This window comes from Falco cherrug, chromosome 3 (genome assembly GCF_023634085.1).
Source record: "Falco cherrug isolate bFalChe1 chromosome 3, bFalChe1.pri, whole genome shotgun sequence".
Taxonomy (NCBI): domain Eukaryota; kingdom Metazoa; phylum Chordata; class Aves; order Falconiformes; family Falconidae; genus Falco; species Falco cherrug.
This window is the reverse complement of record NC_073699.1, coordinates 105,364,349-105,795,726: the sequence shown is the minus strand read 5'-3', so window position 1 is coordinate 105,795,726 and position 431,378 is coordinate 105,364,349. Positions and strand designations below refer to the sequence as shown.

Sequence of the window (431,378 nt, the reverse complement as noted above, 5' to 3'; positions counted from 1 at the left end):
TCAATTTCTCTTTGTATGCGACACTGTCACCTTGGCTTTGACAACAAAGTTTATTAGACTTTCCACAGTGCATGCACAGTGGGCATTAAAGCATTTGGCTTATTCTTACTCATCAGCATACTTCACTAAAAGTAGCATATTTCTCCTACATCAGGCTACTTCAGCTAGTTTTGCGAGGGAAAAGGGCACTGCTGAATTCAACTACTAGTATTTCAGACCATACGGCTCAGCATCCCATTTCCCTTGGCTCACCTCTGGGTATTATGGATTGTTTTGGCAAATGGAGTTACAAACACAAGATACGTTTGTAACAAAAGTACCAAATTCCCAGGAAGAGAAGGGAAAGAACACACTTTTTAAACTTAATCAGAGATCAGATATCCAAACTCTCCCTCAAACCCAAGACCAAAATCCTTCACTTCAGCTGATAAGAAATCATCCTGATTATCTCAGCTTCTGGTACATTTGGCACTGCTTAACAACATCCTTTTTTTAGTTTTCTTGCAACTCCTGCTATCTCCTTTGAATTTAAGCCAACATATGCCAATATAAAAACGGTGTCATTTGCTTATAAAGCTACATTCTCTGCCAAAGAGTTACTTCCATGCCACTACAGGCAAAACCATTATGGGTGGCTTTTGCCATATGGTGAAGATACAGTCTACAGAAGAAGAGCCTGGCTATCCTACTGTAGATCATTCAGCAGCCCTTTTTTTTTTTTTAGAAAAAAAATCACCTTCAGTTCTTGTGGAGGCAATATGCCATATGAGCTGGAAGAATGATCTACTTTGGGTGTTAATTTTCCTACCTTCTTTCTGTACTTGAAGAGGAAACACATGAATGACCTCCACAGTCATTAAAAAAGCTCAAATGTTTATTTTGGCACAATTTAAAAATATACAAATACATTAAATATCAGGGTTCATTAAAGCAAATTTTTTAAAATATATATAGGTATGTATTATTATTTTAAAGGGGGATGGAAACCAAAACACCACATTATATATTTAATTTGACAGTGCAAACAAATGAGAAACTGTTTAGACCAGGAGTCCACTGTGTCAGACAGCAACAACAAAAGCTGAACAGTTCCTGAAACACACACACACAAAAAGTAAAAATATTTGCTGCATTTAAAAGAGTTTGCTGGGCTGGGGGAAAGAGTATGGGAAAGGGAAGAGATGTTATCATCGAGAAAAACTTGACTGCAGAGAAGTTAAAGCATTAGATGCTTGACATTAAGCTAAGTTACAAGACAGGATGAGATAGGGTTCAGACAGTACAATGACGTGAATGATCCTTCAATAATTTATGTATAGAAAGAATATATTAGCAACTAAGCAATATACAAGAATGCACTATCATCAACAGGTTTGCAAGCAGAAACTCCCTGCTTTCAAAGTTGCAGTTTCTTGGCATTATTTGCATAGTTACTCCTTTTCCTTCGCAGTTAGGAAAATATTCAGCAACTAAGTTCAGGAAAAACCTATGATCTCCAGACATAATTTCTACCTGTGGAAAATCGCAGCAGCACAAAGATAACAAGACATCAAAAATGACAGAAACAAAACTGCCACCTACTGAACTTGGAACATCTGAATTATAAAGCACATTTTATGTTGAAAGCTGAAGGGTCTCAAAATGGCTTTGTCTGCTGTCTTAACCTTCTCTTCTATTGGACAAAAACTAATTTATCATTGTGATAGACAATCTTAAATTTCTCCATACTGCAATTCAGGCTTGCCTTTTTTTTTTTTTGGCACAGGAGTCTCTCCATGGTTTGTTCTTTACCCCCAATCTTTGCCCTAACTTGTTTGGATGCTACAAGAGATCGCATTACCTTGTCAAGGGGAGCTACAAAATACAACTGCACTGAAACTTACATAGAAACAGGTCTATTCAACAGATAAATATATCTCCTCCCATTCCAGATCTCATCTTTTTGCTTTGAATAAGCTTTTAACCACAGAGAAAGGGAATCTGGGTCACAAGGTTTGGACTCTCCATATGGATGTCATGTCAACTCAAGACAGTTATGTTCACATTTTCCTGAAAAAGAGAACTGACTGTTCCAGTTTATGTTCATGCCAATGGATGCTGATGAAGAGCTTCCAAGTAATTTATTTTAGGAGCACAGACCCATAATGGAGTGCCAGCTAAACCAAAACAGGCAACAGCAACACAGGTAGGTGGGAACGCACAAGCTGCATAGTTATAATTTCACATACGGTGACAGTGACACTTCAACCAATTTAGCAACCTCAGGTTTTTCACTTATTTCCCAGTCACCCACTCTTATGCCCATACCACTGTGTCCATGATGCCAATATATGTGTTCACATGGCAACAGAGTCAACCATACCAGGAAATAAATTAGGGAAGGATAACCTAGCCAAGAAGTTATTTTACAGCTACTTTAATTTCCTGATCAAGTGACTACTCAGCCACACAGCTGGCATAAGATGGGCCAGAACAAGCATCTGAGAGCAGGGGTATTTAGGCTGGCACTTTCAACAAGGAAATACTTGTTGAGCTCTGTCATAAGGTGCTGGCCTGCAGATGTCAGGCACGTTAACAAAGGGCTTGACCAAAGAAACCCCTTATTGCATTGGCAGAAATTCACTTGACCTCTCCAGTTTGTCTCAGTACTCACCGAGATGTTTAATGGATGCACAGCTACCCTGCAGGAATTTTGGTTTCCCTTTAACTACTGTGTTAAAGGAAGGAAGCTATCAGAGACAGCCTTTGCAGGACAGACATAGCAGCCTATCAGTTACAAAGCCATAGCAAATGGCTCTTTATCCAAGGACAGAGTTGAAGCCAATTGGAAAAGCTTCCCAACAAATTCCCACCCTCGGGATTGGACCCATACCGACCATGGCCTTCAAAAGCACCAAGAACAACAGTATCTGGATAGTGGGTCTACATTCACAGTTAAAACCCAGGGTCAGCTATGTCATAGGCTGAAGAGGATGCTTCAGGAGGCATCGTTTTTTGCTTCAAAAGGATACTGCGTGTTAAGTATCGTTATACTGTCCTACAACATTAAAGCAGTGGCACTTAGTGTTAGCATTTACAAGTGGGTCCTTCAAACAAGTCCACATCCTTGAGTAATCGCAGTATTTTGTGTTGGCCTGCAGCACTGAGACATTCAGCTCTGGGGACACAGAACACATCACAACACAGGAAGAACTTGCCAAAACTAAAAGTGTACCAAAGAAAGGCAGATTCTTTAAAGACTTAAAACACAGCATCTGTAGGAGACAAATGAAACCACAGAGCTGGAATAGTGCATTTCAAGATCACCAAAGCAGTTCACCAAACTGGATGTAGCCTGCCATCAGTATCTTTGCATTAGTTCACTTCTCTGTTAACACTTGGCACAAACCCTTTGATACGGTAATTTGGCTTCCATTTAGGTCAGCTGCTTGCGATGTTTTCCTGGCACTTCAGTGGATTCAGAAAAAGTTTCTTCGACACTGTGTACACTTATAAATTCCTCAGTCAAGAATGAAGGCTAAACATTGCTGACCCTGGTTTCGGAAGAAGAGATCATAGCAGCAGATGCAGACGTCACTAGTGACCGTTCTCGTCTGACATATCGTGGCTTCCGAACTGAAATGGTGGGCACAGAAACATCATTAGCACCTGCTGTATAGACATGCCTTTATCATTAATTCATAATACCACATGCCATCCAATAATTCCTGACTGACCAAAGTCATTCTGGACCTTAAAAAAACCCACAAAACCAACCAACCAAAAACCCAAAACAAACCACAAAAACCCCTACAATGAGCTGATATAGCAAAAATCCACAAATAAACTTTTTTAAACAAGCTTCTAATGGCCTACTAAGTAAAGGTGCTCATTACAAACTGGCATTTCCGTTATTTGTGAGCATTTATAGCACTTTTTAAGCCCTAACAAAAGCCCCCTCAACTTGTACTTTCTTTTTAAACAGAAGTATGAATTAAGGTAAGGAAACTATGACTTTTCACAAGCAGCACTGGCTGTCAGTTTAACAGCCAGACCCAGACCAATTTTGGAACACATCTACAAAATGTTTAAAAGTTAAAGACTGCATTAATAAAAATCAAATTTTAATTATAGCATCTTGATTAAAAAGGCCTATGCATGCATAAGAAGTGAGACCAGAAAATTTGCTGAGCTTAGGTGGCCATTATTTCTCAAGTTTTTTTACAAGATGTGGTCTGTCTCACTTTTGAGTCACCAGGTTCTGTCATTGTCTTGAAAGTACACAGATCAAGCATAGAGACAAGATATTTTACTGTATTACCCTGGCCAAATAAATCCAGTTTCCTAGCCACTCTAAATTAAATTTCATGTATGTAAAATTTTCTGTCATTTGCAAAACATAACCTTCCCTACCTACTTCTTTTTGAACTTTGTTACATGGTCAGAGACACTTAAAAGAATGCCTCGATTTGATTAAGTGCAATCCAATGCCCTTTTAAATACGTATTTTGGGAGAGTCACATTTAGATATTTCATGCTTTATCAGGCTCCCACTGGCTCATTAATAAGAGCAGCACGTACTATTTCCTAGAAGTAGCACAAATTTAGAGGCCCACCAAAAAAGTTTTTGCTCTTAGATTACCCAGATCTGGTCTGAAACAGTGGACTAGAGCGCAAACTTCTCAGTAATACTTATATGTAGAAATTACGAAAAACTGGGGAGGAAAACTGAGACATGCCAATTAGTTGAAATCTTCCCCAAGAAATAAATTTCTGCTAGAGTTTCACATGAATTAAAGAGACAACCTACAAAAACTCCACACCTCACATACACACACAACTGTATATTGCAAACAGTCTGTGTTATTTGTTTGAAGAAGCTAATAATCTTCAAATCAGCAAGCCTGAAAATGAGTCAACATGGCATCATCAAGAAGATTCCAGTCCTGAAAATAGATCCCAGGCTGAATAATTTATTTTTGAGCACTTATGAAAAAATACTGCATCTAGTTGTAAGGCTCTGTCTGTTAGGGCAGGGAAGTCAGAGATCCATTTTAGGAGCTGTCAAAGATCTATTTTAACATAAAGTACTCCATCAATACTGTATGCCTACATTAATTAAAACAATAAATCCTATCAAAAAGGTCTACTAGACAGATTTCACTGAATTTCTGTCCCCTCAACAGATTCCACAGTTTATACCAGGCTTTACAGGTGATTGTTTTGACTTTCTGTGTGTTCTTTGCATATCCACTTTGAGATAGTCATTGCCTGCTTTTCAATAATGAGCTGCATAAAAGGGAAGCCAACAGGTAAAATATTTATAGCAGCATGCCCCAGAGAACAGTTCCTCACCTGAAGAAGCTGGGGGAGGTATCATGGATGCCTGCATAACAGAAGAATGATCATGTCAAAAAAAGCACCTTTTGTCCTCACAGTCTTTCATTAAAAAACACAGGAACATTATTCTAGGGATCCGATGATATTTACTGTGTACATAGTCTTTCCTGGAGAAAGTAACTAGAATCCATACGGTCAGATATTCATCTTTCACCTTTTTTTCCAGTTTGGACAGAAAAACCCAAAACATCTTTTTTTTTTATTATTTCAGCCTCTCATACATCAGACTAAGTAGCTCCCTAATGAACTGGTAAAACTTTTGAGTTATTGCTTACTTTGTTTTATGGTTGCTTGTTCCTATTGGAAGGACAGAATTTACTTACTGTTTCACTAGGCTGGAGAACAGATGCTAAAAGAGAGAGAAAGAGAGAGACTAACCATCATTTATCTAGAAGGGTAGAACTGCTAGTTTTCTAAAAACACATGCATGCAACAGAATAGTTCTATTGTTAAAAAATAGATCTTTGTCACAAAGACTACCAAAATAGATCAGAACATTCAGAAATCCCATTAGTAGAATACATTGTCTGTAGGACTCTTTTCAAGATTAGAGATAAATGGTTGCAAAGGTCTCCAAGAACGACTTATTTTGCTTTCAAAGAAGGTAGCCACAGCAGTATCTCTCTAACATGAAGAGGTTTCAATAGGAAAAATGGCACTTTGAGCCAACTACCAGAAAAAGGCAGTACAAACATATAACAATTGAGCAGTGAAAGATGCAACCGTTTTATACAAGAAGTTGCTGCCTTTATTGGCCACATGATAATCATCATCCAGACAGAATGAAAGCTAACATGATAAAAAGCCAGATATTTTTTTCTAATGCTTCTCCTTCAAAGGGGGGACATCAACACTTCAGCCTGCTGGACCAGAGTGAGCTACCAGTACAAAATGGGGAAGTCAGGCCAGTATCACTGAAGCCTCAACAGAGGCCTGGTGCTCTGCCACCTTAGAAATGTCATAGGACAACAGGTCTTGACCCACTTAGAAACTGAAGGAGAATCTTGTACTAACTAAATCTACTTAAAGACACGTGCAAAAGCAACCTAGAGGTTTCAATATGGCAGTTGTGATTAGGAAACAAACAGTTCCTGTGGCACTGATCATTTTAGACTTCAGGCAGCTACTGTTGTATACTTTCACATGAAATTATACCCCAGAGACTGGAAATGTGATGTTCCATCAAGTTACTACTGACTAGATACAACATTCTTAGCCAAACAATGGATTTGTAGTGCTCCACCCACTCCTTTTTCTTTTTAAGCTTATTTCTATTGTGGTAGTCTAACTTGAGCTTGGTCCTGTAAGACATGAATGAAAATAAAAGGTCTATTTGTTCAGCAGACCCAACCAGTAACCAGCTTGCTTTCAACAGAAGGAGCTCTAACACAGCAAATGTTGTGATGGAGGTTGTCATGGGAATCATTCAAAGGGACTGCACAGAAGGGGTGAGACAGAGCCATAGATGAGCCTCAGCTTCATGCAAAACACTGGGTGAAATGGAGACTTCACCTAGACACACAGAACAACTTCACAGAAACTGAAGCATCTGAAAAAGCCAGCTACGTAAAGTCTTGGTGCGCTAAGGCTAAGCACATCCCAGGTATTCTCTCCCTAGCTTTTCTGGAATCACTTTGGCATAAAGTCAGATCACTGCATTTCAGTTACATGGCTTCATTTCTCAGTAACATGAATGGCAGAAATAAAGAAAAGATTTCATTATAAGTGAACACCTCAGCTTTTCTTTTTTTTAAAAAAAAGGCAGTTAACTCTTCCAAGCCCACATAAATCCTGCATTTAAAGGGCAAACACATGAATGAGTACTGCAATAATGAGGAACCTCAAATTCCATTCCCTTTCTCCTGCTGCTGATATAACTGAGGTAAGTAGACTGCCCTTTAGTATTATAGTTCCCTTCTCTTGAAACAAAGAATAAACAACTGCTATTTGTAAAGCTTTAGAAATGTCTGGCATTTTGTGTACTGAAATCAACAAGTGTTATTAAGTTCTATAAAAATGCCCTCTGTGCAAAAGCACCGCCTGACTTTTTTCTTCCTCCTTTTTGAAATCAGCTATCTAATATTCAGTGACATCTAATATCAAGCATTGTAGTCTGGTAAATCTTTGAAAGCTACAAAAAGCAATAGCTGGGTTAGTGAGAGATACTGTGTGATATGCACCCACCTAAGCACACTTAGACTGACCACACACATACTCTGCATTGCCATGAAAACATGATACTCCTAGCAGGAGAAAATTTGTCATTACTTTGCATTGCTTTGGATGATCAAAAGACATAGCAGGAGCTACATTAAGTTGGAACAGACATGAAGAAATTTAAAAGGTTTTAAATTAAGAAACAGAGCAAGGGCCAAAACTTCAGAGATTAAATAGACAATTAGAGGTATTTTACCTTTGTTTCTTCTGTAGAAAACATTAGGAAGTTTATTGGCACGTTTGAGGTAGAAGAAAGAAGCAACAGACAGAATCAGGAATAAACTGATGAAAAAAGTCCCTAAGATGAGAGAGGCTGCCACTTCTGGGCCCCCTGTACAGGAAATAAAAAAAAAAAAGGGGAAAAAAAAGAGAGGGGAGGGAAAAGACTATTATTGACTAGAAATTTCTTCTAACAGAAGGGTAAAACAAAGGAAAAAAAACCCCAGTGATTTTTTTTAAATATACATGTAGACCTCACTGAAACATTTGCAAATGTATCTTTCAATACTCATTTCATTAAATGAGCAACTCCCCCAACCCCACCTGACAAATGTCAGGAAAGCCTTAGTCTCTACTTTCCTGAAGACAGTCACAATTTTTTCATCCATCATTCTGTTTCTTTTACATAACTTTCAAAACCAGTGCTGGGAGGCACTCAGCGTTAACATTCTTTTATTCCTTAAAGTCTCCTAAAGACGACATACCAGTGGTACAGTACACCCAGTATTATGTTTTCCACAAGTGACTGATATGGAAACCATCTCAGGGAGGCAGACGTTAGCAAACGGTGCCCTCCCTCCCCTCGATTCTGCTTTCCCTCAGAAAATGCCCTGTAAATTTATTCTGCTATTTTATTTATTTGGAATTATGATCCCAAAGAGGAAGTATTTTAAGAAACAAAAGTCGTTTATGATCTTGCAGACAAACTAAGACAACAGATCTATCTGATAAGCTCTGTTTGAGAAGTCCACACTCTGAAGAGCACCAGATACTTCAAGTATACACACATGGCAAATGTTAGAAAGGGCTCAGCAGCACCCAAGTTTGACATGGCTGTTTAGCATTCCTTTTTAAGAGTGCTGATGGTAAGCACTCACCCTGTAACACTAAATCACTTCATGCGGTATCCTATCTCTTCCTAAAGTGTGCAATGCTGCCATCTAAATATTCTCAATTTGTATTATTCTTACCAGTGTCGAACAAGTATTGTTAGGAGACTAAGCAGAAATGACTGGCCAGCAGTGATAAAAATCAACCTACAGAAAGGCTAACCAAGATGTAACCAACGTGTAACATATTGCCTCACTACTAAAATGAAAGCTCTTGCAGCATGAGGTTCAAGACTCAAGTTATGGGGTTTCATAAATCACCAGCTCAACCCGTACCAGAAGATCACTTGAAGATCACTAAGACAAGATGAAAGAACCATTTAGTAAAATAGTGTTACCTCAAAATTCAACTCTGAGACTTATAAAAGACTCTTTTTGACAAGAAGCAAGAAAAAGTAGAAATGGCTACTGCATTTAGAATTAAACATATGGTACAGAAAAACATTATTTTACAACTTGTTTCAAATGCCATGACATGAAGTGGCTGGTATGCAGTGAACAATCACAAAGCCTGCACTCAGTAACTATTTCCATTTACTCACCTATGTTCTGTATGAAAGGAGTTACGGTGCTTATATTCATTTGGAAATTCATTCCTCTGATACCAGCTGTAATCAAAAAGAATTTTTTAAAGTAAAATCCGACAAAACCTACAGATTTATTGAAAATCTTGGTAAAAAGCTATTACACTTCTCAGTAATTGTTTGACGTTGTATAAGAATCCCGATATCTCCCATGAAAAATCCATTCTTTACATCACTTCTGAGAATTTCAAAAAAAAAAAGGAAGCAGACAAGCATCATCACAATTTGTCCAAAAAAAAAATCATTCGCTAGTGCATTTCCCAGAAACTTAGATAAAGTTTCTTATCTCTTTCATTAAAAATATTTAGGAAGGAATTGAACGGTTCTCACCTTCCAAACAAAGAACACATACAAAATTAATCTAGCCTTCTTAATATAGATTTTTCAAAGAACTCAAGTACAGTCTGAGCTATTTTGTGCTCTGGAGAAGTCCCTAGCAAATGCCCACAGCAAATACCTTTTTCTCACAGCAGAAATTAAAGCAGCCACAAAATTCAGTATTCAATGTATATTTGATACAGGTCCCACCTTGTAAGTTTAATCATTTTGATGTTTAGGACTTTATTTTAAAAAATTACACTGGGCAGAATGATTTTTTTTCGGGGGTGGGGGTGGGGTGGGGTGGCTGTTAATGTTGCATTTGTCTTTGCAGATTAGGTACTGGAATAGTTCCACAGCACTCTGCAAAGTTTCTGCAAATTTTCCTTAAGTTTTGTTGCATGTTCAAAAGCTCAAAGTTACATCAGGACTTTGGAAAAAGTTGAAGTTTTACTGGAGGTGGGGGGGAATCTACAATATTTGATGCCTTCTTGAACAGTCTTTACTGCACCATGCATGCATGAAGAGATCTCAGTGCCAAAAAACACCCATCAAAATAAAGGAATGGTAAATGACTCACTATTTCTGCATTCAGTTAGATTGGAAGCAGACGAAACAGGAAGGGTTTCATTTTTGCATTTAATGCAGCTGCTACTACCATCTTCATTCCATCGCCTGTAACAACCTGCATAAGATGTACTGAAGTTTGAAAACAACAAAAGCGACACTGGAGATATTTCCTAGTCTTCAAAAAGAGGCAGGGGTAACAGAAATTCCCTCCCTTTGGTCTACTGGTTACAAGCATCACCTGCTTCCTATTATATTACACAAGTTAAAAGGTTTCATTTCAAAGTGTTTACTCCAGAAAAGATATAACCTTTTTGAGGGCCAAAAAGGAGTTACAAGCAAAGGACTCCCAGAGGGCAATTTCAGCACAGCTCCATTCACTGCTTCACATGTTTTAGTTTTGAGAAAAACAGGAAGCGTAACCACCTGTAACTATTCCAAACAATACTAGAAAAGCAGGAGAACTTTATGTTTATTTTCAGAGGTCATACACCATTGAAACAAAATGTAATGCCATTTTAATATATAGCACTGAAAACAGAAGTAGGCAGGGACAAAGATGCTAAGAACCAGAAAGAGTATACTTGGATGAAAAAAGATGCTGGCATCTCTATATTCAATCACTTGAAGTGCAGCAAGCTAAAAATATGAATACTGCCATAATACAGTCTTTTTCCTGTGCCTCAGTCCTGTCAAGTATTGTACTATTTGTTTCACTTTAAGAAGAACCCAAGCCTGTTTAAACTATACTGTGACAGATGGCGAGTGTTTTATATCAGTCACCCTACCATGCAAGCTGGAAACTGATTAAACTTTAATCTTGGCCTATGTCTTTGATGTTCAAATCTCAATTTATGTTTAAATGCACATGCTGCTATGTCTTTGTTAAGAAAAAAATATTTTAGGGCACATCTTCAGTAACAACTTCATTTTATACAATAAAGCTGTGGTGGTTTGACTTGAGACATGAAGATTCCTATTAGATCATATTACAGTCTACACTTAACAGAAAAAATACTGGGCTGGCTAAAATCCAGTTCTATAGAGCCCTGCACTGAACTGGTATCAATTATCCCATAAAGCAAACCATTAGTAAGGTGCTGATTTTAAAACAGCTCTGCTGCTATGTTTTCCTTAAGAGAGAAGCAGTATGTTTGATGCCCACAGTAATAAATTACTTCTGACATCTAATCTAAAACCAAACAGACTCGATGTAAGGGCAAAGACTTTCTACAGTAATAGGAAGGAAGCATCAAAGCACTCATCGGACACCAAAGATAGGTAGATTATCAATTTACAATAAGATTTAAAAGAACACAATCCCATAACTTAGAGACAATTGTTTATACCGTATCTAAGATCATTTAGAAGCAGAAATGAATGCAATAAATGAGGCAACAGTTAAGAGAAGCTAACAAACCAGTAAAAATAGATATGCTTAAAATGCTTTAACAACCAGCACAAAGAAGTGACTGAACCCAGAAGTGGACCCCAATTTTTAAAAAGTCATGAACTCTCCTGTTACTATGGGCTCTGAAGACATTTTCCCGCCTTTACTCTCAGATTTTAAATAAAACGGCATTAAAAAAAAGAAGTACCCTTTTGCTACTGCTGGGAGAGTGACACAAGTTTTTAACTCAATTTAGAAGAAAACAACTCTACATATATGGCACAAGGAAGAATGAGGCATTCTGTGCTAACAAGACAATATTGAAATTATTCTTAAAGTTCCCTTAGATACACATTACAGCATTTTTGCTTTTTTTTAATGCTCATTGTATGGGCTTTTAAGCATTTACAATAGCTCTTACATAATCCAACTTCACACTAAATAAAAGATAAAGAATAACCTTACTACTAGCTGTCTATTCTCCTTAACATGCAAAACCAACATTTCACATCATAAGAAACATTACCTTCTTTATACAGAGGAAGAAAGACTTCTATAGGTAGATGCACTAATAATTTTTTTTCACTCGTCAATTAATCAGGTGCTGTATTTTGGTGTTAACTGTCAAAAACAATCTGGAATTTTATTAAGCAATGACACACTATACCTGGACTGCACTGGTTGGTTACTGGACAGGAACTGTTTGAATCCAACATATCTACACAGCATTCTGTTTCTGAAACCTAAGAAAAGTAATTACATTTCATACAGGTAAGTTTACTAAAATGCTTCAACAACAAAAATCTATAGAGAACATAGAGGAATAAGCAGTAACTGCACTTAAAACGTGCTGCAACTTTTTCTTTTTGCATTAAGCAACCTTACAAGGAAAGAACAAGCTCAATGCACTATCAAGCTGATTTTGACCTGGCAGCAGCCACCCAAATGAACACTTTGAGAACAAACGCACACTTGGCTGTTGACATGAGACAAAGCCTCAAAAAACTGCTTTAGAAATGTCCTTCACTGAAGAATTTAGGAAGTGTAATTCAGAGGGCGAGTTATCCTTCCCACAGCATGACACAAATGCCCTGACAGGTTTCCTTAGAAATACTATTGGCAAAATAACTGGAAAAAACCAGTTTTCACTAAATGCCCATATTGCAAGTGATAACATCTATATTGGGCAGAGCAATCCAGCAGAACTACAAAAGCTTTTTCCTTCAACATTTAATATAGAAGAATAACCTCACATATCCAGAAGGCACATAGTTTATTTTTATTTTTTGTTTATATAAAGCCAGTTTCAAAATTATTTACAAATTACAACAAGCTGTGACATAAGCTTAGAGAGAAATGGTTGTTGAAAACCCTGTGGTTCTTTTGATAGATATTAGTAAAATCCCATATAGACCTGGGCATATATCCACTCTCTGGATCCGTACAAGAAAAATAAGCCACAGATTTCCCACACCTTTTACAGTTTTGCAGGTACATTACCCTAAAAAACACAGCAAGTGAAAACAGTCTTAAAAAGGGATGAAGGATTCTTGGTCAAAAGTAACAAGACCTGATCTATATTCAGCCATCGAAGGAACTTAAATATACCTAACACATAACAGCCAGTATTCTGCTTATCAGCAAACCCCATCAAATCCAGGGGTGGGAAAGCTCAAAGCTATCAGAAGAAATGGTTGGGACTGTCAAAACTGAAATTAGTAGGGTGACTTCACACTGTTAGTGCATCATGAGGAGGCAGACTACAGTAAAGAACTAGATCTATAGATAGCATGCTTAAGACCAGTTTCTTAGAAAGTTTTGTTGGCCAAACTCTCCTGCAAGCAGAATTTTAGTCTGACATTCTTCTACGACTGCAAGCAGTGTTTGCTTCAGAGCTTCTCAGTCATTTGAGAAGTTAACATTTGGGTATCCATATTTCAGATGGCTTGTAGTTAAACTGCCAAGCAACTTGAAAAGTGTTTTTTTATCATCAAGGTGCTTTTTCTACATGGTGTGAGGCATTATCAGTTGCATCCCTGCTAGCCTACAAGCACACGACTAGGAAGAATTCAATGCTTTAATAGGCAATCAGCTATCATAGCAAATTGACTCACTGTAAAAGTTTCAGTTAATGACTGCTAGCAGTATAGGTCTTTCCTGTTGAATTAGAAAGCCTTCCATAAACTGCAATGTGAGAGGAAAATAATCCGATTCTTCTGTTTTCATAGCACCTAGCATGACAAAAAACATGATGAAGTACCTACCGAACTTTCAGTAGATTTGCTCACAACTTCTGCTATGAGTCTAGTTAAGAGAAGGACATATGGCACCTCCATGCCCAGGAAAGATGCAGATCTAAATAAGAACAGGGAAAGAAATTAGAATGTCTTATTAATGACAGAGAAGTTATACTTTCCCTTTGTCAAGGAACTTTTGCCAACACATTCCTTTTATTTGAATGCAAAGGCCTTTAAATCAAATATGCTAGGGAGGAATGACTTACCTTGCTTCAAGATACAAATTTGAGACAATCAGAATTTTCCCTCCAGCTGCAGAGGGGCAGGTTTCTGGCTATGGCAGACTGTGGTTGCTAAGAAACAAGGAGCCTTATCAGTTTGCTCCGAACTGGGCCATGCAGAGACTATTCCACACCCAGGATCTAAAAATCAATGTGATTGCAATAGAACAGTTACAGCCTGGCACCACCACTGATAAGCCTCCCCACAGCTACAGGCTCCTCTGGCTGCAGCATTGAACTCCAATGGATTTGTATCGGGACAGAGAACACATGCCACTTCGAAAAGGCAATACTGCAATTAATTTCTCCCATGACAGCACAGTCATGAAACATTAATGAAGTCTGTCTGTTAATAAGTAGTATTTCTCAATTGCCCAAGAACAGACCTTGTCAACGTGGAACAGAATATTGTTGACAGTCTGCTACAAGCCTTTTTCTCTTCCCCTCCACCTTTGCCATGCAGCTCCACACGTAACCTAAAGCAAGCCCACATTTCTTACATTAAATTGTTTGGATAAACTAAAAGGCACTATGTCATGCTTGATCTGCATTTTTCAGATATTCCCTATGTCAATATTATAATATCTGCCTATTTTCCAGTCAATATAATGTTGGAAGCCACATCCAGCTCTCAAAACTATTGTATGTGCAGCCTGGTAGCTTTAGGAAAACAGAGTCTTTCATACTATAAATAAAACATTGGGGCAGGCAAGGCCCTCTAACCAGAGCATAGTAAGAGGAAAGCATCTGACAGAAAGCGTTCAACTGTAGGAGAAAACTCCTTAGTGACTCATTTCACAAACTGAAATTCATTACTATTTTTGTTAAATAAAAATCCCGTGGATGAGTTTTCAATTACTGCAAAATATGTATCATGACCCTTGGCAAGTTGTTTTTCTGAAGAACAAAATCATTGAGCAGTTCCTGTGATTAATTTCCGTTCAGGTTTTTAAATCATTTACACATAGTCTGTTGCCTCAACTTCAAAATAAGATTAGTTCAGCTTGGTGGGAAAACTTGCTATTATCCCCTGCTGTCAGCTGAAGTCCCAGATCAAGGACTGAAAATCCTGAAAACCAAACTCATCTTACTGCTACAACTAATTTCCGCAGTTAGTGAGGACTGGGGCAGAGCAGGAAAAGCTTGCACTGTGGTAATACATTCCAATTTAAGCATAACAATGGATGTCAAGTCTGTCATTGTCAAGCTGCAGCACCCATCATTTCATCAGTTCACATTTACATACATATAAATAAAAAGACACCTATACTAAAATGAAAAGCAGACAGTCAGTAAGTGCACAACGTGTGCAATGCCAGCTGACAAAGGATGAGCCACTGCCTGATCAGCCTTGCTGCTGGCAATGTAGATTATAGGAACCAAGGAATGTCAGCAGCGATGAGCCTTTGTACACACAGAGGTCCTCCAGAATGAGATACTCGGTGCTAGTTAGCTTCAGAAATCGTACCGACACCACACCCTGGAGCAAAAATTAAGATGTATTATGGCAGTTCACAGAACAGCTGGAAAGTGATGGCACTGCCAAAAGCAGCAGGGAAAATTTAGCTTTGGGAATTCTACACAAAGATGGAAAGATACATTTCTGATCTACAGCTGAGCTTATAAATTGCTGACCAAAAAGCTTTAATGTTATTTGTCAACAACACCTGAGGTGACAAGGTACCTCAAATGCAAACACCTGTTTTAACAGAAAGGTGAAGTCATCTCAGAAGATAAAAGGAGACAAACTTTCTAGAGTGCAGTACATACCCCCAGAAGGCAAGAGCACCTAGCTTAGGGCTTTGATAGCAAGTTTCTTCTTGAGCACATCTGAGCAGGATAGAATCTACTTAGGACTCAAGAAACCCTTGCTGATGTAGGTGTTGCACCTGTGTAGGTTGACAGAGCTTTCCACTTGTGTATGACAGTATAAAAGAACTTATATAAATGCTATGAATAATTTTGGTTTAGATCACATTTGGTGTAACTTTAATATGCATGTTTAACCTTGTAAAACCAATATTTTTTTCTTTTTATACCTTTCTATTGCAGTAAAAATTGAGTATCACAAATCTAGGATTTTTCAAGGCAGTCCAGCAGAGTTTAATGTTAAACCAATCCTCACGATGTGCAAATGGATGGATGCATTTTAAACAAATACATATGCAGAGTTGTCCTTAATATCTATAAGCTTTCTACGATCTGTCTTCAGAAATGAGATATTGCTTCTTGGCTGAGAAAGTTTTCCTCTGGGGAAACCAGAGTTGGTAAAGACAGTTGCTGATAAATTCTTCATTGATTTGGATGCTACGTACAGATTTTTGTCAATACCCGATTATTATAATAGCTGTAAATACGAAAAAAAGGCAGATGAAGAAAGAATTTGCTTAAACAAGTATATTCTCGTTAGCTAGAAAAATACTTATTTTCAGGAACAAGTCATATTAAACAAGAAAACATTTGTGAAACTAGCCACTTTAAGTGCCAGATCTTCCTCTTTGTGCTATACAGCATAAATTCAGTATTGGTTGTTGTTGCATTAAAGGAGAACGGAATAATTTAGCAGGAAATACACTCACCCACCCCCTGCCTTCAGTGTACTGCCTTCTGTTTTTCCCTAAAGGGTTGTTATAATATTAGATCTGTAATTCCCCCCTCCAAGCAATGTCACAACAGTTGTATTTCCAGTCCTGAAATAAATCAAGATACTAATCAACAATACTGTTGCATTTATGGGCAGATACTTGTTCACAGCCACTAGTGATTGTAACAAACTAGAACATCTGCCCTGCAGCTGTTCCAACAGAAACAGGACACCAGATCTATTTGCTCTCAAATCATCAGCCAATATTTTTTATTTCTCTGAGAGAGAGACAATACCTAAGCCTTTTATATATATATATGTATATGTATTTGCTGTCATTTGGTTGGTTTTTGTTTGAACCGGTTTTAACTACAGTAAAAGGAAAGCAAGAGATGAACAAGCTGCTTTAAAGCTTCCAAACAAATGGGATTTATTTTATGTTTACTCAATTTACATTTTACTCCAGGTCCCAAAACCACTTCTTCACATCCTACTGGATTCTCTTATCAGCCAGTAAAAATTTGATGCTTATTAGCATAATATATAAATAACTTCTGTCTGAATAATGCAGAAATTCAAGTCATGAATGTAACACTAGGTATCTTTTTTTAGGGTAATGCCCACAAAAGACATCAGACTTAAGCATCTATAATCTTTCTATGCAGTAATATGAAAAATAGATACAATTTATTATAGAGATATAGATATATTATAGATAGTGTTTCCTAGAGTCTGGTTGTGCCACACCTCAACAAGGTTGGAAAGAGCTTGTGACTAGTAAATCAGAAAACAACTCAAGTGCATAACATCCAAGACAGCAACATCAAGTAGGGATTTGTACTGTTAATTGGCCTCCCCATACAAAACCACAGAAGTAACACAACTCATTGTACTGCTTTGCAGCCACAAGTCAATCAACCATTCTATTGCCAACACAAACAATATTTTACACCATAATTTTAACTTTAGAAAGGAAAAGAGTCCTACAGCCTCTAGGACATTCAGTATACACAAATACTAACCATGCCTCTCTGAATGAGGTAGCTGAAGGTTTTTTTAAATTAAGTACGTGAATTTGATCAGGACTGGACACCCACAGCAAAACAATTTACAAGCCTACAGAATGAGTCTCATGTTTGGCAGCATTTTCTCTTTGGATTATGGAAAAAAGATAATGTCATGCACAAACTGGAGCCTAGAGTAAAAAGTATTATGCCTGAGATGCCAGAAGAGTTCTGAGAACACAGACATTTTAATTAAAACAAGTATTTCACACCAGAGTTCTACATTTGAAACAAATCTCAAATCACTGTCAACTTGGATCTCAAGTGCCACAATACATGTAAGATAAACACATCAAGATTCACTAAGGGAATTCTTCCTCTTGTTGCTTTTAAAAAAGAATGCAAACAATTCATGAACACTAAGCACTAGAAGACTTGCCTCCCACTCCTGGAAGCAAGCATTCTTTAATTCATCATTATGTCCACATTTTCAGTATCTTTCTTGCCTGAAGTATTCTGGAGCATTGTTTGAGCAAGGTAATTTTTTCAGGTACATGGAAAAAGATGACAGTAAAAAGAAACATTGCCTAAATTTCAGGTAGTTTTATAATCCACTTGGCAGATCAGAGTCTGAAACTATACCACACTCATTCTGCTACCAAAGGCTTTTTAATTTTTATGTGACCTCAAATCAGTCATGATAAAACAGTGATACCAGAAAAGTCAAAATGTAGTCTCACAAACGACAGATTTGTAAAGGCCTGAACTCTCACTTACCAGCTCCTTCAGAGGTATGCACTAGAACACTGCATCTTCCTCAGCTCACACAGAACGCTTGTGGTATGCGGTTTACTGCTGATTTCTCATTAACACTGCAACTGTTTCACAATAAACCTGCATGGTAGAAGAGCAGATATGGGTTGTGCTTAGGACAATCTTGTATAAACAAGGCTGAAGGAGGACTTGTTTTTCCAGCTTTCTTAACATACACCCATGAAGAGAACTGCGATCCCCACCCTTACATCAAAATGATTATGTAATAGGCCAGCAACCAACAATTAAAAAAACACACCTTCTGCTCAAGACAATTAAGGTATCTACTTTAAGCTAGGCTTTGCTTTAAAAGCAGTTACATACCTGGAATGTGCCTAGAGCACACACTAATTCACACTAACTGAATTTACTGTCGCTCAGTCAACAAAAACTTGGCAGTAACACATTCTGCTGTTGCAACAGCCGTTGCAGCCTTGAAAAACTGTGAGCAGAAATGAATACTAGTGTGATTTGGTTGCCAGTAGTGTAGCCTACACTACAGGGAAAGATGCTTCGGAACCTGAACATATGCATGGCCTGTTTAGGGTCTGGGGGTTTCACCAAACAGTGCAACAAAAATGTGCGTACAGGGGTACGTATTTGCTCAAAGTTTCCCCAGGAAAAGAAAAACCCAACGAACAACAAAAAGCCATGGAACACCCACAACCCTAAAAAGTCTCACATTGCCAAAAAAAGGGTAGTAAACCGAGTTAACTAGGAAAAAAGTATCCAAAGTTTTACTGGGCCATGGGAACGAGACGATTGGTTTCCAAACGCCTCTCGAAAATACCACACTCCAACGCAAACCGTCTCAGGAAGGCAGGAGCCTTCAGCAAACCCGGGCACAGAAGAGCGCGGGGCGACTCTCCCCCGCTTCTCCCTACACGGCCACGGCCGCCGCCGCCCCCTCGCCCGCCGCCCGGCCCACCGCGAGCCCGGGGGAGGCTTTCACCCCGGGGATGCGCCCACCCCGCCGCACCGCTCGCTAAAGTCCTTCCAACCGGCGCTGCCCACCCCCAGGACGCCGCCGCCGGGGGCCGGCCCCAGCCCGCCAGGACACCGGAGCGGAGGGAGGCCCTGGGCCGCGGCCAGCACAGCGCTGCCCTCCCGGCGGCACTGGCGGGGCCCGCTACCGCCTGCGGCCGCACCGCCCTCCCCGCCTCGCCTCACCTGCCCGGCGGCGCCTCCCACGCCCCGAACAATGGGGCAACGCCCGGAGGCTCGCCACCCGCCCGGGGACTCGCTGCCCTCCTTCCCTCCCGCCTCCCTGCACGCCGCCGCCGCCGCCCGGGCCTGCCTGACCACCAGCCTCCACCGCCTCCTTACCTGAGGAAGCAACCTCCGGCAGCACCGGCGGCAGGTTCCCTTTCGTACCCCCCGCCCTCAGGCGGCGCCCTGCCCGCTCCTTCCCACGGCGCCCTGGGAGCTGTAGTTCCCGCTGCTGGCCGACGCGCAGGTTCTCCGAGCGGGGCCGTTCGCTCAGAACTACAATTCCCAGCAGGCCTCGCGCAGCGCCCTACCTGTGCCCGCCTCCCCGCAGGTAACCCCCCTCCCCCCGCCCGCCCTCGGCGCCTCTCCCCCGCGCGGTGCCGCCTGGGAAAGGGAGTCCCGCGCCCGCAGCCAGGCCGAGGGCGGGCGGGGGCCGGCACTGCCACTCCCAGCGTGCCTAGCGCGGCCGCCGCCATTTTAGGCGTTGCTGGGCGACGGAGACGCCCCAGGAGGGACGGCGAAGCGCAGGCAGTCAGGCAGGGGGCTAAGGCCTTTTCACCCGTCCCTCGAGTCTTCCGCCAAGTGGGTGGTATCACGATCAAAGTGTTACAGATCTGCTGATAAGTTAGAATTAATTGACTTTATTTGATTTTATAAAATCATTTGGAATAAGAAATATATTTTAATGCAACTTGTAGTTGCACAGCAAAAGCTGCTATGAAATCCTCTGTACAGCCCTGTAGCAAGGCCAAAAGAATAGGTCAGAACCACCTAGTAGGAATGATTAGAACTTTGATAATAGACTTAAGATTCAAGATGATTGAAGATAATTAGATACAGTATTTACAGGTAAACTGGGGAGAGGATTTCTTTGTAGTTGACTAGTCTTCCGTATGTAGTAAGTGTATTGAAATGTCAGAATATAGAATTAGTGGGAACTGGGGAGAGTTGACTGGAACAACTTGTAGTTACCTGCCAAGAAACCGTGAACTTCAGTAAAAGGTAATTCGGCAGGTGGAGATCGCGACCACCGACTCATATACCACTTACCCAAATCGTACCCCAGACCCATTTCTGGACCTTTCTAACCTTTACTGCGCAGAATCAGCTATGGGAGGAGAGTATGTTAATGATTTTTGGGAAATACTATGATTATGCATGAATACTTAATGAATATGCATGAATAAGGTCTATATATGGTGTATGATTTTGAAACTTGGTGTGCGTTGATCGTGAGAGGACTCACTCACGCACCCGGCCATCAATAAAGAAGCGTCTGCTTATCTACATCACATTGGTGTCGATAAGTTCTTCATTCCGAGATTTCAGTAACAAAAGGATTAAATATTTCATTAAAGAGGCATCAGGATAGGGGACACAAGGAGGCTATGGCGCGTCTGAAATCCCCCCAGGCCTTTACTTCTTACACAGTCCCTTTGGTACCACCTGACAGGGGCCTCCTGACAAGCAGCAGGCTTCCAGAGACAGAAATGAAGCCTTGAGAAATGCAGCTCAATGCTCGTGTCCAACTGGTGACACCGCCACGGGGCTGCACACCCCGCACCCCGGTAGCAGCAGGTTAACAGCCACTGCTGAAATGTGGCAGAAAGGGCAGGATCTCTTAGCAAAACTAGGACTTGAAATGGGAGCCACGATAAAAGCTGCACTTCTGATCTGAAATCTACACCTTCGGTGCGACAGGAGTTACATAGCTCTTGAAGAGGAGAAATAAAATCTCCGCCAAGTTTGAGATGGCAGTACATTTTGCCACAAGTTTAAAATACGACGATTACGACAATGTCAAACATCATTTGGGGAAAGGTATAAACTCTATAGAATGCTTTTTTAAAAAAAGAAAATATTTTGACATATTTAAATTCTTTGAAAGTTGCTCTCTCTTGGACCACATACAAAAATATTTTTCCAGTAACGAAGAAAATAACTACTTGAGTGTAATAACTGAATATTTATATAACTGTGCAGAAGAAAACTAAACACAGCTCTCTACAAATTCCCTAATCTGGATACCTTAGAACTGCAATGTATTGTGATTTTTTTTTACCCCAAAGTAGGTGCAATGTTTCAGAGCAGACCCTAGAATCTCAAAGAAAGACTTAAGTGCACTACTTATTCTCAAGACTGAAGAAGTCGGCAGGAAAAAGCCTTCAATGAACTTTTGATACAGCAGTCTTAGAGTTTCTCCCACAAAGTGTGGGTATGCTAGAATTCAGCACACTTTGCTAGAGATGAAAGTGGGTGGACAGACTTGTTTGCTTTGTGCTCTGTGTCTAGCAGGCAATCATACAGCAAATGCAGCTTCTGATAAATATACAGAGTAGCAAAAGTGCTGAAACTGCATGTTTCAATTACGGCTAGAGAACCTTGAGATGCACAATTCATCCATTAGCAGAACATTTTAAACAATTCTCACATACCTTTGGATTCAGTAAGTTTACTGGATGCAAACATACACACAAAATTATGCTATGACAAAGTATTTTGACTTAAAAGCACTACTTCATCTCAGTATCAAATTCATCCTTACCTCTTCAAAGATTAAGCCTTCTGCCTTTTATTCTGTTCACTAGCTATACAACTTTTCAATGACTTCATAGCCAGGAAAAACATTTCTTGCCTTCTTTTCTTAGCTGTGTATTGTAGTTGGCATTACTTTGTAAATGTGTCACTTGAAATTTGTTCTGCAGCTTTTTAAGTTTTTTGTGATCCATTCCCACCCCAGCTTTCTATTGGCATTTCACAAAATAGGACACTTGGCTGAATACGTAGTGTGACAGTGTGATTGGAATTTTTCTTGCCTAACAGATACAGTGCATGTAAGAGGCTGTGATTTAAATCCTATAAATAGTTTAGTAGTTGACACCTAAACTTATTACATTTTTCCATAACCAGTTACACTATAAAACTCAGTATATTTCTTTCTCTAAACATGTCTGTGCAGGAAAAGATATGCTACTTTCAAGTTTATGGGTGGAGGAAGGAAAGGTAGAAATGGTGAGTTTTGAATTTAGGGTCAACATCCATCTTAATTTATAAGGCAGAAAAAAGTTCTGCCACATGGGCGGATATAACCAGGTTTTTTGGAGGTTTTGGTTTTTTGAGGTGGTTTTGGTTTTTTTTCCCCCTCATAATTCAGGGCACTGCTGTAAAATAAAATTGCTGGAAAAGAATTGTAGATGCTGGCAAAACAAATGAATACACTAAATATCTGTCTTTCTGGCTGGTCCCATAGTTATTGCCACTGCAGTACTAAAACTAAAGTACAGCCCTTCAAAACTAGGTTACTGCTCATGAACCACATATTTTACCAGAACAAAAGAGTGAGTAAATCAATGGGCCGTACGGTTCAAATAGCTTTTTGCTATGACCTTTCCAGTCTGAGGGTGGGGGGAAAGTGGGAGATTATGGAAAGTTCCATTGTGTGGAAAAATACAAGCTACTATGACAATTCACTACAATCAGATACATGATTAATAAAATCTTTTCAAAATGTGTCTACTATACCTCAATAGTGCTTTTAAAATAATTCCATGTTGAGTTTTTCCATTCAGCTCTGTTTATTAAGGTTCGCTCACACAACATGTCCAGACATCTCTTCAAAGTGATGTTGGCAGACTTAACTTTGCAGCGGTTTTAACTGTTGCATATGTTTTGAGTGCCTGGCAGAAAAGGTGTCAAACTTAACATTATTTTAGTAGACAGAAAATTACAAATTGCTTCAAAATAAACAAAACAACTATGATTGCATGTTACTTAAGGGAGAGATCTAATTATCAACTCTGTTGTCAGGCTGTGAGAAACAAAAAACCCCACTCTCTTAGATCATATTATCCATTTTCTCTGTAGGGTATTTCCAGTATATCTGTGTAATACGTAGGCATCTCCAGAAACTGATATAGCTGGGAGGAAACCACACTGCTTCTGCTGTGTTTAGGAGGTACCTCAGCATCCTGCATGTTTAAGTCTAGCCTTGCTTTTGCAGCAATTATATTAGTTAGATTTCTGTACTCGGCTTCCTGAGTTGTCTCTTTCTGCGTGCAACTGTCACTGAAGTGTTCTATCATTTTGACTTCCTGATTTGTGGCTTTTAACAATTGGTTGAGGCAGTTACCAAGATTTCCCCTAAGAGACAAAGCAAAACCACTCTCACTTTGCATGTTACATAGCAGCTCTGAAACAAAACAAAAAAAAAAATACAGTACACAGTTATTCAGGCGGTGATTTTCTTCAGAGAGATTTCTGTTCTATGCAACAGCTGCTGTTAGGAAAGATGTTCTGTAAAGTTGCTAAAGGCACGCTAGCAGGTAGCCTGATTCCTTTCATCCACAGCACAGACAATGACCAACTGCTTTCTGATACCGCTGTCTGAAAGGACGCTTTGATAGATTTGGGGAATGGGGTAGAAAGCTGGATGCCTCTGAGCCTGCTTTATTCCTTATCTCTTTGACCAATGACATTTTCCAGTGAATACCACATCCTTAAGGAAAAAGCTTAGAATATTGACTTATGTGGAGCATAACACCATCTGTACCAAATGCTGACAAGTTTTCCCAGATCTGACCTACTATACTTCTAGTAAATTAAAGCATCAGTTCTTACATGTACTTGCTCGCATTCAACCTGCCCCAAATTAGTTGTGATCTTTAATCTTCTACTCTGAAACTCTACCTGTTGGGCTGCTTGCCCTGACAGTGTCCCCAAATTGCATCACCTCAAATATCCAGGATTTCTTGTCACTGAGCAAGCGCTGCTGATTTCATATTGACAGTTTCAAAGGTCTGCTTTTGATCAAAGCAGGATTAGGAAGGCTTAAGACTTTTCTCTTTCAAATCAGCTTTAAATGATAAAAGTCTGTTGGTAGATTTGCATTAATATTAAGGAAAAGCTTGAAAGCTTTTTTTTTTTTTTTAAGAAGCATATAAAGTTATTTGTAATAGGGCTCAAACACCACATACCAGATGGTATATGATACTCCCTTTCACAAATACACTTGCTCATCCTGTACTTTTCCTGGAAGAGTACCTGGCTGACACACAGCGAGGCAGCCAAGCAGAAAGTTATTGCTCTTGAGCAGATATGACCTACATCCTACATAACAGATTAGTCAAAACATTAGTTGCCTTGTCAAGAGAATGACTGCTAGCATTGGCATAATTTTATGGTCTACTAATCCACTGGCAATATTTCTGTTAACTGGGGAAATACCTTGAAATATTCCTGACACACAGAGCAACCATTCAGCAGAACTACCTTACAGTGTGATCACATAGACTGGGGCAGTTTAACAATCGTAATTTTGAGCTTACGTAACTGTCAACTGAGAAATATGAAGAGGATTCCCTGATTTCTCATTGTTTGATTTATGGGAATTAAAGACTACTTTGATAAACACCTTTCAGCCAAGCCAAAAGATATTTCAAATGTTAGCTGTTTGAGCTAAAGCATACGGGTCTATCTACTGCCATGTATGATGCTCCTGTCAAGCAGAAGCCCTTTACTTGAGATTTCCTGCTCCCAATACACTCTTTACTTCTTTCATTTGCTCACTTTTTTGGGGAAGGGGGCAATTCCAGACCAGTTTTCACAGACAATTTGAGACTAACATAGCACCGTCAAGGTAACTTGCTCTACTATTATTATTATTAAGCTGCAATTTTTAATACTACCACGATGAACACGCACATCACTCGACTTACCAGCTATATTTTATTTAGAAGTTTCTTTTAAACAGCCTTTTCCCTTAAAGCAGTGCCCTAGAAACGAAAAATGAAATCACAACTGCTTTTTATGGTAAATCCTGAATGTTTAAGAGTAGAAGACAAATGAAAAGCAGTCACAGACATGGTGCATACAGGAGATGTTCCCAGAGTTGAAAACAAAACAACAGATGGGCATAATAGCTGTCCAGGTTACGCAGGGTATAAGATAAGCAAGTTACGGGCTACATGTAGTCTGATAATGAGCAAAAGGCATTCAAAACCAACAAGAAATTATTCTTATGTCCAAGGTTCCTATAATTTATGACAGAAGAATTCAAGTTCTTTTTTTTCCCCCAAGCTAGAACCACCCTGTATTACCTTCCTGCCTGTTAATTTCACAGTGCAAACATAGAAGTACCATTCCATTTAAAATATTTTGTGAGTCTGTGTTTAATATATACCAGCTGAATTTCAAGTTTTATCCTGAGAAATACAGCTAGAAAGAACTGAAGATAAAAGCAAGTAAGAACAAAAAGCAGTTCAAGAAAATCTGAAGTATTAATAAGAATATTGCATCGAAACTGAAGTTGTTCCTGTTCAACAAACAACAAACCCAAAACCAAAACAAAACTTCAAACCATGAAGGTCAGGAGCATACAATATTGTCCCCACTGATGGTAAACCTTCTTTCTGATCAAAGTATGGAAACCGATGCTCTGTAACTGTGTTTACTGTAAAAAATGTATTGCTACACTCTCACTGGTAATCTACTGCTGTGCTTGTGGTTTTACCGACACCAGTGGAAAGCTAGGAGTTATTGTAAGCGTAACGCTTATCAGATAGCCAAATGGCTTTGCCTGTAACATTATACTACTAATTGTAGTATACAATTAAAGAACAGAAGCTTGAAAACTTGTTTTGTACAGTGTTCTTCAACCTTTTCTGATTTTATATTTTTTAATTTTTTTTTTTAATTTTTAACAGAGGTGTAGAGTCCTTTATGAAAAATTCCTGTACAGGAGGAAATGCCTTTGTTTTTCTTAGCTAAATACCGATATATAAATCCCTTAAAAGTAACCTACATATTCTCAGATGTCTGCAAACCACAGATTAGGAACCACAGGCACAGCAAGTTTATTCTGCAAGGGGCTGTCATTATTATGGCTTGCTGTTTTGTGTGGTTTATTTTTTCCCCCCCTTTAATCTGTTGCTATTTTGCACATATATGAGCACTAGCAACCTCCTCAATTCTAGATCTATCCTACTGCTTTGGAGCCCATGTATATTTAAATTTGGCATTTCTAAGTGAACTACTCATTTGCATCAGGTGTTTTGTCATTAGGCAACAGTTGCAGGTTGACAACAGAGTTGTGGCATGCAAATTAAAAACCTTTTAGGCTTCATCTGGAAGTTAGACATGCTGGAAATTGCTCATCACCTTTATCTTGCCTTTGCCCTATACCTGCAGCATGCTAGTAGGACCCAAGAGCTGCTGTCTCACACCGGTGATGCTGTTCCACACCGTGAGCCCCATTCTGGCCGAGCGCAGCTATCACGCTGTGAAGTACTGCCCAGCGTATGACCCTGCCAACAAGAACCAGGCTGGGAGGAACCTGAATGTCATTACACCATGACCTGGACCATTATTTCTTAGCTTTGTCTACATTTATGATAGAACCTGAGATGTTAGCATGTATTTCTAGTAATTTTATAAAAAGCCTTCTCCCACATTGCGATACAATGACCCTATGTGCTCCTTGACCTTATAAATGCTGTTACACAAATTTGACACTGTATAAATGACAACTGCAGCTTGTAAATGCATAAAACCTCCTAAAAGTTGGTAAGCACTTTTGTATTTTCTTTGGTAAGGAACTATAATTTCTGCTTAGAAATCTAAGACCATAAATATTATGTAGTTTAATCAGTCTAAACACCTATATGTAACCAGAGGACCATAGCTTCCAAAGCAAATTGTCCCATTCTAAATATTAAAGACCGTGTTTACCTGGAAAAAAAGTATTGAAAATAATTATCCAGGTACAAAAATAGTCTACAGAACTAAGCAATTTGTATAGATTAATATAATACTGATTGAAAAATCAGTAGATTCCACTGTATTTAAACAAATTCCCCCTACAACTCAAACTATCTGCTGATTTGGGACATGAGAAGCATCTAGTTTTCCACTTAAACTATTTCTGTGTGGACATGGAAGCAATTCATGGCTATTTATGATGTCTGTTAGTTAAGCTTTTCTAGTACAAGAAGTTGTACTCTGCAAATTGTACAAGCAATATTATAGATTTGGGGTTTTTTCCTCTCTGTTGGTGTTCATTCTTTGTTATAAAAAACCCCAGTGTCCTCATATGCAAATATTTGTAAAGCAGGCAAAGGTAGGAGGTGGAAAAACATAAATATTCATCATTCTTAATGAAACATTTTTTTCTGCATGTTTAATTGAAGGTAAATTTATCAAATACGATAATTATATGAATTACAGCTAGTAAGGTTTAAATCTGGTTAGATTTCCATGGCTTTGCAAAAATTATCAATACCTTTCTCACAGGGGGAAGGGGAGGGAGGGAGAAAAGCCAGTCTTGAGGCTTTTGTTGCCAGTACAAAGATTAAATACAAGCTATATAAATATACGTGAAAGTGTATTAAAGTTGTAATACTGTCAGTAATATACAGCTTTAATTACTATCACATTGAAAAGAGATTTTCAGTGATATATTGACTTCCATTTAAGTTTTATTAAAAAGTAAATTGTATTCTGCTTTGCTAGAATTTTTCATGTGGCTTGATAAGCACAAAAATCAATGTCAGTGAAAGTATATATTTTAGCAGTCTGAAGAGATCAGTGTATTGCACAGGTGTCGCAGAATGTAATATGTCCTGGCACGCATCACGTGCTATAAAATTAACTGGAATATATGAATGAATGAGAAGTACCTGGGCAAGTTGAGCAGCAGTGGATCTTACCAAGTCGAGGGCAGGAGCAATCAGAAGAACTGCTACTGGTTTTAAAAATAGTGTCATGAATTCTGCATCCCCTGGATTTTTTGAGTTTCTGGTGGTGGTTGGTTTGTTGGTTTTGGGTTTTTTTTGTTTGTTTGTTTGTTTTCTTTTCTTGGTGGCTGATTAATTTACTGGAGAACTGCTATATGGAGTAGCACTGTTTTAAAAAATAAACTATGGTCTTAAAAGGGAAGACCTGCATTTAAAATTTCACTAGCTATTATCAATACAAGACTACGGATGAGCCTTTGGAACAGAGGCTATAGAAAGCTAGGGAGATTACTCTTGTCTCATGACCTTTCCAAAATGCCTTGCTCGGTTTAGAAGCCTAGCCATGCAAGAAAGTTTCCACAAGAAAAGTAGCTCTACAGCCCTAAGGGCCTCTTTTTCAGTAGTCTGAGTCTGGTAGAGGAACACTGCATCTATTTGTCTCCCTCCATGTGGTCCAGCCAACTTCCACTTGCCACGTAACAGGATAAACTGGGCATCTGCTTTTTTTGTTGTTGTTGTTTTGTTTTTTAATACAAACTCTGTAGCTCCATGCCGTTCTACAATGCAGTCACAACATGGCATTCACAACTTGCATTTGAATCTAAAGCATGCAAAAGCGTTGTTAAATACAATCATTGCACAGAGTGCGCTACCAAAGTCACTGCTCCGCAGGAAGTTTGGGCTATAAGGACATTTGGGCTATTGGAGAATATAACTATTAAATAAGACAGATACACCTCTGCCATGGGTCTTTTTATCTCCCCAGCATTTACTTAGAGCAATGATACAGTAGATAGCAACTTATTTTTTATACATATAAAATATATATTGTTTTATATATATATATATCCTTGCATATGTGTCTATATGTGTGGGTGCAGATGTAAAAACAGGAAAGATCACAGTCCTTTCAATATGTAAGGTATATGGTCACATATACAGAAGCAACTCATTTTTCCTTTTGCACCACAGAAAGGAGTCTTGAGCATCCCAGGCACATCTGAGCAGTTATCGGAGAGGCACAACTTCAAAAGCTGTGAAGAAAATCTGCTCTACTCTCCTGAAGAACTTCCTTATCTGTACTGATGCAAACTCCTGCATTTTTTCGCTGCCTTTTTCATGGTCACAATTCAAGGCATTCCTCCTTTATCAGCACCTCTTTCACATCTGTGCTCTGTTCATGGAAGACTCGGTTGCTGAGTCACAGAAAAATCAGTTCACAATTCAATACTTACACATTTTCCAGGGTGAGCAGAAAGAGGACTAGAGCATCCTGGAGAGAACAAGGTTAGCTTTAGGATTTCTTAAAAGGACGTGAGAGAATAGTCAAGCAAAGAATAAATCAAGAAACAGTAAAACCTCAGTTCCCTCAGTCCTGCGGAGCATTCAGAGATGGACTGTTTCTGAAAAAAATTACAGGACAGGAAGCAACAAGGAAACAGATTTGCGCAACAGGATTTCCTGCCAGGAGGCTTCTGTCTCAGCCACTGAAACTGGGCAATTTGATGGCTCTCCCACTTACAGGTTATGAGGTTTCTGCCATTTATTGAGCTGCCCCTGGGGGCTTACGTTTTCCATTCCTGAGCAAGCCGTTGATGCTTTGTAAATACCTTTCTCATACCCAGGAAATTCACAACATACTTCAAAAGGCATGAGTGTAGCTGCAGAAAGAAGGAGTCTGGCAACTTTTTTTATTGCTTTTATGAAAGTAAGTAATTCCCATAGTTTCTGAGAATAGCAGCACATGACACCCAGCCTCAGATTCATATCTCTGGATCTCTCCATTAAAGCTCAGGGCAATTTTGTCTCAGCTATTCTCACAGCTGAAAGCTTAACAGAATTTGTCTAGAAAAAGCTATTGCCTCCTACAAAACCTCACTTTTGCATTCCCAGACTGGCACAAATTCAGCTTTCAGCTGTCCTCTTGAATAACAGGAAAAATCCATTGCTAGCTTTAAAACATATTTTGATTTAAATCAGTTCAGCTTATGGCAAGAGAGGCTTATAGAAAATAACCTGTTCACTAAGTTTAGCTACCCAATACACATACTAGAAAGGAAATTCTCTTTGAAGAGTCACTGGTGACAACCTTATGCTATCTTCCATAAGACTGCTGAGTGACATAGCTTCCATAAAATAGAATTCACCACCAGCTTCCATCCTATAGCTCACAGCCTGTCAGAGAAGACATTAATGGACATCAGAATTGTAATTACAACTCACTTTCTTCAAATTAATCTTCCAACACTTGATTAGCGCTATCCTCTCTTCAGCTCATGAAAGAGAACCGCCGCCCCCCCCCCCGCCAAGAAGAAAAAAATCCTCCCTAGCATTGGGCTTGCCTATCTATACTCCTCCAGTCCTCCCAAATTAACACCTACTCAATGGGCACACCTGCGGGAGCTTGCAAATCAGATCTCTCACCTGGAATATTTTTAACTTTATGCTTGCCTTATATTAAGCAAAAGATAAAATGATTTCTCTCTTTTCCCCCCTTCTTTTTTGTTTAACAGCTATTAAATCTCTCATTCCATATCTCCAGTTTTCTGGGTCCAGAAGCATGTCATCTCCACATGCAGCAGTATTTAATTACTACTTTGTCCACAGTAAATACGAATAAGTAAAATAAACAAAATGTTGTATGAGTAACTGAATGTTGATAAAGATTCTACAAGGAAAAGTAAATAACTAGACCCAGGGAAAAGCATAAACATGAATATGTCAATCAGTATAATGCAATAAAAAATTAAGGCATTCATCTGCCGGTTCATGGAAATGCATGTTTAACCCTTCAGAGAATAAAACTGAATGCTCACCCTAGTGTAACTTTTAGCATTTTGTCTGAAGATCTGAGGATGGGATGAGTGATGGGGAAGATATGTTCTAATCATGGCTCTGACAAGCTCTTTGGTGCCCAAGGCCATAGCTCCACAGGGGCTCCACGGGGTCTGGTGGGCACTGGTACCAGGTAGAGGTTCTGCCAGCTGCCTGTTCCTGTCCTACACGGTGCACCAATACAGCCATCAGGAGTGCTGGGAACCCAGATCCCTAAACCAGCCTGCTTCTCCTTCCCCATCACCTGGGGGCACGGGAGAGATGAGGCAGTGTGTGTCTATCCAGAGCTGGAAAGCCAGCACGTAATGGACATCCTTGCGGACACGGGACATGAGCAGAGGAATGAGCAGTTTTCCAGACACCCACTTACAGCTGTAAAATCCATACTGTACTATACTAGAATATCGCACTTGTGATCTGCTGCTTGCTGGAGGCTACCGCGCTCAGAATGACATCTTTAGGGCTGTAGTAGTTTAAAACTGCCTCAGCACACAGTCAACAGCGTAGGTTTAAAAAGCTCTCTTACAGCCAGCCACGTCTTGTCATAAACAAAAAAGCAGAATGAAGAGAGTTGTATTTTTGTTTCCTGGGGGTGGGTGCTTTGGGGTGGTGAGCATGAGATCAAAATCTCTGATAAAGTTCTCCATACAAAAAGGAATGTCCTACACACAAGATGCTTGGATCCCGTCGTGTTTGAGCTCACAGCTTATGCATTGCACAGCTTCTCTTTTCTCTTTCACTGTAAATACTGCAGGGACAAGCCAAGGCTTTCTGTGGGTCTTATAGCTCACCACAGTTACAAAAATAAAAACTGCTGCGCGCTCCTCTTGTTGCTAATAATAAGACTAAGTAGGATGTTCCCTGTTTTAAAGAAAGACCATGGAGATGGCCTGTCTTCTATAAATGCTTCATCTATCTTTTTCTGAAGTGACACCATTTGTAAGTGGTGCAGCACCATCTATCCCACTGATCAGGCAACAAGATACTATTTTCATGATATTACAGACTGTTTCCAGGACTATAATTCTCCCATCAACTCAGCACTGTGATTGCACTGCACTTGAAACATGAAAGGAGTAGGTATTGGTGGGTAAGACAGGCAGCTGTTTGTCATTCGAACTATTTCAAGAACATTTAAAGTAAGTATGAATGATGCACAAAATGAAAAGTATATAGCTAAAACTTGTTACAATGTATTTTGTTGTAGAATTCTTGCTTTTAGAAAATAGCAAAAAAGCAAGAAATGGAAAGACAAATCTTCCTTATGTTTGAGAAACTGAAGCCCCAAGATTCCCAAGCCCTTCAGAGATGCCAGACCTGTGAGTATTTAACTTTCCTTCTGTAAAGAGAGTGCCATGAAGTTAATAGGAACAGTCATTGATATAGCAGTTTGCATTTGGGTGATCATTTGAAATATGAGGTTTAATCGAAGTTGCAACTCAAAAAGTTGCCATCTAATGTTATCCCAATCATTTTCAGGACAAGGAAGAGAAAGAACAGCAACAGGTTCTAGAGCTTTTTAAAATTTTGTGTCTCCTTACCTATGTGAAGAGGTACCCAATGGACTGAACAGTGCTCATAAAGCAGTCATTCAGTCTGGCCAGTGTGTCCATCACAGGACGAGTCCTGGAGGCATGAACCAACCCCTTTAGCACTGGAGCCACACTTTCAAGTGTTACACATGACATGGAGGACTGAGACATTTGTTATACCACAGATCTGAAGACACACAGAACCAATGAATTGTAGTGCATCTCACAAATCTGCGAAGCAGTAGGCATGTCTTTATTTGTTTTCTTCTCCATTTTTGTCACCACTGTCATGGTTCACTGAGATCTTCCTAGGTTTTTTCCTCATCTCTGTTTCCCTGATGTCAGTTTTGATCAAAGGCCCTTTTATAACACAGAGACCTGTCACCTCCTGACACCTGCATCGTAACCAATATTTTTTTTAAGCCTAACAGGCTGTTCACAGGTCAGGAGGCACAAGATGTGGAAAAGAAAGGCACTCAGGGGACCCAGAGAAGCTTAATACTCTTCAAAAAAATCATATCATATTGATCATTAGCAAGAATGGCAAGAAGGATTAGAGAAACTTAATTATTTATTCCATGTTGATCGTACAAACATTTAAGATTGCACTTTGGAAAAGCAAATCGGTACACAGTTTAGCTGTACATATCATATCCCTTGCTAAAATACTGACTGTCTGCATTAGGTACGTTAAAAATACATCAAAGTCCCTGCAGAGGAGCTCTTCTCTCACTTGATGTTCTGATCAGTGAGGACTATTTACTTGAGGACTAACTAAATCCAGCTGTTGACCTTTCAGGGGGATGTTGCTTGGGTGATACTGTACCTGGGCGAAGGTCCAGACAAAGGGATGGGCAGCCTGCAACACAAATTTGCAATTATGGGAAGGCTGGAGGCCAGTCCTTTCCTGCCATAAGTTCAATCACTATATCTGTTCAGATATTTTTCTTTCACAAAAGGTCCACAGCTAAGCCAGAGAGCCTAAATATCTTCACTAATGTATTTCGCGGAGATGGAGTAGTGATAGGAGGAAACTCTAAGGCATGCAGGTCATGTAGCATCTTGAGGCATGTAAATCCATATGACATCCTTGAAAACTGAATTTAGAATCAGGTCTTGGGGGGGCTGCTACCTCAGATCCACAATCTAGAACTTAGTCTTTCATCCTGCTAACTAGATGGAGGATTTCTATGGAGAATATGCAGCAATTATATTTCAGCTTCAAAAGATTTCCTTCTTCTGTTGGAGTTTTTTACTCAGGATGAGTGGCAAGGCACAATGCTGAATTTTTGAGAGCCAAAGGTCTGTTCCTGGGAGCTGCTGAGCATCCTCATTTCCCACTGAACTCACTGTAAGTAGTTGTTGTTTAGCATAAGGTTAGGCTTGAAGGAAGTGAGCGTAAACCAACCCACAAACATTTGTATTTTATATGTAAACTAGATTTAGTATCTGTATTAACAGATGGAAAATGGATTGCACTGTGAATACAAATATTGTAATGTTCCTCTGTGTTTTATCACATGCATAAAGGATTCTGCCTTTCATTATTTGCAGAGGGCCAAATCCCACAGCCCTCTTCCAAGTTCTTCCTTCTGCCATGCTGGGACAGACAGCCCGTGGCTGGACAGAGTTCCTGCCCAGTAATTGCGCTGGAATATTGTTGTTACACTGGAACTGAAAGGCGCCAGTGCTCTGTGCTGTGCAAAGTGCTGCACAAAGGATACAGGGCATATCATTTAGAGCATGCAGTGTGTAAAGACCATGGCAGGATGATGTAAACAGAATGAGAGCAGCATTTACCTGTGCAACTGTACACATGCGTGCCTACGTGCACTGAAGGCAGGAGAGCTGCCCCGGGAGACGCCAAGGCTGCTTGAGTGCCAGGCTGCTTATTCCTCTGGACCTTGGATCCTCAGTGACTGTGAGCACACTGGGGAACTCCAGAGTGGCCCAGTGTAAAACCCGCTTGTATCCACTGAGGATCTGGTGAGTTATCCCCTAGTTTTGTTCTCTCTAGTCGCAAACTTACGATATGGCAGCTTTTGTGACTCTGCGGGTCCCTAGAGTGAACACCAAGTGACTTGGAGCTCGAGGCGAGAGCTGCGAAGGCCTTCAGTGTCCTACTTTGCTAAAATGGCATAATAAATATGTATATGGAAAACAGTAGAAATATATTAAAAGGACATCACTCAAGATTGCTCTTTCCCTTTGAATCATTAACTGAAATGATGTCTCTTGCTGGAACGCCGAGTATAAGAGTGTCTCTCCAGCTCAGATCTGCATGTCTGAAAGTGTTTGGGGACAGAACCAGACCCAGGGATGAAGTTATAAATTAAAATTTTATGAAGACACAAAGAACATCCTTTTGTTCTTTTTATATCTCCATATAAGGGTAATGGTGATAAATTATCTGATGCACTAGAAGGACATTTTACCCTTGCACCAATACTGACTGCTTTTCACTTTGCTTTATCTTGCTGGAACTCAGTTTACATGTCTGCATCTACTAATGTATTTACAAATCCGTATGAGGGTATGTTTTGCATTCTTGTCCTGCCACATTCTTTAAGACTGAAGTATAAATTGGTCTCTTCAGCATGAACAACTCACGAAGATATTTTTCTTACTGTATTTCTAGCCAGTCTCACATCAGGGATATTATCCTGTACTCCCTTAAGCAGTTGAATGATTAACTGTGTATGTTAGTAACACAAATGAATATCCAACTGCAGATATAATTACAAGAACTAGACTTATTATGCACTGGCCATAACTGAAGTATCACACTTGCAAAAACATTCAACCACTGTCTGGAGGAGTTCAATACTTCTCTATCAATACTTCTGAAACTCAAGGAATGCAAAGCAAATATAGACATCATATATGAAGCAGGGATATAAAATGATCAGAGTTTAAAAAGCACAGCTACAATGCCATGCCCTAAGTTTAACCATCACATCCATCATTTCTATGTTGCGTAGGTAGAGGGCAAAGAAGGACCGATTTCTCCCTAAGGGCTTTAGAGGAAGGGGCAGGGGGTGCGGGGTGGGGCAGGAAGGTAAGAAGCATTTGCCCACTGCAGAGTTTTAGGACTATGATACGGCTCAAGGATAATTAGGCTTCTGGGATGGGAAAGGGAAGGAGACAGTAGGTGGAGTCCTGTGCTTGCTCAGTGCGGGAGCACTACAGTGCTGCTGGGACCAAGGTGTGGTGGTGACCTTCCCGCAGCTGGAAGTTACAGAGGTACCACCTCCACCAGTCTGTTTGCTTTGCTGAGCTTCATGGAAAAGTGTCTTTATTGATTTCTCAGTCATACATAGGTACTGTGGGGGTTATATCTGTGGGGATAAGAGAAGGAAGACTGCTGAGTCATCCTTGAGGGTAGGGAGAATATGAAAAAGAGAACTTAGGGTCACGCTTGTCCTGCGAGAGTGCTAAGAACGTGTGTCAATCATCTGATCCTTCTCAAGTTGGTGGACTCCTGCTGGGTGAAGAAAGCAAAAGGGATCAACTCAGAACATACTATTTATAACCTGAAAAGATTAGGATTAGTAGAGAGCTCTCGGGGTATGAGCATTTACCACAGATGTCACAGAGAACCCTCTCCCTCATCACCACCAGATCTTTTTTGTAGTGATCTGATGGGGAGCCATGGGCTGGAATTCAGGTCTGGTGTCAGAAAACGTCCCTGGTCAGGTGCATTAGCATCCCAACACCCCCTTCCTGCCTGGATGTGCTCTGATGAGTGCAAACAACCCACACTGTGGGCTGAGGCATCTATTCTGCTGCTAGGATGCTGTACGGACACAAGTTGAGCTGAACCCTGTTCACTCGTGGAAGGGGAGACTGTTGCCAGCAGAGGCCAGGTGCCTTGTGACAGAAGGAGAAGTCACTGGAGAGGAGAAGCAAGATGTGCCTGCAGACATTCACTCCTCAGCTCTGACATCACAGGCCATTTCCCAAGTTCATCATGTCACCACACCGGGCCGGGAAATGAGTAACACTGCCGGAACATGACCTCTGCGGGACAATCATCAGAGCAATTATCAATGTGTTGGTGAGAGCATGTTAACGTTGCCCTTCACCTTGCTTCTATTGCCATCTCCTCTAGTCCTGCTGATAGTCTCCCTCATCAGCAACATGCTATGACTGCAGCTGCCCCTGGAAAACTTATTCTAGGGCTGGCAACAACAACAGCTGCCTTACTGGCCCACGGGAAGAGCATCCCCCTTGTGTTTTGGGCGAGTAATTACTTTGGTTCCCACGCACCACGCATGCAGTACACCTCAGCTCCAGCTGCACGTGGGCCACATACAGCAGCGAAGGAGCTGGCACTGCGGTTCTTGGGAACATCTATCGACCCTTTAACAAGGACCATTCCTTTTACAGGTCACATTGTGGGTGTTACCTTGACTGAAAGAACTGCCACACTCACGGAATACTTCCAAGGACCTTAATTCTGGTTTGATTTTCTCTTCCTTTGAGCTACTGTTCATGATTGTTGATGTCAAACTTTCCTTGCAAGCCACTTGTCACAGCACTCTCCAAACTATCAAGCTGCAACAAGGTCTTTTACCACCTCATCCAGCACACTCTTCATAAAGTCCCTCTGCTGCCTTGTCTCACCTCATCCAGGACCCACTCTCTTCTCTCTGCTTCTTCCTCGGCTGCTCCCCCTTCATTGGCTCTCAACCACTTAACTTAACCAGCCACACCTGCACCTTATCTACATCGGCCAACCCACCGCCCCTGAAGCCAACCCACAGTTGTATATTACCAATGCTAATTAACCCAGCTTCATTCCACTACACTTCCCCTTTTTTTTTCTTTTTTTATGTTTTTAACAATCATTACAACCTTTTTACAAATAAATTTTTCATACAGTCCTCTACAACTCCTCTACAGCCACTGTAGAAGCAGCATGGACATTTGGAAAGCCAACAGTCTCCTGGGCATGATATCATGGATCACCAATGATTTGTAGACCATGGTTTGGCCATTGCTCCAACTCACTTACTCCTTCAGAAACAATGGACTAGAAAAAACGACCTGACCTTATGTCTGGGGAATGGATGCTATTCTTGCTATTTGAGACTCTACCCGTGAGTGGCTGACTCACACAGCCTCGAGCCACTGAACAGTAATAGTCACGAGTTATATAGTATCAGCAAAATTGCTATGTTGCACCTGTACCTTGTAATGATTATCTAATCGTGGTGCTCCCTGGTGACTACAGGAAGCGAAGAACAGTGCAGTTAGGTGCCAGGTAGACCCAGTGTTTGAATGAAATTAAACTACAGAGGCACACGATTCCAGAAACACGGTTTACTAGTCAGTAAAGGTGGGCATCACTTAAGAGGACAGGAGTCACCGGAGGGGCACAGCCAGTGGCTTTATATAATAGAAGCATTTTTTCTCAAAATCTATATTAAGCTACCTTAGTGGACATTTGTTGGTAATGCACAACTCTGACGGTGTTTCCCACTCCACCACCTGTTTAAAGTCTTATCCCTCTGCTCTGGCAAGTGACTCGGCCGCTGCAAGGGGCACGGCTTGTCCAGGCATTGCCACTTGCACAGAGGTCACAACAGCATTTCTCAGTGTTGACTGGGCTTCCCATGTGCCACAAAACCTCCCCAGCTGTAAAATGAGATAATATCCTCGATAGTTACTGGAAGGCTCAGTTCACTATGTCTGTGAAGTGTCTTGAGATTGTCTGATAGAAACAGCTAGAGAAGGATAAAATATAATTACATTAAAAGTATCCCACGGTGAGTTCCCGTCTAGCTTATCTGATGACTCACCAAGGCTCTTTCCTGACAGTACATAATGCGTACTTTGGAATTTAAATAGCCCAGTCTAGCTGTAGGTGCAAACTGCAACACTGCCCCAATGATAAGCCTTCCCTGGTTAGGCAGCCAGCTGCACGTGAAGCCAGACAAATAAGAGAGCTCCACGAGTTAGGGAAACATCACTTAATGGTGCTGTTTACCACCCTGGAGCATTAATTGTATAGAGCATCAGGCCTCCTGACTCTGAGGAACGCTGTAGAACCAATAAGTGCTACTAGCTGGAGGCCAAAGAATTGTTTGCCAGGAAAACTCAGGCAGCAGTGGGTCTCACCACTTCTTCTGCACCCGATGAGCAGGCAACAGCGCAAGGTGGAGAGCTCAGCTACTGAGCGGGACCTGTGCCACCAGTCACAGGCGCTGGGTGTGGGGGTGTGTGTGCTGTATATTTTCACTGGTTTTCAGTAGTTTGGGAGCAGGCACATGAATGTGTCAGCTAACAGAAAACATAGTCTAAGTTGTATCCTCCTGCTGTAAGCGTTTAACCCTGCAGAGACTTCTGTTCCCTGTTGCACAAGCGTGTTTGGCTTAGACAGGCTTGTTCTCACCCAGTTAAAACCAGCACATCTGTCCTAAGCCATAGCTGTATTTTTCCCTTGAAAGTAAGGCGCAGCTCCATGAACCTACTAGACACGTCTTTTGTAGGCAGGAGTAACACTACCTGCACTGGAGTTTTGTCCTGAAAGGGCTGAGTCCAAAGCAGTTTGGCTCTTGACACTTGTGTTCTTCTGTAGCAACGTCTCCCTTGGGTTTCTCCAGCACAAAAGGCCTTCTAAATCCCCTCCAGGCTTTATAAATAGCTTTAGGATATAGCTCAACAAAGCAGAGCAGTAAACAATATCCAAAACATGAACAAAAAGGTATCACCACTAGATGTTCTAAGTGGTACCTAATAACGAGAAACTCACTAGCCTTGGGTGAAGGGAAAAAGAAATCAGAAAAAGTTTGTTGCTCTTTGCTTGGTCATTTCCGATTTTGATTTTTTCTTTCCACCCATCTTTATTTGGTGGCTTTAGCTTATCTACTGAGATTAATTACAGTGAGAATGAAAAGACTTATATACTTGGGCAGTAGAGGTAAAGACAAGCTGACGAAAGAGCCTAAAGCTATCACCAGCAGTCTGTTTTTATTACTTCGCGATATACTTTGCTTCGCTTCACAATAAGGAGCCTGGCTTGCAAGTTTTTAAATGGTCATGTCCTCAACCAGTTGGTAGTTGCTGTTAGAAATAATCCTCCTGAAAAGAATACATACCCTTTAGAAGACCTCACCACTTCACCCACAGTCCCGGATGAGATGGCAACGGTTACTGATGCTGGTAAAATATGGTGAGGTGATGGTGGGAGGGTCTGACAACTGAAAGCTTCGATACAGGTGGGATCCTACATCAGGTCGCTGGCTGGAGCCACTGTGACCAGCCCTATGTACCAGGCAACACCCACCCCTCCCAGGTTCCCATCTAAACACACAATCCAGACAAAGACTATGACCAAAAAACCAAAGACTTAAAATTCCTTTTCTGAACTTCTATTTCATTCACCTAATTAATTATTTATATAGGAAATGAGCCACAGAAGTCATTAATGGAAATTATTTTGCTCAAGGTCACAGTGCTTATACCAGAGAAATATATATCCTACATCTCATCCCGGTGTTCCAGTCACATCATCTTCATTCCTGCGTGGTTTAGCAAAAATCAGTTTAGAACAAGTAGTTTCTGCACACAGAGAATACCTCTGAGAAGCACCCGAGGTGTGCATGCGTAACACAAGTTCAAGGAAGTAACAGTATTAATAAAGTAACTGCTTCCATTTAGCACCACTGTTCCTTTAAGCACAAACATGAAGCATGTGCTCCCACAAGTGATTGCTCCCAGCCCTCTGGGATCCACCCACGACCAGCTGCAGCCTCCAACATGCTCAGTCTATTCCTCTGAGCAGAAGATAAAAATAACTGCAAGCCTCCCACTCACTTTTGGAAGCCAAGCCCTGCTCGTCATCCCAGCAGGGCGCTGGGTCTCCGCAGGCTGGGTCCTTGGGTACGCAGTGTATCCCCGCAGGGGGAGGAGCATGTGGCGTGTGTGGGGTGCTGGCGTGTGTGGGCTGCTGGCATGTGTGGGGTGCTGGCGTGTGTGGGGCAGCCCAGTTTGCCCCAGGTGCTCAGCTTCTGGGCTGGGCTCATCCCGTTCCCTGCAGCAGTCACGTTGAGGCTGGTGGCACCTCGCAGAGGCTGACACCCCGCAGCGCCGCAGCCTGCTCGCTGCAGGCAGCAATCCTGGCCTTAGCGGTGGGTAAAGGGCTTCAGATGCGCCTCTGTCCTTCAGAGCATGACCACAGAGTCAGCATTGCTCCGCTGACTACCAGGGAAAGGGTCTCAGCAAGACCCAAGCCAAGGACTTTTGTTCCTCAGTGTGTTACCGAATGTAACGTACCCCAGCAAGTTACTGAAAGGCTGTTAATTTTGAGCCCAGTTCACCAAAGTGCTTATGCAAGTGACTAAGCGAGCAAGACTTTTAAAAATCTGATTTACATCCATTCATCAGACATCCTGCTTTGTCAGCTGTAGACAGGGTTTGCTCCTGGCCTCACTCACCCCAAACAGCGACATAAATAGTTGGGGGAGCACAGTGGGCTGGTACCCCACTCAGCCCAGTGCGTGCGTTGCTGTCCCTGTGGTACACGCATGCTCCGCTGAAGGAGCTCTACCATCGAGATGCAGAGCTGGGAAAGTTTTAGTCTTGACCTGCTTTCTCCACTGAGGCATTTGTCTTCTAGTCACCCATGGAGCTCATCATGAGTCCACTGGAGGAGCAATGCTCTAGCCCAGATCCTTCTAACTGTGGAAGGATCAGGTAACCCTACTTTTAATCCTAAAACTGATTTAAAATGTTGGCAATTTCCACATGCTTCTTTTATTCTTAACAGCCTCCTTTTGGATTTCAGCTCACTAGAACTGAGCAGTGTGAGCTGAACTAGAAGAACATGGAAGCCAAAGCATCTGACTGCCACTGAAGTCTATGGGATTTAGACACTTCTCTGTCCCAAAAGATGGATACAGTTCCATATGTTTTTAGAGTGAAGTTTCTCAACCACTTTTTAGGAAAGGCCTTCCTGACACCACCCAGAAAAAAATCCACAGACCATGTTGTTGTTTCTTTGAGGAACCGAACAAAGAAAAGCAGTACTTGCAATAAAAAAAGAACGAGACTAAACCTTGAATGTTTGCCTGTTACTTCCCGCACCACCACGTAAACACACTTATTTCCTTATCTGCGTGTGAGTGTAAATTTGTTGCTTCTTTTTTCCGGATCATGGACTGATGTCCTTTGAACCACAAAAGGTTTGCAGGTCAAATAATATTTCTCTATGGCAATTATTACAGAAAGCTGCAAAGAATGAAATTCCTTCTCTGTGACAAGCCATACAGTATTATTTTAAACAATTGTATAGGAGCTTGAAGCAGACATACGATCATATAGAGTGGTTTGGTTAACTTTGTTTTGAAAAGTCTTTTTTGCTTTTTTTGCACTGCTTTCAGGCTTTCAAACTTATACCAGATTTTTCTGTTGCAACAGGGTTTTTTTTCTCAACCAGTCGCAAGAAATTTGACTGTCAGAATCTTGTTTCTGCTGTTAATCTAAGGCACTTTCAAATTATTTGCCCTTCAGGAAGAAACAAGAGAATCTGCCTTTTTAGGTGCCCTGAAATTTTCTTCCAGAAGATTTGCTGCCCCATGAAAACATGGCCAGTACATCTGACCCAGCCGGACCAGATTATGAAGGGCGATTAAAAAAACTCTCAAAGGTCATCGAAAAACTGTAAGAATTGGTCAGAAAGCAGGTGGCCTTCCCCAGTCCAGCGAAGATGAAGGAACAAGCATTTCTTACATCGCTTCCCTCGGGCAGGCTCCGGGTGTCCCGCAGCGCTGCCCCTTATCAGGAGCATTCCTGCCTGCTGTTTGTCACAAACCGGCCGGAGCGGGAGCGCGCAGCCCAGGCAGTGATTCAGTGGTGATGGGGAAGGGCAGGTGGAGCAGGTAAGTCACCTCCAGACAGGAGGGTATAAAAGACACTTGAATTACAGCAGCAGGGCCACTTGCACACCGGGAGCTGTTAGAGGTTACTTGTATTGCCAGACCTTCTGTGTGCTTGGAAGCGAGTCGGGAAGCTACCGGGGAGCTCGAATACCAGGAGGCAGCTTATAAATACAAAAGACCCTGAGCCTAAGACAATCCTCTGGAGAGAAGACTCTTCAGGGGTAGAAATCAAGAGCCCAGAACATGCTTTTCTCCTCCTAAACAGCACTTGAACAGGTATTTATAGACTTTAATCTGCTGTACACCTCTTAACTTGCTGGGTATTCAGTCTCTCTGAGTTAAAGATACCATTAGGGAATCATGCTACAGAACAGTTTTGGCCACTATCTTAACTGCGTACTCTCGTTTGTCTGGTTTTATGGTGTGGAAGTAGGTTTTCTAGGACTTGTTGAGAAGTGAAAAGTACTTAAGTACTTAGTTTTAAATCTGAGTTTACAAGTCTCTCCTGAATGGTTTTGTTATTTACTGATGTTCCCAAAGTTTCTGGAAAGCCCAGGTAAAGAGCTGGGAAAGTGAGGTAAACAGCTGCAGGGTCTGAGGGGATGCAGTGTGACCGTGCAGGTCTGAACAATTGAAGATATTGTCTTATATTAAAAAAAATAAATAAATCATGTGATCATGTAGCGCAGAAAAAAAAAAAAAAAGGCCAATAGAAAAACAAAGAAATAAACCCCCCCAGACCCTAACTAATTCTATTGAGATTCCAGACTGCGTGTCTTCATTGGGGCTTTCCAGCTTTAGTGGCCGGCTCTCATTTCGTAGTACAGCAGGAGTGCAAGAGAAACCTTGGTCCCTGCGTTAGCTGCTGCCCAAACCCATTTTTTCTTTCTGAGCATCAGCATTACGGCAACACACCAAAAGACCCAAGCAGCGGGCAGAGGCTGACCTGTCCAGTGCGGCGCAGCGTGAGTTTAAACTGTCTTTCCCATGACTCTGTGCCCTGCTCCTTGTATCTTCCCAGTTTATCTTCCCAGTTTAAGTCAACTACCTGTGTCATGTCTGACCAAGGTGCCTCGTAACACCAAAATATTGATAAAAGTAAGTAGACTCAAAAGTTATTAAAACTAAGAAGCATCTATAGTGTCACGATCATCTGTAGCAAAGGCAAAACATGGGCAAAAGCTTCTATCTTCATTTAAAAGCAACCGTTGTGAGTAAACTTCCTCCAGTTTACTATCACAACACTGCTGTTGCTGTAGCTGTCACGTTACAAACTAGCAAAAACCCCAACAGAACAGCTTTTTCCCATAGGTTACGAAATTACAGTTTGCGCAAGCAAAGGCTCTCTCTTTCTGAGGTTACCAGGTTGCCACTGGTTTTGCTGCTCACCATCTCTGACAAACACTTGAAGCTTGAGGGACTGCAAAGAACTGGGCGTAGGGAATGCAGTTCTGCAAAACAGATTTAGTAAAAAAAAAACCAACCTAACTCAAAACAACTGGGGTTTTCCCTCACCTCTGTGCCAGCTTGGGCTCTGGATTTGTAATTCATCAGCATCTGCCAGATTGTGCTAAAACATGCACGGTGATCTGTAGCCAGAAAAAAATTTTAAAAAAAATTAAAAACCCATCACAACTTGCTGAAATGTGCAGATAGCCTGTGACTGAAAATTTAACTTGAGGAGAGGCTTCACAAAATTTTCTTCATTTAGAATAAGGGAAGAAAAAGAAGGAAGGTTCTTAAAGTTGGTTCCAGCTCCGGCAATGCTAGCTGTGATGGCAGAGGGGGGAATACTTCACTCTTAAATAATGGAGACTTTTTTGGTGCAATGTGAGGAATACGCAGTCTTTCTGATACCTCAAATTAGCTTTCTGTGCTGAGACGTGGAGTCTCTAGTCATGCTGGTGAGCCACTGCTGGAGTGATGGGAGACCTATAATTACAGCAGCAATCTGAACCTTTCTGGCTTGTCATCGGTAAATCTCCCAACACAAAGAATCAAGCCTAGCTAGTTCAGTGACACAGGCTACAAAAATGTTCCCCAGGCACACAGCATCAGGGCCATCGCTGGGAATTTCCTCCAGCTGAACAGTTGCTTTCAGGTAAAAGTGCTTGATAGCTGAAAAGTTGTATATATCTGAATATCTGCATGTATGCGAAGCTGCATGTCTAGCCTAGGGATAACTTGAGTTCAGGGCAACGCTTCGGTTGCTGAAAAGACTGGAGCGCATTGTAAACCAGTTTGCTAGAAGTGGCGTATCAGCCGCTCAGCTCGAGGCTCCTGCCTGCACACCACAACAAAGCAGAGAGCACATGGCAGCACACAGCAAGGCTTGGGCCGTGCTGGCACTGCTCCAGGGCCGAGGACAGGGAGGAACTGTGTTTCCCTAGGGAAACCAGAGCAACAAGGAAACAGCAAAGAATTCCCCTTGCTCTGGCGCCAAGGCCATTTCCTTCAATGTTGCTTTTCTTGCTGTGTCACAGTGACAAGACAGAAATGCTTCTTGTGCTGCTTGGAGTCAAGGATGAAATAAACTTTGCAAGATAAGGTGTTTCCTCACCTCCCTTGGGTTCTCCTGTGATATGGGGGGGGAGTTCAGACCCCGCTGTGGACAGACTAAACCAGGCAGCATCACCGGGTGGTGCCTCGCCTGCCTGCCAGGCATGAACCATGATTCAAGGCACAAAGCTCTGTCAGAGCACATCAAGAAAGATTAACCTCCCCCTCATCACCTCCACAACTGAACAGCGTTATCTGTCTCTTAGGCCTTGCTCATGCTGCCACCATAATATCTGAGTGCCTCCCAGACACTGGGAGACTGCCATAGCGAGGTCCCTGCTTGACCTCATGGAGTCTTCTGCTCTCCTCCCTGCTCAGGTTTCGGCGAGCACCAGCCGGGGTAGGTTTTTGTTGTGTTTTTTCTGCCCAGAGGGAGGCATGTATGGGGAAAGACTGCACCCATCTATAAGCCCATGGGGGTTCTGGTGAAAAGGCTTTGGCTGGATGGTGGATCTCTGCTGGTTGCTTGCTTCTTTGCAGGATGTTTAACTTCACCTTCGGTACGCAGCTTCAAACAGGCTACCTGTGTCATTCTCGTCTCTAGCAGGGATCTCTTCCAGGCTCAGGATGCCGTGGAAGTCACGAACTTGCTCTTTGTTCCTTTTAAGGGGTTACACACAGGCCTGGTGATGGGTGTGTTCAAATTGTTTGAAATGAAGGCTGTGGTTTTCTTCTCTTCTAGAGTCTCCCAGGGCTCTGTTCATTTCCTCGGGCTCCGTCATGTCGTGCTTCACGCAGCTGTGGCACTCCAGCACACCAGACTCCCCCACCAGCCCAGTCCCCACATCTCCAAGTGAAATCCCCATCCCCATCAGCCCCATCGTTGTCACCTCCCCAGGAGATGGCAAGAGGAAGGCAAGGTCCCCAACTGACAAGCCGGGGTCTCCAAACCCAACATCTCCGAAGCCAACCTCCCCTGTTGAGTGTTCCATTTGCTTCAACACCTACGACAATACCTTCAAGACGCCCAAGCTGCTCCAGTGCTCCCACGTGTTCTGCCTGGAGTGCGTGGCCCGCCTGAGCACGGGGCTGCCCCCAAACCAGCCAGAGGACCAGCTCCCCTGCCCCTTCTGCAGGCAGCTGACCAGCATCCCTCAGGAAGGTGCCCCAGCACTGGAGACCAGCAGGGAGCTCCTCGCCACGCTGCCTCCCGAACTCCAGCAGGAGAAGGTGCTCTGGATGGAAGGGACCAAGCTCTGCTGCCGTCAGTCTTCTGACGACCCTGAGAATCCAGACTCGTGTATCTCCATTGACGTTGCCATGAGCAAGCCAGAAAGCCCGGAGGCCCCCCCGGCAGGGTTAGCTGGGAGGCTGTCCCGCTGTGACATGTGCGATGACTGGAAACGCATCGTCCTCCTCTCTGCGTTGATCATCATCCTGTTCTGCATCATTCTGTGGCCAGTCCAGTGTGCCCTGAAGACAGGGAACCTCCGCTGCTTCACAAGGACTGTTGCAATGAGCAGGCCAGAGTATCTTCCCCCTAAACACACCACAGTGGCACCACCAGTGACACAACCCCCCTTCCAGTAGCAGCGAGGCTGCCAGCTCCCTCCCTGCAGCACGCGCGGCCGGCAGGACCAATGCCCCAGGCATGTTCCTTGTTTGCTGGCAGACCCTGTGGCCCACTCCCCACACTCCCCCTGTGCCTGCGCTTGAACACACGCATCCTCCTCCAGGAGTTCTGCCGAAACACTTGCCTGCCAAGCCGTCTCCAGCCCAGGAATGCTCCAAGGAGCTGCCTCAGCATCCTGCTGCCAAGCTCTCCATAGAAACGGAGCCTTCCAAGCAACAGGCAGGTTCCTCGGAGGTTTGCCACGAGTGGCACCGGCACCCACCGTGTGCTGCCTTGGATGGACCCCAGGTGACACTGGGTGCAATTCCTCTAACTCCCTCAGGGAATTAAAGGGCTATTTTTGCAAACTGAAGGATCTACCTGATTATTCCTAAGAGGAGCTGGGAACTGGAGGGTAAAGACATGTCAGAGTCGTATAAGCAGATGAAAATTATCCTTATTCCGCATGCCTGGGACATTTTCCAGGGCATTATTCAGTGCTGGTGGTGCAAATGCTGCCTCCTGCTGACACACCCGGGTCTGTCACCGCTACCCCCCTTCCCGGCTGTGCTGCTATTCTGGTGAGCTTTTGAACGGAACAAAGCAGCCTTTCTACCCATTTTTTCCCCTAAGATGACGCTTAAAAAAAAATCACTCATCCCTACCTGGAAAGCGATTTTGAAGGCAGGGGGTGAGCACTGTTAGGACACTGACACAGTGGTACCACCCCGCCCCTCGAGTGACACCATCAGTGAACTTGATTCATACTCACAGACAAACTGTTACCACAACGATAGATGTTCCATCTTTTGAGAGCTTTACCCTCCTAATCTTAACGTGTCAGTATTAAGACACAGGCCAGTTCTTACACTTATATTTTTATTTGATCCAGTGATCTTCTGACAGTGATTAACAAAAGTCTTCATGATGACAGTGGCTTACAATTAAATGTTTTCTATTCAAACACATGGATGTAAGATGGCATTCTATGTAAGTACCATATGTGTATGTATTAAATTATGGTTTTATACAATGCAAGGTGTCAGTTTGTAGCAATTACTCCACATTTCCCTTCCTACCTGCAGCTGGAGGTGTTCGCTTAGCAGCCCCGAGTCCAGCTGCATTCCCAAATCATGGTAGCTACACAGCAGGTGGCATGTCTGTACTCTGGGTCGTACATCAGCTGTCCCAGCGTTGTACAATGCTGCACACATGGGCAGCTTTATCCTGTAAATCCACACTTACTACCATCTAGGTGGTGCTGCCCCAGATGCAACTTCCCTCTGTGTCTACCTGATTTGACCTGACCTGAAAAATGAGAAGCTGCAAAGACTGCTCATCTTTTGCTTCTTCCCAGCTGGATGAAAGTTGCTTCCAGTCTCCGTTTTCAGGAAATCTAATTTGAAATAGAAAAGGCTGAAGCAATGGCAGAAGTAACTCCAGTCTGTTGCTATGCAAAACTCCCATGGAAAGCCGCTGTGCGCTGTATCTGCAACACCTTTGTTGTTCAGCTGCAGGCTGGTATTATCTGCGCCAGCCATGTGTCTGCAGAAACTACTCCAGGCACTCTTAACAACTTCTGCCAAAGTCACTGGGCTTGACAGGGATTCTCACTTGTATCACCCTGTCCATTCCACTGTGCTTGCCACTGAAGGGATATCTTCACAGGACCAATTTAAACGTGCTCTTGGAAAAAGCGACTCACCAAGACTTAAGGCAGAGAAGGGACTTCCATTTTACCCGAGGTGCGTTTGGGGCTAAGCCCAGCAAACAGACACTAGTGCAGATGAAGTGCTTTGTCATCACATCTTCGTTACCACTCAGCTCCCACTGATGGGACCTAAGGGCAGGGGAGCGGGAAATAACATCTTCAGCCTATAAAATCTATTGTTACGGTGGCAACTGGGCCACAGAGATGTTCCCACAGTTCCAACTGCTCCCAATTGTCTGCCACAGCATCCTTGGGGGGGCTGTCCCTTTGCACCTCCCCTTCTCACTGTGGGCTTGGGAACACAGGCTGAAGGTTTAGCTGGAAGGCAGCTGAACCTCTCGCTCACGCATAACCAAAAGGAAGAGCCAAAGCAAGTGAAAATGGGGCCCTGAGCAGCAGCGTTTGGCGATGGGACACACTGGGGCTGCCCCATTGTCCGCATCAACTGTCAAGTCACTTTCCCAAAAAGTAAACTACTTCAGGAAAAAAAAACCAACACCAAAACAAAACCACCTGCCTTGAGAATATTCAATATTTATTAAAAGTGCAATAAAAATAAACAGTTCTCCTGTCCCTGGGACATGGGACCAGGAAGACCAGCCAGGAAATACAGCCAAGGTACATCATTGTGCTCTTGTTCAACCCCTTCTGCTCAACACTCGGAGCCGGCGCTCCAGGCACTAACACCCCCACCATGCAGCGAGCCCACCTTGTGCCAGGGACCTAGGAGGACCCCAGCATCAGCCCCACGTATGCTCTGGAGGTTCAGGCACTGGCCCTCAGACCCAAGGCTCCCCTCAGAGCACACTTCCAGACACGTGGATCCTGCAGGAAGGGGTTCTTTGGCAGGACTATTTGCAGGCCTTAGGGCTGGAACAGCAGGAAGCACTGGCAGTCACAAGTCAAGACTTATGACCAGAACTGGAATACTCCACTCAGTGACACGCTCATCTTCATAGCGCTGGTCAAGTCACAAACACTCCTACAACACCCTTACTCAGCAGACACAACACTTGCCATATAGTTGCAAGGGAGAAAGAAAAGAGGTCATGCAGCAAGGTAATGCAAGAGCTGCATCAAGCTTAGAGGGGCCCAGCTCAAAAAGTTCAGCTCCGTTAGTATTCGAGGCTGTTACTCACTAGGGGTGGCTAAAAGCACAGCGCACAGCCACAGCTGCTTTCCTGCCCTTCAGCACCCATCAGTTAGGTGAGATTTCACTTAGCTCAGCGCTGAGACCCACACAGCCAGGATGGAGATGCCCACCTCTGTCTCTCAGTTCTGCTATGAAACCCGCGTGCAGAGCGGCTAGCACTCCCAGGCACACACACGCGTCTGCTGTACTACAGCAGCAGGGCTTGCTCGGTGTGCTTTGGCAGGGTTGCATAGAAATCTAGAACCAGTACAGCCAAAAGGAAGTGTGAGAAGAGAACGAACAGAGGTGCAAATACCTGGGTCCAGGCAGTGCTCTCTATTTCTCACACTCACAGGCAGCAAAGTTACTCCAGGATTTAGTCTAAAAACACTTAGAAATGATTGACCTAATGAAAACATTGAAGTGTACTAACATTTTACTAACACCCTAAGTGGGCAACCCTGGAAAAGCTCCTAAGCAAATAGTTGTTTCCGTTCCTTTTAACAATTTGTATGTAAAAAATAAGAATCTTAAATTAAAAAAAAAAAAATTAAACTGAGCTTTGATGCCCTAATGAATGTCCAGAGGCACTTCCACATAAATATCAACCTACTGATACAGGGGAGAATGGGAGAAGATCCTTCTCACGAATAAGTTAGGTCAAGGCACGTTCTTAGGCGCAGACTCTGCTTGCTTCTTACAGTCAGCTTCTTCCTCGCTGAATCCAAGGTGCTTGGGGAAGGCAAGATGGGCAAAAAAAATTGTCTGCAACTGCAGAACTTGGGAAGGGTGGACGTAAACACTGTAAATCCTGCATTCCAAAAAACAAGAAGGAAGAAGGGTGGCAGGGTTTATAACTGGGAGAAAAGTGCATTGATAAGGCTACAGAGCTGAGACACTCCCAGCGTGTGAAGTCTTTCCTATTTGTTTGCATACAGTCTTGTTCTCCGAGTCTGACAGCCTCCTAACGTAACAGTCCAAAAAAACAGATCTCCCCCCACCCTGGTAACATTATAAATGTGTTTCCCTGTTCAGGTCCCGTTTTGCCATTCCCCCCTGTTCTCTGCCACAGCCACATTGTAGAATCACGCAAACATTTAGGTCGGAAAAGACCTTTAAGACCATCGAGTCCAACCGTTAACCTGGGACTGCCAAGTCCACCACTAAACATGTCCCTAAGTACAACGTCTTCAGGCTCCATCAGCTTTCATCAAAGCATAGCTGCCTTCCCTGATGCAGGCAGAGCCACGGAGGTCTGCATAAGCTGAGCTGAAGAGGAGGTAGGTCAAATGCAATGTAAACAGACTACGGTGACGCTCTCAGTTAATCAAGGGAAGCATTCCTACCTGTACAGCCTCCATACAGCTCACCTCCAGCTCCTTTATCGCCCTGTATTACTCATCCCTGAAACCTTTGGGCTTTTGATGTTAAGGTTCTCGTAGACGGAAGCTGACTCATCGTCAACCCTGTCAATAAACAAAGCCTTGTTATTAACAGCCTCACGGCTCTGGATCTTTTCCCAGAAGCAGGTGGCCAGTGGGAAGCGGGTAATGGCACAGCCAAGCTCCCTTTTTCCCTCCCAGCCTTGTAGATAGGATGACATCGGGGCACCCACTGTTCTCAAGCCCTGTTTTCTCTCCCCCTGGCCAGGCCACCCCTCCTAGGTTCAAATACAGCTTGGGGATGGAGCCTTGGACCTTCCCCCACGTCAGCCTTTCAAGGATGCAAAGTTCTTGCAGGATAGCGGATACAGTTCCCGGTGTTCCCTACTCCTACCTTCTCTACATATCCAATTTCTCTGGATTTTCTAAAGTGTAATGGGAGGAGAGGACGGCACCAAAGGCCAGAGCCAAGTACCCCTCAAGCAGGTTTGGCACCCAAGGGTGAACTCCCGGGGGCTCTCTGGAGCCGACCGTACCAGCCCAGCAGAGCTCTCCATGCTCGGCTCAGTCCTTGCCCCCATCATTTATTCTGAGTTGCAGTTTCAAAGTTGGGCATTTTAAACACGGCACAAACATTCCTAGAGCCCAGCGGGGAAGATCTCAGCTGGCCAGACCCCACAGGAAGGTTCACAACACCAGCGAAGGATCCAGAGTTGCCTTTAGCGCTGCATGAGAACAAGGTCTTTGCAGTTACTAACACACTGGGTGCAGTATGCAGGAGCCACCAGCACTCCAGCGGTGACCAAATGCCCAGAGAAGAACGTGTGACATCTCCTTTTGCTCTCCTCGTTTCAGTCGCATTTTTCATTCTGCGTGAGTCTAGCAACAGCATTTCTGCCTCCACTCTAACACCCGCTCCTCTGCTCCTGCCTAGTTCAAAACCAAATATGCAATTTCAAGGTGCCCAAAATCTCTTGTTATTACGTGTGACACACACCCCTACCCACTCACCTTCAACTTATAACCTCTCTTATCACTCACTGGTATCCCATTACTTGGGGCAAGAGGGAAGAACAGTGTGAGGTGTTTTATCTCTGCTTCTGTAAGGCACTCATGCTCCTTACTTAGCACATGCTCCCTCTCCACATGGGTGTGAATCCACCTCCCTCTGCTCTGCTCTCTTCCCGTCTTACTTCAGATTTTGCTATGAAAGTCCCTCAGTGGCAGTAGCACAGTTTCACTCGCTACCTGATTCTCCCAAGGCAAGGATATCGGGCTCGATTTCCTCCTCTCCTTTCCAGAAGCGTGGCACACAGGCAAGGTGCGCTGCCACCAGCCCTGATGATGGGGCGGTGGGGTCACCCCTCCATGCTTAGCCTTTCCCGTACGATACCCAGCAACTGGCCAGGTTTCAGGTATGGGAGAGGCAGGCTGGCAACAGATAAATACTGGGGCCTTTGCTCAAGCTGTTCTGTCTACTGCTGCAAGAGTTCTTAGCCCTGGGAGAGACGCTCAGCTTACACAGCCTGGGTCCGTGGTGAAGGGGGCTGCCCTTTGGCTCTGCCTTTTTCCATAGGAGAGTAGCCGATATTCAAGTAATCGCGCTCTTTCCTTTTATTCCTCTGGAAGAGAAAGCAAAGACAATAAAATCCCACTCAACGCAGATATAGAAGAAAGGTGCTGTATGCCAGCAGGGGACCAGTGGGTGTGGATTTATTTCCACGTGTTCAGGGCAGCATTGCAGCCCCAGGCAGATGGTGGGAGTGGAAGCGGTGCTTGGTGTGGGCCAACTTCTGCCCTTGCTTTTCCAACCAAGCCCAAGAGGACTCACCTGTTCTTCTTCCAACCTCTTCTGCTCAGCCTCAATGTACTGCTGAACAGCCATGTAAACAAACTTGTACTGTGCCTCCGTCTGCACCATGCCCGAACGCTGCCTGCGTACCATCTGGATAGTTTTGGGGATGTCGATATCGCAGTCCAAACCTGCCCAAGAGCGACAAGGTGAGGCTTAGGGAATGGGAATTAGATTGAACTTTGAAAGCTTTCAGTATCTCGCTGCACACAGTGTCAGCGAAGTCCCAGAATACTGTGAAAGGATTTGGTGCATCTCTATGCCTAGGACACTTCCCCCCCACCCCCCATCCCCCTTTTCACTTTTATCCCTGCCAGAGCACCTTGAAGTATGCATGGCTGAGGCAGGACTGACTTGCTTGGAGCAAGGGGAGTGAAGGGGAATTAGGTCTTTGCTGCAGCAACTTCCTGCAGATCCAGACATACCCCCTTGCACGGTTTATGAAATAGATACAACCGCTGCTGAAGAGGGTCCACCTGCCTCAAGGCTCCCAGGCCAGACCCAGAGATATTACAGAGAGTTCCACAACAGCTCTACAATTTCAGGGAAGGGTGACAGCCCTTCTACACAGAAGGGCCTGGGGGACTTTTTTCTAAAAGGGCTAATGGAGTCACACCCTTATGGAAGCTGTGTGCCCCCACCCTGCTCTCAATAAAAGAGGGCTGTCCAGGAGACCTTGAAATCCTGGCCCCACTGATACCAAGGAGAAGACTCTCTGGTGCTGAAAGCACCTCCCTTGCTAGAGGGCTGCCCATGTGCATGCCCATTTGGAGAGGGTTCACATTTCATTACGTTACAGCTCCGTTTCTTAGCCCGCAGAGAAACAGGGAACTGGGCACAGTGCAAAAGCCCTTCTCACCCTGCGTTCAGGTTAAGCCCACTGTTGCCCAGACAAGTCAAACCCACTGATCGGAGATCACGTACCCACTGCTTGCACAAGAGCAGGGTTATCCCGTAACTGGTCAGAGCAAGGCAAATGGTGAAACCCATGAGACAGACCAGGAGACATACCTTGCCGGTGAATAATATCCACCAGAATATCTATCACTATGATGGTGCCTGTGCGTCCTATTCCAGCACTGGAAAGAGAAAAGAAAAAAAAAAAAAAAGTCACTGCAGGAAGAAATGTTCCCCAGAGTTAGTCATCTCAGCTCCCACACACGCCTGGTCCATCCTGGGCAGGTTTGGCATGGCTGCTATGAGATGAGCCCAGCCAAATGCCAACCATTACGAGATCAGAGTTGAGCAGGCTGCACCAGAGCTACCAACTCCAGATCAGGCCTGCTCTATCACCAGCAAGGCTCTGGAGGAGGGCTGTATTTTCCCACGTGTATACTTCTATCCCAATTGCCTACCATCAGCTAACGTGATGACCCAGCTGCAGGTGTAACAAAAAAAAAAAAAAAAAAAAAGCACGACACATTTCGATTACCCATCCCCACTGCAGTGCCCCTGTGCTGACAGCCCACTGGTTCGTACCTGCAGTGCACTATGATCGGCCCCGTGTCTGGAATGCTTCGCTGTGCCCGATTCACTTGGTCCAGAAAGCTCAAAACCCCTCCTGGTTCATTGGGCACCCCATGGTCTGGCCAGCTAAAATACTGATAGTGCTTCACCAGTCTCGGGCACTCATCCTGCAGGGAGCAGAGACCCACCACCTAGTCAGAAACCCCCTCCTCCCACCAGGAGGCTTCTCCTTCATTTCTTATTTCTCAAACCTGGGGCAAAAAATGGCCCAGAAATTCAGCAGTGGGACCATTAAGTGAAAAAATAATGATAAAACGGCCAAACTGAAACACCACAGCTCCCTCCCCGGGGGTTCCAGCCCCGGCACGTTCCCAGCACACAGTCAGACAGCTGCAGAGGACTCACCTTGTCGGTCCGCACGATCTCCAGCTCCCGAAGGTAGTAGCCCTGGGCTTCCCGCTCGCTCACGTTCCGCACACAGATGCACCCGTACTCCTTGGTGCAACCCTTGTCCGGCCAGTAGCGGAAGCATTTGTTCTGCAGCAACACCAGAGAGCTGCTGGTTAGTGGAGACCGGGGAGCTGGAGGATGAACCCTCAGCACCTGGCGCAGGGGTGCTGCTGCACTCAAAGGGTGTGTGACCCCAGTGCAGACATTTAAAGCGGCCACACACAGAGCGTTTCCTTTGAACGGGGCTGTACCCCAAAGGGCTGTTCCTATAGGAAGGACGCGATGCCTAGGGGGATCTCCCTCCCCAGAGTGATCTTCCTCCTCGCCTAGCCCCTGCCTCAGGCAGGCATCGCTGTGCCAAAGGCATAGTCCTGACACACTGCACCAATGGAGCTGTTGGTCTGGTCACCGCCTAATTCCTGAGCCCAGTTTCCATCCTAAGGGCCTACACGGTCTTCCTATACCCCTCCTGTCCTCCAGCCCACCCCCCCTTTGCTATAGTGACTTTGCCAATGCAAAAGAAGGTATGCGAGTAGCGCTACCTTTATCTCATGGCTGCACAAGGCTGTTGCAAGCACAGCCCCCACCTCATTCCTAAGCAGAGCAGCTAGTGCCAATCACAGTTAGCTCCTCTCTTTTCTAGGGACGGCTGTTCTGATAAATGGCTCTGTATGGAATTTCACTGTATTCTTTGGCCCCCACCAACCCACTCCTAGTGAAATGCACACAGGTGGTACACAGATAGGCTGTAGAATTACTTTTGTTCCTCACACAGCTTGCAACACCCCCCCTCCCCCCCCACTTTCCAGCTTGCTGTAACAGGCACGATGCTTTCTCTCTCTCTGTCACCTGCAATTCCCTAGAGCCTTGAAGCAAGTCATGCAAGGGGCACCCCATTAATATTTACAGGGCTGGGGAGGCTGCACAGAGCAAAGCGGTATGTTTCTTTCATGAAGAGCTAAAGCAACATTACAAGACAGAGGAGAAATGAAACGAAAGCCCGCCAGAGACAACTTAACCGAACACTATAGTACTAGCAGCAGGTAACTTTCAGGCTTGGGGACAGCACCCTATGAGTGCTCACCCTGCCCCGCTCCACCTCCTTAGTTGTCATGACAATGACGTGACTGTTCTCTTGATACACCATGGCCCAGAAGTCATTCACAGTTGTCTGCAGGCAGCCCTGGGTGGCTATATAGATCTTGCAGTGCTCAGAGTTCCTTCCATCTTCAGGGATGCTCTGAGGACCAAAGAAGAAGGGCAAAAAGCCAGCAATGCTGGAGTGAGGAATTGAGAATTGCTTTAGTGCACCTTCAGCAGCAAAATCTGCACACCTTGCCATGCAGGATTTCTGAGCTAGCTGATTTTCCTCAGCAGACCTGCAGACATGAACCCCTCTCATCACCAGCTTCAACAGAGTCGCCAGAAAAGTGCTCTGCCTGCCTCCAGGGACCTTTACGCTGCTGTACCGCACATTCCTGTGCCACAGCCTCTTGCCAGCAGGCAGCTGCACAAGGTGCAGGTGGATGTGGCTGCAGTGAAGCCACCTGAAGGTTGCCCAAAGGCTGGTGCTTAAGTGCCAGAGCAGCACTGCTGGAAATACAGCTTCAAGCAGCAATTAGCTTACAGATGACAATTATAATTTGACCTTAGAGACAATGTTCAATGACATAAGAGTCTTGGTCGATCCTCTAGGACCTCCTTAACAGGTAAGGAAAGGAGTGGATTAAGATAAACTTTCAGACAGGGACAAACAGGACATTGTAGAATGATGAGATCCCTTGGGATACAATAAGAAAAATCCAGTGTTTGGCCTGGACCCAGTGAAAAATACTGGTCCTGACAGTCCACTCCCTTAAGACTGACACCATTACGGCACTTACCCACCAGAAACACAGCAAGGGGCTGAAGACAGCCCCCACATGGTGTCTTCCCTCTCCCAAGTACCTTGATGTAGTTGGCATTGATGTAGTCTGACCCAGGCACGCTCTCATCTACATCTCGGAGTGCCACCCGTGTGGTATCAACTGAAGGAGAAGAGAGTCCGGAATGAACACAGGAACACATCACACACACAGGAGCACGGGTGGGCTTTGCTGCAGAGTGGTCACAGTGGCTTCCAGCGAGGGCTCCCGTAAGGCTCTTACTATGAAGTCACATGGGCAACTACTGCAGAAGAGGGCATAAAATGCTCTCCTGGTGACACTCGGCAGTACTCCACACCACCTGGCTCACAGTAACTTGGTGGACATCAGCAATACGCAGTGTTGCAGGCTAACCTGAGCTCAAGTTTTCCTGTATTTCCTTTGGAGGCTCTAGCTTGCTCTATAGGATTTTTGAACTACACTTGGGCTCTGAAGCATATTTAGACTCACTGCTAAATTGCTCTCCTCTCTTTGTGCTGTTTTCCACGCAAAAGGGAAGGACGAGGTTAGAAAGGGGATGACGAACACCGTGAGCTAACTGGACCACTCCACTAGGACAGGATACAGCTCTTTCTGATTCAGCTAGGATCAGAAAGCTCTGCAGGGTTACCCAGCCCCAGAGAAGGATGCAGAAACCGTCGTGAAAAAAAAAAACGAAACCGCTATTCAGTTCGTCCTTACAGGGAAGGATGTTCTTGTAGCGATTCTTAGCCTTGTTCTCTGGTCGCTGTCCCTCCTTCCTGGGGTAAAGGAGCTTGCACTCTTGCTGCTGCAGCATCTGTGGAGCAGAATACAAAAGAACAAACTATTCTGGGCAGACAAGGGGAGTCAGAAGCAAGGGAAGGGCTATTTCCACTAGCTGCTTGGCTTCCTAATGCGGAGAAGAGCAAAGGGAATGCTGACAGGAAGGGAAGGGGAGCCAAGAAGCAGCTTGATGAGAGAGTTAAGAAGTGGAGAAGGCACAAATCCCCGCAGGGAACAAAATGCAGGCAGTTCTAGGATGGGGAAGGAGAAACTGCCTTGGACATGAGGAAAAAGCAATGAAAAAAAGGACCAGGAAGTAACTCCAACACGGAAAACAGGGAAAGGAGAAACAGTGTTGAGAAGAGGTCCTCAGTGCTGGAAAACCATGATACTCCCACGCAAATAAAATATTCTGCACCTGCAGGCACAAGTGGGACAAAGCACAGAAGCATCCTGTACCTCAAACTCTTCCCAGAACCCTTGCTTGGCCTTCTCACTGTGATCTGCCATTTTGTTCAGCTCCTTCACTCTGTTTTCAATGTTAGCTGCATTGATGCGCGTGGCATTGAATGGCTGAAAGACAGATGAAGACAGAACAGAAATCACTTTCAATAACAGAAAGACAGGTAACTGTCCCCTTGAAAAAAACACAACCAAACAGTTCCCAAATCCCTGAGGGTCTTGGTAGGAGCTGGGTCCTTTCCTGAGACCCTGAGTGCAGGGCCAGGGACCTCTCTGGCAAGCATGAGCCTGGATGAGTGTGACAAATAGCCAGCGGGATGTTCTGGGAGCAGGGAGTTCCCAAAGAGCAGGGGCAGACCTTTGCACTCCCCCAGCTGTCTGGGCAAGCCCAGAACCAACAAATATGTGCTAGAGCAGCTATTACCTGCTTCAGATGAACCACAGCTCCAGATTTCTCCACCATGGGGTTTTTCTTATAGTGCTCCACCAGGTCAGTGAGCGTGTCAAACCTCTCTCCTCCCCCCACGTCGTACTTCCCGTCCGGCTGCGGGACAGAATGGCAATACCACAGGGAGACTCGAATGCACAGCTCCCAGCTGGGTCACCCACCCAGCGCCTATCGCAGGTGAGCAGGGACAGCACGTTTCCCACCTGGTAGTGGATCATCACATGGGTCACGTGTGGTTTCCGATCTCCTGTCTCCATCTTATCCTCATTTGTCAGCACCGACAATACAAAGTCTCCTGGTTTGCTCTGGCTCTCCCGCACCAGAAAGCTACCTGGCTTCCCCTTCTCTGTCAGAAGCTTCTCTGCCTCCTTGCCAGTGAGGTGCCCATGGTACCACCTAGGGAGCAGCAACAGAGAGCAAGGTCAGCTCAGAAACATACACAGCATTGCTTTTAGACATGGGCTACACTTGCTGCTGGGGACGGCGCTCATGGGAAACCCACTTCTAGGCTCCCAATCTGCTCAACCCACTGGCATGGCACTGGCTTACTTTGGCAACAGGCCCCAGCGACTTTCCTCCAACGCTACACAATGTCACACCAGTACCATAGCCTGAGGCTGGAAGCATCAGGACTTTGCTCAATCCTCCAGCCAAATGTGACATGGCATCGGTATATTAAACTGCCGTGTGACATATGACAAGCACTGTCACCTAGGGATAGGGCTCTGACGAAGCTGTAAGAAACACAAATCTGGCAGTTCTTACTTGAAGGTGGCTACATTCTTCTTTATTTTTTAATATGGAAGAAAAAGAATGCTTGGAGTCAGCAGGCTGCGGTATCAGACAGCAACATGGGCAAACTGACCAGGAACAAGATGCTTTGACACAGTTTGGGAATGACTTTCAGAAGGATCCTCCTGGCCAAGTCACTAACTCAGCTCAGGTCTGGCTAAGGGAGAACAGAAGTGCCCTGCACGCCCGCCTGGAGTGGCAAAACCGGGTTCCCCACTGTGCCTACGAGGCTTCTCTCCCTCCAGCCTTCCCTGCGGCCGCGTCTGCAACCAGTGGCAATTACAAGGTGCGGAGGTTTGTGCTCAGCCCTTCCCAAGCCTCACTGTGTGGGCACGAGTTACTCCACCTCTCCATCCGTGTACATCTCGCATGCATGTGCCCCTGTTTCTCTACCTAATCTCTCATAATCCTTTCTCTTGGTCTGCTGACACGCTTACACCGCAGCCCAGTGAAATGCAGGCTACCTTTGAACTGGCTCGGCCAGAAGCCTGTAGCAGCCGTGCCACGATGCCTCGGGGTCAAGCACAGGATAATCTGCCTGTCCCCGGCCATGCCCTCCGCAGCAACCACGGCAGCGCCGTGCGAGCTCCATGCTCTGGCGAGGCAGCTCCCCCGCGGCGTGCATGGCAGCTCCCCAGGCCGGCACGCCTCACGGGCCAGTGCTTGGCCGCAGCCTTCCGTAGGCACAGGTGGCCGTCTGGAGTGAAGCAGAGCTGCTTTTTGCCTCTGAGCCTTCAATCCCCACACGCCATCAAGGGCTCTGGGCAGATGCCACGGGTTCCACTGGGAAGGCGCTGGCTCCGGGCCTGCAGCCACGCTGCCAGGAGTTCAGAGAGGCTCAAAAATAACCTTCCAGGGGCGATGCAATGGCATCACGTCACGTCTCAGCAACTTTGTCCCAGGGGACGGAGTTTATAGAATGGCAGTCTGCAATGCCAAGCCTTTCGAGTCCTGACTGAGCACGCTGTAATGGCAGCCATGTCAGGCCTGGCTGGGAAGACCCCTAAAGGGCCAGACTCCTTCCCCCTGGCTGAAGAAGGCATTAGAATCATGGGGCCGCAGCAGTCCTGCTGCTGCAGAGGGCAGAACCTCGGGCCAAGTACCTCGGTGCCTGCTTACAACACTGCTGCTATTCAGCCCCAGGTCTTGGAAACTGCTACCCTGACACATCCCACTATATTCTGACACCATCGTCAGTTCGTGTATTTAGAGGACTTGGACCCTTCCTTCTGCCTGATGCCACCAGATGTGTGGTCTGGAGCAGAAATCTTTACTGAGCTTCCTTGCCAAGCCAGACTTTCCTTGGCAGGAAAAGAGGGGGAAACCCAGCTGAAGGGGGTTTCCACTTTTCCTGAGCTTCTGCTAACATGAGCAGCTGCCCGGCTGCTTTTCACCCTGTGATCTGGGACGAGTAAAGAAACCACCCTGGCAACAAAGGGAGCACATGAGCTGGAGGGACTTCCCAGCGCCACGGCCCGCCGGCTCACATGACAGCGCGAGGGGAGCACCTCTGCCCTGTTTCAGGAACCGAGACCAGTCACAGCTTCACCTTACCCTGGCTGCTAAAGTTAGAGTGGTTAGGAGCCTGCTCTGGCATCACCGGCTGCCTGACTAGGCATTCCCCTTTCCAACCCCCCGCGTCAGCTGCTGCATATGACACTGGGGAAACTGAGGGGGAGGAAAAGGAAAAAAAGGGGTCACTGGAGTGTCACAGACAAAGAGGAGGAAAGAAGGTCACTAATGGGCTGGTGGAAACATCCTGAAGTAGCCCAAGGCAAGCAGCTTCTCGAAGCGAGCCAGCCATTCCCACCCCTGCAAGGCAGCAGCGCGCTGCTGCGAGGACGAGCAGCGGTTACAGACGGAGGCGGGCTGGGGGAAGGCTTCTCACAGCACCTTTCCACTCACCGTCCTGAAGGCAGACAAGTCACTTGCAAGTGTTTTGTTTCTTTTAAAACCAAAGCTATGTGTCTCCTAGGACATACCTGCAGGACCCTTTGCAGATGGACTCATGCTGCTCATGTTGGATGCTCTGAGCAATCTGATCTAGTTGAAGATGTCCCAGCTCATTACAGGGGGGCTGGACTAGATGACCTTTAAAGGTCCCTTCCAACCCAAACCACTCTATGATTCTACCATTTTATGTTCCCTGTTGCCTAAAAAGCTAGAAAAAGCTTATTGCTACATGCTGACACTGAGCAAGTATCAGCTTCTGGGCCTAGCCATCTTTTCTGGTCATGTCTGCACGCAGAGCCACTAAGGAACCACCATCCCAGAGGTGGGCAGCTTTTGGGTCGCGACAGCTAAATCACACCCAGGCACACTCTGTTTCGGGCCCCTTTCCAAACCCAGGCCAGGCGCAGCTGTCCAGCCTGAGCCATCTGGGAAGACAGCAGCACCGCCACTGGGAGAGGCTGTTGGAGAGCCTGGCTTACCTCTCTGAGGTGGGGTCCTGGCAGTTGAGAGGGTACTTCAGCTCGATGACATTGCTGTTCTTCTCCCGCAGCAGCCCCTGCTGCTCGGTGTAGTACTGTACCAGCTCTGCAAGAGTGGCAAACTTCTCACCTCCATACAGGTCATAGTAATCCCCTGTGTTCTGGATCTTAATGTGCGTCACCTCATCGTTTCTTCTGAGGAAGGAAGGCAAACAAGACTGTGAGCATGAGGGAATGGAAACCCAGCACCGGCCTTCAGAGTCCAGCTGCCTCCTGACCACCACCCACCTCTTCACACTGCACCACACGCTCCCCTCTCGCTCAGATGCCGCTCATGCTGGCCACCCTTCTACAGCAGGGGAAGGGATGGATGCTCCTTGGCCAAGGTTACTGAGCCAAGAACTGCCTTGAGCTCCCACTCTGCTCCCAGGAAACCTCACCCACTGCACAGGAGATGAATAATTCCTCCTCTGCCATCCCTTCGTTTATCCTACACTACTTACCCTCTCAGCTGGATGAGTCCCTGACCTCACTCTGGTTTACAGTAAACAATTTCCTATGCACAAGGGTACTCGCTATCATCTAATTAGTTTTAAAAAAGCAGGGGCAAAAAAAAAAAAAATCACTCAAACCAATATATTGCCTAATATTTGCAAACCCTATAAACTGTACTGAAAGGGTTAATACTTTCCCCTCTCCAGTGGTGCCCTCCAGGCTCAAGGGAATATGGCTGGGTGCCTTTATCAGCTTGTTCCAAGAGCCTCCTCAACTGGCAAAGCCCTGCCTCCTTCCTCAGAGGGCCACACTAACCTCTGAGAGGCAGGTTAATTGCATTTTAAATGCACTTAGCAGCAGCCCCCCTGAGCCGGGGAGACGTGGCTGGAAGCCCGATGCTTGATGGACGAGCTGGGTCAGAGAGAGATTCGTAAATCTGGGCAAATTTCTCATTCTTTACCCTGCTGAGTGGCTCCCAGCCTCTCTCAATTTGTTGCCAAAGCAACCGTGACAGCAAGATGCAGGAGACTCAAGGTGGTGCACCAGGTCAGACAGAAAAGCCATTTTGTGGAGTGGGGAATTTGAAAAGCTGCAGTGGTCGCTGCACAAGGTTAAATGGAAGGAAGAGCTGGACCATGGCAGGAGCTCTGGGGCTCTCAGCAGTGGTCTCGCCTGTATCTCTGCTACCTTTCTGCAGCAGGGTACAGCCCCACAGCAATGTAATGACAGTCCAGGTATCTGGATGGTACTGGATATCTGGCCCCAGCTCCACACCACCATCTCCTGTTTAGCTTTCCTGGGCCGTAGGTACCGTCTGCCTGAGTCTGGACTCCACCTCTTGATTTCAGGGACAGGTTAAGATCTGGCTCTCAAATACAAGCAATGGCAAAAGGCTCCACCTGCCTTAGGGGATTCTGGCACAGCCCAGCTATGTCAGAGAGATGTGCACACCAGGGTGTGTGCTAGCCTCATTTCACCATGCTTGTCGCTCCCTAAGATTCCCGGTATCATTCTAAGTCTGCACAGGTTTACAGCAGTGTCATTTTATTTTGATATCTTTGTGCAAATTCCTCTAGTCTAGACAAGTGCTTGGAGCAGCACCAAGGTGACCAAGATCTCCAGCAGAGGGGATCCAGCTGCTTTTCCAGCCAGCCTCACACATGCAAGACTTGGCTCCTCAGGCAAGGTGAGAAATGACCTCCCTGGTACGTCCTCGAGTACTACACTGGCAACTGCAAGGTCTCATGGAAGTCCACCTGGGAGGACCCTGCTGACTTTGCAATAACTCACTCTCCCAAAAAGGCCTAACAGCAGACGACATCAAATTTCATGAGCCTGGGGCTGTGTATCTGCAGGACTGTGGGGTGACTGGCGAAGGGCACTCATACACGGTGACACACTGTCACACACGGTGACCACCGTGACGGGATGGTCACTACCACTACCACCACTACCATCAACTACCACTTGTGTTGCCCTGAGGTGTGGCTACCTTTATGTAACTACTGCCACGGATTTTGCTATTTCCACATCTTTAACAGTCATGTGAGGGGCTCGACACGTGCACAAGCAGATTAAATGCTGACTGTCCAAGAGCCATGCTAGAGTACACAGCAGCAGCACAGCAACGAGACAAGGCCAAGCTGGAACCTGGCGATGAAATCTGCGTGCTAAAACTTGCAGAGCCCACAGAAACATTAACAGCAGTGTGTTAGCACAGCCACTGAGCCCTTCCTCCAGATCAGCCTTTATTAGAGGCATGATTTATGATTAGATAGCAACCCTCTTAGCCACATTCAAGCTACAGTCACTACGTCATGTGGTTCTCCCTAGAACGCTGCCCTGACAGACGGCCGTATTCCCACTTACTCCATCCCAGTTGCTAAAGAGGACTGTCAACGTAGAACCAACAGTTCCAGTTCGTGCTCACACAGCCCTTCTTGGATGCTTTGTCTGGCACTGAGGTGGTTTCCAGTTGGTGTCAATTCAGCGACAACAACCAACTGAGTGTGAACAGCCAGAGGCAGGATCCGCAGTATTACCATCATCCCACATTAACAGCAGAAGAAAATCAGCAAGAGACTGACAAACAGGTCTGAGATGTGAAAATCTGCATCTGGATCCTGAAGAGTCACACTAGACCTTGACAACAAGGTCTTGGAGGCAGAACCCAACCGTCTGTAACATAGGAAAGCGATGCCCAGGAGCAGCACTCCTGGGTGTTTAGAGACATGTGGTTACTCTGGCACGTATAGCTCTGAGCCGGCCCGCCATGCCAACTCCAGCTGTCCTACGGGCAAAGACTTCAAAAGTTTGGCAATATTTGCATCCAGGGTATGAACAGAACTCACGAGATGGAAATGAAACCTGGCTGTGAAATTCAGATCCCGGCCAGCACTCTGATGACAATGCCTCTTCTCCCAGAGGAGCTGGCACGTGAAGCGCTTCTGCCATTCACGCCAGCAGCTGGACGAGAAGAGCCTTTGTGCCTCACAGAAGGCAGCAGACAAAACTGTGGTTTTGCCATTTGGCCTGAGGCTCAAAAGCTCCCTTCTTTCCACAGCTCCATCCCCACATCCCCACCCCATTACAGACCTACAAAGGCTCAGTTCACAGACCCACTCTCCACCCCCCAGGCCTTTAAGCACTTCAGGGATGAAAAGCAGAGAGATAATCAGCGTCATTTATCCCATGAGCCCTCAAGGCCATGCTAAACACAAAGGGCATTGATCGATCCCCATTTCCTTCCCATTTTCTTCTCTTAATGCTTGCGTCATCTCTGCAGCTCCAAACCGGGCAGCAGAACTGGACAGCAGAGTAGCAGCATCCATTGAAACCATGTCCTCGACACGCTGGCTGGTGAAATAAAGTACAAAGGAGATGCCCAAAGTACTCAGCTGCCCTGTGCTGGAGGGCATAGCTACTTCTGAATAACACACAGCTCTCATACAGGATGCAGCGCTGTTTAATAGCAGATGTCAGCTTTTTTGGCAGCTTCAGAGTCGCCTCCATTCCAAGCTAAGCTTCTTTACGCTATCAGCACAACTCCTTAGCTAGTTATCTAGGAGGGTTTCTTGATCCAGAATATTCCCACTTGTGAATCTGTGTCCATACTGCAGTGACAACCAGTGCAGATTCAGCCTGCTCTTCTTCACAACAGAGCACAGTCAATAAGAAGAGGAAAAAAACCAAACAGACCCTTTTTTGTCATTGAAAGCAAAAGAAACACTTTAAATGTCAGAAATACCTTTGCCTGTTGCACCCCCAAAAGTATTTTGTCATGTGCTTTTCCTGCCTGTGTCAGAGAAAGCCTAGGGCTTCACAGTGTGCACATATGAACCCTCTGACAAGCTGCAAAAAGCAACCTAAAAAAACCCCGAAGACTCTCCACAGAAAAACCAAGATGACTCTCCCACAGGGTTTAGAAACTTTGCTGAATGTTTGCTTTCAATTAAATGAGAGCTTGGGCTCTCAGAGAAAACTCACTATCCGCTAATACAACCCGACTGACACTCGCATGCAATGCAGCTCAGACACAGCCAAGTGAACTCTAGACAGGAGGTATGCGTTTTGAGTTCTTCACAGCTGATTCCTAGGAAGATGCAATTCAGCTGACTGCCTGCTCACTTAAGGTGTGAGAAGCTCCAGAAGCTGCACAGGGACCAAGGACATCCAACTGCCCAGCGAACCATTTCCCTATAGGGCATTTATGCTTTTTGCATTCCTGAAGGTGCTTCCTGCTCCAAAGAGACCCAGCCTTTTGCCCTAGGAAGGGATGTGAAGCAAAGACCATTTGCCAACCATCTGCCATCAAAAGGAGGCCCTCAACATACTCCTCTGCCCTGCGAAACTTGCAAATAGCAGCACACATGCACAAGTCAGCCAAAGGCATCCACCTGCTTGTATTACACCTCCAACTGAATGATTTGCTTCCAAATAAATTTGAGCCACTCCAGGACAAAAGTCCATTGTCAGAGGAAAACATGCTTTCTTAAGGGAAGAGGGATCTTGTGGTAAAAGCACTAAGCCACAATTTGACAATGTGATGTTCAGCACCTCCTCAAAGGCTTGCACAGTGACTCCAGCCCACCGTTTGTTTCCTAGCTGTACCGTGGACAATGCTTCCCTTAGCTGGCTGGACTACCTTGGAAGAAGCAGAACCAGGCTTATCTCTCACTGAATGTTTCTGAGAGGTAGGCCAGGATTAACAGGGCTTTAATAGGGCTGGCAGGTGCTATGATGATGAGACACAAGGACAACTACTTCAGAGAAAAGCTTCTTTAAGCCTTTTCTTCTCCACATCCAACTTTCTTCCCGTCCACAGGCAGCGACTCAACCCACCTAAGATCCCCCCCTAGTACTGATTTTGTCCTTCTTGTGGAGCACATATTCTATAGGGCAAAATCCTCCTTGATTGCATGTCTTAACCTGTACCCAGAGTGTATTTGTACATGCCTTTTGAAAAAAAAAAAGTCCAGTTACATATAGGAACGCTCAGTGGAAGCGTTAACAGGGAAACTGCTCTGGAAGACTATGGCTCTAACAAGAGTTTGTTACCCAGAAACACTTTGTACTGTATCCCATGAATGAGGATAAGATCTGTTCCCATAAAACGTGACCCAATTTCCAAATTAACAGGGTCTCTGACAGACTGTTCTTAACTGTCTTGGCATCTGCATTACTGTTGTGGCCACAGGCCAAGCACCACTTCGGCAAACTTTCAACATGCTTCTTCCCTTTGTTCAGGCTATTTACCCAGACCTGGCCAAATCTGTAAGAAGCTGTTCACTTTCTTCAGAAGCAATTCTAAACACTTGGTCTTCTGAAAGCATGCTCTGGCAGATCCCAGCAAGCACTGAAGGCTGGAAACACGGGGCACTGTCTGTGTGGCCGCCCGTATTTCTTCCCCAACAGCTCTCACTTTCAAAGGGAGGTCTATTTTGTTTAGAATCACAATTAAAAATTGGGAGACTCGGTATCAAAAGCAAACCCAGTACCAGGTCCTTCTAGGAAGCAAGCTGTGACATAGCACACAATCAAGGCAAGGAAGCTTTTCTAACAGCCCTTCACCAGAACTGCGACATGCAAATAAACTCTACTTGCATCCTCCAAAAAACCCCCCAACTAGCTCTGCTCCCACCACACAGAACAGCTTCCACAGCTGCCCGGCAAGCCCAGCTCCAGCCTCCAGCCCCTGCCAGGCGCAGAAGCTGTGACATCCCTCCAAACAGCCCCATTCAGCGCAGGTTTTGCGTGCCACTCTGAAGAAAGCATGAAGTGCCAGAGTGCTGCCATTGCCTTGGGCAAACACTGGCACTCCCAGCCTGCAGGAGCAATCCCTGCAACAAGGAGTATCACCCACATTAAGTGACCCACTGATACAGATCTCTTACTGTGTGGGTTGAGGCAACAGTGAAATACCTCCGGAGAGCAGCGCTGCAGCAACTGCATGGAACGAAACAGGACAGCTCACGTACAGACGCAGCGGATATTACTACAGCCTTACTCAAAATGACTCTCCATCATCATTACAGTTCTGCTGAAGTTGCCAGACCACTTTCCTCCCTGTTGATGTGCTCCATGTATTTGCCAAAGCACCCAAAGAAGAAGATGAGCCAATAAATTCCAATTCAGTACCCAGTACTGACGTAGCACCAGCACACCAGAGACCTCTCAGGAACACAGCCCTCTGGGCACCGGACCGCGGCCAGTGGGTCCGATCCCTGGGGTGGAACAACTGCTTGAGCTTCTCTTCGGAGACATCCCAGGAAGGAGCATGTTTAAGAGGAAGGGCTGACGAAGGGAGCCACGTCTGGCCGATTACAAGCTGCCAGTAGTTTGGACTCTGAGCTGAGGATTTTTTGAAGAATTTTCTTCTATAATTTTCAGACCAGGACAAACATCACCCGTTAATTAACTGTATCACGTCCCCTCCATGTGGCTTGCCTCTTTCTCTTAAGAGCTGAAAACAAAGCCCTGTGAAGACTAGTTGGCAATGGCAAAGGCTAAAAGAGTAACACAGAGGTAAAGAAAGAAAGAGAGGGAAAGCAGCCACAGAGTTTCATGGAAATCTTCTCATAATTCTGCAGAATTATTTCCTAGCCTCTCTTCAGGGACACATATCTGGATACACACCAGCACATGGTCACTTGGTGTGTGGTCTGGTCAGCCAAAACGCCATCGCCTGCTTTCCTTTCAGCCCACATCCTCTCTGTAATTAAAACGAGCTGCATTTCCCCTCACTGGCTTTCAAAAACCCTTGAAGAAGCTGAAGAGGGGTTGAAAGAAAGAGGAATTGTTTTCCTAAAGGTACGCTCTCCTACTGACACCTCTATTTTAGGTAGTTTTTTAAAAGATACCAATATTGTTTCCTTTGAAAACCTTTATTTCTCAGGAAGCAAAAACATGTATCGATGTGTCCAGTTCCAAGATAAAAAACCCCACGCAAACAACAACAAAAAAACAAACAAAAGAAACCCAAACAAAAAACTCTGTCAGGATACAATTCTAGGTGAGAATAACACATTTGTTATTTGTGTGTGTGTAATGTAACAGGGAAAGGGGAAAACCATAGCGGGAAGACGGCCACCCAAGTTTTCAGCTCTCACAGCGCATAAAGCTACTCATTCTATACTTTGTTGGGTGTTGCAGCTCTAATTCCCAAGAACATTTAAGCACGTGTTTTGGAGCCATCAGCAGTGGGCAAAAAGCGTATCGCTCAGATGAAGTATGAGCAAAACTGGTCTACCTAACCAGGGACTATGTCCAAGCAAGTTTTCTGTACCTGAGACTACAGGGCAACCCCTGCCTCAAAACATGGAATAGAGATGGGATGAGCCAGGAAAGAGCAAGGACTTGCAGGTAGAAGTAGTCAGCGAAAGAATTCTTTCCTTATCTTTGATTTGTGATGCCCCAAAGCTCAACACATTGCCTCTAAGCTTGTGTGTCTTATTTAATGTGCTTTCCTGGAAACATGGTATGTGTCACAGTATTGGTTTACTCAGAACTGTGAGAGCTGGTCAGACTTTCCACTGAGGTACAATCTGTCAGTGGGTTGTGGTGATGCTGTTCAATATTCAATATTAAGGCATGCTGTATTGCTCTGCTCTTAACTTGCCTCTCATTACGGCAAGGCACTGTTCATGCATTAGGGCATTAATTGGGCTCTATCTTATGGCCAAACTAATACTGTTATTAAATATTTACAGCAACACAAAGGTCTCCCTGCAGTAGGAATTGGTCCAACCCCCCTCCAATAAGCTGATGCTCCCCTTTCCTCCCTCCTCTCTGCTTTCTGTCACAGAGCAAGCAGAAAGGGGTGAAGAAATAGTAGCAATAATAGAACTGCTCTGATACTCCATGGGCAGCCCCATAGCTGTCCCACGGGAGGCCAAGATTTTATCCGTCTCAACACGTGCCACAGCTGGAAAAGGGGAGGCAGCGGATCAGCAGAGGTGGAAGACGACAAATCACAACAGCAGAAACACACATGGCCTTTGGCTGAGGCACAGGGACAGAGCTCAGGGAAGAAAACCATGCAGACTTGTGGACTGACTCCACAGCACAAGGCACGAGTGCAGTAATGCAGGTGTGGGAACTCGCCCTCTTGGCAAAGCCATTTACCTTGCTATTTCGGGGTAATTATGCTGCTTGCTGGGTATCTTTCCACATCAGGACACTGTTGCACAGCCATAACCTGCATCTGCTTGCACACCGCCTGGCTAAGCAGGTGCTGTCAGTACTTCACTTTACAATCAGACACCTCTCTGACTCACAAAATGACACAAAAAGAGACGCGAAGCTCACATGAAGATAACCCCCCGTTTTACACGTATTCCCTTGCTGTCATAGCTTGCTCAAGGCAGCTTTCTGTGGCTGGGTTTATTTTCCATTTTAATTAGAAGCACTTCCTGCCTCTCTCATTACCTCATAGCCACTCCTGATTGTGAGATTACTGGGGAGCTAGCGAAGTCAGATCCAAACGCTCCCTACCCAGCCTATGCACGAGAAAAGCTGGACTTCTTCCCTTCTGCTGTGTTGCGCCGTAGCAGAAGAAGCTGTGGTTGGTCAAAGCCACCCTAGAGGCAAAGGGCCAGACTGCTGGGATGCATTCCCCAACACAAAAGGAAGCATTTGAAAAAATAAGGCAGCTGCAAACCCTCCCTCTTGCCAAGCAAAGAAATGACTGCACCTGGCAGAGAGGGCAGAGAGGAGTGCTGTTCAAGTCTGCGGACAATTGCAAGGGGGGAAGAAATAAGACCAAGAAGCCTTTCATCTGAGCAGTTAAGGCAACAAGGAGAGAGGGTGATGTCTCAGCGGAGCCAGGCAGGCATTGCCACGCTGCCAGCTGCGGGGCAGAGGTGCACATGGAGGGACCGAGGCTCAGACTCTGCTGGTACTCCTCACGTCCTGCTGGATGTCACTGCCCTGACAGGTGGAAATGCTCTGTCAATTCTGTTGTTTGCACAAAGTTTCTCTAAACATAGTGTTGGTCAAAGGATTTATAAACTCACTGGAGTTTCCTAAACAAGATGAGGGCTGTTTAAGTTAAACAGAAGCCACCACAAGAAAAGAAGTCTGCGTTGCAAGTGCCTGGAGAAACCTTTGCTGAGCTACTTCTCTGCAAGGCACCAGCTGGATGCCACCTTGAGCCCACAACTTGCTTCTTTTATTTCAGGGACTCACTGGGTCAATGTTACTCTTTGCCTCCTCCCTTTCATTCATCTTCAAAAAGTTCTACCCAGTGCCTCTGCTCCACTGCATTGTACAGGGCTACAGTCACAAAGACCGTTGGCAAAACCGCAGCCTTCCTTTCTGCAGTTGCTTTGGCCCCAAAGAACACAAGAGCACTTTACAGGTGATGCACATGACTGTGTCTGGTAACATGGGCACTGTGAGGCTGGTCAGTGAGCTCAGCCTCTTACGGAGGCGTGCCTGGGATCCCTGATAGACACAGAACACAAGTCTCTCCCAAAAGCAACTATATTAAGTTCCTTTAAAACTGGACTGAGATAATAGAATCACAGAACCATTTGGACTGGAAAAGACCTTCAAGATCATCAAGTCCAACCATTAACCCAGCACTGCCAAGCCCACCGCTGAACCATGTCCTCAAGCACTGCATCCACATGTTTTTAAACACCTCCAGGGACGTTGATGCCACCGCCTCCCTGGGCAGCCTGTTCCAATGCTTGACCACCCTTTCAGTGAAGAATTTTTTCCTAATCCCCAATCTAAACCTGCCCCGGTGCAATTTGAGGCCGTTTCCTCTTGTCCTACCACTTGCTATCTGGGAGGAGAGACCAGCCCCACCTCACTACACCCTCTTGTCAGGCAGTTGCGGAGAGTGAGAAGGTCCCCCCGAGCCCCCTCCTCTCTGCACTGAACACCCCCAGTTCCCTCAGCCACTCCACATAAATTCCTGCTGGGCTTGAACATACTCCCCCAGAAAATAAGCAGGCTTGTTGTTACCTTCCCTCCTCTGGCAACAGTGGCTCTGGAAAAACACGCCACAAGCACAGAGCCAGCCCTGGCTGGGCAGGGGCACGTGCAACCCACAGGGATGAACAAACCCAGAGTAGGGGGGTGGGAAGCGGTGTGTGCCTTTTGGCACAGCTCCTGCAGCGATGGGGGGGGAGTTTACTTTGGGTGGTACCACAGAGGGGTCATCTCTCCCCTTGCCCATCCATCAGTCAGAGCAGGGTGTGCTGGACAGCTTGAGACAGCCCCTTCCTCCTCCACAACCCGCCGGCTGCTGTCGGCTTACCTGACAGAGAGAGTGAAATCTCCTGGGTTGCTCTTACTGGGTCGAGCCAGAAAGCTGCCATGGACACCTCTGGTCAGGAGCAGCTTCTCTGCCTCAATTCCGCTGATGTTGGGATGAAACCACCTGCAAAGTGCAAACATGACATTTGAAATGGCAGTTAGCCTGGGCTTGCCCTGCCTGCCTTCCCTGCTGCCCGGGGGCAGACCCCACCTTCCTACCTGCAAGGCAGGTACAGAGCCCCAGTCCTGCCCACCCTCCTCCCCACCACCTCACGGGGCTCAGCTTCCACTCAGAAAACCCTTCCCTTCAGATGTCACCGTGGAGAAAGTCTTCTCAGACATTTCTCAAGAGAGGTCTCTTCCCAAAGGACTTTGTCCTCCTGTCCCTCAGATCAGGCAAGAGCAAGAGCCCCACACGCTTTCCGTGGCACGGGCAGGAGATTCCCTCTCAGGAGGAAACCACTGGCTGAGAAAACAGCTTTGACTTTTCTGGGTCCAGGTCTGATCCTGGCCAGATGCTTCCCACCCTGCCAGGCTCATGCCCTTGGAGCTGCCAGATGAACTGGGCCCAAGAAAAGACCTGCATCCCTGAGGGTGCTTAAAAGAAATGCCTGAAGGGTTTCCTGGCATGTGTCACAACAGGAAAAAAGAAAAAACCAGAAAAAGCTCTAGTATCAAGGGCCCTAAAGCTCTTGTTCTCCTCAGGGAGAACACAAGCCTCAGGACTTTGATCTCTCCCATTTCAAGTTTGTTAGGAAGAGGGGATGCTCAGAGCTGGAGAGCAGGCGGCTTTGCTTTGATGCTCTGTGCGGGAAGGAAAGGCACGCTCTGGTCTGCAATACGCTGCAGCAGCAACAAGCCCGTGTGCTGCCAAAGGATTTCTCAAGCACTGGTGCAAACGCAAGGGCAAGAGCATGTTCCCAGGTCTCCCTCTCTGCCCTGCCCACCAAAGATAACAAGTCTGCTCCAGCCTCAGCTAAGACAGCTTTGACTCTTCAACTTCAGGTGAAGCAGCCGCTTTTAAACTCATAATTAGTCATAGCCCAAGCTGTGGTGCTGCAGCCACCTTTCCCAAGAGCAGAGAGGAAAACGACCCCAGCTGCACAACTGCTGGGTCAAAAAGCAAAGTTTTCTGCAGGGGACCGGCGCACAGCCAGGGGAGCAGCAGCAAAGGGAACGCTGCTGGAAAGCAACAGCGCGGTCGGTGCTCACGGGCAGCAGGGCATCATCGAAAAGGGACAGGCAGACAGCTCACCCTAAGGGGAAAAACGTTTCATCATATCGTGAGCTACTTTAGCACAATCCTTGTATTTTAAGTGTCACCCTACTGACCTCATTTCTGATGCTATCAGTCTTGATCAAGTTTTCTTGATGGAACTGCAAGACACTGTGTTTCCCCAGGCTTTAATGCCTACTAAATATGCATACTAGACCAATGATTCCCCATGTGGCACCAGCTTTACGGTTCGATCTTTCAGAAGCTGCTGAAAATCCACTTTCTAAATGCCAGGCTATTTTGAGTAATCTCACAAGTCACACAAAGAGCACCCCAAACAGAGTCACTCCATTCTGAAAGTATTGCTCAGTTTTAGATCGTGCCAGGAGACATTTCTGCATGGGACTGCTGTAATATTTTTTGTGAGCAAAGAGGAGGACATGAGCCACAACTAACACTGTATGACAACAAAGCTAGCTTACTGAGGGTTTCTGGCCAGCACCAACTGCAAGAAAAGAAGCTGCACACTCAAAACTCCCTTCAGAGTAAAAGGGCGATGTTTTAAGAGTTCCTGCATAGGCAGACACAACTGCTGCACCGCTCTGAACCAAACGGCCCAGAACTGCAACGCTTAGTTTTACCAGCAAAGTGAAATGTGGGTTCTCAAGAGGAGCATATCTGGAAACATTTAGTAAGCTAATTTCTTGTATACAGCTGACTGTGGATCAGACTAGCCAACACACTGTCCCCCACAAAGGGTTTGCGAGTTTATCTCGATTTCTGCAGAGAAATGTGTAACCCAGCATCTCGCTGAGCGCCTGCGTTAGGAAATACACCCAAAGACTAAACCTACAACCATAAGCACAGGCACACTCATTAGAATGTGTTTGTCCCCAAAATACACATAGAAAAGGTCAAGAAATGTCACCATCTCCTCCACAATTTGGGATTTCCTCCCTCCCACCGCAAGCTAAACAGTTTTGATTAAAGATCCTTGAATTCTGGAGGAGGAGAGGTCTGTTAGGGAAGGGCCATGGAAACAGATGGTAAACAGGAATCCCAGCATTTCCAAGCCTTATATTCCTGACATCCCAAGAGTGACACGCTTTCATAAATCCACTGTCTGCTGGGCCAGCACTTAACCGTGCCGCAAAACTGCTACTGGCACAGCAATGAATGCCTCTAATGGAGCTTAATGGAGCTCAGGGACAACACAAAGCTGCCAAAGGCCACACATAACGTTTCCACTGAATGCCTAATGGCAATAAAACCAGCACAATATTGCTAGCCAGAATGCAGTAGGAAATACCTAAGGAAACATCTCTGGTAGAAGTGGGATGAGAGCTCCTGCAGGCATGTACCCCTAGCTGCGAGCACACAGCAGTTCTGAGTATCTCAGTGTAACAGCAGCACCTGCCCAGGGGTGTGCACCCCTCAAAGGCTGCCCTGACACCTCCCCTCATTCCCCTGTCACTCAAGGCTCCCCCATAAATACTTGCTGTCCTGGGATGTGGTACCTCAGCCAGAGCCAGACCTGTGTGATGCTGAGAACTTTGTGTAGGCTGTCAGCGTCAGGGAGAGGGCAGAGGTGCTGGGGCTGTAAATCTTCCAGCATCTGAGACACTCTGCTCCCACAAGGAAGGTGGCAACAGAAACAAAAGGACCTTATGTCCAACATCCCTCCAAGTGGAAGAATGAGTGCTTTGGAAGGGAGGACCACAACCCTCTTCCTTTTCCACCGCAACAGCTGTTGACCACAGCTACAAAATCAGTTTGCATCAGCCCCTTTTCAGCATCCTTTCTCTCGGTGAAATACTGAGAGGGAATAGCAGAGGCCACTTACTCTGCAAACACTCAGCAGTAGGAGAGCACTGTAAAACAAGACAGGGAAGGAGTACACTGGGGGCGAATCTGGGGCTCTGTCGACTTTGATGTTGTCTCTGTGTCACTAAACAGAAAACTAAATGCTAAACGCCCTTTCCCTTAATGACTCCCACTGCTTGGACAGGAACCAATTCATACATGCATACACGGACAGATTGTTATTTAGCTTGGAAGAAGCACAAACAATGAGCTGAGGAGAAAACCTTTGCAGCCCCCATGAACAGAAGAGTGAGGAAAGGTTATTTCCCAATTCAGCATTGAAAAAAAGATAAGAATGAAAAAAAAGAGGCAAAGCCCTCTTCAAGCATAGGCACCTCTCCCATGGATTTCCAGAACAAAGCAAACCTCCTCGCACAGCTCATCTTCGGAGGGCTGCATGTGGACGGGAGCGTATTGCTTGGCACTACTGCACACAGTCCGCCTTCTTGAGCCAGGGAAGACGCTACAGGCCTGTCGCAGGGTATTCTCAAATTCAAGGTAGTCTCCATTTGGGAATTCTGGTCCCAAAACTGAGCACTTGCTCCCCAGAGGCTTTTCTGCCTGGACTACATAAGAATTTGCAAAATCCAGGAGGTTTGTTGCAGCGCACATCCTCAACCCCTCGGGCAACTCAGAGAGGTCCAAATAACTCAGCCCCCACCCCTCCCACTCGCAGGCGATTCTGGCACACCTACTCCCACATCCCAGCTCGCTCCCTGTTCCTGTAACAGTGGAATAAAAAACAACAGCAAAACCAGCCAAAACTGAACTTAAGGATCTTTGGTTCGTGGGGGTTGCCCCATCCTACTCGTGTACACCAAGAGCCTTCTCTAAAGCTCTCTGCTTTTTCATCCTGTGGGTGAAGGCACAAGTGCCACGGCCACCGCAGAGCCCAAGGTGCTTTTATCAATACAGCTTGTTTTTCCCCTGGCCTGCAGCAAGCCGTACGTGCAGAAGGCATCTTTAGAGCTGTTTTTCACGATGGTTTTTACTGGAGTACATTTGTTGGTAAGCAAAACCAACCCACAACAGAGCAGACGAGAAGAAAGCACCAGCCCACACATCTCTCACTAAATGGCAACACTAAAATGTGCAAAGAGCCTTCGACAGCCCCACCGCCTGCAAGCTGCAGCCGTGCATCAGAGGAGCAAGCACCACTCACTCACAGGGGAGCCCTGGGCTTTGGGTCACATCTTCTGGACTCACAGATTGTTTACAGGAAGATCTGCAATGTTTTGAGAAAGAAAGCAAAGGAAGAGAACCCAAACTAGATCCCCAGCAGACCCAACCTAGATCTCCAGCACAGCGGGGGAGAAAATGTGCATTGTTACTATACCGTCACTGTTTTGATGTCAGCAAACTGCATTATTGTGCAGTAGGTCATTCAAGTCACCGCTCGATTTTTAGTGTTATTGCAGAACTGAGTCAATCCTAAAGAACTGCTTCAAGTAAGAGCGGGGATCTAGCAACTCTTCAACTCTACCGCTACAATCAAACATACAGTCTACTTTGGGCAATACTCCTTTTCCCTGAAGGGAAATGCATTTCCCTTCCATCGTTCAATCCAGCTAAAATCAAACTTAAATTAAAAAAGCCACCCATAAGTGCCTTTCAGGAACCAAAGCTACAGAAAGAAATTTATTAAAATAAAGAGAGAAAAGGGAGGGACTTGCATGTAGTGTTATCCCCAGCACAGGCTAACAGAAAGACAGCGTTGGGGCTGCCGGGAGGAACCCTGCAGAGCGGGAGGGGGCTCTGTGTCGGGCTGGGGCCAGGCTGGCCAGTGCACCAGAGAACGTTCATGCTTCTGCATGTTCAGAAGCAGAAAGGTCCAGCAGCCATGAGGCCACCAGAAAGCCTGCCGTGAGAAACCCAGCATGGCTGAGGGTGCCACGGGGGTGGCAGTCGCTGACGTGGCATGCCCTCAACACCACCTTCCTTGCGGGGAGCCCCTCAGAACACCAGCCCCAGCTCTGAACTCCTCCAGCAGCACCAGCTCTTCGCCAGCTCCGGCAGCCTGCAGCTGGCCCGCGTCCAGCAGCTCCCACCGCCCGAAAGCCTCGTGCGTGCTGATGGATGGACCGCTCGAGCGCCCCAGCCAGCATGGGCAGATCTGGGTGCGGGGCTGACAGAGGCAGATCAGCTTCGCCGGCTGAGATTTACCCACTTACACAAAAGGGCAAACCTTAGGCCAGCTGTCCCTCGCCTGTGCTCTGACCGATGCAATGGCTACAGGCCCTTCCTGAGACCCTGTGGGTACGAAGATAGCGACGGTGGTGACACAGCCCCCCAGGCCCAGGGAAATCAGATACAGGGACCTCTGGCTTCAAGCAGGTCCCTGGGTGGGAGCAACATTCCAACAGAAGCTCTGGAAAAGCAAACCTTTCTCCGTGTTAAAAGTTATCAAACAATTTCTCTTTAATTACTAAAGAGTCATCGTTTCCATACAGTATTACTCATTTCCTCTGTAACATGAGCAGGAATGCTTTCTTCTGCTGGAATGCATCCTTGTGCCCCTGTCTTGGGATAAAACAGAACAAATAGTTGAGCAACACCGTTACACCCTCAGAAATCTATAAAACAAGGCATTATTAAAAGCCTGGCTGGAATGCCAGTGTTCTAAGCAGCTCCAGCAAACGTCCCATGGATAAAAAGCATCATACCTGAAACGATACTTCTGAAATGATTCAGAGGCCGCTGAATGCGGCATTGGGGAAGCAGGGTGCCAGCACCCAGACCCACCAGCAGATGAACTCTTGAAAATGACTGTCTGAGGTATAACAGAGGGATACAGGTCCCAGCTAATGCTTACAGGGCTAACCTATGGGTAAACAATGAAGTTCCTAAGTGAGGCCCCAAAGGAGATGGAAGCACCTTACTCCAGATCAGCACTTTTCCTTTTTCCCTCCTCTCATACAGCTCATGGAAGGCACAAAGCGCATCTCATGCAGAAGAGAAAGCTGCCAAGGAACACACTGGCTGCTGAGACTCACAGACCAGCAGACCCAGGATGGTTACCCCAGGACACTGCCCAAACGAAAGCCAGAGCCACCCCCAAAGACCTGAAAGCAGCTGCCACAGGGTTGGAAACCGCGTGTGCCCAGGGCTTCACCGCACTTATTCCTGGGCACCCCGGAGAAGCCACCCCCAGGCACACAGCTACTGCAGCTCCCGTACTGCCCGCATCTAAAAGCTGATTTAGTCCAACGCTAGCAAGAGAATTTGGAGCATTTTTAAGGGTAATTTTTTTTTTTTTTTAAGCTTAGAGAGGATCAAAGCAAATGTGGCTCAAGAGACAACGCCTACGCACTTCGTGTGTGGTTAGCACTGTTTGGTTCAACACAAACTCCAACCCAGCAAGCTGAGGTGGTTCAAGAAACTGGAAAACACAGAGGAGGGGACCAACCACCACCAGACTTCCCTTCTGCTATGCTGCAGCCTCCCAGCACTAGCCAGGAGCAAGGGTCAGCGCTCACAGCAGAGGCTGTCGATACAGGGCACAGGGACCCCCAGGTTCCCCAGCCAGAGCCCCCTCGCCTCCCACCGCAGTGAAGGAAGGGCAGGATGTGAACCCTGCCCTTGGAAGCCACCAGGCAAATAAACAACTGAAGCTTCTTCCAGCAGAGAAATGAGGCTGACCTGTGACAGCAGGCGTAAATTGGGGCAATGCAGCGTTTGCAAGACTTCAGTTTCCTATTCACCAAATGGGAAGAAGTCTTCGGAGCTGCTTAAAGGACCCAGACGCTTACCCATTTAAAGAGAATATAAAGATCCATCAGTTTGTTCTTGTGCTTGCACACAGCAGAAACACTCCTTTCAGCGCTGAACAGCGAAGGACACACACCAGCTGAGCTCCCACAGCATAGCTGAAGCAGAAGCGAGGCCGAGACAGCCACAGAAGCAATTCCCTCTCTGTAAGGCTATCAAATCCATAGAATGGAACCAACAGAATCATAGAATAGAATCATCAAATCATTTAGGTTGGAAAAGACCTTTGAGATCATTGAAGTCAACCATAAACCCAACACTACCAAGTCCACCACTAAACCAGGTCCCTATGTGCCACAAGCTTCTGGGTGGCACGAACACTGCTGTCCTGTCCCTGCGAGAGACCTCTGCTACGGAGGAGGAGGAGCACCCATGCATCAGGGTCCTGGCTTGGAGAACAGAGGAGCCTCAAAAGGGAGGCAGACTTATACTGGGACTGCGCCCCTGCTGCCTCTGGGAACAGCAAGGCGCCACAGCACAGTTTGCTCTCTGCAGGCAGCCTGTGGCCAGGGAATACCATGGCCACGCTCTCAGCCAGGTTGCTCTGGCCTCCCAGCTGCCTGGCCACTTGGCCACCCCGGTTATGGGAGGAGACACAGAGCCAACTAATATTTAGACCCACTTGTCAAGAGTGCTATCTGCTGAAGAGACTGCTATGCGTCACGCTCAGTGGTTTCCAAGAGGAATGAAAAAGGCATCCCTCACTTGAATGTTTGGAGTTTTCTGCAGATACGGTTTGGGATCGGCAGCAGCTACAGCATCGCAGCGATCCAAAGGGCAGCGGGAACTTGCTTGTGTGAGCGGGGTGCTCCTCACAGACTGCCTGGGGTGAAGCTGACAAGGAAGCCTGTACTGTGAGAAACCAGCAGCAGACCACATGCTGCCAGCAGCTCTTCAGCTTATAAACCCCTCAGGCTGCAAAAGGAAGAGTAAACCTCCTAGAAACCACTCAGGACCCCATGTAAAACAGAAAGCATCCAGAGTGTCAGTAGTGCTAACTTCAAGCATCGAACAATGTGGTTAGATTTGGAGTGTAGGGTTTGACATAGAAAACAGTAAAAGCACGGCTGTATTCTCCTCATTAGAAGACACTCAGGGTCACCCTATCCAAGCTTTTCTCTGGATTCACCAGGGCTTAAGGTTTGCTCTGCTCAGTACTGTTCTGATACTTGCTGGATACAAGTGGCGACTCCGAGAAAGGTGCTTCATTTGCACCAGGACCAGCAACAGTGCACCACATGGTGATGCTGACACACTAAGCAAAGATGCTAAAACATTGGCTGTCAGCAAAAATCCACAGCAAAGTGCTTGCATAGCATGGCATGGCACTTCCCAGGCCATCGGGGGGGGGGGGGTGGGGGGGCAATGACAGATTTTCCTAAAAAGATGGAAATAAGCAATTCCATGTTAGCTGAGGGAGAGGTCATACTTGTCCTGTGACATTAAGGCTTAATTTAGCATACTGTGCATTTACTGTTCAGCAAGGCTGCTGTTGGTTTGAAGATGTTTCCATGCTGGATTATTAGCATTCACACCTTCATTGAAAGCTGCTCTACACAGACATGGCTGCATATAAAGCACTTCTCAAACCTGACGGAGCTGCAGCCGCCTCCTTTGTTGGTTCTAGTCTGGTTCAATTCAAATCCCATCAGAAGACTCATTATACCAAGCACAGCCTCAAGGGAGTGTATTAAATAAATATACCCTGCACATCTATGCAGTTCTACCTACAGGTAAATATTTTCATTTTCCAGAAGCAATTAGCATCACAACAGCTAACCATGCCAGTGCACGTCATCTAATATCCCCCAAGACTTTCGTAAATAACTTCAAAACAAACTAACAAAAAATCCTTACTACATTTCTAAGTCAGCATACCCGTTTCCACAGCAGGTACAGGAGTCTGCATTGCATTCTCTGGGGTGCAACAGTCACTTCTATGGAAACCGGCTTGCTTCCCCAAATATTTTACACAGCGTTTTCCTAATGGATCTCACACTACGGTGAGAATAGTTAACGACTTTCCCTGAGAAGGCACATGTCTTATTTTCACCAAATTCCAGTAGAATCTAGTTGTCTAACGTCCTCTGGCTCATTTAAAGCGCCCAACTTTTGCACAAACCAAATTCTCACCACCAGCACAAACAGCCAACTCAAAGCAAACAAGGTGTTCATGCAGAAGGTCTGGCCTCTCTCCACTGCCATTTACTCCAACGCTTAAGGAACAGCACAAGCAACAGCAAGTAGCAGATGGACTGGTTACTGAGGCCCTGAACCTGCACAGAGGTTGGCGAGATTGCTCCCAACAAGCAGATTTGGAGTTTCCAGCCAGTTCTCAAATTGCCTTAGAAAGAAGATGATGCTCCAGCCTTCCCCAGCCTCCCTGATCACCCCACAGGCTGGGCAGAGGCCTCCAAGCCACTCCATACCCCTCTGCCGACAGGGCTGGACACCCAAAAACTCCAGTGATAAATCTGGGACAGACAGGCACAGAAGCTTGGGTCAACCTGTACTTCATGTGGCATCACTGAAGTCACCTGGTTCTTGACAAACCCTTCAATAAAAGGAACACAGGCTCTCACAGTACAAGAGCAGGTAAGCAGGGTAAAACCCTGCCATGCTTTTGACATGAGTAACCAACTCCCCAACTGACCTGTCGAGAAGAGAGCAGCATTAAGTAGCAAGGATGAAAAGGTGTGCAGGGTTGGAAGAGACTGGAGACCTTTCTTTGCTGCACAGCAGAAGTCAGGCTCTCACTTCAGGAGGGGCAGATCAGTAGTTTCTGCAGGCAAACTCTGGCTATTCGCAGGGTTTTGTAGACTCCTCTTTTAAGCTGCTGATGTGCCCCACTGGATTTGATACCACAAGGAAGAGCAGACGCTAGAACTCCTTTTGTGTGCAGTGGCCAGCCTAGGCTGAGGATGCACACACGTTTCCCACCAGCCCCACCTCCTTCAGCAAGGCCAGGTTTCCATTAACATCTGTGAAAAGAGCCAGGGTTTTGCTTAGTTTGGTTTTTTTTTTTCCCCTGTTCAATTTTCAAGGCTTATGGTTAGTGAACATGTGTGCACAGAGGGACTTCCCCAGAGAAAACACAAGCAGAGCACCATATCGGGGAGAAGAGCTGAGACAAAGTACCCCAGCAGGTACATGCTCAGCGAGGCGATGGTGGGCACGGGCAGCTTTGGGGTGCCGATCAGCCTAACTGCGCATTACACGTGGCCAGGGCGCTGCAGAACTCTTCTGCCAGGCTCAGGTCAAAGAGGGTCTCACCAAAGCAGCATGAGAGCCACAGACATGAAACCAGGTGCCCTGGTCCTGCATACCAGAGCCCAGGCTGCTAGCCCACTGGCAAGCCCCAGTGAAGCCCCTGGTGCTGTTTCCAACAGCTAGCAACACAGCCGTGAAGGGTGACCAGCACCGCCCAGGCACCATGCCTCACTCCACCGCTGGAACTGCTGCAGGGGCTGCTCAGAGCCCCTGGCCGTTCACTGCCCACCCGAACCCCTGGGGGAAGCCCTCCCGCCAGCTCTCTGGAGAGCCACGCTCCCTTCCCAGCAAGCCACTGCCTTCTCAGCAGCTTTTGAAGCCTGCTAGCGCATCAGAGCTCAAAGCAAAGGCAACTTTCCCGTTCCATTCAGCGGTCTCTGGGCCAGTCCCTTCTGAGACCACCCCCAGCCCACCGCTCTTGTGTGGAATGTGTCGCTCGTGCTGGCACAGAGTGGGCATCAAACAGCCTGGGCTGCAGCAACGGAAACCTCAAACCGACATCTCTGCCCATCAGGTGCTGGCCTTCCTGAAAGGCAAGGCAGAGCCGCAGCCCACCTAACGCCTCTTTACATCACATTCAGAGAGGGGTTTTAATTCACCACCCACGTTTCAGTTTGAAACTCAAATAGCACAGCCAGAAATGGTTTCATGTACAGCTCTTCACTTTTCCATAAATGTCACTTTCAAGGCAGTGCACTGGGCAGACTGGTTTCAGTCAAAGCAACTGGTTTTAGCAAGGGATTAGCAGTGGCCTCTGACTACACAGGTGAGATCGGTTTTATGACTTTGTCATTTCACTGCAGCTTCAGTCCTGTCCCTGGAGGAAGGTGGCTGGACAGACCCGCAGCTGCCACCCTGGGGGAGGGGGTGGCTTTTGCTCAAACAGGAAGAGGAGAGTACACATACAAAACTCAGAAACAGCAGTAAAAGCACTCCAGGAGCTCTTTGCTGCAGGCCTTACGAAAACAGGAGCAGGCAACACCCTCCTGGCAGGGAGCTGGTGCAGACAATTTCCATTTACTGGCTCTGGAACCTCAGCTGGCATTAATTGTTAATTAATATAAATTCACATCTGTCCTATCTCCCTGACACATGCAAGACTCTGCACTCATCTACTCCCTATGATTCAGTCCCTGCATCTAAATTATTCTAGTCCATGCTTGCCATTGGCACATCTTCCTCTTTTCACGTGCTGTCCCATTCATTTACCTTCTGAGCCACCCCCACCATCTCCCCCACCTCCTGAAAGCCGCGGTACATTCATGATCTGTCACAGTCTCTTAGCAAACGGTTTCAAGTTGATTCAGTGTCTAAAGCAATGATTTTGCCTAAGAAACTAGATAGCTTGTTAAATACGGCTGACATCAGAACAGAGAAATCACTCCAAGAACAAATACCACAAAAAACTCCCGTCACATAAATAGCAGCCAGTTAAGGCTACGCATCAGTCCCTCTGCCTGGGATGGATGCACAGGCAAACATCATCTGGGGGACCTGGCATCTCTCTGTGGTCCCAGATTCTCTGCTTTGCAAAGGCTGCAAGAGTTCACACTGCTTCACTGTTTTAGTGTGAAACTGTTAAAATTAGCATTTTGACCGATGCTCTTTCCACTTCAGAAACAGACCCCACTCTTTTCTCATAACTCACCAACACAAACCAAAGCACACAGCCCAGTATGCCCCCCTCCACCTCTGGAGCCAGTGACCGGCCATTTACCCCCAGAGATGTAGCAGCTACGCCGTCCATGCCAGCACTGCTCCAGCTGTGTCCAGGAGCAATGCTCCCTTAGACACAGCCTGGACCAATAAAGGTGTAACCAAGTCCTCTGAGCTGCCTTCAGGTTTAAAGCCTACAGTGACAAGTGCAGCCACAGAAGCCCTTCATTCAAGCACGTTAAGGCACTTCCACATCTTAACTCGCTTTACAGCACAGTCAGGATGGGGAGCAAAGCCCCACTGTGACAGGTACTACAGAAAGCTCTCAGAGGGCCAGCCCTGCAACAGCATCTCATGATGCAAAGTCTGAGAAGAGCAGCGTGGGAGAGGCCAGAAGTAGTGTGGCTTGCTGAAGTTTACCCAGCGAGATCAGGACTAGGACTGGCACTTCACACTCCTATTAAATGCAGCCTCCAAGCTGGGCCTGATTTCCATTAAGGTTGATCCGCCTGGAAGGACAAAAGCCTGAGAAGGACCCGAAGCTTGCAGGCTGACTAGTGACTGCCAGTGGCATCTGGCAGTGACCCCTGTGCTCCCCACGGCTCCCTCAGCCTGGGCTCCATCGCCGACTGCCCGCTCGCTGAAAGCACCTCTGCCCCGCGCAGCCCAGAGCACGAGCACGGGGGAAAAGAAGAGTCTGTGAGTACAAGCTCACTTCTCTAAAAAGGCTAAGATCTAAGATGTGAAGAGTCAAAAATGCAATCACACGGTCACCTGTTACCTCTCTGGGGAAACCCATGACTATTAATCAGGTCATCGGCTCAAAAATAGCAATTTCCACAAGAAAAGCCAGAACTGCAAATGCAGACCTTCCCTTTGTGGCAAGTACTTCACAGTGCACCGGCACATGGGTTTCACTGTCTGTGTCAAGAAGCCTGGGTGAACTTTACAGACAAAAGGTCATATTCATACCCTTCTCACTAGATACCCAGTGTGACAGCCTTGCTAAAAGGAGGGGGCGGGGAGGGGGGGGGGAAGAGGGATAAAGGCCTGCCACAGTCCTGTTTTCCTTTTGACCCAAGCAAGCACTTGTCAGGCAGGAGGCTGTGACACAAAGCACTTCAGCCCAGTACCCCCCTACGGACTCTCAGGGTCTGCAGAGGCTCTCTGCCCCAGCCAGCACAACAGCCGTGGGCACGGATGCGGCAGCTTGGCCGCTGCAGGCAGAACAGCCCATCAGCACATCTCTTCTGCATCCGCCTCAGCTACTCGCAGGAAAGCCAGGATGACTGCCTGCTGACAGCTCAGCCAGGGCCTCTGGCACACAAGCTGCCCCATTTCTGACACTGATTTAGTCACACACCTGTTCCAGCGACACTTCTATCTGGATCTTTCAGCTCTAGTTTGAGAGGCATGGCTCACCCTGGCTTCAGGAAAGATGGAGGAAGATCTGCAGGTCTAAAGGGGCGAACAGCTCACGGGAGATGCCGATTTCACAGCTACTAGTCTCAGCGATCCTTCCAGCAGCCAAGGTGAGTCTAGGCTATACCCAAGCCGAAGTGGCTGCAGAGAGTCTGATCTCACCCCGCACACACGTTAAGCCAGAGCATTCCATGGCTCTGCCTATCGCAGGGGCTTCCTCACAGCCCATCCCGCGCTGCCGATACGGAAAACCTCCTTCAGCATCGTGTCTTGTGCTCCCCAGATAAAGGCTCTGCAGTGACAAGGAAAGGAAGAAGGAAGCTGGGGACAAAATTAAGATCCAGGACACAACAATACACCATTTGCAGACAAAAAGGACAGCATGCCCTGGAGGACTCAAACAAACAGTAAGGCACTAGAGCACGAGTGCGTGACCTGGCTTTCAACAGCAGCGTGAAGCGGAATTGCATTACATGCTCGCACAGGCGCACATAAAGTGTGTGAAAGAGACTGTCACCTGCCTGCCATATTGCTGTCTCCTCCTCACTCATCTCAGTGAGCAGCTGCTGCCCATTTCACTCCCACCAAGCCCAGCTCTGGTACCCTCTGGGAGCCTGCAGCAGATGAGGTGCACATACAAGAAACGGGAGGGATTATGCCTGTGTCATCCTGAAGGTCTCCCATCACTCATGGTCCACTGTTTTGCAAACACTTAGTCTAGCAGCTCCGGTCCTTAGAGCAACAGCTTGTGAACACTCAGCACATCTGTTGCTCAAGCTCTCCCCTTGCTCAAAATGCTTCCTACAACAACGTCCCAGCACCCTGCGTGCTTGCTTTCTGCCAGGCTGGCTGCAGCTGCAGAACCAGCAGCTCCCGGTTTCTCTTCGGCCAACTTGTGCAGCCAGGAGAGTCTGTCCAAAGGGTGTAAAGCCAGCATTAGGCCACAGGGGTGGTACAGGGGACGTTTACCATGCGTCAGAGAAAAGTCTAACTGATCTGCTCTGCTGTGGATCAGTGCAAAGCCTGTGGCTACCATATGCAGCATGCCTAACCATAGCTGCGGAACGACACTGTGAAAGATCAGGCTTCAGCTGGTCCTCTCTAGCCACAGGATGAGATGCTTCAAACTAAGAACTGAAGTCAGGAAGGAAGGAGGAGTTTAGTTAGAGAGCTTGGCCTCCCACCACAAGTGCAAATTTACATTTTCACTTCCAAAATAAGATGTTACACGCTCTTGCTCGGATGCAAGAGTTCCTTCTTTAGAGCATCACACAGTTATCTAGCCCACAAGGGCTTATCCCCATCAGTTTACATGTGTTATCAACAGACCCATGCCAGAACACTCTGAGGACAGAGTCAAATCAGAAGGAAGGCTGTAGAAATAGTGGCATATGAGCCATAACAGACAAAGAAAATGGGCCATTTATAGAGCAGCTCCAGCCAAGTCTCAAAGCTGCTACTGTAGATGCAGCTAGTTCTAGGCAATAGCCAAGAGAAGAGCACGCCCTGTGAAAAGGTCTCCCCTACGCTCAGTTTCTCTGGGCATAGCAGAGCCCTCCTAGCATGGGCCACCAACACTGCAAGGTAGCTTTTTTTTTTTTTTTCCAGAAAGACTACTTTCTGCACCTCAGTAGCTTCCCTTGTTCATGTTTGGAAGTGGACAATGCAGCATCTTGCAAACTTTTCCTTTTGGCCCGCGTAGCACAGTCTCTCCAGTTGCACCTGAAGGCAGATATCAGAAAGCAGCACAGGGGGTCTCCCACGGACATTTGACTCAAGAGAGTAGGAGAAACCAAGCCCCTATTCTACCTCAGGGTGCTAGGTCAGAACGGACTGCCCTACCACCACATTGCAATATGGCATTAAACCATACACCCTGTGCTTCCCCAAAAGGGCTCCACAAAATTCATAACACAGCAAAGAATCCCAGCACGCTGGCATACAGCAAACCTGGCATGTTAACACCTGCCTTTGTGTGTAAATCTGTCAGTGAAGTTTCCCATTCTCGAGCACTGAAATGGGACGTAGTATTTCCACTCGTCATGCATTTGATTTTAACCCATGGCCACCTCAAAGGTCGGTTTGGCTGCTCAGGAAATAAACTGCGCACACAAACACAGCCCCTCTGTGCTGCCAAGAATGCCTGTCAGTTATAGGATACCCACATGATTCGAGCAGAGGGGCATTGTGTAAACTTTAACTCAAATTCTATGACAAGTGCACTAAAAGCTTGGGGCAGAGACTGCAGGCTAAGCCATCCATCTGCCTTTCCTCAGAGGGTTGTCTTTGATAAAGGACAAATCCTAAACCTGCCATCTCTCCCCTCAAACCATTCACACCAGTGAAGGATTTGGCTTTCAACCTATCACTAAAATTTCTAGCTGGTAGAAATCCAGGTGTGAAGTCGCTGGGGAGGGAAGATGACGGATTAGCACCTTTCTTTGTCATCTGCAGAGAAGAACCAACGGGACTTTGAGGAAAGACCACAAGAGGCTGGAAAGGGCATCAGTGCTACCCTGGGAAATGGTGCGTATTCCCATGGGCAGCAGAGGACTTCAGACACCAGATGCCTTTACAGATGCTCCAGCCAGGAGCTATGGCCGCTCGGCAGCTCAGCACAAGGCTGCTCTGGGAGGTCAGCAGGGCGTAAGCAGCACGCCAGGAACCGTTTGGCTTGTTAACGCTCCCCAAATGACTTTCCCACTGCTACCCCAGCCTCCACGCTGCCTGCACCCATTTAGGAGCAATTGCACATCCAACGGGTGCCTTCAGGAGCAAAACCTCTTCCAGTACCCAGCTGGTACAAGTAAATGCCACCGACCTTGCTGTGAGTTTACAGCCTAATACCCCAAGAGCAGAGGCTCTCACTCAGACAGTTGCGGGTTTTTTTTCAAAGCAAGCATAAAAATCCCTTACCGCATTAATTTCCCCATTCAAATTCCAAATATTTGCTTATTCTGGAAATAACATCAACATTCAGCATGCTGGGTCCTCAACAGTGCACTCGGCTTTGAGGCTTGCCCCCACCTGTGGTCCACGGGTCCTCACCCTGCCCTGCCATCTGCCCCGGGCTTTGGGACCCCTCCACCCTGCACCGCCAGCCCTCGGCGTGGCGGGGGGCAGGGGGGCAGCTGCCAGCTCAGCACACGGTTTAGCATGTGGAGGCAGAGGGCAGAAAGCTGCAGCAGGAGCCTGAAACTGCTGGGGGAAAAAAAAAAAAGAAAAAAAAAAAAAAAGACCAAAATTTTGCCTGACAGTTCTCGGTTTCCACAGAATGGGAGAGGCAGACCTGGTTTTATCAGGCCAACGTGCATTTCCACACCCAGCTATACTCACCTGCACTAGCAGGAAACTGGCAGCTGGGGCTCTTCCAAGTTGCCCAGAGGATTTACACCCATGTTCTCTTAATTAAAACAAGGTGTAGCCAAGTCCTTCAAGCTGTTTTGAACGCATCAGCCCCAAAGGTGTGTGAGATTATTATTTTCAGCTGCAGCTTTCAAATTTTCTCATTTAATTCTCCAAAATGAACTTATATTTGCATCAGCCTTTTCTACTCCAAGGGTATTCCACTGACAGGCCCACCATCAACACCAAGCTACACCTTAACCTCAGCCTGAGGCCTCAAAGGTCTAATAGTAGCACAAATCTCTTTTGAACTCCCTCCGTTCATGGAAGTTTACTGGCCTGAATATTACAAATGGTTTTGTTCTCATAAAGCAAACTTGTTTTTAACTGTCTGGCCCACCTGCCAGACAGTTGGATCATTAAAAATATGTATCACCGGCCAGCACCGAAAGTAGCCAGCTGTCATTTAACTGACAAGCTTCCTCGTGGAGCAGAAAAGTATTTGTTTAGCTGCTTTGCTATGGTCCAGTGAAGCAGAACACACCCAAAGAAGAGACCAGAAAGGGAGAAACCCCTCACTTATGCAACACGTGAGAGAACAGCCTTGCAGTAAGGTTAGTGCAAAAGCCTTGGGATGCTCTTGAGATACAAAGGAATGTAAACGACCAACAAGCTGTAGCAGCTTTAATCATCTGAATCCCTGCAGAGTGCTGCAGACCAGCCCACACCCTCTGCACGCCCATGGAAGGACGGAAGGAGGGAAGGAAGGAAAACCCAAGGCATGCTCCGCATTACACTCCGTGGCAAAAAGCCATAGCCACTTGCACAATGATCCCATTGCATTTAACAACCTCAAACACTGCTTCAGCCACAGCCAGTTCCTGCCCTGGACCCATTCCCTGCACTTCCAGCAGACAGGATTGCTTTCCTTGCACACATGCTCTCTGGCTGTCCCCTCCCCGGCCTGGCAAAGGGATCATTTCACACTCCCTTCCCTACTCCAAGCAGACCCCTTCACATCTGGCTGCTTTTCCAGTACGTGCCCCGTAGAATCTTCACTACCTTACAAACTGCTCTTCTGACTAAATGCCATTTCATGCAGTTCGTAGGTATTTGCAAAATTCAGCTAGAGGTGACTAGCACCTTGAAATTACAACGCTCCCACACAGGCAAGCTAGCTGTCGGTGCATGAAAGTGTGCTCAGCTAGAGACACGGCAAGGCAAATGAAGAGATAAGCGAGTAACTATTAACATAGCGTTGCTAAAAAGGTAATACAAGATAAAAATCTAATAACATCACAAAACGACAAACTGCTCGCAGCAGGGGTACCTCTCCCAGACCGCAGTCAGCACCAAAAGCCTCTACAGTAATCATATAAATGAAACTGCTAACACACCATTTCCCAGTGCTGATGCCAGCACAAGGAGAAAGTTGCCATCGCCCATGTGCTGCAGAGGCACCTGAAGGGTAGTTTCCACTGGCAAATTTTGTATTTCTGCAAAGAATTTGCTAGTCTGTGGCTAGCAAGCACTGTTAATCACCATTCCCTCCCTAAAAGCACCCACACCTTTGTAGGTGCCCTCTGACTGTTACTAGCTCACAACCTCCTATAGCACCAGTGGAACCTTTCTGTGCAATTTAAACGACACAGATGATCTCCGTGCCTTCTCCCCTGTGCTTCATTCCCACTCAGAAATATCAGCTTTGTTAAAAATAGAAGCTGGACGTACACCGAACAGATATCCTACCTCACCATAACTGGTCAAGGCTCCTGACCCGGCAGAGTAGGCAGAGAGAGTCGTTAGTCCACAGAAACCACACGACAGCTCAAAAGGCAGTAAGATTCGTAGGATATGGGAGATGGGAAGAGCTTGCTCTAGGATGCAGAAGGCAGTTTGCTGCCCGACAGGAACGTTCCAGCCTCCAGCATCCTTCAGGAGGGTTGGCCAAGGTGGTGGAGCCTGGAAAGTTTCAAGTGAAGAAGCGACAGCTAGTTATTTACCAAAAAACAGCCCAGCTTATTCTGGAAGGGAGTAGGGGTGGAGAGAAGAAAAGGAAGTCATCTCATTCTCTTATCAGTACAAAGCCAGCAACTGTGAATTGAGTGCTGAGAAGGGGACTGGGGAGGGTAACCACCACACACACATGGTACGTGACGACATCTGTCAGTTTATGGGCAGCCAAAGCTGAAGAAAGAGAAAGAACAAAGAATGGCTAATGGGCAAAGCTCTGTTCCATGGAGCTCCTGTATCTAAACAGCACTTCCTATGGAATCATCCCCCTCCATGCAAGGCAGCAAGACAGAGTTCTGCTCCAGACCTTCAGTGCTGAGTGACTTTGCTGAAACAGCCGTCATCACCTTCAGCACAGCTGGGAGGGGAAAGCACCAGCTCCCGGGTCCGGGCTCTGCTCCTGCCGGGAACAGGACTGCCACACTCCTTTTGGGAAAAATCTTCAAGCTACTCAGATGCCCCAAAACATCTTTGCATCCCTGCTTGCTTTTTGGGGTCTCCTAATTTCGGCTTCAAAAGCAATCCCTTCATTTGGCTCTGACTCACCTCCTCTGCCCCCCAAGCAGGGTTCATACATAACCCTCGGGCACCTTATCTCTCCGCTCCTGGGGGAAACACGCTGCCCTGCTCGCCACGTTAAGCAGCACGTTAAGACAGCTGTACCTCAAGCTCAGAAATGTTTCTACACAGCCCTTCTGAGGTCGCTTTTTCTGGACGGTTGACGGGAGCGTGTAGACCACATAGCTGTAAGGCACCCAAGTTAAGAGTCCAGTCCCTTCGTTCAGGCGCGGAGAGAAACAGTCACTTCCTGAGGGTGATGCAGAGCAGAACCCAGTTCCCTCTGCCCAGACAGGGCACCCATTACCACTTAGCACAGGTGCCTCAAGTTAGACAGCCCAAGCATCTCAACAGGTCCAGGTCCAGGGCTTAACGTGGAGATAGCAAGGCTTAGAGGGAGAAATAATATCTTTTATTAGATCAGATGATATAATTGGAAAATATAGACAAGCTTTCAGGCACACAGACCTTTCCTCAGGCCACGCCTGGGCAGAAAAAACTTGTGTTCTCAGTCCTGCCAGAAACTAAAGGCAGCAGTGACAGAGGACAACTCCACTCTTCCAAATGGAGCCCAAACCCACCGATCTCCCGCTCTTGCCTCAGCAAGCTAGGGAGGAAGACCACAACACCCAGTCCTAGCAATCCTGGGATCATTACGGCCCTGCAACCGCATGACTGGCCAAATAGCTCACTCCTACCTCATTCTTTAACACCCTTCTGTCACCAGCTTCATAGAGCAGGAGAAACAAGGGCTCAGAAAGCTGTCCTCCTGTGGGCTGGCAAACAACTAAATATACATCAGTCAAGGTATTAAATAGCTGGGAATGCGGCTGCCTCTGCCATCCTGAGTATTTAGTCCATTATCCCACAGACACTTAGCACAATTATGGTTGCTCTGCGGCTAGCCTTTAATGTGCCAGCGGAGCAGCTGAGGCACAGAGGGGATTAGAGATCACCAACAGACTCAACCGCAGAGCAAAGCTGAGCACGCTGGAAGCCCTGTCTCGCTGCAGCGAGCTCGGAAATGCTGGGTGGGACTGGGGACTGCCCCGCAGAGCCCGGCTGGTCTCGGGGGGGGGGGAGCAGGAGGTGAACAGAACGGAGCTCAGTCTGGTTTTAGGGTTTGCCCCCACCCAAGTGGCTCCTAGAACAAGAGCTGGACTTCCCATCCTGCTAGAGTAGGAAGAGCAGCTCTTAACCTCAAGAAGGATGCTTACTTCCAAATCAGGAGGAAAAACTAACAACCCCAGAGGGAGACTGAGAGCAACTCAGGGGTGTAATTCTGGCTAGCGCAGAAAATCCAGGCAGCCCTCTGGTAGTGCCGAGCTTCCCCAGGTGCCAGATGCAGGTGGTGGGGACAGCCCTCAGAACAACACTTCACATGGGGACCTTGGAACGCTGCAGTTGGGGCAGTGAGGTGCTGAGGCTGAAATGCTTTGCTGCAGGACATGCAAAGCGTCAGTGGCAGGGCAGCACTAGCACTGCACCTTCCCTTTACTCAGCGCAGTTCAGTACCCCCTCTGCAGCTCCTGCTGCGCCAGCTATGATGGGCAAAAGGGAGGCGTCCAGACTAGAGGCAGAGTTTCGATGTTTCCTAGGTTAACTGCCATAAGACATCTGCTCAGCCAGAACCTGTCATCCCTACTTTCTCATGCGAGCATTGTAGCTTCCCTGACAATGCCACCATCCTGAACAGATGCCACCCTGTACAGCAGCCACCAAACAGCACCCCAAACGAGCAATGTTCCTGCCATAGTTTTCCCTGGATTTGGTGAGGTTTCAGCATTTGGAAACAACCTTTACTGCATCTTGGAGTGAACACAGGCAGCACACACTGCAGAGGTGTCAAAGAGTAAAAAACACCAACCGCTGCTCCCGTGCAAGCTGCCTGCCCTTGGTTCCTATGCTGGTGAAGGCTTTTAAGCTCCCATGGACCCTAGACAGCCTTTAAAGTGCCAGGGAGGCTTAGCATGGCCATTCTGCACGAGGCTGCACTGGCTCCTGGATCTGCTTTTTCATCCTTTCTCCATTTCTCTGGGTCACTCCCTAAGCCCAGCAATGTTGTGTTCCATAATATGCAAGTCCTGGAAAAGCAACTCTAAGCCATGGCTCATGGCCAGCCCTGCACAGTACTTACAGACCCAGGAGGCCCCTTTTTCAGGGATATTTCTGCATCTCTTCTCATAGAAGCCAATGCTGCGCTAGTAGGAAAAGGAGGATTCTACACAGTAGTACAGCCTCAAAACACTTTGCTGTCTCTGGGAAGGGCATTGCTTGGAACTGGCACTTGAGCTCTCTTCTTATCCCTAGATTACCAGCAGAAGACGGGTAATCGCAGCAGAAGATCTGAACAGCCAACAGGCAAACTCTTCTGATGACACACAACAAAATATCCAAGGAATAAAAATGCATCCTAGCTCTCTGTCGTCATTCCAAGGCTGAAAGCAACACTGGAAAACAAGCCACGTTCTGCCAAGGATCTGCATCTAACTATCAAAGGCATCAACAGTTTCACAACTAGAAGAGGACTTTTCTTTGTTTACTGCCAGAACTTCCGAGCAAACCTGTGCTTTAAAATATATACCAGTTTCCTACTTAACACTCGTGATTTTCCTCTGCTCGTGTAGGCAGACAGCACTACCCACCAATGGTCAGACACAAGAGATGCCAGAGATAACAGCTGCAATGATACAGCAAAAAGGAGGGGGGGGGGGGGGGGGGGAAAAGCAGGTTACATTGTGCTGGCCTCCTGTGGAGCCGGGTCTTCCCTCTCCACAATACATGTGTCCTACCATGTTTAGACAGACTGCCCACAGAGCTCTTCTGTTGCTGAGGCCTCGGAGCTCAGTGCTAGAAGCAAACTAACATGGGACTAAAACTTGTGTCTCGTGAAACCGTAGCAGTGCCCAAACCCCGTCAGTCCCGTATACAGAGGCCAGACTTCCATTCCCTTCCTTTGTGAAGGGTGCAGACGGCAGCAAAGCCTGCGTGTGGAAGACGTGTATCGCCCACGCCTGCTGCGAGCTACTGCTGCGAAGGGCTGCGCAGCCCCTGCTCCCGGCAGCTCCCACATCGCACTCTTCGCTGCTCCCGGGATGAAGGAGCCGACCCGCCAGCAGCACGCGGGAAGCAGCCACGGAGGGCACCCATCGCAGGGCTGGGGGAGAATGCTGAGCAAGGAGACACCTCCGCTTTCTTCAGCATCACCCGGACTCACTGATTTCAAGTCTTCCCACCTACTCAGCACTGGTCAAAAATCTCTAATTGAGCCTTCAGGATGCTGTGTTTAAATATAACCCACAGGACATTTATCGTTTGAAACCAGACTGCTAGAGCTAGGGCAGCAGTTTGCATGAGGTCCTGCGCTCTCTTCCTCAAGCCCTCTCCTGTATGCTTTGTTAAGGTGCTTCATTGTCACAGTGAGGGTTCTTCACAGAGTTCAGACTACATCTCAGCTTTCTCATGTAGTCTCTGCCTGACAGCATCACGCTCCTCGCTGCTCTTTAGCCATCCCTTTGTGCAGAAGCCTGTTCAGTGTTCCCTCCTCCCCCAACACGCTGGCCAGAACCCCGTGCCCTGACCCAAGTAAACCTGCAGCGGCTGAGGCAAGAGCCTTCTTCTGGGATAAATATTTGTATAAGCCAAAGAGGAGACAAGAAATGGCTGTCTGCCTTTACATTAGACAGAGTCGCTGCCCCAACATCTGTGCATGAAGTGCAAGGTGACAAAAGGTGGGAAGGCTGCCCCGGCTGATGCCACCACCCCAGCTGCAGGAGCTGATGGTTCGTAGGATGGCTTATCACACAGGAGGGACCATATGCAGACAGCCTGCACTACTACCTGTCCCACAACCAGCAGCTGGCTGCTCTGAGGCACTCATCTAAACACAGCCATGGGAAACACCAGCCCATTTTCATTTACATCAGTCTGATGACCCTTATTTCTGTGGCTTATGCCCAGCTCCGCTCAACACCAAGCTAGGGGGTTAAGGTTTGGAGAAGTCTGTTCAGATCCCAGAGATGCATTGTATCCCTCTTCTCCCAGAGGTCAGGAGGGACACCAAAACTGGCCAGTTTCAACCCAGTCAAACACTTCAAAACCATGCCCTCCTCGCTAAATTGCACTTGTTGAAGTACACCAGTTCCTCTTAGCTTTGACCATCATGATGACAACACTGAAAGTTTCCACTGCTTTAAAGCTACAGCAGCAACAAATACTTACACCCCCGCGTTCCAGCCTTCCCCAGAGCAGGACTGAAACTCTGTTCTGAGACACAGATGACAGCAGGCGGTGGGTCGGTGCAACTCAGAGAGCAAAGGGGCATTGCTATTGCAGCACATCCTTCCCTTGCACAGACTGGAATAAGCCCTGACTAAAGACATGCCAGGGAGTGGGATCTGCAGTCTGTATGGCAGGTCATGACCAAAGGGCAAGTAACAGGCTTGCGATGCACACGCAGCTGCACCTACCTGCCCTCTTGCCAAGACAGCCCCCAGGACAACCCTGAGCCCTGCCTTCTAGGGAAAGAAAGAAGTCAACACACCCAGCTTGCCAAGACAGCCTCCAGGATGATCCTGAGCCCTGTCTCCTAGGGAAAGGCTAGAGAGAAGGAAGTCAACACAAAGCCTGGCAAGGCAGAGGCACAGCAGCTGCCCCCAGGGCAGTGGTTACACCTCAGTGCCCAAGGGCAGCCCCCTGCCGAAGTGCCAGCCTGGCTCTTTTAAGTTCCTTTGCTCCATCTGGTGGTTAGACAGTTTTTAAAGCTGCGCAGAGCAAACAGGCGCTGCTCCCTTGGCATGGCCTGCTCATCTTCTGGGGTATCCGTTGGGAGAGGTTGAAGAGAAGCTTGGGATGAGCCACCTTGGTGAGTGCAGGGAAGCACCTGGAATGAGCAGATGGCCGCTGCACGCTCATGCAAGGAGATCGCCCCCACATCGGATGACCAGGGTCGTTTTGAGTATAAGAACCTGGAGAATCAGTTAGGCTTGCCCATGCAAACCCCAAGGATGGCCACTTTCTACAGCAGCAGTCCTCAGGCTGGCACTCCACAGGAATGTTTTGAGAGCAAGCAAAGCAGCAGCAGTCGGGCCAGAGGCGCTGCACCTGACAGCAGCAGAGAGAGGGAATCATTTGGCTCCCACCTTTCACGTGGGATGACGAGAGTTGGATAACGCTTAAGCATTCAGACCCGGGCTATGGGAAAACAAGTGGGCTCCACCCAGCCAGAAGTAAACCGACTTATCGTTAGGATGATGCCAAGGGCAGAAAACCCCTGATCCATCCTCCCAGGCGCAGAGGAAAACCAAGAGCAGCCCCCAAGGCAGCACAGACAGCCCAGGAGCTTTCACCATGAACCAGGCCCTTCCTCACTCAGCAGATGTCTCTCCAAGTACCACAACAAAATAAACAAGGCAATAAGGAAGCAAGGAAGAGCAAAGCCTTATGCTACAGCATCTTGGCTTCCCCAGGCTCCCTCCCACTTGGCTCCAGGACCAGCAGGAGGAGAGGAGATTCCTGCTGTGTTGCCCCTACCCTGACACACCACCTTTGCCTGCCATGGTCTGCCTGAGCCCACGGCATCACGTGCATTCCTGCTGAGTGCAGAAATCCTCAGCTTTCAGGATTATATAACCTGACGAGCTAATTAAAAATGAGGAGGTTTATTTTGGACCCGGGCAGGGTGACAAGACAAAAATATAACCCATAGCAGGCCCACGTCCCCTTTGAAGAGTCGCCAAGGCTATTTTTTAACTAGATACATCTTGAAGAATTGGAGAGTAAAAAAAATACCACAGATATATTTAGAATTTAATCAGTGGCAGGACTTCTTAACTTCTTAGAGAGGAGACTGATGGAAATATTCCAGGAGGGTGGGAGGAAGGGGGGGAACAAACAAACAAACAAAAAACCTACCCCCAAAAAAAACCAAGCCAAAGGCAAATATAGCCCTGGCAACTACCTTACATGGTAGGGATGCTGCTCAAGGGTGTGAAAGGGGACTTTTTGTTGTTTTGAAATTAAATCTTTGTCACCTTCCCACCCTCTTGAAATCCCCAAGGCCAAATAACATGTCCTGAGGGATGGGCTCTCCTCTGCCTGTGTCAAGTACCCGCAGGTACCCCAACTCCCAAGGCTGCTGAAGCCGTCAGCTTCCCCCTGCCACGTGCCCAGCGTGGCAGGCGGTGGAGGGCAATGGCAAGCTGCAGCAAAGCCCTAGCCTGCGAGCAATCCCACCCTTACCCTGGAGGTAGCATCTAGCAGAGAGCCCCGGCACAACGGCTGGTGGTACTGCTGACTGCTTACCGCCCTGTCACTGAGAGCAGGTCTGCCCTCAGTTTCCCAGACTGGAATCATGCAGCTTTTACAAATACTTCAAAAGCTCGTTGGAGCAGCGGGGAAGCTGCACGTTCCAATCCCCTGCCTGTGTCCGATTCGTATTTTTAAGGCAGGTCTTTTACCATTTTTTTGTCATCCTCTTGGCACCCTCAGTGCCCCTCTCCTCAAATGCATCACCATGTCAAGCCAGAGAGTCCAAACTGCTCATCTCTGCTGCTCTTACCAGCTCACGCTCTGACAGAGGTGAGCTGCACCCCAGAAAGCGAGGAAGAAGGAAACAGGGTTTTCCGTGCAGGGTGGGAAGGGGGACCAAAGACCCTGGTTGGCACGGCTGTGCCACCCTGGATGGAGCACAGGGCCATGGGAGGGAAAGGGAACTGTCTCCTTGGGGTGCTGTGCAGGCTGCCCTCAGTCAGCTCCCCTCGGCTGGGTCCAGGGCTGGGGAGAGACAGTTCCCTTGAAAGCTAACTGGTACGTTCAGTCTGACCAAACATGGAACTTGCAAAACGTAGCATTTGGGGGGTGGGGGGCTAGGGGAAGCCACATTCTCTTAGGCACCACAGACGTGAACTGCAGTTTGCAGCCTTATTCTCAGTTTCAGCACCCCAGGGACAGAGCTAGGAAGCAGCCCAGCGCTGGAAGCAGCAGCCCAGTGGAACAGGGGAGAGCATGGCCAGGTATGGAGAAGGGCTCCCTGGCCTGACCAGATGAAAGACAGCCTCTCTCCTCCTGCCAACTCCAGGCAGCTGGTTCTCCACTCTCACACAGCTCCTCCACCCCAGCATAGAGCAGTAGACTTCTTGTTCTGCATCTGCTCACAAGGAGAAGCCTTCTTATCTAGCTGTTCTGGTGCAGGCTATTGCAATGCAATTTAAAGTGAAAAAACCCCTTTTGTCGCACCCACAGGAGATTAGCAGGCAGCTAAATAGAGTCACAGTAAACTGTCCAGATAAATGACGGTACTTTGGGAATAGGAGGAATTTCCAGACCTTATTATCCTAAGGTCTCAGGCAGGTCCTTCCTCAGCTGGATAGGAAAAGGAAAGGATGGGATTGCACGAAAAGCCCTTGTGCATCAACAGCACAGACATCTTCCAGCTAACATGAAAGGTGACGCAGAGGCATGAGGATCGCCTGGACTGTAGGATGAAACCGAGAACTCATCCTGCCTCAGCATGGCAGTGGAGACTGCTGCCCAAGACACTGGAAACCTGCACAGCAACCCCATGTCTGTGCATGAGAGGGACCACGTGGAGGTGCACATGGAGACTGCCTGCATTTGGCATGTGCCTTTCCCTGCCTTTGGTGCCTTTTCTCCCAGGTCAGCAAGCAGTCCCACGCCTGTGCTGGCATTTTCCTTGGGGAGATCAAGAGATACCAGCCACAGCAAGCACAGGCTGGGAACCTCCCCCACCAGCTTTGTGCACAGGAAACCTCGAGTAGATACTTGCTCAGAGACAGGCTCTTCACCTGATAATGTAATCAGGACCGCTGCAGTGAACACCAGCCCAGCTAGAAAACTCAGCTCACCCTCTCCTCCCCCAGTGCTTCTTTCCACACCAAGAAGCTGCAACAAGGAAGATAAACTTGATCACCCCTGCTGTGAGAGGCTTCCCCAGCCCTTAACCCTGGCAAAGTGGGCTGTAGGGAATGCTGCTGTGATTCACCCTGGGCATGCACATGCTCCTGCCAGCAGCCACAGCACGGGAGCCAGCAGCCACGGCTGGACTGGGTGACCTCCTCCTCAAGGCACTTCAGGAGCCCGCTCACTGCTCCTGGTGATGGGGACAGAACAGAGCTCATCTGTCTCCCAGACAGGGGTCCATGGAGGTCTCACAGCCTCTTCTGGGCAGAACGAGGGGCCAGACAGACAGAGCAGAGCAGAAAGGCTGGGGCTGCAGTATGGAGAGACTGAGACCATCCCATCATTAACAATCACAAGGGCATTTCAAAGAAAATGCAGCAGAGGATGATCTGTTTCTCTTGTCCACATGAAAAGTTCTGTGTCAAGTCCCAGACAATCTCCAACGCAGAGCCAAAGGGGGCTGCAAGGTACAGCCCCCTGCTCCTCCCAAGGCCCCAGAGCCTGATACTCAGTCACACACTCCCAGGCCACCTGACAGATGCTTTTATGCTGCTGGATCATGGCAACATCCTTTCCGCATGTGACCTGCCTGGGAAACCTGTGACAATGAAAGTTCAGGAGGAGATGCTGCAGTGTTCGTCTCTTCCAGGTATGTCCCTCATCCACTGCAAGCAGGCAGGGGTCTTTGGAGAGCATTATTGATACCAGCAGCATGATGAACTATTTGCAGAAAAAAAACGCGTATACAGGAAGCACACAGTTCCTGATTTCCAGCTTGGTTTAATGCAAAGAATTTCCTTCTTCCCTTCAGACTCATGCAGGAAGCCTGCAAACAGACCAGCCCCGTAATCTGATTAGGCTCCATCCTACGCACATTTCCTGGAACATGCAATTGGACTGCAGAAGCCACTTTCCATCCCTCCCCACCACTCACATCAGAAGGTAGCAAGTGCAGCCCTGCCCAAACCACTGCTTTGGGTCAAGGCAGTGAAAAAGCAACAGAATAAACCCATTCCTACTGCAGAAAAAGGATTAATCTCTGCTTAAAGAACTGCAGCCTTAGGAGTTCTCCTCCCCTCCACTCAGCCCAGAGGGTGTGGGCCCATTTCTAGCTTGGAAATAGGTGTTAGCTTTGTTCATCCCTCAGGGCAGGATAGAAACCCAAGTATCAGCATTGGGGAAGTAAGTTTTTAATGAGCCATTTGGGAATCAAAGGGCATCTACACTGCAAGGGAGGGAGGGTGAACACCACAGAGACACTATGGAGACAGGTGATGAGATGGCAGGTACTAAATCGGTCAGCCAGCTGGGAACAGAAGAACTCTCAGCTCCAGGTTCCTCACTTGCAGAACCCTCCCTAAGTGGGACCAGGGTGCTGGTTTGCTCAGGGAGTGACGAGGGTGATCAGCACTAGGGATAAAGGAGCCCATTGGCTAGGCCAGTCCTTTTCAAATTGAGCAACAAGACAAAGCCCCCATTACAGGATACAAACGTTCCCTCCAGCTGCCTTAGATGGCATCAGGGAGAGATCCAGCACGTAGTGAAAGGCCAGTTGCTGGGAAAAGCTGCATGAGAGCAGGGTTTGCCTTGCTGAGCAGAGGGAAAGACCAATGCTTGCCCTTTTGCACACCAAGAAGTGTCTCCAGTCAGGCTCTGGGACTGACACGAGCCAGGTTTTCTGTGGCCATGCTCATGGCACTGAGCTCTGTCCCGCTTTCTGAGGAGCAGCAGCTCTGGCCACAGAGCCACAGGCACGCTTCTGCTGGGTCCCCACCGTGTGTCTTGGCCAGCTGAGCCATCCTTGGGGGAGAAGGCTCTCGTTGCAGGGGCAGCTCAGGCACTGTGGGCACTGGGAGCAGCTTCCCCCATGCCTATGGGCTGGCTTGCAGTGGTCACGCAGCTCCATGCCGAGCGAGACCTGCACCTGGACACCTGGGCGAGTCCAGCTGGCTACGGCTGCTCCGCTGGCAGAGCTCCGCTGGACCACAAAGCTCCGATTCATTCATTCAGGTGCCTCTGAGGCTCCCGAGAAGAATCGTCTCCTAGAAACCCAATTAATTTAAAGCCTGCTGGAAGCAGCAGCGAGCAGCTCCAGTACCACCCAGCCACAAAGGAAACTCGCCCTTGATCCAGCTTTGGCAGTACCAGCTGGAAGACTGGCTTCCTCTTCGGTGCGCTTTGCCTTTCCCTGCCGCTGCAGACAGCGAGGAATTCTCCTTGGCAGCCCGCAAAAGAAATACATACAGATGCATCCGAGAAATGCGTTCCAGGGCCCAGAGCGCTTCATTTGTCTTGGGACCATAACAACAGCAGCTCACTCTGCCTTGGGGAAAACCAGAGGATACTGGAAAATCACTCAGATCCAAAACCCTCTCCCAGGCAAGGCTAGTTTTCTCTTTGAGCTAGGGCATTAACCGTTCTTATTCCCTCACTGGAAAAGGGGAGAGAACAGTGTATTTATGCATTTCATGACCTCCAGTAAGGAACTCACCCTATCTGGAAATAAACAGGAGGCTGGGTGCTTGGAGTTGAAGTGAAATTTAAGTTGCTGCCAATGTTCTCATCCTCATTTACCACAGCAAAGCCTCGTGCAAAAGCACGTCTGCTCCTTGCACTGCATTTCTCATCTCTCACCTCCCCACCTGTCCAGGCAGAGTACGTACGGGCAGTCTCAGCACACATTTGCAAGAACCCTGCACAAAAGCCTTTAAGCTTTGATTTTCCTGTACTAATAGTGCCTGTGTCCAAAGACATCTTCATACAGTCTGGCCAGAGAGAGAAAACCAGGGAAAATCTGAGCCGAGATTCGCGTGCAGCCACAGCAAAGAAGGGAAGCAAAAGGCATCAGCTGCCTTGCTGGGAAGGTCTTGTGAAGCCTGCTTATCTGAGCGAGCCACCGCAAAGGAAGCCAGGGCATGAATTCAAGCTGCTGCTGTGACCTGTCTCCAGCCACCCAGGCTGACTGACCCTTTTTGTGCTGGAGCTGAGCACAAGCTGGCTCCAGAGCCAAGTGATGAGGTACTGCCTGAAGAGGTGGAAATGAACAGCTCACAAAAATCTGCCAGAGGACATTTCTGAGCTTACAACTCTGGGCCGGCACTTCAGAGACGCAGCAGCCCTGGGCTTGAGCATGCTGCTGCCAGCGAGATCCGCAATCATCCTGGTTCTAGCCACCATTACCCTAAGCTCTGCCCATGATGTGTTTGTTGATGAATATCCACGATGCCAAAACACTGACCTGGTTTTGCTTCCTGAACCAGAAATTACCACCTCCCCACCACTACCCAGGTTGCCAAAGTAAGCAGCTATTGCAAATACTCAAGGTTAATATTTACATTTGGATTCAGTGCAGGAAGCATGTGTTTTCTCACTGGTAAAGGGAGCAAGAAAGCTGGGGCCACACGAAAAAGTCCGCTGGTCAGGGGACTGGCATTGTATTTCCTGTCCCTGCAGCAAATGCTCAAGGTTGGACAGCAAGCAAGGTTTCAGGATACAGCTGGATGCATTTGGTGCCTCAGATGCACAGCAGTGTGGCCTGCACAAGGACGGTAAACCATCCTGGAGAAAGCACATGCAGGACTTTGGCCAGTCCCAACTGACCAGCCACGCTGCAGCAGCCCTGCTTCCACTCGTCATTACAAGTGATCTGAGACTTCCAAGGGAACCACCCACAACACACCATAAAATCAGCACAGATAAAGTAATTCAGCTTAGCAGTAAACTAGGTTTTTAAAAGGTTCATCAGAATGCAGGAAAAAAGTTGTCAAACAAGCGTATGCAGCTCTGGATATGAGATACCACTCAGCAACTCTTTGTCAAGCCTACTACAGCAATGGAAGCATTTCACCCAGCGCGCCGCTCCCCCCAGCACTGCGATCCAGCTTGTCCACTGCCCTGAGAACTGGAGACTTGGTCCCTTCAGTCTCAGCGTTCCCCTCCCGGGGCAGCCTCACCCTGCCACCCCTCCTCAGAGTCTCCAGGACAGGAGCTGTGCAAACCAGCCGGGCTCCGGGCGCTGCGCGGCAGCATCCCTCCAGCCGGCTGTGAGCACGGGCAGGGAGACCCGGGCCGAAGGGGTTTTACACACCCACAGCAGCTGGCTAATGCACACAGGCACGTTGTGGCCCTGGAGGAGACAGCACTGTCACCGCTACCATGGCCTCGGAGCCAAGAAGGAAGGCTCCTCTCATACATGCACAGGCAAGGAGAGTAACTGCTATCGGAAGGGCATCACAGAAGTTGGGCTACCCACTTTCTGAACCAATAAAAGAGTAACTATGTTTTCTCATGGTTCTCACATTTTCACACTGCTACAGAGCCGAAACGCACGTTGGAAATATCCAGGCACTGCTCCCCCGGAGAAGGGGCCAGGAACGAATCTTCTTTGTGTTTCTCACCCCCACCCTAGTAGCCACGTCAAGGACATCACTAAACTTAGGGTACCTGCTTCCTGAGATGAGAAAATTGACTAATCACTTTTTTACTCATATGGAACCCAAAGCCACATTCCGAATGTCCAGCCATTGCTCCCATGGAGGAGCAGCCAGGAAGGAATTATCTTTGTGGTTCTCACCCTGCCCTGGTAACCATGTGAGGGACATGACAAAAGTTCTGATACCAGCTTTCTGGGGTGAGAAAATTGAATGCTCACTTTTGCACTCGTACAGACTCAAATGCTCCATGGAACCATCCAGCCACAACTCCACCAGAGAAGGTGCCAGGAAGGATTTCTCTCGGTGGTTCTCAATTTGCCCTGGTAGCCATGTGAAGGACATCACAAAAGTTGGGCTACCTGCTTTCTGAACCAATAAAAGGCTCCACACCAGGACCTGCTTCACCAGCAGTAGCAGCACTTGAAGCACCAGAACCACAGTACAAAGAGCGATGAGGAGAAGAGCCTCCATAACCTATCGCACACAGGCACCAATTCTGTGACAGTAGCACTCAGTCCTGCAGAACCAGGGCAACCTTTGGAGAGACAATCAGGCTCTGGAAGCTGGCATTTACTCATTTCCTCCAGACTTTCCCTTCCTCCCAGCCATCGCATCCCAGGAAACATGGCTGTAAAGAAGCCTGCCCTGCAGACCAGGGCAACGCACAAGCCAGCTGCCACCTACCAAGTGCTCCAGACACAGTGCAACTCCTTTCTAGAAAAAGAAACTAAGCATTTGGGATCTGCAAGCCGCAGATCAGCAATGGGGATGTGAGGTTTATCCACCAAGATCTCTACATGACAGCAAAAGGCCGCTCATCGCACCCGAGCGGACGTACGCACCAAAGCAGGGGAGGGGCAGCAGTAACCCAGACTCCCAGGCTCTCGCTGTTGCAGAAGAGCCAGGATTTCTCTGTTCGAGCTGGGGGTGGTCCGCCCCTGACCTCCAAACCCTTCCTGCAGCTGAGAGGTCACATGCCAGTAAAGCGGGGAGAGGGAAAGAAACAGTCAATTCTTTCAACAAGTGTTTTTAGGAAATGAGGCAGTAAGGCCATAGCAGCAGCCTGGAGCTCAGTATTTGCAACAGCTTTGTGGTTTAGCCTGATGGCAACAAACTTGTTTTATTTCTGCATCAGGGCTTGATTCTCCCTCATGTCACACATGTGCACAGACCCCACACTGACACATGGCCGCTGCTTTCCAGGCTGTCCCCTCGGAAGACCATAAGCAGTGTGACCAGCATCTGCCAGTCCTTGACACCTCTCCCCTTGGCACGGTCACTAGGAAAGCTTACCAAGCAAGTCAGACACCCAGACAGAGGTTTATTTTGCCTTTTGCATGCCTTCCTTGAAAAGAATACGCACACAGGTAGCAGGTCAGGTAGGCTCCAAACCTGAGTCCCAGTCCACAATCACACTTGTATCCAAACCAGCTCCCAGGACTTGCGGCTGGTGTCAGCCCCACAGCAGCCCGCTGACGCAAGGCAAACATGCAGCCACAGAAGTGGCCCTTGAAGAGAGGAACCAGCACCTCAGTTGGGATAGAGCTACTGAGAAATTGCTTCCTCGCAGATCCCCCTGCTTCGCAGCACCCTCTTTCAGCACAACAGGCCAACTGTACACTGGCTTTCAGCAGCTCCACACCACCAGCCTTTGTAAGTCTGCCCGTAACCCCATTAATGCCAAAGCGCCTTTAATTCCAAGGGTTCCCATGCGAGCCTGAACGACCTGCAAGAAAGGCTGCAGGTACAATGCCAACAGCATGCAAAGGACCTACTATTTTAGCACTTCAGTTGGGCCTTGCAGTGACCGTCCCTTGTGAGGGACCGCTGGAGCCTCTCAACACTCCACCAGCACAGGTCCTGATCTCAACAGATCCACCTGGTCAGAACCAGGCTGTGCTTTGAGCCAGCGGGAGAACAGCATCAGCCAGGGTTCAAGCCAACAAGAAAGATGCCATACAAAACTGGCAGGCGCCCTACACATTGCTAGCCAAGAGAACAAGGCTGGGACTGAGCCAAGCATGGGGGAAAAGGATCTGAACAGCGTTACAGAACCAGGAGCAGCAAAACCAGCACTCCAGTGCACAGGCACGGGGCAAGAGATGCAGGTAGCAATCAACCCCCAGCACAAAAGCCAGCCCACACGGCTCTGACCCCTTCACAGCAGCAGGACTGCTAGCGAGCCAGGTTTCTCAGGTCTCCTGCAAGGGCTGAACTGGCAGCAGCATTACAACCATTTTGCTGTCTCTAGCAGTCTGCTGCCCTAGGTAACTGCCCAACAGGGTGGAGCCAGCAAGGTATAGGCAGTGTAGACAAATATTGACTTCCCTGTGAGCACAGAGAGCACTACCAGAGCAGAGAATGAAATCCAGGGGCCCACAGTCCCAGCCCTCTGCTTTTTACTCCATCACCCATCAGCAAGCATGTTTCGTAACTTAATGTGGCACCGCCCAGATGAGCACTGCCTCTTCCTAAATGCTCCTGTACGCTTTGAACCAGACATTCACAAAAGACGTCTCAGCACTTGTACGGGACAGACAGCCGCTGCTGGACTGCAAAAAGCGACCCAATAAACCATAAAACAACCAAGCCCCTGAATCCTGGTGTTGCAGGAACGTGTGTGAGGAGAACAGGGAGTTATTAGGTGTCCAAGAGATGGCTGCGGAAACCCCACTCATGACCTGCCCGTGTTCGGTCCCGTACCAAAACCAAACAAGCACTGCCTGTCCTGTAACCGATCCCATTTCTCAGCTTGAAGTGACTGGTCAGCTGTACGGCTGCTCCCCAGCCACCACCCTCCTCCGGGTTTTTCGAAACACGCTTGCCTTCTAAGAGCAACAACCGCTTTTTCAGGTCACCTGAAGGCTGCCTCCGTGAAAGGCCAGACAAGAATCAAGAACCTCCAAACCAAGTATTAAGAACCCCCCAGCACTGCAGCATGGGGAGCTGGGCACAGCCGGTGCCCTGAGCTGGCTGGCAAACAGGCACAGAAACGGACCATCCACCGGGACGGCTGGTGCCCACTTTTGAAGCTGTGGCAGAGAAGGAACAGGGTGACACCCGTAAGTCAGACAGGCTCCTGCCACCACCGAGACATAGAGACTGAAGCTCTGAAACAGCTTCTTTGGGAGAAGCTGGGGGAGGCACCCACACCGCACCAGATGCACCAGAGTATCTTTTTCTCAGCTCACAGCCCACAAGGAGATTTCAAACAAGTTGTAAAGCTTGGCCCCGTTTTGACATTCCCTCTTCAGCATCTCTAGCACGGATTTCAGAGCCAGCCAACACATGATGCCTTAAGGTAGCAGGCTTCTCCCGCGGGCACGCAGCGCAATTCTGCACAGGCGGCAGGGGCAGCCCGAAGAGCCGGCGGGCCTGGGGCAGGGCTCCGGGGCAGAGGCTCCGGGGCAGGGATCTCACAGCTACCGCGCCGCGGCCCGCGCCCGCCCGCAGCCCGGCACCCCGCCGCCCGCCCGCCCGCAGCCGGGTCCCGCCGCCGCGGGGGCAGGTCCGAGCCGGCGGCGGGGCCCGGCGCTCAGCCCTTACCTGCGGGAGGTCATGGCTCCGCCGAGCTCCGCGCAGCGGCCCCGGCCCCGCACCGACTGCCCGCGCCGCTGCGCCCGGCGGGGCGCCTGGGCCACGGGCCGGCGGGGAAACCCCTCCCTGTGACGCGGCGGAATCCCCGCCCTCCGCCCCGCCCCCGGGCCCCGGGCCCCGCCTCCTGCCCCGTCCCCGCTCCGGGGCCAGCGCCCCCCGCCCGGCCGCGGCGGCACCGGGGAAGAGGGAGCCCCGGGCCGCCGGGTCGGTGACACAAGGCGGGCGGGCACCGCGCCGGGCCCCGGGCAGGCACCGCGCCGCCTGCGCTCCCCCCGGAGCTGCCCCCGCGCTGGGCCAGCGCCCCGCTGCCCCCCGGCTGGCGAGGATGCTCTCCGTGCCTGGCGCATCCCCGCTCCCACGGGCCCCCAGTCCCGACAGCGCGTGCGATGTCACGCCGGCAGCAGCTTCGGGCGGCGCTCGGTACCCAAACGCTGTTGAAGGGCTAGAATTTGGTGGCGAGCTCCCGAAGACCTGGGAGCCGTGCCGCCAAGGGAAGGAAGCCAGCGGCCGGACACGGCATGGCTCTGGCGAGGCTCGGCCACGTTTGCTGTTACCCCTGAACACCCCCGGCTCAGGGGCCGTCTGGAGTCAGGAGGGCACAACGTTCCCGGAGCGGGTTCCCTGCTCTCATCCCAACACCCATGGCGAGACAGGGATGGCGGCACCCAAATCCTCCACTGGGGTGGGATGGGGTCAGGAGTGCTATAGGCACACTATATGCTCAATACAAATAGAGCACATTTTGCCATCTGAAGTGTAAATTCAGAGGCCTTTAACAAACTCCTGTCAAATACATGTTGCTTTGCATAAAAGACAGAAATTAACCCCCCAAAAATGCCCTGAATCTGGCACCTTTCATGAATGCTGGGTGAGAAAACAAAGCCAGCTGTCCAAGAGAGAGAAAAAGCCGCGATACAGCTAGTGAGCCCCCCCGCAGTCTACCCATAGTGGCAAAAATAGCAGGTTTATAACTATAATAAGACTCAGCGAATTCCATGTCTATTCGGGGAATACCCAGAGAGCTGGCAGACGGAGCCAGCTCATTTCTCAGCAAGGAGGACTGGCGGGTTGCATAGCTTTCCTGCATGCCATCGGATTGCTCACGGGGCAACAAGGACCACAGAGGCCAAATAGCAACCCTGATAACAACGACCCCTGTCCTCTCCTTCCTCGTTTCCCCTGCCTTCGAGGCTCCCAGTTACTGGGACCTTCTGTGATAGCACTGAGACTTCATTGTGAGACACCAAACTGTGACTTCTGTGTGTCCCATCTCATACAGCCGGGGGAACAAGACCCTTTCTCAGGGCAACCAATGCACATGGTCAGGAAGGGACTCCTGTTCAGCTTCTTGGTTAAAAACAGACCAAAAGGAAACCCCTGGAACAGATCTCCCCGCTTCTGGTTCCTAGACTATGCAACCGGGACGCAGATAACTGGTGAAAATGGCCCTATCCTGCAAGATCATGGCTTTCCTGTCTTCAGTCCCTTGGAATGCTTTGATCTCATGGAAATACCCAGCAGAGAAATCCAGACTCTGGCCTAGGAGCTCTCTGCAGCTGGAACATCGCATTTTGTTGGTGTTGGGCTGGTGCCAGTCCCTCAGGGGACCCGTTGCAACAGAAACACACCATGACCATGGCGGAGGTGCTAGATGTCTGTGTGACCCCATTTGCTCTCTAACCTGCTCAGTCTCAGCTGGTGGCTGGGCGGGAGAGCCTTTAGTGCTGGCTGGGGGTTACCCTGCTGCACTTCCCCCAACAAGGACAGATCTTTCTGGCTGCCAGGTGGTTGCTGGAGGCACCTGCTCCATGGTGTGCCAGGGCTGGGGCAGCAGCCAGGCTCCTGTGTGCCCGCTATAGCTGGGCCGGAGAGCAGGAGAAAGTGGGTTTCAGCACCCTGCTCAGGAGCTCTAGAGCCTGATATTCCTGCCCCAGCCCTGAGGCATTTCCTGGTGCAGGCAGAGGAGAGCATATTTTTAGCTCTAATCTATATGTTCTGGGAATATCTACAGGGGTGGGAGGGTGACTGGCAATGTCACGTGCTAATAGCCAGGACAATACTAGCAGCATGGCTAAGAGCAAAAAAAAGTGAGAACACTCCTGGGGAGGCATAATGTTTGTCTTGCAATTATAGAGCGTGTGCCTGGGCTGGAGAATTCCCAGGGGACAGGGCAGAAGGCCCTCTGTGAGAACAGGGCTGATGTGCCACCAAAATGTGGGGATTGCTGGAGAGGGGAAGCAGTCACACGGGACAGGAGATCGAAGAGAAAGCTCATGAGGAACCTGTGTCCAGGCTCCTCTCTGGGTTAAGACACCAGACTTCGGGGAGTGTCTCTGATGTCAGGTTCTGGGAACAGCGCTCCCAGGTGCCTTTAATGTCTGCAGCGGGGGCAGCTATAAAGATCCCATTTCAGCTGCATCAGTCATCCAGAGGAGCGCCCAGTACTACTCAAAGTCACTTATTTTCTCCTGAACCATTCATTGATACAGGCACCAATTCACACGCTTGCTCTTTCATCTGCAGGCTGGTAAGGGATAGCTGGGTACCAGGATGCAGCCACATCACATAGCTTTCCAACACCTGGTGCTGCAAATGCAGAAGCGACTTGGATTCCAGCCTGACAGAAGGGGGTTCCTCAGGTGTACTTTGACCAGATGTTGCAAACTAGAGCTAGTCCCATTCCCCCAGGTCCCTGTGGGGCCAGACCCTCATGTTACATCCACCTGGGAGGCTGCAGCTCAGGCAGCCTAGCACCACTGGTTTTGCTTCCGTCCAGTCCCCCCATCAGCTGCCCCACCACCCTGCCGAAGCCTCAGCTCAGTGGTTCAAGAATGGAGAAAGCTGCTCTCAGCCCCAGACTGAAGCTCCTTGGCACAGAGAGGCTCACAACTGGCAGTCAGGGTGAGCTGCTCTCAGAGGCTGGGGGTGCCAAAGCAAGCTGAGGATGGGCAAGACTGTCCAACCCCAACTGCTCTCTCCTCCTGGAGGATATTGCCTGCTTGCCTTTGCTCCCAGCAAGTGCAGTTGGGCTTGATGCATGCACGGTGTGTTCCTGAGGGTACTGCGCAGGCTGCTCTCTGAGCACAGGCTGCCAGGAAGCGTGGCCAGGCCATTCCCCTGAGTCCTGTCTGCTGCGTGCCCAAGTGTGCCCCCAGCGTGGCTCCTGTCCTTCTTCCTCTTTCCTCTCACAATGGGTTTTTCTAGCCTGTAGTAAAACCACCCCATCCAGCTGCCAGAGCTCAGCATTTCCTTCTGCCCAAGACGATAGCTTTTTCTCCTACTGCTTTGCAGCAAGCTGGCAAAATGCCTGTGAAAGAGGTACTGACTTCACAAGTCTGCGCCTGTTGTGGCATAATAAGGTCATTGTCAAGAAGATGCTGCACCAGGAGGCTGATCTTGAGCAAAGCATGGCCCCAGTTGCAAGCTCTGCAACCCCCGTGGCTGTTCAAACACTGGCCTCATTGTTTCCCATTGTGAGTCTTCAGCATCTCATTGTCCATTGAAACGCCAGTTCCTACTGAGCTGATGCAGACACCAATAAGCGTGCATCATTGCTGGATATGAAGATGCCTCCATTTGCTAAATTAGCCGTCTCCCAGGCAGCAGGAAACCCACAGACTTTTTTTTACTTCATGCCACTTGGATGAACATGAGCTCCTGAGTAAACAAAATTCTCCATCTCCTACCTCCTTTTCTTGCAGAAAGATGAAGCTGCAGAGATCTCGGGTTCTGGCCAGGTGGAAAGGCACCACTAAGAAGACCTGTTCAGGAACTTAGATGCTGGTACACCTGAAACCACCATCCTGCTTGCATGCTTGCAACTGACTTTCCATAGCTCCTGGCTTTGAGGGTAAAGCCCATGGAAACCGTTGCCATCAGTGAGAAGCGGGCCACAGAAACATCACTTCAGTCTTGTTGACACATGTTGCAGCATAATCAAACTATTAGACTGCAACAAGGCTTTACCGGTGGTCAGGTTCTCTCTGTGCTGTTTCTCCTTCCTCCAGAGGTGAGGCCAGGCCAGGCCACCCCCCCCTCCTCAGGGCTATTTAACCACTTAGCGGGAATGAGCTACAGCTGCATATCATCCATGTTAATCAACTCACTGCCACTGAGGCAAGGCCACAGCTGCATGTTATCAATGCTAACCAACCCACTACCTTCATTCCTCTACAGACATGGTGTGATGCCAACAGGATACAAAGCCTCTTCTGAAAACACTCCCTAAGGAGAGGCGATAAAAGCATGCACAGCAAAGAACAAGCCGGTGGATGCTGGAAAAAGTGAAACCAGGGTGCAATCAGAGGGCCACAAAGGAGGGGAAGTGAAGACACACAGGAGTCTTTCTCCTCCAAACACTGGGTGGCTAGAGCTCAGGTTGGCGCTCACGAAGAGGCTGCATTTAGGAGGTTCAGCAGCTACCTGCATGAGCCACGGTGGTTCCAAGGGAAACAGAAAGGGAGATGCAGATTTGACTTCACACAGTATCTGCCCAGGAGATGGATATACATCAGTGAGCAAACATGAGGCACACAGTACAAAAAGAATAAAAAAGCAACAGGCCCCTTAAAAACATATTTAATAGTTTTCAAACTTTATTTCATGGTGATTGACGAAAGACACAAGTTAGTAATGGTTATATCATGCTGCTCCTCTACTGTGCATTGCCCTTCAGAATTCATACAGCAGTTCACAATGGTCATTAATTTACCCTATAAATGAAGCCACATGGACATCTTTTTTTTAAAAAAAAAGCAAAAAAAAAAAAAACCAAACCAAACAAAAAACACCAGAGAAAAAAACAGAAACCTCAATGTTTTGTTTTTTTTTTTTCCTTGTACATACATGTTATAAATGCTATTAAAAATAAAGCCAAAGTTAAGTGCACAGCCCCTAGGGAGCACCGCTGAAACTGACCTTGGTTCAAGATGCTTGACGAGGACGCAAGGTCCCGTTTTAAGGCATTTCCAAGCCCCAGCAAAAGCAGACAGAGTTTTTGTTTTTGTTTAGTTGTTTTTTTCTTTTTCCTTTTTGCAGTGACCCAGGCTTCATTTCAGTGGCATTCTAGAAAATTAGCAGCTTCCTCTGCGCATGCCCCTCCCCCTCTGGAGTTGGCACATCCAGCCCTCAGTCTCAGCCAACGCGGTTGCATTGCCCAGCTAGAACTTGCGTTCTCAAAACACAGATCGAGGGTCTCACACTTCCCTCCCATCCCACCCCATCCTGCAGTCCTAGTTAGCCCCTGTCCATCTACAACTCATGATCAAAATACAGCAGTCCATCCCTTTCACAACACAGTCACGTTACCCCCCACCAGCAACCACGATTTATATACAGTAGCCACTTAAAATGTGGTATTGCCACACACACAGCTACACACACACACACACACACACACACAGAGAGCGGAGTCTCCATCCCACAGAGGCACAGGCCCCTGTGAAATATTTAACCACTGGATTTTTAGAGGAATGTCAATAGATTAGGCATATTATTATTTTTAATTAAAAAAAAAAAAAAGAAGAAAGAAAAAAGAAACCCAAGTGGTTTTATACTGTGTTCTTCCCCTTCGTTAAACCATCTGTGTTCAGAGCTCACCCTGAGAAAAGTAATTTGACTCTTCGTGGTTCAAATTAGTGCCAAGAAACAACATTTCTAAAGGGTGCACTGCTTTGTAAAGGTACACTATGAGGTGTGCTAGAAATTTAAGGTAAAACTGCAAAATGATGGCACCCTAGATGTTAATTAACACTTGATACCTGGCAGGATCCTTCAGATGAATTCTGTATGCTCCATAAGGCTGGTTTTACAGAGAGCACTCCAGCTGCCATCCCAGGGTGGGAAAGGGACACGGCTGTGTCCCAGTGGTGGAAAGGGACATAGATGCTACGCAGCATCAGTAAATTCTTCCCACGGAGAAGGAACCTGAATGGAGTAGGTAATTTCTTTCACAGCTGCAATCCGTTTGCTCTTCTCCTGTTTACAGGAGATTCAGTGTTTGCATGCAAATGTGTGCTGGTTAACAGACACTCGCAAACACACATACATTCATTCAGAGACACACATACTGGCTTTGTAACTGGCACCACAGTATTTGCTTTCAGGAGGAAGAAAACACTTTAAAATCCTCCTGCCAGTCACTACTGCCTCAACAGCTGACTCATGCCCCGTTCCCATTTCCATTGAAGCTATTGCTGCTGGGCTGGCAGTATCCAGAGGAGCTTTGATCATGGTGTGGAAGACCCTGCATTGCAAAAAACTTGAAGTCAAAGGTAAAACTCCCATTGTTCTTCACCGGAGATGCTCTACCAGCTCTACAGAGATTCACGTGCTGGCCAGCTGCAAGCATCCTCATGGCAGACAAAGGGCACGTCATGCCCGGAGGCTGGGAAATGGACATGGGTCACGGAAGGACACACCCAACAGATCTTTTTTAAAGTGAAAAGGGACCCAGTCCCCCTGCCCTCGCAGCCCATTTGACAGCGCTGGAAGAGGGAGAGCACTTCCAGCTCCTGAAGACGTGCTGCAAGTTCTCGCTGGTGCACGGGAAGGCAATGCTCGGTACACAGAAGCTCTTGGGAAGAGCAGCCAGGGCAAGCAGGTGGTTAGGACATGTCTGGATAAACACAAAGCGTGGAAATGAGGTTTCACAGCTGCTTCTGCACATGTCCAAGAGGAGGAGGAGGAGGAGAGCCAACAGAGAAATCAACATTTCCCCCACAGCACCTCTCAGTCCAGCAAACAGTCATAAGACAACCAAAGAGCAATGCTTTTCTGCCTGCTCAGAGCAGACCTTGGTCTCTCTTCCAGTGCACGGCATCCCTGATTTTAACAGAGCATAAAGGAGAAAAGCACTTGAGATCCTTACACACATAAATTATAGTGAGAGGAAGGGGCGAGAGGAGGGAGATGGGGTGAACACAGGGCCAGGAGAAGGCTTGGCAGAGCCAGGCCCCAAAGCAGGGTGGCAATTCCCACTTCTCTGATGGCCGCTTCCCCACTCAGCCAGCATGGCAGAGGGGACTTCCGAGGCCAGGCCTGAGATGGGAAGGCAGCAAATCCACGAAGGCCACATGTCTCGCCAGCACCAGCATCCTTTCCCCCGCGGGTGTGAACAACAACCCAAAAACACAAGTAAGGAGGGGGAAAAATAACCTGAAAAGAAGCTTCAAGTATGAATAAGATTTACAATGCAGGTGCAACGGGGATGTTCTTCTGTCACTTCTTGGAGACTTGGTTCAAGGTTTGTTCTTTGTTGCTGCTGTTTGATTAGAGTCTGACTGACCTGGATAGACTGCAACCGAACAAATAACCCAAAAGAAAAGGTGTTTCCTCCCCTCCCTTTCCCCCCTCCCCCCAAAATATAAAAAGCAATAAGTTTACAAAAATAGAAAATAATTACAGCAATAGGCAGGAGGGAGGGAAGGAGAAGGAAGGGTCTCTGGGGGTCTATTTGGCTGAGCAGTGTAATATTGTGGGGTTGTTTAAAGCGTCCTCCACCAGATGCAGTTCTTGGCGGTCGACAATCACGTCCCTTATGCAGCCAATAAAGCCAGTGCTGTAGGCCTTGGGCAGCTTGTGAGCCACGCTCAGCTTCTCCATTCCCCCTGCAAGAGACAGCGCAGAAGGTCAGGGGGGAGGACAGGGGACATGGCTGTGCCAGCAGCCTGCCCCAGGCAGCGTCGTGCATGCAGGTGCTGCCGGGAATACCTTTACCACAGCAGGGGAAAAACCTCTTTACTGGCTAGTACTTATTTCCACTCGAGTCAGAGAAATGCCACTTCCAACCAATACATACAGGTTTCCCATTAAAACAGTAACTTGAATTCTAAAATACCAGCTGAACTTAAAATACTTCATTTCCTTGGAGGTTGGTCCCAAATTCAAACTGCATTTTGTTTCAGTTACTGAAATGTCAGCTATGGCTCATTCCAGGCCCTGAAATTACAAAGGGCTGATTGCAAACACAACCTTTGGAAAAGCCAGTGGGAAAGCCAAGCAATTTTCTCATGGAAAAATTTTGCTTTCCACGTAACTTCTAGGTTGATTTCTAGGCACCTGGGACACTGCCTTCTCAGAGGTAAGGCTACGTTTTTGAATATGAACTCCTCTGAAGTCAGCTTAGACCTGAAACTACAGGCTTCGACTGGGAAGATAAGAACAGATGCTTCCGAAAAGTGTAAATACAATCTAATTTACTGTTTCTTCATTACAGGTGATCGAAATCCCCAAATGAACATTTCTGCCATGGATTTCTGTGGTCCTTGCGGCCCCTTGCAATCAGGAACACTAGGACTGCCACGGCACCTGCCTGAGGAGAAGCCCAGTCCTAAACTTACAGATGGAGAGCTGAGCCATGCAAGTTCCTCAAGGGATGAGCAAAGCCCAGGACCTGCAGCATCCCCGATCACTGGGCATCCTTCCTTCATCCCTTTGGGCTCCAAAACGGACTTTACCATCCACTTAGCTCAGATTCGTACTGGTTGTAGTTAAAGCACAATTATCCTGCGCTTGTGGGTGGATTTCTTGCCTATTTAAGCTGTTACGGGACAAATCTAACCTCTGTCTGTGCTGGCAGATCCGCCACAGGCAGTACGAGATCGATGCAATGGGCCAAACTCTGTTTGCAGGATCAAAATACTTATGTCAACACAAATGGAACTGACTGCTGCAGACAGGGGCACGCTCTGGCATGCCTGCTTATTCTGTTACGCAAATAAGCAACATTCAAAGCCTGGGTATTTCCGTATTTCCAGACAGAAGTACCCTTCTCCCCATTCAGCCATTTCACCCTTGGGAACCCAAGTTACCCAAGCAAGTAGCATTTGGGAGGCTCGTGAGCTGACAGAGGCTTCCACATGTGTGGGAACTGGGCAGGCGGGAGCACTCCCAGGCTGAAGAGGGAGAGGGTGCTCCCCTCAGGGGACACGGTGACATGGAAAGGGCTGGCATTTGGTAAATCCAACCCTTTGTCCCTCATCTGCCGCTAGCATCCTGCCCTAGCAGGCAGAGAACAAGTAAGGGACTTTTAACGTCAAACCTGTCAAAGCCACTTGGGAGGCAAAGGTGTTGCATTGACACAAGTGAGGGAGCATCAGCATCCCAGCTCCAGCTCTGGGCCCCTCAGCAAGGGGCGCAGGGGAGGTTCACCCTTTGCACACCGACTCACCCAGCCACAGGGCCCCATCTGTATCTAGCTGTGTTGCACCAAGCGGAGAGGAGCCAGCAATGGGGGCTTCGTTGCCGACTTGAAGGGAACCTTCTCTCTGTACCCTGCTCCCGGAGGGAGGGAGGAAGAAACAGAAGATGATTAGCAACCTTAGAGGGAAAGCCCAGAGCTGCCCTCTGCTTTACACTAAAGCCAAACGCTGGGCACCGTCAGCCCTACTCCGCCTGGAGCAGAGCAGGGAGCAGAGCTCTCCCTCGGGCCACGTAGCACAGCACGGTCCTCGGTCCTTGGAGCACCGCGCAGCAGTGGCGAGCACTCCCCTCCGGCATCCCCCGCGCATCCCACCGCCCCGCTGCCGGCCCTGCCAGCAGCCACAGCTTCCCCTCGCACCCTCCAGAGCCACCAGCAGAAATCCCCGGCATGCCAGCCGCATGACCCGCTCACCACTCCCACCACCAATAAAAATAAAAGAGACGGCTCAGGCTCAACATGAACAGAATGTCAAACCCTCAGCCAGCTAAAATAAAAGGCATGAACCTTTCGTACCTCCTTGAGCCTGCCCCTTTGACATTTCCAGGCGTGCCACAACACGCACCCCTCCAGCGCAGCACTGCCCACATGCCTCTCCTCTATTATTATCCAAGAAGAGGAGTGACCCTCGGGGATCACAGGGCACGGAGCCACGGCCATGACTCAGGCTCCCTAGTTCCCAGCTTGCCCATCCCACAGCAGCCTGCCACGGCCCTGCTCCCCCCTCCTGCCAGCCTTCACACCTGTACGCTTTGATGTGAATCCACTGGTTGGTGTTGACTGGGACCGTGGATCGTAGGATGACAGGCTTGGAGCCGAGGTCGTAGGTCATCTGTACAAAGCCATCCACTATGGCGAGGGCGATGTAGTCTGATCGCTCCAGCCCCTTCCCGCTCCACAGGATCAGCCCCTGAGTGGCTTCTGTTTTGATGCTTAGTTCGAAGTGGTTGGATTGCAGGGCCTTCTCGCTGCAGGGCAGATGGGAGCAGGGAAGAAGACAGAGCGGAGTTAAAGACATGGCTACAAAAGCAACAGGCAGGCAGGCAGCTCCTCAGAGCAGCCTTCTCTGCTGTTCCCAGTCAACTAGCTCACCTGCTGAGGGTAACCTTCAATCAACCTTTGGCATCGGGCTATGCACGGGGTCTCAGTCCCTACCTGCTGCACTTGAGGGGTCGCGGCCTTTGCAACATCCCAAGCCTGCTCAGGCGGCCTGGCGCATGGCAGGGGGAGCAGATGGAACGCTCTAAACCATGCCACAGGATCAAAGCAATGGCCCTCTGGAGGTCTCTAACCCAGCTCCTGCTCAGAGCAGCACCACTGCTAGACAAGGGCAGCTGTGGCTCTGCCCAGCTGAGCTTGGGAACACGGGGACTGGAGCTCCTTCATCCTCCTGCTGACCTGAGAGGGGGCTGCACCGTTCTCCTGGGCATGAAGTGTTTCCCCCTACATCCAGCTTGAACCTTTAAAGACACAGTCTGGGGCTATTGCCCCTTGCTTTTGCCCTCCCTAAGCATAAAGTTCATGTACATCAACCCCTGCAAGCTGCGATACGCAAGTCTTGGTTTTGCCTCCTCATATGCAGATGCTGAAGGAAGAGCAGGGTTATGTGGGTTGGTCAACAGCACCAGGCTGGCCCCAGTCTGGCCAGCAGAAGGGTTTTCCCCACAGAGCTGCCTCTGATTTGAGAGAGGTCAGAACAAAGGGGGCTCTGTTGGCCACATGGGGAGGGCTGCGACCAGCAGCTGTGCTGGGGTCAAGCACCATTTCACTATCCTGCTGGCAGGCATCCAAGGTGCAAGCAGAGCTGGGGTGCCTGGGGACCACCGCTCCCCACGCCATCACCACACAGCCACCAGCCTCAGAGGTACGTGCTCTACTGCTGCCTCTGCTTGACAAAAGCCACACGGGAACCCAAGGCTGGGGACTGTGAGACGATGAGCACCCTGTGGTTTGAAGGGGTTGGAGACTGTCCACAGAGGCAGCAAAGCCTTCTTACTCCTAGATGCAGTGTCTTTTCCCAAGGGAGGAATGAAGGGAGGACAGGGTTTCTCCCACATTGGCATCCCCATCTTTGCTCAGTCCCTTTTGGAACAGGCAAAAGGCTCCTGGTGACAGGTGAAGTTGCCATATGGAGTCACCATCCACTCTCCTGGGATGCTCTGAGACACACTGCTGACACATGTGCACACACAGACCAGACAACACGGGCAACACAGACAGCTTTTTATTCCCAAGGGACACTGTGCCCAAAGGGCTGGACAAGGGCTCTGCATGCAGCCTGCTGTATTGTCAAGGCAGCTTGGCCTCTCCCCTCACTTGCAGCTATTTGCTGTCTAGTCCCCAAGAGCAAGGGGCAGAGCTGCAGCCACACAGGAGCTGCTGTTCCTATGCTTGGAGAGACAGGGCTTCCTTCATGTTTACTCCCATCACCTGCAGAGCTGTATCCCTTATAAATAAAAAGCCAAGGGTATGGACACACAGAACACGCAGGGGGACAGAGACATGCTGATGCAGCAACAGCAGAGCACGAGACACACGAGCTGAAAGCCTGGCACAGACTCACCTGGGCTCCACAGGATAGTCCAGCGCTTCGGGACTTAGATGCAGGAAGAAAGGGGAGCATGCGATAAGCGCAGGACAGCAGAGGAGACCCTTCCCTCCCACCCCGCTCACAGACAGGGAACAGCCCCGCTCAACTGCAACAGCTCTTCACCCTACACGACGCTCAAGCTGAGAAAACCACCCAGCACGAGCAGGAAGCCTCAGCCACCGTCCCTGGGGCTGCGTTTCCTCAAGCCAGTGAGACAAGTTTCCAAGTTGTTGCTTAGCCAGGCTGAGCATAATAATGCCAACGAGAATGCAGCCCTGTCCCACCGGGCAGGGTCTCTGCAATGCTCCCCCGGGCAGGGCGATCAGTGCTCCTGCCAGTCACCCCTGCTGCCCTACTGGCAGGACAGAGGGAAGCGCTGCTGGGGGAACGGAGCTTTTGGTCCATGGCCCTGCACCAGGACCCCTTCCTGGGCAGATCTTCAGGCAGGTCTCAGGCTGGTTCTTGGGGACGCCACAGAGCAGGCCCCCACCGAGCTAGATAGGGTCACACAAGGCCTCTGAGTCAGCCTTGGGGCACTTGGGCAGTGGGACGTGCATGGAGAAGGGGAAACCCAGGACTCCAGCTGTCCTGCTGGCACTGCCTGGGGGTGTTAGGGGCTACAGGCTGGCATTACAATCAGCTCCAACAAGACGTATATATAAAAATGTATGTTCACAGGAAAAAAAAAAAAAAAAAGTATGGGCATGTCATGGCCAGCAGAGCCCAGAGAAGCAATTGGGACGTTAGTCCTGCCCAAGGCACACCCTGGTGTCTGCCTGGAGGCAGAAGAAACTACTTTTTATGGGCAGCCCAATGGGTCCTTTGGTCCTGGCAGGGCCACTGAGTGCTGCGGCCAAGTCCCAGCAGAGGGATCTGGGGAGAAGTGCTAAGCTCTCTTGCAGGATGGGGCATGCACAGCCAAAATAGGCTGGCTTGGGCCGGAACAAGGCTGGGAACGGTGACCTTCCCTTTGCAGAGCACTGGGAGAGGCAGGACACAAAGGTAGCAGGTTTCTGCTCATCTGCAGGGATGTGGCTCATGTCTGCACAGAGGGACAGCTGGGCACTCTGCCACGTGGCAGAGTAGTCGTGCAGGCCGCTACATGCCCCTCGTGGCTATAGGGCACTGTCTAGCTCAGGAGGATACTTGGCTCCTAAAAAGCCCTTTCCAAAACACCACAGCACCTCCCAAACCGTCATGAACATGCAGGAGATGGGCTCTGTGGCTCCTCAGGTGTTAACATGCATGCATGCACACAGCTCAGCCTCCTGAGCCTCTGCCTGACCCCAGCTTGTAGAAAATGAGGTGAAATGGGGATGTAACAAGGCAGGTATCACTCAGACTCCCCCACACAGCGGGCAATACAGCTGCATGAACCAGTGCTTCTCTTCCACTCCTGCTGCTACAGCAGGAGAGACAGGCAGCAAATCAACAGCTGTCAAGCCCGCTCTGGGGAAGGAGCCCTTCTCCCCATCCGCCTGCCCAGGCCCCTCTTCTGCCCCCCAGCTGCACTGCACATTGCAAGGCATTGCCCAGGCCGCATTCCCCGGACTGGGGAACACTTCTAGCACCCAGCCTGGCCTCCTCACTACAGCAGCAATGCCATATTCTGCTGGAAAAATCAGGCCAGGATTAGCACCCCTTACTTCCATCGCCAACGCCTTTGCCGCTGATGGAAGAGGGAAATCACAGGAATTTTCTTCCTCTGTGCTCACCCACTTCAACTAAGGGTAAGTTGCAGCGTGCTGCCAGGACATCTGCCTGCTGCAGAGCCAGGCAGCGGAGCTCCTGCTGCATCTTGGCTGTGTTTGGGCCCTGGTACTGCCACAAGAGCTGTGGTCAGTACCTGTGTCCTCGTCACCCTGAAACGGGAATCCCTGCCCATGGCAACCCCCTGGGAGAGTGCCTGTATTCCTCCTGCCACACCTGCCCTGCGCTCCCGGCTCCCCTGCGGGTGGGCACTCAGGGGGGCAAGGGGAGATGTGGTGGAGGGCAGATGGCTGCAGGGAGGACTGTACTTACGCGGGGATCTCATTGGTCAGGTGGCTTGAAAACAAAGAAACAAGGACACTGAGAAGAGACAGACAGACAGAGACCGACAAACAACAGCTCAACAGAGGTGCCCTCCCAGGCAGGGTGCTAGGGCAGCAGGGGGTCGGAGGGTGCAAGATGCAGATTGATGGAGCCTGATCCAACACCCTGTCTCAGTGCCACGGAGCTGGGAATTAGCCCCGGGGGCTGCAGGAGCACATTGCTGAGGAAGGGTACCAAGCCAGACCGCAGTGGACCGAGAGTCTCCTGTTGGAGAAATACCCAGTCCAGGGGCTGAGGACCTCAGTCCACAGCTGTGTAGCAAGCCCTGCTCACCTGGAGAGAGAAGCCCCAGGGACCAGTACAGCCACAGAAACCACAGCACCTAAACACGTACTCCTAGCCCCGGGAGTCAGGGTCGAGCAGATGCTGGAGAAGGCTCGACAGTCCCTGCAGCAGCGACAGCCCATCCCTTGCTGTGCAGCCAGGGAGACAAAGGACCTGGCAGGCAGAACACCTCTCCCCTCAGCACAGCTCACCCAGCCCACAACCTGCTCCTGAGCACGCGGGCAAAGAATGGCAACGACCAGGAGCAGGGCATGGGCCACATTAACCACCTTCATGGGCTGCACTCAGCCAGCTTCATCCCACTTCCAAACCAGACTCTGCTAACGCAGAACGTGGCACACACGCTGCAGAACGAGAGCAGCCAGACCTGAAGCTGGCCAGGCACTGCCATTGTGGGGAAAGCCCTCTGCCAGCAAGGCTCCTTCAGGGGTGAGGGCTGGAAGTGATGGCTCACAGCCCCAGTTTGCCTTGCTCCCCTCTGAGTGCTGCACTCGGACTTCAGCCCTAGCTCCTCCTCCTGCCAACAGCCCTAACTCCTTCTCTTGTCCTTGGTTCAGCTCAGCAGCCAAGTTACCTCTTCGTCACGGCATTGTGGTACTCCATGTATGTCCTACCATCAAAAGCAATGGCCTCTGCATCTCCAGCAGCCTTCTCAATGATCACTGGAGGTGGGAAAAAGAAGAGCTGTCAGGCAACGTAGCATGGCCTGTCCATCCTCAGAGACTAGGAAAATCCCCCTTTACACTGCGCAATCCTAACAGGACGAAGGCATGCACAAACCTGCCATCCCTTGGAGCGCATCAGCACTGTGGCACTCTGAGCAAGCCCCTGGAAAGCTTTACTGTGGCTTTAGAGCCCATGAGTCCAGACAATCTCCCTGTTTTGCAGCCAGCTGCCATGGAATCTGCAGCCTTGTTGGCTTCCTGGCTGAAGCTGGGGAGGAACCCGGGGGCTTGGTGCTGGCCCAGGTGCTAAACTCAGGGAGGTCGTAGGAAAGAAACCCTGATCTGGAGACAGCTAGGCGCTGCGCTGGCCCTCCAGGTGAATCTGCTACAGCACCAAACCACATTTCCCGGCCCCAGGCTGCTCCCCCCGAGCACAGCAACATGAGACAGGATCGCAGTGCACTGACGGGAGGAGGTGACAGGGCTGGGTGATCTACCTGTGGGCAGCAGCATTTGCCCTGCTGCATACAGTGTAACGCCTGCATTTCTGAGAAACGACATAGCCCCGACTTCACAGCTGCACCACAGCACCAACCTGCGAATGCCACCGCTTGTCTCCCCTGGGTTCCTCCCAGCAGCCACAACAAGGACAAGACCCCAGGCTCGGCCCAAGCCGTGTGCTGTCCTGCTGCCACCAGCTAATCATCCAGCAGTTTCAGTGCCGTGTCTGGCTAGTGGATGAGGGTCCACGTCCAGCCCCACCCTGGCAGCCTCACCTTTCTCACAGTGAGCTCCAGAGAAGCCCCTCTGGCAGGCACACTCATAGCTCTCTAGCCGGGGGCTGCAAGTGCCTCCGTTCTGGCAAGGATTGGGTTTCTGGGTACAGGGGTGGCCTCGGAAGGGGGAGATCTCAATGGCGCTGCGGATGTTCTGCTCCTTCAGCACAGGCACTCCCTTGATGGAGATCTGGCAGATATAAGCAAGAAGAAGCCCAAGGGTCAGGGTTCACCGCCCCACCTCTCCACGGCGCTGGCGGGGGGACAGAGGCCAATATCCTCGGGGGGAGGAGGAGATGGGAAGCCAGACCCATGTGTTCCTGTAATGCATGCCCATCTCCCCTTCTGCCCCTTTTCAACTGGGTGTACCCCCATGCACATGGGCCCACAGGCTGGGGCAGCCCACCCAGGCTCGTCCTTGCTCTCCTTTAGCGGTGCCAATGCAGGTGGCACGTCTCCCAGCCAGACACCTGCCCTGGGCCACCCAGTCAGGCCTTACCCTCTGCACAGCTCCATCGAAGCTGGTGGAGATGGCGGCTGCTCGAGCTAGCTTGCTGAAATCAGGGGCTCCCCCAACATAAAACGGCTCCTTCAGGTTCAGGAAGGTGTGAGGCACCTGGGGAGGACAGGGGAGAAGGTGACATGGAGAAGACACCAGGCTATCCCTAAGCTGCAAGCAGGGCACTTGGCCCAGCTCCGCGGGGACTAAAGGATGCTGCAAGCAGGGCAGCACTGCAGGCGGAGCAGGCACCCGTGCACAGCCAGAAGCCGGGCTGGTGGGAAAGAAAGCAACAGCCACCTGCCCCCCGCGCTCCCCCACTCACTGCCTTCTTCCCTCAAGGCACGGACTGTGTCCTGCAGCAAGGCTGCTGCAGGCACCTCTGCAGGGGCTGGGCAGGACAGCCCTGCCCGAGGGCAGGCAGGCAGGAGGTGGGCCAGGCAGGGAGAGGCAGGCTAGGCTCTGCATCCCGCTTGGGACCACATCTGCACCTCCTCCGTTCCCTGGACTGCCCCAGTCCAGCTGTCCCGCACGCCCTGCAGCCCTTCCCTGCCCTGCCACCGGGACCTACGGCTGGTCACCAGCCACAGCACTGCCGGCACGAGCCGGTGCCGAGCACAGGGAGGCGATGAGCTCCATGGATCTGGCACCAAACAGGCTGTCTAAAGGGTGCTGGGAGAAACGGGCCTCCAGTGAACCTCCTCATGCCAAGCTGCAAGGTCTTGCCTGCCAACAGGCACGCAAGGAAAAGATTTTCTGAGAATTTAATTTTGGGGAGATGCTCTCAGGTGTGGAGGCCTCCAGTTCTGCGTGGCTCCCAAAACCAAGTAAACAAATATTGCTTCCCTCTCACCAGGGCTAATGCTTAAACCCAAACGCATACCGGAGGGATTTAGCTTGGATTCATCCAGCTGCTACAGGTCCCCTACAGCACATGGCTAGAGGAGGTTCTCCTGCATCTCACGTGGCTGTGTGTTTGGAGGAGAAAGGCTCCCTCCTTGCTGTCACCCTGCAGCCCCAACTGCACAGCACAGAAAGTCCAGGTGAGTCTTCAGCCACATGGTTCACTTGGCACACAACAGAAGCGATGTCCCTTCCCGAGCACCTGGGATGGAGCCCGAGGCACAGCAGCGAGGCAAAGATGCAGTTATATGAATCACTAGCTAATGCTTTGTGGAGTTAACACAAGAAACATGACCAGATTAATTGAAATGCTGTAACTGGCTGGAAATTAATGATGGGAGAGGATACAAGTGTCTCTAATCTACAGAGATCCTACAGCTGCTTGGTCAGATGGGAAGGGGAGTGGGTGAGACACTGAGATCTGAATGGAAAACGAAAAAGAACAACGTGCCAATGGCAAATGAGATGGAGGTGCAGTGGGTCATACTTATCTTTACCTTACGGGATTTCTGGGATCCAGACAGCAGGGGAGGGAAAAATACGAATGAAAATCAAAGGGAGAGAGAGAAAGAGAGAGAGAAAAAAGGAAGATCAGTGGGTAACATTGTAACACGCGGGGCTGCAAGACCACTGCAGCAGCCAGTGCCTGGGGTATCCAGGGAAGGGGAAGGGGAGCTGGAGAAGGCAACAGGAGGGGCCGCTGCCAGCCGGGGTAGCCTTCGCCTGGAGAGAAGCTTGAGACACTGAGAGTGAAGGGAGGAAGAAATCCCTTCTTTTGCAGGAATGATGTGGATCTCAGGGAAGAGTTCAGCAGCAGATGGGGCTTTTTCTGCATTACCAGTTTCCCTGCTGGAAAGGTGGATGAAAGGAAGGCCAGCGGCCCTGCCATGACACCCAGGGAACTGCTGTTCGTGCAGAGACAGAAGTGCAGAGGGGACAGGGCACAGGGAGAAGTCAGAGAGGTAGGCTGCCAGCTGGGAAACAGAGGAGAGAAGGCACTGACGGGTTCCGCAGCAACAGTGCAACGGGGCTTCTACTGCCCCGTGACCTCCTCCCGCTGAGCTCTGCACCCAGCATCAAGGGCACCGGCTGATACCCCCACGGGCCAACACGGCGGCAGCCCGGGCTGCCAGGGGGCCTTGGGTACCGACCCCGACAAGGACAGTCGAGGACCTGCAAACAAAGGCCAAGGGGCGTGTGCACGTGTGTGAGGGGGGGCTCCATCGAACACATTCCTGAAACCAAGGCCCCCAGGAGTCAGGGCATGCGTGTCACTGGCGAAGGCGCTGCAGCTCTGCGTGGCAAGGGGCAAGGAGGGGGAAGAGCTGGGAGAAGCGCGCAGCTGCGGTCCTACAGCACCGGTACCAGGCTGCAGAGCGGCTAAGAGAGGCGGGCAAGCTCTGCCCCGCAGCATCCTTTTCTCCTCAGGTCTTGCCCTCTCCTCCTCTGCCCTTGAAGACATGCACCACAGGGTGCCCTTGAGCCTGGGAACTTCTCAGCTCATGTCACACATGACAGGAGCAAGGCTGGAAGCCCAGAGGGCTCTCCCTCCTGGCCCCATCAGCTTACCGGTGACTCTCCCATCACCCTCTCGCCATTGTTGATCCTCATTACTCCTTTGCGCCCATTCCTCTCCAACAGGACACTTATCCAGGTGTTGAGGGGAACCTGCTCTTTGCTCCTGGTGATAAGAAGGGAGGAGAAGACACACGGGTGAGAGCTCTGCCACCACCACCTGCAAACACAGCACTGTAAACCTCCCCTGACCACCTTGGGCTGCCCAGGCCACCGCAGCCCGGCCAGCTTGGGCTGCCCCTGCTCACAGCCAGCCCGGCATTAGCCTGGGAAAGAGGCACAAGCCAGGGACAGGCCCAGCTTTGCTCTGTCCCACAGAGGGACAGCTGACCAAAAACCATTACTGCAAACAGCCAAGGCCAGTATGAAGTCTGCTCCCCCCCTGCCTCCCAGGGTTCCTTACGAACTGGGGGTGTCTAGTCTGGAGGAGACTCAGGGACCCCTCATTGCTCCCTACAGCTACCTGAAAGGCGGCTGTAGCAAGCTGGGGTCAGTCTCTTCTACCAGGTAACAATTGACAGGACAAGATGAAATGGCCTCAAGCTATGCCAGGGGAGATTTAGATTGGACATTAGGAAAAATTTCTTCACTGAAAGGGTGGCCAAGCATTGGAACAGGCTGCCCAGGGAGGTGGTGGCATCAACATCCCTGGAGGTGTTTAAAAAATGCAGAGATGCAGTGCTTGAGGACATGGTTCAGCGGTGGGCTTGGCAGTGCTGGGTTAATGGTTGGACTTGAAGCTTTTAAAGGTCTTTTCCAACCTACTCAACCAATCCAACCCGACTCTATGATTTTCTGGGAGGGGAGCTCAAAGCCAGTGCTGGACACCTAAGGCTGTCCCTCAGGCCTCCGCTGCCACGTCCCCATGATGAGCAGCTCTACAGCCTGCAGCCCATCCTACCTGAGCACAGCTGCCCCTTTGCCCAGGTCGTATCTGTACTCCAGGTAGCCATCGTGTAAGCCCAGAGAGACAAAGTCCCCTTTGCCATCTGTCTTCTGGCCATTGTAGAAGATCATGCCACTGGGGTTCTTGGCCAGGAAAACAACTTCCATGGACATTTTGTCCCTGAGGAGAGAAGGATTATGGATACTCTCCAATCCAGCTGCCCATGCACTCTCTTCCCTTGGCCCCATGTGCCAAGCCCTTGGAACACTTCTGCCTGCCTGGGACTACAGGTACGGCAGAGAGATGCCGCCCCTGTAAGGCATCCTTGCCAGGCAAGAGGCACGTCTGCCACATTCGAGATGGTGCTTTGTGGTGCCCATTTACCCCGCCTGTTGTAATGCCAAGCACATGGGGCGCAGTGCTGGCTCAGCCTGGCTGCAGGCATTCTGGCGATGCCAGCTCCTCTGGAAAAGAGCTCCAGCAGGCAAAAGGGAAGACCCCTGGGGAGAGCCAGCGTGTGACAGGCGAGGCTCAGAGCCTGAGCTCTCTCCCCCGAACCAGCCACGCAGACGATGCACTCGCCTGCCCCTCTCCCATTCCCTGGCACTTACTGCAGGTCAGGAACGAAGGTCTGCAGCCCATTCAGCTCCAGGTAGGAGAAGCCATTGAACTCCGGGAGGAAGGGCATGGTGTGGTCCTGCTCTGTCACTGGGCACAAATGAGGGAATGGTGAGGAAGAGGAGGCAGAGCAGCTTCAGCCAGTGCCCCAGAGGCACAGTGGGCAAGGCCTCCTGGCCACCCAGGCTGGGGAAATCAGCACCTTCAGTTCCACCCCCTTCCCCAGACCCACTCCTCTGCCAGCTCCCATCCCACCTAGCTCGCAGAAGTCTCCTTCCCGGCCCATGGGACAGGTGCACAAGGCACCTCCCTCTGGCAGCACCAGACAGGTGGCAGAGACGTGGCAGGGCGTAGGGTCACAGGGATTCCTCTCATCGGCACACGTCGGGCCTGCAGCAGAAAAGGCAGTCTGTCAGCTCAGCATCCCAAACCAACAGCCATCAGGCACGATCTGGCCAGAGACAAATGTCTCTGATGTCTCCCAATGCCCTGCCAGAATCAGTTGGGTTCCCATGACTCAAGAAGCCCCCCTCAGCGGACCCCAGAAATGGCAGATGATACCCTTGCCAGACTATGCCCCTAAAATGCAAGAGGAAACTTTTTTGCGCATGAGAACAGATCCTGGCCCTTGCCTTATGTGCATACGAACAGGTCTACGTTCTCAATGTATTGACTTGACTGGATGCAGCTTCATCCTATTCTTCCTCCTCTAATGCACTGCTGACACTCCACACCACATCCCTCCCCGCTGTAGCTCATAACACGAGCCCCAGGGGCTGTGAGAACCTTCAGGGCCAGGCAGCGGGATCAGGAGCCCCAGCAATGCTCGCTCTGCAGCCCCTTCCCCGTACCAGTGTAGGTGTAGAGACACTCGCAGTGGAACATCTCTGCCTCCTTGACATGACAGATGCCACCATGGTGACAGGGGTTGGGGTGACAGGGGTCGTTGCCACACTCGCCCACCCCGCTGCCATACAGCACATCACTGCCTTTCTCCCGCAGGTCGTACATCTGGTTGTTCACGTCCAGGAGACGGATGCAGCCCTTCAGGCCAGCTGTAGCTGTGGTACGATCTGCCACCCTGCAAGGACAGAGGACAAAGTGGGTGGGGGTTTTGTCCCCCGAGGACAAAAATGCAGAGGCCCTCCAAGCATCTGGGTCAGGCTGCGCTTCCCAGCAGGGCATTCAGAGGCCCCCCCGGCCCAGAGAAGCCCCACTCTACAACAACCCTCCAGCCACTGCCTGAAGCCTACTGGCAGGCAGGGAGCTGCAGCCACCACAGATGCTCTGCCCGCAGCAGCAGCGGATGCTGTGACACCCAGGGCAGCACCCAGTGCCCTCACTCACACAGCCATTTGGTCCTCCGGCGCTCCCCCGATGAACAGGTCCGTGTCAAGGTTGAGCCCGTCAGTGCCCGTCGGGCTCTCCCCGCTGACGTGGGGCTCCCCATCGACAGACAGCATGCCGCTGCGGCGGTTGCGGTTCACCACTAACTGGTGCCACTTGCCAGGCTCAACACGGACTTTGCTGGTGATGACGCCCGTGCCGGAGCCAGTGTTAAACCTGGAGCAGAAGAGGGGAGGCCTGTGTCTTCTGCCACCTGCACAAAGGTGGCATCTGTGCCATGGCACAGGGGCTGCTGCATCCCAGGGAGGAGCTGGGAGCACTCAGGAGCCCCCCTCCCTCCCCAGCTCTGGATCAGGCTGCATGCACCATCCCCTGCTGAGCATCACAACTGACCGCCTGAGAGCTCCTCTGGGCTTTGCAGCCTCCAGAGATCTGCCCTCCACCTCGCCTTACTCCAAATCTGCACCTTTGGCTTGTGGAACTGGAAAATTCATTTCAGTTCACATTTCTGGGGCCGTTTTCCCTTTCTTTTTTCCTCTGCATTTCTTTTTTCCTCTGCATTTCTTTTTCCAGTACAAAAACAGCGCCAAAAAAAAGACTTCTCACTTCCTCAAAAAAATCAACCTCCCACACCTTTTAGCTTTCAGACTGAAATAAGCAAATTAACTTCCTTGAAAAGTGTCAAGGAGAATGAGTGCCCTTAGTATTCCTATTGCATTGGAAAAAATGCTCCTCCTGTTCTTGTTCACTTGATGCTACTGTTTCTTATCCTCCAAGTTTGAGCCCAGCACCCTCCTGGTGTTCTGCAAGGACCATTCTGGCAAGAACGGCTCCTCTGCTTCTTTCACATCCTGCAGGGCTGAGGGGAAGCACACCCACCTGAGCTCCACATAGCTGCCAACCAGCGCCAGGGAAATGAAGTCTTTGCCGCGGTTCTGCCCGTTGTAGAGCAGCAGCCCGCCAAGCTCCACAGTCCTGAACTCCATGGCGATGCGCACGGTGTGGTACGCCTTCATCATCTTGAAGGCCAGGTAGGACTTGCCACCAAAGCTGGGGATGAAGTACCTGATAGCTGCAAGAGCCAGGGAGGGTAGAGATAGGAAGAGGGGATGAAGTAGAGGAGGAAATAGAAGGACAGAGAGCAGATAAAGGCCAGACATGAGCCCATGAACATTTTCCTACTCATACAAAGAGAGCTTTTGTGAAATGACAGAAAGAAGCTTGCTCTCCTCTCTGGGTCAATGCTCCTGTGCAACCATCCCCTGTCACCACCTCCTAGACACTCATAATGGTAGCAACCAACTCCTCCCATGGTGGCATGCCCCCCAGAGATTGCTCCCAGGCTTTAGAGATCTGTGGTACCGCTTCCCAAGCACTTGGCTTCAGGGTGCTGTCCCCGCCAGCTCCTCCCAGGTAAGGACCAGAGCTGTCGGTCCTTTCCATGCCCAGCTAGCACATCCCCTGTGCCGTCAGCTGAGCTCCGCTGCGCACACAGTTCCCTGTAACTCAACTTCCCAGCTCCCTGGATAATTTTTACCTGTCCCTTCCAGAATCCCACATGACAGACTTACATTCATCACTCCAGGCTTTTATTTATTGTAGCTGAGATTTTCCAAGGGATCTGGAAGGCCAAGCCCTATTAAAATTAATAAGGCTGGACACCTACATATAGTAGCAGCTTTGAGCACTCCAGCTCAAGCTTTAGGGAAAAGCTTTTCAGGAATAAGGACTCACAATGCCCAGAGCCCCTGGCGTGACACCAGACTACCAGTGGGAGCTCACAGTAAATAACAGCAGCTCTGGTTAAGCGTGCTGCCAGCCTGCAGCTGTTTGCTAAGAAGCTCTGAGCACCGGGAAATAGAGCCTGAATTATCGGCGCACATCTCCTGGTGTTCAAGAGGACAGTTAGTACCTGTCTCTCAGTTACGCCAGCCAGCAGTTACTAGCTGTAGAAGCTGCGAGTGACAATGCCGTGAGCCAAGATAAAAAAGCAGCAGCTCACAATTTCCATGCTTGAGGGCACTAGTACAGCAGAAGTGGAGCCAAGAAGAAACTGCTCCCAGCACCTTCTTACCCTGCAGCCTTGCCGTGCTCGCCTCTTACAATGCATGGTGCATGTACAACCTGTTCATGGCAGAGCTAAGGGAGCCGGTTAAACTGGCCCCTGTGGTGCCTCCTGCCCGGTGCACGTGCAGTGCCAGTGCTGGTGATGGGGCTGGGTTCACACCTGCCCCCGTGTCTCTCCATCACCATGCAGTCAATGCAGTTTGCTGGACTACTGACAGACAGGGGTCAGAGACACGTACGTTTCTCACAGACGGCTCCCCCTTTGCCGGCTGGGCAGCTGCAGGTGAATTCCTTCCCGTCATCCTCGCAGGTGCCACCGTGCAGGCAGGGGTGAGAGTCGCAGGGCCGCATGGGTTTCTTCGTGGCAGGGGGCTGGCGCGTGGGCTTCCACCGGGTGGTGGCCGGGAGGGTGGAGGTGGGTCTCTTGGTGCTTGCAGCTCCTGCCGTCTTGCTGCTGGGTTGGCCCGCGGCATCTGGGCGCAGGACGTGGACTGTGGTGGCAGCAGCGGCCGTGGTGTATCGCCGGGTGGTGGCAGGTGCCATGGTGGTGGCCGTGGTTGTGGTCACAGTGGTGGTGAAGAGCCTGGGGATCCAGTCTGGAACACAGCAAAGGGCAGGTGGAGGCTCGCGCTGTGCAACCCTCCCTGCGGGCTGGGAAAGTTGCTTGGGCTTTTGGGGCGAGACGGCAGCCAGAGGCTCAGACGGATCGCTCCCCTGGGCTGAGCTGAGAACAAGTCCAGGTACATGGACTAACCTCCGGGCCCTGGCTCCGGGCAGCACCGTCTGGGGAAGCATTTGATGGGTTACTGCTACAGATGAAAGGCCCTGGCAAGACCAGAGGAGCCAGCCTGCCCGTTTGAAAGCCTAAACCAAGAGAGGGGGACTGACCGCAGACAGAGGGGGCTCACCGAAGTCCATGAATTTGACGTGCTCCTGCTGGGGCTTCTTCACCAGGATGGTCTTCTTCTTGGAAGCTTTGATCTGCTTCAGCAGCGCCCCTTGGACGTCAGCTGCTGTGTAGGAAGTGGCTGATGGTAGCCAGGAGGAGAAAGGAGAAAGGCAAGGGTGAAGATGCAGGCTCACCTAGAAGTTTCCCTCTCACGACCTCCCTATGTTATATCTGAGTCATCCCTTTCCCTAGGAAAATGCTCCCAGCCCTCCAGGCACCAGCTCAGGGTGCACCTCCTCCCAGCTCTTCTCACAGCATCTGTTGATTTTGCTGGACAGAAGACATAGCCCCAGCAAATTTTAATAAGGTTCTTTCATGCTCCTCGCAGCACATGTGTTTCTCAGGCCGGCAGCCCCACTGGGAGCACCTGCCCTCTCCTCAGGCACACGCCACAGTGCATCAGCACCGGGAAGGCTCCTACCTGGGTCAAAGTGGGACTCCACAATGACACGGACAGCGCTGCTCTGCCCCAGGTCTCGGACACGGATACTCTTGAAATCCTTCTTAACGTCAGAATTGCGGAAAAGCTCATCCAGCTAGTTGGTCGGAGGTGAAGGAGAAAAGATAAACAAACCAGTTAATGGGGAGATCCTAGAACATCTGTCCTTTCAGTAAAAGATCTTGAGTCTCACCGAGTCTCCTTGGTTTCAACCCACAGGGGTTTGCATCCAAACCTTTGCAAGACATCCCACTGACCACACAGAGAACAGGGCACCGTTGTGCAGGGCAATCATTTCAGGCGGTCCCTATTCTTTATGGCCCGCAGTCAAAAGGTAAGAACAGGATCCCGAAATAGTGTGGGGAAGGCGAGCTATCCCCACCATAGCTGTGAAAAAGAATGGAACAGAGCCAGACCAGAGACACCTTGCAGTTCATATAGGGATTTTTTACTGTGTGGCATCTAAGTCTTAGTGATCTCTTCTAAAGCTCTGTAAACCTGCTTAGGCACTTTGGAAAATCCCATAAAGCACCATTCTGCATCTTTAAGTACCTGACTGCCTTTTAAAACTTGGCTCTCAGACATTGCAGGATTTGTCTGAAGTCACACGAAGGAGACAGTGACAGCCCAAGGCTTACAGAAAGTCGGGGCTGTAACACCCCTGCTAGCTACCTCTCCAGACTCACATCGGACCAGCAGCTGTCACAGCTAGAGGCCACCGCTTCCCTCCCTCGGCTTCACGGCAAAGGCAGAAAAGAAAGTAATTAACTGACTAATGGTCTCACGGTATAGCCTCCTCCTATAAATTCGGGCACAGTGATCTCAGAGGGGTAAAGGAGCATATCGCATCCATGGGCATTTGCAGGCACGTTGCACGGGGACAACAGGTCTCTGCAGCACGGGGCTGGGGCAGGAACCCTCAGCCCAGCCATGTGCCTGTGCCATGCCTTCATTTCCCCCAGCCTGGGAAGACAGAAGCCAGCAGCGTCTCTTGCCTTGCTGGGGAGGGGAGAATGCACGAACGTGTGAATGAAGCTTTCGTGTGCGTGTTTGTATCCTCGGATAGAAGTCACTGTTGTATTGGGAAATATTGCTATTGTGATACAGAACTGCATGAACCATATGGTCCATATGCCAGGCACACATCTGCTTATATGACTGTACCAAGGGCTTGCCAACTTCTAAGTGCAGCTTGGAACCAGCTCTGAATATGTTAATCTCCTTGCAAAGATGCTTTGTATTTGCTGTGCCACACTGCAGGCTACAGTAGAATGTTGCTACCCCATCCAGTGCTTCCTTGGCATACCCATATGTACACACATCGCCACGCAAAGTCCGCCTACTCCAGGAGCTGGCAATGCAGGGGAGTTCTTCCTAAAGGTGGGAGACTTGAGTTTACACAAGCAGCTTCCCAAGTTGTGTAGCTGAACTGGGGGGGCAAAGGGGTTTTGGATACATTTTTGCCTAAGGGCTCTTCATGGAGGTATGGACACTTTGGGAAATCCAGGGTGTTAAGGCAGAACTTCTCATCTAAACAGCTCCATCACCAAGATCAAGCTGAGAAAGGATAACTTTTGGTCCAAAACATAACAAAGGATGGAACCCACTGAGACACAGCATGTGGCAGAGGCTAATAACACATGTAGATTAAAAAGCGATCGGACAAATTCACAGAGGGCACCTTTTAGAACTGGTGCATCATTTCCTTACACTCTTTTAAGTGCCCACCCCACAAAGGCATTGGCCCTGACAATAACCCATGTTCACTTCCAGCTTTTGTAGGTTAAGCCCATCTCAAAAAAAACCACCAGACCCAACATGATGCAATGCTCCTCCAAGGTACTCAACACGTTTTGCAGATAGGTCTCTGTGCTCCGATTTGACAGACAGCTATGACAGGCCACTGCCTCCCCAGAAGCTATTGCGAGTGAGAAGGCAAAGCAGGAGGAAACCCACGGTGGTTCCCCTGGTTGGGACGACAGAGCATCTGCAGCTGCGGAGGGTGGCGTTGGCACAGGGTACTACAGACTGCGCACCCGGGGAGCAGCGCTCAGCAAGCAGGCAGCGCTCAGTCCCCTCTTTGGCAGTGTGGCTGGAATGAAGTGCAGCAGGCAGGTGAGCAGGGCTTGCTACACAGCTGTGGACTGAGGTCCTCAGCCCCTGGACTGGGTATTTCTCCAACAGGAGACTCTCGGTCCACTGCGGTCTGGCTTGGTACCCTTCCTCAGCAATGTGCTCCTGCAGCCCCCGGGGCTAATTCCCAGCTCCGTGGCACTGAGACAGGGTGTTGGATCAGGCTCCATCAATCTGCATCTTGCACCCTCCGACCCCCTGCTGCCCTAGCACCCTGCCTGGGAGGGCACCTCTGTTGAGCTGTTGTTTGTCAGTCTCTGTCTGTCTGTCTCTTCTCAGTGTCCTTGTTTCTTTGTTTTCAAGCCACCTGACCAATGAGATCCCCGCGTAAGTACAGTCCTCCCTGCAGCCATCTGCCCTCCACCACATCTCCCCTTGCCCCCCTGAGTGCCCACCCGCAGGGGAGCCGGGAGCGCAGGGCAGGTGTGGCAGGAGGAATACAGGCACTCTCCCAGGGGGCTGCCGTGGGCAGGGATTCCCATTTCAGGGTGACGAGGACACAGGTACTGACCACAGCTCTTGTGGCAGTACCAGGGCCCAAACACAGCCAAGATGCAGCAGGAGCTCCGCTGCCTGGCTCTGCTGCAGGCAGATGTCCTGGCAGCACGCTGCAACTTACCCTTAGTTGAAGTGGGTGAGCACAGAGGAAGAAAATTCCTGTGATTTCCCTCTTCCATCAGCGGCAAAGGCGTTGGCGATGGAAGTAAGGGGTGCTAATCCTGGCCTGATTTTTCCAGCAGAATATGGCATTGCTGCTGTAGTGAGGAGGCCAGGCTGGGTGCTAGAAGTGTTCCCCAGTCCGGGGAATGCGGCCTGGGCAATGCCTTGCAATGTGCAGTGCAGCTGGGGGGCAGAAGAGGGGCCTGGGCAGGCGGATGGGGAGAAGGGCTCCTTCCCCAGAGCGGGCTTGACAGCTGTTGATTTGCTGCCTGTCTCTCCTGCTGAGCAGCAGGAGTGGAAGAGAAGCACTGGTTCATGCAGCTGTATTGCCCGCTGTGTGGGGGAGTCTGAGTGATACCTGCCTTGTTACATCCCCATTTCACCTCATTTTCTACAAGCTGGGGTCAAGCAGAGGCTCAGGAGGCTGAGCTGTGTGCATGCATGCATGTTAACACCTGAGCAGCCACAGTGAGCATGCCACAGGCTGGCTTCCCGTAGGAACCCGGCCACTGGAACAGACAAGCCTGCTGATGAGCAGCAGCTCAGAGAAAGCCTGCTCACTTCAGCCAGTTGCTTCTGGAGGTGAATATTTGGGGTTTAGCTGTCTGCCCACCACAGCACAGGCAGGGGTGGGCAGGGTCCTCTCTTCTTTTGCTGAGGCCAGAAAAACCCTAGCCAGACCCTAGGTCAATGCAAAGAACTCACCGCGCTCTCAATGCTCCTGGCCGTCTCCCCAAAGAGCTCTGACTTGGGGTCAGCCATCTCCGGTGTGTAGAACAGCTCCTGGCCTTCCACCTCCTCCAAGATGAGGACTCCTTGGAAGACTTTGGTAGCTATGGGAGGGAGGGTAAACAAGACAAAACGCCTTTAGTCGGCTTGTGGGCAGGGGACAGGCGTGTGGCTGACAGCCGCAAGGAGCGTTCGAGTCCCTGGGGGGAAAGGGTGATGGCAGTGTGCGGGTAGTGCCAGTGTTGGGGTTAGTCTGGATGGGTCTGGGAGAGCGCCATGGAGGATTAGTATCAGAGGGTGCTGGAGCAGATGGCAAAGACCAGGCTGGAGATGGCAGCTTTTACCATACGGTTTCCTCTGAGCTCCGGCCCGGATAGCAGCCCCCCTGCACTGGCTGAGTAACAAGAGAAAGACGTTAGCCAGAGCAGCACATAGTCAATACGGCAGGATCAGACACGGGCATGCAGAAGAGGGCAGAGGAGGTGACATGTGAACTCTGGACAAGGAGAAGACCTGTGCTGGGAAAGGGAAGCAGAGACCCTGCCAGCTAACAGGCTGTGGCCAGCCTTGCAAAACCAAACCGAAACTGCAACAGGAACCCACAGTGTGGCTCCTTCTAGGGGAGCTGTGGGGTGCAGAGGCAGCTATAGAAAGATCCCCGCTGTGGGTAACCATGCTGGAGGTTCCCAGCAGCTGTCCTTCCGTGGGTTAAAAGGGGAAGGAGGTGTCCAGAGGAAAAGGGGAAGTCTGCTGGAAACCCCAAGGAACAGGAGCAGTTAAAAAGGACCTCAGTGAGCAGTGAGGAAACAGCTGGGAGACGGCTCCAGAGCAACAATTCTTAGGGTAACAAGGATGCATGTACAACATACATGACTGAGCACAGGTGGCTCAGTGTTTCCTCAATATGGACTCAACATGGTGTGGAAGGGACTGCGAGTAGGCAAGACAGATCCTGCCTAGGTCATGAGAGCACTGTGCACCCCTAGCAACCACAGCGCGAGCCCAGAAGCTCAGACTTCACAGGAAGCCCAGCAGGGACACAGGGGCTACTGCTGCTCTCCTCGCCTACCCTGGCACCAAACGGGTCCTGGTCAGCCCAGTTTCCTTCACAGCCATCAGCACAGATAAAATGGGAATCCAAGAAATTCCCTCATTCCCCCTAGTGCCAGTCGTGAGCTCTGCAGAGGCCTGGGCAAAACACTGGTCAAATTTTTAAGGCTGTAGCAGTCAATGAAGAAAATGGTCACCTAAACGAAGAAAACTGCAGAGTGCCCTGGCTCCCCACATGAACAGCAGCACCCACCCACCCAAGCACTAGGGCTGGCTGCTGGGCGCTGTGGCAGGTGGGCACGTCTGCCAGCTCCCACGGCTCAGCACATCCCCTTGAACGTCCCCTCAGGGACACAGCAGCCCCCTGCCTGCACACAGGAACCGTGCTCGCTGCCAGTTGGGCAAGCACAGCACCGTGCTGCTCTCCTGGTGGGCATCTCTCAGTGGCATCCCTCCCCCTCCTGCACCCTGCAAGAGCTCAGCCTGACCCCTGACCGCCGAAAGGGAGCCCAGAGCTCAGCCCCGAGGACAAACTCACCCGGACAGTTGCTGCCTTCCGCATCAGCAGCCGCAGTCTTGCCATCAGAGCAGCATCCCAGTGGGGTGTTGTAACATGTCGCCCTCTCAATGGCTGGGGTGGAAGTTACCTGGCTTTCCTCCACCTCCTCTTCCCCTGCAGGGCATTAAGAGGAGCGTTTGCCAGCAGGAGGTAAGACCTCACCTCTGTGTCAGAGAACAAGGCTGAGAGACAGCTTCATTTCATCGTGAGAGACAGGCTACGGTTTAGCCCGCGACCGACCTGCTGAGCCGATGAAGCTCACACTCACCAGCAGAGCCTGCCCCACTAGACTCCTGGTCTCCGCTGATGCCCATCTCTTGGTCTCCACTGCCTTCTGCACTGCCTGATTCAACGTAGGCAGGCTGGGTGGTGGCCAGGACCACTGGTGCGGTGGAGAGAGGGCGGACAGTGGTCTTATACACCCCGTGGGTCACCCATGGTGTAGTGGCTGGTCTGGCAGTCGTGATGCGCCTTGTTGTAGGGTGACCTCTTTCAGTAGGCCTGGCTTCCAACAGCAGGGAGCTGGCAGCCACCTCGGTGGGCTCTGGAGCCCGGGTGGTGAGCCGCAGTGGCGGAGGAAGGATTAACTTGTCCAAGGGCAGTGTGGGCAGCGGTGTGGGTGGTGACGTGTGGCTTGTGTGAGTGATGGACTCTGAAAGGAGCAGCAGGACAGGGCAGGTAAGGAGGGGGCAGGTCTGGGAAAAGCTGGCCGTGACACTTGGAAGCATGCTGCAAACCCTCAGGCACCTGCCCTGGGCAGCACATCTGCTGTGCCATGAAGTCACGGCACAGTGAGGAACTGCAGAGGGAAGCAGCCAGCGTCAGGTCCAGCATCAGGCCAGAGAGCTGGCACTGCCCCAGCACTGACAGCAGCAAACACTCACCGTGGCACTGCCCCACATGCTTCACTGTGATGACCTGTCCCTGCCGGCAAGCGATGGTCTTCAGCTGGCACTGGTCCCCATAAGTGACACCATCTGAGCCACACACCTGGGAAGCAGAAGGGAAATGTGAGCTGCGCCTCTGTCCTCCTCCAGGTGTTGGGCAAAAGAAAGCGGTCTCTAAATGCTGGAAGCAGAGGCTTTGCAGGGGTCCCCCTGAGGCAGAGGCGATGGTCTGCACAGAGAGACCCAAGACCAAGAAGCAGAGCGGCTCAGAGGTGCCAGATGGGGCACAGAGCATCCAGCTCTGCTGGGAGACATCTACGACTCACATGTCACCCCTCCCCACGTGCTGAAGACTGCGATCGAACGTGCACACCTGCTTCTTGGGGGTGGGGGAAGAGACATCAGACTCCCACGCTGCCTCCGCCAGCCCAACACAACTGAGCTAGCCACACGTCCCCACACAGGCCACTCAGCCCCCACGGCTGCCTCTCCCACAAACCTTGGTCATGTTGGCCTCCGAGCAGAGCGGGGATGGGCACTCACAGTGGGCAAAGCCGTTGACTTCCACGCACGAGGCCCCAAACTCACAGCTCATTTCCTCGCAGGATTTTGGGGCTGATGGGTCTGGGGTAGGGAGAGAAGCGGAAAGAGATGACCAACAACGCACATACCAATCACGCAGAAACGGGCTATGCTGAATCAAGATCCCTCTCTCCTCCCAGTGGGTCCTGGCTCTCCCTGGCACTCGCCAGAGCCATCCAGACCAGTGGACAAGACAGACTTTCATCAGACAGAGAAACAGTCCCCCGTGCCCTGAGTGCGTTCAGCTAATAGGAACCCAGCCAGGAACAGAGGCCAGGGCCCCTTTCCCCCAAAGCACAAGCACGCAGGGTGGGAGGGATGCTTTTCTTTCACAAGCCTATGTGTTGCCCTGCCACAGCACCCAAGCACCCACTTCCCGGTGCCCCACACAATCCCTCTGGTACATGGCTCCCTCACCTTTCTCACAGCCAGTCATGCCCAGCTTGCTGCCATTGGGGCACTGGTTGCACTTCATGCCAGTGATACCCGTCTTGCAGGAGCACAGTCCAGTCATCTGCTCACAGTCGTCACGCACTGAACCCACCGGGTCGCAGTTACAGGCTGGGCAAGACGAGGAAAAAGACATTGTTTTGCGGGTGGATTTGTGGAGCCAGCAGCAGAGTCACTCAGGTCCCACAGCAATCCAAGACAAGAGCAAGGAGAAGGGTTCAGGGGATGACCATAATGCTCACTGCTGCTCGCTACCTCCTGACCCCAGACTGGCTGCAGGAACCTGCCTCCTGCACCCGCTACCCTCTGATCATGGTCCTGCAGCTTGTGATCCCACATCCACCCCCCAGAGTCGCATTCCCATCAGCACTAAACATCTATGTGGCTCCAGTAGGAACGTTCACCCACCCCAGGGGTCCTTTTCCTCTCTCTGGGGAAGGATAAAGGAGAGGGAGTATAGAGGAGTAGGAGGGTAGCGGCCACTGGTGTCTGTCTAGTTTGAGGTCAGAGGATGTTGCCTACTGACATTTGTGATTCTGGTTTGACAGCGAGACCCCGCTCTTATTTAAAGACTACAGGTGAATTAAGTACAAAATTGGGAAGACATTTCAGCAGTGCGATGCCTTTGCTGTTACAAAGCTGACATCCTATTTCCACTTTAAGCTTTCTGGCTCTGACCTACTGAAATCCTGACATGCCAGCGTTTGGACAAGCACTCATTCCTGGAGCTGTGCAAGGAACCCAGGAGGCTGCCTGCCTGTCCCCTCTTCAAAGCACAAAGCATCCTTCCTCCCCTTCAGCGGCACAGTGGTGTCTCCAGCTTGCTCCCACCGAGCAGGGCACTCAGCCTCAGTCCTTTGGCCAGGGGCTTAGGCCAGGTGGGAGCCTGAGACATACCTACCACTCAGCAAATAGCTGTCTGTGACTTTGGCGAGAGATGGGTACAATCATATTCTCTATTGTTTGCAACCCCCTCCCAATAACTCCTCTTCCCCCTGGCTGTTCTGGCCTCTGCCTAGTTTGCACCGGATTTCTTGGGTGGGTGTCCAATGCAATTTGAAATCAAGAGGGTTTTTTTTCTCTTAGTTTACAGCTGTTTTCACATGGCTATCCCTGGCGGGGTCAGCAGCAACGTGCAAAACCACTGCCTCGTTCCTTCCACTTCAGACCCATCCCCTCACAACTGTCCAGCCTCACGCAGGGACAGTGGGGCCCATCCACGCTGGGCTCCAGCAGCCCTACGGAACATCTGACCAGGGAGCGGGCCCATGGAAGGAGACTTCATCCCCTAGGCAAGCTGCACCAAGGGGGAGCACAGCATCCCTGCAGTGCTTTGGGCCGCGCTGTCTCTCCTGCACGGAGCGAGTCATCAAGCTCTGCAAAAGCAGCCGCGGCAGGTGACTTGCAACAGGACCAGTGTTCGGCCCATCGTTTTAAACAGCACAGTACTCGCCGTGCCTTGAGCCCCACCGAGCAGGGCAGGGAGCCTTGCCAGCAGAGCTGCATGGGATGGGGAGTGATGGGCCAGCCCTGCCTGCACTCACGCGTGCAGCCGCTCTTGCTGTCAGTGACGATGCCGCGGAAATTCCAGAAGCCGGGCTCACAGCGGTCGCACTTCAGGCCCCCCACGCCTGGCTTGCAGGAGCACTGCCCAGTCGCGGGGTCACAGGCTCCGCCGTAGGAGCCGTAGGTGTTGCACTGGCAGGTGCCTGCGGGCAGAGGGAGAGTGCATGAGGCTGAGTCCTGGCCAGGGAGCAGGGGGGATGCTGAGGGGCTGCATCATGCTGGAGGCACCGACTGCTGAGCCAACCAAGCTGCTCAGCCAGGGCAGGAACGTGGTCTCGCGCCAGACAGCAGGTTTCACCAGCTGCTCTCAATTCTTCTCCTCTGCCCCAGCTGCAAGGGGGAACTAAACCTTCAGAGATCAGACCACTTGCTTTGCTGTTATCAAGAACTCCTCTCTCATTAACATCAAAGAGGAAGGAAGCTATTAGAAGTTTATTATTAATTCATTAATTAGGAACCTGATGGAGGGAAATGATCCAAAGATAGACAGAGAGACGCTCCCTTTATCCAGAGGGAGCAGCAGAAAAGGGACACGGGGCACAGCTGGATAGAAAGGGAGACCTTGGGAGCAGCAAGTAGGGTGCATGAGCACATCCCCAGACTGCCAGCGGCAGGGAAATGGCATGTCCAGAACAGGCAGCAATGGATAAATCTGCCCTAGGGGCTTCAGGCTGCTGGTTAAGTGGTAATTACCTCCTGATGTACGCTTGCTGCCAACACAGGGCCACAGGTGGGACAGAAACTGGTGGGATACTGAATCCCAGTCAATTGCAAAGCTGTGTCCATGGATTGGAGGGCAGAGGAGAAGACTCCCATCAGAGACACAGAGGAACATCGCTACCAACCACCACTGGCAGGGTGATGCTGATAGCCAAGTGCTCATGCCCTCCCTAGCCTCCCCTGACCAGCTCCTCCCAGCTCTGCTAGCCCCTCTCACCCAGCGCACCTCACCCCACCCCACCTCTGCTCTTCCCACACCCACCTCAGCCTCCAGCTAGCCCCATGCACCCCCTGCCAGGAGATGTCTGGACATTCTCTGAATTATGCTGCTTTTTAAATTATACAGCACATTAAACAGCACTACATCCTCATCAAGCAGGCATTAGCCAGGCCCAAGCACGGCATGAGTCGTGTCTCCACGGGGTAATGTGTTTCCCTAACAGGCGGTCACAGCCTCAGCTGTTAAGAGTTTGCTAATGCCTTTCAAAATGCACCTTCTGCTAAAGTGCTGGCTCCGATGATTATTTAATAAATATTAATGAAACATTTGCCAGCTCAGCTTCCTGCACAGTGCAGTCACCCACTAGTCACTGGCCCTGGGGTGGCCTGCAGAAGGTCCCTAGGTGAACCTGAAAGCTCTGTTCCACCTTGTAGTGCAAGGATCCAAGCAGTATTTTTTACCATTCAGGCCAGTGAAAAACCTCTAGCAATGATCTAAAGGCACAGAGGGCATGGTACAGCCCTAGGGGCACCTTCTGGGGCATCCAGCATAGACTCAGCACCAAATTCTGAGCCCCATCCTGCCCTAATGCATTTCAGAAGGACTTAGACCTGAAAGTTGACTCAGGGCTTTTGAAAGGACAAGAGCATCACTAGTAGACATAGAAGGTGAAGCATGCATGCACATCTCCATATGTGCATGCTGTGAGCCTGGAGCTGGGATAAACGGAGGCTTTTTGAGCCTGGGAGGTCACTAGTTAGCTACAAAATGGGGAGGGTCCACTTTCCTTTGTTTCCCCTGGGATGGGATCCCAAGTACCCCCTCCACCTGATCTCTCCTGCCTTCCAAGCACCCTTGAAGGTCCTTCTTGCCCCCCGCCAGGTGGGAACACAAAATTCACTTACTTGGGCATCCAGCTGCACCCACTCCAAGTGCCAAGGTCATGTTGTCTGGGCAGCACCCGTAGATGGTCTGGCTGCAGTGCACAACCAGGAGAGGTGGCGGGGTTGTGGCAAGGGCTGCAGAGGAAGGCAGAGAGGTACAGGTTATCCCTGGCACACAGGCTGCCGCAGGGAAGTCCTGCCAATGTCTGATTGAGCAGCTAGCAGCATTCCTGCAAAACCAGGTGGTCCTTGCAGACATGCCGGGAACAGGTGATGAGGTGAGGTCCTACCCTTGGCCAGGGGAAGCACAGGGCACAATACAGGAATGATGCAGCAGGGATCAGCAAATCAACACAGACACTGCTGTGTCCTTGGTAAGCACTTCCTTGCGTGGCCCCAGGGAAAGGGCATGTGGTATTGCTGGGCACCAGGCTGGGGACCAGTGCACACAGCTTCTGTCAGCCTGGGGGGCTGGCTGCCTTCGGGGGACTCACCACGGCAGGCTCCTTGGCTAGTGACATAGAGATCCTGGCGTTTTTCACACCGTGTCTTCTTCAGTTCACACTCGTTGGTGTAGGTCACACCATCAGAGCCACACACCTGCCAGAACAGGGAGGGAAGCCACTCAGGGCAGTCCCTGGCACAGGAAGGCAGGTTCCCTATCCATGGGATGCCCTCTCCTGCCCAGGAAGCATGCGGGAAGGCCACGAGGGAGAAGAGAGGAGAGGAGCGAGGACCGCAGGCAGGCAGCCCAGAACCGCTCAGCATGCTTACCGGGTTGCGCGGCACTGCCAGGCAGGTGAAGTCACACACACAGCGGTCATCCTCTGCATCCTCGTCCCACCAGCCCCCGTACTGTCGGCACCGGTCCTGTTCACACTCAGTGCCGTCACCAGAGCCCGAGCCCCCTGAGCCACACTCTGTAGCAAAGGAGGACCATGGTGAGAAAGGGCTCACACAGCAGGGCAGAGTTAGCAGCAAGCAGAGGGGATGGGGCCAAAGCCCCCTCCATCCTGGGCCCACACGTATTAGGATGCTTATGCCCGGACCTCAGAGAAGATCCCTCTCCCTTGGAGAAAGCAGATTCTCCCATCACTGTCACAAGCTTGTACAAAGCCTGCATAATGACAGCTGCAAAGGGATGCTCTAGCAGGTGCCCTGAGGTGATCTTCTCTGCAGCAGGCGCAAAAGCAAGGATCCTGCGGCTACCAGTACCCTGTAGGCTACCTGGAGATCAGCCATGAGCAGGAGGAAGGGCTGCCACTTGACTTAGCGACAGTTTAATTCCATCCTTTGATCCAATTCTTTCTTCTTCTGCCCTCCCAAACACATAGCGCAGCAGGGAGATTGATGCTGCTAACAGAAATATGGAAACCAGAGCAGAGGAAGGGATGGAGTTTGGGTTTAGCCTGAAGTTCAGTTAGGCAGATATTCTTAACAATATATAAACTCTATCCCTAGCCTGGCTGCCTCTCCACAAGATGCTCAGCAATCCAGCAGCAAGAGATGTTGCTGATTTCAAAGGCTTTTTAAAGGGGAAAGGGGGGGGGAAGGAAAACCTGGCCCTTTTTCTTGAGTGATCAAAGGCTGGGATTTGGCATTACACAGAGAATTATTTAAGATCTTTTCCCAGAGGGACATCAACCTGAAATGCCCCAAGGAGGGCTGTGATCAAACACCATGTTATGTCTTCTCTTCTCCCTAAGCTCTGCCACAGCACTGAAGTCCTTTCCAGCCAGACTATGTGTGCAATGAGCCAGAGGATCTCAGCTCACCGGGTCAGCACATCCGAGCACCAAGGTTTGTGTGCCTCCTGTACTCGGATTCAGCCAGCGTTAACCCACAGTTTTTCCCCTACAGTGGGAAAACTCAGCAGCTTCTTAGTTCTTAGCTTGACTGAGCAAGGTACAGCCAACGCCACGACCTTCCCTGGCGCTTGGTACCGAGTCAATAGTGGCCACAGGCCAGGCCCCCGAGCAGCCCCTGGGGCAGAGGGGAGCAAAGCAGCAGCCAGGCTCCCTGCCCCGGGAACAGCCCTGTTTCCCCCAGCCAAGGCCCACTGAAGTGTGAAATTAAAGCAGTGATAAACTCCTCACCCAGCCGATGAGCTGAAGTCATCTCTCATTACTGCCGAATACAGAAAGACGAAGGGGAAAGGGAGGCGGCAGCCCGGGTGCTGGGTGGCAGTGGCCGGCCAGCCAGGAGGGAAGGAGAGGCACGAGACCTGCTGTGCTGGGGATGTTTGGGGTGTCACAGGGCACTGTGCTGGAGCAAGGCTCACGTGGCAGTCAGGCACAGCAGAGCAGCGAGGGGAGAGCCCACTGTGTGCAGCCTTTCCGTCACTCTTTCCCCCACCTTTCACACCTGCACAGCTGGAGAAACAGTGGCAACCTACCATCCTCACATGGCCCCATCCTAGCAACCTCGATGCTCTTCTTCTGCTGGCAGGAGGCCACCTGCAGTTCACACTGGTTGTCGTAGGTGAGACCATCGCTCCCACACACCGGGGCGAAGGGCTGCCTCTCGCAGCGTGGGCACACGCACTGCCCACCCACGCACTTGCTGCCAAAGGAGCACACTGTGCTGCCGCAGGACTCTGTGGGCAAGAGGGAGGAACCACAGTGAGACATTGTAGGGACCTTTGTGGCCAGCTGCCCAGCGTCACAGAGCTGTGGACCGGTAGTGCCATGCCATCAGAGGCAAGGACAGAAGTCCTCCTTCCCCAGAGTGCTTTGGTATTGCTTATTTAAACCGTGCAAAGAGTCTGCAACAGACAGGTGCCAGTCCTGAGCACTTCTGATCCCCATCAGCACCCACAGATGGTGTGTCCAATCCCATTTACTCTCATGGTATATCCCGATTTCAGCCTCCTCCTGCTCACAGCGCCCCCAGAGCACTGAGAGTCATCTGTCACACTCAGTCACTCTTCTCTCCTAAATTTAGCATGGATATCCATGTTCAGCCCTGGAACACCAGACCCAGCTGGACAGGTTTTATGAGGCTCAAAGCATTGCTTTTACTGAAGTACCATTTGTCCTAATGAAGAACCTAGGTAGGGCTTTTAATACATTAAGAAATTAGCACAGACAGCTCCCTGGGCTGATGAGTGGGGAGAAAACACAGGAGCAAAGAGGAATTGACCCCAAGGGACGGAGGGAAGGAAAAGCTATGGAGATGAAATGCATGATCAAATAGACCTTTGATGCTTCTAGTTCTGGTGGTAGCTACTAACATGCCTGTAGCCCAATTTCTTTGCTTGGCTCAGACAAGTAACAAAGAGGGTAGATACTACCTACAAGGCATAGCTGAGGAAACTAAAACAGCTGGGGCTAAAAAGAAGCTGCTTGAGATACTCAAGATGCCCAATTCACATGAAGCTGAAAGGGAAGACCATGCCAGACAAGGTGAAAAGCCTCAGGCAGGGTGTCTGAGTGACCACGCAGGCCCAGGCTGCATTTGGATATCTGGAGCCAATATCCTCCTGGCAAGTCCTGTCCACAACGAATAAAGGCACCAGGAGGAGTGCTAGAGAAAGCCTCCACACCTCCTGACCCTGGGGCTTCTCTCGTGCCTCCTAAGGCTGGCAAACCCATGGGCTGCAAGTGCTACAAATGACCAGTAAGCCTTGGACAGCCGTGGCCAGGGCACCTCGGCGGGGCCTGGGCAGCCAGTGGGGCCGAGCATCTGCTCTCTGAAATGCCACTAGCAGGAGTGAGACGAGGGAAGAAGGGGACCTTGCCAGACTCACTGCAGTCTCCTTGGGCAGCCACCAAAATGTTCGTCTGCTGCGTGCACGCCCGGACGTGGAGCTCACACTCGCTACCGTACGTGTTGCCATCTGTCCCGCACACGGGCTGCGAGGAGGGAACGCACTCTGTGGGGCACACGCACCGTCCCGTCTCTGCCTCGCAGATGGCCCCAAACTGGCACTTGCCGCAACGGTCTGTGCAGACGAAGAACAAAACTGTTAGGTTAAAACAACAGGTCAGGTCAGGCAGGTGTCACTGGCTAATGAAGTGCTAGAGCAGAAATAAAACCCCACTGCAACCTCCTCCTCCAGCCTCAGAGCTGGAGCCCCAGGGCACAGAGCAAAGGAAGGAGCCGAGAGAGGGCTGCAGGAGGAGGTTAGAGTCAGGCTGGGAGGCAGAAAGGCAGTAACTACTCATAAAAGCCGACAGGGCCAGGAGTAACTATGGTGAAATGTCACCGGGGCTGTGAGCCGTCATAGCTAAATAGGAGGCGGGAGAGCGCATGGGGCTGAGTGCAATTACGAGGAGTGATAAATGAGCTCCAGCCTTGGGAGGAGGAGCGCAGCATCCCCAGCAGCAAGTGGCCAGTCCCTAGGGCAGAGAGGCAGCAGGATGCACACATGGCCAGTCAGCAGGGCGGGAGGAGGCAGCTGGCCAGGAAGGGGGATACTGTCTTCTCTTGGTTTATCAGCGTGCCAGCAGTGCCGGACACACGTATAACATAGCACCAATTCACAGCGTCCTGCTGCCTCCCCCAACGGGACCCTCAGCCTGCCTGCTGCAAACACACACAGAGCACACACGTGCAGGATCGGGTCAGAGAAGACATTTATCTTTGTAATAACTCACTTGCAAAGGAGCTATCACTCACTGCAGGAGAGACCAGACTCCAGCCAGCACATCTCCTGACTCCTGGGTATTTAGTGATTCACGGCTTCATTTTCTCCTTCAAACACCCCTCTTCCCTCCCTGCCATCCAGTTCATGAGGAATTGGCTCAAAGACAGTTTTTCTTATTTTCCTTTCACACAGCAGCTGCTGCCTTCACATGGGGGAGGGAAGAAGCAACAACCCCCTGCTTGGCTTGTGCAGACTGTTGGCCAGGAGGTTTCTATCTACAGCACAAAGCTTGCAGCCATGCCTGGCCTCTGCAGGTCGGGAGGGGCTGCTCGAGGCAGCCTGCGTGCAGACAAGGACACTTCTTTCCTACAGGGCACTCAAGTGCATGTGCCCAATAGCTGAGGTATTTGCATCCTTTCTCCTGTAACTGCGTGGAGTTGGTACAGGCATTTTCTTCTGACCTGAATCCCACTAGGCCCTCTGCTACGCTGCAGCAGAGAGCTCAGGTTGGATGGCATCTTCCTCCTCTGAAGGATGGGTCATCCTTTTCTCTGCTGTCTCAAAGCCCTTACAGCTCATGAGCATGTAGGACTGCAAGCAGGACTGCACAGTGGCAGCTCAGTGGGGAAATCATAGAAGCATTTAGGTTGGAAAAGACCTTTAAGACCACCAAGCCTAGTCGTTAACCCAGCACTGCCCAGCCCACCACTACACCACATCCCCGAGTACCACATCTACACATTTTTTAAACACTTCCAGGGATGGTGATTGTAAGGTATCAAGCCTAGCTTTGGCAGGGGCACTGCTATGCCACACACACCAGCCTTAGCTGGAGAGACAGGCAACAGCTCCTGACACCCAGCCTGAAGGTTAGGGGCAGAAAGACTGTATTTTGACAAAACCGCCGTGAGTTTCCCTACCTGAACATCCCGGCAGATTTTGTCCTGGGAGAACCCAGCTAGCCCAGGCTGTGCCTGTGTGCAAACACTTTCTGACTGGCAAAGTTGTGCTGGCACAAAGAGAACGCTTGCAGATGGAACTGCTGCGTGTGGGTCCGAGTCGGGCTCTCGCTAGGGAAGAGGATGAAGCCTGCTCCATGGGGGAGCTTACTTCATCCTGTGCCTCCGACCTAGCCACCTCCTCACCAGGGCAGCTTACAGGGTAAGGTCTGCTGGGTCAGGGGACAGTGCAGGCAGCAGTGCCAGGGCTGGCTTGCACAGAGAGGCAACTCACACCTGCCTTAACGTAAGGCTTTCTCCGCTGCCTTGCGTCCCTCGGTGGGAAGGCAGTGGTCAGGCTCCTTCCCGGATTCCCTCCTCACATCCTCCCACTGAGCCTGCTTTGGTTCTGACCCACCAGACAGTGGGAAAAGGAGCTCCCCAGGCAGCAGCCGCTGCACACCCCGCATGAGGAGCCACTGGCTTTCCTGACACACCAAACAGGCATCGCATGAGCCCAGCAGGCTCCCTCCTGCCCTCCTGATCCATGGCAGCAGTCAAAGCACAAATACAACCCAAAGGCGTCTCTCCCCACGGCCAGGGCCACACTCATGTTTCAGGTATCGTCTGCTCCCACCAAGCAAACACAGGCTGAGGCCAACAGCACGAGAACGAGGAACCCCCCGAGATCGGCTCTTACCACAAGGCCCCTTGTGTTTCACTTTGATGTCTCTCTTGAGGACACAGGCCATGGAGTCAAGCTCGCACGGGTTGCCATAGGTGCGGTTGTCGGTGCCGCACACGGGGTCGTAGCGGCCCTGGCACACCTGCTGACACTCGCACACAGCCTCCTGGTTCTTCACCACACACGTGGCCCCAAAGGTGCACTCCACACTCAGGCACGGGCTGGGAGTGCCCAGGTCTGCAGAGGGGACAGGAGGGAAAGGCACCGGTCTGAATCTGCTGCTTCCTCAGCTCCCACAGGGCACTGTGCACAGCAAGGCATGCCAGCATCCCCAGCCTCAGGTCCACGCCTGCCTCCCCCAAGCTGTGGCAAATGCACAGAGCTCCTGGCCTCGGCAACTGCCCAGCCCCTGCACCCTCCATGCCGTCCCGACATGCCTGGCTCAGCATCTTCCCCATGCTTGGCAGAGGTTAGGGATGGGAAGCAGGCACAAGATCTTCTCCCTGCACACCTCGAAGAGGAACCCTGCCTCATCTCCCCTGCCCCATCTTCATCCCAGCTACATTCCGCCCCGAGGGGCTGGCCTGAGGTAAGATCAGCCCTGTGGGTTTCTGCACCAAACCCCAATGCCTGGGTCTCCCCAGCAGCTCACAGCCAGCAACAAGAACAAGCATCATGTGCTGAGGGAGGGCAACACAGACTGAGGTCCCTTGTTGCCAGGAGGGGAGTCAGCACTTCTTTTCCCAGGCAGCAGTGGTGACGTGAGCCTGCCTGTGAAGCCAGATCGGAATGACCAGCTCTGTGGCAGAGGACAGGGCAGGAGGGAGCAGAAAGTCAGCCCTCCTCCACACAGGCCTTGATGCCTCCAGGACACTCGCGACATCATCACAAGGACCTGGCACCGGCTGCCGAACCCTCAGTAGCCAAACAGCTCACACAGGGATAGCTCCTATCACTGAGGCCCACATCCTCAGAATCATTCTGTCCCCTGAACAGCTCATCCTGATACCCGCTGAGGCCATGCCCAGGAAGACCTGGCTGGAGAGGACACCTGCGGTTGGCTTCACCACACAGCCTGTCCCTCCCCTCAGCGGCTCGGCTCCCTTTCCCTCCTCTTGCAAGCTGGTGTTGGAAAGGCCAGGGAGCTTGCTGTGCGGCAGGATGAAGAGACCTGGTGCCCTTGCTTGGGGACGGGCAATGCCCCACAGCATGGGCTGCAGGCTGAGAGGCAGCAGTCCCCTCTGCTCACAATCTGGAGCTGCTTAATCAAAGTCAGCCGAGCAGGCGGCACCTTCCCTGCAAGATGCCTGGCAGTGACGAGGTGAGCAGCCAAGCCTGGCGGTGACAGCCAAGAGAAGAGTCTGCGTTCGGCTCCCTAGTACAGCTCTGCAACTGCTCGCAGGGAAAGTCCTGCAATTCCAGCCGGCTCCCAGCCTGCTCGCTGAAGGCAGGCATGCCTCTCCAGGAACTCCCCCCACCATCCAGAAGCCAAGCCAGGCAGCTAAAAGACAGGACCGGCTGAGCTGCTGGGGAGAGACCCAGCACTGCCCAGCAACCCCTTCTTGTGCCTCAAGACAAAAGCCCTGAGGACCTGGGGCAAGGAAAGGACACAGATTTAATCCGCACTGAACACTGACAAGGACACATGACAAAACGGATGGGGGGAACAGACAATGTGAGCAAGACGAGATGGAAGCAACAGGCAAACAGCGCAGCCCCCCACCAACACCAAACAGCGAGGCAGGCACGAAGCCGGGGTGCGGTGGGAAAGATAAAGCCCTCCAGAGCCTGCTGGCATGGCACAGGGCACGGGGCAACAGGTCTGGTTTTCCTCCCCTGCTCTGACTAAGGCGGCATATCTGCAGAGCAAGAGCAAGGCTTGAGCCCTCAGGAATCTGGCTGCATGCTGCCAACCAGCAAGGAAATGGCCCATAGCACGGACACAGGCAAGCCTGGATTTTGGATTTGGCTCTAAACACCTACCAAGTCAAAACTTAAGAGCACAGGGTCTGCAAAGGAACAGGGAAGAGGGGGACAAGTTCAGGGACACGGCCACTACTTCAACCCAGCCTCTTCAACTGTATTCCCAACTTCCCTGCAGCTGAAGTTTGAGAGCAGCTCCCAAGGACCAGGAACCACTCCCTGCTGTGCTCAGCCCTGTGATGCTGCTCACATCTCCCGCTTCTGTTTCACCTTTTTAAAAGAACACCTGTACCATAACCGTGTCCCCTAAACACACAGAGACCTACGCTTGCATGGAGAAACACCTCTGCTGGCCACAATTAGGCAGTAAGGATGCACTGAGCTAGGCTTGAGGCAATTACATTCGCTCATGTAAAATCTGAATTCACATTCCTGTCTTGGGGAGCAAGGGAGTAGTAAGTGAGAGTGCAGGGAGGTGCCAGGCATGATGGAGAACACTACCCTGACATTCCTTGCCTTTCTCAAGCAGGCAAACCTGCAGAGATGCAGCACATGAAGTTCCTTCACAGCCTGAATCTCAGCCTGTGAAATTTTGCATGCAGCCTTGGGCACCTGCAGACGTCAATGGGGATTTTGGCACCAGTTTTCATGTGGGTGGATATAATGAGGACCTACCGAGCGAGGACCTTAGGCTGTGCTATAATCAAGACCTGCTTTGATTCCTGGCCCTTCTCCATCTTGTAGGCAGGGAAACCAAGGCACAGAGCAAGCAAAATGCTCGTTCTGTGCTCTGATTCAAGGGCACAATCCCTCACCTGCTGCCGCGCTTTGCAGAAACCTAACCAAGCCCTGGGACCAGGGGACACTGAGCTCTCCTGCAAGCCCCGCCTGTGGATGGCTATGGAGAAGAGGCCTGAAGCTGCTTTATAACTCATCACGCCCCATAGACCTGTGCCCATGACACCCAGTGGGCTCCGGAACCAGCTCCGCAGGGACACGGGAGTATTCCTAGGGAAAAACCACATCTGAGCACAGACAGCTCCTCAGTGCTTGCAAAAGACACGGGGCACTTTGCTGGGCACTGAGGAGGGGAGCTGCAATCCCTGCAGAGCCCCTGCCCACCGGACCGGCACAGACAAGCGTGACACACACTACAGAGAGCAAAGGGACAAGCATCACAGTCCCAAGCAGGCAAAAGTCTCTGGGAAGGAGGAGGTGGGGAAGAAAGGGGGGTTAGTTGGGGGCAAAAGGAGAGGTAAGATCTATCAGGAGCAGTCCAGACTGACGTATCAGATGAAGAGGGGCTTGCTAAGGAGTAGGGGGCTCACAGCACCCACCTCTGCTCCCACTCTCATTTGCCTCGAAGGGTCAAGCCACAGCAAGCATCAGACAAGACCCCCACTGCACTGCAAGGCATTTCCATTCCAGCAGGAAGTGTTTGGGGCGAGGGATGGGAGCAAACCCAGGGCAATCTCTCCATCCCAGGGGCTCTCAAGCAAAACTAGAGAGGTGGGGAGCAGTGAGAAGAGGCCAGGACTGTCACTGGCTACGGAGAAGGGGAGAAAGCCGACCTCCTAGCAGAGATGTCCGGGTAGGGAGCAGAAGGGTGCTGCGAGGACACAATTCCTTCCTCCAAACAGGCAACACTGTAAAACACAAGACACAGACGAAAAAGGAAAGAGAGAGAGAGAGAGAGCGGAGGGAGAAAGAGAGTGGGAGGGGAGAGAGCAGAGAGAGGCAGGGAGGAAAAGACAGATGCAACTAGACACCTTCCCTCCACCTCCTGTCCACATTGGTCTCATCCCATCCCTTCTTTCTCAGCCGCACCATCATGGTGTCAAAGTAGAGAAGGACCAAAAACACGGCCTGGACTGTTTTGTTTGGCTTTGTCTCCTTTGCCTTGCTACTGCAAAAGACAGCAGCAGAGCTCAGAGTTCATTAGACAGGTACCTGTGAAACATTAAAACACTGCGACCACACTAACAGCCTGTCTTTCGTTCCCTTCCTTTCCCCAGCTGCGTGCATCTCCTGCATCCCCACAGCATGGAGGCATGGATGAACAGCTCCTGGCCCCAGGTGCTGGATGCAGCAGAGCCGGTAGCTCCCTCGGCCCCTGCCCTCACCCACTGCCACCACGGTCCTGCCCCAGCCGGTGCCGGTGAACTGCACCCTGCAACCGAGGAAGCCTCGGCCAGGCAGCCAGCCAGGAGAGAAGGCAGCACCACCAGCAGTGCTCATGCTGAGAAGACCTGTCTTGACACGCAGTCTGGCAAGCAACATCACCACCCCATCCCCGTTTCTAAATCTGTTTCCCACCTCGCACTGAGTCTGAATTGGTGACACAGAGGAGGACGTGCTTCATTTCCAAAGGGCAGCACCGAGCTCAGGGAGGAGATGCTTTCCTAAGCTGATGGGTGGCCAAAGGCTTGTCCACGCCTCGTGGTGGTTTGCTGCAGGGCTGCCTGGTGCTGTCACATGGACTTTGAAATCTGAGGCTTTGGCAGACCGAGCCCCAGCTTTGATTTACTTCCCCCAGACTGCGAGCTTAGTTTGCTCCTACCCCACAAGGAGGCAGGCCCTGAAAGCAGACATGTGCATCTGCAGTCCTCGCCTGGGGGAAGAGAAGTTGGAGGGAAGCTAAAATAAAAGAGAGGAAGATGGAGAGAGGAATGGCAGATGCACAGGGACCATATCCTGCTGTCCACTGGCCTCACTCCACTGATCATGGTGGAGCTGGTGCATGTCTGACAGCAGGGTAACTAGCCGCACGAGTTCGCTGCTCACCCCAGAAATTCGGGAAGCCTTAGCAAGCACCTGACTAGAGGAGGCAGAGGGGAAGGTTTGCAGAGAACCCAGGGCCCGGCCACCCAGCTGCAAACAACCACCTCCTGGCCCCTCGGTCCCAGAGCTGCCTCAGGGCCCGGCCACAGGCCCCTCGCTTTGCCCCGGGCCCCTGCCCCAGGGCAGCCCGCCAGGCCAGCAGCAGCCCCCGAGGCCGGTCAGACGCCAGCACAGCTCCACAGTGGCGCGCAGGGCAGCACCAGAGCCAGGCCTGGCAGCGTGCAGGCCCTCCCGGCAAGGCTCCGGCTTGCCATCCGGCACCGGCTCCCCGCAGCCCGGGCGGACGGGGGACTCGAAGGTGCCTCTTGCCCTCCCTGTAGGAAGAACTTGGGGAACTGACTCCTCATCATTCAACCAGCAGAAACACAATGAAACCGATGATTAAAAACAACAGTTGTGATTATAATGAGTGTGATTTTGGGAGCCTGACAAGGAGTTTTCAAGCAGCTGGGCCTGGCAGCATTAAAAACCTACTGCAGGAGCACAAAGCCAACAAAACAGACCTGCAACATGGGGCCTAATTTTCAAGTACTTCAAAAGGTTTGATACAGTGATACCTTATAAAACATCAGCTTAAAATAATAGGACACAGTTCTAGATCTAGTAAAACCAATTCGAGCTGAAATGAACAGTCCTTCCAACTATACAAATCAATCCAGTGAGCGTGTTTCACCTCCTTCAGTTTCTGTGCAGTAATTTTTAAACTGGACGTTCCCAACATCCTAGGGACCCAAAGCCCCATCCTATCACATACACCCCGGTCAAAAGCTTCTCCCAGAGATGAGACAAAGACATGGCGAGACCTCCAGAGAGCGGGCGCGCTGGGAGGAGTTCCTTACGGAGTGTACCTGGAGCTGAGAGAAGCGGGCAGGCATGGAGGGGGAGCATGGAAGGAGCTGGGGGCTGGCACTACCCTGGGAGGAGGCATGAATGGCGTGGGCTGTGCAGGAACTGCGTGGTGGCGAATGTGCACCTGGTCATGGCGGTGAATGAGAGAAACCAGCTGGACATCACAGACAGTTTGGTACTGTTCAAACACAAATGATTCTTCCCCGTGTTACTGAGCACATCAGACAGAGACAAGACCAAGGAGGAACACACACACGCGCGCGCGCGCGCACACACACACACACACACACACACACACACACACACGAGGGCTGCTGACTGCTGGAAGGAAAAAGAACAGGGAGGAACCAATCTCCAGGGCTTGTCAGCCGCAAGACTGAAGAGAGCCTGTGGCTTGCTCAGACGGTGAGCCCCTGCTCACAACTTACCTGCAGCTTTCCAGCATCAACGCGAGCACCACAGCCTGCACAGAAGGGACTGATGCAGGCTGGGCTTAAAGTGGCTGCTGGGGCTGGGAAGTGAGAGGTGCGGGGGTACCAGTGTTCCTGCGGGCAACCAGCCCGGTGGCACCAGTGCTTACCACAGGGTCCACTGTGCTTTACTGGGATGGCAGCCTTCTGGTGGCACTCAGCTTTCCGGCGCTCACAGTCGTTGCTGTATGTCCGGCTGTCCTGGGCGCAGACAGGCCGGTAGGCACCATCGCAGGTGATGCGGTCACAGGAGCAGCGCGTGGTGCCGCGGCGGTTCAGGCAGACAGCATTGAACTTGCACTCGCCCTTGCACTTGTCTGGGAGGAGAGAGGACAGCACCGCTTGCACCCACCCCGGGGACAGGGGAAGGGGGTATACTCGCGTTGCCAAGAACATGGCATGGAGCAGCAGGGAAGGTCAGCAACCCGAATGCTCCTGCTCCCCAGGAAGCAGAGAGGTACTTACCCTGATGCTGGCACTGCCCTGAACGCACCTTCTGGATCTCCAGTCCCCGGATGGCCCCTGAGCGCCCCATCATGCACTCGTTGTCATAAGTCACCCCATCGTCACCACAGACGAGCTCCCTCTTTGGGGGACAGTTCTCAGGGCGGGAGAGCAGGTCCGCCCTTCGGGTGCGGGGGTTCACCCGGCAAACACGATTCATGTCGTTAAGGATGCCTTTACAAGGGTCTGCGCACAGAGGTAGAGCAGATGGTTAGGTACACTCACATCTTGCCCAGTGCAGTGGTTCCCAGCCTGCCCTCCTCCCACCTGCTGGCCCTGGGAGCCTCCAGACCCTCCCCACTGGCACTGAGCGTGTGCCTACCTCTTCCTCGAGACTGGACATCTGTAGGGCTCTGCACACCTAGGGACTCATTCTTTACTGAGCTGCACACATGCCCTTTCCAAAGTGATTGCTGGATGGGAAGAGCTCTGCCTTTTTTCCCCCTCCTGAGCTGCCTACATCGCCTCTGCCAAGGGGACAGGGCTTTCTCCCCCAACCCGGGTGAACCTACCGAGTCCAAGCTCACTGGGCACTGCAGGATGCCTGGTACTCCCATCCCACTCCTCCCACTCTCCCTTCCAGTCTTCCCGAAGTGCTGGAAGAGCCCTGAAGGCAGCCAGGGCCGCATGCTGCCTTTTCCCACTGCTCTAATCTGGGTTTATCCAGATCATCCTCTCTGATGAGCTGAGCGCACATTAGCATATCAAAGGCATGGGCAAAACAGGTGCTGACTGTTCTCTAATCCCTACTCTCCCCTAGTTTTTTCTCCTCCTTGCCAAGCCCGTACCTGGAGAGTGCTGATTCATAGTCTACAATTGCATAAACATGACCCAGTGTTTACACCCTTTAATCCTACTAGTATGAAATCCCTGCATTGACCACAGTCCCAGGCTGGTGAGGGGAGGAAACAGGTATCCCATTTCCAGTCTCTTGCAAGCAGGTGAGGAAAATCCCTTTCCACCACCCTCACATCCCTTGGAGAAGGCTGGCCTAGGACAGGATCACAGCTGAAGTCTTTTGCTTTGCCCACTTCAGCACACACAGTACTCATGGAAACGAAGCAGATGAAGGAGCTCCTGCAGGACCTACCCAATCCATCTCTCATTCCCCCTCGGGCAAGAGCTGCCCATGCCCACTGCTGCCCTGCAGTCACACCAGCAGACAGGCAGGGATGTGTTACCTCCTTGGAGGCCTCTACAAATGCCAACAAAATCACAAGAATGTCTCGCGTGGGCTCAGGGAGCTGTGCGTAAATAAGGCTGCTGTAGTGGGGCAGGGATGCGGCACAGTTGAGGAAATGGGGACTGCAGCACGAGGCTTGGGGATGAGGCAGATGCACAGACATACCTCAGGGACTGCATGATGAGGATATTTGAGATGTGCTCTGCCTGTAACGATCATTTCCCACCCTCTCTCCTACCCTGCAGTACATCCTCAAGCCTTAGGGCGTACGCCCTAGAGCCCAAATACCTTCAAGTATTTTGGGGTTCTGTAGCCCAGCCACTCAACCCAGACTGCCTGAGTTTCTGCTGATGCCCAGCTAAAATCAGAACCTCAAAGAAGCAGTGAGGCTTAAAGCCTATTCTCTGCCCTAGAAACCTGAGGCACTCAGCATCAGGGTCCATCACCTCTTTTGCACCTCCCACTTGCACCCATCTCGCCCTACTTGGACTTGAGCACTAAAAGCACAATTAAAAGCTCTTCCAGGTTTGCAGCCTGCCCAAACACACTCCCACACTCCTTCCCCTGGGGACAAACACTGGTCTGGCACGTGTCCTGGCTGATCTCACAGTTTTCCTAATGAATACAGTTGCTTTTAATTACCAGTATCCACAGCCACCATTAGCCAAAGAGGAAGCCATCCTCAGAGTGGCAGGACTGTGTTTGCACCCTGGGATCTGTGCCTGGCGGGCTCCTTTAATTAGAAGGAGCTGCCTGCCCGCAAGCCCTGGGACGCCAGCTAGCAGCAGGCTTCTTGCCAAAAGCAGCAGCCGGGGGACTCCAGCCAGGGGAAGCAGCAGGAGGGAAAGGAGGTGGCACAGATGTTGCAACTCCTCTCTAGGTCAGTAGGTCCCAAGCAGAAACACCCACAGCCAAATGCTACAGGGAAAGCACTGGCTTAGTCCGAGTTTCAGAAGCCACCACCCACAGGCTGACCTTCTTCTGCCCAGCCCACATTTTTGAGCTGATGATAGCAGGCGTGCGGGCAAGCTTTTCTCCCCAGTCCTTGCCATTTCCCACTCGTTTGCCCTCAATGCTCCTGATGCAGAGGGAAACGTTTTTAAAAAGCAATACCCTCAGTGAGACAGGGGACTCACCACAAGCGCCATCGAACTTCTTGAAAACATTCTCCTGCTTGTCGCAGGCATGCTTGTTGAGGTCGCACTCGCTGCGGTAGTCTTTGCCGTCGCTGCCACACACTGTGCTCTCGGGCATGCCGCTGCAGGACGACGGGCAGACGCACTTGGCCGACTGGCCATCAGTGGAGCGGACGCATGTGCTGCCAAAGCTGCAGGTCACTTCTGTGCAGGGGTCCTTGGAGCCTGCAGGAGAGAGAAGGGGGCACAGCAGAGGTGTGAGCACAGCAAGCCATGCCCCTGGGCTGCCCTCTCCCGCTCGCCTCTCTCACAGGACAAGTAAGCCTGACACACCACAATATCTACCTAGACAGCCCCAGTCCCTCCAGGTGCCCAGGAACGTACACAATGGTGATGGATGACCTTCCATCAGCTTTAGCAGATGCTGGAGCCAGTGCCACGTACCTGGTCCTGAGCAGCGAGCTCATCCACCCCAATGTCCGTGGAGGCAGGCAGGATCATGAGGCTGTAGGATCAGCCCCAAACCCACAGCACGGGAGGAAGGGAGCTCACGCCCCACCTGGCACTTCAGGCAGAGCCCCTCCTTTCCAAACCTCTCAGCCTCACTGCTGTGAGCTCCCTTCCCTGCACATGCTCTCCGAGAGCCTCTTGCTTCAGCAAACAAGCAAAACAAGGGTCCTTAAGGCATCTCCTGCAAACCATAATTAGAGGAAGAGCTCAAGGAGCAATTTCCTCACTGACAGGGAAGGGCCAAAACTTATTTGCCAGCTTTTTTTGCCTTCCCCCCCCGCTTTATTCGTCACTTTTTAATGATTATTATTTTAAATAAATCACTCGGCACTCTCTCCTCTCTGACAAGAGCCCCAGCAGGAGTGCTGGGTGCAGATTTATCGCAAGCCAGAGCACCACATGAGAGAAAGGTCAAATTAATTTACTCTGAGATGAGGAGACTGGGGTCTCATTTACACAGCTCCGTGCTCACAGCTGGTGAATGTCAGGCTGGGGAAGGGCTTTCATCAGCCCACCCGGCCTGTGCATATGCCTGGTCCATCCAACTCCAAGTTCTAGCTGTGGCAGACGTGACCCACCCCGGGAAAGCAGCATGGGGCAGTAGGCAGAGCTGCCCGAGGCAGAGGCCTGTTCCCCACTGGGCTGCCACACACCTCTTGAATGGCCTTTGATCACTGGTCTCCCTGCTTATTAAACTCCGCTGATGAGCAAGGCAGAGCTGGTGACGCTCTCAGTGTCCCTTCCCATCAGACCTGTCCCCATCCCACAGGCAGAGCTGGTGATGCTCTCATGTCCCTTCCTATCAGACCTGTCCCCATCCCACAGGACGACACCAGCACCACAGTGATGACACGAGCTCAGGACAAGTCTCCCTGGTCTCACACAGTTGCCTCCTGAAAGCAGGGAAGCCTGCCCTTGCACTCACCACACGGTCCCTTGCTGATGACTTTGATCCGCCTCTGTTGGTTGCACTGAGCCTTCTCCAGCTCACACTCGTTGCTGTAGGTGGAATAGTCAGAGCCGCAGACAGGAGCCACCACAACAGGGCAAGCTGTCTTTTTGCAGATGCAGGAGGCCTGGGAGGGGTCAGTGGGGCTCCTCTCGCACACCGCCCCGAACCCACACAGCATCCCTCGACACGCTGTGGGCACACACACATGGAGAGACAGGTGAGCCATGGCTGCTCCTCTGCAAACAGGAGGGGTGCAGACCAGCACCAGGGTACAGGCACCCACCCAGGCCTCCCCCCTCTCCCCAGCAGAGCTGCTCACACCACTCAGGCTCAGAGAGGGGCTGCAGCCCTCTGGGTGTCCAGGACTGCAAGGATAGTGCCAGCGAGAGGAGGATGCTCTAGGCACAGCAAGGTCCTTTCCTGGCTTACGGCAAGGATGTCATCGTATCAGCACGCTGCCTCTCGCTGCCTGCCAGGAACCAGGCAGTTAAGTTGGGTCCCCCTACAGTATTTGAGCTGTGCCCGACAAGAAGGGTCTGCCCTGTCAGGGCTGCTGCGCCCTGAGCCCCCATCTCCCACCTGTGCCCAGAGCATGGGTATGAAGCAAAGGCACCAGCAACCTCAGCGCCTGCTCCATTGTGCCTCTACTGTGCGGAGCAGACAGCACGGAGGCCATGGGGAAGGACAACATGAACAGTGGGGTTGGTAAAGCCTGTGACCCAGAGCAAGCTTCCTCTGAAGGGAGGCTGTCCTGGAAAGCAGCACCCTCTGCCCTCAGGCACCACGCTCCCATCCCATGTGGATGAGTGACTTGAGCAATGCTGCCCTTTGAGAGCAGCCAGGTGAGGCAGGATAAGTGCTAGGCACCCTCATCCCACGCGAGGACAGGGAGGAAAGAGGCTGGGCTACAGCATGGTCCAAAAGGAGCTAACAAACCCATGGCCAGCCCTCTTGCCTCCTTTGTGCCTCTTCTCACTCCAGGCTGCCCGTTCCGCTTATTGCCAGCATGAACTGGAGAAAGAAAGGTCTGTCACCAGCTCTGCACCACAGCAGGAGGACCAAGTGCAGCTCATGGCCAGGGAGGTGCCTCCAACCCCTCCACCCTCCACTACAGACATGGAGGAGCATCCCCAGGGCTCCAGAAAGCACTTGCTCTGTCCAAGGCTCTTCTGCTCAAGCCCTTGTGAGTCCTTCACAACACATGTTTTCTGCTAACCAGCAAGAGAAAGGGAAGTCAAGGAATAGGGAAGAAAACGTCATCACCTGTCCCAGTGTGGGACAGATTGTCCCACACAAGACGCTGCTTTATTCATTGCCGTTTATGCAAAGCAGCCGAATCACGTGGCTGTGTCTCTCTGAAGGAGATGCACAAATCTCTTTATCACATCCACTAATCAGAACAGCCAGCACAGACCAGTTCAGCATCTGAATTGCTAATGCGGTAGGAAGTGTAATTCTTCAGTTGGAGGGAGGAAGGGAGAAGACAGGTGTCTCTGGACTCACTGTCTGCAGGTGAGACAGCGACAGCAAGAGATGCCAGAGCTTTCTGCCCAGTGGTTAAAGCCATGGGCACAGCCCTCCACTCCCAACTGGTGCCACTGGGCAGGTACTTATGCGCAGGTGGTCAGGCACATACCGCACGCACGCTGCACTGCCCTGCATGCACAGCTGCTGCGCCAAGTGCGGTCCCTGCACCGGCACCCACCGCACCGCCACTGCGCCCATGTGCAGCGGCACCCCTGCCACCCCCCAGCACACCTGACTGCCCCACGCTCTCCTACGCACACAGCATACGTTGGAAGTGGAGACTGACCTACATAATGAAAGAGAAATCATAAAAGCAAAATAAAATGCTCGACAGTGGCTCATTTACACTTCAATTCCCAGGCGTTTGCCTTTGACTGCCTTGAGATTTTGAGCTCATATGCACAGCAAGGACGCGCACTAAGAGACTAATATCATCAAATAAAAAAGAACTCTGTTTCTCTCCCGCCCAATATCTAAAAGCAATTCGTCATTTTTATGAAGCGTTCAGGATAGTTTCTCCTGCTCTTTCCATTGCTGCTCTTCCTCTCTCTTTCCTCCTCCCCCTAAAAATGCAGATAAGTGTGTTGAGCTCTGAGATTAGAGGGTGCAGGGGAGGTGTGCGAGTGAGGAATGTGAAATGCAGGACGAGTGGGGATTCAACCCCCACCCTGAGGCGCAGGTCTGTGGAGCTGAAGTGTAACTGTGTAGTGCATAATCAGCTGCCAGTTGCAGGGGAGGCAGAAGTGGAGCTGCCTTAGAGATCAGACCTACAGAGGGAAGGCGAGGGGAGGGGAGCCGAGCGCAGGCAGCTGGTGCATGCAGCAGTTGCAGGATGCAGAGGCAGCGTGGAGTGGAGTTCCATCAGGTGCCTGCTTGAAGGCGAGCGGGGAGAGGCACCCATCTGAAGGCACTTGCCTTCAGGACACGCCAGCCCAGGTCCAGCAGCACACCCGTAGATAGGGAAACCAAGGTAGGAAGCATGTCCCGGGTTCCCAAGCAGATGACAGGGACAGCGCTCTCCTTTTTTGAGGTCTTCTGTTCTTGTCCTTTGCCCCGAGTACGGGAAAGGAGCCTCACCCATCCAAGGCAATGGAGCCTCACACATCCCAGGCAGAAGCTTCTGAAGTGAACGGTCAGCCCAAGTCTGGTTCCACCCAAACTGAGAAAGCTTCCAGTGGGACCCAACTCAGGGCAGCACCACGCACATCAAAAAGCCTGTCCTAAGACCCTTGGTGCTATTTTTGGGTGCATTTTCCCTCCCACCCAGCTCAGGCAGCAGCGGCACTTTTGCCTTTGGTGCCCTGCCGCCCGCTCCTCCTCCTGGGCACCCAGCACCCAGCCTGCAGACCCGACAGGAAAACGCTCTCAGCACTGGACGGCTCTTCTGGAGGAATTATCACGTTGTTCATGGTTTTGACATTTCTTCAAAGAAACTTTTTTAATTGTTCATTCAGATTTGGAGCCAAACTGGGTCTTGGCACCTCTGAAGTGATTCTCCCTGTAATTTTTTTGCCCACATATACTTAAGAATCTCTTAATCTGAAGTGATAAAAGCCATGACAAAAAGGCCACAAAGTATTATAAAGTTACTTGGGTTGAACCACATAAAGAAAACTGATATTTTATCAGAACTGAAGTTTCCGTCTATCCTTACCCCCAGAACTGTATTTCATAAACACATTAGGGACACAATAGCCCAATATGCGAGCAAAAGAGATGACACAAAGGGTATTTATTTCCCTCCTGTTCCACATCAACTGAATGTTGTAAAAGTGAGCTTTTACAGCATCGCTGTTTGACAGACACCTTCCCACTCCCTTCCAACAAGCTCCATCCCTGGGAGAGAAGCCTGCACACCACAGTGCCTCAGAGCTCGTTCCGACTCAAAGGGATGGCCCGGCTGCCCTGCGGACGCACGGGCAGGATGGAGAGCAATGGTATGGTGGGGTGCAACCCCCAAACACCAGGTTTTGGTCCTTCCTGCGGATGAGGACCCAGCTTCGCTGAGTTTTGTTGATCGGGCCAAGAAGCAGACAAAGCAAGAATGAAAAATGCTTCAAACCAGAAACAAATTGTGACAAGCAGATTGGTTAAGTTTTTTTCACTTCTAATCATCGCTGCTGCTGCTGCTGGGGAAGAAGCCTATTTGTTCACAGCAGATGATTTTGAAAACTCACCCATCCAATGCTGGGATGCAGTTCAACGATGCAAGCTCAGAACACCAACAAGAATAAAATAAAATGCCTTAATTCCCCTGCCAGACCCAGGAGATGAAACATGTTTATTATGCCTGCTAAGATGATGCAACCCAGCAAGCTCTGCAAAAGATGAAATTCAAAGGGAGCTTCCTTCTTCCCCAACATCTCTCTCTGTCTTTCTCTAATTTTACCTGGGAGGACTGAAGAAGGGTAACCATCACTGACGCAGACGGAATAAAATCTGGGAAGTTAGAAGCAAAAAGAAGAGCCAACCAGCCCAGTTCCAGGGTACTTGGCACTGACTAGCCCTCCACATCCCAATCCCCGTGCAGAGCTGCTTTGCTGGGTGTGGACAGAAGGCAGCAATAAGTGAGGCACTCCTGTCCTAACACTTCTATGTGACAGCCTGAACAAATTCCATGCAGCACATAAAGCATACAGAAGTACAAAGACCTCTTAAATTTGATTCCTGACAGCACTGGTGAAGACCGTGCTATCCAAAGCACCCCACAAGTGAGGGGCTGCAGACCACTGTTCCCAGCACTGCTGCTATTTCAGGTGCCCAGGGGCCGGGCCCTGCTCTGCTGGGCATCAGGCCACGATACAACAAAGAGATGAGACAAGCATGAAGCTTGAGATGAGATGGGGCAGCCAGGAGCGCAGAGCTGGTGCTCGCCAGCACAGCCAGGCAATGATCTGGCTGCCCACCTGCCTGGAACAAGCCCCAGAGACCAGGGGCGCATGAAGGGACCAGGGCTCTGCCTGCCTGCTGCCCCTCCAGTGACACCTGCACAACATCACCAGCACAGCGACCACACATCTTCCTACCAGTGTGCCTTCTGCATCACTCAACAGACATACCAGGGCAGCGTTCTGTCAAAATCAAGCCCGAAACCTGCCTTATCCACAGCAACGCTGCAGCGGGAGGCTTCTGAGCCAGCTAGGACAGGCATCTCTGCAGGGTGGACGCTGGAAGGCAGCGGCAAACCAGAGTCAGCATGAGCTTGCAACAGATGGAGCCCCTGCTCGAGATGGTGGGGGCTGCAGCCTTTTGTGCTGTTCCCCGCTTGCAGAGGGGAGATGGGATCTCTCAGAGCCTGTTCAAGACTGTGCTCCAAAACTGCCTACAAAGTACATGGCAAGGCTGTGCAGCAAGGTCAGAGAGCAGACTATATCTAAAGCAAACCGCGGCTCTGGTTAAATCATCCTAGTGCTGCAGAGATGAGGCACAGCAAGGCATTTGGCAAACAATGAGAGCAGCACTTATCTGGAGCAGAAAAAAGCTATAGCTAGGAGCTGACCTTTCCCAAACCTCCTGAGCCACCGAAGACGAGGGAGAGAAACAGCTAAAGTGAGGTATCCATACAACACTCGAGCAAGCTGTACAGAACAAAAGGGAGGGCTTGGGCTTATTGTAACCATGCTGAATACCAGCCAAGCCTCTCCGTGTCTCTTAGCAGCACTGGAGCAAAACCAGGATAATAAATAACAATAACAACAACAATAATAATAAAAATGTGCACCTCCTGTAGAGGAGGAGAAAAGCAAAAGGTGTTGCTACAAATAATTCATGGCACTGTGCTTCCCGCCACAACTGAGTCAGCACGACTCCATGGGCGGACACAGCAGTCTCAGCAGCCCCAGACCGAGCCTGCAAAAGCAAGAAAGGCTTTTAGAAGAGATCAGGGATAGGGGAAAGACCTGACTGGGTTCAGAGCCTCGGCTCCAGCTCAGGTACACCATGCTCTGACCGAATCACTCCTGCAGTGACTGCCTGGTTCAAGGTAAAGAGCACAAAGGGATGCTAATGAGGGTTTCCTGGCCTCTGGCTAATTGGGGAAGGTGAGGGGCACAGCAAAGTGCTCTGGCCTCTCCTCTGAACAGCCCAGAGGGGAAGAAGGTCAGAGCAGTGCCTCAGCCTGGAGAACATGCAGTTGCATTCTCCAACAGGCAACAGGACCGTGCTGGGCAGCTCCCATCCCACAACAGCTGGAGCAGGGGTGGCCTCTGCCTGCCTGCCAGCTGCCTCCTGCCCCTCCAGAGATGGGCAGATGGTGGAGTGAACCTGGGTGCCACTGTGGTGCCCCTTAAACCACACAACTGCCTACAGGGCAGATGTGGCTGGCCTGGGGTGGGGTGGGGGGGCTCACAGTGTGGGGTGTTTGCAGAAAATACTGGGGGGCAAGGAGGGATGGCTCTTCCCAAAAGGCAGCAGGGCAGGGGCACCAGCCACGCACAGCCACCAAGTGACAGTCACCTATGGAAACACCTTCCCCAGCCTGCCGGTGCTTCTCCAGACCAACACATGGAAAGGCAGGTACCAATAAACCACGAGTGAAGAAAAAGGGAAAGGAGAGAGATAACAAGCTGAGAGGAGCTTCTGGAAGCCTATCCATGCTGGCAGCTGAAATTGGGGTGGGAAGAGCAAGAGTCAGGGTTGCAGAGTCCTTCTCACTGCGGTCCGGGCCAAGAGCTGCTGGCATTCATCAGAACCAAGCTGCTCCTGCAGAAAGAACGACTACACATTGCACCAGGTGTAACGACACCGGTTCAGATCCAAACCTCCCATCCCATCCATGACACTTTCTCAGGCAGCCCCCTAATTAGCACCAGGGAGGGAGTGGGATGCTTCATTACCAGGGAAGCCCCTGCCAAGGTTCAGCTCAGCATCTTCTTGGGCAGGCTGTGCAGGCACAGGTGGCTGGTACTCCACGAGTAGCTGCCAGGGCAGATGGCACCAGCTCCACCTCCTCACATCCAACAGCGCCCACAGATGCCCAAAACGGCTGTAAGGACAGCTGAGAATAGGGCAGCTCCACTGTGCCCAGCAGGGAGGGCCAGAGCCACCACGAGAATGGCTATGAGCTGCATGTGGCTCTGCTCTGCAGAGAGCTGCAGGAGTTGGTGCAAGGCTGCAGGCAGCTTGGGAGAAGACTGGGAGAAGACTGCTGTTGAAGTTAAGGCTCCACTTCAGCTGGGCCCAAGAGAATGGGAAAAATGAAGATGCTGCACAGCACACACACATGTACTGGCCTGTCCCAGAGCGCTCCCAGGCAGGAGCTGGCGAGACTATTCCACCAAGTGAGCACCCGTAACAATACACGTATGCAGAAGGCTTGCCCTGTGCCTCAGCAACCCCTTGTCTCCATACCCACGCACACCCTCAGCGCCTTGCCCTGTACACTCCTTCAGTCCCCTGCACCCTAAAAACAGCAGCAGCCAAGGCTTCAAGTTGCACACCCCAGCCTGGAGCCAGCACCCTCCTCTTCTCTCTCAGCTGCCAGTTGTGGCCATGCCACCATTTGCACCAAGTGCTCCACGTAGCGCTCTTAGGCCAGCTTCTCAATCCATACCGGCCTTCTTCCGAGCCTCCTGGACCAGAGCAGTGAGGACAAGCAGCAGGGAAAGAGCAGCCAGCTGCAGGCAGGGAGGATGGGGACCAGCTTCTGCTTCCAGCTTCAGAGCTTCCAGCTTCAGCCCCCCCACCCAGTTCTGCACCTTGGTTCTCCCGTTTACAAAAAATACAGATAACAATAATCACCAAACCCCCAGTGTCAGTAGCTAAGTAGCTCAATATAAGTAGTAGGGATTAATAACAAGCTGGCTTCGTCAAGTGCTTTGAGATCTTGAGGTGAAGAGCTCTACCTAATAAGCCCCAAACATTCACGTGAAAATGTTTCTCCAGCTTAATAACAATAATCATAAATGTAATGTCAAAATTGCTCTTTTCCACTGTACAGAAAAGAAAAAAATGCTACTGGAGCAGCTTGTCGACTGCTTATTGCACCCTGCCAGGCCCTCTGCAGCGTCGCCTGCCTGCCCACGCGCCCCGGCCACCGAGAGCAGCACCCAGAGGGGCTTGGGTGGGCTCACGGCTCCTCCCCGCCAGGACCGAAGCTTCCTCCTCAGCAAGAATATTGCCAAGGGAGAAGAAGGAGGAGGAGGAGGAGGAGGAGGGGTTGGGGGGCCTGAGCACCCACAGAAGAGGGGGACGCCGGGAAAACGCGCAGGCGATTCCTGGCAGCTCCCCCCTCCCCAGCCAAGCCTGCCTGCTGGAGGCAGAACGTGCGTCTGCCAGCCTGGACCCGCTCCAGATCCCAGGGGAGTCCATCCCTTCTCCAAACGGGCCGAGAAAAACAATCAGAAAAGCACAGCCAGAAACTCGATTAACAGCTCGTGGGTGGGAGATGAGAGGGGGGATGGGTGTACCTGGTTTCATGGCTTAAAGTGTCTCCAGTGACAGGGAAGGGGTAGGAGAGAGGAAAGGCTAACAACGCACGAAGCCACGCAGTGTGCTCCGGACAGACACAGCCATAAGTCCCTGCAGCAAGGGCTGCAGACAGGAGACGAGACACTTCCCTGCAGAACACCCAGGAAGGTCAGGGCAACCGGTGCCTCTGGGGACCTGCTGGGAGCTGAACCGCTGGCACTGGGCGTTCTTGTTTGCAGGAAGAGCCTGAAACTGAAGAATGAGGATGTCCGTGCCAAACGTGCAAGGTGGCTGCCTTTTAATCTAATGCTACTGGATTAAAAACACTCTCTGGGAAGTGGTGGGTGCTCCCCTGCAAAAGCTGTTTAAAGCAGACTGGACTGGGGAATACAGAGTGGAGAGCAGCCCTGACCTGGCTAGGCTGGGCAGCTGAGGGAACAACCTGTGATGCTCCAATACATCATTTAACCCCTAACGCACACACTGATGGGCACTGAGCTGATGTGCACCTCTGCGTCCCACCTACCACCACTCAGCCCCTGGGTGTGTGTGGGTGTGTGTCACTAGTGACTTGTCCTGTCCCAATTCTTGTTAAATACCTACGCTAGAGAGGCAAAGCCACCCTCGTGGAGCCAGCAAGAAGCCACTTGAAGCACCAGACAGCACCCTTGGAGCCCAGTGGGCTACTGGGGGAGCTGCCATCCACAGCTCCTCTGCCATGAGACAAGCAGCACAAGCAGAGCCGCAGCCGGCACGCCTGACAGCACGGGGTGAGGGTGCCTGCACAGTAAATCCCGGGTGCCGAGGCTGAGCCCCCCTGCCGGAGAAGGGGCAGGGATCCACCAGGACAGCCTGAGCAGGCCTGCTCTACGCCAGGACAGCGCTGGTGCACCATGAGCAGGGCAGAGCCGCTTTGGGGGCTTCCCTGTGCCAAAAGAGCAGAGGGAAACGCGAGGCCCCAGGGACGGCGCGGTGTGCGTGTCAGGATGGCGAAGGCCAGCATTAATTCTGCATGAGCGCGAGATGCCCGTTGCCATGGAGATCGGTGAGGCTGGCGCTCCAGCCCAGACTCTCGCCTGTGCACATTTACTCCTCTTCCCAGGCCCACCCTCCCTGCCATCAATATTAATTGCATCAGCCAGGGCTGGCTCGGTGAGGGAGCAGGAGCCGCCTGCCCTGCTCGGAGGCCTCGGCTGCAGGGCCAGGAGAGCCGCAGGCAGGCACCGGCAGCAGAGCCAGGGTGCCCACCCCACAGCCCTGGCTAAAGGCCACCCGGCACCCCCAGGCCACGCTGAGATGGGCACTGGCTCTCCTGGGAAAGGAGCACAAACCGTGTGTCAATAACACCACACCGCTTAACCCGGGCACTTTTGCTTAGAGCCCCTACCCCCCAGCGCAGCCAGGGCAGCTGCAGGGACACGCCAGCACCAAGTCCTCGAGCCCCAGTTCTGCCCATCATCACCCACTTCACACCCCGTCCCTGCCAACAACGTGGGACTTCACGCAACGGCACCAACGTGGGTCTGGAAAGCTGCAGTCAGCCTCACCAAGCAGCAGCAGGCCAGGGGCTAAAGGCACTGCCAGCACCTCCGCGTACAGCCCTCCAGGACCAAAGGGGATGGGGAAGGCAGCACCCCTCCTCGCTCGTCAGGATTGGGCACATCTGTATTTCCACAGTTTAGCTGCGGAGGTCAGCTACACTGCAGCTGCAAATCTGTGGTCCACAAAGCCACAAGAACTTCTCCAGAAAAAGCCCCCAAACCACTTTAAAAGTTTTCAAGCCAACACGTTCTAAGGATGGAAGGTCCTTAAGAAGCTGAGAGAATAGTAGGCATCCACTACCCAGTTTGGAAGCCTCTGTGGTGCTCTCAGCTCTCCAAGGATCTTGCTTGCACAGCTCTATGTGTGACAGAGATCTCTGGGAAACCAGGCATCTTCTCGTGAGACCACGGTGTGGTAGTTCAGCACCCCCAAACACAATCCATGCCACCGTGTCCCTTGGGGAGACAGCGAGGGGAAGCCCAGAAACATGGCCATCATCAGCCACAACCTTTTATACAGCCCAGCTGCCTGAAAAAAACTCTTCACTTTTTAAAAGTGAAATAATAAATAAATAAATAAATAAATAGAAATAAAAAAATGAAATCTAACATGCGAGCAGCAGTGGCAGAGCAGTCAGCACTGCAGCCCCTGTGCCCCCAGGAAAGGCAGCCTGGCACCTCGCAGGGCTGACACCAGCAATTTGGGCAGCACTGGTCACTGTGGACAAAGGAGGAGCAGGAGGAGAGCCGAGTACACCATCTATAACTGGGGTTCAGGAGGGGTGGGCAGCAAGGAAAAAAAGTTGATCATTTGGAAGATCTAAAAGCAAAATCACATGCTGGAGGCAGAGAGATGGCAGTGAGCAAGGCGAAGGCAGTACCCGGGGTGCGCTGGGCAGGGTGGAGCAGGGAGGTGTTGAAAGCATCTTGTTCTTGGGTCTAAAACATCAAAGTCACTCTTGCAAATCAAACATCACCTTAAAAGACTCATTAATCTGTCACAAACCCCCTGTGAGAGCAGCTCTGAGCAGACTGTCACGGCTCCTAATCACTGGAAGAATTCATCAGCCTCCATCAGAGAGAGGAGCGGTTTGGAAACGTGCTCCACAAGGGATGCGAGGAAGGAGCCAGCCTCAGCAGCAGGCTCCCCCTGCCCTGCCTGCACACCCCAGTGCACACAGACCCCCCCCAGCCTCACCACAGAGCAAGCTGCCAAGAGCAGGAATCTGCCCCGAGGAGCCACGCCGCAGCAGAACACCCAAAGCTCAACACACACACAGAGCGCACCCAGGTGGGATGGCAGCCCCTCTGTAGCCCACAAGAAGGAGGGAGGCAAGGGAAAGGCAAAAATTGGATTGTTTTAACCTGCTCCCACCTGCCTGCAGAGGCCAGGCTGTGCAAAACAGAATGTTTACAAATCAGGGAGATTAGCTCAGCAAGGCAAGGAGGGCTGCAGCAGCCTCTGGATGCCTGGAAGGAAAGACGGCTCCTCCCCAGCCGCAGCAGGTCCAAAGGCCGCCCTCAGCTGCAGGGCTGGCAGCGCCCGCACAGCGCCCTTCACCGCCTTTCCCAGGCCCCAGGCTGCCCGGCACTCTGCAAGCTCCGCTCGTGCGCTTTGCCAGGAGCTTGCTCCTGCCATGGGGGTCTCAGCCAGCTCCACACCTCCTGCTGTCCATCGCTCTCCCTCTGCGCTTCATAGGAAGCATTCAGCGCAGCGACTGCATCCCTAAGCCACAGGGTCTGAACTGACCTGGCCTCCCCTCAGCTGCACGCTGTATCCCACCACACACGAGCCCACCCCAGGCTGCCCCTTTGCTGCAGGGCAGAGGGCTGCCCACCCCGCCACCTTTGGCAGCAGCTCTGCACCAAGTGCCACATCCAGGAGAGGAGGCACTCGGCCTTGGTCACCCTGGCAGGCAGAGCACCTGTTCATGCAGCACAGACAGACTCCCGTACTGCCCCGGCCCCACAGCCTCATCCCGGAGGAGCTGGATCCCCACTTCTAGCAGAAGATGCTTGGGACGCCTGCCTTGGCCGAGCACCACCCAGCATACCTGCAGCGCGTGTGGCTGCACAGCTACAGCCACTCCAGTCCTCAGCAAACACCTGCCACTGAAACAGCAAGACTGTTTGTGTCACTGTGACCTCAGGGCACGTTCTTACAAAAAACACGTTCACTTGGCCAGAAATCCTCTGCCACAGCACAGCACCAGGCAGTATTTGCAGTGGGTTAACTCAGGAGCTGGTAGTGATGCACTAGCTCTCTCTGAAAGGTATCACACACTGACTTCAGCGTGACACGACCAAGGGGAAGAGAAGACAAAGCAAGACAAAACTCTGTTTCTTTGTCACAATGCTCTGAGACTATACGCTGGAAGGATAGTCCTGGGAGATGTGAGGCAGGGAAGTGGGGAGAGCGAGGCAAGCTTGGGGGTCTGCAACCTTAGCAAGGACCCAACACAGGTCAAAACAGGAACACCCTAGCAGATCTCCCATCTACTCTTCCTCTAACACTTAAGCCACATATCATGAAAGTGCATAAATTGATCCCCAAGAGAACGCTCAAACCTCACTGTAAATGGAGAAGAAAATGCTCTCAAGAGATCAAAAGTGGTGTCTAATAATTGCTGCTACCTTATCTACCACTCAGCTTTTGAAGAGCTATGTTTAGCATCTCTCCTCTCTCCAGAGCAACCCCGAAGCAGCCTGAGCTGGTTCGGCTGAAGCACACTTTGCTGTGATGCTCAGGGTGCAAAACCCAGGCAGGATAACAGCCATTCCCACTGCAGCAGCGGGCAAGAAAGCCGGGCTGGGCCCTGGGGCGATGGCATGGGGGTGAAGCTGCACAAGCAGAGCCCAGTCCTGGCTCCCCAGCCGCTGCCTCACTGCCATAGGGTGTGACCATGAGCAAGAAAAAAGGAAGGGGAAGCCAAAGATGTAACCACGGTGGCTTCACTGTGGGACCCCTGGGCCAGGCAGGGGACGGAGAGCATGAATTGCTCAAGATCCTGGAGCAAACAGAAGAGCACCCTGGGACACCCCCACGCCCAAGGCAGTGGGTGCAAGCGCCATAGCGGCAGTGCAGGAGGTCAGCACTTCAGTCTGCGCTGCAACGAAGTCTTAGAGGAGGAATAGGCACTGTGTAATTAAAAGTGAGCAGCTGCTGAGAAGCCTGGTACAAAAATTTCACCTTGCACAGAGAGAGTGATTTTTTTCTGTTCCGTGATGTGTGACAAGACTCCCCGCCCGCCACGCTCCAACACTCCAAGTCCCTTCTCACTCAGCCACACCAGCCTCAGCTGACACAGCCAGAGGTGCAGAAACAACTGCCCACTGCTCCTGCTACCGGAGCATCTGCACCGAGCTGCCACGGCCCTGGGGCAGCCCGTGCCCCAAACAGAGGGGCACCCCTTCCCCACACACACTTGTTCCACTTCTTGACCCAGAGGAGCACCAGCAAGGCTTAACATCAGCCCCACTGTTTGACAGCGTTTGCCAGGTGGGGAGCTGACATGGGTGGACACCACAGCCCAAGGCTGTAGCGAGATGGAATACTGCTGGAGCGGATCATTTTCCCTGCTCTGGCTGCTGCAACTCAGCTCCCAGCATTTCAAACCGCATGCGTAGGAGAGGGCTGGGGACGGGAAAAGCACGGGTGTGAAAAGAAGAGAGCGTGGGGTGGTCAGAAAAGACTGGGGGCTGCAAAATGCATCTATGGGCAGACAAAAAAAGACAGATCTGCAGCACCTTCCTGTTCTAGTGAGATTCAGCCCAGCCACGAAGACTGTGCTATGAATTCATTTTGCAGCATCCAAGTCTTATATTGGCCTGTGTCAAAAGAGAAATAGGCTGGGATTAGCAGCCAAAGCCAGCAGGGTGTTCCAGTACTGCCACGCACAAAAGGAACAAAATCGAAGAGCTTGTGTTTTATTTTAAGTTATATTTGTATGGCTTTCTTCCCAGGGTGGCTAGGTGTCCCCTCCCCGTCCCCCTGAGCAGGCGCAGAGCTGCCCAGAAAGCAACCTGGCTCCTTTGAGAAACGAAAAGCCCAGGGCTGCCTCCCAGTATTTTCTCCAACAGAGACTGGAGAAGGAAGGGCTCAGCATGAATTTGGCAGTGGGAGGAGGTTACGGACAGCATGGACATCTCCTGAGGCACGAACCAGCCCCAGCCTTCTCACCGCCGCACCGCAGGATTTACCTTCAGGGCTGCAGGTAGGCTGCGGGCAGCATGCAGAACTAGGCAAAGCAGGCGACCGGAGGTAAGCACCACAATTATTTCCCCCTCCCTACATCTGTGCCAATAGGTTACTGGCCAGAGGAAGCTGCTCACCAGAATTATGGGATGCTAATTAAAAATCGAATAAAAGGAAGGAGCATCTTTTCCTGATGAAGTATCAAACAGGAGGAGCAAGACCAGGACCTCTGATACGTGGCTGCAGCGCTCTGTGCCCACAAGCACCACTGCCCCGCGCAGCCAGCTAAAGCCTCTCCCCACGCACTGCCCTCCCCATGCCCAGGCATCACCTCCTCAGCTGCCAGCACATGCAGACACAGCACTGGAAAAGAGCAGGGACGTCGCGAAACTCCAGTTCCCAACACCAGTTGGCTGTCCCTAGCAGAATGGTCACTTTTGCAGGGTGGCAAGACACACGCACCCTCCAGGTTTCTCCTGCTGCCTCAGCACAGCCATGGTAACGCTCTGCCCAAACTCATCAAGTCATCTTTAGCAGTCCTGGGTTCACGGTTGGACTTGATGATCCTAAAGGTCTTTTCCAACCTAAATGATTCTGTGATTCTACCTACAGGCGAGGAGCATTTCCTAACATGCCCCCGGCATGGATCAGATGCTCCATAACACATGGCACTGTTCACAGCCCATGAAGGCAGATACAGCCACCAGCAGGGATGCTGGGAACTGGTCCTCACAGTGCTGCCGGCGGCTGTCTCTCCATGGCAGAGGGGACACTAGTTGAAGAGGGAGCCGCTGGAGGGGAAAAGGAGCTAGACCTGATGAGGCAAAGCTGTAACAGGGTGCCAAAGAGAGGGCATCCAGCAGCCAGGTGAAAGACAATGCCCAGGAACAAGAGCACTGTAGGAATAATCCACTAACCGATTTCCTATGCAGACTTGAAAAGCCACCTGCACCAGCATTTTCTTTGCTTAACCCCATGCCTGGACCTGTTCTGCAAACCCTGTATTTATGGGGCTGCCAGGCACAAGAAAGCATTTTTCCAGTATTCATTTTCTCAGATGTCCTCATGTGTCACTGCTGATTTTATGCATCCACAAATAACCGTTTAGAGCTGCTCCCTTGGCCTGGTGTGACAGGTTGGGCCAGCATCACTCTATCCACACTTGCCAAAATGAAACGGGTGTCCAGCCCTCTCAGCCTTCTCGGATGCTTCCAAACCCTGCAGACAGGACCCACAGCTGGTTGGTGCCATTAACACACGGGTAACAGCGAAAGGGCTGGCTCCCACCACCCTGGCGAGCTACCACAACTCTCCCTGTCCATGAGGGATGCTCGCTCAATGCTCAAGCCATGCTGAAGCAAGATGTAGCTCTGAGATTAGGGTGCACTCCTGTGCTTGATCCAGGAAGGAACCCCAATGTGCCAGACCACAGAGCTGGTGATAGCAAGAGAGGCCAAAGAGGCTGCCCGAGCCTGTGTGGCTCCAAGAGGGCTTCTTTCTCCCTAGCATGGCAGGGAGAGCAGCACCGGCAGAGGACACGGCTGCCGCTTACCCTGCACTGCTACGCTATCTGCCCCTTGCTGCTGATCACACTGGGGGGGCTTGCCCGCACCAGGAACGGGAGCAGAGCGTGCGCGCAGGCATGGCCAGAGCCAGCACCGCCACCAGGAAGGCAGAGCCCTGCTCTCCTCCCACACAAGCTCCACACAGCTTTGTGTCCCTCTTGCTGCTCTCAGCTCCAGAGCTGTCTGCTGTGCCACCGTGCTCCACCTGGACCTTGCTCCCAGGCACCCCAGCCAAAGGGGCTTTCCACGCCACTTCGGAGCACCCAGGGGAGGAGGGCGGCAGGAAGAGAGGGACTACAGGGAGCTGGGTGCCTCATCCTATTGATCCACCTGAGCAGGCAGCCCAGCTCGCGGCCAGCCTGGCTTCAGGGCTCTCTGAGGGCTTATTGTTCTCCCTGCCCTCTGCAGAGCAAACAACAAAAGCAATCTTGCCTCCCGCACACACGGCTCCACCAAGGGATGCTAGAAACAAACAGAAATCAAACCTCTCATCACAGATGCGGCAAGAACAAGGAGAGGGGAGGAGGTACCCTCCAAATCCTCCCCCACCATTTATTTGCCCTCAGGGGATGCAGGAAAGCACAGCCCACCCTGCCTGCCCCCTGCATCACACCTGCCATCCCCTCCTCCAGAGCACTCCTGCCCTGGGGGGCCGCAGCTGAGCCAACATCCACCCCCTTTCCAGCTCCCCACACAGACACTCCCCAGCTCCTGCCTACCAAGAAAGAAGAATTAGCCAGCTTGGATGCCCCGGGCCAGTCCTCAGCTGGGGAAAAGGCAACAGCCTTCGTGGAGCACTGCATTTAAGTCAGCCAGGCCTTAAGACTCTATAGAGCTTAACAACCTGCTGCCCAGCTGCGGGAATGCCAGCAGCATGGGAGATTTGAGAGAAAGCACTGAGTTAACAGCATTAACGGCCTTGCTTCAAAACGAAGCAGAGACCACTCTATAAATCAATGTGTGGCTGAAGAGTTTTCTAGGGTGGAAATTGGTATTGGGAGGAAAGGAAGAGATAAACAGCACACACAGTGCTAATTAGAGCCGTCTCCCTGCTGCCTGGCAAATCCCTCACCTCCAGCATCACCGAGCACCAGAGGAGTGATCATGGCTCCAGCACCTTTTGCATATGCAGGGTCTTTGCAGAAGAGATGCCCAAGGTGCAGGAAGCCAATTCCTTTATATGAAAACCGGGGTCTGACGTTGCCAGGGCAGACGATTATTTCTGTCCAGCTTTGGCCCTGTTGTTTGGAAGGGGACAGGACCGCAGCAAACCTTCCAGCAGCAGCATTTCCAGCTAGAAACACCATGATGCAGATCCCCAGCTGGTACCGGTGGGCAGAGATCTGTTGGCTCACGGCACAGGCTGCCAGCTGGTGGCAACCCACTGCTCACCGCAAAGCTACGTGGACTTGCTGAAGATGAGGATCTAGCCCAGAAGATAAAGAGGCGACAATCCTTAAGGAGCCCAGATGGAGAAGAAGCAATCAAGGGGCCCTGCTGTGCTCGGTGCTGGCACTGTCACAGGCTCGTACTGGGACACACCCCAGAGCACTCACTGCCTGCCGAGACCCACCGAGTGCTCGCCTGCCACTTCTGTCATGCCACCAGGTACCGCCTGCGGAGGGGAACGTGGCAAGGCACAGACCCTCCTCTGCCCATCCCTCTCCGATGCAGCTGGTTAGGGGAAGGGAGAAGGGTTCAGCGGCTCCCCAGCCAGGACAGTCAGGCACATTCTGACTCGTCCAACACCTCGTCCCACCAAAGCCACCCTGACAGCAAGCCTAGGACAGGGGAGCCATGGCCCTCGCTCAGCAAACCCCAGCCAAATCCCAGCAGTTTACAAGCACAAGCGCAGCATAGCCCCGTCTAAGTCAGTGGATTTATACACAGGACCAGAGCCACGTCTCCAAGCCAGCCCCGGCAATGAACACTGCCCGTCTCTCCAGCACAGCAGCAGCAGGGACCAACACCCTTACGCCAGAGGGGACCTCTTCCCCATGCCCCCTGCTCCCCTCTGCCCAGGAACACTTCCCAGAGATGACCTGAGGCATTTGCACTGTATTAGACTTGCAAAAGGAGGCGCCTCATTTGGCATTCCACCAAGGGTGGTAGTTTTCCATCTCCTGTGGGGACCAGAGATCTTTTGGAGTATGTCATCTGGATGGGCTGGGCTGCTAATATTTTGGAGCCGTAAGCTAGGAGTTACACCTACGTTCGTTTTTATTTTTGCTTTAGATGCTTTCTCTGGTCCAATTATAGATTAATCACATTTTATCTAGCATCCGTTTCTCCCCCGCCTCCTTCCCCACCCCCATCAGAGAAGGAATGAAAGAAAGAAACAAACATATTATTAATTGGCTGCTGTTTTCTGCTGGGTTCCTATCTGTGCACATGAAACTAGGGAGGCTGGGGAAGGTGACTGCACACCCTGCCAGCAGAAAACAGGGCATTTTAAGCCTGATTTTCAGAGAAAATAAAGCTCCTATGATGACAGATTTAGATTGGATATTAGGAAGAAATTCTTCGCTATGAGGGTGGTGTGGTGAAGCACTGGCAGAGGCTGCCCAGAGCAGCTGGGGGTGCCCCATCCCTGGCAGGGCTCAAGGCCAGGCTGGACGGGGCCGGGAGCCACCAGGGCTGGTGGAAGGTGTCCCTGCCCATGGCAGGGGGTTGGAACTAGATGATCTTTAAGACCACTTCCAACTTAAACCATTCTATGATTCTATGACATTATCTGAGCAAATGCATGCCTGCCTGCACCTAACAGCTTTTGAAGTTGTTGACTGTTCACAGCATGGCCTCAAAACCCAAAGTTTCTACAGGTCTGTGAAACCAGAAGGTTTTAGTAAGCCTAGAGAAAAGTGTGAGGTGCTGGTGAGTACACTGCTCATCAGACACCAGGGAATCCATAGGTGAGTCAATCCATAGGTGCATGCCACAAGTCCAGGGAAAATGCAAGTCCATAGGAAACTCAGGTGCTGTCCTACCTGCTCTGCCAGGGAAGGACGAAGGATTCTGGAAGAGGACAAGGAAAGCACCATACCACCTCATGACTGGCAAGGTGAACATTTGGAGGTTGGGAGGGAATTGTTAGGAGAGCTCAGAAGCAGAAACCTGTGGGACCCAAGCAAGAATGGGAAGGGAAGGAGGGCTGCATTACAGCCCCCCCACAACTTACATGCCCATAACCTTTCTGGCCAGGGCAGTGGACATACCTGATGTCCAACTGAACACCAGCTTCCAGTTTGCTCTTGATGCTGATAAAGCTGAAATCTTTTGCCAGCTGGAGCACAAGCCCAACAGATTTTTCAGTAGCATTTATACAGTGTTAGTGGCTGACTGATTCAAGGCTGGATGGGCTGTGATGATTCAACTTTGGCTCCACAGCAGAAACAGTAATTTAATAAACAGCCAATATCATCTCAGCAACCTCTGCTCGCCTCAAAAATCACCTCTCCCTAAGCTGCTCAGCCCATGTCCCATGTACCTGTGCTGGATAGATTCCTTCCTGCTTTGTGCCCATTTAACCTCCTGCTGCCGTGAGCCAGTACAACCCACTCCACTCCTTTCCCAGCAAGAGTAAGACTTGCTAAGGCAGCAGAGAGTCCCAGGGAGACACCGTGTCCACATCCCTCCCTGCCTGGCTATGCCTGCTCTCAGGGCAATGTGGGTGGTGGTGGGCTGCCCAGACCACAGCATGACACAGCCTCAAGCTCCAGGCCCCACAAGCTGAAACTAGTCAGCTCCTAAACTCTCTTCCCCTGGCTTGCTCCGACACTACACAAAAAAAACCCACCCTTGGAGGGACCAAGGGAGGCAGAACACTGTTTCTCACCGTCTTTCCCTCAGCGGCAACTCTGCCACATACCATAAGCCACATGCTATTGTTCTTTTCTTTTTTTCCTCTGTGCTTGCAGAGCAGCACGCCCCTCTGCACCTCCTTCTGCTTCCCTCCTCCTTTTGCCAACATCCAAGAAGACCCTTCAGGGACAAACACAGAACAGCCACCAGATTCAACACTTCTGCTTTTAAGATCCCTTTCTCCAGTCCCTCCCTTCCACAGCCTCAACAGATGAACCAGCAAAGCTCTGCAAACTGCTGGAGCACATGGAAGATCCCATCTCCTTTTCCAGCCCTTCCCTGCAGCCGTCAAGGCAACCCTCTGCAGAGAAGGGGCTGCTGTGCCTCCCAGGGAGCAAAGAGGGACAGTTGCTCTGCCCTGGCTCCTCACCCCAGAGGGCCATGCTCCTGCATCCCCCAGGCAGGGGCAAGGGCACGATGCAGTGCTGCTCCGGGCACAGAGAGCCGCCAGTCAGCTGCAAAATAGATCACTGGGTCAGGAGGCACCGCTCCACCACCAGCTGCGGAAGCACGAGAGGCTCAAGTGATTTGCTCTTAAGTGCATCCTGAGCACAGAAACCGAGCTCCAGCAAGTCACGGTGTACTTACCATCTCGTGGCGTCGGTGGCGTCTGAGTAAAATAACTATTGGGCTTGTCTGCAAAGAAACAGAAAACACAGGGCTATCAGCAGTTCCCTTTTGCACACCCTTGTGCCTCTGCCCCCCCACCCCTCCTCCCTCTACACCTCTATCCACAGCTCCCCAGCAGCATTTTGGCCAGCACTTCATCCCTTTGGCACACATACCCTGCACAAGCAGGCACCAACTCCCAGGGAATTCCAGGGAGGTCCTGCAGCAAGAAGGAAGCAGCAGGAACAGGAGCCACGAGCCCCAGCTCTCCTACTTGTATCAATGGAGCATCTCTGGCTTACGGATCTGGCAGCAGCCCTCTTCTGCCTGGCAGGGCTGGGGCCTGCCTCAGCCCGTCGTGTGCCATTTCACCAGGGCTGCGATGCAAATCGTGCTGCCTATCACCTCTCACACACGCGCCCACCCAGGCACGGACCCACCAAGTCATTTGGGTTGAGCAGGACAGCAGCCGGGAACGCTGCAGTCTCCAAGGCGAGAAGGCAAAGGTGGGAGGAAGGGGGAACCTGGGGCAGCAGAAGGGGAAAGCTCCCAGGGACACGACCGCAGGTCCCAGAGCAAGGTGGCACAACCTCACCACCATCCAGCCCTCTACATTTGGGTAACTTCTGGTAAAGCAGGGGGATGAGCTCTACACAGGCTCCATAGACCCTGCCATTCTGAGTGGGAAACATCCCAAAGCCAGTGTCAAACTGGGCTCTGCTCTCTATTAAGCAATGTGCCCAGGGTCACAAAGCCAGGCTGTAGCAAAGAGCACATCACTTCCTACAGGCCAGGCTCTCCCCCTACCATCGCCTGGGCCCTGCTCCCACCAGTGATTTTCAAATGCATTTGTGTGTTTTACAGTTTTACACAGCTTTTTGTCTAACCACACACACTCCAAGGGAAACAGTGCATCCTAAAGCTAGGCTGGAGGATTTGCCTGCCCTCTAAAGGTTTTTCTCACAGCAGGTGTTCAGCACTTCCCAGCATCAAGGAGGTCAAAGACACTGCTGCACAATGGAGTCTTCCTCTACAGTAGCTGGCAATACATGGATGTACCCACACCCAAGTGTGCGATCTACTCAGCCACACCAGGGATCAAACCAACAGCCTAACCACAGGGAAAACTCATCTGTCTTGCTCCAGCCCTCTGCTGATTCTTCAGAGTAAGAGAGCATATAAAGAGCAAGGATCCTGCAGCAGCCTAGGAGACACACCTCCCACCCATCCCATACAGTGACAGGGTCCCACAGTTCAGCAGTTTGCTTGTAACAAGGCAGCAGAAGCAGCCCCTGGCCAGGGCAGGACTCACAGGAGCCCATCGTTTGCCCCTCACCTCCCACACAGCCCTGCTGAGATCCCCACCTTGCAAACAGATGCACTGCATCCCCTCAGAAGCATCACTCACCCTCAGACCTCAAGCAGCAGATCAGGACACACAGTATTTTGGGAGGTGGGGAACGCAACGTGGGACACAGAGGGTGCTGGTGTGGCTGAGAGCACAAGTGCATCATGCATGGTGGGGAGCTGGGGCTGGCCCATGCACGCCCGCCTTCGCAGCTTCACTCTGCAGCTCTGGACCAACATCACCTCAGGGAAAAGTGGGGGCAGAGCTGCAGAACAGGCTGTTGCCTCCCCAGCTTCTCCCCAGGCGGCAGCGGTCAAGCAATGAGGGCCCGGGTGCAGGGCGAAGCCCAGCCGGCGGCTGGCAGCATCGGGAGGGCTGTCCCCAGCCAGAGCCCCGTTATGCCAGCTGACCTAACCCTTGCCTCTCCCTCCCCTGCTCCTCCCACGCGCCCAGGGACACCTACAGTTGTTGAGGAAGAGCAGCACAGCAAATCCCAGCGTCGAGGTGGCCAGGAGGATGAGGCAGATGTTGCATGGGATCATGAAATACCGCACCACCAAGGAGACCTTGTGCTGGTACATACGGTCCCGCTCCAAGGCCCCCGGAGCCATGGGGTACTGGCAAGCCGTCATGCTCAGCTGTCACGCTGCGGGCCAAAGCTCAACCCGCCACCGACCCATCCAAGGCAGAGTAGCCACAAGGCTCACATGGGTCCCTCTTCCTTCCCTCCCTGGTCGTCTTTGGCAGCTGCAAGACTTTAAGTTTTTCCAGAAGTTCCCATCCTCTGCTTGCAGGAGGGCAGGGCAGGCCGGGGGCACCTTCAGGAGCAAGAGTTTGTCCCCACATCTGCCATCTCAGAGGCACAGCCTAGGGGTCTGGTCCAAGCCCACCCCAGGGGGACACACGCACAGTCTGGTGCGCAATAATCCCTATTCCAGCACAGGAGGTGTCAATCCACAGCCGCCCGCAGAAAGCAACCTCAACAACCCCAGGCAAAAGTGCTACACGCTCAAGTTCCGTGGCCAAGCCCAGCGGCACTGGGACAAGCTGCTACCGGCGTGGGCACGGTGGGCGCTGCCGCAGCACCAACACCGGCTGGCTCCCGAGTGCAGGGCTGGGACAGAGACGGTGTCAGGGGGTGCGGGCATGGGACCCCTCCCAGGCTCGCAGCCTCGGCAACCCCCGCGCCCTCTTGGCGGGGACGGGAGGGGAGGTCTCAGCACCCCGGCAGCCGCTCAGCTCCCCGCTCAGGCTCCGTACCACCGCGCTCCAGCAACACTGAGCTTCCTCGGCGGTCCTGGCGTCTCCTCCGGCGGCTGCTCCGGGGCAGGCACTCCCACGCCCACCGGCTGCTGACCCCTCCGGGACAGGTCCTCGGCACCGGGAGCAGCCCAGCGCTGCTCAGTCGGCCCCCGCCCCGGCTGAGGGCTGCCGTTCCCTCTTCCACGCCAAGGCTCCTTTCACCGCCGCTGCGCATCCATCCCTGCTCCGCTCCGCTCTCCTCCGGGGCAGCCGGTGCCCAGCGCTCCCCCGCCGCTGCCGCCGCTCAGCCCAGCCAGGCGCCAGCTCCCCAGCACCCTCCCAGCCCTCCCATGAGCAAGGAGCCGCAGCCCGGCTTCCCCCGCTCGGCGAGCCGCTGTCTCGCCGGCAAAGAGCAACGCTCCCCAGCACGGGCACCGGCCCCGTCACCGCCACGGCGGCCGCCGCAGCAGGGCAGCTCCCCTCACGCCGCTGGGACATGCCAGTCCTTCCCGGAGAGGTTCCAGCTCCCGGCGGAGCCCGGCATGGAGAGGCGGCACAGACGCTCGGATAGCGACGGGAGCGGCGGCCACCCTTGCCTGGGTGGGTGGGTGGGTGGGCGAGTGGGTGGGCGCAGCCAGCGAGGCAGCTCGGAACCCCCGTGCCAGCACCCGCGGCCCCACGCCGAGACAACGGAGCACGGATGGGAGAGGAGCCGGCGCGGCCGCCGAGCGCCCACCCCACGCCCTGAAGTTTCCCCGCCCGCTCCTCTGCCCCGCGGGGCCCGGCAGCCCCCCGCCCTGCGCCGGCAGCGGGGCTCCCGCCCGCCCCCTCGGCTCCGGGAAGCGGGGGGGGGCTGGGGGGGGCGAGCCCCTGCCCCGCCGGCCAACAAAGGGGAGGCGAAGGCGAACGGGCGCGGCGCAGACAAAGAGCAGGAGGCGGCGGGGTCGCGCTGCCCCGGCTCCCCCGGGACCTCTGCGCAGGCAGGGCGGGGGGGGGCGGCTCCGGGCACCCCCCCCCCCACCCCCGGGGGGGGGGAAGCTCATCGCCCCGCCGCTTCCCCGCCCCGCCTGCCCCATTCGCCCACTCGAGATGCTGAAAGGCGGGGAAAGTCCGCACGCGCTCCCCAGCATTAACCCCCCCTCTCCTTCCAGGGGCTTCCCGCGGGGGCCGAGACCCCCTGGGCCAGCAGAGCCACGCAGAGGGGCAGGAGCAGCCCCTTCTTGCCGTTTTCTAGGATATTTGTTCCAGAGGGTGGGAGGCACAGCCCAGCACACCCCACGGACCGGGGGCAGCCCCACCCCAAAACACCGGGGGAGCCGGACGGGGGCTGCAACCGCAGGGACCCCGCTGAGTCGGGACCCGCTGCGGGCCGGTGCTGGCACACCAGCTGGATGGGGGGCAGGGAGCACGGAGGGGTGAAGTGCTGCGACACGCGTGCACCATCAAGCTGTGCTGCTCCCTTCCTTGCCTACCTGCGTACCCCTACCCCCAGGAAGCCAGAAGCCTTGAGTCGCTGCTTCCCTGAGGTGGGATGCTGCCAGCAAGGACAGGAAAGCTGCCAAGAGGAGATCTGGGCTGAAAGCCAAAGGGAGGTCAGGGCCAAAAGCCAGATTTCTTGAGTGAAGGTCCAGCAACGGGGCAAGAGCGAATGGCAGGGCAGGGCAGCAGCTACAGCCCAAGCACTCCCAAAGGCAGCGATACCTGGCACCCAAGGCTCCCTGGGACCCCACTCCACACCTGCTCCCCACAGCCCCTCTCCAGGCTGAAGACCTGTCTCTAGTGAGACAGCACCCCTGGCAAAACACACGGCTCCCAGCAAGCCGTTCCCCTGCCCGCAGTACCACGCACCCAGAGCACCATGACTTGCCACCTCGTTTCTAAGGCACCATCATCCTTAGCAAACTGGCTGAGCTCTTCCTCACCACAGAGGAATAAAGCAACTCTGGAGACTACGAACAAAACCCTGCAAGAGGAAGGCCCTCCAGTTACAGAGCCACCTGAACACAAAGTCTGGGCTGATTATACACAGTTCTGCAGTTTCAGAGTCTGGTTTATCATCCAAGCCATGGGACAGGAGGCCCTCCCGGTCCCCCAGGCACGGCGGAGGGACTGTTTGTACCCTGCTGCATCGTGCAAAGCAAGGAAGGAGTCCTCAAACACCCATCCCATGCTCATAGGGCAAGATGAGTACTGTGCACTCGTTCTGTGCTTGTAGGGCAAGATGAGCACTGTGGAGACGTGGCAGTGGGTAACCCGGCTGTGATCAAAACTGGGAAGCTCATTGCAGAGAAGCTCGCTTTAAGTTCCTCCTGTCTCCCCCTGCTCGGCACCGACCAGGCAGCTGCTGCAGCCAGGAAGGGAAGCACAGCTTCCTCCCAGCCACTGCCAGCGGCCACCACCACCTCGCCTGGCTGCTCGGCCCCCCTCTCCTCTCCCCTTCTCTCCCACCACCAGCAGGGTGCTGTGCCTCCATGCGAGGCTGGTACAACTGGCCTGCCAGTGACACTGGCTGCAGGGGGTCTCCTCCTCCTCTCTCCCCCAGGGAGGTGCCCAGCTGGATGGACAAGCAGCCTTCGCACAACCCACTCCTCCCAAAGACAACAACAACTTGAGATGGGAGAATAACCCTTGCTGGCAGCATGTACCCCTCCCAGTCCCGACCTGCTCTAGCTGTGCTGCCCCTCCCTCCCTCACCTTGGCAATTCGCCTGGAGCCCCTGGGACACAAACACTAAAGCTGAATCCACCCACTCTCCGCTCCAGCGAGGAGATGCAGAGGAGACTGGGTGGTCCTTTAGCAGGGCATCTCAGGCACCACGAGTCAGCAGGTTGCCGCGTCTCCTTGTGGGATTGGCACAAGCTGCCCTACAGCTGCACCACAAAGCCACGCTGCTCCTCTGCTGGAGACGTGGGCTGGGAGCATCCTGGGTGTCCCAACACCGCAGATGCAACTTGCCAAGAGCAGTACAGGGAAGAAGAAAAATGGAGAAAGGAGGAAAGAAATCCAAGTCACGTCCCAGACATTGCTCCTCTTTAAACCTGCATCACTCCCTCTCCTCCCAGGGACTTGCAGAACATGAACCCAGCTTGCTGTGAGGCATGGGCTGCATCCTAACCACCCTGACAGGAGGAGAGCCCACATGAACAGGGTGCCCGATGGCCTCATGTCCAAGGAGTAAGGCAGTCCCAACACAAGCAGGGGCTGCAAAAAGCCCAAGTACTACAAGGGTTCAGTGGGAAACACTCTGCCAAACCCTCTCTCCCCAGCAGACCCCTGCCAGGAACACATCTCGGGAGCCCCCTCACAAGCAAAGCCCTCTGCCAGGGAGAGCACTGGTGAACCAGGTGGGAAAGGGCCTCTGGTGCTGGCTGAGGAGCCATGGGGCTGCCTCCTGGGACATGGCACAACACCCCTCCCTTCACCAGGGATGAAGCACGAGGGCTGGCTGAGCAGGTTGGAGCACCTCAGCAACTGGATACAGACCTCTAACCTCACCGAACACAGAGCCCCCACCCCTCCAACCCAGTATTTTCCTCTCAAAGGGTAAGCTCAAGTTCCTGCCACTACTGCCCTGTTCCTAGCATCCTCCCCAGCTACTACAGCCCCCTGGGAGTTTCTAGAGCATCACACAAGAAGCCAAGACCTTCCCAAAAAGAAAGCAGAGTGCCCTGGCCCTCTCCTCTGCCTGGTCACCATGTGACCAGCTTGGCCTGGTCCTTCTGCTCTGCCTGGTCCTGCATCTTTCCGCTCTGCCCTGGGACACAGGTGCCAAACTCCTGTCCAATGCCTTCACCAGAGCACTGTCACACTGACACTGGCCCAGAAGCATCCTTCTCACCTCCTGGCTTGCTCCTGAACATACTACAACAACATACCAGAAGAACTACCCCCAGGTAGGACTTCAGAGCCATGCTCCCCTGGCAATTCCAGCACATGCAGGCTAAGGCCAGAGGCTTGGCTTCGAATAAAGAAAGAAAAAATCCCCAGAGGGAAGCGAGGACATTTGCATCCTCCTGCAAGCGATGCAAGCGTGTTTTCACATGCAAATCAGCCACTGCACAGTCCTCCCTTTCTTCCCAGGTCTGCAAGGACTCTGTCCCCTCCAGCCATTTGGGGGCCACTTTTAGGGGCAGCGCTGCCTCAGATCTAAACAGCCTTTGTGTCCTGGAAGAGGCATGTTCAAACTCCAGCATGGGCAGATCAGCGCATCACTCTCTTGGAAAAGACAAACACTTGCACCTTTTCAGCCCTGCAAAGTCTTTCCGATGAGACTTTATAATCAGAAGAACCAGTTGCACTGGGGAGACATCACACTTGTCTTGTTCGACTTGCAGGTCATTGGTTTTTGTCTGTTATTGTCCCCTCACCCTGTTCCCAGAGCTGGCTGCAGGCAGACACCCCTGTACGGCTGCGGCATTTCACAAATGCCCGCATCCTTTTGTGCCAGCCACAGCATGAAGGGACAGCCGGTCTCCACCACCACCACTCCCTCTGCTGACCGTGCCCACCACACAGCCCTTCCCTCTACACTTCTGACACCAGTGCATGAAGGACCAGGCAGGAAAACACAGCAAGACCTAACAAGGCGAAGAGAACATAAAACCCACCTTTGGCTCAGAAGTGAGCAGCTCAGAAGGGCTAGCCAGCGAGCCCAGCAGCACTAAATGCACACCACCAGCTCCAGGTGAAGTGGAAAGGGGTAGCTGTGCATGAGCCAGAGGCACCTGAGGCATCGGGACAGCTTGGTCCCCCGGTACCTCTACGTCCGGCTCAGTCCGCACTGGGACAGCCCAGCCTGGCCAGCCCTGGGCAGAGGGGACCCATCCCTCAGCCACGCTGAGGCCCCAGAGCAGCCCACCATCCCCACTCCGAGCAATGCTGCACACCTGTGCTGACTTTCTCCCCTTCCTCTTCCTGGGGACTGGGAGCTGCCTGGCTAGGGCTGCAGGTGTTCAGAGGAGGGCCAGCCCCAGCAGGGAGCAAGAGGCAGAAAGTCACCACATCTGCCAGGACAGGGGACAGCCAGCTAATTTAACACCCTCAGACACAGCTGCTATTCCTCTACTAGAGGCAAGAAAACATTATCTTTGAGCTCATCCATATTCCTCCCTGCCCAGTTTTCTAAATGAAAGTGTTCAGTGCATTAAGGCCTCCATGTGGTCACCAGCCAGTTTAAAGCCTGGTGCCATCAATGGGTTTATTTCTGGGCTTTCACAGTGAGGATGATGTCGTAGCTGCTGCCAAAATGCAGCAAACGGGCAGAAGGGGCTGGGCTGGGTGCAGCTGGCTGTGCTTAGTGTGGCAGGACGGTAGTTTCACCCTCTTGCTTCTGAGCTGGCAGGAGATGCGTATGGCACATCAGCACTGGGAGCAGCACGACCCATGACCCATGCACGCTGCCCTGCATCTCTACGCTGCCCTCCGACGGGGGACTCACGGGCACCTCATGGGACTCTGCGCCCTCAAGCCACCCATTACTTGGGAAGAGATAACACCAGCAGGAACCACCAGTTTCATTTCTTTCACCTCCCCATTTCTGCCTACCAGATACCAGATACCAGCCTGCAACATCAAAAATCAGTGCTACGTTGGGAACTGACTGACAGCTGTCAATCTCTCCCTCCTCACTGAGCTAGAGACCTTGCAGAAGCCCCCCCAGCTCCTGCTGTTGCCAGGCTGATTCCCCACCTGGTTCCCTTCTTGCTAATCCTGTTTGGCAGGGAGCTAATTGGGATTTATCTGACAGCACCCAATGCCTAGAGAGCCATTTTGTGCTTCCTCTGGGGAGGGCAAGGAGGAGGAGGAGGGGGAGGGGGAGGAGGAAGCCTGCAGAAGGCATTTGCACATTCTCCCTTCCTCATTCCCTCCTGCAGTTTTACAGGCTAATTACCAGCATTAGGGAGAAAGGAGCAGGAGGGGGAGAAAGTGGGGATTTTAATTATTTCATTTAACACTTGGCAGGACCCAGCTTGACTCCTGCTGAGCAGCACTTGGAAATAAGGAGCTTTTAAACCCTATCAACGGGAGACGGGGGAGCGAGCGTGGGATATGGGGCTGGGGTGGCCAGCCTCATGGCTAGGTTGGTGCATGTGCTGGGAGTGGAAAGGGGCGTTAATTCACACCATCGCTAATAAACAGCTGTGCCAGGCGCTGCCAGACAAGGGGTGCCTGGCTGCCTCTTCTGAAAAGCAGGGCTTCCCCACTTAATGACTTTGTCCTGAAACAGACCCCTCCTACCATGCAACACTGGACCATGCAGCTGTCTTCCAGATGTGCTTGGGGATGCCTGAGCATGGAATGGGCCACATGTGTATGCCCCAGGGAATACAGATCACCCTCTCCCAGAACTGCTGACCCTTCTCCAAGCAGGTGGTGTGCACACCACAGCCTGTGCACATGCTGCAAATACAGCCCCCCCCTGTTAACAGATGTCCCCACACACGCACTGCACAACCCCCACACCTCTTCCACCTAGCCACCCATATGTGATGGTGACTGGGGTTTACGATGTTTCTGCCTTCCCTCCTTAAAAAAAATTAACCCCCCCCAAGGTTTGCATGCAGAACTTGGTGTCCAGATCTAAAAGTACACAGCTGCTCCCCAAAAGCACACACACAGCAAAGCAAAAGCAACCCAGAGGAGGGAGGTAACGCATCTCAGTGCTGAGCCACAGGAGCCCAAGCACCCTTTGCCCAGCCCTGTCACCCTCTGCCTTCACAAACTGCCGCCCCAGGTGACTGCTGACTCGAGCTGCTGGGCTGCTGCAGGCCCCCGTGCTCCTGGCCCTGACTCCCCACCCCCCGAGAGCCCAACTTGCAGGCTCCAAATGGGGCAGCCGGGCTTGAACCCCCAGCCCCAGAGGACTTTCCAGACCAAGGCACCCAGCCAGGGATTTCACGCCTTCAGCAGCCACCGCCTCCCTCCCCGGTGGCTCCCTGCAGCCGTGCTGCCCGCACTGCTGCCCGCCGCGGGACTGCCCTTCAGGGGCGACACCGAGAACAGCCGAGCCAGGGCGATGCTGGGACAAGGGCCCCCTCGAGTCTGTCCCCCTGCGGTCTCCGGACGCTCGGGGGGTGCAGCACTACCGCTCCGAGCCCGCGGCCGCAGAGGCTGGGTGCAGCCAGCCCGGCTCCTCCGGCGGTCTCACACCGCCACCTGCCGCCCTCGCCAGCCCCGCCGCGCTGCCAGGGGAGCCCAGCGGCTGCCGGCAGCACCGGCACGGCGGGGATGATGCTACAGCAGCGCGAGATTGACGAGGAAGGCAAGCCTCTCCCTTGCTGGGGGACAAACAGACCGTTCAGCCACTTCAGTCTGCCCTGGACTTACGTTGTCCTGTGGCTACTGCCTCCCCGAGACAGCATCAACTCCCTCCGCCAGAGGAAGAGCCTTGCCTAACTACTGGAGTGGCTAGAGCAAACCACCCAACCCTTCATCCTCTCCGCGTGCTGATCGAGTTGGCTGAGCTGCGAGATGTCACTTCTGCCAACCCTCTTCCAAACATACACCAGCTGCTTTGCAAGCTGATGTAAACTTGTTCATCTGCAAGGGGGCGTGAGGATCAGCTGGTGTTGCAGAGTTCCTCAAGGATATGATAACGTGGGGGGTGCAAATAGGAAAAAACAGTAGAAAACAAATGATGAAACAAACCTACGGCACATTTCTGGAGCAAACACACAGCAAGATAAAATTAGCACGTATCCCTGGCACGCTGGATACCTTCCCACTGAGAAAGCAGCTGCCACCGGAGTGCTTCCAGACTATGAATGACATTCTTTAGCAACAGGGGTGGGGTATGTCTCATACCAGGTCTGCTCAAAAGAGCAGCATTGGCAGGAGTTAGGGTACTGCCAGTAACCTCAGAATCCTACAACCACATCAGCAGAGCACAACATGATGCTAGTGAGAACCAGGCATGCAGAGAGTGCCAAAGCAGAAGCACCTCACTAAAACACCTCAATTCCTACCCACCCAGAACAACACTCAACGAGCAGCGGTGGTGGGGTGATGCAGGAATGGCCAGCACAGACCCTGAGCAAAGGTGAGCCACGCTGACAGCAGCAGCATGCCTGTACCGTGCCAGCTGTACAATGTGCTGCAGGCAGAGGGAGTGCTGGCAGCAATATTGAGGAAAGGGCCTGTCAGTCTTCACCCAGAGCTGCTCTAGAGAGCAGAAGCTGAACACCATGCCACAGGGCACCCAGCACCTCTCTGCCACCTCCTCCCAGCCAGGAGCAGCGGGTTTGCCCCCAGTTCAGCCGGAGGCCTCACCCTGCTCCGACCCTGGGCCTGGAGCTGAGTTACACCAGCCAAATGTTCTCACCGCACCTCTCCCACAAGTCAGCCCGGACACAAGAAAGCCTGCAAAGGCTAGATATTGCACCCGCACCGCTGGGTGATGCAGCTCGGTGCCAGTCAGCACCAGCGCCTGCCGTGGAGGCAGCGTGCGGGGCTCCCTGCGAGCAGCTCCGAGGCAGGCGCCCGGTCGTGGCTGCGTCCGGCACCCACTGCAGAAAAAAGCATCAACCCCGGGCCCCGGTCCAAGCTGTCTGGTGCAGCAGAGCTTTGTTAACCACTTCCCAGAAAGCAGACAAACCACAAGAGCCACGGAGCAGTGCAAGACAGACCTCCTGGGAACGCACAGAGCCAGACTTACCGCAGAGCGAGAGGCGGCCGCATCGTCCCCTCCTGCAGAGGGAGACAGGCGGCCCATCGCCCAGCTCTGCTGCGGTGCTGCTTGGACAGACCCTGCGCAGCCTGGTTCCTGGGGGAGAGCGATGCCTCCTGAGCTACGCAGCAAGGTGACGAGAGCTCAAGCACATCACTAGAAAGGAAACACCCAGCAAAAATGTGTGCTTGCACAGGCCCTCAGGGGAAGTGGGCAACTGCTCCAGGTGGACTGGGAAGGCAGGAGCAGCAAGAGCCTACGAAGGAGCAGAAAGAAAAGGACACCCTCTCCTCTGATCAACTGCGGTCCTGCTCGCAGCTTGCTCACAGGCACGTGGCGTGCATGAGATGCATCCAGCACACAGAGGTGTGCTGGATGGAGACACAGCAACGGGGAGTGGGCAGCCCCAGGAACACAGACCCTTTTTCTCCTGCTCACCTGCTGTCTGGAGAGCCAGAAGCAGGCGGCATCCAGCCACTGCGCCGTCAACCAGGCGCAGCTGAAAGTAAAATTTTTGTGCCAGCGTTGCAAGCAGGGAACAAGCATCCAGCATCCAGTCGGTGGGGCTGCTGGCAGCAGCGCCCGCACGCAGAGGAAGAGCAGAACACTCTCCCACCGGGAAAAGCGCGGTTAATGCATCCCAGGGCCGAGAGGCACAGGAAGCATCATCCGGCAGGGGATGCTGTCGGCTCGGATAGCTTCCCTCCTTGCTCCTGGACCCAGAGAGGCCCAGGATCCAGGCCAGGAGCAGGCAGCTTTCAATAAAACTTTTACGTCCCTCTGTTCCCTCTCCAGCACCTTTGCAGGAAGGGCACATTTCCAAGCAAACCCTCAGCCTACCCCTCCCGATCTGCACAGTGTGGCCCATATATTATACATCATGAGGGGCACAAAACAGGGAGGAAATACGGCAGCAATAGTTTTAAACAGCTCACCAGCCTCAGCTGGTCCAGGCCTGGTGTAACTCCCTTTTCCTCGGTTCGGAGGGATTTGAGGCAGCCAGCCACAATGCCCAGAGCAAGGCTAGCTGAGCTGCCAAGGCTCTGTCCCATCCCACCCCAAAAAGCCAGCTGCTTACACAGCTACCTACATGGGTCAGCAGTGAACCTAAAAGTCTCAAGATGAGCACAGTGTGGGCAGAAGAGCACCCCGAAGTCAAAGCTGGAGCAGAGAAGCGTTTTGATGCCTCTACACCCAAGCCTGTCCATGGCAAACAAGGACCTGGGACCTCGCGCCACAGCAGGGCAGCTGCTCGGGCACGCTGGAGAGGGGCAGCAGCAGCACTGGGAGGCTGTCCTCCAGCCTGAGCCACCCGTGCAACCAACTGATGTGCACAGAGGTTCGTGCATACAGGGAGAGGGTATGAGATGAACTGCCAGTCCCAACCACATGCCAAACACCTTTCTTACATACGCTCTGTATCCACAGCCACCAAACAAAAGAGCTGGCCATGAGGCTCCCGGGATGCCAGGATTCCCAGCACCAGGGATCACAGGGAAGTGGGCACCCAGCCAGCCTGCAGCCATGTACACTGCATGCCCTTCCCTCACCCGCTAAGGGCTGCTCTCATCAGCCAGGGCACACACATGGTTTGTTTTAATGACTGGGATTCACTGTTTAAAACGACTGTCCCTGTGGATGACAGCTGGGGCTGCTGCTGACACGGTGCAGGGCAGGTGAGGCGAGGGAACCAGAGGAGCAGGGACAGGAGGGACAGAACACCTTATGGGCTTTGACCCATACCCACACTTCACTTGCTTTTGCTAGAAAGACACCCAGAAGAATTGTCTGTGGCACGTTTGCCCACACCTGCAGCTTCACAGCTGAGCCAGAATGGGGGGCGCACATAGCCCCTGCTCTCACCCTGCTGGCAGCAATGCTCTGCCCTTCTTCATTAATTGCAGCAGGTGCAGCAGATGCCACAAAACCCCCAGGCCAGGTCAACAGGCAAGCCCATCCCTTTTACCTCCAGTGTGAGCTGGGGCAGCGCTCTCCCCCCACCCTCCCCAGGAAGCTGAAGGTGAGAGGCTGAGGATGGAGTTGGAAATGAGGCAAGCACTAGGTGAAAAGTGTCCTTAGATCACAGTTTCGCACCCACAGCACTCCAGAGGCTTGGTGCTGCAGCAGCTGTCTCTTGCTTTGTGCAAGGACAGTGGCAATCCAATTGAGTCCAGGCAACAATGTCAGGCTGAGCAACATGGAGGCAGAGGGGAAAGCAGTTCTTCAAACTGTGATCTAAAAGCAATAGCTTCCTTTGAGGTGAGCGCACACTCTGCAGCCAGAAGGCCACGTGGATGGGTGTGCCTGTACCCACCTCCAGAAGGTTTCTATTGCTCCAGCACATCCTGGGTGGATGGAAGAATGACATGGACTAGTCAGCGAGTCTGATGGTGGATGGAAAAAATGGTAATTTTTTGCATGACACACCACCACTTACCAGCAAGAAGCTTCCTATGTTCTTTAGAAAGCAGGGGAGGGGCAGGGAGAAAAAGGAGAGAACAAAACAGTTAGAAACAAGAAAACAAGGCAGCTAACCCAAGCTTTCCTACCCTCCCCCAACCCCCCTCCTCCAGCGCTCTGCTATTGATACCACCTGGGGCAGCTTCCAGCTGTCTCTTCCATCCCTTTCGAGGCAGCATCAGACAGGCACTAGCTCCCAAAACACCCCATGGTGGCCAGGTGGCTGGCACCTGTATCCTGGGGAGGAATTCCCTATCCCTGGCCCAGCGTTCCTACATCGCATACAGAGGAAGCAGGAGAAAAACAACAGCTCACAGGTAGCAGATGTGGGCATTTTTGCCACATGTGGCAGGCCCCGAGAGGTGGCCCAGCCACCCCAACTGTGCCTCCAGAGACCCACACACAGCCCGGGGCTGGGTGCTGAGGGGGCAGTATGACCGGCACTGCCACCTTTGTTTGCAACACAGGAACACGCTGTTTCCCCAGTAAAACCCCGATTCTTCCAGTAGAAACCCTCATTTCAGGAGCATCGCTTGTCCCCTCTGAGTTTATTTCCATCTCCGACTTCTAAACCCATTGATTTAAATCCGTGTTCGTGGGACAATGGGCTCCCAGATCTGCAGAGAGCCAGAAAACAGCAGGATCCTGATGTTACTGATGATATTGCACACTGCAACAGCCTAAAATCACGCACAGCAAAAGAAGGGAGAAACAGAGAGCCCCAGAACTGTAACACTAAATACATGCAAATGACAATAAAAAAACCCATCAGGAACACCTCAGCACTAACCGCTGACTATCAGCCACACAGCACAAGCACGCTGGATTAGATAGCACGGTTGATCTGATCCACAGAGAAGGCTGCACTCCTGCCTTACAAGGATGGCTAAAGGAGGTCCTGGAGAAACCAACAAGTGCAGCCAAAGGCTCGGGAGCCAACATGCATTAACTGTTAAACTTCACGGGTTGCCTTGCCAATACATGATTTTCTGAAACAAAGTGCACAATTTGGAAACGTTCCGGAGCTGAGCTATCCACAGCCATGCCAAGTTCCCAATGCAGGCTCCCAGGGATCCGATGTTTCCCATCCAACTCAAAGGGGCACATCCTTTACCATCACAGCTTGATACCTCCTATCCAAATGCATCACCTGGGCCAGAATTACTTTTGAAGTCTAGGGAACCAGAGCACAAGATGAAAGGAGGTTCCCAACTCACATGATGAAAGAAAAGGTTAACAGTCAAACAGCTGAGCGTTTCAATAGTTGTTATTGAGCATGGCTTATTTGTCTGCCAAGTGATCTACGGCAGTACTGAAGTCCTGTAACCGTTGCAACATTCATTCTAGGCACCTACGGCACTAGGAGCTGTCCTCACATCCAGGTCCTTGTCCCACCAGGACATGGGTATCTCCTAGTGTGAAATGCAACCCTTAACCCCTCTTTTCTACTCCACCCAGCCCACTCTGCCCCCTCCCAGGCCCACACAACAGCTACCAGATATTTAAGAGCAGGGTGGAGTTTGCAGCAAGTGGTGCTGCTTGTGTGCCCTTCTCAGGCCGGAGGCTCAGAGGCTGCTGGAAGAGGACAGGTGTGGAGCCCCAGGGGAAGCACGGCCAGATGGGTGGGATGCAGGGGATGGAAGTGGGCGACTTCTCAGGGAAAGGGAGCGTGCTGGGCCACACAGCAGAGGAAACTGAGCAGGAGGAAGACAAGGAAGCAGCTGGAACAGAGAGCCTCACCCACTGCCCCAGCACCCGGGCTGAGGCCTCCCACGTGCTCTGCATGCCACGTTAGCAGCAGCTCCCACAATGGACTGTGGGACATGGGTAATGTGACACTGTGAAGAGTCCTGACAGCTCACTGAGACTATTAGGGGAAAAACAAAGTGAGCATTGAGGGCTGGAGACGGCCCCATGCCAAGGAAGTGACGTGCAGCCTTCTCCATTGGCAACCAGGAGCCCTCTCAGCTATAACCTGTTGGGAGATGCAGAGAAGAAAGGAAAAGGAGAAAACCAGCTTAAATATATCCCAGAACAGCACAGCTACTTGGGGATTTTTATTTGTAAAAAGAGGAAGAAAGAAATGAAAGCCAAGACTCCATGGCCAGCCCTGGTGCAGATGAAATATCAGTGTCTGGCTGCAGGAATGCGGTGCTCCCTTCTTTTCTTCTCTCCAATGCCTCTGAATTGAAGTGATGTGGATTGTGCCGCCCCACAGTCACATCCTTCTGTGAGCTGACAGCAGAGGTGGCTCTTCTGGGACCCTGGACAGCAGGGATTGCTGGAGGGAATGGGCCCCCCCTCCTCTTACTCCGCTACCCCAGGGGAAGCGGCAGAGCCCTTTCTGGCCAAGGCAGCCCCTCTGCAGAGCCCTCTTGTCAAGGTGAAAAGGCAGCACAAGAACAGCAGCAATGCATTTGGGACAGCAGAACAGACTTGATTTTGCCAGGGTACAGGAAGGTGTCAGGGGCTTTTGTTGAGGCATTCAGATACAGAAGCCCTGGGGACAAGCACGCTTGGCTGGGCTTTCTACAAAGCTTTCCTACAAAAGCCCACCGGGGTTTTCAGGGGATTTGACTGTACCTCTGCCCCTCGCCAAGGGAAAGGATGCAAATGCCTGAGTGGGAGACAGGCAGTCACTGCGGGGAACAGAATGCAGGCAGTTTTAGGTGTTGTGGATTTGGGGGGACACTCCCATTAAGACAGGGCAGCCTGAGGTTCCCTGCCCTTGCGGCGTGGGTGTAAAGGCAGCTCACCCAGCTCAGCCTGTTCACCTCAGGCACGGTGGCAAAATGCCAGCAGCTGTCGCACGTCATTTACCGTGCACACAGCACTTCTCACCCAACAGCCCTGCAGCAGGCAGGTCCCTCAGCTGCTGGCACAAGCACTGCAGCCCTGGCATCCCAGGAAACCCCCTGGCAGGGCACCATGTCACACCACCGCATCCTGGCAAGGAATTCAAGCATCATCTAACATGCATGGGACAAGTAACATGCCCAAGGCCACAGAGTGAGAAACTGTGGCAGAGGTATGCAGCACACACAGAAGTCAGAATAGCTCACTTTCCACATGCCAAAGCACGGCATTCCCAAAGCAGCACCTTTTCTTTAAGGTACCCCTGCAGGTAGGTTCAGCTGGGGTGTGGGGGTCCAGCTGGGGCTCTGTGCGGGATAATGGAGTGTCACTGCCTGCCTGTTCAATACCAACTGAAGCTTTCATATGCAGATACCAAAACCTGATGTTCACCGGGTTTGTAACAGCAGCTGCTTTTCAGAGTCAGGGAAAACCAGAAGGTGACAAAGAGAAGATGAAGATGCCTGGCCAAACCCCACACGGAGCTGCCAACTGCAGTGCCGCAGCCCTCAGGAAATGGCAATTGCAGCTTTGTAGCACTAGAAGAGACGACACCAGTGCTGCTCCAGGCCCAAATCCCACCTGGCTGCCAGGGCTGCAGAACAGGGAGGAGCACATGGGATGAGGGCTGGGTGGAAAAAGAGTGTTGGTTTTCCCTGTGAGTGATGCTAGCTCTAGTCTACCGGTGGGAAACAGAATCCCAGAAGGGTTAAGGGACTCGAAACACACTCTCTCAGGCTGGCGTGGCCACAGCAAGACTGAACACTTGACCCCGTGGAGCCAGAAGCCGCCTGTGACTCACGGAGGCAGCCCGGGCCGCTCCGCTCAGCAGCAGCCTCCCACCCACACAGCCCTGCACCAGCGCCGGCACCTCTGGACCGAGTCCCAGCCACCCCAGCCCCTTCCCACACATGCTGACCTGCAGCGCTTCCACCCCGCGGCTCCGGGCCCCTCTTCCTCAGGCTTGGGAGATCGCGCCAGTCCATCAGCGTGCACACGCTCTCCCTCTCATTTTTAGAACAAAAGTGCAATTGAGATGAGTTAACCCCAGAGCCTGACCTGCCTTTCAACTCCAGCATATTTCACTGGGCTTTGATTTTCCCTTCAGCATGCTGTGGCTCAGTCAAGCAGCTGCTAACATCAAGAAGGGGAAAATAAGTTTATTTTACTATACATTAAATAAAAAAAAATAAAAAAAGAAAGGAGAGTGGGAGGCTCTGTTCCAAGGTCAGGCACTTGACTGCAGAAAAGCCTCCCTGGACAGAACCGCGCTGGGATCGGGGAGCACGGCCGAGCTTTGCGGAGAAGCAGCGCAGAGCAGCAGGTGTTCGTGCCATGCCCGGGGGGCGCAGGCCAGCGCAGCCCTGGCTGCAGCAAAGGGGACCTACCCCTCCAGAGCACCCAGGACGTGCCTGTTGGCTTACTGCTGCCAGGGGCCGAGCCACTCTGTCGTAAAAAGCCATACTTCTGAGAAAACACGACTCGGACAAGTCACCCAACACAGCTGTCACAAGGCCAGAACTATCTCTCCAGCCACCCAGACCAACGCACACCCCAAAACCGTTTCCCTGCCGCTTGGGTCAGGAGAACTCACCGAGGCAAGCTGTCCTTTGGGCAAGCCCTGCCTGGAGGTCCCAACCTGAAGAGGCAGCCCTGGGAGCTGGCCTTGCAGAAAGACACTGCTAACTAAACACAGGCTCAGCCCCGGGGTTCGCAGGAGGGTGGGAGGTCTCCTCTGCAAATCTTCCTGCCTGCCCACTGGGATGGGCACAGGTACTGGATATTTACAGAATCACAGCACGGTCAGGGTTGGAAGGGACCTCTGGAGATCATCTCATCCAACCCTCTGCTAAAGCAGGCTCTCCTACACCAGGCTGCAGAGAGTCACATCCAGGTAGGTTTTGATTGTCTCCAGAGGACATTCCACAGCCTCCCTGGACTGCCTGCAGAGCCAGAAGGGCAGGCTCCGAGAGGCCAGGAGGGATCCCTGACGGATCCCAGGAATCCAACACTGGTGTTTTCTTTGCTCTCACACTAACGTCCCCGATAAGCCTGCCAGTGAGATCCAGGTTGGACTGTCTCATTCCCAAGGAAACAAGCCAAGGGTTCCCACGCCACCTTCCCGCTGCTCAGTGCACAAAAGCAACACAGACTTCCTGAAATCCCTCTCTCCATGACCCTCCCTACTGTTTCTCTGCATCCTGCTCCAAGGCCACGCTCTGTAGTGAGATAACAAGGCACTTGCTGCCAAAACCAGCAGCCGGAGGGGCCCAGGACCCACGCAAATCTGCATTCAAACAAAGACCTGATCTGAATGTCAGAAACTGCAGATGAAGCCCTACGGTCTGGGCTTACTGAATTCACCTAAAGCCAAAGCGGGATCTCTGGAAGAGCTTGGGACCTGGATGCCAAGGTCCCACCAAAAGCTGGGGGCACTCTGGCACCTGCCTCCAGCCGCAGCGGGCAGCCGGGCGGGCGGCAGCTCAGCCCTGCAGCAGCGGGCACCTCTGCCATGCCTCCCACACCCGGTGACCGAGACAAGGGGCTGGAGAAAGAACAGCCAGAGAGAATTTCAATCCCTTTAAACATTCAATCTGCACACAAAGCAACGAAACCCAAGCAATCGCACACTAAAAAAGAAAATTTCTCCATTTTCTTTGCAGTCAGCACTTGATTCTAAAATTTTCTTAAGTCTGGGGCATCCAAGCATCCCTGCTCTTGTCAATTACACACTAATTAAACACATTACACTCGCTCTCAAAAACATATCAATCAATTGGCATGCGATCAGCATCTAATAATTGCTGCTACTGAAATTCAGCCTCCCCAGAGAGGTGCAGTTTTTGTGTGTTAATTGTTTAGGTTTGGCAAGCGAGATGGGAGTTAACGAGCAGTCCAACTGCCACCTTGGGAGGAGGGTGCTGCAGAAGGCAGAAGAGGCAGCAGGGATTTTCCCACCTTCCTCCATTACCAAGCTCCGAAGAACAGTCCTCAAAACACAGCCAGAATTGGAACCAGATGTGTAGGAAGTGTCTCATTAGCAGTAATTGCTTTGCAAGGATTTGAGGTTTCCCCTCTGTGCCACCACCAAACACACTTTTAAGAAGCTGCCGTGGGTTGGGTACCAGGATGCACTGGTGGGGGCGGGAAGGAAAAAAACCCACAGGGCAGAGTCTCTACTACACTAACATTTTTATTGAAGCCAGGGAAAAGTTTACTCAAGACTGGGCTGGCTGCAGGCATCAGCCTGCCGAGCGGCAGAGGATCACCACTCCAGCAGATTAAGCTAAAAAAACTCAGCATCTCAAACCCTCTTTCTTGAGCGTGGCTCATCACGGCCAAATGATTCATGAAATAGCCTTGTGATTAGCTCTCTTGCACCCTCCCTGCCTTCATAAGGGGGAAAACAAGCACAAGACACTCCAAGAACTTGTCTCCTTCCCTGTAACTCAAGGCTGATTAGAGGATCTGGCAGGGACTCAGGGCTTCCCTTACCCAACTATCCCCATGTGTAATTTTACCTGCAGAGCTATTTTCCTTGGATTACAGGGCTGAACCCTGAACAAATCAAAGCCAAAGACACAAAATAAGAACAGGTCAATCAGGCCTGTGCACAGAAGTGCAGAGCTGTTTCTGTTCCCCAGAAAAGGGAGACCCAAAGCAAGGCAGGAGAGCCACGAGCCGCCTCGGGGACGGGACGAGACCAGAGACCCCCTCAGCTCAGCCCTTGGCTCCTCTGAGTCCCTGTGGCACCGAGAACCATTGTTTTCTCCCTGCTGCACAAGTTCCCCACAATAGATGACAACTTACCACCTACATCATCCCTTTATTCTTGCGCTGAATTTAAACTTCTTCAAATACAAATGCAGGCAGAATCTCAGATTCATAGCAGACTGTCTTCATGGTCCTGCCTTCCCGCACACCACACCAGCTTCGATCACACCTCAGAAATGCAGAGGGACGCGGTGGTTAAGCAGCCAGCACTCCCGGCTGGGCCGTACCGCACGGCTGTCCTCCACAGCCGCTCTCGTCCCCTCCTGGGGTTGCTGAGCTGGCGCCAGCCCCTGCTGCAGGGACCCTGGCATCTTATCCCCAGACAGAAAACCCTGGGAAGCAGCACCGGAATCCCCCCACAGGCATCCCTCAGGGAGGGGCAGGAGCTACTAGGATAGGAAGCGGAACAGGAGAGGGTGTCACCTGCCACCCACCACACTACGCTCACCAGCAGTGCGGCACTTTGTCGCCTTGCTAGAGCTGGGTGAGTCCATGCCCCAAGCCACCTCGCTGTCCCAAGTGCCAGCCCCTACAACTGGGGTAGTGCCAGGGACCCCAGTCCCAGCTGGGGCATGCTCCCAGGAGGAGACCCTCGCTGTAGGATCACTCTTCCCCCCATTTCCTTCTCCAGCCTGCGCAAGACAAAGGACCCAGTCTTTGCTAGACATTAACTGTAACAGCAGCCCCCAGGGACAGGGTGGAAGAGCGATTCGAATGTCAAAGGAGGAGCAGGCACCCGCATTATTTTTGGTGAGATGAGCATAATTAAGAGCCTGCAAATCTCCTGTATTCCTTGGGCTCCTTTCTCAAGTCCCTTTAGCATGCTGTATCCCCTCTTCACTCCCCCTCCCCAACACCAGCAGAGCTCAGATCGCAGTCTCCAGGGCTAAGACAATAGCTGCTTATGTTCTAAACTAGCGCTGCTTTCTGGGAAGAGAGCCAGGCCTGGCAGCTCTCAGCAGCAGGGAATAAAAGACGTGTTTGTGCTATGGAGCCCCTCTGCACCAGTGGGGCACCCTCAAAGGGAGGCAAAGCCATCAGCCTGCTGGGGATCCGAAACAGAAACGCAGACAGATGCCCTGGGCTTAGCGAGAGGGGAGTGAGAAAGACCACAGAACCGCAATAAAAGAGAGCGCCTTGCTCAAGCAAGCTGTACAACCGGCAGCAAGCAAGGCTCCCGGGCACAAGCAGATGCACAGCATCCCCCCGACAAGAGCTGAGCTGAAGCTGCAGCACATCAGGCTGCTGAAATCAGTGGGAACCGAGGACGCTCCGAATACTGGGGCCACTCGAAGCAGGAGGCAGGTCCATGGTAGAACATGGGCACCATCCCCACCAAGACCACGCTGCATGTCAGCAGGGTCCATCTGAGCATGAACAACAGTGATCTTGGCTGCAGCGGAGCTCCCCCCACCCCGCAGCAGGGAGCGGGCACAGGCAGGCAGCCTTGTGTTTTGCCAGTCGTTTCTTCATGCTCGCTGCTGCCAAGCCTGAGCGCGCAGTCCCAGGGGATCTGTCTCCTCCTCCGCAGCATGGCACTGGACGCCTGTGCTGCAGGCAAGATGACAGGAGGTGCCCTTTGCTCCCTCTAGAAGTCCCTGGCGAGGCAGAGGGTCCCATGCTGCAGGGGCCACGGATGTCCTAGTGGCAGTCAAGCCTGGGCAGCGGCAGACCAGACCCACCCCAAAGCCTGAACACTGCTCCACTGCTTTTGCACCCTGTGTGTAGCTGGCCAGGAGGCGATGAAATCACACGCTTGTCCTCTTCGCCATCACAGCCACTTCAAGTGCAGCAGGGTGGGAAGCTCAGCACAAGAGGTGACACCCACCTTGGCTGCTGCCCTTTGTGGAAGAGCCCAGGGTCAGCAGAGACCACACCACGGGCAGGCACCACACTCAGTACAAGCTACGGCTGGCTGCCTGTCCAGGTCAGAAAGCAGGAATGCCTTCCTCAGGCCAGGGCTGCATCCCCTGCCTCCAGCCAGGGACACGGGTCCAGCCTCAAGACCAGCCGTCCTGCCTGCTGCCGACAGAGGCATCACACCAAACTGGTGAGGCTAAAAGCACACAGGGCCTTCCCACGCAGGGAATTTTCTGGGCTGAGCAGCAAGTGCAGCAGCCAGCCTGCAACCCCATTAGCTACCCAGTATGGATACTGCCCCTGTCCTTGACAACACAGCCTTTTGCCACCTCTACCATGCCCCCGGCAGTACATAAGTCATTTCTTGATATCCTTCCTCCCAGCACTGCTGTCAGATGCAATAACCAACACCAGTGTCTTTAAAATGTCCGTGTTTCAATGCTGTGGAACAAAATGCAAATCAATTAATCTAAAATAAAATGTTTTAAAAAAATGGAGGAAAAAAAAAATCAAACTGGCCTCTTCTTCTTCTTTCTTTTTATGAAGCTTTAAAATTGCTTTTTGACTGTCCTGAATAATTGACGTTAACATGAAAATTTAAAGTCTTTCAAGATTTCATTAAAATTTATTCTCCTTCCCTTTGGAGAATTGTCATTGCCGAGTCCCATGTAGGGCAGACAACACAAGCAGCTGCCTCCATTCACAGCATTTAACTTCATTCTCTCCGGCTAAAGAAAATTCCCTCTTAATTGTTTAATGGAGACCCTGAAATAACATACGTCACTGCTCCCCATCATCAGTTTACTAATCCCACTCCCACCCGATTCCAGCACAAATCCTGCATTTACCCTACCTCCTTCAACCCATTTAAGCTGCACCATTTCCCCACCACTCCTCCTGCCACAGCAGGAGCACAGCACGAGAACGGGCTCCTGCACTGAGCCAGCGAGGCAGCCCCCTTCACCCCTTCCTTGCACTAGCTAGGTGCCGTCTTCCCTTCCCAGCATCACATATTCACTGGTGGGCACGGCCCTTCATAGATGAATGAAGTCTTGCATCTCTCAGCAGCAGGGATCCGAAGAAACCCTCTAGCGTAAGCCAGCCTCTAGCAAAGGGCAGTAAGCAGACACTTGTGCAAGGGCAGCACTACCATCATGGTCCCTTCCAGGATGCCCAGTGCTGGTGGCCATGGTCCTTCTCAGCATGCTGCCCTGTGGGAAGCAGTGGTTCTGGTGGAGGGGGGAAAATGTGACTGCAGCACTGCAGGAGCACCCGAGCAAAGGCGGTCCCCGGAGCAGCAGGGGAACATAGCCTGGCACAGCCCTGGGAGAGAGGGGGATTCGCAGGGCACTGCAAAGGGGTCCCACACCCAGCAAGCATCCCATTCCTGGAGCAGCAGTGGAGAGCTTGTCCTGCTCCCACTGCTAGCCTCAGCAGGCAGCTGCCCAGCTCCTTCCTAACAGCGAACTGCCACATCCAATTAGGTTTCCCATGAAGAGAGCAGCCCTAGCCCAGGAAACCCAAGACAAATGGCAATGTTTTTAGAAATATGTATTTTTAAATTGCAAGGCTCCAAGTTGTCTTTAAAAGGCCAAAATGTGTTTCCCTGGAGCAGCTGCAATGCAGGAATGGCAGCCCTCGGTTGGGCCATCATATAACTTAATGCACACAAGGAAAACAGCAGAGACCAGGAGAAAGAAAAATAAAAAATTGAAGGCTCGAGCTGGTGTTAGTGCTCTTAAAACGGTGCCGAGGCTATCAAACCCCACCAGGCTTCCCTGTGAGTGCTGCTCTGCGGCACCCTCGGCAGCCGGGGCTGCACCGAGAGGGTCGGGTTTCCTATTAAATCACAGCACCAGACTGGCGGCACTGTTACCAATTAAGTGTTATAACCTTCAGCGAAGCTTTCCCAATTTACCCCACTTGACCAACTGACCCTGAAGATTTTGAACAGCCTCTATAAATCCTACTGATCTTTACCGAAGTCAAACTCATACGGGTTTTGTTTCCAGAAGGGAAATTATCACGGAGCGAGAATGTGGTACTTGCACTGACCATTAACCTCACACTTTCAAGCACAAGCTGACCCTTTTCTCTTCTTGGTAAATGGAGAAGCTGGCACTTCAGAAGATATATGCTCCAAAAGGCTCCCAGCAGCAATACTAGCACCGAGTGCTCACTTCTCCACACGCTCATTCCTAAGTAAACCTTCCAAGCATCGGAACAGGCTGCCCAGGGAGGTGGTGGAATCACCATCCCTGGAGGTGTTTAACAAATGTGTAGATGTGGTTTAGTGATGGACTTGGCAGTGCTGGGTTAACCTGGACCTGAAGATCTCAAAAAGTCTTTTTCAACCTAAATGATTCTATGATTGGAGGGAAAACCACTGCCCTTCCAGCTGCAAGGGGAGCCAGGGCAGAGGCTGCCTTCACTCTCAGGGCTCCCTTCTCACAGCAGGGCTCATGCATACCCTCTTCCAAAAGGATGTAACAAGGATCAAGCTACAGCCATCATGCCCAGCAGTTAGTGCCAAGACCAAGGACTACAGCATGAGTTCATGCTCAGGAGACCAGGGAAAAGACAGAACACAAGGCAAGGATGCAGTGCTCTGGTTCCCAGGACATTTCCTTCCTGACCCATCAAGACAGGCCAGGTCCAGCACACAAGCAGCTGGGAGGAGAGCACCAGCAGGATATCTCCCACTACCATGAGATTTTTCTGGACCACAAGTGGTAAAGCACGAGAGATTTAAAGTCCTTTCCAGGTACGTTATGTACTAAAGGGTACAGCAAAATCAAGAGACAGATGCCAGGATGCAGAACAGTTTCTAGCTGCAAAGAGCAAACAGGGCTATTATAAGGCATCATTAGCACAAAAGAAAACAGGCTGGGAGACAGCATGGCACAAAAGCCCACAGCCAGGTGAAGCAGGATTAGAGGTAGCAGCCAGTCACTCCAAGCAAACAAGTTTTCAGCCAGTAATAGAGGCCAGCAAAGCTGGCAGTGTGGTTCAGTGAAGGGCTTGTAGCTGCCCATTCCAAAGCCTTAGGGGTAAAACAAGGAAAAAACCAAAATAACCCTCATTAAAAACTGCCTCCCCCCTACTTCTCTAAGCCAACACGTTGTCGGTGGTCCAAAGCAAAAGCCTGACAGCATCCAACCGCACTAGGTCGCTTCTGCTTCAGTGTTGCAACTCTCAGCATTTCCTCTTGCCTGCCCCTAACATGTTCTCCTGCAGAACTCTAAAGGCTCTGCATCATATCTGCCTGCAGGAGGGCCAGGAAGACAAGCTGGGGTCTTTTCTCTGATCACGGAGCTTTAATGGTCCTAGCAGGAAGCAGAGAAGGTCAAGATTTTTTTGTTATTGTTTTTTAAAAAGAAGATTTTAAACTGAACAGAGAAGAAAGGTTCAATCCATCTACAAGGACATCTGGTGTGGGTCCCAGTGTGAATGTGGGAGTGTCAAAAGAAGCCAGCCCTGTCACCCTTCCTGGTTTGGAAAGCATCACCACCAACTCTGACTGCTCGTACAGAGATGCAGAAGAAAAGCCCCCAGTTTAAAGCATTCCAGATATCCTTATCTCCACCTTCATGATTCCTGCCCAGCCACTGACACTTAATCGAGCAGTTGATACAGAGGCACAGCCCATCCCACTTCTGCAAAGTGAAAGTTTTATTCCCACTCCTCTAACAACAAGGAGAAAGGGGCAGAGGTGGTTTCTTTTGTGGCAGTGGGCAAGTAGGACAAGCTTTTTCTGTCCCCTTTCCCCTTGTGCTCTGCTCACCCCTGCCACCCGCACAGGAGAGCTCCCTTCCCGCAGAGAAGCTCTTCAGGCAGCCGTGCACGCTCACTGCTGCCTGGGCTAGCGACTGCCCAGGAACTGGCTGACCCAAGTAATCAGCCTCCCACGCACACACTCTGCTCCCTTGAAGCCGTAAGTTCCCATCACACAAGGCGTCCTTGTGTGTCAGGACCGAATGCGTCCCAGCCTCCCCTGCCCCACTTACAGTCCAAGAAAGGAGATAAATGCTGTTCTTACCTAGTAATGAATAATCCAGAATCCACATGGGAGAGGACAGCACATGCAAAAAAATGAGAGCAAAAAACAGTTGGTCAGACCAGAGTAAACTCTGCCCACGGACTGGCAAAGCAGAGCTGCTCTGCTCCGCTGCTCGCTGGGCAGGGCAGCCCCGAGCTGGGGCGAGGGAGCAGCCACTGTGCTCAGCCAGCTCCGGCTCTGCCCCCTCACCCCCTGCACGGCAGCTTCCCCACCCCACTCTTGCTCACCCCCAGGAGCCACCAGCTGCTCAGTGGACCTGCTCAGCATCACCCCTCACCTGCACCGACTCCGAGCCACGGAAATGGTGTGGGTCAAAGGCCCACGAAGAACAGCCCGGATAAAGGCAAGGGAGAAACCACAACCCCTGCAGGGACTCCGGCAGAAGGCAGATAAGCCCTATCAGTGGCGCAGAGGACAGTGAAGCCCCTGGCTCCTGCCACACTGCTGACAAGCAGCTCAGGGAGCAGGCCTGACCCCCGCAGGATCAGGCACCCTGAGTCCTGGGGGCAGCAGCATACCCACACCTCTTCTGTGTGCTACAACAAAAGTTAACCCAACACGGGGGAAAGCAGACAGATTAAGCAGAAGAGCGCTTGCCTTTCCCCAGGCAGGGGAGATGCCCAAGCAGTGCTTGAGCCAACCAGATAAAGGAGATGCCCACTAAAAGCCACACAAATTGTGTACTTGGTGGCAGGGAAGAGGCAGGGTGGTAAGGGCCAGCACAGCTGGGTAACATCAGCTAGCGCAGTGTGAAATGGGTGACACACCTCAAGGGAAAAGGGTCCAGCTGCCAAAAAAACAGCCAAGAGGCATCTATCAGGAGCCCTGCCAAGACAGAGGGGTATTCAAAGGATGCACACACAGCAAGGATGGGGAGGAAGAAAGCAGCAACCAAGCTGATCTCTTCCCACAGCTCCCCTCACGCTAGATTTCCACAAAGCCTCAGACCTCTCTGTGCCAAAGGCATGCACTCTGCAGTGCGGCAGCCAGGGTATTACATGGGATATCAGCAGAGAGGCCGGGGGGGCGGGCGGTAGGGGGTGGGCAGGGGAGAAAGAAACAGGAGGTGAGCAAGCAAGCAGACTCTCCTGCCCTGGAGGTCCCAGGTCCATCTGTCTTGTGTCACCACATGCACCAAACGCCTCCTAGCTTATATGGCAAAGGCTAGCAGGACCTCCAAAGGCTGCTGGCTGGCAACTCCACTACCACCTCTTCCTCCCCAACCTCCCCACCATGTCTGTTCTGTAGAACACAGTCAGACCCCCTTCCTCCTCTGCTGCAAGGGATACACCTGAACTGCTCCGTAGGGGGGAACACACAACTCTTAAGACTTATTCTGCAGTCCCCTCTGAGGGCTGGGATAGGTGGACAAAGTGCAGGAGACCTGAAGGAGCCAATGAATCCCAGTCAGCTGGAGCAGCCAAAAGCAAGAAACTACTGCTGGCCCACACTGCGCCAGCCTCATTTCCTTATGGCAGGTTTTAATCTCCTGATTGGGCTGCAGTGACGCTCCCAGCGCAGGGACAGGGTTCTGCAGCTGAAGTCACCTGAATGGCTCAGAAAAAGCTGGTCAAGAGCCAGGGCTAGAAAAGCCCCAACACCTCCACCGGCACTCGGGACAACCCAGCCCTCTCCCTCACCCTCCCCTGGAGATACTGCTCTGCTGAAACAGGGGGAGAAGCCATGGGACAACAGGGGCTCACCAGAGGTGACCTGAGGATGTAAGTGGTAGGCACTGGAAAGGTTTGCTGCCGGTTCAAGAGAGCGGCTTGCTGTCCATACACAGCACTCCCTCGCACCCAGTGCTGGCACATAAAGCAACAGGAACAAACGCAGTTTTTGCATTAACTGTGCGAAGTGACCATGGAAGAGGACTTGGGCCTGCACTTGCTGATCCTGCCCCAGCCCTGATAAAGCAGTTACGAACCCTGGTAAGTCCCCTTGCTATCTCTTTCAGTTGACCGCTTATTTGTCCACTCTTCCCATAAAAACGCAGCATGTCCCTACTTTGCTTGGCTCAGAAGATGCCTGCAGATGGGCAGCTCGCCCTTGCCACAGCAGCAGGGCAGACCTGGCTTAACTGTCCTCTGGAGAAAGGCAAGACCTGGGACTGTGAGCAGCCCAGGAATCAAGACACCAGGAGATGCCCCTCCACGTTTAACTGAAGGGCCAACCCCCAGGGTGCCCTGGCTGTTCTCTCCTTACAGCTCCAACCGCCCCAGCATGGAGCCTGAACATTGTGCTGCACCAGGGAGCTGGCTGGTGCTCAGCCCCAGGGGCCAGCCCACCCATTCACCCAGCTGGTCCCTCCAGGCTGTGGTGTGGCGTAAAACTGCTCTAGATCAGGAGCAGAGTCCTGTCCTAGCAGCGGGCATGCCCTTGGGACTGCATCAATCTCACTCCATTTTAACACAGAGTGCCACTCCTGCACTTTCCCTCCTTGGTGAACGAGGAGATACCCCTCCAAAAGGGTGCCGAGACCAAAATGCAGGTTAGAGGTGCTCTAAAATTCCCTTAAGATCAGCATGGTGGACTGTACAGACCCAGAGAGCAGGTAGAAACGACACCAACATAAGCCTCCTGGAAGGGGTTTGGGATCAGCGGGCCAGAGGAAAGCGGAGTCACATACCCAGAGCACATACCCTGGCTCCCGTAGCAAGGGAGTGCGCATCTCTCCCAAAGCAGCAAGGCCAAAAGGGCAGCAAGAGCCCAGCAGAGCTGGGGAACAGCAGCAAACAGCTGCTGCCAATGCTCCAGCCAGCAAGGGTTGCCAAGGCTGCTGGGCTCTGTATATGCAGCAACAACCTTTGAAGTCAGGGCAGCGGAATGTGCCCCGCTGCTCTCTGCCAAGGCAAGGCAGGAGACACTGCACTCCTGCAGCCACCTCTCTGCCCTTCACCTGCAGCCTAGCCTGCAACCATCCCCGCGGTACACAGAAGTGGGGGGTCCACACTCCACTGTGCCTGGAGACAGTGGTCCACAGCAGGCCAGAAGGAGCAAGCTACAACCATAAAGCATCTTGCCCTCAAAGCACTTGTTTCCCAGGAGAACGGTACGTGGCAGCCAGAGGACAATGCCCACCAGCCTGGCTACGTCCCACTGCCTGCCTGTGACACAGGTGACAGCTCTCCCCTCTCCAGCCCCACAAATCTCCCATCCTTAAGCTGCTCTGACAGCCCCTTCTCTGCGGGAGGCATCTCGCTGTACACATCCTTTATTGATCGATGCCATGGGCTCCTTCTAAACAAATTCCAACAAATTTTGGGTGTTGATCGCCACGTAGGCAGTTTTCTGCCTGTAAACAATTATTCCTGTATTTTGACACCCCCATAGCGTAGTCAGACCATCTGTCTGAACTACAAGGCTGTTAACTGGTGTTAAACTGCCATTAGCTGCAGATGCAGAGCTACCACCAGGATTAGTTTGAAACAACCATCAAACCCGCAAAACACACACGCAAGTTAAGATGCGGTCGAAATGAACCGGCAGAGCCAATTATCTGTACCCTATGGGTATTAAGTGCCACGCAGACCCCACAGCCTCACCATGCAGCTTCCACAGCCTGAGTTGTGACTGACCAAGACTCCCACATAGCGTGGCCAACTGGTTCCCACCCCAGCTGGGAGCAGCACCCCGCATAACACCCAGATCTCCCACATCGTTCACAGCGTGACTCCTCTAACAGGTCAGCGTTACACTGGCCGGTTTCCAGCCCTGCTCCAGGGCACAGAACATAACACATTAAGATGTAAGACATGCAAGATCTACTGTGAAGGGAAAGCCTTTAATCCGAGGCAGGCTTCAAGCAAGCGCCAGCTCCTTTCAACTCTATCCTCACAGCTGCGTCACCATGCTGGTGGAGGACCGGCTGTCGCTCAGGAGGAGCGTGGCAGCGACGGTAATGCTTACAAGACACGGGCAGCGCAGATTCCCATCCTCACCAACTGCTGCAGGGCTGCTGATCATACAGGCTGGAGTCAGAAGGGTACACGTCCATACGCTCAGATGTAACGCCATCCCACGTCCCGTGCTATAGGCACCGTGACACGTGGAGAGGCAGGCACGCGCCATCCTGAGCTGCATGCAGGCCGAGTGCAGTGAAGCTGCTTCTGCCAAGGACTCTGGGCCATACATTTGTCTGAACCACAACCACTCTGCGAGCGATGTGCCACGTAGAGACCTGCCTGTCTGGCAGAGCAGGGAGCAGAGCCCTGTAGTCCCACCTTGCTTAGGTCCCATTACGCCCCATGTAATGGGGTGCAGAAGCCACAGGGCCAGGCAGCCGGGGGGAGAAAGAGAAACTCCCTCTGACAAGACAGCGGCTCCTGCGCAAAGCTCTGATCATGCCAGAATGTGTCTGAAGCCCCTCTGCAGGGTGCCCCCCTGCAGCAAGGGCAAGCCGTGCACCCCTTCCATTCAGGCAGAAACTCTGTGGGTCCCACCAACACTGCGCACAGCCCAGGTGCCCCTCCACAGCCGCTGCAGCATTCTTCCCCCTCCCGCAGTGCGTGCTTCCTGCAGGGAGCTCCCAAACCTCCCCCTGCACCTGGAGCTGTGAGAGGCAAGTGGGGTCTCCTGCACAAAAGCCCCAGCACCGTTAACACCTTGGTGCACTCCCCTTCCCCACAACAGGAGCCACCGCCTCGCCCCACAGCCAGGAGCCCGCCAAACAGACTAACCCGCAGCAGCGCGCAAAGCGCCCGTCCTCTGCAGCCTAGTCCTTGCAAATCTGCATGCACAGTGTCAGAGTGCAGACCTCTGCGGTGCAGGAGGAAAAGCCTCTGCTGGAAAGTGGAGCAAAAGGCACAGAATATGTGCGAAGGAGCCAGCCCGCCACTGGACTCTGCTAGGGAAACAGAAGTCCCAGAGCAGTATTTTCTCTTATCGTGACAGCTGCCGTGGCCAGAAGGTCCCTAGAGGCTGGAGGCTCACTGGCTAGGTTCACGGGGCAGGGGCTCCAGCCCACACTGCCACTTCCCTTCATCCTCCGGCAGAAAGACACCAACCCGCGCAGGGACCGATTTCCAGGGGCAGCACTTCACCAAAGGGTTCCCACGCTTTGGCTGGGTGGAGGGGGTGTGATATTCAACATCCTCCCTCTGGGGAAGAAGAAAGCACTTATCACACACTTCTTTTTCTGCAGAGACAGCCTAACACTGCAGACACAGACGCTGGCAGACAGGGAACAGGCAGCTCCCCTTGGGCACATGAGAGCCCAGCGCTCCCACCAGCCAGCCCCGCCAAGGGTGATGCTCCCAGAGAGCAGGGCCAGGCTCTGCGGGAGCCACACACTCACCAAGGTGACCTCTGCCAACTTGGGCACGGCCACCAACCCTCTGGGTAGGAGAGGGGCATAAACACAGCCTCCTGCCTTCAGAGGCATCTCTTGCCTTTTGTTTCCTCCACTCTTCTGGTCGCTCTCCTGCGGGTGGGGTTGTAAAAGCCCAGCCTGAGGCACAAAGGCAAAGCTCCCTGGGAAATGAGCGTGTGGGGAAGACAGGCTAAACCTGGATGACCTGTATGTAGTTCCTGCACTAGACTCTGCACAACAGTAGCACATGGGTAAGCATGATGTCAAGGTGAGTTCAGAGCAGCTACACTTAATGCAGAAGGCAACACTGCACACCCTGTACTCCCACCAGCAAGGCTGCTCCCAGATCTGTACCCTGAGCAGAGGATGCTTCTAGCTTTTGGAAGGCTACACACCACCATCCACGCACCCTCAAGTCCCAGCCACCTTCTCCCACCAGTCCTGCCCAGCTCCCTTCTGGCTCTGTGGCATTTAAATCCAGATGTCACAAGCAGAGCTGCAAGACGGGATGTTGCTGAAAGCATCACTTGCAGCCTCAAGGGAGCCAGGCTGCACTTCCACAAGGCCTTCACAGAGTCTAGAAAAGACTCCCTTGGGCAAAGAAAGTGCAAGTCCAGCTGGCTAAGAGTCTAACTGAGAGCTGTCTGGGAGAAATTACCAGTCTAGAAAAACAATTCCAGGCTGGGTTTCTTTAGATTGCCTCCTGCTTCAGTGCCTGGGAACTGGGTCCCAGCCAGCAGCTCTGAGATCAGCAGACAAGGGTTCTCATGAGCCAGAAGAGCATGAAGTAGATCAGCTGGTGTCAGTAGGAAGCTTGGGACGAAGGCAGAATTTAGGAGGAATTTGGCAGAGATGCCCCCTCCCAGCTTGAATCCAAAGCAGAGATACTCCCAGGCAACCAAAGTTTCACCCGCTAACAAACTTCCAAGCTATTTCTATCTACCGTCACCTTTGCTTTCCCCCGCAAACGGAAGGGTTGTGTTCTGTCCATACCAATTTGCCCATGCTGCTACGAAAACCCACTGAAAAGAGACTCCTAGTACTTTACCCCAAAGAGCACTTGAGATCTGCACATCCAGCACTCGGACACAGCTCCCTACAGCAAGCACCGCAGCACAACCAGGCACCAAGCAAGCTGCTGTTCCTCTCCCCGCTTTGCTGAGCAAACAAGGTGTTACCCTGGGGAAAGCAGAGCAGGTACCAGTGCCTGTCTGGAGTGCACTGCCTCTTCAAGCATGCCCAGGGCAAGCTCCCTTCACAATGAGACTAGCAAAAGGCAAGTAACAGGCTAGCTCAGGATATACGCTTATGCCCTTCATCCCATGGAGGCAGCTCAGAAATCCCTCCTGTGGTTTGTTAGCAAATAAAGTCTGCAACATGAGCTGGCCTTGGAACTGCCCTGCCGGGGAGCGAAACGCCCTGCAAACCAGGGAGCTGTCAAAGCCCCAGCAAGATCAGAACTTGTGGTAGGACCCTGCAGGGAAGGATGAAGAAGCAAGATGGCTCCTTTCCCAGGGGATGAGAATTCAGCACACTTGGGGAGAGAAAAATCAAGTTCATCTGAAAAGAAAAACCACACTGTGCAAGATTGGAAGTATATGTTTACCCTGCACCACATCAGACAGCTGGCTCCGACAGAGCACCCTTCTAGGCTTCTGAGGAAGCCATTAGTAGCAGGGTGTTTGGTTTTTAACTGGAGTTGCAGGCCTATAACAATAGCAGTATCAGCATTAGCTAGCTAGAAAGCCTTGTGGTTTGCTCCCCAGCTCAGACAGAGGACTGCAGCTGACAGCCCCTGGGAGTGGGGTGCAGCCCCACTGATCCCTACCCACAGCAGCAGCCCGGCATGGGCAGCCAGCTTGCAGCAGGGAAGCAAACTGAGGCAGGACATCACAAGTGCAGCTGCATCACCTGAGCCTGGGCTGCCATTGGGAGCACATCTCAATTCTGCCTGGGAAAAAGACCAAGAAGGTGGCAGATGAACCATAGCCAGCACAGGGCTTGATGAGCAGATGCAAGAAGAATGTCTCCCTGCAGGTGAGGTGGGAGAGGCAGGGATCCAAGCCTGCCTGCACTGCCAGCCACAATTCACCACCCCAGAGCCTCTCGGCTCCAAGCAGCTCAGCCTAGAATCCAGTCTCCTCTCCAGCGATGGGAAAGCTGCCGCCTGCAGCTTAGGGTGAGACTGGCTGACAGACCAACCTGGATCTGTAAGACACTCTCAGGTCTCACCAACCATCCCTCATATTCCAGTTGGCACCTTAGAAGCAGGACTGCCACACACAGGCTCTCCAGCCCAGTGTTGCACAGCTGCCGAGGCCAGCTCCAGCTTCTCCCCATGCTGGCAAGTGGCCCTTGCCAGGCTTGGCAGTGCCAGCCCCCCGGCCCTAGGTGTGAGGAATCTGCTCCTATCATTCCTCAGGCAAGCAGGTAAAAGTGGCCTCAGATCCTGAGAGATGCCCAGGCACCTGCAACTCTCACCCCTCTGCCCCACCAGGACGTATGATTTGATCTGGGGGCCAAGAATTTCTCAGGGAAATCCAAGGGCACAGCTTCTGCAAACCTGTGAAAGCATCAGATCCCTTTGACATGAGCTCGAAGCTCAGACATCCTTTTTCCTAATTTAGCAGGGCCACTGCTGGAGGCAGAAACTTCTCTCCCGCATCCCCAGGTCTGAAGGCTTGCCCAGGACTTTCTGTCAGTACCTTCTAAGGCTGGCCTGGGTTATTGCTCAAGATCCCTCAGCACGTGATGGAGGCTCTTGGTCTACCACAAAGCAGCGCTGCCCCTAGGCTCAGCCAGCTGCGTACTTCCCCCAGTAAGTGGGTGGGAAAACCCAGCCTTTGATGTTCCACTGAGCGGCTCCAAAACAAAGATGGACTACAGGAGATAAAAACACCAAACAAACTTCACAACAGGATATATCCGGTAGATAAAGTGGGAAAGAATTTCATTTCCATGGAAGGCAGACTGCCTGTGGTCCATGGAATAACCAAAGGGCGGCTGTTTTCCACTCCCAGCACACACCGCCTTTTGCAGACATCACACCAGCAGGGCACAGGCTGGGTGGTACAGACTGCCCAAAACCTGCATGAGGGCTCCGGGAGAACCCATCCTGACAAAACTGCTCCCTGCGCACATGCTCAGCAGGTACCAGTTCTGGGCAAGGCAGCTTCCCCACAGCCTTACCTCAGCCTGCCCAGAGAGCAAGAGCCTTCCCCAGGTACCTGCAGCTGGACACTATTCAGTTCATCGTTCACATGGTCAGCACGACAGGCAGACACAAGCGAGCAGGTGGGGAAACAGTCTGAAAACCCATGGCAATCCACTGCTAATGCGGATCTCTACTGGAAACCAGAACCAATGACTAGCACAGACCAACAGAGCCACGGCTGCTCAATCCAGAGGAACAGCATCGGAGGCCTGAGGTGATCCACTGCTTTCAAGTACATAAGCAGCTTCTAAGCAGAAGAGGGAGCAGGCTGTTCTCTGCATCAGGGTGTACAGGTAAGATGCCCTGTGCAAGTTGCTACCCTTAATTGAGGCAGGCCATCCCAGAAAGCAAGCTTCCATCATATTTCTGTAGCCATTTCCCCACCTTTCATGATCTTTGTAAGCCAAAGCATCAAGAAGCTTAACAAGTCTGGCTCCATCTTCCAGCAGCCCAGACCATGGCACCCTCACAGGCAGCACAGTGAAGAGAGGAAGGTGCTTGCATGAACACCACGCTGCAGCCAGGCATTTTACAGGTTGACGGGGCAGGACAGCCTCACAAAGCTGCTTTTCTTCCCAGCTCCAGCAGGCCCATGACCACCCCCTCCCCACTTCCTCTCACCATCCCCTCCCCTGAGGGGAGCCCCAAAGCTCAACAGTGACACCGATGAGCCCAGCACATGGGGCTTTGCTGCTGCAAAGCCCAGCTTCAGGGAGCAGGGAGGGAATAAAGGAACAATGAGCCACAAGCCTCATTTGCAGTCTGGCAATGCCACCTCTACTATTTAAGCCGCAACCAGAGCCCTCTGCCACCACATCTACGCAATAATTTAAACACGCAAAACTGGCAGAAATGGAAGTTTTTACAAAGCTGAAAGAAAGGCTGTCATGTGGCAAGGCTTGATGGAGGAGCTTTGTGCAAACCACTGCCAGCCCTGCCGTGGTGAGCCCAGGGCTCTGTTCAACAGAGACACAAGAGAGGGACCAGCTGGTGCAGCACATCACCATGAACATCAAGGGTTGCCCAGGAAGCATGCAGATCCCTCCACCCCACATCTGCTATTCACTGCTCTAGTTCACCTGTCAAGAGAAGGCTGCGCTCAGCCTAGACACCAGCGTTACGCAGTCCTGCTCCAAGAAGCCCTGTGTCCCCTCGTATTGTGTCTGGCCACGCAAGACATACCAGGGGGCTCAGCCTTGCAGCGCCTGTCCGGGGTAAAGTAACAGCTCTCGCGAGTGTTATGAAGAGACAAAAACCTGCACTACCAGAAGCAGCAGGACCGCTACCCCTGGCACCCCTCTCAGCCCGGCTCTCCACTCACAGGCCAAGCCGAGCGCCTTATGAACCACCTCCCAAATTCAGCTTTTGCACACCAACAGGGGCCCCTAGAGAAGCCTGGGAACAAGCAACCACCTGAGGTCAGCTTAAGCTAGCTGGCTGATTTGGACCTTGCAGTTCTTCTGCCTTGAGGGACAGCACAGTCCAGAGGCACAGGTGAGCCCTTGGGCCACCTAACCCCAAAGATCTGGTCGAAGCAGTGGAGCACAACCCCAGCCAACAAGGCAGAGCCGTGAGCAGAAGACCTGACCAAGCAGAGCAGAATTCTGCTTTCATGAGAAGTACCTCTAGGGACACAGGGTAATCCTTCAGCATCCTCCAAGGAAACTCTCCAGCCATACTATTCCACCAAGCAAAACAGGGCTTGTTCTGAGAGCTAAATATATGCCTCAGTCCCCAGGGATAACTGACAAACCCTGGCAACAGAGCTGCAGGAACCCTGATAATATTGTAGGATTTGCCCAGCCCTCTAAGAATAACTGCGCTGCCTATGAGAACATCACAGGAATCAGCTCCCTCGTGCCCGCTACACCCCTGGTACCACGCAGAAGCCAGAAACCCGCTGCTCTGGGGCAGGACTGAAAGAACATGCATTTGCAGACTAGTTCATTATTGCCTGAAATGGAAAACTGCTTTTTCTACAGGATTAGAAGTTTCACCCTCCACTTCCTGCGGAGAACAGTGCAGCGCTGTGCCTGGTGCAGTCCCGCCCGGGTGTCAGTGGAAAATAACCAGCAGTTCTCTCCATAAAGAGATTAAGACCTTTTTACATGAACAACAACTGAAGAGGGAGGGAAGGGGAACTCTGTGGGAAGCACATGCACGCTGGACATCATGCTCCTACTCATCAGGCATGAGCTGCTAAGCCAGCAGCAGCTGCCTAGGAGGGCAGAGCACACCTCCACCGCAGCAGGGATGGCCCCAAGTTTCCCCAGCCATTCCAGGGCAGCATTACCTTTCCTTGCTGGAGCTCCACAGGCACGCCAACTCCAGCTTCACTGCAGCTCCCCACCCCACAGCCTCCTGTGGAAGGAGAGGAATAGCTCCCAGCCTTGCAGCATCTAAGCAAGTTCACACAAGAAGCCCCCAGTAAGGCAGGGACCCCAGCTGCTTTCCAGCAGCCTCACACCCTAACCACCAGACCCAGCTTTGCACCAGTGCTGCTCTTCAGCTGGGCACCTTCCCCAGCCCATCTGAGGTGCTGCCTGCCTGGCATCCCCTTTACAACCTTTGACAGACTCTAGCATTGCCTAAATTCTCTCCAAGAAGCACCAGTACTGCAGGAAAGTCACTGGCACTGTTAAAAGAGGTGTATGCCTCTGCATCCAGGGGTGCTCAGGGGAGGCATAGCTGGCATTCCAGGCTGGCAGACCTCTGCCAGCACATAATCCACCTGACCAGGGCACATGCCAGAACAGGTTACGCAAACAGAGCACACACACACGCGCTGCGTGCTGTGAGGGAGAGCAGTCTTGGGCAGGGAAAGGGGAAAAAGCCTGGAGAAGGAGCTGTATCTTCCCTACATGTGTAAAGGTCCTCAATCCTTCCAGCTGGGGTGCAGAGCACTCTGATCCTGCCAGCTCACCACTGGCAAGTCAGCATGACAGACATTTGTCCTTTCTGCGTGCTGCAGAGGGAGAAATAAGAGATTCAATCCTGTCTCCTCATCTTGCCCCAGTCCCCCCAGGGAACGGCACACAGCAGGGCTGTTCTGCCATCATTGTCACCCTCATCCGGGCACTGCGACCACAAGCTGGGACACATGCTCGAACAGCACTCACCGGGCTGCTGCTGCATCCCCCTGCCTGCCACCCCACCTGCTGTGTGGAGCAGAGCAGGAAGAGGCAGGCTGAGGATGGAGCGCTCCCGTAGCCCACATGACATCACCTGCTGGGCCAGGAACGCAGGGTAACAGCGGCCCAGCTGAAGGGAAAGCAGGTCAGGAGGGGACTGGAGAGAGACAAGGCTTCTTAGGCAAGTTTTTGCAGCACAAGCACCTGCCCGGCCTTGCGCTGAGGAAGCCACGTGCCCGCCCTGCAAACGGCAAGCGCCCAAGCATGCACACACAGGCAGGCATGCGGGCCTCCCTGCTCCTCACAGGCTGGGGCACAGCAGGCCACCCCAGGAGGGAGCAGTGTGGGGACTGAAGCCCTGGCAGCTCCCATACAGAGCCTGGCTTTGCATCCCCCTCCCTGTGCCTGGGCACAGCAAGCAGGCAGGATGTGACAGCCGCTGCTCCCAGACTGCGGCTCACCTTCTCCTTCCAAGCCTTATGGTGATGATGCTGGAGGAGAAAGCAGAATGAGAGAGGCCACTGCAGCAGGACCAACAATCCCTCTGGTTCATATCCTGCTGCTGACAGCAGATGTTTAACAGAAGAGTGCCAGAGCCAAGAGCTGGGCGAGCTTGCCTATATGCTGTACCATCCCCCGATCTGGAAAACAGCTCTTCAGGGACTTCCTCAGTCAGAACGGGCTTAACTTACACAATTGCCAAATAACTGATTGACCCACCCATCATGATTTTGCCTAATCCTTTTTCAACCCCTTAATATTTCTGGCTCTTACACCATACATTGGCAACAAATTCCTTAATTTAACTTGTCTCTGTGTAAGGGTGTCCTTCCCTTTGAGCCTGCTGTCTAGCTCCTCCACCCCTCCAACCTTTTAACAGCAGCAAATTCCCCTCTTATACATGGAGCTGCATCGCGCCCCTTTACACGGACCCTCCTTTCCAAGGGAAAGCCTGTCCCAAGCCAAGAGGCCCCAGCAGCCCTCTGGGAAGAGCTGTGGGCTGCTTGGTCCTGCTGAGACACGCCAGCAGCAGCACGCAAAAGCCAGAAAGAAGCATGGTGTTTAAGAGTCGGGTACGTTACTCTTCAAAGACAAGGCTGGAAGCCCCTCTGCAGTGGGCAGCCTCTATTAGGACCCTTCCTCTCCCTGCCATGCACCCTTGTGCCCAAAGCCACCACACCTGAAGCCTGCCAGTGACACAGCAGAGCGGTGGCCCAACTCCAGCCCAGTGGCTCCCTCCCCTCCCGGCCCATAGCAGCAGGCACAGGGCACCATGCACTTGGTGTCCCCAACCACAGCAGCAAGAAGCTGTACCAAGTGACCAATGATTTCCCTCCTCCATCCTAAGCTTGTGGGGATCCAGAAGTTTGGCACTCAAGATGGAAACTTAACCAACAGCAAGGGAACCACGCCCCAGAGAGCTGCCAGAGACAAAGAGCAACCCATGGAGAAGGGGGCTCTCTCTCACCAGGGTGACGACCTGTCACCTGTCACCGCATCTCCATAACATTGTTTGCAGGCAACCTCACTGCCCAGGAATGCAGCTGGCACATGGGAGCTGGGAGACCTGCTGAGGTTAGGAAATGCTTCCTGCACAGAAGAGCTCACTCCTCAGCACATCTATTAAACAAAGCCACAAGTGACCTGGCTACTTATCTGAGGAACACCAGTCGGCCCTGGAAAGGAAGGCTGCCAGACAACTGCAGCTCCAGCAGCCAGCTCCAGGACACCAGGTCACCTAAAGTGTGCACAGGTCATAAAGAATCACTGACTCATTCAGGTTGGAAAAGACCTACAAGATCGTCAAGTCCAACCATTACCCCTGCGCTGCCCAGCCCACCACTAAGCCACGTCCCTAAGCACCACACACTCAGGATGCAGGAGCTGTAGCTGCACACATCCTGGGCCTGAAGCTTCCCCATACCCAAATCTACCTTTTACCCAATCCACTTAGATATACATCCTCCAAGACTTCCAAATACCAAGCTGGTGCTCTGCTTGCTGCAGAGATGCCCTGTAAGAGCTACCTGGCCTTTGTGATATGGCTTACTTGGCACTACTGAAGACAGCCCCCAGGCTTTCATGACCCATTAAAAATGAAGAAACAGGTGGTTTTCTGCAGAGAAGCAGGGCTGTGGTAAGGGAGAGGGAGCAGCAGGCTGCAGGGTGGGGTATGGGGCAGCAGGCCACCTGAGGGACACAGCACGAGGTCACTGCATCCCCCAGGTGCCAGCCCAGGCAGAGTCCACCCCAGCACAGCCTGGGAGCAAACACCTCTCTCCCAAAGCCCTGCATCCAATCAGCCTGCCTCTGCTGCACTGGTATTCCAACCAGAAGGCAAACACAGGAAGAAATAGGAGACTTTTTGCAAGTTTTGGTCTCTGCTTAGTCTGGGATGAGTTTGTTAAGGCGGCAACCACGCTGAAAGCAGCAGAACTGCTCACCTAGAAGGAGCTCAAGTGGCTCCTCATGACAGTTTCCCCATGCAACTGCCAGGAGCTTCTACTGATCCTAGTTTATCTCTTAGATAAACAGCATCAGTTAAAACAATTTGCTCAGGGATTTTATCACTACATAAACAGACAGCCCAGTGTAACAAGGAAAGCAGAGAGAGAAACTGGCTGTAAGCAGGAGACTGACAAATAAAACAGACAAAGCCCCCTTGTTTTCTCAAAGGCTGACTCCCCAAGAGCACAACTGTCCCAAATGAAACCACAGACTATCCCATGCCAAGCTCTCACCAACCTGAACCAACAGGAATGGCTCCCACAGCCCAGTCAAAAGATTTTGCTTGGATAATAATCGAGGAACAGAACTCTGTTCCAACCCCATACCGCCGATAGATCTGTTCATTTGTAAAGGTTTCGGGTACCAACAGAATGAGAAGTAGAAGAAAAAGGATGAGCCCAAATGGAATTCCCTGGCAAAATATCACTGTAGACAAGGTGGAGCCACAGTATGATCCTGCACCTCCTGTGGCAGAGAAAAAGCTCCTGCACCACGTTAAAAATGCAACTGAAAACACTGAAGAGGATCCCAATTACATAAATGGGAAGACCCCCAGGGAAGAGCAGACTCCTCAGATGCTTGCCCTGGTGTGTAACTGGACTGCAGCACCCCGTGACACACAGGCACCCCACCCCCCAGCCCCTCTCCTGCTGGGTGTCTGTTTCAAATGCAGCCATCCACGAGTTACAGGATCAGTTCTGAATTTAAAGCAAGGACCTTTCTGGTCTGCTGCACAACACCGGCCGCTGGGTTTTCCCCAGCAATCGCATACTAGCATCTAAAAATCAATGCATGTCCTCTTCTACCAGGACAGCCAAGAGAAAGAAGGCTGCAGCGCTTGATGTCGCAGGGACCCAGACAGGAGATGACCAGCAACAAGAGACCACCCCACTCGTGCTGGGGAAGGATGCCACCCCTGCCTGCACCCCTGGGTGGTCAGTGCCACCACCGGTGCCGCGCCATCGCCCCAGCACAGCTGGGATCACCCCGCTCCCCACACCAGCCCTTTCCTGCAGGCAGGCTGCTCCTCCTACACCTCGAGCAGATCCCGACGAGCAGGGTTTCTCCTGCCAGCCTACCTGGCTGTGCTATGACTGGAATGCTGCCCTGGCTGCCCGCCCAGCTGCTGCCCGTTAGCACAAGAATGGATTAAGGTTTATCGGCAGAAAGGTGCAAGGCGGAGGGCTGGTACTGCTGGCAGGCAGTGCCCAGCCGAGCCCAGGGAAGCACCACTGGCCAGGGCTGGCTGCATGGAGGGACAGGGAAACGGCCTCCAGGGCACTGAAACCCAAGGAAAGGGTCCAAAGCCACCCCTGCCCACCTACTGCCTCGGCTCTCGTGGGTTCGAGATGCACACCTCAAACAGCACACAGTCACTTTGCTCCTTCCCAGGTGGTTTCTTGCTCAGCCTCTGCTGGCACCCATGGGAAACACTGCCCAGGGGATGAGGCCGGGTGAGCCCCAGCCTGCCCTGGCCCTCGGACCCGCAGAGCCCTGTGGGTACCGCTGTGGGTACCGCTGTGGGCACTGGGGTGAGGGTCCCAGCACTGCTGAAAAGACAAGAGAGCAGCCCCCCCCCCCCAAGTACGGATGAACTGAGCCCCACGTACGGAGGCACAGCTCCCAGAACACGCTCTAACCTCTTTTTCGAGTTTCTACTTTCTTCCCAATCTCGGATGATTTTTACATTCCACAGGAAGCAGGAACCTCACCATGTTATGTTAACATGTATGGTGAGAGCATGCAGAGCTGAAAATACACCTTACAGCTCCAGCTGGTCAACTGGCTTTTTTTGTGTCTGTGCCCATCGCTGCCAGCTGCTTCCCAGGCCACAGGGATCAGGAAGGTCTGTCTGCTTGGGGCTGTCCTGTCTGAGGTGGGAAGCCAGGATCCAGCCCGCCCGGTGCAGTCAGAGATTCATCCAGATCACTTTTACACCCTCACCACCACTTCTTTGAGGCTGATGCTTCCTTAATAATGCAGATATTCCTTGATTTTACAGAAGCACTTGAAGGCCTGAACTGACCCAAGGCCCCCAGAGCACTGTTGTGTTTTTTTTTTTCCCAGAAACAGAGTGAGACATGGTGCTTCTTGGCCAAGGAGAACAGCTTCAGAGCCAAGGCAATCAAAATTTGGCAGCCAAATCAGAGCTGGCAAGCAATGTATTGGTTGATTTTCCATCCTCCGCCCTCCAGTGACTTTTTTCTTCTGAACCCCAAAACTGCAGAAGTACTGCAAGTGCTGGGAGACCACAACTCACTCAACCCTTTGGATACCGACACCAAGCACCTGGCAGTTTCTGTTTGGGTAGGAGCTAACACATGCCCAGCCAGGCGAAAGGCTTTGGCTACAATCCTCCACCAAACATTGCCACAACACAACAGGCTGGGAAGAAGTTTAAAGACTAGTTTTGAGAACATGAAGTTAGCCTCAGAATGGGGGGTTGAGTTCAACACCACATGGAGCGCACACACCAGGGGCAAGCTGTTACAAATCAACTCTGATCATCCCTCCTGGCCTTTGGGTTGTGCAGCAGGAGGTGTCCTTCCAGCCTGCAGCTATATTTCAGAGGAATAGATAAATTTCACTGGTGGCATTTATGCTAGAAGGAAGACACGAGCTAGCTCCAGCTGTGCTCTCCTCAGCTAAAGAGCAATTTCAGTGCCTCTTCTATTTGCCTACCCTTCCAGACCAGCAAGGATGCTAGGATTTTACACTGCAGAGAAGAGAACAAGCCTAGGTACAACCTAGCAGGTGGGTAATCAGTTATCCTGAGCTTTCCCCTTCTACTGCTGGCAGCCATGAGCAGCCCACCGAGTTAGGACTCCTGAGTCCCATCCCCTGCTTGGTCACAGACTTGCTCTGCAAACTGGGACTGGACCGTATTGCTGCTTACTTACTGTACCTGTCTCAGTCTGCAGAAATGCAGACAGCACTTAGGGAATTAAATGGCTTGTTAACATGGGCAAATTGCTTTAAAGCCTTTAAGGAAAAGATAACTGCTTTACACCATTCTCCAACAAATTCTGAGCCTCTGCACTTCCCTCTCTCCCCAGGAGACAGCAGTTTAGATGAGGCCAATTCCAACCCAAAGCACCCCTGCACGTCTGAAGAGAGTTGCAAGCTGGTCTCCATGCCTGACCAGCCCCACTCACCTGAACCATGGAAGTGAGGACTAAATACCCAAAGAGAGGCAGTGCATTTGGGAGCAGAGAGATCAGCAAAACCTCCCTCAGCCTTTCCCTGTTCCCTGTGTTTTAACCAAGTATCACCCACAAATCACAGATGCCAAGGCACAGCCAGTCCTCCAGTTCACTTAAGCTAATTAGTATCCCTGCAAGACAGAGAGCACAGTGGTCTAATATTAGACAGAAGATGCACTTACAGCCCATCAAGATGACACAACATCCTCTGGGAGCGTGCAGTTCTCGGTTCCAACATCCACTGCTATTCAGGGGAAAAAAAAAAAAAAAAAGGATAGGAAGAGGCAGCCTGTCATGGAAGATGTTATAGTTTGTCTCCTGAATCTGGAGAGGGGCTGCAGAGCCATTTTAACCTGCTTTTCTTCTCCCAAAAAGACAGCCTGAGAAAAGATAATGGAATAAGCAAACTACAGAACCAGGCTACAAGCAAAGCCCAGCTGTGAAAGAGCATCTCTAGCTTATGAACAGTGAGTAGATGTGCTGGTCCTCTTTCAGGGCAGAAATCCACTAAACCCAAGAAATCCAGCTAAATCCATGTGGCCTCAACTTGAGGAGGAAAATCCACTGCCTAGTTACTCTACGAATGACATACACAGGCTCCCCTCTGCAGCAAACGCCAGCCACTGCTCCTGCTCCCCCAGCCGCTTAAAGACCCGGTTACAGCAGGTTTTGTTGCAAAACACATTTTACCAGCAGGCTCCTGCGTGAGCCACAAGATCTCTGCTGCCTGACACTGCCTCTGGGATGGGACAAAGTAGCTGTGTGTCAGCACAAGGCGAGGCAAACGGGGACTACATTTTACTGAGCAGAGAAAGCGGCTGTCGGGTGAAGCCGCAATATGGACCTAAGGAGGCAAGGGGAATTAACAGCGCTGGGATCTGGCCAAGGCACAAGAGCTCACAGAGATACTGGTCAGCTCAAGGCCTCAGCTGTGATGGTGCTAGAGATCATTCATAAAGCAACCAGCAACACCAGAAAGCGGATGAGATACCAGGTAGGCGAGGGCAAGCTGAGCAAGACCAGCAATTCACAGGGGCTTGAGGCAGCACCAGGGACACAGCCCAGCCCGTGCCGCTCCACCACCGGCCACCCTGTTCCACTTGCCACTGCCGAGTGTGGGAAGATTAACGGAGACTGATGTGGCTGCTGGACACAGAAGAGCCAGGGGAGTAAAAAATCAGAAGGAAATAAGAAAGAGTGGTTTGAAACCTCACACATTCTTACTTTGTAGTCTGTGCTGCAGCCAGACTGAAATTAGCCAAATTGAGTATGAATTATTGAAAGCACTAGAGTCCCATTTCCTTTGCTAATCAAAGAAAAAGATTTCAAGGAGCTGAAAATGTGGGAAGAGAAGCAGTTTTTTAAAGGGGGAAAAAAAAAAAGAAAAAGGCATGGCTAGAATGGCTTTTGTAAGGAGGGAGCAGCCTGCAGAGCACTGCTTACCTCCCCCCCACAGCCCATCGGGGAGAGGAGGCTATCCATCCTGTCCAGGGGCACAGGGCTGCTCCGTCCCCACCCTGGCCACAGCACATCAAAGAGCTCTCCTGCTCCTGGAAGTCATCCCAAAGGAATGCAGGATCTTTGCGGAGTGTTTAATAAGATAAACAGACCCAAGCCCCACTCTCGGGTAAGAATTAGCACAGAGCAAGCCCAGGCGGGTGCCGGCAGTTCCAGCAGACGCCTGGCAGCTCTGACAGGCAGATGCCCCTGGGCTCGCGGGCAAAGGCTGGTCCGTCCGGTGCTGCCCATCGCCTCGCCACGGCGCAGCACAGCCCAAAGGCTGGGGCAGGTCAGCTCTGTCCTGCCCACCAGCAGAGCCCAGCTCCCAGGCTTTATCTGGAAGTCAGATGAGTACTAAGCCATTTCCCTCGTATCCCTGCTGCTGACCTGCGTGCCCATACGCCCCAGCCCTGGGCTGGAGAGAGTCCACAACCAACAGCACAAACCCTGGCTGCACCAAAGGGAGAGCTCTGCCCACCTCGGGCCACAGGAGCCAGCGATTTGCAGCACAGAGAAACAGAGCTGAGATCTGCCCCTGCCAGAAAGGCAGAGCCACTCTGTCCTAGGTGGCTGCAAATTGGTTACAGCATTAAAACAATCTAAATTCATACATGTGACTGTCTGGCTGCACTCTGCAAGCAGCCACACCTGTACATTTAATTTACACTTCCAGCACATACAGTGTGACAGGGCTGACTGCTCCCTCCCATGTTTGATGCTGTGCAAAGAGATACAGAGCAGACGGGGAAGCAAGTGACAGGGAAGGTTTGGACAGAAGCAGTTACAGCACAGCAACACCTCTTGTTAAAGTTACAGATTTGTGGCCTGGTGACACTGTGACCAAAACCAGTATGTAACAGTTCACACCGCACAGGCTGCCTGCAAAGCCTGGTGCCACAGCCTGCGGCACCAGCAGTGCTGACCTCCGTACGTGAGCTAAAGCGGTGTGGGCCCAGGTGTAGAGAACAGGCCCCTGACCTCTCACCCAGCTGGAGGAAGAAGGGAGGGACGCAGCTCCCCGTTTTACATGATGGCTCCAGGATGGGGTGGGGGGATGTCAGAGAGAGGCAAGGAGACAGAAAAGCTGCACTCAAGTCCTGCCACGTGTGGACTCCTTGATAAACCGGTCAAAACAGTTCTGCAAAGCCAGGAGATGCAAAGAGGATGAAGGAGATGCTAGAGTCAGAGATCTGCAGGCATTCAGTTTAGGAGATGCTCAGAGGGAAAGATTCAGAGCCAGCCTTGTCAACAGGAACAGTGATGCCTGCCAGTAGGAAGCATCACTGGCACCCACTCCCTGTCACCCCCGCAGCGGGATTTCCTCTTCTGCCACCCCCAGCACCACCACCAAAGGTTTCACATGCCTGCGGAGGAGCTCCCTGCAGCAACCCCCTGCCTGGGAGCACTGCAACACAGCTCTTGACAAGTCCCCTGAGCACGGCTGGTGCTGCACAAACATCCTGCAGCGGGAAGCACCCAAAGGAGGCTGCAAGGACTGAGCATGGGACATGGAAATGTTTCTGACCAGGGCCAACAGGAACTCATACTACCTTTTCCACCCTTCTACCCCATGTCTGTACAAAAAGGATGAAACAGGGAGAATGCTGCTTCCTTGCACATTCCCACCAGTCAAGAGGTAACATACCAGCCCCAGACCAGCGCTGATCAGTATCCAGCAGTTCAAGAGGAAAACACATGGCAGAAGGACGTGCAAAGATTGCCAGAGCCCCCAGCAGCAGCTCCCCCTCCGTACCACGGCAGACGGCAAGCCATGGTCCCCCTCCAAGTTATTAGTGGAGCAAACAAAGGAAAAGCAGAACCAAGAGCACATGGCCGGGGCCCAGCACTTGTCATAACTGCACAGCCAGCACCACCAAGAGATACACCGTCTGTGCTGCTGACCGAGAAGCCCTAGCCGATCCCATAGAGAAATGCAGCAGGATGTGCCAGAGTGGGAAGTGGGGCCAAAGAAGCCTTCTCAGACCAGTAGCCTCCCACACCAGATTAAAATTCCATAGGAATTTGCTAAACAAATCTACTCTCTTAGCTACTGCCATAAACCCATGGGATGTTTTGCATTACTACCATGCAAGGCAGGGAGGAAACAGACCCTTAGGCTTGGCCCACGCACAGGGCCCCCCACGCTAGCCGCAGGAGCGCCTGCTGCAAACACTGCTCCAGCCAGCGCAGCAGGGTCAGGGCTGCGGACAGGGCAGGCGGGCTTCTGCAGCATCACCCATGGTACCCGGCTCCATCGCCCCGAAGTGCCAGCACCTCCTCCATCGGCACACCCCTGCTGTGCCCGGCCCAGCCTGACATAGCAGCCCTGTGAGGAGAACTGCTCCAGCCCCAGCAGCCAGCTGTGCTGCCCCAGTGCCTGGATGGGGAGGTGGGAAGGGGTCCCCAGGAGTGCTCAGCCGTGGATTCTCTCCTCTCAGTTTACTACATCTTAGAGCTGCTGGCTAACTCTCTCACCCTCCCGAGACAGAGGTGTTGATGCTGTTCCCATTATCTTCAATTCAAAACAGATCCAAGAAGGGGAGGGAAGGAAAGAAAAACCTTCTTTAAGAAGAAACCCACACTAACCCTCTTCCTGCCCCCTCCCTCGCCTGCTCTGAGGCACAATGAAATGCCAGGGATGGATTAAAAAGAAATAGTTGCAGGGGTGGAAAAGGGCTGCAGAGACCAGAGCATGGGAAGTGACCACAGCCCAAATCACCTAACACAAACCCATGCCAGCAATTTCCTTGCTGAGAGGAGCCCACTATGCATGCCTTGCAGTCTCTGTAAGGAGTCTGAAAAGAAAATTTTGCATGGGCTGGTTTACAAGAACAAAACGTCTCAGTTCCATGGAGGCAGAGACCTGAAAAGAAAGAGGACAGAATAAAAGTGAACAGGCAGAAGACAAAACAGAATGGACAGTGGAACTCAAAGGGAAATGCTTTCAAAGCAGTCCCACTCCCAAGACGACATGGGAGAACCGAGGCTGCCGGGTGGATGCAGTTCTTCCACAGGAGTAATTATTAGGGTCACCCCAGAGATGAAAAGTCAGAGGAGAGTTCTGGACTGGCTAGAATCAGAATTTCACTAAGAGCTAAGTGACATTTTTAAACATATGGAGCATCTGCAGCACACCGCACGTTGAAGACAAGCCAGAGCAGCTAGCTTAATTACAGGCATCTATATGGAAAAGTTTCAAAGGCCTCTGTGCTGTCCTCACAGCAGCACCCCAAGACAACATGTTGCCCCCCACACACACACCCCAGCTGCTAGGCTGGGTGACACACAGCACCAAAGGTGACCATCCCAGCACAACACGTCCCCACCTCGCTGCCCACCCAGAGGGAGCAGCCCCAGGCCCACAGCAGGGCTGGAGCAGGCAGCAGGGGAGCTACGGAGGAGCCCCGTGGAAGCACGAGCACAGCACTCGCCCCAAGCACTCTCAGCAGCCAGTCCAGAAGGGGTTCGAGACAGCTGCTACAGGTGCACATAGTGGGTCAGTCCTCAGCCTTGCTCTCACTGCTGGGATGATTCCCATCGGGGAGGCAGAGATTGCCTGCGCTCTGCCCCTAATGCAGGCACATCCATCCTTACCAAAAGGCTTAACCACCCCCCTAACATGGTTCATAGGCCCTATTTACCATGTCACACGAAAAGCTGCGGTGACACTGCATTAGTTAAAGCACAGAGCAAGAGTTTCTTGAAGATGTGCTGGATGCGCTGCTCTGGGATGAGGGTCTCAAGCCAGTAGCAGGACCTGTTGCAACAGCGTGTACTGACTGTACCCAATGCCAACAGGTTTCACCACACACCATACTTGTGAAGCCAACATACATGGCTTCTCCCCCGAAGGTTCAAAGTCCACACACATCTCCAAAGCTAGCCAAGCAGTCTCGGCTGGGGCAATTGCCCCAGCGCTAATGTAAATTGTGCCACAAGCAAGGCACTATTTAAGAGGAGCTCTGGGTTCTCATTAACCAAGGCCCTAACAAGGGTTTAATCTGAACTTCCTTCCACCCAGACAGCTCAGTGTGGAGTCACACAGCCCCTCCCACACTATACACACACACAAAAAAATCTTTATTTTCTTCAAGTACAGTTGCGATCAAAGTGAAACATGAGACACAAACAGGGGAACAATCTCTCAGGGATTAGTCAGTGCTGAACTCCAGAAGAGCGCGCTTGATGGTGCTGTCAGGGGAGAGCAAGGGGAGGAAAGCACTGCACCTTAGCACGGAGCCGGCCAGTGCTGCGCCTGGGGAAGCTCTAACACCTGGACAGCGACTCCAGCCCTCCCCATGCAGTACCAGCATCCACAGCACAAATACAGCAAGGCTGTGGCTCATCAGGCTAATTCTTTCCCCAGAAAGCCGCATCCAGATGTCTTGAAGAACAAGAGGAAATCCACCCCCAGCACTGTGCAGCACCTCGTGCTGCTCAGGGCCAGCTCCCCTTCCGTGCATTCTGCCACGGAGGCACCAGAGCAAATGTCCTTCTTCACCCGGGGACCCAGTCCAAGCCTGTGCCCCAGCCTCCCGCACAAGCCCCAGAGCTGCTCCTCAGCCTTTCAGCACCAAAACACACCCTCAGTGCAGAAGGCAGTTTGCAGAGCTTAACTGAAGTCTTTCATTTTGACTACAGCTGGTCAAAACATTTTTACCACAATTAAGTGTAATCAAAACACACAGTTTTTACTCTAAATCGGAGCTGTTTCACAGAGATGCCCTGGTTTGAACTTCCCTCTTAGACAGACAAGATTTTAATGTCTAGGATTTTTCCAAGCTGGAGTGACAGGAGATGAAGATACTCAAAACGTCAATGTTTTTCCACTCAGGTGCCACCATTCTTCCAATTCTTTCTGCAAAAGCACTCAAAGGTTTGTTTTTAAACTCTAAGTGCAGCAAAGAGCAGTGTTCTGGGCAACTTTGCTTTGAACCCTCCTGTGGGGAGCTGATGGGTAACAAGTCCTGGAACTAAATTCTCAGACTCAGAGCTCAGCAATGGTTCCCAGGGTGGCAGAAGCAGGTTCTCATGCCTGGGTTTGCATGGCTTCCCAGAAGCCAGCAGGCAGCTGCCCTGGGTGAGCTGAAAGGGACTTTCACAGACCTCAGGAGAGGCCTGAGCTTTGGGTAGGGCTCGAGGGAAACCGAGGTTTTGGCGGTCAATTTGTTCCATGCTATCTACAGCAAACCTGGTAGCACACAGCACACAGGATACTCACATAACAACCAGGCTTCCGAGATGTGGGAAGAAGAAAAGCAAGTGCACTGGATATGACAAGCAAGGTGGGTTTATCAAGGCAAGGGAAACAGCTGACAAGCCAGCTGGATGCCAAAATAAGAATCACTGCATCTCCCCCAAGCAACACCTTTTGACCTCCTCGAGACACTGGTAACTCAAGGTTGCCTTGGTTTTGTAATTTCTCAGCAACACGCAGTCCGGACGGGTCTCCACCAGTTTGGAGAAATCAGGTCCACTGCACCTGGCAAGTTGCCTGTGGGCTGTTTTCCAGCCCTCCCCAGCCCCTGCTCCAGCCCCTACTCCGCATGCTGACAGCATCCCAGTGAGCCTTCAGGAAGAGGGGTCTGCTTCGCTAAAGGAAGCAAGCTGTGCAGCAAACAATCTTCAGAGAAGAGAGGAGTCCCAGAAAGAATCACCTGCTGCCTGGCATGCATCAGGAAAGGTTAACACAGCAAGGAGGAAAGATAAACCCACCTATAGCTATACGGACCTGCAAGTTAAGTACCTGGTAAAGGAGAGTTCAGACATGCACAGCTTTAGTGCCTTCAACTCCCTCGCACAACAGCATGGGAGCCACACCAAGCAAATCTTTCCATGATACCACATCACAGGGCATGCTTATAGACAGACACATCCAGCTACAGCCCAGTGCACGCAGGCACTTCGCACCTCTCCCCTCCTGGGACCAAAACACCAGTACTGCTGCAGGATATAGCAATGCTGGGAATGACCGTCCCATCACCACCCCAGCCTGCTGCAAAAAGAGCTGTCCACGGCTAGAATGTGTCCCCAGCTGCAACAGGTCCCAGCCCAGCTCCAGCGCAGCCAGCCCCGACACAAACAGTTTTGAATTTTCCCCCACTAAAGGCAAAAGCAGGAATGAAAGGGTCCCAATTCCACATCGAATCTACAGTATTAGAAGGAAAACTAGACCTCCCCTCATCTCCCAGGGGCCTTAAGGGACAAAATCCTTCCCCACAAATGGGAGCCACCCAGCTCAGCCACCCCAGCTCACACCCACTTCGTGCAAAATCAGCATGCCAAAGAACACAGCAAATCAAGTCAAAATTCTTCCTAATGTTTGCTCAGGTTTAACAAAAAAAAAAAAACAAACCCACACACACATTCTTTCTCCCCCCTCCCTCTCCACTAGGTACAAGGAAGGAGCAGGACTGATACATTCCAAGTGCAATATGAGATATATACAGATACATATGTATTCAGGTAAAAAACCTCCTAAAAAAAATGCCTTACAAAACCCACTTGAGACAGGCACTTCTTGTGAGCTGCTCTGCTGAACTAGCTCTCTCCCAGCCTCCCAGACAGAGAGCTCGGTCATTTACCTCTGTCAGCATTCACAGCTGGAAAAAGGGGTTATGGCCTCCCCTCTGCACATCCAAGGGGAGGAGGGAGCTGATCCGCACGTTTATTTGTTGCCTGCACAGAATTCCTGCATTCCTTCCCTTGTTTACTCATCTGCTCTCAGGACACACTCAGATCCCAGCAAAGGGCTTTTGGGGCACGACATTCCCCCATGAGCTTCGAGCTCTTGCTGGAACACAGGACAAGCATAAAGTGGGGAAGAGAGAAGCCAAAGAATGGGTTGTTACAGAAACGTTTTCAAGGTGGTGGGGCAACAAGTAGAAGCAAGTCTCTCCAGCTCTGCTCTCCATGGAGGCACATCTCCACACCTGGAGGTCTAAGACACTATTAAAAAGAGCACATATGGGCTGTCTCCCCCTCAGCTCTTCCCAACAGCTATGTTGTTACACCCACAGCACACTAGTAACTCTGCCATCCTCTTTGCCATGGCCACGTCAGCACTCCTCACATTGTCCCACAGACAGCTACAAGTCAACTCACCTCATCTGAGCTCTTTCGGGAGCAGACACAAAGGTTCCAGAGAGGTTAATGTACGAGGGATACAGGGCTTCACCACAACAATTCAGAAGCATGCCTCATACCCCCAGAAATCACCCAACTGCTTGGGCTCAGCTTGGTTCCGACTTAGTTATACCCTGGAGAAGCAAGCTTTACCCCCATGCAGAACTCAGCTGGCTTCTCAGGACTCCACAAGGCTGACTTGGCAAGCAAAGAAGCTAGGGGTGACCACCACGAGGGACATGCCTTCACCACAGGATTAACCCATTAACTTACTAGCTCTGAATCCATGGGAGGGGGGGGGATACAATAAATCTAACTCTGGTGTGAGGAGTCTAAATTCCCTGGTAAGTGCTTGCCACAGACTTGTGGCAGGACAGGACTTGCAGTGGGGATGCTCCCAACCACACTGGACTCATTGCACAGAGGACTGAGAACCTGCATCAAACCTGGAGCAAAGATAATATAAAACAACTTTGCTTGGCTATACCTTGGTTGCAACCACTGCCTCTGACAACCAGGTCAACGCCAGGCACTGTCCTCATGACAAGTGAGTCCACAGAGCAGTATGACCCTGCCCTAGACACATGTAGCAGCAGGACTGATCAGTCTCATCACCAGCGAGATCGTTTGCCAATCAATCATTTACAAGCTAAGAGCACAAGGTGGCCAACAGAGCCAGGGCTTGGCTGCTACTGCATCTGCATGCCCAGAGCACCCCAGGGAAAGCCAGGCACCCACACTCCAGCCTCACCTTCCACGCAGTGCTCCACCTCCTCCAGGTTGCGCAGCGTTATCCGCATGAGGCTGGAGTTCAGCATCAGCTCATTGCGGTGTGCTGGCCACATGTACTGCGGGGCAGGGTTGACGAAGAAAATCCGCGTGTCCCCAGTCGAGACTTGATTGTCACAGATTAATGGGTCCCCGAAGCCACCGATAACCACTTTGTTCCCACCATCCAAGAGGATCTCGTGAGTGACGATGTCTTTGCCTTTCAGATAACGCCAGACTCTCACCTTGAAGGAGAGGAAGAAAGAACATGTGAGACCACTTCACAGCCACAGACAGTTGGCACTTTCTGGCCTGGCTAGATTTTATCATGTTGTCACAAGATGCACAGGAGGGGTTCACAGGCTGGCAAAGCCTTCCAGCAGAGCTAATTTCATTAGACACCCTTCTAAAAGTACAAAATGCGTGGGCAACCAAGGCAAAAGCATGAACTACTCTTTCTGCCAAAGCTGCACCCAGCTCTCCAGCCCAGGCACTTGGCACTGCTGGCCCTGCCCCCACACAGCCTCGTGGGGAGCAAAGGGGGACAAGACTCGTGTCACAAGGGGCCCCTCGGCCAGGCAGGTTCTCCAACGAGGGACAGAGACCTCTTGTCCCCCAGGGCACGCCTCTCCCCTTTGCACTGGGACACACTGCCCTCGGTGCCGATACCCAGGATTTGCCTTCAGCTGTGCCCAGAGCTGCTACCAAGCGTGCCACCGGCCCAGTCGCTGCTGTGGGGATGCCCCACACCAAACCCTACAGCCAGCCACCTTGACTAGCCTCCCTGGAGGCCCACAAACCAAAACAGCCCACCTCCTTCGTCTCATCACTGACTGGGGAGGGCTCGCCTTCCCCACCCCAAGTGCAAACACCCAGCAAGCCCCGGCACAAAGGGGCTGGCGGCGGCAGAAATGCCCCTTTCCTTTGTTCGAGCAAGAACAATAGCTCCAGATAAGCTGCCGCTTCTCAGCGGACACTGGAGAGCCACCAGCAGGCACGGCTGCTACTCGGAGACCCAGCGACCAGCCTCCTGCATGGTGCAGGGGAGCCCGGCAGGGCCAGCAAGGTGGGGGCTCTCCCGGGACAGCAGAGCAGGGGTGGGAGAAGGGATGAGCAGATCCCGCAGCCTCAGCGAGGCAGTTCAGCTCGGACCAGGAAGGCTGCTCAAGAGTTCCCCGGCAGTAGGAGAAGCCTCTGCTGTATGCAACCAGTGAGACTGAGGATGAGCTAATCGACTTCTTCCCTCCAATATTGTTCTAACCTTTATGCCCACAACAGCCATTCCAGTTGCCACCTGGTTACGGCTGGGAATGCTGCTCTCCAACAAGCGACACCGCACTTAGCCAGGGGAAGCTGGAAGAGACTCAGCCAGGAAAGTAATTTATATTAAAAAAATATTCAGAACTGACTCAGTCCTGCCCATTACTAATAAAGAATTCAAATTCATAGCAGGAGATTCTGGACTAGATGCTGGGACAGAAGCGAGATCCAGCTTGCCTACCACTGACCCTTTCTACATAGACGAGCTGGGACCCCATCATCTGCAGACACAGGGTGAGGGACACAATTCAAGCCCTATCAAGGGCAGCATGCAAGTGTCAGCCTGGCCAGAGGAACCCCCTTGCCACTCCCAGGCAGCATCATTCAGGGTGACACTCCAGCTGGTACAGCTCTCCCAGAGATATCCTGACTCGCAACAAAAATCTCAGTGGTGAAATGCACCAAGGGAGAAGAAAACACATCTGAATAAAAAAACACCTTGAAGGGAACATTAAGTGGCTGGAAGGTCCTAACTGGGGAGGACTGCACAACAAGCACTGTCCATCCGTGGGGGAGGCTCTGAACAGGAGCCTTAGAACAGGGGCAGGAGAAGGCAGGCGGGTTGGGTGAATGGAAGAAGGGAATTTTCTGGCTCTGAAAAGCCACTGGTACCTTGGGAAGACAAAAGGCAGAGCAGATAATATTCCATGTAGAAGTGTCAAAGGTAACTTACGTTACTACAAAGACTAAAGAAAACCTTTGCCTTAGCAGGCTGGATTTGCTAAAAAATGTGGAGGATTTGGCAGGAGGAGCCCATTTTCCTTTACTTATCCAAACTTCAGGAAGAAAAACAAGTCCTGGTCACAAGAGTTAGCCCCACTCTCTCCATCCCACTGCCAGCAGTGCTAGAGCAGTCTCCTTGGACCTCTTTGCTGGCTCATCCCCCTGCCTAAAACCAGCAAGATCTACACACAGCTGCAAGCCAGCCCCTCTCCAGCAAGCTACCCCAAACAAACCCCCACACAGCAGAGAAGAAGCAGCCCTAAAATGGCTCTAGTGCACACGGGACACCAGAGACATGTCCCCATCCATGCTCATCATGACCCTTCCAATGGGTCAGAAATCCTCCTGCTCCTGCAATTCTACTGCAGGGGGAAACAGGACACAGAGATGAGTTGTCGAGTTGCATGTAACAGGAACAGCTCATCAGAGAGCTGCCTGAGGTTTTGGCTCGGAGCAAGGGCGTTTCTCTAGCAAGAGTGGCTGCTGTAGTGCATGGGTATTACTGTGACCACAGGCATCCCGGGCCCGGCATGCTCAGGGCACACTTTATCACGCTCTGCCAGCATATCCCCTCCTACTGCAGCCCAAGTGCACAGTCACCTGCATTCTCCAGCCGTCTTCACCACCCAAGGAGCACTCCAGCACACCGCGCCAAGACCAGAGCAGTCAGGGAGGTGGTGGCTCAGAGATAAGGGGGCTCTTGATCCCCTCTCTGTGACTCCGAAGGGAACACCAGGGGCCGAGAAAGCATGCTCGCAGGAAGGTGGGCAGACGGGTCTCTCCTGCCCTTGAGGGACTCCAGGGGCGGCAGGGACGCAGGCAGTTGTTCACACTACAGCTTCTATGCTTGACATAGGGGTTGGGGGACTTGTTACAGTTGAGAAAAGCACAGAGCACATACTATCCCCCTTGAGAATGATCCATTTTTATAGTTATCTGCAACTACAGCTCACTGGCTTCTGCCCTTCAAGTCCATCACATTCCCCTCTGGGCTTCCTCAAGACTGTTCAGACAGAGAGACTCTTATTCTTTGCCAAATACCTCCATCCCATTGCTTAGTGACTACAGAAGACACACACACACACAAAAGATCTGACACCACAAAGTGCAAAATAAGAGGGTAAAAACATTGGGAGCTAGGGGGAATGCAAGTCATGACTTCTAACCAATCTTGCAATTTTTTGAAGCCCTAACTCCAGAATTTCAGTGGTGTGAGCTCAGCGCTATCTCAGTCCGGATCAAGAGGCTTCAAGGTCCACAATGATTTTGAGCAGAACTCCCACACACCGTCCCTGCCATGACCAGGAGCAGGCAGCTACAGGTGCTGGGGCAAGGGCATAGAGCCGTCCCACTGCCACAGGAGCAAGCAGGCTGGGGTGAGACACCCCCTGCTCAGCATGAGATTCACCTGTTGAGCTGAAAAAGGGAACAGATTCAGTGTTGCTTGTACTCTACAGGTGCAACTGAAGGTTAAGAATAATGTTTAGGAGTGTATTTTGTTCTCGTATCCTCCTACTTCTCACACCTTCTCCTTAAGGTGTAATATTTGCCTGCCTTGCAGAAGGCCTCTGGACCTGACGGGTCTCAGCTCCTCCCACAGCCCAGCAGGTCCCATATGTTAGAGAGGTGAGCCCTGTTCTCCTGCATACCCAAGATCAAAAACCATCCCAGGACTAAACACCACTGTGACAGATCCTCTCTGGAAGCTGCACATGCCTTAGCTGCTCCCAGACACACAGAGGTTAGCCAGAGACATTGCACCCACGTGCCCTCACACTCATTTGTCTTCCAGCACGAAGGGAGTCAGCTCCCCTTGGGCCAGTGCTAAGCAATGCCACAGCAACCAAAGGACAAGCAATAACTTATACACAGGCTCCCATCCCTCCCCACACAGCCCAAGTCCAAGCTGCTGCGCGAGGGTAAGAAGAGCGGCTGAGAACGCAACGCCTTCAAAGCTGTTTGCGCAAAGAAGCCTGCTCGAAAAGCCGACTGCTCAGTTGTACACAGCCCCGTCAGCAGGAGTTCTGTTCTGGAGAGAGCTGGCAGCCAACCGGCAAACAGAGGGAGCTTCAGATGGCAAGGAAGGGTAGCTGTGAGAGGCAGCTTTCCTCCCCTCTGATCTTACAGGAATCCCAGAACGGACTCGGACACCTGCTCCACTGCGCGCAGGTGGTGCCGTGCGAGGCAGCCCCCCTCAAAGAGCCAGTCTGGGGCCACGTGCAGACACGACACCTCAGGTGAGCAGAGGCGGCAGGGTGCTAAGGAGCACCGCATTAGTGCAAGCCTCCTTGCCCGCCTCCCCACCTGGGACCAGCTGTTTCTCCAGCGTTTCGCAGCAGCACAGCTCCCTGTGGTTGCGCTTCTCCCCACAGTCAAGTTAAGACACCTTCCTGCAGCCCCACCAGCCCCACCTCCCCTTCCCTCAGCAGCAGCCTGCAGCCCGCAGGGCAGGCTGCTCGCTGCAAGGTGAGGTGCACAAGCAGCCAGGGCAAAAAACACCAGGAACACAAAGGAGACAAAAGGAAAAAAATACTCCAGGCAGGCAGAGCGCACAGCCCGAGGCTTGGGCTGAGAGGTAGCGGTCAGGCACTTTCACAGCTAGGTCTAAAGGGGAAGAAAGGCTAAAGCCTACCCCCTGTTCTGAAGCAGATTGTAATTGGAGTTAATTAGCATGGCTGTTGTAGTCATACACCTCAGAGCCAGGCCACAGCATTCACAAGCAACATCAGAGTCCACCAGTGCTCTCCCCACCCTTATCCTCTATAATGAATGGACACGAAGACACCAAAGACCAAGAAATTACCTGTAGGGCATCCCATTCATCATTACACACAATTAGGACTTTGTCACTGGTGACTCACCGACTACATCAAGGACTGGGGAAGAAAAGGGAGAGAGAAAAAATTGGGCTAGAATCTAGTTCCAAGAGGTCCCTTCCCTACAGCAGATTCACTCACCCTCTTGCCAGTGAGCACATAAAACACTGGATTAAGACTGTTACAAGACTCCTGGCAGCTACAGGGAGGCAGAGTAAGAACAGTGAAAACTTTAAGCAGATCCTTGCAAGGATATATTTTAAGTGCAGTACAAAACCAGAAAGTAAAAGAATTTTCCACTGCGCCATGGGGGCCCATCCCACAGTAGGGAACGGGACCACCCCTACAGTGCTAGCAAGTTCCTGCCAGGAAGATGCTCCGAGAAACACCAGCCTTGGTCTTGCAAAGAAAGATGAGAAGTTCGAGCACGGTCCCCTCAAGAAGGCAGCTGTCACTCTGGGCAGAAGTAAGAGGAGCCACCACCAGAACTCAGCAGTTCTGGGTAGCAAAGCTCAGGCTCTGCTTGTAGCTTCACAGGCAGCTCTGCCAACCGCTTCCCTCCTGACCATGCACTGACCCTCTCCCTCACCACTCTCTGTGCCTTTCCCTGGCAGAAGCTAGATGCCCTTTCCCTAGGAGCTAGCACAGCACCAAACCCACCTCCAGCCCTGGCAGGAAAACAGCAGCCGCCGTTACCCCCCAAAATATGGGCCCTATTGTCTGGAACAGGATCCACATCCTTTTCAACACTTCCTATAGCACATATAGAACCTGCATTTGTCCTATAAATAGAAGCTCCCTTCATAAATGTCAGGTCAGACCAGAATAAGGTACATCAGAGGACTCAAAAGTAGGAAGGGGCAATGCCAGCACACAGGCTGTAAATAGGATGAAGAGCAGCACCGCCAGCTTGGGAAGAAGAGCAAGCCCTGGGCTGCAGCTAGAAGCAAGCACAGCGCCTAGCTCCCACGTCAAATCCCTCGGCGAAGCAGCACATCAGCCAGTCTGCGTGAATTTCAGGAGTTCTGTCAGCCTGTTCTTCCTTGCTACTCACCTCCTCTAGCAGCAAACGAATGGCTGGTAGCTACTGACGCGTGTTTATCCAACATTAACCTCACGTTTCTTCTCAGTTGTAATGTGCTTCATCTATCAAGAGGCTTCAGCAGGGAGGGTTGAGAGTTGAACTAGGAAGAACAATGCACTAATGCAGCACCCACAGATACTCACATACCTGCTCCCTCACAGACCACCCAGCACCAGTAACACCCGCCGTGTTGGGTGTGGGCTCCAGGGCACTCCTCCCGCACACTTGGCCCTTGCCTTTCCTCTTCAGATAAAGAAGAACCTGACAAGAGATAACTGTGGTATTTGGAGGTTACCCCAGGGCCTAAGGAATGGTTTAGAGTATGACAGTGAGGAAGCGGACACTGAGTGTTCTCACCAGGTAACCAGCAAGATCCTTTCTGCACCTGGGCTTGTTCCAGCTCCACAGGGCAGCAGGAGCCAGCGGTCACCTTTAATGCCCTAGCTGCCCTTTCAGAATCTAAGGTGCTTGGTAAAAAAAAAAAAAACCAAGCCAAACCAATATGCAAGCCTGCCTAACCCTGCAACCCAGCATCAGCAGAATCCACAGCAATTTCAAATCTTTGAGATCTTGGAGTGAAACAGGCCAACAGCTGCTGCAAAAATACACATTTACAAGTCAAAGTCACTAGCGTTACACCCTCCTAAATCACAGTTAGGAGATATTTACCTGCTTTCAGGTCCTTAAGACACCCCAAGTCCCATTTCAAAGCTTTTTTTTTTTTTCCTGCAAACGCACCATGAACATACCCTTAAAAACTACACAGAAAAGACTGATGTGTAGGTAAAGGGACTGAAGAACCACCATTCCAAGAAAATTGCTTAATGTCACAGCACGACTGGGAGAGCCAGCGGCACTGCCACAGCGAGACAGGATGGGCACTTCCATCCAAGGTAGGAGAGTGCATTTTTCTCCTTTCACTTTCTCTTACAGGACTCTGGGACTGGAAAGGTATCTTGGCACCATGTTCTGGACTTCAGGTGCTGTTATGACACATGTAATTGGCAGACGCGAAATCCCACACTGAACTCCGGAGTAAGTCACACAAGCCTTCTCCGCAGCATTGCTTGGGATGGCTGAGGGAAAGGCAGGCGAGAGACTCTCTTCGCAAGCCGAGCGATGCAGACTGTGTTTCAAATAAAGCCACCCCCAGCAGACCGCATTCCTCCCCACATGTTGCTCCTTAGCTGCTCTTACTTGGACTTGATGGCACACTTTCAAAGGCAAAGCTGCTGAGCAAGCAGGTTTACCATCACAGGAAGAACGGATTTCCTGGCCCAGAGTCTTGCTCTAATGCAGCAAGATGAAGCCTGGATTTTACGCTAGCCAGACACCTTAACAGGCATCTGCAGTGGGAGGAAAGAGACCCTTTTTTCTAGATGAGCATTTCTGCCTCATCACTAGCCTCACTGGACCACCTCCTGCCTACTTACACAGACACCTGTGCCCCAGCATCAGGTGGCCCACATCCATACAGCCATATGTGCCCCAAGCTGCCGCAGGACACCGGCTGCTCGCAGCAGCTTATTAGTTTTCTACATAGCACCCAGGATGTGCCAGACACTTTGCAAACATACGGTCTCTGCACTAGCCTGGAGGGGCTGTGATCTAATTTACAAGAGAAGGGTACAGATTGTGTGGTATCGAAAGGGGCAGAGCAGTGGGAGCAAGCGTGAAGCAGCGGGCACCAGCTGGACAGGCAGAAGCTGTTCGACTACTTTACTGGGCTGAGAGATGCTCCAAAACAGAGGGCAGCGTCGTGGGATGAAGTTAACCTTCCTCTGCACCGGTAGACCTCTCCCACCAACGCGCTGCTGCGCATCACCCCGGGCCCTGCTTAGCACTAACCACAGGCAGGAACCGCAGCACTTTTTAAGGATGGGTAGAAAAGGGGACGGGAAGAAGAGGAAAAGACAATGTGGCAGCATGTCCTCCTAAGCGAGATTCCTGCCCCGGGAAGGGTTAAGCCATACAGCACGTTTTCTGACAGTCAGACGGATGGTGTTTCAGGTTGCTCAGTACTTTACATTCTCTCAGCTTGGGGGGGGAGGGGGGTTAAAAAAAAAAAAAAAAAGAGAGAGAGAAAAAAACCCCAAAACCCATAGCCAGAGGCTAGATTCGTAGTTAAACAATAGCTAGAGCTAGAGGAACTCAAGATGCTGCTAAAGTAAACGGGGAGCTGCCCTGAACACCTTCCCCGTCAGCCTCAGCCCTGCCAGAGAGAAAGTTGGGAGCCAGCCCCGCATCACGGCAAGGAGGGAAATGCCCATAAAAAGCAACCTTGAGAGATTCCCCTCGACACAGCTGTGGGAGCTCCAGCGGGGAGAGACTCCGCAGTCTAAAAATACATAATTACACACCAAAGCTCCAGCGCACATACAATAAAAACCACATGCGCCCGGCCGGGGAGGCGCCCGCTCGGGGCCGAAAGTTTCCCCCCGGCGCCCCCCCGCCCCTTACCTTGCAGGAGTAGGTGTGGTGCACGGGGTCCACGTTCATGATCTCCTCCACCGTGCCCGTCAGCACCACGTTGGCCTCCTCCTCCCGCCGCTCCAGCTCCCGCTCGGGGCACGTCGCCCCGCCGCCGCCCAGCGCCAGCAGCGCCAGCAGCGCCAGCAGCGCCCGGCCGCCCGCCGCTCGCCCCCCCATGGCCCGCCCGGCCGCTCCCGGCCCCGGGGCACCCCGACGGCGCGGGCAGACAAAGCGACCCCCGCTCGCAGGCAGCGCTGGCGCGGAGAGAAGGACTACTTTTGTTCGGGGAGGTGAAAAGAAGGAAAGAAAGAGAGGGAGGGAGGGAAAGAGGGAGGGGAGAGCAGGGGAGGGGAGAAGGAAGAAAATCCCAAGAGGAGGAGGAGGAGGAGGAGGAGGAGGAGATAGCTCTCCCCGAAGCGGCGGCCGGCGAGAAGCGCTCGGTCCTCCGCCTTAGCCCCTGTAAGAAAGCCCGTAGATTTGCATGCAATCTGAATTGCTGATAAGGAGGGAGCGGGGGCAGGGGGGGAGAGGAGGGAGGGGGTAGAGGAAGGAGGGAGGGAGGCAGCCAGCCCCGCTGCCGGCTCTTATTGCAGAGCTGCCGAGGACGCCACCCCCAGGAAAGGGAGCTCGCATCAGGTTAATGGATAATCAGCGCGCCAACGTGAGGAGACTTTTAAAGGTGTAGGGCCGCTGCCGAGCGGCTGCCGGCCCCGCCAGCCGCCCGCGCCCCCGCGGCACCTGGCGCCCTGCCCGCCCCCGGCCGCGGCCCGGAGCCCCCGGAGCCCAGGGTCCCCCGCTCCGCAGCCCGCACCCGCGGGGGTGCGCAGGGCGGCCGGGTCGTGCGGCTGCAGGAGGGGTCCGGACCCCCGCGCTTCCCCCCCCTGCCGCCCCCAGCTCAGCCTTGGCATCGCGGGGGGGCTGCTGCCAGCGCTGCCCCCCTTCTCCCGATGGGGAAACTGAGGGCTGGGCAGCCCACGAGTCCTCTGTCCCCAGGCACCCGCGCCTGGTCCCTCACCGTCCCCCCAGCTACCAGGGGGAGATGGCACGGGGGCTGCCCATGCCTTGCCCGAACCAGGGCAAAGCCACCCTCCCGGGGCATGGCCTGCGCCTTCCCCTGGAGCGCTCTGACCTCTTGCCCCAGCTTTCTCCAGGGACTGGACGTCAATTTTTCCAGATGTCGTGTGCAATTACTGCAAATATAAAATGAAAAGTTAAGTGGCACCAGGGGAGGGATATTGTTTCTCCTCTCCATAAATTAGCCATCCCCCAGAGGCATTTTACAAGGCTGTTTTACTTGATGGCCCTAAACAAGTCATGTTTGTGACCCAGGGCCAAGCAGGTGAGTTACAGATCACAGGGTGAAGTGGAACCACACCGGTGCCACGATGCCAGTAGAGGACATTGTCCTGCCCCTGTGTCGTTCTCTGATGAGAATGTTTTAATACACGGCAGCATCCTGCATTGTAAGGGTTTGCAGATGACCATCCATCCTGTTCGTCCTCAAAGTTCTCAGCAGTGCTGCTTGTGCTGTTTGCCTCTGCAGTTGTGTATGTGCCAATCTTTTTTCTCTCCTTCGGAACATAAACAGAAATTAACTACAAAATAGGAATAAATTAATCTTACTGAGTGTTCAAAATGCTGTCCAAGCCTACCTTTACCCTGAAGAGGATGCATACCAGAGATCGCATAAATCTGTCTGGAGATATCACAACTGCTGTGGGTTTTACAGGGAAAGCATACTGTACATGTTCAGCTTTAAACCATGCACTTGGCATTTCCGCAGTGACTTCGGTCTCAACACTGGGGCTGTTCTTGTAAACCCCGCACCGTCTTCCCTGTCCTCTTCTGCTCAAAGCTTTGATTTCTGTCCCCTAAAACTGAGTTCCCAGTCCAACACCAAAGGAAGGCTGCCTGTTCAAAAGCATGTGGTATTTAACCACCTCAGTGAGGACCTTCGAGACACAATTTTCAGGAGAAACTGGCCCAGAGCATACTGAGGTCTGCAGAAAACCTGGCTTCATCTGGCAGGGCTTAACTCTTCAAAACCTGCCAAGCTTCTGTACCCTCCTCTAGACACCACAGGGAAGACATGGGTCCCTGTGCTCTCTGGGAAGGTGCTGCAGGGCAAAGGGACCCAAAGCAGGACACACAATGTCGGGTTTTCTGCCTGTGTCAACTGAAAAACTTCACCGAAATGTGTGGTTACTGGATGGGGGCAAGGGAGCAGCATTCAGCTGCAGCGGGAAGACTCCATCACAAGCCAAGAGCAAGGCAGAGTCCAGGCTCTGCAGTCATCACTGTTACGCAGTGGAGGTTTAGCACAAAGGACTCCATTATTACATTGCTGCTATTATAAACTCAAGCAATCAGCTAAAAATATTTCAGTGCCTGGCAGATTATTTTTGCTATTTTAATTATTAATTTTTATTGTATTCCTCGAGCGCTGCTCAACTGTAAATCACAGAAACAACCTCAGTTTGAGGTGGAAGAAACCAGCTGTAACATTCTGCTCCCACACTTTGCAAAGAGGAGAGGAGAAGAATTATTTACGCTGTGTTTGTACTATTTTCTGTTTGTTAGTTCTCTCCTCCTAGCCCCACCCCGCCATCTGCTTTCAAAGCTGTGAAGAGAAAAATGGATTTCACAGGCTTTTCTGATGTATTTGCCCCTATACAGCCAGTTCTTTGAGTGGGCTTACTCAGTCTTGTAGGCTTTCTGGTGGAGGTGCCACACAAGCCTCCCAGGGTCTCAGCTCTCTTTTCCATGGGCAGGTTTAGTAAAGTTCACAGGGAGGAGGCAGCTGGCTTTTTCAAAGCACAGCACCGAAAGGCAAGCAAGTCACTCTGAGCACCCTTTTTCGGGATGATGTGTGCTGGGAAGCAGCACGGAGCAGCACATTCCCGCACGGCATCGCTCTGCTCCACCACCGCTGTGCTGAAGCCTCACGCTGACAAGAGGAGAAACCGGCCAAGAAAACTGTGGGAAAACTGAAACAAACTCTTTGGTAAATCAGTGCGCAAAATAAATAAACTCTGTAACCGAAAAAAATACATAAATCACCGGGGTTTGTGTGGGCTCTTTACAAGACAGCTATTGTAAACGTGGGGCTCGCAAAGGCTTCCATGAACTAAGCTTACAAGTGAAGTAGCTCAGTCAGTAACTCTGAAAAATCAAGAGAGCTTGGAAAACTGGCAAGGACTTAGGCAGCATTTGCTTTCTGTCACCTCTGCATGTGCTTGGATGGCATTTCCAAGATTTGCTTGCAGGAGGGGCCTAAAATTTTGAGGCAGAGGAGAAGGAGAAGGAGAAGGAGAAGGAGAAGGAGAAGGAGAAGGGGAAGGGGAAGGGGAAGGGGAAGGAGAAGGAGAAGGAGAAGGGGAAAGGGAAGGAGAAGGAAAAGGGGAAAGGGAAGGGGAAGGGGAAGGAGAAGGAAAAGGGGAAAGGGAAGGGGAAGGGGAAGGGGAAGGAGAAGGGGAAGGAGAAGGAGAAGGGGAAAGGGAAAGGGAAGGGGAAGGGGAAGGAGAAGGAAAAGGGGAAAGGGAAGGGGAAGGGGAAGGAGAAGGGGAAGGAGAAGGAGAAGGGGAAAGGGAAGGGGAAGGAGAAGGGGAAGGAGAAGGAGAAGGAGAAGGAGAAGGGGAAGGAGAGAGGAGGAGAGGACAGAAGAGGCAAGAGGAGGACAGGAGGAGAGTAAAGAGAGAAGAGGAGCAGAGAGCACTGTGATAGTTCCAATCAGGTAGTTCCAGCGGTTTCATAAACTGCTCTGGTGTTGAGAGACCACTGCTAGCGCTGGACGGCTGAGCAACGCTGACCTTTAGACACCTGTTTAACTCCCAGCCCCCAGCAAGCTTCAGTGATGTCCGCAGCATTTCTTACACATCTGAAGTTAACTGCCTGGGTAAGGCTTTGCCTGATCAGGGCTTTTCCCTCCAGCGGTAGCAGCTGTCACATTTTCCACAGAACTGTAATTTTTTTTCATGTCCTTTGAAGATTTTCCCAATTTTAACAACTCATGGCACAGGCAAATGAGCTTCTTTTAGGCTGGGCTCAGTAACTCTGTAAAGGTCTCTCGTTTATTGCGAGTTATTGCCTCCTCAGAATGACTGTACGGACACTCCTGCTGCACTCAGCAGTTTCATGCCAGCATCTCTCTGTCGTTTGACCCCGGAGCACTTCCCTTTCAGAATCTTTGTTATCACAGCTCTCAGCCAAGGCTATCACAAGCGTCATACCTTCATTCTCTGTCTGCTCCCCTTGGAGGGGGGGCTGGTGTCAGTGGGCAGGTGCTCAGTGCTTGCTGAGAGCAGATCCTTTAAGGTATATCAGGTTAGGTATCCAAAAGTTGCAGCAGCTGCAGTGTCAGTAACCACAGGGTAAACCCCTCCATCTGCTCTCCTGTGAGAACAGCCAGGAGTCGAGAGTGCAGCCCCTCATTCGCACCAGTGTGGCGCACACATCATAGCAGGAGACGCACAAGATTTTAGGCCAAGCCTTCAAAGAAAATAAAAGACCTGTGCGAATACCCTGGCAAAGCAAAATAGAGCCCCAGCATTAATCAGAAATTGTTCCCCAGGGGTGAGAAAGAGTGTCCCCATTCCTGCTTGAGCTGGCCCCTGGTTTCTTCACTGGTTGCCTCTACACCCCCCCTGGCTGGTTTTTCTTCTCCAAGCCTCTCCATCTCTGATAAGCTCCAAGACATGTTTTAATGGGGGTTTCCCCCCCTGCCTTTTCTCTTTCAAGTTAATCCCTCTTGGTGGTTTCTGACATTGTCAAATGGCTTTTGTGTACTGTCAGAAAATCTCTTGATGTAGCTACAGAGCAGCTGCTAACAAGTTGCCCCTGGGATCCTACATCTATGAGGCTGTCTGCCTGTATAATGATTTTCAAATAAGTAAATCTATTAATGAGATCTTGGTGGGAGCGGGGCTGAGGGCTGGGGAGCAGCTCCCTGTCAGAGGACCCACACAAGAGGGGCTTCATCCTGCAGCAGCCCCCAGCAGGTTCGCCTTGCTGCGATGGGCACCATGGCATCACAAGGGGAGTCACAGAGAGCTGCTGTCCCTAGACAGCACAGGGAACATGAGCCACCCGGATCAGTGGCCAGCACTGGCTGCAGCACAGGCGCGTGGCAGCAACCTGCACAGCCCTTTCCCTTTAGTTACAAGGGGAAAGCGAGGAACAAATGGGGATCTGTCACATGCTGTAAGTAAGACTCAAGAGATGAATTCAAGAAGTCAGTCTCCTCTTCCCCAGGATCAGGGTGGCAGCCTTAGTGTTGAGTTAAAAATTCAGAGCTAGTCTTCTGGGTTTGTCACTTCTGCCCCAAGACTGAGGAGCTACCAGGATCCAAGCTTTTCTCAACAGCATGATCCTAAACCTTCAACTTTAAAACCAGGAAACTATGCTGAGATTTGCACATATTCACACAACTGAAGGTGACAGAATATAAAAATCCAAACCACTGAGTATTATGAGCACTGTGGTACAATAACAGGTTACGAGGAATTCAGCCTGGACATATCCAACACCTGCACCCTGGTTTACGATGGCAATGAGATGAAGGGCTGCAGCCATGCAGGGAGCCGGGTTTGTTCCCACATACAGCAGATCAGAGCAGCAGTCAGTTCCCAGGACCCCAGACCCAAAAGGCTTTGGCAGAGGCAGAGAGAGGGGCCAGGACCCTCCACCCAGCTCGGGTCTGGCTCGGTGGCATGGGCTGTGTCTGCACACAGGACTGGGGAGGAGGTGTGCTGGCTGTGGCACTGGCTGTACTCTTCCCTCATGCTGGAACCAGCCCCGGGATCTCATGCAGATGGGTACTTTTCCCTCTGAGTCAGCAGCAAGCCTGGGCCCTTGCTCCGTACAAGGGGCCGGCTTCAAGCTCACAAAAATAGGCTTGGTTTAGCATTGCAAGGGGGACCAAGCATCAGCACAGGGCACGCACACACATACAGGTGCCATTTTGCTGTGGTTTCGGTGGCCGTGAACCTCCAGCATGTTTTAGGACTTAACCTAGCAACCTCTCAGCTTGGAGGCAAAAGCATCCAGTGAACCACAATGACTTTTTTAATTAAAAAAAAAAAAAAAGAAAGAAGAAAAAGGAAAGATGCAAAAAGAAAATTCAGTGTGAACTTCAGGGCAAGTGATCCTCCATTATCAAATGCCATCTTAAAAAGTGCATGGGGCTAATTGAATTACTCTTGCTAGATTTCTATGTAGCCATGAAGTCTTCTTAATGTGGATTGATAGCATAAATCTGTTCTCCATTGAGGAAAAAAGTGAACACTGGCCCCTGACATCTATCTTTCTTTCCAGAAATCCCATCTAACTGGACGTCTCCCTAGGCCACTTCCAAGAGAAAGATGTCTCTATCCATTACCTCTGACATGCAGCAGCAAAAGGAAGTGAGGTCCGTTCACATCTAATTACTCCCACTCCTGGATTTATTACAATCATGCCAGGATTAATTGAGAAAGTAAAAATGCTTAGTTAGGTGATCAATCTTCCCCGAGTTACTTACCTTGTCACTCGCTAATAACTGTAAAATAAAAAAGCCCCTCTTCGCTGCATCTCAGCAAATGGATTTCTATAATACATTGCTAGGAATCTTTAAAAGGCATTTGAAACCAGTAAGGAGACAAATTGGATTAGCTGGAGAGAAAGTGCAACCAAAGCATTTTTTTCATTACCATAAAGCAAAAATTTCAGCTCTCCAACGCTCAGGTGGCGATGCAGAGACAGCACCTGGCCCCGTGCCAGGCTCATGGACCCTGGCTGTCCCACGGCACCAGTATGATGCCTGGGGCAGTGCTGGCAGGAGCTGTGGGGCAGGCTTTGACGCGGGAGTTACGGGTACAGCAACGGGGGGCTGGAGAATATTCTGAGTGAAACACAAAGAGCCTTTCCTGGTTTAAAGACCAGGTCATTTTTTCACACCAGAGACACATATTCTTGTGTAAGGGACACGGGTTTTTGCACAGCTGAAACTGGGTGGACCCAGTCACTGCTCTCATCTTGCCCACCTCCCACTGTGGGGGTCCCTGGGCTGCCACAGTGTGTCCCCAGGAGCCAGGGCAGCTATTTAGGTTTAGATCTCCTAGCTGGTTTCCCCCAGATGGCCACTCCGTGTGAAGGCAGCTGGAAGGATGTTACTCTCTTCAAGATCAGAGCTCTCTCCCTGTCAAATTTGGCTCAACCTTTATTGCAAGAAACACACACGATACACACTGCTAATAACCCAGCCCTGTTCTTCCGCAAAATCTCATCCGAGAGAAATATTCCATTTTCCTTCTGCAACAAGCTCCTTAAAATCAGAAGCTCCCGCAGACAGGGCAGCCCTGGTTCCCACCGATCCTGGGCGCCGAGGGCTGCAGGAGAGGTGGGCGGCAGCAGCGGCTGTCCCGTGTGCCCTGCTGCGGGCTTGGGCCGGCATCCCCAGCGCTGGTGGCGGAACTGGCAGATGCCACAAAGGCACCCAGCTTTCAGGAGCCCTCCTCTAATGGGAAACATTGAGGGTGCTGGGAAGCCGGACTCAAGCTGAAAGAGAAGGCATTAAGATTCAGGGCATGCGGGGATCAGGCTTTTCCCTTTCCCCCCTTTTTCAAGGAGCGAGGAGCCAAGGTTTTAGCACTCTGTTAGAGGGCCCTTGGCAACCCCTTCAAAGCTGCTGGCGGCCGGAGCTGCTGCCCGGCTCCCCTCCACTGGGCTCCTCTCACAAAAGGTCTGTGTAGTGCCCAGTGATGCTGCCAGGCTGGAATGCCCACAGGCTGGCAGGGAGGGACCCAGTCCTCCCAGCTTGTGGTTTCACACTCGCCTAAACCCATTTCATAGTTAAAGGCAGGATTTATTGGGCCAGACTCTCAGGGAGATAGAGGCTTTTGTGTTGAATTTTATCCAAACCAGTTAATGCAGCTGCTGCTGTTGCCATTAGCACAGGGAAAAGAAAAGAAGAAAGAAAGAAAAAAAAAAGGGGGGGAAAAAAAGAGAAAAAGACATTGAAACTATCAGCTTCTAAAAGATTTCTTCTTCTATCTGCAAATCAATTTCTTAGCACGCACACATAGAATGACCAGGAAATATTTCATCCTCTGGGTGCCAAGCTGAGAGAAGCCAGCACTGAGAGATCCTGCCTCAGTTGAATCTCCCAAATGCTCTCCTCTGCATTCATTATTCTGTGCACACAGGGAGCAGGGACTCAGGCTGAGTTAACCTCTTGCTGCCTGCTCTGCCACAGCTAAGTGAAGGGATGCTGCTGAGGCAGAGCAAGGCCACCCAGCCCTGGGTGCAGTGCAGGTCACTGCCCTTCTTTGTCTTACCTTTTCCTGATCGAGCAAGGGTGAAGGAGATGCCACAGTTTTATGTGAGCCTTGATGGCTCATCAGGCTGGTGTGGGCAGGGCAGGCAGAGCAGGCAGTGGAGCACCCAAGGGAGAGCTGCCAAGCAGCTCCTCTCATCGCTGCAGGCAATTGGCAGCAAGGGTGTCCTGCTTCTGCCTGTGGTGCACTAGGCTTTCGTATCGGGCAAGATCCTGAACATCACTTGACATCCTTCTCCATCAAATATTTATTTGTTTCTGCAGGTCATGGGCTGAGCGTGCTGGGGCAGGCCCTGTGCTGTAGGAACCCATGCCCAGTTTAACATCTCCTGTCTTAATTCAGGTCGCACAGGAAGAGGGAGCAGGAGACCCGAGAGCTGAGGCTGCTGTCTGCCTCCTGGCCAGGGGATGAGCAGGCTTATGGTAGGAGTCCCTCCTCATTACTGTAGCAGCCCAGGCTTTGAGTCCTCCAGCAAAGCCCAGCTGCGGCTGGGGTGCATTGCCAAGCCATTGCCAGCTGAAGGTCTGGCTGCACCCAGCAACGTGGTCAAAGGGGATGGAGGAAGGCAGCCTGCCCTCCAAGTAACCCTCCCCACCTGGCACCTAATGGACTCTACAGAAGTCTCCTTTCCCCAAACCTGTCTGCCGGATGCACTGCTAAGAGCTGAATCCAAATAGAAGGCCTGGTGTTGAGAAGTGACAACCAAAAAATTAGGTGCACACACCCAAGCAAAAAGGGAGAGTCAGCATCATGCGATGTGCCAGGTTGGAGCAGGAGTGATGGACACAGCACTCCCAGCAGAGATCATGCCTCTCCCCAGCACCCACAGCGACCAGCTGCCCCACACACCTCACCGGCTGGGCTTCAGCAGACCCCTGCATTCAGCCTGACCAAAGCAATGGCTGCTCCCACAACGCTGCAGTACCTGAGAGCCGAGCTCCCCTTAACACCTTTATCTTCACAACTGCTCCATGAAGCAGCTACTGCACAGTCATATGTACTCTTATTGGTCTAGGAAGCGTTGGCAGCACTAAGTGACTGGCCCAGAATGATAAAGGAAGTCTGAGGCACAGCACCAACCAGAAAGATGCCTTCCCCTCCAACTTTCTTTGCTAACCCGGTCTGAGGCGAGGAGAGCACACAGCAGGGAGAGCCTTTTCACGGCAGGGTGCAAGCCTCTTCCAGCTGCAGGAGCTGCTGCACCTGGGGCGGGGGGAAGCAGGCAGCTCCCTCTGCCTGGCAGAGTAACAGCCTGTCTGGTGGATGCATGGCCATGGGACCACTGCAGTAAAAGACCCCAAGCAAGGTACCACCTCGCTGCCAAGGCGACTTAGCTTGCTGCAGGGAGCAGGGGGCGAGTCAAGGAGCCAAACGCAGCAGGGCTGGGGACTGAGCCTCCATATATTGTGTCATCTACTTAGGGCCTGTCAGGGGAACCACATTCTGACTCCCTTTGGCAGCAATAGGCAGAGCCTTTCAATTAAACAAAGTGCTTCAGTGAATTGCTGCCTCATCCATTAGGCTCATCTGACTCAGGCACTTGCAGACTGTCTGCTCTCCATTGCACTTCATTTGGGAAATTGGTTTCGTTAAAAAAGCAGAAAGGAAGAGGAAAGGATGAAGCCTGTGCAAGGGGAAAGAAATGACCCCACCATAACAAACCAAATCTTGCAGCCACAGGCAGGCTGGGCTTTTAGCTCTTTAACAGCAGAGGCAGCTCCTGGCAGACTGGTGCAACGTTCAGGTCAGGGGAAAAACCTGGCAACGTTTGCAGTCAGGTAAGGCAGGCAGGGAGACAAATGCACAGGATACCAAAGCAGAAGGCACTTCACATTCACATGCATGGGTCCCTCCTCCGTGGCCACTGTCATCTCCTGCGGCGTGGGGTGGTGCAGAGCTGCAGGTCCTGGCCCAGGCTTGCGGCAGGGTGTGAGTGACTGACCTAAGGAGCAACTCAGCCCCTCAGTGGGCTGAGGCAGTGTTGTTCTCCAGCTGCGCTGCTCTCAGATCAGATGGCTGGTACAGAAAAACCAAGTCCTGTTCTTTCCCTGTAGTCATATAAGTTTTCTTTGTTAGGCAATAGCTGGAAAACAGCTGCTCCCGAGCTGAGGGCTTGTTCAGACACATAATCCTCACTGAGAAGCCAGGCCACTTACAAGGGTGAACAGCTCTCTGTGAGGATCTTAAAACTGAGCAGCTCCTCATGTCCTGGCTGCATCAATGCACCCATGCTATCGGCTGCCCAAACTGGAGGCCATCCGGACAGTGCGTGCATTGACACCCCAGGTGGCCAAGCAGTGGCTGGGTCCCCAGCAGGCAGGGGGACACTGCACCGGCACTACAGGGAAGCCAGCAGCCTCTGCCAGCAATGGCTTGGCCCTGCTGGAAGATGGTGAGGATGGAGATCTGGGCAGGAAGGAGGCCCTGGTAAACACAGAACCACAGAATCATTTAGGATGAAAAAGACCTTTGAGGTTATCAAGTCCAACCGTTAACCCAGCACTACCAAGCCCACCACTGAACCATGTCCCCAAGCACTGCATCTACACATTTTTTAAACACTTCCAGGGATGGCGATTGCACCACCTCCCTGGGCAGCCTGTTCCAATGCTTGACCACCCTTTCAGTGAATAAAATTTTCAAGACCTGGTGTGGTTGGGGCTGGAGAAGCTGACTGAAGCTGCCCGAGTTGTGCCCCCGTGAAAGGAGGGCTCCTGGCTCTTCTTGTCCCCTGCCAGAGCTGTAAAGAGTGTTAGAAATAAGAAGCTGTGTTGCAGAGCTGTCGGAATTGGGGCTGACCCTGTCTTATTTACTGGATTGTCAATAAGGTAAAACTAAAGCAAAACATGCCCAAATAGTGTGGAAATGGACCAGGGCCAGAAGTCTTATGTCCAGAGGCTTTGAGGGGGGTGGGGGGGTGGGGGGAGGTAAGGGAAGCTAATTAGTCTTGTTGCTCTTGGTTTAGAAATTCAAATCAAAGCTCGGGCCTGGGACCAGAGGTTTGCCCAGGGCTTACTTATGGTCTAGTCAAGCAGGATTTGTTGCAAGCAACCTACTCGATTTTGGCTTTATAATTCAGTTGGTCAAATCCACTTTTGGAAACGATTAGTGCCCTGGATATCTCTACAGCAAGTGGGAGATGTCTCCCTCATGGATGTTGATAGCTACAAGGGAAGCAATAGCAGGGCTGACCTCAGTCTGAGAAAGGCTGGCATAACCCATCCGCTTCTCCCTGGCAAGGCACTATTCTTAATTTACTTACACTTATTGTAGCAAGCATGGCCAAATCAGGCTTGCTGGTGCTAGCCCCTGCACGGAAACAGACTCACAAGTCTCAGGCCTTAGAAATCCTCTCACATCACTGTTTCCTGCTTTTAAAAGACCTGCTTCACCTCAAGCCAGAGCACCATTCCAGTCAGAACCAGTTTGAAGCCAAGCCAATCTTTCCTCCTGAGCTGTGCTTTTCTCCCAGCTTGGGCGGTCTGGTCCACTCCAGCCGCACCAGCAGGAAAGAACAAGAAGACTGCGGGGTCTGGAAGCAGCATCCCTCTCCCCTCACCTCCCACTAGTGTGGCGACACACTGCCAAAGCCAAAGGAGATGCTTCAAAATGAAACTGATCCCAGTGGTGGTCCTGGGTTGGGGATCAGAAGGAAAGTGTGCTGCTTGCCTGCTGCGGCCAGACAGGACAGGTCGCTGTAACAAAAGCAAATGTAACTCCAGCACCCTGGGACCTGAGGGCAGAGGCCTTGGCATGAGTCTGCCTCTGTCTGGGCCAGAGGAGACAAAGCTCTCTCCAAGTGAAGTCTCCCTCACATCTCTCCGACTTGTTTTCATCAAGGCCTTCCACTTCGTTCCTCTCCTGGCCAGGGAGCTGGTTCTGCTGACGGTGAGTCCCTCTCACAAGTGCTATTCCTGGGTCAGCCAATACCATATTCATTCTTTTCCTTCCTTGCAAGACTGGAAGAAAATCAAGGCTGAATTTGCAAAAGTGAGACAGGAAAAGAATGTTCAATTAAAAACACAATATAAGCAGGGCTGACCCAGGAGAATTAATACAGCTAAAGTAAAAGGCTGGCTTGAGGCTTTGGCAGCAGGAAAGCTTCTATGAAATGAAATGCCATAAACCTTTACCAAGTGGGAAACAATAACAGCGCCAAGATGCAGTACTTAAATATTACTCATACTGATTGAGTTATTGACTGGCTATTGCTATGCAGCCCCTGTGACAGAAACAAGGAAATCAGGTCCTAAGTAATTAACATGCTGGCACAGGGGGAAACTCAGGAGAGGAGAAGGGAGGAGCCAGGAGGACAGGACTATTGTGCTCTACCACAACATGAGCACCAGCCCGACCTCCTTCTGCTCCAGAGCAGGATCTCCCAAATAGACAACCTGCCACAGGTCACCACAGAGCAGCAGCAGCCGTGAAAGGCATTTAAGAGAGTCTCAGCCTCTTCCCTGAAAGCAAAGCCCATGGCAAGCACAAGTGGCTCAGATCTTCCTCCAGCACTGTAGGCAGGTCTTCTCAGGGGCAGGTGAGACCAGGTGCAACGAGGCGGCTTGGCAATTCTTACCGTGGTCTTGCTTTGGGCTGACAAGACCCAGACATTAGAGTAACGCTGGCATTGCACTGCCTTGTTCCTCTGGCTCTGGCTGCCAGGAGAGAACGGCACAGCCCCTCACGTAGCACCCAGTCCTGCTCCCTTCCTGCAGACAGGAGGTGGCTTTTCCAGCTCTAGCACCCTGTGCTAGGGTGAGCCTTTCTGGGCTGTCATCCAGCTGCATGGCTGGAAGACAGAGACAGTGCAGAGTATCCCTTTGTGAGTGAGATGAAGCTCACAGGGCCCTGGGCCATTTGCCTTTCCAATTAACCAGCCTGTCTCCTTGCCAAGAGCTGACCCTGCAGCTGCCAGGCAGCCGATGGCCATGGGTGGCCCTGACGCTTTGATGTGTTCCCACTCAAACTTTTGGTCCCCCACTGAAAGCCCTTCTTTGCCCTTTAGCACCCCCAGGCACAGAGCCACATTGTTAACAGGCTTGGAGCGCTGAGGTGACCAAGTTGCCCTCCTGTAGGTTTATCCTTACAAGGCATGGTGGGAAGTGTGACCTGCTGCTGCCTGGACAGGAGAAGACATGGGTAGAGGCATCATCAGCATTGGAGATGGGATGCAACCCCGAGACCAGTCTGTTCTGCTGCTTCTCTGGTCCCACCTGGCATTCTCAGGTGCCCTGCAAGGCAGGTGTCACCTAAGCAAGCCAGGCAGGAGGTACAGTCCCAACAGAAACGCCACCGTGGTTTCTTACCGATTGTTGTCTTGCTTGTATGAAGCAGCGGAGAAAAGCTGGGAAGGAGCTGGGCTTAGGCAGAAAAGCGCAGCCAGCCACGTACTGGAAGAGGCATCCAGCCCCAAGCCTGGGATGGGCGGCCCCTCTGCTCATGTGCCCAAGCGAGCGCAAGTCCCTCTTCCAGCCCTCCCCCGGCTGGGGCAGGCTGTCCCCGCCGCAGCAAACGCTAGAGGAAAGTGGCCTCTCGTGGATGAAAGCTGCGCTGCAGCGCAGACCGGCAGCGGGCCCGCACCCCGCGGCAGCCCCGGGCCCGGCGGCACCTGCCCGGCACCGGCCGCCCGACGGGGCGGACGCGGCGGGCCCGAGGGGCGGCGCGGGTGGGGGGCGCTGGGCACGCTGCGGTGCTCGGCCCGAGGTCTGCAGCGCCCGCGCCGGCCGGGGAAGGGGCGGCCGGGGGGGAAGGGGCGGCTCGGGGAGCCCGGCTCGGGGAAGGGGCGGCTCGCGGGGAAGGGGCGGCCGAGGGGAAGGGGCGGCTCGGGGAGCCCGGCTCGGGGAAGGGGCGGCTCGGGGGGAAGGGGCGGCCGAGGGGAAGGGGCGGCTCGGGGAGCCCGGCTCGGGGAAGGGGCGGCTCGGGGGGAAGGGGCGGCCGGGGGGAAGGGGCGGCTCGGGGAGCCCGGCTCGGGGAAGGGGCGGCTCGGGGAGCCCGGCTCGGGGAAGGGGCGGCTCGCGGGGAAGGGGCGGCCGGGGGGGAAGGGGCGGCTCGGGGAGCCCGGCTCGGGGAAGGGGCGGCTCGGGGGGAAGGGGCGGCCGAGGGGAAGGGGCGGCTCGGGGAGCCCGGCTCGGGGAAGGGGCGGCTCGGGCCGGGGGGCTTCCCGCGGGCGATGGGCGCGAGCTGCCCCGCTCCCCCGGCAGAGACACCGCTCTGTACCGTCACCTTTTCAGCGCTTGCCGGCTCCCTGCGGGCTCCGGCGGAGCACCCCGGATCACAGAATCATTCAGGTTGGAAAAGACCTTTGAGATCATCAAATCCAACCGTTGAGCCAGCACTGCCCAGACCACCGCTAAGCCACCCCCAAGCACTGCATCTCTGCATTTTTTAAACACCCCAGGGACGTTGATGCCACCACCTCCCTGGGCACCTGTTCCGTGCTGGACACCCTTTCAGTGAATTTTCTCCTAATCCCCAATCTAAACCTGCCCTGGTGCAACTCGAGGCGTTTCCTCTTGTCCTGTCGCTTGTTACCTGGGAGAAGGGACCGACCCCACCTCGCTACACCCGCCTGTCAGGCAGCTGTGGAGAGCGAGAAGGTCCCCCCGAGCCCCCTCCTCCCCAGGTTGACTCTCCCCAGCTGCGCCCCGTCAGCCCTGTGCCCCAGCCCCCTGCCCGGCTCTGGACACGCTCCAGCCCCTCAGTGTCCCCTTGCAGCGGGGGGCCCGGTCCCGAGCGCAGCCCGGCATCGGCAGCGCGGCCAGGGCTGAGCCCGGCGCCTCCTCCTGCCAGGCCGGGGCGCCCGGTGCCGCCGCCCGATCGCGCCCCTCCGCCGCCCGGGGCTCGCACGGCGGGGCCCAGCCGCGGGCCGGGGCCGGCAGGGGGCACGAGCGGCCCGCGGTGCCGTGCCGTGCCGTGGGGCCGGTGCCGCGCTGCCCCCGGGCCGGGGCTTGCCGGGGCTCGTTGCAGCCCCTCGGAGCGGCCGGGGCCGTGGCCAGCGCGCGCGGCGGGGGCTCACGCGTCTGGTCCTCAGCCTGAGCACGAGCGGCTCGAAAACAAACTTCGTCGCCTTTTGCGTGCACGGAGCCCCAGCGTTAGCTCGCCCTCGGCGGCAGAGACCTTATTAAAACATCAGAACGGACAGCCAGCCGGCAGGGGCCGGGCTGGTGGTGACAAGGAGCCGCACTGGACCGAGCGTGTTGGGGCAGCTCTGGCTGAGCATCCCCTCCTGCTGCGCTCCCACACCAGCTCGCTGCTGCGTGGCGGGAGAGAGCTGGCTTCGTCCGGGTCGGAGCAGCAGGAGAACGCGGCCCAGCTCTGCGTTCACAAACCATTTTGTCCCGAACAGCAGGACAGCGCTCTGGGGAGAAGGTTCCTGCTGCCGCAGATACCACTTGTCCCAGGGCAGCTTTAGCAAGGATGAGCCAGGCTGCAGCAGCCGTCGGTGGGGAGGCAGGATCCAGTCCCAGCACTCTGCTGTCCCACAGAGTGCCCAGGACCCCTGAGCGGCCCAAGTGCTACAGGGTGGTCAAGGCACGGGGCAGGTACATGACTGTCCCGCACATCCAGAGTGAGCCAACGGCAGAGCTCGCTAAAGCACAGCTCACAAGACATGGTCATAGCATGTGCCTGCCGCTTGCCAGGGTGCACAGTGCCTAAAGAAAACATACTGGGTTGCAAAACACAAACGTTTGGCACAAAGTACTACTTTGCTGCCGGTTCCAGACCATGGTGACATTCCAGTCTGAAAGCCCCTGTGTTCACGTTTCTAAGAAAGCCTAAGAATGAGCCACAATTTCGTATCCTTCTCTCCTTCCCTGGCACAGCCAGCTGCCAACTATGATGAGGGACCACAGTCCCCTAAGGGGGGCGATGTGATGGAAAGAGGCGGGTGCTGCCAAACTGCTGTGCTGGAGAAAAATCCAGCCTTAGTACCCAACCCAGATCCCACACCCTGCACAATGCGGGCTGGCCCCGCTATTGTCCAAGGGAGGCAGAAGGGGTTCATAGCAAATATTATTCTGCTGGCTGAGATTCATCAAGTCAGTGGCTTGCTCATGGGCATAGAGTCATCAAAGCGTCCGTCAGAGCTAACCGGCACTGACAGCCACACAGCAGGAACAATGGGGCCATAACACTTATTAATCATATCCCTCCCCATTGAACCCGACCCATCAATCAGTCGCCTTGGTCTTGTACTTTGAATTCCCCGAGCTGCGAGCTGCCGATCCCATGGCTCTCCCAGTGGGGGACCAGACGGAGGGACACGCCGTTGCTGGGGCAACACTTGCCGCCGTTTCCTGTTTCCCCAGATGTCAGCCATGTGTTTCCATAAGAACCAGGATTGTCCCCAAACCAGATGGAGCCACAGGGCGCTTTCACAGGCACTGCGGCAGCTGTGGCAGCCCCTCGCACACAGATGTTGTTGTGGCTGTCCCTGTACCCTGGTGGCCCTTCTCACTGGCCTGTGCATAGCATGGGAGGAATGAGCAGGTACTTCTAAGAGCCTCCAAAATGCAGTGACTTCTCACAGCAACTGACATCCAGTCTCTGTCTCACTTGTGGGTGCAACAGAGCACTGGCATGGAGATACCAAAATGTCTCTGACATTTTCCTTCACAACTTCCACTCACATTGGGAGTCTGGATATCCATTTTACAAAGCCTTGGGCCTTTTGAGAAACTGTAAGTCTAATCTCTCAAAACTTCAGCCCATCTGCATCAAATAGCCCAAGGTTAGCCTGACTAACGCATCAAAGTGGGGAAGTATGAGGCCTGATTAAAGCTTTTTCAACACAGGCTTTTTTTTTTGTCCCTTGGCTTCGGAACCATTCCCTCTAAGTGCTTGAGACATATGCAGAGCACATTGCATGAAAAATTGCACATGCTGCCCATATGGATGGCTCCAGAGCTCCCCAGGGAGCAGAGGGCAGTCCAGAAAAGAGTCAGAGAGTGCTGCTGGGGCTACTGTTTGACTTACTGAGCAGGGCTATGGCTGCTTGTTCTTCATGCCTCTGTGGTCAGCGTCAAACGCTGTGGGGAATTCACAGCTCATTTTATCACATGAAGGAACTGCCTGTTTTCTACTCAGCTACCCACCTTCCTTTGCACTTTGTCCTTTGGGCTGCCAAGGCTCTGGTTCAGAAGATGCTTAAAGCCTCCTTCCCTGTAGCCATGTGGGCAGGCTGGCTGCTGAGACCTGCAGAGAACAGAAATGCGTGCAGCAGGCTGGAGGCAGGCAGCTCAGATAAATAACAGATATTCTTGCTGGAACCTGTAGCCAGTTTGCAAGCTTTCCTTTTGTTATAGACTAAGGATTTGGCCCCATTAAAGGGATCTCACCATCCAGCTCCACTGAAATCCTCTAGGCAGAAATCTGTATGAATGCAGTTCCTCCTTTCCACCTAAAGCCAAAACAAAACACCCAGTTCAAAGCTCAGAACTCAGGAGACAGTCCTGCACCCAAAAGTTGTGCCTTGGCCATAGATCCTGTTGGGAGTATCCCAGGAAAAAGGCCCCTGCAATCCTACTAAAGTTTTGAAGGCTCCTGACAGCACCCACTCCCCAGCTCATTCCTTAGGGAAAGGCTGTCTCCCTAAGCACAGGGCTGGAAAGCTGATGGTGATACCTGGGGAATTTTACTCGTATGCTTAACTGTAGATGCTACAGCTAATGTGTCCATGGCATTGCCGAGCTGTACAACACTGTGTTACGTAGTTCAGCTACTAGTAGAACGCTGTGTTGTACAGCTTAGCTACTAAGTAGCTAAGCACCAGTCCGAAACCAAGACATGAGCCCAGAGTGCTGAAACAGGGCCAGGAGAAGGTCATAAAGGATGAGAAGAGGAAGATGACAAAGAGGAGGATGAAGATGTCCCAAATGACCACCAGGGGACCCCTGACCCATTAGGCCACACATGCATAGTAAGAGCGTAGTGATAAGTAGTTCACGGAACTGTAACGAATATGCTAATATTTTCTCAGAAATGTGATTAATATGTATAGGTGGGCCATATAAAGATAAACAGTGAACAAAGTCAGGATGCGCAGTGGGCGGAACTTATCTCCCATGCATCTGGTGCCAAAAATAAAGAATGCCTGCTTTCCAACGCTCCATCCTGGGTATTAGAGTTTTGTCCCCAGTTTTTCGTTATCAATGGTGAGGGCCACACTGAGCCTGAGCTTGCAGTTCCATCTCCAAGTTACTGTTTTGCTCTTTCTTTCTTTCTTTCCTCTGACCGTTTGCTCTGGAAGGATGGGACTCAAGGACAGCTGCTCCCATGCTGCATGCAGCACTGATGGTGCTGAGAATTCCTGCTCCCGCCCCGTGACATAGACTGCCTGGTGCTGAGCAGTGCCTGCTGGCAAACCACACCTGGGAGAGGGTGGCTTCAGGCGACGCTTAGTCTCCGCTGCTGGTCTGCAGTCCTGAACAGTGTAAGAAGTAGGTGTAAAGCAAGCTGAGCAGCAGGCTATAGCACCCAGCACCACATCACCCAGCCACAGCACGGACGTGTGCAGCCAAAGGGCTTGTGAGTCCTGGGTGGAAACAGAGCTGCTGAAGTAGTTCGGGTCTCCTGCCCTAGGCAACCCTCGTCCCTCCAGTGCCCTTCCCCACACCCAGATCCCCCTCCCAGTGGGAGCCTCTGTCCCCTTGATCTTCAAGCAAGGCAGCTCCCAGGATAACTGGCCTTTTTGTGCCTGTGGAGCAGACGGTGCGAGGAGCCAGCGGAGCGGGGCCGCCCTTGCCCAGCACACAGGATTAGGGCTGGGGAACAGGTGGCTAATTCCCCCCCGCACAATGCAGCATGGCAACCCAGGCAATGCTGCTGCTGACCCACAGGCCACAGGAACATGTTAACAATTTCCAGGTCAGTGGAGGGAAGGAATGGCAATTTTTTCTGCTCCAGAGGATAACAGGATATGGTTTTCACAGCCCCCACCACAGCCCAGAAGTCAGACTCAAGGAACAGTAATGTTATCCTCACCTTCCTTTATCCTCAGCCCCAGGAGGGTCAGACCCCTCCACGTCCCCAGGTGTGAGCACAAGCCCTGCACACTGGCCGCAGGGTGTGAAAGGCCCCATGCTGCCCATGCACCAGCCATCCCCGCTGTCTAGAGTGGGGGCAGTGCAACGAGATGCTCCTGAACACCCCGTCCACCCAAGATCCAGCACCCCAGAGACATCATGGGGCTGACACCTTGGTGGTACCCAGACAGCGGCTGGTGTTAGCATCATCCCCATGGAGCCGTAGCTGCGGACATCCCTCTGACCCATACCTGGTTACACTGTAGCTTCCCAGGTCACAGCCTGCATCCCCTGTCCCTCGGCTTGCAGCAGTCACAGATTTCTTCAGGTCACGTTCCCATGGAGCCCTTGTAAAAAGCTCTTTCATTTCCACAGGCCCTTCATGCTTGAGCTGGCAAGCAGCAGCAAGGCCAGTGCCGAGCCTGGTCATTATGTCTCCCTCCTTCTGGTTTCTTCTTTGGAAATAGCTCTTCTGGGCAGACAGAGCTGAAGGAAGTTTCTTAGAGAAGGTGAAAAACAAAGGAAAAAGGAAAGGAAAAAGACAAAAATAAACTACTCCATTCCACCATTTTGCTTTATGACAGAATGCCTATATTTCCTGGGAGTCGCGAGGGTCCTTTCCCTCTGGGCAGCTACACATGAATATTATTATCCTGCTGGCTGCGAAATAGCTTTGTAGTGCTCCTCAGCAGCAGCAATAAAACAGTGAGGAGCTCTCAAAGGAGAGCTAATGAGAGCTGGGCCAGTTTGAAGGTGCTGACAGGTGACCTCAGGCACCACAAGTCCTTTCCCTAGATTTTCTTCAAGTATAACATACAGCCGCATGCTTTGCGCCCCTTGGTCAGCCCACAGGCACACAGCCCACAGGTCACCCCACAGGTGGGGCAGGGGCTTTCTGCCTGCGGCCATGCCACGCTTCATGAAGGGTGGAAATCAAGGGGTTATTCCTATCCTTATCGGTCTGAGGCTGCGAGCCAGCAGGCTGTGAAGGCAAGGCAAGGCCAGGCCAGCCTTCTGGCACCAGGGCAAGTGCACAGAGCCTCTCTGCAAGTCCTACCTGCACATGGGGAGAGTCTCAGGGGTACTGCAAGGACAGACACTTCCCATTTTCTGTCTTATATAACCTGCTGATAACAGCATGGCAGTGGTTTCTTCAAGTCCTTCCTGAAGCAACTGAGCTTAACCAGTGCTGCTGCTGCTGCAAGGTCACAGCCCATCTCTGCCCTGCTTGATGGCCAGCTCAGCGGAGCTGTGACACCTTTGCCTCTCCAGCCCTCTGGCAATCCCACTCTCCAGAGCAATGTGGGAAGAGAAAATGGCAGTGGGAGAAGGTGTAAGGAGGCACAGACACGCTGGGTTCAGATCCCAGCTCTCGCTGACCTGCTGTGCAACCTCAGCTACCCTCCTCTGCGCTTCTTTCCCCCACCCGGGAAGCAGGGGTGATGACGCTTTGCTCCATTGAGTCCCGCAGCAGAAAAAGGTGCTGTAAAAGGACTAAGCAGTAGCTCCCCTCCCCTGTGCTGCATTCCCACACTTGCTTCTCTCTCTCTCTTTCCCCCCTTAATGAGATTAAGTGAGAATAAATTATGCAGAGCCCACCCCTCTCTCCTCACCCCCACCCCCACGAAGCTGCCCTGCATGGTTTCTAATTAGCATCATTAATGGAGGAGGGGGGCAGCCTTGCTGCCACAGTGCTTTAACAATCAGAGCTGTCAGCGAGGCCCTCGCTGCTGTTAAAGTGTCCCAGAGCTTTTGTCCCTGGGCAAAAGGGAGCCCTGGACTTAAGACCACTTTTCCTTTGTGCTGGGAAAGGGCAGCGGGAGGGGAGGCTCTCCTTTCCCTGCGCTGTCCCTGGGACCACCAGGAGAGAGCCACCGAAGCCCTCTCTCCAGCCAGGTGACCCCTGGCAGGGGTGGATTTTGCCCAGGGCTCCAGGCTGGCGAGGGGCGCTGCCTGCTCCGTTCTCCCTGGGATTTCAAGCTCGGCGTGGCCTCACCGGAGGAAGAATACAAGCAGGTGGCTGCTTCTGTCCCCCCCCCTGGCTAGCCCTCCCCGGGCCCATCCCGGGGGTGGCGGGCAGCACCGGCCAGCCCTGCCACGGCCCCTAATGAGCAGCAGAAGGGGGCACGTCGGGAGCGGATGTGTTAACGGTTTCTGGTTCAATGGAGGGAAAAATCCCCACAAAGGAAGGTGTACAAATATTGTGGGAAATCTATTGGCCCCTTAATATTTGATGAAGGCCCAGGCCATTCAGCCATGGTGAATTCCGCAGCAAGGTCTCATTCAGCCAGCATCAATGGGAAACTTTTAATTGAGAGGCACTTCATTCAGGGGCTGTGGGTCATTCAGTGTGAGGGGCTTTCAGGGAGAACAGAGAGCCATGTCTTTCCAAGTTGCACCAGAAGAAAAGCCACTGTTTCCTGCTCTGGGAGCTTGAATGCTGAGGGCTCTAATCCCCCCAAAGGGAAAACTGATTCCATTTTTAAAAATTCATTTCTCAAATAACAAAAAGGGAGGAAGGACAAAAAGGAAGGTAGCAAGGGATAGGGCTGGGCAGGAGAGCACTGCCCTGCAGAGGTGGCTCCGTTGCCAGAAAAAAGGCTGAATGCCTTGGGATACCCTTTCCTGGGGAGCAATCCCTCTCCCCACTCAGAGGGGCTGGCTGCTCTCTGCCAGCACCCACCCACTCCAGCGCCCGGGCACCTCCGAGGCTCCTCTGCCCGGGGCCACAAAGCAGAGGAGCACGTCTGAGCTTAAGAGAGGTTGTTCTCCAGCCTCGGAGGTCAGCACTGACATTTGTCCTGTGCAGCCAGACAGCAAAGGCGGAGAGGAAGGGGAGGGAGAAAAGCCCTTTCACCCAGGGACCCAAGCCTCTGCCGAGCCTTTAACTGGGGCCACAACAGCAGCAGCCCCGACCCTGCTGTCATGACAGCTCCCTTGCTTTCTCCATTCACACCAGCAGCCTGGGAGTCTGTCATGAGGCCGAGCATCCTGCCCTGGCCTCACACGGGGATGGCCAGCACTGTACGGCAATGCAGTTGTTCTCCGCTTGTACCCCGTCCCCAACATGTGGGTACAAGGTGGGTACCAGCAGGTGGGTACCCCCAGCCAGAGGATGGCAGGGGGATGCTCATTTGCCTGGAGGCTCAACTGCTTCACTTTAGTTTTTCCTCTCCATTTTTGCGGGGGGGAGATGTCTTGCAGAAGGCAGGGGGTATCGTTGCCAGGAGCAGTGGCCCATTCCCCTTTCTTATGGTGCAGCATCTGGAAGGGACCAAAGTGACAGCCAAAGGGCAGGACCGGCATCTCTCCCCCAAGCCAAGGGACAGAAGGGCACCATCAGCCTGTCTGTGCAGCCACGCAATCTGGCTGCCTGGGCACGCTGCCCTGGAAGGGCAGGAGGTTAAAGCTTTGATGCACATGAGAGGCAGCAGGAGCTTTTGCTTCAGCATCTAAGAGCTTCAGAGCAGGATTTAAAATGCAGCTTCCTCCATCCTACCTGCTGCAAGAATGTGCGGTGCAGAATGGCATGTCAGGGCAAGGAGGGAGTTCAGATGCCCAGCCCTGAGGTCAGGATGTCTAGCAGGGGGGGCAGGCGGGCACACCCCACCAGTGCTTTATTTCACAGCTGCTAAGGATCTGCTACCAACATGAGCACTGGGGAAAATGCACCCTGTGAGCCTCCTCCTGTCTGGGATGGAGCTTGCTTTCCTCAGCTGTTCTTGCCCTGGGGCAGGGTGCCTACCTGCTTCTGCACACGCAGTGGGCACCCCAGGGTGCAGCTGCGGTCTGTCAGGGTTGACACCTTTGGAGCACTGTGCCAGGCAGGGAGCTCAACCTCCAGGGTCTCACCTAGCGCCCTGGCAACAGCAGTGGCGGTGACATGGGGACCTTGGGGCTGTTATCCCTCCCCCCCCATTAGTCACCTGTGTTTGAATATGCTTTCGGAGTGTAAGAACATACACGCTTTTAGGCAGCACATAGGAAGGTGCCTCATTGCTCTGTTCCTGGCATGCCTTTGGATGCCCCAGTCTCGAATGCGTAATTTAGATACTGCAGTTGTGGGAAGAGTCAAATGAGAAAGAGATGGGATCCCGCGTCTTTTCCCCCCTCTGACTTTTTTGAGGGTCCCTTCTGGGACACACAGCACCCTTTGCATGACCTCCTTTCTTGTCCCTCCCCCTCCACTCCCAAGCTATAACAAGGCATTGCAATAAGTTACGGCGGCAGCTGGGTTAAAAATGTGCTTTTCGAAGGCTAGGTGTCATAAACTCACAATAGGCTGGGCTGAGAAGGACACCCTGCCCCACTGCTCTGCTCTTCACTCCCCCAGCTGTAAAGAAAGATGAAGAAGGAATTAAAGAGCTGTTGGAGGGGAGGGACACTCCTCATTAAGTCTCCTACACTGCGGTTTCCAGGGAGACAGCTCCTGGTGCTGCATCCCTCTCCCATCCTGCTGTGGCCTTTTGCAAGTTACAGTAGTGGCGGCTGCTGTTTTCCCTCTGTTCCCAGCTGTCTGCCAGGCGCTCTCCCAGGGTCTCTGGCCCAAGGTGGGCTTGACACCATATGGAAAAGAAAAGAGCCCCCTGGTACATATGACCTGTTGGGAGGGGGAAGGAAAGGGAGGTGGAGTTTGCGCCTATAAGGAGCTGGGAGGGACTGACACACACTGGCAGTGTTACATACAGATAAACTAGGCTCTTCCTTTTTTCTGTAAGTGGTGCAGAGTAAGCTGCATAGTATTTCCAGTGCTGCGTGATACAGCTGTGATGGGAAGTCATTAAAATGCCCATATGCTATGATCTGTGATCTTTTGGGAAGACTAGCCAGTGGGAGGCATACAGCCACTGCTGAGCCCAAGATGCTCTTGCAAATGAACAGCTAGCAGCGGGAGTGAAAGTTTCAGCACATGCTGGCTGTGAGTGGCAGTCGGAGTCCGGGCTCCTGCAAGGTCTCTTACCCCTCATGGCCTCACAGCTATGGACAGTGAGTCCCTCCATATCTCTGCATGTAGAGGAAAAGACAGGTCAGGCTTCCGGGAGCCCAAAGACTAGGAGCAGGTCACATCATACATGAAAGATGTGAAAGGGCGTCCCTCTACTCTGGAAAATATTGAAAGGTTCGCAAATGGACAGAGACTACAGACCCCTGCGCAGCCCTACACGAGTTCTGAAGCAGCTAGCTTGAGTAACCGCAGCAGCAGTAACCAAGTGGCTGTCATGCAGGCAAATCCAGGGCCCTGCCTGGAAACAGGGAAAGCCAGAAAGGACATTAATTCTACATTAATTAAGTGTCTTTTACTCTTTTTTATTTTGCATCCCCCCAAGTCCCAGTGTGTTGAAGTGCCTGTGCAGTCTTATCACCATACAGCAGCCCACACCAAGAGGTGGGCACAGCTCTAGTGCAGCTCATGTTTGTAGAACAGCAGCAGGACACCTTGGTATGGCTGTGGCCACAGCGAATTCAAATTCATTGGTATGTGCATGCACAGGGGTAAGATTAGAAGAGAGCAGTAGAGACACGCCTGATTTAGCCTTCATCCATACTTGTGTGTTTCTGTAGAGAACATTTTTAATAACAGATGCCTGAATACAGCGGTCATTAATGGTGACTGGTACATTCTGCATACACAGGAGTTTGTTTATGTGTCTACTAATGAAGAAGCGATGCCCAAACTTACAGCTGAGATGGGACTTCCCCATCACACGCACAGGCTCAGGCGTGTGCCATGGTGTCGGGCATCCAGGGCATGGCTCAAGCCCCGCTTGGGAATTGTTGCTCGAAGCTTGACCAGCTGCTGCTTTGGGGGCTGAAATCTCCTGCATGCTGTGCACCCTCCCCTGCCTTTAAGAGCTTGTGGGCACCCACAGAGGAGAACCTAAGGGGGGGGGGAAACATCTGTAGAGGTGGCCCCCACCCACTCCATCCACCCCTGGGCACCTCTGCTCCAGCTGCCACGGGAAAGAACCACAACTCCCGGCATGCCCAACATGAGCACAGCGTGCCCAGGTGGCCTCTCAGACTGATTCCTTTACACATGAGCAACCAATCAGTCCATGCATGAGCACCCATTTTGTACATGCATGAAAGCCGCACATGTTCATGCATGACTGCCCCGCTAATTTATGCATGAGGTCCCAATTAGTACACACACAGCACCTGATCAGTTTCATGCAAGAACACCCAATTAATTTATGTTTGATTGCTCAATTACGTCACACATGAGCACCCAATAAATTCACATATGAGCTGTTTGCTCATGCCTGAGCTCCCAATTAGAACATGTATGAGCGAACATTTGCATCACACCTGAGCACCCAATTAATTTATGCATGAGCGCTTGGTAGCATCATGCCTGGGTGCCCAATTACACCATGCATGAGCACCCAATCAGCTCTTGCATGAGCACCTGATTACTACCTGCATGACTGACCAATTATTCATGCAGGAGTGCTCTGTTAGCGCACACCTGAGCACACGATTAGCTCACGCATGAGCGTCATGTTGGACACACAGGGCAGGTTTCAGCAGCTGGGAGGTGACGTGTGGGAAGAAGGCACAAACTGCACGCTGCCATCATGGTTGCTTCCAGTCAGGTCTGAAATGTAATGTCCCATCACAGGCAGAAGCATCAGCCCAGCAGAGCACAGACAGACTGAGGAGTGTCAGCCACGATGGGAGGAAACTCGGGAGGAGGCGGGCGAGGAGGCTCAGGGAGATGCTGGAGGAGGTAGAGATGGTGGAGGAGACCTACACAAAAATCCGACTTCTAGAGAAAGTTTAATTAAGAAGGGCAGAGGTTTTCCTAAAACAAGCTAAAAATTATGCCAGTTTTCTCTTTATTTCACTTTTCTTCCTCCGTTGTGGGTGGGATGATGGAAACCTATTCTGGTGAGCAAATGATAAATGAGCTTCAGTCCCCTGCACCCCCAGCCAGGCAGAGCTCACACGCAGACCCCAAGAGCTCCCTTTGCTTTCACCTGTGATGCTGCAAAGAGGTTCTGTCATTTAGCAACCTGAGCATCCACGGAACAGCTCTGTCCAGCTTTTGTATTGCTCTGCTTTCTTACTTTTCCCTCAAAACACCTTTGCTGCAGCTCCCAGACAGATGCTAACTGCATTCTTTCTTTGGGGACACTCCAAAAAGAAAGATTTCTCTAGTTCTCGCTGCCTCAGGACTGACTAGAGGCAGAGCTGCCCCGGGGTCAGACAGCCAGCCAGCCTGACTAGCACACATTTACCCCATCTCCCCTCGCCAGAGCTCTTTGCGCAAAAGGGGGTTGCAGCTTTGATGAAGTGTCATGGTTTAACCCCAGCTGGCAACTAAGTACCACACAGCCACTCGCTTGCTCCCCTGCACCCTGGCAGGATGGGGAGAATTGGGAAAAGGGTAGAATTTGTGGGTTGAGATATTAAGAATTTAATAATTGAAATAAAATAATAATAATAACAACAATTGTAATGAAAAGGAGAGAGAGAGAGAGAGGAATAAAACCCAAAGGGTAAAAAAACCAAGTGACGCACAATACAATCGCTCACCCCCTGCTGACTGATGCCCAGCCAGTCCCTGAGCAGCAATCGGCCCCTCCCGGCCAACTCTCCCCAGTTTATATACTGAGTATGACCTTCTAAGGTATGGAATAGCCCTTCAGCTAGTTTGGATCAGCTGTTCTGGCTATGCTCCCTCCTGGCTTCTAGTGCACCTCCTCACTGGCAGAGCATGGAAAACCTGGAAAGTCCTTGATTTAGAGTAAGCCCTACTTAACAACTAAAACATCAGTGCGTTATCAATGTTGTTTCCATACTAAATCAAAAACACAGCACTGAACCAGCTACTAAGAAGAAAATTAACTCTAGCCCAGCCAAAACCAGGACATGAAGTCAGGATTAATGCAAATTAATCTGGAGGTGACCTGTCTGCATTAAGTGGATTGACATACACCTGGTGCCTCTCACCGGCTTTTGTCCCATTTTTTGAGTCCAGCACAAATAACCGGAGGGGGAAGTGTGGCCAGGGGGCTGGTGGAGAGGAGTAAGGGCAGGAGCTGTCAGCTGGCCAAGCACAGCCCTGTGAAGAGCCTCCCCAGCCAGGGCACCTTCCCATGCAGGGAGCTCAAGAGGTACTCCAGGATGTCCCCAGTACCAAGAGCCAAGCTGGTCCTCCAGCCACAAGAGGAGCCTCCGGGGTAAGAGAAGGGTCTCTTCAGCCATTTGTACTTACTGACACATGGAATCAAAGCGTTTTTTGTCCCAGGAGGTCTTGGGTCATGCCCAGGGCCTTTAACCCACCTCCCCAGCAGTCACCAGTGGCAGCAACCGGCTAGGACACCCTCTTGACTATTAACACTGATGGGTAGAGCAAGTAACTCTTTAAATATCTTCCCTCAAATCAATTCAGTGTTGAACTTCCCTGCTGCTGCCAGCACAAGGGAAAGCCCCCAGCCATCCCAGCTACTGGTAATGAAGGATACCCCTCTGGGCTGGCCTGTGTGGGAGAGGGAGCACAGCACCCCAGCTGCTGTGGACCGCTGCCTGCCCAGGTACCAGACACTGTGCAGGTAGACCAGCCTGCCCAGACCTAGGTGGGCCTGCCCAGGTGCTTAAGCAGAGTTCCTGGATTTTAAACTGGAGGGAGCTCTGAGTCTGGGCTTGGTCAAACCCATCAGACCCCACAAATGGAAGGGCCTTGATTTGGACCAGTTTGCCCAGTGAAAAATCAGCTGTATGCACAGAAGTGTGCACTTCTCCAGTTGCTTGCTCCAAACATACAGGCGCTGGGGTAGAAAAGCATGAGAAGTGTCAGGGCAGGCAGGTGCGGGAGCTGCTTGCCCAGCAATTACCTCAGTTTTGGCTCCCCTGGAAGCAGGTCACACGTCCTCTGCAAGCTCCCGGCGATGCACAGGGACCTGGGAGGAGAGGTCTGGGCAAACCAAAAGCTGACCGGTGACGGCCACCAAAGGAGTCACTGGAAGGAGAACAAGAGTGAAGGGAGACAACAGAAGGCTGATGGAGGAAAAAGGTGCAGGGAAAATAGAGCAATATGAAGAGCATAAAAGAGAAAAACGGAGTATATAAATAGCCAAAAAAGAAAGGAACAAGAGAAGATGGAGAAGGGAAAGTAAGGAGAGCAGAGGAAGGGATAAAGAGCTGTGCCAAGTACTCCCCGTCTTGTCCTTAAAGCCCTAAGCTGATCCAGCAGAGGCAGGTATTTACAGGACAGGCTCAGATTTCCCAGCTTGTTCCCAGTCTTGGCACAAAAGCCAAGAGTAGACGCAGAAGAGGGACAGAGAATGGCAACAGGGCCCATGAAAGCCCCCGACAAAACCCATTGACATGGCGGTCCTGTTCCCATCTGTCAGCAGCCACTCAGTGAAAGGGTGTGAAGGGGAGGGGGGCAGGCAGTGTGAATCAAGGGCTGACACAAAGAGGAAGAGACTGATTATGCTGTTATTTCTCCACTTTCAAACCCCATTAGGGGATGTGCCAGGCTTTTCTCAGGGTCTTTGGGATGCTTAAGCTGCCCATTTAGCAGCTGGAACGGTCCAATTAAAAGAAAGACAAAGGAGGAGCCCAGCCGGTCTTAATTGGAATGGGTTTCAGTCTAATGAGGATTAGGTTCAAGAACAGACCTAAGGGAGCAATCCAATACCCATTACCCTCCTGGACTGCACCACAGCCAGGGCCGCTGGCCATGCCACCAGCCTTTTAACCAGCACACGGCATGGCAGGCCTGGCACGCTAACAGCTCAGTGCAAGGGGAACAAGAGCAGCCCCTTCCCCAGCCCCAGGGGCAGCAGCCCAGACCTTCAGACTACGCACTCGCCCTGCCATTTGGAGGTGAGCATCCTGAGCTTACCTGTCCCAGTGCTGGGCGCACTGTGCCTAGCAGGGAGGCGGGCAGGAGGCTCGAACAAGGACCGTTGCTCACCTCCCTTCGCATCCTGCTGGCTCTCCCATGCCCTGCAGAAGGGACATGCCACTGAACATCACTGGGAAGCCTTGGCTGCCACTCCAGCGTCTGGGAACAGGCTGAGGAAGGGTTGGCTTCCCCAGCCTGAAGCTCAGCCTCCTCCACCCTCTCCCTCCCCTGCAGCTTTCTCACAGCAGAGCCTGCGGACAGGCAGGGCTTCCCCTGGCCACCGATCACAGTGGCTGGTCCCACCGTCCCGCCCTTCGCTCCCACGTCACCCCCTGCGCGCCCTTTGCCGTGAGCTCTGCCCTGCAATCACCCACACCTGCACTTTCTGGAAAGCCCTATTTAACTTGGGGTGGAATGCATGTGGTGTCGCTTCAAGTTGAAGGCTTTTTAATTATTAAAATTCTGCAAAACCTCAACTCTACAGCTGTGGAATGAGATTACATATATATATACTTATGTATATATATATATAAAGCTTTAGCATTGTCCAGATTAGGTTGGATTTTCACAGGGATGGCAAAAGCCGTACGTCTGGTACAGGGTTCTTCCTCACTCCTTTCTCCTGTCTCGGTGTTAAGTTGGAGAGTGCTGGAACAGCACAACAGAAAAGCCAGCAATCTTTTTTTTTTTTTTTTTTTTTTAATTTGTGCAAAACCTGGTTCCCCCTCTTTTAAGGGCCAGCTGAATGATTTTGATAGTCATTTTTCCAGCAGCCCTTCTACTCCAAAGCTGGAAAATTATAGCCCAGATGTTACAAACTCATCCGGGAGCTGAGGGCAGGGATGCCCTGAGCTACCTGCCCTGCGGTCCCGCAGCAGCAGCGCTGGCTCTGGCAGGCAGCCGCGCTTCCCTCCTTGCCCGGGGATGCGGAGCCCGCCGGGGGGACCCTTCTGCCTCGGCACCACCCCCGAGAGGGCTTCTTGGGTCTGTTCCTGCCACCGCCGCCCCGGCCCCATCCCGAGCGCCGGCAGCCGGCACCGCGCGGGGGCACTCGCGGCCCGGAGCGGGGACACCGGCGGCCCGGAGCGGGGACACCGGCGGCCCGGAGCGGGGGCACTCGCAGACCCCCAGAGCCCGAGCGATGACCCCGGCCTCGCAGCAGCCTCCGGCCCTCCGTGCCGCCTGGAAGCCGGTGCCGGAGCCGTGCTGCCCGCTGCCGGGGGGCGCTGCCTTCCTCGAGGTTTATTCGCCGCCCCTCCATCCCCAACAGCCGGGGGGGCAGCCGGCAGCAGCCCGCGGCCCAGGGGCTGAACCCCCCGGCGGGCGTGCTGTACCGGCCGCCGGAGGGATGCCCAGGTCCCCGGGGGGTCCCCGCCCGGCCCCGCCGGGACGCAGCGCGGTTCCACGAGAGGGCAGCGCACAGCGGAGCCGGTTCAGCCCCCCGCGGGCACAGCGGCCGGCGGGACAGGGGCTGCCAGCCCTGCTGCCCTCGCCCCTGCCTGCAGAGCCAGCGCCCCAGCAGACGCGCTCTCGGCTCAGCTGGTGCAGCTGTTTCACACGTGCGATTTGCACAAGTCGTTTATATTCTCATTACATTCCCAATGCAGCCAGCGGTGGGTAAGGGTGGGACCTCAGAACCCAGCTAGAATGGGGCTGCTCACATTCTGCATGATGCTCCACTGCCCATAAAGCCCCAGAGAGAACCTGGGCTCCTCTGATCATCCTCTGGTTGCACTGAGATTCCCTGTGTGGTTAGGCTAGAAGCAGTTTATGGCTGGCAGTAGCTGATGCTATGTGGTCATAAACAGTAATAAGAAGGGCAGGACCACTTATTGCTACTACACAACTTAATTCTGATGCCAGTTCCTGCAAAAGTGGACCAGCGCAGGTCCCAGTGCAGGCAGCAGAATCACAGGTGCCAGCAGTGAGTACTGAGGATCTCAGAGCTGCTCTCTCTGCATCTGTTCCTCTTCCCATCTCATGCTTCCCTTTCCTCACACCTGCCCTCCACCCTCTCACTGGCAGCTGCAGAGTGAATTTGCAAGGACCCAGCACTCCAGAGCCCCAGGAAGCAAGGCTTTAGTGATCATCTGGATTCTTGTGCGCTTCACCTCTCAGCTGTCAGGAGCTGGGAGGCAGGGAGCAGAAAGCAGCAAGCAGGCTGGGCAGCCTGGGAGGCAGCTGGGATGAGAGGCGCATGATATTTTCCATTTTCTCAGCTGAATTACGAGCTCCAATAAATAACACTGGAAATCTCACATCGTGCAAGCACTGGCCTCCCAGGTATCCCATGGTTTGAGTCAACAGAGGTGGAAGCAGGTGGCATGCACAATTTATCATTTCCTGGGGGGGGACTTCTTGTGGTGACTGACAAGCAGGTCCTTTCTGTTATTGTCGTTCGTCTCTGTCAGCCCTCCCTTATCAGCACATTGCTAGGTCTCTCTCTGCCTCCCCTCAGCATTAATCATTCTAGTGATGCTGCCCACGCCTCTGCTGGAACCAGGTCGTGAAACTCTCATCCCACCCACTTACCACAACCCAGCTCCAGTCACGTTTCAGCCTCCAGCAAAACCATGTGGGGCTCTGCAGGCCGGTGCACAGTGGGAAAATCCAGGCTGTTCTTTAACCCATGCCGCCCCGAGGCAGGCGCCAAGTCTCCGCTGCCGGGGGGGGGCTCCACTAAGTGGGAGAGGGCCAGCCCAACACCCGGGTGGTGAGGAATGCCATCCACCCTCCGAGACTCCATCCTTGCTGCCTCTGCCACAGAGCCAGCCAGGCCGCTGGCAATGCTGAGGCCAGACAACAAGTGATTATTGTCTCTGCGTGTGGCCACAAAATGTGTCTGAAGCTGCTGCCTGCTAAGTAGCTGCAAAGCCAGAGCTGCAGGCAGGGCTGGGAGCAGAAGGGCAGCCTACCCAGGACCTCCGGAGGGCGAGAAGGGAGATGCTCAGGGGTTGCCAGTGGTTAACTGGGGCAAGGGCATGGAGCGCTGCTAGGGGAGGGACACCTGGGGCAAGACTGGCAGCTGTTCCCCGCTGCCCTGTCCTGGTAGTGGGCTTAGGGTCCCTGCTTTGCTGGGAAGTGGTACTGGGGAGCAGTGCATGGGGGATGCATTATTCAGGGAAGACTGTGTCAATGCAAAGGGTCTGGTTTAGCACCCAGAGGTCTATGCCAGTGAAAAAAAGTCCAAGTCACAGATGTGAGCGAAATGCACAGAGGACCCTGGGCTGCTCTTCCACCTTCTCTAGTGGGCCCCATGCTCACTCGCATGCAACCTCCCTGGCTTTCTAGTGACCAGGGAGCTCTCTGTGGCCCCAGCAGTTCTTACTGTCCTGTATGTGGGAAAATCTCCTCCATCAGCGCAGGGGATAAAATAAACAGAGCCAGGAAACCAGGGCATTCTCACCTGGGCCAGGGCCCCCCTCTGGAGTGGGAGCTGGAAAATGGGATAAAAGTAGTGATTTGCTTTCCCATGCTGAGAGGAAAATAGGGACAAGGGATTAGCCTCACAGTGAACATGTCACACCACACCTGCTGCTGCACGGCCAGCTGCGAGCAGTGCCGGAGCAAGGCTTAGTCCTGGTCACACCAGCGGGTCTTGCACTGCACATGCACACACAACACGGGGCAATGTCACAGGGCTTTTGGAGCACTACTTACCTATGGTGCCAGACACTGGATCCCAGCACTTCTGCACCGGGCAATTTGAAAAGAGACCTTGGGGCAGGCTGTCACAGCACAGGCAGCCAGGTGCTGCCTCCCCCTGGGCTCAGGATGAAGCTTGGAAGGACGAAAACATCCTGGAAGGGGGAAGAAACTGAATTTTAGACCTACACCCTAGTGCTGCTCCGGGGCTGAATGGAATCACAGGTGCAAACGTGCATTTCCAGAAAAGCTGCGTCCAGATCACGGTCTCGTGGCCCAGGCTTTGCTCAGGCCAGCCTGAGGGAAGCAAGGCTTCTGATGGTGAAAATACTTTCATCACATCCCTGGTCCCAAAATCTTGTTCTGCCTTATTTATCTGGCCAGAACACAGGGTCAGCAGCGTTCCCAAGCACATGGGAAGGCCTGGAGAGTGTCTCTTTCCAAAGGGTGTATCAGGCTCTGCATTAAAATACAGCAAGAAGCTGAGAAAGGGCAATAAAAGAAGATGAATGATGTGCAGGTGCTGGCTGGGTTCCCCTGGAATGAGCCGCACTAAGTCCCTAGCTCCACTCTACCATCCTGTGTGCTTTTCCCACTGGCTTCTTTAGCAGGGACCTTTTTTTAAAAAAAAAAAAAAAAAAAGTGTGTGGCTCGTGCATTGAATGTGCTGGGAATTTCCACCCTCTGGTCCCACGTTAATGGATCCAGCTGCAAAGATACTGAATGTTCTGGTCCAGGGTTTTCTTGCTCAGGTCTGCCTCTCATTTCATTGTTAAGCCAAGTGAAATGTGACAGATTTAAAAGTGAGACTCAAAGGAAAGCTTGGTGGGGAAGAACCTGTGGAGGTTTGAAAGCTGAGTAGGAAGTAAATGGAGCTGCAAAGCTAAGCTTGTGCTCTACAAAAAAACTCTGCCTTTTCCAGATCTGTTTTAGTTCCAAACCAGTGTTGGTTGCAGTCCCTAAATTATAGTCAAACAGAAATTGTGAAACTCTAGGACATGGGAATGCAGCATCACTGATAATATACTGGAATACAAACAATACAGCAATGCTAGATGGAGACACTGCGTATTGCAAAGAAACAAGACACCCCACAGCTTTTCCAGAGCACTCCCATCTGCATTATCACCAAGTCAAGCTCCCCCCAGCACCCCCATTTCCTTCTCCCAGGCATTCCCTGCTGGATTCCTCCCAGCAGCAGAGGCTCTGGGATGCAGACACCCAGGAGCTGGTGCCAGCCACCCCGTGTCCCGCTGCCAGCTGTGTGGGCACAGCCCCGCTCGGCCCTGTCTCCCAGTGGGGCTCTGGTGTAGGGGTGACTGGTCACAGAGCTGGCCAAGACAGGATTTTCAGCATTAACAGCAAAAGCCAGCCATGCTCGGAGCAGCCAGTCTGCTTGGAGAGCTGCCGTGGGCAGGCTGCAGCTGCCCTGCCAGAGCTATTGGATGTGACCATCAAAGAGTGCCTCTCTGCAGGGTGACAATCACACAGCTCCTCTCCTCTTCTGCTGCTTCGCTTCCTCGCAGCCCGTGCATGCTTGCAGCTCTGCATGTCTGCCTCGTCCAGCTCTGCTCTGAAGCTGAAGCCCACAGGCAAGGGCGAGTCATGGGAAACCAGAGCCTGACTGCCTGCGCCACTGCGGGGCATCCTGCCCACCGCACCCAGCTCCCATCCCCACCAGATCCCAGCACTGGTGGGATCGAAGGGCCAGACGCTCAGCTGGCAGCGGGCACAGTGCCACCAAAGGCAGCCGTCAGCTCGTGGCCAAAGAGATCATCAATGTGTCCGCAGCCCCAGCCGGCCGGTGGAAAGCTGCACCGTGCGCCTGTGCAGGGAGGAGAGCAACCGGGCGCTGGCTTGGGCCATCTGCGCCGCTGCCAGCAAATGAACCCCACAGGTCCTCGATGTCACCCTTGGCGCTGGCACTCACCACCCATCTGCGTGGGTTTGCAGAGCAGCCGACTGCAGCCGGGGGTATTATGGGCTGCTGAGGAAGCTGTGCGGGGTGGGAAGGGGCCCTGGTCCCCCATGGCTCAGGCAGCAGCCCCATCACTGGTCGCCTGCCAGGCGGGGAGGGCGCAGAGGGCTGACTCAGCAGCTGGATGGAGCCTGATAATGCAGCGTTATCACTGAGACCCGATTTGGTTGATTGTTGTCTTGGGTGCTTTCCAGATCTAGATACTTCAGGGAGCTGCAGTGACTCACTAGGCGTGTCGGGAGGAGGGCACGCTTCCTGCAGCGTGTTTCAGTGTAGATTGCCCCCGTTTCAGTAAATGAGTAAATTTTATTTATCGCAGTCTTGGTGTGCTGCCTGCCACCACCACGCATCCAAGGGGAGCGTGCCTGCCTGACAGAGACGTTTCGAAATTGATGCTGACACGAGCCCATATTTCAAGCTGCAGCGCAGGCGCCAGGGGATCAAACAGCAACCTCCCTGTTTCCATTTGTGCAGCAAAGGCAGGGACGTTGCATGTGTCCCTGTGTGACATTTATCACTGAGTGAAAACAGAGCAGCTCCACAACACGTTCTCAACCCTCTGGAGTGTCTCAGAGGGTCTCAGCTCTTCCTGCACATCCTTTCCCCACACGTGCTGCTGTCTGGTGAAAGGGCTGGATGTTTGTCCTGTGGCTGGCTGCTTTCTGCCTGCCTCCAGGTAGGGTTTGCATGTTCAGTAGTGAGAGATATGTGCAGAAGTCTTTGATCTGATGAAAGCACAGACCCTCTCCAGCGGGATTCCCCTCTCAGGTACTCTCACATGAAAATGGCACTGCACCAGGATAAGCCAAGCGGTCTGAAAGTATTCCAGTTTGGATAGCAACTGCCTGACTCAGTCAGGAGAGGGTTGGCTGGGAAATTGGTTCTTCCACACCCATTTGCAGGGGGCAATACCTCCCTCTGAACCTCACCCTACCTCTGACGCTCTTCCATTGGCCTGCCTACGTGTTGGTCCTGTGGCTCCTGAGATGCAACCGGCTTGAAAGCTCCCCTGGGATGCTCTGGGCAGACATCAGCAAGAAAAGCCTTCCAGGAAGGCTGGCATTCACAGCCCCATCCCTCCTGCTCTTTTTCCCACAGGGCAAGATCTGAAGATGGGTTTTAGCATGTGCTGAGCTCATTCCTGTTGTTTCCTTATCAAATTTCATCTCATCGATCAGGAATGACTGCTAGCCAAACTCAATTTCTTCTTAATGCATTTCTGGTGGAGAGGAGCATCCTAGCAGGAGGCACCCAGCCAGAGCCTCCCCAGCCCTGTGACTCTGCACTCTCTGGCCATGCAGCCTGTGTGCCCACACACTCTTGCATGCTCCAGGTAGGGCGCTGGCACATCTTCATCGTCCTTGCCGTGTGTGTCAGTACTACCTTGAAGTGCCAGCCCTGAAGACAGTCCTTGTTGATATGCAGTTACTGTGCCCCCTCTTGTCTTTTCTGTACAGCCCCATGCAGGATGGTGAGTGCAGGGACTGTGGAGTCGCAGCTACAAGGAACCACAATGGGATGGCTAAAGGGGGCTTGAGAAAGTGCTGGCAGTTGGCAGCTCTCACCTGTCACTGAAGCTTGTCTGGGAAAGTGCGTTCTGCCTCCCAAAGTGGCCTCGGTGGAAGCCATGAGCCAAACCCCTTGAAGCTCCCCTGGGCTTAGCCAGGGGATCTGTTTGGTCACCCCAGGAAGGACACAGCTCCTGAGAGAGCTCTTTGCAGAGCCCATGCCCTTCCCAGCTGGGTCAGCCAGCTTTTGCCACTGCTAACCTGCACCTCGGCAAGATCAGCGCTGGAAGCTCACATGCAGGAACACGTCCTCTCCAACAAAACCTGTCAAGCCCCATGGGGCTGCCTTGCAGGTCAGCAGCTGAATCACTTCTTTCTAGTTTCATGCCTGCTGGAGCAAATCTGTAGCACAAGGACAGGGCCAGCCCAGCTTGTCTGAGCATCCTGCATTCATTGTCCTCTCAGAAAATTAACCTTTTTGCGACTGCCACACCCCCCGACCCATTAGCCAAGTCATTGCAACGGGCAGGGTGTGCTGGCTGTGTGCATGATGTCCCTGGGGACCTTATGAACAGCTGTATGCGTAGCCTCCAAGACTAGGGGCATGGGGTGTTGCAAAGACATGATTGCAGGGTTCAAACACAGGCCTGGAGACCACAGAGCCTGAAGGACCAAGCTCATCTTCCACATTAACTCACGCCCTGATGAGCAGGTCATCCACTGCTCTGCTGAGACACCTTGGAGGCCTCATCCTTAACAGCCCCAGTCAAAGACAGAGTGCTAGGCCGAGGGCCATGGGGCGAGGAGCTGAGGCTGCTGCAGGCAGAAGTACTGGTGGTCCTCCCCGTGCCGCTGAGCAGCGTCTTGGATCAATGGTCCTAATGGGCTGGGGAGAGCCAGCTCCTTGTTCCTGTGTCTTTGAGCAGGGAAAGACACAGAGGCAGCAAACCGTATTGATTGAATAGTGTGGACTGAGCATCACAGGCCACCCAGGCTCTGGTAAATCAACATTGCAGCCCAAAAGCCACTGCTGCCATTAGGAGTCTTTAAAAACCTCAGAGAATCCGTGTCTGATAAAATTTGGGAAATGCAAACCAGACTGGAGGGTTGGGAGTTGGGGAAGGTATTTTTGCATCCGGCATCCCAGGGCAGATGTCATTAGCAAACAGTGCAACACAGATGTTCATATAGCAGGGACAGCAGCTGGGGATTGTCTGTCAGCAGAGTGTTTATCATGAACAGAAGGAAAAGGAAGAGGTAAAAAGGGAAAAGGAAAAGGAACTGCCACAGACTCAATCGCAGTCAATCTGCTGCTGCTCCACTGCAGAAAACACCTCTCAAGACCCGGCTCTACAACAGGTTCAGTCCTTGGGCTACTTTCCAGTGACCACTGAGAGAGCAAAACAGGCTGCAGGTTGAACTTATTTTGCCTGAACAAAGCAGACTCAGGTTTGAGCACCCTTAAAACAGACATCAGATGGCAATAGCGTCTGGCTTCTAGTGACCTTGGCTGATCTGGCTACCGCAGCATGGAAGGCTCCATGCTTTCCCACCACCTGAATCCTGCAGCTAGTGAGCAGAAAGGAGCTATGTTTCAACTTCACGGCCCTGTGAATGGATGTCAGACTTTGGGGATGAGGCAGCAGCCACCGGACCAGCAACCGCAGGCATGCAGAGCCAGCTGTGCCTTTGGGCACCATCCAAGGGCTGCCCCTGTGCTTCAAACAGCTCCAGCATTTCCTGGTGTGGCTCAGCACCCCCAGGCACCTCTATGCTCTTTAAGTTCTCTGCCCCTTCCTTCCTAGCATGCTTTCTTGGATGAAGTGTTCCTTTCAAGGGTGGAGGTCTACTTCACCGTTATGGAAGCTCCCAAAGCTCATTAACCAGGCAGATAAGGGGCATTTGCACTCCACCTCCTCATCAATACTGAGCATCTCAAATGAAGCCTTGAACACCCGCCAAGGCAGATGCCACCATTTATCGCCTGTTGCAGAGAACAGGAAGGCTGATAAGATTAGTCCTTCATACGGGAGAGGGTTTGCAGGGAGGAGCTGATGGAAGATAATGGCTCTAGACCACTGTATTTCATGGTGAGGAATGTGTGCTTAGCACATTCACAATAGCTGCAGTTTTACTGGTGTGTCCCCTGGGAAGCGGTGAACCTCAGGTACCAGGTTTTAATCGGCAATTAAGTGGTCACTGCCCAAATATGAAACTGCATTTAGCCTCTGAGTCAGAGAATCCCTGAACTCCATTAGTCTCCAGGACCCTCCACCCGGCCACTAGCACCGTGCCAGGGCTGCGGCCACCTGAGCCCTGCTAATGGCAGCAGTTAAAGCAAGGAGCAAAGCAGCACCAGAAATCTGCAAGCCGCTTGTGCTCAGCCCTTGAAGGTCCAGGCTTCCAGCAGAAATGTATGTCAGAGCTGAGCTGAGGCCAGGCTGCAGAGTCCCCAGATGTTCACTCCAGAAAGGCCACTGCTCTCTCTCATGCCCTGACTTGCTCCAAGGTGTGCTCTTCTCCTGCTGAGACAAACGGCGCGGCAGATAAGCGAGTGAGTGGCAGGACCAGGGTTACAGCCTGTCCATTTACCACTTCACTGCCCAGACACGCAAAAAACCAGCAGTTAGGAAAAGGTGGTGAAGGCAGTAATCCTAAATTAGGAGCAGACGTGGTTTAAGTGCTTAGGTTGGCGGTTGGTTGCCAACTGAGGTTTCTCCAGCTAAACGCTGGTGTCCCAGAAGCCCCAGCCTTCCTGCAGTGCTCTCCGGGAAGGCAGGAATGCCTTCCAACAGCCCAGTCAGGCCCTGGAGAGACCCCTGTGCAGGGGGAAGATGCAGCTGCCTTCCCACCCCTCAGAGGTGACTGTAGTCCAAACTCTCTGTCCACAGAAAAGGCCAATTGCAATGTGTGAACTGCTAATTTGTTCTCAGTGGTGCAGCGTGGAAGGAATTCCAGCTGAATAAAGTCCTTTCTGCTCTGATTAATTGTCCCCCCTGGTTATGAACAATGCAGAACAAAATAGGGATAATATTCATGCTAGGAAAATGGGGAAGACAGTCACCCAAATGCTGCCATTAACGAGTCCAAATAACCAAGGCTGATCCTGAATGTATTAAAGTCATGGAGGAAGTCCTGGGAGGAAAGAATGTCCCCTATTAGCCAAGCTCCTAGTGTCTGGGGTATTACAATAGCGGAGCGATTCCTCGCTCCTCAGTGCCTGCTGCTGCCCTGGGTTCAGTTAAATGTCAGCTCAGCATCGACAAACTACAAATTACCAGAGGGCGTGTAGCTCTTTCAGTCCCACTGAACCCTATCAACAGGGAAATAATAATGTGTCCCCCAGGCTAGCTGGGATGGAGGCACATCCCTGGTGGGATGGGACTGGGACCACTGCCTCCTGCTCCAGGCAAGGAAGGAGGGAGCAGCCCCAGACCCTCCAGCCTTCCCAGAGAGCAGGGAGCTTCCCCCTCCCTGGGAAACACGGGTGTTGGGAGAGCCATCCCAGAGGAACCCACAGACCAACCCGGTGGCAGGCCAGCCGAGCGGCAGCATCTCCAGCACAGGCTCCAGTCCCCTGCCCAGCGACAGGAGGGAGCGGTGTAATGTGCTTCCCCCAAAGTGTGGAGGCAAATGCAGAAAGCATGACTTTTGCTCCCCTGCAGCAGCACAGCCTCCGATACAAGCCTCAGTCTCACCAGGGTGACAAAGGTTGTGGCTGGAAAGCTTTTGGTCTTCCTCTGGCCCGAGATACTGTTCAATCTAGTTTCTCCAGAGAATTTCTTTCAGAAACTGGCAAATATCGGTAAGCGGAAGCCAAAGGGAATAATAGCTATTTGCTTTCCTCGTGGGGGTGCTGGGAGAATAAACCCATTTGAGATGTTCCCACATGCAGGTCGAGCAGACACACACCAAGGCAGGCAACAGAAGGATGGTTGGAAAGCCTGGCCAAAATTTTTGAGCCTTCCTGCAGATGTGGAGTCCCTGAGACAGAGCCACGTGTGACTTCTGCAGGGCAGAAGCCCGTGGGCACTTGTGTGGGGACCTCTGGGGAGCTGGAGCCGGGCAGCCTGGCATGTCCCCGAGCCCCAGCTCAGTAATAAAAGTGCACAATTTAGAGCAGCCTGGGGTAGTTCTCAGGGGAAAAGAGAGGCTCCAGGCAATAGCTACTCTCATCAGGACCGCGAAAGATGCTGGCTGGGGCGCTGATACACTTATTTTGCCATTGTCCCTGGAAAAGGAGCCATAGTGCTTCCCTGCTGCTGGTTTTAAACTAATTACATTCCCTTTAAAGTGGGAAAATAAAAGGCGCTTCTTTACTGGGAAGCCTGGTAGCATTTTACAATTGCCGTCAAAGCACTGAGCTTTCAACCACAAACCCCTGCTTACCCTGCCCCTACCTAAAATCGCCTTCAGGCAGTGACCTTCATGGCAGGGGAAATATTCCAAGCAGTTGAAAAGTGGTGTAAAGATCACGCTTTATTTTTAATGCTAGTTTTCAGCATGTAATCTTTCATTCTCTGGGTCTGTCTGCTCTCCCTGAGCCAGCCCCTCTCCTTACCCTCGCCCATTGTTCTGAGCTGTTTATTTATTTTCAATAGATGCATTTTTAACCGATTGCTAGTATTTTTTGCCCGTTCACACAGGAGCACCCAAAAAGCACTGAGCTATCTCTCTACCGCTCTGGAGTATGTCTCATCTGACCTGTTCACATCTCTGTTCTGTGCTCCGGCTTGCTTTGGGGCACGCAAAGGGATGATGTAGATGACCATGGATTTGTTATGCTGTGGTATCATCCATAGGTGAAGGGCTGATATATGCCACCCCCAAGCAAGCCAGCTGGCTGCTGGGAGGAGGACAGGCATCCCTGTGTCCTCCCAGGGTATGTCATGGAAGTGGCACCTGAAGGCAAAATCTCAGAGCAAGTCCCAAACTTGCCACTGCATGTGGTACGTGGCACAGGCAGGGTCAGGCTGGACATTACCCAAATAGTCTTCCCAACCTGAGTCGGTATGGCAACATGTGCCTCACTTGCATTCATGTTGCCTACCCAAATTGCTTCCTATCCCAGCCCTGGCTGGACACAGGTACAACTGTTACCAAAGCCTCAGAGAAGAGAGCAGTCACCAGTGTGACAGCTGAGAGGAGAAAGAGCTCTTCCCGTATTTGCCCACTCTGTCCTCTGCTCTGGCCCCCGGAGCCGGCTGCTTGGAGTTTGTGGTCACTCCCAACGTTGTATTAATGTTGCTTCTGCAAATCGTTACGGCAAGTCTCTAGAGACCCAAACCTTGCTGCTCACCCTCGGCAAGAAGGAGAAACTAGGTAAACAGCAGCTTTTGAAGGCTATGGTGAGCGGGAGTGGGAAGGGAAAGGCTTTGTGGGGAAGCGGGGGGACTCTGGTTGAGGGCATCTGTCACACTGAGAGGGCTTTGCCGCAGCATTCCCATGAGAACAAGTTTCTGTGCTGAAATGCCTCAACCTCCCCTCCCTGCCTCTCACTCCTTCTTAATTGGTTTGCAAATGTTAAATGTTTTGGCTCTGTGTTCAAACCGCTGTCTGGCTCCTGTAGATACAGCCTAACCCTAGGAGTTCACCGGGGGCTCCTGGCCCCTCCAGCTCCCCCTCTTTGCCTTAGCAGCAAGCCCCCGCTGTGCTGGCCATTGTGTCCTCCTCCCCTAGCTGGAGCACCTGGAGACCTTCTTGTAAAAACTTCATTTGCTGGGGAAAGCTTTGATTAAAACAGCCTGGCAGGGGTCTCCCCCACTCCCGAGTCAATATTGGTTTTGGAACAGATGGGGGTGACGACAGGACGGGGGGAAGCGGAGCAGCCAGAGCCGCAGCCCCGGCGGTGCCAGCGCCAGGACCGGGTTTTGCTGTGCGTGGATGCCTCTGTCCCCGAGTGCCTGGGGAATGGCAGGAGGCCCTTAGCAGCGCTGCCGAGATCAAAGTGGAGCAGCCACCGAGAGGTGGAGCAGCCCTGTGTGCTGGAAACCTCAGGGAACAAAAGCATCAAAGTAAATCAAATGAAACTAATTGAAGTGCTTTAACATTAAATAATGAGGGAGAGGCTTTCATGAAACGCCAGCTTCTTCCCGTCAAAATCTAGGGACATGCTTCCAAGAAAGCTAAAGCGACAACCTCTCCAACAACAACAACAACAAACCCCCGAACCCAAACATCTTGCACAAAAGGGCAGGGTAATTCCGGCTGCGTTGTTGCGCGGTCCCTCCCAAAGCACAGAGCCCCCCAGTCCCGCAGCCGAGCGTCTCCCGAGCGGATGGCAGATTGCAGACAGCCCGGAGAAAGCACGTGGCTCCTTTTCCCAGGCTGCTTCAGTCCCTGGGATGGGGTGGGAAGCACCTTCTGCTTGCTGCAGGCACTTGACAGGCGACAGAAGGATGCGTGTGGCTCGGTCCCTTGCGGGAAGTGCTGGTGGCCGAAGCCCGTGCGTGCGGGTGCTGGCCTGCCTGGTGCCACAGCTAAACCTCAGCTTTGCAGGGCATGGACCCAGCAGCCTCTGGGGAACCCTGGCCTTGCAAAACAAAACTCTGAGAGGTCTGACAATTGCTGACATTTAAGGTTCCACCTGGCCTCCAGAGGTCCCCAGGACAACCACAGCAGCAATTACCACGGCCAGCCAGCGAGCTGGAGGACTTGGCAAGTCCTGGCTGGGATTTGCTGGCTGGGAGCAGAGGGCTCCAAGGAAGGACCTCTGATTGTGGCAGGCTTACTTCTGCGGCTCAGTGTCCCAAGCAGCAGCAGGGAAGGACACTAAAAACAGTTTCTCATCCTTATGTCCAGGGCTTAGGATTTGCATTTTTGCAATTACACCCAGATAGGCAAAAGGCAGAGCTGTTTTCCCCTCCCTGCTCCCTGAGAGCAGGATGTGAGCAATGAAGCAGGGTCCACTGTGGGGTCTATACTAGCACTCATTGCAGAGACAAACACGGTCCCTCTCCCCTCCCTGATTTCCCGGATGCTCAGCCCAGCTCTTCTGAAAAAGTTCTCTTTCCCCTTCAGAGAGCTGCTCCCAGCCCTGCACTGGGAAACTGAAAGAGAAAGAAGCAGCAGAGATGGGCTGGACAGACACCCATTGAAATGTCCTTGTTAGCCGCTGGCTAAACCGGATTGTGGCCATGATGAAAGAAACCCACATGAAGACAATTAGACTAAATTATGTCCAGTCGCAGAAGACAAGTTAGCAGTGAAATGTGAGGCAGTCCGACTCCAGCCAGGCTCAATGTCTGGCTTGCCCCATCGCTGCCACTCATACATCACCGATCAAGGGAAGCCCCTGCAGGTTGTTTTAAACCAGGGCCAGCAGGAGGTTGGGCTAATGAGTAAAATCTGAACATTCCTCAAATTTCCCATCCATCCCGAGTGAGGGGAGGGTGGAAGAGGGGGATGGGGGCCAAGCGCCTCTCTCCGGAGAGAGGCTGATCCTAACTGAGGGACAAAACACTTGTGCTGAGAACGGGGAGCTGCTAATCCCAGGCCTGACCCATGCCAAGCCACCCTCAGTCTGCACTGAGGGGAGGTGAAGATCTCCTCAAGATGGGGATCCAAACCCCCTCCCTTTTCCCTCCCTCCCCCCCTGGAGCCCAGTCTTCCCCCAGCTCTCCAACCAAACTGGAGGGTGGCTGGGAGACAGCCCAGTTGCTGCCATGGCAGGGGCACGATGGTCCGTGACAGGTAGTTTGTCCACCAGAGCCACCTCCCCCTTGGAGCATCCTGAGAAAGCCCCAGCTCCAGGCTGGGGGCTGCTGGGGGGTCTCGAGCTGACACAAGGGCTGGACGGAGCAATAACGGGGCTTTTCATCCTCTCCCAGCAAAGCAGCCCCAGCCTCTGCTATCGCATTATTCCCCTGAAGATGACTTACTCAAGGAAGAGGCTGTTCAACACCCAGCATCATCCATGGCAAAGCCTATAAATAAACCTCGCCCACCTATTCAGAGTTCTCTAAAAGGAGGATGTGGAGGAGGGGAAAGGTAATTAAAAGACATCAAAGAGATGGCAGGAAGAAAAAAGGCATTTTAAAGAGGAAAGAAGAGGGAAAAAACCTATTCCTGGTCAATACAATTCAAGTGCTTCAGAGAGGTGCCTCAAAGCACAAGCATGCAAGAGCCCAGCACCAAGTGGCCCAGCTGCCTGTCTCTGCTGAGGACATGCCACTTGCCAGCGGCACTGGGGATCCTGGGGCTGAAGAGTTTGTGTGCCAGCCCTGAGAGCTTTAAAAGGACCCCAGTAAATGAGTTCCCTGAGGTTTCTGTCTCTGGCTCGGTCACTTGGCAAGCTGAGGCAGCTTTTTAAATCTTGGCTTGGCTTTTGCAGGCAGCAGTCACACCAGCTCCCCTGCTTTAGCAACCCTGCACAGGTATGGTGGCAAGGGCTGGAGCCAGCCTGCTGCAGGGCAGGCAAAGGGGACTTTTGGCTTCTTAAGGATGAGAGGATGGCCAGCTCCTGCTACAAGAGAGCAGAGTAGGGACCTGTTGGGGTACCAGTTGGACTGAGAGCAAGTGGAAGAGCCATAGAGAGCTGGGCTTGCTGCTCCTGTGGTTGCTGAAGGGAGAGGAGAGACATGGGATAGTGTGAGAAGAGGTCTAAAGCTGTTGCTGCTGCTGGGATCCTTCTGAAAGTGGCTGGGTTTCTGCTTCATGTGGGGCCAACTCCAGCAAAGCTGCTTTCTGCTGAAAAACTCCTGCCCCAGGTTACCAAGCACTTTGCTCTCATGCCTATGAAAAGCGGTGCCTGACCTCAGCCTCTCCTCATACACATGCCACTGGAAGAGTTTGGACGGTATCTCCTACAGACTTCTTGCAGCTCATCACCTGATACCAGCCGGCTCTTAGACCAGGGATGCTCAGAGGGCAGAAGTTTCTTTAATCCACAGGCAGTGGCATGGAGCTTTGGAGGGCAAAACCTCTTATCTGGATGCAAAGCCCACTGGGGCTGGGTTTATGTATCGGGTTGGACTGGATGGTTATACTTGTCCTTCAGGCTTTAAATCCCTGATGTTTTTTTAAAAAGGCAAGTAGAGGAGAGGAAAAGACAAGAATTTATCAGTAATAAGTTTCTACCCTTTTTCTTCATTAATGAAATCAGCATATGGTCCCTATCCTGAAGACTAGCTGCTTCCCGTTATTTGGTTCCTCACCCTCCACCACTCTTTCTCCCTCCACTGCTCTTCTGTGTGTCTCTGTCTCCATCACTCTCTCCCTGGGATTTTAATTACATTCATCTATTTCCACTCACTAGGTCTGTCACTTTCCGGCAGGACTGCTGTAATTATATTGTGGGAAGCATCGTTCACTTTGCTGAAGCCTGAGCGGATTAAGGATCCTCCGTGCCTTTTCCCACCCCTCTCTGCCAGGTACCTGCACAAAGATGACAGATGGTCAGGGGCCATTTATTTCCCCTAATGAGCTGGTACAAAAGGAGATGGCTCCCAAAACACATGTATATTTTCAGTTAACTAAAAATGCCCCAGACTCCCAGGGCTTTGTCTGAAAGATAGGAAGGGTCTGAACCCAGGCAAGGATACGTGCCAGCAGACGGAAGCAGGTTTTCAGGCACTGCAGGAGGAGCCCAGCTCTGGGTTCAGAGGAGCCTGGGCGGCGGGACCGTGTCCTGCCCTGCGCTCTGCTCAGCACCAGGGTTACTCGAGCTCAGTTTCCTTCCCACATTTGCTTTCAGGGGCTAAGAAAAGCTGTAGAGGGTATTAAACAAAATGCCTGCATGATGGACACCTCTCAAAAGCAAATCTCATGTTCCTCTTAGGTGACGAGGAGAGAGCTCTCCAGCCTTATCTCCATGCCCCTGTTAAGTTGTGATGAGCTCCAGTGTAGTTTAGTTTTCCCAGGGACAGGAGACACAGGGCATGGCCAACGGTTGTCCAGCAGAAGCTAACACAAACGTGAAACTTAGGCCGATGCAGATGAGCAAGGGCTGTCGGTGGGCACCAGAGGATGTCAAAGGATGAATAAGATCATTTCGAGCTTAAGTGAGTGTGGAGATTACAGCGTGAAAAGAGAGCGTGGCTGCCTATAGCCTGAGCTGATGTAAAGCACCGGAGCTTTGAAGGATCTGCACAGATTTATACAGGCTGAAAGCTTAGCCTCAAAAGTGGATTCAGTTTAACCCCCTGGAAGCACGCTGTTAGAGTGCGAGGCACTGGAGGCAAACAAGCCCTGCATCCTCCCAGCTGGCTGTGGCTGGGACCTTGAACCTAACCCAGCTGAGACCTAATGGTGATTCAAAACAGATATATTGTCTTACAGAGGCAGGGCCTGTCAGTGGTGGGGATTGAGGAGTTCCACAACCCACACATGTTGGTTGCCCCAGTTTACTCCTCCGTGCCTGTGAAGCACCCAGTGCAGGTGTCGTGCCCACCCCACCACGACCCAGGCAGCTGCCTTCTCATCTGGGCTCCAAGGTTAAATGTGCAAGTTGTCCTTCTCTTGGCGATTCTGAGGAAACAGAAGCTCGATTGTCCCCTTGCTTAGTGGTGAACACAGCAAGGAGGTGACTGGGATCTCCCCTTCCCAGGCTGCCTGTGGGAATGGGGGGAAAGCCACACAGGGAGAAGCTTTCCTAACTCCCTTCTGCATGGCCACGACCAAGCCCTGCTTTCCAGGTGAACATTGGACAAGCATTGCTTCCGCTCACTGTTTCCCAGCGGAGAGAAAATAAATGAGCCTAGAGTTTAAATTAAATCCCATCCATGCAAAAGTACTTGCAGGGCTGAATGCGTCTTTCCCAAGTGCCTCCAAGTTCCCTGAGCTCTACCTAAGTCCACAAGGTACAGCTGGAGCCAAGCCTCAACTTGCCTCTTCAAGTCTTCCCATTTTTATCTGGGCATGGCTTATACGGGAAGTACAGGCTCCAGCTGCTCAGCATTTCCCGAGGTCCCACAGCAAAGGCAGGCACCAGGTTCTGGAGTCCAATATCCACGTGCAACTTTTTTCTGGGACAAGAGTTTCTTTTGTGCCCACTGACCCTTGGTGCCAGCCATGGAGAGCAGCGCCATGGGGCTCAGCTGGGGCAGCGCAGCGGCCGCAGAGGCTGCCTCGGGACACCCACCTCCAGTCTCTCTCCTCTGGGCATCTGCAAAACAAGGGCCTGAAGCAGCAAGCCTGAAACCTGCTCGTGAGGTAATGCTCGTTTGCTGCTTCCATGTATTTCCAAGAGGCAGCACCTGTAAAAGAGGCACAATTCAGGGCTCCAAAGTCAGGGCTGTGGCTGCTGCAGCTGGCCCTTGGGCTGCCAGCAACGCTGTCTTAGAGATGAAATGTGCTGGTAAAACCAAGGGTCTTGACCTGTGGTGGTAATTACAGATCCCACAGCAGTTTTTGCAAGAGTAAGGGAGCTAGCCCTGCTGTCCTGGCCAAAGTCCAGCTTGGGTAATTATATTCACCCCCTCGACCCCACCGGGCTGAGTCCATGGCAGCTGGGACAGGACATAGTGTGTGCTGGGGCTTCAGAGCCCAGCGGGAGCCCAGCTGGCCACAACTGGGGGGACCTGGGAGCAAGATAAAAGGTGAGTTGAGGGTATTCAGCACATAACCCTGCTGCTAGCTCATTAAAAGACAACATTTGCAGGTCCCCTTTAAACTGTTTATCCATTATTGAAAATACCATATGTTACATGTCCATGAAGATCAGCTTTCAGCTGCAAGATAAGCTGCGTCCATTTATTGTTCTTCCCTCTCTCCCTCCTCCTTCCCTCCCTCTGGGCTTTTAATTACATCCATCACCTCCCACCCCTCTGGTGGAGCTGGCTTCATGTCTCACCAGCCCAGCGAGGGAACAAGGCCCATTTTTTCTCTTGGAAGGGAGCAATTGTTTCGTTTCCCGCACACAAGTCCTAGAGTGAGAGACATTTAGCAGCCGCTGTGAAATTTCAGCCAGGATTGGAATTTATTTTAAGACGCCGGCCTTTAAATTTTTCATTAAACCTTTTCCCCCTGTGATGCAGCAGGCTTCTGCAGGGACCAGGGCAACGTCGTGTTTATATGCCTGGCACGTCAGGAGAGGACGGAGGATTTCACAGCACGCTGGGCAAAGGCTCCCTGGCGCAGCACACGCACTAGCAAGGCCCTGCAGCAAGAGCTGCTCGGTGCCACGCGCTGCAGCCCCCGAGCTGGGAAAGCACTGCTGCCGCTGCAAACCGCCTCAGCCTGGCTTGCATTTCAAACACCACCTGCTTCAGCCGAGTTTCTACCTTGCAGAAAGTTGCCTTTTTGGTTGGCCTGTTGCAGGCATCGGCGGTGAGCCGGCCGGTGAGCTGTGTGGGAGGGACTGGTGTTTTGCCTACCGGGGCGCTGAGCCCACGGTGCGGTGCTGCAAGCTCGCAGCTGGTGCCAGAGCGGTGGCTTGGAGCACTGCCTGCTCTAGGGATTGCTTGAAGCATCCTGTTATGAGACCTCAGGTTTTGTTGCTTGTAACTCTGCCAGACCTCAGGTGCCTAAGCTGAAATTTTCCGTGCTAGGTGTCTGCTTTTGCAGGAAAGGAGATGCCTGCAGCAAACTCAGGGGAGATGAAACTGCCTGGAGGAGAGCTGCCTTTTTCTCCCCATGTGTCCCTGCTGCGTTTACCTTCCAGCTCCTGCTGTATGAGCGCCAGGCCCTTGGCAAACATCGACCAAGCCCATGCACAGGACGAGCTGAGGCTCCTACAGAGACATGGCTCACAACCACAGTGTTAAAGACACCATCACGCACAAAAGTGCTGAGACGGGGCTGCCCGTGCAAGCTGAAGCAGCATTTCTGAAGTGTGTACCTGACATTGCAGCCTTAACCAAGTTCTCCCTTTTCAGCATGCAACAATTTTCTAGTATCAGCTCTTTGAGATCGTCGGCTGGTCTATATTTTCCTGAATATGACCTGAAAAACTGCTGCGAGGGAGTGCAGTTACTCCTGACTGAGCGGTTGTGGCAAACCAAAAGAAAAAGCCTGACCAACCCCCTGTTAGGTATCTAATGGCTCAAATTTGGTTGCTGACAGAGTGGTCATTTCCCTGAAAAGCAGTTAAAAACCCAGGAAAGCCCACCGTTGGGACACCACTCCACTGGCAGAGTCACACACAGATGGGACCAAACCCCACCTCCAGGTGACGCAGCCCAGCTTCCCGGCTCTGCAAACATCTCCGTGGCCAAGAAGTGTGGTTTAAATATAGCCCGGTTCCACCTACGCAGCCAGATCACATTAACAGGGTTTGATCTCCCGCGCAGACGAAGGGTGCTGCAAAACTCGGCAGGGCTCCCCGCGCCCTCGCCCACCAAACACCCCTGCCCAGAGCCAGCTCGCCCCACGCGCCCTGCCCGCACCGCAGCCCTCCGCCAGGTTTTTGCACAGCAGCAGGTTTCAGCTGCAAGCTGCCATTGTATTTAACGTACAGCAGCGAGGTGTATCATTAATTTATTAATTATTCATGGGGCGCCAGACGGGCATGCAGAAGATCAGACAGGAAGAGCTGGCTCCCAGCGAGCTCCCGGACTCTCCGTATGTCAAGATTTGCTCTTCAGTCACAGGCACGTTGTCACTGGCCACCTGCACGTGACGGGACAATCTTTGTTAAAATCCCAATTAGCACATAATAAGGTAGGCACAAAACCTGACTCTCCCAAGCCAGACAGGCCCTCCCTTCCCTTTCTTTCCCTTTTTTAAACAAAAAGTTTCCTGTCTGTAAAACTTCAGGGTAAGAAGGTGGCTTTATATTAGTGGCGTCTTCAGCAGGGGCCAGACCTGCTGCATGCCCCAAGCTCAAGGCCACAGCCCACCCAGTGGGGAGCGCAGGGAGCCTCCGGGCTGGCCAGCCAGCCCTGTCGGGGCTGCCAGGACCCTTGGCAAGAGCCCAGCAAGTGGAGCTCACCCAGTGTCCCTTTGAGCTGGCCAATTGGCCCTGGCATTCTCCGGAGGGGCTGGTTTTGTTATCCATTCTAGGAAACGAAGAGGGTCATTCAAAGGCCCTCCACAGCCAGAGCAGTTTCCCTTTCATTGCTTGCTTCCAATTGCCATAAACCATTAATGTCGGGCGATAAAGGGTGAGTGCCACAAACAAGCCAGACAGCAACCGCAGCGTAACCTTGAGGGTGCAGCCTCAGGAGCCTCCTTCCCGATGATCCAGCTGGAACAGTGACAAAGCTGTTCCACCAGGCACATCAGCAGGGACATGGCAAGGAATGGGCCGAGAAACCTGCACGGCCAGTCCCAGACAGATGGACAGGACCGGCTGGGGAATGGGGTGGTGGTCTGCAGAACAGGTTTCTACTGACAAACAAGTCCATGTGCGAAGGCAACCTCAACTTCGATGCTTTGCTGACCCAGCCAAGAAGGGGGAAGAGTGCTACGGCTGCTGTGAGCTGAGCTGAGGCCAGTGGTGCTGACAGGGGCTCTGGTGCCGGCTTCCATGGGGCTGTGGCCCCCCCAGCTGCCTCAGGAACCTGCCTCGGAACGAGCCCATCCCAGGCAGTGTGCTGCTGCTCTGGGCATGGATGCTGCAGGTTAGCCCTGGCTTGTGCATGGCGTGTCACCGCTCTGTCGACACGTTCTCGGGGTCTCACAGATGAACTTGTCCTGGGATCCTGGCTACTTGTCTCTGGATTTGTCCATTTTCCTTCCTCTCATGCTTCACGTACACTGTTCGTTAGAGCAACCGGTGCGGTTAAGTGTAGGCTTAGGAATGATTCATTTGAGTTTTAATTCCTTCAAAACACAAATCCTAGACTCATTTTTCTCATCTTATTTTCAAACACATTTTAATTCAGGCATAATGTCTTTAGTAAGGTTAACAGGTGGAAACTAGAACAAAAGTTAGTGTTTAGCCTGTTCAGAGAAAGTTTGGAGCATTCAGGTTCAAAGTATGGAAAGAAAAAGCTACTTGAGAAATGTCTGGAGGTATGACACCCTCTCTGCAATGCTCAGGGAGCAAATCTGTCCTAAGACCATGAGCTAGCGAGGGTCTCTGTTACTATTTTGCAGGGAGTGGGAGGTGTGCCGGACTGGGTGTCCTGTCTGTCCTGCGCAATTAAGACAAGTCTTTCTGCCATTCAATGCAATTTTTGATATAAAGCTGATACCATGAAAAATGACCGGTCTTCTTCCTGGAAGACAATAGGGTATTTTTCAGGGAGTCGTTTTGTTCATTGTGTGCATTGTGGGATTTTCTTTGCTTATTTTTAACTGGGGCAAGTTTTATCAAAGACATGAAGTGACTCTAAGTCAGGGTGACAATGGCAGGGGGATGAAGTCACAATGTTAATCTTCTCTGTGCAACTCTAAAGAAGTGGAAACTTCCACTGAATGCCATTAAATCCTCTCCACAATGAAGTTTTCAGACATGCCAATCACAAGCTTGCAACTACAGAAGTGAAAATCTTGGAAGGAGAAGGTCTGGCGTGCTGCTGGTAAGAGGATCTCTAGATGCTGGAAGGTGTGCCTATATGGGTTTTTTTACAAGCACAAGCGCCAACGTGTACCTGCAGTGAAACAGGAGGCTGGGAGAATGAGAGTTTGGGCTCCCTCTTCTTCCAGGCTTTGCAGGCTGCCTTATTCCTGTGCTTGCAGGGATGCAGGGATGCGGGGAAGGTGAGTCTCCGCACCCACCAGCCATGCCATTGGGCTGGCTCTGAGCAGCCTCCCCCTTCCCCTTGTCACTTGCAGATGCAACAGTCACTGAAGGACCAGCTGTGGGGCTCACCACACCAGCAACTCGGGCAGTGCAAGAAGGACTCAGGACTGTGCTGGTGCGTGTGGCCCTGGCCAGTACTGCGGTGCTGCACCAGGACTGGCTGCAGTGCTGCATCAGGGCTGGCTGTGGTGCTGCACTGGGGCTGGCTGCAGTACTGTGCTGGGGCTGGCTGCGGTGCTGTGCCAAGGATGGCTGCGGTGCTGTGCCAAGGATGGCTGTGGTGCTGTGCCAAGGCAGGCTGTGCCTGCTGGAGGCATGGGGCCACTGGCAGGCCTGCCACTGCATCCAGCCTCCCCGTGTTAGCCCTGGCCTTGTAGCCACAATCACCACCAGCTGAAGAGAAAGGGAACCATCACCAAAATTCCTTTTCCTAGCCATGCTGCATCAGAAACCTTTAAATTATGCAGGGCAGATCAGTCTTGTCTCCTGAGCTCCGGAGCGGGAGCGCTGGAGGAGCAGTGAGCAGTGGCTCTCATGCCCAGCGGGGAGGCTCTGGGTCCCCGTGTGCGTAGCTGGGCATTACATGTGCATCCAGACCACTCCATCCTCCCACGGGTGATGGAGGAACCTTTGCTTGTGGTTTCAGTGGGATGGGATCAAAATCTCCAAGCAAAGGGAGAAGCCCAGTAACCAGCAGCATCACAAAACACCTCTCGGAGGTATCGAGGAGCCTCCCACCCGGATCAGGAACAGTGGTGCGTTAAGGTCCCAAACAGATCTTTTCCTGGCACCTGCCAAAAGAAAAGTGGCAAGAATGCCCCGAACTGTAAAAAACAGTCAAGAAGCTGTTGCTTTGTTTTCTGTCTTCTGAGCTCCTTGTTGGATTGAGGGGAAGGGTGTGCTGGGTAAAGAACAGACACCAAAGCCTGTCCTCTGAGCACCCACAGGACTTCAGAGGAAACCAGCTTATTTCATTAGGGTTGTAAACAAGATGGACTTTTTCAAAATATTTATTTTAGGAATCAAATTAAATGTTCCAGCTATTTGGGAATTCAATTCCCTCTTTCTGCGGGTGCTAGTCAGGGCTCCCAATGCATCAGTGCACGGCTTTAAAGGCATTTCTCCACTCTTTCGGATTAGTGACCCATTCTAACAGGTTTTCATTGACAGGGAGTGTGGGTCTCTCAAAGAGTCCATTGGATACAGCTTACAAAAGAGTTTAGCCAGAGATGAAGAGTTTACAAAAAGTTTGTAGGAAACCGTGGAGTCCTTTTAAAAGAGAATAAACTGCCACTGCTGTGTCTGGGTTGAGTTAATCTGATTAGGCCAAGCTCATCAACAGGCCCACTGAAAAGAATGAGGCGGGGGGAAAGCAAGCTCTGGACAGGGCCAAGAAAAAAACTAGGGACCTTTTTACTAGAGAAGTCAAACAAAACCTATTGTTGCAGAGCATGCTTGCCTACAGATGGCAAAATGACAAATCTTTTCAAAGGCAAAGCAAATATAATTGATGGCTTGCTTTTTTTTTTTTTTTTTTTTTTCCCCCCAGGTATGGGAACAGACACTTGATAAGATTAAGGGAAACTGAAATGAAAGGGGCTGTGAAATACCACAGATACTTGTCCTGGTTGTTTGGATGGCACAGGCCTATGGAGCTTACCTACTCTACATAAAACCTTGTCAAAAAGAAGCCCTACTGTGTATCATTTATGCTCCTGGGTCCCTTGAGAAGTGTACGCACATCATCCCCCCCAGTTAATGCTCGTGCTCTTCCAGACTCTGTGAGACAGCGGCACCCAACCAGGGGGTGGAGGAGCAGACCAACAGGATAACCGACTCACCCTCGGAGAGCTTGAGGGCTTTGGGAGACTGTGCCACCCCTCCAGCCCAGGCTCCTGCCCTGTGGCTGGGCTGGGGGGGCTGCAGCACACCTCCTCTTCCTCAGGCCAGGGGGCTGCTTCTGGCCAGGCAGCCCCAGCCAGAGCAGAGTGGAGTGATGCAGAGCCCGTCCTGCCGCCATTCAGCCACTCGGTTCCCCCCGGGACAGGGGACAACGGGCGAGAGGGCAGGTCTTCAGGTCCCTGCTCTGAACCTGAGGCAGGTCTTCGTGGAGCCACTCTGAGCCACCCGCTTCTGCTCCCCACGGGGCACCTTCCTGCCTGGGTGGTCACCCCTGGCAGTGCCCCAGGCCGTGTTCTGCTCTGCCCAGCACAGGGCTGGCAGCAGCAGGGGCTGGCAGGAGCAGGCAGGTGCCTGTGCAGCCCCAGGACCTGGCAAGCTGTGGGCTGGGGGCTCAGTGCCGGCGTGGTGCCGCATCCCACGTTCAGTGCCTGAGCCGGTGTGAGCTTCATCCCCTCTGAGGAGGAGGAAAGGGGCTGTGCAGGGTCAGGCTCCCCAGGGCGCAGAGAGGAGGTGATGGCATCATCATGCCATCTCATTTTGAGATGTTTATTGTGGGCAAATTAAAAAAGCCTGATTTAAAGTCCTGCTGGAAAGTTACGTCACTGCCATTACCTTCTCATCTCAGAAGATATTTTAGGCTCTATATTTAGAGCAGCTCGAGCTGTGCTTGGATTTAACATAGGCAGCTCCTTACCCAATATAATTAAGAACAGTATCAGTGGAAGGCATGTAAGGAGATTTTCTCCCCAAGGCCACCTAATACAGATGTAATTGACTCTATTTTCTGCTTTCTGCACATGGATTGCTGCAACTCAGCCCCTATTATCCGTCAACAAATGAACAGGATCCAGTGAAAGGGACCTCTTCAACCAGGACTGGTTTTAGAGAATGGAGCACTGGGCTGTGTTAAATCTGGACACAACGCGGCTTCATTCCCTTCCTTTTTATCTCCGCCGCCTTTTCAAGATGTTTTCCAGTTAAGGGTAAGTCAGCAAATATGTTTTGGGCAAAGTGTTGGCACTTGCTAAAGAAGAGAACATCTGTCTCAATCAGCTGGTCTATTCTATTGCTGCAGCTCAACGGAGGCTCTCAGCACTGAAAGACAAAACCGGGGCAATGTCTTCAGAAAGGTTTTTTGTGTATGCAGTTGCAATTTTCTTTTGCTAAAATTTCCAAGGGCGGGGAAGGAGGAAGGGAGGTGAGAAAAGAAATTAAAGCCCATTTGCTTCATAGTAAAAGAGCCCCAGAAAAATCTCCATTTCTAATGTTGCAAAATTCCTACCGCGTTACCATCGTTGCATTCCCACAGCCAGTTTCGCAGCCCTGAAAAGGATGTCCTTAATAGCAGCAGGCACAATGAATAATAGTTTATTAGTACAGACGGTAATTTTCTTAGAAATATATTTGTGTTTAGCTGAAAGAGCCACGGCATTTCCTCGGAGCAAAAGAATGCCTTCGGTTTATTCTAATTGTGCTCCCGTGCACAACATGATGGCATGGCCCGAGCGGTCAGCACGTGTCGGACGCAAGGAACGTGCCGTGCGCTGGTCTGGAAGTGCACAGAAATCGGAGAGCGTGAAACCGAGCAGACACAGGGATGAGGGAAGCCGCCTGCACGCCTCGAGATGCAGCCGAGGAAGAGCCTGTGCCTCGCGAGACCCGGCCTCGGCTCCCAGGCTTTGCGAAGGCACCTGAGCCCAGCCTGGCTCCCTGGGGAAGGGGGACATGGCTGCGCAGGACCCCGAGCCTGCAGTGTCGGCAGCGGCTCTGGCAGGCAGCAGGGAGGAGTGGAATGTGGCAGAAACGGGCCGTGGGCTCGCAGGGAGACAGGCGTACACAAACGACTGCTCGGTGTTTCCTCCAACCCTCTTCTGGCCCTGGGCTTGTTTGGGGGATTCTGCGAGTCATACGACCCCGATAATTAATTTCAGCTGATTAGAGCCGTAAGCTCCAGAGGGACAAAAGAGGCTGTGCTAGGTTTGAAAAGGATGCTCGGGGCAGAAGGCTGTACTGTAATTTGTTACACATTATAGTCTCCTAAAGAACCTCCTTACAATCTGCCAGGCCTTAATGTCTTAATTTCTCCTTCAGCATTCCCTTTGACACACTATCCAAAGTGATGTATGGTGGGGGATGATTGCATGGGATCAAGCAGAGGGAAATCCAGGAGGGATTACAGCCCAATCCCTGGGCAAACAGGCGCTGGAGTGGCTGAACAGCCACAGCTGTCTGCCCCACAATACCCAGAACAAACAGTGCCTGGGGAACAAGGCACGGCCAGGGGCACAGGCAGGCAGGGCGCGGGAAGGAGACAAAACCTGCATTCAGCCCCCTGGGACCCCGGGCCTTTTATGAGCCTTTTCACCCCAGCTGCAAGCTTTTGAGTTGTGCTTCAAAATTCTAGAAGCCGGGGTGTAATAAAATTGGGTTTAGTGATCAAAGAGAGCTGGAGATCCAGTGCATATCCGGGCTGGGCAGGGGCAAGTGGGGACTGCCACGAGCAGTTTGTCCTCTTCTGTTCTCTCTCATCTAATCAAACACCAGTATTAGGGTTAATAACCTGTCTCACATTGCCAGTCTTCAGGCAGAAAGATCCTTTAAGCTGTTTGTTTAAAAACATAACATGTATGAACATGCTGTTTTTTTCAGGGATCAAGATTAAATATATAGACCATGCCCAGAGAGGAATCACGGGGACTTTTCACATAAACCTTAAGAAGGAAAATCCCAGCTTTCCATCCAGAGATGGTTTAAAGGCTTTCACTTTCCCAGTGTGTACGGACAGGTTGCCGGTGACAAGAACTGTAAAACCCAAATTACGCCAAGCCAGAGTAGTGCTAACTGCAAGTGAGTAGTTGCATGGCAGGAGGATTAAATGCAAGTGAATAAATGCAATTCTGGTTGCACTGGAATTCGCCAATCGTGCTTTTTTCTTTTTTTGGCGTCTCCTATGGACCTTGCTAGCAATGACATCAGCCATCAAATGGGGCGTAAACAAGATGCGCACGACCTGTGATGGAGGAAAGCTGCTCATAAGGAGAAAAGCCTCTGTGAGGAAGAGAGCCTGCCCACGCTCTGCTCAGCACCGCACTCTGCCCTGGTGTCCCCACAGCCGCACGCTCCTTTGACACCCCGCAGGCAGCCAAAATCCCCAGGGACTTGGCGTGCTCTGCCCAGTCCCCGTGAGCCCTTGCACGCCTGCTGCACCCAGACTGAAAGTGGAGCTGGCTGCCAGCAGGACATCCCATTGCTGCTCACCCTCTGGGCAGCTTCTCTGCTCCTGAGTCCGTGGCTGGGGCTGGGGGAGATTTTCCAGTCCCGGTGTGCTCGGTGGAGCCTGCCCCAGGGGTAGGAACAGCCACACAGCCCCATCTCTCTCCCTGTGCAGAATGCAGCTGGAGCCGGCCCATGTGGGGGGTGGCAGAAGGGAAGGTGGGTTGGTTGGGTCCCATCTTGCCATCACTGCACAGCCTAAACTGGCATCGAAGAGATGTAAAATACTGCAGAACGGGGCCTGCTGGGAAATAGCCCTGTCTCCTTTAACACCCTTGCCTCGACATCCCACCAAATCAGTCACGACGCATGAGGTGGGTGGGACAGGGGCTTTCAGGCCACCCCCAACCCAATGAACGCACCAATCCTGCCGATGCACAGCTATCTGCCAGCACCAGCGTTACTGAGCACGTCAGTGCTCCCAAGGAGTTGTTGCAAAACCACGGTTCCAACCTCAGCCGAGCTCCCCCCAGCTCTGGGAGGGGGCTGCCATCAGCCTCTGGCTCAGGTCTGGAACCACAACACTGTCAGAACGTGGGCTCCGGTAGGAACGAGACTTGGTGCAAAGCCACACAGTGCCTCCAGAACACCGGCGCTGGGGTGAGGCAGGATCCTGGCCGAATCTGAAGTTACTCAAGGAAACGAGAGTCTGTCCCCAGACTTCACTGAGCTTTGAAACCTGAACACGTTTGAAATGTGAAGAGAAAAGCTATGTGTTATGTCAGAGTTCTAGAATGGCAAAAATTCTCCCAACTTGTCACAAGAAGAATTCTCTCTGGAGAGGAGCGCAGTCAATAAGCACTGCTCCCAGTCTGGGAATTGCATCGTTTGGTGCAGATTCTGTTGAAAAACTAGCTCGTTGAACATTTTTTTTTCACTGTAATTATGTAATTAATGCCTTCAGAATTAACTGTCAAAGGAGGGACACTATTTCTGTTATTAGTTATTTCCTCGCGGTATTTTTACATGGGTGAGGGACATTGCACAAAGGGCTGGTTTTCTGCATTTTATTGGTCTCATAAGGAAACAGATCCCTCGACCTTTCCAATGAGACTTACAAAGCAAACATTTATTATTCTTCAGCAAGACAACATGCACCTCCAGTGCACCCTTCGCAGAGAAGCAGGCTAGACTTTGTGGGCATTTAGGTAAGTAGCGCTCACCCAGAAAAACAACATGCCTCCCACAAACCAAAAATCACAATTCAGCCAAGAACTGCTGTTTCTGTGGTCACGTGTGTGTTAGTGTGATAGACGAAAAGGATCCTGAAATAAATGTATTCCCCTAGATCCTTTGATGTCTGCAGGAAGATGATGCTGTTTCATACAGTACGCCTTGCATGCATTTTGCAGCTTGTATGTGGCAAACCATGTAAAATTGCACCTGAAATGAAAGGCCCAGAATCTGATGCAGCGATGAGAATGGAAGCATTTCCGAGAGTTTTTCTTTTTTTCCCCTGCCTTCTGGGTCCCTCCAGCACCCCTCTTAGCCATGCCAGCGCACCCAGCAGAGGCGTCGCTGCCTGCCTGCCAGGCTCACAGCAGGCTAGTTTCCCTGCTCCTGGGAGCTCCGAGACACGTTCCAGGCACTCATGCTGCCTCCGGCATCCCTCTGCAAGGCACGGGTGGCAAGCCCTCCATCGGCGGGTGCCTGGGACCTGGTCTCTCCCACTGCCTCACACCTCCACCGCTCTCCTCCTCTGCACGGCTGGGACTGAGAGCAGGGCTCCCCGGCTCCACCAGCGTGGGACATCCCTTGGCCCCCATCCCATCCCATAGGGAGCTCCCGGGCCATCCCCTGCCATCCTGCAGCTCCACAGCCTGCTGGGCTGAGGCCGCCAAACTCGCTGCACTTGTGCTTTCAGAGCGAGAAAGGCTCTTCCCAAGAGCCCTGGGTGTTGCAGCAGGGCACAGCCCACCCCAGCCTGGCTCTAGGGGCTCGGCCAAGGCAGGCGGGTGGCAGCGCCTGGAAGGTGGCACTGCCCGGCTGTCCCCGTGCCCTGTCCCCCGGCTGCCACCACTACCGTCCCCGCAGCCCAGCGCCGGGCAGCAGCAGCGCTGGGAGATGCACAAATTACAGCCCTGGCTGCAGAAACGGTTAAGGCAAAATGGAATGATTCATTGGAGCAAATTAAAAGCAAAGCACAAGGTGGGCCAACGATAGGGATTAAGTGTAGTGTCTGGTTACGTTCGCCTCCAAAAAAATTTACACAAACTAAGCCATGTCATGCTCGGTTGTCAGAGGGAGAACTGAATGTATTTTCATATGCAGGTTCTCAAAATTCTAGTGACTGACTCTTCCATCCTTGCTTTAGAATGGGTAAGGAAAGGGAAAAAGGCACAATGCGCTTCAAGTCCAGACACCATCCTGCATTTCAGATGTTGGTCTATGGGAAGCTAATACCCAATTTATGATTATTAAAAGATTTAAGCCTGCAGCACAGAGATTTAATACACATGCTGCATTCTCTAAAAAGGTCTTTAAATAGGCAGGTTTTGAAAGTAGCCAAGAGCTCGAAGGCTCAAAGGGCTGCTTAACGATCACCGTTCCACATTAAAGAAAGTTATTTGGATGGGGAGCGGGAGTGGGACTGCCCGGTGTGGGCTGCGCTGCACCAGGCGTGGGGGCAGCAAGGCGGGGGCAGCCCCCGGCCCCCACGGGTGTGCGTGGGCACCGTCACCCACGTGGCCACGGCAAGGGCTCGGGGCCCAGCTGCAGGGTGCTGGCTGAGCCGTGGGGTACCAGCCGAGCCGTGGGGTGCTGGCTGGCCGTGGGGTGCCGGACACACTGTAGGGTGCCGGCTGAGCTGCAGGGTGCCGGCCAGGCCATGGAGTGCTGCCCCAGTTGCCCCCAACCACTTCGCCCAGCCTCAGAAGCGCTGCCCAACAGCACTGAGGACATGCTGGGTGCCTCCGTGGGTGCAGCTGGGGGGTGCCCCCCCCATTCTGCGGGGCGTACCCCAGAAAAGGAGATTTTGCATCTGTGCTGGCATGAGGCCCTGTACCCGCATCCCCCCCCGGGGGCAAGGGGCTGCCCCAGTGTCCAGGGGCATGGACAGCGGAGGAGGGAGCGAGCACCAGCAGCCCTTCACCCAGCCGCTGCAGGGCCCTCGGTGGGTGTCGCTTGCCGCAGAGACCCCCGGCCCACCGCGGAGCCCCAGCAGTGCACCCACGCGGGGTCGGGCAGGGAAACGCTCCCCTGGGGGGTCCCCAGGCTCCGGGGGAGCCCCGGCCTTTCCCGAGGGGACGAACCGAGGAGGGTCGTGGGGTACTGAGGGGTCGCGGGGTACCGCAGCGTCCCACGCCGCCGTGGGGGGCAGACGAAGGCGCTGGGGGCTCAGGCTCGCCGGGCCCCCCTCGCCGCCCCCCCCGCGTGCTCCCAGGGCCGCGCGGACGCCTCTGCCCCGCTCCCGGCCCCGCGGGGCGATGGGGGGTCCCGGGTCCCGAGGGCGGTGCGCTTCCCGATGCCAGGGGGCCACCCCTAGCCTAGGGGGTGCTTCCCGAGCCCCGGGGACCGGCGAGGGGCATCCGGGTCCCTCGGGAGTCTTCCTCAGCCCCGATCCCGGGGGAGGGGGGGGGTAATCCCGAGCCCCGTGGGGGGCGTCCCGCGCTGCGGGGGGGGGGCTGGAGTTGCTTCCCAATCCCGGGGCGTGCTTCCCGGTCCCGGGGGGCATCCCTGTGCCGCGGGCGGTAGCTCGATGCCGGGGAGCGCGGCGGGGCGGGGTTTTCCCATGGCCGCGCGCGGGGCGGGCGCGGGCGGCGGCGGGGCGCGCTCTGGCACGTGCTCCGGCGGGCGGGGCGGGCGGGGGGGCGCGCGGCGGGGCCGCAGCTCGGGGGCGGAGGCACGAGCGCCACCGCCCGCCGCCCGCCTGATTGACAGCGGGGGCGGCCGCCAGCCAATGGGCGGCCAGCGCCGCCGGCCGCTTCCCCCCCCCTCCTCCAACCCCCCCCGCCCGCCTGCCGCCGCCGCCGCCGCCCATTGGCCGCCCGCCGGCCGCGGCCTCGCGTGCCGCGCCAGCCGCCGCCGCCGCCGCCGCCGGGCCGGGCCGCCGCCGCCTCCGCCTCCCCCGCCCGGGGCTGCCCCTGCGCCCCGCCGCGGGGCTCGGTGCTACAAGCAGCGCGCCGGGGGGACAGGGGGGGGCGTGCCCCTGTGCCCAGCCGCTGGGAGCGGCGCGGAGCCCCCGGGGGAGCGGAGGAGGCGGGTGGGGGGGAGTTAAGTCGGTGCCCGGGGCAGCCCCGCCCGCTACCCCCCACGTGTCCAGCGGCGCTGGGCTGTCCCGCCGCGCGTGACTGACAGCCCGCAGAACCGCTAACCAATAGAATCACGGCTGTTGCCGCGACCGGGTTAAGCCCCAACGCTTATTGGCTCCCGGGAGTGTGGGAACGGCCGCGGCGGCGGTTTCACACGAATGAGGAGCCGCCGCCGGGTATAAAAGCGGGGGGGGCCCCGGCCGCCGGCACTGCCGGCCCCGCCGCCGCCGCACGCGCCCCGCGCCCGCCGCACGCGCCCGCTGCAGCCGCTGCCGCGCCATGCCCGCCGACACGGGCATGGAGAAACCCACCGCCTCGCCCATCGCGGGGGCGCCGGCCAGCGCCAGCCACACGCCAGACAAGCCGCGGAGTGCCAGCGAGCACCGGAAGGTAAATGGCGGGTGCCGGTTGGGGCGCAGCAGCGGCGGTGCTGGATGGCGGCGAGCCCGCGGCCGTGCTGAGGTCGGTGCACCGGGGGTTGGGGTTGTGGGGGGGCGGGAACCCAGCCTCGTGGGGGGGCTTACCGGCTCCGCTCTCCCCGCAGTCCTCTAAGCCCATCATGGAGAAGCGGCGCCGGGCGCGGATCAACGAGAGCCTGGGGCAGCTGAAGACGCTGATACTGGACGCGCTGAAGAAGGATGTAAGTGGGGCTGGGGGTGCCGGGGCGGGGGGCACCGGCCGGCGGCGGGCAGCCCTGACGGCTCGGCTTTTTCCCCCCCGCAGAGCTCCCGGCACTCCAAGCTGGAGAAGGCGGACATCCTGGAGATGACTGTCAAGCACCTGCGGAACCTGCAGCGGGCTCAGATGACCGGTAAGCACGCTCCCCGCCCGCCCGGGGGGGACTCGGCACCGGGGGCTGGGGACCGGGGAACCGGCCTGAGGCTCACCTGCCACCCGCTGTGCCCTCCAGCCGCGCTCAGCGCCGACCCCACCGTCCTCGGCAAGTACCGGGCTGGATTCAACGAGTGCATGAACGAGGTGACGCGGTTCCTGTCCACCTGCGAAGGGGTCAACACCGACGTGCGGACCCGCCTGCTCAGCCACCTCTCGGCTTGCCTGGGCCAGATCGTGGCCATGAACTACCCGCCGCCGCCGCCGTCCGGGCAGCCCGCCCACCTGGCCCAGCAGCCGCTGCACGTCCAGCTGCCCCCCGCCGCGGCCGGGGCCGTCCCGGTGCCCTGCAAGCTGAACCCTGCCGAAGCCCTTTCCCCCAAGGTCTACGGGGGTTTCCAGCTCGTCCCTGCTACCGATGGCCAGTTCGCTTTCCTCATCCCCAACCCGGCCTTTCCTCCCAGTTCCGGACCAGTTATACCCCTGTACGCCAACGCCAACGTGCCGGTGTCCGCAGGCAGCGGCGCAGGGAACGCGGCCGCCACCCCGGCAGCATCCCCGGTGCAGGGGCTGACATCATTTGGGGGCAGCATTGTTCCAGCATCCCAAGCGGGGAGTCCCATCGCAGAGCGCAGTGAATCGGTGTGGAGGCCTTGGTGACTTGCCTATGAAGATTTTTATTTTTTTCCCCTCATCCCGCCACCCCCCCACCCCCACCCCCCTAAAAAAAACCACAAAAAAACCCCCACCAACCACCAACTGTTCCGTTGGCTCCGTTGTATGGAGCCATGTTACGTTTGGGTTTTTTTAAGCAGATTTAAACAGAAAGGAAAAAAGGACCTTGCTATGAACGTGCTATTTATTATTTTCAGAAGTTGGGATCTCGACTTGTATTTTTACTCCTTTAAAATGCCTTTATTTGAGATACTTTTTTAAAAAAAATAAATGAGAAATAGTTTTGTAACAAATATTCAAAAGTATAATGCCAAAGTTGTTTGTATCCTGTTTGTCTGTGTGTGTGTGTGCCTGTGTTGAAGACTTCCAAAAAGAAAAGGAAAAAATTGCAGGTGTTTAAATAAATAAACTCTTCGAAATAGATTTAATTTTGCCCCCCCACTCCTTTCATTTTGCTGGGTTGAGAGTGGGCAGGGACAAGCTCATCCTGTGTGTGCACCTCCCTAAAAAAAAATGAATTTTATGGCCTTAAATAAGGCAGTTGGAAGGGACTCGTGTGAAAAATAGTTGCGCGGGGGAGGTGATGGGTTTGAGGGGGCACTTCGGCAGCGTTAAATGTCTCCTGAGAGCTTTGCTGCAAGTGTCATGTTGCTATTCAGAAGGAAACATTCCTAAAAATCTGCTCCTGAAACCTGAGGAAACACGTGCTGCTTGCTACCTGCCCGGGGAGCTCCAGAAATAACCCCGCGCTCGGGTTTGGGGTGGCGGGTGTGTGTGTGCGCGCAAAAGTTACTATCTCGCCTACAAAAGAGGCAAGAGAGTGTCCCTATTGTGAGGAGGGTAATTAGAAGGTATAAAGGGTCTCATCGAGTATGCAGCGGGCTCTTTGGGAAGTTGGGAACCCTATTGAAACGCCTGGGAACTGGGAGCTGAGGGTTAATGTGTGTCTTTTTTTTTCCTGGCCACTCTCATTGACAGGGCCAGATAGACTCTGATACTCAATGCTGTTGTAAATTCAATTGCCTGGCCTCACAATGCCTACCTCATAAAAGAGAATAACTCAGGGTTGTGGCTTTTTTTTTTTTTTTTTTTTTTTTTTTTTTTTTTTTTTTTTAAGTTTCCCCCCAGTAAGCAAGGGAACTGAGGAAAAGACAGTTTTGCCACCCATTCTGACTCACCCCCCGGTACTTGAATCCTGGCCAAGTGGAAGCAATTGCAGCCTCACACACACCGAATTAACCACTTCCAATTGTCACCAATTAATAAGGCCGCGGTGTGGAGAAAGACTATTAGGAGTGAATGCACAGTATGGAAGGGAAAGCTTTGTGTGCTTTGCTCCAAATTTATGAGGTGGGGCTATCATGTAATCTTTGAGAGAAAAGCCAACAGATGATGCGTGTGTGCCAAAGCCACGTCCAGAGGCATAACCCATCTTGGCGGGGCTGCCTCCAGCCTCCGGCCCGTGGCATCCCTGTAGGCAAAGCTGATTCTCCGGGCTGATGCCTCCCTGGGACCCAGGGTGTTTCCTGGTGGGTTGGGTCACGGCCACGGCGGGACCGGCAGCATCTCACAGTTCAGCGAATGACTCGATGTTTGCAGAACATCCAGTTAACGCAACGGGCCCAGGGAATTCTTTAGAATGGAAATGCAATTTCATCTTTCAAGGTCTAGTTCTATTAGCAACTGGGCTGCAGCATCTGTGACGACATGGCACTGTGTATGTGTGTGCTGGGGGGTATATAAAGCAGATTATCTGCTTCTGAAGGCTTTTTATGCCTCCCTGATATTTCAGCAATGGTTAGGTATAGGGCCACAGGCTGCTCGGAGCCTGGTACTGATCCAGTCCAGCAATTCCTCTGCACCAAAGTGTGGGCAATCGATCAGCACTGAAAGTCCTCCATCACACAACCAGAACTAGGTATCCATTTGAATCAGGAGGTTCCCAGGAGGTTTTGTTATGCAATCACAGACATAAAAATCATGTTACAGCGATTCTCTTCCATCCCCCACAGCTGGTTACTACCCCTCCTCTTCTCTCTGAAGAAGGCTTGGAAGAGCAGATGAAAGCCTGCCTGTCGCCTGGGTGTAACTGTATACCCCCCCAGGGCAGCACCACATCTCTGGACTTGTCCCTCACTGCCCAGTCCCCTCCAGGTTGCCCCTAGATTCAGCAAATTTCTTTTATTGACAAGGTACACAGGCCAAAAGCGAGACTGCCAAGCACTACACCGCTGAGTTCAATCACAGAAAAAAAAAACCAACAAACTAAAACCAATCAACAAACCAGCCCTCTTTCCAGAGTGGGTTTTGAGTGATTGCAGCATTGCAAACATGACACGCACCACGGCGCTCCCCTGGGATGCTCATCTCCCAGCGCGAGAGAAGCATCCACTGCTCTGCGTCTTAAGTGAGACCCTGAAATGCAAACACCTAAGGGTACTGCCATCATGTCAGCCTCCATACAAACACTGCAGAGCCCAGCGCTGCCACCTGCTCTCTTTTTGCCCTCAGGCAAGTACCAGGTACAGCAGCTGGACGTGAGGTGCACAGCACCAACAAACTTGCATGCCAGAAGCCTGAAATCCTTCCAAGGGATGTTGCTGCCATCACCTCCAGACTGCTTCAGAAGACGTACAACTGAGGTTCAATCACTGTGTCTGCCCTTAGGTTGCACCCTGTACTCTGCTCTTCTGGCTCTTTCCAGGCTCTTCTTCTACAACTGGGAGGGCTGCCATGCTCCTTCAATGCTTTCTATACAGCTACTTTTCCAGATTGTGCTAAATTTGGACTTATCCCTTTAAAGGTGCAGTAAAAGAGCAAAGTGTGCCACTGCTGAGAGGTAAAAGTCCAAAGGGATGGACATAGTGCCAAGGCGATAATGGTTAGGCAGCCTGCAGGCAGCCAGAAGTCCGTGGCTGTAATGGCACCATCTGGGCACGGTGGAGCAAGGCTCAGTGGGAGGAAGACAGCAGCGAAGCCCAGCTAGCCCGTGATGCCTCCTTCGCCTGAACTTAACTGCAACAGCTCTACTTTGGTCCAAGGGAAACAAAAGATGCAGGGTTAGCTGTTAACTAGCCATTTCCAGAGCCGGCACAACGCTAACCAGGGCAAGGAATTTAGTTCCACCCCAAAAAAAATCTCAGCAAACTGTTAAGCAGTAGTTCAGCTTAGTGTCCTCAGTGCTGCCGCCCCAGCAGGCATCCCCTGAGAAACACTGTTCAGTGCAAGGAAGGAGAGGTTCCCCCAAGGCCTCAGGCAAGAAGCAAAGCCCCTTGCAGCTTCTGGGCTGTCCCAGTTCACCAGCCAGCAAAGAACCATGGGGGGAAAGCGCCCGAGGCTGAAGCATTATTCCCTTCCCATCTCCTGCCCTGGTGCCTCTGTGTTCTTCTGCTTAGGAGTTTCCCAGAAAGGAAATTTTCTGGGGTTATCCTCCTGTGTGCGCTCTGCTCCGCTTCGCTCCCCGCCTCACCCAGCTGTTTCTTTGCCATCCACCTCCTCCGACCACGGCTACATCTCTTTCTCTGCTGCTGCTGCTGCTCATCTCTTCCCCTTCCCAGCGCGCAGCGCTGGGTGGGCTCTGCACTGGCACCGGCACGGGCACCAGCATGAGCACAGCGCAGGGGAAGCCAGAGGGGACCATGGCCGGTGGGGTGCTGGGCTGGGAGCTGCCTGGCCCTCCCTTTCCGTGGGGGATCTTGGTCCCCATCCCGTCCCATCCTGGTGGCAGCCCTGCTGGGAGCTGCGCGAGGGGTCCGGTGATGTTGGGGGGGGGGTTGCAGGGTCAGCTCCCCATTATTCTGCAGTCGGCCTGCTGCCGGTCAGGGAGAGGGCGGTGGGGGCATCCCCGACCCCCTCGACCCAGGGTGGCCAGGGGGGGCTGGCCAGCAGACACCGCCTCTTCCTTTTGGATTGCACATCCCAGAGACCCTCCGAGGAGAGGGAGCGGTTCCTCTGGCTCAATGGATGCAGCCAGATTTACTCGGGCTGTTAAGCTGATTAATTGAAATGAAGTTCCTCCAGAGAATCGGCGTGTTCTTTGAGGTCAGGGTCACAACACTGAGACGCTTAATCAGATCTTTCCATTTAGCCCCTCTTAGGCAGGCTGGAATGCAGGCTCTTTCAAAGCGAGGCAGTTGGCGCCAAATTTCTGCTCTGCTATCTTGCCTCTTCCATTACATTTAACCGGCACATCCATCATTATGAAATAAAACCCAATGCTACAAATCCAGCTCAGGTGATCTTTCTGCAACCAAAGCTGGTAGGAAAAAAAAAAAACAACTCCGTCCAAGCTTGATATTGCTGTTGTTTTAAAAAGCGAGGCAGAATGGTGCGGAAAGGGTAATTGTCACTCTAAGTCAGTCCTTTCGGAGGAAGGGGGCAGATGTCTCTGTGCGGATAACAAATTCCTTTATCTGACTGTAGCATTTCTCTGGGGAAGGTGGAGGAAGGTTATTATAAGGTTACCCCGAACTATTGTTAAAGAAAGGCTTTTTCATTGCAATTCAAGAGCCCATCATATTACCCGGAGATAAATCACTCCTGTGTGGCTATGGAACAGCTCTTTTGCAACAGACAAGCCAGATCCCACACGCATTAAAAGCACTGAAAGCTTGTCCATTGTATAACTGATCGGCCAGAAGTTAGCATGTCCAATTAGCACACACACTTCTGTGGACCTCTTCGGTTCCTGCTTTAGTGCCTGTAAGCAGAAGGACGTTTCTTACATCTGAATGCATTGATTGAAATTAATGTAATAGTTCCTATTTCTTTATCCTATGTGGATATGATGTGGAGCCAGTATCTCCATTTCACTGCATAGCGAGACGTTTATAATTTCAGTGGCAGGATTAGAAGCACAATGTATGTGTGTTGCATCTTCAGGCAGAGCTGCACAAGTGATTAAGGAACCCCCCCAGACCTTGGTCGTGCTGGCTGGTGCGGGTGTTCCCCCGAAAACTAACCCTTTCCCGTTCACTACTCTTAAAGTTGAAGATAACAGCCACAATGTGTAGCCTATATGGCAGACCCCTATGAGATGTGGATCTTTATCCATCACAACCAGGCTCCACAAAGGCTAACAGGGCTTTAAGGAGGTCTGATCTTCAGAAGCCCCTGAGTTTTGCACTTCAAAAATCATCCTCTTTCAGGCACCTTAAACTGAGCAGCAACGTAAAAAGTGTTGGTCCTTGATAAGGTACCAGTCCTTAGTGTAAGTTCTTAAAGCCTTGCTAGTCTGAATTTGGCTTCTGTTTTTAGCAAGTCGCATCCCACTGGGCTCCCCCGTTGGCTGGGGACACCTCTGCCGGGTGGGAGCCCCTCATGGGGCTGGCCACAAACTGGGCGGGAAATGGCAAAGCGCCTGGCTCCTCCGCAAGCGTTTCCAGTGGAGGAGGTTACTTCACATCTTTTTAAGTAACCTGTCTCATTTCAGAGATAGCACAGAAAAGTCTATGGAGCATGTAGGAATACATTCTACAGTAATTTTCTACCAATAACTACCCTGCTGCTTATACCTCTTGCATAGCAAAAAAGTCAACCGCGCATCCAGTTTATTCCTTTACTGCACCAGACAGCAAGCAACTCACATTTGTCTCTGCACTTGTTTTTATTTTCTGATTTTTTAGCAGGCGGCTCTGGGGTGAGCCATCCTTTCTTTCACAAAGGAAGCCTTTCTGGGCTACTTGCAAGATCATACACATCTGGGTGTATATGTTGTCCATGCAGAGATGAGTGGGTTTTCTTTCTCTCTGTTTGAACAGCAGAACTTTTCTGAGGCAAATATTTGTAAACAGACTTGTTTTCAAAGAAGGGAAAGATTTCAAGGCCAAAACACAAAAATAGACTACAGCAGATGGAAAGAAGGCATGAGAATCTACATAGGTTTAACAAAGGTGTAAGTCAGGGTCTCTGAGCAGCCCATGTTTTTTTGACAGCATTTGGGTGCTAAAACAGCTGACAAATAGTGCAGAGGCTCTGCTACCAATTCCCCTGTGCCTTATGGAGCGACAGGGGCAGGTGAGGAACTGTTGAGCTGTGTGGGTGGGATGGTGTGAAGGCAAAAGCATTCCCCAGACATCTAAAATCAATTAGCAGCATTTAGAAGCTATATTTAACTTTCTTTCTGGAAGCAGGCAGATCTTGGCTTATAGTTTTCTCATTAAGGGTGTTTACATGTCTAGAGACTTATTCTCCCCCCAAATCTGGAGAAGATAAAACAAGTATGAAGTACTCTGCTCACAAAGGGGCAATTGCTAGAGCACAGATTTTCTCTGGAAAGACAAAGAAGCATTAGTTTGGAGAGAGCGGGTCAGATTCTGGTCTTGTGGTTGATGTAATTGAGTTTAGGACCTCTCCCCTGGTATAGAAGGAGGGCAAAAAATGTACCAGAGTTCCACCTTCTCTTTATATAAAGTCCTGACCCACTGAGACTGGCTATATCTATTGCAGTATTTTTCACAAGAGCAACCTTGTAAGCCACAGCGACCCAACCAGATCTGGTCAGAATATGGGCATTTTGCATCCTTGCTATTCCACCTTCCATATCCCCTATAGCCTCGTCCCCTCGCTGCTCCTAGCGTGCTGCATGCAGTTATTCGGTACTGCACTGATGCTGCCTGTGATGTGAGGAAGGGTGATGTGAGTTCTGAGGGCTGAGGGCTTGAGTTCTGTAGGGTCCCTTCCTCTGTCTCCCAGTCCCTCTGCATTTCTAGTTCCTGGGGCAAGAGACAAAGAAGTGAGAAGGTGGAGCAAATCCAGACACTAACAGCAAAGGCAGCAACATGTGTTATTGCTGCTGTTGTCTGCATGTGGTATATCAGCATCAACTTAAACCTTGGGTGAAGGAATGGGATCCTGCTCTGCAATACACTTGACACTCAAAAAAATTAGAGAGGATGTGAAAAATGGCCATAACCAGCAAGTAATTTTTTAGCATATTTTGCTTTGTGAGCAGCTTTTCCCACTTCTAAGTCCAAACGGGAATTATCTTTCCATCACTGCTGACCATCAAAAGCTTCATTGCTTTCTTTGCATAAGAACTTTGGAAAGAAAACTGCACAGAACGGCACACAAAATCTATGAGATGACACAAACTGCTATTTAAGATTCAAATAGACTAAGACGCATCTATTGCCTGGTTATTTTTAGTGGGGACCGAAGTGCAGTGACCTGACTGTGAGGAGGGTAAATTCAACTGCCTTGGAGCAACTCAACTCGATTGGAAAGAGCAAGCTGTTAGGAACGATCCTGGGTGGTGATCATTTCACCTACCAATGTGACCTGTGCCACAGACATTGCTGTCCTTCCCCCTCCTGCCAAAGTGGACTATCCTTCAGTACCAGCGTGCTTACAAATCTTGAAGTGCCCTGGCCCCCGGCTAGAGGAGAACTGGAGCTGACTGCGCCCCTTGCACACACGTGATTCTGCAAGCACAAGGTCGCTCATTAACAAGAGACACAGTGACATCCCTTAGAAGCTTTTTCTTCTTTTGCATTGCCATTCACTTACTACCGTTAAAACAGCTGACAACATGTGTTCACATAAGGCAAAGTAATGTAGCTTTGCTGAAAATGGAGGTCTGCTCTCAGGGGAGTGTGGCTCAGTCGCACGGCCATGGATCTTGCTTGTGTCCTGCAAGTGAGGAGAGTACTTGATTAAAAATACGCAGCCCAGAAAACACGCAAGCAGGAAGACTTGTTTCCACAATTTCTGTCTCTATATGTGGCCTTGGAGGGGTAGGACTTCAAGTGGCTCAGTCTGGAGGGGAAAACAAAGAGCTGCTTAGTGCATTGTGCAGCTGTGGCGCAGACACAGAGTGGGCAGTCGCCTGCAAGCGAACAGTGGCACTGCAGCTGCTCCCCAGGTCTGTGCTACCTGGGTGCATGCCCTTGGCCTCCAGCCTACCAGTGCCATCAGTGAAACCTGCCCTCTGTGTTCTGCAGCGTGAGAGAGCACAGACAACAGTGTAGTATGGAGGAGAAGCAGCGCACTGTAAGTTCACACCAGTGCTGGTTACTTGTACGGGTGTCCCTGTCTGGAGCCAGGTAACGGGGCACGGCTGAAAGACCTGCACGGCTCACAGGAGGTGGGTGCGTGTCCTGCGGCGATCCCCATGGGTTAGCTTCTCTCTGATGAGCAGCGGTGCAGCAAGTCCAGGATTCTGGCTGCATACTCAGCGGTTGAGACTCAGGCTGTTGTGGCTTTGCTGCTTACATCCAAGCTAATACGCTAAAGCTAGCTCATGAATTACAGACATGTTCCTGCAGATATGTTCCCCAAAAACCAGGGTGCTACACACTCTTGAGGTCCTTTTGGTTACTTAACTGAAAACCTGCTAAATGGGAGCTGGATCCCATTGCATCCTTGCTATTCCACCTTCTATTTCCCCCATAGCCTCCTCCCCTCACTGCTCCTAGTGGGCACGCTCTGGTGATGTGAGGAAGGCTGCACTGAGGCATCAGTGCAGTACCCCCAGTAGCAGTGGGGGCATGAATCCAGCTTTCTAGATGTGAATTGCTGTTTGGGGTTTTTCTGGTCTAAGGTCAGGTATCAGTGATGTGGTCCCATCCCAGGTAAGATGCAAGTTTTATGAAAAGATGTAGATCTGTCTGTTCTGGGATGGACAACTCTGCTTGCAGCAGTGGAACCAGCAGCTCACTTTTTTGTGTCTAAAGGTTCCTGTGGAGGCTACAGGGTAGAAAAGATCCAGTCTTAACTGAATTATAGATTATGGCTTTGAAGGCAGATTCTGCTCAAGATAAATTGAGCTCTTGTACCTTAACTTTTATCCTAAATGCTCTCAAGACTGTGGGATTCTCTCTGAGCTCTAAGGTTTCATCAGCTTTTGCTGTGAAATCTCAGAGGACCAGTTGGAGTGACGTTATGCCCTGCTGTTGGAGAATTGATTTCCCACATCGGCTGATTTGTCATTAAGAGCAAAGCTCTCTAGTGAAGAGTCCTACTGCTTGGAAGCAGAGCAGGGCAAGAGTTCAGGCTGCTGGTTGAGCCAGGGTTTGAGGTACCTTTCCCTGCAGCACAGGGCTTCGCAGGAAAGGGATGGGTCCCTTGCTGTTAGTCCTCCACAGCTTCCCCTTTGCAGAAGGCACAGGGGCTCAAGCTGCCCAAGTCTCTGTTTGCTCCCTGCACCCTCGGGCAACGACTTTACCTCCTCAGAAGCATAAGGCCCCAAAGTCTACAGTGTTTCCACCACGGTGGAAAAGGTGCCAAGAAAAATGCATCCGGCCAGCGGGTGTATTACAGAGTGGCTCTTTGTTTTCAGTAGGGACGACATCCTGTCAGCATCAGGTCTCTGGTCCCTGGAGCCATAAGGGGTCCTGCACGAAAGAAGCTGGAGAATGGGTGGATGCCTCACCTTCTGCAAAGGAAGGTTACTTATCCATTTTTGTGTCCCAGGGGAATGTCTCTCTGCTCTTTTAATTTGCAGAGAATGCATAAGGCTTGCAGCGTGGTGGCTGAAATCGATATGGCAATCAAGTGCCCCCCTCTCAGAGATGGGGACCACATGCGCTTTGCCAGAGGTGTCTGCTTCGCTTTGCAACATGCAAATGGCTTCTCTCGAAAGGTGACAAGGGATCTCTGCCAGGCTGAAATTACTGTGGATTAGCAAGCGCCTGCCTTGTCGTGTTCCTGCAGCACTCGCAGCAATTTAAAAGGCACAGATCCTTGCAGACTCAGTGAGCGCTCCTATGGCATAGGGATTTTGTACCGGGCCTGGTTCTAGCAGCCTGGTTTTAGCTGCCTGTGAAGCATGGCTGGTATGGAATGCACAAGGCACGACGCTCCCCAGCACCGGGGGACAGTGGAGCTCTGCCTGCTGCTGTCAGCACGTCCAGCACCGATTTGTAGTTTACAGCCAGCTAATGGGTATCTGTCCAGCAAGAAGGCTGCCATACCAATGGCTTGCTGAAGGAATGGCTGCTCATGGTGTGGGGAAGCAGAATTAGAAAAGGAGCAGGACCACCACTGACAGCTGATGCCCAGGGCGGTATAGACCAGGGCACCCTCCCTCTACATGTCCTGCTGCGGGGCTGAGAGCCCTCAGGAAGAAGGAAAGAGCATGGCTGAGGTGAATTTTAGGCTGGCCCATTTGTTCTTCTTTCCCAGCCCTTGTCCATCTCTTTATCCATCTGTTCATCTGTTTACCTAGCTAGCTACCCATCCGTCTGTACTTAGGTAGCTAATAGATATTCTAAATGCACATGGATTTTTATAAGAAGTCACCCGTGTTCAGTGTGCAGCAGTGTTTGACTAAAGTGTTTGGAAAAGTGTCAAGTATCTTTTTCCTACCCCCACCTCGCTGGCAATCCATATATCCAAATTTGGTAGCTTTCAACATGTCTCAGATCAAACCGTTCACAAATGTTATTTTTAAGAGGAGAATTATAGAGCCAGTTGTGGATTTAATTCTGTGTTTGCTGGGTTTCAACTTCTCCTGAGCCAAATGAAGTTGTTATGATTGAGTTGCACCTATAAACCTCACTAATTACAGTCCAAAAAAACCTTTGGGTCTCTTCACCATGAAACCAAAACACGAGGGATGTGTGGGATGAAGGAAGCTATTTTTATTATTTGCTTTTAATATCTCTTTGATACACAGTGTCATAAGCTGACCTCTGTGTTCATAAATTAATGTGCCCTTGGCTTCCAAAGGTGTTTCCATGGGCCAATCCCATTCCTGGGGCCACAAAAAAGTCCAGATACAGGTATTACTTCTCTGTAGTATCCAAGCAGGGACGCAGGCAGAGACACCTCCCAGGTACTGTGCAACAGGCTGATACATACTAGTGCAAAAACTCCACTGGCTTTACCAGGAATCAAGATCCAGCCCAGAGCTGCTAGTGCTATAAAATGATAGGAAAGTTTGCAGGGGGCCAGAGAGCAAACTTGGCCTGAGCCTGATTGACTTCAAGCCACAAATTAGCTAGTGGCTGTGCTTTCTTTGAGGTCATAATTTCCATCCCAGAGGACAGGTAGCTTTTTTACCACACTTCAGATGCAATTCCAATTCCGAGTCTGAACAGAGAGACTTAGAAAAGTCCTTGGGAAGAAAAAAGTTACGAAAAATATTGTTTTGGAAACAATCTTTTTGTCTAAGATCCGTCATAATAATACATCTCAGCATTAAAGCATTCTTGTGAAATAATATTGATAGTATTAAAGGAGAAGCAGCAGCTTAAAATCCTAAACAATTAATTTAACAAGTCACTGTATTTTCCTATCACTTGAAACTTTAGCTGTGGACATTGGCTTGTGGCTGATTCATTCCCAAGTTCTTGCTCTGTTTTGCAAACAGCTGTTCTCAGAGGTGAGCTGCCCTACTAACATTTACCGGGTCCTGAAAAATGCACCTCTTCAGGATCATATTGCACCGAAGGCCTGATTCAAAGTTTATCAAGATTAACTGGAGTCTTTCCACTCCACTGATTTCTATGGCCAGTGAACTAGTATATGAAATCAATTAGGTAGTAACCCAAACTTTCATTCAGAACTCACCCTGACTTTCTTTTGGCTGACAAGCATGGGTCACTCTCCACTTATCATTTCCTTTTTCCACACAGCTCTTTGCAACAGGGGATTTGGGCTCGTTCTTATGGAAAAGAAGAAAGCAAGAAGCCAAATGAGAGAGCTGTTTTCTGAGCTCTCACACTATGTAAAAATTTGCTAAGCTGCCTCATCCTGGGGCTTCCCAACAGAAGACCTTCAGATGTCTGCTCCTTTGCAGTGGTTTTCTTCCTGTGCTCTGTTTCTTTGTGAACCTGCTGCCTCAAATTCTGTCAGAAGAGTTAGGACAGAAATGGATATAGGTGGTTTTTATTTGCTGACCCTCCAGGATTTTTCTGACCAAGGTCCATCAGCCTCCACCCTCTTCCGCTGTCAAATCCTATATCTCAGCTTAACAGGGATGCAGAAGAACATGTGTGTCTGAGACTAGCTGAAAAATGATTTGTTCGAACCATCTCATAATATATGGATGATGGAAGTCTCCCACTGATGACCTGTCAGGCAGCACTCCAGCACTGGGTGCTGGATGGGATGACACATTCACAGATAACAAACTTTGCTGTCAATCACTCGTGTTGTTAGACGTGGACTTGACATGACAGCTATGGCTAACAACAGTTTTGATTGACGTGTATACGAATTGCAGAATATGGAATGTGAATAGAAACAGGACTCATCTCCAACTGGACATAGCCCTTGTGCATTTTAAAACCCAGGGCAAAAAGCAACCAAGTTTTAAAGTATGGTGGGCAGAGCACCTTGCCATAGTGCTGTATGGACGTTCGCTTTGATTACCTGTTGGGGAGCATTAAACTCATTGCTTTCTGTTAGGGCCATTTCATCGTAGTTGCTAATAGCATTCAGATGGAAACTCCAGGTGCTGCAGGTGGTAGGCACACTAGCCCCAGCCCAGTGTCGTTGTAAGACAGCCCTGTGCTGACACTGCAGACTGCTGCAATGTGCAGGGTTCCTCGCATCAGTCATCCGATAATGAGCTGTCTCCTAATCTCACTGCTTAGCCCCGGGACTGGCTGCTTCCTCAAAAACTGAAGCAGTCGCCTCTCTCCACTGCGGAGGGCAGGGGACCCTTCTGCTGCCTACTGCCACGCTGACCCTTGCCCATACCACGAGCTGCCCTCTCGGCCCTGCTGCTTTGCACCTGTGCCTCTGTCAGCAGGTCTGACTTCACTGCCTGGGGCCAGCTGTGTGGCCAGGGGTTCCCGGCTTGGAGGGCACGGAATTCTCTAGAGCAGTAGATGCTACCGCTTCTTTCTGCACCAGGGCTGGCACCCCCCGAGCAAACACAGCTCAGTGACTCCCTCTGAAGCTTTAGTTTAAAGTGGAGAACCTAAGGGCCAAAAGGATGGACGTGGACAGCCAACTACAGCGACTTCTGCAATTTGTGCTGACGGTGGCCCAATTGCTCAGCCTCACCTGGTTGCCACTTCTAAAAGTCCCCTTCAGAGTGCATTTCTTCAAGCATGCAGGGTGGAAACTTTGCAGGGCTTGCTCTACGCTTTTCTATGCCTGTCCTCTCTGCTGCCTTTCCTCTCCTCTCTGAACCCTCTCAGTTATTTCAGGCGAGTGACGGAATTCAGACAGGTCTGTCTCCCGGGAGGGGAGCAGAGGGCGGTGGAGCAAGGCGAAGGAGGGGAAGTCAGCTGGTGAATCAACAGCAGGCCAAGGCATGCTCTGGGACGTGGCTTCAGGGAAGTTATTCATCTTGTAATTCACCCTTGGGTTCTCTTGGCCTCATTTTCCCATCGCTAGGTCTATTATTTCAGTCATTGTGAAGGTATCCTGCCGGAGCTGTCAGGCTGGGAGTGGCCACCTCCCGGCTGACAGAGGGCAGGAGGCATGGGAAAGTGTCACCCTGCCAGCATCGCGGGGGCTGCTCGCCTCACGCTGGAAACTTGCCGGTGGCGGATTGTTAATGTCATTACAACACTTACACAGGAGCAGCAGGTTTCGCCTATCAACCTGCTGCAGGCAGGCGAGGAGGAGAGCGGGGAGGGGGGCAGGGGGAAGGGATGGGCATCCATGAAGGAAAGGCGGCGGAGAGTGGCTGGGGATCCTGCAGCCCCACAGCCACGTGCCCTTTCTGCCTTCTGCTGGGTGGTTTAGCAGGATCCACCCGGACCTCACATGGAGGCATCTGGGGTAGAAGCGCTTTAGAAATGCAGCAGGTGCTGTGTGGAAGGAGCCTGGGCTGGGGTGTCTGGGCTGGCTTCCCTGGCACACCTGTGCCTCAGTGAGTGCTGAAACGTAAGCCTCACATGGAAGAAAGCAAAAGGCACCGGAGCTCCCCGGGGCATGCGGGGCGGCTGGGTGCTCCCCCCAGCCCCTTGGTGGCAGGTCAATCCATCCACACTGCTGGCTGTCAGGGCCGTGCTGCAGTGAAACCAGGGAGAGCTCTTCCCGAGGGGTGAACCAGATCCTGGCCGGTGCTGAGCACCTGAGCCTCTTTCTGCAAGGGCTGTGGGAATTTGGGCTGCTCAGAGGTGGCTGCTATAACCAACTGCCCATCCTGTAAACTGACATCGTATGAGCCCACTGTCACAACCTCATGAAATACTGTACTTCAGGCAGGTTCAGGCCTCAGACAGGCTCAGGATTTAATATCAAGAAGACTTAGGATGGGGAAAAAACACACAGACATGTAGTTTCTTTTTTCTCCCCTAAGCCCAATCTTTGCATTCCAAAGGATTTAGCATGGGACAAATCCCAGGGCTGAGCATCCAAGCTGGGCTGGGTCCTGAGCTGTGGTGCTCATCATTCATCCCCCCAGTACCCTTTTCATCAACGCTCCAGACCAGCTGCCCAGTTTGGGACTGGAATCAGCAAAGTAAATCTGTCCAGGCCACAAAGGAATTAGTCCCCAAACTGGTTACAGACATTTCTGCAGCAGGAAGAGGGATGTAGCACAGTCTCCATCTCTCTCTGCAAGTGGCACTTCAGTGTTTTACTTGTTTACACTGTCGTACCCTAATGGCCCAGCTGAGATCAGAGCCTTACTGTGCCGGACAGTATGTGAACAGATGAAGGGGACAGTCCCAGCTGTCAGAACAGGCAGACACTGAGCAAGAGATAAAGCAGGAAAGGAAGCAACTTAATGCCACCCACAAATGTAATGGAAGAGGCAGGGAGAGAGTCTGAGTCTCCCAAATTCCCCCTCTGAGGCTACACTCCACCTCCTGTGAAGAGGAGGACACAGAACCACCAGTGCTCCCTTTCCCGTGCCAGCACACAGGGGCTGCAGCTTCTCCCCCCAGTCTCCCACCTCGTGCCCACGCCACTGGCCCTCGTGGTGCTGCTGGTGCCAGCCTGCCCAGCAGCCCAGGAGCTCAGCCAGGGCATGCCGGAGGCCAGGCTGCAGAGTCACCCTCCACCAGAGAGATGAAATGGATTTTGAGGGCAGCCACAGCTCCCAGGCACACACAGCCACGAGCCTGCAGGTTGTGCGTAGATGCAGTGATAACCAGAGAGAAGGGATGGTGCGTGGGACAAGCACCTGGCACCGGGAGCCCTTCCTCTCACTCTCTTCCAAGCAGGTCCGGGTGCAATGTGCATCGCTTCAGGGGAGATATGTGCCTGCACCCTGCTCCAAAACCCTGCGAGCCTTCAGGGCAGCACTTTGAACGTTTAAGCAGGTACCTTTTCTTTTCCTTTGAATGCTTAGCCTCTTAAATCAAATCTAACTCGGGTTCAGTGCAAACTGACGAGGGAAATCCGGAGCTGCTTGGGGCAAAAGCTAATGTGTTAAGCGCTGAGATATAGTCCAGATGTAGAACTCTCCAGGGCCACAATGGGTCTTTGAGCTGCTTGTTTGACACCTCTGGTTTAGACATTAAAAGTCCCACCGGGGAGGAAATCCTCATGGCCTGAGTTATGTGCTATTTACGGATGGGGCTCTGGGCAGCCCTTGAAAGAGCTTGTAATAAAACCTGGAATAATAGTAAATTATTAGCATAGACTAGGAAAGGGGCTTTATTTTTTAAGGCAGCTGGTTTTACGGATTTTTTTTTTTTTTTAATGCTGGACGAAGATAAAAATCCATCTGCCTCTGAGGAATAAGAGAATGCAGAAGAGGCAGAGAAGTGTGTGAAAGCTCCAGGTCTCATTTGGAAAAGCACTCACCAGGCAATAAAACCAAGTTTCTCAGGCTAAATTGTTTGCATGTGATAGCAGAGACTTTTCTCCCCTCAAGTCAGAGCTGGGGCTCACACAGCCATTACTGGCTGGATGCTTCAGCTTCCCATTCGGAGTTCTACAAGTCTCTCCATCTCTCCACTCCTCTCTGGGTCCCAGGTTTTTCCTTCTTGTGGCCCATCTATGAAGTGCCCTCCTCCATGCTCCTCTTTACTGACTGCCCTCAGGGAAAGGGCTCCTTCTGCCACCGTGTCTGCACAGGACCCGGTGCTGCTGGCCTGCGAGGTACTCAGTGCCGTGCGTTAAGGAGCAGCCAGGGTTGGAGTTACTGGGTAAATCGCAGGTGCGGTATGCTGCCACCTCCACATCTCCTGCGCCTTTCCCAGACTGTGGGGTCTCTCTCCATGCCTTGCACTTGTCCCAGCTGCTTCCCGCTGCTGCCAGGCTGTGTGACAGAGCCCAGCACCTCTGCTCATTGTCCCAGCCTGGAGGCCAGGCTCTTTGTAGGAGCACTTATTAGCTCCAGTATCTGGCTGCCTGGGAGCTATGGGAAGGGGATTAAGTAGTTGCTCATGCCTTTCCCAGCTCACTTTCACCATCCCAGGAGTGAATCACAATGGATTTATTCTTCTTGACTCTCCTAAAGAAAGGAACTGACCCTTAATTTGCACAGAAATGAGTGCTTTTCCTAAGCACACTGTTGCAATTTCAGGGCTCTTCACCCTCACATGGGGATCTCACCTAGAGGAGAGGTGTTCAAGCACTTGACAGAGCACACGGGGATACAGCAAGCTTTTGAGCTGGGACTGAGGTGCCTGGTGGGTGCCTGCCAGCCCCATCCCCCTGCACCTTCCATACTCCCAAAAAAGCTGAGCGGACCTCTCTAAACCCAGGCAGTGGCCTGACACATGTGCTTCGCACACGTCCTTCAGGCTGGCAAGACAACTCCCCACCCTGGGGCTGCGGCCCTGCGGCGTGGGGGTGAGCGGGGCAGCTCATACAGCTGGCACACCTTCCCTTCCCTCCCCTCGCCTGCTGCCCAGAGCCAGCACGATGCGCTTGCAGGAGAAGCCAAAGCCCTCATCAGCTCTTTGCCCATGTTCACATGCTTTATGAACACAGCTGTCATAATTCTCCCTAACCTGAGTACTTTAAGGATGGGAACGCAGTGTCTGCACGGCTTTCCTCTCCCCTGATATGACTGGAAGTGGCAAGATTTCTCCTGCCCATCACTGGCTGCCCTTGAGTTGTCTTCTAGACATGTTGCTTTTTTTCGTTCCAGGGCTTTATTTTTTTCTTGTCGCTCTGTTTGCTTGTTTATTTTCCTCCTCGCTTGGTGTTAGCCATTGAGACAGAACGTCCAAAGCAGCTACAGGGGTTGTTCGAAGGGTGACAGAACTGAAAGGATTTTTTTTCTACTGGTGAGAGATGCTGCTTTAAAGCAGTCATGCTCTTTATATCAAAGAGGACATGTCCAGTGAGTGCTGTGGACTTCACCAGTGCCAAAGACCTGCAAGGGAGTGTAGTGATGGCTATGTGCCCACAGAGCCGAGCAGAGAGCAGAGCAAGGCGCTGGACTGCTGCCTCCTCCCTGCTCTCCATCCCCTCCACCCTGGGATATCACTGCACAGCCTCATGAGACTTCCCAAGGCCAGGCTGTGATCCTGGCTGCTGCTGGAATGGATTTAATGATTCACGAGAAAGCACATGACACCCAAATACATACAAGGCCAGATTTTCTAGAGAGCTCTGCTCACATGTAAGAACCAAAGGAAGGGCCAGAAAAGCGCCATGTCCGAAAATTACCCCCACAGCAGCTTGGATGCACAGGTCTCTCCCGGCTGCCTGGCCCACAGAGATGAAAAGAGGGAAGCTGGTCAGCTGAAGGGTTTGTTTCCCAGGAAGAAAGGAATGATTTAGCTCTCTCCATGAAGCACTCCTCAGGAGCAGTGGAAAGGAACCATGGTGAGGAGAAGCAAGGCTGAAGAAAGGGCTTTTCTGCTTAAGAGCTACAGCAAAGTGTCTCCAGCACTGTCCCTACATGCAGCAACATCCTGCAGGGGTCACAGACTCGGCTGGCATCAGCCATCACAGTTTCACAGACCCCACTGTAGATGTGCTGGTTTATAACAGACAAGGCCCATCCCATTCACCCTGCTTGTTTCAGCATTATACCAAAGAGTGTAAAGGAATAACTCAGAGCGCTTTACGAAGCACGCAGAGGACCACCAGGAAAATGCAGCCACCACTGATGCAGAGTGCGGCTGGTATCCAAAAGACACAGCGGCACTGCACGGAAATATGGGGGCAAGGGGGAGCTTAGCAGTGTTGCAGTGGGGTACCAGGTCTGTCATGCTTCTGAGTCACTCCAAACAACCACTGTCTGAGCAGCTTCCTTGAACCGATCAGAGGTGAGATGCCAGTACCCAAATACTGAGCTCTCTGACCTGCTGACTCATTTGCACTAGTGCTCCAGCACAAGGGACCTGCTCATCTTGCCCATCCAGTCCCTACTCAGGCGTGGCTGCAGTATTTGCTCAATGATTACTGAAATAAAACTATCATTAAAAGCAACTCCTTCCACCTTGCTGTGTATGTGCCTGCCCTCCCCTCTCCTGGTAGGAAGTTCCTTCATGTTGGAGCAGGCTCCTCCACTTCCACAGTGGTTCCTACTGGCTCAGGGATGTCTCCAAGGTGTGGCTGCTCTTTAGGGTTGTGTTGTGCCTGAGCAAGGAGCTGCCTGGGGGCTTGAACCCCTGCTCAGAGTGCAGCTCAGACACCTGCATGCTTCAGGTTTGTACCTTGTGCTTCAATTCCTGAACAGCGCAGCTGACAGGGTGGTGTTGGGAAGTAGAAAACAGAGAAGGAAGGATGGGACTTGTAGAGTACTGGAGGCATTAACTCAAAACTGGCTCCATCTCCCCTGTTTTATTAGAAATGGGAGCAGGAAAGAGCAACAAGCTAAGTTAAAAAAAAAATACAGTTTTCAGATCTATCTATTCCATGTAAACACAGGCCTCAAAACAAAACAGGGAGCCATTAGAGCACATCTGTGTTTTCCAGTTTCTTACTGCATTTGTGCTTGGTGCTGTACAAACGCAATATCCTGATTTGGTGAGCTTGTAGCTGACCCCCAACTCACTGGAGCCAACAGCAGTAAGTTCAACAGCATGCTTTGGCATTGGCATGCTGATTTAATTCCATAGACAGCAGGCTCTTGCAGTTTAAATGCACTCTACATCCCGGGAAATTTCTGGGGAAGCAGCTTTTAGGGTGATAGAGCTTCTTGTGTAGGAGCTGTGACAGCAGTCCTGAAACACACGTCCCAAAAGACTGGCACTGGCTTTCATGTACCTCCTCCAGCCCCACCACCACGATGTGCCATGGGGGGCACTTGCTTCTGCTTCATAACAGCAGAGAATTCTCAAAGCCAAGAGCTGCAGCGAACCTCCCCACCGCTAATGCCTCCCGGTGCCCGGCAGAGCGAGTGACTGGAGGGACAAAGTGTGCCGGGCTCGCTCGGTGCACACCCGGCCGGGTGCATGTCTGAGCGTGACGCACACAAGGACCCAGCAATGGGAGTGACAGAGGTTACAATATTGTTCACAGGCTGCCAAGCACCCAGCCAGCAGCCAAACATGAAGATTATATGGTAGAAGGAGACACAGCCCTTCTCTCTGCCTTTGATGTAGATTTTATTGTATTTCAGGCAGACACTGGAGAAAGACAAGTCACAGAACTCACAGAGATTAATTTGCAGGCATTCTGCAGAAAGATTTTCTTATAGAAACAGATATTTCACCTTTTCTAAGCAGTGATTCCATCTCACTTATTTCTGCATGGTACTGTAACATCTTGTGACATTCTAGTGGCTGCAGAGAGAGGCAGAGCTCTTCTGCCAACTCATCATGATGTCAAATACGTGGAGCCCAAGAGATTCAGCTCAGGTGTATCCAAGAGTTTAGTCTGCTTCTCCAAAACAATGGAAATTCAAAAGCAGGACACCATGGGATCTTGCTGGGAAAGTCTCTTGGAACACTCAAGCTCCAGAGAAAGCAAGCTGACATTTACACTATGTTTAAAATATATTAAACTAACAAGGATTTTTCTAGGAAAGAGGGTAAATTTGGGTCACAGCTACTGTTTGCTCAGAAGAGAGTAGGAAGTCTGTCTGTTTACAAGTATGGATTTGTTTTTTCCTGTAGCATACACACACATATTGGTCTCATCGCCTAATCCTGAAAACTTTTTTATTGGAGAGAGCATTTGCTATAGGAATTGTCCTGCAGGATACTTAAAAAAAAAAATTTGGACTATAAAGCTTTTACGTCGATATGGAGATAGCAGTATGTGTCTGAGAAAGAAAGTGTGAGGAAGAATCATTTCAAGTGCTTGCAACACAGATATTCCTAAATTAAACGATCTCACAGAGTGAGCCCAGATTTGGAGACAAAACCCATTATTGTTAATAGCACTGAGCTGATTTTCAGGAGGAAAGAAATCATTTGTACTGCTCGCAGAGCCAAAAACAAATATTAAAGTATTTTCCATAGAATCAATAGGTATTTAAACCCTTGGATTGGTGGTTTGGACAAAGACTATGGCAGCATGTCTAGCAGACTCTATGGAGGACTGCAAATGAGTTTCACAGACAACAGTTTGCCTTGCTTCATCCACAATTTCCTGTGCCCACCTTGGAGACTAAATTAGACACACTTGAAGCCCTCTCTTTAAAGAGAAGGGATTCTTCTCTGAATGGGAGCAGCCATGCAATGGGGAGCTGGGAAATGCCTGGGATTTCTGGCTTAGCTTTTGATTCCCAGGGCAGCTCAGCTCTTCCTAAAGGCAACGTGTCAGAACATTGGGTGTATATGTTCCCCATTTCCCCATCTCGTCTCCCATCTCATGACAAATGAGAATAGCTGGGACCTCCACTATATACGCTGCTGCCACCATCCTTTCCTAGAGGGGGAAAATTAACCTGCGCTATTCCATCCTTTGAGGAAACAAAAGAATGTTTGTGTCTTGCTGGTTGCTTTAAACTTAGAAAAACTCACTGTGCAGCACTGTGTGTGATTTCCCAAGGTCTGTCCATGTCCATTCGAACTAGAGGGGTGTGCCAGCAACAGGAATTTGCCAAATGTTTGCTAAATGTAACGAGTGTTTTGTGCTGAGGCTTCGAGGAGGAGGATGCTCCTGTGGATAAAGCTCAGGACTTAGACTCAGCAAAAGAGCGTTTTCCTGCTACTCGTCATTGGTGCAAGTGCAGCTCTCCAAAGGCACTGAGGCAGACGGTCCCCTTTACTGGCTCACAGGAAGAGATGCCTTCACATGACACAGTAGTGAAAATTAGCAGTACAGTGTAAATCAGGTGCAGGTTTGCTGAGGTTGGTCTAATTCCCCGAATGTGAAACTAGTGTGTGATGAGAACCGTGTCATCTAAGTCCCCTGGACACTTGTGTTTGGGGTACTCATTGGTACTGGGACAGCAACAAAGCAAACCTCAAAAATAAAGTCTGCCGACCACCTGTGAACCTGCCACAGGCTTCAGCACAGAGCTGCACCTGAACAGGGGCTGGGTACCTCACTTTCTTTTCCATGTCCACTTTGCAATTTAGGCCCAGAACAAAGACAAGCCTTCACCATCTCTTCCAGCTACACATCCTGGGAGCAGGAGAACTGCGTTCAGTGAACTCGGCACCTTTGTGCCTCTGGCCCTCCCTGGCAGCTCTGCCTCAAACTTCACCTGTCTCTCATGCAGAACCTAAATGAACACTTTCCTGTCTCCAGCCCAGATGTTTTCTCACTTCAAGTACTTCCCACCAGGAGTACCAAACTATAAAACAAGGCTGGGGAGGGAAGGTGCACACTTTGCTTTGGAGGAATCCTAACACACTCTGAATAGCCCTTTCTTCTCTTTTGGTATGTCCATCCTTTGGGGCTGAGGCCACTTCCTGGCTTGCATTTTAAGCTCTTTGCCAGCACAGTTACCATCACTGTTGGCTGTAAAAGTTTGAATCCAACTTTTGTTAGCCCACTCCTTAGCAATGAACCCAGTCACCCCAGCTGAGATCTGGAAACACTCTCCACCATCTGACATATGTTCTAGCTAGCAGGGGTCGGCACATCTGCCTCCGTCTCACATATTTGCATATGGCTTCTTGCCCAGACTGGGATCCCAGGTATCAGCCACAGCAAGCTGGCCTGATCTGTGCTCCACCAGGCTGCTGTGTGTGCTGGCTGAGGCTGCAGAAGGGGAGAGAGGTTGCAATACTATGCTGCAGCTGGGGCCACGCTGCCATGCAATACCCTGCCTCATGCAGAGGGCTGCTGCACCGCACTGACCCACACGACGTGGTCTGGCTGACAGTGCCGGCGGGATAGACCCAGGCTGCGTTTCAGCCAGATCCCCAGGCCCAGCTGGGACCTCCTTTCTGGAAAAGCCAGCAATATAGGCCGTACCCTGATCCTCAGGGGTGAGTTGCTCACCACAGTAGTGCAAAAGGAGAGACATCGACATCCCATGTCACTTCTTTTAGTGGTCCTGGCAAGAGCTGCCTCCCTCCGCTCCGAGGAGGTAAGAGGTGCCTGAGGGCTCATGGGAGAGCCTCCAGCAACATCCCGGCCACATGCCCCACAAATGTTCCAACAACAGACTCCCCACCCCCAACAGGTAACTGGAGTTACTATTTGCTGTGAGAAGCAATCCTTGAGTTATTACGGTTTAACAGCTCCGATGCTTTATTTAAAGTGAATTTTTTGACCCAATGTGGCAGGAAGACTGCAGCTGGTCTGAGTGCACTCTCGAAGGCACTTCAGAAAGGGAGGCACAATGGAATGCAAAGCCGTGCTAAGAGATTGTGACTATCTCACCACAGAGGCCGAGCAGAAGCCTGTGTTAGGGCCAAACACTGTTGAAGCAAATCGCCTTCCAGGTGCAGCAGCACAGACAGGCAGCGTGCAGATCCCTCCGGCTCCTGCGCTGGTTTCTCTTCTATGCCCTGGGGTTCCCCACCCAGAAGTGTTGCATAGATGCACATTCTGAGCATTTTTCACAGCTTTGATGGTGGGACCTGGGCCAAAGCGCTTTTGCTAGAAGCCTCAAGTGCATCCACAGAGTACCCACCGGTGTGCCATCCTCACTGTGGCGGGCACGGCACACATTAGCGGCAAGGCACTTTGCATCCTCACCCCCTAGGAAGAAAGCTAATTCCTCAGCAACGGACTGTTGTAAGCATGGAGCTGAATTTGGATTAATTTCTGTCCCCGGTGAGGAATACAGTAACATAGCTAAGAGAAAGACGGCCAATATTGCCTCTAAGAGCGGGCATCCCTATGTGCATTTTCAGTGTTAAACGGAGCCAAGCTGATGTGGACCTCACAGAGGGAATAAGCCACTGTGTGGCCGCGTTGTCATCTCTTTGCAGAATGACTTTCTTCACTGCAAGGCGAGATGTGCTCAGCAGCCTGGGGCCCACCAGGGGTATTGTGCTGCTTACAGACTTTAAAATAAATAAGTCTTGATCCCTCAGCTATAACCTTCAGCAGCATCAGTGTCAACATCTGTCTGTCCAGGCCTGGGTGAACACATCCTCCAGTCCTGCTCTGTCCCAGGCCTGTTCGCAGCATTTGAACTTTACTGACATTGTCAAGACACAGAGTCCACAAGGCAGCGGCTTTGTTAAATGACTTTCTGAAGGGACTGCGACCCAGTGTGGGAGGGTGAGGGCAGCCATTTGGAGAACAAACAAGAGCAGAAGAGAGAAAAATGCAGTTTACAACGGGCACAAATGTTAAAGCCTGCGAGAAACACAGAGAACATTAATCCATTAAGGACCAAATGGATGCCATAAACCAGGAATTTTTGTTTTATTCTTATTGCTTTGATTATAACTCCATGTTACCGAGCATCTATCCAGTCTGCAAAGGAGAAACTAAGTCTTAGCCTTCTGCCCAGGCTTTGTAAATCAGATTTCACTCAGAAAGAAGTTTCTGACGAGAAATAGTTTCCTCACTGTACAAATTTCCATCCTTTTTCCATCAGAAAATCTCCTCCTATCCATTCCTTAAAGACTAAGCTAGGTGCCATTGCATCTGCACTTTTAGGCAGCAATTCCAGAGACTACAGAAAGACTAAACTGTGCAATTCCCACATGTCGCATGCTAGCCATTTCCTCCCTCTACATTTATAGCGTGCACTATTCTTGATTAGCAGAAGGGATGTTGGAAGTGCCTCGGGTAATTAGTTAGCAAGAGAGAAGGATTCATTCCTGAACTTTGAAGCGGCAGAGCGTACTAAATGTCAGGATGTGATGTTGTATTGACATCACTTCCTCTCTTTCAGTCTCACCTTACAACCTTCCTTTTCTCTTTAGCCGACAATTAAATCATGCTGCAGACGGCTGGTGACATGGTGTATTACCCAGAATCTATTTAAAAATGAAACTCACTGGACTTATGGGCTATGATGTGAAAACAGATCCATTACACTCCAGTTTCATCTTGCAGGTGAGCGCCTTTTGCAAGATTGTAGCCTTCCCTTTTATTCTCCTGCTCAGATGCCACCAGCCAAGTAAGAGCAATTTTCTTTCAAATGCAAGGAATGGCAATAAACTTGATAGGAAAATCACTCCTAAGCAAATGGCAAGCCCATTACATGCAAAAGAGAGGGTGCTTTGCTGTCATGGGCAGATGTACTGCTGGTTGCCTGACCTCCATGGATCCAAGCTTAAGAACAGGATCAGACTTCTTTAAAAAAATCAAACCAAATCAAATTAGGCTAATAGATATCATGAATAAAGACTTTTCAGTAAGGTCTTCCAAGGATAAGAACTTGTTTTCCCCAGGAGAATCTGGTAGCTTTCAAATTAAGGTATTAAATCTCAAGCTAAGCTCAAGTCTGGAATATATTAATGAAAGCTGAGACTAAAGAAGCCCCTTTTTTTTTTTTTTTCTCCCCCCAAACTAAGGGGATTGCACCAGTTTAATTTCAATCAGTTTTAAAACCACATGGTTACCCTGATGCAAAGCCATTTACCTGCACCTTAGATGTGCACAGACACCTGCAAGGAGCAGGGCAGAGCAGCTTACTGAGTCACCGCGGAGGAGTTAAGCTCTCTTCCTTGGCTATATGCATTGCTGCAAGTTGCTAACATGGTTCAGTTCAGCAGCTTGTAGCTGGTTTGCTCTATCTGCTCATACCCTCTGGTAGGGAAAGCAAAACAGTGGGAGAGGTAACATGAAGAATGTGTAAAATAAACTGATTTGCAAGTGCCTGAAATGCAGCAGGAAAGACCTGTCCTGGGATCTAGAAGGCAGGAGCTCTCCTACAGCCCAGATCCTGCCCTAGCAGGTGTCAGATCTCCTGGTCTCCTGAAGAGCAGCCTCTGGTACAGGTATGTTGCACTGCACTGCCAAGAGGTTCAGCCCTGACCTTCAGGAATTCCCTCTCAGTTTCTGCTCTGACTGCGGTAACCTTTATGAGACAAGAGGTACAGGGGACACCAGATTTGTTTGCTCTCTCAGATCTGATGGGCTCAACACATACAGACTACCAAACCGCCAGGAAACAACCTTCCCTTGTCATACAGCTGTAGACAAACTCACAGCCCAGAGATGAAAGGGGGATTGCAGCTTATCTCCAGTCCCACTTTAACACCAGTTTCACGTCCGCAGCAGAGTACAGGATGGCTTTGAAAGCAGAAGATGACTAGGGGTGGAAAGCAATGAAGAACTGACTGGTATTTTAATATGACAGACAGCATCCTGTCTCATAGTCACATTTGGAAAAAATTCTCTTCTTAAGAAACAGACAGTAACCACGTTATATTGCGAGTATTACATAAAGTTTGGCAAATAAGTTGCAGTGCATGGTTGAAGAGATTTTGCATTTTTCCCTGCTCGTGGAAGGTTTTCTTCAGTAGATTCATTATTCTGAAAGAAGAGTTTCTTCCCCGGTTTTGCCAGCTCCTGCTCGTTCCCAGCCCAGTCCTGTGTACTCCTGATGACAGCTGCCCGACTCGCATGCCTGCTCACCCGGGGCCCTTCCAGCTTTCCCACTAGTGCCTGCACGACCTTACTGTGGCAGCCTGTTTCTGGTGACTTCTGTGTGTCTGACTTTCAGATTCACTTATAAATTATCTGCACCCGTGTCTCACTCTCAGACGAACGTTGCTGGAGGAAGAACACGACAGGCGACTGGATTCCGTGCCTGCATGCAAATCCCGTCAGCTGGTGGATTCACTGCCCATTGCAACCACAGGCTGAGCGGAGCTCACAGGTGAGGCATTTATAGGAAAACAGGTTTCAGAGTTGCACAGCTCACGTTTTTTGTCAGGGGGGGTAAAACAATGCAAAATGATCCAGCTTGACATGCAAGTCACCTGGAAAAATTCAAATTTGGGTGTGGGAGCGAATATCGCTTCAGGTTCCTTGTCCTTGTCAGAGGTGTTCGATGCTGACTGCTGTAGCAGACACGGTCCAGAGCCAGGTGGACCCTCAGCTTGATCCAACTTAACCATTCCAGTACTGGGGGATGTTTCTCCTGCTCCCACCCAGTGTTCGTGCTGCTCCAATGTTCACATTCATTCAGCTTCCAATCAAGTGGAAAGCTAACATCTCTGGGACATGGAGAGCCTCTTCTTTTCTGCCTTTATTTCTTTTCTCTCTCTCATTCTTCCCTTCACCAGACTCTAGTGATCAGTGGAAGAGATTTTTTTTATTTAAAAAACAAAACAAAACAAAAAAACCAACCCAAACCCACAACCCCAAACAAGCAGGGTAGCAGGCTGGGTGAGTTGACTTGGCCAAGGGATGAATAGCCATCGGGGAAGGGGGGACGGATGGCTGGCGCGGCAGAGCAGGGCAGCGTGGTTGCCTATTGTGGGGCTGCCCGGGGTCAGGGCGGACCATATGTCACCATTCCTGCGCGCGGGGCAGCGGGGTCTCCATGGAGCCCCATCAGCTGGGCCCTTTGTCCCCACGTCCCCCCACATATATTCATGGCCTCGCAATGCCATGCCTGGAGACAGAAACAAATTGATACATACAAGCGCCCACCCCGTTGGGCTCACATGACACATTTGAAGCAGACAATAAAAGGACATTTCAGACTGTTTAAAATCTTGAGAAAGGGCTGGTTTCCATGGCGATGGGATGGATGGGAGGCCTGTTGCGGCCCATTAAACTCCAATCACATGTAAATTTCTCCCCAGGCCTTGCTCCGTATTCATCGGCATCCGAGCAAGGGGGGACCGCCAGAGCTGCAGAATAGCCCCCTACAATAACCAGTTTGTTTATCAATTCAGGTGCCGTTTAATTGGCTCCATTCAGCCCCCTCTTTGTTTAAAGTAATAACCTTTACAAAGCCCCACTGATTTATAATTTCCAGCACTCTATTAGATAGGCTTCTTTAAATCCTTCATGCCACCTCATCTCTGGGAAAGAATAAATCAAGCCGAGACCCTTCATGATGGTACCCGCTTGTGGAAAGGGCTGCAATGGTGGAAGAGCCCACCAGCAGCCGTTCCATCACACAGCCCTGGTCCGGCATGCCAGGTCTGCGTTTGCAGGAGGTGGTACGATGGCTCTGACCTGGCTTTAGACTTTTGCTCCTCTGCAGCATGGAGGAGTGCTGTGGTCTGTTTGAACATGGCTGCCCCGGAGGTTTGCAAAGGGCTAAGAGTCAGAGGGAAAATGTCTTGAGCCCAAGGTGATGGGAAGCATGGAGAAAACTTGTTTTTAGCAGCCACAGTCCCAAGGGCACGGCTGTGTGGCACACCGGCCCCTCGGTGCTCCAGGCTGCTGGCAGGCATGGGAGGCACAAAGCTCTCCAGGCATCTAACACACTGCCCCGGGCTGCCTCAACACCAGGGACTGTAGGGTCTTAATGATGGCCCAGGATACCCAAGAGTTGCTAGATAGGATGGGGGAGTGGCAGGCCTTTTGTTCTACAAAACACAGCCCAAACCTCCCAAAACATCCTCCAAAAAACCTCCCAGGAACACCATCCCAGACAAAGCTCCCAGCCAGAAGCAGCTCCGGGAAGAATTAATTGGAACCTTGAGACAAGCAGTAGAAGAGAAAGCTCCTGTGAAGACATGGTGACTCAACTAATTGTTACTAGATTTACTCTGTCATCCTCTGCTAAGGAAAGGAACTCATGGCAAAAAGCACATGGGCCATCCAGTCATGAAAGCGGGCCACAAGCACTGGCCAGGACTAGCCTCATGCAGTCTGTGCAGATGCACCAAGTGGGGGAAAGGGACGTTACCCCAACACTGGTTACTGCCATCGAGTTAAAATTCCTGTTGGGGGGGGGGTGACAGCTTGCACCCACCCAGTTTTTGATTCTTGATAGGAATAATTGTCTATTAATAAGGTGAAAGATGAGCCCTTGGTGAAAGTCTGATGCCTGTGCACGTGCACCCTGATTCAATAGATTCCACAGGGGCAGCTCCCTCGGACCAGGGGCTGCAGCATCTCATGAAGTCAGCTTTAGCGAACTTGTCTGAAAAAGCAGCACAACACACATGGGACATGCACTTTTCAGGTTTACTTCAGAAAGCCCTTCATCCTTGCTATGGATGCAGGAAGCACAGTCAGCCCTGCCAGGAGCAGGACCTGCTGTGGGAAGCCTGGTTATGACAGCTGACAAAACATGCAGGAGGCTGAAAAAAGGGTAAACTGAATGAAGATGCCACAGTGCTGTTGACAGAGGATATGATTAGACTTGCTTGTCACCTCTGTTGGCTCCTCCTTCCTTGGGGACCTGGGTATCCTGCAAATGTTGCATTCTGTTTCTGAGCGGTGAACATGAGGGGAGGGAAATGCTAATGAAGTTGTGGAGCTACTGTTAGGCTCACCTCACCTTAGAGCATGGAGTTGTTTCATTTCCTCGCATGCAGAACAGGTTACAGTTTGCAGTGGTACCATCCCCTGGTACTGGGCAGCCTTCTTGTGTCTTAGTCTCTGAAGTCAAGCAATTGCACGGTTAAGCTCAGCTTTCAGCCATTCACTGGTTCATCTGGCCATGCAGAAAAGCTGAAAACACAGTCTCTTAACAGCGCAGAAATGAGCTAAACAAAAATAACACCAAATCTGTCTATTTTTAGTAGCTGCTGGGTTTTGTTTGGTTATTTAACCAGTCATCACTACTTGGAGCTTGATTAAGGAGCTTGAACATCTGAGTAATTAAAAAAGTTCGCTATTGCTTTTCACTTGCATAGTGGGCAGCAAGAAGAGTGTGCTGCTGTCTTACACCAGTGTGCTTGAGAGGAGACTCAGGTCCCATGCTCTGCAAAGAGGATCCACTTCGGTGGAGGAAGAAAGAGGAGGGAAAGGGAAGCAGAAGAGAAGGTCAGGGGTTAAATGGCAGGATTGGAAAGTTTTTTGCAAGTGAAAAGTGGGTTTTGCAAACCTAAGAGTAATCCCAATGGTTTGCAAAGCTTTCAGACTTGCCCCCCAGCCCATGCAAAGCTGCCCCTCACTGTTGTTTAGTCGCAGGGCAGAAGGAGCAAATCCATGAATACATTATCATCTAGACAATGAGCTCACATCCCAATCTTTATTTTTCAAATGAGACTTAAAAAAACCCCAACCTGACACAAACATGAAAGCCCCCTGATTTTTCTCCACTTTTCTAGGCTCCATCATGCAGAGAAGCTGCTCAGAATATACCCGCTCCGCACACATGCACGCATCTCCTCGCTGATAGTGAGACACGGTCTAATTAAGAAGAAATCTACACAAACCCTTTACAAAGTCTGAGTGGCAGGTTATTATTGTAGCAAAGTGCAACCTCTGCCATTTTGTCAAGAAAGCCCATCAAATTAGAGAGAAATAAGATGTCCATCTGTTTCATGAAAGGCAGCATTGCAAAAAAATCAGATTCCCACAAGTTCCTTAAGTCCCAATTATTCCCAGATTATCTTTTGAGATCTGGAGATCTCAGTTGAATAAACCTGTGGCCTCGTTACTGACAGCCTGGTGCATCTCTAAGGAGGGCAGTGTGGAATCCAGGCCCCTGGGTTAAGGTGTCAATCCCTCGGGTGACCCCGGGGGTGAGGGATGCTGCGTTATAGACTGACAGCAGATAAACAGTCTCCACGCACCCTCGCCTCTGGCGCTGCAGCCGGGTGAACAGAGAGGACAGTCGCCTTAGAAAGTTAAAGAATAACGAGGGAGAAGGGGGGGGGGGGGGCGGGAACGCGGGGCTTCATCCTGGCTTTGGGGACTTCAAACCAAGAGCAAGGTAAATAATATCAGAAGGGAGAAAGGCAAAAGTCATCACACTGGTTGCAGAGGTGGCTTTCCAGCTGCATCAGCACCAGAGCTTCCTTTCATGCAAGGAGACAGACCTCATAAAGGCCTTTCAGAGATGCCATGAAGGCTGTACTGCAATCATTTTTGTGAATGCCCCAAACTTTGTCATCTTCCATGTTGCAGCTGGTCAGCAAGCTGCTGGGGATAGATTTACCACAGCACTGCAGATCTGTGAGAACGAAACAAGATTGTCCTGCTCTCTTACCACTAACCTCTGAATTGCTTTTCTTATACCGCATCTTCTCTCTCATTTCCCTAACAAGGCTATGGTTATTACCTCCTTTGCTTTTAGGACTTTTTAAAAGTACAGTCGACTTCAATTGCAGACTTTTACTGCTCAATTTTTTTTACTTCTCAATTTGGTTTAAAAATGAGAATGAGACTGGGCATATAGAGTAAGAATTCCAGCTCTAACACACACCTTGTTCCCCTCCCTTCTGCTTCACCCACAGAGCTCGAGCCTTATTTTGTTCACACCAAAGCAGAGAGCATGTTCTCTTAAAAGTCAAGCAGGCACAACGGTGCATATAAAGGCAAGTGTGTGTCCCCCTCAATTAAACTCTATCATCCTCTTTTCATCATGGGGCCACAAAAGGAGAGAAAAGGCTTTGGCAGCCAACACCCATGAGCCTTTGTGGATCCATTGGCTGGGACACCCAGTGTCATGGGATTCAACCATCCCCCCCATGGCTGTGTCCACATATCCTCACTGTAAATGGGGCAAGAAGAATCCTCAGTTCTCCCTGGCTCCACTTCCAAGCTGCCCAGACAGCATGGATGTATGTGGAAAAACTTTTTGAAGCCTTTTTTTCTTCTTCTTCTTCTTCTTCTTGTTTTTTTTTTTTCCCTTTCTATTCCAAGACTTTGATTGCAAATCCTTTTGTCTTTCAGCTCCAGGGAACTCCCCCATCTTGAAGGTAGTACTTGGCAGATGAGGGGAAACTTCACAGCAGAGATTGCAGGCTGAGCCCTGGAGAGAGGACGGGCAAGCAGGGGGTGGGGTGGGTGGGAGAAACTCATCGCTTTATTAAATTGTTCTAACAATCAAGGCTTTCCAGAACATTGCTGGGAGCATACATCCTTCAAATCTGCATGCATTTCCACTTCAAACGCTACACAGAATCATCCTCATTACTAAAACTGGTGTCCCAGCTCCCCAAAACGAAAGCTTCTCCAATTCTCTCCAAAAACACTGCTGAAGTTTAAAAAATATAAAACAACAACAACCACCACCAACACCCACCAAAAAAAAACCCCAAAAAAGAGGCAAAAAAGGAAGCCCCGAAGCTTAGTCATGGTGTTCCCTGTCTGGAAGTGTCCCATGCCAGGTCACTCGAGAGCAAAGCACCGAAGCTCTCAAGCTGATGAAATGGGGAGCTTTGAGCACAGCTGAGCTGCGTAGATGCCCACATTTTAGTCCAACTGGATACCCAACAACCGGTCCCCATGCTCAGCCTGAAACCTAGGCACACAGCAGCCAAGGAGCCAGACCTTCCTCCTTGTACCAGTGTCCTGGACAGTTTTCCAACGATAACACAATAGCTTTTTGCCAAAAAAGAAGCAAGCAAATGGAAAGGCAGCCAGTGGCGTTGTGATGAAAACCACACAGAGCTTTTCCAGCAAGAAAAGAGCAACGATTTTGGTCACCTCCAAACAGAAACACAAACAGCCTCACAGAAAGGGGTGTCCGTAACAGCACCAGCTCCCCATGTAGAGGCGTTTGGAAGGACACTTTCCAGCCCGGCTGAGGCATTGGTAGCAGCGCTGTTGAATGTCTCTTCAGATACTGCCTTGGTCCTCTTCACCTGGCCACTGCACGCAGGACTTTAGGAGCACGTGTTGGGATCCAGAAGGAAGGACGGGGCTGCAGACCCAGTTTCACTGCCATGCGCTGGCCTGTGGGAAGACACCCACAGACTGTGGTGGCCAGGGGCTCAGGTTTCCAGTGAAGGCTGGCTCTGACTGCTGGGGAAGGTGCCTGGCAGCCAGGAATTGAGGCAGAAGTAGAGGGAAACAGTGCAAAATGGGTTTGGTTTGTAAACTGCTCCGAGAAGCGAGACGCAAACCAGAATGCAACAAACGCAAATACCTACGGAAAAGCAGCTGGAGGGAGGCAGGGAGGCTGAAGGCATGCATTAATATTCCAGGGAGAGGTTGCCCTCCATAACCACTGGCCTTCCCTGGAATTTACTCCCCCTTGCTGCACCCTGCGGCAAAGCAGAGCTGTGGGACTGTCCCAGTCAGGTCCCTTCCATGTAACCCTGATGGGAAAGAGTCAGGGGGTCTCTGGTGCCAGCCACACCTCTCTCCTTCAAAGGCATTAATAGCGCAAAAAGGAAAGAAAAAAGAAAACATCTTTTTATTCATGACCCAGATTGTTTTTTAATGTTCCTGGGGAGGGCAAAAATAAACAACAATCTGCTATATTGAAGTTGGGACACCTACCAGGTCAAACTATTGCTGCATTAAATTGTGCGATGGGACAATTTCCATACAAATGCTGAAAAGAGGCAGTTGCAAAAGAGAAAAGCCAAAAAAAAAGGAAGAAAAAAAAAGAAGCCCTCCACAAGCCACAGACACAAAACTGAAACTCTTGATTTCATTGTGCGCTTGTGACAAGAGCAAACCCAAAATCAAAGAGTTTCATGGTCATTTTTCTATCAGAAAGTGATGTCGAGTGAATAACTTATTTACATGCCAATGTGTAGCACTGAAATGGCCCAGGATGGGAAAAAACCAGGCCCTCTGTTATCAACAATGATAGCAGCGGATCCTGGGAGCCACCCCGGGAGGAGGACCTTAACGAGGCAATGGCTGCAGCAGGAGAATGGCAATGAGTTTTTAATTGGTGACACATTATATTTATCAAACTGACAGCAGAGGGGGAGAGCAGCAACCTCCTCGTTGTGTGTTTTCCTTACACGACTTCCTTTGAACCCATTCACGTGTGAAAAGAATTTAAAGGTTATGGGGGGAAAGGAGGAGGGGGAAGGAGGGAAGAAACCCTTTTAATAATCCAGCGTCATCCTGAATGATAATACTGAATTATTCAGTAGGGTCCTTAAAAGGGTGGCTAAATCAAGGCTGAAACAAAGCCGGAGTGATGCCATTGTGCTGGCTCCTACCACTCAGGGCCTATTTAAAACCAGGCAAGAGAAGGGAAGCAGGGGAGGAAAAATGTCCTTTCAGAGTCATTTAGCAAACCAGAATGGACTCTGTTTCATGGCATGGCAGAGTTATTAAGAAGTGTTTAATATTTGTAACCAGACCCTTTTGTTAGCTCGGGGATGCCTGGAAGAGCCTGTGGAGCAAATCAGAGCCCTCATAACCTAGGAGAAGGGTCATTTTACAGACTTGGTCAAGGTTAGGAGAGACAGGATTTGACTTTTTCTTTCCCTTCTCCACCTTCTCTTTCCCAAGCATTTAGACCCTTTGGCCAAGTCTGCCTCAGGAGGAGTTAGGGCCCATGTCATCAGAAGCATTGGCATGCAGCATCATTTTGGATGCACAGTTTCGCTGGTTTTGCTCCCAGCTGGTGTGAGTGAGCGACCCAGCAATGTCTAAGAGGATGTATGATGGTGAGAGGCCAAATGTTGGTTTCCCAAAGCTTTCTTCCCAGATGAGAGATAACACTATGATTTATTATTCCTTTTTCCCCAACCCAACTGAGCTCGAGATTATTTGGGCTGCAAAGGAACAGCGTGGGGCTTTCCTCAGAACTGTTGCACGGCAGAAGGAAAGCAGGGAGCCCTGCGCCGATCCGCACGTGCATTGCCAGAGCTCCTCAGTACGTCTTAGGCTCTGTCAAAGTCAGGTGGAGTTTGAACTGCTGCCAGCTAGGAGACCTACTCCAGACAGGGAGCCCAGCCACACTCCCTCGGCACAGCCAGTGCCTCAGCTCGGTGATCGGTTCTCCCCGGGGGCAGCAGGGCGGGCGGCGCGATGCCCACAGCTGGGGGGCTGCAGAGCCTGCAGGGCAGCCTGGGGTCCCCTCCTGCCCTCGCCCTGTGCCACCGTGCTTCCCCGGCCCCACTGGCTACAGTATTTCAGCCTGGGCCTCTCTAAGCAAACAGGTTTAAGAAAATACTGTACCTGCCTCGAGTGTTAACTAACCAGCAGGCGAGTTTCTTTCTTTCTTTCTTGCCTTTGTAGTGTTCCACACTGGACAGCAGCACAAGTAGCTTCCCCCACTACTAAACCCACTCCTCCTCCTTTTAAGCCTTTCCTTTAATCATTTGTTGACCCAGAGTTTTAGTGTCCACATTTGCTTTTTTTAAAGCCCAGATCAGGTAAAAGAAAAAGAAAGGAACAAGAAGAGTCTAATGAAATATTTAAGATTTTCAAGGGAAAGTCTTGGAAGTGCTGACAAAGGTTTTGTTTGTTCCTGTCTTTTGTGAGAATTATTGGAGATGAGCCTGGAAGCAGGTTGCAAAAAGAGCCAGGGTCACTCCATATTGACGGGAACTGTGTTGGCATTGGTCACAGCTGTGCTGCCTTGACTCCCAGCTGAGCCACCAGCCCCCCAGCCTTTGTCCCGCATTGTGAGCGGGACATGGCGCCAATTTTATACAAAGTTGATTGCACGGCCGCTTTGTTCCTCCCCCACCTCACACACGTATACACACACATACACTCACTCCTCTTGGATAAAAAAAAAAAAAGAAGGGGAGTGACAATGTGATGAATTCCATCACTGCTGGGCCGCATAATAAACTGAAACACTGCTGCCCTAGCTTTAAGGAAAAAAAAAACCGTATCCCACAGCTTTCCTCCTTGGAACCTGATTTTTTCCCACTAACTGCTCCCTGATTTATGGAGCCTCTCTTGTGTAGAGCATATGTGGCTCCGGGCATTTGGCATTCGCTGACATTTCGCTTAAGCAACTGTGAAAGGGCAAATTTTCCTTGAAACCAATCTGCAGAAGAAACACATTTTGCTATTTCCCCTCCTTTCTCCCACTGCGCTCCCCTGGATGCAGCAGTAACACAGGTGGGGACCTTGAGCATCTCTCACGTGAGCAGATGGTGCAAGGAGGACGCCGAGCTCTCTGTGCAGCATCAGCAGCACAGGTCCCCGTCCTGCACTGCAGCGGCAAAGCACAGTCCTCGGCTGCCCTTTCCATCAAGGATATCTGTGCATCTCAGCCCTGGCTGCAGCTTGTCTGCCTGTCAGCCCTCAGCGGCACTTCTCCACACCGAGAGCTGAGCCACCAGGAGGGAAAGGAGCTCCTCCAAGGCCACGGGCATTGGCAGAGCTGGGCCGAATTCTGGGTCTCCCTGTGTCCTCCACAAGAGCATGGACACCTGTTTCTAGGGGGAGATGGTGCAGCTAGGGAGGGGGCACTCACCAAAGCCCAGGCTATTTTGTCTTTTTTTCTCATAATATATGGATGGTCGTAGCTTTTGGCCTGTGTTTTCCCACCCTCCTCTCTAGCAGGGTCCCCTGCTGCCTTGACCCCTTTATACTGTGTCACATTTCACCTTGGAAAAGAAACTAAACAAAAGTGTTATTGAACAAGCCAGTCTGACAGCGATAAACCTTCACGTGCGTGCTTTCCAAGCATCACTGTAAATAAGCTGGGTGGCAGCTCCTGACCAAAGGCAACCAAGAGCCTACAATCAAAAACAGAGAATCTGGCCTTTTACTCATCCTGCATCTGGCACTTCTCTGCGGTGTATTTTACACCAGGCACTTCACATGACAGCAGGTGATGAAGGATTGTTGCCAAGACAGGGACACTGAGGCACAGAGGCGCCTCTCACCATGTCATTCCAAAGCTCTCTGTTCAGAACTGACTTTTTAAGCAAGATGAGAATTGCCGAGTGCCTACATTTACTTGATGGCCATACATCTAAGCAAAGTTTCCATCCAAACGCTGTCCAAGATCTGTCTCTCTCAGCTACAGCTCTGAATACTCAAAAGCACTGAACCCTGATGGCCGGGCTCTGCAAACCTGCTAACCTTTACAGCTCAGCCAGCTCGCCAAAGAGGAGGGCCAGCTCCTTTTGACAACCACACAGACGACGGGTCTTAAATCCTACATGGAAAGATCTCCCCATGGCATCTAGCAGGTTCTGGCAAAGGCTGTCTTGACTTTGCTGCAGGTACAGCTTCAAGCGCACGCTCAGTTTTTAAAGAAATTGGTTTGAAATTTCCTAGGGCATATTCAGCTTGTTTGCTACTATATCTCCAACACATTTAAGTCAGTCATTACTGCTCACCATTGAAAATCCTGAGCTCTCATGGTAGAAAAATTCACATTTTACTACAGTTCATGCTCTATTTTGTGTAAAGGCACACTTTCTGTAGTTGGACTGTATGAGAAGCTCAGTTTTTATTTAAAAAGCAATCAAAATTTGGCCCTTGTGGCTACAGAAGAAAGCTTGAAAATGCAGTCTGAGGAAACATCAGAAGCTAAAAAACTGCAAGGCCAACCGAACCCCACATTTGTTTCTTCCAAGTCTCACAACTTGAAATTTAATTTCCCAGTCTTTGTGTACATACAGGGCTGACTCATGATTTTCTGAATGTCTGGGGACACCAGTGTCACTTTTCTTTAAATGCCTCAAGGGCCAACACACAGAACGGTAGGAGAATTCCTGCGAGATCACTGTGAAACAGAGAGGGTCAGCCTACTTTGCTCCTGTACAGTTTCCACACTAGTTTTAAATGAAGCAAGCATGGGATTTCCTACAATTGTGTTTGCGACGGTGCTTTCCAATACACAATGTCCAAAGATACTTTCTGCTACCTTCTGGTCATCTTTTTCACAGTTTGAAGCACAGAATCCAGCCATAAGTAATAAAACACAATAGTTAGTGAAGACAAGAAAAGTGCAAGCGCATAAGAAAATCAAAAGAACCCAAAGGAAGGAACCTCCAAACCACTGCTGGCAAGAACAAAGCAGAGATACCCTAGAAACATATGTCATCATAAAAATGGTCCAGATCTGTCTAGAGTACTTTTCTGTAACCTTCATAAATAGTGCCTGTCAGGTTCACTGAATATTTTTCCTTCTCTGGGAGCTATTTGTAACTGGAAGATCTCAAAGTTCTTGCTAAATGTGGATATATCATAATTCATCCCCATTTGGCAATGAGCTAAAATCATGTCAGCTACTGCAGGATTGCTGATTTATTAGAAATTTGGAGAAACACTCTGAGCTCGGAACAGACAGGTCTGTGTCACATACTGCCTCCAAAGTAGGTAATATTAAATGCATGAAAAGCCTATTTTTAAAAATGGCATCAGCCAGTTGTAAAAATCACTTGGAAATATTTAGCAACCACAAGAGAGAGGAAGAAGTCTGAGCGAAACTTAGCACCACTCACAAACAGCAGCTCTCACCTGCTGACAGCTGTGGATCAGTCTGGAAAAGGCAAGTGTGTACCTGCGTGCCATTTAGGCAGAAAAGACGTGCCGTTGTTAAACCATCAGCTAATGACTCCGAGCGAAATGCAGGACGTCTGACCCATATTATTGCCTGTCATACCTGCTTATTATGACAGACTGTCCCAAGGACCTAGCTGCACTGTACAGAGAAAATTAATGTGCCCTGAGAATATTTTAAGATCTGGGCTCAGGGGGAAAATAAAAATAATAAGAATCACACTTTTTCTGGTCCTTGTTCCATAGTGAATCCTGTGACACTGCTCCTTTCTGATTACATTATCCCTGAGGATGGTCCAAACATCCATCATTCCTGTTAATATAAGAGTACAGCATGGTTCAAAGTAGGAAAAGGCATATGCGGTGTATGGGTTCCTTCCACAGGCTCTTTCCTATCAACAGGCTCATAAGCAAAGCACATGAGTGCTTTTCAAGATATCTTGAATGGCTGAGGAGGGTCTCGGAAGGGTCAGCACCTCCTCTTCCTCAGAGCACTGGGGTCTGGCAGGACTGGCACCATTCAGAGGAAATGGTTTGGAGTGGCTAGCAGTAAGGATGCCATCTGGGATCCGAGTTCTGTAATAACATGGTTCCCCACTGGCAGGGGAAAGCCTGGACTCCACCATGTGCTGTAAACTTCACAGCCAATTTGTATGGGAAGGAGCCAGACCCCGCTCCATGCTCTCCTCACCCCTCCCGCTTCTTAGATGTGGGATGTGTAAGAAAAAAAAAAAAAAAGAAAGAGGAAAAAGAAAAAAAAAAAAAAAAGAAGAAGGAATTTCATAGAAATGGCATCAGCTAAATATGCCTTTTGTAAGAGGACAATTCAGTGTCTCCTGGAGCTGGCACCCTTTGCCCCAGCCTCGCCACGGCTGCAGCAGCAGCGAGCAGGCTGCATGATTCCCTTCACCTCCAGTGAACTCTGACTAAGCTTTATTGAAGGGTCAGTGACTAATGGCAGGTTGTGCGCCAAAATGAAAAGGCCAAACGCAAGGCCTAAGAGTGGCCTGGAGATGTGAATCCTCCAGGGACTTTATCTGGGAGAGCTTGGAGGATTTTCTACACTTGTCTGATTCTAAATGCCTCCCAAAGCTTGCTCAGGGAGAGAGCTGACACTTATAATGCACGTGGAGCCGGGTAATGAAGGAGCCTTAGATCCTCTATAATAGACAGGGTCAAAAGGCCTAGGCCAATTATACAGGCTTTCCCAAAATCTTCTTTTCCTTGATCCCCCATCCTTTCCCTCTGTAATTTATTTGGAACTTAATTTTACATAATTGTGTCAGGTTGGGAGCCACCAGTTTTGAGCAGTCCATTCATTTATTGAGCTCTGGGTTTGCTGGGATTGAAAGACCTTCATGAATTTGCACAAACCAACATAAGCAGTGTTCGGCCTAATATAGATCTATTTTATACCCTTTATATTTACATATATATAAATACATCCTTTCTACAAAGCACTGACTAAGCCACAGCACCCATCCTCATCAGCTCTGTCACTGACTCCCCCTTGCTGCACCAGGGATTTGGAAACTGATCCCCAGATGCAGATATGAAAGCAGCTGGAGTGGACCTTCCCTGACCAAGACCTGTGGAAGCAATAGCGATACAGGCAGCTTGCAAGAGCCTTGATGTGCACGAGCTGTGCCAAAACCACCAGTCACTTTGAGTACCATGGTCAAATCAAGTATGCTGCTGTTACCTTGACTGTCCCCATCCCCGGCCCCGTGTCTTCCCCTCTCTAAGAAAACTGATTATTCTGCCAGATCTTGGTAATTCCAGCACTTGCAAGTTGTTTGTTTGGCAGGTGCTGTATTCTCTTTGCAGCAGTGCTATGGGACAGACAAGGAGCTGAGGCACCCAGACATTGCATGACTGCCCAAGATCCAAGGAGTGGAGCATGGCAGGGCTGGAGGGACTCTGCACAGCAATAGCCTGTCCCTGTAGCACCCAGCTGTGACCCGGAGGGACAGCGGTGCAGAAGAGAGAACTTCTTTTGGAGGATGACACTAAAACATGTCTGGGAGCCACACTGCAACACCAACAGCAGCATTTGACTCTGGTCCACACGAGCACACCAGTGAAAGGCCTGCAAGTACGTGGCTCTGTGTGCCCCAGGTGACCTCTTCGTGCCGTGCCATCCTCCCAGGCTGCTCCAGGTTCAGCAAGCACCAGCACTGCTCCCTGCCTCAGTTCCTCCACTTACAACGCAGCAAGCAGTGTACCGACATGTGCAGTGCACGCGCTAGCGATGGACTCCTGTGGTGCCCTGGCTGGAATAGCTGCTCGTGGTACTCAGCCACTGACCACACTGCAACAAGTGCCCTGCAACCTGTCCCAAACTGTCTGGGGGTATGCTGCAGGAACGGCATGGAAACCCACGGTAGACAACCAAATGTCTTTCGGCCCAAACGAAACCCAGGGCTCTAGTCCCTGCGTTTAAGCTTACCTCTAATGCATCAGGGTGGATTTCTTGAGTCAGATGCCAGATGGATTTTTCAGGGATCACAGCAGTTGCTGGTGGTGCCAGTGCGATTTGATGGTGCTGAACATGGGTCTGGTTCCAATGGCTGGCCACCACAGCCAACAGACTGCATCTCACCCCCAGGGATGGAGTGGGAAACAGCCACAGCTGAAGCCAGTTGACTAAAACAGTAATGAAGAAGCCAGAGGGGCCAAATTAACTTCTGCTGTGAGGTCTCTGGGACTGATCGAACAGTGATGGAGCTGGCCTGAGCTGCTGGTATAATGGGAGAAGGAGAGTTTGCAATTGAGCAATATGCCAAAACACATGGAGATGCAGCTCAGAGGGTGAAATCCCTCATGCCAAAGGACAGCACATGCTCTAGACACCAGCAACATCTCAAGTGCAAATTTCACCCAGGAGGCTGATTATGTGGGCTCCTGAACAGAAACTGCTGTTTTGTTCTGCTCTGAATAAAGCCACCCTGTCACTTTATAAAACCAAGGCCAGAAATGCATCTTATTGCTTTAGTTCTGAACAAGTTTATTTGTGCATTGGTATGAAAGAGGGGGTTTGACATTTTAATTTTTTAAATCTAATTTCCTTCTAGATATTTTTTACAGAAGAGTTTTACAAGGAAGCTGGCATGCAAGACTTGTAAGAATAAACGAGAGCACTTTAGTAAGTTCTTTCAAAGCTGCTGGCTTCTTTCCTCTTCCTGATTATCAGAAGACTTGAGTTTTCAGGGAAAGCGTGCTGCTGCTAAACCTTGTTTCAGCAGAGCATTTTACATTATGAAGTAGTTTTACTCTGGGCTGCAGCTCCTGGAGTCAAGCGATCTCAGCAGAAAAGTCAGCTTTCATTTGAAATATGAAAAAAAAACCCCATGTCTAGTGCCTTCATTATAACAAACAGCCTGGTGTCAAAAGATGATCTCCTTTTTAAATGTTGTGCTTTTAAGGTGTTTTTTTTTGTGTGTGTGTGTCTGGCTGCTTAATCTACCATCCTGCAAGCAACACCAGAAGGAAAGCCCTGTGTAAAATGAAAACCTGTATTTTCCTACGTAATAGATGCTTAGATATAGCACGCAGATCGCTAGGAAAATTCTCAGGGATTAAAGCTCTGCTAGAAGAGGTAAAATCACGCCGGTCCCCAAAGCCCATTCTGAGATCTGTTCTTTGTTGGTGCCATCAGTATTGGATGATGTGATGGCAACTGTAAAACAAGTGAAAAGCGACCTGACAAGTACTGGGCTGTGAACCTCATGTCCACTTCGTGGAGTGCATTGAAGAGCTATTGAAAAGGCGAATGTCCCCAGTTCTTGAAAAGGGTGGCCAGAGCCTCCATTTGCTTAGCGGCATATGCTATTCACACAAGGTACCTGCCACGATGCTCTTTATAATCCAGTTCTTTTGAAATGAGAAAGGCCAACAACTCACCAAAGCATAGGCAGACAGTCAATTGTTGCGATGGATGCTGAAATGCAGAGCTAAGTGGCCTCGATGAGATGACATCCACCCACTTATGCAAGAACTGGCTCTGGGCCAGTGTCTACAATCACAGAACTAAAGATCTCATTCCAACATATTCACAAAGAGGAAAAAAGTGCAAATTCACAGAATGCCTTATGACCACTACTAAACGTTAATTCTGGTAGAGGCTAGGAACACAAGAAATATCAGGGTCCCTGCAAGCAGAGAAAAGCCATTCCGTCTCCAAATAATGCACTACTAAATAAACAAGTCAGAGGAGAAACTGAGGCCAGAAAGCAATTTGCTTGCCTGCAGTCACTTGGTAGGTCAACATCTGAGTGCAGAGCCCAAGCCTGGGGGCCAAAGCACTTCTTAGGACATCAAATGCAACCAGTCAGAGGCTTTGCTGCTCCAGGTGCATCGCAGAGCATCGCCTGGGTCAGCTCTTACCCCTGGGGGAGGGCGAGCGGAGCGGGGTCAGGCTCCTACCAGTTTTCATCTCTCGCTAAAGCCTCACACATTTAATGACCATGGAAGCCCAGCGAAAGGATCCCCATCCTGCTCTTGGCTCTGGCAGCAAGGAGCACATCCATCTGCCTTGCCCCCAGATGGGAAGGGGACACGGTGGCAAATAGCCAGGCTGGGAGGTAGATGCGCAGCCATGAAACGATGCTGCTGGGGGGGCATGTTTCTTGCCTCTTGTGTGGGAGCTGCTGTTTCAAGTCTTGGCTGGCACGCAAGGCAGCATAGTTAGTTGTTATTAATGATCCTTCTGGCTCTCCCCGGTCCCGCAGAGACATTCCGGCTTTAATAAGCCACAGCTGGAGCGAGGTTTCCGGGCCGGCAGCTGAGGGGGAGAGGGAGCAGGGCAGGCGGTGTGGAGCCTGCCAGTGTCCAGCTCACGCCTGCTGTTTCCCGGAGCTGGGGCTGGTGGGGAGGAAGGAGCCTTGCAGCCCCCGAGCATGGGAACTGCTCCAGGCCCTCCCATCTCCTCCTCCTTCCTCATCCCCAGGAAGGCTCCCCAGGGGCTCTGTGGGCTAAGAAAAGCCTGCTTAAAAGCCAGGCGCTAAAGGAGAAGCGAGTGGAAGGGGAGAGGAAACCTCCTCTTTGCTGGAAGGAAAGGGAGAAATAGTAGCATGCTCGGAGGCAGAGGAGCAGTAAAGCCCCCAGCCCCAAAGCCCCTTGCCACCCTGCTGCCGCCAGAACAAGCCGAGCAAGCGCAGGCATTAGCAGTGACCTTGAGGAGGAACCGTGGCCCATTTCCACCAGCCGCAAGAGTTAGCAAAGCACCTTCTCCCCAGCGCGTGCAGGCGGCGCGGGGGCCACGGGCTGACCGACCTCGGCGCTGGCTGCAGCCCAGCGGCTCCGCGCCTTGGCAGGCAGAGCGTGAGAAACCGGGGGGCGACACCCAAGTGTCATCACAGCTGCAAAAACTGCTGAGCAGAAAAGCCTAATTACAAAAATATGTGCCTGGAGGCTTTTCCGTGATGAAAACAGAGCCGCGTTTTACCCTCGCCTGCCAGAAGTGCAATGCAAGTTATTCTCTGCTATGCAGTGTGGGATTTTTAACTAGGCTGGGTGGGGGCTAGGGAAGACCGAGGTCTCCATAAAGCAGGGTTGTCATCGCCAAGTGTGGCATATCTGGGAGATGAAGGAAGAACATAACACACCCTATTAAAATTAACAAAGCCCTTTTTCTTCCGGCTTTTATTTTTCTCCCTTCTTTCCCTGCCCCCCACTCCTGGCTTCTTGGCTGCCGCTATTTACAAAGTGACTTCAGAAACTGATAAAGCGCTTTAACCGCAGCCAAACACCATCCTGGCCCCACATGGCAACGCTCAAAGGAATGCACCACCACCGCACAGGCGTGACATTAAAATGGAATCTGCTCACTTGACGTGTGCAAAAAAAAAAATAAAAAAAATAGAGGCATGTGCCACCGTGTCCGCGAGGCCGGCTTCTCCATGCCCTTGACACGTGTCTTAGAGGTGGGTAGTGCCACCAAGTCGACAGAGCTGCACTAATTTAACCTCGATGTCAACAGAGGACAGAGCCAAAAAAACGGGACTTCTGCAGAGCAAGTGGCAATCACATCCATTGTGAAAGTGGATGCAAGGGTCTGTCCCTCCTACAGCACCTGGTCCTGGCAGATAGGAGGGACACCAGATCTGTCTGACGATGGGTCTGAGTCGGGCTTGGCTGGTTCTTCCAGTAGCTGTGGTGATGACAGTCGGGAGGGCACTGCTAATTGCACACCAGCACACACAGGAGATGGTTATGTGGGTGAGGAGTCTGACGAGACCTCAGCCTCGCAGCCGGCAGGCTGTGATGTGAGTTTTGGGGAATTGCCCACCCTACCACGGATCCAGGCATGTGACACCCCCCACCTTCCCCCTGGGAGCCCCTGTGCCTCCTACCACCCCCAGCCCACGGGGAGCAGTGGCACTGGATCGCTACCATCCCAGTGGCACAGACCCAGCCTCGGAGAGCCAGCAGCACGGCAGCCCACACCTTGCTGCTTCCTGAGCAACTCGCAGCCAAAAGAGTCCACAAGCTTCATTAATGACCCTGTCGCTTTGCAGTAGGCGGTCTGGCAGAGCCACCTGCACCTGCTGGAAGTGTGCCTGTCCCCAGGCTGCCTCTCTTCTGGAGGGCACCATCCCCACGGCTTGGCTCAATTCCCTGCTGAGAGGGGCTTACACTAACGCCTCTGGCTCTGTCCCAAAATGAGCTCACATCCTTCTTTCTGCCCCTTCTTCTGCAGAGGGGAAGTCACAATCTCTTTGGTTGTTCTCAGAGTGATTCTGCACCCAAACCCCAAGAGTTCATCTACACTCAGAGGTGTTCGGGCCTCCAGGAAATCTCTGCTTGTGCACTTGAGTAGCCTTAACTTGAAGCAAACAAAGGTTATGGTCCAGGTGTAAATATAAAGCACGTATCTTTATTCTTTATCTAATCAAACTTACGTTTTTACCTTTACTGCCACTGGTGTTTAAATGTTTGTACTACTTTTTTAACTAGCTAATGTAAGAGGGACCATAAATCTGAGAGATTTTCATTGCAGCGGTTTTAGTTCCGCGTGTGCTCTTTCAATTAATATCAGATTGATTTCTTGGAGTTAGTAATGTGCCCCATGACAGCCACGGCCATCACCAAGTGCCTGCTGAAGGTAAGATGCCCCCAAAATAGTTATTTGCCCATCCCAGACACATTTTGCCCCTCTTTCTTCGAGTACTTCTCAGTTAAGTCAGATTAAATACAGTGAAACAAGCCTGACAGCAGTGGCATTAGCAGAACTTTCTACAGGCTACCAACTCTTTGCCAGGCTGCAGATATAAACCAGGAAGATGCATTTCTTTCCAGAAGTACTGTACAGACTGTAAGAAAAAGAAAGACAGACCTGTGTAAATTGTTGTCTAAGGATGGGGGAGATGTGTTGGCTTGACAGCACTACATACCCAAGCTGTCCCTTTGTACGCAGAACAAGTAACAAAGGCAGAGGAGAAGCTTTTCCAGCTGAAGCCCTGCTGTGAAAGAGGCCACCTCCAGGGATGAGAGTGGGGTCTCAGGCTCTCTGTTCCTCTCTGCCTTTGGCTCCTCTGCTGGGGCTGTCCATCACAGAGCCCATTAGCAGCCCCTGAAATCACCCTTCTCCATCAAACAGACACGTGTCCACTGGGGAATGGACTGCAGCTGTCTGCCCATTTCCTACATGCAGCCAAACAGGCACCAACCAGCAAGGGCCTTTGGGCAATCCCTGGCCCAGGAGGGCGAGAGCAGGGCGAGCAGTCATTGCAGGACTGCTCCTCAGAGACGGCCAGTTCCACCTTGAAACCATACAGGTGGACTCCCCCACCGCTGTGCTCCTTACCCACATACCAAGCACGCAGAAAAGAGTTGGTCTCCCATAAAATCACTGGCAAGCCGGGGTCATGGGGGTGGTGTTTGTCTGCGTCAGGGTCAAAGCAAAGGGGACAAATTCCAGCCATTAAAAAAAAAAAAAAAAGTGCATCGGTGTTGGCAGTGCAAAGAGAAGTCAAGGTACACGGCATGAGTCACCTGCTTGGAGCTTTCCAAAGGAAATTAATAGCTCAAACACCATATTTCAGTGCAGAAAGCCATGCAGACATCGTGCAGGGGAAGCCTGCAAAACGCATCAATCTGTTTACCTATGGGCAGTCCTACCAGACCCGATTAAAGGGGAGGTTCTGACCATTGATTGCCACATTCCCGTTGCCCTTATCAGCCTCTTGTGTGATACCATCTCTGCTTGCAGTCCAGGTAGCCTGCCAGACAGACAGGGAGGGGCAGAAAGGCAATGGGAATGATAAGCCCCATGCAAAGAAAAAGTGCTGTCTCCCACTAGTTCTCTTTTGCACTGGGTGGAAATGGGACCTTTCTCCTCGAGAAACCTGGAAATGGTGTGTATCCAGAGCTGCACCTCCTGCCCGGTGTGCAGCAGCAGCAGGCTTTTTTCTGCTTTTCACCCACCAGCCTGGCAGAGCTGGAGCGGATTACAGAAAAAACATGAAGGGGAGACAGAAGGGGAATTCAATTGCTTCTTGTGCAACTTTAAGAGTGCTCCAGGAGCACTCAGGGCAGAGCGTGAACTACATGAGAATAGCACATGTCCCTCTGAGAGTACATCTGCATGGTCTTTTGCTTGGCGCTGCACTGAGGCCACAAAGCTTGCGGTTTGGAGCTAGCTTGTGTCTGCCTGGCTCAGAGCTCACTCACAGAGGCCCTACAGGATATATGCTGCTGGCCAGTGCAGCAGAGAAAGAGGGAAAGACCCTGCAGCACAAACTGCTTCCAGGAACTGCGGCTTGAAAAAATCCCTCCATGTCTGCCAAAGCAGTATGTGTGATATAACACGCAGCGCGGGTCGCAGGGACCCAAGATGCAGTTTTACAGCGCCCTCCCAAACCCCCAGATCCTCAGACCCGATCCTTCAGGGGACAAAGAGGTGGCATTACCATCTTCAGGCAGCACAAGGAAGAGAATTTAAACAAACCCTTTATTTTAAGAATGGAAGTCTCCTCCCTCACACAGTAACTGGGATTCATTTCAGAGGCTGTGGAGGAATCATTGGACCTTTCCTGCCCATCCAGTGCTATAGCATTAAGAAACCCAAAGCATTTTGCTGCTTCGGTTTATATTCTGCTCCACCAACTGGTGGAACAGAGTTGAAGATAAAGGGGAAAAAAATCTAGGGCAAAACCAACCTCAAACTCCCCCTTGCCTCTGATTTTGTCACACCGATTGAAGTTGCACTGAGCCTGGCTGGTGTGATTGATCCCTCTGCATAATGACTAGAGCTGACCTATATTATCAAATCGATACCTTGGACAAGCTCTCTCCCAAGGCTGATGAAGACAGCCAAAGCTTTCAAAGCCACCATGCTACCTTTCAGACAGTTCTGCACCCCACTTTCAATGTGGTGCACCTGGCAAACAGGGGACTTCAGGACGAACAGGAAAAATGCATCACCCAAAGTGAACCTGCACTTGGCAGTTACAGATAGGCTGTAATCTGGAGGGTGAAGTTTATTTAAAACCCACACACTAAACTAACCACAGAGGCTATAACCTCACCCTGCCATCCAGAAAACATTTGTATTCAGTGTCCTGTAAGCCAGACACACTGTTTACCCCTGGCTTGGACTTCTTGTCCTCACCTTAGTGCCAAAGTGGCGAGGTTAGACCAGTTTGTACATTGATTGGGAAGAAGTATCCCCCGGCAAAATTTTTGCCCAAGTGAAGAGTGTGCTCTGCCCGGATACCTTTTCCTGAGCAGGCCTGGCTCCTGTTCGTTTGTTGAGAATTAATGATGTCATGTTCCTTGTCTGGCTGCCCAGAGACCATCCCAGCCCATCCCGTCCCATCCCGGTGAGAACGCAGTAATGAATTGGGTGGCTCGAGTGCTCTGAAAAGGCACTGAAAGAGGGACTGTGACTGCTCCAGCAGGGAGGGGAGCTGAGCGGGGAGAGCGAGGTGGGAGCACCAGTCACATAATGACCACTTTCTTTGTGTGGTAGGCTGCCTGCTTCGTGCCTGGGAAAGGCAAGCCAGGCACGCAGCCTGCGCTGCCACCCACGCAGCCCGGGGACTGGAGCTGCTGTCGTGTGTCAGAGGAGCACCTCGTCAAACTCCCTGCTCACCCCACTTCCTCCTCTGCTTGCTCCTCACTCTGCTGCTCTGCGCCTCCTGCCCTCCTCCCTTGCCACCGCTGTCACTCGTGCAGCACACGCCGGGGGTGCAGCGCCTACTCAGCGCTTGGACCTGCCAAGGTCGGCACAGCCAGGCACACCCCCCTTCCCAAAACTCTGTGCTGAAATTTCAGTGTGGGATGGAGTCAGGGGGACTCCTCCACTGTGCCCAGCTCATCCTGAAAGTGTGATGTATATTTATTTATATGTTTGTACACATCCCCTCCCCTTCCTTCCCTCTCTCCCTTGCTATTTTTTCTCTCCCTCTGTATTGCTTTCTCTGTCAGCCTCCCCTCCTGCTTTGTGAGAACAAACATTGCACAGTCGCTAATTCCTATCTGCATGCTCTAGCCAAAACACAGGGAGCTGGTAGGCTGGATAAGACTAATGGTCTGTTCAGTGCAGTCTCCTATCTCTGACAGTGAGCTGCACAAGTCACTACTGAGGACGGAGTGCCTCTAAAATACCCTTTCAGAACAGCAGCCTTCTCCTGGATAACCTACTGCCCTCAAGCAAAAAGTCTTCCTACACACAGACAGTGCTGGATTAGTTCATGCTTCAGTCTGCTTACTGTAGCTGGATGTTTCCTTGTTATTCAAGCAAATGCCTAATCCTGGCGGTCGTATATATACAAGTGTCTAATCCTTGCTCTGTCTAATCCCAGCTGCTCACTGCCTGCCTTGTGCTGAACAATCCTGCACAAAGCATCTTACCTGGGAACCAAAGCCAGAGAATCACCTAGGCGTAAACAAAACGCAGCCTGTATGAGCCCTGCTCTGGGTACTCCTTGGTGTTGGGTGATGTGTTCCCAAGGGTCCATTCATTTTGGGCGCCTGGCTGGAGGCACTGTACAGACCCGTGCAACTGAGACCCTGCAGTTTTACGATTTACACAGGCATCCAGGTACCCGTGGGATGCAGGATGAAGATGCTAACTGTTCAGTCTGCTTTCCTGCAACGCAGTGATGGCTGCCATGGCGCCCCTCCAGCTGTGGTATTTTAAATACCTTGTGCAGCCCAGGGCATGCTCACCTGCATATGCTGCAGCCTGGAGAGCAAGTGCACAAATCTCACACTAAGAACATGAGGTGTAATAGGTCTTAGGCAGGGGAAGCTAATTCTTAGAAGAGCTGAATGCAAGTAGCAGCAGCTGCCTTCAAAAGGAGGAAAGGTTCAGATCTCTGCGTCCCTCAAGGTACTCAAAGAATGGGAAACTGAAACTCATCAGTCCTGGCCTGACAAAGCACAAGCATCAGCTCACGCATGGTCAGTGATGGGCGAGCAGCCTCAGCCCCGAGTGACTGCTCGATCAAGTGCCTGTTTCGGCAGCACTCTGAAGAGGTCAAAGTAGGAATCCCCCTCAACTGCTGCCTAATATGCCCTTCCCAACAGACAGGACACTGCCCAGCCTGCCATTTCAGTAGGTGTGTTGAAATAAAAATGACAACCAATTAAACACAGTACTTTCAAAAAGAAGCCAGCAAGCCAGCCTGAAGGACAGGAGAGTCTCTGAGGCAGTGCCTCCTTGCCCACCGTTTGGAGAGCCTGCCCCCTGAAGTAGCTAACCTAAAGCATACAGAGTCAGAGAACCTTGGCAAGCAGAGGTCTTTATGCTTTACTTCCGTGCTGTCCCAGGGGAAAAGGGAAGCCTTGGAGTTCAGGGTTGGTTTTCTTTCCTATCCCTTCTTTTATTTTCTGAAGTTAAGCCATTGCAGTGGATACATCAGCCAGTATCCCAGAAAACCCAATTCATTTTCCAATGCCAAGAGTTTGCTTTTTAAATACAGTTACAAGACGGATTGGGTTTTTTTGCCCAAGGACGAGCAAAACGTCCCTCTCTTCCCTTCTATCTGTTTGTTACTGTTGAATGTCAAAGCCTTCCATGCAAGTGTCTCCAGTGGATTTCCCACTACTTTTAAGCACAGGCAAGCAGTGCCTGGCTCCGCATGGCCACACTGCCGGGTTCCAGAAGGGCGCAATGCACAGGGCTAGCTGAAGGGGAAAGGAAGAGGCAGTCACAGTGTGTTTAAGATTTTATTGTTGCAAGCTGCTCCTGTCCTAGCCACATCCGAGCACGAACGCCAAGTTTGTCATTCCTGAGATAAACTTAGGTGCTAAAAATAAACAAGACAGCTTAGAGGAATGAACTCACACTAGGTCTACCGTGGAAGCCAAAACACTCTCTTCAGATGGCACCATCCTCCTGCCTCTCTGGTAAAACAAACTGCTAGCTGGGGACTCCTGGGTTTATTCCCCCCTCTGTCTCTAACGTGCCATGTGGGCCCAGCATAAATCACTCCCACCGTCTCTGTACAACCACCTTGTAAGTGCGTACAATAACCTCTGCTTCCCTAGGGTGTTGTGAGGTTTAATTGCTTGCAGACTGCTCTGAGGTCCTCAAAGATTTGCAGAAGCGCAAAGTAATATTAATGCACAAACTCCAAGCACACATTTCACATAGTTATGTATCCTGCCTGGCTGGACTGGTTCCCAGCATTTTGCTTGGATGATTTTGCTTCATTTAATCTATTTTAATTACCTTTTGCTGATTGCTTTTGCCCTTTGTTTAAAACATTTCAAATTCCTAATTGCATCTCTGGGTTCTCCCATTGGTTGTTGTCATGACTGGTTCTTATCACCAAGGCAGGATTTTCTTGGGTTTTTTTCAGATGCTCTCATGTACTGGTGAGCAGCAAGACACGCTGAAACCCAGCTCCAGGTCATGTTTGTTTGTTTGCTTTACTAGCACAGGAACTAAGCAGGTTTTCACAGTTTCTCCAGGAAAGGGGCCACCCATTTTGTGGTCTGCACTTTGCTAACAGACAATTTAAGGCTTGAAAGTAAACAGACGATTTTGTCTGCCTCCTGTTGTAAATTAGTGGTTCCTGTGCTTTTTTGGGGGGCAGCTGCACCAGTTAACCAGACTGAGACCTTGTCTGAACCTTACAAGTTTCAGCCCAGGGTGGTTTCTGGGATGCTCCAAACCCCAGGCTCAGAAGCAAGCAGCCCAATCTCCACTCAGCATCGTCGTTCAGAAGCAACTTAAAAGCTGCATGTGCTGGTCCCTCAGCATGCCGGCAGAGGAAGAAAGGATTAACCCCCTCGACCCCAGGAAAACATGTGCCTTGTCCTCTACAGAGGCTTAAAAGGTGAAACTAAACCTATGGCAGAATCTCAGCACTTGGGAGTGATGGCCAGCATCCTCCCGACTTGATACCGAAAGGAGAGGGCAATCTGTGCTTTCCTCTGCAAAAAACAGCCTGGGATTCGGACCAGCCTGCAAGGTTTGAAACAGAGCAAAGCAGAAGTCAGCCAGGTACTGTGGCTCACCGAGGGAGGGGAGAGAGAGGAGGCTAACACCTCTGGAAGCCCCGCAGCCAGCCCTTGCCTGGCAACACACTGCTCCTGGCCCTTGCCTCGGGGAGCTGCTGCACTGAGGGCAGCCCTGGTCCACTGCAGGCATCAGGCATCGTAGGTGGCACAGCCATCCCCAGAACACATGCTCCTGGGGCCCCAGCTCTTGGCACCACATTCCTTCAGGCAAATCTCTTACAAGTGAGTGTGGAGAAGAGCCTGCAGCCCTGGGGCTCTGGCCACGCAGCCCACCTGCCCCAGCACAGGCTCTGTAGCTCACAGGGCACACTACTGGGGTCTTTCTCGCACCTCCTGTTTTACCCAGGGTCCCTCCTGCATGGGGCAGGGGATGAGGGTGCAGTTCCTCAGGGGTGCAGTTCCAGGGGCTGTAAGCAAAGCCCCTGCGTGACTCAGGGGGACACACACATGGCAGCACCCTCACGTGTGTGGCTGCAGTGACGTGCACACGTGAGGCAGCATGGAGCTGTGCGAGGCACACACAGCTCCGGCATGCTGCGGGGGCAATGCACAGAGCAGGCAGCCCATGTCGGGGCACACAGAGCCCATGTCGGGACACACGCAGCCCATGCCGGGGCACACGCAGCCCATGCCGGGGCACACGCAGCCCATGTCGGGACACACACAGCCCACGTCGGGGCACACACAGCCCATGCCGGGGCACACGCAGCCCATGCTGGGGCACACACAGCCCATGTCAGGGCACACGCAGCCCATGCCGGGGCACATGCAGCCCATGTCGGGACACACACAGCCCATGTCGGGACACACGCAGCCCATGCCGGGGCACACGCAGCCCATGTCGGGACACACAAAGCCCACGTCGGGGCACACACAGCCCATGCCGGGGCACACGCAGCCCATGCTGGGGCACACGCAGCCCATGTCAGGGCACATGCAACCCAGAACATGGTGTGCAGCATGGCTGGTGGCCCCGTGCCGGGCATGTGCCTGCATGCTGCTGGCGGGGGCGGGCCCGGGCACTGAGCCCAGAGCCACAAGTCCCTCCATCCACAGCAGGGATGCAGCTTTGAAGATGACCGGGCCCAGGCCGGGCTTGCCCTGTGCACCTCGCATCCCCCTTGTGCTGCTCCCCCAGCCCTGCTGTGGCCAGAGGGATGCATGGCTTTCTCTGCTTGGCTGTGTGCTGTTTGGATGACAGCTCCTGCCCGATGGCATTAGCACTTCTTGTTTAATGCTAATAATAGCAGCCATGCACATATGTTCCCATCGCTGTGCGTCTCCAATGTGGCTGGCACAATTCAGAGGGACTGCAAAGGCCAGCAAGCAAATTCATGGCGTACCAAGCCAATGTGGGTTGATACCACCCACTATGGCAGGACCTGACAGGGTTGTAACAGCATCCTGAAGTGGAGGGGCCATAAAGGTCCCCACGGAGCAAACTGGGGACATTGCAGTGGAACCTAAATCCATTTTGGAGATTTCCTGAGCTTCCTTATCCGCAGTTTATGAGTGTAGCAGCAATGAACTTTGTACTGAGCTCTGTGTTGGGATGTGCCTCAACCTTTGTTCTGGCCTGACGGTGCCCCAGCTCTCCAGCTTGCAGCCAGCCCCCTGCTCCCTGTGCCTCTGTGGATCAGAGACCCCAGCCACCGCCACCCGCATGACTCTTCCCTCCTCTGCTTTGCCCCTGCTGTCTAGCCCTGGGTCTTTCCACGTGTCAGCTCATGTACTTCTGCACCTGGGTGTTAATCTTGTTACCTTTTTAGCTCTATCACCAGCATGTCCATGGTGGGGTTGTCAGCTGGTACATGCAACAGCTTGCTTTTTGCCACTGTGACTTGTAGCGTCTGTGTTTCATGTGCAGATGAATTTCATGTCTATTTCCCCAAAGAGAGCTAAACCTTTATCTTTGCAGCTCTTTCTACCCTCTACTCATACTATTCCCTTCAAAGCATGCATGACCTTGGTGCCTCGCTACCTAGCGTGTGCAATGACTCCATTAAGTCAGCTGACATAAGGAACATGGAACCATCAAACTAATTGTCACTTGTTTCCTAAAGCAGTATTTTCACTTAGCTCTTGGTGATGAGCGTATGGTGAATACAACATTTCTGCTTCTTATTTAACGATCCGTTGACAGGAAAGATCGAGTAGGCAGAAATCTAAATTCTGGATTCTCTCCAATTTTTTATCCACGGGAGCCCAAGCCTTTCAGCATTGGGAAAGCAGCAACAGGAAACGAGTCAGGGGGAATTTTAGGAGCTGTTGAGATGGCTGCAGTGTTTTACATTCCCAGAACTCAGCAAGCAGGCAGCTGTCTGGTCTATTAATCCTTTCCAAGTTTCTCTTTTGCCCCACAAATGCATTCCTAGTATGCCCTTAGAACAAGCAAGGCATGGTCCCATCCTGGCGTTTTCCCCTTGCACACCGCGATGGGGAAACACCAGCAGCTGTGTTCCATTTCACAGAAAGGCAAAACAGGACCTGCGTGCCTGTTGTGCTTGCCTACCACAGGCTTGGATTAATCCTGAGCTGGTTTAGGGTTCCCTACTCCCAGCTGGATTCCCCGTGGCAGCAGCCTGTGCGGAGCTGAAGGGAAAGGCTCAGAGAGAGATGCCATTTTTCCTCGGGAAGGCACAGGAAAGCCTCCCTCTCTGAGTCAGAGCAAGCTGTGCTGTGCTTTTCTCAGCTGGATGTTGCTCTTATATCCGTGTTTTTCTTTCTCCTTGGCCCAGCTGCTGAAGCTGCTTTCCAGACCCCCCGAGCAAACTTGGATACTTCACAGGACTGTCTCGTTGCCCCATGCAAATGCTAGCTGCATGCATCCCAGGGGCTGTCTCCAAGAGAGCTTTGGAGCACCCCTCCAGAGGCCATTTGGGCAGCCCAAGCATCACTGCATGGCAGAGAAACTGCCTCCGCCCGCAGACCCTCGTGCCCCTGGGGGAGTTCCTTTCGGGTCAGGGTCAAGACACATCAACAGGGCTGTGTGAAGGAAGCCGCTGTATTAATTAGAGGAGTTCTGTGGGTAAGAGGAGCGTGCCAGGTCCAGCAGACTGCCACTGGAACCTTACACCAGCGTGCAAGGCAGACGGGCATTGGTGGAAAAATCTTGGCATCCAGAGGTTACCACTGCAGCCTGGCACGTTGTCAGCAGAAAATCCCTGCTGGCTGGTTTCTACCTGCTGAAGGAAATCTGGGCAGGAGAAAAGCCAAACCTCCTCCCTTTTCCACGCTCTGTCCCATCCCGGCCCCCACCGCCCGGAGTCAACGCTCGCAAGCACCCCAGTGGAGGCCAGAATTCCTCCCACAAAATACAGCTGGAACGCAGCCACGAACTGTTCAACCTAAACACAAAGGGGAAGACAAGCCTAAAATAAACATGCACGCACACAAGCGCACACACGCATGCACACACACAGCGCTACGCTGTTCGGGGGAGGCGGAGGGAGAAGCGGCAGTGGGAGGGTGGCTGGGTGGTGAGGAAAAATTTCATGCTGGCCTCTTTAAAGGTGTGTTATTTGTTCAAGGCTGTCCAAACATTTGCAGAGCGCTGGCAGGCCCGGAATGTGTGCAAGAGCTCCGGCAGTGTGTCTTAGGCGTGGGAAAGCTCTGCTCTCCTCAACCTTTACAGGCTTGTTCCCCCTCAGGCAGTGATTCAATAAAACCCGCGCCAGAGATTTATTGAGCTGATAATGACAGCTTCAGTCAGCAGGCAGACACCAGCAAAGCTGGGGGAGAGGGGGAGAGAGACTCCCAAGTTAGAGAGGAGGGAAGGGGGATCCCAGCGCCTGGATGGGGCACACGGGCTCTGCATTCCCCGGGTGCGGGCTGGGGTCTGCACCTCGCTGAACGGCAAGGGCTAGCGCCAGGCTTTCGGGCCCTCCCCGAGCGTGCAGCCCTGCAGGCGGAGCACAGGGTGTGCCTTGCAGGTGTGCAGGACTCCCCGGTATGGGAATCGCCGGGGAACAAAGCCAGCGTGCTTCCTCACCCGGCCCCGGCGAGGTCAGGGATGCGGCTGTGGGACGGGACGGGCGCCTGCCCCCCAGGGAGACCGTGTCCTGCGTGAGGCACCGGCTGAGCTGGCCGCCTCCACGGGGCCGTGCCGTGCTAGCCTCTGGGCTGCTGGGCAAGTTGCTTCACCTCCCTCTTGGCCACCGCCCTGTGACTGTTTAGCTCTGGACAATTCCCCAGCCTAGCAAACGCTAAGCGCAGAAGGGCAGCGAGAGGCCGGCTGCTGGCGCTGCTCTGGGGTGTTTCTGGGCTGCGCTGCCTGTGCTGTGAGAAGTTCTGTTCTTCGTGGAAAGGCAGGAGGAAGGTGATGGCTGTGAGGGCTATGAGGGTATTGCTGCTGCTGTAGCTGTTGCAGCCCAGCTTGTGGTGCTCAGGGACAAAGAAAATGCCCCGTGTGAGAGCCCTCTGCCACCAGCAGCACCATTTCACCGGCCGCCGAGTCACTGGCCCACTCAGGCTCAGTGCTGGTTTCCCTTGCTGTTAGCTTTAGCAAAACCTTGGCTGATAAAAGCAAGGAAGAGCCTGGGGCTAAGCACCCACGAGAAAAGCCAGCAGTTCCAGCGAGGCACTCTGCCCTTTCCTACTGTCCCACAGTACTTTGTGGTCACTCTGGAGTTAAATCCCGTAAACACACCTGTGGTTATCGAGTCCCTTTTACCAGTGGGAAATGCGGGAGATAGAAGGGAAGTGACTCACACTGCAAGGCAGCAGCTCGGCCAGGACCCAGCCTTGCTGACTCTCTGCCCGTGATAACCTGTGGGCTCTGTCTGCCCCCACACGTGTTCAGCCCAGCAAGCAGCCGCACAGATATGTGCATGCAAGGAACATGGCATTAAGGCTCCCCTTCTGTGAGCCCTGGGAGGCTCTGCCCTGGTTTTACTGGGGTGCAAAGCCGTTCAATGGCACAGCCCAGGGCCTTTCGTGCAGCATGGCACAGCGCTTACCTCCAGAGGACCGTTGTTGCTGTTTTAACAAAAAATGCTTCAAGGAAAATCCTTCCCAAGATAACCTTCAGTCTTGCGCTCAGCAGCCAGGGAGACACATTATCTCTTAGCCTTGGCAGTCAGGTAGCTGAAAGCAATAGAGGCATAGAAAAATGTGGCTAGCTAGCATTGCTGGGATAAAAGGGGACTCACATCGCCTCTCATTTAATTATTACCGTCTGTGTTCTTTCTGGCATTGCAAACGCTGGGGAACTTGGCGGCTCACTGCCCATATTAATACAAAGTGTTTTCTCTATAGTGAGAGTATGCAGTGGTGCTGGAGGGGGTGGTTTTAGCCTCACGCCTGGAACAGCTAGGCTTTCTCAAGCATCAGGTTCAAATCCCAGCAGGACCTAATGAGAGCTTCATGTTGCTAGATGCAGAGAGGGAGTTTTGCGGGTGTTTCGGCTGAGGCTGTGGCTCTGCATGGACCTTACAGTTCCAACAGCCCTTTGCAATTTGGCTGTCAACAAAGAGGGCAACTGGTTTCTATAATAAACACTTGGGGATAGATTTTCAAAGAGCAGAGGCCCTGCTTCGTTTGGGTGTGTGTAATTTTTAACAGAGAGCAAATTCAAGTGTCTGGATTGCTGCCTCTTTCTGGCTTGCACTTAGTTCTAATATTTGGGCTTGGGTTTGGTGGACACAGAGGAAGCCATTCCTCTGACAATACGAGCTGTGGTATAGTAGCGTTTCCCTGATCTTGCTGTTTGGCGTCTTCAGGTTTGCAATTACAGGTGATCTCTCAGATGGGAAAGGAAAGCTGGCTCTTCGCTTTTAGACAGAAACAGTCTTAGCTCTTAGCCTTAACCTGCCTTCTCTGACTCCTGGTATTGATCCTTTGCAGCATCTGCGGTTTCACCTGCAATTGAAAAAGCACATTTTGTCCTGACTTGATCGTGCTTGGCCTGTAAGGACCCTCCATTACTGGTTTGCTCAGAGGGAGCAGCCTCTCTGTAATCTCAAAGGTCTTTGCACTCGCTCGTCCTCTCCCTCCCTCTCTTTGATGGAGTGTCCTGTGTCAGCCTCAGTTCTGGCGTTAGTTCAATGAGTTGCCTCTGAACTGGGTAGCACTCAATGAAAAGGGCAAAGGAGCCAGGAGTCGAGCTGCTGGGCAATCCTATAGGAACCAGCACCGTATTGCAACTGCAGTCATTACAGCCGGCAGAGGAGCAGGGAGCCAGGGATGCCAACTGATAAGAAAGCCGTCCAGGTGCCGCAGTCAAGAGACTGGGAAGATGCAGAGTTGTCCTCTAGTGTTACACTGGATGCGTTCTAAACCCACATTTAAGTCTGAGGGGAAGCATAAAGATTGCATGGAGGAGGTAAATGTTTTGGTTAGAATGAGAAATGCAGTCTTAACTCTGCAGAATAAGCACAGCTAAAACAGGGACCGGCACAAGGCTGTGAAAGGGACAGGTTAGTAGGGGCACTGAACCTGCAAGTGGGATCTACAAATAAAGCGTATGTCCCCCCTCCATAAGCATCCTACTCCCAGCAGGAGAGGCAGCAGGAGGTGCAGAGTCCTCTCCTTTGTCCTCGTCTCTTCCTCCCCGGAGCCCAAGCCAGACCTCGCCACATTATGCAACCCTGTCTGGAGCCCTGCAAACAAAACAGCTGGTTGCTCTGGAACATGCAGCGCTCCTGCTGACGCCAGTCCAGTCAAGTCATAGATCAGATGACTGCTGCCCAGAAGCTGGGCACTCAGTCCAGCTGCTAAGTGTGTCCTCGGGCAGAGCTAACTGCAGCCTGGATAGAGTGCTTTTAGTGACTGTAGTTAGACTGAGGAGAGCACACAGCTGTCTTCTCGGAGCTTTCCAGGGGCTGGCTGAGCACAGCACGTGCAGTGTCTGCTCAGCCACAAAGCTGTCTTTCTTTTCCAGTAGTGGGATGAGTTGCTCTGAGAAATGTGTACTCCTGGCAAACTAGCCCCAGCTGCCGACTCGCTGCCTGGCCCAGCCATCTTCAAGAGGGCAACTTCCTCCCTGGGTGGCAGGTATCGAACAAATCCAATTCTCTCAACGCTGCCCCAGGAGAAGCCACCAAGATATTGCACATGTGTGCACAGGCACGCACCCCTTTGCCCAGCCCTTCCAAAGGCTCTGCTGGATCCCCAGCCTTTTGAGCATCTGTTCCACATCACCTTCCTCATTTTCCAGGCTCTGTGGACTCACTCCATCCTCTCCAGCTGTTTCCATCCTCTACACCCCGTCATTGCATGAATACTCCCAATAGCACTGAAGAGTGAGTGCAGATATTTTGTTTCTGGAGTAAGCTCTGGTACAGGATGTGTGTAAAGCTGTGCAGCCAAATGCACAGACTGCTTGCAGGGATGGAACCTGGGAGCTGTGCTGAAAGGCAACAGCCTCTCAAAGGAGCAGCCAAATGCACTGTAAGCCTGGTTCCCCACCCTGCCTAGCTCTGGGAGCAGGCACGTCGGGTGTTAGCACAGGTCGTCTCATTCTCTGTAGCCAAGGCAGCTGAGTGGCAGAGCACCTCCCGAATTCAGATGACCAAGTCAACTCCATGTCATGCACAGCTGGCTGCGACACTCCATCATTTCTTCAGAGGCACCTGCCAGCACCTCTCTCCTCCCCCAGCCAGCTCCTTTCCTCTGTGGGGTGGGGACCTGCAGTGGCTCAGCTGCCCAGAGGCGTGCAGCAGGCTGCGAGGGGCACCTCCGCCGTGGGTCAGACCCATGGAGCAGCACTAGCACCAGGCTGAGGGCAGGGAGGGGCACTGGGAGCACAGAGCTCAGGGATAATGTTCATGCTGTTGAGAGACTTCATCTTTGCTGGTACATTATCGAGCCTCTTGGCTTCTTACACACTCCCGGGATGAAAGCACAAGGGGAGTGATTGTCCAAGTATTTACCAAAGTTTAGGTCTGATAAGCCCTGTTGATTTTACAAGTGCTCCTTGTGGCCCCAGGAATGACTTTATGGCTAGAGCTAGCAGGTGGAATACTTTGCAGTGGAGAGGAAGGAGGGCAGACACACCAACCAAACCCAGCATTATCCACTTGTTTGCTGATTATTTCTGTGCAATTTAACTCCTTGCAAAGCACCCCAGGCTCCCCCAGTGCGCAGTGTGCTTTCCATCACCTCTCTGCAGGCTGCTGGCTTGAGGTGTGGAAAGTCCTTGTCAAATTTCTCACGCTTACATTTTTCCTGAGAATTTCAAATTAAGAATGGAAACATCTCTACAGAAGGGCAGAAAAACCTCCTGTCACCAAGATCTCCTTGTCTCTGAGCAACTTTCTTTTGAGGAAGTGGTAGAACATCTTTTGCTAAAGAATTTTAGAAGTAGACCAAAACCTAGTCAGCACCAGGGTCTGGTATGGTGTAAACAAGCATCGATGCCGCCTACAGACCTGAAACTAGAAAGGCAGAATAGCCCTTTGCATCAGCTGACAGGGCACTTCTCTGAGCTCTCACCCCCTCAGTTGGCTGCCTCCATATGCAGCTCCGGGCAGCATTTCCACCAGTGTGGTGCAAGGGTACTTTTGAGGACTAAATGTTGTTGGTAGGAACTGATGCCACAGCATTTGAGTTTATACCCCTTGAAGAACTGCCCACCATGTTTTAGAGCTCTCTCCCTGCAAAACACTCCTTGCCACAGAGCATCCGGCAAAGGAAGACTACTGTGCTGCTTCAGATTTTCAAGTAATAAGGGTTCTACATTCTGTCACTTTTGCATGACCTTTCTGGCAATCTTTGTAATTACTTTCAGTCTTTCTCTATCCCTTCTCACTGTAGCTCTTTGAACATTGGCTTTATTTTACAGATGGAAAAAAATGGGTATGGGTTTGTTGAGGGCTGGGCAAAAAAAAAATCAAGCCAAACCAGCCTGTCCCAAATTAGGGACAATATAAGCCAAGGCAGCAAAATGACTGGGCAAACCTTTGTAGCACCTGGGAAACAACCAGCTGTGCAAGACCCTTCCTTCCCGGAGCCGGGACCTTGCAGAGTGAGCTCTGCAATGACCAGAAACTGCTGAAGTCTTCATTTCCCCCCGTTACTCAGGTTCAGCACCAAAACAATGAATCTTTCTGTAAATGCTCTTTACAGTGAGAGGCACCCTCACTGGGGTGAGGATGGGAGCTTAGATTTTTCAGATGGAAATAGTAAAGGGTTTGGCATCCTCAGGAAGTCAGAGTATCTTTGCTCTTAGTATCTCAGATGTTAGAGGAGAGGAAAGCATTTGAAGTCAGACAAAATAAATAATTCAGTTTCTACATTAACACAACAGTTTCCTCGCTATCAGCTCTGCCACTTGTTTGCAATTCTGGAGAGCAGCCTTCTTTAAGATTGTATTTAAGTATTTTCTTAAGTGCTTTTAGATTCAACAAAGCAAAGATCCTGTTTAAGTGCTTTCTCCAGCCGGGGCTTTCTTACATTCCTGCCTCTCCGATAAGAATTTGTGTAACATGCAATGTGTCTGCATGTGTGGACATCAACTGAGCGTGTTCCACCAAGACAGCATACGAAATCTGTGTATATTGTGTGCGTGCATATATCTGCCTGCCTGTTTGCATGCATTCGTATGGAAATGCTTATCTGGCTATTGCAACAAATAAAAGGCATCTAGCTGTAAGTGCACTCTTTCTGAATAAAGCTGATAATTACTGTAAACATCCCAGGTGCTTCAAGGCCCTGCTTGTTTGATATTAGGTGACAGGGCCCAGTTGCCCACCTGCTGCTATCTCCTCAAAGTCTACCTAGCTGCCAAAACCGCAAAGGCTGTTGATACTCCAGGTATCAGCATACTGGCTGCTGCAGCAGCCTACAGCTCTCGGGAGTGGGTCACTGAGTAATTAGCAATATTACTAATGGGTAGGAAACCTGAAGCAGCTGGTGACGTCCAGTCCCAGTGGAAGTGTGGCCCTAGGCTAGGAGCTGCTGTCAGTCCCCACTCTGTGACTGGATCTGTGGGTCCCCCAGCCCATGGGGTTACGATCCGAGAGCCAGGCTTGCTCTCCCAGCCCAACCAGCCAGGCTGCTGCAAGCAGCACAACTATGCCGAGCGGCGACGCCAGAAGAAGCACCTCAGCTGCTGCGTTGCATCCACTCCTTAACCACCACGAAGAGCTGAGACTGCTGCCGTGGGTCCTACTCTTCAAGGCAAGCCTTCCTCTGCACCCGGGCTGCCGACCAGGGGTCTGGCACCAGGGCTAATCTGCTTTAAGCAGCTCACAGAGCACCCTGGTCATGCTGCTTCAGAGAGGAAATGCGGTGCTGGGCTTTCTTGTTTGGTGTTGGTGGGGTTTTTTTTGCCAGTATCTGTTGAACAAAGCGCCTTTCTTCCCGGCAGACTGGCTGACCTAACACAAGGGGAATTGTCCTCCCCGGCACAAAGGGTGGGGGCGGCAGCAGTGGGAGGAAATGGCCGGGTTCCTCGCTGGGCTGCACCTGGGTCCGAGGGCTCACCACGCCAATGAAGATGCCCGTGCCATCGGCCACCCTGGCTCTCACCTGCTGGCCAGTGTGGGGCTGCACCGTGGGAACTCTCCACCCCTCAGCTCACTCGCTGCCAGACCATCCGTCGGTCCTGGAGCTGGGCCCACATGCCCAGGTTAATGAATTGCACCCACCAGCGAGGGTGGGGGGAAGACAAGGACTGCTCCGGGGAGTTGAGTATGTGAGACTCTTAAATACAGTTTTATGCCCTGTCTCTTATCAGCAGCCCCATCCCCCAGCAGAAGCTGCCTAACCCGGTGAACTGGGAGAGAAACCCATCTGCTCCAGTGCGGTTTTGGCCACTGTCAGCCCAGAGCAGGGCAGGGGCATGTAGGCAGACTCACAGGCAGGCTGGGAGAAGGGGCAGTGGCAGCAGGAGAGGAAGACTGTCACAGCTGATGAGAGGCAGGCGGGTGGCGGTGTATTTTTCTCATGACAAAGATGCTCTTGTGCTGCCCAAGCCAGAGAAGAAGATGTTAATGGGAGCTGTCTGTCCCAGGCCAAGGGCGCTGCGATCCCAAAGGGCAACAGAGAAATTGTAATGAGAGCTATGAGTATCAACAGGAGCGTTTTGGTTACAACCACAGGGTTTTAAAACCTTCTGACCACCATGTAAATGTACTTGAAACAGACTCAGCTGAGACCTCTGATTTCTCCAAGGTTCAGCCTTCAAAATGCCATAGAACACACACAGTTCTACCCGAAGCCATAAATGGCCCATGGGGAGCCAAGAGCCAGGAGCATCCTGCAGCCACACTTCTCCTTTCACCTTCCGTTTCCCCTCCTGCTCCTCCTTGGAAGTCCTTGCAAACCAAAGTGAGGAGCATCTAAGCTGCAGAGACATCCAAGCTGTGCAACAAGGATCTCTGAATTTTCCTTGCACTTTGCATTGTTAAGCTGCAGCTTCTCCATTCAGTGTCATTTGTGGCCCTAATCCAAAGTCAGCCAGAAAAGGACAGGATCACCCTGTCTGCAGACCTGCACCCTCTGCTGAAGTGTGAGCCAGCAGCAGCCTGGGAGACAGCCTGAGATTTCTGCCTTGTGCCCCGTGGGCCAAATCCAAGGGCTGCTGGTGCCAGTGGCGAGACCCCAGCAGACTCTGGGTGAAGTTCAGGCACTGGACATCTCCAGCTGAGCAAGGAGATGGCTTGAAAATGTGCGTGGCTCATCAGGGCCTGCCCCCGAGTCCCAAGGCAAAAATAGAAGGATGGAGCAATAGAGGTGAGCTTGTCTCTAAGACATCCACCCCAAGGGCTGGGCGCTCCACCCTGAGCACAGCACTGCGCATTGCTAATTTATTGTAATCGGCGTGCCATGCCAGGAGACAGGTCCTCAAAGGGTTCCTTGGAGGAAAGCAAGCAGAGACGTAGGGTCCAGAGCCATGTCTGCAGCCATGGGGCAGCCTGCCAGGCGCTGCCGGCTGCCGCAGCCTGCCCGGGCTGCCCCGTGCTCCCCGCAGCCCCCAGGACACAGCCACTCGCCACCTCGGGGGGCCGGGTGTGATTTCTCCCAGCCGACCTCCACCCAGCCTGGCAGCTCCCTGGGTAGTCACGGGGGTGGTTCGGGCCAGGCAACTACAACCATGCTGAGAGCCTGTTCTGCACGGAGCCTGTTCTCAGTGGGCATAGAGATCCACTTTGCTATGCTTCTATGGTGGCAAGCTATGGGCCAGGGCTCTGTCAGAGCTCCTGCTCACAAGCGTGGAGGACTCAGCTAGGCCACGTAGGAGAGGAAAGGCAAGGTATCATGGTATTTTCTGCAATTTTTCATAGAAGGAAGCATAAGCATAGAGCAATTGTGTAGGGGTTGGGATGGAGTCAGGCCCTCGGACTGTTTCTTGCTGAAGCCCAGATTGCCACTGTGACTGCACAGGCTGATGTCTGAAAAAACATCCAGGAATGCAATGGTTAATCGCAAGTGCCCTGCATTGTGCCTCCTTATGCTTCAGAGCCAACAACCCTGGTGAACTCCTCTGAGCTGGGACCAGATCCTCTCCTCACTCCCCTGCGGTGAACTGCAGGGGATGGGGAAGTGGGCAGGGGAAGAAGACACAGGAGACAACCTCTGTGGCTATGTCCTTGCACAGTGGCAGCAGTTTCCGTGTCGGAGAGTTCACGTCTAGAGAAGAGGGAAGCCAGGGTGCCTGCACATTCCAGCGTTTGGCTCATGCTGCCTGCCCTGCCACATGCTGCTCTGCCTTATTTCCTTGTGTGTGTGTGTGTGGTGTTGCCTTTGGAACCCGGGATGATGTTTACACTTTGCATACAGAATAACACAACTTGATATGAATCTGGCTTGGAAAAAAAAAAAAAAAGGGAAGAAAGATAGAAAGAGCAAACCCCAAACCCTGCAGCTGAAAAAATACTGCAAGCTCCTGTGGCAGCCAAGATCAACAGCAAGGACAGGCTACTACTCTCCAAGGGGGATACAGATGGGTTTTGCTAACCCACTTCTAATTTGTGACGAAAATAATCACAGAAGGACAGCAGATCAGTGCATGCCCATCAGGACGACTCACTCGGGTGCTGGGCGAAGGAAAGGTAACGAGAGCAGCTCGGTTCCTTGCAGTGAACCAGACTACTTTGGAAACATTGGCGGTGCTTTTGAAGGGGATGAACAGTAACTGGTTTCTGTTCCTCATGTGTGAGCAGATGAAAGCCTTTGGAAGACAGAGCATTCCCATGAGGGCTGGCGGCCATCCTTCAGTCCTGCCCCAGACCCCTGGCCTCAGGCAGCAGTGACATGGGGCGCTCCCCATAGCCTGCATCGGCTGCTAACAGGCAGGTGGGTCCCAGCTCTTGAGCTGCTTGGCTTTGCACTGTAGCGTGGAGCAGTGAGGCAGAGCTCAGAGATGTTGATCCCACCCCTTCTAACACAAAGGCTTTTTACAGCTCATTTGTGGTTCTGCTGAGGACTTCTCAGGGCATTGGTGCTGGAAGACAGGGAAAGCATTAGTTTTTTTGGCTGTCACTTTTCCTTAAGTCCTAAAGTGGTGTCATCTGGATGGACTGAGGAATCACCAGTACCTTCCCCCTGCCCTGTCTCTGTCAATCGTCTCCAGGACTTTCTGCTCTCACCCACCTTTCCAGTTCAGCTCTTTTTCAATCTCAGTAGCCTTATTGGCATGACATGGTTTGCAAGTATTGCCAAAGTTAATATATCAAATGTCTGTCCCTAGGAGCAAACATTTCTCAGCACAATTACTCCCCAAAGACTCATCGAATGCACAGGCCACGGCTGAACACTACAGTTTAATGTCCTCATTAAATAACGATGAATAACCACCCCACCCCCCATCAATGTCATTCTGGTTTCAGAGAGCCTCTTGGGCTCAGAATCTCAGGGCCACATGGGAAGAGCATTGGGAATTCTTTCCAGCATTTATTTGGATTACAGGCATCCATCCAAAACCAGGCCCCCGTTGTGCCTGGCATAGCACACAACAGAACAAGGAAAAGTCCCTGGCCCAAAAAGCTTGGACAATGCAGACATATAAATGATTACTTTTCTCATTTTACTGACATGTGAGGTGCTTAGGGACTTGCCCAAGGGCATGCAGTGAGTCAGCATCAGAGCTGGGGATTAAACCCAGATCTCCAGGGACTAAACTGCAAAACCAGTTCTCCCCCCAAGATGTAAATCCCAGCTCTGCAGGCCTTCCCATGGAATTCTCACCAGTGAGGCTACCACAGGCACTTGCCAGACTTGCAGCAACTCTGTCCCTGGCTAGCTAGTTCCCCCTCTGTTTCCAGAGAGATGGAACTGGTGCATTTGAGCCCGAGCTGCCTGCATTTCTGCAGGGGCTGGCACAGTGCCTATGTGCTTACCCTGTGTATACAGCAGTTCTCTGGGCACTTTGGGATCCTGGAAGAGGAAAGCCATGCACATGCTGTCAGCCTCTTAATTCTGCTTTTCTGCTGCTTAATGTCTCACAGGCAGGAGAGGGCTCGGATCCGTGCTCAAATTGCCACAAGATAAATCCCCTGCTCGGCTGAGCTGAGGTAACTGACGTCTGCATGCTCTTATTCAGCAGCAAATACAGGTTAATTCAGTTTAGCTTAGCTGGCAGCACTAGCAGCCTAAGCTGGGTTGTGTTACACAGTGCTTGCCGCAGGGGCAGAGCTGATGGGCAGACAGTTGCCAAGGCTCAGCTGGCGCATGGTAACACAGAAAGCTTCAGGACTTGCTCCCGTTTTCAGACCTTCAGACAGATTCCCTGTATCTGGCCTTAATAGATGAATAGACAAGAGGTGATTCACAAGGCTCAGGAAGAAACCTCTCCTCCCAGGTAACTGCTGGCAGCAGTTTACGTGTGCTTTTTTTGCAGCCTGATCCTGCCAATTCTTGGTTGCTGGCTCCTGCTCCAGCTGAACCACAGGTCTGATCCACCGAATTAAAACACAGCCATACCAAACCTGACGAGACAAAGTTTGGAACATGCCATGACAATTCCCTAACCTCTCTTCTTCCCCCTCAGCCAACAGGAGCAATTTCTAGCTACTAGGCATTTCCTCTGTTAATTTTGGAGTAGAAGATGGACACACCAGCCTTGTCTATACACAGAGTTCTGCACATGCACGCTGCATCCAGATCAGCTTTACATTACTGAGATGAGATAGGCAGCTGCACCCCAGCCGGGATCAGCGATGCTGGGCCCATGGCCTGACATCCTTCCAGACTTGGGGATGTTCAATGGGCTGGGAGATACTCCTGAAAAACAAAGCAGCAGCCTCATAAAGAAAAACCTCCTATAGAGGCATTGCAGTGACGATTTCCCCATCCCTGGGCAGGGAGACAATGGTGGGAAGGAAGTTGGAGTCATTATCGTCATTGTTTCAAGGTTTAATCAGGCACTCAGGGATTAGCACCTCAGCACTGAGGGCACAGCTGGGTGGGAAAGGGCTTGGCTTTGTGCACTGCAGTGGAGCGGCTGTTTGAAGTGTTTTGCACTCTCCTGCAACCAGGCTTGTTGGGTCCTGCGGTGGGAGGCATACTGGCAGCTTCAGGCTTGGGGCAGCAAAGAAAGGCTGAGGCTTGCTAGGGAGGCCCCCCACCACAGACACAGCAGCGGAAGGGGCAGGGGGGGACCCCACCAGCCAGGGCCCCTCCACCTCCTGCTCCTGCCTATGTCAGAAGGAATTGGCAAGAGGGTGTATTTCCGGAGAACCTGTTTTCCAGATCCCCTGGCATCCTTCCCACTGCGCTCGGTGCATGCGTCATCATTTTATGAGGCTGCATCGTTCCCCGGGAGCCCCCTTCCCCTCCCCTTTCTCTTTCTCTCTCTCTCACACAGAGATTTTATTTATTTGTTTATAACACTTCGCCTATCCCCAGGATGCCTTTCATCTGCAAGCACTTAACTGTTTCGGTGACAGGAGGGAGGGCAGCAGCTCAGGGACAGGGCAGAGCCCTCACGCCACATTTCAGGCAGGATGGACCTGGGCAGTGCTGCTGGTCCCTGAGGGCACACTGCTCCCCTGGCCCCGCTGCCTTTCCCACTTCCAGCTCCTTGCCCTGGGCTGGCCTCCAGAGAGCTGGACTGGAGCGCTGCTGCACAGCTTCCCGTGCATCTCCTGTGTCCAACAGGACTGCCAGTCATGCAGACGTGTGCCTGGGAAATAGACCCTTCCCAGTGCAGCACATCCCTCGGGGCCGGCTCCAGAGGATGATCTCCCCTCCTGGGACCGGCCTCTCCATTAGCGGGGGACAATGTCTCTGAAGGAGACAATGAGTCCAGCCCGAGCAGCAGCCTGGCCACCCTCATGCTGTGGGTGTTGCCTCCAGACACCAACTGCTGCCCTTGGCTCCTCTTTAAAGGGCTCTGAAAGACATTTTGTTCATGGATTGAGCACAGGACTGTGAAGCGATGGGGCTAGCTACTTCCACACTTGATGCTTTGAGAGGGGGCTTAACTCTTCTGCCCCTTTGCCTCAGCTGTGCCTTTCCTTCCCCCCGGCATCAGCCCATTGCATCCCAATCCTACTGCAGTGTGCTCCCATCCACTCTGTCACCACTATTCCTTCTGTCAGGATGTCTCATCCCCAGCTGATATTTCTGGCTGTAAGAGAAACAGTCCAAATCAGGGCTGAGCTGTGCATGCAGACCCCAGACACAGGGAGCCCTGTGGGAGCAAGCTGGATGGGGATGTTCGAAAACTCTCTCATATCCGAAGCAGAACATTGTGCCTGAGCATATGCAGGACAGGGGAAAAGCTGCGTCTCGTCATGTGCAACCTAAGGTGTGGTCCGTCTCAGGGAAGCACAAGCAGAGGTTCTGCATGTGTCAGAAAGTTGTGATATACGCTGAATAGGAGCCAAGGAGAAGTGTGGGCACATCCACAGGCCAAACACCACGTTCTGGAAGGCCAAAGGATGTGCCAGCCTTTCACGCAGCTCCAGGCGCAGCAGCCAGCCCCTAGTGATACTGGTATCTCTGCCCGAGGGACTCGGCAGTGAGCGCCATGGAAAGCTCAGCCTAGAAGGTGTGTAGGTGAGAAAAAGCCCAGCTAAATCTGCCACATGCTCTGGAGAGGGGCAGGGGAGACCAGGTCCTTCTGCCCAAGAGATGTGAGTGGGTGAGGGCAGGGTCAGACTTTGCACTCAGTATTGCCACTTCCAGGGCAGTTTTCAGCAACCAACATGCGTGTGTTGGGGGGGTGGGGGGAGCTAAATAGCCCAGCTTAGCAAATGTCAACAGCAATTAGTGTTTCACACTCGGCCTGAGAGGGGGTTAAACATTCACAAGTAACTAAGCAGTGCTGGGCTGCCTGGGAAGGAGTGCCAGACAGGGAGGGGGGGAGGAAGCAGAACAATGCTTTCTAATGCCATTGCTTTGTCAAGAGAAGTTTGCAGCTTGGTGGGAAAGATGCTCTGTCCCACACATTTTCTTGTCTCCCCCTCGTTGCTTTGCAGTTATTGATGGGGGAGGCCCCAGGCACTAGTGCTCAGCTTCCATGCAAAGCTGCTCAGAGGGAAACCGATGTAGCGTGGGCTTAGCTAAACCAGTGCAAAAGACTGGGAGTGCTCTTACAGCCACGCTAACCAGGCTGCCGCTGAGCAGGAACCACATAGGGCTGGACTGAGATGAGCCTATCTGCATGGTGCCTTGCATCAGGTACAAAAAACGACTTCGCTATTCCATCCTGGGAGTGTGGAGCAGGTACAGCTAAACCAGCATGAGAGGGGGTATATATGCAAACGCACATTGGCAGTAAGCCAGTTTGCCATCGTCCTTCTGGATGAACTGATGCAAATTATCTTGCAAAGTTCTGTTGCTTCTGACAGTGTCCATGGACTGTGGCTGACTTGCTCCTGCTTGGCACTTGTGTGATGAAAAGAATAGGTGCTTAGCATTTAGGGAGGCGGGACGTCAGGGTTCCACAGAACTGGCATTTTGCTACTATAACAGCCAGCATTTTTACTGGGAACTGACAGGACTGAGGTCCAGTTCTCAGTCACACCAGCTGGCAGGCTCTCTCGTGGTGCTGCTAACTGCGATAGGATGCGTGCGAGTGTGGAGTCTGGGAATGCTTTTTTAAGCATTTTGCAGGCTATCTGGTGAAACCCTATGGACCATGTGTAGACCAACACAGGCCTAGGTAGTGGGGTTAGAAGGCAACTCCCCAGCGCTAAGGAGCTGTCACCATACCAGTTCTAGAAATAAATATCTCTTCCCTCCAGCTTCCCCACTGCCACTGCTGCTGGGGTATTGCTGACATATCCTCTTGGCACTGATGGATAAAATCCCTGCTCTGCCAGATGCTGTCCAAGCACAGCTACAGGGGCAAGCCTTTGCCATCCAGTCAGAAAAATTGGGCAACAAAATGAATATTTATCCTCATTTCAGCACTGAGGACCAAAGGTCCAGTGAAACTGAAGCTGAAATTATAAGTGCCGGTGGTGAAGTGGCCAGATCTTAAGAGAAGAGTGTCTGACTGACTCTATCCAGAAGCAAGGTCCAGCCTTGGTAGCAGCGAGAGTCACTGAGGAAGACTGAATCAGACTGCCTTCCTTCTCTGCAAGAGGCAGAGGCTGACTGGCTCCGTCTGCGAGAGCAGCTCATCTCCTGCTCCAGGACTTGGCTGTCTTTCTCAGGAGAGCAAAGGATCTCAGTGCTGCACGGAGAGAGGCTGTAGACACTGTAGCTGCTGGGGTTGAGCTGTGCTGTGCCCACACGGGCTCAGGTAAATGTCTCTGCTGGAAATCTCTCCTGCTGAAGCTCCTGAAGCCAGTGGAAGGACTGCCCCCACTTTCCTGCAGCCTTGAGCTGCCCAGGGCAGCGCCTGGCTTTACACAGCATCGCACAAAGGCGCTTTGTCGACATGATTAAAAGGCAGACGCTCTCTTTCTGGAGCCTGGCAGCAGCAAGTCCTGCCTGCCCTCCTCCAGGCACCCTCCTCCCCTGGCTCCCCATCCGTGCTGCCAGCCTCCATGATTAGGAAAGCTGCAATGTGTGCTCTCTCCTCCTCACGTGTGCACATGCGTGCGTGCGTGCGCACAGGCAGACTGCACAGGGGAGCTTCAAAAGAAGGATGCGTTCCTGGCTCTGAACTGCAGCAGCTCTTCGGGGAGCTGCTAATCCCACCCAGGGCAAGCAGAGAACACGACAGCTTCTGGTGACGCACCTTCTCTGGAGAAGCCACATGGAGGGACGTTAATGAGCTGCCTGACTCCGGAGGCATTACTGCTGGCGCTGCGTGTCTGGCACTCGCACCGCGGCCTCCCCGGGAGTTACAAACTGCAGGCAGGCTCCCTGACAGCTGTGCTCCTATCGGCAAAGGCACTCTTCCTCCAGAGAAATAGCCGAGTCACATGGATCCCATTAGCCCTTCACTTAACACGAACCAGAACCAGAAACAACCACCAGCGCCACCCCCAACCCCGACTCTCCCTGCCGAGATGCTGCACGGCAAAAATCTCCTTATGAAATCAGGCCAAAGCACTGCTGTGCCTGTCTCCAGAGCCCTGTGTGCAAGGAGGGCACGCAGGGGCCACGTGAAAAATGTTGCTTGAGAAGGGGGAATCCACCTGGGGCAACTTGCTGCCATCAAGTGCTTGCTTTTTACTTTATGGATGGGAACTACCTGTGCTTCATACATCACTGACAGCCCGCACCGTGCTAGCCCCCAGGGTCCCTGGCAGGCAGCGCTCACTGATGGCTTTGCTAATATCTGGGGGAGCTGAGAGCCAGCCACCAGTGTTTTTTCTCCCTGCCACACCCCCATCCGTGCAAATCCACATGAGCACAAAAGCCTCCAAGCATCTGTGGCTGGGGCTGAGAACTGCAATGGGTGGCAAAATCTGGACGGTTGCACAGTCCGGCGGGCCACTGTGAGCAGAGGCAGGCCCAGGTTAGCATCCTTCAGTGGCACCCCTTGGCAGCCATGCCGCAGCCAGCACTGCGCCCTTGACACGGTGTTGGTGATGGGTCTAACACAGGCCACCCCTCGCCCCTCGGGGGGTGGCCCTGGCACAGCTCACAGTGGTGCTCTGTGGCATACTGAGCCCTGCAAGTGAACCAAAGCAGTGTGCCACTGCAGGCTCAGGGTGATTAACTGGAGTGTTAGCCAATTAACTTTTTCACACTTGCAGCCTCTAAACCCCCATAACTCAGAGGTGACAGACTCAGTGTTTATTTTCTGCTTAAAGAGAAGTCAGTTGCAGGTTCCAAAGGAAAACAAGCCTTCCCCAGATTTATAGGCAGGCTTCAAGGCAGATAGTAGGACAAAGGAGCCAGTCAGTTTTAAAAGCTGAAGGCCAGGTCCTTGTCTGCAGAAACTGGCATCAAGGAAGCAATTCTATCAGTGCAGATCTGGTCCAGGCCTTATGTGAGTCACCTTCTTTCTCCATCTTCGTCTGCGCAGGTGGAGCTGGAGCTGCATGTAAAGAGCAGCAGTGCCAATTATAGTGTGGCACTCTCAGGGTACGGCTAAAACCAGGTTAGGTTTTACTGTGTCCTGGAGCCCCATGAGCAAGGCACATCTGCTTATCTGTCACCAAATGTCTTCCTACCTTTTTAAGTATTTGGGGGCATGGATTGTAACTTGCAATGTGTCCAGTGGGAATCCTGCATCCATGCTCCCAGCTGGGAGAAGGCCTTTGATTCTGTCATTAGGCAGCACAGAGGCGGGAGCTGCATGTGTCCTGCTAGAGTGAGCCCTAGGACACTACCAGATCATTCCATCTGCCTCTTGTTTATAATGTGAACTTCTCTGCACCCCTTCCCTGCTGCAAGAGAATGTGCCAATGCAGACAGGTCAACATCTGCATCTGGACAGCAGTATTCCTAAAGGACAGTAGAAAACTCTGCTTCTGCCTCTACCATGGGCCAGTGGCTACCCCACGATGGCATTGTACTAGGAGGGAGGAGGGCTGAGAATGGATTTGCATGCAGGTGTTACTCATATTGGCAGCTATTTTGGGTTTTTTTGGTGGGAGATATTTTGTGTGCTGCAACAGGGGTTTTTGCATAAAACTGGCACTTGGTGACAGCCTCCATTTGCATTATGGCTCAGGAGGGGCACCGGTGACCAGAAAGCTTCAACCAAAAATGGGGCTTTGGCTCACTAGTAAGGGTCCTGATGCTGACAGATGATTAAAGGGATTTGCTCGGAACATCCATATTTTGGTTGGGATGAAGAGCACCTTTCCAGTCTGCTGTAATGACTTCAGCTGCTGCACAGTGATTGTTTTTTATAGTAACATCTCCAAGGTCTCAGCCTCATTATTTTCATTTAGAAATGAAGAAGTAAGCAAAGGGAGGTGCTGTGTTTTGAATAAGGTCTCCTGAGAGGCAGCAGCACATCACAGCTTCACTGATGGTCCCAGTCCTGTGGCCTTCCCACCAGACACTGCTGGAATTGTCCTGTGAGCAACCCATCGCTCACAGGGCAGCTGACAGCTTCACAGCTCCGCAGTAACTCCCTGACCCACAGCTTCTGCCTACAAGTTGACAGGAAAGCCTGTCTGCTATGAAGGTTAAAAATGTTTCCCATAGGGAGAGAAAAGTCTGACATTGCCTGCAGCATACTTCTCGCCTGGAGTTATTGCCTGTGGATTAGGAAAGGTCAGGGTTTAGTGCTTCAGCCCTTCCCAGTCTCTTCCTTTACTGCAGGTTAGGGCTACAGTTGAAAATTTTGTTGATTTAGCCTCATCCGTAAGTGTAAGGAAAAATCCCACCCAGTCTGGGGGAGCCATGGGAGCAGAATTCCTAGAGCAGATGTAATCATACTGGCAAACAGAAAATACCCCACCCCTTGGCCGCTGCAGCATGGTGAGGAAATTAATAGGATCCCTATGGGCAAGAAAGCTCCTTATCAGTAAACGCTATGTTCTCCTGGTCCTGGCACCCTCTCTCTAGCAAAGCTTGGTCCCAGCATACCCTCGTCTCCTCCTCTTTCTGTTTCAGTCTTTTCATCTTTTTTCTCTCTCCCGCCCATTTTCATTTCGCCCTGACAACTTTTTTTTCCTTGCAGAATGTGGGAGGGATGAAAGCTGCAGATAATTAATAACCCCAGCACTTCTCAGCTCTGTCTTCCTGGGAGAACTCAGAGATTCCTGCTCCTTCCACCTCTGCCTCCCCCTGCAAACGCTCTCTCGCTTCCAGTCATGTGCTGTCTGTTCCCACTGCCTGATAAATTGCAGCTGGCAGCTCTTGCTCCAAAAGACTTTGCTTATTTTATGTTTGTGTTCATGGGTAAGGATTCGGTTTGAGCTAGGGACAGGAGACAGCTTAGCAGCACACCCAGAGATGGGTGTCGCTACAATTTATCCACAGGCGAACCCCCCATTAGCAGAAGCAGTTTCTTGATGTGGGTCTGTGAGGGCTTTGCCAAGCTCTTGGGTAAAGCCACGCTGAGGTGGTAGGGACTTCCCATCTCCCTAGCCACAAGGATAGCAGGAATCGCTTCTCCTGCCTTTCTCTCTCCTGTTCTGCCCCTTCCAGCAGTTTCCAGCAGCTTTGCAGGTCATTCAGGCTTACAGCGAAAGCAAAGGCAGGCTCTTCTTATTTGCTAGCCCCCATTCTTTTGTGCTACCTTCTGTGCTTTCCTACTGTTGAGTCAGTTGGAAATAAGTACTTTGCGCTGAAAGACAGATTATCTGGAAAGGCAAAAGGCAGGATCTCAGGAAAGAGGAGGCTTGGGACAGTGCCTCATACAGGGAAAAAGTCAGTGCTGCTGCAGAAACTACCTGAGCAAACAGCAGGAAACCACAGGGGGAGGCCAAGGAGAAGCTGCTGATAACCTCTAATCACCTCCCAAGAGCTGCATGGTAAATTCAGTGCTGGATCCATTTGTGTTCAAGGGGGAGCAACCAGGCGAGTGCTGAATTGCGCTCTCTCTGTCTCAAGCATGATTCCTCATAAGCATCAATTTTGCAGAAGCCTGGTCACCAGGAAACTTGCCTGCTTGGCAGAACCCTGGAGAATACATTCGGGGACTGGGTCAGTACTCCTCTACGGTGTGGATGCCACTGCCTTCTGCAGCTGAGGCCGAGGCTGTGGCTTTCAGGCAACGGTGCAGCTTCTCATCCATGATTCCCTCCTGTGTAGCCAGATCGGTTCGTCTGTAGTGCGGAGGTTTGATGTTCTTAACATGAACGTTGCCTGCATAGAAAAGGAGCCTCTGTCATTCATTCCTGCAGGGTCAGGGATGGTGAGGAAGGTCTCCCCTTTGGTTCAGAAACATCCTGGCCCACAAGGCTTAATCCACACAGCTGCAAGGCAAGCACCCCTTCACCTAGGCACGTGCCTGCACCCCGCTGCCGGGCCTGGGGGCGAGCGTGGGTTCCCCGTGCTGGCAAGCGGGACCACGAAGCTGCTGCGAGTGCTGGCGTGAGCCTTTTGGGCTGCTGGGCTGCTCTTCGCCATGTGCCTCCTGGCTAGGAGCGAGGCTGAACCCGGAGGGGCAGGGGCTGCACGGTGCTGCCTCCCACTGCCCTCGGGGGCCGCAGGAGAATCAGGGCAGAAAGCTCAGGGGCTTGCGGCCCCTCTTGAGCTGTCCCCCTTCTCCATCAGTTTTGAAGCTTGGGATGGACAACCCTCTCAACTCCAGATGCACAGGCTGTTTGTTTTATTCGGGGTGCTTCTGCTCTCTGTCCCCTTTCCTCTTCCCATTCAAACACCATGGGGCCCTGTGGCTTTTCTCCATTTGTGGGCTTAATCTCTGTTATGGTGTTTTGTCTCTTTACCTTCTGCCTGGTGCCTGAGCCATAAGACAAAGAGGTGTTTACCCTCCTGGGCTGCCCCAGCATTGAGGGCAGAGACAAGCAGCACAGCTGAGGGCAGATAGAATTGAACATTTCAACATTTTTTTTCTCGTCTGTCCCCAAAGCCAATATTGACCCAAGACCCCTGTGCGGTTGCTTTAGTCAGTTTTACCAGCCCTAGAAGCTCTTGGGAGTGCAGGACCCTGGAGCTTGGGGATGAGGGGAGGGGAGGACATGGCTGCTCTCCAGAGGGGGCCATCCCACCCCGATGGGTTGGCGCATCCCCTGCCCCAGGGGGGCTTTGCCTCCTGGCACCAAGGAGCTGGTGCTGGCCAGCTAGTGCTGAGTGGAGCCACACAAGCGGCGGCCTGGTGGCCCTTGTTCCCAGTCAGGGCCGATCTGCCCTGCTTGCTGGAGATCACCCTGCTTGGGGGCACAGGGAGTCGAGGGGCTGGAGCCCTCCACACCAGCAGGCAGATTTTCAGCACCAAATTACGTTCAATTAGGAGCACTAATGGGACTGGCTTTGGCCTGAGCAATAAGGGAGCGGGGTCAGTGCCAAACAATATCCTGTTGACATCGCTTCTGAGGAGCGATTCACTGTGCAAGGGGAGAAGGGGCCTTGATGAGACGCTCCTCAGCACAAAAACCTCAAAGGGAGCTTTGGCCTCTCCTCCTGCTTCTCCCGGCTCCATTATCTGGCTAGGCCGCGTGAGGCGCGGCAGTGAGGAGGTGGTGGAGGGGAGCGATAAGGGGAAAAGTGGCCATTTTCCCTCTGGCTCATCTGCTGGCGATACACATCATCTTGGGGAGGGGGCCATGGGGGGCCTGGGGTTTGGATAACCTGCCTCATTAGTAGCTGTATGACATCATTATCTCACATTAGCGACACTCTTCCAGAGGTAATTGGGAAGCCTCTGGAATGGCCCCGTGACCTTTAATTAATGCAATGGGGTCTTTGCCTTGTGCGATTCCTCACTCTGCCTCAAGCAGCTGCTTCTTGTTAAGATGCCAGAACAGGGGAGCTCTGGTCCCATGCCGGGATTTTCTAAGCCTCTATCCCCCAGGGGAGAAATAAAAAGGTGCACAAACAGTCAGCTGCTGCCTGACTTGTTTCAGCCTCTGTTTTCCCCAGCCTGGGCAATTACCTCCAGCTGCCCCACGCAGAGCTGATTAGCTTGGCCAGGCTGCCAGCCTGGCGGTTACCCTTGGCCTGGTGTGCCCACGGGGGAGCCAGGGCTGTGTGGCACCAACAGCGACCGGTGCCCTCACTTGCAATGGAAGGAGGAAGGGCAGCTCTGCTGATCTCTGGGGAAAGAGCTTGGAGGAAGCTCGAGGTTTCTGGAGGCCATGGAGCTGCAGGCAGTGTGGGGTGCTGCTTTTGGGTTGGGTAATGGTGATGGCTGTGGGCAGGACTAGCTTCGGATGGGGTAGATGCAAGGTAGAAATGTTGTATTTCTGTGATCATCTTGGCTATCAAAGCCCTGCATACTGCTGCAAGAGAGAAGGGCTAGACCATGCTCTTCCCAAGCCTTTCATCTCACTCCAGCTGTAATTCTGGTGCCTGCTCCTATCTTTGCAGTTGTTATTGTCTCTTCAGCTTGGTCTCAGCTGCTAAATCAATGACCAGAGATTAGTCATTGGCAGCCCCAGGTAGCACAGAGATTTCCAGTAGTGCTGTGCATCTGGGCTGTCAGTATTATTAGTGCTGTTACTACAGCAGTGTCTGCAGGCTCCGGTGCAGAGTGGCATTTTGTCGTCCTTGGCACAGTGCAGAAGGGGAAAGGGTCCCAGTGCTGATGTGCCAACAGGCAAAGGAGCTATTGTATCCCTCTTTGACATCCAGGGCACTGAAACCCAAGTGGAGAGCGTGACCCCCAAGCAAGGTTATGCAAAACGGTTGGGGTGACCTAAAATAAACCCCGGACCTTCTATCTACTTTCCAGTGCATGGGTCCTAGAACTGCCTTCTCTGTGCCCTTGCCAGTAAAAAGCCTGACTGGAGCTAAAAAATACAATTTTCCTTATCATGCTAGGCCAGGATTTGCTACCTTAAGTTCTTTTCAAAGAACCACAAGAATTTTTGCAGCATGCAAAGGAACTCAATAGCTCAGAAACACTCAGTCCCTAGCCAGAACCCAAATAAGTGGTATGCAAATACAAATGCAAGCTGCACACCCACTACACTCAACGAGGAATAGGGAGAGGAAATATCTTACTTTCAGTAAGAAGGGAAGGAAAAAATGTGCACTTAAAACAGGATTCCCAGATGTGATGTGGGGAAGACAGGAAGGTGTGAAGAAATCGCTGCTGTGGAAAGGTTTTGCTGAAACATTATTTCAAAGACTGGAACAATAAAATTTCCTCAAAAGACAATACAATAGCCTGATAGAGGTAGGTGGGTTGGTTTGGTTCTGCTTGGAGGCAGATTGATCCACGGCCATCCAACTGTGTACAGCATGTGCGCGCTCCAGGCAGTGGTCTTTGTGCTGGAAAACACAGAGCTCTGAACATGGGGTTGTGCAGCTGGAGATGGGTGCAGGAGCAAAGGCGGAGAAGCCTGCTGTAAGGGAGCTGCTCTGCCTTCGTGAAGGCAGCATGATCATCCAGCTCAAGCTGCAGGTGTGGCAGGGAGCTCCCAGACCCAGTTAAGGGGAGTAACAACATGTTGAGTGGCCAGCATTGACCTGACTTGTGTTTGAATAGTCATAAGCAGGGATCAAGTGGAGGTGAGAGCCACAGAAAAACCTGTCATCTCCGTAAGATGGTGCTGGGCTTGGATATGCTTGCTTGCGTGTGCACAGCGCAGTTAGATGGTTCCAAATAACTCTCTGTCCCTTAACACTGTTTAGGCTTTGCAGAGAGGGCAGAGGAATCACGTCCAGATGTTTCTGTTCCCTGGCCGCAGGACTACAAAGATATCCCACATCTAAGATCAGGACTTGTGAAGGCCAGTTGAGCCATCCCAGTCTAGTGGACAAGAGCAGTGTACAGGTCCCTGGAGCCAGCCAGGCTCTGTTTTCTGATTTTGCCACCAAAACTGGGACACCAGTGATTGCTGGAACATCGTGTCCCAGCCCTGTGCTTCTGTGTCTCCCATCACGTCACGTTTGACTGTTCTCTCCATGCCCACACAGTTTTTCTCCCTTGTACTGGGCTCCCTCAGCAGAACCCCCACCCCCTGGCAGGCAGGCAGGAGCTCTAGGTGTTACTGGGATGTAAATCAGGCTCCTTCCTTTGTCCAGACTCGGGGTTTACACTTGCTGCTCTACCCTGGCTGCTGGGAGGCCTGCAAGCTCACACACTGCCTTAGGCACTCAAATGGATAATCAGGAATTGTTGTGGTCCTGGCCCAGCTCTAATCCTAATTTTGTCTCAGAAACCTCTGTAACAATCATCAATGTGAGGAGATAGGGACCACTGGCTGTTATTCTCCCGGCCGTGATTCTCTGTGGGGGCTTTTGTATTCAAAATGTGGAAACAAATTAACTCCCTGGGAAGACCTATTCAGAGGATCAGGGCTTTTAATTCACAGGTGACCGAAGGCAGCGTATTTCAAAAGCAGGTGAATGATGTAGTCAGGTCCTTGGGAGCCGTCAACTTGCAGAGAGCTTTAGCTTTTTTGACAGTGGCATTTGGACTTGTCAGGCTTTGGGGATCAGTCTGCACAGTGCAATGCTCTGCAGTGCTGCTCGTTGGCACAGCTTGCTCCTCAACAGCTGGCACGAATATCACTCTCCCTTGCTGCAGCAAGCAGTGCTGGCACGTCCCTGGGTGCTTCGAAAGCTCTTTCCACGGGCAGAGGGGAGCGCAGCTCTCCATAACAAACGAGCGCTTTGGGATTCCCATCTTATAGCCTCGGCCTTCAGAGGGTTAATGTCATCAGTTCTCCAAGGCTGATTTAATTCAAGCCAGACTGGAGTGCTGCACAAGGCAGCCTCCCCTGGAGTGGGAGCCTTTGCTCCTGGACTCTTGCGCCCTGGGGAGAGAGGGTGAGCAGAGCAGCCGAGTGCAAGGAGCTACTGGTGTCTGTTGTGCTTGCAACCTGACCTCTCCTTTGCTCTTTGAAGCTGCTGACAGTGGGTGGGCTGAGATCAGTGGAGTGGCCGATATGCTGGGAGTTAGAATAACACAACCGCGATGCCCTGTTCAGCCGGGAATAGGATCTGTTTGGAAGGGGGTGGGCAGCAGCGGGGTGAAGAACTCGGGACCTTGAAGACTGACAGAGTCCTGCAGATGTGGAACAGCTTGCATTTGGGGCTGGGGTGGGAGGCCCTTTCAACCCAAAACATAATTAATCAGAAACTTGGACAGAAAAATGGAGCTGTGGCTGCAGGTCCAGCTACCGTTGCCCTTTCCAGGCCCACAGCCAGAATGGGGAGGGAACAGCTTTGCCAAGTTGACACTCTGTGAGAAAGCCTCAGGTCCTTCTCTCTTTCCATGTCTTATCCCGGAGCTTGCTCTTGCTCCCAAGGGCCAGGGTCAGCATGCTGGCCAGCACTGCCTTCCCCGACGCCGCTCCAGCCCAAAGCAGCCTCTCTCCCTCACATTGCAATGTTGGGTGCAGGATAAAAACCGCAAAGAGGTGGCCCAAGACACCAGCTCACACTCCTGTGAGTTTTCCTTTATACCTTTACCACATGGGTCTGAGCACCAGCTCATCTCCATCTGGGATTGCCCAAAACCCCACTTTTTTGCTAAGCACTGGTAAAATAGCTGGTTAAACCCTTAGTGGCAAGCTGGAAGTAGCTGATACAGTGGCATCCATCCTGCAGAAAGCCTGATCCCAGAAGTGAGAGGTGCAGTCGCACTTGCTCCCATGTCGAGCTCGGGCAGCTCTCACCCTTTCAGTGCTACCTCCCCAGCAGCAGAGGAAGCAGCGGTGGAGCGTGCTGGGGTAGGGGCAGTGGGAGCAGTGGGGGGAGCACACACAGAGGAGCCTTTGCTCCTGCCCTTGAGCCCCTGGCAGCCTCCCGGGAAGGCTGGGAGAGAAGCTCCCCCCGGCTCAGCCTGCCGGGGGGTGGGGGACGGGACTGCAAAGGGCTATGGGGAGGGCAGGCAGGTCGTGCTGTGGGGTAGAGGGGGGTGTAAGGGGTGGCTCAGCAATGCTCTGGGCTGCCTGCACCCCTCTGCTTTGCATATGAAGAAAAGCCCTGAAGGAAAGATCTGGGCCAGCACTTGGAAGCAGTTCCAGAGCTGTAGGGTGAGGGAGGCAGCTGCTTGGGCACTAGGATGGAGATGCCGCTGGTGGTTTTGTTGCTGTCCAGAGGGTTGAAGTGACCCTGGCACCGGTCCATGCTGTGACCCCAGGGTCAGGAGACTGCTGGTATTGCTGCCTTGCATTGCAGTAGTGTTACTGTGCCCCCGCTCAGGGCCAAGTACCTCATGTGTGAAATGATGTGCAAAGGCAGAACAGCCCTTACCCCAAAGCACTCAGGATGGGTTGGTGACTGCAGAGATAGAGCTGCCTGCTGGCTCAGAGATTTGGACACCCACACGTGACAGCTGTGACCTACCTGCGTGGATCACTGAACATCTAACATTACAGTGCAAAGCGCAACAGGCTTGCTGTAGAGACTCCCAACATGCACAAGTCAGTGTTAGCAAAGACTCTGCTCTTCCAGCCTTACGAAACATAGCTTTTTCCTTTCTCCTAGAGGCACCACACCAGCTGGATGGGAGGCTCAGGAGATGTTTGCTTCCCCTACACCCCTCTCTTACAGCCTGCAGTCCTGACTGCTCTAATACCATTACAGCCCTAATTCCTGGACATCTAAGACCCCTTTTTAGGATTGACATAGTTCTGCACATCAGGAGGAGGTTAAAAATCTAGGGAAACTGCTAACTTTCTGGCTATAAGTGACATCTAGTGGAAATGGCAGGAAAAATTAGTTCCACAGGTAAAATACTGATGCGGTTGCATTCAGTTGTGAAACTGATTCCTATGAGCCGGAACTTCAGCCCAGCAGCCTCTTTTCAGGCCTTGTAAAAAACATAGAATAGCTCTATCTGTCTGGGTATGACTTGCAGAGAGAGAGCTTGGCATGCTTCGTTTGTCTCACATTGGTGAGCAACATGAAAAGTGAGGCAGCTGTGACATGACAATGGTCACCTGCCCTTACGGCTGCTGGTCCCAAGCCAGAAACACTTACAGCCACAACAGACCATGCACTGGTCTGGTATTACTGTGCTGGATTTAGGATTAAAACAATCCACCGGGGTAACTGCACTGCTAAGCTTCATGGCAGTTTAGGTCTTGCCTGTCCTCTGACAGCTATAGCAACTGCTCCTGGGGCTCCGACGGCCATAGCTTGTGCCGCTGCGTCCTCTGCCGTGCAGTGCTCCGGGGCAGGATGGTGCCTGCAGCCCCTTGGCAGCACCCCGAGAGGGGCAAAGCTGGAGAGTTGCAGAACCTGTCCCCAAGGGACGGTGAGCCCAGGGTTATGGACATGGAGCCTATCTGTGTCCTGTGCCTCTGAGGCAGCTGTGTGCCCTGCTTGCCCTGCCTGCTCTTGGCACTGAGGTGGCTGCCTGCTGCCATCCCTGCCCTGGCAGGAAAGGTCCAGCCAGCAGAATAGATGTGGCCTGCGGCTATTCTTGTGTAGAGCAAAGCCAAAGCTTGCACGGAAACCTGAAACCCAGTGAGACTTGGATTAGCAACCCGAAACTCAGGCCAGGATACAAGCCTTTTGGAAGAGCTTGGCAGAGTTTCAGGCAAGTGCGGGCTGAGTTTCAAGTCAGCTCAGGCTGACCTTTGAGTGAGCCCGCTGCTGGCTGCGCGGGAGGCATGGGCCTGAATTTTTAGAGAGCCTGGGGACTGAGTTTCAGGCAAAAAAAACCCCCAAAACACCAAACCAAAACAGTTAAAGGGTTTAGACAATAACAATGCAGACCTCTTATGGTTTGGGGGTGATAATTCCTAGCCACTCACCTGCCCCCAAACCAGCAAAACCAGACTGGTGGTTACAGCTTGGTTGCACTTTGAGTTTCAATGTAGACTTAACCCCTTCCTCAGCATAGAGTAACTGTTAAATTCTAGACTTTCTTTGGGGTAGATCTAAATTCCCTGTTTCCTCTCTCCCTGTCACAAGGCAGGTCTCATGGCTGTTAGCAGTGCAAGGTCAAAGCTGTACCCAAGCAGCTCTTGGACATGAAGAGCTGAGCTATCCACATGACAGTTTGTACCTTGCAGGAATTTATGGAAGGGGGGAAAATGAATCAAATCAGAGGAGATCGTAAGATGGAAAGGCTAGTCCCTTGAGAGCGGAAGACCAGAGTCCAGGGATCAGCCAGAGATAGGCAGACAAGGCCATGCTGTATCAGTGACCGAGGCTGAAGGATGATGATCAAGCCAAAGCGGAAGAAAGCATGAGAAAGTGGCTGCAAATAGAGCTGTCTGTCCCAGGCAGTGGGAAGCAGCAAGGGCCAATGACGTCTTGCTCCTGAAACTGCAGACGTATTTCTCTTCACATTATGGCTAGGGTTTTTTTTTTTTTTCCATTGCTTTTCCTGCAATCTCATCACTCTCTTCCTCCCCTAACAGGCAGCATGTGACAAGTCTATATCAGACCCACATTTCTCTGCGCTGTCTGCATTGTCTCAGCAGTGAATTCAGCCAAAACCCCCATACTCATGTTGGTTTAGTGCTGATTTTAAAAGCTCTGTGAAGGTAGAATTCTCCCATACAGAGTTTCCTGCATAGGAAATTGCTTATCTTAGAGTATTATTCTATATAGCTCTGATAGCTCCCCTCCCCTCTGCCGGTCTGTTGTGGTCCCTTTACACCAAGAGTAACAAATGTCAAGCCTGAAGCCACAGAAGGGGTCTTTATGCCCATGTAAATGCCCCTCTGTGGCACTCTTGGTTTTCTTGCCTCACTCCCTTTTCCATGCCCTTGATTCTGGCTCTTTCTCCCACACTGTGTCCTATGTCATCAGGCAGAGAAGGGCCTCATCTCCTGCTTTATTTCAGGCCCTTCTCTAATTACACGTTGACATTAGTTATTTATATAATGTCCTTAATAGCAAAGTGTCAATACTGGAGGTGCTGGGAGGTGGTGGAGAGGCCTGTGCCCGCCTGTCTGTAGCTGAGCTGGTCACATCCACCGGTCACGTTGGTCTGGAGGTGCTGGAGCAGCCCTGCAGCATCCCAGCATCTGGCACCAGTTCCTCTGGAGAGAGCTCTGGAGGGCTGGAGCCAGGTATCCCAGAGAGGCACAGGGTCACGCACCAGGTGCCAGAAGGTAATCAGAGACGGTCTGTTTGGGCTGCAACTGCTGGATGTCCTTCACAGACAGCATAATGTCCCTTCTGCAGCCTGCATGGCTTGGGGCAGCATGCCTTGCCCTTGGAGTCCACGCTGTGCTTATATGGTCCTCCCAGAGGAAGGCAGGGAAGTGCTAGCAGATGCATAATTTCCCCAAGGATAGTGTGTGGGCTTTACCCTGGACAGCTAAATAAATACTTGGATGTCTCCTGCACCGAGACTTGTTTGTGTCTCTGAGGCCAGGGTGGAACATGTGGTGGGGTGTGTATAGTTCCTGTTGGGTTTGGTGTGTGGCTGCTCCAGCACTGGCTTTAAATGCGACATTGATAATGCGGGCTGCCAGCTCTCTGCTGGCTTCCAGTTCCATCTCGCTGCCTCTGTCTCTTTTATGTTCTCTGCTGTGGTTCGCAAGGCAGAGTTTAAAGGTTTCTCTGACTAACCCTGGCTGCCGGACTCAAAGGGAAGGAAGTCGACTGCAGCCAAGAAAAGGAAGTCAGTTGGTTTCCCTTCTGCGTCTGCAAGCGCGTGTGAGGAGGGAGAGGGAGAAGGGTGTAGCCAGATCAGAAATGAGATAGGATGGGAAGGCAGCAGACCTCTTTCCTTCCATATTTTCTTGGCTTGACAAGCTCCCTGTGTGCGTCAGCCCGGAGCATGGAGAAAGGAAGCGTGTCCTGGTCAATATTTACCCGGTGGCGTGGGGCAGCACACTTCAGCTCCAGCTGTTGGTGGGCTACGAGCTTCTGGCTCACTCCTTGGCAGTGCCGTGCGGGAAGGCAGCCACGGCGGGGACCTTCATTCCTGCAGGATGGCAGGTGCTGGCAGGGCAGGGCAAGAGGCACTGCTGCCCTCCAGCCTGTGGGACAGGAGCTGGGTGCTGTTCCCCAGCCCCTTGGAGCATGCCATGTGGCATGGCCAGCACCCCAGCTCTGCTGGCACCCTCGAGGTGGACGCAGGGCACCTGGGTCCTGCTGGGCTCCCACAGCATCTACACAAGTGGCCATCTGCAGTTTGGGTCTACGGCAGCCCAGAGACACAAGGGGTGGCCAGAGTCTGGGGGCAGTGCTGTCCCCTCTGGGGGCAGCAGGGCCTGGGACTGGGCTTGGGCTTGCACTCACAGGCACAGTGCTGCAGGCAGCTACTTCAGGGCATCTATTTCTGAACCCTGGGACAGGGAGGGCATGCAGTAGGAGGCAGGCTCCAGCACTTGCAGGAGCTGAGGGCTATTTCTGGCCATGGTTGCTGACCCGCCAGGCAACCCTCAGCCAGTTGCTTCCCTGTAACTCCCTCATGCCAGGCTCACCCTGAGTCTCCAACCCATGGCTCCCTCTGCCACCTGCACCAGATGCTCCTGGGGTGCATGGGATGGCTGCCACGCACCACGCAAGGCTTGTCATAAGACCGTGATGCTGGCTGTGGTCCTTTGATGTGAATCTGCAGTGGGTTGGCAATAAGTGCCCTATGAGTACATAGACAAATGACACCCCAAGGCATGTTTCTGTCACTTTAGAAACGGGTAACCTGCAGACTGAGGCAAAGAGGTGGGTATGTTGTAAAAAGCCATCCAGATGTCATGCTGCGCCTTGTGCTAAAGGCTGGAGCTCTGGGGCCTGGGCCCCTTCCCTGCTGGTCATCCCACAGAATAACCCCAGGCAGAGGGCAGAACAGAGCAGTGGGCATCAGGTGTGGTCTCAGAGACCCCAGAGGCTGTGGGACAGAAACACATTGGCTGGCACCCTCACATCTTCCCCACCAGCTTCTATATATGGGCCTGCCCTCTCTGAACCCATCACACTCGGATCTCAAGTGACACACTGGGGAGGGAGGGGGAGGTGTCTATTTTTAGCCCCTGAATGGATCTGTGCTGGAGCCGAGCTCTCTGCCCCCATCAAGGGTACAGCATCATGTTGTGCTGGAAGGATTTTTCTGCGTGGCTCTTTGAATGGCTCCATCACTGGCTTAGATTGTGGTACAGGTAGGATGCAGCTTTGTGATTTCTCTGCTTCTTCTCCTACCGTTGGATCCCCTCTGCTGGTTTTGGGCTCTGTTGCATCTCCCTCCCGAGAGCCATGGGTATGGACGGAGCTGCCATGTCTGGCTGGAATGTCCTTGTTTGGACTGTGCTTCGTGCTACCTTCATGCATGATGCTGTGGCAGCAGGAATGCTCACGAGCATATCCCCCCCCCACTTTTTTAAAGGCAAAAGGAGTAGGGAAGGGGTATGTGAAGTGCAATACTGCTGTGCTGCTGTGGAGAGAATTCCACCCCATCTGTGCTGCTGTGCTCGGGGAGCAGAGGCAGAAGGGACCTGAGGGGGGTGGTAGTGGTCTCTGTCACTGCTGGCTGGGTTATGGTCCAGCACAACCATACCTGTCTGGCTGAGCCTGCCAGGAGCTGCCCTCACCTCTCACCATTTTCAGCTGGAAATGAGTGAGGATGAGTGAATGCCGGTGACAGGGAAGCAGGGCAGGAATCTGGGGGGAAGAGTTTGGGGCATATACCTCTGCTATGTCTGCTGATGCTGATACCCCCTCTTCATGCCTTGATCTCTCTGGCCCCCTCCTCTTGCTTTGCTGCTGCAGGCATGGACAACTTTGAGTACAGCATCCAGCTGAATGACAGGGACTGGGCTGAGTTCTTCTTGGCGTCGGAAGAATGCAACCTAGCACCAGCCGCCCTGGCCACGGCTGAGGAGCAGTGTCTCAGTGACATTGAACAAGGGGACGGCGTGCCGGGGAGGGACTGCCGTGCCAGCACAAATGGGCAGATCACAGTGAGGGTGGGCAGCAGGCCAGGGCCTGGCACGGGGAGCTCTGTCCCACGTGGGGTGCCTGGAGACGCCTCCCTGCGCTGGCCTGCTGGTGGGCATCTCTCCCTGCCGGAGCTTCTCTCGGGCAGCGAGGACGAAGCGGACCTGGGCTCGGTCGGCAGGTTTCTGTGTGAGAGCGACAAGCCCAGCTGCCCTTTGATTGCTCCAATGCCCAGCACGCAGGGGAGGCAGCCCCCCTGTCCCCCTGCAGCCACCCTCGCTGGCCCCACTGACGGCACAGCCGAGAGCAGCTCAGGACAGGACGCAGCATGTGAAGCAGCAGCACTGCAGTTGGCATCAGCATCGGAGAAAGGAGCAGCCAGCAACAGTCAGGCCATGGAGCCTCCCAGCCACCCGGCTGGAACGAGCGGCCCTGAACAGGGAAGGGATGCAGGAGGGCAGCAGCCCTATGGCAGCCCAGTGGTAGCACAACCGGGGACGCCAACGCAAGGCAGGTCGCTGGCACTGGCTGCCTCCCCAGAGGGTTCAGCGAGGAAAAGTCCTAGCAACACTTCCCGCTCGGAGTCTGGGCTACGGGGACCTCTGCGTGACCATCCCCCAAGCCCTGCCCTGGAGACTGCGCCCAGAGCGCCCAGCTGCCCAGCGCAGGAGGAGGCGAGCAGGGAGAGAGCGGCTGCCGAGCCGAGCTCCCCGGCTGGCTCCCCGGAGGTCGTGAGGCCCAAGGTGCCAGGACAGCTGAGAAAGAGCCGCAAGCAACGTGGAGCCAGTGCCACAGAGGCAGCCCAGAGGGACAGGGAGACTGCAGGGACTGCAGCGCAGGGGACCGTGGTACCCATAAAGGCACCTTTAAGCTCGCCACTGTCCTCACGAAAGAGCAAAGGGAAGGAGAAGGCAGCCAAGCCAGCTCCTGTGAAGCTGGGGAGCGAGGAGGCAGGGGAGAGCAAACGGTCAGTGCCCAGCCCTGGTGTGGATGAGGGTGATCCAGCCGCGGGCGCTCCCCCGAAGCAGAAGGCAAAGGAGCCAGGGGCACAGCCCCTGGGAAAGGCGAAGGCCACCAAGCATTCAAAGCCAGGGCAGGCTGGTGCCTTGGGTGTGTGTGACGATGTGCTGGCGATCCCTGCCAGTGAAGCCATGGCTCCTTTGGGAGCGGCATGCCAGGAGATACCAGGGAAGCCTCTCCCTCCCAAGAGTGTGGCAGCTTCTGGAGGAGATGCTGCTGACGGAGCTCATGGAGAGCCTGCAGCTGAGATCCCTGGGCAGCTGGCCCCCGCGTGCTTTGCAGCTGGGGCCTCTGCAGGGAGAGACACCCTGGACGTGAGTTGGCCTGAGATGTATGAGTATTTGTTCTGTGACTCCCAAGGGGAAGAAGAAGGAGTGGAGAACTCAGTGGAGGGGGAGAAAGCACCCTTGGAAAGGGAAATGTCCCTGCCTGAACTGTATGAATATTTTTTCAATGAACCAGAAGGAAACAGGAAAAAAGTCAAGAGTAAAGACAGGAGGCGAAAGAAGTTCAGCAGCTTGGACCATGCTCAGCTGCAAAAGGAGGACTCCAACTCAGCTCCAGTCAAAGACTCCCTGGTTATCTCAGTCCCTGAGGTGTATGAACACTTCTTTCCAGACAGGCCTGGGAACAGGGCAGGCTGGAGGCAGATTTTCTCAATCACTCCAACCTCCGAGGTGAGGAAGGCCGTAGGGGCTTTTAAGTCCTTCCTGCAAAGGCCAATGCATCTCATCAGAGGCCAGGCCCCTGCCCCCCAGTCCTTTGTGCAGAGAGGATCTGGAGAGAAGCTCCCCCTCGTCCCACTGGGAAGAGGCCAGGCACGGTCAGAAACGTTGGACATGGCCCTTGCACTGACAGGTAAAGCACTGCTACCCCCTGCCCGACGGCCCCAACTTGCTGCTGCGCTCAGGGATGTGCCTCTGCCTTGTGTGATCTCCCCTGCTCCCACTGCCCCTGGGGAAGCCTGGTAGCCAGCTCTGGCCCTGCCGCAGCCACCGCCACTCCAGCTGCAGCGGCCTTACAAATGGGAGCATTTTGGTGGGCTTTGCCAAGTGTAGCTGCTCTGAAATCACCCTCCTGGCATGTTCACCTTGCCACGCAGCAGCCCTGGGCTTTAGCAGGGGAAGCGCGGCTAAAGCCACCACCACGACATGCTGTGTCACATTGGCTCTCTCTTGCGATGCTCGCACTGTCCCTATGCCAAGCAAGTACTGCTGGCCAGACCCCACAGGCTGGCTCCCAGCACTGCAGGAGGCATGGACAGGGAATCTGGGTATATCCTGTGCATAACTTGCTTTTCTCTCCACAAACCCTGGTCCTGGAGCAGAGGTGGTCATGACAGAATGCATGCAACAGGCTGAAATTCACCCTGGCCGAAAGTCCCTGTCCTAGCTGATTCAGTTGTCCCCCCTGAATGCATATAACTTACTGTGGCTCTAATCTATTCTTTTGCCCTCTGACCAAGGAAAACGTACTGAAGTGGACAGCTGCACTGAACATGGCTGGTGCTATTGCAGGGTCTGGTAGAGACAGGAATCCCCTACCCCACCACCATCCGACTGCCTGCAGAACCACATACCTGTATTTCTGATGAGGGAGTGGGAGGCAGAGCAGCAAAATCCTTCTGTACCAAAGAACTCCTGCCCCTGAGATAAGGCAGTGGCTGCTGGGCTGCTAATCCATCTAATATCTGTGGGGGAAAGGGTGTGCACAGAGTGGGACATGTCCAAGGCTTCCAGCTGAAAGAGGTGTGTGGGGACTTTAAAACACATGCTAATGTCAAAAACACCCTTGACCTCAGAGGTTACCTGAACATTAACTGTTACTGGAGGAAGGTAAGAGAAACAGGAACGAAGGGACAGCAAGTCTGACCCACTAGGACAGCCAGCATATTTATCTTAAAGCTTATATGATGCTTACAGCCACAGCGCCTCATAGTTAATATTAAACCCAAACAATGAATGAGTCATCCCAAAGGGTGCCTCAAAATAGAGCTTCCCGTCTGTTTGCACAGAGAAAACCCCCTTTGCCATCATTGTAGATAATTAATAAACCCGTTTTAATTAAAAGCCTGATCAAATAAACATAGGAGCAAAAATAACCTACTCTTGCAACACGCCTTCAGGTTGTACCAGGCTTGGAACTCCAGCAAAGAAAAAAATGCAGAGCACTTAGGGCTGTCTCCCTCCCTGGACCTAGCAGGCAGCGGGAGTGAGGTGGGATCCAAGGAGAGATGCTGAGCACTGGTGCTTCTCGGGGGGCGTATGCTTGTCCTAGAGATGCATGTGCCTTGGTACATTGTCTTGCAGGAAGGAGACCTTTCCCAGAGAGACCTGCCTGCAGCCCTGGTGCATCAGCAGCCACCCCGGGAACTGCTCTCTCCTAAATCTACCCCCCAGAGCCCCTTCCAGGCATCACACAGGGCTGCACTGGGAAGGTGGGCAGGAGGTGGTGAGGCAGGCAGAGGTCCTGGAAGCAGTGACACACTGGCTGTGCCTCTGAGGGCCATGGGTAGCATTAACAAATACTTGCCTTGGGCTCTTAACGAAGTGTAAAACTGAGAGGGGTGAAAAATGTGCCCCTCTCCTTAGGAAACATACCCAAGTCCTAAATAGACATGTTTGACCTGACCAATGTTGAAAAAAGGTCTTCTGGGAGGGTGAATGTGTGAGAAGGATGTATTTCTCTGGGAGTGCGAGGGACTCGCTGCCCTGACGCAGCTGGAGCCTGCTGTGGCAGAGGCGGTAGTGTAAAACCCCAAGCCTCATGCTCTTCTTCTCACAGGGAGGCCTGAGGCTCCGCTGGCGCTGACCCACAAAGACATGTGCCTTGTCTTCTGTGCCTTTGCGTCCTGGGCAGTGAAGACCTCTGACCTGCAGTCTCCGGATGCCTGGAAGACCAGTACGTATGGTGCCCAGCCTGGCAGGAGAGGGGTGGGAAAGGACCCCATGGAAGTCATAGTGAGGAGAAAGGCAGGGATGCTAACACTCTAACACTCCCTGTGGGAAAATGCAGTCATTTTCCTGCTTTTCCAAACTGTCCCGTTACTTTCTAATACCTTCTCTCTCCTATAGAAATGGCAGCCCTGACTCCTACTCACTTAGGTTGTCCTTTCCCCACACAAAGTGGCTGCTGACTTGAACTGAACTGTAGGACAAGTCCATATTCCTGGCTTTGGCCCTGCTCCATCCAGCCTCTGACAGGGACCAGGACCAGTGTGTCAGAGGAAGAGAGACTTCTTTAGGATCCATGCTGGTTAGAAGCTGAACCGGTACCTTGAGGATGCAGGTTTAGACTCCCATCGTCAGAGCTGGGACAAACACATGCATTTTTCTAATGTGCTGTAAAGGTATAATCTTTTTTCTAAATACAGCTTAGCTGAAGTATTACCCTGGTGCACTGAGTCCTGCAAGTAAACGGAGCTCTGTCAGTTCCCCTCCTCTCCAACCACAGCACTTGGAATAACTGGTGGGGAGAGAGGAAGCTCAGGCAACACAAATTAGCCGAGCTGTGGCCCAAGGGGTGCGGGTCTCTGGGTGAGCAGGGCAGGGGACAAGTGAGTGCAGCAGTGCTGCCCTGGTGGCAGCAGCTGAGCGCAGGGTCCAGCCCGTGGGCACCGAAGAGCCCCTGCCATGGGGTGAGATGCCAGGGTCAGGGCTTCCCGCTGCTTGTCCAGGGGAGGAATGTTCCCCGCTAAGGTCACACAGGAAGCTGACACCCCGAGCTGAGAATAGCTCATTAGCTAAAGTTGCTCCGTGCAATCATCACAAGGAGCTTTTGGCTTGCTCCTCCTTGCCTTCTTAGTATTAGGTGGTAGATGTGGCCTTAGAGAGGGTGTGAAAAACGTAACGGCCTTGTGCCCTCAGGATTGCATAACCCAGCGTGCAGTAAGCACCCAGGTGAGGAGGGGAGGCCAGAGACAGCTTAACGTCCTGGGCAATTCTTTTTTGGCATTTTAGGTTCTAACAAGCTAAATTTCCCTGTCTATGTCCCAGGCTCTAACACATAAACCAAAATCAAGTCTGAATTTAAACTGGGAAATCCAAAGGCATGGCTTGGGTTCCCAGTTTTGCTTGGGCACAGATCAGGGGGTTTTAACCTCTTTTATAAGCCATGCTAAAAATATTAGCTAAAAGTACAGAGAAGAGCTTGATTCTGTGTATCATCTCCATTAGTTATTTTTTGTATCTCTACATTTTCTGATTCTGCGTTTTGGGTATTTTCTGCTTGGCTGGGATCAGAGTATCCACAGATAACCCACAAAATTATATTTTTCTTGGCATATTCCTGGTCCAAACAGAAGTAGAAAATGAAGGGACTGTCCTGAAACCCTACTGTGGCTTTCTCATCGAGATTAGACCCACTAGATCTCCACATGAAGCTGTATATCTAACCACCACTCATCTCTACCACACGCATGAAGTCTATGTTGTGTTTCCCTCAAAAGCAGCTGTTTCTTGTGAAATGGTGGTGTGATTCCTGTGCCCAGACTATAGGACTAGATGTAGTTGGCCAGGCTTTGGACAGCTCAGGAGTGAATGCACTGGGAACAAGGATGGTGGGGTGGGGATGAAAAGCAAAGGCAGGAAGGGACTGAGAAAGGGAGGGGAGTGACACACACACCCACACACCCCAGGACCTGTGGATTACAGTGAGCCACATAACTTGTGATCTTCAAGTTTGGAGAAAGACCATCAGGTTTGGAATCACAGAATCATTTAGGCTGGAAAAGACCTTTAAGTTCATCAGGTTCAACCGTTAACCTGGGACTGCCAAGCCCACCACTAAACATGTCCCTAAGCACCACATCTACACATTTTTTGAATGCTTCCAGGGGTGGTGATTCCACCAGCTCCCTGGCTTTGGAAGAAGCACACAGACTCATTCTGGAAATGTGCTGTGCTCTTTTCCAGTGTTCCTGGCAAGTTTTGGCACGCTTTCTGCTATCCGCTACTTCCGAAGGCAGGTCAGAGAAGGACACCTCCGGACCTAGCCCAGCACAAAACCAGAGGTGCTTCCCAAGGACATGCGAGGACGGTGGAGGCAGAGGCCAGGGACTTTGTTCTTGGGCATCGTGAGGAGCCTGGATCCCAGCACCAAAACTTCTCTGGACCCATCCCTAAGGGGACAGGATGTCACAGGAAGCAGGACCCTTCCAGTGATAGTCATTTACAGTACTGTAGGCAGTTTGTACCTGAAGAGGAGCCCGGCGTGGGCTGGCTCTGTTCTTTCTTTGCACACTTCTTGCATATTTGTCCTATCTCCTAGGAGTAGTCACACCATCAGTTGCAGGGTCCTGCTTGTCCATCCTCCCTGCTGAAGGCAGCTGGTGGCAAAGGAAGGCACTGAGGGGGCAGAGGGAAGAGAGAGCAAAAGAAACCAGGAAAGTGCTTTGTTCCTATGAAAGAGCTGGGATATCTGTGAAGGAAGAGAGGAGAGAGCTTTGGGGAAGAGCTGTCTCTGCCCAAACATGGTGCTTTGCTAAGCATGTGCTGGCTGTGTGTGGCTAGCTGGGCAGCAGCTAAAGGCAACAGAGGGGCCACTCGCTTGGCAAGGGCCAAGTCTCCCATGACCAGTTTGGCTCACTGCAGGAGGACTCATCCTCTTGGATTTCACTCCAAGAAGTCATGGCTCGGTCTAACAGTTCAGGAGGCTGAGATAGGGTTTCTGCTGCATGTGGCCGCCTTCAGTCCCGCTGAGCCAGAGCCACAGATGCGGTGCCTGTCCCTGCGGGTGAGGAGCACCCACTGCAAGGTCACATCCCACTCCCATAGGCAGAGGACAGGCAAGTATCATGGAGCCAGGGCCAGGGGAAAGGGTGGCTGGGAAGGGCCCTGCAGGAGGCTGCGCAGGACAGAAGAGGCTGCAAGACCAGCAGGGAAAGGGGCCGAGCACCGGGGAGCCTCAGGAAAGAGCCCTGACAAAGACAGGAGCATGTCGGAGAGGAGAAGGAAAAGGTATGTGTACATGTATGGCTCTGACAATCACCAGATGAAGGGTCTATATATACAGCTTGGTCCCTCCGCTGCCTCCCATCACAGAGACATAAAGTGGGCTGGGAAGAGATGTTGGGTGAGGAGGTGCTGTGGCTGGGTGTGTAACCTGTGGGGCTGGAGAGGGCTGGAGCGGACCCAGAATGGAAAGTGCGGTGAAAAATTAAAAATAAGTGGTTCTTCCCAGTTTCTAGTGCCTTCTTGATCACTAAAGGGCATTATTAATGAGGGGGTTTCTGCACTTCCAAGTCTGGTAACAGCACGAATGTGAGATTTTTTAAGCCCTTAGGGACCAGATCCACAAAGGTACCGGGGGAAACCTGCCCAGAATACCTGTGTGGATCTGCTTATGAGCTTTATAGGAACATTGTGGCAATGTTTGCCTTATGAAACCAGAGAGGAGAGGTTTAGCTCTTCCCTTGCAATGCAGAGTGCCATGCAATTTTAATGTGTGTAGAGTTGTACTGACAACCATGTATTATTGCTGATAAGAAAGAACACTGTGCAATTGTACAGTGAGATATGTAGCAGGAAATAGCAAGAGAGAGACGTACAGGCTCTGTATGGACTATACCAGCTGCGTATCCAGTTAAGAGGAGTTTTGTGGAGGAGGAGAACAGATAAAATATGCTGGAAGCTTCTAATAAAGATCTATCTCATTTAATATTTTTGTGTACATACTTCTGTCTATATTGTTTATGTGTGAAACTGTTGAATGAGTACTGAGTTTTAAAGAATGAGAAACCAGTCCATCATGTGTCTGTTGATACAAAAATGTAGGGGTTGATGTGCTGGCTGAGGAGCCCTGAGGACAGCGTATGCAGGGAGATGGGCTGCTTCTCCTCTTCTTTGGCTCAGTCCCCATGCCTACCTGAGACACATCTTGTCTGTCACATGTAGCTAATGGCCTGATCCAGTGAGCTCTGCCCTCTCTTCCGTCTAAAAAGCACTCAGGACTCGAGCAGAGTCCCACTCCTGACAACCCTCCAGCCCATCTCCTCCTGGGACCCCCCTGAACAGACCAGGGAGCACAAGTCAATGCACAGCAGCAGCTCCCGGCTTCCATCCATTGATCCTCATCGCCTCTGACCTCTCCAGCCCCCTTGATGCAGCCAAGCTCTCCAGCCTGAGCTGCATCCAGGAATGCCTGGCACTGCAGCCTCAGGCCCTGGAAGATGTGCCCAGCAGACCTCTCCATCCACTGAGCAGGAGCACGGGAGGCACAGGGGAGGCTGAAGTGTTCACATATGCTCAGTTTTACTGTTTATCCAGCCATAATCCATTAAGCGCTCTCCGCGATCTCAGTGGCAGGTGGAAATACAGCAGCCTTGGCATGGTGGGTGGGTAATGGGGGAACAGCTGGAGGAATCAGGCAATTTCATTATGCGACATTTTCCTGGGAGACTGTCACACGGGGCTGAGCAAAGCAGAAAAAGGTCAGAGGAGGGCAGCAGACAGGTTTGCTGAAAGGAAAGGGTCTCTGGAACTGCCAGCTCCTGTCTCAAGGGGCTCTGGCTCTCCCTCCCTAGTTCCTCATGCAGAGTGAAGTCCCCAGGGTAAGGGACACAGCTAAATCCTTGAACGGTCAGTGCTGACTTCTTGCCTGGTTTGAATTTTTCAGATTTTGTGTTTTCGAGCTTTGTCACACAAATCTGGAGGAAGTAATGTTTTCCCTTTGTTTTGCAGGTGCAGGAACATTTCGTTCCCTCTCAGCCATGTACAGCACTCCCAGGTGCGGTGCCATTCTGGCAGTCAATGAACGATTGTGCTAAAAGTCACTGAATTTAATCCTGGGCAAAAAGGTTGGGAAAGCTGTTCTGGTTTATCTCAGTGTCTCAGGGATTAAAAAGTTGGTCTGTAGATCTCACCGGAAGATTTCTGGCCAGAAACCATAATGCTGAAAACACTTATGATGATATTAGCCCCACCAGGGAGGTCTGAATGGGGGCAGGGCTCTGTGCTGGGATGTGACGAGTCTGCATGTACCCATGTCAGCTGGCTCTTTTCTAAGCAATGTCCTTGCTTTGGAGACCTCATCTTCCCAGGGGAAGTGGTTTTGGTCTCAGCTGCTCCCCACAAGCCAAAGCTGCAGACATTTGCTGCAATGGGAGTGCTGCTGTTTCAGCTCACTGCTTGGGCACCCTGTGAGGAATGAGGAAGCTCAGTCAGTTGAGGCTGGGCTGGAGAACTTCGCGGTGGATGTGTAGGTGCTAAATCACCACTGGGAAGAGACTTGCTCATCCTCTCCTGCCACCATTGTTTGAAGGCTCTGTGCAAGATTTTTGCAGGAAGCCAGCTCATTCCACTGCTTGCAGGCAGTCAGGCTACAGTCGGAGACTACTGTCAGGTTTTGTGAACTACACGGGGCAGGCATGGCACTGACGGGAGGCTGCAGGAAAGCTGTTTTGCATGCCGGTAGTAATACCAGATACAGTTCAGAAAGGAATCAGATCTAGATGTTGCAAGAAGCAGGAATGGTAGGTCATGCTCTGTACCCCCAGTGCTCTGGTCCATGGGTGAGCTGCACTTGGGGCGGGAAAAGCTGCCTCCTGGTGGTCCTTGACCTGCTTGAGCTGGGAAAGGCATGGTAGCACTGAGTCTCAGTTTTCCCACTCCAAGGGACATCGGGTATCTCACTCTCTCAATGCCTCTATCCTACTGTTCAAAAACTCATGCAAAGTTTCTACCCAGAAGAGTTCAGTACTCATATTATGCTGTAGATAACAAGGTGCCTGTCACCTCTCCCAGCAAGTGCCCTTTGCCTGTCTGTGATAATTGGTGTCCGATCCTTTAGAGCTTGGGCTTGGAGACATAAATGGGATTTGGCACCTCCCCCTGCTAAAAGTTACCAAAGCTGCCAGATGATCCATCAGGTTATAGGTGCATTTCACACTCCTTTTCATCTCTACTAGAAGAAGTGGATGAGGTAAATATTTCAGAAGATAGGTATTTTCAGCGCACTGCAGAAGCTAAAGGAATTATGAAAGATCTTGTTGGTATCAGGAGATCAGATCTGGGAGTGTCTACTGTGCTCAGTCAAGCAGCAACATCTCTAGTGTCCTTCAGGAAAACCAGCCTGGACTTGCTGGCAATTTTAATGCTTGGTTTATTCTCCGACCTTTTAAGCTCTCTCCTCTCCCTCCATGGCTAGGTCATCTTGCCTGTATCTCACCCTGGAGGGAGGAGCTGCGAGCTCACCATCTTTTGCAATAGCAGCAGCCACCACAATAGAAACGACCTTTTCAGCGCACCCTTGCTACTGTGAGATTTGTTTTCCCTTCACCAAAGAGAGTGGCAGTGCTGGCAGTGGGACCCATGCCATCCAACCCCACTTCTCTGCCTTGCACGTAGCTCCCACATCTGACACCTTGTCTTGCCAAGCAGATGAAAAAGTCAGGCAGGTGCACCCTCAAGAACTGCCTCCGTATTTCATCTGGCCTTGATACATCACGTGCCACTCGGCTGCTGGAGTCCCAGCCTGGAAGAGGGCTGCGGCTCGCTCTCCTCCCTCTTCTGCAGCCATCAGTTTTGCTGGAGCAGTTCCTTCACTCTTATTTTTGCTTCACCTCTCCGTAATAAAACTAGAGCAAAGCTTCCCGCGGACGTTCCTGCTAGGCCATTTCTGAGTCATGACCGTCTTCTCCCCGCACTTCAAAAATATTTCTGATGGCTGGTGGTGCTGTGCCAGAGGCGGAGTGCAGCCCCGGCGGGCGGCAGGCAGAGCAGAGGGAGCAGTGACCTCCCTCTGATCTGGGACTGACAGAAGCGCCAGTTGCTTCAGTCCGAGCGTGGCTTTCTCTGGTGGCTTCCCCCACCCACAGGGCGGTGAGGGAGTTGCTCATCACAGACGAGGGCAAATCCTGCACATCCTCAGCTCCTCAGGGGACCAAGAGCTCTGCAAGGGAGGCGCTGGGTTTTCTGAGCAGGTTTTCCGAGCAGGTCCTTCTCCAACGTCAGCTGTGGTTCCAGGCAGCCACTCATAGGCAGCTGACAGGAAAAGACACGTTCATACAAAATGCCCACCGAGGAATTCCCAAACCTCAAATGTCTTTGTAAAACACAACAAGAAGATTGGCACATCCATGCACAGCAAAGGAGAGGGAGCCGGCCAGGTGGGCTGCTCCATGGCAGCTACACCGTGTCTTCACTCATGGGTTTTTTTTCTCCAAACTCCTGAAGCCAAAGGAGCAGGTCACAGGCTCCACTTTCTTTTTCTAAAAACACCTCTCTGCTGTTTATTCTTTGAGCAAAAGAAGTTTGAAAATGTGGCTTGGAAATCAGAAAGCAGAGAGAAATACAGCAGTGCGTGGTGTTTCAATAACTGCTCTGTTTTTCCGGCCACGGTTTCAGAAGGGGGGACCTGATTCAGGACTTTTAGTACTTGGAGGGAGCAGGGGGGTGGAGAGATCATTTGTCAGAGAGTGATTGTTGGCAGCTAGTATCATCTCGTGCCTTTCATCTGCCTCTGTGAATAAAGATGCAGCTATGCTGTGACCAAGCTGAGCAGTGGGATGTGTATGGGCTTGCTGGCAGCTCCAGAGCACTGGGCCTGCAGTTTGCGGTGACCTGGTTCAGATCATATTTTTTCTGCAGCCAGTCTGTGAAGGACGAATTTATTTTTCCAGGAAATGAGAGGTATTTTGTGTGTTTACAGGTACTACAGTTGCCATTTTAATGCAACTTGTGCTGAGACGTCTAATGCCACTTTAACTAAACCCTCTACTTTTAAAGCCTAAGAGAAATGTGTTGGAGGAAAAGCTGGGGTTTTCACGGTCCCAAGGCAGGTGTCCACGAACACAGCTCACAAACACAGCCCTGTTCCCACCTGCTACAGAGCCGCCTGGGTCAACATCTGGATTGGAAACCATCAGCAGAAAACCAATGGATGGCAAAAGTGATGACTCAAGTGGGAAACCAGGTTGTGCTGGGGAGCCTGGGTGTGGGTCTTGGCCAGTCTGATGCTTATGGGGCTGGTTTGAAAACATTTTAGGGCTTGTGTACACACACATAAATGGCTCTGCATTGATTATACCGGCCTAGCAAAACTGTACAACCTTCTAAAGTAGGGACAGACAGAGGGAAAGCAGGAAGAACTGCTGCTCCTAGGGGAGCTAAACCCAGCTGGGAAAGGGTATAAGTGAAACTCCTTTAGCTGCTTGTATGGCAGAGGCTATGTAACCATTTCAGTGGCAGTTTGTTAGCACAATCTTTAATTGCTGCTGGGTAGCAGTGAAAAAACAGCAGGGAGCAGGCATTAGTGGTCTACAGGACGGCAGCATTCAGGGAGGGGACACTCAGGTCCTGTGTACAGCTATAACCCCACACTCTCCGCACAAGCCCCTGATGGTTGCCTGTTTGCTAAGGGCATGCTCACACTCCATCCCTGCAATGCTATGTTCTGTGCTGCGCAGCAGCTGGAGGTAGCTACAGTCTGCGCCACAAATATGGCAGGAATAAGGCAGTAACTCAGGCACAGATGCACGAGCACAGAGACGGAGTTCAGGACCCAAAATAAGAGCCAAACAGACCACAGCAGCTGCACACAAAGGCATGCTGGAAGCATGAGAAATGAGCAGCTTGCATGTTGAAAGGGCAGCATTTGAAAGAGTGACAAATTTAGCCCAGATGTAGCCAGGGAGGAAAGTTGCCACTCTAGGAGCAGGACAAAAATTTCTTTAGAAGCTGTGTCATGTCTCTGCAGGCACTTTGAAACCAGGATCTCGCACCTTGCTACTGGTGGTCCTGTGCAGACGTGTAACTGTCACCGGTCAATGTGATTCCACATTGCAGCCTGGGAGAGCTGCTTGCTGAGGGACAGACCCACCGGGCTTCTGCGGCCAACACATCCACCCCCTGCCTGGTTATTCGGTGTCTTGAGCACTTCTGGCTGCAGCACCAACACCTGCCACCTTCCCAAGTGTCAGCACCTTGCAGCAGCTGATGTCTTGCACGGAGCAGTGTGCTTGAGAAGGCAAGCCCTCTGCCTGCCCTGCTGCTCCCAGCCCTAAGAGATTACTGAACTTACAAACTGAGGGCCACATCCAGTTCCTCGCTGGTCTTCTCTGCAGAATAACTGCAGAGGCAGCCAGGACACTTGGTTTTCTGCCCAAGGCAGATGCAGAGACAGAAGTTGCCTACGGGCATCCGCATGCAGTCCTCAGGACAGTATTTCCTTGCCAAGCAAGCCCCTGCCATGGCCAGCTCCCCTTCCCAACCAGCTTTGTTAGAAGGCAGCTGCCGTGAAGTGAGGTCAGACTGACAAAGCAGCAGAGGCAGAGCCAAACCCTGCACCACCTGGCAGCCCTTGGGGGGCTCAGGTCTGCACCCCACCCAGCGCTGGGGCTGGCCAGGGCATCCCCACTCAGCTCACCCAGGTTTTCCCCAGGCTGGAGAGCAGGCAGCACAGACCCTCCTGAATCACAGCACGGCACGGGCATTGCATGCACGAGTGCACGGAGCCATTTGGAGTCACCAACCGATTTTACACAGCATCTTTCCAAGACCCCCAGAAAACAGGGCTGAGGCAAAGTCCAATTAGCTTCGGCGTTAAACCTCTAGCCAGGCCTCATTGCCTGACGAACGCAGGAGAGACTTTGCTCTAAGATTAGGTGTTTACGAGTGCCTGACCTGAACTACAGACTGTCTGGAAATCATCCTGGACCCAGGGCCCCAGAGCCCTCCAGGGAGGAAGGGCTTTGGAAAGGACCACAGCAACACAGACAAAAATTCATCTCCGTTAAACCAGATGATGGCAAAGAAAGAGAGAAGAAAAATGTTCCAGAAGAACATGTATTGCAATTGTCCAGTCTCACAGAAGTCCACCAGGGAACTCTTACAGTAATAGGGAGGGGCTTTTCCCTTCTGATACATTGCAGGTATCGCTGTTGAAACCCAGTTAAAAATATTGTGGTGACCATCTTCAAAGTCAACGTGTTCATAGGGGCTCATGACCCTCCTGCCTCCCAGCATACTACATGCTTTTGACATTCCCTAGTGCAATTTTGTCCTAATAAATAGACACTTTTGGGGTTAAGTTACTAGATACAAATCTTCCCAAAATGAAAGCAAACCTGAAACAAAACAATAACAGCTAGAAAACCCAAACCAACACACACACGAATGTGCAGACAGCTGCCCATTCTACAGTACTGAACATCATCCACAGCTAGAAAATTAAATAGAACTTCAACTCAGCCACATTTACAAGTTAAATACATATTATCCACTCAAACCTCGCATGTAAACTTTGTTGGATACCTTCTGAAAAAAAAAAAAAATAAGTACAATGTAATACACAGATATTCAAGTACAAAGAGCTCCTGGATTGTTTTGTTTGCACCAGTGAAAGAACAAAAATAGAGTTTTGTTAATATGTTTGGTTTGCAGCTTCTTTAGGGAACAAAGGTCAAGAATTTGGAACTTAAGTTAAAACATTTGGATTTGCTGCCGACCTTGTATGTGCTAAAGGATCTGGCCTAAGAGGCTGGAAAATGATAGCACTGAGACTCTGTCCCCTGTTGTTTGTATCCTGGTCTTGCTGCTGCTCTGGAGGAGGGAAGAGAGAGATTGCAGCCCACTCTGGCATTGCTCTGATCACTGGAGTATTATGGCTGGACTGGAGTTTGGTTTGTGGTGAAATCTCCTTCCTTCCCTCCCTGCCTAGATAGTCACAGGCAGAATTTAGCGTGAGCCCAGTAACGGACAGAGGAGTGGAAGGAAAGGGCACAGTCCCCCAAGAGGAATCTAGGGCATCCTTTCTAGGGAAGACCTTGGTAAACACAAGCCACTTGGCATATTTGCTGGCAGCACACTTCTTGATTCCACCTGCCAAGGTGACAGGCTCATAATATTGCAGGTCACTACCATGGTTTGGAGGCAGTACTGGCAGGGAAGAATTTTTTGCATTAAGTGGAAAGAAAGGCCCATTCTTCCCAGATCCAGACTGTTTTTCTCCAGCTCTTGTCAGGTACCTGATCGGGCAGGAAGAAACTCCTATGAGCACACCTATTGCTGCCAACCTTATACACCATGATGGGGCATGCTCATGTGTCTGGCAATGGAGGAAGGTTTGGTTTAACAGCTATCCTCAGGGATCAGTGAATCCCCAAAGTGGCCAGCCTGAGGGCTCTGGTAAAAAGGAAAAGGATCAAACTAACCCAGCCACCAGCCAGCCCTTTTCTTTGGCTTTTGAGTGATTGCTCCACCTGAACACCCAGTCCCTTTTCTCTGAGGGAGCCTGACAAGCTTTTTGTTCTTCCTTTTATTTCCAGGGGGGCAATGCCATTCCCTAGCCAGGGCTCCCCAAGGCAGTGCAACCACAGAGCATGCTCCTTAGCGTAGCACACACTGCTCCTTGGCTCCGCAGAGGTTGTCATTTTTGTGCTTTGCTCTCATCCCCAGATTTAGGGGAGAAGTTTGAACTCCGGACCTGCCAGGACATGGGAACCAGCCTTCCGCAGAGCAGAGCCCTTCCCTTTGCTTGGTATACCCCAGGCTCCTCACCCTGGGGGGAAGCCCAGAGAGAAAAGAGCCCAGGGGCTTTTCTGTGCCTGGCTCTGGAGGCCTTTCTTCAGGCCTGGTAGAATTGGTGGCCAGGAGCTGGGGAGCTGTGCGAGCTGCCTTGCTCCTTCGCCTCAGCTTCCCACAGGTTGTCATAGCTGAAGTCACTCTGGAAGCTCTGGAGCTCGGCATAGTCATGGTAGGCTGCAGAGTCACGGTGCGGGCAGCTGGCCTCTGGCAGGTCGCATGTGCCGACATTTCCGTCTGCAGAAAACCAGAACAAAGTGCTCAGAGCGCTCATAAGTAACCCAGCGGCTGCCCTCTGCCAGCAGAGAGTGCACACAAGGGTCAGCAAAATCGCAGCCCAGCTGCAGCTAGATCTGGGCAAAGCGGTGGAAGTGTGCCATGGAACAAACCACAAGCCCCTTCGTGTGATGGGTGGCCAGAGCCGGTGGGCAGTGGGTGGAAGCCAAGACAACTGCCTCCACCAGACAGACCAGATGCAGGGCAGGGTGACAGACTTGGTCCCACCATGGGGAAGCAGGAGGAAGGAAGGGCATGCATGAGTCCCCACGCTCCCTCTCAGCCCTGCTTTCAGTGATGCTTATGGAGACAGACACTGGCAAGGTGGGGTGGGCCGCAGCACCCCAGCAGCCTCCCAAGAGTCTCACCTGGTGGCTGCAATGAAGGGCCCAGATGTTCCTCTCGCAGAGAAGAGATCTGAAAAGAAAGATGCGCTGATGAGGATGACTTAGCACTGCAGACCTGGGATACCACACACCAGCCTTGCTTGGTTCCCCCATCCCAGCTCTCCTTGATGCGTTCATCCCCTCACAAAGCGAAGGGCTCAGGGTCCTCCAGAGACCAGCCACTCTTCCACCCCAGAGAAAGACAAGCTGGGACCCTGCACCTCTGTGTACTCCCCAGCAGCCTGCACAGTGTGGGGCACTAGGACTGCATTTACAAACTCACCTCATCTCGGTAAGAAGCATCAGCAGGAGGCCGCAGCTGGAGATGGCCTGAGGTGCCAGGGGTGCTGTAACTGGGAGCCACGGGCATCTCTCTGTAGCGACTGCTGGGCAGGGGCTGGCAGTTCCTTTTCTGCAGAGAGAGATGCTGGGGTACCGGGATGGCTGGGCATCCATTTGCCTGTGCCGAACCCATCTGTCCGTGACACTGCAGGAACTTAACCAAAACAAACTCCAGATTTGATACCTGCTATGGAGAGCTGGGGAACGCTGATCTGCTGCTTCCCATCTGGCACCCACAGCCAGCCCGGCTGTGAACAGACTTAGGCAAACCAAGGTTTTCTGCCTACCTTGCAAATTTCAGTACATTCCAATCCTTCAGGCCTTAGTTGGGAAAGAAAGAACGGCTACAGGCCCCTTGCCACACACATGCACCTTGCCTTCCTATCACCCACACAGACAGTGGCAGGTGGCCAGATGTCAAGGCAGCAGGATGAAACCTACTGGCAGCTCAGGGGATGCAAAAGGACAGAGCAGTCAGGAAGAACCCCCCCGAGGGAACGAAGGACTTCGGCAGTATGGGGGGTGCCAGCCACAGACTCAGAAATAGTCTTTTCCCAAGAGATGTGCAAAACTAGAAGTGTGGCCTCTCATAGGCACTCAGTTATCACAGCTGGAATTTTTGGGGGTGGATAAAGTGGTGTCTGACTCATCTCTAGTTTCTATAGACTGGATCACATCTCAGTCTCTGCCTTCTGCGGTTTCTGGCTGTTTCTGGAATTGCTGCGATGCTGACATCCAGCGATAAGACAGGGGAAACCTGTTCCCCTCTGACTCTGTCCTGGCTTGAAAAAACAGAACTGCACTGTGCCCTGCCACACCCCGCAGTGCAGACCTGAGTTCCCACATCCCGCTCAGGCAGACAGCAGGAAAAGAAATGGCCCGAGGCACAATTTCTGGAGCCAAAAGCCTGTGTGCTGAGTCAGGGCCATAACCAGCAGCAAAGGCGCAGGGTACCTCTTGCAGGAAGCTGGAGCTTGCCGTGCTGTGAGCGCTGGGGGAGCTGGGCATATAGGGGTCAGCGTACAGGGAGGAGCGGGGCAGGGCCGGCTTCTCCAGGGAGCTGGAAGCTGTCGAGGGCTGACTTCCCACCAAGCTCCATCTGTTCAGCTAAAAGGCAGAATTGAAACAGGAACATGACATGCTATTCCCTACTTGCAATTCATCCCCAGGAGGGATCAGAGTGGGGAATCTCCCTGCAATTAAAGTCCCAAATGCTGCTCAGCCATGAAGGATGACGGGGGATGACTCCTAACTGTGGCCATCTGTGCTAACAAGGGGACTTCCCTGGGCATAAGGCAGATGCACACTCATTGAGGGGAGGGAAACATGGCATCACACACTAAACCACTGATGGACACACGCTTCAAAGCCCTCAGAAGAAGAGGCTGTGTCCTATGAGGTAATAACGCTCCTGCTTGCAGAGCACTTGGGGCTCATGTTGCCTCAGGAATGAGCACCCAGCATCTCAGGGCTCCCAGAGACATAGCTCCCTTTGCCGTATTTAGCCTCACCTCCCATGAGCCATTTTCAAATGGAAATGGGTTTCACGCCTGCCCTAGAGCACCCACCAGGACAGCTATCCCTGCACGCAGCGCTGTAAGGAAAATGCAAGCCCTGCACCGGTTCCTCTGCTGCCTGATCCTTCCCAGGCAGGCAGGAGGGCAGCCCCCCATATCCCAGCCCCCTTACACTGCTCAGGTCCAGGCGTGGCGAGGGAGCTGCGGGGTGATGCTGTGAGCTGTGTGCGGAGTATGGCTCGTTATACACTGACACCAGGAGCTCGCCATTGGGATTTTCAGGAATGAGGCTGCAGATGGTCCTCTCTGTGTCCTGGCTGGGCAGCTGCTGGCCACAAGGCCCACATTTGCCCTTGGACTTTCTGGCACTGCTCCCCCGCCGCAGGTCCTGCGCGGACAGCCCCATGCTTGGCCATTTGGCCTGTGCCAGGCACTGAAACAAGGAGACAGACCCTGGAGCTGGCTCTCCTCAGGCCAGCCCCAGGTATGCAGACCCACTTGCAGCCAACACAAGGCACTGCCCTGCCAGGGCTGCTGCCTGCGGGCACCCTGCTGCGCTTGTGCATCAGCATGGTCCTGCGCACGCACACACCCTGGGATATACAAATGCTGCACAGGGTCAGAGCAAAGGCCTGCCTAGCCCATCACCTCCACCCACCCACGGGCCTTTACTTTGGGATTTTCTAACCTTTGAATAGTCCCATTTGCCCGTTTGCAATCTGCACCAACAGTCCCTACGCAGAGTGGAGTATGGGGATCGGACCCTTCAGCAGACTCTTCCCTTATCAGCAATGACAAAGCTGAGCCAGAACAAATACAGGTTCCAGGCACGGATTTGCTATGCCACGTAGCAAACACTGACCACGCAAGCTCAGCCCATCCGGACACCTAGATAGACCGCTCTGGTCAAAGGCAGCATCTGTTGCCACATGCGTCCCAGGCTTTTAGCAGGGTTCACTTACATTGAGAGGCTGGGAATAGCCATGGGAGAGGGGGTCTTCAAGCACTCTGCTCTCAGGCATTAGCATGAAGGACTGTCCATCAGGAAGAGAGCCGCTGTTCTGGGAGAGGTGTGTTAAGGTGGCCACTCTCCCTCCGGACGCCCAGGAGTTTGTACGGCCATCAGAAGTGAGCGACCCCCTCCCGCTGCTGGCAAACTAGACAGAAGAAAAGAACAGCATGTAGGAAGAGCTCTCTGCGTGGCCACAGGCACGTCCCTCCTCAGCCCCATCTCGTGCCTGAGCATCGCCAGCCCAGCCCTCTGTGCCCACACGCTGGGGCCAGACCCGGGGCTGGGCTGTGCCTGCATGGTAAGCAGCTGCCGTGCCTGGTGCAGTGGGGTGTGCTGCCTTCTGGGGCTGAGAAGGCAGCTGAGTCTGGCTTGCTGGGGTGAAACGAGGAGGGCTTGCAGCAGGGAGAAGGGTGCTCAGGCACCCTGACCCCATCCCGGCTGCAGTGCTGGCAGGGTGGGTCTCCCCTTCCTTGCAAGACCCTGTTAACATTCTTGTGCCAATGCCTCACTGCACAACACAGTCTATGGCCAGGGGTCTGCTTCTGAATTAATTTAATATATGCCTATATAATGTAATATAGGGCTTCAAAATAATTTGCAAGGATCAGCAACCTCGTGACAGCCCTCAAGCAGGGGACTTGAAGCAAAGTCTGCTGTGTCACAAGAGTACCCACACGTGGCCAGAGATAGGAAAGATGGGAGTCCTGGGAGACACCTATTGATTACCAGCCAAACGCTGTTTACCTGCTAACCTGTTTTACCCTGTTAACCCACATCTGTTACCTGGCTGGGGTGTGGCAGCTTTGATCCTGAGAAACTCTCTGATCCAGAGAGGGAGGAGTCAGCATTTCGAAACTGGGCTGTTTTGAGGCAGTAGAGCCACTCCTGGTAATCATCATAGCTGCGGCAGATCACCCGGATCGAATTGATCAGTCGGCCTGTAAAAACATCACTCACTGCTGTTACCGGGTTTGATTGACAGTCATGTTGCTTCCCTCAAAATCCCATGGGAATCCCCTTGCTCCTTCCCTCCCCACATTCCCCCAGGATGTGGAGACCCCCACGCCGGTGCAGGGACAACCGGAATGCTCCGTCTTCAGTGCTGCCCATGTGCACCCGGCTGAATATCAGACAGGGGCAATCACAGCCCAGACCTAAACGACGGGGAACCTGTGCAGCCCTGTGTGACAAGCGCTCCTGCAGTGCAAGCGCTGCTGCTGGCTCACAGCCTCTCCCGGCCAGCAAAGCCGGGTCCTGCAGCACAGCCAGCGCACAGACAGGATGAGATTTCCAAGCACTTCAGTTCACAGAGTTTGGGTGCCAACACGAGTGAGCACAGCCAGGAAGATGGCCACAGCAGCTGAACAAAAACAGCCCAGCCCCAGAGACCTCCGTGGCTGCTGCCAGCACACCCCTCAGCATGCTGGACACACACCTTCTATTAAAAAGGAGGTTTTCTTGTTCTCTTCAAAAAGCACTTGGATGGCGTTGAGTGGCAGCTCACCCTGTCGGAGAGAGAAGCAGGCTTAGGACTGCATAGCGGAGCACAGCTCACAGTCCGTGCCGTACAGCAGACAGGTGGAGCAGGGGGGGGACAACGTGGCTACCCGTGCCTGCTTGAGGGTTGGAGCCTCTGCGGGCACCTGGCCAGTGAAGCTCCGCTTCCACAGGGGCTTGCCCGTCAGGTAAGCCAAGAGGCTCTAGGAGCCTGCTGCAAAGTTTCACCAGCTTAGCTGGGAGCAGTGCAGGGCTGGCGCTGAGGGTGAGGCAAGGCTGGCAGGAGCCTGGCTGCTCTTCATGTGGCGCGGGGAGAAGGTGCAGCTCAGCCCTGCCGACAATCCCCTTGGGGTCCTCTGTGGGGAGGGGGAGGAAGAAGGAATCGTAGAAGCATAGAAGCATTTAGTTTGGAACAGACCTTTAAGATCATCAAGTCCAGCCGTTAACCCAGCACCGCCCAGCCCACCGCTAAACCCTGTCCCTAAGAACTGCATCTATGTGGTTTTTAAACACTTCCAGGGATGGTGATTCCACCACATCCCTGGGCAATCTCAGAGCCTAAATCACCTAGGTCAGGTCTGCAGGAGACAAGAGGCACCCAAACTGGTGTTGATCTGGGTGAGGACTTGCGTACATCAATACTCTCATAGGCGTGGGACAGAGGCATGTTGGAGAACTCCGTCTCCAGCAGACTGAGTCAGCCTTGTCCCTCCCCGTGCACGTGTCACTCTCCCACCACCAGCCTTACTGCAGGAATGAAGCCTCTGAAAGGCGCTGTAACTGCACAAGCCATTTCTGTAAGCTTTCTTCTAACAGAGGTCCCTCCTGAGACATGAGCTTCAAAAAAACACTCCTTCCCTTCTCGTTCTGTTTTCAACAGTTTCCCATAGTTTAACGGCTGATTTCTCCAGAACATTTTGCAAACATGGTCTTGAATGAGGTTTTCGTTGCTGGGCTGGGACTTCCAGCCTTGCAAACAGGAATCCCCACAATGCATACCCTTCAAAGCCCTACAAAGACAGGGTTGAGCCCTCTAAATGCCAGCTGGTGAAACGTGAGCTCTCGTGCTGTACAGCACAGTTGTCAATGTGCCTCCGGTGATCAGAGTGGGGTTTGCCCCTGGCAGGCACTGCATGTGTGTTCCTATTAGCAGGCAGATGCTAAAGCAGCCTGTCCCTGGAAAAACTGGAGTTAGAAGATACCCCGTGCTGTTGCCCCTCAGTGCAACAGTACCTTTGCATGCACATCCACCACTGCCTTCTCTGCCATCACCTGGTATCCCTTGCCCGTCCCCACATCTGCCACAGGCACTGGTCTGTGCCAGGCACAGCTCTCCCGTGAGCTCTGTGGGACAGGCAGGAACAGGACTGCCTGTTCCAGACCTCTGCTGCCTGCTGCCAGATGTCCTTTACATGTCATCGCTGACAGTTCAATTCGGTGTGATGGGCAACCTGGCAGAAGGACCAACGGTTCATCAACACTGAATTAGGATCTAGGCCTCCTCTTTCTCGAGGGCTCCCCAAGCTGAATTTTCCTTACAGAAATGAAACAAGAACAGTCCTGGGAGAGCAGGATTTTGCACTGGAACCATCTCACAGATAAGTTCATTGCTTCACTTCTCATCCCTCTCATTCTCTGAGCCAGTGGAAACCAAGCAACACATAGCTTCTTTGTTCCTTAAGCCCCTGTTCACTGCACCTGGCTGTCACCCTGACCCTGTGGGCACAGAGCTGGTGGCAATGGCCCTGGGAGCAACTCCTGGCTGGGATGGCAAACACAGGGTCTGGGGAGCGCTCAGGAAACGAAGTTCCCACCTCACACCACTCTCCTCCATGCCCAGCAGCAGAGGAAGCAGAGAAAGCAGGAGCAAAGCCCTGTCATTTAACCAAAGGTCCTCTCAAAAGGTGCATTCAGTCAGGATTCATTTGCCTAAGTTTACAGGCTGCAAAATAAGGTGTCTAGCAGAAACTCCTCATCATGTCCTCACTGCAAAGCTGTCCCAGCTGCATAGGCCCCAGGGAATGTGGCTGACATGACAGTGTTGCCACAAGGGAAACGTGGAGCTCAACCAGGCGTTCATGGTTTTGCTGGCCAGCTGCCTCTCTGCAATAGCCTGTGGGCACAGGCAGGCTTCTGTGGTATTTCTCTTGCACCAAAAGGGATTTATGGGATGAGCAGTACAGGGAGGCTGACCTTGGGAGGGAAAGCTCATGCAATGCACCATGACTTGTTTTGCCCTGTCACTGGAAGAAATGGACTTTGATGCTTCAGCTGCCGCAGGCGCTGCAAGGCTGTGTGTGGAGGGGGTCAGTGCTGCCTGCTCCTGCTGCTCCTCAACTCTCCGGCACATCTGAGCAAGCCCTCCTGCCACCAAGGACAACTGCACAGGGCTTTCCCCAGGCACCCAGGGCTCCATCCTCCCTAAAGCAACAGCCCCTGTCTGTGGAAGGGGGCTGAAACACCCCGTGGCAAGAGTCCCACCTAGGGAAGCACAGCAGCATCCTGCAAATAACATGCACGTCGGCTGCAGAGAGCCCCTCCAGCCTTCCCCAGGCACGACGTGAATGCCAGCAGTTCCCCATTGCTGATTTACCCCTCGCCCAGGGCCTTTTCCCACCAGCGGTGAGCCAGAGCCTGCTGCTTAGGGTGAGTCCTGTCCTGGCAGGCGCAGCTCCTGCCTTACCCCTTCCCTGTCCCACACGCAAACTTGGCAGTGGCAGCTCCTGTGGTTTGTATGAAACTCAAGAACAAAAGGGCCGGGCTACTCCTTCACACACAAATCGCAGGGCTCCGCATCTGCTTGCAGGGAAGGGAAGTTAATGTGCAGAAGCCCCGGGAGAAGGCTCCTGTGCCCTGACATGCCTGTGGAAAATCAGGTTCCCGCTGCAGTGTCACAGGCTGGTGAATCACCTCCTGCCTGCACTCGGCTGTGCAGAACCCTGCAGCTGCCCCACTGAGCAAGACGCCTGGGGACCAACACTCGTGCACCGTGGGAAGGGAACATGGACAGGGCAGACAAATCTGGTTTAAGGTTTCAAAAGAGATGAGTTAATCTGAGAGCCCAGCCCAAGGCTCCCTTACGTGGTTCCGCATTCCCAGGAGCTGCAACCAACATGTTCCTGAAAACAAGCCCTGTCTGAGGTGTGTCACACAAGCCACCGCTGCTGGGAAACACCCTCCACTGTTGCACTGAGGATGGAGGACAGGAGATCGGCTTATATCCCTCCTCACACCCCTTCCTGATGGATGCACAGCCATCTCCACTGGCCAGGGAGATGCTCTGTGCAGGTCTTCCCAGGGGCAGTCCCTGAATTAAAAGCATCCTGCATGGCTCGGGGCCTAATGTGGACATGGAGAATTCATGTGAGGAAGGACCCCATTGAGTTCACACTGAATTTCACAAGCCCTCAATCTCTGCAGGGTTTCCTTGCCGCTGGCTCCTCTCTCAGTGAGTAGGAAGGATGCTGCTGCTCTGGAGGAGCAGCTCAGCTCTGCTCCACCATGTGCCAGTGCTGCTGCACATGCAGGTTCACAGACAGTTCAGCGCTCTTTTTGGCACATTTGTTCTAGCATGGGAAAACAGGGCCAGAAAGCACAGGGCTATTTAACAACCATCGCAATGATGGTTAAGATAGGTGTTGGCCATCAAGCTTAAGGGCCACTCAGACTGCAGGCAATGCGAATGCAGCTCCCAGGGCCCACAGTGCCACTGCCCATCTGTGCGGAGGCTCCCAGCTTTGCTCCTACAAGTAAAGGCACACCAGTGGACTAGAGAAGCTTGTCTCACATCCCCTAGGGCAGTCAGGCCTCCACGTCCTTGTTGGCCCTTCCGTTGGCATGCCCAGACATTGCTCAGAGCCCTTGTTCCACAGAGAGAAAGAGCAGCAAACGCAGCGCACCAGCAGCGGCCTCTCCCCTCTGTCCGCCAGCCAGCTGCCTTTGCCCCTCCTCACGAGCATCAGATGTGCTGCCAGGATGCTACCTGGTTCCAAGTGGTCCCACAGTGCAGGGTCTGGGAAGCAAAGCCCCCGCTCCACAGGGGCACTCTCTGGGGCTGTTCCAGCTCCTGTCTCAAGCAAGCGAGCCAGGCTCTCTGCCAGCATAACCACACAGAATATGCCAGCCTCCCTCCTCCCAGAGACTCAGATTCCTTGGCAGTCAGCTCCTTTTCCCCCAGGCTTTTGTAGGAGGGCAAGGTGTTTCTCATGGGAAGATAGCTTGCAACATCCCTCTGCCTGCTCACCTGCCAGCTGGCAAGGGAGCAGTGTGGAGGGAAAGCCCTTGTCAAAACAAGGAGCACAAGGGAACCCAGGTGGAGGGGAGCAACAAGCCAAAGAAGTGCTGCAATAGCCACTGTGGGTGGGTGAGAGAGAACAAGAAGGTGCTCCAAAATGAACTTACCTTAAAACAGAGGCTGTTGCGCTCTTCAGATACTATCACCAGTGTGGATGGGTAAAGCACCAACAGCCGGTCATGCTGCTCCTTGGAAAGTAAAGAGGAAGAGGGCTTCCTATGAACAGCCAGACAGGGCTCAGATCTGGAGAGCCCTTTATTTTGTCTCTCTGACAGCAGCCTGAGGCAAGGGCTCTGGAAACAGCCGACTGGCTTCCCTGCAACAGGACTCTATGGGAGATTCCTGCCAGCTCCAGCTGCCAGCCCTGTCCTGCAAATGCTTATGCACGCACTGTCCCCAAGCACCACTGCTGGGCCACAGAGGCAGTAACAAACATCTTTCCATTTACTGGGATGTGGGTAAAATGACCCTCCAGGGACCCATTGGATTAGCGGCAGCAGGTAGGCAGGAGTCTGCACTAGTCACTCCATCCATTGCCTTTTCTGAGCCATGCTGACAGGAGCTTGCTCCCCCGAGATGTGTCCTACCTGGAAAGGCAGATGCTGAAGCTTGACTCTGGAAACACAGAGGACGTCGCCTAGGGATTCCCGCTGGGTCCCTCTCCACTCCTGGACAGGCATGTTCTGCACAGACCACCGCAACTCCTCCTTCCCCATAGAGCTCTGCTTCCAGTCATTCTAGGGACAGGAGCAGAACTGAGAAGCAGGGTAGACATGTCCTCCCCTAAGAGTCTGGCTAGTGCACAGCCCATCTCAGGACACTTTTCAAGTGTGGCAGAAACAGGAAAGAATAAATAAGTCTGTGCAGGAGCTAGTTTTCCAGCTGGGACTGAATAACCATACTTGGTACCTGGCATCACCGGTACATTGCCTTTCAAAGGGGATACCTCTGTTACAAGTTGGGAGGTGGAGACAGGGAGGGAAGTGAAACCCTCCAGAGACTGGAAGAGAAGACAGGTCTCTTGAATCTGGTCCTGTTTTCTAGGCCCCAGTCTTCTCCTCCAAATGTTTCGTAATCTCTGGGTAATTGCACAAGCAACCAGCTGTGTGAGAATTTCCCTGAACCAGACTCAAATCTCTGACCCTTTAGAAGGCTGTGGCAGTGGCATCTCTGGGTCGCAGGTCTACTTTCAGCACACACACCCTGCCAGCCCCTCTTGCAATTCCCTTGCAAAAGACTACATAAACGGCAAGCTCCAAAATTAGAAGCTGTGTGTGCATGCACACACAGCAGAAATGCAGCAGAAATGCGACAGAAATGCAGTAGGCTGCTGCCAGGTCTCAGCAGCACCGAGCACCTTTGGGGTTGCCATTCAGACTCAAATCTCACACTCACTCCGGTGCTGGCTGCACAGACCTAAGACCCTAAGGCCATCTGAGCACAAACACACGGTTCCTCCACTGACAGGGGAGTTCCCAAGCAATAACATGTCTGTCAAGTGTGGGTAATTAGCCTGTCTACCCATGGTTATCTTAGGGGTGGTAGAATAACTAAAGGAAGCAAGAGCTCTGAGGTGTGTTGCCTGGGGCCAGCTCTAGGCACTGACAAACTGGCAAGTGCCTCAGGTAGCAAGGAGCCGGGGCCACACGGAGGCCCTTGCCAGGCTGGTACGTGCTGCTGGCAGAGGGGCGTCGATTGCCACATGTCAGAAGGGCTGAAATACAGACCATGCACAGCCCTGGCAGCTGCTGGCAGTGGTGTGAGTGGCACCGAAACCCCTGTGCACCACGCCAGAGGGGCAGCTCCCTGACTGATGTGGTGAAGCACTCAAGCAGCTGGCCTGGAAAAAGGGGTTTAGGCCAGGAGTTAATCCCACACCTCCTTCTGACATTTTGAAAGAGCAGCAAGCACAGCAAGGAGCGTTTGGAAGTGGACCCAGAGCCCTTCTCCCTTTCCATCCCCAGGCCTCTGCTTAAGCTCTCCAGCCTGGAGGAGGTGCCCAGAGCCCCACGGGGCACTCAGGGTTCTGGATGAGGAAGGTGTTAGATGAGTGCCTAGAAATGTGGCAAAAACAGCTGAGAGAGGCTGGCTGCAGAGATCATCCCTCCCACTGAACACGGCAGGAGCAGTGCAGCATCCACCCAGCTGGCCCAGCTTCCCCAGTCCTTCAGCTCTGAGCCCACACCATGGGAAATGGCCGTGCACCATCCCAAGATACTAACCTGAGAGAGGCAGGGCAAGCCAAGGCTTCCTCCGTTTAGTTGGATCTGTTTCTCCAGGTGATAAAGCCACTGCTTCAGCTCTGACTCAGTAGGGCAAAACACGATAAGGGGATTCAGCAGAGGACCTAGGTATGCGAGACACCAGATGAGCAGAGCAGATAAGGGCACTGATTGCAGCATCAATAAGTAATCAGCTGGCTGTTATGCTTGGCATATCACACCACAGGCTGCCTGCAAGTGCACTGCTCTGTTGACATCATGCTCCAGTCCCTCCTGCTGCTACCTGGAGCTGGTTGCCTCATATCGGGCTGCTGGGGAGCTCCCCGGCAGGGACTGCTCCACCACCTTCTTGCCACCTCCTCATGCAGCCACATCTAGCTCTGACCACCAGTCACTTTTCAGTCCAAAACCAGCCCCAGAACAAAAATCAAAGACAGTACAGAAGTCAAGCTTGAAATCAACAGACAGATTTCAGCTGTAAAAGTCCCCCCCCCAGTTTGTGAAAAGCATCTCCGCGGGCAGAGATTATCACAATGTGCTGCTGCAGACAGCCTAACTCAGTGCAAAAGTTTCCTGCTATTTCTTAGTTTCACTTTGGCACTCAATATGTAGAACACTGGTAGCTTTCTGACACTGTTTATTTATTGCTTTGCCAAATACAATCTGTGCCAGACAAGCTGAAGCTGCTCTCAGACATACTCTTTTAGGGAGGAAGAGCCCTGTATCTTGTTGATTTAATGTTTCTAGCTATCATTCACTTAGCAGCACAAGCAAAAAAGTCTCACAGCCTCTCTGCTACTCACTAAGACATAATCTAGTGACGTTAATAATAATTTCTGGCTGGCTGCAGAATGCATATTATAATTAATAATTTACTAGTGATCTCATATTAAACCATACTTGGTGCATGCTCAGTAAGATCTGGCTTTGCGGGACTCTGAAGTATTCAGATAAGCAAGCGCACTGGATAAGCATGATACTTTGCCCTTCTATGGAGTCTTTCATCCCATAATCCCTGCATTATTTATGAACATCACCTAATTAAGACTTTGAGATACCTCTGGCAGGAAATGCACTAATATGGACAGAGCAGAGGTGGGGAAACTGAGGTAGACACTCCCTGAGCGACTTCCCATAAGTCGCTCTGTTCACACCCATGACAGTAATTAGGTGTCCAGCATTACTGGGCATCCAAGTGCCTACGTACCATTGTGGCTCTGGAGTTCTCTTGTCTCCTCTTGCTTTGGTGTCCCTGTCTTTCCAATGGAGAGAAGTGATTCCCTACTTTGTAGAGTTACTAGGAGGGTATAAAGGTGCGAGCATTATCTAGATATTGTGGCAGCTCTGACTGCTCCTCTGGGCATCCAGGCCTTTATACAAACATCAGGAATTTGGCTGGTAGGGCATGACCCTTAACACTGCACTGCTTGCTCTGCCACCTCCTCTAAGGCCAGCCTCTCAGATGTATCCTGAGGGCTGTTTGCGCAGCCACATACAAACAGGGCCCCAAAGGAAGAGAAAATGAGAAAAGAAACTCCTGCCTAAGCCTGAAGCTTGGGATGTGCCTGACGCTTGTTCGAGGAGCTGCTGGGGAGGCTGCAAAGCAGAGCCTGGAAGGCTGCTGTTCTGTTTATTCAGTTGCTGCCATTTCCCTCAGCCCCAAGGGCACGTTTGTGGCACAGTCATGACACAGCCATGCTGAGCAACCTGTGCCAGCCCTCATGCTCTTTTCTTCTGCCCTGTCCTTCCTCTTTTCTTGCAAATGCTTCCAGAGGAGCACTGGAAGCAAGAAAGCCCTTTCCCGGAGCAGCAGCAGTTTATTCCCACCCAGATCTTTCTGTCTGGAGACACTACAGAGCTGCAACATTTGCGGGTGAGGCAAAGGTAACTCAAGGTGCTCCAGAACTTCATCAGCATCGGAAACTGTGCAAGAGATGGACCACAAAGCCAAGGTGACAGCCAGCCGCCATCCTCTCCACCATGCCAGCACACCAAGGGACAGCTCTGGATGCCGCCAGGCTTCATTCTCATGCACCACCTCCACACTCTCAGCGATCGTGCCAAGCATCGTCTGATGTACTGAACTACCCTAGAAAGCTCAGTTCATGGGGAACTACTGATGCCATGGGATTTTGCAAGAGAATGGATACGTGTCTTTTGTGGCTCAGAGTCATGAGACAAAAGACTTCCACCCTGACACTGTGTGGGGCCATGGACAAAGCTCTTATCCCCTCCGTGCCTTGATTTCTCACCCTCAGGCAGAAAAATAAAACTGCTCTACTGATCTCCTGGAAATCCTAAATATCACTACCTCCCTGGGTTTTTTGTGTCACTGCTTCCTGATATATACAGCACTCTCTGTCAGAAGGGCTTTGGTTTGTTCCATCCCTAAGCAGGACACAAACCCAACAAAGCTTGCAGCAATTTTCCACCCATCTGCACTCCTGCATGTTTTAATACAAGCAGAACAAGTCCACCCACCCCAGTGCAGATGCCCCTGGCAGGTTACGCCTGGGAGTGGTTTTCCTTCATTTTACAGACTCCCAAAAAGGGTTGGAGAGCCCTGCCTAGCACCGTGTAACAAGACCACAACTCAACAGTCTTTAAAATTAATGGATCATTTGTACTGGCTCCTTTTTATCATTTATGTGATTTTTTTTTTGATGGAGTGGCCATTGTATAACTTTAAACGGAGGACACCAGAGTACATAGTGGGCCTAGAACACATACAAGCTTTCTTGGCTCTGTACCATTACTGGGTTTTTTACTTGTTTCCATGTACTTCATGCTTTAACTACTGCTCCTAGGGGCTTGCAACTGCTGTAAGTCAGCAATGACTAAGCCCAAAGAAGCTCCAGCCACGCTCTGGACAGGTTGTTATCCCAGTTAAGACTTTTATAAAGCAAGATCACTCAGAGAAAAGTTTAAAAAGCTTGTGGAAGCAGGAGTGCTGGTGAGGGAAGAGTTGGGTCCTGATGGCACCAGCCTGGCATTACTGGTAGAGGCAACTCACCTCTGGGCACTGTTGCCCACCCTGTGTGCCTGAGCAGTGCCACACATCAACAGGGACAGCTGTACGCCTGCCTGCTCAGTCACTCCCTGGCCTCGGGGCTTATATGGCAATGAGAGGTGGGAGAAGGAGTTTTATTCCATTCCTTCATTCAGATGCGGTGCACAAAGAGCAAATGACTGGGCAGAGGTGGGAACTGTCACCATGTGTCCTTAGTACTAACCAGCTGGAGCACAGGACCATCCTTCCTCTGCGCTCCCTACCCAGCACCTTCCCTGCCTGCAGCCCTGGGCATCACTTCCACACATTTAGAAGCAGGGAAGCCTTGGAGGGAAAGATGCAAATGCTGGCAGGAAGAGCTTCAGCTCTCTGCAACCTCTTTCCACTATGTGGTTCTTCTCTGGGACTAGCTCAGAGCAGGACAAAGAGCAGAGACAGTCATGGTTCATATACTCTCTGTTCTCTGTTCAAAGCAAACAAAAAGGCACCAACCTGCAATGCGGAAAGCATGATCCTCCTGCCCAGTGCTCTTCCCATTCTCAATTTCACACACATTCAGCTCTTTTAAAGGCAGCAGTCCCTGCATAAGAACACACCATTATTTTGGGGGCAGCCCACAAGCAGGCTCTGTAATTAATGCCTCCTTGCCATAGGAGACTGGAAGTCCAGCCTTGGCACCGGCAGGCTGCTGTGGCTCACACTGTTAGACTGCAAAGTGTTATTCTGAGGGGAAGCATTTGGGACTTTGATCCAGCATACGGCCCAAAGGAAGCAGGTTCAGCAGCTCCCTGGGCTCCGTGGGGCTAGTACTGCAGCAATCCTCTGCCATGCTGGCAGGAACACTTTCTTTGTATTCCAAGTCTTTCAGTTTTAAGAGAAACCTCAGCAAAACAATGCTGGTTTAACACAAGAAAGCCAAAAGATGGAAATGACCATAAAGCAAAATTAAGCTGTCCTGTTTCTAAACTCCAGTTCTTCAGAGTCTCACTATAATGAGGCTCAGGAACAGATGACAAGTTTGTGCTCCCTGGCTTGGGCTTTCTAAACAACTGTAAAAGATCCTAATGGCTGTAATGTCTAGGGGCCAGTACTGGCACATTAACTCCTTTTTAATTCATCTAGAATTAATAAACTAAGGAGGTGTTTATAAAGTAGATGGGAGATTTTGTAATATTGTTTGCATTCTGACGTGTCTTTTCAGTTGAAGGCTGGCTTGCTGGATGGCTCGAGAGATTGTATTGGTATATTGCATTAGCCTCAACTCACCTAGAAGACAATAAATCATTTCTAAAAGGAACGGATTTTATGAACATCTACAAAACAGCCATGGTCAGTTTTAGTTACTCACTCATGTGGAGGGAGAGCAATTTCAGGGATTTTTGTTTATGTGTTTGTGATTCTTTGGCTGCATGTGCAAAACAGCCTATTGTTAGTAATTCACCAGCATCGTCAGGTTAAAAGACTGACAAACAGTTTGCCAAGATAGCTCCTCAAGCTTGCCCTCAGTTTTTTCTTTCCACCCTCTCCCACATGCCTCTTTCTCTGCCCTGCAGATGAAGAACTCCCCCTTGGTTCAGAAACCAAGGCCAAATCCGCCACTGGCACCAAGGCCAGTGGGATCTGGAGCAATAGGAGCTTTGACCCTTGCCAAGGCCCAGCTCCTGTGCTTGGCACTCTACACAAAGGTAAGTCCAGGTAGCCTAAATGCCTCCCATCCCTGGTCCTGCCTGCCAGACCTGCACAAGCCCCTATTCCACCTCTGTGGGCCCTTTATCTCTGCCCACAGAGAAGGCCAGGGACCCAGGTGAAACTGAGCTTGTTTGGGTACAGCCCTTAGGAGGAAACCCTCTCTTCCCCCAGGAGCTCGGCATCCACAGCAATGGACTGGCTGAGATCACTTAGAGGAGGCCAGTGGAAGCCCCAGCAGTTGAGCGAGCCTCCTGCTCTGTCCCATCCTGTCTGCCCAGTGACCCCAGCTTGGCCATACCGCCCGACTCCCCAGTGCTTGCCCCAGCGTGACTGGGAGATGCCCTACCTGGTAGGTGAGTCCGCTGGAGCCCACAGACTGGAAGTACAGGTAAGACTGGAACAGCTCCAAGAAGCAGTCATTCACCTCCTGCAGAAAAGACACATTTTGGGTTTATCTCTGGATGCCTTCCTCCTCCAAGCTCCCCTCTGCATCTCAGACTGATCTGTGCTCAGAAAAGCCAGCAGTCGCTTATCCAAAGGCCATCACCGCATCTCTGCTGGTGGATCTGCTGCCGCCGCAGTAGCTGAGCACAGAAGCACGGCCCAGGTCCCCAGTGGGATGGGAGCCAGTGGGTGCTCCCGGTACCCATGCATCATGTGGCAACAGAAGTCCCTGGGCCACGCAGCAGCCCAAAGAAGTCTCCATGAGTAACATTTCCTAGAACTACACTTTTTACTTCCCAGTCCTACAGGATCATTCTGTGCCTGGGAAGAGAAATGCCCACAGACAGGTGCCACAGCTTACCTGGCAGTGCTGGAACTTAAACTTGACCTTGGAGTAATAGATCATTTTGCCCATATTCCTGACAACCGTTTTCCTTCGTCCCTTCTTGAACAGGCTGGGGAACCTCTGGTCCAAGTTTTCTTTCTGGTTTTCCTGGTTCTGAATATTCTGTACCAAGGATTCAGGAAAAACAAATCAAAGCTGGTGAGAGGTGGGGGCCTGATGTCTGGAAGAGACTTTCCCAGAACATCTTCCCTGAAGGGCTTGCTCAGAAAGGCAGGCACCCAGGCCAAGATGTTTGTTGTTGGGTCTCCATGCCAGCATGGAGTGAGGGTTCAGTTACTGCTGGGAAGATGTGGGAAAGGGTGTGTGTGTGCTGAAGCACATCCTACATGTAGGGTGTCCCAGCTCCACGGACAACCTCCTGCCATCTGCACCAGATTAACTGGAACAAGGACTGATCAGGGCTAAGCAAACACAGCTTGCCTTCTGCTGGGGTTAGTGGAAATGTTTTCTTTGCACTAGTTCCACCTGGATTCCTCAGCTCTCCCATCTGCTCAGATTCCTCCATTTCTCCAGGTGGACTCTGTTGTTTCAGGTGCCCAGACAATTTTGAAGCAGAGTCCCACAGCCATAAAAGCATGGTGCCGAGTCCTGAAGCTGCTCGTTGTCAGTGCAAAAAGCTAAGGGAAGTCAGCAAGCACTGCCAGAGAGCAAGGGCTGACATGAGGGAGACAGCACTCAGGACTAGGGGGTTCCCTTATTTCCTGCATTCTGGTTATATGGAAATTCTTCCTTCCGCAGAATGGCACAAACGCACACCCCTGCAGCACTCTGCTGCTCACAGCCCGGAGATGCCAGATACTGTACCAGTCCCAGGCGTGAGCAGCTCTCCCTGCAGTTTCCCAGAGAAAAACATTTTTATCTCTGGGGGTTGGTCGATTTCCTTGGGAGAAGGGACAGGCTGTATCCCAGTGAGACCACAGACACCACTGATTCCCCCCACATCTACACTCCACTTGCAAATCCGAGTCTTAAATGCCAGCTTTGTTAGACATGTCGCAGACTCTGGGTATTCCTTCCCAAGGAAAAGAGAAAGGTCGGTGGGAGATGCAAGGTTTGCCCTGCTGCTCTGTCAGCTGTGAGCCCACCTTGGCGGACCCCACCCCGAGCACTGGCAGCTGTGTTTCCTGGGGATACTGCCAGCGAAGGCATGGCTGTGCCGGAGCTGGGAGGCCGGGTATAGAGGTGGCATGTGGCTCCCTGTGTCTCATACGCTTCTGTTCAAACAGCATTTCCAGGAATGAGCAGGGAGAGGGCTGCCGGGGCTCAGCAGGGATCAAGTGACAGCCAGGGGCTTCCAGCAGCTAGTGCTTCCCCGCTACCCAACCTGTCTGGCTGGCGTGTGCCCGCTCCTTGCACACCATGCCAAGGAGACAGCTGCCTAAGCCCCGTGATAAATGAAGAGCCAGCAGAGCTACCCAGATCTGTCCTGCTGGGCCCTCTGTGACTCACCCCTCTGGCATGAGATTAACCCCTCTCATAACCGTGCCAGGGACATGGGCAGCACTCAGGCCAGAGCGGAGCTGCTAAACTGGTAACAGGAGCCTCGTACCGTTAGGACCCTTCCACCTGCAAAGCTTGGGGTTCCTGCCAGGGTCCCCCTGAAATTAGGTAATTATTAAATAAGATAGTAATATCTAATTTAGATTACATATTAGGAAGGAATTCTTCCCTGTGAGGGTGGCAAGGTGCTGGCAGAGGCTGCCCAGAGCAGCTGTGGGTGCCCCAGCCCTGGCAGGGCTCAAGGCCAGGCTGGACGGGGCTGGGAGCCACCAGGGCTGGGGGAAGTTGTCCCTGCCCATGGCAGGGGGCTTGGACTAGATGGTCTTTAAGGTCCCTTCCAAACCAAACTATTCTGTTATTCTAACTCTCTTTAGGACACAAGTTAACCCCTTCTCTGCTCAAAGTCTTCTTCCAGCTTTTCCAGCCGGCTCCATGCAGTACCCATGAACACATACCCAGGTCCTCCCTAGAGGTGGGAGCCTGCTGGCTGCCAATTAATCGTCTCACTGAGAGGCAATTAAGCATAGGAAAAGATTACATCTGTGCTACAAGCTGCTGTCAGAACAAAGAGCAACTGATCACCTGACAGCTGTGGCAGCAATAACAAAACACTGCTTGGATAAGGGCAGCAACCAGCAACAGGGAGGGGGGAGAGGATAAAGTAATGAAATTACAGTCACAGTGGTAAGAGGCAACACCAGCTACCAGCTGCCTAAGCAATGCTGCTGCCTGGAATAGGGCAGCCAAGTTTCCCAGGAGTAAGGCCCCAGGAAGCAAAAGCAACCTGGGAGCTGGGAATCCAGCAGTAGCTTTGGCGAAGAGCTCAGCCAACCTGTCAGCTTCCACTGGGATCCTCCTGTGGTCAAGAGGGAAAGGGAGAGCTTCCACTGCCACTGTCCATGTGGTACGTCCATGTGGTGAATGGGATACCTCCCTCTCCCAAACAAGCATCTAGCATCCCCAGCTTGCAAGGGTTTGCAGCAAGACTGAGAAGACAGTTGCATTTAGTGGCTAAGCATGGGGGCATCTCCAAGACCATGGACAGGATGGAATCACATCACTGAAATCTCCTTGCTGCCCTTTCAGCTGCCCTGCCCGCCCATGCCACACCAGTCTCTCAAGCCCCAGCAGTCTTTATCACTCATGATCAAGTATTATGGTTTCGCAGGAGGAAATGGGGCTGTTCAGGTCATTTTCTGTTGTTTTGTTTGGGTATTTTTACCAAGCAGGTCTCCCTTGGGTCTTTTTCTAGCAATTTTACGTCCTTCACTGGAGTGCCACTGTTAAAGGCCAAATAAATACAACTTTGCCTATGTGCGAGGGGAACTGCCCTCGCCACTTTCCACAGGTTCCTGCCCACACTGAGGAGCAGCAGCAGGGAGCTGGACATCATTAAATCCAGCAGCAGGGAGCTGGACATCATTAAATCCAGCAGCTAGCACAAGCCCTTGGCAAAAGCAAGCGCAGCCTGTTTGTGCTGCAGCAGGGGCAGCAGTGACGCCCACCTTCTACCCGCCGCTTTTCTCCAACACTGTCCAGGATAGGCACAACCACAATCCCCATTTTTCCTGCTGAGGAGCTGAAGCTCGGGGCCGGGCTGTGACTTGGCCTGCCCGTGAGCCAGGGTGGCAGCCTGGTTCCCAGGCAGCATGCAGCAGTGGCATGGCCGAGTGGGCTGGCGGGTGGCATGGGCAGGCAAAGTGGCCACAGCTGCCACCTCCAGTTCTGGGGTTTCCTCTGTGAGGCCACTTACACTGGATGGCATGGAGGTGGCATCAGACACCATCCTGCCCTGGCCACAGAAGGAGCCCGGGGGACAGGGCACGAGCTCATCTGTTTTGTCCATCTGCAGGTTCTATGGTTTCTTTGTCCCCCACCTGGAGAAGCAGGCTGCCTTGCGCTGGCTCAGGCTTTCTCACTAAGAACAAAAACGCTTTGTAAGATTGACGGTGCTTCCCATAAACTCCTGATCACCTGCTTAGGTACAACAGTAATTTCCCAGGATGTGGAGGACTTGCCTAAACCCAGGCTCTGGAGAAAACAGCTCCTGCTGAATCTCAGCTGTCTCTGGGCTTAGATCCACAAGTGCATCCCTGCCCTCCCTGAGACAGGTTTATAGCCACCAGCACAGCCTGCACCTGGCCATCCCTCAAAAAGCGGGACTGGGAACCCCATGATGTCCTGTGAGGGCTGGGGAGCAGAGCTGTCACAGCCTCCTCCGCAAGCATCACTTACCTCCCTGGCCCATGCACTCCCTGAAACTGCAGGGATGCCTCTGCGTGCAGCCAAAATTAAAGTGAACTAGCATTTACCATCCCTCTGAAATCCTCCCCAGCCAGCTGTTTGCTCCCCTGGCTGGGCTGGGCTGGTGGCAAGCACTCTCCTGCCCCAGCCCCATGCTGATTAGCACTGTTTCTGTTAGCTCAGCTATCTTGTGCTGGGTTTGAGGCAGCACAGATCATTGGAAACCTGGTTTCTCTCAGGGTTTGGCAAAGCAGTGGTTCTCTGGCAGTGCAAGTGCCCTGAGACTTTCTTTCCCTCTCTCCTTCTGTCTTGGATGCCTCATCCTACAGGTAGAGCAAGTTAATAATTAACCTTGCCCCAGCCCCTGCAGACCCCAGTGACTCCCAGCTGAATCACTAACCCTGGCAGCAGGAAGAGCTCAGCCTTGCAAGGCTGGTGCCCTGGGGCTCCAAAAGCTGCTGTTTAATGATAAAAGCAGCAAATGAGAAGCACCACTCTCCAGCACATCCTTCCCCCTCACTTTTGCTTAGGCTTCCCAGAAAGGCACAACTGGCAAGTGTGGGAAACAGGGCAGAAGGGTGGTGGGAGAAAAGGTGCTGGCTTTGTGTGCCGGCTGCCCATGGCAGGGTCCAGAGGGGGCCTGGTTTCCAGCAATGTCACTTGCCCCAGTCCCAAACTGCCTGCCACAGCCAGAGATTTGGTGACACCATCTCCTCTGAAACTCCATCAGAAGAGTCCTGTGCTGGCAGCTGCTCTCTAACCTGGCCCTCTCAGAAGTGTTTCTCTTGAAAAGACAGGAGTGGGAAAGGGACTAAGCCAAGGCTTTCTCCGGGCCACACAAGAAGCTTGTGGCTGAGCAGAGAGTTTGGATCCCATCTGCCCCAGGTGAGGGTAACATCTAAACAAGTGCTCCACCCTTCCCTGAAGGGATCCCACACTCTCTTGCGCTCCTGAACAAATAATCAAATAATCTTGGTGACCTTCGCTCTGTCAGCTTGCAGGATTCATTTTCCAGGATCCACTAACATGACAGCTCCCCCTGCTAGAGTCCAGGATCTGACTGGGACCTGGTGCTGCCCAACCTTCTGGATGCCAGCTGAGTCCCACAGGGAACCATGCCCGCTACTCTCATTCACAAATAACAGGCAGGACTGTGAAACAGTCCCCGCTCTGCTGCGCTTCCCACCTGTACAGTTCAGGACATGTTCCCCAAGAAAGAGGATGGCACTCACCCATGGCCCCCTCACAAGCCAGCAGTAGGGTCCCAGTCCTGCTCCCTTCTCAGGCTCACACGAGGAAACGGCCAGCCTGCTTGTGGGGAGCAGACGTTTGAATCTCTGCAGCAACCCAAATTACGTGAGCAGGGCTGCTCAGAACTGGGTCCTCCAGTACACCAAGCACACCTAGTCAGGAGCTTGAAACCCAAGAGATAATGTCCTGCTGCTGACCTCTGTCAAGCTGTGAGTCCCTGCCTCAGTTTCCCCTTCCTCCACATCCACACAGCCTATCTGCCATGCAGTGGGGGAGATGCACACACAGTACAGACCAACAGGTCCCAAAGCCTGCTCCACAGCCTTGGCCCACCCAAAGGGACCGAGCAAACATAGCGGAGTTCATAGTTTCATCTCTCCTTTCCCTGAGCAGTGCTGGGAAACAGGCCATATGGCCACAAGGCTGGTACGTGCCTGGGATGGACCTGCACTTCCTGATTACCTTCCCAGGGCTTATTGCTAATACGCTGCCGGCTCCGTCTCATTCCAGCGTGGGAATGAATCATCCTACTTTTGAATGCTCACTCTAATTTTCCCTTCCTTCACAGGCTACCCAGAAACAAAAGAACCAAGAGCAAAGGGGTGTGTGATATTCCCACCGTGCTGCCGACTTCGCTCTCAGCGCAAGCCTCCCACCCTGTCACACATTGTGGCTGATGGCAGGTCCCCCCAACACCTGCATGGGGACCCTGAAGCAGCCAGCTCTGCTGCTGTGAAGGGCACAGGGCTCACCCCTTCCTGGGCTGCAGAGATGACCTCCATCTCTTTGAGACAGACCTGTTGCTGCCCCCAGATCCAGATCCAGACCCATCATCCCTCTTATGCACAGCGCTGTCCTTGAGGTTGATGGGAATAATCTCTGGGAGCAGTGGGGAAGGGGTTTGGATGTGTTTGTACTTGCCTTTCCTGGGATATACTGCAGGATTTTGTCTGTGGTCATCTCTCTCTCCCGTCCTCCTTCTAAACCAAAAAAGCTGGGCATTTTTTTCTTGCCATTTTGCCTACAGAGGGGAGAAAAAAACCCAAAGCACACATGCAAACACAGATCTAGGCTGATGCATAGTGATTTCTGCTCAGAAATAAGGAAGCCAGAAAGCGAAGCAAGCAATTTGTCACAGGCTTTCCAACCATTCCCAGCCCAGCAAAAGGCTGATGAACAGCCTGGGAGAATTGTAATGGGGTTTGTGCTGCACTTGGTGTTTCTTTGCTTTTTTACATGTCCTTGCATAACAAAACGATCAGCTAGGCTCATCTGTGTCTCCAAATCAGCAGAAGGACCAGATGTTCCATTGCAAAATGCAAAGACCGAATCCAGTCCTGACAACTATTCCAAAGCCCCTAGACTGGAGATGCATACATATACATACACCAACATACACTCACAAAAAGGTTTTGTTTCTATCTTTGTGGTTTTCATTTCTCTTTCCTTCCACTCCCAGCAAGGCCCCCCGCTTCTCCTTGCATGCACACCACTAACAAGCAGTTACCGATGCCATTTAAGAAGCACTGGGACTGCTTTGTTGGGACTTCTCAGCAGTTGCGCTCTCTTTCAACCAGATTGCAGTGTTTAGTTGAGCAGAAACTAGGCTTATCTGTAAGGAGAGCTGTGAGTGTGGGAAGCCGGGGGTCAGTGGGGACAGGAGGTGCTCTGGGGCTTGGTTGCTCCACTACAGCTACCTGATTTCAGCCCTCCAGGGTCAAAATTCCCCAGCTGATCCCCTCTCTTTTACCCCACAGTACCTCCACAGACTCCTAGAGGTTTGCTCCCAATTTACAGCAGTACAGGAGACCCTTTCTTGATTAGAAAGCCTAGCAGAGTTCATGGGATTTGTCTCAAAGCCCAGCCCATATGCTGAGCCTGTTGTAGATGGGGCAGGCAGGTTCATGAGGAATCACCCTGGTTCTGGCAGAGCTCCCTTCCAGCCCGGAGCACTCAGGATGGGGAAGGGCTCTGCTTCACCTGTGCTTCGGCACCAGCAGCAGTGTTGTGACTGCGTGAATGGGAGCGTGGGCAGTGGGAAAGGCAGTGTGCAGGGAAGTGTGTGCTGCGCTCGCTGGTGGGCTCTATTTTGGAACAGCCATCCACCACTGTGGTACCCGAACGCTGCCCTGGCCAGCCCAGCTCCAAAATCCCCAGAGGATTTCACGGACATTTTCTGTTCTGTCTCCATTCAGGGCTGCAAACGCAGGTCAAATCGTACGGGCAGGGTGGCGGGGTTTGGGGCTTTCTAAAGTAAGAAGCGTGTGAATGTGGGTTTTTCACAGCACTGCAACTCTGGCATCGTGAATAAACTCCCAAGTGAATACAAGGAGCGTCAGGCATTCTGCACCTTGCCCTGCCTGTTGCATAGAGGGGAGTTTTAATTTGCAAAACGAAATTAAATAAATCGCGTTTCTCCTGGGGGCAGCGCCGCTGAGCTAGGCTGCCGGCAGAGCCCTAGAATTCCCTCCCGGGCCCTTGTGGCGAGCTGGTGGCGTTTGGCGCTGCCCAGCACCCTGCGAAACCCCGCAAAAGCCCCGTTCCGCTGAGCCCGTGCGTGGCTGGCGGCCCGCGGCGCGGGGGCAGCCGCCCGGCCGGGGCTGCGCGGGGGGTAGCGGCGGCGGGGGGGGGGGCAGCACGCCGGCGGCGGCCCCAGGCAGAAGCGAGGGTACTCACTCTTTCTTCAGCGAGGGCTTCCTTCTGAACGAGCCCCGGAGCCTCGCCGGCGCCTCGGGGACACAGGTGATGTTCCCCATGCCGGCAGCGAGCGCAGCTGCCCCGGCGCGGCGCCGTGCGGTGCGGGTGTCCCGCGGGCGCTCCCCTTCCGCCGGGTGTCTCGGGCGGGTGTGGGTGGGCCCCGCTCCCGGCCGGGCGGCCCCGCTCCTGCCCCGGCCCCCGCCCCCGCCCCGCTCGGGGCTGGCGGCTGGGAGGGGCGAGCCAGGTGAGCGGCAGCGGCCGCGGCCCCCGGGGGAGGGCAGGCAGGGCAGGCAGGGCAGGCAGCAGCCTGTGCCCGGGGGCGCGCTGGCATCCCCGTGGGGTCCGCGTCGCCTGGCAGGAGGGGTCCCGCGACCCCCGGAGGAGGGCAGGCAGGGCAGGCGAAGCAGGGCGGGCAGGCAGAGCGGGGGCAGCAACTTCTGCCCGGGAGCGCGGTGGCATCCCCGCGGCGGGCTGGGCTGCCTGGCAGGAGGGGTCCTGGCCCCCTCCCCAGAGCCTCCCCCTTTACCTGCTCCCCTCTCCCCTCCCTAGAAGCGTTTTGAATTTGGGGATCTCTCGATTAACAAAAGGGTGCCCTCAAGGTGGGCGAATCCGGTCTTCGACCTCATTTTCCCTGTGAAGAGGAATTAACCACAGAATTAAAACCCCAGCAGTGCTTAGATGCAGCAAGCGAGCACAGCACGTTAACGTTGCTTACCAGCAAACAGGACGAAGCTGAGGCCCCTAATAAGTGCATCTGGAGCGTTTTTCCAAAAGGAAATCGATCACTGTTCAGCTCAGCCAGAAGAATAAAGGATGCAGAAAGATAGTATCGGTGATTATTTAAGCATTCTCCGAGGTGTTTAACAGGCTGCACTCAAAACAGTTGTTTTAGTTAAAAAGAACCAACCTGGATTGAAGGTGAAATGAAATGCACGGTATAAAAATGTAACAAATAAAGCTAGTATAAATAGAAATGTAGGAATTATGGAAAATTGAGAAAGGAAACAAAGACCAAAAGGAGATGTGTATGACCAGTAAAACTAAAGGGACATCTATAGAAGAAGTGCTTTAAAAGGAGGCAAACCAGAGATTCCTGCCCATAGTAGGAGTCCCTTACTGCATGGAAATAGTAACAGTGAGCGGTTAATGTAAAAAGTAAATACAAAAGGTAGATGCAGAATAAATATTTCAGTTCTGTGGACTGAAAAAAACAAGCAGTACAGTCATAGGAAATAACAAAACCCTTTTCAGTCCACAGAACTGCTGGTGGCTGTTAAAAAGTAAACACAAAACTTAGATGCTGTGGATTGGAAGGTCTAGAGAATTAATATTAAATAGTTTTAGGAGACCTGAACAACAAAGGTCTTGGATTACTGCTGTTCATTTCCAGTAAGTCTTGCAGGACCATGGAATTTGTGGAGAAACTGCAAATATTAATGGGAACACCAGTATTTCAATGGGTAAAGAAGATTGTCCCGGTCATTGTGGGTTTGTCAGTTGACACTGGTTCCTAGGAAAATGATGTAACAGCTGTTAGGGGGTTCGATTAACTTTAAGAATTAAAGGAGAAGAATATAATTAATACAAATCAGCTTGGGGTTATGGACATCAGATTTTGTCAAACTAATTTAATTGCTACCACATTTGAAAAAAACCACAGATTTAGATAATATAAACAGAAATGCTGATCTAAGAAATTACATGTGATGTGACACATCTATGCAACTTTCCAGTAAAATTCTGAAACACTACAAAGACTTAAGATCCACAAACCTATTGTGGGCTGGCCAGCCAGGGAGAGTCAATAGCAACTGGGAGCAGGGACTGTTCTCTGGGAAGAGGCATTTCTGCTGGTTGCTCCAGGGACCAGGTTTTGACTCCAGACTGCTTCATCTTGCTATGGCAGTAGAGAGGCTACAAGGATGCAGTGAGGTGGGTAGCGCCTGCAATGGGAACAGACCTGCAACAACCAGCTGGCAAAGAGATAACAAGAAGAGTTGCAGAGAAAGTGGCGCTAGACAAGTTGAACCTAGGAACAAGGAGGCATTTTTAACAGGAAAGGTTATTTCTTACTGGAACCACCTCCAGAGGACTGCAATGGCTTCTTCAACAAGGGATTTTAAAAACACTTGTTATCCTAGAAAATCTGTTTGAATCAAACTGGGATTTGCTATGTGAGGTCTTATGGGCGTACTGGATGTGTTAGACTCTATTTGCATCTGCCTTGTCTTGGAAGTGAAGTTACCCTGCAGTTAACAAAATCAACATATCCCCAAAGAGGCAACTGTACAGTCAGGCAACGTTTGTCCAGAGAGAGACACTGATAACAGACATGCCATAAAATTTCTCAAAGGCCTCCACTTCTTTGACCTTTAAAAACAGCCTCTTTATCCCCCTCCCCTTTCTGTCATATAATCCACGAATGGTTCATGGCCAAGCAAAGCAACAGGACACCCCTCCAGAGGGCCCCTATCAGAAACTCTGTAATTTTTATGGCAGGGTGCTTCTGCAAGCTCTGTTCTCTTTGCACAGCTGCGAAACAACTATCCAACAGCAAAGCCACGTCCCAGCACCTCCTGGCAGAGACCAAAAATTACAGCAACAACTGTGTTTTATTCAGGAAAAGTATGATTCCTCTTAAGATCCATGGCTAACACGGTCAACATTGTGATCAGAAATGTGCCA

The 431,378-nt window shown here is 52.0% G+C and overlaps 7 protein-coding genes and 2 long non-coding RNA genes across 26 annotated transcripts; 5 read left to right on the top strand and 4 right to left on the bottom strand.

Annotated features, from left to right (window-relative positions):
- Nucleotides 1-864: 864 nt before the first annotated feature.
- Nucleotides 865-29,812, bottom strand: C3H1orf159 (chromosome 3 C1orf159 homolog). Of its 10 annotated transcripts, XM_055704106.1 has the most exons (13): nucleotides 29,657-29,812; nucleotides 25,407-25,463; nucleotides 23,215-23,881; nucleotides 18,448-18,564; nucleotides 14,068-14,223; nucleotides 13,829-13,919; nucleotides 12,232-12,307; nucleotides 10,188-10,292; nucleotides 9,248-9,313; nucleotides 7,793-7,927; nucleotides 5,703-5,728; nucleotides 5,335-5,365; nucleotides 865-3,615 (listed from the first exon to the last, which is right to left on the bottom strand). In XM_055704106.1, the coding sequence occupies exons 6-13, from the start codon at nucleotides 13,898-13,900 to the stop codon at nucleotides 3,518-3,520; spliced, it is 609 nt and encodes a 202-aa protein (XP_055560081.1). In that variant the 5' UTR covers nucleotides 13,901-13,919; nucleotides 14,068-14,223; nucleotides 18,448-18,564; nucleotides 23,215-23,881; nucleotides 25,407-25,463; nucleotides 29,657-29,812; the 3' UTR covers nucleotides 865-3,517. The 10 variants fall into 10 exon arrangements, with proteins under 10 accessions (XP_055560081.1, XP_055560087.1, XP_055560084.1 ...); XM_055704112.1 differs by lacking the exons at nucleotides 23,215-23,881; nucleotides 25,407-25,463; nucleotides 29,657-29,812 and adding an exon at nucleotides 19,810-19,921; XM_055704109.1 differs by lacking the exons at nucleotides 14,068-14,223; nucleotides 25,407-25,463; nucleotides 29,657-29,812 and having other exon boundaries at nucleotides 23,215-24,630.
- A 10,729-nt stretch (nucleotides 29,813-40,541) lies between these two features.
- LOC114015473 (uncharacterized) lies at nucleotides 40,542-42,015 on the top strand. Its single transcript, XR_003559410.2, has 3 exons — nucleotides 40,542-40,675; nucleotides 41,412-41,488; nucleotides 41,580-42,015. It is a non-coding gene; the product is annotated as an uncharacterized LOC114015473 (long non-coding RNA).
- A 3,504-nt stretch (nucleotides 42,016-45,519) lies between these two features.
- RNF223 (ring finger protein 223) lies at nucleotides 45,520-46,761 on the top strand. The gene is made up of 2 exons (XM_014278789.2): nucleotides 45,520-45,571; nucleotides 45,914-46,761. Exons 1-2 carry the CDS (start codon nucleotides 45,520-45,522, stop codon nucleotides 46,759-46,761), a joined length of 900 nt encoding a protein of 299 aa, XP_014134264.2.
- Nucleotides 46,762-49,008: 2,247 nt separating this feature from the next.
- Nucleotides 49,009-106,983, bottom strand: LOC102054041 (tyrosine-protein phosphatase non-receptor type 11-like). Of its 2 annotated transcripts, none has more exons than XM_055704089.1 (16): nucleotides 106,851-106,983; nucleotides 71,842-71,964; nucleotides 61,581-61,775; nucleotides 58,560-58,752; nucleotides 58,333-58,452; nucleotides 57,906-58,019; nucleotides 57,384-57,480; nucleotides 56,725-56,804; nucleotides 55,862-56,017; nucleotides 54,733-54,864; nucleotides 54,340-54,494; nucleotides 53,872-53,939; nucleotides 52,840-52,991; nucleotides 52,530-52,630; nucleotides 50,973-51,092; nucleotides 49,009-50,437 (listed from the first exon to the last, which is right to left on the bottom strand). In XM_055704089.1, the coding sequence occupies exons 1-15, from the start codon at nucleotides 106,862-106,864 to the stop codon at nucleotides 51,008-51,010; spliced, it is 1,785 nt and encodes a 594-aa protein (XP_055560064.1). In that variant the 5' UTR covers nucleotides 106,865-106,983; the 3' UTR covers nucleotides 49,009-50,437; nucleotides 50,973-51,007. The 2 variants fall into 2 exon arrangements, with proteins under 2 accessions (XP_055560064.1, XP_055560065.1); XM_055704090.1 differs by having other exon boundaries at nucleotides 50,997-51,092.
- Nucleotides 106,984-111,463: 4,480 nt separating this feature from the next.
- On the bottom strand, nucleotides 111,464-240,478 carry AGRN (agrin). Of its 3 annotated transcripts, XM_027803262.2 has the most exons (37): nucleotides 239,944-240,478; nucleotides 231,524-231,785; nucleotides 192,211-192,231; nucleotides 178,498-178,545; nucleotides 158,786-159,001; nucleotides 157,351-157,575; nucleotides 154,993-155,217; nucleotides 154,638-154,844; nucleotides 148,460-148,681; nucleotides 145,982-146,176; nucleotides 144,629-144,829; nucleotides 143,008-143,153; nucleotides 142,728-142,833; nucleotides 142,255-142,368; nucleotides 140,388-140,552; nucleotides 138,811-138,954; nucleotides 138,311-138,435; nucleotides 137,809-137,914; nucleotides 137,193-137,576; nucleotides 136,904-137,038; nucleotides 135,292-135,419; nucleotides 131,776-131,890; nucleotides 131,314-131,433; nucleotides 130,645-131,001; nucleotides 129,218-129,410; nucleotides 128,339-128,554; nucleotides 127,843-128,072; nucleotides 127,247-127,381; nucleotides 126,985-127,081; nucleotides 126,389-126,553; nucleotides 125,482-125,593; nucleotides 123,010-123,126; nucleotides 122,511-122,700; nucleotides 121,644-121,731; nucleotides 116,844-117,068; nucleotides 116,071-116,174; nucleotides 111,464-114,508 (listed from the first exon to the last, which is right to left on the bottom strand). In XM_027803262.2, the coding sequence occupies exons 1-37, from the start codon at nucleotides 240,130-240,132 to the stop codon at nucleotides 114,351-114,353; spliced, it is 6,186 nt and encodes a 2,061-aa protein (XP_027659063.2). In that variant the 5' UTR covers nucleotides 240,133-240,478; the 3' UTR covers nucleotides 111,464-114,350. The 3 variants fall into 3 exon arrangements, with proteins under 3 accessions (XP_027659063.2, XP_055560058.1, XP_055560059.1); XM_055704083.1 differs by lacking the exon at nucleotides 192,211-192,231; XM_055704084.1 differs by lacking the exons at nucleotides 192,211-192,231; nucleotides 231,524-231,785; nucleotides 239,944-240,478 and adding an exon at nucleotides 180,330-182,068.
- A 61,045-nt stretch (nucleotides 240,479-301,523) lies between these two features.
- On the top strand, nucleotides 301,524-303,263 carry HES4 (hes family bHLH transcription factor 4). Of its 2 annotated transcripts, none has more exons than XM_055706195.1 (4): nucleotides 301,524-301,796; nucleotides 301,879-301,974; nucleotides 302,058-302,145; nucleotides 302,245-303,263. In XM_055706195.1, exons 1-4 carry the CDS (start codon nucleotides 301,614-301,616, stop codon nucleotides 302,823-302,825), a joined length of 948 nt encoding a protein of 315 aa, XP_055562170.1. In that variant the 5' UTR covers nucleotides 301,524-301,613; the 3' UTR covers nucleotides 302,826-303,263. The 2 variants fall into 2 exon arrangements, with proteins under 2 accessions (XP_055562170.1, XP_055562171.1); XM_055706196.1 differs by having other exon boundaries at nucleotides 301,525-301,724.
- A 23,615-nt stretch (nucleotides 303,264-326,878) lies between these two features.
- Nucleotides 326,879-333,714, top strand: LOC129735751 (uncharacterized). The gene is made up of 3 exons (XR_008731593.1): nucleotides 326,879-327,017; nucleotides 328,673-328,788; nucleotides 333,284-333,714. It is a non-coding gene; the product is annotated as an uncharacterized LOC129735751 (long non-coding RNA).
- A 53,787-nt stretch (nucleotides 333,715-387,501) lies between these two features.
- On the top strand, nucleotides 387,502-398,986 carry PERM1 (PPARGC1 and ESRR induced regulator, muscle 1). Its single transcript, XM_055706450.1, has 4 exons — nucleotides 387,502-387,592; nucleotides 388,200-390,245; nucleotides 392,172-392,288; nucleotides 394,301-398,986. Exons 2-4 carry the CDS (start codon nucleotides 388,202-388,204, stop codon nucleotides 394,378-394,380), a joined length of 2,241 nt encoding a protein of 746 aa, XP_055562425.1. The 5' UTR covers nucleotides 387,502-387,592; nucleotides 388,200-388,201; the 3' UTR covers nucleotides 394,381-398,986.
- Nucleotides 398,987-402,150: 3,164 nt separating this feature from the next.
- PLEKHN1 (pleckstrin homology domain containing N1) lies at nucleotides 402,151-430,570 on the bottom strand. Of its 5 annotated transcripts, XM_055705930.1 has the most exons (17): nucleotides 429,409-430,570; nucleotides 428,673-429,324; nucleotides 426,918-427,017; nucleotides 420,957-421,103; nucleotides 420,498-420,578; nucleotides 418,955-419,042; nucleotides 415,453-415,577; nucleotides 413,818-413,967; nucleotides 413,338-413,418; nucleotides 408,875-408,944; nucleotides 408,223-408,377; nucleotides 407,390-407,584; nucleotides 406,600-406,860; nucleotides 405,865-406,017; nucleotides 404,852-405,064; nucleotides 404,551-404,599; nucleotides 402,151-404,143 (listed from the first exon to the last, which is right to left on the bottom strand). In XM_055705930.1, the coding sequence occupies exons 2-17, from the start codon at nucleotides 428,750-428,752 to the stop codon at nucleotides 403,950-403,952; spliced, it is 2,142 nt and encodes a 713-aa protein (XP_055561905.1). In that variant the 5' UTR covers nucleotides 428,753-429,324; nucleotides 429,409-430,570; the 3' UTR covers nucleotides 402,151-403,949. The 5 variants fall into 5 exon arrangements, with proteins under 5 accessions (XP_055561905.1, XP_055561906.1, XP_027659050.2 ...); XM_055705931.1 differs by having other exon boundaries at nucleotides 428,673-430,570; XM_027803249.2 differs by lacking the exons at nucleotides 428,673-429,324; nucleotides 429,409-430,570 and having other exon boundaries at nucleotides 426,918-428,637.
- Between the last annotated feature and the right edge of the window lie 808 nt (nucleotides 430,571-431,378).

What these genes read in the sequence shown, in the direction of transcription:
- PERM1 (XM_055706450.1), top strand. Translation starts at nt 388,202, where the DNA reads ATGGACAACTTTGAGTACAGCATCCAGCTGAATGACAGGGACTGGGCT. An exon ending in CATGGCCCTTGCACTGACAG is followed by an intron (nt 390,246 to 392,171) that starts GTAAAGCACTGC and finishes TTCTTCTCACAG; the next exon opens with GGAGGCCTGAGGCTCCGCTG. An exon ending in TCCGGATGCCTGGAAGACCA is followed by an intron (nt 392,289 to 394,300) that starts GTACGTATGGTG and finishes GCTCTTTTCCAG; the next exon opens with TGTTCCTGGCAAGTTTTGGC.
- HES4 (XM_055706195.1), top strand. Translation starts at nt 301,614, where the DNA reads ATGCCCGCCGACACGGGCATGGAGAAACCCACCGCCTCGCCCATCGCG. An exon ending in GAGCCCGCGGCCGTGCTGAG is followed by an intron (nt 301,797 to 301,878) that starts GTCGGTGCACCG and finishes CTCTCCCCGCAG; the next exon opens with TCCTCTAAGCCCATCATGGA. An exon ending in GCAGCGGGCTCAGATGACCG is followed by an intron (nt 302,146 to 302,244) that starts GTAAGCACGCTC and finishes TGTGCCCTCCAG; the next exon opens with CCGCGCTCAGCGCCGACCCC.
- RNF223 (XM_014278789.2), top strand. Translation starts at nt 45,520, where the DNA reads ATGGAGTCTTCTGCTCTCCTCCCTGCTCAGGTTTCGGCGAGCACCAGC. An exon ending in TTCGGCGAGCACCAGCCGGG is followed by an intron (nt 45,572 to 45,913) that starts GTAGGTTTTTGT and finishes CTTCTCTTCTAG; the next exon opens with AGTCTCCCAGGGCTCTGTTC.
- C3H1orf159 (XM_055704106.1), bottom strand. Translation starts at nt 13,900, where the DNA reads ATGGAGGTGCCATATGTCCTTCTCTTAACTAGACTCATAGCAGAAGTT. An exon ending in AACCAACCAGTGCAGTCCAG is followed by an intron (nt 10,293 to 12,231) that starts GTATAGTGTGTC and finishes CATCTTATGCAG; the next exon opens with GTTGTTACAGGCGATGGAAT. An exon ending in TTCTCCAGCCTAGTGAAACA is followed by an intron (nt 5,366 to 5,702) that starts GTAAGTAAATTC and finishes TCTGTTATGCAG; the next exon opens with GCATCCATGATACCTCCCCC.
- PLEKHN1 (XM_027803249.2), bottom strand. Translation starts at nt 427,268, where the DNA reads ATGAGCCTAGCTGATCGTTTTGTTATGCAAGGACATGTAAAAAAGCAA. An exon ending in GCTTGCCCTGCCTCTCTCAG is followed by an intron (nt 413,968 to 415,452) that starts GTTAGTATCTTG and finishes TCCTGTCCCTAG; the next exon opens with AATGACTGGAAGCAGAGCTC. An exon ending in AACCTCCTTTTTAATAGAAG is followed by an intron (nt 408,378 to 408,874) that starts GTGTGTGTCCAG and finishes ATGTTTTTACAG; the next exon opens with GCCGACTGATCAATTCGATC.
- LOC102054041 (XM_055704089.1), bottom strand. An exon ending in CAGGACCCCACCTCAGAGAG is followed by an intron (nt 58,753 to 61,580) that starts GTAAGCCAGGCT and finishes GCTGCTCCCTAG; the next exon opens with GTGGTACCATGGGCACCTCA. An exon ending in AGGAGGTGGAGCGGGGCAGG is followed by an intron (nt 54,865 to 55,861) that starts GTGAGCACTCAT and finishes GTGTTGCTGCAG; the next exon opens with AACAAATGCTTCCGCTACTG.
- AGRN (XM_027803262.2), bottom strand. Translation starts at nt 240,132, where the DNA reads ATGGGGGGGCGAGCGGCGGGCGGCCGGGCGCTGCTGGCGCTGCTGGCG. An exon ending in GCCACCGACGCCACGAGATG is followed by an intron (nt 159,002 to 178,497) that starts GTAAGTACACCG and finishes GTGTGCCCACAG; the next exon opens with CGTGTCGAGGGATGCTGTGT. An exon ending in GGAAGGCAGCAACTGTCCGG is followed by an intron (nt 135,420 to 136,903) that starts GTGAGTTTGTCC and finishes TCCCTCCCATAG; the next exon opens with CTACCAAAGTCTTCCAAGGA.